Below are 576716 nucleotides of genomic sequence, written 5' to 3' on the forward strand. Positions count from 1 at the left end.
GAAATATTAAAGTTTCCAAAAAAGATTCAAGCTATTCTCGACATGCCACGTCCCACAGATGTGGATGGAGTTCGAAGGTTTCTTGGTATGGTAATGTATTATACCCGATTCATTCCTAATGCTTCAACTAAAACGTACCCTCTACGGAAACTTTTACAGAAAAGAGCAAAATTTATTTGGAATAATTCATGTGAAACAGCTTTCAACAAATTAAAAGAGGAAATTGCGAGTGATCAAGTTCTAATTCCATATGACCCAAGTTTGCCCGTAGTATTAGCTTGTGATGCAAGTCCAACCGGTGTTGCAGGGGTACTATCTCATGTTATTGATGGAATCGAAAGGCCTATCGCATTTGCTTCAAGATCTCTTACCAAAGGTGAACAAAATTATAGTCAGTTAGACAGAGAAGCACTTGCAATTATGTTTTCAGTAAATCACTTCTTCATGTATCTTTTTGGGCGTAAGTTTAAACTCATCACTGATAACAGCCCTCTAACGAGAATGTTTCATCAAAATTCAAAATTACCTTCAATGACTTCTGCTAGACTACTTCGATATGCATCATTTTTATCAGGATTTGATTACGAAGTCGAATACAGAAAATCTTCTGATCACGTTAACGTCGACTGTTTTTCTAGAGCTTCTATCAATCAACCTTCATCTTCTTTAGAAAAAATTCTCAACGAAGAAATTAAATCCATCTGTCATGAGTCAATAAAAGAAATTTCAACATACAATCTAACCTATCAAAATATCAAAGATGCCACAGACGAAGATCCTATTTTATCAAGAATTAAATCTGATTTAAAATCACAAAATCAAAATGAACATGATTTTATTTTAGAAGACGAGATCCTTTTTAAAGGTCAGAGAATTGTTATTCCAACTCAACTCCAACGACTGGTCCTATCGGAACTCCACAGAACTCACATAGGTATTACAAAGATGAAACAACTTGCAAGAAAGTATTGCTATTGGAAAAACATTGACAAAGACATTGAAATTATGGTCAAGTCATGTCAACCTTGCGCTGAAATTCGAAAATCACCTTCAAAAGCTCCACTGCACCACTGGGATACTCCAACAGAAAATTGGGACCGCATCCATATTGATTATGCGGGTCCATTCCAAGGTTTTTATTTTTTTGTTGTGGTTGACGCTAAATCACGCTGGGCCGAAATCAAAATTCTTAGAAATGCGCCAACATCAGAAAAAACCATCGATCTTCTGTTAGAGATATGTTCTACTCACGGATATCCTCAGGTTATGGTGTCAGACAACGCTACAATTTTTGTAAGTGATCAATTTAAAAAATTTTCAAAAACTCATGGTATTTTTCAAAAGTTTATTGCTCCTGGTCATCCTGGTACAAACGGCTTAGCTGAACGAAACGTTCAAACCCTAAAAATGAGACTAAAAGCTATGTCTACTGATAGTTTACCCATGAGTAAGAAAGTACAAGAAATTCTTTTAAAATATAGAGCGACACCACTTTCCTGTGGAAAATCACCAGCTGAAATGTACCTGAACAGATGTTTAAGAATCAAACTCGACGCACTACGTCCACCAAAACTTAGAAGATCAGAAAATCAACCCAATGGTGCAAGACAATTAAATGTGGGGGACAGAGTACAAGTACGGTATTACCAAGGTAACCAGGAACTTTGGAAATTTGGCACAATTGTTAAAAAGTATGGATTGTTACATTACGAAGTCCAACTTGATGATGGCTATTGTTTAAAACGTAACATTGACCAAATTCGTAAAACCATGGTACCTAAAAAGAATGTAACCTTTGTAAACGAACCAGAAGTAATTCATTATCAGCCACAGTATCAAGAACTCCCCCTGCATCTTCTGCCATCTATCCAACCTCCAGTCCATTTACATCCAAATCCAATCAACGAAAATGTAGATCCAATGATAGAACCTGATCATCCTGATAATGAACTGGTACCCATTAATGAACCTGCTGCGGTACCCATTAATGAACCTGCTGCGGTACCCATTAATGAACCTGCTGTTGAAGAACGTAATGATCTTCCACAGTTAAGAAGATCTGAACGAATTCGACTTTTCAAGTCAAGATTTTAGATTTAGGTTTTTAATTCTTTTCTATTTTTTTTAGTTCAAAATAGCGTGGGAGATTATAGTATCCTCCTCTATTTATAGCAGTTGTTATGTAATGTTATATGTAGTTATGTCAGTTCATATTTTATTAGTTGTCAAAATATATTTATCGAAATGTTCTACTTATTCAATCTGCAGATATAACAGTTTATATTTCTCTTTGATCATTAATTAGTGTCACTAAAAGTAAAAAATAATCCTACACTCCCATTTTATTTAATTTTTTGAGTTCTTCGCCAATATGGATTACGATATTACGCAACTAATGCAGGTATAGTTTTAAGTGAAAAAACTATCAGTTTGCAGTAAGATTGAATTATTATATTATGATATAGAAGAAAGATGTGGCTTGATTTAATCAATTTTTTAAATAATTTAGAAAACAATAAACACTATTTCCAAAAATTTCGCTTTATCTAACATCTGTAGCACCAATTTTGATCTATTGATTAGTAAAAACTCCAATCGGCCTATGGTGATAAGTCCGTAATGAGAGAAATGTAAAAATCATGCTTCTTATTGCGACCTTTTTACAATTTCACAGTATGTAGATGATTAATGAACGATGATACACGTTTATGTACTGGTTTAAGTCAAGTTTTAAATTATTGTTTGAATGTACAAGTTGGGAGGCACATTGAATATTATTATATTAGAATGTATTGATAAGCATCTTCCAGAAAGTATAGTTTCCAGTTTCGTACAAAAATTGTTAATACGACAGTCCTTTTGGGCAATAACAGAACTGTTCATTTATGGTTGTTCCAGTAAAAACAATTTACCTATCTTTTTTGAATCGATATCAAAAAAGTTTTAAAACAAATAGTTTTTATACATGATAATATACCAAATTTATACAGTATGATACTAACCAAGTCTTCTTTTCTTTTTTATTTAATGTAAAATATCTAATTTTGATATTTCTGACCATGTAGCAATTATTCATTTTTTTATTTTTGTTGAAAATCAACAAAAATCTAAAGAGATAGCTATAATAACAGGAGTAAAAGCAAGGATAGATACTATCCTCTCTGCTTTTTAATATGTTCTCAGAAGAGATGTTTTAGAAGACATCAATGAAGGCATATCAATTAACAGAATATTAGTGAATAATTTCAGATTAGCAGACGATACAGTACTCTTTGCGGACAGTAAAGAACTGCAAATTTTGGTTGATCGCACTACTCAGTACTGCAAAAGGTATGGGATGGCTCTGAACATAAAAAAATCAAAAAACACGATTTTCAGTAAGAACAAGATTGAAGGCGAAATAATCTACGTTAACGGAAAAACTTCAGAGAAAGTTCCCAGATACTTAGGATGTGCGACTAATGAACAGAAGCGCTTTCAGTAAGATGAAAGCAGTATCATGCTATCGAAAAGTAGGAATAGATATTAGAACTAAAGCATTGAGATGCTGATTATTCTCTGTCCTTTTATAGGAAGTTGAAGCCTGAACAATTACGGACGTAACTAAAAAAAGACTGAAAAAAGACTATGAGATGTAGTGTTATCGAAGAATGAGGAAAATATCATGGACAAAAACACGTAACAATCAAGTAAACATTAAGAAAGATGAAAGAGAAAAAGAAATACTCAACACTATAAAGGAAACAAACATGAGCTACAGCGAAGTGGAAAAACAACAATAGAATTCTTCAGAACATTTATATGTATATGTTTTGTGGAGTTTGAAAAAGCCTTAAGCTGCTAATTAACGTGTTTTCCACCAATTTAGAATAATAAATTGTGAAAACCTTGAATTGTACATTGCTCTCCGTCCGTAAACACAACTCCTTCGTTATTAGAAGAGAGAGAATGACAAATAAGGTGTCATGAGAGCTTATAAGCTAAAGATAGTATTAAAGGTGAAGAATTTGACCTTGAACTTTCGGTTCCAGAGTTGAAACCGGAAGTACTACTTTAAAGTCGCCGAAATAATACGAGCGATATATTATTCGACGCGCTTTAGCAAAACGAGAGCAAAGATGTACTTCCGGTTTTTAAAAATCTAAAAAGTTGTAACCTAACGTGTTGAAAGAAGAGTTTAAAGAAGTTATTCATTATACAGCTTAAGGTTAAAATCCAAGAAAAGATTTTTGCATTGTGTGCCAGATGATCCGACAAAAACTAAAGAAAATACTCCATCAGGTACTGGAGAGACCAACTGGAAGATCTGGATGACTTTAAACCGAATAAAAATCAGACGCAGCCCTAGTGAAGATAAATAAAATGGACTGACTAGAACATCGAAAAGCCTCATAATAACATTATGCAGAAAATAATTATCAAAGAAAAAATGGAACACCTTCTCAGGTGCTCCACAATCTGTATCCTCGACGTTCCATGGTTTGTAGTTTGGTCTATAGTATGCCATGGTTGGGTAAAGATCCTCAAATAAAATTAGACATGAGTCCAGACTTGAAAAAGTAAGGAAGTGATGGATAAATAAAAACTTCTTGCTGATAGATAAATTCTTTTGTATTGAATAGACTAAAGAAAACATTACCCAAAATCTTTAGCTTTAATGGCCAATGAAAAAGATTATTATTATAGTTATCAAGGTGATACAGTAGCGATCAACAGGTAGCCAAAACGCGTCCCAATGCGGCTGTAATTTTGAATATTTTTTCGAGATATTTGGCACACGTATTCGTAATATAATAAAGAATGGCAGTACAGAGCCCAATTTGAAAAATATATTAATATGTGGAAATTACCCTGTAATTAAATACAATATTAAAACAACGAGCCTGTACCGCCATTAAGAAGAACAAAAAAATGCACTTTCTTCAGAGTAATTTCCACATATTAATATATTTTTCAAATTGGGCTCTGTACCGCCATTCTTTATTATATTACGAATACGTGTGCCAAATATCTCGAAAAAATATTTAAAATTACAGCCGCAATCTTGGATCGCGTTTTCGCTACCTGTTGATCGCTACTGTTTCCTCTTAAAGATATTTAATCAAAATATCAAAATTTAATATAATTTTAATAAAAAAGACAAGAAATATCGTTTATGAAAAAAATTAACATTGAAATAAACAACTTTTGCTGTAATTGTTGTATTTATTTAAAAATTAAATTAAAAATACAAATTTGTCACTATAATTGTTCAGAACAAACGTTTTCGGACTTATCAGTTCATCTTTAGTGAACCTTTTAAGTACTTTCACTAATAACTGCAAAACCAAACAGTGGTTGGGTTTAAATTGTTGATTACATACTCCCGGATAGTGATCTATTTCCATCGACGTATAGTTGGTTAATTTAATACTTTTAAGTATGTAAACAACAATGTGATCTCAACCACTGTTTAGTTTTGCGGTTATTAAGGTAAGTACCCAACGCTCACTGAAGATGGACTAATAAGTCCGAAAACGTTTGTTCTGAATGATTATTGTTTAATTTAGTTTTAATTTAATATTGATACCAATTACAACAGCCAATTCCCGAAGGCTATCCCGATTTAAGTTATTGTTCATATTACTATAAAGTATTGTTAAACTATGATTTTGAAGGTTGTTAACCATTATGGTTATCTAGCCTCTTTTTCTCTCACAGGTAAAAACAAAGACTTTGTTTAACTTACTGTCCCGATTAACAAGTTTTGTACTCGCCGAACTCTCTGGAAAGCTGCCTAAACGCGTGGAATTCTTTTAAGGACGGTCCATATATTATAACACACTTTGAGTATGAACACAGTGTCTCTTAGCCACTCACAGTTTTTTCTCAGTGTAGTTATGTCGGGTTTACTAATTTGGAAGAGGATTTTCCTGTCGGATGTCGGATTTCAGTTTGACAAATTCCTTGGCTACTTCGTCGTTTGTGCGTTGAGACAAAATCCTTAAAATGGTCCAGCCGGTTTCATCCATTTGGATCCTCTTACCCAGTGACAGCCAGCAAGCACACGAGCCCTTCAAGTTAAAGTAAAATGTTAGAATGTGGAACAGAAATAAGAAATTAGTACGATAAAAGATGCAAATAATAAAATATTTGTAATTACATATTATACGCTTGTTAAAAATTAACCAAAATTATCATTTCTCGCCTTAAGGAGAGACATGGTTTGAAAATTTTGAAATGTTCAATTTTTCATTATTTAAACTTCACAAGTACACAACTTCAAGAATACTCTCTGAAAATTTCAGATTGGTCGGAGTAAAATTACCAGAGATACAACGTATTGAATATCCCCACCTTCGACTCGCTCTGGAGCATTTTCACGCCGGCGAGCATAGTGAGAAAAATTCAACACCTGTCCCCTTCTCTTGTGTAAATTACTCCGCGGTTCAAAAACATATTCGTTGTGTATCACTTTACGATTTGAGAGACAAAAAAGAAATTGAAATTAAAAGTTGTCAAAACTTTAAACTCGTTTTTCTCAAAACTGCAATTTTTTAAAGGCGGTGGACATTGTAACCAAAAACCTGCAACCGATGCGCCTGAAATTTTGCATAGAGTTTCGATATAAATATATTTCTTAAGGTAAAACTGTTGAGGTATTTCTTGTGTTATGCTTATTTTTGGTGTAACAATACTAATGTTGATTTTCACCATTCTTTTACAAACAAATTCGATATTTTTACTTCTGATTAATACCAAAAAGTCAAAAATCGTTTAAATTAAAAAACGAGACAATGCTACCTCGAGAAACTTATAAAGGTATATAAGCTAATTAAATCTTTTTGAATTTTTTGTTTCACATCTTCCAATGACGAGTTCTGATGTCCACCAAAAAATCAAGTTTTTTGGAAGTGTCTGAAAAAATTGCCACCGTTGGCGTCTTTTTCAATATTTTGCCTTGAATTTGTTTTTTAATAATCTTTGAGTTGTACTGAATATGTTTATTTAATTTAAAGATAGAACAATTCTATTATAGTTTAAAAAAAAAGTCAATTCACAAAAATGATTATTAAAGTTGCTTTCAAACCATACCCCCACCCCTTAATCATTTTGTCTGGCATAAAATTGTATAAAACATAATTTTCTCCATTTTTGCTTATTTACAATTCTGTCGTAAAGTTAATAATAAACAAAATAATTCAATAATAATTATACTTTGTCAATATTTTCCCTCATCTTCCGAATATATACACCCTACGAAAAAAATTGCAAAAAAGAAATTGTATAAAATTTTATTGAAAAATTGAAAATGAGCGAGATATGGAATAAAAACAATTCTTATAAAACCAATCCCAGCAAGCTCTTACGTTCGCACCTTTACCACAAACGAGATAATTCAATAATTATGCTTCCTACCCCCTTTCACCATATTCCCCCTTAACTCGAAAAATATTGATCGCACGAAAAAAATTGCAAAAAAGAAATTGTAGGAAGTCGCATTTGCAACATTTTCGGTTACTGCAATTTTGTCGAAAAGTTGAAAATGGCGGAGATATTGAGCAAAAACTGTTCTCGTTTAATTCAAGATGGTGGGTAATGTGGCTACGTATGAAGCTGCAGGGCAATATAGGATGAGAACTAACAAAGAGCTCGAAGAATTATACTTAGACGCCAACGTAATAGAAGAAATAAAGTCCAGAAGGCACCTCAGAAGACTCTCTGACGAAAGAACAGTAAGGATGGTATGGGACGAAGTCCACCTGAAAGTAGACCACGGGGATGCCCTTGACTCCGATGGCGAGATAATATAGTAGGAGACCAGAAACTTTTGGGCGTATCTAGTTCTCGATACAGGTTCTCATGACAGAGAACAGTGGAGGCATGTTGTCGAATCTACTAAAACCCACGAAGGGTTGTAATGCCAAGGAGTAAGTAAGTAAGCAAGGCAACTTTACTTAAATATATTAAATAGTAATTTATAGCGACTAAGACACTAATTTAATATTGTAGAAATAGTACTTACTTTTTCGACGATGTCTTTGAGCTGCATAACAGCTACACCAACCAGTCTATCTTCTCTAGCGAAGCAATAGTCTTTTACACAAATATGCAACTCGAAACAGTCCAATTGTTCCTCGTTGCCAATAATACTACAAATTAGAATATAAAATTATTACAAGAATGCAAGAAGTTTGTTAAAATGAGAAGGTACGAAACGACACTGTGGAGTTGAATGAAGTCTTAATTCATAAGTATCCACCTTTGGAGTTCAAAGATCCCATTGATTACCGAGCCGAAGGATTCCTTGTTGAAACGTGCGGGGGTTAGATGACATTCCAATGGTGTCTTTCTGGTGACAATCATATGGAACCTTTCTTGTTACACGGCCGACGCGCTGCGGTTGGAACGTTCGGTGTAATGTGAAAGTTACCATGGGATTTCTTGAGCCACCATTGAATGTCATCGTGCGAGTTACAGTACAATGACCGCTACCATCCAGTAAATTCTACCACGTGGAGTCAACACGAGGCTACCGCTTGAACATTCTGGACTTAATTACGACGTACTGGACAGCAAGATCAGCAATTATAAAATTATAAAACACCAAATCAATATTTTTCAGTCTGATCTAAATGTGTAATAAAAGTATTAGAAATCTAACTGATTACTCGCAAATTCTATAAACTCTTTTATACATTTTACCGCTTCATTTTTATGATTTAATAAATATATAGTTGTATATCTAGAAAAATCATCAATTAAAGTCAAAATATAACGTTTACCCCCTGGAGTAACAGTCTTCATGGGCCCGCAAATATCCGAATGTAATAAGTCAAGAATATTAAATGTATTGCTATGAGAAAATTTTGGAAAACTCTTACGTAAAATTTTACCTTTCATACAGCATTCACAAGTTTCCCTAATCCTACAGTCTGTCATATCAATCCCGACTGCCATTTTCTTTTCCATTAAGTGTTTGACTGCATCCATGTCCCTGTGTCCAAACCGTCTATGCCATGCATGTTGACAGTTGCTGGAGTGCTCCACAGCACTCAATCCATGGTCCACAGTTGAAAGTTTGTATAAGTCCGGTGAAGGCACCGCACTCGCGACGACTTTTCCGTGTAAAGCGATTTTACACTCGTTTTTATCGAATTGCACATTATGTCCCGCACTTGTTAGCTTTTTCACCGAAAGCAGATTTGAGTCTAATCCCGGCACATACAACACTTCGTCGATTTTTAAATTTTCCACTCCCGATCCAGTCACGCACTCAATAAGTCCTGTTCCTATACCCTGAACCTCGGAGTATTGCCCTTTCTCCGCCAAACTTACAACGCCTTTTCTGCTACCGTCAAATTGGGTATAGAATCCTTTGTAATTAACCATGTGGCTCGAAGCTCCTGAGTCCACATACCACGAAGCAGAATCCCTTTTTCCGTCCCTTGAGCTATAATTGACCATAAAACATGCATCATCAGTACCTTCAGTGACTTTATTGGCCTTTTCCTTCTTAAACGCTTTGTACTTAAAGCAATCTCGTTTAAAATGGCCCTTCCGGTTACAAAAATAACACTGCCTTGCTTCTGCCCTTGCAGTACCATTATTTTTGTTACCCTCGTATACTGACTTCATCACCGACTCCTCCTGATTTCTTCCCAAAGCTCCCTGACGTCTCCTGTACTCATCTATTAATTTACTCGTAACAAATTCTAGAGTAAATTCACTCGATGGCCTACTTTCCAGCGCTGTAATCAAAAAACTGTATGAGTCTGGAAGACTTCCCAGCAAAATTCCTGCTGAGAACCTGTCCTTAATTTCTTCCCCTAAGGCGGCCAGTTTATTCAACGATTCTAGGAATAAACTAATGTGTGCTTCCATATCACCATTCTCCTCTAGCGATAGCCTACAGATTTGCTTTAACAAAAACACCATACTAGACAAACTTGATTTCTGATGATACTCCCTTAGCGCTATCCACACATCGCGCGCGAATTCCCTGTTCCGGATATGCACTAATTGATTAACGTCAACAAGTAAGGCTATAGTTGACAAAGCCTTATCATTTTGTTTTTTCCAAGAACTGCTTCGATCTGCTTCTAATGGTAACTCACTCGAAACTATTTCCCATAGATCAGCATTGATGAGTAACATTTTCACTAAATAACTCGAAGATTGATAGTTCTTGCCGTTCAACTTTTCGACGTTATATTTCGCACTCTCCGCCATTATGTATTCGGTTAACACGAAAATTTCGCGAGTGTACACTTTTAATTATTATCTTAATACAGGTGAGCTAACAACGTAACTGAGCCCAGAACCTATTAGAAATAGTAGATAATAAAAGGTACAAATAATACTAAACAAACTATTTATTTTATAACCGAACCGTATTATAATAATATACAAACAAAGAAATTAAGATGTGTCTTCTACAACGTATACTTCCAGACTACTGTAAAAATATCAAATACAAAACTACTAAAATCGCTTTCACATCCATATGTCTTGTAACACGATACTTTCATGTAATCAATCCTATGTAAGAGTTTTCGACCTAAAAGGTTCGGGGAATTAGCCCGCCCACTTTGACTGCTATGTCCATTTTAACACTAATAAGAATACCATAATTTATAGTTGAATATATTCTAACAAAAAGTGTTGTTACTAAAATCTTTGTAAGTCGAAAAAAAAAGTTTTAAATTTGGGAGTTTAGTTTTTCAAAAAGTGTTTTTTCGAAGAACACATTTACGTTCTAACCCCTGCCCGTTCAAATTCTTACTGTGTGAAACCGCTGTTACAACGTCCTTCAGTTTTTCGTCTGAGTTTGAAGCGCTTCTTTTTGAGATGTTTTTTCAGGGGACCAAACACATGGAAATCGCATTGTGATACCCTGACCACTTCTCACTATGTCGTCTACCTTGCCAATGAATCGTGTTTGCCTTGCCATATTTCGGTGCGATAAAAGGGGAACTCCACATTATTCGGAAGCTGAAGGCTACATTTGCAGCCCTGCATGTCTCACTACGTTATCTCCTAGCGGCATAGGAAAATATGTTTGTGGTTACGTTGTTGCGACGTTTAGTACCTTTTCATTTGAGCAACCTATTAGTACATTTTTATTTATATTTTAGCAATATATTTAGCAATCTACGTACGTATGAGAAATAAATGAGAGCTTAAAGCGTATATTTTTACTTACAAATTAAACGTTTCATTATATTTAGGTGACCAGTTGTTGGCTTTGGATTTTGTTGCATGTTTCCTCTTCTTATCGGCTAGGTGTGGTCCTATGAGGTTGATTTCGACGAAAGGTCGGAACATGCCTGACACCAGGTTCCATTTCAAATCATTGGCCGCCACAACTACCACAAAGAATAAAAGTAAATAACTTTAGGCCGAAAAAAACCCAACATATTTTTTCACACTAAAAAAATGTTACAACCCAGACGCTAGCCCCGAACTGCTACCATTAAAGGAAAGATATAATGATTTATAGATTATCAAAAAGCGTTCGATAGAGTACAACATCATAAACTCGCACATATACTAAAAAAACTGGACATATATCAAAAAAACATTCGTTGCATTGTTGCATAGAAGCTCTTTACTGGAATCAAACAGTTGTCGTCTAGGTGGATAACGAAATAACGCAAGCTCAAAAAATTTCTCAGAGGTGTAAGACAGGGACGCATTCTCTCCCCACTACTGTTCAATTTATATTCAGAGAGAACTTCCTGTAAGCTCTTGAGAAATGTGAAAGTGGCAACAAAGTACCTGAGTCAATAATATACGATATGCCGGTGATTCGTTCTTAATAGCGGACAATATGGAAGACCTCCAAAACCTTCTTAATAAAATTGGAGAACATAGTAACAACATGGGACTTAGCATCAACATAAAAAAGACGAAATTCCTTATAATCAGCTGTAGTCCATTGAAATGTTACATTTAGTGTGCATTTCTTAGATGAGTCAGTTTTATTTTTTTAATGTATAGGGGGGTTCAGTAGAAACTTAAGTTCAAGTTTTTGGGGTTGAGGCCCTTGTCCCCCGGCCGCCATCTTGGAAAAAGAGGTGCAAAGGGCTTTCTCGCTGTATCTCGTAAACTAGCTACCCTACAGAAAATTTAATTTCACATAAAATGAAGCAAATTCTTTTTTACGTTCATTTTACAATAAAATAACATCATAGCGATTTTGTAGAGAATTTTTCAATAAACAATTTTCACTATAAAGTTGTTTAATTTTATTTATTATCTAGGTTTTACAGCGCTCCAAACTTGATTCTCGAATTCTCGTAGAAAAATAATGCTTTTCTATCTATATTAGACGAGCGGCATTAACCGTTATGCCAACCACGAAAATCAAATTTAGGGTGAATGATTAATTTTGGTCTGTTTTTATGTTTTAGAGGTCGCTGAATCTGAATATGAAGTTTATTTTTATCTAGAGTTGGTGGAACATGTTAAAAAAATAAATTTTATACAAAAATGCCAAAAATCAATTTTGATGATTTTTCAAATTTACCTCGCTGTATCTTTGGTCGCTGTAAATATGTCCTTTTAAAAATTTTACTGTGTCATCTTTGAAGTACGTAGATAACAATGAAATTTTTCCAAAATGTTTAAACACATTAAAAAAGGAGTTGTTAATTTATTAACATTTTGTCATCATATTTCGTTAGTTTCATGTTTACTTAAAAAAGTTGAGTGACAAACTTTTTAGTTTATAATTTTAACCAACACAACAATAAAATATAGTTCATGAAGAAGTTTTTTGGAAAATGTTAAGTCAAAATATATAATAGAAAAAAAGTTATGTTACTTCATATACAAGCGGCACACCCCAAAAAACGCTTATATCTCGAGATCCTGACCACGGTGTGGTGAATGGCTAATTTTTATCATACTTTATGATTTTGATATCAAAAATCGTTTTTTGCTCTGCTTAAGAATTTTGCATTTTGCGGTTGCGTCATTCTTCTTCTGAAGCGGCGAATTTGTCCTCAAACAACTTCTTGGGCCTTTTCTATATATGCTTAGAGTTACAAGTTTTATAGTGGGAAGAAAGGTCAAAACAGATTAATAATAGCATAGGAATGTTAAAATCATAATAAATTGTAAGAATAAAAAATATATATAGATAGAAAAGTAAGCCTAACTTTTGTTTTTATTGTATCCCTATGAGCATTCGAGAATCTGGTCAAGTTTGGAGCGCTGTAAAACCTATAATACTAATAAATAGAATTAAACAACTTTATAGTGGAAATTGTTCGCCGAAAAACCCTCTACAAAATTGCTATAATGTTATTTTATTTTAAAATGAACTGAAAAAAAGTAATAACATCCAAAAGGAAACTTGTTAAAAAAAATTTATATCTTTTTTGTTGGTCACTTGACGATAAAAGTAATAGAAACAAAATTGTGGAAAATTTAATTTTCTACATTTGATGTCTAATTAGATTTTCCGTAGGGTTGGTAGTTTACGAGATATAGCGCGAAACCCCTTTGCACCCCATTTCCAAGATGGCGACCGAGGGACAAGGATGGCGACCCCAAAAACTTGAACTTAAGCTTCTACTGATCCCCCCTACACATTAAATAAAAAAAATTGACTCCTCTAAGAAATGCAAGGTACGGCCAAAAAAATGTAACATTTTAATGGACTACTGTCAATTATGTCAACATCAAAATACAAGACCAGCAGATAACAATCAAGAAATATAACGTATTCTGAAAATTTAAGTGTCTGGGAACCTGGCTATATGAAGACTGAATGTCAGATATCGAAATTAAATATCGGATAGAAAAAGCCAGAAACGCATTCATAAAATTCAGAAACGTTTTTACGAGCTCTGACTTTGACCGGAACCTAAGACTAAGGGCTGGCGCTTTCTGTCCCGGCTAAACCCCGGTTAGTGGAATTTTGCCACGCAAAATTTCACTAACCGGGGTTTAACCGGGACAGAAAGTACCGGTCCTTAGATTCACGAAATGCTATATTCATTGTAGGTGTTCCTATAATGCATGGAAGGATGGACTTTAAAAATAAACACAATGAATAAGCTAGAGGCATTATGAAATGTGAATTTATCGACAAATCCTTAAGCTTTCCTGGACCGCACGAATAACAATTGAAGGAATCCTGAAAAGAATTAGTACAGAACGACAACTGCTATGCACAATTAAACAGAGAAAAACGGCATACATGGGGCATGTAATTAGAAACGAAAGATACCAATTTCTGCAAAACTTAATTGAAGGAAAGATCGAATGAAGAAGTGGAGTGGACAGGAATAGACTAAGAGCCGCTATAGGTGAAATTTCTTAATCATTTTAGGCACGATGGGACCCTATAACTTAAATAGTAGAACCTAAAAGAAAACGTTTGAACACTGTGCTGTCACTTTTCAGTGGCACATGCGTCGACAGTGGCGCATCAAACTTTCCACTTATGGACGGGATAAATAAATTAAAAGTTACCCTCCCTTACTAACCGAATTAATTTTTTTTATTTTTTTATGTTCCATGTGATTAACACATAAAATTCAGCGTAATTTTAACCCACCACCCCCTTCTCCCTGCCCCCACCATCAAAAACTTCATTTTTCGTTTTTATTTTTTTTGGTGGGATACAATCAATTTTAAAAATTCAAAAAATTCACACGCATAGCTGAGGCTTTTATAAAACATGCCTATTTTTTATAGACCCATAGGTAGAGTGTACATAACCTCAAAAAATTAAAAGAAATTTTATTTTTCAAAAAAGCGTATAACATTTTTTGAGGAATAGCTGCAGGTCTGATTTTTTCTTAATCTTGTGTCTTTTATCAAACACTATATTTTTAATTTTTGTTTAGATTTTTCCGTAAGGCTCCCTACCTTCAAAAATCCGAAAAACTGTTTTTTGGGGGGTTTTGGGGGATTTTCCCTATTTTATAGACTTCATAATATATCAAATCAATTTTGTTTTTATAGGTTATATATAACTTGAAGTAATTGAGTCCTTTAGAATATTTAAAAATCAGAAAAACACTTTCAAACCCCCCAAAACCCCCTTAAAAAACAGTCTTTTGGATTTTTGAAGGTGACGGGCGTTACAGAAAAATCTGAAAAAAATTAGAAATATAGTGTTTGATAAAATTTAAGAAAAAATTAGATCTGCAGCTACCCCCAAAAAAAAGTTATATATTTTTTCCAAAAAAAAATTTTTAAATTTTTTGAGGTTATGTACACTCAACCTACAGGTCTATAAAAAATAGACTTGTTTTATAAAAGCCTTAACTATGCTTGTGAATTTTTTGAAATTTTAAAATTGACTGCATCCCACCAAAAAAAATAAAATCGAAAAATAAAGTTTTTGATGGTGGAGGCAGGGAGAAGGGGGTGGTGGGTTAAAATTACGATAAATCTTATGTCTTAATCACATAGAACTTAAAAAAATGAAAAAAAATAAATTCTGGTAATGAGGGAGGGTATTTTTTAATTTATGTATCCCGTCCATAAGTGGAAAGTTTGATGCGCCACTGTAGACGCATGTGCCACTGAAAAGTGACGGCACAGTGTTCAAACGTTTTCTTTTAGGTTCTACTATTTAAGTTATAGGGTCCCGTCGTGCCTAAAATGATTAAGACATTTCACCTATAGCGGCTCTTAGTCTAGAAGAAAATGACATGGCTCCGTAATGTCAAACAATGGACAGGGCTAAGAAACATAGGAGACTGAATACACACTGCAAGGGATAGAGAAAAATGGTCAAACTTGATCGCGAACATCCATTAGTGGATTGCATACGAAGAAGGAGAAAAAAAAAATGATTTTGTTTGCTTACCTTTGACTGTGACTTTATGTTCTCCAGTTCCAGGATGCGTAAACAAGTCCACCTGAATTGATACCTCACCAACGCTACCTTCAAGTCCGTCGATATTATCTGAAAACATAACACTCCATTAGAAACATATCTACAAAATGGCTGGATCGTATTTTTAGGTAAAGCTGTTAAAACTGTAACAAGTGTAAATTTGCATGCTTTCTAAATTGTTTAAGCTTAGAACTAAAATCTATAGTAACAATTTTCGTTAACTGAAACAAAACTAATGGATATATTTAACGCTTGATCGCTTATGGTAAAGCTATATAACTTTTTATGTTTAATTACAGTATTTTACACAAAAAATGATGTTTAAGGCGACTGAAAATATTTATATGCTGGCTAAATGAACTGCTTAACTTACAAATATGTGAATGGAACTATACATTGGCTAGTATAATAATATAAAATATTGGGAACAAACTAAGTTTACCCATTGAAAGACATAAGGTTTGGTATATATAATTAATTAATGTTTTATATATCAAATCTATGCGACCAGATAGAGCCTTCTCAAACAATCATACTTCATTGTGGTCGTCGGTCTTAATATATTGATTTCGTTCATGCCCACCAAAGTAGATGGTACCTTTACAACTTTCTTGCAGAAGGCCTGAATTGCTGTCAAAATAAAAAATATCGATGCTGTGCATGAAAGATTACCGTGAGACTGAAAAAAGCTTGTGTATTGGTGTATTCAAGTGCATTGGTCGATCATAATACATGTTTGCGTAAGTCAATCAATTAAAAAAGTTCGTGTTCTCAAGCTCCGAGAAAGTGTTAATAAACTTCAATAAAAATTATACGGTTATGATAGGTTTCTTTATAAAGGATGTGTGAAAAAGAGAGGGACGATCAAATATTTCACGAAATAAAAATCGGATAGAAAAATTGAGAAATTTATTTTTATTTTTCAAAAATCTATAGAATGACATCAGACACGAAACCATCCACTGGAGGTAGGAAGGCGGTCAATTTAAAATCTTAAATTCATTTTTACATAAATAAAACCCCATTTTTTTTATTGTAGATTTGGATTCCTTATGCAAAAATGAGCAACTTCTATTCGAGATATTTTTTCGAATTTATGATAGATGATGTTGTAGATAAATTATACAAACGATCTCGAGAAGTAAAATTACAAATTAATAAGAAACAAAAAATGTTTTCAATATTTAAAAAAAAATCTATCGAATGGCACTAAATACGACCTCGCTCTCCCAACCCTTAGGGGTGGTACAGGGGACAACTTTGAAATCTTAAATAGAAAACCACATTTTTCATTGGAGATTAGGATGCTACGTGAAAACCTAAACAAGTTATATCTGATTTTTGTTATTCGGGAAAGATGGCTTTGAAAGCTACTCACAGAAAGCATATACAGACACGATGGTATAGTCGGTAAAACCATAATAATCTGCACAAACGGCAGACAAGCGCTACTAACCCTGAATAGACCACGTGTCATATCAGGGCTAGTAATGGAGTGTCATGAGTCACTAGCCCAAGCTTCGGATGGTCACAACATCATCCTGATATGGTTTAAAGGACACAACGGAAGTAAAGGCAACCGCATTGCTGACCACCTAGCTACAAAGGCAGCAGACCTAAGAATCTTAGGACCTGGTGATCTTTTTGGCTGGTCAACTGCAACAATCGCTGAAATTGCCAAATGTCACTCCCACACAAAAACCGTGAAAAGATGGGAAGAAGGGCCAAGGTAACACTAAGGAACCTTGGGAAGTCAGCATCAGAAAAGTACTTGAGAATGACCAGGAAAAATCTACGCTTGACAGTTGGTTCTTTAAATGGCCTTTGTCAATTAAGCAAACACCTCCACACACTGGGGCTAGTAGACACACCTCTATGCAGGAAGTGTGAATGAGATGAGGGAACTGTCGAACATGTCCTATATGAATGTCCGGAGTAATCGTCAATGCTAGAGTATGCGTTCGACGAGCCTTGCCCTACGTCTGCCGACATAGGGGAAATATCCCCTGGCGATTTTTCCACCTTCCTGGAAATGGCAGGATGGACTATGAGTTAAGGACGACAATCCCCTTGGAGGGTGCGCAATGGGTCAATTGTGGTCTAAGTGCTGTGGGACTTGACTCACCCTCTCTACTGTACAGATCAGAGATCAGACGTCTGTAAATTAATTTTTATGGTACTAAACACAGTTTTGTGAAAATGTTTTGAGAATCAGAATAAAATCAGAATCTGCAAAAAACAAGGGGGGTTTTTATTAAAGATTTCAAAGTTATCCCCCTCCTCCAGGAGTGGGAACAGACAGAAAAGTTTGTTCTAAAAATAATAATATATATTAATCTGAATGTCGTTCTCTAAGACTCAAACGGTTACCTATTAGTTCCTTAGAATTTTAAACAGGTCATGTAGGGATAAGTTATTCACACTAAGTGAAGTAGAAAGCTTTGAAATGTGTTAATGTTACAATTGTGGTCCAAAAATTTTGATCTGAGTGTCTGACTTGAAATATATAAAAATAATTTTATTTCAGATATCTTTTATCCTTTATCTTTTATAACAGATACAAAATTTTCAGATATCTAAATTGTAAATATGTAGTAAAATAGTTCGTGATATATCTCTAGGCAAAGTGTTGATAGTGATGGCAGCAAAATTAATGAGGCACAATTTGTTAGTTAAAAATAATGTTTTATACACAATAAATACTTCTAAATTAAGAATATTTTAAAATTAATGATGTGATAGTATGAGTATTACAAAATGCGTATATAATTTTTAAATCAGGTTGGTTATATTTTCAGAGAAGAAGTATTAACAAAGAGTGTAAGAGAGGTGGAAAACATCTAGAAGCTTAACATGCTCATATAATGGTCATGTATCTATGTAGAAAGCTCTAATACTTTCTACTGAGAATGTATGTAAGTTCACTCAATAAATCTAAGTTCTTCTTCTACATATAATACCTCTTAGCCGTTAGGCCTGTTCTTGTCGTTTATCAGACTGCAGTAAGTACTGTTCATTGATTGCTAGCTACCTTCTCAACGTTGGCTTTAAATCATTTGTTGTACTAGTTTCTACAAACCATTAGCCATGGATCACTGATGACACTTAGACTGTCATTCAACGCACAAAAAACTTAAAAATAAATGTAGAACAAACGATGAATACAGAGACGATCTAAAGGAATAGGATGGCAATGCGGCAAAAATAAAGCAGATTACATCTCACACAGCAGAGAAATGAAGAAAGTAATGGCGAAAATGATTAATCCAGATAAGATCAAAGTAATGGTGATAGAGAGATTCGACACCAGCGCAGTAACCACTTGCACGAATACCAGATATTAAACAGCTACATCTATCGTGGATCTAGTATAATTAACAATGGCAACTGAGAAGGTCGAATGCAATTGTATTCTCAATGTTTCTATACGGGGCTGAAGCTTGAACTCTTCGCACAGAAAAACGCCAAAAACTAATGCCTTTAAGATGTGGTGTTGGAGAAAAATGCTATGCATACTTTAGACAACTCATTGGACAAACGTTTCCATACTTAACCAACTCGATATTAAAAAAGGCCACGACATATCTGCAGGGAATTTGTTCGCAGTTCGCAGCGAAGTGGTTTGCAGAGGTAATGATAATTTAGAGAGGCTAATTTTTTCTGGAAAGGTTTCGGGGAAGATGATATGATCACCAACCAGATGGTCCAACCAAATTCAGAAGTAGCCGAAGATCGAGACCAAAGGAGAAGTTAGGAGCATTGGAGGAAATCACTATATAATTTTATTTTCATGTTTTTGTTATCTTAGCTATTTAATTGAAAAGAATAGCAGGATCTATACATTTAAATATGCCGTAAAATTGACTGTAGGCATTTTGTACGTAGATATATTATTCTAAATTTTTATTTTCTATTATGGTGAAATCTATATTTAAAACCTAGGATTAGGTTCTTACTATTGAATGATACATGACTATTTTAGTTATTAAATAAGAAAAACTATCTTCAAAACAATAATTCAATAGCGATAAATTGTCCGAAAAATAAACATTTGCCACCCCAATTACACTTGCTAAAAACGTTTTAAAAACTAGTCGAGTAAATAAACTCTAACAACTATGATCTACAGCTTGAACTAATCTATAACCTCATATTGTAAGAAGCTAACCAGCAATGTTGTTTTTGTAAATGTCGAAATTATAGTGGTACCAACTATCTAAGAGAATCATTAATATTCAGCTCAGAGGGGTTGGAGTTCTGGAATTCCATAAACAAGGATCTACCTGTTATATGAAATGATGCATTGATTATGTAATTCCACACCTCCCACAATAGCAGCCCGCTGAGCTAAATATTAATGAGCCTCTTAGATAGCTGGTACTACTATAACAAAAACAACAAATTTCTGGGCTCGCTGAAAAGAAATTCGGTAGCAGCAAGTAACCTTTTGCATCTTCGTAACAAGTCTGTCTTTGATATTCACAAAAATGTGGTCTGTTTTGAACGTGTAGTTGAAAATTATGAATTGTATAGTTTATCAGTGGATAATGTAGACAGTTCGTTCCTAATTTGGAGTAAAAAACAAAAAAAATACTACAATCTGTTTCATAGGTGAACAGGGCCGTAACTATGATGTTGGGGGCCCCGGGGCAAATGTGATCTGGGGGCCCCTACCGGGAAGTCTGGGGGATTCACCCCCAGCGCAAGGGGGGCCCGGAAAAATGTTTGATTTTAACCCCTTGAAAGCGCATTTTCCCTCCTATGTGAACACCACACTCTCTTCTTTCTTTTTTTTCAGCTTGTCCTGCAATAACTATAAAATTAGCAGCACTAATGATTACAGCTTCATCTGTATCTGACATTGCGGAACTTTATCAACGAATGCGTTCGTTCGCTACAATGTAAATGGTCTTACTTTGTACCGAACGAATAACCAAGCGAACACCAACGAATTCGTTCCTTCGTTCGTGTTCACTTTGATTTAAAAGCACCTTAAGGTGCCTTAAGCTACTGCAGTGTGAGCCAAGCACACTCAGTGAAGCTGGTCAGTGTACTGGTGGGACTAATCCTAATGTGCTCATTTTATCTTATGTATACCTTTCTTTTCAATATGTAGTTCCTTTCACGTACCAAGATATGGTCTGGGGTAAATTGGTTAAGACAAAGTAGCTGGGACCTGGGATCCCTATTCCTGTTGCATTTTATTTTTTATTTCACCAAAATAACTAATTTCCTCAGTCACAATTTATATGTTTAGAAAGGTCTCGGGGGCCCCAGCATAGCCCGGACCCCTCTCTTCCAATGACATTTTAGGTTTTATTACGCCGAAATAACTAATTTCTTAAGTAATAATTTAAATTTTTATGTTAAGGTCTCGGGGGCCCCAGCTTAGCTCAGGCCTCAGGGGCCCTGTTCTGTTCCAATTTCATTTTAGTCTAAAAGACTATTTCCCCAGTGAAAAATTAAAACTATGTTGCGGTCTTTTTAAAATTGTGTCATTTGAAAATATTTCGTTTAAATCGGCTTTTAAAATACATATTTTTATTTTCCTCGTTAAAATCTATACATGGGACCCCCTTGGTCGGGGGCCCCGGGGCACTGCCCCCGTTGCCCCATTGGTAGTTACGGCCCTGTATGTGAATGAGATTCGTTTTAAACTGAGATATAACGGAACCTGGCGTGGGACGCTTTTAGAAATTGAAAATATGAGGTAGAAAAAAGATAAAAACTTAAGACGGAAATCAACGCAACGTCAAATATTGTTATTTTCCTCAAAATCTGCGATTTACGATCCTTGGGATAGGACCTAACTCTCTATTTATCGTCGGCCTGGATCGGCTCCAACTCTTCCATCGTTTGTCGGTAAATGAACACGGTTCAAAGAAAGTCAGAAGCTGATACATACTGGGCAAGTACCTCTCCACTCGATCCTATTCGGCTAGCGGCTTGTACGGTCAGTGCCGTGGTAATTTTGTGGTCTAACGACGTAATGTTGGAAATTTGTTGTTGTATAAATTAACCAACTTACTAAAATTTCTACCACCAACACTGGTGGTATCCCCTCAATAATCAAGAGTACAAACTCCATAGAAATGGCTTTTTAAAAAATCCTAAACAATTTATTTATGTACCCACATTATTCGTTTATTCAAAACGTGTCATAAAACACTGTATTATCAATAATTTTCAAACGTAGTATAGAAGACAATAATCCATATATAAAATAAATAATGTTTGTGAATAGCAAAGACAGATAAATACGCTAAAAACTTTTCTTGGCAAATATGATCGAAACTAGCAATTCCTTTAAAATGTTGCATCAACCAACTACCTTGCTGATTCTCGTTTTCCCTTCTCTTTTTAGCTTTCAGAGGTTCTTCCAGAGCTTCGAGTCCGGCTTCTGTCTCAGACTCGTCTCGAATCGAGATCTGTCTTTGCAGCATCGTTTGCTTATTGTTTAGCGGCACTTTATGGAGAAGTAACACCAATTAAATACAAGGTTTATCGAAAAAGATTCATGAAAGTTGTAAGGATGTTGTTTTGTTTTCTTTTTGTAATGATATAAAAGTTAAAGCAGTTTATAGTATTATGCTACTTTCCCCCATACTTAACGTGAAACGACCGAATTGTCTTTTCATGAATTTAATAAACGCATTTTATAAATTTTGTTTTAGTTCAAATAGTGTTAGTACAAATAAATGAAAAATAAGTGTAAATAAATTAAAATAAAAACTAAATAAATTAAGTGTTAAATTTATTACACTACGGTTTCTTTTCAGTTATCGTTTGCAATTTTGGACATTCGTTACAAAAATATGAGCCTTCAAGTCATAAAATCATTTATTACATTTTTCTGTTATATACACAACTTGTTTGACAAATAGAATTTGGAAATTTAAAAACATCTTGAAGTTAATTAATGCGAAGTAGTAAAAATATATACTGCTGAAGTAGTAAAACAAGTACAGTTAAATTCAAATCAAGATGGGGAGAATTCTATAAAATGGATTGTAGCGTAGATAACATCATTCATAGTGTAGAGTTACAGAAAATATGATAAATTGACTATGCTACGTTTATTCTCAAGGTAAGCTAGAGGTCACAGTATCAGATGCCTGATCGGTGGGTGTGTCGTTTTGTCGCACCCTACCCACCAATCATGAAGTAATACATGAATTAAAACTATCATACCGAATAAACTATCAAGATCCTGTGACCATAATAATGGAGGAAACCGAAAGCACTTAGGAGGCTACAACCAAACACTTAATAAAACCAAAAACAACTAAGCACCGAGACCAAGGAATATTAAAATGAAACTCGTGAACTATGTAGGTGCAGTTTTTTATTTATACGAGTGTGTTGTTCAATAAAATTGAAGCAGGAGAAGATATTCCAGATAAATGGAATATGTCATATGTATTGTTCATGAGCTCTCTTCTTTGAGGCATACCCTCATTCAATACGGCGAAAATCACATCAATAGGATCATCCACAAACATCAATCTTTTATTCAATCGCAACCCAAAGACTCAGGTCCTCACCATAAGAAAGTTTTTCTTCCTTACGTCAAAGTTATCACTGACAGAGTCCACAAAATTCGTAAGTTTAGAGCAATAAAGGCAATATTTACCCCCCAACAGAAAACCTTTATCTCTTGTCTAATTAGTCAAGTACAACATTCCAAATGAACAACACGGAATTTGTAAAATTCCTTGTACCGATTGACCCTGATCTTACATAAGCCAAACCGATTATAGAATCCAAAATAGTATTTATGAATATTCCATTTCTGTTCTTAATTTCGATTAAATTTTAGCTCTAGGTCAATATCACCTTCACATAGGTCACAAAACTGATTCTCTAGAACCATAGCTCCCATTAATTTCTACAAACCAAGACTTATCCAAGAGGACATAGATATTGAAAAACGAACGAAATATCTTAATAGAAGATATCACGCTACGTGGTTGCCTTAGATATGAAGACCTTTGCCAAATAAAACATCACCCACTTCACCAACGCCACGTCAGTAGACCGCACCATCATCTAGTGTATAAATAAATCGTCCACGGTTTCCAGTAGCAGTAGTGCAGTGTTCAGTGAACAGTGCAGTGGGGAGATCTGGGGATTCAGGAGACTGAGGCCCCGGAAACCCTAAAGAAAACTTCAAAGAGGATGTCGTCAAAACCTCGATATGGAGAAAAACAGCGCGCCTCGACCCATAAGCCTAGTGAGAATAATTTGAATGTTTCTGAATTTCTATAATAATATTGATTTTACCTTTAGGTTTTATTTTACTAACCGATGAAACCTTTCAGAACATTTTATATTATGATTATAACTTTCATGAAACTTTTTGTTGCAAAATATCGTGTTATCGAATTAACGTGAGAAACAAATATTGAACATTTATTTGAAAGAACTTACCTTCATTGAGTTGAGTAGTAACAAAAGTCTTGATAAGCGTATCAGTGGTCTGCGTATACAAAGACAAAGCATATCTAAGGCTTTGTAATTCTGGACTTTTGTCCAAAAAGGCTTTTTTCAGTCCATTTCCTCCAGCGTGGAAGTACTGCTTGATAGTGTCCAATGCCACGTCCAGCACCGCGCACTGTTTGGGAGACAGATTCTTCTCTACTTCTTTAGATATGTCCATCACCCCGCTGAGAGCGTTCTTGACGTCTTGCTTGCCCGTCATGTGGTTCTTGAAGAGTTTGGACATGTCTTCTATCTTTGTGTTCGCTGCTAGGTTTTTGGCGTTGTCGGTTAAACTCTTGAACATCATCTGTAACAGGAACACATTTTATGAAAGCTTTCAATGGTGGCACGGACGAAATATCAAATCCAAAAACTTTTGGTTTATGGAAAACCGAATATCGTAGGAATCATAAAATTACAAAGACTGAGATGGTTTGGACATATCCAAAGAATGACAAACACGAAACTACTCAAAATAACACTAAAGGGAGGAATAGTAAGAAAGTAGGAGAAAGGTAGGTTAGGTAAGTAGGTAGCCAGATAATAGTAAGAAAGAAGGACTCAAATCAGCAACAAAAACAAAGACATCTTTAATAAAAATACTTTGAAGAGTATAAATCTTTAATAAACTTACCGTCTTGTCTGTCATTGGAGGTAGCACAACAGTCTTTTCTAGTATCCTCATTACAATTTTCCACAATTCCTTAAGCAGCCTCTTGAGAACGGTTTTCTCGCAGGACTGGGCATACAGCGAAAGAGAGCCATCCAAGAGATCCATCAGCGGCCTCAGAACCTCGTCAGCTTCGACTGCAACTGCGTTCCTCTGAGCCGGTTGATTCAGTTGGCCAGGCTGGCCTCCTCCCTTTATGGCCAATAGCAGATCGGCGAGTTCTTTCACGCTCACTGTTATTCTGTGCTCCAAACTGAAGAAAAACAAAAATTGAATATATGACCTATGCGAATACATTTCAATTTAGGTGAAGCGAAATAAATAAAAAATAATTACAATAAATTTATTTTGTCACGGGTGACCGGTTTCGCATCTTCTAGTTTACTATGCATCCTTAAGCCCCTGGTAAGTCAAAATTAAATGATACCGATACAAGGAATGTTCTTAAATGTATGTGGAATCATACTTAACGCTTTGCCATTGCTAGGTGGAACCTGGTGGACATTGGCTTTACTGCATTAATAATTGACTGATTAAGTATTGAAGTATTGAATACCTCCTTCTCCTAAGTGCCTTCTCTCTTGAGGTTGGCGATCAATATATAAATTTCTCTCTGTTCTGGGCTTGATGAATTAAGTCATTTCCTGTTGTGTGGGTCCAATCTCTGATGTTTCGGAGCCAGGATTTTTTTCTTCCTCCATTTAACCTTCGATTTTGCCTTCTAATATTACCTGGAGCTGCTCAAATTCCCTATGGGGCATTATGTGTCTTAGACATGACATCTCTCTAATTTTGATTGTATTGACCAGATGCGGAAGTGTGATCATTATTTCCAGTACTTCTTCATTCGTAGTTTTGCTGGTCCAGTTTATTCTTTGCATTCGGCTGTACATCCACATTTTGAATGAATTCAATTTATTGACGTCATATTCTTTTAATGTGCAGGTCACACAGCCATATACTAATAGAGACCACACATAACACTTTAGTGTCCTCAATATTATTGTGACTGATAGCTTGGGGTTACAGAGCATTTTACGCATGTTCATGAAGCCAGATTTTGCTATTTCAACGAGTCTTCTAATTCCTTTGAGTGGTCTAGCTGACTATTTAGCTCTCTGCCCAGGTATCCGAAGCTTTGGGAACTCTGAAGGGTGATGCTATTTATTTGTATGTTGGGTGTAATTTGTTCATGGGGTTCTTGTGGAATACCATGATTTTGGTTTGGGAAAAGTTAATGTCCAAGCCCAGCCTTTCTTCTGATAATATGTTCATCAATATTTTTAGATGGTCTTTTGTTTCCGCTAATACTACGGTGTCATCGGTATGTCTTACACTGTTAATGTTGATTCCATTGACTGTTTCACCTTCAGGGTGATCTTCAAGTATTGAAGTATATTAAAGTATTGAATTAAGTATTAGAAAAGTTCTTGAGGATAAGTGTAATGTTAAAAACCAGGATGAGAAAAGAGAATTATTGATGTAATTGTTGGTCGATAAATGCTTGTGATGTTATATTATTAAAAGTTATGACTACCAGGTTCTAGATAGCGATAACGGAGCTTTAAAAATGGTTCCACATACATTGACGAATATTCCTTGTATCGGCATCATTTAATTTTGCCCTACAGAAGACATGAAAATCATAGTATAATCATAAATATAGTAATCAATTAATTGTAAGTCTTTTTTATTTATTTCTCTTTACCTAAATTAAAGCAAAACAGTTCAACAAGGATATGTGTTCTCTACGATTATTTAAGAGCGTAGCCTCAAATGCATTCATTTTTTTTCGAATCCTGACAAAACTAAGTAATTATTTTTGAAAAATTTAAAAGTAGAATTAAATATTACATTATTACCGAGGGAAAGTCCCTGAAAACTTCTATAATGTTTATTTTACAGGGGTGAAAAATAAGAGAAAAGTGAGTACGATTTTTAATTTCAAATATCTCGTTCAAAAGAATTTTTTTCTTTATTCTAAGGGTCATTTGGCCTTCAGTAATAATGTAATCTTTCATTCTGCGTTTAAATTTTTTAAAAATATTTATTATTTTTCTCAGGATTCGAAAAAATTGAATGCATTTAAAACCCATTGGCCCGCAAATTTGCGCCTACTCTCTTAACAAAGACAGATTTATAGAGACTAGATAACTTGCCTGCATGCGAATTGCACTGCTAGTTCATCCAGACTTCCGTTAAGAGTTTGTTGCAATTCCTTCAAGATGTTCGCAGCATCTTCTTCCAGTTTATCTCCACCCATAGATTCGAACATTTTTTCTAACTGCACTCTCAGTTGCTGGATATTGTTCATTAGTATACATGCCTGCAATTAATTTTTTATAAAATGTTTGTTGTCTTAAATAATTTAAAATGACATTATCTTTTAACCTACCCTAGGAGAAGCTAACAAGAAAAAAGTTAAGGGCTACTCTACAAGAGAAGTTAAAACAAAGATTGGAGGAAGAGTGTCAGGTGATAGCAAAGGAAACGAAGAAGACCAGACAACAATTATGAGCGAATAATGGATATCGTAAAAAAAATAATATAGGATAATTCGGGGGAAATTGAAAGATCTGTGTAGAAAGAAAAAGAGATACCATAATGACTTGAAATTAAAAGAGATTGAAATTGAAAGAGAGAAGAAAATTCACAAACAAAGAAGTGAGGTCGTTTTACTTAGCAGTTAAGAAGATGGTCTTATATCTTATAGATGGATAACTGTCTTATATTCTAAAGAACAGCAAATACCCGCAATACCTAAAAACAAGAGTCTTCAATCAATGTATACTCCCTGTCCTCATATATGGCTCTCAGACATGGAGGTTTACAAAGGTAAAAATATGGAGAAAATAGCAAAGACAGAAAGATCCATGGAAAGACAAATGCTGAGGATTAAACGATCAGACAGGAAAAGAAATGAATGGATCCGTAACAAAACAAAAGTACAAGATGTCTCAACTCAAGTAGCAAAGCTTAAATGGAAGTTCGCCGGACACACCCTACGGCAGAAGAATGAAAGATGGACAAGACGATTATACATTGGAGACCATGGAACCACAAACGAAAAAGGTGAAGGCCATAGATGCGATGGTCAATGGTCAGATGACTTGAAGAAACACACTGGGCCAAAATGGATGCAAATTGCCCAAGATAGAGAGGTATAAAAGAAGGAAGAGGAGGCCTATATCCAAGGATGGATTTTTAAGGCTGATTAGACAGATAGATAGATAAGAAGATGGGAAAAGATGGAAATTTAATTATCAATCCAGTAGAAATAATGACGGAGTAAAAAAAACAATTCGAAAAGCTATTGAATGGTAAGGTGAAGCGTGAAGTAGCAGACAGCTGGGCAGTTGAAGAAGACGAGATAGTCGAAAGACAGCCTACAGAGGAGGAGGTGCTAACAGCAATATTAGAAATGGAAAATAACAGAAGGCCTGGGAAAAATGATATATGCATAGAAGTGATCAAGTTTGGTGGAAATCAACTGCAGAAAAGGATATGTAAACTAATAATGTAAGTATAGAAAAATTAAATAATGCCTACTGATTGGAATGAGGCCCTTATATGCCCGATGCATAAAAATTGAGAACAACTGAAGTGTGACAAGTATAGAGGTATAGTCTTTGTACCTCTATAGTTGTAACCATAAGAAGGAAGAGTTACAGAAGACGGTTGAGAAATTAGAAAAGCTACAGAAGTAGGTCTAGAGATGAACTATAATATAGTAAAACCAGGACTATGATAAACCAAGAAGACAAATTAGAAATGGTATTCAGAAAAGAGACATTAGAGCAGGTGGCAGAATACATATACCTGGGGCAGAAAATAAACCTGAACAGGGACAATCAAATAGAAGAAATAAAAAGAAGAACTAGATTAGCATGGTCATCATTTGGTAAACTATCATATATTCTAAAAAAATAAAAAGTACCCTCAATATATGCGAATGAAATTACTCAACCAGTGCATATTACCAGTTATCACATATGGCTCACAAACATGGACTTTCACAAAGGAGACCGTCTACAGGATATCTAAAACACAAAGAGCAATGGAAAGACAGATGTTGGGTGTCGATTTTAAGACAGGAAAATAAACTCATGGATCAGAAAAAAATTAAAGATGAGCTATACAGAGTCAGTATTTTCTTATCGATGGTATGGGTCTTTAATAAGAGCAACGAAGAGACATGCATTTATTATACATTTAAAACGGGTTAGAAGATATTGGGCGGCCGAAGTAGCCGAAGATTGGGCGTTGTAGGTATGGCTTTGTCAGACAGCGTTGCCGAATTTGGAAATTATCAAAAGAAAATGTTAAAGTAGAAAAAATAATATAGTTAACTTTTGGTAAACAGATAGATATAATAAACAAATTATTTAAAAATAACAAAATATTGTTTTCACCCATTTTAAAAAAATGTGAAAACGTTGAATTATAATTCAACGTTTATTTTTTTACTTATATTTTTCTTTTAAATAATTTGTTTAGTAGATGTACTTATTTGTTCACAAAAAATAATATAGGTACAGTAATGAGTGCGCTATTAAGAACCGGCAAAATAACGCAAAAGATGGAAAGCATAATACGTTGTGAAATAAAAAGAGATGAAACTAATAGAGATGTAAAATTATCGATAGGAACCTATAAACTTACATAACATTACATAGTTTCGCACCATTAGACATATCTGAGGAGTATAACAAATCTAACCGTGACAGCAGAATTTTATAAAATTCTAAATGTTTTCTGTCATAGACGTCTAAAGGAGGGAAACTATGTAGGTACCTGATGTAATGTAAACTTTTAGGTTCCTATCGATAATAATTTTACACATCTACTAGTTTCATCTCTTTTTATTTCACAACGTATTAAGTTTTCCATCTTTTGCGTTATTTAACCGGTTATTAGCGCGCTCATCACTGTATTATTTTTTTTCTACTTTGATGGATAATTAGATACGCATGTCTGTCTCTCTCAGAGACTTTGTAAACACAACTTTGCCGTCATTAGATAAGACAGGACAAATGAGCTGTCGAATGAAAGTTCATTACCCAACGATCTTATTAAGGTGAGAAATAATTTGACCTTGCACCTCCAGTTTTAGAGTTGAAACTTGAAGTACTATTTTAAAGTCGCCCAATAAATATTATAAACGACTTATTATTGGACGCGCTTTAGCAAGACGAAAACCATTATATTTTTCCGGCTTTGTGCAAGTCTGTCCGTCCGTCTGTCTATCGAATATAACTCCTACTTTATTAAAACACTCAACTCCGGTAGCAAGATAATATAGCAGGAGACCTGAAAGTTACGGGCGTGGAGAACTGGACAGAGATTGTCTAAGACAGAGAAGAGTGAAGGCATGCTGTCGAGTGGGCTAAAACCCACGAAGGGTTGTAACGCCACGTAGTACGTAGTAAGTATGAGGTGTCGAATTAAGGATGGTATTAAAGCTGAGAAATTGGACTTCACACTTCCGGTTGCAGAGTTGAAACTGGAAGTAGTGTTTTAAAGCCGCCGAAATAGTACAAGCGACATATTATTCGATGCGCTTTAGCAATACGAAGACAAGGTATCAAATTAGATCTTATAACCCAAAGATGGTATCAGTTGCAACCGGAAGTACTGTTTTAAAATCACCGAAATAGTACAATACATTTGTTTTCGTCTTGCTAAAGCGTGTTAAATAATACATTGCTTGTATTAATTCGGCGTCATTAAAACCGTACTCCCGGTTGTAACTCTATAAACGGAAGTCCGAGATCAAATTTCTTACTTCTAATGCCATCTTTGGGTTATAAGCTCTCATTCGACACATCATTTGTCATTCTATTTTTTTGTCGGACGGACTGACTTGACTAATACCGGAAGCATCTTGCTACGGCGCGTCGAATAATATGTCGCTTGTACTATTTCGGAGACTTTAAAATAGTACTTGTGCGATCAAGTTTCTCACTTTAATAACATCCTTGGGTTAAGAGCTTTCACTCTTAGACCTCATTTTTGTCCTTCTGTCTGATCTTATGACGGAAAAGTTGTGTTTACAAAGTCTCTGGGACAGAAAAACTTGCATAATTAATTAATTAATAATAATAATAATAATAATGACTTTATTGCTTTTTTTTCAAAAAAAATACAAACTAGATAAACAGTAATAATTATAATAAAGCAAAAGGCGACGTTCGCTCTTAGATGATGTTCCTAGAAACACCAGCTAAGAAGCGCTCTTCCACGTAACCGCAAGATATTATATTAATAATAAAGTAGATAAAGTAGAAAACATATTTTATTAATGTTTGTTAACAAATAGTGTAGATACTAACCAAATTATTTAAAAGAAAAAACTAATAAAAAAATAAACGTTGAAATATAATTCAACGTTTTCACATTTCTTAAAATTGGCGAAAACAATATTTTTTTACTTAAGTTTTTTTTCTTTTAAATAATATGTTTATTATATCTGTTTACAAAAAGTTAAATATATTATTTTTTCTATTTTAATATTTTCTTTTGATAATTTCCAACTTTGGCAACACTGTCTGACAAAGCCATTACCTACGACCCGAAATTTTTTGGTGACCCTTCCCAGTTCCGCCACGTTCGACCGTCCCACACCTCTTTGTTGCTCTTATTAAATTCGCATACCATCGATAAGAAAATACCGACTCTGTATATCAAGACAGGTTGCAAAACTTAAATGGAACTTCGCGGCCACACTCTGCGGCAAAAGATGAAAGCTGGAATAAGCGAATTCGACATTGGCGACCAAGGGAGCAGAAAAGAAAAAGAGGAAGAGCACAGATGAAATTGACGGACGACTTTAAGATAACGACAGGAAAGGACTGGATGTAGAATAGGGACCAATGGAGATTAAAAAGGGAGGCCTATGCCCAGAAATGGGCGTTTAAGGCTGATTAGATAGATAGATTGATAATGGTAATACAAGTAAATTGATAAATAGATCGACTTTAGAAAGGACAGATCTGCTATAGACCACATCTTCTCCTTGTGTCTATCAATATTATATTTAAATAAAAACCGACTTACTATCCGTTCTTCCTTTAGATGTTCGGGGAACTCTTTCTTCACAATATCAGCGTACGCAATTAGCACTTTTACTATAGTTTTGGCAAACCTCTTCATATACCTCTTCCAAATCTCCGGATCCGGACATTCCAGTTTGGACACCACGTCGAAACATTGCGTTAGTTGCGTGAATACGTCAACCACGGAATTAGAGAACAACGCATGCTCACTGCTTTTCTGGAACTACAAAAAAAAGTGTTTTAGTATTTAGTTTTAAAACTGAGTTTCATAAACGAAATAGCACAACCAATAAAATTACATATCGCACTCCTTTACTTTCTACTTTCTAAATTGAAGACAATTTATATATTTTGAAAGTAATATATTTGTATAACAAGGGAGGAAAGTGCTACTTTTCCTCCCGAGAATGAAGTTTACTGGAAGTAATCATTCAAGGGAGGAAAAGGCACTTTACTCCCATGTTATACATATGGTTTTTCCACCTTCCTCAAATTAATAACAAGTCATTTTTTCATTTTTACTTTATTTATGTAACTAACCAACAAAATTTATTAAAACTAAAACTAACAAGTAGGTACAATATAACTGCCAACCGTCAAATATAAGTCAAATTATTAATGTAAACATTGTTAAATCAAAAAATCTGTTTTTTAAAATTCTGCAAAATACAGGGTGTTTTATAAATAAACGTTAAAATGTATAGACACTTACGTAATAGAAAATAGATATTGTACAGGGCGTCAATAAGTTATATATCATGAATGAAATACCATGACGTCACTTTTACTTTTCCTCCCTAGGGAGGAAAAGTACAATTTGGTCCCTACAATCAGGTCCGGAAAAGTATACTTTCGGTAGAGGTAGGTGGAAAAAATGATTATGTTTATGGTTATAATTATTTTATACAATGTTAAGAAGTTTTTGAGATATACAAAAAATTTCTTTTCATTTTTTTGCACTTTTAAGGCCGGTACTTTTTGTCCGTTTTAGCCGTTAGCTAACCGGGGTTTAATCGGGACAGAAAGTACCGGCCCTAAGTGTTTTTCACGATTGCAGAGTCATCCAAAAGATGCATTTTAATTTTTTTTTATTTCCAACGGGATTCAATTAGTGAAACTTAAAACAAATAAACATTTAAAATATTAATTTGTTTTTATATTTTAGTCATTATAGTCGAATTCATAAAATATTAGAAGAAACGACTATTTTGGGGGTGAATATACCCCTATACTACCTGTTTTTTTATGTTTAGTAGTATCTCTTTTTTGCCGATTAACGGGATAATTTAAAACTGTTTTCTGTAGTAAACTGATAACCTTTGAATTTTCACTTAATATTATACTTATTTCGATGCGTCCTCTTATTTCCACTGTTTCTAAACGACCACCAGATCCAGCCATTTTTTCCTATTGTCAAAACAATAAATTTCGATCAATAATATAAAACACGTACTTTAAAAGTTTTAGGAAGCAACTGTCGAGTTGCAGGTGCACAGTCTTGGCGTCGTGTGCGGTGTTGTATACAAACGAGTTTTAGATCTGATAGATCCCGTTATAAATACAGCAAAGCAAATGAAAATTTTAGGACGGTAAAGATCATAAAAAATGTATGACATTATCGGTTTTACGTACTACAAAAACCGATTTATTTAAAATTTAGAAAGTAAAACTTCCGTTAATAATAAAGTGGCACAACTCAAAATTCTTAAATTTTTATTTTTAGTCGTAAACGACTAGTGCCCTCTATTGATTTCATGCTAATACACATCAGTTTAGTACAGAGATAACCGTAACTATTAACAAGTTTTTTTGCGTTTTCGGCAATTTTTTTTTAGTTGTGCCACTTTATTATTAAAGGAGAGAATATATCTAAAGTTGTATAGAAAAACTTACGCAATCTTTCTTGTCTCTATTAAAGGCACCATGTAAATACTCAAGTGATACGTCGTCGTTTTCATTCAGCCACTGCATCACGAAGGGTTCGAACCACGCCGGGTATTCCGGTACCGCACCCTTGTAGGGGGGTACGTCCTTCACGTAGTTGGAGTACAACCACTTCACTTTGAAATGTAGATTCATGTACGCAGACGACTTACACAAGCGATGTTGCTCGTGTTCTTCTAAAGCGTACTTCATGTCTACGGCGAATAAGCTCCACATCGTAGCTGCAGAAAGCTGCAAAAAATTAAAATGTGTAAAAGAAATATACAATAGAAAAATTTTTTTTCGTCGGTGGTCGGATAAATAGTTAGCCCCTCCGCCCGACGACGCTACAATCGCAAGAGAAATTTATTGTATAAAATATTCTTGTTATACGGCCTATGTTAAAATCTTAGCCAAATCGGACTCGTAGTTTTGTTTTTAGAGGATAACGTTAAAAAAATCCACGATGTCGTATTGGCAGACCGCCGATTGGTGGGCGAGATAATGTACGATATTTTGGACATAGGAAAGCTGCAAGCGCGATGGAGGCCGCATTCGCTCACTCCATGAGACCACTTCAGAGTATCGTCTGAGATTCCACGTTGTTTCCTAACAGTCGAAGAAACACGGTTCCTCTGGTACACACCAGAGACCAAAGAACAGTCGATGCAGTGGATGTCCCCATGCGAACTTGCTGGGTGACGTCAGACAAAGACTGTCCAATTGGCCGGAAAGGTTATAGCCACCATTTTCTGGAATTCACAAGGTGACATCAATCTTAACTTGCTGGAAGAGGGCAAAACAGTCACAGGACTTCACTATGCCGCATTATTGGACCGATTCGACGCCAAATTGTAGAAAAAACTTCCCGAATTGAGCATGAAAGAAGTTCTCTTCCACCATGACAACGCATTGACTCATACCTCTGCCGTGGCCATGGCTAAATTGTTCGAATTGCACTACGAACTGCCGTCCCATCCACCGTATTCTCCAGGTTTGTTCCTGTGCGACTTCTTTTTGTTTCCAAACTTGAAAATGTTACTCGCTGGGCAGAAATAAATTTTAGTTGAATGAGGAGTTCATCACCGTCACGGAGGATTACTTTCCAGACAACGTATTTTTCAGACAGTACAGCCTCGCGGGGTTAAGTTTATAGAGCTAAAAGGAGACTAAGTTCAGAAATAAAGGGATATATGTCTATAAGATGCGACTTGATGTGGCAATTCGCTAATTTCTATACATTACTCTTAAAACTTATTTCTAGAAAACAAACTCGAACGTCCAGCAAATTGGCAAATATAAATACAAGAGGAGTAAATGGTAAAAATATAAGAAATTCACCTGTCCAATATTAAGTTCTTGCGGAAACTGATTCAGCACAGGTCCATAGCTATTTTTGTCCTCTTCTATAACCGACACAATCAACGCTATCAACTTATGCCAAAAATCGACGCTGTCCAGCCTCGGTCCATGATCATCTGGATCTCTCTTCGGCTCGTTCGGATCCGCTTGAAACTCCCTATTGTAAAGCTCGTAAGTATTCTCGAAAAGGAACTGATACGTAGACCGCAGGCACGCTTTCACGCAGTCTTTGACAACTGTTGAAGCTCTTGGCGGGCAAGCCAGCTCCTGGACCTTCATTCGGAAGAATGTAATGCTGGTCAAGAGATCTACGGTCGATTTTAAATCTTTCAGTTTGTCGGCGCTTGATGCTGGGAAGTTATTTCTGTACATCGAGAGGTCTATACGCAACGAGTTGTGCAGCTGATCCAACAGTTTGACGAACTTTTCTTTCTATAAGAGAAAACGAAAACAAAGATCTGTTATTAATTTATTTTTACTAAATTTAATACACTTTCATCCATCTAACTGATGAATTACTGGTTATAATGTTGTCAGATTTACAATTTTTCTGATATCATTAGTCACTTAGGTTTTTTTTTAAATACAACGCTCTGTATATTGTATTATTGCTGGAATCCTCACTTCAATACTAGGTTAAGCATATGTACATAAAACTTGATATTTTATCTATAGTGCGGCAGATTCATGCAAATGTTATAAGAATTATTGTGCATTTAATGGTAGAAGCATATAATTTGGTCCACATATAGCTACAGATCCATACAGATACATAGCTACAGATATTAAGGTTCAAATTTAGATAGGAGGCCATCTCAGATTTTGCCTTTTACAAAAATGGCGGCGATTCAAAATGGCGACTATACGTATGTGACTAATAGCACGATAACTTTTGAACGAGACTTCAGATTTCAACCAAATTTGGTATATAGGTTCTTTTTTTTGATGTATAAGATCGAGGTCTTGAATTGGAAGAATCGGTTTACCAGAAGTCGTGTTTTTCCTGGTTTTTTTTTAAACATACATGTTTTTCTGACGAAGTAATATTTACACTGTGTTGTAATGTAAATCGCCAAAATTTAAAGTATTGCAGGGAGGCAAAATCTACACTGGGTACATGAAAACCATACTCAAATATAACAAAAACTAAATTAATGGTATAGTGGGTACTCAGTTAATAGGGCCTTTTTTAGCAGAACATTTAATACTGAAGTGCATCTTTCAATAAATATAGAATAAACACGGTATTGTATTTAGATAACCAAAGTGACTAATGATATCAGAAAAATAGTAAATCTGGCAACGTTTCAAACATCAAATTTGAAATCTTTACAACCCAAAATAGTGCAGTCACTAAAGGTTTTCACCTCCGATTTCGTTGAACCTCCATCGATTTTCATGAAAATTGGTGAGTAATTATAGACGATACCTCAAGGAACAAAGGTGACATGATGCCAACTTGCGCTTTTACCCTGGGGGTGGATGCCACCCTTTCTCGCGGATGAAAATTATTTTATTAAAAATAATACCATAAGTCGATATAGGGACAAATTATAAGCAAAATTTGTTATATAAAGTTATTAAAATAAATCAACACTTTTTGAGTTATTAAAGACCAAAAATTTTATTTTTTCGTAAAAAAATGCATGTTTTAAATCGGTTTTTCACGTATAATTCAAAAACTATAAGCTTTTACAAAAAAGTTATTATTACTGAAATTGAAGATAATAAAAAATTAAATGCATTCCTCACATAAAGAACTAAACTAATGTTTGCTCAAAGTGAGTTATTGGTAATTGAATGGGTATTTTTTTCGACGAGTACTCAAATTTAAGTATTCAAGCTTAAATAACGGGAAAACGATGCAATGTATAGAATATTCCTTCAAAACATTTGCCAAAGTACTTCGGAATACTTATCAAATGAGCTTCAGAACAAAGTAATAGCGTCAAAATTAAGCAAGTTATAATGAAAATAAAAGAACCGTTTCGAATTTTTTAGGAAAAAGTGAAAAATAAAACATACACCATTTCCACAAAAATTAAAATTTATAGTAATCCTTACAAAAATTTCTTTATATTAGCATAAGTAATGTTTTCGATAATTTTGACCGGTTTAGAATGCATATTTTTGAAAAAAAGATATAATTGAAAAAAATCATAATTTTTAAAATTATTGTAATTCTCATATTCTTTTGATAATAACTCCAAAAATACTCAATATACGTAAAAAACTTTATATAATCAAATTTTAGTTTTTTCTGTGCCAAATACTTTACCTGTTTTAATATTTCTATTCAGTTAGAAACGTTTGAATTTTAAATTTTGCGGTGGGAGCCATTCAACCGGGGTTATTTAACCTTTTATTTTTAAAAAACTTAGAGGTTTAAAATATTAGTTTCAACGTGCTTAAATAGCACTTATGATTAGCTTTGAAAAAGTTTTTAGATGAACCTGATATCGTAAACACGAACGGAGTTATTAAAAAAAACAATAACATTTTTTGGAAATATTTTAAAAGATAAATTAAAAACAAAATTTGCAGCATAAATTTTAACGCTACGAACATGTTCGAGGGCTGATTTAATAGATATTTTTAAGTAATTTGACAAATGTTTAATAAGTTTATGTTATAAAATGCATCAATTTCCCGTTATTTCAGCTTGAATACTTAGAGTTTTTTACTCGCCGAAAAAAAATATACATTCAATTACCTATAACTCAGTTTTAGTTAACATTAAAAGGTTATTGTAGTAAAGACTTTATTTCGTTTTTTATTAGCTTCAATTTTGATAATAATAACTTTTTGGTAGAGAAAAAGTAATAGTTTATTTATAAATAGTTCAGTGACAAGTTTATTAGATACCAGTAAGTGCATCCATCGTATTATTTTTGTTTAACATAACGTGGTAAACCAGTTTTGGCTAATTCTTATTTAATAACATCGATAAGGTACGATATAAGCTACAATTTATTCCAGTTTTGTTACTGGTTTAATTACATGCTTAATTACTGGTCAGGTCCGTATTAGTTTTGAACACATGTCTCGTATTAAATTTAAAAATGGAACCTAACATTCAGAGTCTCTCTGACTCGCAACATGTACAACAACCGCAGACAAATACCAATAAAACCTATTCATTAGTAACTTCTTCTTCTTTTCCGTCGAAACTGCAAGCGATTGTCTTCAGCGCCTTAGAAAATACGAAGCTGCAAGATTACTTAATTCCGTTGGGCAATCTAATTCAACCAAAAAACATTATCTTTTCGTCTCGATTGTCGAACAATCGGATATGTGTGTACCTTTCAAGCAAACAACTGGTGAACGAATTTATGCAAAAGCACGGACAAATAAAAATCGAGAATAATATTGTACAAGCTAGAAGACTGATTTCTCCAGCCGAACGTATTGTTTTGTCAAACGTATGTCCCAGTATACCACACAGTTTGTTAACTGATTATTTACAAAAAATAGGACTTAATCTTCTCTCCCCAGTCACCTTCCTAAAAATCAATTCTAATCTTCCTGAATACAATCATATTTTGAGCTTCAGAAGACAAATTTACGTTAGTCCTCACAATATCTCCTTACCCGACTCATTCCTTTTAGACTTCGATAATACAACATATCGAATTTTCCTTAGAAACTATGGCCTGTTATACCTGCAAAAAGGCTGGACACATCGCCACAAACTGTCCCGATAAAATGGAATCACTAGCAAATTCAAATAACAGTCAACCGATCTCTTCTACCTTACCCGAAACTATGCCTCAACCTACAGCTACAATTCTATCTCACGAACAAATTCCTATCGAAGAAAGCTCAGCAAATAATCTAAACAATCCTAATATAGAAGAAAGTCAAGAAGATAGCACCATGGACACCTCCATACCCATTAATGTCGACCTTCAGTCAAAACGTAGTATCAGCGAGGTTCTCACTTCTCCAGAAACAAGTCATACAGAAAAACCCTTTACTGTACCTACATCTAAACCTAAAGCCAAGAAGATTAAAAGCGACGAGGAGCATGTAACATCGAAATCATCAAAATCATATAACCTTGAACCTGTCAAAAATTTTATCCAAAATCGTTCGACCCCTTTTGTCCTCAATTATGACCAACTGAACCTTCTTATTAGCAATATTACTGGCGCGAAAAATCCTATTGATATCATTATTCAAGATTTTACTCCCGACCTAATGCAATTACACCATATGTTAACTGAAGTTTCTACACAATTGAAAAACAGATCATTCAAACGCTTTATCAACACTCTCAACAAGAAAATCCTACGACACTTGGGTAACGAGCTCTCTGAATCCGAGGGCGAGTCATCTCAGGTTAGCCAGTAAACTTACATTTTCATATAATAAAATTCACTAAGCTACTGGAGTAGAATATAGATAAATTTTTCCATCGACTACCAACCTTTCAAACACTTATTTCTGAATTTTCTATTGCGGTTTTATCTGCTAAGCTCTATGCAGTGCTCAAAGCTATCATGCATATGAATTCTAATGGCATTTCTGATTCAGTTAACTTAGTGATTCATTAAGCGCTCTTCAAACCCTTAAACAGATCTATCCGCAATATCCTATTGAGAAACACATAAATTCGAACTGATGCAGGCTCAAGAAAACGCTAGACGAACTAGATTTTTATAGATACCATTCCACATTGGCATTACAGGCAACGAAAAATCCAACCAGTGCGCGAGTGAAATTGCCGTATGTGCTAATATAGAAAAGATGAGTGCCGAAATACCGCGAGTGATATAAAAGCTTACATTAAGATTCGTGTTTTGTGCAAGTGGACATACCTAATGTATAAGTAATTTATTGGGCACTAATTACTCAATGGACAATATTGTAACATTTCTGAAATCCATACGAATATTTTATAGAATTTACCTTTGTATTCTGTAGCCGCCGCTAATCACCATTAAGGTGGATGCGGCTATACTTTCTAAATAAAAAAAAAAAAAACTTTTTGGTAAAAACTTACACTTTTTGATTTATTGATGAAAAATTGGTTAAAAACATGCAATTTTCCCAAGAAAAATTAAAATCTTTGATCTTTAATAACTCAAAAAGTTTTGATTTATTTTAATAACTTTATATAACAAATTTTGCTTGAAATTTGTCCCTCTAATGAATTATGGGGTTATTTTTAATAAAATAATTTTCACCCTTGAGAAGGGGTGGCATCCACCCCCAGGGTAAAAGCGCAAGTTGGCACCATGCCACCTTTGTTCCTTGAGATATCCTCTAATCACTCACCAATTTTCATGCAAATCGATGGAGGTTGAACGAAATCGGAGGTAATAGCTCATATTCACCTTCAGTGACTCCACTAAAATAGATATAGGTACTTACGCCAAAGTTGGAAGCAGCAAATCGATCACTGGCCGAAACAGCTGATAATGCTGTTGTGTGTGCGTAATAAGCATTGATATTTGCTAGTAGAGTACTCATAACGGCGGGTACTCCCGGGCATAGATATTTTGTTGAAAGGCAGTGAAAATGACTGAAAATAAATAATATACATCATTTTAGGAAGTAGTAATGTTTGAATACCGTATATCGTTTTTTATGTAATTTAAAAATATTTTGCAATCTATTGATTATCAATAATAATTTTAGGAAATAGATACATTACTCTGGGCTAATTAGCAAAATACAAGGAAAAGTTATTTACCAGCAATTTTATTGCTGGAATCGAATCTTATGATTATATATATTAATAATATAGGTATGCAAAGTCCGCAGATAGTGTGCTACTTTTTTTATAAACAAAATGGCGCCCGAAAATCGTGTTTTTTTAAATTTTTGCTCTATAACTCCAAAGATCACCTTTAATCATTGTTTTTTGTTACTTGTTTTACAAATATATACTCTGAACATCACAATATAATTTTTAACTCAAATATTTACTTATTTTTATTTCCTCATATCTATCTGATTATTTATTTTGTTGCATGTATATTTCTGTTTCTCTTTCAGGTATTATGTTGATTTTTATTTTTTTTACTTTACACCAAAAACACCCAAATAAAAATTCACCGCAATTAAATTATACATAGAAACGTGTTTTTCCCGATTCACTTCAACGAAAACTTTCCCCGGAAAAAGCGGGTTTTTCCAACAAAATCTTTAATTTTAAACTAAAATTTTAGATAAGTAAACGTTAATCAATAATTAAATAACTTAGCAATGTAAAAGCCCTTTTTGTATAGATTATACTTCCAGAAGCCAATGGAAATTGAATGAACAGTTTAGCAACAATTGAATTGTTAATTAAAAATTTACGGTCGCTATAATAACGACAATAATTATGATGAATAAAAATAACTATGATTTTTTCATAAAAAGACACTATACCTATCTAATGTACTTTACAGAATTGAATTTGGACTGTTTAAGCGGCCTCAGAAATATTTTAAAATTATAAACAATTTTTTGGCTTATAAACAAATAGAATATCTCAGGAAATATTAAACTAAATTAAATCATGAAAACGGTTTTCGAAAAACAGCGGCAGGATGTTTCTTTTAAAAGAAAAAACGTTTAATTGTGATGAGTAGTTCCTGAGATACAACCAGTGAAAGTTGACCGGAATTTACGGCAAAGATATAAACAATAGGATCATAATTTTTAAACCATCACCTTTTTATTTTTGTCCTCTTTCTCCACACTAATTTTCATATCTTTAAAATACTCAAAACATATATTATTGTAATAAAAACTATCGATAATACGTGTGAAAATTGCCAAAAATAGCAAAATTTCATCAAAAATTAGGTTGGAGAAAGTGTAACCCTCAAAGTTCAAAATCGGTATACGTAAAACAAATGCATTTTCTCGGCTTCCCATGGAGCAATTTCCTTCATTCTTTTTTTATTCCATAATAACTCGAGTAGAGCCATCGAATTGACGTATTATTAAATGTCAAACTTGCTTTTGTTTTGTTATAATAGATTAATTTATTTACAAGAACAGAAAACTACATATTTTTTCCAGTTGTAGGTTTTTTTTAGATAAACTTACTGCAAGTGTACCTTTTAAAGTTAAAAACATAAATATTCTCATTTGAAAGCTGTATAATTATTTAAACAATTTTTATTTAAACAAATTAAAATTTTGTGTTATAATAAATAAATTAATTTATTATAACAAAACACAAGCAAGTCTGATATTTAATAATGCGTTAGTTCGATGGCTCTACTCGAGTTACTTGGGAACAAAAAAAGAATAAAGGAAATTGCTCCATGGGAAGCCGAGAAAATGCATTTTTTTAACGTATACCGATTTTGAACTTTGAGGGTTACATTTTCTCCAACCTAATTTTTGATTGGAATTTTGCTATTTTTGGCAATTTTCACACGTATTATCGATAGTTTTTATTATAATAATATATGTTATGAGTATTTTAAAGATATGAAAATTGGTGTGGAGAAAGAGGACAAAAATAAAAAGGTGATGGTTTGAAAATTATGATCCTATTGTTTATATCTTTGCCGTAAATTCCGGTCAACTTTGGCCGGTTGTATCTCAGGAACTACTTATCATAAAAAACGTTTTTTGTTAAGAAGCGTCCTGCCGCTGTTTTTCGAATACCGTTTTTACAATTTAATTCAGTTTAATATTTCCCGAGATATTCTATTTGTTTATAAGCCAAAAAAATATTTATAATTTTAAAATATTCCTGAAGCGGCTTAAATAGCCAATTTCAATTCTGTAAAGTATATTAGATAGGTATAGTGTCTTTTTATGAAAAAATCATAGTTGTTCTTATGCATCATAATTATTGTCGTTATTATAGCGACCGTAAATTTTTAACTAACAATTCAATTGTTGCTAAACTGTTCATGTAATTTCCATCGGCTTCTGGAATTATAATCTATATAAAAAGGGCTTTTACTTTACCAAGTTATTTAATTATTGATTAACAATTACTTATCTAAAAGTTTAATTGAAAATTAAAGATCTTGTTGGAAAAACCCGCTTTTTCCGGGGAAAGTTTTCGTCAAAGTAAATCGGAAAAAACACGTCTCTATGCAGAATTTAATTGCGGTGAATTTTTATTTGGGTGTTTTTGGTGTAAAGTTAAAATCTTTGGAGTTATAGAGCAAAAATTGAAAAAACCACGATTTTCGGGCGCCATTTTGTTTATAAAAAAAGTAGCACACTATCTGCGGACTTTGCATACCTATATTATTAATACTTACAATAATAAGATTGGATTCCAGCAATAAAATTGCTGGTAAATAACTTTTCCCAAAAATGGCCTATTCTCTGATAATCAGCCCAGACTACATATACATGTTATAACTACTAACTAATTAGTTTACAAGTTTACTCTAAATGGTATGTCCAATGGTTTGAATCTCTTTAACCTACGTTGTTTTTGAGAATTATTGTCTAGGAAGTTAAGTCCGAACTGGTTTTCATGATCTTCTAGGTTTTCATGATGCAATGTATGCAGTGCTACTTTTTTGGTGACATCATCTACCATATTTACTACCAAGATATTTTACCTCGTTGGCTGAAAGTAATTGATGATTATTTAAATTTACAGGGAGGCAAGTTCTTCTTCGTATGGTCAATGTATCATGAATAAATGAATAGGTTTCGGCACAGTACCCTATGGTAACCAGCTTTTATAGTATAAAGTTTGGTAGTTACATCTTGATATTGATAAAAACATACTTGAAAAATATGGCTATAAAACAATATAAAAGCTGAGTGGTAATGTCCTTTTTAGCTTGTGTATGAGACCTTCATGCCACACCTTGCCAAATGCCTGCCTAACGTCCCGAAACGTCGATGAACATTATATTCCAGAGTAATAAGGATTTTCTCGGGACATTCAAAGATCCAGATGGATTACTACTTTTTGTAGTAGGGGACTAGTTTGATAGGGACTACTTTTTTAGTTATTGTAGACCTATAGGAAGAAAACCTACCTGTTTCCCGCCTAGAGTTCGCGTCCGTTTTTTGCAAACAATTTAGTGCAAAAATCGCGATTTTTGCGATTTTTTGCACTCCATTCAAAAGCTAAATAGTTGACATGAAATTACAAAATTAAGTTTTTTAGAACATTGAAAACGCTTCAAAATTCCGATTTTTGAAATTTAAAAAGTTTATTTTTTGCTACGCAAACTGCAAAATAAGTGAAAATCGTTATTTCGTCGGTCGAGTGTTATAATGTTGTATTAGCATATTTTACAGTTTGGCACGAAAAGCAATTTAAAAAAATGTTCACTGTATTTTCATTTTGAGGCGCTTTGGTTATAGAAATTTTTAATTTTTATATGTATAATGAAATAATAAAGAGTTATTTATAACATTTTATTTATTTAGTATTTATTTAACAAACAAAAAGTGTTTTGAAAAAAATTATAAAATGTTGATAGAACATTATGATCTTATGGAAACATCAACTTTTACAAAAATGTAACGAAATTGTTCTAACAACATCGTGTCGTGTACTTAATATTCTAATAAACTTATAAATTAAGGAAAAAATTCAAAGTAATCAAAAAACACAAGTTTCTTAATAATTTTTTACGAGAATTTGGCTAAATTTACTATTGCTTTGAAATGTCGGAAGAGTTGCATTTTTATGTTGAGGGTATTTCATTGTCTAAATTGTCATTAGTTAAACGACCTTTCTTTTGTTTGGATAATTGCGCTGCAAAAACTTTTGAATCATTGATATTGCTTAAAAAAAGGTTATATGAACTGGGAGTCCACAGGTGACAAAAACTTAAAAAGTTTTTTTTAAATGCAGTAGTTTATCTAAAGGTAGTAAGAGCATTTCCCTGGGTTGATCACAAGATTTTATCGATGGTAAAGATATTGAAGTGGTGGTTAGACAAAATCTGTTTGTTTTTCGTACTGCAGGCTTGAATAGAATTGAAACTTCAGTGAAGGGTCCATGTCTATCATGCTGGTATTTCAGCTCAATATAATGTATTCTGGGAGAAGAATATCTCAACTGCTTTACTAGATTTCTTTCAGTACACAATTCTGGATACAAATCGTGGAACTTTTGCACATTCAACGAAATTTCAAAATATTCCTTATTCGAATCTCAAAATTATAATGTTCTAACAGCAGAAATACCGGATTGCTATTGGTCGCATCTGATAGAACATTATAATATTAAGCTATTTTTAAATTTGTCATTTAGAACAATTTAATATTGTCTAAATCTAAAGATACGATAAAATATTTATGCAGGAGTCGATTTTAATAGAACAATATGACATCCCTTAAGCAAATTCTGTACATATCCCGATTTTCACCAAAAGTGCTGATAGAACATTATAACACTCGACCGACGATTTGTTAATAACTTTTACTAAAACTACCTTAGAACTTTAATGTTCCACCCAAAGTTGGGTCTTGGCGTAATTAACAAATCTTCAAAATTTGAGACCGATCCATTAATTAGTTTAAGAGTTATTCTATTTGTTTATCCCAGAGACCTTTATTTTGCAATAAGATAAGACAGAAAATGATGAAGGTAGGGCAATTCTGAGTATGCCAAAGGAAAGTAGAAGAGTGACAGTATCAAAATGTATTAAAAAAGATAAAAAATATTTAATATAGTCAAAAATCCTAATGCCAAATTTTTTAAATTTTGTAGTTTATAAACATTTAGAATAACTTTAAAAATGTTGTCTGCAGAAAAAATCATTTTATATATTCGAAAAGATAGTATTTTAACACGAATTGTCAAATAAAAAAATTTAGGCTGGGTTCATTTGGGACAAAGTTAGCCATATATTTTTTTAATTCACAGCTATATTGTTTATAATAATTAAGGAATCTCATTAATGTCATTTTAAAGAATAGGATTTGTATTTTTTCTTAAAAAATTTGCACAAACGTTGCACTTTCACAGCACTCTCTAAGATTTTTAAAAAATGTAGTTCAAACGATTACTAGGGAGAACCTACAAATCCACCGAGTAATTTGTTTAAACAATTCTTAAAAAAATATTTTTTTTTACAAAAATCTATTTTTTTAATCATAGTATCATTAATGATCATAGAAAATGTATGTAAAATCATAGTATCATTGTCAGATGATGCGTAGATATACGCTCCTGTTATGTCTATGTCTCGGATGTTGTTTTTTGATGGAATGTGTCTAAAGATATTCAACCTCTCATCTTTACCGATGAGCCCAGGGAGGTTGAAGAGGGCGAAACACATTTCTGAGAACTGGTGTTTGGATCTTTGATTCTATTCAGAAAATTTTTCCCAGCCCGAAATGGTGGATGTGTGAGTTATTCGTAAGGGGATTTTTCCACATTCTCTATTTCATTTGTTTGATTTTGTTACGATTGGTCGGTGAACCAACTTTGTATCTTTTGATCACTGAGTGTGTTCAAAGATTGACTTCCTTTTTTTTTTGTTTTTTAAATATTTAAATATATTTAAATAGCTTCAGAACAACATCCTAGAAAAAGTTAAAGTACACTTTAATAAAATGATTTTTATTGGATAATAATTTATTGAAGATAATTTATTTATTAAAGTAGGTATACCTTAACTTTTTCTATGATTAATAACGATAGAATGATTAAAATCATGGATGTTTGGGAAAATTATTTTTTCAAAAATTGTTTAAACAAATTAGACTGTTTATTAATTAATAAATGTCTAGACAAATTGCATATTTGTAATGTACAGAAAAATTACATATAAAATTAAAAAAAGAACGATTAAAATATATTCAGTAGATCCCGAGATATAGAAAATGATAGTAGTTTTAAGTTGCCTTTTTTAGTTTTTGAACTCGTGCATTTGTCGGCTCCCAGCCCCCCTTCACTTTCCACGACTAGTTACCAGTTGAACTACATTTTTAAAAATTCGTGTAAAATACTAGATTTTTTAATATGTAAAATGATTTTTTCTACGGACAATATTTTTAAAGTTATTCTAAATGTTTATAATTAAACTACAAAATTTTACAAATTTGGTATTAGGATTTTTGACTATATTAGATAATTTTTTTTCATTTTTTAGTACACTTTGATAGCATCAATTTTCTACTTTTATTTGGCATACGCAGAATTGCCCTATCTTTATTATTTTCTGTCTTATGTTATTGCAAAATAAAGGTCTCTGGGATAAATAATTAGAATAACTCTTAAACTAATTAATGGATCGGTCTCAAATTTTGAAGGTTTATTAAGTACACCAATACACAAGTTTGGGTGGAACACTAAAGTTCTAAGGTAGTTTTAGTAAAAGTTAATAACAAATAACGACTTTCACTGATTTTGCAGGTTGCGTAGCAACAAATTAATTTTTTAAATTTAAAAAATCAGCATTTTGAAGGCTTTTTAATGTTCTAAAAAACTAAATTTTGTGTAAACTATTTATCTTTTGAATAGGGTGCAAAAAATCGAAAAAATCGTCATTTATATGGTTTACTACTCTGTTTTGTTGGATTGTTGAGTGACGAGACTGAATACGTTATATGGAATTACATTTTTGATCCAGGGTTCGAGTTTTTTGACTATTAGTTTTTCGAACACTTTAGACGTGATTGGCAGTAGGTTGATTGGTAATAGTTTATTCTTGAGATTTTCCCGGTTTTAGAACTTTAGCTTTTAGCTACTTTACATTGGTAGGGGAAGTAACCGAAGTTATTTTGGGGAAGTATATAATAAGATTAATATTTTATATAATTTCGACTTAAGATATACCGTATATTCTATAGAGACATATTACACTTACGTCATGGCTTGATAAATCGACTCAATCCCGTATCTCATAGCAAACTCGTCCACGATCTCCTCAGCCGCATCGTGGAAATAAACTTTCCAAGACTCGTCCCCTTTCGCTTCCGGTAGAGTTACTACGCCACTGTTCATCTCGCATAAATAGTGAAAAAGATTTTCGTGAAGGCAGGTGTATTGAACATGATAAGGCGCCACCTACAATACAAATAACAACTATATGTACAAAAACCCGGTTTATGTAACCACCCGGTTATACCGGGTGGTGAATGGTAAAACGGGCCATAGGAAACTCTATGTAAAATTCTAAACTGTTGAATTCCTGCTTCCTTAATTATTTTACATCAAGTCGTAAGAGAATATTTGTAGAGGATTGAAATCTGTATTAAAATCAAAAGTTAAAATTGTTCTACGATTTAAACGCATTCCAAAATTTTGAAAAACAACACATTTGCCACAGTAGGTATATGTGTGTAAAAGTTAGGCCACACGTTACTATTTAACTGACAGTGCTCACACCATTGACTAAATAAAAAAAATAATGTGTGTGTACTTTGTACGCACGTAAGAAGTTATACTTCTATTATATGATTATATGATTATAAACGAAATTAACATACTTTGTACTTATATTTTATTTAAATATTAAACTAATGTATACTTACTATTCTCAAACATTTTTATTAAAACAGTGCCAAAAATTAAAATAATAAAAAAATAAAGTACACACAAACACATTAAAAATGCCACAAATGATTTCTGAACATTAATTGTCGGAAAATTTTTTAACTAAATACGTATTTTCTGAAAATAAAATTATATAATAAATATACTTACAATCATAAAATGTATAAAAAAAATAAAAAAATAAAAGTTTCTATTGGGATTCGAACCAACTTACCAGCGCGGCTGGTATTGGCGTTGTATTGGAGTTCACTCGCATTAAACGCTTCGCCACGGAGAAAGTGTGTCATTATGTGCGAAGATCGACTAACTAAACGGATTAAACTTTTGACATTTTTGAATTATGTAAATCAAATTATATTGATTTTGAATTGAAATGATTTAGAATTGAAAAAATACAACAAAACATAGAGTAAGAAAACAATATATTAGGTGAATATTGATAGAAATTTTGATGGTAATCAAATTATGTAAATAAAAGTATTACATACTATGTATTTTGGTAGGTTCAAAAATAGGTAGCTACCTATGATACATTTACAATTATTACGTACCTGTTTCTTTAAAAACTATTTAAAAACCACTACAATTATAAACTTTTTTGTTTCTGTTCTCGCAACAATGCGAGGACAGAAACAAAACTAATATAATAAAAAAACTAATATATTATACATTTGTTTACCTTCATATTGAACAATTATTTATTATTGACAGATCGTTTCAACACCCAATCAGAGCCCCTATAACGACTAATAAATTTCGCAATCACTTGCATCGTGCAAAGTGGCTATGTTTAAATATCATAACAAAATTTGATCAACTATTTTTAAAACACTTACCAGTGTAAGATTCTTTAGCTTTGAATAAGCGAGATCGTAGATCGTCCCGGTTGATTGTTGTTATCCACAGTTCTCTACGCCTTCGAGCTAATAGGTTTTTTATCAGTAATTTTGTGGCACTCATACTAGTCACAGTTTGATGAGCTTTCACATTGGCATGCAACAATCATCTCTTCTATGTTAATAAGTCCAAAAATATAATATGAAAACTATTTAAAAAGGCAGTATAACCATTAACTAACTTTTTGTTTGTTGTTTCTCTTCCTACAAATTTTAAAACGCAACAACCATACATAACCAAACCACAGTCCCACAGCTGTGCCACAGCTGCCATATTGGATAATTTTTGTCATGTCATTTGAACATCCAATCAGAACAAAGTTGTAATGCGACTGCGCCGGGATCAAAGGTTTTAATCCTATTAAAATTCACCGTCATATCGCGCGTAAAGAAGTATAACTTCAAAAATCTTTATTATTAATACTTTCTCCGCAACTGAGGGTATCTTATCAACTGTATTCTTTTTAAACAATAAATGATAAAATAAACATATTGTCAGTTCAAAAATGTGAAAATAATAACTTCATTGTGACACACTATTGCAGTGTGTGTGGCCTAGCTTTGGGCTGAAAAACTGAAAAATGTATTACATTTTTACAAAATTTCGGATTATGTTTAATTCGTAGAATAATTTTAACAGTCGTTTTTAATACAGATTTCAATCCTCTACAAATAGTTTCTAATGTCTTTTGATGTAAAATAATTAGGGAAGCAGGAATTCAATACGATCCAACAAACAAATGAGGATCATTCATCGCATGGTCTTTCCGATTGTTTTAATAAAAATTGTGTCTAGTGACAGTCTCGTGACGAATATTACAATAAAACTAATTAATGAAGAACTAATACAAAAAGGTACATGTACATTGAATTAGATAATGTTTAAAATGATTATATCTACCTTTTCTTCTCCCTTAATCTCTACCGATATGTGAAGCCGAATAGCACCAGATACTGCTGACTTGTCAGTCCGCTTCTCTAAGTTGTACCAGACGTCCATTTCACCTGATAATGTGCGTACCTAGAAAAGAGACAATAATAAAGTAAATCAATACATACCTGCGAATAGAACAAAGACATTTATAGTCCAGTCAAAATAAATGTTTTTTATACACTATGGCATACAGGTATACAGGAAACCACTGGGATTTTAGCTTATTTTACTGTAATATAAGTGGGGACGGGGTTAGGATAGTCTGGGCCTTACTCCCTGTTGATTATTTCATAGCAGCTGCAAAAACCATGTACCAGTATTCGAGATATACGTAATAGCTACTCGTTTATTTTGCGCAAAAAATTTTTAAATATATAAATAGATAAGCTGTAAAGTAAGGCATTATTAATTTGGTTTTTGTCTTTTCACATTAGATTATCAGTATGGATGATCTGCAGTTTTCAATCGTTTAGTGAAGTCTAGCAAGAAAATAATGAACAATGAGTAAGTACAAAAATTTGAGACTTTAACATCAGCTTTTATTCATCGAACTTGTCAAAGTCAATACAATTATGAGGCTGCAATAGCTACATTTCGTAGTTCATAAAAGAGAAAGTGAAGAAAAAGAAATAAATAAATATGCTCCAGTAGGTTTTTCGGTAATATTTCAAAAGAAAAATTCGATCTGTTCAAAATAACGACACAGGAGATAATAATATATTGCAGCATATTCATTAAGATATTTCAGCTTTTGTGAAAAGAGCCTGATTTAGTCGCAGTAAAAGCATATTATCATACTGCTTGTATGTCTAGTTTTTATAAGGGAAAAACTGAAAAACAGGGGTCGCAAAGCATTTGGAAACATTAACAATTTTATAAATTATTGTCTTATTCACTAGTTTGTAGGTATATTATTTAGATATTTTCTGTGACAGAAATGTAATTTTCTATTCCATTTTTCTATTGTAGAGTTTATTAGTATAAATATTTATGTACGTATTATTTTTTTCTGACGTCATCCTGAACATAATGCAAAAAGTTGCTAGTCTCTAGGTGCTATCTAAAAATCGATTTATTTTTCCTGCTGATCCAAAAATATAGGCGGTACTACAAAAATGTGTTTATTTGATCCACCTACTGTACTGTATTACTATTTTAATTAGTTACCTGCAAAAGAGGAGGTTTTCTTTTACTACTACTACCTATTATTTATAAATGTTCTGATTAGTTACTGCTATCAGTTCAGTCGAAAAGAAGGTATTTAGCACCAATAATCGTGATATGAGTAGTTTGTAGGCATGACACATTAGTAAACAGTTTTTCTGTATGATATCGATAAAACCAGAATGCTAAAATTGTTTTTAAAGAAATTCGTGGAATTTAGTAAATAAATATGTTATAGGTATCTATATTTTATTTTTTAACCAGGAGGAGTAAACTAAAAAGACATATTCACACCCAAGAAAGTCACTAGAATAATAACCAAATAAATCTTCTTTTTTGGTTGATCTAGCCGGCCTCAACGGTAATCCATAAATATTATATTATATTAATATGTCGCTAAAGAGTTCCAAAAACAACAGCTTTTTATATGAAAGCAGACTAACAATCTAAAAATTAAAGGAATAACACAGAAAACACGAAAATAGCCGATATACCTTAATTAACCTATGAAATGTCACTAGTGTCAAAATTTGATAAATGTCATTAGTGTCAAAATTTTATAACAGTGGAGTAAACTTGCCTGCGGTTAGACCAATTACAAACAAGCAATAGAGCGCGGTAAATTTGAATCACTCCTCTTGGTTAAAAAACAAACCATAGTTTCATTTAAAAATTACTTTTCGTTTTAAAATTAAAATTACATGCTGTTGTTTTGGATTCTAGTCCGAAAATGTTTTTAAAAACACTATTGAATTAAAACACTTTTGTTTATAAAACACGAAAATTATTACCTCAATGATAGTTTGACCCAAGAAATCATCAGACTCCCTTGTTAACTTCTGCCTCAGCTTGCTCTTCAAGTCATTGTCTTCATCCCACACTCTTACCTTGATTCTGTCAGAAGAATTATGACATTCACTGAAAAATAAAATATTTTTTATAAACGGATTTATTCAAATAAACTTCAACAAATTTTAATAACATAAAATAAAACAAAATGGTCAGAGTTAGATATTATAGTGGTGTTTCACCTGTATCGATACCAGTTTTAATTTAGTCGAATAAAGTGAGTGGAAAATCAAGTCTGATTATTTCATTCATAGGAGATTCTGACCAATAGAAAGCTATAGAAATAAAAATTAAAGTGATAATTTTTGATAATATCCCGTCGTCAAGTATATTACGTCAGATGCCCTTCGTTGCTACGAAAAAATACATTCAGTGACATTAATGACAATTACTGTTTTAAAAGTTATAAAAGTGATGACTTTCAACCGTCAAATATTTATACCAACTGTATGTTTAATGGTACTAATTTGTACTTACATAAATAAATTACAATAAAATTTTGGTTTTGAACACTTTTATTCATGAAATAATCGCAGCAAATTGCACTCGATCTCTAAAATTATTATCGAATTGTTTCCCTCGTGCCACTTTGACATAATTTCACTCCCCTTTGGGTCGTGAAATTAAAACTGTCAAAGTGTCACTCGGGAAAAATTCGATAATTTTAGAGCTCTTGTGCAATTACTACTGATATTATTTTACTTAAAATTATGAAAATAAATTAGCCTTTCTTTATCTAATCTCTCTATAGTCTCTCTAAAATTTAGTTCTTCATAATATAAGAGGAGGTGAGTTTAAACCACATATGGGTTAACCCAAGGGCACATGAAGTAATGGAGGAGAATAGTAAACACATTTTTTTGAAATAAAAAAAAAGTTATCATATAAAAAGAGCACAAAATCATTCTCAAATAGATTACTTCATGACAAGAAAAGATAATGTATAAATGTAAAGACTGCTACGTAATAGTCTGTGAGAATTTGTGACAATATTGTAAGTTGCTTGTGCTAAACACAGAAGAAAGAGGCAAAATGAAACCAAAATATCAGATAGGAATATGAAAATGAAATATAGTGTATGTCAAAAAATAAAAAAGTATGTCTATTCTGTGTTAACATGGTAGAAAAAATGAGGTGAAGTAAAAATGGAGGTCCTAATACAATTTGGCGAAACGATATGGGGTAATACTGCACTTTTGTTCAATTGGTGATGTATTGGTTAAATCGTGCTGGACATGATGGTGATAGAAAATTAGTGAAATTTGTACTTGATAAAGAAGTGTTGAATGTTCTGTGTGTACACTCCTCAAATCAGTTTAGGTGAAAATTGGTGAAAAGGTATAATAATATGACCAATTAGGAGATACACTGATAGTTCATTAGAGAAGATAGTCATAATAGGAAGTGATTATAATGCACACGCGAGTCAATGCAAGAGAAGATATGGAGCAATACATGGGGGACTAGACTTTGAACCTAGAAAAGAAGCTGAAGTTGATGTGCTGAAATCAGCAACAGGAAATTAGCTGGAATATCAATCAATAGTCCTAATATAATGTTTTAGAATATGGCCAGTTTTATTAGACATACTGCTATTGAAATACTTGGAAAAACCGCAAGGAGAGCAAGTTCGAGAAAAAAGAAAAATCTGGTGGTGGTTAAAGAAATTCAGAAAAAAGTAAAGGAGAATATTTCAGAAAACTAGATCAGACAAAGCTCTTAAAAATGAAAAGCCGGGCAACATTATGCACAAATCCTTCAAAGATATTAAAACTTCATTGTGTATCTGTGATCAAAGTTCACGTTTTCGATTTTCCGTTATTGAACGTATTCGATGCAAAATGCCTTCAGCCATATTGTCTTTGTATTTGTTACATAAATTATGTGGACTTGATAATTCAACGTGAAATCACGTTGAAATTATGATGGTAAATAATTATCGAATCTGATACGAAGTACAGTATGCGGCAAAATAAACAGTAATGAAGTGAATATTGAAATGTTTATGATTATTTATATATCTATAATACATGATATAGCCTTGCAAACATCATTCACTACGACGCACGTTCCCAATAAAACAGATGTTAAAGATTTCCTCTAGCCAGTTGGGGATTTAGGTGGAGGGAAAATGAGGAATTTTCCACTCTAACAAGGTCCAAAATTAAAGAAAAAAATTGTTCAAACATAAAAATATATTAGCTTACATGAAACCGAAACCACAAAAAGACAAATTCAAGCCAATAAACGCGCTAGTTAGAAAAATTAAGGGAACTTAATGCCTATAAGTTATTATTTATGTCTCTTATGTAATCTAGGTTTATCTTTTTTATGTCTTCTGGTTAATTTTTCATTGAAAATTCCTCCCTAAGCAAGCTTTCCCTTCCAAGGAAAATTTCTAGATCCGCCAGTGCCTGTGATACGTAAAACTCTTTAATTCTCTTCCTCAATTCCGAAATCGCAGACGATGACCTCTTCTGCATTCCCCATATGTAGGCCTCTGGTGGCCTTAATTCTGGTGAGTGGCAGCTCCAAAAATGATAGCCCAGTATTCGAAGAGACTCCCTGGCAATGTGACAGGTTATCCCGTCCTGCTGAAACCATTGCTGATTTTAAGCTTGCACCGTTTTCGTGACCTTTTCCGTACGGCCGAAAATAGTACTCCACTATAAAAAAATTTTTCTGCCAAACTGAGAACCATCCTGAAGTATCTAAGATTGACATGATATTGACAAACATTATAACAACGTTCAGAAACCACTCAATATGTTTCGGCACAGGACACATACAAATTTGAGGCATCCGAATTTCAGTACTCTTTATTTTGGCGCATACCGTAGATGAAACAATACTCTAGTAGGTACATGTAAAAGATGACAGGTTTCTCGATATGTTGTGCAGGATTCACCATAAAGAAGATCTTTTTACAAACCTTGTTTTCATAATAACAGACACAACAAAAAAGGTTTGTCTAATATAGTACAGTTGTTCTAAGGTGAAGCACTTACATACATTTTGAAGATTTGTTTTTCTTTAAATAGAAGATATTATATAAAATAGAAAATGTTTCTATATCTAAAAGTCTTTAGTTATATACTTACAAATAAAACTTCTCGTCCCAAACCGGATTCAGTTCTTGTGGCATGGTTCTTGTGCGTTTCTTCACTTTTCCCACCTGGACCGTAACGTAAGGATCCGATGTTCCGCTTTTGTCTTTGGCAATCAACCCTTGCGCCGACTTAACTAAATCGCAAAACAGAAAATTAGAATAAAATACTGAAATAATTATCAAGAAATCAGACAATTCCTTCATAAAACATTATTAGTATATTTTATGAAGATAATAGAGTTATATTTGACTCGCTGTACACTTTTTTGTGTAAGTCTACAGAGAGAAACCGAATAAAGTTTTACAACATTAAGATTAGTATATACAATAATGCAACACATCACAACATTCAATATACAACACCTTTACAGACGACATCAAATAATGTTTAATACATCATGCATGATATGCTGGCGATAGGCAAGAAAATAGAGCAAGTACTCTAAGGTCGTAGTACTGTAGCATCAGATGCAGAAGCCTATCTTAGAGTAGTCGCTTGTAGTTATTTTTTGTTACCAAACACAAAAGGACATATTTCTTATATACCCAGAATATAAACACTAGCAAAAGATGCGTTATTTTGACTTTGTGATCTTTGCTATTTGATTTTTATTGACTATTTTGATGACATATGAAGTGAACGTCGATAGTGATTAAGATAAATTTCAAATCCAAGCGTAATCACGCCACTAAGAGCGGTGCTCTTAGCGAGCTCTATTTTTATTCCGGTAATGCATTAACAGTTTACCCATCCAAATCATCATCACCGGTCCTTAAGGCCAGATAAAGGAAGAGTCTACAGCCATGCTAGTACCCTACTGGTGGACTAAAACGGTACTCCTCATACCAACAGCGAGAAATATTCTTCGCATCGGTACTTGGAACGTGAAGTCTCTAAACACAACAGAGCAGGAAATTACAACAGAGCTTGTAGAAAAATATAGAAATATGTGCACTACACGAGAAGGGACAAAGGAAAAAGGAAAGGAAAAGAAAGGAAATAAAAGGAAAGGAAAGGAAAGGAAAGGAAAGCAAAGGAAAGGAAGACATTTGATCAAAAATTTAGTACATCTTAGTCTCAGTATAGAAAAGAAAAAAGAAATTGTTCGAAATTTTAGATCCGAAGAACCGAAAGCTTCTACTGGGACCACATTCTGGTCCATGTAACAACCCGAATTCGTGATTTCTAAATTTGCTAAGAAAAGCCGATGAATTAGAAAAAGACGAGGAGAAATCTAAGATTGAATTCCACTACCGGTCTATTCCTGCAGGTAAAAATTTCAACGAATCTTGTTCCCTGTACTCAACAGTAAAACTAATAGAAAATAAAAATGAAAGACATACGCCAGTCAATGCCAGCAAGAATAGGATGTTACCTCCGAATTATATCCTACTGCATGGATTTTAATGAAATTTTGGGCCTAGCCTCTACTTATCTCCTAATTCAAAGTCTACCCTATGCCGATGTGTGCTTTTATCTTTTCCACCCCTTCTTAGGAGTGGAAAATTTTTTGGTTAAAATTACCACGGAATTCGCTAGAGAACTTAATTCTAAGCAGAACCTGTTCTATAATTTTTTTTTGAAAACTCAATACTTTTTGAGATATTCGTGGTTGAAAATTGGCCATTTTCATTGAAACATACCTTTTCGAACAGTTTTTTGCGAATACCTTAAAAACTATGCATCTAACTAAAAAAACTGTATTAAACATTTTTGTAGGTTATAAAAAACAAAGAGACACTTGCCTTCATAAATCTTCTAGTTATAATACAAAAAAGATATGGTAGGTGAAAATATGGTAGGTGAAACGGTCGATTTTAGGTGTATAATGCTACTAATATTTTTTGTAGTGCTTAAAATGACCTTTAAAATGAGCTATATTGAAGTAATTTTAATCCCCATCCACCAAAATTAAATGCATCGTTTCCCTTCCACAATACCTTTTATTATAGTAGTATTTCTATGTTCAAAAAGTAAGTTGGACGGGTTTAAAATGAATGGTTTTTGAAAAAAAAGATCAAATTATAGAGAGCATTTTTAAATTTTCTTAAAAATTTTCCTTTTTCTCCATGTAACTTGAAAATGATACAGTAATAAAAAATAAAAAGGAAATTTTTATCTGAAAAAGCCCTACATTTTTGTGTGGTATCTTTTTTCTTATCTCTTATCTTTTTCGAGTTACATGGAGGAAAAGGAAGATTTTTAAGAAAATTTAAAAATGCGCTCTATAATTTGATCTAATTTTTTTCAAAAACCATTCATTTTAATCCAGTCCAACTTTTTGAACATAGAAATAACACTAAATAAAAGTATTGTAGAAGGAAAACGATGTATTTAAATTCTGATAGATGAGGGGTTAAATATACTTCTCATTTCTTCTTAAAATACATTAGTCATCAACTTTCTTGCTGAATATCTCGGTTAGTTTGAATATAATCGACATTTAGTATGGCTCATTTTAAAGCTCTTTTCAAGCACTACAAAAGTTGTTAGTGTCATTATACACCTAAAATCTACAGTTTCTCTGTTATTTCAAGTTGAATACACCGATTTGAGCATGCAGCAAGAAAACAAACTCTTCTTACTTACCATATCCCCCTTTGTATTTTAACTAGAAGATTTATGAAGGAATGAATCTCTTTGTTTTTTTATAACCTACAGAAATATTTTATGCAGTTTTTTGTTAGATGCATAGTTTTTACGGTATTCGCTAAAATCCGTCCGAAAAGTTGTCATTTTTCAATGAAAATGGCCAATTTTCAACCACGAATAACTCAAAAAGTATTGAGCTTTCAAAAAATAATTATAGAACAGTTTTTGCTTAAAATTAGGCTCTAGCCTCTTCCGTGCCTATTTTAACCAAAACATTTTTCACCCCCGAGAAGGGGTGGGAACCAACCCCAAGATAAAAGCGCACATCGGCATAGGGTAGACTTTGTTTCGTGAGCTATTCTCTACGTTCTGCGAAAATATCAAGTAAATCGATGTAGTAGGATGGAATTCGGAGCCAAATAACCTCATTGACTGCCCTAACAGCTTATATTTCAATTCATTTCAGAGGTAACCAGCATCTTCTTACTTATATAAGACCCTACTCTGGACCGAAAAGAAAACAAGCTGTCTCCCAATTCCGAATTATACAAATAATTTGCTTACGGACGCTGTAGCGATATTAAGTTAAAAAAATTTAAGGTTTTAGATCCGAAGAACTAAAGACTTTTACTGGGATGAAGTTCTGGTGAACAACCCCAATTCGTGATTTTTAACCTTCCAAACGAAACAAACGAAGAGCTACAAACCTTCTTCGTAATCAGTAGCTAAAAATACATAAAAAATAGTCTCTGTGGACCTGAAATGTGGACCTATAGAAGAATTTTGAGGGTTTTCTGGGTAAAGAGAGTTACGAACAACGAAGTACTAAGAAGAATAGGTAAAGAGAAGGAAGTTGAACTTACAATTAAAGAAAGAAAACTACAGTATCTCGGACATGTGATACGGGGCGAGAAGTATAGCATCCTGCGACTCATAGTGCAAGGAAAGGTAGATGGAAAAAGAAGCATCAGAAGAAGACAAATTTCATGGCTGAAGAACCTGCGAGAATGGTCTGGATGCATCTCAAAATAACTATTTAGAGCTACTGCCTCAAAAATTAAAATAGCTATGATGATTCCCGACCTCCGTAGCGGAGATTGCACCTGAAGAAGAAGAAGTGGACCCATCAGGATTGCAAAGGCCATGGTGACCCCTATCTAGCTCTTAGACGCTCTGTCTTTTTAAATAAGTTTTTTACAATGAAATATACAATCTATATCATTTTGGGTATATATTGAAATACATCCTCTTGTGACTGTGTAGTTTGTTGATCATGTGTAGTTATATCGGTGTTGTTTTACCTGCGTGTCGTCTGGCCATTCTACTCATCGACCTACTTCCTGCAAAACTTACTCAAACGTTTAATATACATATTATTCATAATTTATTGATTCAATATGTTTTAAATCGATTGCATATTTTATAATATTTTGATTTAAAGCACATCTGACGGTATTGTCTTTATGAAAACATTCCAGATTAATATCAACTAAAATAATATATCTGAATATTTTTTGTATCAATTTATATGTAGCCCAAGTATCTGTAGGTTTATAGCTCAGGAAAATAAATAAAATTTTGTATGTGTATACTTCAGGAAGATAAAAAATTATACACCGTTTTTGTTCCAGTGCACACACTGTTGTCCTATATATGATTGCCTACCCTTGTCTGTATGTGTGCAATGTCGAAACTGCCCTTAACTAGTAATAGCTTCTTTTTTGGGTCTTCTCCAAATAACTCTAGTCGCAACATAGGGGGTCCCGTGGGCACTTTTAGGTCGCCGCGATTTAATGGGGGTATTATAGGTTTTTTGGGTCGCTGAAGTGATCTGGAAGCCCAAATGTGGTGCGTTTAATTGTTATTAACAAATTATGGTAAAATTAGGTGTTTTTCAGAAATTATTAGAAGCCCTGTAAATAAATTGATACATAGTGTTAAGGTCTTATCTGGTGTATTTTTGGTCGCTGAATCGAATGCGACTAGTCGCGATTATTCAAAATTTGCTCTTATTTTGTTAATAACAAAATAATTGTTTATTCGCCGAAAAGCTCGAAATAATGCGCTATCTACAGCAAGTTTGTAGTCTTTTTCATAGTATTTTTATACGCTAAATCGATTGTCACTAGTCGTGATAGCTTAAACCACGTTCCGACTTTGTTATTAATAATTACACTTTTATAAAAAAGAACTTTTTTATAACAAAACCATTTTATTATTTATAGGAAAGAATATAAAATAATTTTTCTAAAACCGTGTTGAAAATGCAATTTTTAGCACTCCATACGTGCGTTAAAAATGCTACTATAAGGCACTAGTGCTTTAAAATATTTTTAAGGCACTGCAGTTCGTATTGACCGTATAGACAATTTTGATGTAATGTCAAAAAAATATAAAAATGGAATGTCAGTCACGTTCAAGTAAAAGTTTTTGTAGATATTTTCCTGTAATTACGTTTGTAGAAAAAATATTGTATGATATGCGTGTTAAAAAGTACATTTTTAGGGCACTCATGTGAATTCCAAAATTCGCTATCGCTCATTCTGCAAACTTTCATATGCGTGCCTTAAACGTGTACTTTTAACACTTATATCATAAATAACTATTAACTATAAACAATTTAACGATAAAATGCTTAAAAATCCAAAAATTACACTCTAATAAAAAGTACTTTTTATAATATCTCGGTTTTGTTATTGTACATGTACATAATATGTATAGTCGGTTCGCTAAACTCAGACGCAACTTGCTAGATATTATAGCCAATAATTTTTTTGTTTTTTGCCAATTTTGCAAAAATTTGCAAAATTACTAACTATTTAGTGATTATAACTATTTAGTAATTATTTTTTGCCAATTTTACTAAAATTGGCAAAATTACCGACTAAAATATCTAGAAAGTTGCGTCTGAGTTTAGCGAACAGACTATACATATACATATTACGTAGGACACAACATGTTTGGAAAGAATAATTAACTTATAAAATATGAATTTTTAGTAGGTGTATTAACTGTTATTTATAATTATCATTCCAAATATTACACTAGTATAAAATAGTATTTTTTATAATACCACGGTTGTTTAAAATGGTATATATAATTTTAAGTATATAAACTTTTAATTATTTATTAAAACAATTAAAAAAAGATACGCAACAGCCGGGTTCCAACTGGGAACCTCTCGATCTGCAGTCTAATGCCACTGAGGCACCATCAATTTGTAGATATCGATTTATTAACGTACGTTAAAATATCATTGCATTAGTCACATTTTTAAAATAGTTTGAAATTAAAAAAAAAACGATTTATCCATATAGTGTGATTGGTCAGTGGGGTAAAGCTTTGTAGATCCGTTATATAAGTAATAGATAGTAATAAAAGTTAATAACAAAAATTGTAGTCAACTTTCATTACAGATTGATAATAATCAGTAATCGTAAATTGTAAGTTTTAGACAATTATTCAGCCATGGATTACTTAAAATTTGGAAATATTTAGACCCGTAATTATTAATAATTTTGCTCTGAAAAATCAAAATATCTCGAAAACTAATAAATTTACACATATGGAATGTTATACAAAAATTATAGTATGGTAATGGTACTTTTCGATAATGATATAAAATACAGGGTGTTCTATTTAAAATTACTGAGAAAATAATGTACTTGCGTTTTGACTCACCCTGTATTCAATATAAAGAAAATTAGCAAAACAAACATTTACGAAAATTTTGACAATAAATAAAAAATTATGACGTCAATAAACTATTGACCTTGTGCTTGCTTTTATTTATGCAGGTAGTTAAACTTGTTACGATTTTCATATAAAATTGGTTATAACTTTGTAAATACTCCGTATAACATACCAAACCTTAATATTTTTGTAATCGAAAAGTTACGAAGATTTCGAATATAAAATAAAATACAGGGTATTCTATTTAAAAAAACATAAGTTTGGTCTGCCACTGTGTTATCGAACACCCTGTAACATTCTTGTTAATTTTGTAATATGAAGCTCAAAGTTAGCTACAATTTTTGTTATTAAGTTTTATCGCTATACATTACTATAACGGATCTACGGAGCTTCACCCCACTACATAATTAATCGCCCTGTATAATAGCAGTTAAATATTGCATTGTTAGCTAGTTCTAAGCTATCCTGAAAATTTCAGGTGCCTAGGTAGTCTAGAACTATTTTTAAAATGGATTACAAAATTTGCGGAGTCCGTGACACCAACCAAGCCAAGTATATATTATATAAAAAGGTTTTAATAAATTATTGCAAAAATAACGGTTTATAGTACGTTTACTCACGGTTTTTGCTCTAAATAAAAAAAAAACTTGGAATGACATGAAATTTGGCATACACGTAGCTAACATGTCAAACAAAACAAGTGATATTGTGCCGATGTGTGCTTTTACCCTGGGGGTGAGTTTCACCCTGTTTCGGGGGTGAAAAAAGAAACCTTTAAAATAAGTCCGGAATTGGATAAACTGATTAATTCTAAGCAACTTTTGTTCTATACAGTTTTTTCACTAAGTCAATACTTTTCGAGTTATTTGCGAGTGAATATATTCATTTTTCAACAAAAAAAAAAAACAATTAACTCGAAAAGTATTGACTTAGTGAAAAAACTATATAGGGCTTTTCATTCGCAGTCATTTGTTTCGAGCTTCTGTCATATGTTGTTTAATCCGCGTATATTAATATTATACACAGATTATACAACATATGACAGAAGCTCGAAACAAATGACAATCGATGAAAAGCCCTATAAAACAAAGTTGCTTAGAATTAATCAGTTTATCCACTTCCGGACTTATTTTAAAGGTTTCTTTTTTCAACCCCCAAAAAGGGGTGAAACTCAGCCCCAGGGTAAAATCAAACATCGGCACAATATCACTTGTTTTGTTTGACATGTTAGCTACGTGTATGCCAAATTTCATGTCGATCCAAGTAATTTTTTAAAATTTAGAGCAAAAACCGGGAGTAAACCTATTATAAACCGGTATTTTTGCAATAATTTATTAATAACAAAGTCGGAACGTGGTTTAAGCTATCACGACTAGTGGAAATCGATTTAGCGTATAGAAATACTATGACAAAGACTACAAACTTGCTGTAGATAGCGCATTTCGAGTTTTTCGGCGAATAAACAATTATTTTGTTATTAACAAAATAAGAACACATTTTGAGTAATCGCGACTAGTCGCATTCCATTCAGCAGCCAAAAATACACCATAGAAGACCTTAACACTATAAATTAATTTACAGGGCTTCTAATAATTCCTGAAAAACACCTAATTTTACCATAATTTGTTAATAACAATTAAACGCACGCACTATCTTAGCTTTGTTCGTCATCATTTTCGTGTGGACCATCTACTAATAAAATAGTTTTCTTGCGGTTTTACTCCTTGTCATTCATTTCTACTAGTAATCTTCCCCCTTGTCATGCTTTTTAGAAGTATATCTATTGTTCAACTCTTTAATATATTGTACAACCTACAGCTGCAGCTGCTACTCTGATACTTCACCATATATTGAGGTATGATTATTATTTAGAGAAGCTAGATAAGTCAAAAGTCGAAATAAGAAATAGAAAAATAAATGTCAATTATAAATAATTTACCTATACACCTGCTACATTAAAGCAATGGTAGAAGAAAAGTAATGGATACAAAAGTACACAGATGACACAGAATAGGGTCGCGAATATTAAATGGTAGTAACTAAGATACGAGAAGAAATATAAAAAGGAAGGAAAAGCCTACACACAAAAATGGTAAACCAATTAAAAAAAATGACAATAACGTATAAACAAAGAAATGAAGAAATTGCAAAAATATTTGAGAAAAAATAAATCAAAAACTTGGAACACTGAAAGAAACATAAGACAATAAAGATATAAATAACCTATGGAACAATTATAGCGATCTACTAATGGATGCAGCTAACGAAGTATGTGGAACAAGTAAAAAGATTCAACAAAAAACAAAAAAAAGTATGGAAACACTATCTGAAAGATAAAAGAGAAACGAAAATTACAATAACTATACAAATGAAAGAATAAAGGTGAAACTATAATAGCAGCAAAGAGAGATAATTGGGAAAAATTCGGAGATAACATGAAAGAAGAAAAAAAATTAACCAAAAGTTTTTCCACAGAACCCTGAAGACAGTAAAAAAACATGAAATATACAGCAATAAAGATAAAAATAGAGACTTATGAATAGAGCTACAACATTTAAAAGAAAAAAGAAAAAAAGAAAAAAATACATATTTAAAAGATGAAAACAACACTTGAAAAAACTATTGGATATAAACCAAGATGACATCAATGAAGAATACAAGAATATATTAAAAGGTAACACAGAAATCTCAATAAACGAAGAAGAACTAGAAGAAGCAATAAAAACGTTAAAGTATATAAAAGCTTCTGGAATTAATAGAATAACAGCAGAGATTATAAAAAATATGGAAAAAATGGAACAAATATTACTAAAAATTATTAATAAAATATGGAAAATGAAGATACCCCGGTAGATTAAAAAGTGTCACTAATGGTACCCATACACAAAACATAAGATAGAGAATTATATAAATATAATAACTACCGAGAATAGACGTTGCTATGTACATGAATAATAAATAAGTATAGACTCTTAGAAAAAATAAGAAACAATCGATTAAGAATAAGGAAAAAACACACATTAGACGAAGCACAAAGTGGATTAAGAAGTGGCAGGACTATAAGGATCATATTTATATTTACTTTAAACGAAAACGGAATTAAGATTAATACTAACAAAACGAAAGGTATGCAAATAGGAGAAACAAGAAAAAACCTAATTAGAAGAATAGAAGGAAAAATATAGAGATAAATATTAACAAAACGACAGTTAGACAAATAGGAGAAACAAGTAAAGATAAAAACCTAATAGAGAAATGGAAGGAAAAAATAGGACAATTTAAAAGTTTTACATACTTAAGGAGAAATAAGAGAAAAAACAGGATCTAATAATAGAAGAAAACGCTTCAACTGTATCATACAATGAATAAAAAATTCTGCAGTAAAGAAATATCACGGAATACAGAAATGAAAGTTTTCAAAGTGGTTTATAGACTTCGTCTGACTTTTCGCAGCGAATTATAGGTACTAACGGAACGACAAAAAAAACAAAATTGAGGCTATAGAGATGATGTTTTTAAGAAGAGTTAAAGGTGCTGCCAAAATGGATGGAATAAGGAACACAGATATAAAGAATGAACTGAAAATACAATCTACATTGGAGTTTATAGAAGAGCGACAGATTAGTTGGCTGGGTCATTTCCATCGGATGAAAGATACTACGAGTATAAGAGAAGAGTGTACAAAGCAATTAAATAAATTAAACCTTACACCATTATTTTGGTAGGAAGGTTTTTGATTATATAAAAGAAATTATGAAAACTCGTATTTTTTAGATTTGAATTACTTTTGAAGATTAAACTTTTACTCAAGTTTAAGCAAGGTTGAAAGTTATGTTAAAGCGTGGGTGTATATCAATTAATCGCTAAATTTCCCTAACTAATTTACCAAGTTAAAATTGTAGTTGATCCAATTACAACGTATTTTGGGATGAATATTGAATTACTATGATTAATTGAATCCGGCTCAATTTATGAATTTCCAGGGCATTTTGTTAATAGTCGTAAGTACGTGATTAGGTAGAAAGAGAAGAGATGATTAAATAAAATGTCCCAGGAAAAGTTGGATAAGTAGTTTAAAACTATTTAAGTTCATCTGCCATGAAAGGAAGCGCTAGTTTGAAACTAACAAAATATTTTTCGTGTTTTTGAAATTATGTATTAGACGAAGCAATGAAGCACTAAACCTACCACTTTTCTGTAGCAAAATGAATCGCTATGCAACTTTTTGCATTCGATTCAGAAACATTTTTAAACAAAATTCAATACTGTAAAATGAAAATTGATTTTTGCGCATACGAAAAATGCATTTATATAGTGTATAGAAGTTCAATTTTGTTACTCTGGGGTGTTAGGGGTTGCTAAACACAAATACAGGGTGTTTGCTAAATAATGGGCCATAGCTTAAACTTAGATTCCTCAGGTTAAAATAGTTCAATTTAAGCTAACTTACCATAGTACAAAAGTTGATAATAACCGAAATACAGAGTCTTCTTCTTCATGTACCATGTCCTTTCAGAACGTTGATTACCATCATAGCTATCTTAATTTTATTCACTGACACCCTAAATAGCATGCTTGTATCAACACCATACCAATCTCGCAAGTTCTTCAACCATGAGGTTCTTCTTCGTCCTGGACTGCGTTTGCCTGCTATTTTTCCTTGCACGATATTTTGTAGCAACCTATATTTGGGACCTCTCATTACATGTCCGAAACACTCCAGTTTTCTCTGCTTGATGCTTTTTATGATCTCAGTAGTCTTGCTGAGACGTTCTACTATTGTGGAGTTTCGACTTTTCTTCACCCAGAAAACTTTTAAAATTCTTCTATAGCACCACATTTCGAAAGCCTCAAGGCGATTTAGATCGATTTTATTCACAGTCCAGGACTCGACACCATAAAGTAAGACCGAGAACACGTAGCAGCGAAGTAGGTGGATCCTCAATGCCACTTTTAGGTCTCTGTTACATAACACCTTGGACATCCTTCTAAAAGCCGCTCTAGCCTGCTCTATCCTAGATCTTCAGGGTGTCAAAATTAAACTTATATTTTATTTATTTTTGAATGTTTCCTGACAGGCATGAGACAACAAGACGAAATTTGGTAACTGGTGCTGGTACTGTACACCCTACTAAATTATGTCAAACAAACGTTTCTGGCTACTACCAGAGGCGTACGACGGAGGAACGTGAATGGTTGACCCTTCCCAAATTATATGCGGAATTTCTATTTTACTGCAATTTTTTGATTCTCCATTACTTTCTATGTAAATAATATACTGATTATTCGTAACGATAAAGACATTAGTTTTTGAGATATTTGAAGCTAAAAACCAAGGAGAATAATACATTAATCAAAATAAGTGTACCTTTTCATTTTTAACTTCAAATATCTCGAAAACTAATGACTTTATCGTTACGAATGAAGAGAATATTATTTGCACAGAAAGTATTAGAGAATCTAAAAATTATGCTAAAATAGCAGTTTCATCAGTGGCGTAGAATTTGAGAAGGGTCAACCTTTCAATTTACCCTGTCATACGCCTCTGGTATTAACCAGAAACGATTATTTAATATAATTTAGTGGTGTCTACAGTACCTACACTTTCTGTCAAGTATCATAAGGATATGTCAAATAGTTCCATAGTACCGGACACACATAATAATTCTTAAAGATTTAAATAAAGAATAAATAATTTGAAAAAAAAAAGAATACTTTAAAATAATTTGATATATCCGTGTCATACTTGACAGAAAGTGTAGGCACTGTAAACCCTACTAAATTATGTTAAATAATCGTTTTTGGCTACTGCCAGAGGCGTACGACAGGGCAAAGTGTATGGTTGACCCTTCCCAAAATCTACACCACCGATGAAACAGCCATTTTAGCATAATTTTTAGATTCTCCAATACTTTCTATGCAAATAATATACTTTTCATTCGTAACGGTAAAGTCATTAGTTTTCGAGATATTTGAAGTTAAAAATGAAAAGGCTCAATTATTTTGATTAATGTATTATTCTCCTTCGTTTTTAGCTTCAAATATCTCGAAAACTAATGGCTTTATCGTTACGAATAAAGAGTATATTATTTACATAGAAAATAATGGAGAATAAAAAAAAATGCACTAAAATAGAAATTCCGTCAGTGGCCTAGAATTTGGGATGGTCAGCCATTCACATTCCCCCATCGTACGCCTTTGGTAGTAGCCAGAAACGTTTGTTCAACATAATTTAGTAGGGTGTACAGTACCAGCACTATGTACTTACCAAATTTCGTGTTGTTGTCCCATGTCTGTCAGAAAATATTCAAAAATAAATAAAATAAAACTTTAACTTTGACACCCTGTATTTCGGTTATTATCAACTTTGGTACTAAGTTGAGTTAGCTTAAAACGATCAATTTTAAAATCAGTAATCTAAAGTTAAGCTATGGTCCATTCTTTACCAAACACCCTGTATGATAACGAGAATGATCTTCGAGGTACTTGGTGGCCAAGGTGGACCTCTTCTCCTAAATTTTATATTATTTTTATTTGAGATCAATCAAAACTTATTAGTCGGGGGTTTTTTGGGGTTGCTGAACCCGAATATTACGACAACGATAGTCTCCGAGGTATCTAGTGTTCAGGGTGGCCTCGTTTCCTGAAGTTTTAAGGTAATTTGTTATTTAAAATTTTTATGAAGTGTGATATCACATAATACAATTTTTTCATTAAGTAAAAACGTAATTAACAAATAATAGTATACCTATCAATCAAATTTATTTCTTTCCCATGATCTTCTTCAGATAATTAATTTCAAAAATGAATAACCATTTTCAATTTCTTTGCAATACGAAACTACAGCCGCATTATATTCTAGTTCAATCAGAGAGTGCAGCAAGCATCTCTACTGGTTTCGAAACTTATTAGTTTCTCATCAGGAGGCGCATATGCTGCTCTCTCTGACCCAACCACGACAAACCCCGGCGTGCAGTTACGGATTGCAACGAACGAAATGGCAGGGATGCCCTAGCGGCAACTGCTAGCAAAAGACTAAGTTTTTAATCTAATAGCACATAAAATAATACTAAAAATTCATGGATTCGACCGTGACTTGATGGAAGTTAATTTTATCTAACAATAAAACACTGAAAACGTTTGTTTTCTATACTTCCACAACATTTATTACAACTATGTGACTACAGCTGTTTCGGCAGAGTGCCTTTCTCAAGTGATTTAGATTACTATGGGTTTGCCTATTTAAAATCTTTAACTGAAGAGGTTGAGGAGTGGGGAGCTGTTTGTCTCGAGTTGGTCATTCAGAACTATATCTGTATTTTTCAGTTTATTAATTTCCATAGATTCTAATAAAGATACCTTAAGGTCTTTATTTTGAATATGCAGAATTTGAAACTCTTCATTAAAAGAATGATTATGATCTAGAAGGTGAAGTGCGTATGTAGAAGTGTCTGTTTTTCTATTGTTGAAAGCCCTTCCATGTTGCTATCCGTTTGTCAAAGGTTGTCACAAGTTAGTTTGTAAACACCACTCGGTAGTTGTTTTCTCTTTCGGTTGTTATTTTTCTTAATATATTTGCTTAAGTTGTTGCTAGTTCTGAAAGCTGGTGTTGTTCCTTTCTTTTTTATGCATCTGGCTATTTTTGTTGTTATCTTGCCAGTGTATGTGATAGAGCAGAAGGTACTTGGTTCTTTCTGTGGTGGTGGATAGACTCATTTCAGGGCTTTCTTATGGAGTTTTTGGTTTAATTAACAAAATTTTAAACCAAAAACTCCATAAGATAGCCCTGAAAATAGTCTATCCACCACCACAGAAAGAACCCAGTACCTTCTGCTCTATCACATATACTGACAAGATAACAACAAAAATAGCCAGATATATAAAAAAGAAAGGAATAACACCAGCTTTCAGAACTAACAACAACTTAAGCAAATATATTAAGAACAATAAGAACCGAAAGAGAAAACAACTACAGAGTGGTGTTTACAAACTAACTTGTGGGGACTGTCCGAAAACTTACATCGGTCAAACTGGCAGAACCTTTGACAAACGGATAGCAGAACACAAAAGGGCTTTCAACAACAGAAAAACAGACACTTCTACATACGCACTTCACCTTCTAGATCATAATCATTCTTTTAATGAACAGTTTCAAATTCTGCATATTCAAAATATAGGCCTTAAGCTATCTTTATTAGAATCTATGGAAATTAATAAATTGAAAAATACAGATATAATTCTGAATGACCAACTCGAGACAAAGAGCTTCCCACTCCTCAACCTCTTCAGTTAAAGATTTTAAAAAGGCAAATCCATAGTAATCTAAATCACTTGAGAAAGGCACTCTGCCGAAACAGCTGTAGTCACATACTTGTAATAAATTTTGTGGAAGTATATAAAACAAACGTTTTCAGTGTTTTATTGTTAAATACTAAAAATATTACTCTACATCCCACCAGACTGAAAACAATGGGAACCTTCTCTGGTTACACCTCCGAGGCTTCTAAAACTTGCAAGCTATATCGGATGCTGAGACTAAAGAAGATGAGGGAATTTTACAATTTATAATTCACGTTCCATCTGCTCAGCGCGGTAAAGTTCCAACGAGAATGTTTCCTTTCGTATCCAATCAGAGTAAACACGTAAATTAGAAATGAATAACCATTTTTTTCAATTTCGTTGCAACACGAAACTACAGCCGCATCATATTCTAGTTCAATCAGAGAGTGTAGCAAGCACCTCTACCGGTTACGAAACTTACTAGTTTCTCATCAGGAGGCACTCTCATTTTGAGACTAACAAGTTTCGAAACCGGTAGAGGTGCTTGCTCCACTCTCTGATCGAACTAGAATATAATGCTGCTGTAGTTTCGTGTTGCAACTAAATTGAAAATGGTTATTCATCTTTTATTTACATGTTTACTCTGATTGGAGCACGAAGGGAACCATTCTCGTTGGAACTTTACCGCGCTGAGCAGATGGGCCGTGAATTGTAAATTGTAGAATTCCCTCATCTTCCTTAGTCTCAGCATCCGTATGGCTTGCAAATTTTAGAAGCCTCGGAGGTGTAACTAGAGAAGGTTCCCATTGTTTTTAGTCTGGTGGGATGTAGAGTAATATTTTTAGTATTATTTTATGTGCTATTAGCTTGAAAACTTAGTCTTTTTTATAATTAATTTCCTTGATAGTTCTTCACAATTATGCAATGGGATTTAACACCATTTTTATCACCTTCATTATCATATTAGTGTTCAGCAACCTCAAAAACACTTAAGTAATGTTTGCCAACTGATTTGAAATAAAATTAACATGTAACTCCAGAATACGAGATTCACCATGGGTATTGAATGCATTCCTGTCGTTATTTTTCGAGTTGAAAATTTTTCATTTTCTATGCACTTTGAAATTGCATTTTTCTTATGCACTAAAATCAATTTTAAAGCATCGCGAATTTTGTTCACGAACTTTCTTGATACTTTACCGAATCGAATGCAAAAAGTTGCATAGCGATTCATGTTGCTGCAGAAAACTGGTAAGAAAACTTATGGATCAGAAGAAATCCCTGTTGAACTTTTGAAAAATGCAACACCAACGTTTTCTAGTATGCTGACAGAACATTTTGATAACATAAACGAAGATAATATACCTGGAAGCTGGAAAAGAATACACTATTTTATTTATTATAATTCCCTAAAATGTGAATTTGCAATTAAATTTCATTATATTGTGCAAAATATGTAACTTAAAGTATCTTAATGATTTATTGTGTAATATTTTCAAGCAAAAGTTTTTCTGTTTTCTTAAAGTTACATAAAAATTTAAAAGTTTCTCATTCATAGTCAAATCAAGATACATATCATATCAAGATACATATTATATAGTCAAATCAAGATACATACAGTCTTTTTACTACAAAAGCAAGATTATGTAGGTCAAAATTTCTGACGTCAGAGCACTGCCTAATCATTAGAATGTGACTTTCCATCATGGCCACGTTAATGTCATTACTTGTCAGATATTTTATTTGTCTTTGTTTACTGTATAAATAATATACATTATAATGTATTGATAACAAATGGGAAAATTATTTACTGTACAAAATAAAAATATTTTGTAGAAATAAACTTCACAACATTTTATGAGATTAGTAGACACTCCCAGTATTTCTAATTATTCTTCTTCTTTTAATGAAAGATTAAGTTGATTTTAGCAGTTAATAGTGCGAGGTAGGAATTTTTGTGTTGTATGTTTCCTATTCCGAATGGGTCAAATTGAATCTCGGTAGAGCGAATTCAGATATCTCTAATTCTTTATTCTAATTAATGATGTCAATCGGTTTTCATTTCTTGCCGAAATATATTAAGAGGATCGGTACGTATTTTCGGCTGCAATGCTATTCAAATGGGGATTCATTTTTTTCAAATCCTGAGAAAACTAATAAGTATTTTTGAAAAATTTAAACGCAGAATGAAAGATTACGTTATTAGCGAGGGCCGAAAGTCCCTGAGAACTTCTGTAATGTTTATTTTAATAAGTTACAGGGGTGAAAAAACTAAGAGAAAATTTAGTGTGATATTTAATTTCAAATATCTCATTCAAAATAAACTTTTTATTTATTCTAAGGGACTTTCGGCCCTCGGTAATAATTTAGTCTTTCATTCTGCGTTTAAATTTTTCAAAAATATTTATTGGTTTTTTCAGGATTTGAAAAAAATGAACACAATGCCGTGGTAATATTTTCCAAATCTGTCTTTGTCTTACAACGCACTCAACCGAATATAATATTGTCAGCATATATTGTCAGTCAGACACTGACAATCAGTGACAATTTTAAATATTTGACATTGCATCGGAAATATTTTGAGAAATTGATTAAATATTATTGATATATAGTGTATTTGATAAATAATTGATTTAAGACGTGAACTTAATAAAAAGTTATTTATTGTGTATTATTTGTGGAAGATCCAAGCAGAGAATACATCAGATATATATCCTGTGATCCAAGTATTTTGTTGTTAGAGATGTTCAAAATTGTAAGCGTTCCAAAATAACAACATATTATTATTATTAAAAAATCACTTTAACACTTTTCCTCTTTTCTCGATTGATTATTAGTTTTTGTTGTACAAATAAATTATTACAATCACTGAAAACATAGTTAGTGAAAAAATTATCACATTTATTAACTGAATTAATCATTTGCAATTATAAAAATAACAGTCATCCAAAAACATTCAAAAGCCATCTCTTTAAATTAATTATGACATTTTCAAGTAGAATGACATTCTAATAATGTTTACATATCCACACCAGTGTGAATTTTACTACACGTAATTTGCCGTGTAAAGACAGAAAAAGTAAGGATACACGTAAAATATTTGCGAATTATGTACCCATAGCCTTAATAATACGCCGAAATATTTGTAATGTTAATTAACGTAAATAAACATCAAATTTAAAATTGACATTTCTCTAGCACAGCTATACGACACCCACACTGAACTGACCGATCCTGCAAAAGTGTCAACATGGTATTATAATAAGAAAAACGTAATCGCGATTACATTGAGAATTTTAGAATTATATTAATTAAATAACCAAAAACATTTTTTATTATGAATAATATAAATTTTATGAAACAATCCTTAAAGTTAGATATTCCAGAAAATAATAATTTTATTTAAATATATTAGACAATCGTACGCTACTGATGTGACAGTTCTGTGTTGCTACATTTTTACTTCAACACAATTTTATTGAAAATATAGCTTTAAAACACTGTACTGCTTTTATAAATACCTACATATATTAAATATAGCTTGATTTAAAAACTATTGTAATTATTGTTGTATACCTATATTATTGTGTTTGTCTTTGTATTGAGAAACATATGCCAAATCAAAATGCTTATTTAATAGATTATTTTGAACAAGAACTAAACAATGGGATTCCCTTTTACCACTATCTGCATAGAAGGAAGTTAAAGAATTTAGATTTCTTAGATTGAGTTTATTAGAAATAAGATTATTATTAGATTTATAGATTAGAAAGTTTTCTTATGAATTTTAACGTTTGCGGTACTTAGTTTTAAAGATATTAAATAACCTCTTTTAATGATTATACCTACACTATGATAATATTGTTGTTAATTAATATATCTCGGCAGGTAATGAAAACCAATTGACATCATTAATTAGAATAAATAATTATAGATATTATTTTTATAGTAAACAAAAAAAAAAGAAAAATATCTCTGACAATTAATGACATAAAGGTGGCCATGATGAAAAGTCACAATCTAATGTTTTGACAGTGCTCTTACGTCAGAAATTTTGACCTACGTAAACTTGCTTTTATAGTAAAAGGACTATAGTCAAATCAAGATACATAATATTATAATATTGAAATAATGATATTTGGTTTTATTTCAAGAGAGTAATGTTCTACGTTGAGTTTATCTCATAAGATCGATTAAGATCTTTTGTATTGTTTTATAATACAAATAAAAAAAATATAAATAAAAAATATATAAATTTTTTTATATAATTTGTTTAAAAAATTTTAGTAAACTTTTAAACATAACATATTGGCAAATAAACAATTTTCAGCTGGTGGGTATAAAACCGACCTTTTTTGACAAAAGCCACCCGCCTATTTAGCTCCGACCTGGGCCACCTTTCAGTATTTGAACAATATCGAAATTTTTTGCTCTCATTTTGCCTAATTATAATTTTGTTTACTGTAATATAATTCTGGCGTAATAATGAACCGGCGAACAACAATTAACATATAATAATTATATCAGACAGATAAAAGCTTATCTACAGGAGTCTTACAAAAACATTGCCCTGGGCTCACACAATTATTAAAAAGATAGGCCGATTTTAATTGGTTTCTCTGCCAAAGGCAGCGAAATAAACGGGGAAAGTAATTAAACAAGAAGTAAAACAAGGGATGGGGTGAAAAACATTTTTTGAAGGAGTATACTTGATTTTTCTTTGTTATGTGTTGTTAAAGCCTATTAAAACGCTGTATCTTTGTGTTTAAACTTTAATATAGACCCGAAAGGGTAAATGTTCCAGACAGAACATATAGACAGTTCCAGACAGAGTATATTTTATTCCACATAGAATAAGAATAGAATTCCACATAGAATAGAATAGAATAAAATTCCACATAGAATAAGAATAGAATAAGAATATATTCTGTCTGGAACATATAACAGATATGTTCCAGACAGAATATATTCTTAAAAATACCACTATGTTACGTTAACGTACCATATGGCCGTGCCAGTCCTAACTTTTGTGGAAGAGGAGCTCTGAATTGACTGAGCTCTATAATAACTCTCTTGCGAAACCCATTTACCATCGAAGAGCTCAAAAATGGTATGGACTATATGAAAAATAGAAAATCACCTGGGGTGGACGAAATCCTAACAGAGCAGATAAAACACTTCGGACAAAAAGCGAGACAATGGGTGCTCGATCTATTTAACATCTGCCTCTCTACCTACCAGATTCCAAAACTTTGGCGTAAATCAAAAGTAGTAGCCCTTCTGAAACCTGGGAAAGACCCTGAACTACCGAGTAGCTACCGTCCAATATCTCTGCTATGCCATTTGTATAAATTGTATGAACGCCTCATTTTGAACCGCAGCATCCAGGAAAAATTAGATGCAAAACTAATCCCACAACAAGCAGGCTTCAGGCCAGGTAAATCATGCACAGGCCAAGTTCTGAACCTAACAGAGTATATAGAGGAGGGATTTGAACAGAAAGAGATAGTGGGAGTGGCCTTGATAGACCTCACAGCGGCCTATGGTACGATAAACCACAGAAACTTGCTAACTAAGATCTATAACACTTTGCTTGACTGTGACCTGGTAAATATCATTAGATCACTGTTATGTAATAGAGGCTTCTACATCGTGCTAAATGGAAAGAAGAGCAGATGGAGAACCCAAAAAGTGACCTACTGTAACGGACACGTTACGAAATTAGCTCTTTAATTATTATTATAATTATTTTTCCTCGGTCTCTCATTTAAATTCTCTAATTTCTCGTATAGGACTACTGAGGTGACGTCATACCTCGGTGATGGAACGTACTCCACCGATCGAGAATTATTTCGTGTTCTGAGAGAATTTGGTTCACCTTGGCGGAGAAACGTCTCTCGTTCGTCACTTGGTTGCTGGCTGTCTGGAAGAAATGGCGGGTTGATATTTTCTACTAAATTATTTATATTTAACGTCTCCTGTTAAATTTTAAAGTGAAAAGTCATTATTACCAATTGTTGCTTTGGAGAAAGGAGATAAGTGGAAAACACAAATGGAATCAGAATCACTCGGTAAAATATTTATTTTTTTATAATAATTTTTTATATATAGCCTTGTTTTTTTGTTATGGAACATTATTTGATATATTAGGTTCATTGTTAAATTTCTTAGTCAACTCATTGCTTGGATTTTATGTAGATTATTACATGTTTATTGAATAATCATTCAAGGAAAATTAGATATATTAATATATTTTTTGGTTAGACATAACCAAACATGCAATTCTCAATTAATATTGGAAATACTTATCATTTTTCTGTAGGTTTTAAATTTATTGAACATCCAATATTTTTATAAATTCAATATATTTTTACAAACATCATATTCTCTCAGATAAATCATATTCAAATTTCACAGTCAAGGTCATTATTTCTTCATGTCTTCACACTCAAAATAGTTCAAGGTTACCTGAGATTAGTTTTTATTCCATTTTTAATGGTCGTTTTTCTGTATTATTTCTGCTAAAAAGTTTTCCTCAATTATTTCTTCTTCTCTTTACTTTTGCTTACCGGTTTGTATGAGAAATAAAACGAAGGATATGTTTTTAGCCATTTGGAAGAAATATACTAAGTCATAGCCCTTATAACATCTTGAGAAGCCCTGAGACAGCCACAGCCAAGTCATCATGGGAGTATGTCTAATTGGGAGCAAGCTATGGGAACGTTCCAGCTCAGTTTTCGTCTTGGCACCTGGGCCTACAGGAGTCATGGGGTCGCACCATCCTGGTGCATCATTTTCTAGGATGCAACCGCAACCTTTTTAAGAATCATTGGGATTCGTTTGGGAACAATTAGTGTGTTTTAGTAACTATTGGTTTTTTTTTACATTTCAGACTCTCGGTTTAATGCACTATATTAATTAATTTTTTTTCCAGATTTAGTTTACCTCTGGTTTTTTTTTAATATGACATATTTGTATATTATTGTATTTGGTTCACAAACTTTGTATCTACGGTAACTTCTTGTGCACAGGAATAAGCCTAGAGAAAATTAGGTTTTTAATACTTTATTATTGCTTTGATATTGGTTTATGTAATTCGGGTAAATTTATTTTGTAATATTACTTGCTTGTTTCCCAAATATTTTATTGTTATTCGCTTTATTCTATTTGTTCGGGTAATTTAGGTCATCGTTTCGGTATTTATCTTCATTTTTATAACTTTTATTAATGCATTTGCTTAATTCATGGTATTTTCTCTTCGTCAGGCTTGTGCCTATTTATTTATATGTTAGTCATATTTTTCGGGTTTTAATTCAGTTGTACGTAGCAAGCGTACTATAACCATTGGGTAGAAATCTCATGTGAGTTGTACCCTATATGTAAGTAAGAGGTACTTATACCTTTAAGTTTTGTAATAGATAACATTATTGTAGTTATCTCAAATATAACTTTTTGTATAACTTATGTCATTTTAGAGTCACATGATATGCACTTTGTGTAACTCAGAGATTGTCAAAGATCTAGTAGTTATTTTAAATAAATATTTACTTATTTTGTATATCAATTATTTTCTCCTTTAAGTTCATTATTACAGGTTTGATTTATCTAATATTTGACAGCAGTATAAGATACCTGGGAAAATGATCGAAGATCATTTTCATGGCGCCCATGATTTGTTAGATTTATTTATCTTGTTCGTCTTTAGAAATTATTCATTTTCATTTCTTTTCAGTACCTTATTCTTATTTTATTATTTCACCTTTTAGTCCTTTTTACTATCCACTTAGAGCTACTGTTCTTCGACAGGCATGCAAACGAGCCGTATCCATCCTTGAGTGTCAAGTTGTTCTCTTGCATCTCTTGCTAGCCAACTCTATTCAGTTTGCCTCTGCCTCTTCCCACTTTTACTTATACCCCTTTTTATTCCCCTTTCTTCAGTACTACTGCAAAGTAGTATTTTTTTTTGTTTTCCTACTTCGGCTTCAACGCTGAAGCCCCTTCATTTTTATTTTCATAAGAGCCCCAACTATATAATTATTTAGTTACCTAGTTTTCTCTTTTTTTTCCTTACTTCTGTTGGAGTATATCCTTCTTTTTACTTTCACTCCAACAGAAGTTTTCTTATTTTTGTTACACTACCTCAAGGAAGCGTTCTGGCACCGCCCCTATTTAACATCTACACCAACGACGAACCAATGCACTTCCAGACTGAGAGTTTTGTTTACGCTGACGACCTTGGTATCGCCGTAAAGGGGAAACACTCACACAAGTAAAGTCGACAATGGAAGAGCCGTTAAAAATTATGTCAATTAAAGCCAAACCCTACTAAAACCCAAGTATGTGCATTCCATCTCAACAACCATCTGGCGCATGTAATACTGAATGTTTCTTGGGAGGGACAATGCTTGGAACATACTGATAGGCCCAAATATCTTGGAGTGATACTAGACCGGTCAATAACGTATAAATTCCACTGTCGGAGCACAAGACAAAAGGTTTCTACGAGAAACAACCTTCTCCAGAAACTTGTAGGGAGCAAGTGGGATGCAAACCCCCAGGTCTTAAAGTCAACAGCTGAAGCCTTATGTTTCTCAACAGGGAAATATGCTTGTCGTGTCTGGAGTAGTTCTAGACACGCCCAACCAGTCACCACGGCGTTAAATGAAACATGTAGAATAATCATCGGTTGTATGAATCCTACCCCTCTGCCCCTACTGTACCGGGCAGCTGAATTCGTATCACCAGACGACCGTAGATGCGCCTCACAATATGTGGAGAAGTTCAGGAAAATTTTCGATGAAAGGCACCAATTATACGGGTTTGACGAACCGCCAGGAACCAGCCCACTTAAATCAAGGAAAAGGTTTATGAGAAATGTCAGCGTCGAACCACCCGAACTGTTTCCCCTACATCCAGAACCAGCTAGAAACTGGACTGGAAAACCTGGCGGATTCTCAACAGCATACGGATAGGTGTTGCCCCTGTAAAACAGAATCCTATTAAATGGGCCATCAAGACAGATAACGACGCATTTTGCGAATGTAAGAAAATACAGAACGTGGAGCACCTGAGAGTATGCAGACTTTGCCCATCACAGTGCACCCTCGATGAATTATGGCTAGCAGATATAAACGGTGTAGACGTAGCCCGATACTGGGCAGAAAAACTGTAGTAGTCGGATCCAGACACGAAAAAGTAAAGTAAGTTATGACCGTACTCTTGTCCAAATTTCGCCATTCTGGTCACCAGCCTCTGAAGATCCCCATTATTTTCTGCTAAGATGACAGTGTCATCGTCATCCGCATGTCTAATGTTGTTAATGGAAACTCCATTTACCTTTATTTCAGCTGTTTCACTCTCAAGAGCTTCTTTCAAAATCTCGTTCTTGTAGGCAAGAAAAGAATTGGCGACACCACGCATCCCCAGGCCCGGATGTTCCTAAAAACGAGTTTTCGTCTGCCGAGCGCATGACGTCACTCACAGAGTAATCGCTGGCGAGATATAAGGAAACCAATATAAATAACGTCAAACTTCTCTTATTTTATTCAAATTACAAAAGGTAAAAATCTGAAATTTACACAGAAGTTACTATATATGTAAATACAACTTTTTGTCCAAGAAATTTTAAAATAATTACCCACAAATTAAAATTAAAAAAGGTATTTAAAAGACCAAATAAATTTGTATAAGTAACTTAAAAACTAAACAAGTACATAATTACAAAATATGTTCGAGCATTATTTTAAATATTTAGTTTAGGTTTGAATAGAGAACATGAAATAAATAAGTGCTGTTTTCGAATTAACGTTTGTATAAATAAAAGTTTTATTCCTACACTTATTACTAAACTTAGGCAAGTATGCTAATAAAAACGTATGAAATATGCGCATATACAGTAGTTTAAATAAAATATGCATGTTGTTTTCACCCAATTTTGAAAAAATGTGAAAACGTTGAATTATTTACGTATGTCTGTCCGTACGTCCGTCCGTAGACACAATTCTTCCGTCATTATACCAGGTAGAATGACAAGTGAGGTGTCGAATGAAAGCTTATATTATAAGGATGGTACTAAAGGTGAGAAATTTGACCTAGGACTTCCGGTTTTCGAGTTGCAACCGGAAGTACTGTTTTAAAGTCACCGGAATAGTACAAGCGATATATTATTCGATCCGCTTTAGCAAGACGAGAACAAATATATACTTCCGTTTTCATGACTGTCTGTCCGTCCATCCGTGAATATAACTCCTCCGTTACTAATACAGATAGAATGACAAATGAGATGTCGAATGAAAGCTTATAACCCAAGGATGGTGTTAAAGATAAGACATTTGACATCGGACTTCCGGTTTTAGAGTTGCAACCGGAAGTACCTACCGTTTTAAAGCGATATATTATTTGACGTGCCTTAGCAAAATGAGAATAAATGTAGAGATACTTTTGGTTATTATACCTATAATTTTCGGTTAAAAAGTTCTAACCGGAAGTGCCATATAATATAATCGCAGAAATAGTACCTGTGACATATCAATCAAATCGTATTGAAGAGTCGAGCTTGAATCTTTGAAAATTAAAATTTAAAAGAAAATTAGGTGTTGAAAATTCTGGGAAAATTCTTGTAACCTGAACGAGGTTACGAGACGGTTACTACAGTTTCCCAAAATTTTCAACACTTAGGTAATTTTCTTTTAACTTTTAATTTTCGCGATTTCCGGAATGGAAATCGAAACTCAAACGGTAGTATTTAAGAAATGTAATTTTCGTTACACCAACAATTGTGGCTCAATCCCATATACACATTATTAAGAGCTTTTTATTGTTTTCTAGGCCAAAATTTTTTTCCATTTTCTTTTGGTAGGTAGCTCTCTGGAGGGTAATTGATCTATTTAGTTCTTTTATGCGAATGAACATTCTTGTTCTAAAGAACAAGCGTTTTGCCTTTTCGGGGCATTGAATATCTACACTTTGCAACAAAATACTTTTTATGAAATTTTCACCACATACTAATCCATCTTTATTATGTGCAGCAAAAAATACCCTGTTGAGACTCTCAATGGCATTCATGAATGCAGAAGATGGTTTTGACAAACCACCCTCGCTCAAATGATCTATCCACGTAAATGATGCACTCGACGAACTTTGCAATGATAAGTCGTTCTTAAATTTATGGCAAATGAATCCTGCCAGATCATTTAACTCCATTCTGTATCTTTTACAGTTAGAGCTCCATTTCCCGCCCCCTATGATTTCCCGGAAATCGGGAAATTTAAAAATGAAGAGAAGAAATTGGTTTTTAATTATTTTTCACCCTCTTTTTTATTTTTCTATTTTATCTTCATAATTTTTCAATGCAATTAGTATTAAAACGTATAAATTTGATTAAATATTGAACATATTTAGAAACAGGAAAATTATAAATTTGTGTTTAATCTGAATTTTCGTTGTTTTTATTATTGAAATAAGTTTTAGGAAAACATAAATTGTTCAGTGTTTGATCTTTCCAGCTGATTCCTTTTTTGTACAGAAATTTGTTGAAATTATAAACACACGTTCGCTTTCTGTTGATGAAGGTCAGAAAGGTCTGATGTTTTTGAGTGCAGTGAGTAATTTTGTAAATGTCCGGTCAGCTGATTTGAATTGTCGTACAACGTGACCTCTTTTTTAATGACCGTTTATAATTTTTCATCGCATTCTTCATAAACATAAATTTAATTAAAAATTAATATTTACGATATAATCCTGGACCCTTCAAAATGAATCAGATCTTTTGCATAAACAATAGAATGTTTAGGCTTTAAAAATGTAACTAAAAAAAGAAATATTTTAAGTGGAATTTGTTTCAAGCTTCGGTCATATGTCGTATAATCCGTGTATAATATTAATATACGACATAATATGACGGAAGCTCACAACAAATAAGAAGTGTGGAAAAGTCCTATTTAAAACGACATATTAAAAAAAACCTCAAAAAACACAATTAAACGAATTTATAAGCGAAAACGTATGTTAACTATATGTGTACTGCAAGCTAACTTTTAAAACAACTCTGTGAGTGACGTATTTCGCGCCAAGGAGGATCCGCCCACAAATGTGTACCATCCTATCTCTGGTTGAGTGTATCGTGACGCATCCCTGTCTCACCCCACGTCTGATTTTAATTTCCTCTGACAGCTGATCGGTAATACTCACTTTTGCTCGTTGCATACAGAGAGGGGCTAAATTATGGAATAAATTAATTTTATCTAAAATGGACGACTTTGGAGAAAAATCGCGAAACAGGTCGATTTTTATTTTTAAATTACAATTTTTTTGCATATATTTCATACTAGTGACATCATCCATCTGGGCGTGATGACGTAATCACTGATTTTTTTAAATGGGAATAGGGGTCGTGTGGCACCTCATTTGAAACGGTGTTCAATTCTCTATTCAGTAATATAAATAATAATATCATTATTTATACAGGGTGACCAAAAAAATAATTTTTGAATTAAATTAATTGACGCAAAAAGAAGAATGTATGTAATTTATTTAACTAAAAATACATTGTATTGTTGTCAGTAAATAGAAAAAAATGCTTATTTCACAAATAAACATTTCTTTTCGGTTAAATTAAATCACAAACAGCCTCCCACCTACCACTTGGCAGTTTGAACATTTAATGTAAGCGAAAAGCAATGTTTATTTGCCAAATAAACATTATTTCCTATTTTCTGACAGTGATAGAATGTATTTTGAGTTAAATAAATTGCATACATTCTTCTTTTTTCGTCAATTAATTTAATTCAAAAATTTGTTTTTTGGCCACCCTGTATAAATAATGATATTAATGTTTATATTATTGAATAGAGAATTGAACACCCTTTCAAATGAGGTGCCACACGGCACCTATTCTCATTTAAAAAAATCATCGATTACGTCATCACGCCCAGATGGATGACGTCACTAGAATGAAATATATGTCAAAAAATTGTAATTTAAAAATCAAAATCGACCTGTTTCGGGATTTTTCTCCAAAGTCGTCCATTTTAGAGAAAATTAATTTATTCCATAATTTAGCCCTTCTCTGTATAGTATAAATTCGATATAATCCTGAGGTCATTGTACTATTGTCGTAACTTCTTGATTTCACCTATACATTATATGCTAGTAAAACATGGATAATAAACAATATATATATGGAATGTGGATAAAAAGATCAAATATAGAACTAGAGAATATGTATGAACAAACGAATATCATAAGAATCCATGACACAGACAATTGGAATATATCTAAAGAATACCAACGAGAGGAATAAGAGAATGGAAGAAGTAAGGTAGCTCGAAAACCAGGTGTAAGAAGGGCGTTGAAAAAAACATACAATTTATAATCCCAAATCATATACAGGGTAGCGAGAAAGTATGGAGACACGGTTATTTCTCGGAAACCGCTTGACATATTTTTATAAATTTTGGCGGATAAGGGTTTTCTAATGCGGCCGGTATTATAGTGGTAATTACATTGTTGTCAAATCTTCCGTTTCTCTGGAAATCTAATAAACTTTCTTATTTTAAACAGAACACCCTGTATAATTTTTGCGTTGCAAAGTCCTTAAAAAATACTGATTATTTTTCATATTATATTCGCTATACCTTAATATCACAATTTCGGAGTTATTGCTACATTTATTAAAAAAAAAAATTTTAACAAATTATAAAAATCAATTTTTTCGGCCCGGTTGAAATTATTTTAGGTTCTTTGGATCATTAGGAACAAAAAAGGTCTTTTGTAATTTTCCTCAAAAGTTAATCGTTTCCGAGTTATAAACAATTTAAAACTGAAAAAAATCGAAAAATTACGATTTTCTAGGTTCAAAAACACATTTAAAAAATAGTACATTGTTTACCGGGTAGGAAAAGCTTAACATTCCTGGACGACTGTGAAGATTGCTAAGTCGAGGCGTAAGCCGAGACTTAGCAACACAGAGTCCAGGAATGTGGCTTTTTCTACGAGGTAAACATACTATTTTTCCGCAAATCGTTTAAAATTCGACAGATATTGATTGATTTAAAAAAAACGCGATAATTTTATTCCCAAATAAATGGTGCTTTGAAATTCCTAATAAAATTACTTGGGTTACTATGGAAACGTATTGAGGTTGAATTGTCAAACTTGACGCTTATAAATTTAACACTAACAACTGTACGGAAATATCATTTCCTTACAGTAAGGAAATGACATTTCCTTACAGTAAGGAAGTCCTGACTTTTTCTTCAAGAAATTTTGACAGGAATGTCAAAATTTCCTGGCGATTTGCGGAAATAGTACATTGTTTACCGGATAGGAAAAGCTTAACATTCCTGGACGACTGTGAAGATTGCTAAGTCGAGGCGCAAGCCGAGACTTAGCAACACAGAGTCCAGGAATGTGGCTTTTCCTACGAGGTAAACATACTGTTTTTCCGCAAATCGTTTAAAATTCGACAGATATTTATTGATTTAAAAAAAAACGCGATAATTTTATTCCCAAATAAATGGTGCTTTGAAATTCCTAATAAAATTACTTGGGTTACTATGGAAACGTATTGAGGTTGAATTGTCAAACTTGACGCTTATAAATAGAACACTAACAACTGTACGGAAATATCATTTCCTTACAGTAAGGAAATGACATTTCCTTACAGTAAGGAAGTCCTGACTTTTTCTTCAAGAAATTTTGACAGGAATGTCAAAATTTCCTGGCGATTTGCGGAAAATATTATTTTTGAAATTACGAAGTGCCTAAATTCGAGCTCAAACATTATTGTATCAGATACCGATAAGTGATTTGGTGTTATTATTAAACGCTTTTATATTTAGTTCAATCGTTTGCGTCAAATCTTTAGACATTAATTTGACTGCCCTTTCTTCAATGGAAATGAATGAAATTTTGCAGACATATGGATTCGCGGGAACAATACACGAATAGTCGATCAAAATTTTTTTTTATGTTTATGAATTTTTTAAATAAAAAAAAAACGATTTTAATGGAAAATGCTTAAATTCTCTTGTTTTATACAATGTAGAAACTTGAAACTTTTACAGATTGTAGCTAATTATATGAACTATACATAATTTCACTTTTTTCTTCGTTATTTATTTACGTTATGCTTCACATATAAACAATAAAGTTTCAAATTTATCCAGTTTCTGTCCGATTTCTATCCAGTTTTCAGCGAAAAAAAGTTATGGCACTGCAGAGGGACGAATGCTGCCCTTAGTATTGTCGTAGGCTTCGACAGTCCATAAAACGCAAGGTTCGACTGTTGACTACGCTGTGGTGTCGTGAACTTGGGCCCGAATTTGTTTGCGTAAGGACAGGTTTAAAAGCCTGCAAAGCTTACGTTTCTTTGAGCCGAATGCGATCATTAAGGTACGTATCCATACAAGGGTGAACCCCGCTCGGTGTAGCTGCTCAAATGGATACAGCATGCGCTCCCTTACATATAAACCGCAAACCGGTTGAAACGAAGAGTGTACGCGCCAAGCGGCGATCACCGTCTTATCCACTATGTGGAGCTACTACACCGAGCGAGGTTTACCTTTGTATGGATACGTACCTTTAGACGGCTTGCGCATTGAAGAACTGCATTGCGAGAAATTAACAGCGTCTACACCGTGCAATAGTAAAGTTTTACAAGAGATGGAAATACTGCGAAAACTGTAATAGTCGTAAATAATGATTTTGATTTAAGAAATGTATGAAGAAATTACAGAAAATGTACAATGTATGTATCAAAAGTTAAAATAAATGCAAAAAAGGTAAGTTGACACCATCTATCTATCGTCCGTTCGGCAAATTCAAACAAAAATATAACTCCAGACCATCTTTTACCACCTTTAGTTCAGACAAATTAATATATGTATTTAATATATTTTTACCACCAAAAATGATATCGTTTAATCAAATATTGCTTCAATTATAATCTGCAGAATAATTTGGAATCACGCTCCGCTAATAAACTTGCTTTTTTGTCCTTAAAAGTAGAAAAAAGTTTCAATTCTATTGCTTAATATTTCATCTAAATATAATCGTCTATCAATTTTAACTATACTAATGCCCAAGTATTCATTTTCAAGTGTTAAACTGATTGATTTACGATGAGTAACCCGGTTATAAAAATACCGGCATGTGCCTTAACAAAGAGACATCGGTTTACTCGAATTTCATAACTTACAAATGTTATCTGTTTGAATTTGCCGACGGGCGAAATATCTATGGACCCGACCTGTCATATACGTACATCATTTTTTTAAAAATGACGATATATATTTTTTTTGTAAGAAACGCTTTTATTTAGTTATGAGTGACTAAAAGTTATAATATAAAAAAATCAACTAAAAAGCAAAAAATTAAAAAAATCAAACTCGACGGATTATTGGAAAAAACGTTCGTTAAAAAATTGAAAACAATCTAACACATTCGTTAAAGAAAAGCGTGGGGCGCATCTTCATCGGATAAACGGTTTTCGCCCCTCGCTTTCCTTTAAGGAATGTGTTACATTTTTTCATTTTTTTAACGAACGTTTTTTTCGAATAATCCGTCGAGTTTGAATTTTTTAATATTTATATTTGGTTGTTTTTTTTTATATTTTAACTTTCAATCACTCATAACTAAATAAAAGTGTTTCTTAATTTTTTTTTATATTGTTTTATTCTATTTAAAATATATTTTTTAGTTGTTAGTGCCCGATCGCCCGTCCTCTCGTATGAGCTTCATTAAAAATTAAAAACAAAACAATATTTTAGAATAAAACACACCAAAAGTTCTTATAGGGATCTGATAGAAGAAGGTTCCAGCTTGAATTTACGTACTTTCTAATTTTAAAATTGATTTTTTTACTTGTGTTTTTGAACCTTAAAATTCGTCATTTTTGATTTTTTTCAGTTTTAAACTCGGAAATAATTAACTTTAGAGGAAAATTACAAAAGACTTTTTTTGTTCCCAATGATACAAAGAACCTAAAATAATATCTACTCGGGCTGAACAATTTAATTTTTTATAATTTGTTTAAATTTTTTTTTTTTAACAAATGTAGCAATAATTTCGAAATTATGACATTTAGGTATAGGGAATATAAGATTAAAAATAATCAGTGTTTCTTAAGGACTTCATAACGCAAAAAATATACAGGGTGTTCTATTTAAAATTAGAAAGTTTATTAGATTTCCAGAAAAACGGAAGATCTAACAACAATGTAACTACCACTATATTATCGGCCACATTAGAACATACTTACCACCAAAATTTATAAAAATCGTTTAAGCGGTTTCCGAGAAATTACCGTGTTTCCATACTTTCTCGCTACCCTGTATAATCTCATGTTTTCGTAATTTAATTTTTATTTTCATTTTTTTTTAAATTAATCTCCAATTGCTGTTCCACTACAGTCATTTTTGCCAACCATGCATTGTTCTATTCTTGGTGGGATGCAATTATTTGCCCTTCATCACTCTAATTGTAACTGAGATTCGCTAAACATTTTCATAATTAGCTCAAAATAGAATTTTTATAAATTATCCGCTTGAAGCGCTAATCTATTTATCCGAGCGATTTACTTCGCTGAAGGTAAAGAAGCATACAGAGCCTGCTCTGTAACAAACTACCCTCTCTAACGTATCGGGCCTCAAGGGATGAATGTTTGTTTTATGCACATTGAAGGCTTTTGACTGCGTGGAATGTAATATGGCAACTATTCAACGAAGTACAAGCTCGCTGTAATAAGAGGCAGATTGCGGAAAATGGGAAATGTGTGACCGTATTTAGGTTTTGCAGCAAAAATTTGCGAACGCCAGAGATTAAAACCGAGTTTGGTTTAATAATAGCCGCTAAAAAACGCACGTTTAGAAAGGACACAAGAAATTTATGGTGGAAGGATATAATTCTGGAAAAATGTATTAGTTAATAAAGGAGGTGACGATATTATTAATCAGTAAATACATACAGTGATGAGCGCGCTAATAACCGGCAAAATAACGCAAAAGATGGAAAACATAATACATTGCACAACAAAAAGAAATTACTAGTGGAGGTGGAAATGATCGTTATAAACGTCTAAATTAACATTACATTACATAGTTTCCCACCTTTAGACGTCCGTGACAGGAGTATTTTATAAAATTCTACTGTCACAGTGACAGTTGTCATATTCCTCTGTTACGTCTTAAGGTGGAAAACTATGGAATGTTATGTTAATTTAGACGTTTTTAACGATCATTTCCACCTCCACTAGTTTTGTCTCTTTTTGTATCACAATGTATTATATTTTCCATCTTTTGCGTTATTTTGCCGGTAATTAGCGGGCTCATCACTGTATACAGGGTGAGGCAGGCAAAGGACCTATTAGAAATATCTCGAGAACTAAAGGCAACAGAATCATGAAAATTTGAATTAAGGGGTTTTGAATAGTCATCTCTATGAAATTATTTTCATCTATTTGCTACTTCCGGTTATACCGGAAGTTGCTTATAATTTATTTTTTTTAAATGGGACATCCTGTATATTTTTATATTTTTGGATCCTCTTCGATGCCTTCTTTCCTAAAATATGAGGTTTTGTAATTTTATACAGGTTATTATAAAAGATAATTACGTTTTTTTATTAATTTCGTAGCAACATTCACACCCTGTAGAATTGTAGTAGTTTGATATCTAAAACTCTACTTACATTCAAATGATTTTTAATATAGTCTACTATTGTTAAGAATCATTAGTGTAGCTAAATTTTTAATTTTAGTAAACAGGGTTGATCGAAACTCGGAATGAGTATTTTCTGAGTTTTCTTGAATGGAACACTCTGTATTTTAGTATTGTAATGAAATTATATCTTATGGTACTTTTTTATTTCTCAAGCATTCCCTTTACCTAACTGCTTTAATTTGTGCTTAATTGTTAATCGCACCAACAATCTTAACTACGTAGGTATTCTGATACCTAACCCATTATTGGTAATTTTAAGAATCAGTCTGGATTAATATGTATTTATTTCTAGTTATAAAAATTAAAATTATATTTTATGGTACTTTTTTATTTCTCAAGCATTCCCTTTACCTAACTGCTTTAATTTGTGCTTAATTGTTAATCGTACCAACAATCTTAACTACGTAGGTATTCTGATAGCTAAACCATTATTGGTAATTTTAAGAATCAGTCTGGATTAATATGTATTTATTTCTAAAAAATTATTTGTGATTGAATATTTTCACGGCCAACCTAATAAAATTTTTAGCTCGAATCACCAATAACTCACAAATTAAAGCAGTTAGGTAAAGGGAACACTTATAAAATAAAAAAGTACCATGAAATATAATTTCATTACAATACTAAAATACTTTCCATTTAAGAAAACTCAGAAAATATTCATTCCGAATTTCGACCAACCCTGTATACTAAAATTTTAAAATTAGCTATACTAATAATTCTTAACAATAATAGACTATATTAAAAATCACTTGAAAGTAAGCAAATATTTTAATGTCAAACTATTACAATTCTACAGGGTGTGAATATTGCTATGAAATTAATAAAAATACGTAAATATCTATTAAATTACCCTGTATAATATTACAAAATCTTCTATTTTAAGAAAGAAGATACTGAGGAAAATCCAAAAATGTAAAAATATACAGGGTGCCCCATTTAAAAAAAAAACGAAGTTATAAGCAACTTCCGGTATAACTGGAAGTTGGAAAGAGATGAAAATATTTTCATTTAATAGATCATCCTTCAAAACCCCTTTATTCCAATTTTCATGATTATGTTGCCTTTAGTTCTCGAGATATTTCTAATAGGCCAGTTATCTGCCTCACCCTATATACATAATGAAGTACAATATATAATTGTAGGAGCCTTTGAAATGTGATTCTAATATAGACGAACACTAAAAATACAGTGGACTGTCAGGCAGACAAATGAAGCATAGAGCAGAAAAACACTCTTCAGCTGATTGATAGCGTCAGATCCAGGAAAATGGCACGTATCTTGAAAATATAGTGCATGGAAAAGGGTATAATTCTTCGACCAACTATTTGAATCGCCAGTCTTTGAAAAGAGACGAAGCAATCAGAAGAAGAGTCCAAAACGTAAAGAAATTGGTTATCATAGGTAATATTTGCATGTGAAGCTCTGTAACAAACTACCCTCTCTAACGTATCCGGCCTCAAGGGATGAATGTTTGTTTTATGCACATTGAAGGCTTTTGACTGCGTGGAATGTAATATGGCAACTATTCAACGAAGTACAAGCTCGCTGTAATAAGAGGCAGATGGCGGAAAATGGAAAATGTGTGACCGTATTTAGGTTTTGTAGCAAAAATTTGCGAACACCAAAAATTAAAACCGAGTTTGGTTTAATAATAGCCACTAAAAAACGCACGGTTGGAAAGGACACAAGAAATTTATGATGGAAGCAAATTCAGACTTTAAATAATAAGTCTGGCAAATTTTATTAGTTAATAACGCATGTGATAATGTTATTAATACGAAAATACACCTGATACGGTACCAAAAACTGCGATTTGGTGGAGGTGCTCATAAGATTTAACATAGGCGCCTTCACCAAAACTAAGGTTCATTGTGGTTATTTTTCTTGAGCGTCTTGTGGTGGAGGTACAACGGCTTAATGAAGAACCAGCTGAAAGTGATGAGGGGTAAGTGGAAATGGTAAAGGAAGTGAACGACTCGGCAGAAACAATGGAGACTCCAACCGTGGAAGAAATAAGAGAAATCACACATAGCATGAAAAACAATAAAAGTGCAGGCAGCAATGGTATTAATGCAGAATTAATGAAGCATCGGAGAGAAGCACTGATAACGCGGATATGCAGCATGATCACGAAGATCTGGGGCGAGTAGAATTGCCGGAAGTATGGAGAGGGGTATGTCTTATTCATAAAAAGGGAAATAGAGAAATGTGCAAAAGCTGCAGAGGTATCACTCTCCTAGATGTAACATATAAGGTACTCGCCAGAGTTATAACAAGCAGACTGGAAAGGCATTTAAACGAGAAGGTTGGTGGATATCAGGAAGGATTTAAAAAGGGCAGATCTGCCATTGATCAAATATTCGTGTTAAAAATTATTCAGAGCAGTACGTACGAGCAACAGCTTAAAGTTAAACCTCGCTTCTACAGATTTCAAACAAGCTTACGATTCCGTGATAAGAGGACGTCCGTACCAGGCACTAAGAGTACTTAAAATTTCGGAAAAGATGCTCAGACTAGTAAAACTGACCTTAATGAAGACCGACAATAGAGTAAGGATAGATAGAAGCCTAACAGGAAAATTTGAAGGGGATTAAAGCAGGGAGATCTTCTGCCAACAGTACTCTGCAATTTCTTGTCCGAGGCAATATTTAGAGAGAGTGGAATACGAACGAAAGGTATGATTTATGACAACATTAGCCAGGTCCTGGCCTTTGCGGACGATGTAGTGTTAATGACAAGAACTGAAAGGAAATTGCTGAGGATTTTCAAAATTTTTGAAACAAAGGTTAAGCAGTATGGACTGATTATTATTGAGCGAACAACAAAATATCTATATGGAAATGGGACCGACCACTATGAAGACACACAACTGAAGACTACCACAAATAAACAGTTAAAGCTAAACTTCCTCTTTATAGATTTTAAACAAGCTTGCGATTCTGTGATAAAAAAGCGCCTGTACCTTGTCCTAAAAGTACTTGAAACTCCTGAAAAGATGATCAGGGTGGTCATATATAGAGCGACAATAGAATACGGATAGAAGAAAACGTAGCAGAAAAATTTAAAGCTAAAAGGGAATTAAAACAGGAAGATTCGCTGTACTCTTCAATTTCTTATTGGAGGCAATATTGAGGGAGATTGGAATACGAACGAAAGGTATGATCTATTACAATAGAATCCAGGTTGTGTGCTTTGCGGACGATGAAGTGTTAATGGAACGAACTAAAATGGAACACTGAAGATTTTCCAGCTCTTTTAAGCGAATGCTAAGCAATAGGGACTGAGAATTAATAAGCAAAAACGAGGTATAGGGAAACAGGGCGACCACATATGAAAACACAACTGAAGACTACCACAAACAGACGATGAATGTTTGTTTTATGCACATTCAAGGCTTTTGACTGCGTGGAATGTAATATGGCAACTATTCAACAAAGTACAAGCTCGCTGTTATGAGAGCCAGATTGCGTAAAATGAAAAATGTGTGACCGTGTTTAGGTTTTGTAGGAAAAATTTGCTAACGCTAGAGATTAAAACCGTGGTTTAATAATAGCCACTAAAAAACGTACTTTTGAAAACTGCACAAGACATTTTTGGTGGAAGGTAAATTTTACTATTTAATCACGGAGATGATGATGTCATTAATAAGAAGATCCATATAAAATCTGTAGATTTATCCATATAGAATCTGTAGATTTATATAATGAAGTAAAATAGTAGTAATTAGGCAGTACTGATTTAATTAGGGACCAAAATCTGTGATTTGGTGCATGCGCACATAAGAATTCACATGGGCGCATTCATCAAAATATAAGGTTGATTCTTATCGTTTTCGGGCGTTTTGTGGTGGGGGTAGAATGGCTGGTTGGATCTGGATGTATGAGACTTCGTTGGAAAAAGGGTAGCCCAAGAAGTAAATATTAAATGGTTAGGAGTTCGAGAGTGGATAACCAACGAAGGCGTTTGAAATGTGGTTGTATAATTTGTTCGACCATCATATAATATGCTCCCAAAATCAGGACTATGACATAAATCATGAGAGAAACCATAGACTCTTAGAAAGAGAAATATTAAGGCCTATGTTAACACCAACAGAAATAAATGAAAACGAATTTAGACAGATAAAGAAGTGTGAGCTACTTAAAATCGTATATTATATTTAAACCTGTTGCGTTAATGGTTGAAGTATATTACAATTGCATAAATTATCAGAACAAATTCACAAACTCACAAACATCTGCCGCAAATATTCATCATTCACAAATGTTTATGCATTTTTTAAACCCTTTTAAATTTTTTACTCATTAATAACAACTTTAATTGTTCTAGAAATGTTTTAATTTTTCCAAAAAATTATTTATAGGATATGTTAAAAGTGTTATGTAGTCGGGGAAAACATTATTTTGACAAAAGTAGAAAAAATAACTGAGTCAATAATTTTAAAACAAAACACTTGTAAATCAAATATTTATGACGCCTAAGTGTTAAATATAAAATGTAAAAATTATAATAATACATATTATTTAAGCCAGACTTACATTATATCGCGTATAAAATCCTGAAGTCTTGCTTGGTATGTTACTTACATTAGAGCTAAACTAATTGACAGAAAAACTTTTGTTTGTGATTATTTTTATATAATGTATTTCCTGAAAAATTAAAAAATAAATAATATATAACGATATAATGTAGATATTTCTTGGTGTTCATTTTGCTGAAGTTAGAAATCATACGCAAATACGTTGACGTCGTTTGGATTTTTAAATATATATTTGAGAATATATTTTGCTCGAAATGTTGATAAGATTTTTCGTCATAAATGAATTATGCGTCAATAAAATGCAGACAAAAAACGACGCTTGATAAATTTACATCACACTTGTAATATGTCGACTATACTGTAATTGCAGACATAACTTTGAAAAAACCAATCTAAATCAGAGCTTAAAAGAGGAGAGATCCAGTTTACCGGTCAGAGTAATGAACATGGGCTCCCATACCTATGGGCAGGGGGCAGTGCCCCCCTGGCTTTCCGGTTGCTGTTAACTATATATGGTTATCCAAAGTATACAAAATATTTTGTGCAACATCTTCACGTCTGGGTTCCCGTGAAAATTTTTATATGGTCGCCTGTGGTAATGAACGATCAAAAATGTGTCAGAATTCTCATAAGAGAATAAGAATTCTCATAAGAATTCATGTAGAATACAAATGAGAAAATAAAAGAACACATAACAAAATGAAAACAAATACTAAATAAAAAATCGAAAAGAAGAAGTATAATCCGTCCGCTATAACTTTTCCTATGCGATACGATTCATTTTCAATCAAATTAAGTCATAACATAAATTGAAACGAACGTCGATGTGTATATACATTTTGTATACTGTATACTATACAGGGTGTCCCGAAAAGATTGGTCGTAAATTATACCCCACATTTTGGAGTTAAAAATAGTTCGATTGAATTTAACTTACCTTAGTACAAATGTGTTCATAAAAAAAGTTACAGCCCTTTGAATTTACAAAATGAAAATCGATTTTTTTCAATATATCGAAAACTATTTAAGATTTTTTATTGAAAATGAACATGTATCATTATTATGGCAGGATCATCTTATAACAAAATTATAGTGAGATTTGTCCACCCCATAAAAATTTTATGGGGGTTTTGATCCCTTAAACCCCCCCAAACTTTTTTGTACGTTCCAATTAATTAATTATTGTGGTATCATTAGTTAAACACAACGTTTTTAAAACTTTTTTGTCTCTTAGTATTTTTTTCAATAAGCGAGTATTTATCGAGATGCAGCTTCTTTTTTAATATATTTACATAAATATTTTATGGGAGTTTTCTTCTTTTAAACCCCCCAAATGTTTGTGTACGTTCCAATTAACTATTATTGGGCTACTATTAGTTAAATACAGTGTTTTTAAAACTTTTTTTCCTCTTAGTCTTTTTTTGATAAGTCACCTTTTATCGAGATGTGACTTCTTTTTCAAAATATACCTAATAATGTTAATTATAAATACATTTTCAGGTTATTAACAGATCTCTATAATCGTACTTAGCCATATACAAATATGTGGTGGATTCGATAAATATTCAAAATATCTCGATAAACACTGGCTTATCGAAAAATTCCTAAGAGGCAAAAATGTTTTAAAAACAGAGTGTTTAACTAATGGTGCCACACTAATAATTAAATTGGAACGTACACAAAAGTTTGGGGGGGGTTGTTCTTATTTATGGGGTACACAAATTTCACTTTAATTTTTATTTAAAATGCTGCTGCCATAAGAACGCCACATGTCGATTTTCAATAAAAAATCTCTAGGAGTTTTCGATATATGAAAAAAAATCGATTTTCATTTTGTAACTTCAAAGGGCTGTAACTTTTTTCGTGTGCACTATTATTGTATATAGGTAAATGAAGTTAAATCAACCTATTTTTGACCCCAGAATCTGTGGTATAATTTATAACCAATCTTTTCGGGACACCTTGTATACTACACACATCGGCGTATGTTTCACTTTCTGTTTTGACTTATTTTGATTGAAAATGAATCGTACCGCATGGGAAAAGTTATAGCGGACGGACTATATATGACTCTCCTTGAAAAGATGAAATGAATTTTGATGCTGGAACAAGAAGAATTTTCCTAATCTCTGGAATGAACAAGATATTTTTACCAGAACTAACTGTTTTAGTAGCATATATATTATAAAACCTAACAAATGACTTATGAAATGGAGACCCTGACACTTACAGAGTTGTCAGCCAATAGAGTAAGAACAACATAGAGAGCTATCGAACGAGCTGTTGGGAGTATCTCTGAGAGAATGTATTCGAAACGAGGAAGTGCAAAGCAGGACGAAGTTGGAAGATGTAATTGGAAGAATTACGCAAATGAAATGAAACTGGGTAGATTACGTGGCACGGCAAAACAAAGACAGGTGGACCAGAAACATTGTACATTGGAGACCACGCGAACACAGTCATAGTAGAGGAAGATCACAAAAACGATAGCTAGACGACATCAAAGCAAAATGGGGGAGAAACCGATGATGTGATGTGGAGAAAACGGCACCAAATAGCACAAACAAGAGAATAATCGAGAACTCATGGGGAGGCCTTTGTCCGGGGGTCGATGCAAATAGGCTGAAGAAAAAGACAAGAAGAGATTCAAAACTTTTTCTCCGTTTATGTTAAAAAACTTTTATTTTATTTTACAGCTACTTCTAGTTAACTGATATATAAAAATCAGCAAGAAGTGTATATTGTTATATCAGTATTTTGAAACAATACAAAACCAAAGTCTTACCCTCCGATTCAACGTATTTGCTTAAATTTCCATTCTTCGTCGCAAGCCGCCCTGAAAACAGTAAGTGGTGTGTTGCATGTTTAAAAACAGTTTTGAATGAGTAGAAGTGTTGCATTGTGGTTAGGTTAGTTAATTGTTTCGAAATCAACAAAGTAAGCGGTTTCAATGATGCAAGTTGTTAGTTCATTATCTACCTAGGCAGGCCTGTAGCTACATTTTACGGGCAAGCAAAGTCAGAAGAAGAATTAGAGAACGCGACAGAAGAAGAGGTAGGTATCATTTCATTCTTTAGCAATTCCGGAACTTGCAATTCATTGGTTGTTTTTTTTATGTAATACTGAAACGTTAAGTAGTTGGCAACAACGCAATTTATAAAACAATATCAGAAAAAAGAACTGGTATTTTTTTTGAACAATATGTTCTTTAGTATTATTTTATGCACAACCGATACTTGTAGAACAACGATTTGGGATTCGACAAATCAAATTTATTGTCGATAAATTGTACCGTATTGGTATTAGGTCTGGATCCCGCGTATAAAAAAAAGTTGATTAATAGCAAGCTGAAAATTTGTTTATAGCTTAAGGGTGTCTATTCGGACAAACTTTGATATATGGGAACACTGGAACAGAGGAAGTTTTAATTGTGGAACAGGTTAAAAATTTGGAACGCTCAGACCACGAAAACGGCACATGTATTTTGTCCGACAGAACAGACTTAAACTCTCCGAACAGAGATTAAACTCTCATGCAAAACTCAGACTGCTATTTATCAGAAAATGGGCGTTTTAATGAGTGGGACATGTAGAATATGTCAAATGACAGGAATTATGACAGGTGATAAATAGCAGTCTGTTTTTTGCATGACAGTGTAATCTCTGTTCGGAGAGTTTAAGTCTATTCTGTCGGACAAAATAAATGTGCCGTTTTCGTGGTCTGACCGTTCCAAATTTTTAACCTGTTCCACAATTAAAACTACCCCTGTTCCAGTGTTTCCATATATCCAAGCTTATCCGACTAGACACCCTTAAGCTATTAACAAATTTTCAGCTTGCTATTAATCAACTTTTTTTATACGCGGGATCCAGACCTATATCTCAAATTTTATTAAAATATCATATGGAAAAAATATAGATTTTTATGTTTAAGTTAGGACTGTGTGTACATAAAAATTACGCTACGTTATGTCTCAGAAAGTTTGTCAAATGACAATGTTTTTTTATTATTTTAGGAAATATGTTCATTTTAATACATGGTGATTCATACTGAGACTACATAACAAACTAACCCAGACGGCCGAAGTTTGGGCATCTCACTGGCTATGTCCCATTTTAAATGGACAGCTACATAAGTGTCCTCTACTCTGATGGCCATAAACGAAAACGAAAAAAGAAAAAACGAAGCAAGAGACATGATCTCTCCTGTCGGCTGTGTGGGTGTGAATTTGTGTCAGCCCAAGTCTCTGACAATGCAAAAATTTTAAAAGTCTCTATTGATACTGATTCATACATGGAAAGTTTGATTAATTGTGAATTTTCGCCATATTTTTGGCTTTCAAATGCATCAGAGCGACAGCAAAGTTTTTGCCGAAATCCTAAACTTTTGGTAAATTTTCTACGGCTCAAAGGAACAGACAACTATTCGATATAATCGTGTTTCGTTTGACTAAAACATTCGATATAATGAGTAGTAGGAGTACTGCAGTGCCCGGACCATTAATGAAGGAAGATGGGTGAAGCACATGAGAATAGATGGTGACAGAGGGGTGAGAAGGCACGATACATGCCTCTCATACGGAGTTTAGGACGAGGATGTCAGTGGACCAAGGTATAAGACAGTGTACGGTGAGTTTAGAATCGCATCGCGGGTACAAATATAATTAATGAGGACTTTAAGAGAGTGCCAGTCCGAAGAGATACGAGGATTGAAATATGTCGTGAGATACGAAGGGACCCAGGAGCATGAGCAGTCAATGGTAATGTATCGACAAGCCAGCCTGTAGCTGAAAGATTTTATGATGGGCTTCTTCTTCTTAAAGTTCCCTCTCCTATCGGAGGTTGGATATCATAATGGCTATGGCCACTTTGTTGGCTGCTGCTCTGAATAGTTGTAATGAACTACAGTTAAACCATTCTCTAAGGTTCCTCAGCCAGGAGATGCGTCTTCTTCCTATGCTTCTTCTTCCTTGGATCCTTCCTTGCATAATAATTCTCAGCAATTCATATTTTTCTCCTTTGGTAATGTGACCCAAATATTCCAGTTTTCTAGTTTTTATACTTTTCATAATTTCTAACTCCTTATTTAAATGTCGTAGCACTTCAACATTAGTAATCTTTTGAACCCACTGAATTTTCAATATTCTTCTGTAACACCACATCTCGAACGCTTCTATTCTTCTTATGTGTTGTCTCTTCAATGTCCAAGCTTCCAAGCCCTTCTTTATGATGGGCATTTGGAGTCAAAAGCCAGACTTACAGCAGACTGTGAAGGTATTGGAGAAAACAGAGAGGGAGCAAAGTAACAATATGATAAGAAGAAGATGCGGAACGGGATACTTGAGGAATTAAAGTGTTAGAGGCAGCAGAGAGAGAGAGAGAGAGAGAGAGAGAGAGAGAGCGAGGAAGGGAAAGAGAAGATGTGGAATAAGATCCTTGAGAAAATAAGGCGTAAAGAGATGGAAAAAAAGAACTCCAGGGCAGAAATAGCGGAACATATTAGGAGAAACTTCAGCACAGACACCAAGAGAGGAGCAGCGTGGTGATATACAAGCAGGAAGGAGGAGGACACTGAAAGGTATGGCGGTGGTGTGTCGTCGAGCTCTAACAAAAATAAACAGTTGCCATATATGTATGTAAATTGGGCTATTAGGAATAAAGTTGGAGAGGCATTAGTAAAGGTACTTACGGAAAGAAGACAGAAATAGAGGAAGGAGGTCAGGACAAGAATCGGCGAAGAAGGGAAAGCCAGCGGTATAATAAGTGAATGGAGTTGTGAGAGGAGTGAGGAGTGAATGGAGTCGTGAGAAAAGAATAGGCGGAAGCACAAGTTGATAACCGAAAAGGAGCTAGTGGATCAATATCCAGGAGTGCTGAACGGGTTGGAGCAAAAGATTGAGTTTTGCAGACTGGAGAAATGTAGTATTGAAATGAAAGAGGGAAAGAAAATACAAAAGAAAGGACAGCGGATAGCACATTTGTTGCTGGATAGGACGAGCATGAATTTCAAAGGATGCGGTCGAGTATGAAGCATACGGGTGATAAGAAATCGAATATCACAAGACAACCTGATAAAGTAAATTTTCCTGTTAAGCTTCGGTTGATTCTTCAAGTATTTCTATGATTTCGCTCCTAAAAGCAATGCTATTTAAAATATGTATTATTTTAACTTACTACTAACTTATATAGTAAAATAAACTCTGCATTGTTGCCAACCAACATTTGACGTTCAGTTTTTGCAATACATGCTCGTATCACGTGTTTCAAGTCATCTTAGTGCAAGTCATATCCTGAAAAAGCTTTGGCACTTTGCAGAAAATAGTGTTTTTAGTGGTTAGTGCGTTAAGCAAAATTAGAAGATTGAAAATTGAAGATAGATAGTTTGAGAAGAAGTTATTTATCTTATTTTTAGTATAAAATGTAAAGAAGTAGAGCAATAGGCATATAGATATCAATTATTGAAAATCCCTAATTATAATTAATAATGAAATATTACTTTAAACAATTTTGTTAATAGAATTTAATTTTTTTTATAATTCTCACATTGTACTTGATTTTTTGTGTATATTGTATATGAAAATAATCATGACTAATAAAAATGTAATGATGTGTTAAATAAATAACGACAAATAATGCATGACAATTTTTTTAAAAAAATTAAATTAAAGATAAATAATTGGGTTTTTATTGTTGGATTTTTTAACTGTTCAGTTACATATATTTTTGATTAATAATCAACGTTTTTCTATCGAAAAATAGAGCTTTCATATAATTAAAATAAGAAAATTCGGTTCAGAATTCATTGCCAAATAATGAGGGAGCAAATGGTTTAGGAAAAATTGGAAGCACACAAATATGAATAAAATCAGGATATAAAAACATGGAGAGCCAGTGTCAAAGAAATACTACGAACGCTAGAAAACCATCAGAGGTAGTATATAACAGAGACGGCATAAGAAACTTTGGAAGAACTTGAGGAAATAACTACCCAACACAAAGTAAAAATTAACATAAAAACCAAAAAATGTATTGAAGAAAATAATTTTATACATATATGCAAAGTATGAACACACAATCCCCAGAAGACGTACAGAAATACAAAGAAAACAACAAAGAAGTAAAACGACAAAGAGAAAAAGAAAATAATGAAGAATGGAAAGGAACATGTATATAAATTGGACAATAGATAAGAAGAACAAGGAAATCTGAATACTGGAAAATATTGAAATATTTAACGAAAAATACTATTGGAAATTTTTGAAAACGTATGAAAATGACTGGGAGGAATGATAACAACACTACTCAGAAAACGCCCAGATTTCGTAGATACAGACAAAGAACATGAAAAACAACGAAATAAAAATGAAGAAGGGATTGAGCTAACATTAAGCGAAGTAAATAATGCCTTTAAAAGTCAGGGAGAAAAGTACGGAGCAGAGAATCTATACAGAATTATACACAAAATTTTCAGTAACATTAAAAATCTTAACAAAATACCAGATGAATAATCCAAAGCACATACTACCTCGATAAATAAAAAGGGAGATGGAAAGAAATGTAAAACCCACAGGGCCGTTAGTGTGATAGCATGTAAGGGCAGGTAATATGGGAAAATACTGTATGAAAAACCTGGAAAAATATTTTTCCAATATAATTGGAGACAATCAGATGGTCAAATGACAAATTTACAACCATTTTACCTAATTTAAACGCCCGTATCGGCAATAATAAAGTTCCAGGAATAAAAAAGCGATATAATGAAAATATCAGACTTGAAAACGAAGACTTTTCAGCATAGATGAAATACGTTTTAATAATATATTTCTCCGTCATAAAACACAATACAAATGTACCTTTGAAAACGTTAGAGGACAAATACCTATGAAAGATTAGAGTCTGTCGAATAGAGAGTTACCCCAACTAAAATCTTGGATTTAAGTGCACTAATATCAGCAGAAATAGGAAGCGATCATAGGTTGGTATTGCGAAGAATCCGAATGAAAACATATATATGAGATAACAATATCAGAATGTACCACAAATATAAATGTTGAAAGTTTTCTGGATGACTTCACAGGATAACTATTCCAAAAAAAGAATAACAGAGAGAAACAGGAACATATATATCACAAAAAGTGATAAAGTCGAAGAACGCTAGACAAAAGTGTTTTAATATATTAGCATTAGTCAAAGAAGTTCTTGGTGAAAGAAATATAAATAAAAGCAAATCATTCCTAAGGTAAATAACTCCATGGTTCTGCACAGAAGTAAAGAAAAAATAAAAAAAAACTACCTAAAATACACGTCAACCATGACTAAAGAGCCATACTACGATAATTATAAGACAATAAGAAACAAAACACAGGCACTTTTAAGAAGAATAAAAAATGATCACTGGGAACGTTTTTCGAAAGAAATGGAACATGATTTTTATGGTCTGCCAAAGAAAATATGACGCTTTATAAGAGGTCAAAGAATGGAGGTAAAGGAACTAATACAACCAAAACACATAGAAAATGATACATGGATTTATGATCTAAAAAGGCTCTATGTAGAGGAAGAACGAATTATGCTAGACCTGGAAACACCAAAAATTATCACAAATGAAAAAGTTAATATAAATGCTCAGGAAGTTCGAAAAATATTCAAAAAACTCAAGAACAGAAAAGCTGCTAACACAGACGAAATAACAAACGAATTACTGAAATATTGTGGAGAAGCAATGACATAACAATAATTCACAATATTAATTAACAAAATTATAAAACATAATAAAATTCCGGAAAAATGGAAAACGAATCAACTGTCTTTTAAAAGGAATTAAATTAAAATAAATATTTAAATTTTACAGAAACTAATGAAGAATCAGAGTGTAAGTTGATCAGTTAAACAACAGGGTTGAACAGAACAACGTACTACAAGATCGTACATAGATCCAATATTCGCCATAAAGAAAATCACTGGGAAATCACTATATCATAATAGACCAGCATTTCTATATCTGATTAACACGAAGAAAGCAGTTGACAGAGTACGACCCAAATATGTAATCATCTTCTGTACAATAAAGAGGTTCTCCCGAATATCATAAAAACTATTGAAAATAACTACCACAAAACAAAATAGAAGTAAGAATAGATGAACAATTTACAGAACCTATAGACATAGGCAACTAAATAAGACAGGGGGACTCATTGAGCCCTATGCTCTTCAATTTAATCATGGTTGAAATCATTAAGGGAAGAAGAGAAGTAATGGGAAACAAAGAAGAAAAATACTCTATTTCGCAGGCGACGCAATATTGTAACAATAAAAATCAAATACAATGTTGTAATATCTAAATTTATCAAAAATCAAAATGCCTATTGCAGTACCCCACTATTTTATTTTTTTTTAAGTTTTTCTAACTACGAAAAGATTGATTTTTAGTATTAATTATAACAAAACATTTCTAATTCTATGACATCATCGGTACGCTCGATTTTACGCCATTGCATGTAGATGTAGTTAACAACAACAAAAAGTCGGGCAAAAAATTTTTTTACAAACAACTGGACGATAACACAAACACATACATTATGTCCTTAAACCAATACATTCCTTCTCCAAAGTACTAGGTGTTAGACGCAAAATACTGGTATTATCTATGTGGCCACTATGTAATTATTTTCCAGATTTACCTTTATAGTCCATGTTGTGAGGCCACTTCCGTATGAAAAACAAATCTGAGTCGACTTCTTTGCGGATTTCTGTTCAAAAATGTCTCCTTTAAACAAATTATTGTTTACAAAATTTTTTTAAACAGATTCGAGAGATCATCTTTTTTGCTTTTGAAAATAGTTTTTTTTTTTGGAAAAAGGGACATTATTTTTGAGGTTAACAAGTACCTACCTAAACTGCAGTTTAAATATTTAATTTTAAGATTCTTACGAGTAATCGAGGTCTTTTTCAATTCAGACAGTTATTTTTTAACTGTTAATTATTCAGAATCTTGAAACTGAATATTTAATGTTTAATTTAGGAACTTGGCAACTTCAAAAATAATAATTTGTATATGAGTTTTCAGACCTTAAAAATTTTTGCATTTTTCAGATTTTAAATCGCTTATAACTCGAAACTGTTCTGGACACCATATCACCAAAACTGTTCACTACGCTACGGAATATATGTAAAATGGCAAAACTGACCGACAAGGGCATAAATATAAACGTAGAAAAGCTTAGCCATCTGAGGTTTGCAGATGATATTGTACTAATAGCTGATAAGATAGATGACGCCAAAAAACTTTTAAATCAGCTCTATCTTTCCTCGCCAGAAAGGGGGTTGAAAATAAATATATCTAACACCCAAATGATGACAAATCTTGTAGACAGCGAAGATATATATGTGTAGGAACAAAATCCAGAGACCAGATAATGGCCTACAAATTCCTAGGTCATGAGATTCGCATAGGAAAGATAACCAAACCGTTGAGCTTCTCCGTCGTATAAGACTGACTTGGGCAGTCTTCGGCAAGCTGAACCATATTTTCAAACCGTCTAACATATCAAATTTGAGGACGTACAAAGTGGATTTAGGAAAGGACACAACGCACAAGACCATATATTTACCATGCAACAAGTAATAGAAAAAGCCTTAAAAAATAGAGAAATATATCTGAGCTTTATAGACATGGAAAAAGCATTCGACTTAGTCCAAAGAAAAGATATATTGGAAAGCCTAAAGAAGAAACAAGTAAGTGAAGAACTGATAGAAGCAACAAAAAGTATGTACATGAAAACAACAAATACAGTAAGAATGTTAAACATACAGTCAGAACCATTTGAAACAACATAAGGAGTTAGACAAGGGGGAAGTCTCAGCCCAGTGCTATTCATAAATGTAATAGATGAGATAGTGAAAGAATGTAAGAAAACTTTCAAGAAATACTGCATTGATTGGAACAGAATGCAAAATGATAAACGCTGAGATATGCATATTTGCAGACGACATAGTATTAATTGCGGAAACAGCAGAAAAACTGAAATACAATTTAGAGAAATGGAACCTAAAAGTAAGCAAATACAACTTAAACGTAAACAAAGAGAATACTCAGATAATAAAAATATCAAGGAAACAAGGGACGGAAGCTTAAATAGAAGTAATGATAAACCAACAAAAAATAATACAGACAAATTCATACAAATACTTAGGAACAGTAATCAACAAAGGAAACATCGAGGACGATCTTAACAACAGAATGGAAAACACAGGAAAACTATTCCAAGCACTAAATAGAGGATTCCTTAATAACAAAGAGATATCAACAAAGACCAAGATGACAATATAAAAAACAATATATAGACCTACGGTGATATATGGAGCAGAAAATTGGATATTAAACAAAAGACAGCAGAGCAGAATTCAGGCAGCAGAGATGAAATACCTCAGAAGAACGATCGGAGTAAAAATAACTGATAGAATCAGAAATGAAGAAATAAGAGAAAGACTCAATATCAAACCGATACTCGACTTATTCAAGGAGAAAAAATTGGCATGGTTCGGACATCTAACCCGGATGGACAATAAAAAATAAGTAAAAAGATTGTGGGATGCCAAACCAATAGGGAAGAACAGAAGAGGAAGACCCATTAAAAAATGGAACAGTGACATCTCGCAGATACTGCAGAGTAAGGGTAAGACTTGGCAGGAAGCAACACAGATGGCATCCAACAGGAAGGAATGGAGAGAGTTCGTTAAGAGCTAGGACACCTCAGAAGATTGCAAAATACTGTAATTAATGAATTGAATTATAAACGGCCCAACAACCAAAGGTAAAAATGGGTCTACTGATTTTGACCATGACAAGGTGAACAGTGAAAAAGATCTGTGTATGTCAAAGGGCGATGAAACGTGTTACGTTGGGCGTTTTACTACAAGACAGAATCCCAAACCGCTAGGTACGACAAAGAGCAGTAGTGGCTGATGCAAATGAGAGAGTAGCACCACTTAAATGGAACTGGGTAGGTCACGTTGCTCGAATGACAGATAACAGATGAATAAAGCGGATACTTAAATGGAGACCCAGAGATGATAAATTTCGAAGCAGAGTTCGTCCACCAATACGTTGGACTGAGGATCTAAAACGTTGTCATAGGAATTGGATGCAAGAAGCACAAGATCGAAATAGATGGAAAATTATGAGCGAGATCTATGTCCAGATGATTGTAACTCGAAAACTATCAACTTTTGACAAAAATGATGAAAACCTTGAATGAAAAGAGACCTTTTTTGTTCAAAATGACCCAAAAAACCTAAAAAAAATATTTTCCGGAGCAAAATGATCCGTGATCTTTTGTATTTGTTTAAAAAAATTGTTTACACAATTTCTGCCCTCTAAAATGTCGCACGGTACCCTTCTGATTTGTTTAAAGGGGACATTCTTGAAGAGAAATCCACAAAGAAACCGAATCGGAAATTTTTTTCATACGTAAACGGCCTCACATCTTAAACTAAAACTCAAAATACTGGTATTATCTGTGTGCCCACTATGTAATTATTTTCCAGATTTCAGATTTACCTTTATATCATTAAGGACTGGATCAATACCAACATGAATATGAATTTTTTAATGACACGTCTCATAGTTATCGTAGTCGTATAGGTGATAGTTGGAAAAGTGGTTGTTATCAAAAGAATTGGAGCGCACCTTAAAAACATGGAAATAAATTAAAAAACATTCTAGCGTGAAAGAGTTATCGACGGAATAAAAAAAAGTTGATTTTTATTGCTGTGTGAATTCTTTTTACAGTGCTCCAAGAAATTAAAGCAATATCTTAAATAAATGGGTCATTTTTGATGACTCGAATTTCCTAAACCCGTCGTCCGATTTAAGTGATTTTTTAATTTTTTTATAGCCCTATCCTTTGGCAAAATCGCTGTAATAATTTTGTTCCTAGATAGGTAAATTGTCATTGTATACCGGGTGTACCATTGTAAACTTATGTCCGCAAATGCTTCGTTTCCGAGATACGGGATGTTGAAATTTTTCTTACAAACTGACGATTTATTTATTGCTCTAAAACCGGTTGAGATATGCAAATGAAATTTGGTGGGTTTTAAGAGGTAGTTATTGCGCATTTTTTGACACAATTAAGAATTTTATATTCAACATTGGTATGCATACGAGTAATATGACCCGTATGCGCGTTAATGGGGAATATTTTTTTAATTGTATGTCAAATAATGCGCAATAAAACCCACCAAATTTCATTTGCATATCTTATATCTTATATCTTATCTGAACCGGTTTTTGAGAAATACATAAATCGTCGGTTTGTAAGAAAATTTTCAACAGCCCCTATCTCAGAAACGAAACATTTGCGGGCATATATTTATAAGGTAAACTGTCATTATTTTTCATGCATGTTTGCCATACTTATTTAAAACACCCTGTATTGATGAAGAACATGGCTAGTTATGAGTTTAAGAAAATCTGAGGCTATAGTTAGGTTTTAATTTCCGCATTTTATAAATGCTAGAATATTCCACAAAGTGTGGTGAACTTTGAGAAAAAAAAAACAGTTTGATTGGTACACCCGGCATACAACGACAATTTGCTTGTCTAGCAACAATATTATTACAGCGATATTGTTAAAGAATAAGGCTATAACATATTAAAAAATCACTTAAATCGGACGACAGGTTTAGGAAAATCGAGACATAAAAAATGATCCATTTTTAAGGTGGAGCGTTAATTTCTTGGAGTAGTGTATTAACATGTACTCTGTAGTGTATCCTTATTTATGATAAAGAAATTTTTAACATGGTCCAGGATAATTTTCAACCAAAAGCAATAGAAAAAAAATTAATATAAGTATGATCTACAAATGAACTGCAGAATGACAAATGCATCCTAACAAATCTTCCTATCTTGGCCTAACATCCTATCTTGGCCTTAGGTTACTAAATTATATGTCCAAACGACTGTATATGAACTGATATCCAGACAGCATGTTAACGTGTTCGTTGAATAATTTATTCAAAGGCAATACAGACCGAAGACCATTGTTATTGTGTAACCATGGGCCTCTCAGCCGATCAACAATGCGCGCATTAACTCCAACGCAGTTCCACTAGACTCCATACTCCACCTATGATTGCCAGTTGATGGACCGCCGAAATGGTATTTAAGAAGAGAGCCGATAACTAACAATCAGTTTTGCGGCGATTAAGCTCTAAGCTACCTAGCTAAACTGGTGTACACTGAACTGGTAAGCGAATCTGGGCGAAGGAACTCTGTAGTGAAGAGATGCTCCGCTCATAACTAAACAAAATCCATGTAACCGTGTAGTGAACGGTAAAGCTGTACATATTTAAAGACAAGAAACATAGAGTAACCAGAGTTGTTACTCTATTGTCATAACAACGCTAGCACTTTGGCGTCAAAGTATATTAACCACATCTAAACATGTCTAAATTAGAAATATTTTCATTCAAATTGCATTCATTAACTTCGTCTAGTGAGTCGAAATAAGTTCAAAATAGTAGAAGATCGTTTCTGTAACTTTTTAGAGTGCGACCCGATAGAATGCAGCTGCCAATACCTGTGATCGCAATCTTGCATGACCATTTCGATGTGCCCTCGATTGTCATTTGTTCCGCTTGCTCAATTGAATCAATGTGTGTATCTGGGTCCACTGAAAATGTCGTTCTGCCATACACCGGAAACAAAACATTTTAAATAGCATTAAAACAGAAGAAATAAATAAAATGAAAGCTTTTGGTCCTCGGGCGGTTTGGAGTTGGAGGGGCGTGGTAGTTTTAGAGATTCGTTTGGGAGTCGTTCTCCACTGGCCAACAACTGTATACTTTTATAAATCCTTAAGGAAAAATGAATTTTCTGTAGTCGGCTATATTAATCTAGGAACCAAGAATGGTCTGAGTTTCATGTCACCTCGGCAGCTTATTTTTTTTTGTTTTTTGGTGCGTGGATTCGATTTTTAAAGGATACCAGGCTGAAAACCTGTCAGTGTGTTGTTGTTAATAATTATATTTAGTAAACTTCCCTTTGAAAAAATGAACAAAATGGCTTGGTAATTATTTTTTGTGTTAGAACAAGAGTTAAATCAAATTTCGTGAAAAACAATTGTAAAATAAAATAAAAACACACGGTTTTTTTGACTTAAATCGAGTCTCTTGCCATCACCTGACACGTGCTTTAGTCTAAGAGCTAGTGAACCCTCCGACTAACGGTCTTCCTGTAAGGCTAGAAATTTGTATAGCGATAATCCATAGCACACCAAGGCTAAAAACAATGACCTAGTAGGCATCAGCAGTGCACGTGTATCTACCAGGTGAATCGAAAAGTGCATAGTTTAGGGGAAAAATAAACTTTCTCCTGTAAAGTTTAAATTTAAGTATGTGTTTAAGTAAGTCATTTAGAAGAAATGTGTACAATGCCAGGCGATTCTGAACAGCATAAGACCTTGCCAGGCGAGGGAAAAGATTAGGGTTTTTTCCTAAAATTAATTTTTTTGCATCGAACAAAGTCTTTATGTTTTTTGAATCATTCCAAACCGAAAAGGTCTTTAGTGACTTTTCTCTTAGGTTAATAGTTTTTGACATATAAGCGATTAAAAAATTTAATAATCGCGAAATCGGCCATTTTTAACCCTGAATCGGACATTTAACTGAAAATTTCAATGTTTTTGCAATACAATATCGAAAACCCCCTTGTTTTTTAATTGCTAATCAAGCGGGCGCGACACTGTAGTATAAGTGAGGATGTTTGAGTTTGCATAAATTCATTGTCTGGGGAATGGGCAAATTTGAAGAGAAATCCTCGGACAAGTCGATTTTTATTTTTAAATTATGACTTTTTGGCCTATATATAATACTAGTGACGTCATCCATCTGGGCGTGATGACGTAATCGATGATGTTTTTGAATGTGAGTAGGGGTCGTGTTATAGCTCATTTCAAAGGTTATTTAATTTTCTATTCAGAAGTATAAACATTAACATAATTATTTATACACGATGTACAAAAAAACATTTTTTTTATTAAATTAATTTACGCAAAAAGAAGAAAGATTTTTTGCACACCATTTGTATAAATAATTAGGTTAACGTTTATAATACTAAAGAGAGAATTAAATAATCTTTCAAATGGGCTATCACACGACCACTAATCCCATTTAAAAATATCATCGATTACGTCATCACGCCCAAGTGGATGATGTTCACTAGTATTATATATATGCCAAAAAGTCCTAATTTAAAAATAAAAATCGACCTGTCCGAGGATTTCTCTTCAAATTTGCACATTCTCGAGATAATGAATTTATGCTCACTTATACTACAGTGTCGCGCCCGCTTGATTAGCAATTAAAAAACAAGCGGGTTTTCGATATTGTATTGCAAAGAACTCTTCGGGATTTCATCAATCGACGTTTAAAAAATATCTACCTACCTTAGCAACATTGAAATTTTCAGTTAAATGTCCGATTCAGGGTTAAAAATGGTCGATTTAGCAATTTTTAAACTTTTTAATCGCTTATATGTCAAAACCAATTAACCTAAGAGAAAAGTCACTAAAGACCTTTTCTGTTTGGGACGATTCAAAAAATTTAAGAAAACTTTGTTCGATGCATAATAATTTTAGGAAAGAAGACAAATCTTTCCCCTCGCCTGGAAAGATCTTATGCTGTTCAGAATCGCCTGGCATTGTACACATTTCTTCTAAACGACTTACTCAAACATATACTTAAATTTAAACTTTACAGGAGAAAGTGTATTTTCCCCCTAAACTATGCACTTTTCGATTCATCTGGTAGATACACGTGCAGGGCTGATGCCTACCAGGTCATGGTTTTTAGCCTTGGTGTGCTATGAATTATCACTATACAAATTTCTAGCCTTACAGGAAGACCGTTACTTGGAGGATTCACTAGCTCTTAGACTATTTCTAGGTTTACCCGGTATCAAAGATGCTTTGCAAGAAGACTGATTTGAACCAAAACGCACCGACTAGTCGGTGCGACTGGTCGATAAATATATTTAAATATCATACCGGAGTATGGTTAGAACGACCTCTAACGGGAAAAGATGAAAGGACACTTATTTCAATTGTAAAATAGGCATTCAATGGGGCTTTTCATTCATGTTTCCTAAATTTTTAGTAATCAAGAAAAACGAATAACCTCTTTCATAGGATCAATTAAATGTCACTAGAGATTGTACGTTTTGAATTTAAGTCTAATTTTCTGCCTTCAAAATTCATTGGATAATGATTATTTTGAAAAGAGATTTTCTATTGTTTCGATTCAGGGCTAGAAGCTCGACGTAATGCGACGTCTATCTCAATTTTTGTGAAATATGGAGATTGAACACTTTGAAACTATACCCCTCACGTATAACTCAACTTTCATACATGATATTAACTTAAAACTTCTGAAGACGGTTACCAACTCACCAATGTAATTACCAACATTATGACGAATCTAATATAATACTAAAAGAAGACGAAAAGGAAAGCCTAAATAAAATACTACAGCAACAAACAATTAAGATCTGTTAACCATACAAACATAAAAGAAATTGAATAAATCCTAAGGGAACATCTAATGAAATCAAAACTTCTATCATGAGGTGCAAAAATTCAAAGATATAAAGACCAGAGATAATATGACAAGCAGTCGTGTATGAAAGCAAAACATGGACCCTAACAAAAAGAGAAGAAAATAAATTGCTGGTGTAGGAACCTACGATCCTTCGCGTGATATATGGACCTTATGGACATACGAATGACTTAGATGGACCGATATGTTAAGATAGACAAGACATGTGATTCACAATAACGACAATTGCCTTATAAACAATCTGTTTTGGGAAAGACCAAATCGAAGAAGGTCTCTCTGTAGGACGGCCTAGAAAAAGGTGAAAAGATGCAGTCAAAGAGGATCTGATAAAAATAGGAGGGAGACAATGGGACATAGTGGCATATGACCGGCAAACATGGAAGACAATAGTAAATGCAGCAAAAAGGTGAAATTTATCGTAAGTTTTTTAATCTATAGTATACACGTAACCACTGAAAACCTTCCTTCTATAAATTAGGTAATAAATGTAAGTTTCAAGAAAGAATAAGTATACAGTTGTTGACACAGTGAATTTGGCGACTCTTGAATTACATAATAGTAAAAAATAAACCAGCAGAATAAAACATATTCTGTTCTTAGTCAACTGGATAAAAACTGCCAATTTCTAAAACATTTGCAAGCTTAAAGAAAAATATTGTAGAATTTTAAATAAAAAATTAAGAAAAGCGAAATTTTTATGAAAAAATTCATTGATTCGCTTATTCTTTCAATTTTAACATTGGCAGTTTTTATCTGCCATGATATAAATTAAAAATATTCCTTGGAAATCGTTTCTTCTTCTTCGTGGTTGGCGAGTCCGTTTTGCTTCCTGGGGTGATGTGGAGTTGTGAAATTGTGTTATCAATTCTGGTAAATTTTGTTTTAGTCTGAGTTGCTGTCAGCGTGTAGAGTGAACATAGCAATACTTAAACTCTATTTATACAGTATTTTTTTTACATATATATTTAATAGTTTTTAAAAATTTAGAATTGAAATGATTAAGAAGGGTATTGGATTTTTTGAGGCGATTACCAAAGTCGGTGTTTGGAAAATCAGTTCTAAAATGTTATAGAAATTATTTACAAATAGAATAGGATGATGCCTAAGATCGTCAAAATAACAAAAGTACTTTAAAATTATTTAAAGAGAGTGAGTTTGTAGAATATGTATTATGTATATTTATTCGTCTTTAAAGTATTTCACTTGAACCTGTAAGTATTTTTCTCTTACTACCTTATGGAAGAGATTCCATATGGTTTGTTTAACTGTATATATAGAGTAAAGTAAGATGGAAGAATAGACGAAAAGAAGATCAAATCTGTATTTTCATAATCCAATTGCCTATATATTTTTTAGACAAATATTTTGGATTTAAACTGTATTTAAAAAGAGTAACTGCAATGACTAAAAAAAATAACATCCTCGAAATCTATTTCAAATGAATGCAGAATCCGTATGTTTATTTCTATGTACTTATATAAAGAAAATTAGGAAGAAAGTTATATAAGACTACGACAGTTTATTGCCTCAATTCTACATAAACAATAACATAAAAGAAAAATGTTTGCGTTCAGCGCTAACTTTGATTAAACTTTTTACAATCATAAACGAAGTAAACTAATAACTTTTCTTTTGGAAGGCAATAAAAATTAATCCCAAGATGGAGTTTGCAAGGAAATTTTATTTTCTGCATGACTTGTCGAAATCAAGTTTTAGAAAAGTTTTGCGTGCTTCCGAGTATTGTTAATGCTTGGTTTGTTCGTTAACACAGTATCTTTTAGAGCTTTTGATCTTTTTGTCTTGGTATTGTGCAATATTAATCATTAGAGATTTGACCTATAATAATCATACGAACAAGCTAGGTAAATTTTGCTCAGATTATGAATTTTGAGACCTCAAAAGGACGAAGAAAGGTTACCACTTCTACCCCCTGGGATTTTATCCATACAGCAGAAGTTATCTGATACACTGACGGATTAATATCATCGGAAGGTGTAGAAGCAGCCCGTATAGTAGGGGCAATGCAAGAAATACATTTCCCGATAAGTTTATCTAAGGTTTTCACAATTTTCCAGGCAACAATTACGGCAATCCGTCACTGCATGAAAGAAATAGAAAGGCAGAAAAGATCATACCGTTCAACTACCATCTTCACAGATATCCAAGCAGCGCGTAAGGCACTAAGATCTTTAGGGGCCAATTCTAAGCTAGTAGGAGATTATGTGGATGTCCTAAATAAACTAGGAGACAATGTTACAGTAACTTGGATATTGGAGCACGAGGATCATAAGAGTAGGAATGGCTACAAGAAAGTGGGGAGCTTACAAATTTTTAAAAAGTATTTTCCTCATTTACTTGTAATAATTATTTCTCGGCACTAAGATCTTTATGGGACAATTCTAAGCTAGTAGGGGATTATGTGGATGTCCTAAATAAACTAGGAGACAATGTTACAGTAACTTGGATATTGGAGCACGAGGATCACAAGAGTAGGAATGGCTACAAGAAAGTGGGTAGCTTACAAATTTTTAAAAATTATTTTCCTCATTTACTTATAAATGATTATTTCCCCTGCAAAACAAGTTCTTCTCCTTACAGAATAATAAAAAAGTAATAGAACAGAGAAAATAGCGGCACTATGAGCATCCGTGTTATAATTATATTCTTATCCTGTTATATCTATGTGGATAATAAGAAGAAAAAAGGAAATAAAGAATATAAAAGAAAAAGGTATTAGAGCCACTGGAATTATTCAGGGTTCCTGCAGACTAATATTAGACTCAAGTTACAGATACTCGAGAAAAAATTTGCACAAGAAAGAAAAAAACAATCTGTAACATATATTTCTTACTATTTTGTTAAAATGAAATAAAACAATACTTGAAATTACAAATTTCAACTACATACTTATATGTGTCATTCTATTCAAATGTCATTGTTTTATTAAATAATCCAAAAGAAACCAAAAATGTACTTTTCATTAAAGATACGACAAATCAGCAAAAATTGTATAAATACCAGTGAATAAATTGCTCTGTATCTGAATACATAAATGTTATCACTATTCGTTGTTAATTTTATAATTAATTAAATAATTAATTAATTATTCAATCTGTGTCTCTTCACGTTGCACATTAGCATTTTGAACAGGCTCATGATGTTATTATTCAACATTACGTAGAATTAAAAATGAAATCATTATTTGAAAACTCGAATTAAACAAACTAAACTTGTTTAATATATTACTAATAATATAGGACTAAATTCTCTTTTTCTCAATGGCTGATATTATAGTATAAGAGCTGTGAGACATTTTTGAGTAGGTATTTTAGGCAACCTGAAAATTTTTCAGGTGACTCTTCTATGATAGCCTAATACAAAAATGCCGGTCTGGCTGGAGGGTAGCGGTTATTTTCCCCAAAAATCCCCCCCAAATTTAAAAAAAGAGTAAAAATTTTTTTACAAAAAAATATCATTGATATGACTTGAAAGTAAATTTAAATATTCAAATATAAAGAAAATAAACAGACAAGGCGATTTGAGGGCGATTTTAACTCTGCAAGATACTTGCATGGGCGCCCCAGGATTATTTTCAGGGGGTGCATCTGAACTTCAGAAGATTTCATCTGAATCTGTACATACTATTAATGAGTATAAAATATACAATTATACATGCATACCTATGTACATTCCTTCCGGACAGGGAGGTGCAATTGTTATTTTGGCAGGGTATTTTTTAATTTTAAATATAAATATTCTAAAAAAGACACGTTTTTTTTGGTGACATTATCCAATTGCCATGTGATCAAACAAATTACGCGTGCATATAAATGAAACCACTATAGGTAAGCAGCAGTGTGAGAAAGAGCTTATACCGATAGCTGTTTGCGTCCTCTGTTGTAGCTGAGCGAGTCCGTTCGCTCGAGAAAAATCACATAACCTGGCGATATCCATGTTGTTGTTTCTCGAAACGTTAGAGTAATTATTATATATTATAGTTTTTCAAGTAACTTTTTCTTAATTAAAGAAAAATAATACGTACTATACAATAGATTTTGCAAATATGATAGAAAAAGACAAATTTATTATTATAAATATATAGGTAGAAAAGTATAAAACTATAAACTAAATTAATTCTGTGTCCGAATCTTGTACTTCTTCTTCAAATTTCTAATCGGAGCTTAAATGTTCATTCTCATCTTCTTCGTCAGACTCTCCTCGAGACTCAGATTCCTCTTCTACATGATCTGTAAATACTTGTAATATGTATTTAGAATTAATTAAAAATAATCTGTGATTAATTAATTAAGTTGCTACGTATTTGCTACGTCCTTTTATACAGAGTCGAAGCCTGGACAATCACGGGCGCATCTGAAGAAAGACTTGCCATTGTTGAGATGTGGTGTTATCGAATAATGTAAAAAATATCATGCACACAACACTTAACACACAGGGAAACATTAAGAAAGATGAAAAAGGCAAAATAAGAAATACTCAACACTATGAAGGAAAGAAAAATGAGCTAAAATAAATATACATTCTCTTCTTCTTCATCAGACTCCCCTCGATATTTAGATTCTTCTACCTGATCTGTAAATAGTTGTAATATGTATTTAGAATTAATGAAAAATTAATTAGTGGTTAATTGATTGAGTTGCTACGTATTCTTACTTATATAACCAATGCTTAATACTTTTCCTTATATAACCAATCACATCACGTTTTTTATTTCTTAGTATATGACCAAAGTAGCTCATGTTTCTTTCCTTCATAGTGTTGAGTATTTCTTTTGCCTTTTTCATCTTTCTTAATGTTTCCGTGTTTGTTACGCATTCGATAACTCCACATCTCAACAACGGTAAGTCTTTCTTCAGATGAGCATGTGATTGTCCAGGCTTCGACTCCGTATAAAAGGACGGAGAATACGTAGCAACTAAACTAATTAATGATACAACTATTTACAGATCATGTAGAAGAGGAATCTGAGTCTCGAGGGGAGTCTGACGAAGAGGAAGAGAATGAATATTAAGGCTCAGATGAGGAGTTTGAAGAAGAAGTACAAGACTCGGCCACAGAAATAATTTAGTTTATAGTTTTATACTTTTCTACCTATATATTTATAATAATAAATTTGTCTTTTTCTATCATATTTGAAAAGTCTATTGTAAAATACGTATTATTTTTCTTTAATTAAGAAAAAGTTACTTAAAAAACTATAATATATAATAATTACTCTAACGTTTCGAGAAACAACAACATGGATATGGCCAGGTTATGTGATTTTTCTCCTGCGAACGGACTCGCTCAGCTACAACAGAGGACGCAAACAGCTATCGGTATACGATCTTTCTCACACTGCTGCTGACCTATAGCGCTTTTCATTTATATTCACGCGTAATTTTTTTGATCACCTGACAATTGGAAAATTTCACCAAAAAAAAACCTGTCTTTTTTAGAATATTTATTTTTATTATTAAAAAATACCCTGTCAAATAACAATTGCACCTCCCTGTCCGGAAGGAATGTACATACATAGCTATGCATGTATAGTTGTATATTATATACTTCTTAATAGTATGTACAGATTCAGATGAAATCTTCTGAAGCAGATGCATCCCCTGAAAATAATCCTGGGGCGCCCATGCAAGTATCTTGCAGAGTTAAAATCGCCCTTAAATCGCATGGCCTGTTTATTTTCTTTATATTTGAATATATAAATTTACTTTAAAGTCACGTCAATGATATTTTTTGTAATAACAATTTTTACCCTTTTGTTTAACTTTGGGGGGGATTTTTGGGGAAAATAACCGCTACCCTCCAGCCAGACCGGCATTTTTGTATTAGGCTATCATGGAATAGTCAGCTGAAAAATTTTCAGGTTGCCTAAAATACCTACTCAAAAATGTCTCACAGCTCTTGGACCATTAGTAATATTAACAAATATGAATGTGGCTAATGTCACAAGGCGATGAAACCCTGAATTTTTCTAGTGAAGATGGAGAGGCAGCGCTGAAAAATCTCTTTGAATTTACTAAAGCTAGATTTTTCACAGTTGATTACTGTGAGTGTGTAGAGAAACATACTGCGGTTGGTCAAGCGAAACGTAGAACAGGGGTTACTGAGAGGGTATCAAAGTTGCTTTCCTACGAAGGTAATTAAATCCATTTACTAAGGCTGAAAATCAGTACACACATTCTAAATTAAATATAAATAAAAGTTATTATAGTCGGTCAGTTGTATGACGGGACAGAGCCGGTCGGTCGGCCCCAATAGTCGATTGAGGAAATGAAACATTTTGGCTCGCAATGTTTTCGTCCAGCATGGATTTACTTGAAATTTTCACAGAAGGTAGGGAATAGTCCAAGGATAATTTTCTATAACATGCCGCTATCATACGCTAAAACCTAGGGGTGCTTGCCAGCCCATCTCGGGGGTGGAAATTTTTTATTACATTTTAACCATGTAATTCGATGGAAAAAGGGATTCTAAGAATAAATTGTTTTTTACATTTTCTTCGTAAAACTAATGTTTTTCGATTTATTCGCGCTTGAAAATAACGGTTTTTCGACGAAAAGATCGACTTTTTTAAGGGGTTTTTTGAGAGTACCTCGGAAAATAAGCATTTAATCAAAAAAATTGTAGATATCAAAATTGTATCTTTTAGTAACACAAACCAAATTATTTTCCAACAATATCTTTAAGGCCAATACAAACCGAGATACGGCATATTAAAGGTTAGCTTTTCTCGTCAAATGCATAATTTTAAATATTCAAAGCCAAATAATGGGAAAAATTGCATGCATATTTCGAGGAAAACTTAAATAATCTTTTTTCAAGTATGCAATTAGGCCTTTTAAAACAAATAATAAAAAGTTTCTAGCATGAAAATTAAGCAACTTATAATCAAAAAAATGTCGCTACCTGCTTTTCTCTACGAAAAAATCAGAGAAAACAACCCCCTAACTACCTTCCTAATTCAAAATTGGTCTTCACCTTCTGTAGTTCCCTTTATATTTATATTATCAATATACTTAAGGAGCTTGACCTATTTAAAGCCTAATTTTAGATAAATTGGAGTTTAAAGAAAAATTGATTTTTTGCAATTTGGTATTTTTCACCATTTACTTCAAAATATCTCGGAAAATACTGAAGATACGAAAAAAATTCTAAACCACTAAATTGTAGTTTTTAATGACTAAAATTACCTTCTGCATTGATTTTCATTACAGTGAAGATTTAGCCAGATATAGCTGTTTAAAACCTCTATATACCGGCAAACACCCCCTTATTCGAGCCCTTTAAATCCGCCCCAATTAAAAACTAAGGGATCTTACGGAATTTAATTTACACAGTCTTATAGCTCTTTAAAAATCATACAAAATCATTTTTGAAGAAACTTTTTATCGCCAAAAACATATAGAATATTTTTCGAGGTATTCTCAAAAACCCTCTAAAAAAGTCGATATTTTCGTCGAAAAACTGATATTTTCAAGCGCGAATAACTCGAAAAATATTAGTTTTACGAAGAGAATGTAAAAAAACATTATTTTTTCTTAGAATCACTTTTTCCATCGAATTACATGGTTAAAATGTAATAAAAAATTCCCACCCCCGAGATGGGGTGGCAACCACCCCCAAGGTTTTAGCATATGATAGCGGCATGATATAGGAAATGATCCTTGGACTATTCCCTACCTTCTGTGAAAATTTCAAGTAAATCCATGCTGGACGAAAAAATTGCGAGCCAAAATGCTTCATTTCCTCAATCAACTATTGGGGTCAACCGACCGGCTCTGTCCCGTCATACAGCTGACCGACTATAATAACTTTTATTTATATTCAATTTAGAATGTGTGTACTGACTTTCAGCCTTAGTAAATGGATTTAATTACCTTCGTAGGAAAGCAACTTTGATACCCTCTCAGTAACCCCTGTTCTACGTTTCGCTTGACCGACCGCAGTATGTTTCTCTACACACTCACAGTAATCAACTGTGAAAAATCTAGCTTTAGTAAATTCAAAGAGATTTTTCAGCGTTGCCTCTTGGTCTATATCCAGTCAGGAGTTTTTTCATTTTTAAACAATAAACATAATATGAAGACTGAAAGCGAGAAGAATAAGAAAGAATATTTTAAGAAAATATGGAACTTTGCACTAATTCAGCTATTTAGTAGGTATATTACATCAGGACCAAAGCCTTGCTGAACTTTAGCTCTTTTTCTTTGCGTCATAGTTTTGTAATTTTGTACGACGTCACTCAATTATTATTAAATACTTGCAATAGACACTGAAGAAATATTTTTAATCTGTTCCATAAATTTGTCGTCAACACCTGGCCACTTAATATTCTTTATGAGTTATATGCCTCACAGATTGAGAACCGCTGGATTAGACCATTTCTAGTGCAATGTAAAATGCGACCCATGGATGTATTTATTATGGAAAAACGTTAAAAAAGTTGAGGTTAATTCTGCTTATTTTTGACGATTTTTATTTAGACATTTAATATAATGTGTTAAAGCAATTCAGATAACCTTTTAGTCCATGCGGTGAGACCGCTCCCATCTGAAAAAATTTCTAATTAGATTTCTTTGTGAATTCCTATTCAAAAATGTCCCCTTTAAACAAATCTGAAGGGTGCCGGGCGAAAACAATTTTTTTAAACAAATGCAAAAGATCACGTTTTTTTGGTGTGGAACATATATTTATAGGTATTTGGGTTATTTTAAACAAGAAAGGTATCTTTTAATTTTTCTTAAAAATTGATAGTTTTCGAGTTATAGGCGATTTAAAATCAGAAAAATGCGAAAATACGCATTTTCGAGGCTTAAAAACTCATATTTAAATTAGTATTGTTGAGGTTTTCAGATACTTCAATTGAAGATTGAACATTCAGCTTCAAGGTACCGAAAGTGATCGCGTCTAACCTTGATTTATACTGTTGTTTTTTTAATTGTTAAATATGCGTGTTTATCCGATTTTTTTGCGGGTGCGGCGAGCTCTATTTCAAAAATCTCCTATTTTCCTCCGAAAAATATATTTCCTAGAGTCTTTGGAATATTCTAAATAAAATAAATTTCTTGACGTTTTCCTCAAAAGCTAATAGTTTTAAAGTTAATTGTTTAAAATTATAAGCGATTTAAAATCCGAAAAATGCCAAAAAATCGCATTTTTGGACATTAAATCGCTTATAACTTTAAAACTAATAACTTTTGAGAAAAATGACAAGAAACTTATTTTATTCAGAATATCCCATAGAATCTAGAAAAAATATTTTTCGGAGGAAAATGGGAGATTTTTGAAATAGAGCTCGCCGCACCGGCAAAAATTCGGATAAACACGCACATTTAACAATTAAAAAACAACGGTGTAAATGAAGGTTAGACGCGATCACTCTTCAGAATCTTAAAGCTGAATGTTTAGTATTCAATTTAAGTATCTAGCAACCTCAAAAATACTAATTTAAATATGAGTTTTGAGACCTCAAAAATGCGTATTTTCTCATTTTTCAGATTTTAAATCGCTTATTACTCGAAAACTATCAATTTCTAAGAAAATTTAAAAGATACCTTTCTTGTTTAGAATGAACCACAAAACTTAAAAATATAGGTTTCGGAGCAAAAAAACGTGATCTTTTGTATTTGTTTAAAAACATTGTTTAAACAATTTCTGCAAAAAAATTCCGCTCGGCACCCTTCAGATTTGTTTAAAGGGGACATTTTTGAATAGGAATCCACAAAGAAACCGAACCAGAATTTTTTCCAGACGGGAGCGGTCTCACCACATGGACTATTATTTATCTAAGACAATCTAACAAGTTTCACTAGATTTTTAAACGTGGAGATTAAAATATCAGCACAATGAACCTTTGATGTTTTCCTATAAAAAAATCTATAATGATTAGTAAAAAGGTCTTAAGTCAAAAAATCGATTTTCGACAAGTTTTTTAGTACCTACGTTCAAAAAATCGATAAAAAGCGATGAAAAGCGATTGAGTGTCAACGCTTATTTGAATTTACTAGTTCATTTCAAAATAGAGATGAAAATTAGTCGATTTCTATTATAGGTCTGGAACAGCGTATGAAAAAAAAAGTTGATTAATAGCAAGCTGAAAATTTGTTAATAGCTTAAGGGTGTCTAGTCGGATCAACTTTGATATATGGGAACACTGGAACAGGGGCAGTTTTAATTGTGGAACAGGTTAAAAATTTGGAACGGTCAGACCACGAAAACGGCACATTTATTTTGTCCGACAGAACAGACTTAAGCTCTCCGAACAGAGAACTCTCATGCAAAAATCAGACTGCCATTTATCACCTGTCATAATTCCTGTCATTTGACATATTCTACATGTTCCACTCATTAAAACGCCCATTTGGTGATAAATAGCAGTCTGATTTTTGCATGAGAGTTTAATCTCTGTTCGGAGAGTTTAAGTCTGTTTTGTCGGACAAAATACGTGTGCCGTTTTCGTGGTCTGACCGTTCCAAATTTTTAACCTGTTCCACAATTAAAACTTCCCCTGTTCCAGTGTTACCATATATCAAAGTTTGTCCGACTAGACACCCTTAAGCTATTAACAAATTTTCAGCTTGCTATTAATCAACTTTTTTTTTATACGCGGGATCCAGACCTATTATATTTTATAGATTTTTATATGGTGTTCTTTCACTACTATGCTAGAAATGGCATAGAGTCCATGCAGGATCTGCCCAGAGATATTGCTCGTACAATAAAATATCTAGAAGGAAAAAGTTTCGTTCTTTAATTCTGCATAATAATTGACTAGCTAGAAATTGAAAATTTAATAAATTTAAAGTTTTATTTCCGGAGAAATAAACACTTCTCTTGGGACAAGTTTTTGGTTACTCCTGTATTCGTACTTTCTATTACTTCCAAACCAAACGAACTATGAATCAAAGAAGATACAAGGAAGTCTAAAAGTTGCAAAACAGATAGCCCCCTGGACTTATAGCTCCTTTGCTGTAATGACAAGGAGCTGAAATTTTTAGAGCAGTGTATTGTTTACGTTTAACCATTTTATTTACATTTATTTTTTCGATTAAGTCTATATTTTCTCCTCAAATCATTTATTGATTTTTAATATATTTTAAAACCAGCGTTATAATCACTTATTATAAAAACTAAATAAGATTAAATGCAAACTGACGTTAATCCCTATTGATTGATTTTCAATAGAGCTTGACTCGTCAAGACCCTTTTAAAAAAATCCTATAAAATACAGATTTGATCTTCTTTTATAACACAAGAAGTAAAACATAGTAAGAATATTGGTACTTGGGCCCACCATTTAAAAAACAAATTATCACCTCCTTCGTGAGAACTTTTTTATTCAGTTATTCTATAAAGTTATTTTATTTTTATCAGAAAATTTGCGGGAGGGGGTGTTTCGTAAATATTGAGGTTTCTAAACTTTGGTGCGTTCGACAACTGGAATACTCTTAAAAATTTGTCGGACGATAATTACCAATTAATTGTTAATATTTTTATTACACAATCATGGAAAAATTAGCATTGAGGGTATACATTTTATGACAATTATGAGTAATAAATGATGATTTTTTTGCAGGATTGTTTTATAAAAATTCTTACAATTAACTGGTACTCTAGTCGCAAAATAGGGGGTCCCAAGGACACTTTTAGTTCGCCGCGATTTGAGGGTGGTATTATAGGTTTTTTGGGTCGCTGAATCCAATAGAAGTGGTCTGGAAGCCCAAATGTGGTGCGTTTAATTGTTATTAACAAATTATGGTGAAATTAGATGTTTTTCAGAAATTATTAGAAGCCCTGTATATAAATTGGTAGTGTTAAGGTCTTCTCTAGTGTATTTTTGGTCGCTGAATCGAATGCGACTAGCCGCGATTACTCAAAATATGTTCTTATTTTGTTAATAACAAAATAATAGTTTATTCGCCGAAAAGCTCGAAATGCGCTATCTACAGCAAGTTTGTAGTCTTTTTTATAGTATTTTTGTACTCTAAATCGATTGCCGCTAGTCGTGATAGCTTAAACTACGTTCCGACTTTGTTACTAATAAATCAGAAAAAAGAAACCTTTAAAATAAGTCCGGAAGTGGATAAATTGGTTAATTCTAAGCAACTTTTGTTCTATACAGTTTTTTACTAACTCAATACTTTTGGAGTTATTTGTTTTTTGTTGAAAAATGAACATATTCACTCGCAAAGAACTCGAAAAGTATTGACTAAGTGAAAAAACTGTATAGAACAAACGTTGCTTAGAATTAATCAGTTTATCCAATTATGGAATTATTTTAAAGGTTTCTTCTTTCACCCCCGAAACGGACGGAAACTCACACCCAGGGTAAAAGTACACATCGGCACAATTTCACTTTTTTTTTTACATGATAGCTACGTGCATGCCAAATTTCATGTCATTCCAAGTGGTTTTTAAAATTTAGAGCAAATTTTTGCAATAATTTATTAATAACAAAGTCGGAACGTGGTTTAAGCTATCACGACTAGTGACAATCGATTTAGCGTTTAAAAATACTATGAAAAAGACTACAAACTTGCTGTAGATAACGCATTTCGAGCTTTTCGGCAAATAAACAATTATATTGTTATTAACAAAATAAGAACACATTTTGAGTAATCGCGACTAGCGCATTCTAATTTTACATACACACCTAATTTTACCATAATTTGATAATAACAATTAAACTCACCACATTTGGGCTTCTGGACCACTTCCATTGGATTCAGCGACCCAAAAAACCTATATACCACCATTAAATCGCGGCGAACTAAAAGTGTCCACGGGACCCCCTATGTTGCGATTAGACTATGGTAATATTGTCCGATAAATTTTTAAGGGTACTCGTATAGAAATCCGTATAGAAACGTACCTAAAAATCCGTATATTTATAGAACGCTCCACTCCCGAAAATTTTCCAAAAAAGAAAAGTTGTTCGACTCGATATAAAAACTGAATAAAAAGTCTCTAGATGGAGGTAATAATTTTTTTAATGGTGGACCCAAGGACTATAAAGAAGTATATATTGTTGCACCAATTCCAACTTGCGAATGCTTCAACATCCCACACAACAGGTCTTTCATTAATTTTCCGGCATTAACCGGTTGAATATAAGTTGGCAGCAGTTCAAACGGTTGTTAAAGAACGCCCAACACAAAGGTCCCTTCCGTTTTTCGTCCCAACAAGATAATTGCTTTAACACAGAAAATGTTTATCTTGTAATGAGAATCGAAAACATTCAGATAAAAACAATAACATCCACATATTGTGGTCTTCACAGAGGTTTCGAACAAATTATACTGATAATGAACGGTTTTCTGTCTATTATCAAGAGTAATATCACAAGAGAGTGAGAATACATTGAAAATAACGCAATATTTTTTTGAAAAATTGTTTCCTGACAATTGACACGAGAGCTCGCAGGGCTCGAGTGACTATTGCCGAATGGAAACAAGTTTGAGAAACAAATTGGAGCATTATTTTCTTATTTATTCTTACTATCGTGAGATATTCATAAGATTATTTTTTAATACTTATGTATACACAAAATTCAAGCCTGTGTAAGTAAACATTCAGTACCTAACATTTATCACAACTAATGTTTTTTAACTCGTCAAAGTGAACAGCATAGTTTAGTAAATATTCAGACAAAGATATCAATAAAATATTCTTGGATGAAGAAGACTCGAAACTCCGCAATAGTATAACATCTCAGCAATAATACTGAGATGATAAAAAATCAAAAAGAGAAAGCTGGACTTTGTAGGACATGTAATGAGAGGTCCCAAATATAGGTTGAATAAAACTGTATGTCTTGTACACACTTCTAAATGTAGGTCAAACTGACAAACATGTGTATTTTCAAAAAAAAATTAATAGTTTGTAAAATTATTTATTAAACAAGTATTTTCGGCATAGCACATGCCATCATCAGAGCTTCCTCTAAAGAACATCAAGTTAACAGAACTTTTATATAAATATAATGAAATATTTAGATGGGAAATAAGCCACAATTAAATTGAAAAAAATAATTTTATTAAGGTTTCGACGCCCAAATAGGGTGTCGTTATCAAAATACAATATATTACTATTTTGATATTTTGTTGAGTAGTATTTTATATTTTGACAACTACACCGGATTTGGGCGTCGAAACGTTAATAAAATTATATTTTTCAATTTAGTTGTGGCTTATTTCCCATCTAAATAGTTAATTATAAAAATGCCACAAGGAAATATCTTCAGAACAGCAAAAATATAATGGTTGAAAAAACTTACGTCTTACAAGTCATAAATGTCTCATAGAAAAGTACATAAGTGTTGAAATATGTACAACAATTAAAAAAAAAATGTTTGTCGATGTAGAATAGTATATTACAATATGATTGGTTTTTATTTTAATTAATCATCAGCAGCTGCATACCAGGGGCACTATTTATGTTTTGAATATACAACTTTAAAATCAGATCGGAACTATAGGATCTGATCGGGCATTCTTTCACCCGATGTTTAACCCTTTTTCTTGTTGCACCGCAATCGCAATTTGGAGAGGATAGTTTTCTTCACCTGAAAAGTGAGTCTGCGCACCTGCCACAGATTGTTCTTACTCTGTTCGGTGTGGCCCAGCTACGTCTTAGTTGATGGACACCATCTGGCTAGCTTGTAGTATATGGCATTATGACATATTACTTCTTCTTCTTCTTCTTCTACGGCACTACAGCCCAAATTGAGCCTTGGCCTCCTTTATTTTTTGCCTCCACCCTTGCTTGTCTGTGGCTGCTCTTCTCCATACACGGACTTCTAAAAGAGCTTGTGCGTCGCTGTTTACTGTGTCTCTGCGTGTCTCGCTGTTTACTGTGTCCCAGTGCTTTCTTGGCTTTCCAACCGGTCTCTTTCCCTGCATTTTAGCATTCAGTGATCTTTTTGTTAGCCTATCCTCTCCCATTCTTATCACATGTCCGGCCCATTGCAATCTTTGTATTCTAATGAAGTCTTATAGGGGTGAATCCTTATAAAGTTGATAAAGCTCGTTGCTGTATCGACTTCTGAAGATTCCATTTTCCCTCACAGGTCCTAGTATTCTCCTCAGTACTTTCCTTTCCAATGTGTCGAGTTTATCTTTGGATGTTTCTTTCAGGACCCATGCTTCACTGCCATAGCATGCTATTGGTCGAATTAAGGTTTTAAAGATTCTCATCTTTGTATTTCGGCAGATATTTTTAGAGAGGGCAAAATAAGCTCTGTTTGCCTGTGTTATTCTCTTTCGTATTTCTCTATCTTCTGATCCGTCGGCATGTAGTTCTACTCCCAGGTATGTAAACTTTCCAACCGTTTCAATGTCATCTTCATGTATAATGTTTTGTGGGACTATATTTCTTCTCGCCTGTATCATTATTTTTGTTTTTTCTTGTTAATTTCCAGACCTAGCATTCTTGTTTGCATTTTTAACTCTGCGTACGTTTCCTGTATTTCTGTTGATGTTCTACTCATAATGTTAAGATCATCGGCATAAGCGGCTAGTTGAACCATTCGGTTGTTCAGAAGGTTTCCTCATCCTGTTTTCGTTTGCCTAACCGCATACTCCAGTGCCAGGTTAAACAAAGTTGGGGCCAGCCCATCTCCCTGCTTTAGTCCCTGCGGAATTTTGAAAAAGTCTGCCCGGTAGTTTTGTATTCGTACACATCCATTGTGGCTTTAATAAGTCTAATTAGCTTGTGTGGTATTGCCAATTCAGCCAATATATTGTAGAGTCTGTTCCTTTTGACTGAGTCGTATGCCTGTTTGAAGTCTACAAACACGTTGTGAACATCAATGTCGTGTTTCCATGATTTACTCAAGATCTGTTTGATTGTAAATATTTGATCCAGTGTCGATCTTTCCCGTCGAAAGCCCGTCTGATACTTAGTCCTGTCGCCAGGGGGGGTACAACGGCCTCGTTAATTCAGATGGACTTACTCAAGTTTTTTTTATGTATTTTGACCCGTAGAACACGAATTTTTTGGGTAACAGTTGATCCGAATGTCGATAAGATTGTTATAGACCAAGAACTTGAGGAATCAAATAACAGCGATTTTTGGCAAAACAAAACAATATTTTGTATTTTTTGGGCCATTTTAAGTAAAAAATATTTTTACAAGTTTTTTCGTAGGATGCACAGTTTTCGAGATAAACGCGGTTGAACTTTAAAAAAATCGAAAAATTGCAATTTTTGAACCCGAATAACTTTTGATTAAAAAATAAAATAGCAAGTCTGCTTAGCGCATTTGAAAGTTTAGTCAAATTATATCGGTTTTGATTATTTGCATTGGTAAAAATTTATTTTTTTATTGTTTAACAAAGCTATAAACACGTAGGGTTTCCCGTGCTTTTACATGCGTTTTAACGCATGTAACGTAGAAATAGTCTTGATTGCACTAGTACCTATTCTACCTACTCGTTCGATTTTAAATGAGAAATCATAGAAACATCACTCACGCACTAGTTGTTTGTAGCTTTGTTTAACAATAATACAATAAATTTTTAGCAATGCAAATAATCAAAACCGACATAATTTGACTTGAACTTTCAAAGGCGCTAAGCAGAATTGCTATTTTATCTTTTAATCAAAAGTTATTCGGGTTTAAAAATTGCAGTTTTTCGATTTTTTGAAAGTTCAACCGCGTTTATCTCGAAAACTGTGCATCCTACTAAAAAACTTGTAAAAATATTTTTTGCTTAAAATGACCCAAAAAATACAAAATATTGTTTTGTTTTGCCAAAAATCGCTGTTATTTGATTCCTCAAGTTCTTGGTCTATAACAATCTTATCGACATCCGGATCAACTGTTACCCAAAAAATTCGTGTTCTACGGGTCAAAATACATAAAAAAAACTTGGGTAAGTCCATCTGAATTAACGAGGCCGTTGTACCCCCCCTGGCGACAGGACTAACTCTCCAATAATATTTTCTGCTAGTGGTTGGAGCCGCTGGTTTATAATATACGTGAGGACTTTATATGCTGTACACAGTAGAGAAATTCCACGGTAGTTTTTGCACTGGAGTTTGTCTCCTTTTTTATAGATCGGGCATACTATACTTTTCTTCCAGTCGTCGGGTATCTTCTCTTCTTGCCATACGTCATTGATGAGCGCGTTGATGTGACTTGATAGGTGGTCGCCACCTACCTTATACAGTTCTGCTGGTATTTCGTCAACTCCCGGAGCTTTATTGTTTTTCTGGGCCTTAATAGCTTCGAGAACTTCCTCTATAGTTGGAGCTTCTACTCCATTACCTACTTCATTCTCTTCTATTTAGTTCGTACCCATTTTATCTTCCATGTCTATTTGTGTCCCAAGTAGGGTCTGAAAATAATACTTCCAGGTTTCTGTGACTTTCTGTTGGTCACTGATTATTTGCCCACTTTCATCTTTACATAGACTTGTTTGAGGTTTATACCCACTTTTTATCTTTTTAGGTATTCTTAAGCCCCTCTAATTTTGTTATTTTTGAAATTTTCTTCCATTTTTTCTATTTATCCACTTTCATAGGCTCTCTCTTTATTTCTACATAACTTGTCTGTTTTCCGTCTTGCGACTTCAAATGATGTTCGTCTTTCCCGTGTTCTTTTTGTTATATACATTTACTGGCAATACGGCATATTACTGGTAGGGGAATATTGGAGACGGTTAATTCTTATCCCTTATTTCTCGTAAACGGCGAGTTACCTTTGAGTACTTTTCAATTATAATTCTTGCACAGGGTAGATAGTTAATTCTTGTGAGAAGCCTACTTATTTTTATGTGGGTGATACCAACGTGGGAGTGGAGCACGAGATTGGCGTTAATTTTTTATACTCCCTGAAAAGAGCATGTTTTCGGCGGGCGTGTGACGAGGCTATGTTAGTCCATGTGGTGAGACCACTCCTGTCTGAAAAAATTTCTGATTCGGTTTCTTTGTGGATTCCTATTCAAAAATATCTCCTTTAAACAAATCTGAAGGGTGCCGGGCGGAATTTTTGGGTAGAAATTGTTTAAACAATTTTTTTAAACAAATACAAAGGATCACCTTTTTTTGCTCCGAAGAATATTTTTTTAGGTTTCTTGGGCCATTCTAAACAAGAAAGGTATCTTGTAATTTTTCTCAAAAATTGATAGTTTTCGAGTTATAGATGATTTAAAATCTGAAAAATGCGAAAATACGCATTTTAAGGCTTAAGAACTCATATTTAAGTTAGTGTTTTTGAGGTTGCCAATGCCAAGTACTTGAATTTTAGTTTAAACGTTCATTTTCAAGATTCTGCAGACTGATCGGGTCTAACTTCAACGTACACCGTTGTTATTTAATTTTTATTTATGCGTGTCCATCCGATTTTTTTGCCGGTGCGGCGCGCACTTTTTCCAAAAATCTCCTATTTCTCTCCGAAAAATATATTTTTTAGATTTTTCGGGATATTATAAATAAAATAGGTTTCCTATCATTTTTCTCAAAAGTTAATAATTTTAAAGTTATAAGCGATTTAAAATCCGAAAATGCGCTTTAAATCGCTTATAACTTTAAAACTATCAACTTTTGAGAAAAATGACAAGAAACCTATTTTATTTAGAATGTCCCGAAAAATCTAGAAAACATATTTTCGGAAGAAAATAGGAGATTTTTGGAAATACTGCGCGCCGCACCGCCAAAAAAATCGGATGGACACGCATAATTAACAATTATATAACAACGGTGTAAATTGAAGTTATACCCGATTAGTTTGCAGAATCTTGAAAATGAATGTTTAAACTACAAAATTCAAGTACTTGGCAACCTCAAAAATACTAATAGGGCAGTCAATGAGGGTATTTGGCTCCGAATTCCATCCTATTACATCGATTTACTTGATATTTTCATTGTAAGTAGGGAATAACTCAAGAAACAAAGTCTACCCTATGTCGATGTGAGCTTTTATCTTGGGGGTGGTTCCCACCCCTTCTTGGGGGTGAAAAATGTTGTTAAAATAGCCACAGAAGAGGCTAGAGAACCCAGTTTTAAGCAAAAACTGATCTATAATTATTTTTTGAGAACTCAATACTTTTTCAGTTATTCGTAGTTAAAAATTAGCCATTTTAATTGAAAAATTACACCTTTTCGGACGGATTTTGGCGAATACCTTAAAAACTATGCATCTAACAAAAAAAACTATATAAAATATTTCAGCAGGTTACAAAAAACAAAGAGATTTGTTCCTTCATAAATCTTCTAGTTAAAATACAAAGAGGGGTATGGTAGGTAAGAAGAGTTTGTTTTTTTGCTGCATGCTCAAATCGGTTTATTCAACTTGAAACAACAGAGAAACTGTCGACTTTAGGTGTATAATGATGCTAATAACTTTTGTAGGGTTGAAAAGACCTTTAAAATGAGCAATACTAAATGTCAATCACATTCAAACTAAGCGAGATATTCTGCAAAAAAGTTGATGACTAATGTATTTTAAGAAGAAATGATATTGTAAAATGTATATTTAATCCCTCATCCATCAGAACTTAAATACATCGTTTTCCTTCTACAATACTTTTTATTATAGTGTTATGTATTTCTATGTTCAAAAAGTTGGACTGGATTAAAATAAACGGTTTTTGAAAAAAATAAGATTAAATTATAGAGCGCATTTTTTAATTTTCTTAAAACACTTCCTTTCCTCCATGTAACTCGAAAAGATAAGAGATATTAAAAAAAAGATTCCACACAAAAATGTAGGGCTTTTCAGATATAAATTTCCTTTTTATTTTTCATTACTGTATCTCTTATCATTTTCAAGTTACATGGAGAAAAAGGAAGATTTTTAAGAGAATTTAAAAATGCGCTCTATAATTTGATCTTTTTTTTTCAAAAACCATTCATTTTAAAACCGTCCATCTTTTTGAACATAGAAAAAACACTATAATAAAAGGTGTTGGAAAACGATGCATTTACATTTTGGGGGGATGGGGTAAATTTACTTCTTATTTTTTCTTAAAATACATTAGTTATCAATTTTGTTTGAAGCATATCTTACTTAGTTTTATGTAGCTTATTTTATAGGTCTTTTCGAGCACTGCAAAAGATATTAGTAGCATTATACACCTAAAGTTGATCGTTTCTCTGTTATTTCAAGTTGAATACACCAATTTGAGAATGTACCAAAAAACAAACTATTTTCACCTACCATATCTCTTTTTGTATTATAACTAGAAAATTTATGAAGGAACGAATCTCTTTGTTTTTTTTTTATAGCCTACAGAAATATTTTATATAGTTTTTTTTTTGTTAGATGCATAGTTTTTAAGGTATTCGCAAAAAACCGTTCGAAAAGGTGTCATTTTTCAATGAAAATGGCCAATTTTCAACCACGAATATCTCAAAAAGTATTGAGTTTTCAAATAAAAATTATAGAACAGTTTTTGCTTAGAATTAGGTTCTCTAGCGAGTCTAAGGTTCACGAAACACCTAAAAAATGTAGTCCAGAGGGCAGAAGCAAGAACGGCAGCCCTACAAAGGATCATGCCGAATATAGGAGGCCCAAGTAGCCAAAAACGAAGAATGTACTTGCAAGTAGTACAATCGACCCTCCTATATGGAACTCCTATCTGGGGAGATGTACTAAAATATCAAAAATACCGAGATATAATAACTAGGGCTCAGCGAAAGCCTCTACTAAAAGTGACAAGCGCGTACCGGACTACTTCAACGACAGCCCTACAAGTGATAGCGGGTACGCTTCCCATTCACCTCCTGGCGAAGGAACGGCGTATTCTCTACCACTCTCGGGATGGTCATCTACCACAGATGAAAGCTGCCACCAGAGAGCAATTACTAATAGAATGGCAAACAGAATGGGAGGCACAGACTGATAAGGCACAGTGGACCAAAAAACTAATACCCAACGTGATAGAGTGGTATAAATGTAAGTTCAAACGAGTAAATTTCTATTTCACGCAGTTCTTGACCGGGCATGGATCTTTTAGGTCTTTTACGTATCGGATTCAAAAAACCAGAGATGATAATTGTATAACTTGCAACGTAACAGACGACGCGGAGCATTGTATCTTTAGATGTAATGCGTTTGCGTCAGAACAGCACACAATGCGGTCAAAACTAGGGGAGATATCAACTGACAACTTGATGCGTATCGCTATGGAAAGCAGGGAGAATTTTGAATTCATCATAGATCACATAACAAAAATCATGAAGAGAAAGTCCATAATAGAGAAAGCAATTGAGACAGCATAACAAAGATCTGGATTATTATATATGTGTATATGTATAGGATTATTTTTGTGTATATGTGTATATATTTTTTTTCTTCTTATTTTAGGTTAATATTACTGATATTACTATCTTGGGGGCCACCTCTTTTTTTCTTAGCTCCACATGTCCATCACAGACACTAATAATATTTAAACTCCAATGTTATATCCATACTTTCTTTCCCTCGGCTCCTTACCGCTCCTAGGTAAGAGCCGACAACTTCTACGACCAATCTAGGCTGCGCAAGGCACTCCTAAGTTTCGTTCGCTAACTGAACACGTACGGGAGTGTCTTGACGAAGACGGGTGGTTTTAGTTGGTAGGCAGGGTAACAGGAGGGCATCCGTTTGCAGGATCTCCCTACACGGGGGAAAATGGACTCGGATGTTTTCCTCTATTCTGAATCCAACACACGCCAAGTATGGTACGGTGTTTAGAACATTTCCACCCAAATCCAAAAAAAAGGTTCTCTAGCGAATTCCGTGGTAATTTTAACCAAAAATTTTTCCACCCCTAAGAAGAAGTGGGAACCACCCCCAAGATAAAAGCACACATCGGCATAGGGTAGACTTTGAATTAAGAGATAAGTAGAGGCTAGGCCCAAAATTTCATTAAAATCCATGCAGTAGGATAAAATTCGGAGGTAATATCCTATTCTTGCTCCCACTGACTGCCGTATAATTTAAATATGAGTTTTTAAGCCTTGAAAATGCGTATTTTCGCATTTTTCAGATTTTTAATCGCCTATAACACGAAAACTACTAATTTTTGAGAAAAATCAAAAGATACCTTTCTTGTTTAGAATAACCCAAAAAACCTAAAAAAATATTCTTTTGTATCTTTTGTATTTGTTTAAAAAAATTGTTTAAACAATTTATGCCCAAAAATTCCGCCCGGCACCCTTCAGATTTGTTTAAAGGAGATATTTTTGAATAGGAATCCACAAAGAAACCAAATCAGAAATTTTTTCAGACAGGAGCGGTCTCACCACATGGACTATGTGTACAACTGCTGGTAGCCACTATGTTGGTGTGACCTTAATTATTGTTCCTCATATAATACGAAAAGCCTGGTTTAGTTGAGCATCGACACGCAGGGCCGCGTTTAGGTCAATTGACGCCCTAGGTAATTCTCTAGTAGCTGCCCTTCAAGCATGTACCATTTTTGCGAGAAAAAAATGCAAGCAGATTAATAAGAATACATTAAAATTGTCATTCCAGTTCGATCACATCAAGTTTCTTTCCAAAGAAAAAATCTATAATGTCGTTGTAATTTATCGCCTTTGTTACGTCACTTTCTATGGACAAAATCGACAAATTGTTAAGACGTTCTTGCATCATACTTGATCGGAAATTATTTTCATGTCTATTTTAAATTCTTGACATTTTCGAAAATGACCTTTCAGCGGACACGTTGGTTGGCAACTGGGAGGCACAAATAAATGCGCAAAGCAATATCAAAATTAGGGAAAATATCTCTCAATCCACTCTTCTTTCAATACTTAGATATGTCAATTATTGGTGATTGGTGATTTTATTGTGGTATCCAAATGAACCTTCAAGTGAATGCATTCATGTATGAATGATGTAGGTATTTATTAGTGCAGTCAGTGAGGGTACCTATTTGGCTCCGAATTCCATCCTACTGCATCAATTTACTTGATATTTTCACTGTAAGTAGGGAATAGCTCAAAGCTCAAGAAGCAAAGTCTACGCTATGACGCTTTTAACGATTTTAAATTAGGGGTGGTTCCCACCCGTTCTCAGGAGTGGAACTTTTTTTATCAAACTAACATCGGAAGTGGACAGAGAACCTAATTCTAAGCAATAACTGTTTTATAAATTTCTTTGAAAACTCAAATACTTTTAAGTTATTCGTGGTTAAAAATTTGCCATTTTCACTAAAAAAATGACACTTTTCGGAGACTGTTTTTGGGAATACCATAAAAATTGTGCATCTAGCGAAAAAAACTATATAAAACATTTTTGTAGTTTATGAAAAATCAGAGAGATTCATTTTTTCATAATCAGAGATTTTTTTTTCGGTGCAGGTATTCAACTTAAAATAACAACGAAATGTCGATTTTAGGGGTATAATGCTACCAATACCTTTTGTAGTGCTTGAAAAGACCTATAAAACGAGAACTGTTAAATGTCGGTTACGTTAAAACTAAGCGAGATATGGTGCAAAAAAACGTATGAATAATGTATTTTAAGGAAAAATGAGAAGTCTATTTAACCCCTCATCCACCAGAATTTAAATGCATCGTTTTTCTTCTAGAATACCTTCTACTATAGTTTGATTTCTATATTCAAAAAGTTGGGCGGATTTAAAATGAATGGTTTTTGAAAAGAATAAGATCAAATTATAGAGCGCATTTTTAAATTTTCTTAAAAATCTTCCTTTTTCTCCATGTAATTCGAAAGTGATAAGAGATACGTAAAATAATACCTTACAAAAATGTAGGTTTTCCTTTAGATAACAATTTTATTTTTCTTTCATTACTGTATCTCATTATCATTTTCGAGTTACATGGAGAAAAAGAAAGATTTAAAAAAAATTAAAAATTCTCTCTATAATTTGACCTTATTTTTTTCAAAAACCATACATTTTAAACCCCACCAACTTGTTAAACATAGAAATATCACTAAAGGTATTGTAGAAGCAAAACGATGCATTTAAATCTGGTGGATGAGGGGTTAAAATACATACTTTGCATTTTATCTTAAAATAAATTAGTCATCATTTTTTGTTGCACCATATCTCGCTTAGTTTGAATGTAATGGAAATTTAACAGTGCGGTCGTTTTAAAATTTTAAAGGTCTTTTTAGGCAGTACTTACAAAAGATATTGATAGCATTATACCCTTAAAATCGACCATTTCTCTGTTATTAAGTTGAACACACCCATTTGAGCATGCACAAAAAAAATTTCTTTTCACCTACCATATCTCTTTTTATATTATCACTAGAAGACTTATGAAGGAACGAGTTTCCTGGATTTTTCATAAGCTACAAAAATGTTCTATATAGTTTTTTCGTTAGATGCATAATTTTTAAGGTATTCGCAAAAAACCGTCCGAAAAGGCGAAATTTTTCAATGAAAATGGCAAATTTTCAACCACGAACAACCCAAAAGGATTCAGTTTAAAAAAATATAGAACAGTGCGCCCGCCGCCTTTGCGGTGCTACCGACGGCCCAATAATCCCTAAATTTACGACTTCTGTCCCTTTTGAATGAATAGTGTTAAGAAAATGCAATTTGTTTTCTAGAAATGAATGCCCACTCATTCCATTGATGGATGTACGATGTACTTAATTAAATGTTATTCGATTTTAATTTTTATATACAAATATTTTTTTGTACAGTATTTTTGCCGCCCTCTCAAAATTTGCCGCCCTAGGCAACTGCCTATATTGCCTAATGGATAAAGCAGCCCTGTCGACACGTTTAGTGTGCGAGATGTTACGCAATATGTGTTACGCGGGATATGTTTGCAGTACTGCGCAACGGGATACACGGGTCCCAGTGCTGTGGATCTTAGTCACTGAGGAATTCTGTGGTACCGCATCACTTTTGCAAAAGATTATTTTGTGTTATAAGTTTTTCAGTCCTCTTTGAAACATGTTTTTCAAGGATAAGCGTTCTATTGAGTGTCACATCTAGATCTTTTGGGTGTTTGTCGTGGCTGAAGAGTCTGTTTTCAGGTTATACTCCCTCTCCCAAGATGTAGATCTGAAAGTGCTTCTCTTTTTGTGATTGTCAGAGTACTTTCATGTCTCATCGTTACTCTTAAACCCTCCTTCGTATATGACTGGGTGTTTGTAGGGATTAAGGGCATGGCTGAGCCAGGTGAAAGCAGGGGGCTTGTAAATATTAGCAATTGTGAAATCTCTGATTTTAACTGATATAGTTCAGGTACCATATGAATGGAGTTCAGGTGGACTCAAGTCCGCCTTTGGTGTAATATTTTGAAAACCGTCTCATAACTTTAAAAACACGTTTCTCTTAATATTTACTATTCTTCTAGTTTGTGTTTATAAAGATGAACAAAAAATTAAACATTTTATCTACAGAATGAGTTAAGAAAGCCAGTTTGTTTGTATAATGTCATTTGAGTCAATTTAAGACAGAAAGCGTGGCAGTTTTGGCTATATTATGAAAATACGGTGCTTAGCAGAATATATTAAAAAAGTAGCCCCGGTCTCTAAGTTAAGCATCTAAGTACTGTTATCTAAGAATCTAACCTCAAAATTTGTATTGCTTGTAGTTAAATATTTAGTTCTACTGATCATGCGGCTTACTTGGTTCTAGTGTTAATAAAAATAAATGTGTATATTGACACAATGGATAAGAATCACACTTATAGTTAATATTTTTTCTATCATATGATCACTAATTGGCCTTTTGCTTTTTCAAATAATATTCATATCCTTGAATATCTTGACACCCCTGTGATTTGACTCCTCTACGAGGAGTTATTTCAGTTATATACCTTTGCCATTCCTTCCGGTTGTTTGTGCATTATTTTCTACTATTTAAAAAGGGCCTGGTAACTTGATGACTTACAAAATATTGGTCCACTTTTTTTACTGTCGACTATTGGGATATCGTGAAAACATAATAGGCAAAGATACATCAAATATTCCTCAAATATTTCTTCTAAGACAAATTTTGGAAAAAACATGAGTATAGAATTGATACACATCATTTGTTTGTGGATTTTAGATGTGCCTATGAGAGTGTAAACAAAAACACACTATACAAAGCCATAGTAGACTTCAATATTACAATACACTTAGTGAAATTGGTGAAAGCAACCATCTCAACACTCAAATGTAAGATTAGATCTGAGAACAGAAGATCAAGAACTTTCCAGACATAGATATGGTTTCGAGATAGAGATAAACTATCGGGCCTTCTATTCAACATTGCTATAGAGAAAGTTATTAGAGAATCTAGAATAACAATAAAAGGAACAGTTATTAATAGGAGTAGAGAAATACTAGCGTATGTGGATGACATTGATAGCATAGCAAAAAGAGAAGCGGACCTAATCCAATCGTTTACGGCATTGGAATCAGCAGCAAAGAGAATGGGGAATTGGAATCAATTCTTGTAAAACTAAGAATAGGAAGGTGATAAATAATAAACAAGTAGCAAATCCCGAAGATATAAAGGTTGGAACATATATTTTCCACGAAGTAAGTTTCCACTAGTCTCACAAACGAAAGCACGTAATACTGTACCTACAGAAACTAACAGACATGTATATCTAGCAAATAGAGCACATTAAGGATTAGAAAGAAAGAAAGCAAGATCTGCATTTCAAAAAATGGCAAAGTTGTTCAAATGTCATGATTTGTCGATACCCATAAAAGTCAGATTACTACGATGTTATATATTTCCTATACTGTTGTACGGAGTTGAGTCGTGGACTCTCACAGACGCCACCTGCAAGAAAATTGAGGCTTTTGAGATGTGGCTTTATCGTCGAATCCTGAAGATATCTTATACCGACCACATTTCTAATGAGGGTGTTTTGCTGAGAATGAAAAAAGAAAAAGAGCTGTTAATCAAAATAAAAACAGCCAAAATCGAATACCTCGGTCACATCATGAGGAACAGTGAGAGATATGGACTGCTGCAACTGGTCTTACAGGGAAAAGTAGAGGGAAAGCGAGGACCAGGAAGGCGAAGGATTTCCTGGCTGAGAAATCTACGAACGTGGTTCAACACAACCACTACAAATCTTTTCAGAGCAGCAGTGTGCAAAGTGCAGATTGCCATGATGGTCGCCAACATCCGAAACGGATAGGCACTACAAGAAGAAGAAGAAGAAGAAGGATTAGAGATTTTTAACATCAAACATAGTCACAAAATGACGAAAATATTGATATACAGAATTCTTATCAAGCCAGTCTTGACGATGACAAAATGAAGCAGATGAAGCACACATTTGTACATTTGTCGAAAACACATTTATACACAAGGATAATGGTGAAGTGAGGGGAAGAGGCAGGGCCAGAGCAGGATTTAATGAGGAGGTGGACGAAGACTTACGAGAATTAAGAGTAAGAAATTGGAAAACCAAGGCGAGGGAAAGAAGGAATGGAAGCTGATCCTAGAATAGGCTAAGACCCACTATAGGCTGTATAGTGCAGTCACTAAAGGTTTTCACCTCCGATTTCGTTGAACCTCCATCGATTTTCATGAAAATTGGTGAGCAGTTATAGGTGACATGACCTCAAGCAACAAAGGTGACATGATGCCAACTTACCCTTTTACCCTAGGGGGTGGATGCCACCCCTTTTCTGGGGTGACAATTATTTTATTAAAAATAATACCTTAAATCGATAGAGGGACAAATTCTAAGCAAAATTTGTTCTATTAAGTGATTAACATAAATCAATACTTTTTGAGTTAATAAAGTTCAAACATATTATTTTTTCGTAAAAAAATGCATGTTTTAAAGCTGTTTTTCACGTATAACTCAAAAACTATTAGCTTTCACAAAAAAGTTATTCTTATCAAAATTGAAGACAATAAAAAAACTGAATACACTCTTCGCTCAAAGTACTAAACTAATGTTAATTCAAAGTCGGTTATGGGTAATTGAATGTATATTTTTTTCGATGAGTACTCAAATCTAAGTAGTATGAGTATTCAAGCTTAAATAACGGGAAAACGATGCAATTTATAAAATATACCTGCTAAACACTTATCAAAGTACTTCAGAATACCTAACAAATGAGCTTTAGAAGAAGTTAATAGTATCAAAATTAAGCAAGTTATAATGAAACTAAGAGAAACCTTTCGAATTTTTTAGGGAAAAATAAAAAATAAAACTTACTTAATTTCCACAAAAATTAAAATTTATAGTAATCCTCAAAAAACTTTCTTTGTATTAGCATTAGTAATGATTTTAACAATTTTCACCGGTTTAGAATGCATATTTTTGATAAAAACATATGATTTAAAAAATCAGAACTTTTAAAATTATCGTCATTTTCATTTTCTTTTGATAATAACTATAAAAATACTCAATATACGTAAAAAATTGTAAATAACCAAATTTTAGTTTTTATATATAAAATATTATACTTTTTTACCATTTCTGTAGGGTGAAAAATAACCGAGATAGAAACGTTTAAAGCTTAAATTTTGCTGCGAGAACCATGTAACCGTGGACATTTAATCTTTGATTTTTTAAAAAAAGTTAGGTGTCTAAAAGATTAATTTTAAAGTGTTTTAATAGCCTTTGGAATTACCTTCCAAACCGTTTTTAGGTGAACCTGATATCTTAAAAATTAACGAAGTTATTAAAAAAAAAACGATAATATTTTTTGGAAAAATTTTGAATAGATAAAGTTTGAAAAATTTTTCGAGCATAAATTAACGAAGTTATTAAAAAAAAAACGATAACATTTTTTGGAAAAATTTTTAAAAGATAAAGTGTGAAAAATTTTTGGAGCATAAATTTTAATGCTATTAACTTGTTCGGCATCTCATTTGATAGATATTTCTAAGTACTTTCACAAATTTTTTATAAGTTTATGTTATAAAATGCATCATTTTCCCGTAATTTAAGCTTGAATACTTAGATTTGGGTACTGGCCGAAAAAAATATACATTTAATTACCTATAACTTACTATTAGTTAACACTAAAAGGTTTTTCTAGTAAGAAGTTTATTTAATTTTTTATTAGCTTCAATTTTGGTAATAATAACTTTTTTGAAAAACTTATAGTTTTTGAGTTATCTATGAAAAATTTTGGATCTTTAATAACTCAAAAAGTTTTGATTTATTTTAATAACTTTATATAACAAATTTTGCTTAGAATTTGTCCTCCTATCTAATTATGGGGTTATTTTTAATAAAATAATTTTCACCGCGAGAAGGGATGACATCCACCCCCAGGGTAAAAGCGCAAGTTGGCACCATGTCACCTTTGTTTCTTGAGATATCCTCTAACCACACCAATTTTCGTACAAATCGATGGAGGTTCAACGAAATCGGAGGTAATAGCTCATATCCGCCTTCAGTGACTCCACTAGTAGAGCCAATCATGGTGACAATAAAACACGTTTTGTGATTTGACTGGTTTTGTTGTGTAATATGATTCTTAAAACTATTTTTAGTGATATGTCTAACTTAAATACTGTATTTAATGGAAGCAAACTACAATTTTTCTCTTCTAAAGTCACATCAGAACTAAATTTAGTCATCCATTGGATCAATATACACGTTTTTCTTTAAGATCAATAGACCGTATTATTTTGTGTTACATTTATTTACAATTATCTTGTATGGTTCAATGTTGCGATATATATTTTTGTTTATATTATGTCATGTTGTGTGGGATGAATAGCAATAATATACCAAACAGCATTTTTATAATTGCGGAACGCGTGTTAATCTGCTTATTTATTACAAACGTATCTAAGTGTTAAGTTCGACTAACAAGTTTTACCTGGTGTATAATGTGAACGACTTGCAAGTGAACAAGAGAAAATAGGCGAATGGAGTAACTATTCGAAATAATTTAGCTCCTTTGTAACATAGTAGAGGTGAACTGATTCGTTATTTTTGATGATTGCGTGGTATTAGATCCTTTCTAGGAATCGACTCTTTACCAATTTTATTGACATGAACATAATAGGATGTGAATATGAAACAAATAATAATTCTTTAAACGGATGTATTTATATTCGACTTTCCTAATTATTTTACATTAAAACTTTTTTTCCTCCTCCCTGATTTCCGCTTCTGAATTGGGTTCGTTAGAGATTGCCATTTGTGCTCTTTGATACCAGTAAGGGTTTGTTATTTTTGTTAAGTCTCTCTTGTCTATATTTTTGTGTCTTTAGAATTTGGACTAATTTTTCATGTCTTACTTTGTAAAATTCTTTTTCAAAATCAACATATCTATGCATCTTTTAGGTCCTTTGCATCATATTAACAGCGAATAACGCCTCTCTGATTCCTAGTCCGTTTCGAAACCCAAATTGACTATTATCTATTCTTTCTTTACTTGAATTCATTGTTAGTTATTTATTTAACTTAACATAGTATGGCTCTCTCTAAGATCAGAGTGCCTTATTGACAAATTTTAATATCAAAATGCATTTTAAACTTGAAAAGTGCAGATTTCGAATGCAATTTTTGTATTTTGCCGTAAATGGAGTCCGTTTCAAGAAAGCTGTTAAATAAATAAACGAATCCTCAAAAATATCGAATTAGTCCATCTCTTGTAAACATCTTATCGTTACAGTAATTTCAAATTTTAACAATATACTATAATATTACGTATACAGGGTTGCGATAAAGTGTGGCAACACGGTAATTTCTCGGAAACCGCTAGAAATATTTTTATGGATTCTGGGGCTAGATTCCGTGCACTGTAGATATCTACAGTCGCCTTCTATCGATGTCAATTGTCATGAAAATATTTGAATTTTTAGCTTTAATTGAATTATTTTCTAGTTTTGCTAGGTTATACTCTAATTGATGCTGAAGTGACACTTAGTAAAACAAGAAAATATTTGATTTAAAATTAAAAATTCAAATATTTTCATGACAATTGCCATCGACAGAAAGCGACTGTAGATATCTACAGTGCACGGAATCTAGGCCCTGGTGGGTGAGTGTCTTTTAATACGGCCGATATTATAGTGGTAATAGCATTGTTGTCATATCTTCCGTTTTTCTGAAAATCTAATGAACTTTCTTATTTCACATGGAACACTCTAAATATTTTTTGCGTTTTGAAATTCCAAAGGGATACTGATTATTTTTCATATGATATTCCCTATACCTAAATGCCATAATTTCGGAGTTTTAAACAATTTATAAAAATCAATTTTTTCGGCCCGTGTAGACATTATTTTAGGTTCACTGGATCATTGTGAACAAAAAAGGTGTTTTGTAATTTTTCTCTAAAATTAATCGTTTTCGAGTTATAAACAATTTAAAACTGAAAAAAATCGAAAAATGACGATATTCTAGGTTCAAAAACACAAGTAAAAAATATCATTTTTGAAACTATGAAGTGCCTAAATTCAGAGGGAGAGAGTAATTGATAGACGGATACGTGAAGAAACCGAAATATCCGATAATCAATTTGGCTTTATGCAGGGCAGATCAACAACAGATGCGATTTTCATTGTAAGGCAACTAATGGAAAAATACATGAATAAAGAGACCGACGCTCATATGGTATTCATTGATCTTGAGAAAGCATATGATAAGAGTTCCTCGAGAGATTCTGTGGTGGGCACTCAATAAGAAAGGAGTTCCTGGAGTAACGACTAGTGTTAGAACAGGTGTGGGAGAGACTGATAAATTTCAGGTGAAAGTAGGATTGCACCAAGGCTCGGTGCTTAGTCCTTATTTATTTTCATTAGTTTTGGACCAGATAACAGCGAAACTCCAGGGTAGTATTCCATGGTGCCTAATGTATGCTGACGATGTAGTGTTAATAGGAAATAGTGAAAGAGACTTAGAACAAAAACTGGAAAAGTGGAGACAAGTTCTGGAGGAAAAGGGTTTAAAACTTAGTAGGACAAAAACAGAGTATTTGGAATGTTCATTTAAAGATGGAGTTACTACAAATAAAATGGTATCTTTGTATGGTGAACTGATTGGAAAAAGCAATAGTTTTAAGTACCCGGGACCGGTATAATAGAGTAATGGAGAAATAGATGGAGATGCATGCAGTAGAATTAGGGCTGGATGGATGAAGTGGAAATAAGCAAGTGGTGTGTTGTGTGACAGAAAAATTCCAATGAAGCTGAAGGGAAAATTCTATAAAACAGCCATAAGACCGGCTATGATGCACGGAACTGAATGTTGGGCAGTGAAAAAGAAAGAGGAACAACGAATGCAAGTGGCGGAAATGAGAATGCTTAGATGGATGAGTGGAATGACAAAGAATGATAAAATTAGAAATGAGTATATTAGGGGAAGTCTAGGTGTGGCACCAATTGATGCTAAAATGAGAGAGCATAGGTTAAGATGGTTTGGTCATGTTCAACGACGAGACGTTAATCACCCAATACGAAGAATAGCTGAAGTGCAGATTCCTGGAAGGAGTAGGAGAGGAACACCAAAAAAGACCTGGGGGGAGACGATAAGGCAGGACATGTTGGTAAAGGGGATTAACATTGATATGACCAAAGATAGAATTGTGTGGAGAAATGCAATTAGGGAAGCCGACCCCGCATAGGGATAAGGCAAAGAGAATGATGATGATGAAGTGCCTAAATTCAAATTTAAGCCCTATTGTATCAGCTACCTGTAAGAAATTTGGTCTTGTTTCATTTTAAAATATTATTTTTTAGTTGTGAATGCAGCCCGATCGCCCGTTCTCTCATATGCGCTTCACTACTAATTAAAAAAACAATATTTTAGAATAAAACGTGCCAAAAATTCTTATAGGTGTCTGATAGAACAAGATTTGATATTGAATTTAAGTTGTCTGTAATTTCAAAAATTATGTTTTTTACTTGTGTTTTTGAACCTTGAAAATCGTAATTTTTCGTTTTTTTTTCTGTTTTAAATTGTTTATAACTCGAAAACGATTAATTTTAGAGAAAAATTACAAAACACCTTTTTTGTTCCCAATGATCCCAAGAACTTAAAATAATGCCTACCGGGCCAAAAAAATTGATTTTTTATAAATAACTGCTTAATTTTTTTTTAATAAATGTAGCAATAACTCCGAAATTGTGGCATTTAGATATAGGGAATATGGTATGAAAAATAATCAGTATCCCTTAATGATTCCAAAACTTAAAAATTAACAGGGTGTTCTATTTGAAATAAGAAAGTTCAGTAGATTTCCAGAAAAACTGACGATTTGACAACATTGTAATTACACTATGATATCGGCCGCATTAAAAGACCCATAAAAGGCCGCATTAAGGGAAAATAACGTGTTGCCAGACTTTTTCGAAACCCTGTATAGGGAAGTTTTAGGTAACAGCGTGCTACAAAACAAATAAAAACCTTCCCCATTGCTTCACTTTCGCGGCTACATAGTTTTCGCACATTCTCTTTAACGTTCTCTTCGCGTTCACTTGCACGTCGTCACATTACACGACTTTACCAAGCGCCTTCGCCAAAATATTCCTGATGATGGCGACAAAATCGATTTTTCAGTTGAAATTGGTTTAGCAGTCGGCGTGTCAGAGTGTTCATAGCGAAAGCATGTTTCAACTGTGATACATTCAACATACAGTGTACACAAGAGTTTTAGAGAATAGATAAAGTCAAGTATGTTGGCGTTTATCAGTGAACACGATTGACATTGTAGATTTATAATTGTAAATGTCAATTTTGTTGATCTGATAGATTTTGTTCAAGAACTTTCGGGGTTTAACAACTTGACCTACGGTTTCTTTGTAATATTATATTGTAAATTTAAACAAATGTGATATATTTTATTGCATTTGGATTCTTTGTTCAGTCTTTTTCAACTCCAAGCGAACATAAATGAGCAACTTTTCCAGCCAATATCATAGAAAAAAGCATTGTACTCGACACCATTAGCAACGAGATAATAACAAAAAAATTTCTAAAAAAATATAAATCTTCAACAACAATTACATTAATTTAATAGAACAACAATTTAAGGAAGGATTTTCAAAATAAACACAATGAATCAGCTAGAGGAATTTGAGATGTGGATCTATCGACGAATCCTTAAAGCTCCCTGGACCGCAAGAATAACAAATGAAGAAATCCTGAGAAAAATTGGTACAGAACGACAACTGCTATGCACAATTAAACAAAGAAAAACGGCATACCTGAGGCACCTAATTAGAAATGAAAGATACCAGTTTCTGCAAACCTTAATTGAAGGAAAGATCGAAGGAAGAAGGGGAGTGGGCAGGAAGAAAATGTCATGGCTCCGTAATGTCAAACAATGGACAGGACTAAAAAACATAGGAGACCTAATACATACTGCAAGGGATAGAGAAAAATGGTCAAACTTGATCGCGAACATCCATTAGTGGATTGCATAAGAAGAAGAAGAAGAATAGAACAACCAGAAATATTCAATCTATAGTAAACCGGTTAGACATTTTTTGAGACACTATTGACAATTGGTCATATGATACACCCTGATAGATAACCAACAAGACTTTGACGGTTTAGTACAGGCGGTATATCCTTAAGAGTATCATAAACATGAAGGAAATTTCATGTTCCGGATCTAGAAATTCCTGAGGCCAGTTTAAGGACTAGAGCTGGCCCCAGAATCAGGTGCAAGGAACCAATCACCTCTCCGCCTTAAATTACTTGATTTTCGAAGCTTCGACAGAGAATAACCAGATGGATCCTTTGATAAAGACCTCTGGCAAAACTAACTCTGTGGAAACGAACAAGAATGGGACATTACAATATAAAAACTATCATGCAAGCATCACGTCTTGGTCAAATTTGTAAAGAAATGGGAGAATATAAAGTTGATATACTACATAGCTCTGAGTGAAACACCATGGAACGGAATGGGAGAACACGTCTACATGAAGGTTCCAGTCTGGTAAAACGTACAGAGGAAGACATAAAAATGGAGTGGGAATCTGCAAGGGAATGGCATATGAGACCAAGCTAAGGTTGCGACTGATAACACCAACCTAGAACACGTCATGGAAAAGCATGGAACTGGCCAGAGACATAACAGTGGCAAAAACTTCATTGAACTGTATGGTACGTATTATAAAATCATTGGAGCAGATTTGTTTCTACATAAAAAATCCAAAAAGTGTCAAGGAAATCGCTAGACAACTGCACTTTCAATCAAATTGACCATATCGCAATAAGGTGTCAATGAAGAAGATCTCTCTTAGATGTTAAATCATGGAGGGGCGCAGATGTAGCCAGTGATCACTACCTGAAGATGGCCTAAGTTATATTCAAAATAGCTAGGGATACAGAAGGACCTCTCTCTCCTGTGGTTTCCCCATTACTGAGGATCGTGATTTCTTCCAATATTCCTAACAATGTTTCTCCATTGGTCTCTATCTTCAGCTGCTCTAAGAGCTTCGCAGAATGAGTTTCCAGCTGAATGCTTTATTTGGTAAGACCATCTAGTTGGTGATCGTCCTCTTGATCTTCTCCCCGGAACGTTTCCAGAAACAATTAATCTCTCCAAACTGTCGTCACCTCTGCGAACCACGTGACCAAGAATTGCAGAATTCGTTGCAGACATATTGTGTTCAGCCTTTTTTTAATATTGAGTTGGTTTAGAATGGAAACGTTTGTCCTATTAGCTGTCCAAGGTATGCGCAGCATTCTTCTCCAGCACCACATCTCAAAGGCATCAATTTTTTGGCGCTCGCATGCGCAAAGAGTCCAAGTCTCTGCTCCGTATAGAAATATTGAGAATACAAGGGCATTCACCAGTCTCATCTTGATATTTTAAGAGAGAGATCTGTCTTTTCAAAGTTTAGTTAGGCGACTCATCGCATTCTTTGCCACACCAATACGTCTCCGAACTTCTGCTTCACAGTTACCATCGTTAGTTATACTAGACCCGAGATAGACAAAGGTGTTTACTATCTTGTATTCCTGTAATATGTTAGTCAGTTGAATAGTGTCAAATCTGTCGACCACCATTATTTTTGTCTTAGCTTTATTGATTTTCAGACCAACTTTATTGCTTTCGTACTCAACTCTTCGTAGAAGATCAAACATTTCTTGCTCATTTGCTGCTATAAGTGTAGTGTCATCAGCAAATCTTAAATTGGAGATTTTTCTACCAGCTACTGTCACTCCACCGGCCCATCCTTCTAAAACCATCCTCATGACATGTTCACCATAAATGTTAAATAAGTCAGGTGACAACACGCATCCTTGTCTAACAACTCTCTCGGTCTTAAATTGGTTTGAGAACTTCTGATCTAGTCGTACTGTCGCCATATTAGACTGGTACAGATTTTTAATGAGTGTCACCAGGTGCATTGGTGCGCCCATTTCTATTAAAACTGACCACAGATTTATCCAGCTTACACAATCAAATGCCTTTTGGTAGTCAACGAAGCATATAATCATAGGTACTTGAAATTCTCTAGACTTTTTAATGAGTTGTCTCAAGTTCAGGATTTGTTCCCTTGTACCTTTATCCTTTACAAACCCCGCTTGTTCCTGAGGTATTTGGTAATGTAGATAGGTTTTTAATCTGTTTTTGATGATATGCAACAAGATTTTACTAGCATGTGTTATTAGTGACAGTGTGCGGTAGTTTTCACATCTGGTAGTAGTTCCTTTTTTGTGTAGTGGGATATAAATTGAGGTACACCAATCAGATGGCCATTTTCCTGAATTCCAAACAGCGACACATATAGAATGGATGATATGTAATCCTTTGTTACCTAGTAACTGTAGTATTTCACATGGTATTGAATCAACAGAAGGACCGAACAGACCTATATAAAATAAATTGAGAATCTACAAAACAACCGACAAAAATAGAAGTCATACCTGAACTGTAAGTCAAAATAGACGAAAAGCACAACAAAAATTGGGAAATTATTAACAATGCCTTTCTGAGTAAAAGTTAAAACATTTTGGGCCTAAAAAATACGTAAAAATTAGTGAATTACCAGAGAATTATGGAACAAAATAGAACGTCGCAAACAGATTAATCCATAACTACTAAATTCCAGAACAGAAGCAAAGATAAGACAACTTTAAGAAAGTTATACAGAAGCGAATTAAGTTGCCAAGTAGGCAGCAAAGAAACACAAAAGAATGTGGGCAAAAAAATTCTGCTGAAGAAATGCGTGCTTGAAGAACATCAAACCATGAGACAACTAATCAACTAGCCAACAATTGATACGCCAAACACAAACCAATTGTAAAAAGAAATACAGGTGAAGCTATATCATCTCCACAGGTTAAATGTAGGGTAAAAGATGGTATGATATTTTAATGTCTGTGCGCAATTCGAGCACTATAAGAGGACGCACAAAAGATAAACCACAATATCAACAAACTAAGAATTAACATCAAACAACTAAGAATTAAATCAACGCAAGAAGTACAAATGGCAATAGAAAAACTGAATGTACAAAAAGCAGCAAGCCCTGACACTATTTCACCAGAGCTGTTTACAAGCTTGCCCAACCACAGCAACAAAGTTAATCAAACCATTTTTGCAAAGGGCTTGGAGAGAGTAATAGTTTGCCAGAGAATGGAACGTGGGAGTTAGGGAACCAAACCGAATATGAATAAACCAAATTAACATTTAAACACAGTAATAGTAGAACAATAGCAGGAATTTAACTCTTTAATATTCATATGTTTTGTGGACTTTAAGAAAGCCTTCAACACTCACACATATGGCCATAAATATGGTAAGCAGTAAAGGAAATGGGAGTAGTAGAAAAAATAATAAATATCATCTAACAACTCTCTTGTGATATAGACGAAAGGCCTATAGAGCGGTATAACATCTGACCTAATATGCATATTAGTCCGTTCTTTAACGGTAAAATATTGCAAAACCTCTAAATTTTAAAGAACCGCTTGCATTGACATGAAATTTGGCAGACATATAGCTAACAAGTCAAAGGAAAAAGTGATATTGTGCCGATATGTGATTTTGCCCTGGGGATGGTTTTCACCCCCTCTTGGGGGTGAAAAAACATTCGTCAAAAGTAAGTCAGGAAATGGATAAACTGGCTAATTTTAAGTAACTTTTGTTTTATAAAGTTTTTTCACTAAGTCAATACTTTTCGAGTTATTTGGCAGTAAATATGTTCATTTTTTCAACAAAATAACCGCGCTTTTAAACGGTTTTTCGCAAATAACTCAAATAATAAGTATTTTGTCGAAAAATATTCTTAGCAAAATATAGCCTGTAAAAAATTTAAAAAAATGGTGTATATATCACGTCTCTATACCTAGCAGAAGCAGAGTTATAGCTAATGAAAAATAGGTTCATATTTGTCAAATTCCAAATGGAATAATTTAACGTGAAATAACCAAAAATGAAGCACATTTCGGGGAAAACTCATTACAACTTATTTATAGAGTTTAAAAAAAGCTTCATTTTTGTTAAAAAAAAAAAAATTTCTAGCATCAAAAGTAAACAAGTTACGCTCAAAATAAAGTTAGTCTCTTTTTGTTTTGGTAAAAAAATCGAAAAAATCACCCCCTAATTAGTATCTTAAATCAACTTAATCGTTACGACTTCACAAGTTTCTTTACTCGTGTATGTATTGTTTATATGATCTGTAAGTTTCATCGGTTCAAATTCCTTAATATTGAAAGGACTGTAGTTAAAAGTGGTTGAACGAGTCACTAATCACGAATGTATGCAAATTTAGAAACACCAAATCTTAATCAATTTTTCTCTAATAGAAAAACAAAAAAATACATGATATTCAGAAAAAAATGCTAAATTTTTTTGTTTTTCGAGATTTTTGGTATCTCTAACAATTTTTAAGTTATTTAGAAAAAAAGCATATTTTTCAAAATTAAAATTTTTAAAAATTTTACTTTGAAACCAATTTTTTTCAAAAATAAGCACTTTGAATCGATGAAACTTACAGATCATATAAACACAACATAAGTTAAATAATTCGTGGAGCGGTAACGATTAATTTCATTTAAGTTGCTAATTAGGGGGTGGTCTTCCCGATTTTTTTTTGCCAAAACAAAAGGGCCAACTGTATTTTGAGCATAACTTGCTTAAAAATGCTAGAAACTTTTTGTAAAAACAGAAATACAGCTTTTTTGAACACTTTAAAAAAGTTAAAATGAGTTTTCCCCAACAAGTGCTTAATTTTTTGGATATTTCACGTAGAAATATTCTATTTGAAATTTGGTGAATATGAATTTATATTTCATTGGCTATAACTCTGGCTCTACGAGATCCAGAGACCTAAGGCGTACACCATTTTTTTTTACTTTTTTATAGGCTATATTTTTGCTAAGAACGTATTTTTCCACAAAATACTTACTTTTGGAGTTATTTGCGAAAAACCGTCTAAAATGTGGTTATTTTGTTGAAAAATGAACATATTTACTCGCAAATAACTCGAAAAGTGTTGACTTCGCGAAAAAGCTCTATAGAACAAAAGTTAATTAAAATTAGTCAGTTTACCCCTTTCTGGACTTATTTTGGACAAATATTTTTTCACCACCAAGAGGGGGTGAAAGTCACCCCCAGGGCAAAAGCACACATCGGCACAATATCACTTTTTTTCTTTGACATGTAAGCTATACCTACGTATGCCAAATTTCATGTCATTCCAAGCAGTTCTTTAAAATTTAGAGCAAAAACCGTAAAAGAATGTACTATATTATAATATGTACATAGAGAAATATTAAAAAAACTACAATAAAACAACTCCCATTCAACAAAAACCTTTCGCAAAAGAACACTATTCGCAACATCCAATATTAAAAAGAAGAATAATATGCCTCTGGAAATTTCTAAAATGCGAGATATTATGTTTAGCTAAGGTTGTAACGTCTCAACTAAATTAGAGGATGCTTTTAAACAGAGTCTATAAAATGTAATGCAGCGTAATCCTTTGGAAAGGCACGGCAAAGGGCCCTAAATAAAAAAGGGACTCAGGGTATAATCCCCTGAGTAATGGAGACATTTCAGAGATGGACTAAAACTAAAGTGGGCATAAAATTTAATGACGTTAAGATTTTCGTTTTAAAATATTTTACAGGTAAGAAAATACATTGTAAGCGTATTTTGCTAAATGGATAATAATAATAAACGTTAACGACGCAAAGTATTAAAAAGTATGTAGAGACTATTATACTGATGATATGATGGTAGAAAATATTGAACAAAGTTGAGTATTTGAACATTCCTTTTATTAAAAAAATAGAGCAGGTCTGAAAAGAGTGGAAATCGGCTCTTAGTAAAAAAACTGATAGAGGAAAGACAAACCCAGAGAAATAAAGCATTAGAACAAAAAATGGGGTGTAGATGAACGTATACAAGAGTTTGAATAAATACAGTCACCGGCACAAAATCCGTAACCCAAAATTTTTGATTATGTTTGACAATTTATAACTTTATTATTTGTGCTCCGATTTTCAAGATTCTTACACCAGTTTGTAGGTACATGTATTGATATCGTTTGGCATTATTCCGGTAACAAAAAAGTTAGGATTATACAGGGGTGAATAGAAGCGTCGTGGGACAATACTCAAGAGATTAAATGTCGCATCGGAAAGGCAAAGAATGCATTCTTAACTATGAGCTCTGTGTTCAAGAGCCATGACATCACTCTAAAAACAAAAATAAGGCTCCTTAAATGTTACGTGTACTCAGTGCTTCTATACGGAGTAGAAACCTGGACATTGAAGGCGGAAACTCTATCGAAACTTCAAGCTTTTGAGCTATGGTTGTACAGAAGGATCCTGAAGATACCATGGACAGACAAAGTCACCAATGAAGAAGTACAACGGAGGATAAACACGACCGCAGATTTAGTCAACATCGTGAAGGGCCGTAAGCTGCAGTACTTGGTGTATATAATGACAAATCAAAGCAGATACGAGCTACTCCAGTGCATTTTAAAAAGCTACAATTGAAGGAAAAAGGGCCCCAGGACGAAGAAGAATATCCTGGCTTGCTAACCTGAGAGCATGGTATAGAAAGACCTCAACACAACTATTCCGTATAGCAACTAACAAAGTCATCATAGCCAGAATGACCGCCAACGTTCGGAACTGACAGGCACCCTAAGAAGAAGAAGAATAGAAGCTTTGTATTTTCTCCTAACTTTAAAAAAATTCTGTGGAAAAATGGAATAGCTGATTTTGTTTCATAGCCCTGGCATAACTAAAATTTTGCCTTTTGAATTATCCGAATTTGTATCTCTTTTCTTGTAAGAGCTGTACAATTTTTGTAAATAAAAAACACTGATTGACTCATACAATAGAGGTTGGATTGAAAAGATTAGAATGGGTTGCATGCAGCCCAAATCTCAATCCTATTGAGCATTTATGAGATGAATGAAAAAAAGCTATTTCATCCTAGCCTCCATAAAATTTGGTACAGTTATGACCCTGGTAGGGAAATATCGGGCTATTCTCCAGGCAAGGATAACACATCTTTTTTTGATGCTAAAGAGATTGCGAGCAGTTGTTCCTGCAAGAGGTGGACATACCCTCTATTGAATTGTTTTATTTTGTTAATTTTAATGAGTTTGATATTGTTAATTAAATAAACCTTCAAAGCAGTGTTTTTATTTACAGCTCTTAAAAAAAAAGAGATAATCGGACAATTCAAAAAACAAATCCTTAGTGATACCTCCAGGAAAATAAAAAAGGAGTATGAAACAAAATTAGCCCTCCAATTTTTCCACAGAATTTTTTAAAGTTAAGAGAAAAAACAACGCTTCCATTCACCCCGTAGAATGCCATCTAAGCAAAAATTTTCTGTTACCGGAATAATAAAAAACGACATCAATAGATGCACGTACCAACTGATGCAAGAATCATGAAAATCGGAGTACAAATAATAATGTTATAGATTGTCAAACTTAATCAAAAATTTTGGGTGGCGGAATTTTGTGCCGGTGAGTGTAGTACACAAAGGGTGATAGTATGAAAAATTTTCATCGGTAGTAGCTTCATTTCCATAGATAATATAAAAAATCGGAAAGAGGTGTTAACCTTGATTTCAAGAAGGAGTCTTTTAGTCAAAATTATTGTCTTCAAGGTCCAACCAGTTCTCCCTCTTCAGCCCTAACTCCCTGAGGGAGCGTATGTGATGTATTGTCTGTCTCCAAAAGATATCGGTCTCTGGTCATTTCTATTAGCTCATGCATACTTTTGAATAGACTTTGCAAAGTAACAAGAAACTTACTCAACACACACACTACACATTACTCCCCTGAGATAGTGATAAGTTATAGTCTAAAAAATCATTATAAAATTGACTGGCCAGTTGGTTGCGAAAACCAGTGCCAATAAAATACAAAACACACACACACATACTTTCGAATATATCTGTAATTTTGTCGAACTATCTGTCGGGGATACCCTACAGAATAGTTCAGTAGCATCAATCTTTCTTCTTTCCTCTTTTCTCGGGATCCAAGATTCACATCCGTATGTCAGTATTGACCTTAATTTCAACCATTTAGAAACGATAAATTTTAACCCGATAATAAAAATACAAGAAAAGTATATGATGAGTTGTACTAACAGCTACAGAGGACAGAATAGCTTACTCAATAAAACGACATAAGGAGGTACTTACTTATTTAAAAATAAGATCAAACACGAAAAAAAACTTGAGATGACATGGTAAGATTTATCAACATCCAAAGACGGGATGGGTCATGAGGAAGGAGGTATGTAGAAGCAGTTACCAAAGAAATCATTTGCAAGTTATTTGGGGACATATGGGGTAAAAGTTTAGCCTGAAGAAAACCGATGAGAAGATGAAAAGATGGGTGACAAAGAGCTCGAGAGTGAAAAATGTTTAAATGAAGAACACAAGATGGACAGAAATGCTTTAGCATAAACTCAGAGGCAAGAGGGATAAGCAGAAACAAATGAATTTAAAGACTCTGATGAGGGTAGCCATTACTTCACTAGAATTGAAGATGCCACAATTATTGATTTAAAGTCTCATTCACTTGGAGTTTATTTGGGGGTTACGTGAGTTAAAAAAAATCCAACATTTTCAGTAATATTGAAATCACATAGTGTAAAATTCATTGAAAATATGCGAATAGTCAAAATCTGTAAAAATACATGTTAACTGTTAGACCAGTAAGGATCTGTTTTTAGGTGGATGTGAGAGGTGGCATTCAGATTTTTGCGGATAAAGTTAGGTGATAACTTTGTTAATAATAATTGATTTATGCTCCGTCTCAAATATGCCCGGAATATTAATAAAAAAATTCAAATATTTAAAAATTTCGAATAACATCGATTTTTCTCTACTTTTTTGTTTATAACTTTAAAACGATTCATTTTGGAACAAAGTCGTATAGGAATAAAACAAAGATAATTAAATTTTCTATAGATGCAATTGGTTAAAAATGTCTTAATTTATCACCCTTGCTGCAAAATAGCAATAAATATAAAATAGGGGGGCAAAACAAGACTGTCCTTATTCAATGATTTTCCATCACTTAGGTTACACTTGGAATCTTCCTATTTCGCTTAGAAAATTTTTGTAATGTGCTAAAACCGTACACCAAATTTCATTAAAATTGACTTACTAGATTTTGAATAATAATTTTGCAATCTAAACTTTTTTTAAAAAATTAAATTTTTTTAAAATCTTGCACAACAAAAACTAGAACATACAAAAATTTGTAAATTTTTTTTTGCATATAAAGAAGCACTCCACCTATCTAATGGACTTTACAGAATTGAAATCGGATTATTTAAGCAGCCTCAGCAATGGTTTAAAGTTATAAAAATTTTTTTGGCTTATAAATTAGTGTTGTGGCCAGGAGGGGGTGCTACAGGCTCCTTTATTTAGATGGACTCACCCAAGATCTTTATGTATTTTTTGACCCGTAGAACACGATTTTTTTGGGTAACAGTTGATCCGGATGTCGATAAGATTGTTATAAACAAAGAACTTGAGGAATTACGTAACATCGATTTTTCGCAAAATAAAATATTTTTTTGTATTTCTTGGGTAATTCTAAGCAAAAAATGTTTTTACAAGTTTTTTCGTAGGATGCATAGTTTTCGAGATAAACGCAGTGGAACTTTCAAAAAATCGAAAAATTGCAATTTTTGAACGCGAATAACTTTTGAATAAAAAATAAAATAGCAATTCTGCTGACAGCATTTGAAAGTTTAAGTCAAATTATACCGGTTTAGATTATTTGCATTGCTAAAAATTATTTTTCTACGAGCGTGCAAAAATGTCTACTTTCGCGCACGCATTTTAGTTTAGAAAGTTTCACTTTTCCGCACGCGTGTTACTTTTCCGCACGTTTGTTACTTTTCCACACGCGTGTTAGTTTTCCGCACGAGTATTAATTTAGATATGTTAATATGGCCTTAAAGTAATTATAATACATGCAATAAACTAATATTTAGATATTATTTACTAATTTATTTCAAATATATCTTATTGTGTTCCTGTTTTAATGAAATTAACGCGACAATTCGATAAAATAAAATTATTTTGACATAATATTCGAAAGTCAAATCGGTAGACAATAACAGTCGTTTTGAATCATCGTCATGGAAACCAAGATCGTCGTCATGCTAACTAATTATCTTGAAAGTTTGGTTTTGACAACCTTGTCAAAGAATTAATTTGTGTATGTATTTTCATATTAATTAAATTAATTGATTAAAATTTGGTAATTTTTTAAAGACTCTTAGAAAAAATATTGTTCCTAACTCTTGCAGAAAGTCTCTTTTCCGCACTCGACTGCTTGCCGAACTCCCGCTTCGCGTCGTTCAGCAAACTGCAGTCGCGTGCGGAAAAGAATGACTTTCTGCACTTGTTAGGAAAATAACTATTTTTTTATTATTAAACAAAGCTATTTGTTTATAAGCCAAGAAATTGTTTATAAGTTTAAAACATTGCTGAGGCCCCTTAAATAATCTGATTTTAATTCTGTAAAGTGTATTAGATAGATAGAGCATCTATTTATATGTAAAAAAATTAGCCAACTTCTAAATGGTCTACTTTTTGTTCAGAAAGACTTTAAATAATTTGAACTTTTTTAAAAACATTTAGATTGCAAATTTATTATCCAAAATCTATTAGGTCGATTTTAATGAAATTTGGTACACGGTTTAAGTATGTTACAAAGCATTTCCTAAGCAAATTACTAAGGTTCTAAGTCTCACCAAAGTGGTTAAAAACATTGAATAACAACAGGCGTATTTTGCCCCCTTATTTTGTATTTATTGCTTTATTGCAGAAAAGGTAATAAGTTAAGACATTTTTGACCAGTCGTATCTCATACAAAATTCAATTATCTTTATTTTATTTCTCTACGACTTTGTTCCAAAATGAATCGTTTTAAAGTTATAAGCAAAGAAAACAGAAAAAAATCGACGTTTTTCGAAATTTTTAAATATTTTCATTTTTTTATTAATGTTCCGGACATATTTGAGAAGGAGCATAAGTGAATTATTATTACTGAAGGTGTCACCTAACTTTATCTGCAAAAATCCGAATGCCACCTCTCACATAAAAAAATAGACGTTTTTTCACAAATCCTTACTGGTCTATGTATATTAATTAATTTATAAAATATTGATTTATTTTTTGACAAAACATTTAAAATTTTGCTTAGTTCGACCCAGAACGACAGGCTAAACAACAAAATTAAAGGTAAAACGACCACAGGAATAAATTAGGCCTCCCTTTTAATTGGAAACCACGACCCAAACTTTTTTGTTTGTACGTTGTACACTTTTGTTTTAAAAAATATTAATTTGGCTTCGGAAGTAGGAAGTTTGTTTCACCCACGAAAGTTTTATAGTGTGTATTTTACGCTACAGTTACATTCCACATACAAAGATAGTGAAAATCGTTAAAAGTGTACAATGTGCTTTATTCTGACCATATTTATTATAACCACAGGGTTCCTGTTATTCGTAAATTACTTGTTTTTATATAACTTCTAAATATTATTATACAGGGTGTCCAGAAACTCTACCGACAAACGAAGACAGGAGATTCTTCAGATAATTCTAAGACAATTTAACCCTATTCACTTAGTCCGAAAATGCTTCTTAAGGGAGCTAGAACTCTTTGAAGATGGCGTCTTCTAATTAGTTTTTCTTAAATACCTCCAGAACGCTTGAATTTAGAAAAACAAAAATTGGTACGCGTATTTATCTTCCACAGATAAATCTATTCCAACCATTGCGAATTTTTAGTACTGATCATAGCCGTCCGTTTTGGGCAGGGCAACGGTTATTTTATCGCATAACTTTTTTGCCTTTAATTTTTAAGCATTTTTAACACTGTATTATTAAATTGTGAGGTATACTAGTGCTGAAAAGTACTCTTGTTTTAAGCCGTTAGGACACACCGTTTTCTAGAAAAATCGATATGAAAATTTTTCGTTCTTTTAATTAAAAAAAAAAAAAATATTAAAAAAGAACCTATTTAGAAAGACCAAAACTGGTACATTTATTTATATTCCAGAGATGAATCGATTTCATTAATTGCGAATTTCTAGTACCGGTCATAGACGTCGGTTTTGGGTAGGTCAACAGTTATATTATACCGTAACTTTTTGTCCTTAATTTTTAAGCATTTTTAACACTAGATTATTAAATTATGAGGTATTCGAGTACTAAAAGTTACTCTTGCTTTAAGTTGGTAAAATACATCGTTTTTTTTTGAAAATTTTTTTTCATTTTTTTCAAATTCCAAAAACGAAAAACATTCAAATCGATTTTTATAGAAAACGGTGTGCCCTACCGACTTAAATCAAGAGTACCTTTTAGTACTAGAATACCTCACAATTTAATAATCCAGTGTCAAAAACGCTTAAAAGTTAAAGATAAGAAAGTTATGCAATAAAATAACCGTTGCCCTACCGAAAACGGACGCCTATGACCGGTACTAGAAATTCACAATGGATGGAATCGATTCATTTCTGGAAGGTAAATATGCATACCAATTTTCGTTTTTATAAATAGAAGCGTTCTGGAGTTATTTAAGAAAAACTAATTACATGACGCCATTTTCAAAGAGCTCTAGCTCCCTTAGGAAACATTTTCGAACAAGGTGAATTGGGTTAAATTATCTTAAAATTATCTAAAAAATCTCCTGTCTTCGTTTGTCGGTAGAGTTTCTGGACACCCTGTATACAGAGTGGGCCAAATAAAAGTATCCACCCCGATATTTGGCAGTATTTATTAGATTTTAAGAAAATAAAAAAACAGATCAATTTTTGATCTAACGGGGACACATTTTTACACTACAAACATCTGTCATTTGTCAACTTCCTCCCTTCCACTTCCCACACCCCTTATTTTTAAATAGGAAATAGGGGTCGTGTGCTACCTCATTTGGAAGGTTATTCAATTCTCTATTTAGTAATATTATTATTGACATAATTATTTATACAGGGTGTCCAAGAAAAATTATTTTAAATTAAATTAATTGACACAAAAAGAAGAATGTATGTAATTTATTTAACTCAGAATACATTCTACTGCTGATAGAAAACAGAAAAAAATGTTTAGTTGATAAATAAATACTGTTTGTTGCTTAAATTCAATATTAAATCTACCAAGAGGCAGATGGGTGGAAGCTTGAATATTGAAATTAAGCGAAAAGCAGTGTCTATTTATCAAAAAATCTTCTTTTTTAATTTAATTCAAAATAATTTTTCTTGGACACCCTGTATACGTTTTTAAGTCGATGTTGATATAACTGAATAGAGAATTAAATAACCTTTCAAATGAGCTAGCACACAACCCCTATTCCCTATTTAAAAATAAGGGGTGGGGGAAGTGGAAGGGAGGGAGTTCACAAATGACAGATATTGGTACCGTAAAAATGTCTCCCCCTTAGATCAAAAATTGACCTTTTTTTTTATTTTCTTAAAATCTAATAAATACTGCAAATATCGGGGTGGATACTTTTATTTGGCCCACTCTGTATATCTTCTTCTGAAAAGAAAACGCTTAAAAATATAGGGACTACTACCTAAAGTTTAATAATAACTGTATACAAAAGTCAGACTTCACATGAATTTTAGACTTTTTTGGACTAAACGTGAGCAAAATAAGACGTGTATACACACCTGTTTGAACCGTTGAATACCTCACATCAAAAATAAATATTTTTAACAAATAATACCGAAATGAAAAATAATGGTCAGACATCTGAAACAAGTAATAGTACTGGATAAAATGTAACAAAAGCCAGGCAGAAATTCGCTAAAAATATCCCAAACCTGATTCTGCAAGAGACAAAAAGTATGATATTTTCCATAGATGGAAGTACAGAAGACTAAAGCAACAAATAATAGCAAGTGCTTTCACAGAGAAAAGTCCGTTCTTTAACGGTAAAATATTGCAAAACCTCTAAATTTTAAAGAACCGCTTGGATTGACATGAAATTTGGCATAAACATAGCTAACAAGTCAAACAAAAAAAGTGATATTGCGCCGATATGTGCTTTTGCCCTGGGGGTGGTTTTCGCCCCCTCTTAGGGGTGAAAAAATATTCGTCCAAAGAAAGTCAGGAAATGGATAAACTGGCTAATTTTAAGTAACTTTTGTTCTATAGATTTTTTTCACTAAGTCAATACTTTTCGAGTTATTTGGCAGTGAATATGTTTATTTTTTCAACAAAATAACCACGCTTTTAGACGGTTTTTCGCGAAAAACTCAAATAGTAAATATTTTGTCGAAAAAACATTCTTAGCAAAAATATGGCCTGTAGAAAATTTTTAAAAAATGGTGTATACATTACGTCTCTACACCTAGTAGAAGCAGAATTATAGCTAATGAAAAATAGGTTCATATTCGTCAAATTCCAAATGCAATACTTTAACGTGAAATAACCAAAAATGAAGCGCATTTCGGGGAAAACTCGTTTCAACTTATTTAAAGTGTTTAAAAAAATCTTCGTTTTTGTTTTATAAAAAAAATTTCTAGCATCAAAATTAAACAAGTTACGCCCAAAATAAAGTTAGACCCTTTTGGTTTTGGTAAAAAAATCGAGAAAATCACTCCCTAATTATTATCTTAAATGAACTTAATCGTTACGACTTCCCAAGTTTCTTGACTCATGTATATATTGTTTATATGATCTATAAGTTTCATCGGTTCAAAGTCCTTATTATTGAAAGGGCTGTAGTTAAAAGGGGTTAAACGAGTCACTGATCACGAATGTATGCAAAATTAGAAACACCAAATCTTAATCAATTTTTGTCTAACATAAAAACAAAAAAATACATGATATTCAGAAAAGCAAATCTGACTTTTTTTGTTTTTCGAGATTTTTGGTATTTCTAACAATTTTTAAGTTATTTAAAAAAAGCATATTTTTCAAAATTTAGATTTTTAAAAATTTTACTTTGAAACCAATTTTTTTAAAAAATAAGCACTTTGAAATGACGAAATTTACAGATCATATAAACACAACACAAGTAAAATAATTTGTGGGGCGGTAGCGATTAATTTCATTTAAGTTGCTAATTAGGGGGTGGTCTTCCCGATTTTTTTTTGCAAAAACAAAAGGGACCATCTTTGTTTTGAACGTAACTTGTTTAAATTTAATGCTAGAAACTTTTTCTAAAAACAGAAATAAAGCCTTTTTTAAACATTTTAAAAAAGTTAAAATGAGTTTTCCCCAAAAAGTGCTTAATTTTTTGAATATTTCACGTCGAAATATTCTATTTGAAATTTGGTGAATATGAATATATTTTTCATTGGCTATAACTCTGGTTCTACGAGATCCAGAGACCTAACGCGTACACCATTTTTTTTTACTTTTTTATGGGATATTTTTTTGATAGAAACGTTTTTTTCGACAAAATACTTACTTTTTGAGTTATTTGCGAAAAACCGTCTAAAAATGTGGTTATTTTGTTGAAAAATGAACATATTCACTCGCAAATAACTCGGAAAATGTTGACTTGGCGAAAAAGCTCTATAAAACAAAAGTTACTTAAAATTAGTCAGTTTACCTATTTCCGGACTTATTTTGGACGTATATTTTTTCACCCCAAAGAGGGGGTGAAAGTCACCCCCAGGGCAAAAGCACACATCGGTACAATATCACTTTTTTTCTTTGACATGTAAGCTATACTTATGTTAAATTTCATGTCAATCCAAGCGGTTCTTTAAAATTTAGAGCAAAAACCGTGAAAGAATGGACTAACTACCAACGATGATTTAGAGAAGGCAGATCCACTACAGTTGCGATCCACAAAATTTCACAAACAATCGAGAAATGCCACGAACACAACATAAAACTCCACAACCTCTTAGTAGACTTCTGACAAGCCTTTAACTGTATTGGGAGAAATAAATTATTTATTGAAATGAAAAATCAAGATATACCTGCAAAATTAATCAGATTAACAAAAATTACCATGGATGGAGCTCGAGCTAAAGTAACAACAGAAGAAAGTAGCACAAAACCAATTGCAATAAAGACAGGAGTGCGACAAAGCGATTTCCTGTCAACAACACCATTCAACATAGCAGTAGAAGGATCAGTCAAGGCCAGCGGAATTAAAAGAACTATAGTCCACTCCTCACAAAAATAGTGGCATAAGCAGATTACATACGGTGCGTCCATAAAGTAACGCATAAATTCATTATTTCGTAAACCGGCGACTTTAAGGAAAAATCCCGACAGAGGTCGATTTTTATTTTTAATTTGCGATTTTTTGGCATAGCTGTAATACTAGTGACGTCATCCATCTGGGCGTGATGACGTAATCGATGCTTTTCTTAAATGAGAATAGGGGTCATGTGATAGCTCATTTGAAAGGGTATTAAATTCTCTATTCCATAATATAAACATTTACATAATTATTTATACAAGGTGTTCAAAAAAACATTTTATTAATTAAAATAATTGAGACAAAAAGAATAATGTATGTAATTTATCTAATTCAAAATACGTTTTAATGTTGTCAGAAAACAGGAAAAAATGTTTATTTGACAAATAAATATTGTTTTTCGCTTAAATTCAATGTTAAAACTACTCACCTGCCTCTTGCCAGTTTGAATATTTCGTTTAAGCGAAAATCAATCTTTATTTGTCAAATAAATTTTTTTTCTGTTTTCTGACAGTAGTAAAACGCATTTTGAATTAAATAAACTACCTACATACATTCTTCTTTTTCTCTCAATTATTTTAATTAAAAAATGTTTTTTGAACACCCTGTATAAATAATTATGTTAATGTTTACATTACTGAATAGAGAATTGAATACCCTTTCAAATGAGATATCACATGACCGCTATTCTCATTTAAGAAAATCATCGATTACGTCATCACGCCCAGATGGATGACGTCACTAGTATGATATATATTCCAAAAATTCGTAACTTAACAATAAAAATCGATCTGTTTCGGGATTTTTCCTTGAAGTCGCCGGTTTACGAAATAACGAATTTATGCGTTACTTTATGGACGCACTGTAGTGCTTATGGCAAATTAAGCACTGAGTAGGAGCCTAAAAAATAACGAAAGAAAAACAAAAAATTTACTCTGCTCTAGAAGAGAACATGAAAACGAGAGAAATCAAGAAAGAAAACTACATTTTTGAAAGAGTTCAACAATTAAAATATTTAGGAGTAATTGTGTAAGGAATACTAGCAGGGAACAAAACACACTGAAGATATCATAGACCAATAAAGTACAATAACTTATCCAGAAGTACAAAACTAAAAATCTGCAGTGTGCCTCACAGATAAAGATAAAGAAAAATTAAGAATATACGAAAGACAAATCCTAAAAAAAATTGGGTCCTATAAGAATGTAAAACGGAGAAATCAGAAGAAGAATGAACCATGAACTAAGAGACATGATGAAGGGAGAAGATATAATTAGATTCACTAAAGCACAGGGACTGAGATGACTATGATACATAGAGAGAAGAAAAACGACTTACTGAATAAGAAGGTCACTAGATGGAAGCCAGAAACTCAAAGACCAAGGAGAAGACCTAGAGAGATGGGAGGACCAGGTTATGATAAATGTCAAAATCCTGAAAATAAGAATCTGTAGGGAACTATGCGAATCAGAGAGCTTTAAGTAAGAGCGGCAAACGTTCCATTCAGAATGAAAAGCCTTGATGATTAATAGCAAACAAACAATAAGTTCATAAAGTAAAAACGTAGCTCTATCTGAATAATCCATGAAGTTTAGATCGCAAGAAGGAGAAAGCCAAATGGGAGTCGAGCATGTAGAAGATTTAGATTTAGACACCCCTCCTCCAAAAAAAAAGGTAAGAATTTTTACCCAAAGTTTATTACAAACTGTATACAAAATGTGTGAGAAAGAAAGATCAAGAAGCACATCTATACATTGTCCGATAGTCATTGTCACTTCTAGACTACAATCGAACCTTACAGATCAGGGCAGGCACGGATATAAATTTATTTATTTAAACGGGCTGCTGCCCAATAACCCAATAAGATTTAATAGCGGATATTATAATGTATTTATAGACCAGGGCTCATCTGTAAAAATATTAGCACATTTGGACGTTGAGAAATGACTCAAATTTTTTTGCAAAAATTGCTTGAAAATAAATTAAATAATAATATTTGGGTTATCCTCCCTCTCAAAAAGGTCCGGAACATTGTTTAAATAATCAAAATGTAAAAAAATGAAGGAAACATTCGATTTTTTTCTTCGTTTTTTGATTATAACTTATAAAGTATTCATTTCCGAGAAAAGTTGTACTAACATAAAAGTTGCGCAATTAAATTTCCTACAATACAGAATTAGTTAAAAATTTAAAAAAGAGTCACCCTTGTTGAAAAATAGCAATAATTGCGAAAATAACATACAAAAACAAGTATTCGCATTTTACGTTTTTCAACCATTTATGCTTCACTTACGACCTTCATATTTCACACAGAAAAACTGTATAATACAGTAAAATAACACTGTAAATTTCATTAAGATCGGTTTACTAGATTTTGCAAAATAAATTTTGCAATCCAGCTTTCGCAAAAAAATTCAATTTTTCAAAATATTACAGGACTGAAAATAAAGCAGAAAACAAGTTGAATTTTTTTTTGCTTATAGAACTGTACTGTACCTTTCATTTGCAATTTTGCAAAATTAAAATTGATTAACTACCACGGCGTCAGGAATTTTTTTAAGTAAACATTCATTATTGGTGCTACGCGCAGGACAGCCGATAGTTTGCTCTTGTTGGGCTTTCCAATGACCTTTGATAATGATTGATACATTTTAATTTTTATTACATTTCGGTATAAATAAATAAATTTGTTTATTGCAAAATAAAAACACATACTCTATTCTTTAAAATAACACTTTTATTAGCAAAAACTTTATTGTTTATATATTTTAACTTAGAGAATAAAAGTTTATTATTTTTAAACATATGCAATTGTTTAAACAATACTTCACAAACAATAATAAAATTAGTTTGATTTTTGTGGAATTAAAATATTAAAATACAACAAAATAAAGAGTAAGAAAATAATATATTAGATAAAGATTAGAAGAAATTTTGGTGGAAATCAACTTGTGTGAATCGAACACCGCTGTCCTGCGCGTAGCACCAAAAATTAATGTTTATTTTAAAATATTCCTGACGCCGTGGTAATTAATCGATTTTAATTTTGATAATTGCAAATGAAACCTACAGTACACTTCTATAAGCAAAAAAAATTTCAACTTGCTATCTGCTTTATTTTCAGTCCTGTAACATTTTGAAAAAATGAATTATTTTTGCGAACGCTGGATTGCAAAATTTATTTTGCAAAATCTATTAAACCGATCTTAATAACATTTACAGTATTGTTTTACTGTATTATAAAGTTTTTCTGGGTGAAATATAAAGGTCCTAAGTCTAGTACAAATGTTTAAATAACGTAAAATGCAAGTACTTGTTTTTGTATTGTTTTTTCGCAATTATTGCTATTTTGCAACAAGGGTGACTATTTATAAAAATTTTTACCAATTCCATATTGTAGAAAATTTAATTACGCAACTTTTATGTCTGTAAACCTTTTCTCGGAAATGAATACTTTTACAGTTATAATTAAAAAACGAAAAAAAAATCGAATTTTTCCTCAATTTTTTGACATTTTGATTATTTAAACAATGTTCCGGACCTTTTTAAAAGGGAGAATAACTCAAATATTATTATTTGATTTATTTTCAAGCAATTTCTGCAAAAAAATTTGAGTCACCTCTTAACGTCCATGTCAAAACAGATCCGCCCTGGACTATTATTCATTATTATGCGAACCGTTCGTTATATTATATTGTCGGGGAAACTTCGAATAATATTTTAAGTATAAATAGAAAAAAAAATAGTAAAATAAATGTTTATAAATTATGTTTTTAGTAAAAAGTGTGAGTGTAAATAAATCAAAAATAAAGACTAATAAATAAGTAAAAATGTTACACTACTATTCTCACAGCTGTTATATTAAATTATTTTTTGGTCGAATTCAAGCACTTTTGCACACTTTTAACCAACACCGTCTTGCCACCAACAAACCTGTAATGTTTATCTTCGCAGACCACTTGGAGGTTCCGTCCAACACCGATTGGTTCACCGCTTTCATGTGGCCCGCGTGGTTCTTATCCTCCACGCCAAAAACGTCCCTATACATTCATTGCAAAAGTCATAGAAAAGAGTTCAATGCCACAACACATAAGTCACATAACATAAAAAGGGTTTGTTCTTTGTAACCTTTTCTATTAGATGTTTTTGGTGTGTTGAAATTTGTGTGGAAGTTGATCGTGGTAAAAGAAACGAATGTAAAACGTGTTAACTGCTAGAATACAATTATTCTTTTATGTTCTATATGGGTAAAAAATGAGACTCGGCGCAATTTTAGCCCACAATTTATATAAAACATGCTGAACCCCGCAAAAACTCGTAAAAACCCTTAAAACCTTGGACAACATATTTTTGGGGATTTGAAGGTGTTTCGTCTAATTTTTAAATGTCAATCAGTTATTTCAAATTATATACAGAGTGAGTCTGTTATTTGGAATAAATTCAATAGTTCAAATACTAATTGTTTTTTTGAAAAAATGCCCAGACCCGTCGATTAGTATTTCAAATCGAAATTTTTTACATATAATAATAATGTATACAGGGTATCTCAATTTAGAGATATGACGTCATCGTTGATTTTCTTAAATGGCAACACTGTAATTTTGATAGCTATTTTGATAGGGTGTGTAAAGTTATACATAACTGCGAAATATCAAATTTTTATTCCCGACCATTTACAAGATCATAAAAAATAACAAAGTTGTGTCTGTAATTTGGAATAAATTCAATAGTTCAAATACTAATTGTTTTTTTGAAAAATGCTCAGACCTGTCGATTAGTATTTTAAATCGAAATTTTTTACATATAATAATAATAATGTATACAGGGTGTCCCAATTTAGAGTATGACGTCATCGTTAATTTTCTTAAATGGCAACATTTTAATTTTGATAGCTATTTTGATAGGGTGTGTTATGTTATAAATAACTGCAAAATATCAAATTTTTATTCCCTACCATTTACAAGATCATAAAAAACAACAAAGTTATGTCTGTAATTTGGAATAAATTCAATAGTTCAAATACTATTTGTTTTTGAAAAATGCTTACCTGTCGATTAGTATCTCAAATCGAAATATTTTACATACAATAATATTTTATACAAGGTGTCCCAATTTAGAGATATGACGTCATCGTTGATTTTCTTAAATGCAACACTGAATAAAAATTTGATATTTTGCAGTTATGTATAACTTTACACACCCTATCAAAATAGCTATCAAAATAACAGTGATGCCATTTAAGAAAATCAACGATGCCGTCATGTCTCTAAATTGGGACACCCTGTATACATTATTATTGTATGCAAAAAATTTCGATTTGAAATATTAATCGACAAGTCTCAGGCATTTTTCAGAAAAACAATTAGTATTTGAACTATTGACTTTATTCCAAATTACAGACTCACTCTGTATAATCTATAAAAAGCTTTGATTTGATCTATTTTGAAGTATACAAAATGTGGTGTTATAGAAGGATGCTTAGAATGGGCACAAAAGAAAACGAACAAGGAAGTGTTGCGAGGAATGAACAAAGAATACGAAATAATAAACTGAATCAAAATAAGAAAGTTACAATATCTGGGACAAGTAATGAGGAGGCGACATGAAATGCTAAAACTGATATATAGGAAGATATAAGAGGAAGCAGGAGTATAGGAAAAATGAGAGTGTCATGGTTAAAGAATTTAAGGGATTGGTTTAAATTCAGTTCTACAGAACTCATCAAAGCAGCTGTAGATAGAGTAAAGATAGTGATGATGATATCCAACCTCCGATTGTCAGATGGCACTTAAAGAATAAGAAGAAGAAGTATACAAAATGAGGAAAATGTAGTGACGGTAGGTTTGCATCAAGGCTTTTCACTGAGTACCTACCTGTGTAATCGTGTTATGAATGTACTGATACAGAAGGTGAAGCATGCTTGGGTCCTTGGTCAATGCTATTTGCTGATGATATCGTGATGTAGAGGACAGCAAAGAAATGTAGGAGAAGATAGGAGTTGGAGAAGAGCTATCGAATAAGAAGACTAGAAGAAAGATTAGTAGTTCAAAACGAAGTACATGTGGCTGAGAGAAAGAGGAATGGTTGGGGAGATAAAATTGCTTGAACAAAAATAAGGAAGAGTAGAAGAATTTGGAGACCTTGGCGCAAAACATAACGGAAAATAGGATATTAAATCGAGAAATTGCCCACAGGATACAAGTTGGTTGGTTTAATTGGAGGCGAATGAGCGGAGTACTTTATGATTCAAAACTCAGGGAAGCACTGAACCTCTCTCTTGTCGTTTTTCCATTACTAAGGATCGTGATTTCCTCCAATATTCCTAACAATGTTTCTCCATTGGTCTCTATCTTCAGCTGCTCTAAGAGCTTCGCAGAATGAGTTTCCAGCTGAATTCTTTATTTGGTCGGACCATCTAGTTGGTGATCGTCCTCTTGATCTTCTCCCCGGAACGTTTCCAGAAACATTTAATTTTTCCAAACTGTCGTCACCTCGGCGAACCATGTGACCAAAGAATTGCAGTATTCGTTGCAGACACATTGTGGACAGCCTTTTTTTAATCTTGAGTTGGTTTATAATGGAAACGTTGGTCTTATGAGCTGTCCAAGGTATGCACATCATTCTTCTCCAGCACCACATCTCAAAGGCATCAATTTTTTGGCGCTCGCATACGAAAAGAGACCAAGTCTTTGCTCCGTATAGAAATATTGAGAATACAAGGGCATTCACCAGTCTCATCTTGATGTTTTGAGAGATAGATCTGTCTTTCCAAACTTTAGTTAGGCGACTCATCGCATTTTTGCCATACCAATACGTCTCCGAACTTCTGTTTCACAGTTACCATCGTTAGTTATACTAGACCCGAGATAGACAAAGGTGTTTACTATCTGGTTATCCTGTAATATGTTAGTCAGTTGAATAGTGTCGAATCTGTCGACCACCATTATTTTTATCTTAGTTTTATTGCTTTCGTAATTTAGACCAACTTTATTGCTTTCGTACTCAACTCTTCGCAGGAGATCAAACATTTCTTGCTCATTTGCTGCTATAAGTGTAGTGTCATCAGCAAATCTTAAATTGGAGATTTTCCTACCAGCTACTGTTACTCCACCGGCCCATCCTTCTAAAACCATCCTCACGACATGTTCACCATAAATGTTAAATAAGTCAGGTGACAACACGCATCCTTGTCTAACAACTCTCTCGGTCTTAAATTGGTTTGAGGACTTATGATCTAGTCGGACTGTCGCCATATTGGACTGGTACAGATTTTTAATAAATGTCACCAGGTGCATTGGTGTGCCCATTTCTATTAAAATTGACCACATATTTATCCAGCTTACACAATCAAATGCCTTTTGGTAGTCAACGAAGCATATAATCATAGGTACTTGAAACTCTCTAGACTTTTCAATGAGTTGTCTCAGGTTCAGGATTTGTTCCCTTGTACCTGTACCCTTTACAAACCCCGCTTGTTCCTGAGGTATTTGGTAATGTAGATAGGTTTTTAATCTGTTTTTGATGATGTGCAACTAGATTTTACCAGCATGTGTTATTAGTGAGAGTGTGCGGTAGTTTTCACATCTGGTAGTAGTTCCTTTTTTGTGTAGGGGGATATAAGTTGAGGTACACCAATCAGATGGCCATTTTCCTGAATTCCAAACAGCGACACAGATAGAATGAATGATATGTTATCCTTTGTCACCTAGTAATTGTAGTATTTCACATGGTATTGAATGAATGCCTGAGGATTTATTTCTCTTTTTTGTTGCGCTGAATGGAAAGATATAAAAAAGTGTGGTGAGACCTGTGTACGACGGTTAAGTGTGGCCGTGGCCTATTAAGACGATTCAGAAAAAGAAGATGGAGGTAGCTGAAATAAAAATTTTACGGTATATACCGTGTACTACGAAAGTGGACAGGATCAAGAACGACTTAATTAGGAAAAGAGCCAGGGTGACAACAATCTCAAAAAATATTCAAGAACAAAGACTACAATGGTTTGCTCACGTTATACTTAGAAATGAAAATTATGTGAGACGACGGATAGAAGTTGAGGTATAGGAAAGAGATAAATTCTGAATTTGATGGAAAGTGAGGTATAGAAATTCTAGAAGATGAAAGGACTACATGGCAGGAGACTTGAGAGGGAAATGTTTAGGCAAAAAAGAAATGAATGACGAAGAAGAGTAAGGAATAGCGATCCCTGGAAAGAGAACAGCTGAGGAAGGGGAAGAAAAGTTGGATCAGACAACGAAGGAAACTACAAGGTAGCACTAAGAAGACCTGGGATGAGACGCTTAACCAGGAGATATCGATAGAGGGTATGTATGATCTAGGATAGAAACTTGTAGAGAATTTTAATTTGGAATCCTACCTCGCATTGGTATAAAACGGACAAAATCAAAGAGAATCGATGAATACTGACATTAACAAAATCATAAGATTATTTAACTCAGAAAGTCTTCAACTTACAAGAGAAGTAAAGAAGTCCACTATTTTTTTACAGTATTTTGATCTAAAAATCAGGTACATTTATCGTCTTTGTTATCATATAAAGAAATATCTGGTACCCAATAGTTTTTAAAGAAGAACACAATAAATAATAATACCGTAAAAGTTACAACTATTTTCTTTTGTTTATGCTACAATTACAAAAGAAGCAAACAAATAACCAACATTGTCATTACACACATATTTATCACGATCAATTTCCACACAAATTTCGAAACACGATAGAGTCGATTTCCATGTACTAAAAAACGTGTTAATAAAACAGCTACAACAAGTCCAGAAACGATAGAGTTAGAGTTGAAAAGTGTATCTATTAGTCGCATGCATCAGTTTAGTGACATGCCATTTATGTATGTAGAAAAATTGTGTTATCTGGAATGCAATAGGTTCAATTATACGGCAAAATGTACCTGAATTATCTTTGTGGGCGTTGGAGGTGGGAGAATGTTGTTGTGAATAATAAAAAAGTGACAAACAAACTCAAATTTGACATTTTCTTTACATAAACATTATTGAAAAAGACTGATATGTTTTGGTGTACACTTATGACAAATGAATGATTGGAAAAAGAAAAGTTTTTTTGAAGTTTGTAATAGTTATATATGAAACAGTTCGTGAAGGATGCTTTTTGCGAACGCACGCGATGTTTAGAGCACGAGCGACAGCGGTGCGAGTGCTATACAGCGTAAGATCGCAAAAAGTACTTCTGTTTACTAAAAGTAAACAAATAAAAAACTGTAACTCTTCGTCACTGGAATTCATTTCTATTCTACAATTTTTAGAACTTTGACATTTAAAAATTTTAACTTCTTTCAAACCACAAAACTGTCAAAACTTGTGTTGTAATTTATTGCTCACATGTCATCAGTCATCACCATGACAAGTAGGGGAGCCCAAGCGGGGATTTTTGCGGTTACTCGAGCTCGTCAGATTATCATATGGGGAGAAACCTGGTACCCTGCAGATGTACCTCTACCATATATTTGCTCTTAACTCAGGGGAGTTCGTTAAGGGGGGCCCGAAAAAAAATCTATCCTTAAAAAAACTCGAAATTGTCAGATTAAGATAAGGTAAGTTAAGTACATGCAAAAGAGTGTATATTTCAAAAATCTGACGATTTGAGCCGGGCGTAAGGAAATGGGCGAGTCCCAAAATTTCACAAGAAGAAAGCGAATATTTCGCGAAATGAATGACAGATCGAAAAACTAAAAAATATGTGCACAATATATTTTTTAAAAATATATCGAATGATACCAAACACGACTTCCCACGGAGAGGGGTGGGTGGTAAATTTAATATTTTAAATACGAATCCCGCGATATTTCGCGAAATGAACATGAGATCAAAAAACTGTAAAATACACTTATTTAATATTTTTTAAAAATATATCGAATGGCACCAAACACGACCCCCCACGGAGGTGGGGTGGGGGTTACTTTAAAATCTTAAATAGGAGCCCCATTTTTTATTGCAGATTTGGATTCCTTACGAAAAAATAAGTAACTTTTATTCGAAAAATTTTTCGAATTATGCATAGATGGCGTTATGATCGGAAAAAACGGTTGTTGGAAATGGAAAATTAAATTAAAAATGGCATGCGCCCACTAAAATGGAAAATGTTACTTAACTTTTTTTGGTTTTAAGACCTACTCTTCACAACCCAATAGGTCTCCAAAGCGCTCGAGTGACTGCACATTTAGCATACTTTGCTCCCCTACCATAATGACAGTTTTCACAAACTAAAATTTATCTACTCTATGTCATATTATATATAAGTTTATAGTTTGTGAAAACTGTCATTATAGATAGCTGTACATGAAGGATTTAAAGTGTGCGTGAAGTAACAATGTATTTTAAATGGGACTTACTTTTTCGCACTGTTTTTGCGCACATTTTCATATAATCAAATATCCTTAGTCTAAGCCAAATATAAAAAAAATGTCTTTAACTTTCGCGTTGTCATGGTGATGACATAATGAGCAATAAATTACACTAAAAGTTTTGACAGTTTTGTGGTTTGAAAGAAGTTAAAATTTTTAAATGTCAAAGTTCTAAAAATTGTAGAATAGAAATGAATTCCAGTGACGAAGAGTTACAGTTTTTTTATTTGTTTATCGTAGATAAAATATTGTATGAAACTGTGCGTGAAGTACTTTTTGCTAACTTACGCGATGTATAGCACTCGCCCCGCTGTCGCTCGTGCTCTAAATATCGCGTGCGTTCGCAAAAAGCATCATTCACGAACTGATTCATAAATAACTGTTAGTAAATTCCTAGCTAAGCGCTTTCGGCTACAAAACCATCTTCAGAGCTATGGTCAAAAATTAAAAGAATAATTTTAAAGAGGGATCCTCATATTTATACAGAGAGGGGCAAAATTATGGAATAAATTTATTTTCTCTAAAATCAACGATTTTGGAAATAAACCCCGAAACAAGTCGATCGTTATTTTTGAATTATCATTTTTTGGCATATATATCATACTAGTGACGTCATTCATCTGGGCGTGATGACGTAATCGATGATCTTTTTAAATGGGAATAGGGATCGTGTGATAAGTCATTTGACGGGTTGTTCAATTCTCTATTCAGTAAATTAAAGATTAACATCATTATTTATACAAGGTGGCCAAAAAATAATTTTTGAATTAAATTAATTGACGTAAAAATATAATGTATGTAATTTATATAACTCAAAATACATTTTACTGCTGTCAAAAAATAGAGAACAAAATAAAATGTTTATTTGCACAATAAACATTGCTTTTCGCTTAAATTAAATGATCAAACTGCCAAGGGGCAGGTGGGGGGTTGTTTGACATTTAATTTAAGCGAAAATCAATGTTTTTTTTGTGAAATTAACCTTTTTTTCTATTTTCTGAAAGCAATAAAATGTATCTTGATTTAAATAATTTATATACATTCTTCTTTTTGCGTCAATTAATTTAACTCAATAATTAATTTATTTTTTTTGCCACCCTGTATAAATAATGATAATGATGTTAATGTTTATATTACTAAATATAAAATTGCATTACCTTTCATATGAGCTACCACACGACCCCTATTCCCATTTAAAAAAATCATCGATTGCGTCATCACGCCCAGATGGATGACGTCAGTAGTATGATGTATGCGCCAGAAAATTATAATTTAAAAATAAAAATCCACCTGTCTCGGGATTTTCTCCAAAATCGCTTATTCTAAAGAAAATTAATTTATTCTATAATTTTTCCCTCACTATATACACTCACCGGCACAAAATTCCGCCACTAAAAATTTTTGATTAAGTTTGACAATTTATAACTTTATTATTTGTACTCCAATTTTCAAGATTCTTGTATAACTCTACAGGTATATGTATTAATATCGTTTTTTATTATTCCGGTAAAAAAAATTTTTTGTTTAGATGCCATTATACCGGGGTGAATGGAAGTGTATTTTCTCCTAACTTTAAAAAATTCTGTGGAAAAATTGAAGGGCTGATTTTCTTTCATACTCCTTTCGTATTATCTCGGAGCCATCACTAAGATTTTGTTTTTTGAATTATCCGAAAATCTCTTTTCTTTTAAAAGCTGTTAATTAAAACACTGCTTTGAAGGTTTACTTCGTTAAAAATATGAAACCCACTAAAATTAACAACACAAAACAAAATTAACAAGAAAATAAAACAATTCAATAGCGGGTATGTCCACCTCTTGCAGGAACGACTGCTCGCGACATCGAATAAATAAGATGTGTTAGTTATCCCTGCTTTAATGAATAGCCCGATTTTCCTCTACCAGGGCCATAACTGTGCCAAATTTGCTGGATGCCTAGGATGACGGCGAATGGCTATTTTGAATTCATTCCATAATAGACCAGGGCGCATCTGTAAAAATATTAGTACATTTGGACGTTGAGAGGTGACTCAAATTTTTTTGCAGAAATTGCTTGAAAATAAATCAAATAATAATATTTAAGTTATCTTCCCTCTCAAAAATGTCCGGAACATTGTTTAAATAATCAAAATGTCAAAAAATTAAGGAAAAATTCGATTTCGTTCTTCGGTTTTTGATTATAACTTTAAAAGTATTCATTTCCGAGAAAAGTTATACTGACATAAAAGTTGCGGTATTAAATTTTCTACAATATAGAATTGGTTAAAGATTTAAAAAATAGTCACTCTTGTTGCAAAATAGCAATAATTGCGAAAAAACTATACAAAAACAAGTATTCGCATTTTACGTTTTTCAACCATTTATGCTACACTTAGAACCTTCATATTTCACTAAGAAAAATTTTATGATACAGTTAAACAATATTGTAAATTTTATTAAGATCGGTTTAATAGATTTTGCAAAATAAATTTTGCAATCCAGCTTTCGCAAAAAAAATTCATTTTTTCAAAATGTTACAGGACTGAAAATAAAGCAGATAGCAAATTGAATTTTTTTTGGCGTATAGAAGTGTACTGTACCTTTCATTTGCAATTTTGCAAAATTAAAATTGATTAACACCACGGCGTCAGGATTTTTTTTAATAAACATTAATTATTGGTGCTACGCGCAAGACAGCGGATAGTTTGCTCTAATTGGGCATTCCAATGACCTTTGATAATTATTGATACATTTTAATTTTTATTACACTTCGATATAAATAAATAAATTTGTTTATTGCAAAATAAAAACGCATACTCTATCCTTTGAAATAACACTTTTACTGGCAAAAACTTTCTTTGTTTATATATTTTAACTTAGAGAATAAAAGTTTATTATTTTTAAACATATGGAGTTGTTTAAACAATATTTCACAAACAATAATAAATTAGTTTGATTTTTGTGGAACTAAAATATTAAAATACAACAAAATATAGAGTAAGAAAATAATATATTAGATAAAGATTGGAAGAAATTTTGGTGGAAATCAACTTGTGTGAATCGAACACCGCTGTCCTGCGCGTAGCACCAAAAATTAATGTTTATTTAAAAAATTTCCTGACGCCGTGGCAATTAATCGATTTTAATTTTGCAAATTGCAAATGAAAGTTATAGTACACTTCTATAAGCAAAGTAAAATTTCAACTTGCTATCTGCTTTATTTTCAGTGCTATAACATTTTGAAAAAATGAATTTTTTTTGGGAAAGCTGGATTGCAAAATTTATTTTGCAAAATCTATTAAACCGATCTTAATGAAATTTACAGTATTGTTTTACTGTATCATAAAGTTTTTCTGGGTGAAATATAAAGGTCCTAAGTGTAGCATAAATGGTTGAAAAACGTAAAATGCGAATACTTGTTTTTGTATGGTTTTTTCGCAATTATTGCTATTTTGCAGCTAGGGCGACTATTTTTTAAATTCTTAACCAATTCTGTGTTGTAGGAAATTTAATTATGCAATTTTTTTGTTAGTACAACTTTTCTCGGAAATGAATACTTTTAAAGTTATAATCAAAAAACGAAGAAAAAAATCGAATTTTTCCTTCATTTATTGACATTTTGATTATTTAAACAATGTTCCGGAGCTTCTTGAGAGGGAGGATAACTCAAATATTATTATTTGATTTATTTTCAAGCAATTTCTGCAAAAAAATTTGAGTCACCTCTCAACGTCCATCTCAAAACAGATGCGCCCTAGACTATAAATGCTAGATGGGATTGAGATCTGGGTTCCATGCGGGCCATTCTAATCAATCCAATCTCTATTTAAGATGTATTTATATTTTTTATGAGTCAATCAATGTTTTTGTCTACAAAAAACTGTGCAGCTCTTACAAGAAAAGATATATTCGAATAATTTCAAAAATTTAATCTTAGTGATCCCTTTGGGATAATATGAAAGGACTATGAAACAAAATCAGCTCTTGCATTTTTCCACATAATTTTTTAAATTTAGGAGAAAATACAACGCTTCCATTCACCCCCGTATAATGCCATCTAAGCAAAAAATTTTTGTTACAGGAATAATACCAAACGATATCAATACATGTATCTACAAACTGATGCAAAAATATTAAAAATCGAAATACAAATAATAAAGTTATAAATTGTTAAACTTAATCAAAAATTATTAGTGGCGGAATTTTGTGCCGGTGAGTGTATATTTTATAAATTCCTTATAAAGTTAAAAAAACTGGGTTGAATGTTGAAAACAACTATTTAAGTAAAATTGAAAAAACATCTACAACGGTACATTGGGCCTTCACAAAAAACACATTAAAAATGTGATCATGTGAAGGTTTAAGCACCCACCACTGGAGTGAAGTTGGCTGACAGAATCTATTTCTAATTTTATTCTATTAATATTCTGTCATCTGAGTGTACATGATCTGATTCTATTTTGACTGCGCTATAGTCATAATAAGTCTCAATTTTTTTAGTTTTATGATATTTATTATAATAATTTATCCTTCCTTGTTTATCACTTCTCGGTATATTCACAAAAATTAAGTGTAGTAACGTTATAAATAAATAAAAAATATGTTGTGAGGCTTACCGGATCAGTTCAAATATCTCTGGTTTTTCTCGTTCCCGTTGTTTCATCCTGTCTTTCATAGCTGTTATTATGCTGTTGGCTTTGTCTTCAGCTCCGTGTTTCGAACTTTTCTCAGCAGCCCCTGAAATGCAAAAATTTTATATTAATACTTATAGTCTTTCTTTAAAATTTGCAAGATATTTTGGCAATCAGAATAAGATAATTTTTAAAGTTCTTAATAAAACGTTTAAGTACGTGAAATTAGGATAACTGTACCTAATGTCTAGATCAATAGACAGGTCCCAAAATCTCAACAAATATTTGTAGACACCAAAAATATTTGTCAACATCAACACTGTTCAATTTAACACTGGAGTACGTAGCTAAAAGAACGCCAGAAGGTAGAAAAAATACACTTATGAATAAATCAGTCCAACTGGCAGCATAATTAGTGTAACAGTTAAAAAGCCTCTACAAAATATATTAGTTCCCACCTCTGCAAATTATTTCATTAAAAAAAGAGAGGCAATTTTATTTTTTGTAAAAACCACTAATATATTCATATTGGTCTTCATTTTGCTGTTGCTGAGAACAGTCGTTTGTGGAGAATATCCATTGTATAACACGTAGGGAGCTGCTCTTTGCTATTTTAACATTCCTGTGTTCGCCATTAAAACTGATTTAAAATATTTCAATTTGTTAATTGATGCTGAGTTCCCAGTTTTCTGATTCTGCGGATAATGGTTTCTTCCTTATGGTTTACCATAATCACTTGATCTCCGAAGAACAGATTTGTTATGTACCCCTTCCTAAGTTCTGCACAGGACAGTCAAGGATGGAGACATCTTGAGGAGGCCTATGTCCGACAGTGGACAAATTTGGCTATGTGATGATGGTGATGACGTTCCTAAATTTTATTCTCATCCCCAGGCATCCTTCAGTTATTTAATGCTTCCTGAATATAGATGTTGAAGGGAGTTAGGCATACATAACATTCTTTTCTCAACTCATTTGTGACAGCAAATGCGTCTGAAATTTTCGTCTTCATTTTATCAGCATTTTTTGCATTTATTTACATTCGCTATAGTGTTGATGTATGCAATACTTAGGCGTGCCTTCTTCAATATTTCAAAAAAAAATTTTTAAGGGAATTGCATCGTAAACCCTCTCTAAGTCAACGAACACAAATAGACCGGGAGATATTATACAGAAGTTCAGCCACGAGTTTCTAAGTCCTGCCTTTTGCAATAGTGGAAGGGTAGACGAGATAGTTACAGTTTGTGGAAATATCCACAAATTTTCTGGTGAAATTTTCCTGTAAAAATTAGATTTTCCCAAAAAATAAAAATAGGGTTTTGCGATGAATTTCTGAGTCCTGCCATATCCGTAAAATGACAGGATACTATGGATTTTATGAAGAAAATTTTTTGGGCAGGAGGGTTGCAAACGGGCTAATGGAGTAATATATGTATACAAACATATAAGGAAAATAATGAAATTTTCATGATTTTCTGGGTCCTGCCAACTAAATATATTAAACATATTTATTTCAAAATGATCAAAAAAAATGTTGGCATGACGTTTCCTACTGTTTAAGTATACTTGTCCCTTGGAATATTATGCGCAAAATTTTTACCCTGATTCCGTGATTTTCTGAGTCCTGCCTTTAAAAAGTTATAATACTCAAATGCAATCAATACTTTTTCGGTACTCGGCAGGAAGGTTAAACGGTTCTTGTAAGACGGCAGGGGTCCTAAATTTTTAAGAAAATTTGTGAAAAATTCCACGATGTTCTGAGTCATGCCATTTTGCATATGTTTCAAGAATCTTAATATAAGCCTATTTACAAAGAGGCAGGATGGTTTTATAGTTATTTCGTATACAGGGTGGGGCATTAGTGTGACAAAGTCCAATTACTCGTTTGTCGTAAGAGATACGAAAAAAAGTTATTTAGGTAAAACGTGGGGCAAAGAGAGGATCATAATTTAAAAATATTTTCTAATATACAGGGCTACCCGTATTGACACAAACTTATGTTTTTTTTTAAATGAAACACCCTCTATGTAATTTTAAGATTTCTAAGATACTTTTAAGGAAGTTTAACACAATTCACATAATCCAAAAATATTTCCTAAGGGAGCTAGAGCTCTTTGAAGATGGCGCCTTGTAATTATATTTTTTTTTATCTCCAGAACGCTTGCATTTCGATAGACAAAAACTGATCTACCTTTTTATCTTCCAGAGATAAATCGATTTCATCAATTCCGAATCTCTAGTACCGGTCATAGGAGTCCGTTTTGGGTAGGGCAACGGTTATTTTATCGCCTAACTTTTTTGTCTTTAACTTTTAAGCATTTTTGACACTATATTATTAAATTGTGAGGTATTCTAGTGCTAAACGGTACTCCTGCTTTAAGTAGGTAGGATGCACCGTTTTCTAGAAAAATTAATTTCAAAATTTTTCGTATTTTGAATTTAAGAAAAATTTGAAAAAAAAATAAAAAAAAAACGGTGTATTTACCGACTTAAAGCCAGAGTAACTTTTAGTACTAGAATACTTCATAATTTAATACTATACAGTCAAAAATGCTTAACAATTAAAGCAAGTTATGAGATTTCGTTGATCTACCCAAGACGGAGGCCTATGACCGATACTAGAAATTGACAATTGATAAAATATTCATCTCTGGAAGAGAAATAAACGTACCAGATTTCGTTTTTCTAAATAGTTTTTTTTTATTTTTTTTTCAAATTAAAAAATCGAAAAATTTTTCAAATCGATTTTTCTAGAACACGGCGTATCCTACCGAATTAAAGCAAGAGTACCTTTTAGTACAAGAATACCCATTGTTTAATAATCCAGTGTCAAAAATGTTAAAAGTTAAACACAGAAGAGTTATGCGATAAAATATCCGTTTTCTTACCCTAAACGGACGCCTATGACCGGTACTAAAAATTGACAAATGATGGAATCGGTTTATCTCTGGAAGATAAATAGGTGTACCAGTTTTCGTTTTCCTTAATAGAAGTGTTCTGGAGCTAATTTAAAAAAATCTAATTAGAATACGCCTACTTTAACCTTCGGATGACCAAGCGGGGGAAATTATGGCCCCAGCGTATGTTTTTCTTTAATAAATTCAAAAGTATTTTCAATTTACACCTCATTATTTTCTTATTTGACTTTAATATCACTCTAGATATCCTCATATTTTGAAATAAAAAAAATTCCCTATATTTTACGAATAAAAAATATATTCTGAAGTTGATGTTTAGTAAAATACCGTCTATTATGTGTAATTCCAAGTAGTTTTACGCTAATGACGTCGACTTTGCAAAGTAACAAGACACTTACTCAACATACACACTACACATGACACTATTACTCATGTTGTGACTGGCCGAATGACAAAAAGTCCATGCCATAAAAAAAAATAAAAAATAAAAAAAAATAAAAAAAAATAAAAAAAAACTTCATTTTTTTGTTAATTGTCATTTTTGACATTTTTGACCTGGGGTCATTTTCCCCCCTTGGTCATCCGTGTAACAAAAAAAGAATGTGTGTGTACTTTGTACGCACGTAAGAAGATATTCTTCTATTATATAATAGGTAATTTAAATGAAGTAAATATACTTAAAAGGTTATTTGTACTTATTTTATTTAAAAATCAAACTAACTTTCTTATCTACAACTTTCAAAAAAGAAGAATATCTTCAAAAATTATATATTAATATACTTACAATCATAAAATCTATAAAATAAATAAAAAAATAATAACTTGCTTGGGGCTTGAACCCACTTCACGTCTACCGCGCCGTACGAAAGTTGACGCCATTTCAAACAGCATCAAACTCTCGTATACGTCATGTGGGAATATACACAAACTAAACATTTACACCATAAATTTATATGAATTTAATAAAATTATTAGTTTGATTTTTGTCGAAATAAAATACAACAAAATATAGAGTAAGAAAACGATATATGAGATGAAGATTTGTAGAAAGTTTGTTCGTAATCAGATTATGTAAATTAAAGCATTGCCTACTAATAGGTAACTACATTATTTTGTTTACATTTTCCAAATAGATAGGTATTGAAACTATTAGGTATTTCCAACTGAAACATTTAGAATTACGTACCTGCGGCTTTTCAAAACTATTTAAAAAGTCACTATAATTATAAATTTGATTTTATTTCTGTCCACACATCAATAAAAACTAATATTATACAATATTTTTGTTTACCGATAACCTCCATATTGAACAATTATGGACAGATCATTTCAAAATTTCAACACCCAATCAGAGCCCGTATAACAACTAATACCATACTGTCGGTGTGCGCATGCGCGCGGATCAATCAAATTTTACCCTCAATCGATTCGCCGCTAAAAAAGAATATCTTCAAAAAGGTTGGTCATCGGAAGGTTAAAGAGCTCTAGCTTCTTTGGGAACCATTTTCGGACGAGGTGAATTGAGTTAAATTTTCTTAAAATTATTTAAGGAATCTCCGGGCTTCAATTGTTAAAAGAGTTTCTGGACACCCTGTATAATAGGTACAATTCCTACTGTAACCAATCAATTGTAAAATTATTGATTTTCTTCCTATTAATTTTATTACGTTTACTTAAATACAAATATGATCCAATCGTTTAAAATAAATAGGTTACAGTTTGGTGTTAGATTTGAAAGGTGGTGTGTAAAAATCCGAGACATTACTCAGGAAAATAATATATATTTAATACCATACGATTCTTTTAACGATATAAAAATTAATTTTTATGTATTAAATATCTTTGCGGTTATCCTGCCACGTTGTAAGCGGTTTTAGATTAGTGTTTTTTAAGCATACTTGACATGGCATGACTCAGAAAATTGTGGTGATATGAATATGTTTGTATAACAACCTGCAATAATTTGACTGACTTAAAATTTTATTTTTATATACTAAATAACTACACAGCCATCCTGCCTCTTTGTAAATAGCTTTATATTAACATTCTTGGGATATGTCCAAAATGGCATGACTCAGAAAATCGTGTAACTTTCCACGAATTTTCTTACACAATTTTAACTATGTGTAGTAAAAAAGGTGTAACTAAACATCCTGCCATTTTGAATAATGTCTACTTAAATTATTTATTTTATAATACAATTTATTTTATGACTCAGAAAATCACGGAACCAGGGTGAAAATTTTCCACAGAATTTTCCAAGGGACAAGTATAGTTAAACATTAGGAGACGTCATGCCAACATTTTTTTCGATCATTTTCAAATAATTATGTTTAATTTATTAAGTTGGCAGGACTCAGAAAATTATGAAAATTTCATTATTTTCATTACATGTTCTTGCATCCATATACACTCTTAGTCCTTTTGCAACCCTACTGCCCAAAAAATTTTCTTCATAAAATTGATAGTGCCCTGTCATTCTATGGATATGGCAGGACTCAGAAATTCATCGCAACTCCCCATTTTTTCCTCATGGAAAATCTAATTTTCACAGAAAAATGTCACAGGAAACCCGTGGATTTTTCCATAAATTGTAAGTACCTTTTCTAACCTTCCAGTATTGCAAAGGGCAGGACTTAGAAAATCGTGGTTGAAGTTCTGTTAATATCTCCCGGTTTATAAATTTGTTTCCCGGTCTCCCGGTTTGAATCATTTTTAAAAATCTATCCAATGACACCAAACACCAACCCCCACTACACCCCTTGGAGGTGGGGTGGGGGGTAACTTTAAAATCTCAAATAGAAACCCCCAGTTTTTCTTGCAGATTTTAATTCGTTACGTAAAAGTAACCAACTTTTATTCAAGACATTTTTTCGAACTGTTGATAGATGGCGCTATAATTGGGAAAACGATTTATCCTGATACCATAGGTAAATTATAGAGACGGTCTAATATCTCACGAAATACACTTCCAAATGAGAAACTAAAAAACAGATTTTTAATCTTTTTCGAAAAACTTTCGAATAACATCAAACGTGACCCTCCAACCCACCCCCTGGAATTGGGGTGGGGGGTAACTTTAAAATCTTAAATAGCAAGCCCACTTTTTATTACAGATTCGGATCCGTCATGAAAAATTAAGCAACATTTATTTGAAACATTTTTTAGAATTGTTAATAGATGGCGTTTTAATTGGAAAAATACGATTTATTAGCGCCGTCTATCAGAAATTTTAAAAAATGTTTCGAATAAATGTTGTTTAATTTTTTATGACGAATCTGAATCTGCGATAAAAAGTGGGGGTTGCTATTTAAGATTTTAAAGTTACCCTCCATCCCACCTCCAGGGGGTGGGTTGGAGGCTCATATTTGGTGTTATTCGATAGGTTTTCGAAAAAGATTAAAAATCTGTTTTTTGTTTTCTCATTTGGAAGTGTATTTCGTGAGATATTAGACCGTTTCTATAATTTTACCTATGGTATCAGGATAAATCGTTTTTCCCAATTATAGCGCCATCTATCCACAGTTAGAAAAAATGTCTTGAATAAAAGTTGGTTACTTTTACGTAACGAATTAAAATCTGCAAGAAAAACTGGGGGTTTCTATTTGAGATTTTAAAGTTACCCCCACCCCGCCTCCAAGGGGTGTAATGGGGGTTGGTGTTTGGTGTCATTGGATAGATTTTTGAAAATGATTGAAAACGTATTTTTCAGTTTTTCGATCGGATGTTTAGTTCGCGAAATATTCGACCGTTCCGCTACTTTTGGGACACCCTATATAATGTTTAATATAATCTTCTGTTATAAGGTTGATAAATGCAAAACTTTGTTTTTCTATTTAATTAAAAAAAAGCAGGTCAAAACTACCTTTATTTAATTATCTTCCAAGGAACACACGCTGCTAGAAACGAAGAGATTATCGCGAGAGAGTCGTGGTGAATATTAAACGTCGGGACTCGCAATTACGTCTCCCGAATGTTCAACAATTAAGCTTCCACTGCTGGTTCCTAACAAATGTCCGTGTCGTCCACCACGAAGGTAAATCAACTGTTTTTGGCCTCGAATTGCTAAAATGGACTAAAATGTTTTAGTAGTTAGTTGCCCGGAGTTACTTCTTTACTGGTAATTTAAATAAAATTTCCAATTAAAACTCGAGCAAAACTAGAAATGGACAAAACATTGTCCTCCATTTTGTTCTTTCCCAGTGTCCATGACTTGCGCGTTTAGGTCAGAGTTTTAAAAATATTTCCACTGCATTTGCTTAAATAAATTTAATATTAATAAAAGTAGGTTTAGTCTACAATTACACCTATGAGTGAAAGAATACAAAACATTAATACATTTAATACATTTTGTTTTGTTACTAGGTAAAATATTCCTACTGTTGTTCTGAAGCTATTTCTTTATAGCATATTTGTAATTAACTACTCTAACTGGGAAATAAGCCACAATTTAACTTAAAAAAAATAATTTTTTAACGTTTGGACTTCCACATCGGACGTCACAGTAAAAAAAACCACAGAATATACTGTACCATTTGGTCAGCCCTGAGTGATGCTCGAATAATAGACTCACAATACACTACACATTCTACATCAAAACTAATGAAAATATAAAAACTAAAAAAATGCGCCTTGGTAAAAGTATTAGACATAGTGCTATTATTTCAATAGAAGAGGGCCAGGTCGAAGAAGAACGTCATATTCTCAGGAAATGGTTTAACAAATCCCCTGCATTTCTTTTTGGAGCTGCCGTTAACCTAATTAGTATAGCCAATTTGATAGCCAACTGACGATAATCGAGCATGGCACAGGAAGAAAGAAAGAAGGTACTATTTCACCAAAGTTGTTTACCTTAGCATTGGAAAATGTACTCAAAAACACCTGGATTGGGAGGAAAAGATTTAAACATTGATGGTGTGCGTCTGAGTCATTTTATTTTTGCAGATGGCATAGTACTATTGAGTCCAGAGATATCAAGGAAGTAGAATTTGAAAAGAAATTAGTGGACAGTCAAATGAAATAATACGTCTCAGAATACCAAAAAAATCTAATTTTTCAGAAGGATCAAGTTATAATAGGTGATCCACTTATGATACCTAAGAGAAATATCTCTAAAAATAATCAAAAAGATCCAAAATATCTATCAGAATAACACAATCATATTCCTGTCCTTTATTTCTATAGTCATTTATTCTTCAACCTGATCATGGATGAAAAAAAGTAAGAGCTAAAAAAGGATCCCAAATGGGAAAAAACAACTTAAAATAATCTGCTATGCAGACGACGCAATACTAAGCTCTCAATGTGAAGATGATTTTATAGCATTTAAAAAACCAGCGAAAATATGGCTATTTTAATTTGTATAGTTTTTACAACCCCTTTCTAAGAGAATCCAAATTTTTTGTCTAGTTCTTTATAAAAATTCAAATTGAACTGTTTCACAATATTAAATACGCTGTTACATTCTAAGACAAAATGTGCGTTTTGGAAACCAAGGTAATTTCCATGGGTTCTTGTCAAAGCTAAAACTGCGAAGTTTTTATCATAAGAATTTTCTAGAATTACTGGATCGGAAACCAGTTTTGATTGGACTGATCAAATGTCGCATAAAAATCGAAGATGATAATTGGCTGTGAAGAACGGAAATCGGAAGTGGGTATGACAAGATGAGAGAATTTTTAGTTCAGAGAAATAAGGAAAAATATCCTGTTGGTGACACAACCCCCTCCAGGCTGAAACCAAATTTTTTGAGTAGTATGGATATCTATATTAATAACCTATATGTTTCCTGCAGCCGATTTTGATGATATACATAGTTATAAACAAATGAAGATCAAAAAACGGTAAATTTTCGCTTTTTTCGTCTATAACCAAAAAGTTAAGTATTTTAAACAAATTTGAGAGTAAGAAACTCATAAATCGTATAAAAAACTTCAATATGGCGTTCGCTGAATATGTCTATCCTTATTGGTTGCTTAGAAAATTGCAAAATAAATCATACATTTTGAGTTTTTATAAATATTCATAACTTATGTAAAAATTAACTTAGAACGTTCTTATTATACAGAATGCTGAGACTTCTGGTGCTTAAATCATACCCCAAATGTCAAAACAATTGGTCAAATAGTTTAAAAGGTATTTAATTTGTTTTTCCCAAATTAATTTTTTTTGCAACGCTATAAGTCAGAAAATGATGAAGTTATAGTAATACTTTGGATAGTTTATGAAAGAAGAAGATTTATACTATTAATTTAATTAAACAAAAATGACAGAAAATAATTTTAAATATTGCAAAATTATTTTGCAAAACCATGTGAATTAAAAAAAGGGGGGGGGCTAACTTCGTCCCTAATTGTCCTAGGACAATTGTTTTTCTTTCTAAATGTGTATAAAAATTCAGTCTTTCCAAATATGAAAAATTAATTTTTCTACGGGTAACGGTTAAAAAGTTATTCTAATTGTTTATAAGTAAGCAAAAAAATTACGTGTTTTTGCAAAATAATTTTACACTGTTTAAAATTACTTTTTGTCATTTTTTTTAATTAAGTCAATAGTATAAATGTTCTTCTTCCATGAACTGTCAGAAGTCTTACTGTAACCTCATAATTTTCTGACTTATAATGTTGCAAAAAAAATGAATTTGGGATAAACAATTTAAATAACTTTTAAACTATTTATTATTATTATTATTATTACATAGAAATAAGGGCTGGGGTCATGGAGACCCATAAGCCCATTTACAAGAAAAATGAAATAGTACCTACATTACAAAAATTAGCTTCGCAAATAAACTATAGACTAATAGATTGTGCACAACACTGATCAGTTTACAAACAAATAACTGTCTAGTTGGTTTTTGAAAACATTAATAGATGGAGAATTTATAATTTCCGTTGGGAGACTGTTCCATATACTAAAAATGCGATTACACAGAAAATGTTGGCGCTTTATCGACGAAAAGGGTTCCTTCTTCACTTTCAAACTATGTCCACGTAGTCTGCTGTGATCGTCTAAAATAAACAAGTGTTGCAAATCTCCATATCCATACTTTAAAATTCGGAAGGTGATAATTAAGTCACCACGGAGTCGACGAGCTTCAAAAGTTGATAACCCGGCTAAAGAAAGTCTTTGTTGGTAATCTGGCCTTCTTCGTTTGAAACATAGTCTGGTGGCCTTCTTTTGAATATTTTCGAGAAGAGTTCTATCGCGCACTAATTCTGGGCACCAAACCGTTCCACAGTACTCCAGTAGGAGTCGGAAATAAGTTTTATACAAACGAGTAGAACCCGAAAATGATATTTTTGTAAAAGTCTTACTAAGTAGGTATAACTTACTATTCGCTTTTTTAGTAACGTTTGAAATATGCTCCGACCAACTCAAATTTTCAGTAATTGTTACACCAAGGTCACTATATGATTCCACAGTATCCAGTAAATACCCGTCTATCGAGTAAGACAAACGAGGGTTATTTTTTCCCAAATGTAAAACCACACACTTATCTCTATTTAGAGGTAACATCCAATCCGAACACCACTTGAAGATCGAATCTAAGTCACTTTGTAAGTCTTGCCCATTCAAGAGTGGGTCAGCAAATATTTTTGTATCGTCTGCGTAGAAAGCTTTCCTAGATTTGATATGAGATTCAAGATCACTAGCATACAACACAAATAGAAGTGGACCCAAAACAGATCCTTGTGGAACACCACTTAAAACCGTTTTTTTAGATGACAGCGACTGGCCAACTCTAACACAAAACTCCCGATTTGTTAAAAAATCATTAATCCACTCAAGAAGTTGTCCGCGAATGCCAAAATGTTCTAGTTTATATATTTATATAGTTATTTGACCAATTGCTTTGAAATTTAAAATATAATTTAAACACCAGAAGTCTCAGCCATTCGTGTAATAAGAAGGTTCTAAGTTAATTTGTACATAAGTTATGAATATTTATAAAAACTCAGAATTTACGATTTATTTTGGAATTTTCTAAGCAACCAATAAGGATAGACATATTCAGCGAACGCCAGTTTGAAAATTTTTAGACGATTTATGAGTTTCTTACTCTCAAATTTGTTTAAAATGCTTAACTTTTTGGTTATAGACGAAAAAAGCGAAAATTTACCATTTTTTGATCTTCATTTGTTTATAACTATGTATATCATCAAAATCGGCTGCAGGAAACATAAAGGTTATTAATATAGATGTCGATACTACTCAAAAAATTTGGTTTCGGCCTGGAGGGGGATGTGTCACGAGAAAAATCTTATTTCTTTGGACTATTTGCCAAGACCCGAGGAAGAAACCGGCAGTCTTAAAATAGTGATAGACCAATCAACATGTTAAAAAGTTAGTAGGTATTCTAACCGGCATTTTTTGTTCTGCAAAAAGAATTTCCAAGTTAAATTGGGATCTATTAAAGTTCTTTTGGTGAGGTTAGTAAGATGTTCGAATAATTAATAGTGTAGCAGTTCTGTTTCCCGGTGAATGTTTGGATTGTACGCTGTTATACGCTGTTAATATAATGGTTATGGTTACGTATGATAATGGATTAGAAACCTTTTTCTAAAGGTAAATTATCAATTTCCTGTTTTTATGCTATGGCACATGTCCACGATCACAGTGGAATTTTCCAGTCATTCGTCGAGTGACGTATGAATGATCTTCTGTCAAAAATTTTCCAATGGTGCAATAAGTGAGACAGATGAATCTTTTCAAATTTCAAGTTACAGTGACTATTTTGATTATAAAATTTCGATAAACTATTAACGTAATTGTTTTTGATCAACAGAAAATAACTTTTTTTGGAACTTACAATATAAAAATACGACAAAGTAAATTGTTGATCAGATCAGAAAATAATTTTTTGCTTCCATCATTAGAATAAGATTATTGTAAAAGACATAATTGTGAGTTAATATAAGAATTTATTTGAAATGTTTTGAAATATTAGAAAAATAAAAGATTTATGGAATGATATTTGACAGTTGACGTAATTGACAGTTGATATTACCAACTAAGTACTACGAGGAGTAGTCAATAATTCTGTAAAAATAAACATTGTTCTCTTTGATAAATATAAATATATATTTCCTATATATGTCAGAAATCAAGTCAATAACGCAATAAATTTATTGCCTATCTTTTGGTGCACCATATTTATTTTATAGAAAGTAGATATATTTTTGTCACAGGTAATTAATATCACTAATGTAACATATAAAGTTTAATTTTTGTTTTTTTGTCTGAAAGGAAAAAGTTTTCAATAAATATGTAACTATATTTTGTCCTGTTTATTTATCACTAACCTATTGGAAAAATTTTAACCACAAATTTAAAAGTTTTTACATTAAATTAAGAAAAGTCTTTTTACCCAGAAAAGGTAAAATATTGAATCATATAAAAAGAAACTCCTGGTAAGGCGTCCTCAAAAAATATAGCCAGGATTATTTCTAACACCCTAGGATATCTGTGTAAGTACCCTTGTTTAATTTGGTGATAGTAGTTGATATTTCCTAGTTCCTTAAGGTACTAGTACACTTTAGAAGACCAAAAATAAGCATTTTTTCAAGATTTTTTTTCTCAGGACCTTTATCAAAAATGAATATAAAACTTTTTATATATTAATATCTAACTCTTAGAGAATACAAAATTTATATCTTTTTTCATTTATGCATGTACACTAATATTGTAGAGGGTGCCAAAGTCGAGGTCTCGAAAAAAAGTAGTTCCGATGGCGGACAGTTAATCTCAGGATTGGGATCTCCAAAACAAAACAATTTTACGGCATTTGTAAAAGGGAGGTTTCTTACGTACAATTTATCACCATTAGTAAAAAATTCTGCAAAAGAAAGATTTTGCGGAAATTTGAAAAAATTTTGTGAAAAAATCGCCCGTTTTTCTTCAGTTTTTCATGGTTAAAAAATATTTATTTTTTATTTTTTGGTCAAATTGTGGTAAATTGTCACGTAAGAAACATTCCTCTTTCAAATGCAGTACGATTTTTTTGCTTCAAATATCCCAATCCTGAGATTAACTGTCCGCCATCATTTTTCGAGGCTTCGACTTTTGCGCCCTCTACAATATTAGTGTAGGTGCATAAATGAAAAAAGATATATTTTTGTACTCTCTAAGAGTTAGATAATAATATGTAAAATGTTTTATGTTTATTTTTAATAAAGGTTCTGAGAAAAAAATTCTTGAAAAAAATGATATTTTTGGTCTTCTAAAGTGTACTATTGTTTGTTTTTTAACCAAGAGGAGTGATTCAAATTTACCGCGCCGTAATGCTTGTGTCTAATTGGTCCAACCGCAGCCAAGTTTACTCCACTGTTATTAATTTTTGACACTAATGACATTTACGAAATTTTGACACTTTTGGCATTTCATAGGTTAATTAAGTTACGTAGGCGATTTTTTATGTTTTCTGCGTTATTCCTTTAATTTTTACATTTTCAGACTGCTTTTATATAAAAAGCAGTTATTTTTAGAACTTTTTAGCCACGAATTAGTTTAATATAATATTTATGGATTAGCGTCGAAGATCGACATGATCAACCAAAAAAGAAGATGTATTTAGTGACTTTTCTAGTAACTTTCTTGGGTGTGAATCTGTCTTTTTAGTTTACTCTTCTTGGTTAAAAAATCAACTATAGTACCTTACGAACCTACGACTCGCCACCCAACAACCACTGAACTGCCGTAGCAAAGTAGCTTTCAGAAATATCCCCTAATTGTCTCCAGACCCCTTTCTATTTAAGAAGTAGTATTCATCAAATTCGAGCTCTTCTTTCTCTCTAATTTCTTAGTGTTACAATTTACAACGTAAGATGGACCAATTTAATATAACCGCCAGAAAATTTAAAATGTTAATTTCTCCACAAAAGACATAATGCGTTGATGTAAATCGACTAAGATGTAAATTGGAGATGTAGGGTCAGATAATAGAACAAGTCATGGAGTTTAAATATCTGGGCATCACACTATCTAACTACGGAAAGCTAGAAACAGAAATGGAGGATCAAGTGAATAGAGTAAACAAAATGCAGGTTGCCTGAATGAAACAATATCGTAATTATAAGCATCACTTATTTAAATTTAGTCGTAGAAACAATATAATATTCTTTTTGCGTGTAATGAATATTACTAGATTTATTATGATAATATACTATCGTTTTCTGTTCTTTTTTGTACTGAGCCTCTTATTCAATTCTACTATTTAAATCAGGGAACTTAAAATTAATTGATTCCCGTTGAAATGTTATTCTCACTGTTTCTAACTCTGTTGTATGGTGTTTGTTTTTATGTTTATAGCTTCTTATTGCTTGAACTGTACTGAATATAAACGTTAAGCTTTATCTTCCGACCAGACCTTCCATTAAATAGCACTAACTCATCCGAGCAACTAACTCGTTACCCCAACAAGTGCAACATCATCGGGACCTAACGACAGCGTCAAAATTTGCAATTTGCACATACTAAACTGGCAACTACTGCATCGCGATTCAGGATAAGGAAAATCTTGTTTCCTAAATTACCCTTTAGAATACAAATAGACGGTATAGTCGATTTATAAACCTTTCACCTTCGGAAACTTTGAGGTAAACTTGGAAGCGGTTCTGATAAACACCTGCAGCATCAATATTCTGGAAAATTAACATTCCATAAAGTGTGAATAGTGTTTTAAGCTATTACAGACAATAAACTATTACGCTATTACGAAATTCTGAATGTAGCATTTTATAATAAAAATTGTTGTTCATATTGTCTCCAAGGATAACAAAAATAAAATGTTTTCAATTTTATTTTATTAGAAAACAAGGAAAACACGGCTAAACCCAGTAAAAATGAGCGGCGCACAATATATTCCCGCTACAAAAGTTTCGCAAAAATTTATTTTTGTTTTGATGGACTGCTATCATATATGTATATGTAGTTTTTTTACGGGTCTTTTAGGACCAGAGCTTTGTTGTTCTTTTCCATAGCTTTCTGTTACTTGTCAACTTTTTCCAGTCTGTTATTCCCTTTTCTTTTAGGTCTTCTACTACCGTCTCTCTCCATCGCTTTCGTGGTCTTTCTCTCTCGCTTTTATAATCTGGTACTCTCCATGCTATTTTCTGGGCCACTCTGTCATTGTTTATTCTTTATATATGGCCCAGCCACTTCAACCTTCTTGATTTTATTACGCTATGTATTTGTGGTTCTTTGTAAATATTATAAATTTCCTCATTTGTCCTTCTTATATACCCTTCCTCTGTTCTGTTCCCTCCTAATATTCTTCTGAGTATTTTCCTTTCCCATCTTCTTACTGTTCTTTGTTGTTGTTTGGTTGAGTATCCATGTCTCACATCCGTATATCGCTGTTGGTCTTATTATAGTCTTACTATAGTCTGGACTGCTATTAACCAGAACTTAAAGAGTATTGGCCAACTAACTGTAATAAAGGAAGTAATTGCTAGAAAGAGGAAAATAAAGGAGGAATGAAGAAGATACACCTGAGAACAAGAGAGTGGTAGAGAACAAGACATAGAAATTAAATAAAATTACCAAGGAAATTAAATTACAGTTGCATAATATCAAAAATAATAAGATAGAAGAATATTACACGCCTATCAGAAAAAAGTGATTACTCCCTTTGGAAGGCTACGAAAAAAGTCAAACATCCCCAACAACAAATACCACCAATAAGGGACCAAGAGGAAGAATGGTGTAGTTATAAGAAGGAAAAAGCCGAAGCATTTGAAAATCCCCACACAGAAAATGCAGGTGAATTCATACAGACAAATAAGAATGCTACTTGTTTTATCAAAAATCTTGGAAAAACTTCTCCTTAAGCAATTATCCCCAATCATAGAAGAAAGAAAACTAATATCCCTACACCAATTTGGGTGTATGGTGAATTTACCCATACATGGGTGGATTTATCTCCCTTACATAATTATCATGGAAAAACAAACATGTCCAACTGTAATTTTGAAAGAAACACAGCTTCCATAAACCGATACTGTCAAGTACCTAGGAATCCACCTTGAAAGGAGATTAACTTGCAAAAAGCATATTTTTACCAAAAGAAAACAACTAGGAAGAAAATTCCGAGAAATGTACTGGACCATGGCGCATCGGTCGCAAATCTCAACGATCTTTAGAAAACAAACTACTGATATATATGTAAAGTCTTATTAAAACCAGTGTGGACCTATGGCATCCAACTGTGGGGAACAGCCAGTTAAAAAAAACCTAGAAATAAGAGACAACTTAGGAATAAGAAGAAAGGAAAGGAAACAAATTGATGGCAAATTTTAGTTTTGTTTAAAATATTTTCCATGATATTTGCTAAATTTGAAGTAAAACGCGCCACAAAAGAGTAAAGTTTGCAGTTCGAGGCTTCTAATTTAAGTTTCTCTTTCTTGATATTTGCTATTGATTTTGTGCTTTTTTCTATTATTGTGAATATTCTATATTCTTCTTTTTATGGGTTGTAGTTGTTGTAAACAGGATATCTCAGTTTTAAATGGGAAATAAGCCACAATTTTACCAAAAAAATGAATTTATTAACGTTTCGACGCCCAAGTCGGGTGTCGTTGTCAAAATACAAAATAATACTAAATAAACAAAAATGTTGTTGCTTAGTAAAAAATTCTTCTAATAATTTATTTAATCTGACTCATTTATATCGGCAATTCAGTCATGCATTATACATTTTAAAGTAGAAGACTTTAAAATGATATTGCCAATATTGATGAGCTGCGTTCCTGGGACGACTTTACCAAAAGATAGTTCATTCGATTACAAGAATATCCGCCACAAAAAATCATAGCATGTGATCTGTCTTTAAAAAGACAACAAATGCAACGATGGCAGTAAAATTTTCGCGCTAGAGATTCCATAGTAAATCACGAGGGAAAACCAGGAAAAAACCTCGTGATACTATCCCGACATCGTAAGTATTTGGGCTTACATTTAGTTTACTCTCAAAACTAATACCAAATTCTGACTTTAATGTATGTATGCTATTTTAAGTTATAAATAATATTAATAATACATAGATATTATATAAATAAAACTAAAATATAAAATACATATGTACTAACTCGATATGTTAATGACTTATTAATCGTGGTATTTTCTTTTTATTGACGTCTTGGTTTTAAATTTAATTTTAATTTTAATTTTTAAAGATGAAAAAGGGGGTTCGAGGCAGGTTTTGTTTATATTTGATTCAGAGTTGGACCACCATCTCCATATAGCTATTTCAGCATCCTTATGCGTCTTCAGTGAAGCTCAGAAGTCACAACTCTTAAACTTTATTTACGACACCCGACTTGGGCGTCGAAACGTTAATAAATTCATTTTTTTGGTAAAATTGTGGCTTATTTCCCATTTAAAATAGTTCATTATAAAAATGCCACAAAGAAATAGCTTCAGAACAACAGGAGATCTCAGTATTCAAATCTATTATTCTGTCATATTAGTAGAAATATTAATAGGTCAGGAAATAAAGCTAAAAAATTAGACTCATTTCACCCTCTAGTTCATTTTCTATATTGAGCCGTTGTACGCTTTTGGTTTTTTAAGGGTGAAAACTACCCCTAATTGTAAAAAATTATAAAATGACATTTTAAACTTGATTGTCAATATTTGGTTTTTATTAGTTAAATAATGATTGTTTTGTTCTTTAAGATATAATATCATAATATTTCAACCCTTAAAACCACCCTTGTTGGAGCTATATATAAAAAATTATATATCCCCAAAGAATGATTTCGGCTTGCATCGATTTGCATAAAAATTTGGGATTAGGATCATCTCACCCTGTAGTCCATATATTCTATATCATGCTCAAGGGCGTTGATTATTTTTAAGGGTGTAAACTACCCCTTATTGTCAAAAAAACTATAAAAATATTGTAAACTTTAATATGGGTAATATTTGTGTTTGATTGGTTAAATAATGATTGTTTTATGCTTTAGGATGTAATATCATAATATTTCAACCCTTAAAAACCACCCTTAATAACATTGCAATTTTTATAAGTAATTTAATAAATCTATACAAAAAAAGTAGAATTACGTACACAAACATTTATTTACGCAAAAATATGAATTTACAAATACAAATAATATACAGTCGGAAAAATGAAAGAATACCCATGAACGATCACATCAATCACTTATTTTGTACTTGCTGTATTTTTCTATAACAAACGTTGGTTATTTTTAGAAAAAGACAGAAAACACAAACTAAGTGATTGATGTGATCGTTCATGGGTATTCCTTCATTTTTCCGACTGTAAATACAAATAGTTTTTAGTCATCTTCATCGAAATCGATATCAGGTCCTGTGGTATAAGGCTTTTAATTCACAGTCATTTGTTTCGAGCTTTTGTCATGTGTCACATAATATTAATATATCTACGTCATGCGTTATTGATATAACCAGTGATACAAACCAAATACGTATGACGTAGATATATTAATATTATGTGACACATGACAGAAGCTCGAAACAAATTACAATCGATGAAAAGCCCTATTATACAGTGATGAGCGCACTAATAACCGGAAAAATAACGCAAAAGATGGAAAACATATTAAGTTGTGAGATAAAAAGAGATGAACCTAGTAGAGGTGTTAAATTTAGAGATAGTAACCGATAAATTGACATTATAATGATTGTTTCCCATCTTTAGACGAGTTTGGCAGCTACCACTATCACAGTGACAGTTTTAGTTGACATACTCCTCTGATACGTCTAAAGGTGGGAAGCAATCAATATAAGGTCAATTTATATATTACTATCGCTAAATTTAACAACTCTACTAGTTTTATTTCTTTGTATCTCACAATTTAATATGTTTTCCATCTTTTGCGTTATTTTGCCAAATATTAGGGCGCTCATCACTGTATACATTGAAAATGGTCTACTACACTCAAAAGTTGGCTATTCGAATTTTTCGAAAAAAAAATTCGTTTTATAAACATAGCTCCTTTATTTTTGGTGATAAAAAGTTTTCTCATAACTGATTTTGTAGGGTTTTTAGAAGGGCTATAAAACTATTAATGTAAATTAAATTCCGTAAGACCCCTTAGTCCTTAAAGGGCTTGAATAAGGGGGTGTTTGCTCGTAAATAGAGGTTTTAAACAGCTGCACCTCGCTAAATATTCACTGTAAATAAATATATGTACAAGAAAATTTTAGTTATTGGAAAAGCAATAATTTAGTAAAAAATTTTTTTTTTTATAATTTAGTACTTTATCATTTTTTTCGTATCAACCTTCGTGAGTGTATTGATAATACAAGGATAAAAAGAATTACAGAAGGGCGAAGATAAATTTTATTTAGGCGAGTAGTTAGGGGGTTGCTTTTACTGATTTTTTCGAAGAAAAAAGTAAGTACCGACCTTATTTTGATCATAAGTCGCTCAATTTTTATGCTGCAAACATTTCATTTATTTTTGAAAGGTCTAATTGTATGCTTGAAAAAATAATCTGTAAGTTTTTCTCGAAAAATAAAAAGTCTTCCCGTTATTTTATTTGAATACCTATCTCAAATTATGCATTTGACGAAAAAGCTAAACTTTAACATGCCGTATCTCGGTTTATATTGGTCATAGAAAATTATAAAAAAAAGAAGTTTGTTTGTGTTTCTAAAAGATACAATATTTATATCTACAGTTTTTTTGATTAAATGTATTTTTTCGAGTTATTCTTAAAAAACTCTCTAAAAAAGTCGTATTTTCGTCGAAAAACTGTTACTTTCAACCGCGAATAGCTCGAAAAATATTAGTTTTATACGAAGAAAATGTAAAGAACATTTTTTTTCTTAGAATTACTTTTTACCTCGATTTGATTTCCATAGTAAGAATGTAATGAAAAATTCCCACCCCCAAGATGGGGTGGCAACCACCCCCAAGGTTTTAGCGTACAGCGGCATGATATAGAAAATGATCCTTGGGCTATTCCTTACCTTCTGTTAAAATTTCAAGTAATGCTGGACGAAAAAATTGCGAGCCAAAATGCTTCAGTTTCTGGCCTATAATATATACTTTTCATTAAAATCGTAAAAGTGTAATTGCTTTATTGGTATTTTAGGAAGTTGATACAGTTTTAGCTACTCAATATTAATAAACCGCCACTTGTCTCCAATTATTTACCTTTTAACGTTAATAAGCTCTAACCGATTACGTACTTTTAGAAGCATCGCCGAATGAAAACAAAATACAACAATGCGATCCACACACAACAGTGGAATCATTGCAGATTACCGGGAACAATAGGATGGTACATAGGGATTCCCCTCTGTTCACGTTGGATTACCAGAGAATTAAACGTGTAGGGTTTGTATGGAAAAACGAAATGAAATTTCGACCAAACAAATCCCACCGAGAGTATACAATTACCTGCTCTATTATTTTGTTGTTTCTGTCAGTTACTGTTTGGCTGTTTTTTACATAGGTATTTAGGTGGAATTGCATCACACTGAGTCTAGTTTTTCATCACGCAGTTTATGAGGCTCATAGCTAAACGTAGAATATTTTTCTTTGGCGCTTCTATACTGAATATTGAACAAGCTTTCATCGACTGGAAAGGTGAGTGTGAAATACCTTATTAATATATTTCAGATAATTCTAAAATCCTTTAAAATAAATACAGATAATCAATTGTTTCCCTGCGAATGTAGGACATACACCACGGGATGTGTTTTGATGACATCGTGATTTCTGCTAGGTAAGCAATAACATATTATCGTATCATACCTAAATTTGACACAGAAACGAAAATAATAATATATACAAACATATCTATCTAATAAATAAAGGCGACGCGAATAGATTAGAGAATCAATTAGGTTTGGAGTTGCCCGAGAGTGCCACTTCGGGGAAAAACAATGGTTACCGTCATCAAAAAAGTATAATACGTATTCGATAAGTATATTGGGAGAAACAATAAAAGATTAATGAGAAATATGTTGTTCCTGATTACCAACCCATATCCAGGACCTAAGTAACCCTTAATTTATCTCTGAGGATTAGGAGAGAGGAAGGCATAGTGGGTTATCCAAGATTCTATGCCTGATATTTCAGGAAATCATGGTGTTATGATTTGTATAAAGGTTTTTTTCATCGTATAACGTATCTGTAATTAATTGTCATATTATTATATCTACTATCTACTTTATGTTGTTCTGAAGCTATTTCCTTGTGGCATTTTTATAGTTAAGTATTTTAGATGGGAAATAAGCCACAATTTTACCAAAAAAATGAATTTATTACCGTTTCGACGCCCAAGTCGGCTGTCGTTGTCAAAATACAAAATAATACTAAATAAACAAAAATGTTGTTGCTTAGTAAAAAATTCTTCTAATAATTTATTTATCTGACTCATTTATATCGGCAATTCAGGTATGTATTATACATTTTAAAGTAGAAGACTTTAAAATGATATTGCCAATATTGATGAGTTGCGTTCCTGGGACGACTTTACTAAAAGATAGTTCATTCGATTACATGAAATCAACTCCAACTCAAGAATATTTGCCACAAAAAATCATAGCATGTGATATGTCTTTAAAAAGACAACCAAATGCAACGATGGCAGTAAAATTCGAATGAACTATCTTTTAGTATAGTCGTCCCAGGAACGCAACTCATCAATATTGGCCATATCGTTTTAAATTCTTCTACTTTAAAATGTATAATACATGCCTGAATTGCCGATATAAATGAGTCAGATAAATAAATTATTAGAAGAATTTTTTACTAAGCAACAATATTTTTGTTTATTTAGTATTATTTTGTATCTTGACAACAACACCCGACTTGGGCGTCGAAACGTTAATAGATTCAAAAATGAATAACCATTTTCAATTTCGTTGCAAAACGAAAATACAGCCGAACTATATTCCAGTCCAATCAGAGAGTGCTGCAAGCACCTCTACCGGTTTCGAAACTTATTAGTCTCTCATCAGGAGGCACATATGCTGCTCTCCCTGATCCAACCAAAACAAACCCCAGCGTGCAGTCCCGAATTGCAACGAACGAAATGGCATAGATGCCCTAGCGTCAACTGCTAGCAAAAGACTAAGTTTTCACTCTAATGGCATATAACATATCCCATCAGAATGAAAACAATGGGAACCTTCTCTGGTTACACCTCCGAGGCTTCTACAATTTGCAAGCCATACGGATGCTGAGACTAAGGAAGATGAGGGAATTCTACAATTTACAATTCACGTCACATCTGCTCAGCGCGGTAAAGTTCCAACGAGACTGGTTCCCTTCATACTCCACACAGAGTAAATGTAAATCAAAAATGAATAACCATTTTCAATTTCGTTGCAAAACGAAAATACATTTTTCATTTTTGATTTACATTTACTCTGTGTGGAGTATGAAGGGAACCAGTCTCGTTGGAACTTTACCGCGCTGAGCAGATGTGACGTGAATTGTAAATTGTAGAATTCCCTCATCTTCCTTAGTCTCAGCATCCGTATGGCTTGCAAATTGTAGAAGCCTCGGAGGTGTAACCAGAGAAGGTTCCCATTGTTTTCATTCTGGTGGGATATGTTATATGCCATTAGAGTGAAAACTTAGTCTTTAGTCTGTCGTCTGTTAATAGATTCATTTTTTTGGTAAAATTGTGGCTTATTTCCCATCGGAAATATTTACTATCTACTTTATTGTTTTGTTGTTTCTGTCAATTACTGTTGGCTGTTTTTTACATAGATATTTAGGTGGAATTGCATAGATTGAGTCTGTTTTTCATCACGCAGTTTTTTCGGCTCATAGCTAGACGTCGAATATTTTTCTTTGCCACCGTGCAAGTTCGGCAAAGCGACCTCTATTTCTACGCTCTGTACTTTTTTTCGCACTTTTAATTATATTGGCCAATTATATTAGTCCTGGTTGCTGGATAATGGTCAAGACCATAGTCCAAAAAAATAATAAGAAGAAAAAATAAGATGCAGGTTATGTTTAGCAAACGTAAACAATTGTATGTAGTAAATAAAATCAGTTATTAAAATGCAGTACTGCAAGCAAAATACAATTAATTAAATTTACCTTTATATAATAATTGCATATCATATCAATATTGTGGAGCAATATATAATTTTTCTGCGTCAATGACAGAAGGTATGAAATATACGTCAATTTGACAATTTCAATTGACAATATGAATTATTTAAGATAGATGCAATATTTCTCCGCGACTCGCGCACGGTCGTTTCTCGTTTCCCTTTCCAAGTACTTGCACACCGCGAATACTGAATACTGAACAATCTTTCATCGACTGGAAAGGTGAGTGTGAAGCATCTTATGAATATATTTCAAATGATTCTAAACTCTTTTAAAATACATACAGATAATCAATTGTTTACCAGCGAATGTGGAACATACACCAGAGGATGTGTTTTTGATGACATCGTGATTTCTGCTAGGTAAGCAATAACATACCATTATATCATACCTAAACTTGATACAGAAACGAAAATAAAAAATATACAAACATACAGTACGTAAATCGTTCTGCTAGACATTGGGAATATACATTGAGATCATTGTGGCAACTGCGCTAACCTGTGTTAGTTGAAACTTCTGTTCGAGTACGAGTTTCTGGTGCAATAGAGCTGTTAGAACGAATAGAATGAGTGATTTTGAATGCAAGGTAGTCCATAAATAAATAAAAAACAAAGATTATGACTGATGAACTAATAATTTTACTTTAATTTGTAAAATATATTTTATTTAAAAATTAATTTCCAAATCAAGCAGACACAGTTTTCCCATTAGGTCAAAAATAGTTCTACTACAATGTCATGTTTTGACGTTTATTTGTGTCACCCGAAATTAACTGTCAATTTGGAGGTTAATGCCTCTTAATGCTAACAACTATATTGTCATTGAGAGAGCGAAGTTGCCACAATTATCTTAATATAATACTTTGTATGTATTTATGTATCTAAATATATACAATGTATGTTCCCTATGTCCAGCTGAACGATTTACGCACTGTATATCTATCTAATAAATAAAGGGGACGCGAATAGATTAGAGAATCAATTAGGTTTGGGGTTGCCCGAGAGTGCCACTTCGGGGAAAAACAATGGTTACCGTCATCAAAAAGGTATCATACGTATTCGATAAGTATATTGGGAGAAACAATAAAGATTGATGAGAAATATGGTGTTCCAAATATGGTGATTACCAACCCTTATCCAGGAGCTGACAGAAGAATATTGAAAATTCAGTGGGTTCAAAGGATTACCAATGATGAAATGCTACGACGTTTGAAAAAACGTCGACGAAAAATATGAGTTGCTAAGAATTATTATGCAAGGAAGGATCCAAGGAAGAAAGCATAGGAAGAAGACGCATCTCCTGCCTGAGGAACCTTAAGGAATGGTTTAATTGTAGTTAATTACAACTATTCAGAGCAGCAGCCAACAAAGTGATCATAGCCATTATGATATCCAACCTCCGATAGAAGATGGAACTTTAAGAAGAAGAAGATAATCCTAAATGTTATAACACCTTATCCGTGGTCCAGTATTTTCTGTATACTAAAAATGTCTTGATAATCCCCTAGACAAGAAGCAAGTGACATCACTGGTTTCCTTCCATTTCATTCGTCTTGGTCTACATATTTGATTGTTTGTGGTTCTCTGTCATATTTTAGTTTCGTTACGCTTCATTAATTTCCAGCGCATACATCTTTGTAGTTGTTTTACGCTTCCACTGAAATATTTCTCTACAGTCCTTAGATTTAGATACGACTGTCTCTGTCAATGTCAGTCATAGCATCGGACTTACTATTTTTTTTAAGCTATTTTCTGGAAACTTTATTTTCTAAATGATTGAAGAGTAAACTACATAACGTCTGATATAATTAAATACCTGTTCTTAAAGAAAAGAGAGAGATACAGTCAAGCCAGTAGGTCGCTTGACGTCTGTAAAATAGGGATGGCGGTTTTTGACAAAACACCGGTTTTCGGTTATACCGTTTTTTGCTTGCGGTTTAACCTGGCGGTTATAACCGGCCAAAAAAACCGGTTTTTGGAAAAACCGCTTTTCGGTTTTTTAATCCAATAGGTTACAAAGTTACATTTACAATACACTTTAGTTTGCGATACTCCATTCGACTCGATATCAATATGATCAAAATTAGTACTATCGAAAGATCATGTATTACTTATATATACATTCATACATTTAATACTTCCTGTATGAGTGTATCGTTTTGAAAACGTAGCGAAATTCTTGGAGATTCGTATTCGTAATCAGTAATTCGATATTCATAGTCAGAGCATGATTTTTGGTAATCAGAAAAAGTAATTCAACCACTTTCAATGTCAAGAGTTAAGTGTGAAAAATAGATGATGTTTGCGTCTAATTCAACGAGATCACTTCTTATGAAAATATTATGATTACAAATACCTTTTCAAGGAAATATTATAATAAAACTTAATCATTGTTTCTGGCTGATGTGAGAGTGCACTTTGAATTTGCTTCTGTAATTTAGAAAATAAAATATAATTTGAGTTATGGTTTTGTTTGGAATAATTACTTGAGAATAATAATTATGATTGGAATCCAAAATAATACCTAACCTAATCCTAATCACCATAAAAACCTAATAACCGGTTTTTACTTTAAAAAGAAAAAAACCGGTTATAACCGGGACAAAAAAACAACCGGTAAAACCGGTTATTCCGAAGTAAAAAAACCGGTTTTAGGTTTAAACCGGTAGGTTTTTCCCATCCCTACTGTAAAAGAAAAACAAATTGTATTTACGAGTACTATCATCAAGAACGTAATAACAATATTATTAAAATGCAGAAAGCTATTACGCTATACGTCATCAATTTAAATACCTACACACAGACTCGTAGCCCCTTACATTTCAATCCAGTGTAATTACTCAATCTCTCACAATCAAAACATCGACACACAGCTATTCATACACCAACTCCGGATCAAAAATGGCAGCTACCGCTCACTGCGGTTACGGTTCCGGCAAAGCATCTCTTCAACCCTTTGCCAACCATTGCCATGGCAGAGTTCCGACTGCTGGCGACCTGATGGTTGAGTTCCCTTTTAGTTCATTATACTATGATCCTACTCCTTCATGATCCTCGATTATCTTCTTAACCCGGGAGTAGTCGCGCTCACTTCTGTAACGTCGATAGTCGCGTGTGAGATTCTATCTCAAAATATGAATTTAAAACAAATTTTTATTTTGTACAATTTTTATCTACTTTTTGTATTAAAAATATATATTTCTAACAATTTTATTAAAAAAACCTGTGTTAACGGCCACCTGCCAACATCGGCCACCTGTCCTAACGGCCAGTTTAAAAATTTCCCAATCCAATTATAGGTAGACTACAAAAACTGGCAATACCGTCCACCTTTATATAGCGGCCAATAGTTCTTTCATTTTTAGTGGCCTTTACTGACAAATTTTACTGTACAGTAAAACCTGTATTAACGGCCACCTGCCAACATCGGCCACCTGTCCTAACGTCCAGTTTAAAAATTTCCCAAACCAATTATATGTAGACTACAAAAACTGGCAATAGCGGCCACCTTTCTATATCGGCCAATAGTTTTTTTATTTTTAGTGGCCGTTACTGACAGGTTTTACTGTATTACGAAAAATGATGAAATGTGAGATTCTATCTAACGGCGCGACTACTCGCGGGTTAAAGCTAATTGGCTCTCCCCAAAGCCATAAATCCACAAAAAGAAGAAGAAAAAAAATTCCTACGCATTACTACACCCTTCCTCGAGGCACTTACGAAATTTTTTCAAAATTGCAAAATTTTTCATCAAGTTATCGCAAAAAAGGATAAAAATTGAGATTCTATCTCACCGCGCGACTACTCGCGGATTAAATACACTCTCGGTAGCCATCACTCATTGGTTCCATCAGAGAGGTGGCGTTTAGTGGAAGTGCGTTGGTATCAATGAGTATACTGTTCTCTTCTGAAGAGCTGTTGAATGCCGGGCGAAAGTATATCGTTACAAGTCAGTGAATGACTGCGTGATTGTATATTATTTATCAATATACGATACTATATTCTCTTTACCTCATCTCTCTAGCAAATTCTATCTGAAGAGCTAAAAATATCGAAGCACGTGTCACAGAATGGCAGGTTAGATGAGATATGAATATTCCTTTTGGTATACAGGGCGTTTCATTAATAATTGTCCATATAGTAATTGGAGAAACCTTAGCACAAAATACGAAGATTTAACCTAACACACTTAAATAAAATGTGGTTTCTTAGAGGGTGTTTTATCTAAAAATTTAAAAAATATTTTTGCTCAGCATTTTAAAACTATTCGACGTATCCTTTTCATACACGGCAGAAAGTGCGACTACTAGACACCCTACTAAATTATGATAAACAGTCGTTTCTAGCTACTACCAGAGGCGTACGACAGGGGATGGTGAATGGTTGACCCTTCTCAAATTCTACTCCACTTTAGGAATTACTATTTTAATGCCATTTTTAGATTCCACAGTACTTTCTACGTAAATAATGTACTCTTCATTGGTAACGATAAAGTCATTAGTTTTCGAGATATTTGAAGTTAAATATGAAACGGCACAGTTATTTTGATTAATTTATGATATGATTCATATGAATAAAATTTAAAAATTATTTGTACCCAGTACTTTAAAACTATTTGGCCTATGCTTATCATACTTAACAGAAAGTGTAGGTACTGTACACCCTACTAAATTAAGATAAATAGACGTTTCTAGCTACTACTAGGGGCGTACGACAGGGCGAAGTGGCAGGTTGACCCTTCCCAAATTCTACGCCACTGACGAAATTGCTATTTTAGTGTAATTTTTTGATTTTGCAGTACTTTTTATGGAAATAATATACTATTCATTCGTAACGATACAATGATTAGTTTTCGAGATATTTGAAATTAAAAATGAAGTGACCCAATACACTGATCAAAATAACCGTGTTGTTTCATTTTTAAGTTCAAATATCTCGAAAAGTAATGATTTTATCGTTACGAATGAAGAGTACATATATTATTTTCTTAGAAAGTATTGGAGAATCCAAAAATTGGACTAAAATAGCAATTTCGCCAGTGGCGTAGAATTTGAAAAGGATCAACCATTAACTTCCCCCGTCGTACGCCTTTGGTAACAGCCATAAACGTTTGTTTAACATAATTTAGTAGTTTGTACAGTACCTATACTTCCTGCCAAATATGAAAAGGATACGTCGAATAGTTTTAAAATGCTGAGAAAAAATAATTTTTAAATTTTTAGATCAAACACCCTGCAACTCAGTAAGGAACCACATTTTATTAAGTGTTTTAGGTTAAATCTTCGTATTTTGTGCTAAGGTTTCTCCAGTTACTATATGGACAATTATTAATGAAACACCCTGTATAATTTTCATGTAGATATGTATAAACTGCTTTATATAACAATAAAAAAATTTATTCCTTCTCGAATGCAGCAAACGTTAATAATAGTAATTTAAGCTCTCTGTAATGGTATTACTAAAGAGTTTCAAAAGGTTTTTTGTAGTGAACTCGCGTGTTTATTATTATTAAAATAAACGAAGCACAATGCAGTTGGAAAATTAACTTACTCATGAAATAATAGTATATATATGTAGTTTGAAACGAAGCTATAACAACTGTATAAATGCTGCAACAATTTACTGTGTAATTAAATAATGATTATTAAGATATTAGAAACAGTAGAACAATAATTAGTATGAAAGCGTGTCGTCTCTTGCGATATATGTAAGTATTTGAATGGTTTCCTTTTAATGATTACAAAGTATGTATGATTATTCTTTTATTTAAAATATAAACGTATTAAATAATATTTGCTGTATTCACCACCCTGCAATGGAAAGAAGTTGTTTGTAATTAGGTACTCAATAGTTAAGAGAGTAGTTTTTCTTTTCATAGGTACTTTTCTGGCTTTCGAGTTCCGAATTTATTATACACTGAGAGATATTGAAGTTCTATACATGTCGATTTTTAAACTGCTTCTAATATCTAACTTTTCAAAATTTCGATATTTCGCTGAATACCATAAGATGACAGCCATATCCTCAGCTGACAAAGAGACACTTCATTTAAACGATTATTTAAATCTGATTCCAAATCTACACTTCTTCCAGGAATTAACGCACCACTTTAAATGTCCTAATAAGACCCACCTTTAAAGTGCCACCACCTTCGAACGCTTCTATTCTTCTTATGTGTTTTCTCTTCAATGTCCAAGCTTTCATTCCGTAGAGTAATATAGAAAATATATAGCATCTTAGAACCCTCAATCTGAGAGGTAACTGAACGTCTTTGTTTGTAAGCACTGTCTTCATTTTTATAAATACTTGCCTTGCAGTTTCAATTCGGACTTTAATTTCATTGCTTTGGTCATTTTTGTCATCAACCCAGGTTCCCAGATATTTGTATGTCTTTACTTTTTCTATTTCGGTTTGCTCTCATTAACCTTTCATTTCCATGTTGTATTTTTGAGACAATCCTAAATTTAGTTTTTTTCTTGTTTATTTTTAGTTCATATCTAATGCAATACTTGTAGCGATTCCAGGGTGTCTGCCATTATAACGGTATCATCAGCGAATCTTATGTTATTTACTATTCTTCCGATTATAGAGATTCCCTCATTATTAGACTAGGTAACTGGTGACGCAACTAGTGGCGCAACTAGTGGCTCCACCAAATTAAAGCACACAAAATATTATGGGCAACTGGTGGCCGATATGGGCAATTGGTGGCGTAACCAGTTATCGTAGTCTAATAGGTCTCATTTACTTAAATGCCCCGTGACGTAATGAGTCACTGGTGGAGCAACTTGGTGGCGTCTAGTTGCTAGTATAATGCTAGCCTTAGTTCCGCTATCGCTTCCTAACTTATGGCTTCACTGTACATGTTAAACAAAGTCTTTATATCAATATTATCGACCTCTTGTCGTTCTATCTTTATATTGGCCTTTTGATTCCAATACAGACTGATGATAATTCGTAAATCTCGTCTGTCTATGTCTCTGTTTTTCAATAATTTTATTAGTTTTTCATGTCGGACCCTGTAGGTCCTTTTGAATCCTTAGAATAACCAAAGGATACAAATCTAAACTTCTACACGGTCATAAAAAATTCCATAAATTCATGTATCTGACAAGAAATTTATAACGATATTCTTTATTTGTTGTGAGCCTGTAGCCAGCAGAGACTGGATATTGAATGGTGCACACATATTAAATTCGATTGAATTTTTATAGAGGGAGTTTAAATGCAGTTGAAAGTTGGTACAAAAAAGTTACTAAACAATGAATATGTACTTACTTTGAAGGCAATCGGCGTTAAGTAGATCTTTACACTTCTCGTGGCACTTGACTCCACACTCCGTACACCGGACCCCCTGCCTGGCGATGCCCCACAAGAGACCCTCGCACTCGTAACAGTAGGTGGGGGAGGTTGCCGTCCATGGGACGAAGTTGTGGGGTGTGGTACTGCTGATGGGGTAGATGAGTGCCTGCAGAGTCTTCTTGTAGACGTGCATTTTCTATAAATAGGTAAATAGTAAGTAGTGAATTTACCGGTTGAATTAAATATATGTAACAGTAAATAAAATAACCAGTTGAGCAACTCAATTCTGCCTGAAATTCTAGTCTTCAAAATCTAAAGTGATGCAGTATACTAAATTTATTTGATTTTTTGTTATTATTGAATTCTCTTAAAAAAAAAACAAGCTAGTTTTTCTCTTTCACTGAGCTATTATCTAGACCTAGACTAAAAAAGTTGACATTGACACCATCAAAATCTTATAGTCGAGGAAATGAAGCATTGCTCGCAATTTTTTCGCCAACATGGATTTACTTGAAATTTTCACAGAAAGTAGGGAATAGTCCAAGGATCATTTTCTATATCATGCCGCTGTGCGCTAAAACCTTAAGGGTGGTTGCCACCTTATCTCGGGGTGAGAATTTTTTATTAAATTTTAACCATGTACATCGATGTAAAAAGTAATTCTAAGAAAAAAATGTGCTTTGAATTTTTCTCGTAAGTCTAATATTTTTCGAGTTATTCACGGTTGAAAGTAACAGTTTTTCGACGTAAAAACCATTTTTTTAGAGAGTTTTTTGAGAATAATTCGAAAAATATGCATTTAATCAAAAAGACTGAAGCTATCGAAATTGTGTCTTTTAGTAACACAAAGCCAATTCTTTTTCTAAAATATTTTTCCGACCAATAGAGACCGAGATACGGCATGTTAAAAGTTAGTTTTTTTCGTCAAATTTAATTTGAAATATTCAAAGCCAAATAACGGGAAAACTTTGCATTTTTTGAGGAAAACTTTGATAATCTTTTTTCAAAGATACAATTAGGCCTTTCAAAAAATAATAATAAAAAGTTTCTAGCATAAAAATTGAGCGACTTATGATCAAAAAAATTCGGTACCTGCTTTTCTTTATGAAAAAATCAGTGAAAACAACCCTCTAACTACCCTCCTAATTTAAAAATTGGTCTTCACCTTTCTGTAATTCCTTTTATATTTGTACTATTAATACACCCAAGAAGTTTGACCTATTTAAAAGGCCTAATTTTAGAAAAATTGGAGTTTAAAGAAAAATTGATTCTTTGCAATTTTGTATTTTTCACCATTTTCTTCAAAATATCTCCGAAAATGCTAGAGATACGAAAAAAATGATATACTCCTAAGTTGTAGCTTTTTCATAACTAAAATTTCTTTATGCATAGATTTTCATTACAGTGAAAAGTTAACGAGATAGTTTAGCTGTTTAAAACCTCTATTTACGAGCAAACAACTCCTTATCGAGCGTTTTAAACCCACCCCAAATTAAAAATTAAGGGATCCTACGGAATTTAATCTACATAGTTTTGTAGCTCTTCAAAAATCCTACAAATTCATTTTTGAAAAAACTTTTTATCGCCAAAAATAAAGGAGTGTTTATAAAACGAATTTTTTCTTCGAAAAATTTGAATAGTCCGCTTATAGAGCATTTTCAATGTACATAATACCACAGAACTAGTTCGTATACTGGAAGATGACTAAAAAACTATTTGTATTTGTATTTGTACATATTTGTAAATTAGTATTTTTGTGTAAATAAATGTTTTTGTAATTCTTTAATTCTACCTTTTTTCTGTATAGATCTATTATTATCTACTTATAAAAATTGCAATGTTATTAAGGGTGGTTTTTAAGGGTTTAAATATGATATTATATCCTTAAGCATAAAACAATCATTATTTTAACCAATCAAAACCAAATTTTACCCATATTAAAGTTAACAATGTTTGTATATAATTTTTGACAATAAGGGGTAGTTTACACCCCTAAAAATAATCAACACCCTTGAACATGATATAGAATATGAAGTACAGTGTGAGATGATATTAATCTCAAATTTTTATGTAAATCGATGCAAGCCGAAATTATTCTTTTAGGATAAGTCAATTTTTTATATATAGCTCCAACAAGGGTTGTTGTAAGGGTTGAAATATTATGATATTATATCTTGAAGCATAAAACAATCATTATGTAACTAATAAGAATGAAATGTTGACAATATTAAAGTTTAAAATTTTATTTTATAATTTTTTACAATTGGGAGAGTTTTCACCCTTAAAAAACCAAAAGAGTACAACGGCTCAATATAGAAACTGAACTAGAGAGTGAAATGAGCCTAATCCCAAATCTTTGTACAAATCGATGCTGGACGAAAAAATTGCGAGGTTTTGCCATTTTTTCAGTTTCATTTCCTCGACTATTAGGGCACTGAATAAAATTTATCAGGTGTGTCAGAATGAGAGGAACTAATATTTCTAAGTAGTAGAAGACAAAATTGCTGGGCATGAATTTAGACAAAAGTTATTCTGGAGACCACGTATTCGAAATATTAAAGGTAGCTTTCAGCGCAAATGATCAATCTCCTTAAATCACTGATCAAATATTGGTAGGAGTTGGTTAGTAATAATCCAAGAGAAAATATTTTTACCAGATCTGGTTGACTCCAGATTTAACTCGGAACTTTAAAAATCAACTAAAAGACGCAGTTAATCTTTGAAGTTGAACGGTTTACCAAACAAATTCACCAAGCAGCATGCAACAATAGTCCAACCATCCCTTTTAGCACAAAAGGAAAGAATTATCTAAAATAAATCATAGTACTAATTTCTGAAAGAAGGAAATAATGCCACAAATTCCAAGAAACCAGATCTCTCAAGGATAATCCAAGGTTAAATATTGCCTCACAATATCTCAAGCGACAAATACAACACATTAAGAACAAAGCAATTGGCACAAACCTTAGCGAGATAATAGCTAAATTAGTAGTAAACTCTCTTGAAGGCTAACAAACGGCTCAAAACAACAATCACATAACCCATTAATCAGAAACAATGATGGAAGCTGGCCTGAACCAATTTTCAAAAAGCCAGTCGCTTTGCACAGCATCTCGAAAACATGTTCTAACTGAACAAAGAAAATAAATGACTCGGTCAGCATGTCTAGATTTAAACCAGACTTGTTGGAAATTAAATTTGCTAATACTAAAGAAATTGCCAAGGAACTAAAAGAAAATATTTTCGGCCTATTTCAAAAGTACCTGTACTTAAAAAATTATAATATGAAAAGCTCATAATGATTTTCCATATTTATGTTTTATATTCGTCGTTCTGTGCACCTACTTTTGTCTTAGTTGTTTTTGATGTTTGACAGAAGAGTTCGTGGTTTGCCTTGTTTTTTGGTCATTTTCTTCCAAAGTTCCTCCCATGAGCTCCCTTTGGCTTCTTTGACTTCGACTTCCTTTCGTGATTATTTGTAAGCTTCATAATCCTCGGGTCTTTTTCTGATAACATATCTTTTTCATTTTTCTTTGTTACGCTTTATTTTTGCTTGTGTTTCCTTTGTGTACCATTTGGTTCTTCTCATTTGGTGTTTTTGTCTTGCCGCATGTTTCTTTTGCTGCTATTATTATGCCGTTTTTCAGATTTTTCCATTTTTCCTCTATTTTTGTGTTCCTTTCTCTATATTATTTTAGCATGTTATCTAATTTTTCCTGTTATTTTCCTTTCTTTTTTTATTTTATAATCTTTTATTTTTTCACTTACCTTTATTCTTCTCTTTTGTTCATTGTCTTCTATTGTTTTCAGTGGTCGTTTACACTCTCTACTGTTCCTTTTTTACTTTTTTGTCTTGTACTCTATTCCATTTTTTAGCGCCCACCAGAAAATAGTGTATTATTGATTGTTTCGTTTTTCTGCTACTTTTCTATAATATGTATGTCTGTATCTTTAAATTTCGATTTTCTAGGAAACATTCTGTACTAATGTTGCAGTTTATACCATTTTATATGCCATTATACGCGATAAATATAAATTTATATGAATGCTTTTAAAATTAGTAAACTCGGAATTTTAATATAAATATTTCATGTTTGGTATTAATAAATTACATTATAAGGCAATACAAAATCAGTATTGAATTTTTACGATGTGGATTTATGAATTATAAATTAGTACACAAAGTATCGATACTCTATTACCTACTTTATTTATGGTTTAATTGGCTATTAAAAATATAAATTGGAGCTCTTTTGTGTTGCATTTATTATTAATAGTATTTAAATGATAAACAAGTGGTTTAAATTTTTCCGATGACGAAAAATTTGCATCAAGAATTGGTCCAGAGACGGGATAGTTTGCTTTTACTCAAGACGCCCTAAAGGTTTTTGTAAAAACGTGTTCAGGGTTGATTTTCTTAGAGCCCCAGCTTAGAGTATATCACGGATACAAGTCGGCTCAAACAAAATAACACATATTTATGTAAAAACGAAGTTTAATATAGGCGAAAACTTGAGAATTGTCGAAGAAGACAATTACGGTAACGATAACTATTGACCATAAATTGGGAAAAATTCAACATAACCTTATGTCAGTTGAAGAGGAAACATTCCAACCACTTGTAGAAAAAAGAAAACCTGGCGTGGCAGTAGAAATTCTTGAACTTGTGGAATAACGAGGAAAACAAAAAGCAAAATACCTGAATAAATGCAAAAAAATTCAGAGCGATATCAGAAAGACAATTCGAGAGACAAAAGAGAGATCTCCGACAGATGCAAGGAAATAGAAGATCTGGATAAAAAAATATGGTAGCTTTAATTTACTTTATATATTATCGGTTTACAACGTTCTCCGTCTTCCGATACCCGTTCGCCGTTCCTCTCTGTCTAGGCCAGGGTAATAAGACAAAAATATACCCTGTTCGTGACACTTCAGCAGCCAGGGTACTGAAGCGTTTTTTCGACAGGTAATACCTATGGGAACAAATTACAACTATTTCCTGCGTAAGATCTGGCGGCCATTTCTATTTATAAACAATTAACACTCAAAAAATGGCATTTTTCCCTTTTTTTTTCAAATCAATGGAAAACAGTGAAACTTATGATTTTTTTAGTACAAATATCTTTGAGACTATGGAAAAAGCTTTAAAATGACATATTACAAAGTTTGATATACTCATTTGTTGTTAATATAATTGCGAAAAAAGGTCAAAATTGCAAAAAAAATTATTTTCGCAATAACTGTTGTAAAAATTAGTGTACAAGTTTGAAATTTTTGTCAAATAAGGGTTCTTTGGTGCTTAAGATGTGATAAAAATTTCAAAGCGATTCATTCAATTGTTTAAATTTTATTCGAATTGTTTATCTCTGAGAGCATTTTTTTTGCAATAACATAAGTCAGAAAAAAATGACGTTAGAACCATTCCACAGGTGTCAAATGGAAGAGCATGAGCTACATTTTCAATTTGGTTTAAAAAAAGCGAATAAAAAAATGCATTTATTAGTAATGAATAATTATGCAAAAGTATCGTAAATCGTATCTTATAAACTTTTTGGATAACTTTTTTCAAAAAAATTAACTTTTTTACCCTGTTTTAAGTGCACAACTACCAAGAAATGTTATTTATATCATAATTGATAAAAAATTGTAATAAATATATATAATTTCTTATATAACAAAATAAAAAGTTTATAAGGAAAGATTTACGATACTTTTGCATAATTATTTATTACTAATAAATGCATCTTTTATTCACTTTTTTTAAACCAAGTTGAAAATATAGCTCATGCTATTTCATTTGACACCTGTGGAATGGTTCTAACGTCATTTTTTTCTGACTTATGTTATTGCAAAAAAATGCTCTCTGGGATAAACAATTTGAATAAAATTTAAACAATTGAGTGAATCGCTTTGAAATTTTTATCACATATTAAGCACCAAAGAACCCTTATATGACAAAAATTTCAAAGCTGTATACTAATTTTTGCAATATATATTGCGAAATTAATTTTTTTTGCAATTCCGACCTTTTTTTCGCAATTATATTAACAATAAATAAGTATATCAAACTTTGTAATACGTCATTTTAAAGCTTTTTCCATAATCTCAAAGATATTTGTACTAAAAAAACCATAAGTTTCACTGTTTTCCGTTGATTTGAAAAAAAAATGGAAAAATTACATTTTTTGACACTTAATTGTTTATAAATAAAAATGGCCACCAGATCCTACGCAGGAAATAGTTACAATTTGATCTTATAGGTATTACCTATCGAAAAAACGCTTCAGTACCCTGGCTGCTCGAGTGTCATGGGAAAAACCTTATTACCCTGGACTAGTCCGACATTGATCTACTTGCATTGCAGACTTCTTTCATCCATGACTTTGTTTATTCCTGCCTGCCAAATTTTCCTCGGTCTACCTCTTCTTTTTCTACTTTACGGTTTACAGTTTTGTACTTGTTTTGGGATTCTGTCTTCGTGCATTCTTTGTACGTGACCAAACCATCGTAGTTTTATTTCATTGATTTCGTCATTTATTGCATGTGTGACCTTCATTATTTCTCGTATTCGTTCATTAGTGACATGTTCTCTTCTTGATCTTCTTGCAGCTCTTCTCCAGAAATCCATTTCGGTGACCTCTAATATTCGTTTTGCTTTTTCCTTTATAGGCCAATCTTTGCAGCTGTATGTTATGATGCTTTTGACTACGGCGTTATAGATCTTTTTCTTGGTTTGGTTGTTTATCTGCTTGTCCAAGAGTACTGAGTTTAGGAGCGTAATTTCTGTTATACAAAATGCAATACCATTTGATTTCTGTAAAATGTCAAATAAAAGATCAGTAAAAGGAAATATCTCTGCAAAAAATTTAAATCGAAATATTCTTTAAGCGAATGTATGTAATACCTAAGCACCCCTTAGCAGCAGTAACAGTCGGAGCATCTCACTTTCGGGAAGGCGATACGACGAGCGCTTCCATGGCATACCAAAATTCGCGCGACTAGTGGGTGCGGTCATTGAACCCTGACCAATTTTAAAAGGGACAACTGCATGACAAGCGGCGATTTTGAGATGCGCTTCTGCCAGGAGTGGACCAAATAGTTGAATTGTGTGCATATTGAGTTCGTTCGTCCGCGATTAATTTTTAATATTTTTCAATGCCTATGGGCTAGGTAATATGTAGATTATTTGGATTAGGGAAAAAATTTTATTATTAAATATTAATTAATAATATATTTTCTTATATCGACGAATAAATAGGGAAGCGCCGCTTCCCCCGCTTCCATGGACCGCACGCCTCTACAACCGAAAATGTAATCGTCACAACGGAGGAAATTAATAATGCGTTAGAAAAACTGAATGACTGTAAATCTCTAGGACCAGACAAGATTCCAAAATATCCTTAAAAATGATAAAGGGGTTATTATTACTGGTGTGAAGGAAAGATTATGTCACTTGTCCAACTAAGTACATATATCGAATAACTATGCAATGATGAAAGAAAAATGTCAATAGAAACAACGGAGGATATCGGACCAAAACATTATTAGAAGAAGTCATGATGCCATCAAAAATACAAAAGTTTGCAAATCTACTGGACCAGATGATGTGTCCATGGAATAATTAAAACTTATTGATGAAGATATGTTATTGATATAATGGTTGAACTCTTTAATCTAATATATCAGACTGCCACAATCCCAAGACAATGGTTGCAATATAGCTTTGTAGCAATTTGTTTGTAACATACTAACCTGACTTTTCTATACATAGGTGAAATCTAAGCACAGTGAATGTAAGAAATGAAACTAAGTAATATGAATGCAATATACACGAAATACCACAGAAGGATTGCTTGAAATAAAAAAATTTCATAGAATCAGATATGAAGTAAAAAGCCGAATTATAATAGGAACCAATAGCAAATATATTAAGAAAAACTAGCAAAATTGGTGTAATGAAGTAGATGACAGTTAAATGGTCAAAGGTGTATACTAATCAAGGAAAAAATGGAAGGAAAGAAGACACCCAGGAAAACATGGACCATAAAAACCTTCCGAATAGGCACTAAGAAAGAAAAAACTTCGTTGAACTGAACGATCTGACGAAAGATCACACAGAATGCATGCAGGAGTGGAAAAATGGTTTTATCGTTGAGAAAACTCAACAACGATGCCTACTGGTTGATGTAACATGTTACTAGCTATAAGCAGAAGAAGAAAACTGAATACATGATCACAGATGCAGAGAATGATGAAGATGTGGAGATAAACACCAAGAAAATTAGCATAGGAGCTAATATGGAGTAACCTCTAAATAAAAATAGTCAGTAAAATTGATATTTTACAATAATAACTAGAGAAAGAGACCAAATGAGGACAATACAGCATAGCTAATTCCGTATATTCCTTAAAATAATAATTAATGTGCAAACTTCGTGTTCTAAAGTGACTGTTAAAATAATTCCACTTATGTTTTTCTTAGCATGTATAACACAGTTAATATTAATGATGCCATTACCCGACGTATATCTTTAATATCCTAAAGACGCCGCCAGAGGGCTATTAACCGAAATTATCTGGTCGTTAGTTCCTGCCCCACCGATCATGTGTATCGACAAAAACGATAGTTTCCTTGACACTGTCACGATTATAGCTTTCCGAGGCCCGCCACGACGTAATTTGGGGTAAGCGGGACTACAAAAACATTCCCCCATCTTACACTCTTTAGCCGAGGGGCCAGCTAAATCACCGTGCCTGTTGTGAAATACTATAATACGGTTGTTGTTGGCTAAAAACAACAAACCAATTGGAAATCGCGATATTGGTACTTAGCAGGGCCGGGGCACTTAACAGACGCTCAAGGAAATCCAATAGTTGATATTGAAGAAACAAAAACAACATGGATGAACTATGTGACAACAACATTTGAAGACGATAGGAATGTCACCATCACACAAAATAAAAATGACGATTCCGGACCACCAATTCTCGAAGCGGAAGTAGAAGCTTCTATAAACAACATTAAGGAGGGAAAGGCCGCAGGACCAGACGAGTTCTACTCAGAATTTTTGAAAATTATGGATAAAGACGAAGTAAAAAACTTACCTTGATCTTCCACAATATATACCAAAGTGGAAAAATACCCCAACAGTGGCTAAGATCAACTTTTATAACAATACCTAAAAAACCCAATGTCAAAAAATGTGAAGATTATCGAATAATAAACCTTATGAGCCATCTCCTGAAAACTTTTTTAAAAATTATACATAAAAGAATATATAAAAAGTGTGAAGAATAAATGACAAACACACAATTCGGCTTCAGGGATGCATTGGGTACTCGAGAGGCACTTTTTGCAATACAAGTTCTCTTTCAAAGTTGTGGAGACGTGAATTGTGATATATATGTGTGTTTTGTTGATTACCACAAAACGTCCGATAGAATAAAACATGACGAACTGATGAAAATATTAAATTCAATTGGTCTAGACAGCAGAGACCGCCGTATAATAAACAATATCTATTACGAACTAACTGCATCTGTTAGAGTAGGCGATCAGTTAACAGACGACATAAAGATAAAAGGAGGTGTGCGACAGGGATGTATATTGTCCCCATTATTGTTAATTACATATTCAGAGCACATTATGAGCCTAACGCTAACGGACATAGACGAGGGAATACTTATAAACGGAGAGCGATTGAACAACATAAGATACGCTGATGATACTGTCATTTTTGCAGACAGTCTCGAAGGTCTGCAGACACTTGTCTCCAGGGTGGCAGAAGTAAGTAGCAGGTTTGGGCTTGATTTTAACATAAAAAAAAACCAAATACATGGTTATAAGCAAAAATAGGATACCACCTGGTCAATTACTAGTTAACCAACAACCTATAACACAAATCTCCAACTTTTGTTATTTGGGTGCAAACTTAAATGAACAGTGGGGCCAATCGATGAAAATTAAGATATGGATCGAGAAGGCAAGATCAGCTTTCGCCAAAATAAAAAAAATCTTTAACAGCCACGATATAAAATTGGAAATAAAAGTTCGTTTAATAAAATGCTACGTATTCTCCGTTCTTTTATATGGCGTGGAGTCATGGACCTTAACTGAAGCATCACTGAAGGGACTCGAAGCTTTTGTGATGCAGTACTATAGACGCATGTTGAGGATTTCCTGGATAAGACAGAGTTACCAACGAAGAAGTTCTACATAGAATGGGTAAAGAGCGCGAACTAGTCGTAACCATAAAACGTCGCAAACTGGAATACCTGGGCCATATAATGCGCAATGAACAACGATATGACCTATTTCGGACCATACTTCAAGGTAAAGTGCATGGGAAAAGAGGTCCAGGACTAAGAAGAATATCCTGGCTGCATAATCTGCGAAAATGGTTTAACTTAACCACTACCGGAATTTTCAGGGCAGCAGTCAACAAAGTCAGAATAGCCATGTTAGTGTCCAACATCCGTAACGGATAGGCACCATAAGAAGAAGGTGCTGTTTATGGGAACAATGTGATCACTGAAGAGGGAGTGCGTCAACGTTGCATTAAATTCAAAAATGGCCGACCCAATGTGCACGATGAAAAACGAAGTGGACGGCCAAGCATTGTGACTGATGAACTTGTCTTTTCAATTCAAGTGGGTGGTGTTTCCTCGTCTGCCGTATAGTCCAGACTTTGCACCTAGCGACTACCACCTGTTTCGAGCAATGAAGACCTGGCTTGCACAACGCAGCGCTTTGATGACGATGCGGAGCTACGGAACGGCGTTGAACACCTGGTTGAAGTCTTCGGTGACAGAATTTTATGACGATGGTATTTCAAAACTAGTTCACCGCTATGATAAGTGCCTGAATTTGTTGGGAGATTATGTAGAAAAATAGTATCTTAATGTATCTTTCAAATGTATTATTGTGTTTTCAATTTATCAATCAAAAGCAAAATGAAAATTAAATTAAATTTTTTTTAATAACGCGGGCACATAAATTTGATACACCCTGTATATTGAGCTGTTTTAAAATTTATTAGAATTTAGTGAAGGTAAATAGATTTCTCTTTTAACGAGCTTTCCGAGGAACCATTAAAGACTTTTGTGAATAATTAAAGTGAAAAGAACTATGTATTTAGATTTAAAATGGAAAAACATTGTTTACTGGATAGGTGATTATCAATTTCTCGAAATTGATAATTGAAAAGAAAGTTGGAATTTTAATATCTTCATTTCAATACGAGTATATGTGGGAGAGTTTCTCCGAAAGTAATTAGGAGTGTCGGAACAAATTTGAGGGTGACTGTTGTTTGTCAAATGGAAAAGTCAATGCTCTGATTCTTGGAATGTGGAAGGGGAAAAGATGGATTGGATGATTGAGAGAGAGTGAAAAATATTTCATTGTGTTGTTGGCAGCGAGAAAGAGCGGTCTCGACGTGTTAAGTGCAGAGATAGTTAGCATATATCAGTGGCTGGTTGATAGTGGAGAATAGTGTTGAAAAGTGGAACGAGAGACAGATCAAAATCGAGACGAAATACCTCTTTGATTCTGTATTATTGTGAGAAGGAGAGCAGAGAATTTTTGGAGTTTTGTTTGAATCGAGAACGGGTCAAAGAGACACGGTTTGTTGGAGAATAGTGCTGGTATGCTGATAGTTTTGAAGCTGGACAACGGAGAGAGGCTTTGATGAGTAGCCTTTAACATAATCAACGAGGGAGAGCTGTTTGGGGTCACGAGAAGACATCCGAGTGAGGGAAGCAAAAAGGTCAGTCAATTTATGTGAAAGAGATTTTTATGTTCGGGAAATAGATTTTTGAGTAAAAAGCATATGAATTAAAATTCCAATATTTCAAAATATAAATAGTAAATATAGGTAATCTTGCGAAGACATAAATTTGTTTGGTTTAGTTTGTTTTACCAAAATCATCGGGAACAAACCGATAAATTGTTTTTTTTTGTAACGATAATAAATTTAAGTAGTATAAATTTCATTCGGACATCTGTGTCCACAGGTTTTTAGATTCGATAGATTTCATAGTATTAATTTGATAAATAAAAGACAATTCTGTATTTTTATTTTAATATTTTGCTTTATTTCTTTTCCCTATTTTATCCCGATTAGGATCAACTCAGAGATACTGAACCCACGAGAGAAGATAAGTATAACGTGAGATAATTTGGATTTTTTTTTAATAGTATAAAAAACACCCTGAGATTTTTTATTCAATTTTGATGTATGATTTGCGACAATTAAATAATTAATCAAATAAATAATAATTAACATAAATTAAATAAGAAGCAGATCACAACAGTATATAATAAAATCTTTTTCTTGAACTTGTTTTTTTTTATTCCAAAATGTAACATACTTTCTGAATAGCCTACGTAGATATCAGTTACCAGAGGGTTGTTGCAGCTAACATGTATAAAGTCAATAATGCAGTCGATATGTGAAACAATTGTGCATTTAATTTGGACCACAAAGTACATAATTTGGACCACATATACTACACATATACAGGTTCAAATTTAGATGTAAGGCCATCTCAGTTTTTGTTCTTTTACAAAAATGGCGACTACATATGTGACTATTAGCACGATAAGTTTTGAATGAGAGGTCAGATTCCAACCAAATTTGGTATTTAGGTTCTTTTTTCAATGAGTAAGATCGAGGTATTGAACCGGAAAAATCGGTTTACCAGAAGTTGTGTTTTAACTGTTTTTTTTTTATGTACAAATATGTTGTTTCTTTTTCAATTCTTTCACTGTACGTATATATAAATTTTCCAAAAAGATAATACCGCCATTGAAAAGAGTGTAAAAATATTTTTTAGGAAATATTTTGAACTTCTTAGTTATGTTAATTACCATTTAGTAAATGCATATCGTATGTTCACATGTACCTATGGGCGGCAGATTAATTTTGAATGCCCACCATTTTTGTAAAAGACTTGTAAAATTCTTATAATATTTGCACGAATCTGCCGCATATAGGTAGGTACATGTGAAGATAAGTTATGCATTTATTAAATGGTATTTAACATAACTAAAAAGTTCAAAATATTTCCTAAAAAATATTTTTACGCTTTTTTCAATGCCGGTGTTAACTTTTTGAAAAATTAATATACAGTGGGAAAACTGAAAGAATACCCATGAACGATCCCATCAATCACTTATTTTGTATTTGCTATCTTTTTTGAAGTTATACTTCTTTACGGGCGTAATGACGGTGAAATTTTATATGGTAAAACCTAGCGACCGGGCGCATGCGCATTATAACTTTGTTCTGATTGGATGTTCAAATGACATGACAAAAATTATCCAATATGGCAGCTGTGGCACAGCTGTGGGACTGTGGTTTGGTCATAATGTATGCTTGTTGCGTTTTAAAATTTGTAGGAAGAGAAACAACAAACAAAAAGTTAGTTAATGGTTATACTGCCTTTTTAAATAGTTTTCATATTATATTTTTGGACTTCTTTACATAGAAGAGATGATTGTTGCATGCCAATGTGAAAGCTCATCAAACTCTGACTAGTATGAGTGCCGCAGATCTCGCTTATTCAAAGCTAAAGAATCTTTCACTGGTAAGTGTTTTATAAATAGTTGATCAAATTTTGTTATGATATTTGAACATAGCCACTTTGCACGACGCAAGTGATTGCGAAATTTATTAGTCGTTATACGGGCTCCGATACCTACCTTGAACCTACCAAAATACATAAGTAGTATGTAATACTTTTATTTAGGTACATAATTTGATTACCATAAAAAATTTCTATCAATATTCACCTAATATATTGTTTTCTTACTCTATGTTTTGATGTATTTTTTCAATTCTAAATCATTTCAATTCAAAATCAAAATAATTTGATTTACATAAGTTAAAAATGTCAAAAGGTTAATCTGTTTAGTTAGACGATCTTCGCACGTAATGACAAGCTGTCTATGTGGCGAAGTTTTAATGCGAGTGAATCCCAATACAACGCAAATACCAGCCGCGTGGTAAGTTGGTTCGAATCCCAATAGAAACTTTTATCTTTTTATTTTTTTTATACATTTTATGATTGTAAGTATATTTATTATATAATTTTATTTTCAGAAAATACGTATTTAGTTAAAAATTTTTCCGACAATTAATGTTCAGAAATCATTTGTGGCATTTTTAATGTGTTTGTGTGTTTTATTTTTTTATTATTTTAATTCTTGGCACTGTTTTAATAAAAATGTTTGAGAAGTAGTAAGTATAAATTAATTTAATATTTAAATAAAATATAAATAAAAAGTATATTAATTTCGTTTATAATCATATAATCATATAATAGAAGTATAACTTCTTACGTGCGTACAAAGTACACACACATTCTTTTTTTTTGTAACAAACGTTCCGTTCCGTATCTGTTCCGTCGACATTGACCTTCACCTCTCTCTTTTCGTGCTTGCTGATGACCATCGATTTTGTCTTCTTTGTACTCAATTTCATTCCAAATTCTCTACAGGCTGTCGTTACTCTGTCTATTAGGCGTTGCACTGCTTCAGCATTATCTGCCAGAATGATCGTGTTATCAGCGTATCTATACATTGTCCGTTTATAAGTATACCACGAATGTGCCTTCGAAAGCTTTCCTAAATACCTTCTCAGCGTAAACGTTGTACAGCAAAAGTGACAGGACACATCCCTGTCTTACTTCTTTCTCGATATTGATTTTTCCAGATGATTATGGATTTCCCTTTGCCGACGCTTAAATTGGTAAAATGGTGAATCGTGCCGGGTCTAGGAAAGTTGGTCGAGAACACTTCGTCGACGGAAAATTAGTCGACAATATTTCGTGGACCAACAGTTGGTCGAATGCATAATTAATCGAATGTACAATTCGTCGACGAACATTTGTTCGAATAGATTTTTCGTCGACAAACTGTTATTTATCTTTAGGATAAAGGGACTAATGTTGTCAAACGACGGAATATTGGTTTTTATTTTGTTAACTGGAATATTGTATTATACTTACATACCTGAATTTTTTTTTGAGTTTTGTTAATTCTTTTTTCTAAATCTTAATTATTTTTAAATTTAATGAACAAATTGGCTGTGGTGGGAGAGTAGACAGCAAATATAAACCGATATTTTAATTTTAGCGATGTTGTACCGTTCTTCTTTTTGGTGTCGGCGTACTTGCGAGGGTTCCATGACATCTCGTAATGCCACAGTTCGTAACCGGACAACTGGTAACGGGCAGTTCTTAAGAGCGACAGTTCGTAACGGCGCCACTTCGTAACGGCAACAGTTCGTAACTATACAAATTCGTAACGGACAATTCGTAATGTCCAAATTGAATTATTATTTTTATTTTTGTTTATGAGGAAACTAAATGTTATTACAATTATAGATGAAATTATGTTTATCAGTTTAACGAATCAGTATCAGGATAAACATTTTAAGGCATTTCATACTTCGTGTTTCAGAATATAATAAAAGTATTTAAACCAAGTATTAAAGTTTTAAAAGCCATCCGTCGTATCAACTATAACCTTTGATTGAATACCCCAACGCTATAACCAATCACAAGGTTTATTATAATAACAGGTAATTATAATCTTTCCTTTACAAAATGTTTACTTAAAAGTTGGGAATGTATAAAGACGGTTGTGGGCTTAAAGATTTCACGAATTACTTCATTATTCCTTTGTCTACGTATATGCAGATAAAGGAACGATAAGAGGGATAAACTTTTAAAAATATTGTTAAAAGTTTGTATGTGTTTAATTATTTGTTTGTGCTTAAAGACTTTTAATACATATATTCTAAAACACGAAACATAAAATGTGTTAAACATGTTTATCCCGGTACTGATTCGTTAAATTAATAAACATAATTTTAATTATAACTGTAATACCAATATACCAATAAGTTTCCACGTTAACAAAAATAAACAGAATAATTCAATTTTGACATTACGAATTGTCCGTTACGAATTTGTATTGTTACGAACTGTCGCCGTTACGAAGTGTCGCCGTTACGAACTGTCGCTGTTACGAATTGTCCGTTACCAGTTGTCCGGTTACGAATTGTCGCGTTACGAAATGTCTGGTCACGACTTGCGAACGGAGCATTTCCGGACAAGTCAAATTTGGGGGCACTTGCGGACAAGACGAAATATGCGAGATGCTGAGGTAAATAAATTGTAAGGTAATCGAGGCATTTCCGTACAATGTTTTTGACTGGAATAATCAGTCAATATCAATAAAAAAAAAGTAAAGAAATTGTAAATATAAACTTCCTCCCTTCACACTATATCCCAGGCTTAGGACTGGCAATCCATAAAATAATTTTTTTTTTGATATGGTACAAAGAAACTAACTTTATACAGGGTGTCCAGAAACTCTACCGACAAACGAATACAGGAGATTTCTCAGATAATTTTAAGACAATTTAATCCAATTCACTTAGTCCGAAAATGCTTCCTAAGGGAGCTAGAGCTATTTGAACATGGCGTCTGGTAATTAGTTTTTCTTAAATACCTCCGGAACACTTCTATTTAGAAAAAGAAAAATTGGTATGCGTATTTATCTTCCAGAGATAAATCGATTCCATCCATTGCAAATTTCTAGTACCGGTCATAGGCGTCCGTTTTGGGTAGGCTAACGGTTATTTTATCGCATAACTTTTTTATCTTTACATTTTAAGCATCTTTCACTATGGATTATTAAATTGTGAGGTATGCAAGTGCTAAAAGGTACTCTTAATTTAAGTCGGTAGGACACAACGTTTTCTAGAAAAATCGATTTGAAAATTTTTCGACTCTTGAATTTGAAAAAAAATTGAAAAAAATTTTGATAAAAAAAGCGGTGTATTTTACCAACTTGAAGCAATAGGAACTTTTCCTACTAGAATACCTCATAATTTAATAATCTTGTTTTAAAAATGCTTAAAATTTAAAGACAAAAAGTTATGCGATAAAATAACCGTTGACCTACCCAAAACCGACGCATATGACCGATGCTAGAAATTCGCAATTAATGAAATCGATTTATCTCTGGAATATAATTAAACGTACAAGTTTTCGTTTTTCTAAATATTTTTTTTTAAATTTTTTTTTGACATTTAAAAAACGAAAAATTTTCAAATCAATTTTTCTAGAAAACGGTGTATCCTATCGACTTAAAACAAGAGTACCTTTTAGTACAAGAATAACTCACGATTTAATAATCCAGAGTCAAAATAGCTTAAAAGTTATGCGATAAAGTAACCGTTGCCCTACCCAAAACGGACGCCTATGACCGGTACTAGAAATTTGCAATGGATGGAATCGATTTATCTCTGGAAGATAAATACGCATACCAATTTTTCTTTTTCTAAATAGAAGTGTTCCGGAGGTATTTAAGAAAAACTAATTACCAGACGCCATGTTCAAATAGCTCTAGCTCCCTTAGGAAGCATTTTCGGACTAAGTGAATTGGATTAAATTGTCTTAAAATTATCTGAGAAATCTCCTGTATTCGTTTGTCGGTAGAGTTTCTGGACACCCTGTATGCTGGCGTGTTTTGCCATGTATTATTCCCTTTGGGATTTTTTTCGGCGAAAAATCCATTCGATCAAATAATGTTCGTCGACGAATTGTACATTCGATGAATTGTGCATTCGACCAACTGTTTGTCGACCAAATGTTGTCGACTAATTTTCCGTCGGCGCAGTGTTCTCGACCAACTTTCCGACACCGGATCGTGCCACGCCACCCTCCGTTGCAGGCCTTCTTACAGCTGGCTCCTAGACTAATAAGTGGGACTACAAAAACATCCCGCTCCTCCATCTCACACTCTTCCCCTCCGGTGCTGTCATCGGCGCCTTATTATCATCAAATCCCTGTAATTTCCAATTTTCACGTGCTAGAAGACCGAATACACCGAAGTTGGAATGGTACAAACAGGATCCTATTATCATAACAATGGAAAATGTTTAGGAATTGGGAGTTTCAGTGCGGTGGAATAATCAAAAGTTTTCTTGGAAAACATTTGGATGGATAATGTTTTGAATGTTTGTATTTGGAATATAATCACTGTATATTTAGCGAACTTATTGGAGTTTGGAAATAGTGTAAGAGGGAGATAAAATGTTAAATACGTAATTGGTTTTATTTTGTGTAGTTTGTAATTATGTAACTCAATAAAAACAGTAAATGAAATGTGATACGTACAATTTTGCAAGTAATGGGAATAAATGGAGAACAGCAACTGTATTAAAAAGAGATGAATTAATATACACTACTGAGAACATATTATTAGTCACGAACAGAACTAATTTTGCACGAGTTTTTAAATTAATCCCAACCCATACCACTACTAGACCTCGATTTTTGACCCTTCGCTGCGTTATCGAACGTATTCGCTACGTATACTAAACAGATACGAAGCGAATACGTTCTATAACGAAGCGAAGGGTCAAAAATCGAGGCACAGATAGCGAATGATCGATAACGAAGCGAAGGGTCAAAAATCGAGGTCCTGAGACACTACCATACCGTACAGTCCCTACAATATTACACCGTGCGTACCGTATCCGAGGTTTCCTAAATCCTCGTTTAAAACGCAATGGGTGACGAGTACATCTGTATCCGCAAAATACAGACAGACAAGATATCCCGGTTTTCCCGGTAAAACCTGCATATATGACGATTATCAATTAGTGAAATAACAGTAACAGTTACAGGTTGTTTGGTAAAGAATGGGCCATAGCTTAACCTTAGATTCCTGAGGTTAAAATAGGTTGATTTAAGCTAACTTACCTTTGTAAAAAAGTTGATAATAACCGAAATGCAGGGTGTCAAAGTTAAACTTTTATTTTATCTATTTTTGAATATTTCCTGACAGGTATGGGACAACAACACGAAATTTGGTAAGTAGTGCTGGTATTGTACAATATACTAAATTATGTTACACAAACGTTTCTGGCTACTAACAGAGGCGTACGACGGAGGAACATGAATGGTTGACCCTTCCCAAATTCTACGTCACTGGCAGAATTGCTATTTTAGTGCAATTTTTTTATTCTCCAATACTTTATATGTAAAAAAATATCCTCTTCATTCGTAACGATAAAGCCATTAGTTTTCGAGATATTTGAAGCTAAAAACGAAGGAGCATAATGCATTAATAAAAATAAGTGTGGCTTTTCATTTTTAACTTCAAATATCTCGAAAACCAATGACTTTATCGTTACGAATGAAGAGTATATTATTTGCGAAGAAAGTATTATAGAATCTAAAAATTATGCTAAAATATCAGTTTCATCAGTGGCGGAGAATTTGGGAAGGGTCAACCATTCACTTTACCCTGTCGTACGCCTCTGGTTTTAACCACAAACGATTATTTAACATAATTTAGTAGGGTGTACAGTATCTACACTTTCTACTAAGTACCATAAGGATATGTCTAATAGTTTTATAGTACCGGTCACACATAGTTCTTAAAGTTTTAAATAAAGAATAAATTATTAAAAAAAAAGAATACCTTAAAATACTTTGACATATGCGTGTGATACTTGGCAGAAAGTGTAGGCACTGTAGTACACCCTACTAAATTATGTTAAATAATCGTTTCTGGCTACTACCAGAGGAGTACGACAGGGGAAAGTGAATAGTTGACTCTTCCCAAATTCTACGCCACTGATGAAACTGCTATTTTAGCATAATTTTTAAATTCTCAAAAACTTTATATGCAAATAATATAGTCTTCATTCGTAACGTATTCGTAATTAGTAATTAGTTTTCGAGATATTTGAAGTTAAAAATGAAAAGGCACACTTATTTTTAGCTTCAAATATCTCGAAAACTAATGGCTTTATCGTTACGAATAAAGACTAATTTTTTTACATAGAAAGTATTGGAGAATCAAAAAATTGCACTAAAATAGCAATTTCACCAGTGGCGTAGACTTTGGGAAGGGTCAACCATTCACGTTCCCCCCGTCGTACACCTCTGGTAGTAGCCAGAAACGTTTGTTTAACATAATTTAGTAGATTGTATAACACCAGCATCACTTACCAAATTTCGTGTTGTTGTCCCATGCCTGTCAGGAAATATTCAAAAATAAATTATTATCAACTTTTGTTCTAAGGTAAGTTAGCTTAAATCGACCTATTTTAACCTCAGGAACCTAAGGTTAAGCTATGGCCCATTCTTTACCAAACACCCTATGGGAAAGCCTCTTTATAGCCTCTGGAGGATAGTCATGTTAGTTGTATGGTGTATATATGAGACCCTCAACATACGTCGGTAGTACCACATTTTAAATGCATCTAATCGTTTTATGACATCTTCTTTAAGACACCAGTTTTCTACTCCATAGAGGAGGACACTACAGGCATCATCATCATCACACAGCCAAATTTGTCCACTGTCGGACATAGGCCTCCTCAAGATGTCTCCACCCTTCTCTGTCCTCCGCAGCTGCAATCCAATTTATCGCTATTCTTTTAATGTCGTCGGTTCATATGGTAGGTGGTTTTCCACGACTTCGCTTGTCTGCTTTTGGGCGCCACTCTAAAATCTTCTTTGTCCATCTGTTGTCTCTTTGTCTTGCGACGTGTCCTGACCATATCCACTTCAACTTCGTAGTGCGTTTTATGATGTCTTCCACTCCAGTTCTTCGCCGTAACTCATCATTTCGTATTCTGTCTCTCAAAGTTAGGCCAAGCATGGATCTTTTCATTTTTCGTTGTGCTACTTGTAAAATTTTCTTATTGATGTTTTAGTCAATGTCAAGTGTTACAGTTCCGTAAGTAAGCACCGGAAGTACGCACTGGTTAAATGCTTTTCTTTTTAGTTTTATTGGTATATTTTCCTTAAACACGTTTTTTTAGTTTGCTATGCGCTGCCCATCCTAAAGCTATTCTTCTAGATAATTCGCATGTTTGGTTGTATCTACTGATTTGTATTTCGTGGCTCAGATAGATGTATTTGTCAACTGTTTTGATATGTCAGTTTTCTAGTTTTAATGGTCCACTAGGTACTAAATTGGTCATCATTTTAGTTTTATCAAAATTTATTTCCAACCCTACTTCCTGAGAAACTCGTTGTAGTTCTTGCAGCATTTCGTGGGCTTTCTTTAAGTCGTCCGTTATTAGAACTATGTCATCTGCAAATAGTAGGTGGTTCAGCCTTTCGCCATCGACATTCAAACCTCTCTTTTTTCATTCTAACATCTGAAATGCATGCTGCATTACGGTATTGAATAGTTTTGGTCACTTATTGTCTCCTTGTCTAACTCCCTTTTTAGTTTGATTTTTTGAGTTTGGTTATGGAGGTTCATTGCTGTTGTGGCATTTAAATATATATGTTGAATAATGTTGGAATATCGGTAGTCGATTCTACAATATCTCAACGCTCTTAAGATGACTACCATCTCGATAGTGTCAAAGGCTTTTTGTAGTCAACAAATACTAGAACTAGCGGCCGGTTGTACTCCACAGTTTTTTCGGTAAGGACCTTTAGACAAGTTAGATGGTCATTTGTACCATACCCAGGGCGGAAACCTGCCTGTTCTCTTGGTTGGCATGTTTCTAGTTTCTTCTCAATTCTGTCAGTGATTATTCAAGCAAACAATTTATACAGGTGGTTTAGAAGACTAATTGACCTATAGTTTTAGAGGTCTGTTTGATCTCCCTTCTTATGTATGAGGAGCGTTATAGAATTATTCCATTCCTACAGACCTAACATCTAAGAATTCTAATGCGTATTTTGATACTTAAATATAAGTTGTATAGAATCTTCCTAATACCGTTAAAGGAGCTTCTGGCTTTTTCAATGCAAGTTTTTATTTCGTATCCCAAGTATCCTTAAGGGGGGGGGGGTGGTTTGAAATATTTAATTTTTTTTATTATTTCAAATAAAAGTGCATACTTTCAAGAATACTCTCTGAAAATTTCAAAATAATCGGAGTAAAATTACCAGAGATACAGGGTGATACCTTCGACTCGCGTTGCCGCGGCTTCGCGCCAGCATGCTTGAGCGTAGTGAGAAACGTTAAACAGCTGTTCGCCTCCTCTTTTGTAGATTACTCCCCAATTCAAAAAACATATTCCAATGTTCATCACTTTACGATTTGGCAGACAAATAAGAGGATGAAGATGCAGTTGTCAAAACTTTAAACGCATTTTTCTCAAAACTGCTTTTTCAAATGCGGTGGACATTGTAAGTGAAAAACTACTTGACCTATCTACCTGAAATTTTGCACAGATTTTCTTTAGACATTTCGAGAGGTAACAACGTCGAGATATTTTTCGCTTTGTGCTTATTTTTCGTTCAACAATATTAAATCTGTTGGTTTTTACAAAAATTTTATCAAAACTTTCGTATTTTTGACTTCTGAGTGATACCAAAAATTCAAAAAATCATTAAAAATAAAAAACTCGACGTTAGTACCTCGTGAAACTCATAAGCTAATTAAATCTTTTTGAATTTTTCGTTTCGTATGATTCAGTGATGTGTTCTGATGTCCACCGCAAAATCCATTTTTTTTGAGCTGCCTGCCAAAATTTGTCGCCAATGGCTCATTTTTCAATATTTTGGATTGAATTTTTTCCTAAATATTTTTTGAATTGTATTTAATATGTTTGTTTCATTTAAATATAAAATAATTCTACCATAGCTTCGAAAAAAAATTCACAAAAATGTGCTTGATATGTTGATTTCAAATCATCCCCCCCCCTTAATTGAACACTCTTTTTTAATTGTTACTTGACAATGCACACGTTCTCTTTTGTTCACATTTATTCTTCATCATGTATATATTTAATTTAAGTAAACCTTATCACGTCTATATCAGATTGTCCTATCCTTTAAAGTTGAAGTTTAAACCAAAGAATAAAATTTGTTTTTCTTAATAATGTCAAGAAAGATAAAACTTTTCGGAGTCGAGCTTCAACAGCGAATTTAAATCTAATTATTAATTGGAACTTTTGTTAGCTCGGGAAAACTTTGTTATAGTTATCTTGTTTATCATTTCATGTCCCAGTGAACAAGATTTACTGCTACTTGTTTTTCTTTCTCTTTTCCGATATTTAATTTAAGATCACAAGTTGGTCAAAAGCGGAATTTCAAACTTTATCAAATAAAAAAGTAATTTTGCGGTTAAAAAGTTACTGTGAAAATGGTAAACACTGACCAGTGTACTATCAAAAATAATATTAAACAAAATGCAAAAAAGATCTTAGAAATAAATTGGAAAAAATATAAATAAAATAAAATAAAAAAAACTTAACAAACGAGAACATGTACCCTTTGATGAGTTAAATGAGGGGGTAGGTAGTAAAACACAAAGCAAGAGAAACAGAGGAGAATGGAAGAAACTGGTACGCATATTAACCAGAGAATAAACACAAATTACACCACTGGCCAAGAAACGCAGATACGCTCAATACTACAATAGAAGTGATGGTTCAAGAGAGAGAGAGTTATCCACAGACTACCTTACTGTTGTTTAGTGAGCATTTTATTAGTCAGTGCTTCCCACTGTCAAAAGCTTCCGCAAAGTTTAAAAAGCTGCATATATCGGGACATCCTATTCATTTGTTTTTTCGATTATGTGTTTACAATTAACGAGTTTTCGATAGTACTAAACACCTGTCAGAATCATACCTATTCTCGTGTCTGTTATTTGTCTAACAGCGATGTCAAGAGTTTTCTTGTCTAGATTTGAGAAAAGTATGGAATACGTTATTCATAAAACAATTACATTACTTTCTACTTTTAGAGCAATATTCTTTATTATTTGGATTTTTAACTGTATACTGTATAATTAGCTAGATATAACCCTTAGTCACCCTCGTCTATCCACTGCTAAACAAGCCTTCTTAATCTACCCAAAGCAATTTAACCCTGCATTGCTTTTATCTATATATAAAATTCACGAGAAATTTTAATAGAATAATAGTCCGTGTTATCCGTTTTTATTAGTAGATAAATTCTTGCGGGCTCTTCCCAGAACGAGCAGCTTAGCTGTCCAACTTAAGCACGCAGCACCAAGTTTTGTAATTAATAAGGCATAAATTGTTGTAGGTTTCTCCATTATTCCTCTGCTACCGGTTTGAGCAGCAATATAAACTTATAACTCATACAAAATCCGACAAGGAGATTAGAGAATCTTTCGTAAAAACTCGAATTAGGTTTAAAGTCGGTGGTTTTGATCGTAATAAATGGTTCGAGACGGAACGGAAAATCCGAAATAATTGATTGTTATGCTCGTCTGGCACCGCATCGCAAGCGTCAAGTCACTTGGAGTTTGGTTTTAGAGAATTTCGTATAACATTTTCTGGACCTCGGAGGTAAACTACACTATGTCGACATGGCGTTTTTCTGAACAAGTTTTTTTAATCCACTTGTTTTATTAGTTGGATTATAGAAATTGATTATATATTACCAATAAAATATAGACACATTGTCTATCAAACAATTATGGCATATATTAGATTTTTATTAACATTCTAAGTGCTCTGAACTTTGTTTAATCGACTTCAATTTGATATTTATATTAACTGTTCAAGTTTCGCCCTCCTTCTCGTAAGTGCCTTCTCTATTGAGGTTGGCGATCAATATGGCAAATTTCTTTCTGTTCTGGGCTTGATGAATTAAGTCATTCCCTGTTGTGTGGGTCCAATCTCTAATGTTTCGGAGCCAGGATATTTTCTTTGTTCCTACACCCAATTTACCTTCGATTTTGCCTTCTAATATTACCTGGAGCTGCTCAAATTCCCTATAGCGCATTATGTTTCCTAGATATGACGTCTTTCTAATTTTGATTGTATTGACCAGATGAGGACGTCATCATCATCATCATTTGGCTCTACAAATCTATGTGAGTCTTGGCCGCGTTTACTATTTCCCTCCATTGTTGTCGGTCCTGAGCAGCTATTTCCCATTGCTGTACTCCCATTTTGCGTAGATCGCTGGCTACTGCGTCCTTCCATCTCTTTCTTGGGCGACCAACTGACCTTTTTCCATCGGCCCTTTCCCAGAATGTGGCGTTTAGAAGTGTTTCGTCACTTGATCTTAGTACGTGACCCGCCCATCGTATTCTGTTTGATTTAATGTAGCGTACTTTGTTTTCATCTCCGTATATTGTCTGGAGTTCATCATTGTGTCTTCTTCTCCATTCTCCTGTTGTCTCTTCTCTGCAAGGCCCATAGATAGTCCGCAGTATCTTTCTTTCAAGTACCAGTAATTTTGTTGTTTCCCGCTGATTCAGAGTCCAGGTTTCGCTTCCGTACGTTATTGTGGGACGAATTATTGTCTTTCTATTGTTCTAGTGTCTATTGGGGTTCAAATGGGGTAGTGAAGCGCAATACATGATGCTGTTTCCAGTTAGCATCTCTAGCCTCTCCTACTCAATTCCTATCCTCACCTCCACGAAGTGTGGCTTAAACTGCACGGGTGAACCCCGGAGAACCTGAGCAACCCTGTTGGAGATTGGGTAACCAACCCCAGTGGAAGGCAGGGTCAGGGCTGACGAGGAAAGGAGAAATGGTCCTCCGAAAAGGGGGTTGTGCTATGGACCAGCAACCCATACAAGGAAAAGAAAGACGCTACGAATCGAATACTATTGCCTCGGAATAGAGATGAGGACGTGTGTTCATTATTTCCAGTATTTCTTCATTTGTAGTTCTGCTGGTTCAGCTTACTCTTAGCATTCGGCGGTACTTAAACATTTCGAATGAATTCAGTTTGTTGACGTCATACTGTTTTAATGTCCAGGTCTCACAGCCATATAGTAATAGAGACCACACATAACACATTAGTGTTCTCAATCTTATTGTGACTGATAGCTTGGGGTTACAGAGCATTTTACGCATATTCATGAAGCCAGACCTTGCTATTTCAATGCTTATTCTAATTTTTTTGAGTGGTCTAGCTGACTGTTTAGCTCTCTACCCAAGTATATGAGGCTTTGGGAACTCTGAAGGGTGATACCATTGATTTGTATGTTGGGTGTAATTTGATCATGGGGGTTCTTGTGGAATGCCATGATTTTGGTTTTGAAAAGGTTAATATCCAAGGCCAGTTTCGCAATTTTGTATAAATACTTAATTTTACCCGTCGTCATGCGACAGGAAATACAATAAATTCCCTTCTACAGTCACTGCACTTAATTTTTTCTGACACCCTCCATTTTTTCCGGATTCCCTCAGTTTATTCTAGCATCCTCCAATTTTGTCTGATAGCCCCTATTTGTTTCTGACTTATTTTTTATATATTTTTTATTTTACAACTCGAGAAGGACTGGATTGATTTGGCTACTTTTGATTTTGAAATATTTGTAGAAGTCCAAGGAAGAAGATCTTTACAATATCTCGTCAGATATAAAATTTTATTAGTTGTATAGGAAGTGTGTAAAAGATGTGTCCCTTCCTCAAGAATATATCTATTTTTAGTCTGGGCTGATTATCGGAGAGTAGGCCATTTTTGGGAAAAGTTATTTACCAGCAATTTTATTGCTGGAATCGAATTATAAGATCCTCTATATTAATAATATAGGTATGCAAAGTCCTCAGATAGTGTGCTACTTTTTTTATAAACAAAATGGCGCCCGAAAATCGTGTTTTTTCAATTATTGCTCTATAACTCCGAAGATTTTAACTCTACAACAAAAACACTCAAATAAAAATTCACCGTGATTAAATTCTGCATAGAGACATGTTTTTCCCGATCTGCTCCGACGAAAATTTTCCTCGGTAAATGCGGGTTTTTCCAACCAAATCTTTAATTTTCAAATAAAGTTTTTAGATAAGTAATTATTTACCAATAATTAAATAATTTGGTGACTTAAAAGCCTTCTTGGTTTAGATTATAGTTCCAGAAGCTGGTGAAAATTAAACGAATATTTTAGCAACAATTAAATTGTTCATTAATAATTTACGGTCGCAATAATAACCAAAATAATTAAGATACACTTATCAAACTTTGAAATCTTATAAAGATGAGATGCCTATTTAACATTTTGTCGACAAAATATAAATTTTTTACTTTTTTGCATAATCTTTAAATGTTTAAAAAAATAGTTATAAACAAATTAACGTTTCTCAGAAAGTTTTTATTATATTATAATTTTAAAAAATAGCTAAAATTCGCATTTCAGATATCTTGAAGATGAATGCCTTAAAACTTTTTTGCAACCATTTGCAAAAAAGTTATGACACAGCAAAGTAAACATACGATTACTAAGGTGTTTATAATTCTTTTTAATTCTTTCAAAGCGTAGAAGTGAGTTTAAAGTACAAGCTAATTATTTATTTAAAAATATCGATTATATTTTTTTGTAATTTATACGCGCGAAAGTAGAATAATACAGTACTGTAGCTACCCGCCCACATACACAACTCGCGCGAGTTTAAGCGTGTCAGTCGCTTCGAGTGAACATTTTATCTCCGGCTCTGTATCAAGCCGACTTTCGCGCTAAAAATTACAAAAAAAAGTAATTTTAATCTTTGATTAAAATATAACCATTGCACTAATTTTTGACATTCTTTGTGAGTAATTAGATTGTACCATATACTCACTTTTAAGCTTTGAAACAATTAAAACAAATTATAAACAATGGAGAAATCGTATATTTATTTTGCTGTTTCATAACTTTTTTGCAAACGGTTAGAAAAATTTTTTAAAGCATTCATTTTCAAGACCTATGAAATACACATTTTAAGTATTTTTTAAAATTAGAATATAATAAACAATTTCTAAGAAATGTTAATTTGTTTATAACAATTTTTTTAAACATTTAAAGATTATGCAAAAAAATGAAAAATTTATATTTTGTCGACAAAATATTAAATAGGCATCACACCTTTATAATCTTTCTAAGTTTGATTAATGTCTCATGATTATTTTGGTTGTTATTGCGACTGTAAATTGTTAATTAACAATTGAATTGTTGCTAAAATATTTGTTTCATTTTCACGGGCTTCTGAATTTATAATCTATACCAATAAAGCTTTTATCTCACCAAGCTATATAATTATTGATAAATAATTACTGGCCCAAAAAATTTATTTGAAAATTCGAGATTTTGCTGGGAAAACCCACATTTTCCGAGAAAAATTTTCGTCGGAGCCAATCGGGAAAAACATGCCTCTATGTAGAATTAAATTGGGGTGAATTTTTATTTGAGTGTTTTTGGTGTAAAATTAAAATCTTCGGAGTTATAGAGCAATAATTGAAAAAAATACGATTTGTCGGCGCCATTTTGTTTATAAAAAAAGTAGCACACTATCTGTGGACTTTCCTTACCTATATTAATAATATATAGGATCTTATAATTCGATTAAAGCAATAAAATTGCTGGTAAATAACCTTTCTTTGTACTTTACTAATTAGACCAGCGTATTATAACATTTTTTTTCTCAAAATTTAAAGATTAAGCAAAAAAAAGAAAAATTTATATTTTGTCGATAAAATATTAAATAAGCATTTCATCTTTTTAATCTTTATAAGTTTGATCAATGTATCATGATTATTTTGGTTATTATTGCGATCGTAAATTGGTAATTAACAATTGAATTGTTGCTAAAATAGTCGTTTAATTTTCAGCGGCTTCTGGAATTACAATCTATACCAAGAAAGCTTTAATGTCACTAAGTTATTTAATTATTAATTAATAATTACTTACCTAAAACTTTATTTGAAAATTACAGTTTTTGTTAGGAAAACCCCCATTTTACGAGGAAAATTTTCGTCGGAGCAAATAGTGAAAAACATATCTCTATGCAGAATTTAATTGCAGTGAATTTTTATTTGGGTGTTTTTGGTGTAAAGTTAAAATCTTCGGAGTTATAGAGCAATAATTGAAAAAAATATCTGCGGACTTTTCATACCTATATTATTAATATATAGGATCTTATAATTCGATTCCAGCAATAAAATTGCTGGTAAATAACTTTTCCATGAATTTTGCTAATTAGTCCAGAGTATTTTGACAATATCAAAAATTAATATACAGAAAATATGTTTATAATTAAAAATAATTTTAAAATATTATTGACTTAAATTAGTAAAAATTAATTCTACATTTTGTCCGCGATAAAGTTGCAAATTCAGGTTTGTGCATAATTAATAATTTAAATTTATTGAAACAATTCTAAATACCATATTTAGGTCAAACAAAGTGCCAAAAGCACGTACATATTTCAGGGGAAACGTAAAAAAGTAAACAGCGCGAAGTTAGCCGCAGTTTTAGTGACGTAAATCTAAAGGAGTATCATGTAGATAACTGTGTGAATATTACAATAGCATTGTTATTTTTAGTATTATCTTTACAATTTTATCACATTTTTTCACCTTTCAAACCTTCCTTGGACTTCTACAAATGTTTTAAAATCAAAATTAGCTGATTCGATTTAGTCATTTTGGAGCTGTTATAAAAAAGAATGTGTGTGTACTTTGTACGCACGTAAGAAGTTATTCTTCTATTATATAATTTTAACGAAGTAAATATACTTAACAGGTTATTTGTATTCTATTAAAATATTAAATTAACTTTCTTTCAAAATTTTTTTATTAAAACCCAAAAATAAAAAAAAAATGAATCGTCCAGAATTAGAACCCGCGACCTTTCGATCTCTGACCGAACTCTCAACAACTAGACCACCGAGTCTCCTGTAATTGACACGTAAGTTTCGGATATAATTACACAACACGGTGACAAATAGATTGAGTGGTATCGTGATAAAAATGTTATACCTAGATATTTTATTATCTTACTACAAAAGAAGAGAAATTCAAAGACACAAAAATTATAATATATAATACATGTACTAAGAACACTAATATATTCTTTTAATGACTTATTTGCGCTGATACAGATACTATCTTGAAAGATTAGAAACGAACTACATACTGTCTGTGTGCGCATGCGCGCAGATTTATGAAAAATTTTACTCTCAATCGCGCCTAAAGAAGAATAACTTCAAAAACAAATAACAAAACAAGATGACGTTTATTAAACGTCATTCAATGTTTACATATCGAAACCGTACCGGACACACTGCGTGACTTATCGCATTAGGATTTTATAAGATTAGATTGTGGAAATATCAACAGAGTTTTGCTAGTTTAGTTTTGCTTCATATATTGTAATGTAAATTAGCCAAAATTTCGCTTTACAAATTAAACCACTATCAAACATTATATTGTGGTTACATTGTTGTAATCAATGGAACAATTCAAGTGTCTTTCTGAATGAAGTTGAAATTCAATTGGGTAATTATACATTATACACCCTCGCTTCGGATCATACTCTTAAAGCAATTATTTTTAACCAGGCGTGGTTCAGACAACCAAACTTTACTTTTTTCCTGATCTAATACAAGACGGTGGTGTCTCCGCTGCTTGGTAGCAAGCGATACTCCGTCCCACGAAGTGATTCAAGGTTTGTACAAACTTACAGTTGTTGCTGTGGTGTATCAAATACCGTTAATTTTTCAAACTATTTCATCAAGCATTCAAACATTATAATTAATCTATACCTCTGGTAGAAAGTTATCTAAGTACGGTAAAGTACAGTGAAGTTATCTATAAAAGCCAAATTCCGCCTTACTACAGTATAATGACAAAAACATTATTTTCTAACAAGGTTAAAACTTGTTATTTAAACTCACATTTACCGCCAAATATGTTTGATATACTTATTAGAGAAAAATGGTTAAATTTTCAGTACATATTTACCGATGGGTCAAAAGACGCAAATGCAGTATTCCACGAAAATAAAAATTACCATCATCAATATAGCCTACCTATTGAATGCTCAATATACACAGCAGAAATGATAGCAGTAATGTTTGCTGTTCAGTATGTACTACTGAATCCAACTAGCAATTATGTTATATTTACTGACAGTAAAAGCGTGGTGGACAGATTGAATAACATTCAAACAGTCAAACACATAAACCACATTGAATTGAATATTCTTAAAACTCTGTTTGAAATTATACAATTAGTAGTAAATGTAACAATTGCTTGGATTAAGGGTCATTCTGGAATAAAAGGCAATGAAATAGTTGACAATTTTGCTAAATCAGCTTATGTGATCGGAGAAAAAATAAACAAAAATTTAATTCCAGCTTCAGATATTGATACTTTTAGCAGACAAAAACTTAAAAATAATTGGCAATTGCATTACAGAAAATGTAATACTGGCTCAAATTTTGCTCATTGTAACCCTAGGATATTCTCAAAAAGATGGTTTTACACAGAATATAACAGACATTTTATAAAGACCATTAATCGGTTGAGTGCCAATCATGCTCTTACGCCATCTTACATGCATAGAATCGGCTTGGCAGATACTCCCAATTGTACTTGTGGCAAAATCGGAGATCTAACACATGTCATATTAGAATGTAATTTAAACATAAATAACATAAACGACTTTTATAAGGAATTAAAAGATTTAAAATGTTTTTTCCCAATAAACCTAAATACTTTAATATTTACAAATGACATGGAAATTCTTCATCTCATTTATAAACATGTTAAATTATGTAAATACAAGTTGTAAACGTAATATGTAATAAATAGGCATAATTTGTTAATGTGGTTTGAAAAACACAAAATAAAATAATAAAAAAAATAATAAACAAAAAAAAAAAAGAAAAAAAAGGAACAAAAATAAAAAAGAATAGAAAAAAAAAAGAAGTAAAAAAAAGTATTTCGCACAAATTAAAATATATATTAAAAAAAACACAGTAAAATAATTAAAAAAAAACAAAATAAAAAAAAGCTACACAATGTACCAATGTATCTATAAAAATAAAATTGTAGAATATATTTATGTTATAAGAAATTTATGACTATGAATCTGCAATCAATCAGAAAAAGTTTGGCTAATTGGCTCTGCCCAAGCCATTTTTCAAAAAAAAAAACATTATAATTAAGATCGCGATTTGAACAATTTTATCGATAAAAACATTTGAGTATATCATAGAAAAAAAAAACAAAATAATCTACTCACCAATTCTTCATCGTTCAACGTAGCTCGAGGAACTGCTGATGTCAACCCGGCATTTCTTTTGGTAGCAGCCATGGTCTGTTGAAATGAAAATCAAAGTGTTAGAAACGTTAGACAATCGTCTTAATTTTTGCAAAAAGCCGTTGAAGCCAATTCCAAGCCTGGTTATTTTTCAAAATGAATACTTAGCTCTTACCTTTTGTTTTGCCAAAAGAGTGTTGGATTTTGCCGAACAAGACGCAAAGGAGTTTTATAAAGAGATAGAGACTCTATATACTAGAGTATCATGTAGAGATGCTATATGATGCTTCTTGAATATGTTAATGTATTGTGATGGAGCTACATTCTTGTTTTATCTTTATGTTATCTATTATATATTATAAAGTTTAGTTTTTCATTTATCCAACTGAACTAATACAAGGTATGTAATAAAAAAATATCAAGTAACGAAATAAAACACTTTATTTAAATAGAATTATTAGAAAATAAGAAACAAAGATTTAAACCACCACAATGAACTCAATAAACGACCAATATGACTTTCCATCGTTTGTATCATTGGTATACACCAATAACGTATGACGTAGATACATTAATATTAGACGACACATGACAGAAGCTCGAAACAAATGACTGTGAATGAAAAGCCCTATAAAGATAATACCTACTCAAAAGACTTCGAAGACTTGGTGAGATGAGAGGACCTTGGAGTAACTGAGAGTGCAAGGCGCAAGAAGAGAGTTACATTCCTAAGGATTTGGCAAACAGTATGGGAGGCAACGGAGAACGCGGCTCAGTGGACCAAGTCTTTTATACCTCATATTATGAAGACGTGTCTTGAAGATGGGTACCGACAACTGGATTAATTCCTCTTGTAGGTGCTTATGGACCACGATTGTTCCACTTATACCTCTTCAGGTTCAAGAAAGCTTTATCGAACAACTGCCCTTATGGTGGCTTGGTCGACACTGTAATACATACTCTAGATTATGGAAAGGCAAAAATTAGAGAGAACTAATGGGGTTCCTTTTAAGTCTCTGAGAGGTATGATTGAAATGAGGGATGCAGACGAAAGTACATGGACTAGAACCTCATGATTTTGGGAGAAAGTTACTCCAGTCCAAGTAGATTGAACAGAGGCAGTCTGACCTATTTCAGGTGTAGCTGCAGGGTAACGACTACGCGTAGATGAGTATTGAGTGAACAAGTGGCGCTAAGACGTCCAGTGTGGGAACTGTGAGGCATAGCCCGGTAGAAGCCTAGAGATAGCGGAGGTCGAAATGATGAAGATGAATAAAGGAAGAATATAGGGTAGGAGTCGTGGAAGAAGAGGCATCTCCTGGTTAACTCACTGGAAAAAGTCTTTCATAGACGACATGAAGACTTCTTTTTCTCTTCTTCCTTCTTGTATGTAGGCTTTAAAGCCTGTTTCTTCTTCAATATTAGCCTCCTAAATTGTTTAAGTTATCGCACTATTTTTTCTTGGTCTGCCAATACTTCTTCGTTCATTTAGTGACTTATCTCGTGCTATTCGTACTATCCTATTATCTGCCATTCTACTAATGTGTTCGTTCCACTTCTCTTTCCGTTTTGTCACCCATCCATTTATGTCTTCTACATTGCATGATCTTCGTATGTTTTCGGTTCTCTCCCTATTCAACAGTTTTTTCCTGATATTCGTCGAAGTATTTTCATCTCTGTTGCTTCTAGTAGTCATCTCGTTTTGAATGTGTCAGGTCTTGTCTCCTCCATGTATGTCAATATAGGTCTAATTGCTGCTTTATATATTCTTGCTTTTGTGTCTTGTCTTAGGTGTTTGTTCTTCCAGATTGTGTCATTAAGAGATCCCGCCGCTTTACTTGCTTTTAAGCTTTGTTGTCGTACTTCCTCTTCAACATCTCCGTAACTGGTTATATCTATTCCCATATATCTAAACCTTGCTTCCTGCTTTATTATTTTCCCATCAATTTCGATTTTACATCGTAGTGGGTATTTAGATGTTCTCATGCATTTGGTTATTTCTGCTGATATTATCATATTGTGATTCTTGGCTGTTTTATTGAAGATGTGTGTTAATCTTTGGAGATCGTCTTCTTTCTCGGCGATTAATGCGGCGTTAAGACGTGTTTTCATATCCTGTATGAAAGATGCCTCAGTATGGGCACCGAAAACTAAGTTATTTCCTGTCGCAAGTATCCATAAATCACGAATGCTTCTGATTACACCTCTTTGGGTTCAAGAAAGCGGTTTCAAACAACTGCTCTTAATATAGCTTGGTTAACACTGCAACGTATACTCTGTTGGGAAGTGTGAAATGGAAAACGGAAAGACATGAACTATAAAGATCTAATATGCACTATCTTTTCGTTTTGAGTCTGTGAGAGATATGATTAAGAGGATGAGTGCAGACGAAAGTTCATGTTCTAGAAATCATTCTTCGTGAGAAAAATGCTCCAGTCAAAGAAATTGAGGCAGTGTGAGCTGTTTCAGGTCTAGCAACGGGATGAAAACTAAGCCTAGGTAAGTACTGGCTAAAGAATTGCGTTGAGGTGCCCCGTGAGGGGGCTGTTAGGCCTAATCCACTAGGTACTCAGAGTAAGCAGATGTCGAGAAGACGAAGAACATATGAGACGTGAGCTGAGTGTAGCGCTGAGATATGCTATCAGCAGTCCCGGCCTACACACGTAGATGAAATGGTGGTTGAGAGGACGGAGGATTTTAGTGGGACAGCTCTCGCCCCTGAGAAGATTGCGGTTGAGTACGCCACATGAAGTGGGCTCGACGGCCATCTCATCAGCAGCAATAGAATCCCACATAACCAAGGACAGGACCTGGTATCTTATTAAGATTGCCCACCCGCCCTTAAAATATGAAAAAAGTACATTTATTAAATGTTGTTAATGTTGTAATATGTAAATAAACACTTGAATAAAATAATTAGAACAAGATTATATCAAATTATTTCCCAGTGAATTCAATTTTCACGCTGCATCCAATTTTCCCGAAAATAATAATGGAAAAACATTATCTAGAAAAAAAGCGTACATAATTTTCCAAAGGCTCATTTACATAATAACTTTTGAAGTACGCATTTCTTCTTTTCATCTTTTACGCTTCTCTGTGCGAGAGCAATGGAATTTATCAATATTTTTTTGACAGCGGCGGAAAAGAAATTAGGGTTTTTCACAACGAGTAAGTAAAAGTAAAACGAAAGAGACTTGATTGAATTCCTTTTTGTATATTTATGAGGGCGGCTGAATGATAATCTCGGAGATGATAAATGTTACATTTTGTATTTAATTTAGAAATCTTTTGCCATGTCTAGCCAAAAATTTTATTTTCAAATATTTTACTAATAATTCTATTTGAATACACTATTTTATTTCTTTATTTATATTTATTGGATTCATCATCATCCAGCCTTAAAGTCCTCTGCTGAATATAGGCCCCTTTCTCATGTTTCCAACTCCATCTATCTTGCTCAGTTGTATTATTCTATACTAATTTCTCCTCACCATTTATCCCAGATTTTCTAGTGTCTAGCAGTCTCTATCAGTATATTTAGTTGTTCTCTATCATTCGACCGTACTTAGTACTTCCTCATTAGTTTATCTTGCTGTCCAAGGTGTCTTCAGCATCCCGTTATGAATCCTCATTTTCAATGCTTCAATTCTGTTCATGGTCGATACTTTTTTAGTATCTGCACCATACAAAACTATAGACCAAACATAGCACTAAACCATTATTTGCCTTAGTTCTGAACTGAGATAATTATTGCAGAGAAATGTCTTCATTTTCATGAAACTTGTGTTATTTCTAGGTCTGGATCTAGTTAATCCGTTATTGCAGTTCCCAAATATGTCGTTTTGAAATGAATTCCATATGGCTGTCTCTCGAGTGCCTTTTTAAATCACTGGTTTGAATAAAAATTGAACAATGTTCGGAACAAAGGGCAACCTTGTCTGACTGTTCGTTGTATGGAGATTTCGTCGTTATAGTTATCTCAAATTAATTTTTAAGATAGCAGTGTGATTCCAGTACAAATTTTTAATGACACGAATATCTTCTTTTATCTATTACTATATTTCTTAACATCTGCATTAATTTTATATGCTGTACGTTATAGAATGCCTTCTCGAAATCTACGAAGTATGCAAATTTATTATTTACTTAAACAGGGCATTTTTGTAATAGTATATTTACACAAAAAGTGTGTCCCTGGATCCCATTTCTAAAACCATTCTATTTCTAGCATTTCTAAAACCAAATTTGGTACCTTCGAAACCTTCTTCGCATTTATGTCTGATTTTGATGTGAAGTATTCTTAGGAAAATTTTAAGAGTGTGGCTTATTTGGCCAATTAATCGATATTCTGAACATTTTCATGTTTATGTGTACTCAACCTTCATGGTCTCCACATGGATACCATGAACATACAAATGAAAGAGTGGGACGCCACAGATGAGATGGGTAAATGACTTAAAACACCAAGCCGGATCAAAATGGATGCACATGGCTCAGAATAGAGAAACATGGAGCGAAGGGGAGGCCTATGTCCAATACTGGATGTTACAAGGCTGATAGATAGATAGTATACTCAACCGCAAACGGCGCAAACGTTTATTTGGTGTATAATTGACTTTCCGTTGAATCCGTTGAATGTTAAATAATAATTTGCAAAGAGTTTAAGTCTTACAAAATGTACGTTGCCGAATATTTTATATGCAGATACCAATCGAGTAATGGCTGTATATTTCTTGCAATCAAGTTCATCCCCTTTGTTTGCAGCATACATATTTTTTCCTTTAGCCACTCCTTTGGTATCAATAATTCGTTCTGCTATATAGTTGTATTTTCCGTTGTACAACGGAAAATATACGAGCTAATAATAAGGATTTGGGAAGAAAAAAGAATGCCACAAGAATGGAAAACTGGATGGATATTTCCGATTCTAAAGAAAAGCGCCACTACAAAATGCAACAACTATAGAGGAGTAACACTGTTAAAAAGCTGCTACAAAATATTGACAGCACAAATTAGACAAAAACTCTCAAAATACATTGAAACTAAAATAGGAGACTGCCAGCAGGGATTTAGAGAGGTAAGATCAACAATAGACGCAGTTCACATAATCACACAGTCAATTGAGAAATGTTACGAACATGATATCGACTTACACATCCTTTTCATAGATTTCAAGCAAGTTTTTGACAGCTTAACAAGACCCGACCTAATAGAAGACACGAAAAAGCTAGATATACCAATGAAACTTATAAAACTTACGAAAATGACAATGGAAGGATTGACTGCAGGAATAATTACAGATAACGGTATCACCAAAAATATAGAAATAGCAAGTGGAGTACAAGTTGATTCTCTATCAACGTCATCATTCAATGTTATATAATACGTTGTTATGCAATAGAAGGAACAATACGAGCTACAGAAATAAAAGGTACAATAATTATAACATCGACTTCGCAACTTGTGGCGTATGCAGAAGACATAGCATTAATTAGCAGAAACTTGAAGAGTTTAAAGGAAGAATTTACGAAGTTATGCAAGGAAGCATCCAAAAGGGGTTTAGAAATAAATAAAAACAAAACAAAATGCCTAATATGCTCAAGAAAAAATCCAGTTAATGTAACAAGTTTAAATATTGGTGAATATGAGTTTGAAAAGGTAGAACACTTTAAATATCTTGGAGTCTCAGTTAATGGAACTAATGATAGAAGCATCGTAATCAGTGAAAGAATCCAGGCAGGAAACAGAGCCTACTGGAAATACAATAACTTCCTCAAAGATAAGAAGCTTACTCAGAATACTAAACTGAAAATTTACAAAGCAGCAATTAGACCAGTAATCACATATGGTGCTGAAGTAATCTGTCTGACCCAGAAAGAGGAAGAAAAATTGAGGATCCTAGACAGGAAAATAATTCGGAGGATAACAGGCCCACTAAACTTAGGTAATAATGAATTTAGAAAACTCATGAACCACGAAGTAAGAGGACTTCTGAAAGGAGAAGACATCGTCAGATTTATCAAGACACAGAGACTCAGATAGAGGGTACATATATAAAGGAGAAATTCAGAAGCCGTCATCAAGAAAATTTCCAAATGGAGACCTGTATCAGGCAGATCACGAGGAAGACCCAAAACTAGATGGGAGAACCAGATAGTCGAATACCTAAAGAAGATGGGAGTCAGAGAATGGGCAACCATAAGCAAAAACAGGAACGAATGGAGGAAAATTGTAGAAGGTGCCAAGTCACACCAACAATTGTAAAACCAAAATGTTAATGCTGATTGATTCACCGCGACAAACGAATCGGAAGAGCCCAAAGAGGGCGGCAATCACTCCGCTAGGATTGTGGACGCCATGATGATGATGATATAGTTGTATTGTTCTTTGTTTTAGTTTACTGAAAATATTTCTAATTAATCCTTAGTTATGTGTAAGATATAACTAGCATAATTATTATATCAGAGTTGGCTTATTTTGTCTCTAAGACAGAGAGACTTTAATTACACTTCTCACAAAGTTGTTTGACATTAAAGGGTAGATGGTAATGCACATAATGCCAACCTGTTTGCGCCACTGATTACATCTCTCGCAGTCTAATTTGTAATTTTCGGTATAACACCGGAACAAAACTGGAAATTTAAGCGTCGGTACATGATAATACATTTGATAAACACTAATACGTCCAGACCACTAATTTCTGGTGCATGTGCAATTGATTGCAGCGACATTGCTGCTCGTTTGGGGATTTGATTGGTTGGAGCTGGATGTTTTAACTCGGAAAATTAAACCAGAGTAGGTTTTTTGGTTGGAAGTACTTTATTTCATTATATACCTCATGTAGGAATAAATTTAAATAAACAAATATGCTATATGTGTGCAATATTTGTGTGGAAATGGAACTATGTAATCTTTTTCCACACTTATTTTAAAAATCAGTGGCGTAGAATTAGTAGTCATTCCACTTAAAAAAAAAGCCAATGATCTTAAATGTGAAGAACATAGATTAAATAGTTTGATAAGACTTGTACTTAAATTACTCCTTAAATTACATAAAAAATAACCAGTTTTTCTTAATAACTCCAAACTCAAAATATATACAGGGTGTACTCTTTAAAATAAGATAGTTCATTAGATTTCGAGATAAACGGAAGATCTGAGAACAATGTAAATACCAGCATAATGTGGCCGCATCACAAGACCCTTACTCAGTAAAACCGATAAAAATACTGCAAGCTGCTTACGAGATAATTGTGGCGTTACATACAGAGAGGATCTACATTATGGAATAAATTCATTTTTTCTAAAATGGACGACTTTGGAGAAAAATCCTGAAATAAGTCGATTTTTATTTTTAAATTACAATTGTTTGGCATATATTTCATACTAGTGACGTCATCCATCTGAGCGTAATGACGTAATCAATGATTTGTTTAAATAGGAATAGGGGTCGTGTGGCACCTCATTTGAAAGGGTGTTCAATTCTCTATTTAGTAATATAAACGACAATATCATTATTTATACAGGGTGACCAAAAAAATAATTTTTAAATTAAATTAATTGACGCAAAAAGAAGAATGTATCTAAGTTACTAACTCAAAATACAATGTACGGCTGTCAGTAAATAGAAAAAAATATTTATTTCACAAATAAACATTCCTTTTTGCTTAAATTAAATCACAAATAGCCTCCCACCTACCTCTTGGCAGTTTGAACATTTAATTTAAGCGAAAAGCAATGTTTATTTGCCAAATAAATATTTTTTTCTATTTTCCGAGATAGAATGTATTTTGGGTTAAATAAATTTCATACATTCTTCTTTTTTCGTCAATTAATTTAATTCAAAAATTATTATTTTAGCCACCCTGTATAAATAATAATAGTGATGTTTATATTACTGTATAGAGAATTGAACACCCTTTCAAATGAGGTGTAACACGACCCCTATTCCCATTTAAAAAAAATCATCGATTACGTCACCACGCTCAGATGGATGACGTCACTAGTATGAAATAATGATAAAAAATTGTAATTTGAAAATAAAATCGCCTTGTTTCGGGATTTTTTTCTAAAGTCGGCCATTTTAGAGAAAATGAATTGATTCCATAATTTTGATCCACTCTGTATATAAAACTAACCTGTATATAGGGTATCCTTTGTGAAAGTTATATACACTGTGTGTAGTTCAAATACTAATTGTTTTTTTGAAAAATGCTTAGACCTGTCGATTAGTATTTCAAATGGAAATTTTTATTAAGTTTATTCCACATTACAGACATAAGTTAATTTTTTATTATCTTGTAAATGTTAGAAAATAAAAATTTGATATTTTGCACTTATGTATAACTTTACACGCTCTATCTAAATAGCCATTAAAATAACAGTGTTACCATTTAAGAAAATTAACAATAACGCCATATCTCTAAATTGGGACACCCTGTATACATTATTATACGTAAAAAATTTAGATTTGAAATACTAATCGACAGGTCTAAGCATTTTTCAAAAAAACAATTAGTATTTGAACTATTGAATTTATTCCATTTGGCTGACACACAGTGTATAAGTTAACTGTAAAAAGGGAGTTCTTAGTCGCTCTCAAAATATCACACTGCATCACCAACAAAAATACTGGGTGTTTTATCTATTTTGCCAACTTCCTATTTGGTTAACTGGACTTTTTAACTTTCTCACAACCCTGTTATATTTGGCACGCGAATATTCTTTAAGGTGTCCAATCGATTAATTTTTTGGTAATTATGAGAAATCAAGCTCCGGATTAAAAATATTGGAAACATATTCCTACTAGTGATGTAACGAATATTCGTATTCGCATTCGCATTCGCGAATATTCGCATGTTTTTGCATATTCGCATTAGCATCCGCATTCGCGAAATTTGTGCGAATGTTTTGCGAATATGAAAACCAGAAAAAAAAATTTTAAGATAATATTAGGTTTAGGTTAATAAAATCAAAATCTATTCACTTCTCATCTTTTTTTATTAAGAAAAGGTAACTTAACCTCAAACATGCAGCTACTCTTAAATGGAAATATGCAGGACACAACAGCAGACAAAGAGACGGAAGATGGAATGAACTCACTGGAGACCTTGGGACTACAAAAGAGGAAGGGGCAGACCACAGACGAGATGGTCGAATGACCTAAAGAGATACGCAGCGACCAGATCGACAGCATTAGCACTGAACCGAGAAGAGTAGAAAAGTAAGGGGGAGGCCTACGTTGAACTTTGGACAAATGAAGGGCAATAGATAGATAGAACTTAACCTTGTATAATCACATTATCAGCCTTCACTTTTTTTTATTATTTGGTATTATGTAATAAAGCTTAAGATTCAGATTGATTTACACTAAATATCAATTAACTTTTCATTAAAAATTTGGGAAACATTACAAAAATAGAAACAAACTAAAAAAACTGGACATTCGCATTCGCATCCGCATTTGCGAATGTCCGTAGCAGATATTCGCATTCGCATTCGTATTCGCGAATGTTAAAAAAATGACATTCGTTACACCACTAATTCCTACCTAAAAACACCCTGTACATTAGATTTTTTAAAAATGGATGTGACCAGATGAGAAAAACGAAATTGAGTTATATACTTTTAATTTTAAGCAAACTGTTTTTTCTGATAAAATTTTGAATTTAAATTCTGAAATTTTGTGAACTGCTAGAGCTTGAAGTAGAATAAAAAATAAATGTGACTTTACTTTAATTAATACCACCATTTGATTTAAATTTGCAAAATGTTAACATTTCAGTGTTTTTTCATTATGTGCGCCAAATAATTCATAACAAATATTCATTTTTAATAATTACTGAATAAAATTTTTTCCAACATTTCTTAAGTCGGATCTGGATTTTTTATAATTTACTATTTTACTGGGAAATAAGCCACAATTCGATTTAAAAATGAAATTTTCCATCGAGTTCCACTTAGGAGGTCGTTATCGAAATATAAAATATTAATAAATTAAACAAATTTTTTTCCTTATTAAAAAAAATCTTCTTGTAGTTTATAAATAGTTTAATCGACTGGACGCCTTAAAAAATATTTGCATGCGAAAAAATGACTTTTGATGTAAAATAAAATTAGGGTAGCAGGAATTCAACAGTTCAACAGAATTGTCCATTGCGTTTCCTATGTCCCTTTGACGATTCCCCATCTGGTATAAAGGACCTCAATAAAATTTATAAAAACTTACCCCTCTGCGTTTAACTGAGCAAAATCCAACACTCTTCCCAAATTTGTTAATCTACGATCTAAAATAACCATGTTTGTTCAAAAAATTAATTAGTAAAGCACTAATTTCATATATTATTCAAGCAATAAACTAAAATATGAGTATTAATCAAACAGCAGTATAATAATTTGTATATATGTGGATAGAATTACAATTTCCTGTAATAAAAACCCTTAATTTATTTTGGTATTCGAAAATGTAAATAATTTTATATAAAATACAACAGCAGATATCGTGATGTGAGTTTAAATCAATTATTATTTTATATTTCAGTTAACAGGCATTTCCAAAAATCTCGACTTATTTTTAAATTTAGCTATTAAACAAGTATTTGTTTGAAATATATTTTACATTGACGTAAAAGACTTCTATTGTAATTAAAAAGTGAAATCAAACTTGAAATTTTTGGACTTACTGGCATCTACAGTGAACTTTGGAGTACTTGATCTAATCGCAAAAAACTGCATATTCTGGTCATGGACAAAAATATAGAATATTTTGAAATTATCATGAAGTGCAATTATTTGTGCTACAATCCTTAGCTCTCTCAGTATCGCAGAAATAGGATTTATAATCGGAATGCAATGTTTTAAAGTGTCATATAAAATGTTCGATCGCATTTAAATCTGATATTGGCTATACAGGGTGAGTCACCAGTAACGCGACGGAAGATTACAGCGAAATGGTAAAAGATTTAAAAAACAATTTTAATTAGTGGTTTGTCTTCTTCTTCTTCTTCTTCTTCTTATTTTTCTTCTTCTTCTTCTTCTTCTTCTTCTTCTTCTTCTTCTTCTTCTTTTATATAGTCAGTACTGCCTGTTTTTCTTCAACGGTGCCTTTCATTCTGCCCCTAAGTTGTCATTCCATCTTTTCCTTGGGCGTCCTATACTTCTTCTGCCTAACGGTGACTTGTCCCTGACTATTCTTTATCCTTGACTCAGACATTTTGCTTATGTGCTCATTCCACTCTTCTTTTCTGTTCTTTACCCAGGTATTTATATTGTCTACCCCACATATGCGTCTGATTTCCTCACTTCTTAACCTATCCTGTAATCCTTTTCCAGCAATCCTTAAGATCTTCATTTCGTTGGTTTCCAGATGTGTTCGTGTTTTGTTTGTATCTGGTCTTGTTTCGGCCGTGTAAGTCATATCTGGCCTAATAACTGACTTATATATTCGGGCCTTTGTTTCAGCTCTTAGGTGTTTGTTTTTCCAAATTGTGTCGTTTACGCATCCTGCCGTTCTACTGGCTTTAATTATTTGGTCTTTTACTTCTTCTTCAATATTGTTGTCTGCTGATAGATTAATTCCCAGATATTTGAAAGTCATTACTTGTTGTATATTTTGATTGTATAACTCCAATTTGCATCTTTTTGGTTCTTTGGAAATTACTAAGCTTTTTGTTTTTTGGGCTGATATTTTCATATTCTGTTCTTTTGTGTTAATGTTGAACTCGTGCAATAATCTTTGTAGGTCGTCTTCGCACTCTGCTACTAACACGGTGTCATCAGCGTAACAGAGTATTTTTATCTCTCTATTGCGTATTTTGTACCCTCTTGTTTTCTTTACTTGTTTTATTATTGCATCTAATATTATGTTAAACAGTAGAGGGCTTAGTGAATCTCTTTGCCTGATCCCTATGTTTGTTCCTATGGGTTTTGTTATTATTGCATTGACTTAGTAGTTTGTAAGTTGATAAAATCTACATTATAAAATTATTTTGAAATATACAGGGTGTCCCAATAAATGGCGGCCTATCCAAGTTATATTTTTTCTTATGGAACACCCTATATTTTATTGCATTTTTAATTGTCTGCAAAAAATAAGGTATAGTTTCATAAGGCTTCCCTATACCTATGTACAGAGTGTTCAAAATTTACAGTTTTTTTTATTGAATTATTCAATGTGTCATATGATTTTTATTTTAAATGGAACACCATGTATATTAATAAAAAAATATACTAAACAAATATACCTCTTTCGAATGGTATATGGATGTCCTATACCTAGGTGTCATAGTTTTTGCGTAATTTACAATTATTAAAATTCTTAATCTGTAAATCGATTTTAAAACAAAAGATGTAGTTAATTAATGGCATTGTATGACATTGTCATTTTATGACAATACGGTCTGGTAATTGTTTTATAATTAGTGTATTCCATGATTGATTATTACACATTTATTTACAGGGTGCTCAAAATTTACAGTTTCATTATTGGATTATTTAATGAGTCATAATATTATGATGCTTATTTTAAATAAAACTCCATGTATGTTAATAAATTATTATACTAAACACAGGTTCCTCTTTCGAATGGTATAGGGATGTTCCATAACTAGGAGTCATAGTTTTTGCGTAATTTACAATTTTCTTAAACGGTAAATTGGTTTTAAAAATAATATTTATGCACTCTCGATTTTTAAACGGTACGAAATAAATGTTTGTTTACTGTATCATAATGAAATTAATGAAAATTATGTCTATTTACTAGACCATTATTATGAAAAGTAGGTAGATTGGTCTTTATACAATACATTTAAAAAAATCAGGATCTGCTCCAAAGTCTAAAGTCCATAAACGATAAGTTAAATATTTATCATAATCCTGTTCGGTCTAATATTGGTGTAGTTGATTTTTATACGGATAATAGTGGTTCCTCTTAAGTATTCTTTGACTGATTGACCCGAAATTTTTTCTTTACTAGTAATTGGGTTTTTCGTAACAGAAAACAGGACATCAAGTTCTTTGACGTGATCACAAATAACTGGTTTATTTTTATTTAATTTTCCGAAATTTCTCAAAACCGTCCTTTTTTGGGTGTCTTCTATCACGATACCTACTTTTGAGCGTAAACTTTAGAAAGTAAGATACAATTTTGCAAACACTTCCAAATGCAAAGTACCATGTCTACTCTTTCGTAAATAACGTGGTTATTCATTTTTAGGAACAATTAAATTTGAATATCATACATGGATGTTTATATTTTTGATAATTACCAGACCGTACTGTCATAAAATGACGATGTCATACAATGAGATACATCTATTGTTTTAAAATCGATTTACAGATTAAGAATTTAAATAATTGTAAATTACGCAAAAACTATCAGACCTAGGTATAGGACATCCATATACCATTCGAAAGAAGGACTTCATGTAATATAATTAATAATTAATATACATGGTGTTCCATTTAAAATAAGCATCATATGACACATTGAACAATCCGATAATAAAACTGTAAATGTTGAACACCCTGTAAATAAATGTGTAATAATCAATCATGGAATACACTCAACCAATATTCAAGTATTTAGATGTCGAAGTATTTTTTTATAATTTCTTAAATAACTTGAGAATAAGCCTTCTTTTAAAACTTTACATTTTAAGAAATGTCAACATAACTCAGAAAACTCTGCACATAGGTATAGAAACTATAGGCCTTATGAAACTATACCTTATTTTTTGCGGACAATTAAAAATGCAATAAAATACAGGGTGTTCCATAAGAAAAAATATAACTTTGATAAGCCGCCATTTATTGGGATACCCTGTATATTTCAAAATAATTTTAAAATGTAGATTTTATCAACTTACAAAGCACTAATTAAATTTTTTTTTCAAATCTTTTACCATTTCGCTGTAATCTCCCGTCGCGTTAGTGGTGACTCACCCTGTATAGTGACCAATATAACCTTTTAAAGTATGTCACATCAAGATGAGTATTTACTATTCTAGCGACAAAAGGACGTGCGTTATCGGAAATTAGCAAGGATCTGTGATATTCAATATTGTTGACAAATGGCAAAACATAATTTTCTAAAACGTTTTCAATGCACATGCCAGCTGTCATTCTCCCAATGACCTCCACAAGTTAGGTATGCCTTTCCAAACAAAACTTCTCCATGGCACTATGCCGCCACCACCAAAACTAACGCGCTATAGGAGGTTCTAACTTACATAACGTTTTCCATAGTAGATTTCGTTTCTGAAAGAGAAATTTTCCTCTACAGAAGAGTTGCCGAACGGTATGCCAGTTCTAACCTCCCATAGAGCGTTAGTTTTGGTGATGGCAGCATAGTGCTATGGAGCGGTCTTGCTTGGACCGTTTGGCACGACTTTTTATGACGTTTTTTAATAAACCATTTTATACCAGTATACAACTGGAAGTTTTTACTTCTGTATGAGATTTTTTTAAACTACGGTATACAGCCAACTATTGGAATTTTTCCATTGATTTTAAAAATGTCCTGATTGTGAAACCTCAGAAAATGATTTGGATACAGCTTAACTGAACTTTTCGCGTCAAAAGTTAGAATAGCAATGAAGATTGCCAACCTTCGCCGTGGAGATGGCACGTAAAGGAAAAGGGAGAGCTAAAAATTGCAGAACAAAAAAAATGTCACTTCACGTGATAATTTCAAAATATTAGATATTTTTTCCTTAAGTGTAGATAACTATCCATGAATTTCATCCGTCCCTACTCGAAAAAACAAATCTATGTAATGGACCGCAATTGTCACTAATAACACAGGTGCCTAAAGCGACTATTGTTCTGCAAATAAAAATAAATTAAAAAACATATATTTTTTTCAATTTTTTTGTTTAAAAAGGCCTCAGTTAAAACATCTTTTATATTATCACTAAATCTACCACTTGTCTCACATACTGTCGTGTTTTTTACAGATAATTACAAAAAATATTATTTTGTTCATAACATGAAGTATAAAATATTTTGTTCATATCCGGTATAAAATATTTTACGACTTTGGAAATGCCCCTATTTTATATTCAACGCGTTGAAACATATTTAAATTCCACATATGACAATCATGGTCCATTAATGCCAAATAGGAAACACTTTTAGATCTCCTAAAAAATCAATTTTAAACCAACCAGCGGAAAGTTAATAGTCCTTTAAAAATGTTGATTTTAAATGGGTTTTAATATTGTAAAATTTTTAATAAAGAATATTGTTGGAGTTGATCGAAAGCCTTCATTTTAGGCTATATTTCAGTAAACAAAATTTTAATGTAGCTACAGGAAGAAACCCCTAAAAGTTTTAGTCACGCATATTCTACAAGAAACATCACCAACATGAATAATTAAGGATAAAATTTTACCATAGATCAAAACTTATTGTAATAATATATTCCTGAATTTTGAATATTGTTAGTCTGATTCTTAAGTTACTGACTTGAATTCAGACTGGTTTTCAAATAGTAAAATAAAAAATATGCCAAGATTATCATCACTCAAAATCTTATTGCAAAAAGTGTTATTTGCAAAAATTGCGTCAAATATACCTAGTGGACCATATGAAACAACAACAACATGTAAAAAGGAGAAAAATACTCCAGCTAAATTTGTCCCGTGCAATAGATACCACGTTTTAGCGGTTTCTATTAATTTAATTTTTGTCCCTTTTAATTTGCCTCAATTTTTTTATTTTCACCTCTAATAGGTTATCACCTCTTCTACTTCATTGTTTCTCTTTTGCAGCCCAAATCATAATAATCTATCACATTAGATGAATATTTTTTGTTTTTGTTTTTGATCTATGGAAAATAATACATCCCTGCTTGTCATAAACTAAACATTTTAAGGTGTTCTCTGAATTCATCAATTAAAAAACTCGCAGGAGTAGAATGTTGTGAACAGAAATGACACGGACTATTATTTTTAAAACAATAAGTATTAAAACCCATATAAAAATAAATGGTATAATAAAAAAAATAAATATTATTATGAATTAAACGTATATTAGAAGTGTAAAATATTGTATCATGCAACTTTATATACCTATGTATAAAAATTAAGCATTAACTAATACGTTAATATACATGCAGGAATTAGTAACATCAAATTGTAAATTGTACATTGAAATATAAATTTATAAAACAGATTTTCCAACTAAAGTAAAAGAAGACGACCTTTGGGAAGTAATTTTGTTTTTCTAAAAAAAAAACTATTTCTCGGAATGTACCACATAAACAAAAACAAAAAGTCAATTAATTATAAGACAGATACTTGCAAGCTATGTGACATATTGCAAAATTTTAAAATTCTGATAAACTAAAAACATTTAACCTCTGGTTCGATATAGACCAGGGCGCATCTGTAAAAATATTAGTACATTTGGACGTTGAGAGGTGGCTCAAATTTTTTTGCAGAAATTGCTTGAAAATAAATCAAATAATAATATTTCAGTTATCCTCCCTCTCAAAAAGGTCAGGAACATCGTTTAAATAATCAAAATTTCAAAAAATTAAGGAAAAATTTGATTTTTTTCTTCATTTTTTGATTATAACTTTAAAAGTATTTATTTCCGAGAAAAGTTGTACTAACATAAAAGTTGCGTAGTTAAATTTCCTATAATATAGAAATGGTTAAAAATTTAAAAAATAGTCACTCTTATTGCAAAATAGCAATAATTGCGAAAAAACCATACAAAAACAACCATTCGCATTTTACGTTTTTCAACCATTTATGCTACACTTAGGACCTTCATATTTCACCCAGAAAAACTTTATGATACAATAAAACAACACTGATAATTTTATTAAGATCGGTTCAATAAATTTTGCAAAATAAATTTTGAAATCCAGCTTTCGCAAAAAAATTCATTTTTTCAAAATGTTACAGGACTGAAAATAAAGCATAGTTGACGTTTTTTTTGCATATAGAAGTGTACTGTACCTTTCATTTGCAATTTTGTAAAATTAAAATCGATTAATACCACGGCGTCAGGAATTTTTTTAAATAAACAATAATTATTGGTGCTACGCGCAGGACAGCGGATAGTTTGCTCTGATTGGGTATTCCAATGACCTTTGATAATGATTGATACATTTTAATTTTTATTACATTTCGATATAAATAAATAAATTTGTTTATTGCAAAATAAAAACACATACTCTATCCTTTGAAATATCACTTTTATTAGCAAAAACTTTCTTTGTTCATATATTTTAACTTAGAGAATAAAAGTTTATTATTTTTAAACATAAGCGATTGTTTAAACAATATTTCACAAAAAATAATAAAATTAGATTGATTTTTGTGGAATTAAAATATTAAAATACAACAAAATATAGACTAAGAAAATAATATATTAAATAAAGGTTGGAAAAAATTTTGGTGGAAATCAACTTGTGTTAATCGAACACCGCTGTCCTGCGCGTAGCACCAAAAATTAATGTTTATTTAAAAAATTTCCTGACGCCGTGGTAATTAATCGATGCTAATGTTTCAAATTGCAAATGAAAGGTACAGTACACTTCTATAAGCAAAAAAAATTTCAACCTGCTACCTGCTTTATTTTCAGTCCTGTAACATTAAAAAAAATAAATTTTTTTTGCGAAAGCTGGATTGCAAAATTTATTTTGCATAATCTATTGCACCGATCTTAATGAAATTTACAGTATTATTTTACTGTATCATAAAGTTTTTCTGGGTGAAATATGAAGGTCCTAAGTGTAGCATAAATGGCAGAAAAACGTAAAATGCAAATACTTATTTTTGTATGGTTTTTTCGCAATTATTGCTATGTTGACCAATTTTATGTTGTAGGAAATTTAATTACGCAACTTTTATGTCAGTACAACTTTTCTCGGAAATGAATACTTTTAAAGTTATAATCAAATAACGAAGAAAAAAATCGAATTTTTCCTTCATTTTTTGACATTTTGATTATTTAAACAATGTTCCGGACCTTTTTGAGAGGGGAGATAACTCAAATATTATTATTTGATTTATTTTCAAGCAATTTCTGCAAAAAAATTTGAGTCACCTCTCAACGTCCATCTCAAAACAGATGCGCCCTAGACTAATAATAAAACTAGTTGGCCCTAATGTCACGTGTGCAAAAAAAGGACCTAAAGGTCATGTTTGTATCTAATTGTAAGTTAATTTTGTAATATGCTCCTGATGAGGTTGAAAAAATAAACAGTCAACGAAATATCGAACTTCTGAAATAAATGTAGTTTTATTTTAAGCCGCTATTAAACTTCTTCACTTTTAGTAAAAAAACCTTATACACTAGCCTAAAATAACTGTTAGAACGCTTAAAGCAAAGCCAACTAATTCTACGAAATATATAGGAATCATGCTGGTCAAAATAAGTGCTTAGATTTTAGATTTTACAAATACAAGCGATCTAAAAATTGATATTACTTCAATTCGGTGTTAAAAACTTCGAGATCTGAACAATAAATTTTGAAATGTCCTTGTGGCTAGAGCCAAGATTTGCTCACATAGACCGGTACTTGTATAATCGATAAAAACAGTTGTGACTGTTCCGTTTATTTGGCTGCAAAAGTTAAATATATATTTGGAGATATTTCTTTATTAAAAGTATTCATAATTATTGTTTTATAATCGAAAATCGATCAATCCAATCTCAAACTAGACAAATTAGACAAGGCGAAAACGGGGGGTTCGTTGGGAAAAATATTCCAATGAGATTTTTTTGCATAATCACATTTGTGAGATATCCAAGAATAAGGTTCAAGAATTCGTCCACGTGAAAAGTGGTCCAAGTTTTTTTAAAATTTTTTTTTAACCAAATTGCAAAAATCAATACTTTTGGCCCGGATAATTTGTTTTAGATTTTTTGGATCATTCTAGACAAAAAAGGTCTCTCATAATTTTTCTCTAAAGTTGATCGTTTTCGAGTTATAAGCAATTTAAAATTTGAAAAACGCGAAAATTGCCATTTTTAAGACTTAATAACTCAGTTAAAAATTATTTTTATGAAAGTCAGAAGCTGAATAAATTTGTGACATTCATTTATTACTAAGCTGTTATTTTTAATTAATAACAATGAGCGGTTAGATCGTATTGACGCGGCTGTAAATGTGAGTGCGAGTAAGATGCACAATTGGACTGCCGGCATGGCATCTCTCTCACACTAAGCATTTACGGCGCCTAAGGGTTTGCTCACTACGGAGAGCAATGGATTGTATCCTGGCTCCGACCCTTGCTCCCTGGTATTTATATTCGTGAATTCTCGCATTTAAAATAATGCATTTTTTAATTTAAATGCGAGAATTTACGAATATAGCGAATATAAATATCAGAGAGCAAGGGTCGGAGCGAGGATACAATCCATTGCTCTCCGTAGTGAGCACAATTTAACACTTGCATGGCGCTCATTATTATTACTTAAAAATAACAGCTCAGTAATAAAATAATGACAAAAATTTCTTCAGGATCTTGTAGGGGAGACTTTAAGCTTTAATCTAGTCACTTTCTGACTTTCATAATAATAAGTTTTAACCAAGTTATTAACCTTTGAAAATCGCCATTTTTCGTTTTTTTCAATTTTAAATTGCTTATAACGCGAAAACGATCAACTTTACAGAAAAATTATAAGAGACCTTTTTTGTCCAGAATGGTCCAAAAAATCAAAAAAAAATTGTCTGGGAAGAAATATTGATTTTTGCAATTTGATTAAAAAAAAATTGTTAAAAGCAATTGGACCAATTTTCACGCAGACGACTTCTTAAACCTTATGTCTCACGATGTCTCACGATGTCTCACGAATGTTATTATGCAAAAAAATCTCATGGGAATATTTTTCCCAACGAACCCGCCGTTTTCGTCTTGTCTAAATAGAGTTAAACGACAGAGATAATAGTATAATACAATTTAATCCAAATGATGGCATAACCCAGACATTTAAAGTGAAAGTTATCCTCCAACACCAAATTGTTCTATATGGTCCACGTAATGTTCAGAAAAAAGTCACACAATTTTGAGCGTCGGGTTTGGGAGAGAGAAATAGTTAAATACGTAGTTTTTTAGGTTTTTCGTTAATATTTCTAAAACTATGCGGTATAGCATGAACAAACTTCTATACAAAAATGTTCTACATTAAATTTAAAATAAAAAAGGTCCTATGCATAATCCTTCTAAAATGAACGGTTCCAAAGTTACACCATTTTTAGCGTCCGTTTTGGGGGGTGATGGGGAGAAGCCGGTATATTAGTAGTTTTTTACGTTTTTCGTCCATATTTCTAAAACTATACTTTAGCGTAATCAATGTTCTATACAAAAATGTTTTACATAAAATTTAAAACAAAAAAGGTCCTATACATAATTGTTATGAAATCAACGGTTCCAGAGTTAATGGGGGTGAAAAGTGGAGGTTTTCAATACTTTTTATATTTTTTGGGCAAATGATGATGATTTTGGGTGGTGAGGTTGACGTTTCTTCAAGGGCTTATCACTAACATACCATCGGCCACTGGAATAGCAAATTTTATTTACAAAACACAATCGTGTTAAAGAAATTTCTTTTCATCAGTAATAATATTATAAATTGCCCAACAAATATAAAAAGTATCGAAAACCTCCACTTTTCACCCTTCGTAACTCTGGAACCGTTGATTTTATAACAATTATGTATAGGACCTTTTTTGTTTTAATTTGGTGTAACCTCAAAATGGTGTAACTTTTTGCTGAACAATATGTGGACCATATAGAACAATTTGGTGTTGGAGGAAAACTTTTAATTTTGATGACGATGGTTAGGCCTTTTTTTGAACCAATTATACTATACTACCTCCGTAACTTTGGAACCGTTAGTTTTAGGAGGATTATGCATAGGACCTTTTTTGTTTACAATTCTATGTAGAATTTTTTTGTATAGAGGGTTGTTCACGCTAAACCGCATAATTTTAGAAATATTGACGAGAAACCTAAAAAACTACGAAATTACCGATTTCTCCCTCTCCTTCCCCCAAACCCGACGCTCAAAATGGTGTGACATTTTCTGAACATTATGTGGACCATATAGAACAATTTGGTGTTGAAGAATATAGAACACTTTGGATGTCTGGGTTTGGGTCTAGTTATACCATACTTATTTAAATGATCCGAATGACTTAAACCGCAGTAAGAAACTCAACACAAGGTTATTGAACAGTTTTATTCTACAAGTTATGATCTATAGAATGGAGATCGTGTCACCTATAGAGTTATCAGTCAATAGATTAAGAGCAACATAGAGGGGCATCGAACGAGCTATGTAATATGTTGGGAGTTTCTCTGAGCAAACATACAACATGAGGACATGCAAATTAAATGGAGCTGAGAACTCATGGAGACGGCTTTATCCTGGAGTGGATACAAACAGACTGAAGAAAAAGAAGAAAAGGAACTGTAGATGAATTTCCGCAATAAATGGTTTATTGTCCAATACCTTCCAGTAAGCCTGGATTTGCAGGTTACCTAATCTGTTGTCGAAAGAAGTCTTTGAGTTTTTTGTTGCTTCATACAAAAGTCGCTACTAGCGTTCACAGACCCGTTATGTTACTGTAACAGTCATGTAGATGAACAGCATTTTATTTCAATATTGAGTTACTGCAAGTTTTTCTGACGAGAGATGAAACCTCGGAACAATTGTATTAGAATGGTGGAGCTTTAATTAAAAGGAAATGCAATCGCTTACTTTCATTTGAATGTATAGAAGTGGTGTTTTAAATGGTTTAAAATGTTAAAAAAAAATGAAGCCATAACATTACAAATGAGGATGTATAAAGAACAGCTGATGATACACTGCAGAGCACTAGCAGAAAAACAAGGATACAGAGAGATGGAACTAAATCAATATACCGACAAACATCAGAAGATTGGTAACTATCGTTGTAGATGTACATCCCCCTATAGTTGGGTTTACAAATATATAACAAATAAACACATAAATAACTATGTTTATATTTTTTCTTTAAGCTTTACACCAAATATACCTTTTATCAATGCAGCCAAATACTGATTTATGTGTTAGTTATAAAAATAAGCAAATAATTTATTAAAAATGTTATCTTTCGCAAACGTATTGGACTAATACCTTGAGCACCTGGAGGAATCAAGCGGCACACAGGCGCAGGACACAACCATAAAAACAGAAAACAAACAACACAAAACAGATTAGTCACAGTTGGTTGGGTTTATTACGAAGAGTTTTAAGGTTAATACACATTTAACAGTTACACAAATGGGTTAATCTAGTGCTGCGGCAGCAACAGGGCTAGTGATATGTACATAGTATTCCCGTTTCAGAGAAGATTCAAACTAACAGATAAAAGATAAAAGATACCAAAAATTTTCGTAAAGTAATTCTACACAACTTTTTTAAATAAAATTTTTTAATTGACGTAAAGGAACATATGTAGTACCTACTTGAGCACATATGTATAGTACCTGTTCATTTATTATCATTGGTTCGTCTGATATTGCTGGACCAAGGTTTTTTTATCTTGAAAGAGGCCTTTTTTATATTATTTCCATGTTCGTATATTTTTGTTTCGTTGGCTGTTGCTATTCGCACGTTACCGTTAATTAGTATTTTTTTCGGTGATTTCTCTAATATCTCATAAATGCAAAACGAGTTGTCTAATTCTTGAAGATTTTCTATTTCACAGCATTTCTCATTCAACCAATTTTCATTTGCTTATTTTATTTTCGTTGTTATTTATCTCATGATCTTCTGCACTGTTTCCAATCACCATATTTGGATATCCATAGGATATTGTGTCAAAACTAAAAATCGAAATATCTAAACCAAGCCAAGATATTACGAGTTAAGTATATAACATTTCACTACAAAATCAAAAATTTTGTTTTTTATGTTTGTTTGCGTATTTCTCTACCCTAATCAAAAAGTTTTATTTAAAAAAGTTGCGCATGTTTTTATTACGAATTTTTTATGCCAAATTTGATTAGTTTGTATTTTTGGAGGTTCGCAAGCTACAACAATTAAAAATGTATTAAATATCTGCAAGATTTTTTTTAGATGATAGCTATAATAAACTTACTCAACTTTTCTTCTTACTACTTTTTCCATAATTTCATAAATTAACCCTTTTTTATCTTGCGTAAAAATTCAAAGTAAAATTTGAGCATGTTTTCCCTATAGGAACCTTCAGCACCATTAAACACTTCAAATCATTACGACACATTGATGTTGGTGATAATAATAATAATAAACGTAACACCAAAACCTCCTTTGTGGCGTTTAGTTTCTAAGATTTACGAGTAATTTCTAAATTAATCTCTTAGCCTTAGACAGGTAAGGGCGATGGCGATACGATGGGCCCTGGTGCTACCGCAGGAAGGATAACAATTACCAATGAATAGAAGGGTCCAATAATGGCTTATTACGAATTTGTCAGGATTAACTTTACAGCAACACGAATTTAGGACGATGAAACGGGAAGACATCAAAGTAGACAGAGGCAGCGAATTGTCTATAAATAGGCCAGTTAATTAACAATAGGTGTTTCTCGTCACATTGTCAAAACGATCCTATAATGTAATGTTATAATACTGTTATAATAATACTAAAACTAATAATTACCAAAAATTTTAAAATTAGTAATATAAATTAAAATCCATAAGGAAAAATTTTCCATTAATTACAAAAATTGAAGAAAAAGATCTTCTGTGTAAAAGTTATATTAGTTTGAAAACCCCAATAAAGGGCTACATTAAAATACAGAACGTTTTCGCTCTAAAGAGAGCTTCATCAGTATTCTAAGCAAGCTCTACATGCTAAGCCACCAAAAATACATGGATTAAAAACCCTTAAAATGCCGACCAATGGTCTCACATTGGCATATTATTTATTAAACCCTGGCGATGGGTGAAATTTAAAGAGTATACCTGAAGGCACCATATGACTATACCACAAGCATATGGGTGGTTGAGTTGATTTCTCTGCCTTTACAAAGAGAAAGGTGAAAGCCAACTAATATATATTAGAGTTGGCTTTCACCTTTCTTCATGAGAGTATCAAAATCTTCAACGATACACAAAAACTCATCAAGCATCTGATTCATAAAAAAAAAAGATTTGCCAGTTTCGAAAGGAGTGTGAAAAGTTTTTGAATATCGCGGCTTGCAAATGCAACATGACTGGAACTATATGTGTGTACTTGTGATAAAATCAAGAAAGTACCACAAAATGAGCGAATTTTTCTTCAAGATCAACGATCTTGTCGAAAAATGGCAATTGGACCAGTGGATATTGCAGCATCTGCAGCAATAAAGAAGAAAATGGAAAGAACCATGAAGGCAAAGGTAAGTTCTCAAAAATATAATACTGACGAAATTGTTCTTAAAGCATAAATAGCAGCTTATCAAATTCTTCTGATGCAGATGATCATGAAGAATAATTCATTGCTCCTTTGTCAACAGTTACACTCCAACCATCTACGTCACAATTGCGGATTTGCTTGCCAAGTTTAGCTTCGGCGTGCGACAGAACCGGGGTCTCCGATCGTTCGGCTGCAATTATAACATCAGCGGTCTTAAAAGATATGGGAGCTATAACTCTGACTGATACATTGAAAGTAACTGATAGGATGAAAATAATGCGACAGCGTGTATCTCATAGTCGTTATCTCCAGGAGCAGAAGGAATGACTGTCAATCAGAAGTATATTTTTTGATTGGCGTGAAGACAACAAAAAACTGATGGCTTTATTCGTTCAAGGTTGCAGTCTAGAAATATTATGCCGTTTTTTAACACAAAATCAGACTACCAATCATAAAATGTATATTGTATCATAAAACAATTATTTAGATTCAAAGAACTGGCAAAAAAAATAAATTTTAAAAAATTTTAATTTTTTTTTGTTATTCCCAAAAATTTAAATTTAATATGGAACCTGAAGATAGGGATAATCCAATACAAAAAAGATTTCTTACAGTTTTATTATACATCAAAACAAAACTTTTTCGCACTAGCCCCATAAAAAATAATGACTTCGAATTTTTCGTTCCACCCTACTGGCTGACGATGAATATATGTTAAAATTCGTTGGACAATAGAACTTAACAACTAACAGAGAAATATTGAGAAGTTTCAACAAAAACTAAATATTCCTACAGACTGATCAATAAAAGGAAATATCTTAGTGAGAAATGTATTGGGGGGACATAAATATGATTTACCGCAGATGTTTCTCAAGCAAACAATGGGAGAAGAAGGTTGTGTATGCAGTTTCTTCTCAACTGAGAAAGAGATTGTACCTAAATACAAAACAAAAATATTTCATATGACAGAAAATCATGAAGTTAACAAAATAATAAAAAGTATTAAAACAAAATATTACATCAAGATCAAACAAGACAAAAAACTCTGTAACAATGAAATGCAGCTAATAGACACGCTTTATGTATCAAACTTGACAAGACGATATTTTGTAAATAAAAATTACTCCATCAAGGACTCACTCTTCCTAAATTTTATTTCTGGAACATGGAAAATGCATCGTCGGTAACATGTCTCTCTTGCTTTTCAATTAAATTGACCGATCTCCTACAAACGCCTTAAGAATTCCAGAGAGAAAGCGTCGAATGCAAATCGAATAAGTGAGCCTTTGATGAAGGAAGTAGGTTACTTCATGTATGCTTTCAGAATTGTAGTAAATGGATCTCTTTAAATGCACATCAAACACTACTCCTTCAACTGCTAATTTAGGTAGACGTCATTCCAGTAGATGTTTGCGTTTGCTATATTAGGAGATGCAGGCAAATAAGTCGATGTGGAAAGTGCCTTTAAGATAATTTCAGATATTTTGTTACTGAAAGTTCGAATTTTTCTACTTCATACATAAATTATGCTAAAATACGCTTTTAAGGGTTTTGACAAAGTGAATAAAACTTAACAACTTAAGTTTCGCCGATGATACCTATATTCATAGTAGTTGAGGAACTAGGAAATTGTATTTTAACAGTTGAGTGTAAGGTTAGAGTGCAGTACGGAGTATCAAGGATTTTCCATACACAAACAGGATTCCTTAGGAATACCTTAAGAAATGGAGACTACAACCAAGTACTACAAAACAAGTATCAGCTTTTCATCTCAACAACAAGCTGGCAAAAAGAGAATTGCGAGTGTATTTTAAAAACAAGCTGTTGAAACACAATAAATACCCGAAATACCTTGGGGTTACTCTAGACAGAACGCTCACATTCAGAGAACACCTGACGAAAACAGCAGCAAAATTGAAAACACACAACAATATAATACAGAAACTCTGCGCGGCACTACGTGGGTGTCCACAGCATCAACTTTAAGATCCTCTGCTCTTGGCCTGATATACCTGGTGGCAGAATACTGTGCACCAGTGTGGCTAAATAGCAAGCACACCCTCCTGGTCGACACCCAACTAAACCGTTCTATGCGTATGATAACAGGCACAATTAAGCCAACTCCTACAATGTGGCTACCTACCCTTAGTAATATAATAGCATCACCCAACCTACGCCGCGAACATGCATTGGTTAAAGAATATAACAAAATAATGGACAGTCACCAGCTTGTAGTCCAGAACGACATCCCCGATATTATTAGAAACCGTCTCCGATCCAGGTTACCCCCTCTACAATCAACTCAAGCGCTGCAGCAATCGAACTTTGATATAAATACCCGATGGAGAGAAGATTGGGAAAGTAAGACAGATCCGCATTAACATAGTCTACCGGACATCATAGGAAAACCTAGCGAATTTGAACGTCCCCGTAAGATTTGGGCAGTCCTTAATCGAATTAGAACAAACTGTGGAAGATGCGCCGACTCCCTCTACAGATGGGGTAAACTTCCCTTGCCTTCTTGTGACTGCGGCGCTGCAAGACAGACGATCAGACACATTGTTCAAGACTGCCCACGCAGGGCATACACAGGCGACCCTATAGACTTTGTAATGGCAACCGAAAGGTCAACTGAATATATAAAAAAACTGGACATCTGTTTGTGATGCATTGTATAATGCATAAATCTAAATATATTCTGTGATGTACTTAAGCCATACGCTAAATAAATAAAAATAAATAAATATCACATCAATAAGAAAAGCGGACCTGGTCAAATGGAGCTACATGTAAATAGAGTGAATAGAGGAGCCAGGCCCAGAGCACGACTTAAGGTCCAAGTAGAGGACGACTTACGAGTGTCAAGAGTACGAAATTCGAAAAGCAAGATGAAGGATAGGAAGCAATAGATGCTAGAATAGGCTAAAACCCACCATGGGTTGTACAAGGAATGATGGATGTCTTTAAATACACATCAAACACTACTCCTTTAACTGCTAATTTAAGTAGACGTCATTCTAGTAAATGTTTGCGTTTTCTATATTAGGAGATGCAGGCAAATAAGTAGGTGTGGAAAGTGCCTTTAAAATAATTTCAGATATTTTGTTACTTTAAGTTCGACTTCCTATGTTCGAAAAAAAAAATATATAAAAAAAAGATTAAAAAAAATAATAACAAAAAGGATTAAAAAAATAAAAAAATATATAGAAAAAAAATTAAAATAATTCAAAAAAAAATATTCAAAAAAAAGATTTAAAAAAATCACTAAGAGGTTCTAAATCTCCGAGAGGTTGAATCGGGTTTAGTTCCTATCGTAATGAAAAAAAAAAAACAAAAAGAAAAAAAAATAATTAGCATAGTTGTATTTATTAACATATTAAGGAGACATTGTTATTTGTAAGCTTTATTTTTTATTATTCTTTATTTTTAAGTGTATACTGGACAATTTTATATGAACGAATAATAATTTAATAATTTAATAATAAAGGTTCTAAACTAAGGCCAGAGTCAAAACAAAAAAAAGTTCTACTTGATACATAAAACATATTCTGATTTCTCTTTCAAGCTATTGACTAGCATTATTTAGCTTCGATTTATCAGATGGAGCTCTAGAGCACTGTCAGATCCTCAGCTCATTTGCTACGTAAACAAAATATAAATTAATATAATAGTAAAATACTATAAAAATCAATAATAAAAATTAAAATAAAAGAGAACAATAATACGTAAGTGATTTTTTTAACATTACATTGTAGAACCATGTTCATGTTCATACTACTATCTATGTTCAATAATTGAAAATGGTACAAACCCTCTGCGCCGCCTCTGTCTTGGGATACAAACAATACACAACAAAGGGAGGAAAAGAGAGACGATTATACAAATGGGATCGGTAGTGGTAATTTGTTTATATGAACTTATTGCTGTCAATTATCATTTAGTATTTACATTTTTGTTGATATAGGATATAACTTATGAATACTTTATAAGCTCAATCGATTACTTTTGTTTCCGTATTGTGTTGATCAATTGCGTTTATAATATTATGAGTCTTTAACACACGTTTATAGTAACATTTATATATTTTTGAATAGAAAAAATAATCGCTAATATAAATAGTGCCAAAAAAAGTTTTAAAAGAAAAAGAACAGAATTTGGCTAAAAACTGTTAAATATGTCGAAAAATATATTTTGGGCATAAATTAATTAATAGACGAAGCAACGAAGAACTAAAAGGCCCAAAACCTAGGAATTTTGTACAGTAAGATGAATCGTCATGCAACTTTTTGCATTCGATTCGAGAGAGTGTCAGGCAATTTTGTGAACTAAATTGATCTCCGGCAAAAAATTTTGTGCATAAGAAAATGCATTTTTAAAATGCATCTCAAAGAGAAGGAAAATGAAAAATTTAGAACTCAGAAAATATTGACGGAAATGAGTTCAATTTTTATATTTGGGGGTTTTGGAGGTAACTGAAAACTAATTTTATGATGGCGATGGTTTCCGAGGTACTTGGTGCCCAGGATGGAACTGGTCGCCTGCGACGATCGAATAATTTGCAGGACGATCGAATAATTTGCAGGGCGATCGAAGAATTCGCAAAATGAAGATTGGATCGAAAAACTGAAAAATACGTGTTCAATATTTTTTAAAGATCTATCGAATGACACTAAACACGACCGCCCACTTCACTCCACCCCACCCTGGGGGTGGGGCGGTGTGGACAATGTTTTATTATTATTTAAAAAATAAATAAATAATGGATGGAATTTCCAACGTTGGGTAATTGAAACTTGACACGGCATAAAGAAAATAAGAAACAAAAAATCTTTTTGCAATAGCTCTAAAGTAAAATACACAATTTAGAGTCAAAATAAAAGACATGAAAGTAATTTAATATAACAGAAATCAATTGAAAACATAGAATATACGGAACATACGAGATATACCTACACTATAAAAAGAAATAAGTATAAGGGCAAAACTAAATAGAGGAGGAGCTAATGTAAGAAGAAAGAAGAGGAGATCATAGCTAACTGGTTATGGTACTAGCTTGATGGATGCGTAAAACAGTCGGTCCTAGTTACGTAAGTAGTCTTTTATACTCAAAATCCTGAGCCAGAAAAAGATGAACCAAAAAATGACTTCTTAAAAAAATAAAACCTCTTAAAACCCTCGAAACTTCATTTGCATATATCAAACGAATTTATATTGGAAACGAAGCATTTGCAGATATACAATTTAACAAACTGTCATTATTTTGTCATGCAGAATCTTCCCCTAAAGTGTGTCCAATTTATTTACTAACGAGATACAAACTAAAAAAGTTCATCGACGAAGAAGAGCCATAATAGCTCTATATAATTCGTAACATTCATGGTTAAGATGATAAGGAAATTAAAAAATAGAAACAGGTTAGACAGTCATAAAGAGTATCCATATTAATTTCAAAATGTTCCGTCCATTGATGATGGCATTGTAATTACTCCGTCAAACAGAAACAGAGATAATGTAATTTTATTATTGATTAATATTTTTTTGTTATTCTATGAATTTAGTTTAAGACATTCTAAAGAAGAACTATATGAATAAAAAATATAAAAATGCAGTAGTTACCTATTATAGTAATCGATGGAGAATTTTATATATTAGAAATAATAAATTCATATAAGTATAAAGGAAAAGGAATTTGAAATTAGTAGTAATTGTCATATATTTTTCAACTAAATTTAGTATATTTATATTATTAGTTCTACATAGCTCCTATAAAAAGTAAAATAAAATAAACTGAGTATTAGAACAGAATATATTTATATATTTTTTATAGCTATAGAAAAATATATTCCGTTGGAAAAAAATTCCCAACATGTTATATTGTAATGCTTTTTAATCATAATGCCTACATTTCATTTTCTTCGAGCGTTGTACCTAGTGTATTGTTATAAAAATTTGTTCCATATATAGTGTTATACAAAATTGTAGCTAAAAACTTTAGTGCACAACAACCTCGAAAATCACATCATTAAAGCTTTCACCCATATCATTCATAAGAAGAAAAAGAAGACAAAATGGATACTGATAAACAAAAATCAACAACCTGCTCGACATATTATGGATACACGACATACTAATAATTTACCATGTGCAGGCTTATGCATATCTTAATACCAAAATAAATGCAAAATAGGAGCAACTATGTGACTACAGCTGTTTCGGCAGAGTGCCTTTCTCAAGTTTCTGCCGAAACAGCTGTAGTCACATAGTTGTAATAAATTTTGTGGAAGTATAGAAAACAAATGTTTTCAGTGTTTTATTGTTAGATAAAATGAACTTTAATCAAGTAACGGTCGAATCCATCAATTAAAATAAGAGCAGGTCACAGAAATTAAGGCGAGAATGGAACAAGCTAGAAGAGCATTTGGTAATATTAAAAAGTTCCTCATAAGCAAGGATTTTGTCTTCCTGTAAAACTACGCCCAGTTAAGTGATATATCTTACTATCTGGTGCAGAGAATTTGCACAGATATACAGTTCTAGTCAAAAGTACGTACCCCCTCGTATCTTTTGAACGGTTATACCTATAATAGTGAAATTTGGAGGAAGGAAATAAACGGACGTACGCTTCTTAACTAGTCATGACAGGTGACGTAATAGTGACGGATGACGTTACAGATCCACTGTGACCGATAATTTTAAATGGGATCTTATGGCAAGTGATACCTCGTTTGAAAGGTATTCAAAATACCTATTCGGTCATACTATTTTTTTTGGGTTTTTGTTGATTTTGATTTTATTATGGTGAATAAATTAAATAAATATAATATTGTAGTTTCGCATTTAATTAATAAAAATTCAAATGTCCGCCTATGTTTTTTTGTCAAAAAATTGACGTTTTTCAATTCTCCAGCAGTTTTTACGTCAACGTCAACCTTTTTGACAAGTAATCATATGCGGAATTTTGAATTTTTATTAATTAAATGCGATACTACAATTTGATATTTATTTCATTTATTCAAAATTTAATCAAAATTAGCTTAAACTCAAACATAATTAGTATGACTGAATAGGTATTTTTAATACCTTTCAAACGAGGTATCACTTGCCATAAGGTCCCATTTAAAATTATCTGTCACAGTGGCGCTGTAAAGTCATCTGCCATAATTACGTCACCTGCCATGACTAGTTAAGAAGCTTACGTCCTTTTATGTCCTCCCTCCAATTTTCACTAATATAGGAATAACCGTTCAGAAGATACGAGGGGGGTACAGACTTTTGACTAGCACTGTATACTAAATTCACTTAAAAAAATTTGTTTTCTGGAATAGGTGTGATCACGTGTAAATACGTGTCTCTTCTCCTCTATGTATCTTACTAAACTAAAGGTGTAAAAACATAAATTTTAATATAATTATTTAGTTTTTGATTATTATTGAAGCAAATTTTGACTTTTTTCATTTATAGTTAAATTTACAATCCGTGTTTCAAACCCTACTATTTATTCTGAAAAAATCTCAAAATATGCGACAATTAATACTAATTTCGTCGAACATAAACACAAATCTTCCGATATAAACATTTGTCTGAAAGAAAATCGTAATATTGAGTTAGAAGAGGAAATGACAGAAACGACACTTACCAAGTCCGATACGAGCGGAATGGATTTCCTTCTAATCGGCCTAATGTCTGGCATGCTGTCAATGTTGCTGTAGAAGGGATTGTCTCCAGGATGGCTGAAATCAAAGATATCAGGTTTATACGTCTCTTACATATAAATTCAGGTATGGTATATTTTAAACGTATATTAAATATTATTTTTTTAATGGACTGTAATTTCCTAAATGTAACTGTACAGGGTTATTCACTATATTTTGACCCCCCTGTAAACTGCTTTATTTACAGAATTAGAAAAAAATGTAAAATACAAAAGTTTTTCGATTTTTAAATTTTGATTTTTTGACATATATATCGTACTAGTGACGTCATCCATCTGGGCGTGATGACGTAATCGACTATTTTTTAAATGAGAATAGGGGTCGTCTGATTGCTCATTTAAAAGGTTATTCCATTCTCTATTTAGTAATATAAACATTGACATGATTATTTATACAGGGTGTCCAACAAACATTTTTTTTAATTAAATTAATTGGCACAAAATAAAGAATGAATGTAATTTATTTAATTCAAAATACATTCTACTGCTGCCAGAAAACAGAAATAAATGTTTATTGAAGAAATATACATTATTTTCACTTAAATTCAATGTTCAAGATGCCACCCATCTGCCTTTTGGCAGTTTGAACATTGAATTTAAGCAAAAAGCAATGTTTATTTGTGCAATAAACTTTTATTTCTGTTTTCTAACAGCAGAGAAGATATTTTGAATTAAATAAATTACATATATTCTTCTTTTTGTGTAATTTACTTTAATACAAAAAAAATTTTGGACACTCTGTATTATCTTAATGTTTATATTACTAAATAGAGAATTAAATACCCTTTCAAATGAGCTAGCACACGACCCCTACTCTCATTTAAAAAATAGTGGATTACGTCATCACGCCCAGATGAATGACGTCACTAGTATGATATACATATATGTAAAAAAATCATAATTTAAAAATCAAATCACTTATGTATTTAACATTTTTTTCTAATTATTTAATTTATTAAATTTTTAATAAAGAAAAAAATCCTAACCAGCTCAAATTCGAACTAACAATCTTTGGGTCCAAAAGTAGGTTCTCTTACCACTGAGGCACAGAGGGGTAACTATGATATGATAATCTTTAAACATAAAACTCTAACAGATATTCAAAAAATCCGCTATTTTGTACTAAGAAATATCTCAGTCGATTGTAAAATTCTCGTCTAATATTGGCCAGAACGCATGGCATTATTTTTGCACACTCTTGATTAATTAGCATTTTCAATGCTTTAATATCTGTAAATTTTATGGCAGAATAAATTTTGGATTGCCTTCAGACAAAATAATCATTTGGAGCTAGATCACCTGATCGTGGAGGCCACTGTTAAAGTTAGGTCCAATTAAACAATTATTAAAACCGACTTTATCTTCCAGCTACTGTGCCTAGGGCACCCATCCATTTGAAACCAAATCCTTTCTTCATCTGGAATTACTTCTGCAAATCTCGGTAAAATCTCTTTTTGTAGCAAGTCGAAAAACTTTTCCAAATTTAAATTTTTCTCAAAGAAAGGTCCAATACTGATGTGCCTAAATATTTCTTCTTTTTCTAAAGGTGACTGTTTTATAGTGATGTTAGCGACCAAATTGAGCCATCATATTCACAGCAGCTCGAAATAGATCAGTTGACGTTAGACCAGTCCACTTCCTAAGATTGGCCAGCCAGGATATACACACATGTCCAAAAGTTTGGAATACGTACAAATAATATATCTACGCCTATGGTGGTTTCAGAACTGTTGTTGATATTCATTTTAGAGAATTTTTACATGAAAATGATAAAACCTTTGAATCGTTTTTGTATCATTTTGCCCATTTTGGTCACATTTAACTGATTAGCGTATTTACACATTATTTCAGTCTGTGTTTAAATTTGAATTGAGCCGTTTAAAAATGCCTAAAAACGTGATATCTCACTTTGACAGATATAGAGTAATTGCTTTGTTACAACAGGGCTTTAGCCAAAGTGATATCGCGAATATTGTTGATGTTACTCAGAGTGCTGTATCTAAAATTTAAAAAAAAATTCCAAGAGACAAATGACGTCAAGGATCGTCCCAGGAGTGGTGAAGTCGATGTACAACAGCAGCACAAGATCGGCAGATAACATTGATAGCTCGTAGATATCGTCTGGAATCCACAAGTGGTATATCCATTTCACGGCAAACAATAACACGCCGACTAAATGCGCTAAATTTGTATCGTAAAAGGCCCTTACATGTTCCTAAACTAACCTACCAACACAAAATAGTAAGGTTGCAATGGGCTACAGAAATGGTGCAAAATGGTCCTAACTGAAGTAACATGATGTTCTCTGATGAGTCAAAAATTAGCTTAGTATCTGATTCGCGAAGAACACTGGTTTGGAGGGCCCCAGGACGACAAGCCCGACTAGAAACAGCCCAACCACGTGTCCCGTTTGAAGGTGGCCGTATTATGGTTTGGGGTGGTATTATGAGTGGTACACGGAACACTGGTGCTGTGTACATCGAGGAAGTTTTAAATCCTGTCGTTCGTCTATTCCGAGGGGCAGTAGGTGATGGATTTGTGTTTATGCATGACAACGCACCTCCTCATCGAACAGCAGCAGTACAAAATTTTCTGGAAGAAGAAGGAATATCTACATTACAGTGGACCTCGAATTCCCCCGATATGAAGGTAATTGAACATGCTTAGGACATTGTCAAGACACGCATCAAAAAGCGAAGCAATCCCCCAATTACACTTTGCGAACTAAAAGATGCTGCTCGTGAAGAATGGGAGAGAATTCCGCAAGCCCAGCTCGACCAGTTAATCGGCAGCATGCCAAATCGCCTACAGGCATGCATACCGGCCAATGGAGGAAATACTAATTATTATTAGTTTTATTAAAAATTATTTTTTTCTTTACTAATTTATTTTTAAATGTAAGTTGTACTTTCTAAGTTGTTCACTCCAAGAGAATAAATAATTTTTTTGCATATCGTTTATCTGGTTTTGAGATTTATTTAGTATTGTTAAGAATTGAAACAAAATGATGTTTAACTATTCAGAAAAGTTTATATATAAAAATCAATTAAAAGACGAAATATTACAATATTCCAAACTTTTGGACATATGTGTATGTCGACGTTTAGCATCTCTTGCCCTCAATCTGGCCCTGCAGAATCAACTATAGAAGTCGGTATTTACTACTACGCATATTGTGACCAAAGTAAGTTAAATTTCTGTTTTTTATGGGGTTAATAATTTCCTTGTCTTTCTTAGCCTCTGGAGATTAGTGGAGAATTGAGTAATCTAGAATAGTTATATTACGTTATATGCATTATAGGCATTACATAATGTCCCTAATTGTTTTATGGCATCTTCTGTAACACTCCAGTGTTATACTCCTAAGAGGAGGACACTAAAAAATGTAACATCTAAGAATTCTTATGCGTATATTGATACTGAAAGATAAGTTTCAGACAATCTTGGTTAGACTAATAACAGAGCTTCTGACTTTTGACCACGAGTTTTTATTTGCTAGTTATGGTGCGAAGTACGCTTAATATTGCAGCCTTAATAGCATATTTTCTCCATTTTTTCTTACGTGTATCACCTATTGTAATTTGGACATTTATGTTGGTGCTTTTATTAATGATCGTTATTTTTGTCTTCTTATAATTTAGGTTTAGGCCGTATTTGTTACATGTTTCTATGACGTTGTCCATCATCCTTTGGAGCCCCTGCGCACTATGTGCCTGCAATTCTATATCGTCTGCATATCTGATATTTTTTATAAGTTGGTCATTTACTGCTACACCATCTTCTGATTCGTCCAAGGCCCCTTTAGATATGTTTTCAGAGTATGTTAAATAATACTGGTGACAGTATGCAAACCTGTGTAACTCCTTTTCTGACTGTGAAGATATCGGACAGTTCATTTTCGGATCGCACTGCTTTTTGTTGGAGATATAAGTTGAATTAGACTAGTATTAACTAACAACTATAATTACTAGAAAACTAACTTAAAAATAAAATAAAAAATACATTTTTTCCGATAAGCTATAACCCATTTGTGACTTTATTGTTATATGCCAAAACTTTACAATATTATATTTAAAACTAATAAACCGATCAATGTTAACAACTTTTTCCGATATCATCTACGCTTTACGATTTAAAAGGTATCATAAATATGTCTGTGTGGACCGGATTTAATTTCCCTGTGGCGATATAAAATATTCCTACGGGATAGTTCTTCTGGAGTTTTAAATAGATAGTCTAGGGGAGCATGTACAGTAGTTTAGAGCGATTGAGAAACGAGCCAGACGTTTATATGGGTGACTGAATAAACGGTTGAGTTTGCATAACTGAAATAATTTTTTTTTATTAGAAAATTAAGTCGCATCCACAAAAGGTTATTAGCAACGAAAAAAAAAAAAATAAATAACAAAAGTAAATAACTACAAATTATAGAAAACGTTTATAAAGCTTAGATAGTTAATAGTTAACTAAGCTCAAACAGATTCGCAGGTTGCCTGAATGACACAATATGGAGAAATATAATGTTATAAAATTTTTATGGGGAAAATTTAGCGAATTCATTTTATATCCCAGACCACAAGACCGTAACTTTTCATCGCCCTGTATATGGCCAAAATTTGTAAATAATATATTTTAGTCGTTAAGCAGTGTTTCGTGGAAAGTGAAAAACATTAGTGGTTAAGATTCTACGAACGGACTTAACAATTCAAGAATAATAGAGTGATTACGATCGGTTTTAGAAAGTGGATGTATTTGCGGTTGACGTGGACAATAGAACGTTTTTAAATGCTTCCTAGAAAGTAAACAAAATTGTTTAGTTTAGAATAGCATTAAGGTTTTCTAGCATGTAAGACAAAAATTAATTTTGGTATTTCCTGGAATTACACAAGATGGAAAATTTGTATACAACACTATTTGTTTTTAAGAAAGGAAAGGAGGGATGTAATGTATAGAGAGAATGCTTGTGTTTGGCGAGGAGACTGATGGAGGGGAGTAGAGTGTTTGAGTCTCAGATGGATGAAGGAAAAAGGATTTACTGTGTAATTAAGACCGGAAGAGGGCAGTCCAGTTCAGAAAGTAGTGATTTTGTGTGATGTGGTTAAGTTGGTGGCAGTATAAGCAGATTTCTGTTGAGACGAAATCGTGATCGAGTCGAGAAGTAAAATCTCCTCGTGTCCGAATAGACTCCAGTTTCCGTCTGGAACGAGTAGCCGGGTTTTATCAATTTTGCACAAGATATCGAGCTGAGAAAAAAATCTTGGCATAAAAGCATAAAGATTGATATTGTTTGTATCGAGTCGGAGACTAAATAGAGGAGAGATTTCGAGCGAGTGCTGTTTGTTGGTGAAGCAGTTGGAAGAGAAGGAGAGTCGCAGCGTCCGAAGGAGCACGTGTGTGGGAACCGAGGACATCACAATCCATGATAAGAAGTATAGAAGATAAAAGAGGTTAGTCAGATCATTTGTAAAAGGGAGAGAGTTGTTTTATATTACATACCATATTTGTTTTAATTTAACAATTTTACTGCATAATTCATTCATTCATAAATTCATAGAATAAGATATAAGAAAATTAAAATTTGTTTTATTTTTATAATAATAATAACAGTCTACCGAATATTTTAAAGGAAAAATTGTTAAAAAAAGGAGAGTACAATTAAAGATTAATTATTCATTGGATAAGAAATTCTTACAACAAAATTGAGTGAGTTTTTAGCATACATTTGGAATCAAATATTTATGGTATAGCATATAAATAAATAATATTTGTAGAATTTACATGATTTTGAGTACATTTATTTTCCTTGTTTTGTCCTGGATGAAGTGAGCAACGAGAAATACTAGAAGCCACAAACTAAAACATTTAAAATCAATTAACCCCGAAAGTAAGTAGTAATTAAAATAATTAATTAATTAATCAAATTAATAAGATGCTCATCAATCTCTTAACAGAGAGAAAATAGAGAGCATAATAATAAATATCGGAAAAGAAATGAAAGGCAGAATTTACAAAGCAGCCATCAGACCAAAAATGACCTACGTGGCAGAAACACAAAGAGGACAAAAAGATTGCTCGCAACAGCGGAGCTAAAAACTCTTTGAAAAATCGATGGTAAGACTCTATGAAACAGAGCTAGTACAGGTATACGACGGAGATGCAAGGTGGAGAACAATATTAACTGGGTAAGAAACAAAAGAGTAGAATGAAATGACCGTATAAGCCGAATGACAACAAGTAGAGTAGTAAGGAAGACGAAAGGCGGTTCTCCAATGGGAAGATGATTAGATGGAAGACCACGAAAACGACCACGAGAACGACAACTTACTGGAGGAACATTGAAAAACAGACAGAGTGATGTCTATACAAAAAGAAGAAGCAGACAATTGAATATACTTATCTTTATTAGACTAACTTAAACTACTTATTTAAAAAGGCGTAGAATTTGTAGTAAAAGCATTAGATAATACTAGTACATAATACAATTAATGACAGATAACAGTAGTAAATAAACAGCACTAATACGGGACCAAAAGCTGCGATTTGGTGCATGTGTCCATAAGTATTAACATGAGGGCCTCCACCAAAAACTAATTCACATTCTGGACGCTTTTTGTGGTGAGGGTAGATAATATTGAATATAAAGAAAAGAAAAGGTGTTGAAAAGGTATTAGGTATTATCTACGACGAACAAGTAATTTATTGTCTTAAAGTTGGTATTGTACTTTTTGATATGACTTTTGCCCTGGACTAATATGCTCATTTGCACTTTAAGCTGCTTTCGAGAGAAATTACTAAGTTTGTCGAGATTGTGATACTATTTTTATAAACGCTCGAGATAATACGATATCGATTTTTATAATTTCTGCTTTTAACATCCCTATACAAAGGCAGTTGGAATTTTCTACCATAAAAACTACAGTGTCACGCCATTCCAAATCAAATAGAGTTTAGTGTAAATATGTTGATTAAAAAGGTTCTTTATCAGTTTATATTGTATTATTATAGTTTTAGCGTAATTCAGAATCTCATATACATTTTTCCAGAAGTATATAATTAAAGCATTCCTCTGACGGAGTCAGTTACCCGAAGTCAAATAGAGTTATCCAAAACCAAAACAGGGTCAGCTTAACTATCTCGACTTATGTATAATAAATGAAACAGCAACCGAGTAATTATTTACCTACACCTTTGTGCTGGATAAGTACGCTTGATTTAGTGATTAGGTAACACAGCTCCCGAAGATTCACTGAATTATACATGAATTATGTTTAATGGCTTTCGCAAAATGTCTTGTTGCTTTTTGATCTTTTGTAGTCAATTATTTAACAGCGGGTTAAGTGTAACCGAAATGTGGTACGTAGGGGAGGGTAATTTGATTAAATTGGTGGTTGAGTAAAAAGTATAATTGCATACTAATTGCATAATAATATACAGGGTTGCGAGAAAGTCTGGTAACACGTTATTTTCTCAGAAACCGCTAGAACGATTTTTATAGATTTTGGTGAGTAAGGGTCTCTTAATGCGGCCGATATTAGAGTGGTAATTATATAGTTGTCAAATCTTCCGTTTTTCTGGAAATCTAATGAGCTTTCTTATTTCAAATTGAACACCATGTATATTTTTTAAGTTTTGAAATCCTTAAGGGATACTGATTATTTTTCATTTGATATTTTCTATACTTAAATGCCATAATTTCGTAGTTATTGCTACATTTATTAAAAAAAAATTTAAACAATTTATAAAAATCAATTTTTTCGGTCCGGTTAGACATTATCTACGGTTTTTGATCATTGGGAATAAAAAAGGTCTTGTGTCATTTATCTCTAAAGTTAATTGTTTTCGAGTTATAAACAATTTAAAACTGAAAAAAAAAACGAAAAATCACAACTATAAAGTTTCAAAACCACAAGTAAAAAAAATAATTTTTGAAATTACAAAGTATCTAAATTCATGATCAAACAAGATAAGGCTTGAACTTGAATTTATGCACTTTGTAGTTTCAAAAATAATATTTTTACTTGTATTTTTCAACCTAGAAAATTGTCATTTTTCGATTTTCAACGAAAACATTTCGTTTATAAATTCGTAAAGTGTGTGTGTTATTGCGTTGCCGCTCCTGCAATACTCAGATCAGATTTATCGATGGATTCTTATGTAGTTTTTTCTTCTGAATCCAAATCTGAAAACGGCATTTCGATATTTCTAACCGTCTTCGAGATAATCGACCTCAAATTCTAAAATGTGACGTCACAACCGTTTTATTTTCTGCCGACACACTACACGTCCAGCTGAAATCGTTGCAATTAAGTAAGCTAGTTTTTTAATCTCGATTTGTTAAGCAAAGCATAGGTTATTTACATTTGAGTTTGACACTTCGTGAATGTCAAACTAAATTTTAAATTAAGTATAACATAACATCAATGACATTTGATAGTGAATTTAATTATTATATAAAATAAATAAGATGTTCAAAAATACAATTTGAGTATATTTTAAAAGCAATAATTTATTAACAGCTTTAAAAAGGTTTATACGAGTATACAGCCTCCCCTTTATGATAAATTGACTGTTCTATTTGCTATGAAATTAAAATATAGTCGGTTCGCTAAACTCGACACAACTGGCTAGTGATTTTAGTATGTAATTTTTTTGTTTTTTGCAAATTTTGCCAAAATTGGCAAAAGGTTAATTTTTAACTTCCTATGGAACTGTCATTTCTGTCTTGTCATCGTTCAGAGGTCCTATCCATCTCATTGTCACTTGCCGTCATACATTCAACATGTAAACAAGTCAAATCCACATCTCCGATGTTACCTGGAACAGATTAGCTTAATATTTTAAACATCCATACTTTATGTAGCTTTTTAAACCAATGTTTCCTTGACGGACTTCTTCTATTGGGCTTTGACTCTAATATTTTTGTCAAATACTATCTTGGTGGTTAGCGTGTACATTGCACGTGAGTATAACTGATAATTTTTTAACCCTAGTCAAAATTTCAATATCTTTGTATTATTTTATCAGGTCATATTTATTTTAGGTAAGCACTGATGATGACTGGTAAACCAGTCGAAAACTAGTTATGTGATTTTGATGTGGCCCTTTTGAGGGTTTCTAAATATACCTTTTATACAGGATTTTACTGTTTTTTTATATTTAAATAAAATTTGATTTCTGTTTTGCATATCAACTGGCAGGTTTTAAATTAAGATACGAAACGAATGAAGACCATCTTCTAGTATAGTTCTTCCACTCTATCTTTGCCCATGCATGAAATTATTCATTAACTACTTTTTATACTTGGTCTTCTTTTTACTCACAGAAACTAATACCCCAATAAGTTAAACAGGGATAAACAATACTACATGTCTTTGATACATAGTTTACTATGAATTTTGACGTCTATAATTTTTAGTAACAGTGACATTAGCGCATTTTTTGTATTTATCGGAATGTATACCTTATAATGTGTTTATTTTATGAAGTTATATTGTGTTAAATATATTATAACATAATTAAATATAAATATACAATATAATTTTTTAAAATAGGTCCAACGATAATAGCCATTTCACAAAATTATTACATTGAAAGTACGTATCAATGATATTACATATAGGGGAGTGCATATAGATTTTGACTTCGGCAAAAATCAAACAAGATAGAACTTTTTGTAATTTCATTAAGGAATGTTTAATCAACGAGATATCAAGAAGTTCTACTCCAGAAGTGGGTGCTTCATTTTTTATTAAACAAATGATCTGCGAAATTCGATGTTTTTACTTTATCGTACTACATACGTAGTATGAGTATAATAGATAAAGTTATAGGATCGTGCAAAAAATTTTTTTTCAGATTTCACTTTTTTTCAACGTTTTGAGTCCCCCTGAGTCTAAAAAGCAAATAAAAAAAACATGTCGGAAGTATGTACTTACGTACGTATGTACGTACGTATGTCGCCACCACGCAGCAAAAACTACTGGACCGATTTCGATGAAATTCGGTATGAGTAAGTTTAAGAGAATTTTGTCGAGAAACTAAGCTTTTGAAAAAACCTCTCAAAGGGGGGCCGAAACAGGGGGGTTATTTGGGGCCCATTTTTGCAAATTTTGACCGAAACGCATGAAATTTAACTTAGTTAGCTCATCGATAGGTAAATAGAAATACGGAATTTGACATTTCCAAATCCAAAATGGCGGCCAGCATGGCCGACCGCCCACCCGATACATTTCCTTACCAATCTTAAAATTTGTTTAAGATAAATTTAATTTGAAAAAACTTTTATATAGCCTAAAGATGGGGCTATAACAAGAATATTATCGTTTTTCAGAAAAAGTTATGGGTTGCCTATATTTAAGGGGTCAAAATTTGACATAACTTTGAACTATATTTTCTCAAAAATGGCTCCAAGGAATTTGTTTATTTTTTGATATATTTTTTATATCCTATCGGTAAATTGAGTAACATTAGTCAGATTTATTAAGTCCTCATAGAAGGGAAGTTATGAATTTTTTATAAAAAAATATTCGAGTCCCCGTAACTCCCTCTGTAATAGAAACAAAAATTTGACATTTGGCAGACATATATAGTGCTTTATTATCTATTAGTACAATAAATTTTACCTACAATATGGCTTCCGGTTAAACCGGAAATGAAAAAAAATCTTCATTTTTTAGATACGTCCTGTATATTTTTACAAATTTTGAAAGAATGTAAAATTACCTTTCCAGTGACATAAAAGCCGTTGCTGTAACTCAAAAACTCGAAAAGTTACAGAAAATAGAAATTTTGCTAGAATCTTGTGTGTGTCCCCTCTCACGCGATCATAGCAGAGCATTATTATAGGGCAGTCAATGAGGGTATTTGGCTCCGAATTCCATCCTACTACATCGATGTACTTGATATTTTCACAGTAAGTAGGGAATAGCTCAAGAAACAAAATCTACCCTATATACTATGGCGGATTTATCTTGGGGCAATTCCCACCCTTTCAAGGGGGTGGAAAATTTTTTGGTCAAAATAAGCATGGAAGTGGCTAGAGAACCTATTTTTAAGCAAAAACTGATCTATACTTTTTTTTGAGAACTCAATACTTTTTTAGTTATGCGTAATTTAAAATTGGCCATTTTCATTTAAAAATGACACGTTTTCGGACGGTTTTTTGTGAATACCTTAAAAACTATGCATCAAATTAAAAACACTATATAAAATTTTTTTTAGATTATAAATAACAAAGAGATTCGTTCCTTCGTAAATTTTCTATTTATAATTCAAACAGAGATATGGTAGGCAAAAAGAGTTTGTTTTTTGGTGCATGCTCAAAGTTCTCATGCTTTTGTGTTTGAAAAGGCCTTTAAAACGAGCACCGTTAAATGTCGGTTACATTCAAACTAAGCGAGATATGGTGCAAAAAAATATATGACTAATGTACTTTAAGGAAAAATGAGAAGTACATACATTTAACCCCTCATTCACCAGAATTTAAATGCATTGTTTTTCTTATGCAATACCTCTTAATATAGTGTTATTTTTACTTTCAAAAAGTTGGACGGGTGAAAAAAATAAGATCAAATTATAGAGCGCATTTTTAAATTTTCTTAAAATTCTTCTTTTTGCTCCATGCAATTCGAAAATAAAAATGTTCTATCCCCGAGAAGTGGTGGGAACCGCCCCCATGATAAAAGCGCCATAGTAAATATAGTATATTATATAGGATAGACTTTGAATTAGGAGATTGGGCTTTGGGCAACTCAAAAAATTTCATTAAAATCGATGCAGTAAAATGCAAATATTGTAAACTAATAATTTCTCAGAAAAATGAACCAATTTGAAATGAAAGTATGACTAATATTCTATTGATTTATGCAATAATCTATAGTGTGTCCCCGAATATTCTCTCAAATGCAGGAATTAATGATGCGTAGAACCATAAAATATTTTCAAGTATACAAGGTGTTTCTAAAATATTAAAATGACGAGTAGGTAACTTTGTTATTTTTATAGAATACCAGTATCTAGTACGATAATGATAATAGATCGGTACGATAAAGTTCTAGGGCGGCCCTTCCGTCCAGCGTTTTTTTTTTAAATTACTCCGAAAATATAAATTTTAGAAAAAAATCTGATTTTACGATTGAAAAATTCAGAAAATTTTACAAAAAATAGCCTTATATAAAAATTTTTCTACAATTAAATCTGTAGCTTCTATAATTTTTTATTTGTAACGCTAAAGTCACCCTTCTCCCAAACATTGGCGCACTGTAAACCAGCGTTCGGCGAAGTGCACGGTTGAGGTATTTTAATGTAATTCTTTAACTTATGGATGAAATTAAATTTTACAAATTGGACACGAAAGAAGAATTATTAAGCTATCTTATGGTTATAATAAAAAGAAATAAAAACATCTGGACATAAATACGGTGTGGACGAAAAGTGAGACTTACATAAATTTTGTTTAAAAATGATTTAAAACTGGGTAACTAATACAATTTTTCTTATAAAACTCTCAATTTTGCATAACTTACCTTTCAAATATCTTTATAAACGATGTTTTATTCAAAAAAAACCTTAAAAATTTAATTCAAATGATATGACGTCTGAAAAAATGTAATTTTTGAAAACTTTATAGATTTAGAGAATTACTACCAATTTTCGACGGTATTACTTAAGTTCGAATAAATTTATTGCAAGTTTATAGGTGTTTTAAGGCTAGGATATAGTCTTTAAAATGAACCAAAGATTTTACTTTAGAAGTGAAAGAAAAACTATTTCTTTTTGAGAAAATTAAGAAAGATAACACAAATGTAATATTGTTGTTCTGAAGCTATTTTCTTGTGGCATTTTTATAATAAATTACTTTTAATGGGAAATAAGCCACAATTATACCAAAAAAATGATTTTATTAACGTTTCGAAGCCCAAATCGGGTTTCGTTGTCAAAATACAAAATACTACTGAAAGTATACTCCAACAAAACCCGATTTGGGCTTCGCAACGTTAATAAAATCATTTTTTTAGTAAAATTGGGCTTATTTCCCATTAAAAGTAATTTATTACAAATGTAATAAAAAATACCGAAAATTACCAGCTAAAAAAATGTTTATACAACGTGATAAAAACTTTTTTCTGTAAAACTTACCTAAAATACATTTATTAATAAGCTTCAATAATAATAAATGTTCAAGAAAAATTTTTTTTTTAGCTCTTATACAGTATGTCTGCGTAACTTGGGACCTATTGATAACTTTTTTATTATGAGTTTTACGAAATAAAGTTATTCTTTATAAAATACTCTGCATCGCATAATACAATCTAAGATGCAGCCAGCAAATATTTAATTTTATTAATTTTATACGAGGTATGTAAAAAAATACGAATTCCACTCAAGAGTACAGTACCTTTATATTTCACAATATAGAAAATTGTTATTAAGAAAAGTTGTTTGGAATTAAAAAATATGTTTCAGTATTCAATTATATTCTTCTATTTAAAATATTGCGAATAATAAAGGCACAACTTTTAATAAAAAATTTTATTTTTTACATACCTCGTAAAAAGTTAAAGAAGTTTAATATCTGATGGTTTTATCTTAGGTTTTAGACCAGGTAGAGCATTTTATGAAGAATAACTTTTTTTCGTAAAATTGATAATAAAATAGTTATCATAATTGAAACAGAATGACGATGGGTATACAGGGTGTCCAGAAACTCTACCGACAAACGAAGACAGGAGATTCCTCAGATAATTTTAAGATATTTTAACCCAATTCACCTAGCCCGAAAATGCTTCCTAAAGGAGCTATAGCTCTTTGAAGATGGCGTCTTGTAAGTAGTTTTTCTTAAATAACTCCAGAACGCTTCTATTGAGAAAAACGAAAATTGGTACACATATTTATCTTCCAGAGATAATTGCGAATTTCTAGTACCGGTCATATGCGTCCGTTTTGGGTAGGGCAACAAATATTTTATCGCATAACTTTTTTATCTTTAATTTTTAAGCATTTTTGACTCTGGATTATTAAATTGTGAGATATTCTACAACTAAAAGGTACTCTTGTTTTAGGTCGATAGGATACACCGTTTTCTAGAAAAATCGATTTGAAAATTTTTCTTTTTTTGAATTTCCAAAAAAAATTTCAAAAAAAAACTGTTTAGAAATCTGAAAACTGGTACGTTTATTTATATTTCAGAGATGAATCGATTTCATTAACTGCGAATTTCTAGTACGGGTCATATGCGTCCGTTTTGGGTAGGTCAACGGTTATTTTATCGCATAATATTTTTGCCTTTCATTTTTAAGCATTTTTGACTCTAGATTATTAAGTTATGAGGTATTCTAGTACTTAAAGTTACTGTTGCTTTAAGTTGATAAAATACACCGTTTTTTTTTAAATTTTTTTTAATTTTTATTCAAATTCAAAAAACGAAAAATTTTCAATTCGATTTTTCTAGAAAACCGTGTGTCCTATGGGCTTAAACCAAGAGTACCTTTTAGTACTAGAATACCTCACAATTTAATAATCCAGTGTCAAAAATACTTAAAAGTTAAAGACAAAAAAGTTATGTGATAAAATAACCGTTTCCCTACCCAAAACGGACGCCTATGATCGGTACTAGAAATTGGCAAAGGATGGAATCGATTTATCTCTGGAAGATAAATACACGTGCCGATTTTTGTTTTTCTAAATTGAAGCCTTCTGGAGGTATTTAAGAAAAACTAAATACAAGAAGCCATCTTCAAAGAGCTCTAGCTCCTTTAGCAAGGATTTCCGCACTAGGAGAATTGAGCTAAAATGTCTTAAAATTATCTGAAGAATCTCCTGTCTTCATTTGTCGGTAGAGTTTCTGGACACCCTGTATATCCGTAACTTGAGAAAAAATTGAATTTTTTTTTTGATTAGAGTGATGTAATTGTATATTAAAACATAGTTTTTAATTTCAAACAACTTTTCATAATCGCATTTTTTGATATTCTGGAATATAAAGGTACATTATTCTTTAAAAAATTCATATTTTTGACATAACTCGTATAAAATTGAAAAAATTTGATATCTAATGGTGAAGTTTTAGATTTTTGACTATCCAGAGCCTGTATAAGAGCTTCTGTATAAGAATTTTCACATGGTAATGCCATATTCGGATTCAGCATAATCAAATAAAAATAGAAACATATTTGATCAAAGGAAAATGTTAAATTCAACGATTTTTTAAAATTATTTATACACAACAATTGTTATTGTTTAAACAATTAATAAACAATTAGCGGCCAAATCAGCGAGTAGAACTTTTTACTTTAACGTGTATATAAACTAACAAAAAAATGTTTTAGAAAAATATAAGCTTGTTTGATTTTTTCCGAAACAATGAATGTTTTCGTTCTAATTGCACTCCCCTAATATTGACGTACGTTTCATTTAATGTTTTGATTTAACTTGTTTGAAAATTAGTCATGACATTTGGGCAAAGATAAATTGAAACAACTATAACAAAAGTTATATGAATATCAATATTATATGTGAATATCACAAATCTGTGAGGTGCACGTTCTTTGTGAACTTCAAAAGGCATTCGATTCAGGTAATCAACAAAAATTCTTAGATTCCCTATCCTTCAAAGACTAGTTCACAGATTTAATACAAGAGTAAAAGGGTTTACCTAGGCATTTCACCTCAACAAAAACTAGAACAATAATCAGCAGTAATGAATCAGAAAACAAAACATTTAATCATATTACACGATTTTAAAAAATATGTTGCTACCAACTTTGTCGCAAATAAATTGAATGAGGATGTGAAATTAAAAGACATTCAGAGAATAAAAATCGCCAGGGAAAACCATCATTAGTAACATACACTATGAAGGATAAAGAACTTTGAAGTAAAGGATAAAGGACTTTGAAATATGAAGAGTCAGAATAAATTAAGAGGAATGCAGTAATCCATTGAATATTATTTAACCTAATCGGAAGCAAAACTACGGAAGGAAAACAGAGACATGACGAGAGGAGAAAAGGGAAAGGGCAGTGAAAGAAAGATTGGTACCAGAAAATATCTATTTACAAAAATGGTGTGAACAGAAATGTACGAGAAAATGAAAATAGTTACAAAATATCACAATATTCTACCAAGAAATAAAATGAGGAACCTATAAAAGAGCAATAAAAATATATCTTAAACCAATGGCTCCAAGATGAACAGGACATAATCCTAGAATGCATTAAAACGCAATGAAAGCACGAGATACTGAATAGTCTCTATAAAACGATACAAACAAGAAGCAGAATAAGGTCAGCCGGTGCATACTTTTTAATTTAGTTACATTTCTAAAAAGACGTAGTAATTACTTGAGCAACTTTGCGAAAGCATGAATACTAATGCACTTTTGGCATAATTAAACTTTTCTAAACATACAATTCTAACGTGGTAAAATGCCATTTACTAATTAGTCACATACAATTAGAGCGACGATGTAATTCCAAGTTAGCGTTTATGGAAAACAGAAAGCTTTTGCAGTTATGTGCAGCCCGCTCGCAGTGAGTAGGATTTATGCCTTTCGTTTGTTTAATATAACCGACCACAACGACAAAGAAATGTATATTTTACTACAAGAATAAAAACCGCTAAACGCCGTAAAAATGAGTGGCGCATACAATATTCCAGCTACAAAAGGGCTGATATGAATATTACGTGGCGCGAAAATGTATTTTCATTTTGATGAAAAATAAAATTCTATTTTTATTTTTAAAGTATTTTTTCCATAATATTTGCTAAATTTGGAGTAAAACGCCACAAAAGAGTAACTTTGATGATGACAGTTTGCGTTTTGAAGCTCTTTTATGGCGCGTTTTACTCCAAATTTAGCAAATATTATGAAAAAGATCTTTCAAAATAAAACCAGAATTTTATTTTCCATCAAAATGAAAATACATTTTCGCGTCACGTAATATTCATATCAGCTCTTTTGTAGCTGAATATTGTATGCGCCACTCATTTTTACGGCGTTCAGCTGTTTTTATTCTTGTATCAGGAGTTTTTTAAAGTTTTTTTATAAATTAAATGTATGAAGTTGATTGTAATGTTTCTCGATTACACGTTAAGCGTTATAAATAATCGCCTTTGTCGCATTCTTTCCCAAATGATCTAGTGGTTACGACACCAGACTTGTGATAAGACAATCCGAGTTCGTATCCCAGCCATCCTAATAAATATGGCCGGCAAATGAACTCGGATTGCCCGATCAAACTTAGCGTCGTAACCACTACAACTACAGAAACCATTTTGGCGATAATGGTTAAATAGATTATACTTTTGAAGCTCGATAACTTCTGAAGAGCTTAACCGATTTTGATCATTAAACATGAGTTCGAAACGTATTGACAAGTAGTATCTGATGCATCCAAGGTCAAGTATGATAACTGAAGGTATTACAGAAATTATTGAGCTTAAAAAACCGTTTTCCCATAAGAAATAAATTTGATCATACTTATGAAGGATATAACTTAAAAATTCGAATTTTCCCGGATTTGTGGTATACACCGTTAGACGCGTCTAGAGTCTTCCTACAAACGATCAGTTATTGGCGCAATTCGTAGGTTAAAATTTTGAGTAATTGTCAAAAAACCAAAATTTTCAGTTTAATTTTCAAGTTTTTCGGCTATACTGAGCCGTGTGTAGGTATGATCTTGACCGCTTAGGCACCATTTGACATAACATAACTCAACGCTATTGATTTTGTGTATTTGCGGTTTTCTTCTTGAACCTAAGATATATACACCCAACAAATATGCCATTTTGTAACTACCTAGCCCTATAGCTGGCTAATGGATGGTCAAAAGTCACAAACTACACTGGTTTTAAATCAGCCCTGACCCCCTTTTGAAACACAGAAAAAAAAAGAATGTGTGTGTACTTTGTACGCACGTAAGAAGTTATACTTCTATTATTATGATTTCAACGAAATTAATATACTTAACAGGTTATCTGGATTTTATTTAAATATTAAACTAACTTTCTTACATACCACGTTTAAAATTTTTTTTATTAAAATGATACCAAAAATAAAAAATAAAAAAAAAACAAATATGAATCGATTGGAATTTGAACCCGGGACCTCTCGATCTCCGGTCACATGCTCCACCACTGCGCTAAGCGCCCTTTGCTTTGACAGGTTACAAGATTTCTCATGCATACTGACAAATTTAATAGACCAAAAGTGAAGTATACAAAAATATTTTAAATATACTTACTATTATTATAAAATATCGTATTCCTGAGGAAGACAAATCCATAGACACAAAAATTATTATAAATAATACATTTACTCAAAACACTAATATATCCTTTTAATGACTTATTTGCGCTCACAGCGCTAATACATACATATCTTGAAAGATTAGCAACGAACTACATACTGTCTGTGTGCGCATGCACCCGGCATTATAAAATTTCACTCTCGATCGTAAAGAAGTATAACTTCAAAAATTCAGATCGGTGTAACTTTTCCACACACATACATACATATTGTTCGTCCGCTATATCTTTTCCCATGCGTCACGATTCATTTTCAGTAGTAATAACCCAAGGACATTGATAATTGTTCGAAAAAATTTTATAACAGATTTCGAAAGCTTGTTGCTTGGAAACAGACCGACGCCGTAGGCGGAGGTCTGTTGCCTGTAAACAACAAGCTTGAGAAAGTTGTTAAAAATTTTTGAGCATTTATCCATGTTCGAGGGTTATTCGGATAGAAAATTTTTTGCTCGTTATGAAAAAAAAATACAGAGCAGAAACAATTTATTTAAATGTGCAATTAACAATTCTTCCACCGTCCGATTTCCATCTAATTCATATTTTCTACCATTGCAAAAGTCCATAAACGCTTTCCATACAAATTTTTTACTGTAAACAGTATTCTTTGGTATATTTGATTCGATAATTTCATTAATATTCTCATCAGTATTACAACCAAATCGTGACATTTTGAAATATTGAATATTTGAAATGTCAAAATCGAAATGAAACGAAATGTAGGTATCCATAGCTACATGATTGAGTGAAAACAGCCCATGGGATCTGTTTTCAGTATAATGTTGGTTTTATTGGTTGTATTCAATCAGATGACCACAAATTAATTGATTTCATTGGATTTCTAATTGAGCAAAACATTTTCAAACAAATTAAGTCAACACATAAAGTGAAATGTACACCGATGTATGTAGTATATAGTATAAAGTAAACAAAATCCATATACACATCGACGTTCGTTTCACTTTATGTTTTAGCTTAATTTGTTTAAAAATGAATCGTGACGCATGGGAAAAGTTATAGCGGACGAGCAAATACATATCCACAAACCTTTTCCCCTTAAAAAAACTGAGTTATATTTCTGAGCTCGGTAACTTTTGAATGCTATAACCGATTTTCAAAATTAGACATGCGTTGGAAAGGTAATAATCAGTACTATTAGAAGCCGTAAAGCTAGGACTTAAATTTTTGAACTTTTTGGGAGTTTTGGGGACGAAAACGAAAAACACGCCCTGAATGGGAAGGGTCGTAAAATCCAAACCCTTGGACCAAAATGGATGGTTGACATATGGCTGGACGTGTCTTTTCCTAAACTTTAAGATGGGATTTGACCCAATTTTCAATTCAGTCAGATTTAGAAAATCGAAAATTTCGTGTATATATACATATAGTGTCGCATGTAGGGGTATTGTGTAGGGGCCACTGACGAGAACTGCCGTTCCCCGGTAATATTTTAGAATTTCCTTGAAATTTGTAATTATTTATTAATTTTATTTAAATAATTATTTTACTCTCATTTATTCCTCTTCTTCGCCTTCGGCTTTTTCCCATTATATTATTTCCCTTTCGTCTTCCACAGCACTATATTCTCCCAGTCACCATCTCTAAGGTTTCTATCTGTCATATAATTTCCTATGCAAGTTTTCCATCTCGTAGCAAGTCTTCTTCTTCATTTTCTTCCCGGCGGGTCCCAGTACAGTATTCTTTTCGGCCACCTGTGACCTCTGTCGTTCTTTGTACATGCTCGTACCATTACAAGGCTCTTTTTTCCAACTTTTTTGCAATTTAGCATTCTGTTTAGCATTTTCTGCAATTGAATTCTGTTCCATGTATGTCCGCTTTTCTTATTACAGTGGAACCTCGATAAATCGGATTAATCGGGACCGCGGCCGATCTGGGTTATCAAAAATCCGGGTTAGTCGGAGAATATGGTAAAAATTAATAAAATACGGTATACTTATGGATAAGCTCCGTTATAATGGAAATAACATGAAATATACAGTATGTCCCTGTAAGTTGTATCCATATGGAAAACTTTTTTATTATTAATTTTACGAAAAAAAGTTATTCTTTATAAAAAGCTCTGCATGGTCCAAAACCGAAGATTTAACCATCAAATATCAAATTTTTTTAATATTATACGAGGTATGTCAAAAAGTTTGAATTTCACTCAAGAGTAAAGTAGCTTTATTTTTCACAATATTGAAAATTGCTATTATGAAAAGTTGTTTGGAATTAAAAACTGTATTCTAGTATGCAATTACATCCTTCTAATTGAAATTTTTTTTTTTTTGAAAAATTATGGACAACTAACATTATTTTCAGTTATTTTAATTCAGATAACTCTTTTATTATTAATTTTACGAAAAAAAGTAATTCTTAATAAAAAGTTCTGCATGGTCTAAAATCTAAAATACAACCATCTTATGTCAAATTTTATCAATTTTATACGAGGTATGTCAAAAAATATGAATTTCGCTCAAGAGTAAAATACGTTTATTTTTCACAATATCGCAAATTGTTATTATGAAAAGTTATTTAGAATTCAAAACTATGTTTCAGTATGTAATTACATCCTTCTAGTTGAAATATTCTGAACTATAAAGGTACTTTACTTTTGATCTAAATTTATATTTTTTGACATACCTCGTATAAAATTGATAAAATTTTATATAAGATGGTTGTATTTTAAGTTTTAGACCATCCAGAACTTTTTATTAAGAATCACTTTTTTTCGTAAAATTAATAATAAAAGAGTTATCAGAATTGAAATAACTGAAAAAATAATGATAGTTATCCATAATTTTTCAAAAAAAAAAATTTTCAATTAGAAGGATGTAATTGCATATTAGAATATAGTTTTTAATTCCAAACAACTTTTCATAATAGCAATTTCCAATATTACGAAAAATAAAGCTACTTTACTCTTGAGTGAAATTCAAACTTTTTGACATACCACGTATAATATTCAAAAAATTTGATATTTCATGGTTAAATCTTAGGTTTTGGACCATGCAGAGCTTTTTATAAAGAATAACTTTTTTTCGTAAAATTAATAATAAAAAAGTTTTCCATATGGATACAACTTACAGGGACATACTGTATATGCCCAGTACACATATAAATTACGTATAGTTGTATAGAGTATAGAGTATTGTTCATTTCTTGGTAAAAACTCGGTACTGCACACAATACGGTCACAATCGGAACGATGTTATGTTATTTAAGAACAGTGGAGACTAAGTTCATTGTTTAAAAAAGACTTTTTTAAATATTCTTTTAATCTTTTTTGAACAATGCAAAGATAGTTTGAAATAAATAAAGGAATACTGTAACAGGTGCCTGTTGTTTCCGATAATCCGAGACAATGAACGCCGCTCTGCCGCCGTGTGCCATGAGTCATTTTTACTATCGTATAGTTTAAATTATACAATACACATTATCTCTCAAATATTATAATACAAACATTTTTATTGTTGTAATGTTTGTCTGATGAAAATTGGTCCGGGATGGGCACAATTCCGGGTTATCGGGGGCCGACTTATCGGGGTTTCACTGTATATCCCCTCTCGTAATTTGTAGACATCCTCTCATAATCTCCAGTTCAACTTTCGTATTTTGTTTCGTATCGTTGTTGTCATTGGCGATACTTTAGCTCGATATAGAGTAATATTCAGTACTATGCTCAGAAAGATCCATTTTTTGGGTTTCTCTGGTAAGCGTGTTGTTCCATATCACTCCATGAAATTCTTTCGTGGCTTATTTTCCCCGTGCTATTTTCATTTCTGTATCTTTCATACAAGTACCATCTCGGCTTATCATTGACCCTACATACTCAAAAGTCTTACAACTCTTAATATAGTTTTTTTTATCCTACATAATTTCAAATCTGTAACCTCGGATCCAATACATAAGTAGAGTCTTACATATATTTATCGCGACTCCCTATAGCTCAGACTTTTTCTTTAATTTCCTTATCATATATTTCATGCCCTTCCTGTCTAGTGCAAAAATGACTTGGTCATCGGCGAAAAGTAGTGAAATTCCAAAATCTTTTGATTTCATTTATTTCTTAACTTTGTGTTCTGTTTTACTATCTTTCTTCTAAAAATAGTTGGCGCTCAGTTTTTTTATCAACTAAATATTCTGTGCATATCTTTTTCCTGCATTCACAGACCACTTTTTTATTTAAGTCACCACTACTTTGTTTATATTATTTAAGCAACCTAACTAGCGTCATTTTGAAGTTCAAAGTATATAGTTCATGTGTAAATTTTTGAGTCAATTTTGAGCTTCAACAGAACGGTTAATAAAGCTCTAAATGACGTCCTAACGAAATCGGCTCGGGGTCGGGGAAGGCGAATTATTAAAATCCGTGCACTCAAAAGATGAAATTGATTCTTGTTGAGCTTGTTGATGGATTTTGATTATTATTTTTTAAATTTGTATATACTCGTAGTCTTGTATAGTACGTTATGTACACATATCCCCACCTAACATTACAAAATGTTAGGGGGAATGTATCATTATGATACATCCGCTAGATTATTTAAGACATTTCTACACCTTAGACACTCCCATTGTGATTTCTTACACACTTACACAAATTCCAACAGCTACTAATAAGTTAAATAAATTCGATAACTCTAAATCACCACAAAATTGCTTTTTTAAATCTTCGATCTCTTGACAATAAGATTTTATACGATATTCAGTTGTCGAACACTAAACTCCTGTGTAATGTGGTTTGCCTAACTAGTTCCACTTACAGTTAGCGAGAATCCATTTTACAATAACAACCAGTTTAATGAATTTTAAATGATAATTTTCACATTGGGTGTGTTGTTACATCATTTATAATTTTAACAATCTGCATACCTTACTCTTAAATATGAGAGGTTATTTTAAACTACCTGTGGACCTGTCGTTTGTCTTGTCATCGTTCCGAGGTTCCCAACCATTTCATTTTCACTTGCCGTCTCACTTCCAACATGTGAACAAGTCATACTCTCAGTCATACTCTCAGTCATACTCTCAGATGTTACCTAGGGCAAATTAGATAATATTTTAAACATCCAGTATTAAGGTAGCATTTTATACCAATGTTTCCTTGACGGACTACTTTTACTGGGCTTTTACCCTCATATTTTTGTGTAATACTATCTTGGTGGTTAAGCATGTACATTGCACGTGAGTATAACTTAATATTTTTTAACCTTAGTCAAAATTTCAACATCTTTGCCTTTTTTATCAGGTTATATTCATTTTAGGTAAGCACTGATGATGACTGGTAAACCAGTCGAAAACTAGTTATGTTAATTTGATGTGGCCCTTTTGAGGATTTTTTAAATATACCTTTTATACAAGATTTATTGTTTTTTGTATCACATGGTATACAGCCAACTACAGGAAAACTTTTTCCTTGTGGATTTTTATAATTTTTCTTCTTTCATGTGGTTTCCAGAGAATTGCTGTATCCTTATTATTTTCTGAGCAATAATATTGCAAAAAAAACTCTGTAGGATAAACAAATTGAATACAATTTAAACTAATTGACGAATCGTCTTGCAATCTTTTTGTATCACAAAATCATGTATCACATGGTATACAGCCAACTACAGGAAAACTTTTTTTTTGTGAATTTTTATAAGTTTTCTTCTTTCATGTGGTTTCCAGAGAATTTCTGTGTCCTTATTATTTTCTGAGCAATAATACTGAAAAAAAACTCTGTAGGATAAACAAATTGAATAAAATTTAAACTAATTGACGAATCGTCTTGAAATTTTTTTTATTATATGGACTATTTGATTCTACTTTCATGTAATATCAAAGTTTTAAGTTTATCTTCGCAAAAGTTATAGTAAATTTTTGATTTTTGAAATTTTATTCTTATTTTGCAATTTCCGAAGCAACAAATGATTGTACCAAAATTCAAAAATGCCATTTTAAACCTTTCCTCATCTACTAAAAGATAAATACTCTAAATAAGATATTTAATTTTTCTATTTTTACCTATAGGTATTTAAACGAAAAACTACCATTTTTGACCCTTATTTGTTAATAACTAAAATTCTTGTCCGACCTATGACGGGCATTTTTGTATTCATAATGTATTAGGTATATAGTACTAAAAAACCCATTTGCAACCTGGCTGGTCAAGTGTTCCGACACAAACCTTATTTCTCTGGACTATAACAAAATAATCGTGTTTACTTTTGATTTTTAATTTATATTGCGCAGATTTGATTAAGTTAGCCTGGGAGATCTCATCTCATTCAAATGAATGCCATTGTTATCCAACTGTTGATTTACTTCACTGCCTGTCCCTGACTGTAAAGTAACTTACAAGTATTCCTATCAGCAATGCATCTATTTGCTCAGTTGATTACTTTCCCAACTACCAAACATGAAATTTGTCCTCCAACTTTATAGTTTATTCAAATACTCCAATAATCTCCCCTGGAATCTTAATTCAGCCGAATATATACATAATCCTCATATTTGGGGGAAAACTAAAAATATATTCGATAGAAACCCTGCTCCAGCCTCGGTAAAAATACGAAATACTGTTTCTAAATTGAAAATTAAAAGCGAAGCGTGGGTAAAACCGATGAGAGGAGAAACAACGACCTGAGGCACAGTCCGAGATGTCCAAAGTGGAAAGGTTATCATAAGGTAAAGATAAAGAAATAGGAAAAACAAATTTACAGAGGAATAGTCGATATGATATAGAAAAGCCAAGCCAAGTGGAAATACAAAGAAAGTATATCAGTGAATTAATTAAAAAGCTATTATCCCAGGAAGACGCAGAAAACTAGGCAGACCAAGTGTTGCAAAATACAAGAAAGACGATAGCTATAGCAAATAATAAAACTATTCCGCAAAAGAGCCAACTGAAAGCAGGGAAGAATTGTTTTGATGAAGAATTCCTTACAGTACCAGAGGAATAGAAAATGTTAAGACAATTGACATTACCAAATAATAATAATTATGCTACGAACCAGAGTTACAAAAATCAAAGAAGAATGGGAGAGACATTTTAGTGAACTACTGAATGGGGAAAATTCAGATGAGAATGAAAATTTTCTTATAGGAGATTATGGTATAAAAATAGAACTACCTAGTGAAGGAGAGATTTAAAGTATAATCAATGGGCTCAAAAATAATAAAAGATCGGGATACAACGAAATAGCTGCGGAAATGCTAAATAATGGAGTGGAAGAACTACAAAAAAGGATGTATAGCCTTATCAAGAGCATACCTGTCGGAAGAGGAAAATGTACCCAAAGATTGGACCAAATATTTATTATATCCAACATAAAAAGGAAGATAGATTGGCATGTAAAAATTACAGAGGATTTGCTCTGTTGGATACTTATCCAGGAGGCTCACAGAGAGAGAGAGAAATAATAGAAATAATTTAATGAAAAATATCATTTTTCTATTCTTTCCATATAAAAATATGGAAAGATGGAAAAGGAAAATGCACAGAGCTATATATGGAGGAGGCCAAAACGCACGTAGAGTGAAATGAATCGTGAAGAGAATGAAAAGGAAAGGTTTCCAAAGATGATCCTAAAACGAGGTGCAATCACGAAAATAAGGAAAGGAAGACCCAGAAAAGTATAGTTTGATAGCATAAAGGAAGATTTCAGAGAAAAGGAAACTGATGGTTGAGAAGAAAGAGCAACAAATAGGGATGACTACAGGATAATAGTGAGTTAATAGTTACTAAAATTAATCATATAACTTTTGAATTTTAATTTACATTGCACAGATTACGTTAACCTGAAAGATCCTATCCCATTCAAATGAATAACATTGTTATCTAACTTTGGAGTTATTTTACTGTCTGTTGCAGGCTGTAAAGTAACATAACGTAATATATATTTATGTACCAAGTCAGTAAAGTGACTCTTTATCGAACGAGTCTGATATTACGAGAAGAGCGAGCGTAGCGAGCGAGGCGAGTAACAGATGAATTCGATAAGGAGTCTTTACTGACGTGGTGCATACAAAATTTTATCGTCAACATATAATTTTAAAATTTAATGTCGTCCGAACCACTGGGGTTATAAACAACAACAATGGAAAATACATATTAAAAATAAAAAGAGATTGTAATATTAAGTAAATACATATGTACTATTGTGTTTTCAATTTATCAATCAAAGGCAAAATGAAAATTAAATTATTTTTTTTTAAATAACGCGGGCACATAAATTTAATACACCCTGTATATTGATCTGTAAATATTTATTAGAATTTAGTTTGGATGTAAGTAGATTTCTCTTTTAATGAGCTTTCCGATGAACCATTAAAGACTTTTGTGAATAATTAAAGTGAAAAGGACGATGTATTTAGTTTTAAAATGGAAATAGATTGTTTATTACGAGAACTATAGAATCCACAGGTAGAGGTAATTATCAATTTCTAGAAGAGTGGTTTTAAAAGAAAGTTTGGAATTTTAATCTTTGTTTCAACCCGAGTAAATATTGTAGGTTTCTCCGAAAGTAATTACGATGGCCGGAATAATTTTGAAAATGACTGTTTGTTTGTCGAATGGAAAAGTCGATGTTTCTGATTCTTGGCAATGTGGAAGAGGAAAAGTGGATTGGATGATTGAGAGAGTTTGAAAAAGAAGTCATTATGTTTTTGGTATCGCTGAGGAGCAGTTCGACGTTTTCGTGAATAGATAGTTAGCAAGTACCAGTGGTTGTTTGATAGTGGAGAATAGTGTTGAAAAGTGGAACGAGAGACAGATCAAATTGAGACGAAATACCTCTTTGATTCTGTATCATTGTGAGAAGGAGAGCAGAGAATTTTTGGAGTTTTGTTTGAATCGAGTACGTGTCAAAAGAGGCCCGGCTTGTTGGAGAATTGGTGCTGGTATGCTGATAGTTTTGAAGCTGGAGAACGAAGAGGGCTTTGATGAGTAGCCTTTAACATAGTCAACGAGGGAGAGCTGTTTTGGGTCACGAGAAGACATCAGAGTGAGTGAAGCAAAAGGTCAGTCAATTTATGTGAAAGAGATTTTTATGTTCGGAAACTAAAATTTTAAGTAAAAAGCATATGAATTAAAATTCCAATATTTCAAAAAGTAAATAGTAAATATAGGTAATCTTGCGAATACATAAATTTGTTTTGTTTAGTTTGTTTTACCAAAGTCATCGGGAACAAACCGATAAATTGTTTTTTTTAACTATAATAAATTTAAGTGGTAAAAATTTCATTCGGACATCTGTGTCCACAGGGTTTAGATTTGATAGCTTTTTAGAGTATCGATTTTGATAAATAAAAGACAATTCTGTATGTTTATTTTAATATTTTGCTTTATTTCTTTTCCTTATTTTATCCCGATTAGGATCAACTAAGAGATACTGAACCCACGAGAGAAGATAAGTATAACGTGAGATAATTTAGATTATTTTTAATAGTATAAAAAGGCACCCTGAGATTTTTTATTCATTTTTATGTATGATTTGCGACAATTAAATAATTAATCAAATAAATAATAATTAATATAAAATTAATAAGAAGCAGATCATAACAGTACTAACAAAAGTATACCTGAAAAATTTGTGATACAATCAAATGTCTTTTATTCCTATTTCCGTTAAAAACTGTATGATATTGTTGATATTTGTATTGTCTCTAAGAAGCTCAGATATGTCCCTGGAAAGGTTGAGTTTACTTCTCGTTTGCTGGTATATTTGACAGTCTGTTAAGTTATGTTTTATTGATATAAAATAATATTTGCCAACATAATTTGATATTGGTTTTAACACTTACTTGCAATTTACAATTTAAGAACTTTTTAAATTTTAGACGTCACAATCATTTCATGACAGTGATGACAGATAACTTGCAAGACGGCCGCTTTCGATTTTTAATCGATAGTTATCAATATTCAATAATTACTAAATCGGCAAAGTTTTAATTTATTTTATATGAATATACATAATTACAAAATACTACAGAATTTCACTTTTTGACATAAATTTAATTGATTATATCGCAAATTACGTACAATATTTTTAATAATTAAAGTAAATAAATTGTAAGTCCATAGCCCACTCAAATACTCGCGACTCGATTACTGCCATCGACCACTTACATTCAATCTCGGTTAATTTGATTAATCGCGGCAGGTAAAGTAAAATTCTTCTTTCAGTACAATAAAGTGTTACTTTACTGCCGCAAATGAGGGCAAATGAGTACAATAATGAATGACTTTAGTGACGGTTGGCGATAAAGTAAATTAACGTCAAGTAACAAGTATTCGTATCAGCAACGTATCTATTTGCTCAGCTGATTACTTTCCCAACTACCAAACATGAAACCATGAAATTTGTTCTCCAACTTTATAGTTCATTCAACTACTCCAATAATCTCCCCTGAAATCTTAATTCAGCCGAATATATACATAATCCTCGCGATTTTGGGAAAACTAAAAATATATTCGCCAGAAACCCTGCTCTAGCTTCGGTAAAATTACGGAATACTGTTTCTAAATTGAGAATTAAAACCCGAGTGAGGTTAAAACCAAAGAGGGGAGAAAGAACGGTCTGAGGCAAAGGCCGAGAAGAGCAAAGTGGAAAGGTTATCGAGAGGTAACGGTTGCAGCGGATCCTTTCACTTACGTTGCACGTTCTCAGGTTCATTTTCACGTAGTTGCATCGGGAGTTTTGTGTTTATGGGAGTAGCTGGCCGTAAAAGAACATTGGACGACCAAAGTGTTGGAGTTGGTTTAAAACACTCTTGTCTCCTTGCTCTCATTCTTAGTTTTATATCCATTAGGTATAAGTGAGAACAAATTGCAAGAGATTGGGAGCTTTTAACATGTTTTAATACAAAAATAATTATTCTTATATTTTTCGACTTGCCAAGATATATTAACCGGCACAATTTAATTAATTTTTGATCTGTTTGTCCTTCGTCCAGAGTGTGTTTTATGTTATGTATAAGTTGTCAATTTTAAAGAATTTCTTGCCAAACAAATGTTGCAGTTTGCTGGGATATTTTCCTGATTTGATGAAATGCCCCTGAAGATGCTCTAGGAGCGAAAGTATACTTGGGCAAGATTTAGTTAAACTATCTGCTCGATATCTGCGTTTTATTCCTTTAAATTCAGTATTTTATTCTATTTTACAAAAATAATGTCTAATTATTTTTACTAATTTATTTTTGATTTTAATATATTAGTTTTTCCTGTTGCGAGAACCAATTTCTTCCAACATGAAGAACTCATAATTACAGATTCCTAAACAATCACAAAACAATTTAAAGCATGTCTTTTTCTTAAGGTGCCGTGCATTTTTACCTATCGTAAATAGTCAGGATTAAATTATTCTATTTAATCGCAATGCTAGCAGCATTGCGAAGCATTTCATAACTGTGGCTTCCTGCCCATTTGCGAATATTACTTGCTAACTTACTGGCGAACTTTTTATATCCTAGACCCCTCTTACCACCTATCTTTCATTTTCCTTTCTTTTGATTACATAATCCCTATTCTGGAGGACCGATCTTGTTAATACTTCCTGATTCTGTCCTTCCCTGACATTATAGAATAGAACAGAAATATGCTTTATTGTCATGAAAAATTACAAGCTTACAAGAATCATAAATAGGAACAATAACAAATAACAAATACAATTTACTAAAATGATATAAATCGTCAATATAAATAAAATATAATGAAGTGAAACAAAAAACAATAATAATCTATTGCAAAATTTAAAAAAAATTGCAAATTGCATAATCTACCTTGAGAAATTTAATAAGTTAAGTTAAGCTGCTGCATATGACACTTAAATATAGATTAAAATTCTACTTATAAAAAATAAGAATGCTGTATTTTCTTATTTATTAGTTAAGAAACTCTGCTATTGAATAATATGATGTTTCAGATAAATAGGCTTTAGTCATTTTACGGAACTTGGGAAAGATGTTGCAGATTTAAGTTGTAGAGGGAGATGGTTGTAAAGTTTTTTGCAGAATATAATATAGATTTCTTTACTAACTCACTGGACGGAATCGGTAAATAGATGTTAAAAGTAGAATTTCTGGTGGAATAGTCATGTCTAGGTCTTGCTGGAAAGACATGTAGATGTTTACGAATTAAGCAAACAGTTTCTAAAATATATAAAGAAGGTAGTGTTAGAATCCTGTGATCTTTGAAATAGCTTCTGCAATGTGTTGTTCTTCTGAAGCCAAACAGATATCTTATTGCTCTTTTTTGTAATTTGAAAATAACATCGTATTGGGCAGTCGTACCGGAACCCCAAAAAGGGAGACCATATCGAATATGGGACTCGAACAAAGAAAAATATGTTATTTTGGAAGAGGCTAAATTAATTTCCTTCGAAACAGATCTTACTGCAAAGCAAGCAGAGGATAGTTTCTTGCTTAACACATCAATATGAAGGGACCATTTAAGGTTGCTATCTAAAAAAATACCAAGAAACTTTACAGAATCAACGATACTGATCTAGCTGTTATGAAGAGGTAAGGGTAGAAGAGCTCCTTTATAGGATAATGCTACTGTTTTATCTACGTTAAAGGACAGAAAATTTGAATCGGACCAAGATTTTATTGTGAGTAGATCAGAAGTTATAGTAGCATGAAAAGTTGCGATATTTGAGTTGCTCCAAGTGATACTGGTATCATCAGCAAAAAGAAAAACTTTCCCCTCGATTTTTAAGCTAGTGATGTCATTAATAAAGATAAGGAAAAGTAGAGGACCCAATACTGAACCTTGTGGTACCCCAAATACAACATTTTTGAGACTAGAGTCTGTATCATTTGCTCTAACCAGTTTTTCCTATTATTCAAGTAAGATTGAAACCAGTTCGAAGAAATACCTCGAATTCTATAGATATCTAGTTTTTTTATTTTTTATCAAAATGTCGTGATTTACATAATCAAAAGCTTTGGCATAATCACAAAGAAACAGTGGCAGTGTGCAGATTATTGTTTAATGCTTGATAAACCTCCTGTATGGCATGATGGCATGGATGCTGTACTACCATGTAGTACAGAAAACGTGGCATCTGTGATACATTTATTATTTAAAAAGCCGAACTGATTTTGTGATAAAATATTGTTATCAACGAGAAAGGACATAAGTCGGGCTTTTATGAGTCTCTCAATAATTTTGGAGGGTTCTAATATTCCGCGTAAGCTCCACATTGTACCTCAGTTTGAAATTTAACTTACGGATCAGTTGGATAATTATGGACTTCTAGTTTCCTGCAATCTATTCTTTATTTCTTTAGATATAGGATTTTAGGCTTTTTGATACTTAGGCTCCCAACTATCCTTTAGCAGAAAACCGAAGTATTTAAACTGCTTAACTTTCTTGATTTCTTCTCCAGCTGCATACCTACATCTTTGTATTTGGGTAATTATTTCTACCTCAATCATTGTTTTTGTCTTCTTGATATTTTATTTTCAAACCCAAAGCTTCACTTAAGCTTATTAGAATCTATTCACTACTTCTGAAAGTGTCTTTTCTACGTACGGTCAGAGCCGTGCCGTACATCTTTTCAATATGATGTAAGTCTTCGAAATGCCGCCCCTTAAATATTATTGAAACTTAACTTTTCTTTTTATTAAAAGAAACTACACAAAATGAATGAAAACTTTTATTTTAAAAACAAAACATACCTTTTAATACCAATTAGTATTTTTTTTAAATTTAAATGCAGAATAAAAGATTACATTATTACCGAGGGCCGAAAGTCCCTAAAAATCCCTATGTTAATTTGACTAGGTTACAAGGTTGAAAAAAAAAAAAGAAAAATTTGAGTGTAATTTTTAATTTCAAATATCTTATTCAAAGGAAACCTTTTGTTTATTCTAGGGGATTTTCGGCCCTCGGTAATAATGTAATCTTTTAATCTGCGTTTAAATTTTTCAAAAATATTCATTAGTTTTTTCAGGATTCGAAAAAAAGTGCATTTAAAAAGCATTGCCAGCAAACTTTGCGCCTATGCTCTCAAGTAACATTTACTAAAATTGTAATTATACCATTCTGACTTTAATTTGGCAAACTCGTCAATCAGATTGGTGTAATCTAGTGGGGATAGATAGGTGTGGCAGCTAGTGAGAACTCTATTGAAATAAGTGCTAAATTTTTTAGTTTTGTTTGTCTTTGGAGCTTCGTAAATAATTTTTAATTCTGAAAAACTTCTTTCCCCACTAGTTACCGAAACAGGAAGTGTTAACAAAATTCTTAGTTTACAACTACATTTGGGTATAAAGATATTAGGTCATTTTGACACAAATAGTTCAAAACTTCTAAAGTTTTCATGGAGTATGGTATCGTTTAAAATACCGGGTGTCCACTTATATTTTCCCCCATTTTAACTGCCTATAACTTCTAAACGGCTCAAGATAGAAATATGCGGTTTACGCTGATATGTTTTATTTTAGTAAAAGTTTTGATTGAATTGATTGAATTTTTTATATCGCTTTCAAATACGTAAAACAAAATGGCGGATTTTTGAAAGAAACGTTGTTGACTTTTTTTAATGGAACACCCAGTATATTTTTTTGTAAATTGAAAGAAAAGTCATTCACCTATCCAGCTATATAAAGTTTTTCAAAATCGGTTGTCAAATCACTGAGTAATTGATTTTTAAAATGAGAGGTGCAACATGGATATCACATACCTAAATAACATAACTAAGCAAATTGATATTATGTTATGTGATTTCCACATTGCATCTCTCATTTTAAAAATGAATTGCTCAGTCATTTGAGAACCGATTTTAAAAAATTTTATATCGTTGGATAGGTAAATGAACGTTTTTTTAAGTTTTTAGGTAAATGACCATTTTTATATCGCTTTTAAATACAAAATGGCGGAATTTTGAAAAACAAAATTGTTAACTTTTTTTATTAAAACACCCAGTATATTTTTTCGTAACTTGAAAATTGGTCATTTACCTATCCAGTGATATAAAATTTTTTAAAATCGGTTATCAAATGGCTGAGCAATTAATTTTGAAAATGAGAGATGCAATGTGGAAATCACATAACAATATCAATTTGCTTATAATGTTATTTAAATATGTGATATCCACGTTGCACCTTTCATTTTAAAAATTAGTTACTCAGTGATTTGAAAACCGATTTTATAAAACTTTATATCGCTGGATAGGTCAATGACCCTTCTTTTAATTTACAAAAAATATACTGGGTGTTCCATTAACAAAAAGTCAACAACGTTTTTTTCAAAAATCCGCCATTGTTTTTTCGTATTTGAAAGCGATATAAAAAATTCAATTAACTCAGGCAAAACTTTTACTAAAATAAAACATTTCAGCGAAAACCGCATATTTCTATCTTGAAGCGTTTAGAAGTTATCGGCAGTTAAAATGGGGGAAAATATAAGTGGACACCCGGTATATTAGGTCTGGATCCCGCATATGAAAAAAAAGTTGATTAATAGCAAGCTGAAAATTTGTTAATAGCTTAAAGGTGTCTAGTCGGATAAACTTTGATATATGGGAACACTGGAACAGGGGCAGTTTTAATTGTGGAACAGGTTAAAAATTTGGAACGGTCACACCACGAAAACGGCTCATATATTTTGTCCAGCAGAACAAACTTAAACTCTCCGAACAGAGATTAAACTCTCATGCAAAAATCAGACTGCTATTTATCACCTGTCATAATTCCTGTCATTTGACATATTCTACATGTTCCACTCATTAAAACGCCCATTTGGTGAAAAATAGCAGTCTGATTTTTGCATGAGAGTTTAATCTCTGTTCCAACAGTTTAAGTCTGTTCTGTCGGACAAAATACATGTGCCGTTTTCGTGGTCTGGCCGTTCAAAATTTTTAACCTGTTCCACAATTAAAACTTCCCCTGTTCCAGTGTTCCCATATATCAAAGTTTATCCGACTAGACACCCTTAAGCTATTAACAAATTTTCAGCTTGCTATTAATCAACTTTTTTTTCATACGCGGGATCCAGGCCTATATCGCTTTTAGAAGATTATTATACCATCAGTTTTTTTTTTCTTTTTTTATCGAAAGTATTGAATGAAGATTCATACAATATTTTTCTAGTTTTTCATCATCTATTTCCCTCAATTTAAAAATATATAAAAATTTAAAATTTTTAATATGAGTTTTTAGAAGCGAAAATCGATCAATCAAAGAATTAACGGCAATGCCTAAAATATGGATGAACAAATTTATTTTTTTTTATAGATAGATATCAAAATTTTCTGAAATTTCCTTAAATTTTCATTTGGTTAATAGCCATATTGTCTGTAACTTTGTAACTTGTCATTTGTAACTATGTAACTTTTCATTTTCTCTATAGTTTCTGACATTTTTACACAATCTGACAATTTTTTCTATTTTACTGATTGTGCCGCCCCCTTGTGATGCCGCCTGATGCGACTGGCTCACCGCATCATAGCACGGCACGGCCCGCCCTGCGTACGGTTAGGATAAATAACATTGGAGAAAGTATACAACCTTGCTCTGCTCTCATTTTTATAGCAAGTCTTTTGTTTTGTTTAAAATTTTGTTTGAAAATATATTGTTGCTGCCTGGTTCCAAGAGCATTTGGCGACAACTTATGCCAAGTATTCATTATAACAAGATCTTTGTCTTGGGAGTACCTACTTCTATAATATTCTTGCATTTAAAAGCTTTTTTTAAAACAACTTTCTTTGGGTTTCTTCCATACTAAATAAATACTCAACTAGTATTTGCCTTTTTTTTAAGATGTCCACATCGTCCGCCTAATTTGTAAACTACGTAACTCTGTTTATACAAATTTTGCAGGAGACACAGAAAACTATCTCTCTAAAGACTAATACGAATACTACGTATCTCATATTTTCAAAGATAGGATGGTAAAACGGAAATAGTTTATGGATACAGATATCACTAACATTTATATTATTGTTTAATAAGTATTTAATATTACTTACCACCAACTTTTTCTTGTCGTGTGGTATGACAAGCTAGGGAGTTACGTATTTTTCGTACTCAATTTGGTGGTGAGGGAGATACGATGTATACGAAGAGGTCGCTATTTATTCATCTGGTAAAAATATGCATGTGCGACTTGTTTAAACGATAAGTAGGGACTTTTTGAAACAGATGGCAGTAATAACTCATTTTCATAGATTATGGTTACATTGGATTTATGAAGTTACGCAGTTTACAGATTAGGGCGAAGACATGCGGTTTAGAGATTTTTAAGTCAATATCCAAGTTTCACAAACATAGCTATCATTAACATAATATATTAGAGAATAAGATTACATAAGAACGAGATACACTGGTGATTGTAGAATCATAAACGGAAAAGAAGGAGTCCCGAAAATGAGATGGTCAGATAATCTGAAACAACACACTGACCCAAAATGAATGAAAACTGTCTATATAGGGTAGAAAGACATGTAAGAAGGAGGAGGCCTGTAGCCAAAGATGGATGTTGTATCGATATTAGAAATGTCGTACCAGTTTCTCGTGTCTTTGAACCATGAGTATCGTTTGTGGCCTGGTCCCCTCTGACCTGAAATTCTGCCCATTAAAATGTTTTCCATAAAATTATACTTGTCGCCTATTAACATATGACCTAAATATGAGACCTATTGGTGTTTAACGACGTTCAGAAGCTTTCTTTGGATATTCGTCCGCCTTAAGACCTCTGCGTTTATAATGTAGTCGACGTATCCGTGCAGATGGCGGTCACTTTGGACAATTATTGTAATAATAATGTTTCATGTAAGTTGAAACAGTATAGAAACTTTAATTATTAGACATTTAATAAAAACAAAAGCTTTTTCTCTATCATTGTTATCAATCAATATCAATACATAATTATCATATATTATGCCTAACGATTTTTGATTCATGAAAGTTGATTTACGATAATTTTAAGGCCCGGTTGTTCAAACGCTAATCAAGAAGTTGATTATAATTAAGTCCCTTTAACAACCATCAAATAACAACACCCCTCATTCGTACGTCAATCAGTTGATTGTAATCAAATATGTTAATTAGCATTATGATAATTAACATAATTGATCGACTAATTAATTATTAATTACTAATTACCATACCAATTGAAGATTTAAGTGGAAGAAGGAGGTATGTAACATTTTCTAAAATTTTGAGTTTTTTAGTGAATCAAGGTGGTATGTAACTTCACTATCATATTATGACACTTGCACTGTACCTCTACAAAACTTAATAAGAAATATTCTAGTGGATGAAGGAGGTAGGTAACATGTAAACTACGATTTTTGAATGGAAGAAGGAGGTATGAAATATTTTTCGTCGTATTCAGATTTAAATTGTTTATAACTCGAAAACCATTAACTTTGGAGAAAAATTACAAAAGTCCTTTTTTGTTTCCAATTATCAAAAGAACCTAAAATAATGTACCCGGATCGAAAAAATTGGTTTCTTAAATTTGTTTAATTTTTTTTTTAATAAATTTAGCTTAATAACTTCGAAATTATGGCATTTAGGTATAGGGAATATAACACCAAAAATAATCAGCATTTCTTAAGGACTTCAAAACGCAAAAATATACAGGGTATTCCATTTGAAAAAAGAAAATTCATTAGATTTCCCGAATAACGGAAGTTCTGACAACAATGTAATTGCCACTATTATATCGGCGCATTAGAAAATCCTTTGTCACCAAAATCTATAAAAAATCGTGCAAGCCGTTTCCGAGATAATTGAGGCTTTCCATACATTAAACTCACTCTGTATAATATATTCCATTTAATAATACAAGGCAAGGTAGACGGAAGAAAAAAGGCCAGGTCGAAGAAGAAAGGCCAGGTCGAAGAAAAAGGCCAGGTCGAAGAAGACCGTCATGACTTAGACACCTGTGAGAATGGTTTAACAGATTCTCTGCATCCCTTTACCGAGCTTCCATCAAAAAAATTACTGTAGCCAATTTGATAGCCAACGCTCAATAATCGAGCACGGCACATGAAGAAGAAGATTATTTTGTGTTCAATTACATAAATTTCTGTAAAACTGATTGAGTATTATTTCATGCCACATACCCCCTTCATCCATTCAGATAAAGGATAGTTATACAAACTAAAATTAATGGAAGAAGGCGGTGTGTACAGTTTTTATTTATTTGTAGGAAAAATACTAAAAATAAAAACAAATTATCAACATTATATGTAAAGGAATGCTTATAACAGCAATATAAATAAAACCAAATAACACAAACAATATTTTCCTGATAAAAGTAGACTAATAAAAACTTTAACTGCCCATATCTCAACATACCTCCTTCTTCCATTTAGGTCTTCAATTATTAACATAATTGATTAATAAATCTCGTAATTGTAATAAATTATGTTTTCAGCAACCCAAACAAAGTTGACATTGACAGTTGGTGACAGTAATTAAATATTTGATAATGATCAGTTGATTCCATTTTTGATTAGCGTTCGAACAACCGGCCCTAAGTTTTCACGTCGTAAGTACATATAACAAAGAGCGCAACGTTGCCGGCTGTATTTGCTTTTCTGTGGACAATAATCAAATGGATTAAAATTAATGTTCTTGTTTTGAAAACGGTTACTTTACAAAAAAATATTATAATACGTTTTTAGTCAGCCCATACCTTTAAGGGACGAATTATTTTCCAGGACACCCTGTGTATCATATATATACTTATTCTATAATATTTATTCACTTGCCCCATATGTTAATTTTCCGCCCCAACGGCGCTACGTCAGAACCCCTCACCTTCTTAAACCCGGCGGAGGAGAGTTAAGTAGGGCGAGTGAATGAAATCTCACGCATCTGGAATTCTGGAAAGTGGAAGTGGAAAGTGGAAAGTGGAAAGGGTGTTTTCCGAATGATGGAGAATTGATAAGAAGATCTTCTGGTCGATGTGGATGTAAACGCTTTGTCAGAAACACATCTCGCAGGGAGCGGGAGCGAAAGAATAATCGCAACAGAGGGAAATGTTCAAAGGCACCAAGGTCTTATCGAAACAGACGGAGGGAATTGTTAAATGAACAAAGGTGGGAGTAAGGGCAAATTAAGAACGGAGCTGTATTGTACGTAAATACGAAAATGTTGTGCTCTTAAGGCATATACGTTGTTTTGACTACACAAATCTTAAGCAAGGGAAACGAGATAAGGATACAATTATTTCGTTAGAGAATTGATTACATCTTTGCATTCGTTTATCAAATAAACAGTTAATATTGCGCAAGTAAGTAGGTAAATAAGGGTATTAAAAAAGATTGGTTATAAATTAACACGGTTTCTTGAGATAAAAATAAGTCGATTTGGCATAATTTTCCAATATTCTCTTCCGCCTTCGATCTCTTTGCATTTCTCTTTAAAGTATTTTTATTTTGTCAGCTTTATTTTCTTCTTGATCTCGTAGTTAATCCCTCTAGACTTACTGTTATCTTTGTCTTCGTCTGTTGTTCTTACATTGCCTTTTCATTGACTTTTCATAACGGCTATATTTCTTTAATAGTGAGAATCTATGTATCATTATTTGTCAGAGATAGTTTTCTTTGTTCTCGGCTAAAAATAATAGTGTTTTGTTCTTTATCATTATTTTTTATTATTATTATTATTAATAATGCCCATACTTTGTAAACCTAGAACTTTATCTTGAATAAATTTTATTAGTAATCGAAATTATGATTTCATTAACCATGTAAAGTCAAGAGAGTGAGTGGCACAGATGCATAATAAAAGGACCATAGTCCAAACCACATTATTATACGGTAAATTGAAAAAGGCCAATATCCACCTAAAATAACATTTCTACTAAATTTTGAAAAAAATAATTCACACCACTAATGGTCCTTGTTATACCAATACAGCTGCAATCAAATAAAACCTGTATATAAAATACCGTAAGGAAGACGATGAATTTTAAGAGCGAGAAACCTAATAAGTAGAATTACTCAAAAGTAAGAAATTGGACTTTGGCCCTTCTTCTGCCAAGGTGCAGTTTTAAGCTTACTTGTGTCTATTGTAAGAATTCTTTGATCTCTTTTAATGTATCAAGTGTGAGGGTAATCCTGGCAATAAGTGAGTGGAGATCTGAGGCCAAGTTTTCTTCTTCGGGATATGCTGTCACGACTTTTACCGCATTACGGTATCTTTTATGTATCATAATGTAGTCTATCTTATTTCTGACTATTTTGTCCGATGTTCTGTAGGCGTTAACCATGTATACAGCCGTTTGTTTGGTAGCTTGAAAAATGTGTTTGTAATAATCATCATAAATCTAGTAAATTATAAATGTATTGAAAATATTTTAAGTGCCGTAATGACTTATAAAGTACAGTTTAACAAAACTCCACAGCCGACCATTGTTTGTGTTTTTATTAATTTTTAAATAATAAAATAATAAAAATAATTTAGGTATCCTCATGCTATGCTGCAATTATTTTACATTTTTTCAAATGTAATTTTCGAAAACCTATTTCATATTAGCCTGTTATTGTTTATTGAATAAAGTATTTACAATATTGACTTGTTTGTTTTGAACAAGTAATGCGTGAAATTGAAATTTACAATCAATTCAACTATCTCTAGAAGCAACATTATTTTATAAATATGTTGATGTTCGTGCTGTGGACTCACAGCCGGTAGTCGAGGGTTGGGGTAGTTGTTTAGTTTTATTTTATCGATTTAGTTTTATTTTATTACTCTAAAAGGAGTGTTAGAGATAGTCAGGGAAATGAGAATTCAGTAAAACAGAGGCTGAAACTACTATTTAATAATTACATATTATCAAATTTACAATATGTTGGAGTTAAAATTATTTACAAATAGATGAAAAAAATTCTTTAAAATAATCCATTAAGTAAGTAATCAAATAGGAAAATAAACTGTTTACGTTACCAGAAGTTATGCAGTCAATAATAGAAATACAGTCCTTTTCATGATCATTTTTCAGTGCGTAACAAATGATAGGAAAAAGGGTAAGTCCGTGATAATACACATTTATGGCATTTATTCTAACATGACATTTTAGTTAAATCTGACAGTTGTCACATTTTATTTTCAATTTGGAATAAAAACAAATCAAATGTGTTTCTTGCATTTATAAAATGGTATTTTCTTTGATTTGTATAGTCTTATAAATTATACAGATTATATTTGTAATATTATTATCTAATTAAAAAAAATTATTATTTTATTATGGCGCCATCTATCGACAACTAGAATAACTAGAATAAATGTTATAAAAATGTCACCGACGAAATGGAATCACCGACGTGCCTTTTTTTCTGTCACATACAATTTAATGCGTTAGAAATAAATCGAAAAGCTGTGACGCGCTGAAAGTGTAGTTGTTGTATTAGTGGTATGATATCAATACAATTAGACACATAATTAGTTCAGAGAAATAAGGGAAAAAAATATCCTGTTCGTGACACAACCCCCTCCAGGCCCAAACCAAATTTTTTGGGTAGTATGGACATCTATATTAATAACCTATATGTTTCCTGTAGCCGATTTTGATGATATACATAGTTATAAACAAATGAAAATCGAAAACGGTAAATTTTCGCTTTTTTCGTCTATAACCAAAAGTTAAGTATTTTAAACGAATATGAGAGTGAGAAACTCATAAACCGTATAAAAAACTTTAATATGGCGTTCGTTGAATATGTCTATCCTTATTGGTTGCTTAGAAAATTGCAAAACAAATCAAAAATTTTGAGTTTTTACAAATATTCATAACTTCTGTAAAAATTAACTTAGAACGTTCTTATTACACGGAATACTGCGACTTCTGGTACTTAAATCATACCCTAAATTTCAAAGCAATTTGTCAAATAGTTTAAAAGGCATTTAATTTGTTTATCCCAAATTATTTTTTTTGCAACGCTATAAGTCAGAAAATGATGAAGTTCCAGTAATACTTTGGATAGTTTATGAAAGAAGAAGATTTATAATATTAATTTAATTAAAAAAATGACAATAAATAATTCTAAATACTGGAAAATTATTTTGCAAAAACATGTGAATTAAAAAAAAGGGGGGGGGCTAACTTCGTCCCTAAGTGTCCTAGGAAAATTGTTTTTCTTTCTAAATGTGTATAAAAATTCAGTCTTTCCAAATATGAAAATATAATTTTTCTACGGGTAACGGTGAAAAAGTTATTCTAATTGTTTATAAGTAAGCAAAGAATCGACGTGTTTTTGCAAAATAATTTTACACTGTTTAAAATTACTTTTTGTCATTTTTTTTAATTAAGTCAATAGTACAATTGTTCTTCTTTCATAAACTGTCAGAAGTCTTACTGTAACCTCATAATTTTATGACTTGTGGTGTTGCAAAAAAATTAATTTGGGATAAACAAATTAAATAACTTTTAAACTATTTGACTAATTGCTTTAAATTTAAAATATAATTTAAGCAGCAGAAGTCTCAGCAATTCGTGTAATAAAAAGGTTCTAAGTTAATTTTTACATAAGTTATGAATATTTATAAAAACTCAAAATGTATGTTTTATTTTGCAATTGTCTAAGCAACCAATAAGGATAGACATATTCAGCGAACGTCATATTGAAATTTTTTAGACAAGTTATGAGGTTCTTACTCTCAAATTTGTTTAAAATGCTTAACTTTTTGGTTATAGACGAAAAAAGCGAAAATTTACCGTTTTTTAATTTTCATTTGTTTATAACTATGTATATCATCAAAATCGGCTGCAGGAAACATAAAGGTTATTAATATAGATGTCCATACTACTCAAAAAATTTGGTTTCGGCCTGGAGGGGGATGTATCACGAGAAAAATCTTATTTCTTTTGATTAAATGGGAAAAGGCCTTATACGTATAGACGTCTAGGAACACAAAATTTTATGTAATGTGTACGTATGTGTACAAATCTTAGAGTATTAATTGAAGTTTGATGACCGATAACTTCCTTAGAAGTGTAAAATGTAAGCGGAACCAACATAAAGTGGATAAAGATGGAATATGTAATATGATAATTAAAGAAATAAGTACTGTTTTTGTATCTGACTGAAATGAGACTAAAAATAGCTTGATAAAACTAAGTCCTCCTGAGGCTTGACATCAAATTGCTTGAAAATTAAGTGATCGTAAAATATGGGAGGAGTTGGAGGGTATGCAAAGTCTGACAGAGTATGTTGTGATATTGGACCATGAAAGATGTGTAGTGTTATTATTATTTATAATTATTATTTTATTAATATTTATTGAATTATTTTATTAGATTTACTGATTAACCTATTATCATTGGTTTAATAAAAAACCCAATGATCTGACAGCTGTAGGCGTTAGTTAAACTACACTTTATAGTAATTAATTGCAACACTTAAAATAGTTATAATACATTTTATAATTTTCTCGATTTATATTTCTTACTATTAATATTTTCAGTTTTTTGGTACTCTTTCCTTTTCTAAATTAGTAATAGGAGTCTACCAAAAGTAAAAGATACAGACGAGAAGAAATATAGTCTCACAAAGCAATATACATGAAGATGGCATTGAAACGGTTGGAAAGTTTACATACCTGGGAGTAGAAATATATGCCGACAGATCAGAAGATGGAAAAATACGTAAGAGAATAATGCAGGCAAACAAAGCTTATTTTGCCATCTCCCATATATTTCGGTCTAAAAGTGTTCACCGAAATACAAAGGTGAAAATCTATAAAACCCTAATTCGACCAATAGCATGCTATGGCAGTGAAGTATGGGTCCTGAAAGAAACATCCAAAAACAAAACTCGACACATTCGAAAGGAAAGTACTGAGGAGAATACTAGAACCTGTGAGGGAAATCGGAATCTTCACAAGTCGATATAACAACGAGCTTTATCAAATTTATTAGGAAACACCCCTGTCTGACTTCATTAAAATACAAAGATCGCAACGGGCCGGACATGTGATAAAAATGGGAGAGGATAGGCTATCAAAAAGAGCACTGAACGCTAGAATGCAGGGTAAAAAACCGGTTGGAAAGCCAAGAAAGTGCTGGGAAGACACAGTAAACAGCGGACGCACAGGCCCTTTAGGAGTCCGTGTATGGAGAAGAGCAGCTACAGACAAACGGGTGGAGGCAAAAAATAAAAGAGCCCGAGGCTCAATTTGGGCTGTAATGCCATAGAATAAGAAGAAAAAGTTTACCAAAAGTAGTTTCAGTTTTTCCCGTAATATTTTTCCTATTATTTCAGTAAGGACTAGCGGATATCTTTGTCAGTATAATAATTTTATTGTTTTAGAGTTTGAGCAGTTTTTGCGCCTTCCTTATTAAACATTAGGTGCTATTATTTAGTTTTCCCATCCTTTGCTATTTTTTCTGTTCCGATTGCTTCATCCTTCTTCTTCTTAAAATCCCATATCCTATCGGAGGTTGGATATCATAATGGCCATGGTCACTTTGTTGGTTGCTGCTCTGAATAATTGTAATGAACTTGAATAAACCATTCTCTAATGTTCCTCAGCCAGGAGATGCGACTTTGTCCTATACTTCTTCTTCCTTGGATTATTCCTTGCATAATAATTCTCAGTAGCTCATATTTTTCTCCTCTGGTTATGTGACCCAAATACTACTTCAGTGACTGCCTGGTTAGTAATTCGCAAAAATTATGTTTTGTCTCGTCGTTTAGATATTTCACCATTTATCCATTTTTAGCTTATTTGAATTTGTCCATCATAAATGTTTATTGTGACGATAGCACCGTCTGCTCTTACAGCCGGCTGGCGATCTCTCTATATACCCTTACTATAACTGACAACCTATCACTTCCATCAAAGCGCACTGAAGATTCAACATCTTCAAACATATAAATGTCACATCAGACCATAACCCACTAATCGATAATATCACGATTAAGCTTAAACCTATTAGAAAACCTCAAGGCACTCCAAAATTAGATGTTAGAAAACTGAAAGAAATTGATATAAATAACTTCAACAGAAAATATACGAAAACTTTGATAAATTAGATACTAACACCTACGAGATAAACCAACAATGGGAAACACTAAAAAACTGCCTCCTTGTTCCATGCGAAGAGATATTAAAAGAACCAATAAGAAAGAGAGACAACTACATGACCGACGAGATACTCGGCATGATGGACCAACGAAGGTAAGCCAAGAACAAAGACAGTCAAAATTACAAAATAATTAACAATGAAATCAGAAAAAAGATAAGAGATACAAAACAAACTTACTATGAGGAAAAATAAAAAGAGATAAAAGATCTCCAAAACAAATACGACTTAACGGTTAAAACGGTGGCGTTTTCAAACAAATGAAACAAAGTCGGTTCATATTACCTTCACAAATCGTAAAGGTCACTGCCCGCCTGTATATATCAACAACCATCAACTAAACAGCAAGCAACAGTCAAATACCTTGGAATGCATTTAGACCAAAGATTAAACTAGAGAACACACATTATTATGAAGCGTAAACTACTTGGTCTCAAATTACACAATCTTTATTGACTGATTGGTCACAAATCATCACTTTCGATAAAAAATAAAGTACTTGTCTACAAAGCAATTTTGAAGCCAATATGGACTTACGGGATCCAACTTTGGGGTACTGCATCAAACTCCAATATCGAAATCTTGGAGAGGTTCCAGTCGAAGGTCCTTCGAATAATCACAAATGCCCCATGATATCTTGCAAATATTATTATTAGACGCGATCTAGAAATTGCAACAGTAAAAGAAGAAATTAGCAACTTTGCACAGAAATACGAAGACAGACTCACACAACATCCAAATGTACTAGCCAGAAACCTGATGAGACAACCAGTCAGAGGGAGACTTAGACGAAATACACCTAGTGATTTACCATCGCGATTTTAGTTATACGCTCCGAGCTTCGCTGGTATCGCCACCTACCTACAGTATTACTAGTATAACTTTTACCGGAAATTTATCTGGAAAGAAAAAAGTGTTGCCTATCCTCTGTGAGTTTCGCTGGTATGGCTGGTGTCACCATCTAACGGTTGACTAGTGTTCCTATTTCGGCCGGAATTTTAAAGAGGACAGTAGAAAAGCAAATAATAGTTTTTTTCAAAATAATAGTTTTTTCAAACTTATTATTTAATTATTATCGTGTAATATTTACAACGTAAAGAAGTAATTGGATTGTAATTGATAATTAATATCAGTAAGTACAGAATTTATTATTCATTATGCTTATTTTTAAGATTTTGCTTATTGTTTTGACGTTTATGTTGACAATTAATATTAGAAAAAAATTATTCTGCAAATAGTATAATAATTTAATATAATTATAGTATAATACTTCTTAAATATTAACTTATGCATTTATTGAACCTAAATAATTAATTAATTAACAGCGTAAACGTAAAATTGTGTTTATTTACTTTTTTCTAATTGCATCAATCTATTTTTGTCGTTGAATCACCTTATGCTTAGCGACAGGAAAGTTGTAGAATACACAGTTACTATTGTAACCAGTATTTCGACACTCTTTAATACAACAACTTTGGTGAGACATTTAAAAGCTATATGCAACCCTTAATGCAGAACGTCAAATTTCCGGTAAAGGTTTACAGACTTGTCACTACTGGCGCTCGCGAATTTTTAAGTATCCCCTCTACCTACGAGCTCACAGCGTATATGTGCCGTAATTCCCAGAGATAAACAATTTTATATCTATGTAAAATATTTGTAAAGAAAATGATTAACGAATCATTTTCTCCAAGTCACCTACACTAGTGGTCGTAACATTTACTCATTGTAACTTGTTTTACAGATTGTAAATAAATTGGGAGATTAAATAAAAAAAAATAGGATTTATTCAATCTGCATAAAAATGTTAAAGAAATGGCAGGGCTGCAAAAAAGAAACCACAACACAATTCTTTTAGATAAAAATGGAAATAATATTATAACGACTGACGAAAAGCTAAAACGATGGAAATAATATATGGAAGAGCTCCTCGACGACGAAAGAGGAAACCTGCAAGATATATCTTTCGAAAACAGAGAAACAAGTGTAGAAATTACAAAGGAAGAAATATTGTATGCACTAAAGAACACCAGAAATGGAAAAAGCCCGGGGCCAGATCAACTACCTATTGATATCCTTAAAATAATAGAAAATTAGTACACGGATGTCCTCTTAAAGCTGTTTAATGAAATTTATCAGTCGGGTGACATACCCAATGAATGGTTGACCTCAACATTTATTTGTCTCCCAAAAGAGAAAAATTCTAGAGAATGCACCGACCCCCGCACGATAAGCCTGATGCCTCACACACGTAAAATGCAAAACGGTGCTGATTTCTCATAACGATTCGTAGATACTGCAGTTTTATGCGTTTGATCTCCGATTCCTTCTTCATTCTTTCTAGAACTTCCTTGTTCGTGATCCTTGCTGTCCAGGATATTCTTAGCATTCTTCTATAGAACCACATCTCAAACGCTTCATATACAGGGCGATTTTCATCGCCCTGTATATGACCAAAAATTGTAAATATTATAATTTAGTTAGTAAACAGTGTTTTCGCGGAAAGTGAAATCGTTAAGTGATTTGCTAATATTTCTCTGAACGGACGTACAATTATGCGGTAAAATTAGAAAGTACTTACATTTATTTCGCTTTGGAATGAATATGACGTTTTAGAAATATTTCTTAGAAGGATAGACAGTAAACAAATTTATTAAATTTAGAATAAGGCTTTTTGTTTAGCATTTTGAAACAACGAAAGTAATTTGGTGTCTCCTAGAATTTAACAAAATTGAAAAGTTGTATACAAAGTAAATTGCTTCTTAAGAAATGAAAATATGGATGTAGTGGGTAGCGAGGATGTTTGTGATTGGCGATGAATGATGGATGGAAGGGATGAGAGTGTTGAATCTGAGTTTGAGGAGAGAAAAAATGGGCACTGTGTAATGAATATCTGGAGAGTACATTCCAGTTTTTAAAAAGTGAGAAGTCGATGTAAAGTGGTGAAATTGACCTTTTTGAGCAGAACCGTAGTGAAACGAAATCGTTGACCGAGTTGAGAAGTTAATTTTCCTTGTGTCCGAGGAGATTACTGTTTTCTATCTAGAACAAGTAGCCGGTGGGTATCAATTTGCACAAGATATCGAGCAGAGACAAAACTGAATAGATATTTCGAGCGAGTCCCATTGTTTGTTTGTTGGTGAAGCAGTTTGGACGAGAAGGACCTTTCGCTACATCCTAGGAGCACGTGTGGGAGAATCGAGGATTGCGCAATCCAGGAAGAAGAAGTAAAGAAGAAACAAAAAGGTTAGTCAGAATTTTTGTGAAACGGAGAGAGTTTGTTTATATCCACACCATATTTTTGTATTGAACATTTCTATAGCATAATTTAGTCATTCCAAAATTTAAAGAAGAGATAAGTAATCAATTAAAAAGGAGAAAAGTAAATTTTAGTATTTTTGTAAGAATAATCTAACGAATTATTTAAATAAAATTTTTTTAAAACAAAGGAGATATCAGAATTAAAGCTTAATTTATTAGATGAGAAAAAGTTGCAACAGAATTGAATTTAGTATAATTTTTAAATCTTATATTTATGGTATATTGGATAATTAAAAAATATTTATAACATTTATATGACATCGAGTGTGTTTAATTTCCCTGTTTTGTCCCTGGAGGAAGTAAGCAACTAGAGATACTAGAAGCCACAAACCGAAGGTAAGGCATTAAAATTAAAATAGCCCTGAGAATAAAATTTGTTAAAAAATTTAATTTCATTTTGGTTTTGTTTTACATAAGTAATTCTTCTTCTTCTTAACGTGCCCTATCAAGTCCCCTTGACGTTGGCGATTAACATGGCGAAACATAAGTAATAAATAAAATAATTAAGTAATTAATCAAAATAAGAATTTGCTGATCAATCTTATAACAAGAGAGAAATACAGAGCATAATAATATATCCAACAATGGACAAATAAGGGTTAATTGATAATGACGAAAATAAAGACGAATAAGATAAAATTAATCTTTACCTGGATCACAAACAGGACATAAAAAGAGCGACGTTATACAGACATTAAAATGTTGTTTCCTGCAATTTTTTTAAATAAATCGTCGTGTGAGGGTCAATATACGTTGCAGCTATAAAAGCTAATATACTGAGAAATAAAATGCAGCAAACTAAGCCACTTTGCTCACAAAAAAACAACGTATTTAAGTTTGATAAACAAAAAGTCTTATTCGTTTTCAACTCTCATTATTTCCTTGAGCAGTTCTCTGCTCAGAAAATATTTAAAAAGTAACTTTTTTAAACATACATCCACGTAGAAGTTTAAAATGAATAAAATTACAAAAATTATCTGCTCTATATACGCCTCATAAAGGAAAGGGATAAAGGACCTGAGGAGGAGCGACGAATTAAAAAGAAGTAGGTCAGACCGTATATAACGGTTTTGTATGGGATAAAGAGATAAATGTACTGTAAAGGAATATAGAACATAGATAGCTGGGAAATCATGTTGTTTGAGCTTATTTGTTTATACAGGGTGGCCGGAAAGCTCCTTTACAGTTACAATATTAATGTTTCAACACCGCGCCAATGTTTGTTGGCGTTCCGGCGTATGAACCATCATTGAGAGCTCAGGGAACTGCTGACACTTCGTTTTCAACAAGATGACGCTCCGCCCCATTTTGCTCTCTCTGTGGCCTCCAAGAAGTCCAGATTTGACAACCCCGGAAAATGCACTGTGGTGTTTTATTTAAGAGAGTAAGTTAGAAATCGCAGATATGCGTTTCATACTGATACTTTCAAATTATTATTCTTCTAAAGAAGGTGACAGACAATTTACGTTTAAACCGTATATACTATCCTGGTCATAATAACTTAGGAAAGTGGATTTTGCGGGCCAGTATAGAAATCTAGACCTTTGATCCGAATCATACGTGAATGACCCATCATTATTCCTGATATTTTTGGAATTATCATAACCAGTGTCGGAAATCAGGAACCAAACGAGAAAGATACGAATTATAAGTATTTAAAATAATATTGTCGCCAAAATATTCTAAAATGAATAAGTACAACCTCACATACCATCCATAATGCATGAAATAAAAACTTGTAACGGTCACGTTACGAAAGTAGCTCTTTAATAATTATTATTATTATTTTCCCTCGGTCTCTCATTTAAATTCTCGTATAGGACCACTGAGGTGACGTCATACCTCGGTGATGGAACGTACTCTACCTATCGAGAATTATTCGGGTTCTGAGAGAATTTGACGTTTACCTTGGCGGAGAAACGCCTCTCGTTCTTTACTTGACTGTGGGCTGTGGTGTCGAATAGATATACCATATAGAATGGCGGATGATTTCCTCCAACTTATTTTATCACAAGAAATTTAACGTAAAGTAAAAAGTTACCACCAGGGATTGTCTGGAGTGAGGAGACATGTGGGTGACAACTCCTGTTGGAGTATAAATAGGAATCATTCGGTGAGATCTACTTTTTCATAGTAATTTTTTATGTATAGCCTTGGTTTTTGTGATGGAACCTTTGAGATATTAGGTTCATTGTTAAATTTCTTAGTCAACTCATTATTTGGATTTTATGTAGATTATTTCGATTATTGAATATTCATTCAAGGAAAATTATATATTAATATATTTTTTGGTTAGACATAACCAAACATATGCAATTCTCAATTAATATTAGAAATAATTATCATTTCTCTGTAGGTTTTAAATTTATTGAACCTCCAATATTTTTATAAATTCTATATATTTTTACAGATATTCCCTCAGATAAATCATATTCAAATTTCACATTTATCATTATTTGTTCATGTGTTCACACTCAAAATAGTTCAAGGTTACCTGAGATTAGTTTTTGTTCCATCTTAATGATCGGTTTTTCTATGTTAATGCTTCTAAAAAGTTTCCTCAATTATTTCTTCTTCCCTTTACTTTTTGCTCATGTTTAAAATGAGAAATAAAACTGGGAATGTTTTTTAGCCATTTGGGAGAAACCCTACCATGGAGTCCTAGACCTTATTTGACCACCTTGGGAAACCACTACAGCCACAGTCAAGTCATCATTGGGTAGTAATTTTGGGAACAAGCTATGGGAGCGTTCCAGATCAATTTTCGTCTTGGCACCTGGGCCTAGTCGCACCATCCTGGTGCATCATTTTCTAGGATGCAACCGCAACCTCGTTTGGGAACATTCAGTGAGGTGTTTTAGTAACTATTGGTTTTTTTATATTTCAGACTATCTGTTAAATACACTATGTTTTTTTTCCAGATTTAGGTTACCTCTGGTTTTTTTTTGACATATTTGTATATTAGATTATTTGGTTCCCAAACTTTGTATCTACGGTAACTTCTTGTGCACATAAATAAGCCTAGAGAAAATTAGGTTTTTAATACTTTATTATTGCTTTGATATTGGTTTATGTAATTCGGGTAAATTTATATTTTAATATTACTAGCTTGTTTCCCAAATATTTTACTGTTATTTGCTTTATTCCATTTGTTCGGTTAATTTATGTCATCGTCGGTATTTATCTCAACTTCATTTCTATTTCATTCCTTGTATATTTAACTTGCATACTTCATTATTGTATTTTCCCTTAGTGAGGCTTGGGCCTATTTATTTGTAGTATTTTCATCTTTGTCAGTTTCCTTTAGTTGTACGTAGCAGGCGTACTATAACCATTTGGTAGAAGACTCATGTGAGTTGTACCCTATATATATGTAAGAGGTATTTAAGTTTGTAACAGATAACATTATTGTTGTTATCTTTAAAATATATATAGCTTCTTGTATAACTTATGTCATTTTAGAGTTACATGATATATGCTTGTCTAACTCAGAGATTGTTAAAAATCTAGTAGTTATTTTAATAAATATTTATTTATTTTGTATATCATGAATTTTATTATTCCTTTATGTTTGTTATTACAGGTTTGATATATTTAATATTTGACAGCAGTATAAGATACCTGGGAAAATGATCGAAGATCATTTTCATGGCGCCCATGATTAGTTAGTTTTATTTATTTTGTTCGTTTTTAGTCATTAGTCATCTCCATTCATTTTCAGTACATTATTCTTATTTTATTATTTCATCTTTTAGTCATCATTACTATCTATATAGAGCTACTGTTCTTCGACAGGCATGCAAACGAGCCGTATCCATCCTTGAGTGTCAAGTTGCTCTCTTGCATCTATAGCTAGCCAACTCTATTCAGTTTGCCTCTGTCTCTTCCCACTTCTACTTCTATCCCTTCTAATTCCCCTTTCTTCAGTACTACTGCACTTTAGTAGTATTTTTTATTTTTTCCTATTGCGGCTTCTCAACGTAGAAGCCACTTCACCCTTTCTTTACACACACCCCACTCTCTCTCTACATCTATGTCCCATTAATTTTTTATTTTTTTTTTCCTTACTTCTGTTGGAGTATATCTTTCTTTTTACTTTCACTCCAACAGAAGTTTCCTTATTTTTGTTACAAACTGTCGCCCAGATTTGCGACATTGCTGCAAATAAAGTGCTTAGAGTGCATTCCTCTTCCATTTAACGTTTCCTCATTCATAATACCTAGACCAGGATTTACTCACATCTTTAAGGGCGCGACACTTTGACAAACTTTGTTTGAAATAACTTTTAAAACTTTACTGAATGAAATCCTTTTACGCTTTCTACAAATATAACATTTTATTCTAGGAAAGTTAAGATAAATTTTTGAATTAGTTACTTAAAATGATGTTTGAGTGGTTTGTTGTATTTGTGGATGAAAAATTTCAACAATAATTGTCTCGATCGCCTTATTCCAAGTATCTTGAATTATCCTTTTTTTATTTTTTGTCGATCTTGTTTTCCATATTCGAGTAACAGGTAATTTGATGTTCATTCTGTGCAACTGACGTAGCCAGCCAATGTTTTTTTTATTTCTATCGTCTTTTGTATCACTTTTTGTACTTCATTTGTCACTTCTTCAGGTCTCCGTAGCTGGTAATTCCAAGGTATTTTATTTTCATCTTTTTTTCAATGCTGATGTGATGGTACAACTGTGTACTAATCTTTGTAGACTATCTGCATCTTGAGCTATCAGTATTGTGTCGTCTGCATTTGAGTCTTCTCCGAGCTCTTTGTTAGATCTTATCATATTGTTCTGCTGCTTCATCAAGAACAGGTTCAAAGATCTTTCTTAGTATGTTTCCTTCCCAAGCACATAGCCTTTAATTTGTGTGGTCTTAGTTTTGTGTTTCTTGTTATCCAAATAATTACCAATAGATAGTATTTTGCTCAATTAGAGACTGACGTATCTCGTTCTATTCGCTGTATTTCCACAAGCTTGAATTTTAAAGCTTATATACTGAATTATTTTATACCGTTACTAAAATCGTTTTTATTGTTGAAATGTATTACTTTTATTTTTACTGCAGAACATACTTAAAGAGGTTTCTTAATTTTAACCGATTTCCTTTATTTTAGAATAAATTTAACGTAACATACCAAAGGTAGAGAATACCTATAAATTTGTAATAAGCAATTTCCCTCGTTCATTTCCCTTAGTAAATTAAAGGTAAAATATAGCTCTGCCCTAATTTGCATTACCTGAGTTCTCAATGCACGAATAATCGATGGTACATGGGGTTAATTCTACTAGTGGAGGAAAATTACGGAATGTGATTCTGTATATTCACAAAACTGAGAAGATTTTGAACAAAAAGCTGTTTATCTTATAAGAAAAGTTTACACTTTGTTATTATTAAACGTTAAGATTACACTAATGAAATATGTCAAAGAAGTGAAAGAATAGTATGTCAAAGTGGGTAAAATGTATTTATTAGTATGGTATAACTAGACCCAAACCCAGACATTCAAAGTGAAAGTTATCCTCCAACACCAAATTGTTCTATATGGTCCACATAATGTTCAGTAAAAAGTTACACCATTTTGAGCGTCCGGTTTGGGAGGGGGGAGATGGGGGGAAATTCGGTAAATTAGTAGTTTTTTTAAGTTTTTCGTCAATATTTCTAAAACTATGCTTTAGCGTAAACAATATTCTATACAAAAATGTTCTACATAAAATTTAAAACAAAAAAGGTCCAGTACATAATTGTTATAGAATCAACGGTTTCAGAGTAACGGTGGGTGAAAGTGGAGGTTTTCGATACTTTTTATATTTTGTGGGCAGTTTATAATATTATTACTGATGAAAGAATAGTACATTGTTTACCGGGTAGGAAAAGCTTAACATTCCTGGACGACTGTGAAGATTGCTAAGTCGAGGCGCAAGCCGAGACTTAGGAACACAGAGTCCAGGAATGTGGCTTTTCCTACGAGGTAAACATACTATTTTTCCGCAAATCGTTTAAAATTCGACAGATATTGATTGATTTAAAAAAAACGCGATAATTTTATTCCCAAATAAATGGTGCTTTGAAATTCGTAATAAAATTACTTGGGTTACTATGGAAACGTATTGAGGTTGAATTGTCAAACTTGACGCTTATAAATAGAACACTAACAACTGTACGGAAATATCATTTCCTTACAGTAAGGAAATGACATTTCTTTACAGTAAGGAAGTCCTGACTTTTTCTTCAAGAAATTTTGACAGGAATGTCAAAATTTCCTGGCGATTTGCGGAAAATTTTATTTAACTGGATTGTGTTTTGTAAATAAAATTTGCTATTTCAGTGGCCGATGGTATGTTAGTGATAAGCCCTTAAAGAAACGTCAACCTCAACACCCAAAATCATCATCAATTGCCCAAAAAATATAAAAATTATCGAAAACCTCCACTTTTCACCCTCCGTAACTCTGGAACCGTTGATTTTATAACAATTATATATAGAACCTTTTTTGTTTTAAATTTCATGTAGAGTATTTTTGTATAAAACATTGTTTACCCTAAAGCATAGTTTTAGAAATATTTACGAAAAACTTCAAAAAACTACTAATTTACCTACTTCTCCCCCATCTCCCCCCCCCCCAAACTGGACGCTCAAAATGGTGTAACTATTTACTGAACAATATGTGGACCATATAAAGCAATATGGTGTCGGAGGAAAACTTTTACTTTGGATGTCTGGCTTAGGCCTTTTTTTGGACCACTTATATTAGACTACTTCCGTAACTTTGGAACCATTGATTTTAGAAGGATTATGCGTAGGACCTTTTTATTTCAAATTTAATGTAGAACATTTTTGTATAGAAGGTTGTTTATGCTAGACCGCATAGTTTTAGATATATTGACGAACAACGTAAAAAGCTATGAATTTAACGATTTATCCCCCCTCTCCACCCAAACCCGACGCTCAAAATGGTGTGACTTTTTTCTGAACATTATGTGGACTATATAGAACAATTTGGTGTCGGAGGATAACTTTCACTTTGGAGGTCTGGGTTATGCCATTTTTTGGATCAATTGACTCTGAAATTCAAGATCATTTTTCGGAAGCAAGTGAAGAGGATGATCAGCAAGTACTATTGAGTGATAATGAAGAAGAATGTGTAGCTACAAGTTCTCAGATTTCAGTGTGTGTTATTTTTGAAACTAAGGATGGAATTAACTGGAAAAGTCAACCACAACCGACAGGAGGTATGCGATCTTGCGACATAATAAAAATCAAAACGCACAAAGTAATGTTAGCCCTTGGTCAAAGTGTAGTTGATCCTGTTGATTCCTTTTGTTTGTTTGTGGACGAAAAAATTGTGAATAAAATAGTGAAGTGTACAAATGAAGAAGCCGAAAAAGTCCTGGGGATAGGGAACTGGAAATATTGAGACTCTACAGAGCTATATGCTTTTATTGGACTACTACTAACTGCAGGGCACCTGAGTGCCAACATTTATTAAACGATTCAAAAATTTGCTAAGATTTTTTTAATTTGACCATAAAGACACGAGGTTTGAACGAAGAAGGAACGACAAATTAGCAGCAATACGCGATGTGTGGAATCAAATCAAACAAAACTTTCAGAAATACTATTTACCAGGAAAAAACATAACGGTAGATGAGCAACTTGTAACGTATCGACGTAGGTCTCCTTTCAAGCAGTATATGCCTTCAAAGCCAGACAAGTATGGCATGACAATATGGCAAATCCTTCAGGTAGATCGCACCCTCAAGGTAGACCGCATACTATAGTAGCACTTTTTATTAATCTAGACAATTTAAATATAACTTTAGTAAAAAATGAAAAAATAATATTAGAAATATATGGGTAATTATTAATAGTACATTCACGAACAGTGGTGGGCCCAACGGGCCCGAGTTGCCCGGTTACGTAAGTAAAATGTGTTGCCCGGATAAGGGTTAAGTTTTTCAAAAATATTTATTAGTTTTCTAAAGATTCGAAAAAAATGCATGCGTTTAAAATACATTTGTCCCAAATTTTGCGCATACGCTCTTAAGTTTTCTTTGAAGGACATTTTTTAATAGTCTCAGTAGGTATGCTTTAATCAAATGCTAAAACTGTACCGTGTATAATACCTGTAAAGATTTAAAAAATACACATTTAACACTTATCTCAACTCCTATAAAAATGATTTTGTGTTTATTTGCAAACAATGTGTTTCTCGTTTCCGTGTCAGTCAATCAAAGTTGCACGATGTTAGAGCTAGCATAAGTGATTTGAGGTTTTAAAATTTAGAAAATAGCAAACTTGTATAAAAATGGAGTGTCTACTCACCCATTGCCACGTTGTTGGTCTCCTCTAATACCAGAATCTTTCTGAAAAGCGAAAAATATCGATAAGTAAATGGAATAAACGAAATATTATAGATCTTATATTATATTAAAAGGGGCCATCAGCAATTTATCTACGAAACAGTTTATATTTTTATAATTCTACATAATTCTTAAATATAACTTAAGAAAATCTGTGAAAATTAATATAAATATGTACTTGTAAAAAGAGTAACATATAAAAAAATGAGTATGTGTATTTTGTACGCACGTAAGAAGTTATACGTCTATTATTATGATTCCAACGACATAAGTATATTTTAAACAGTTTATTTGTATTTTTGTATTTAAATATTAAACTAAGTTTAATACTTAAAATAATACCAAAAATTAAAAATAATCATGTTTTCGTGGCAGGGAACACATAAAAACTCATTATTTATTAAATAATTCGAAAAAAGACATTTTCTCTGCATTGTACACCACCATATCAACACACACATTACTTACATACATTATTATGCTTAGCATTCTTCCGGGAAACTTGAACGCATGAAGAAGACGCCGCAATTTGAATTTTTACGGCGTGTCAGGCACTTTTTCATGCACAAAATTGTCTCTAGATACGCCGGGTAACAAAAGGGGCATAAGCGCCTTTGTTTTATTGTATTCGAGAGTTTGAGCATGGTATAACTTTACATGTTAGTCGAAAAAGTTGCGAGCAATAAAGAAAAATCTGTGCGTCGCGTCGGGCGTCGGCGTCGGGCGATGTTAAATCGTTCTGGAATTTTAATATTAGGTGTTTGTCCGTGTTTTCAACGTTCCAGTGGATTACGTGTAAAGCATTTTAATACAACCTGGGAGGTATTTGGTTAATTAAGTAGATATACCCAATGTACGCTTAGATTAAATTAAATTGTTGACCCTTCGCTTTACTATGAAGTATTTAATACTTGAATTAAGATTTTCTTCATTATAAAAGCAAACTTGAGTACAAAAATAAACATCTTTAAATACGGCTCAATAACTTTAGGCAAACACAATTCTATAACTACACAATGATACATTACTAAAACAGTAATCGTATTACCTATGTAACTTCCAAGTTTTTGTTGAAAAGTTCAGATTTTTGCATATTTCCAACATGTCGCGCCAGAATAAGTAGATACGGCTTTTTTAACAGAATAATTTTAGTTTAAAATTAACATTTATATTATCTAACTCTCCGTTAATACGGCGGGGTCCATTAGACATAGCTTCGAATATTATCGGAATGAGTCAAGTTGTTGTTTTAGTATTTTTTAATGAAAGTGAAACCGTTACAAACGTAGGGGCACTATTTTTCGCGATTTATCATACGACATTTTCAGCACAATGCCAGAGATAATGAAATTTTAAAACAAGGCGAAAGGTGGATTTGATACTATGGATCAACTATGTATCATAGCATAGTTTATAATATAATACGTCCAGAAATAGTAGAAGGTGGCCACTTACATTATTTTTTGAACAACACCAAAGTTATCGGATACCAAAGTTATGGGATACCCTAAAGGATAATTTCCCACCTCCGCTCAAACAGTGTCATTAGTCAAAAAAGCAAAGTATCGAGAAAACGACGTTTATTTGTGCTAAAACTTTTCTGGGTTTAATTCAAAAACTGTTAAAATTAGGATAATAACTATTTTAGTCAGTTACAAAGGTTTTTAAACTCTACAAAATAGTGTATTAATTAGGCTAAAAATATTTTAAAAAATATTTTTTTGTTGTGACACTATACAGATAAAATACCGAAAAATTTACTAAACAATATTTATCAAAAGTGGCATTTGAAGTACAAAATATAATATGATTACTATTATCTGGTTAACAGACCTATAATTTTTAATGATGTAACTTTAAATACAAGTAACAATATTAAACAAAAAATACTGCAAATATAAAGATAAATAAGTGAAAAATGTGTCACTTTTCTTGAGCTCATACGCAGATTGTTTTAAATAAAGTAATCACATATACTGTCTTAACTCGGCAAACTACTCTTTATACACATTTGAGATGGACAAATGCCTTGCACAAGTCGATATGTGACACTGTTTATGTTCGGTGCACCGTTGATTTTAGTTAATCATATTATAATGACTCTAGCGTCATCCAATGACAAATACTTGAACTATAAACGTAACACTATTTGAGATAAGATTTTGTACTTTTATTAACCTGTTGGGTTGGTGCAATAAAACCGTTTTTATTTTTTTGAGTTGTGACACTGTTTGAGCTTAGGTGCGATTTGTTAATAACAATTTAGTTTCGAATACAATTTGCACATTGATCAGATTGTACAAGTTGAGTCCCCGAGTTTTTACCCGTGCTTCATCATAGGAATTTTCATTCAGTCATTTGTTTCGAGCTTCTCTCATATGTCGTATATTCCGTGTATATTAATATTATACACAGATTATACAACATATGAGAGAAACTCGAAACAAATGACAATCGATGAAAACCCTATTTAAAGCATATGAAATAAGTCGGAAATTTACTAAACGCAACAGTAAGTGACAGAAAGTGGGTATTATTGAGGTTATTATTTGTATAATGTTAAAATTTATCGTAAAATAACATAAACTTATCATAAAATTTCTAACTACAATATAAAATTAGTTGTGAAAACAACTGCTTGTATACTATAAAAAATTCAAAATGCAAAAAATTCGACAAAATAACACCAAAAAATTCAACAAACTGACACAAAAGTAAACAAACCAAAACGTCAGAAATTGTACTTAAAATATGTGAAGATATCCCCAATCGTCTTTCTTTGTACCTATCTCTTTTCAACGCACTGAGTCTAAATCGTTCATAAAAATAACATGTGTCTTTACTTAATAACAGGCGGCAGCTGGTTTGTCATTAATTTCATGCGTGGAAGAGAATGATGCTAAATAAAAAGTATGTTTTATCTCGCCAGGTATTAATGACGCACGGGTAAAGACTCGCGGACTCAACTGTAATGTTATTAACCGACTTATTTCTGTTCATAACATATAACAAAAAATAATATGAAGCCTGTAAAAGAGTTCATCTTATCTCATTTTGTAAGCTGTATCTGATGATGCCAAAAACTTAAATTCATATATAATAGATTTTACAAAATACAAGGTACGAATATTTCTGTCCGTATATTCTGTGCACAAAATTTATAGGCCTGAATCCCGCGTACCAAAAACAAGTTTATTAATAGCAAGCTGAAAATTTGTTAATAACTTAACGATATCTAGTCGGATAAACTATGATGTATGGGAACAGTGGAACAAAGGAAGTTTTAATTGTGGAATGTGATTTTAATTGTGGAACATGTCATCCTGACAAGTTTATGATTGTGAAAACTAGTAGGTTGTTTTTCAAAATTTATTCAATAGCAAACTTTATATAATATATGAAAAAATGTTTGTCCTACAAATATGTTCGTCATTTTAATAAGTCCGACACGTAGAACATGTCAAATGACTGGAATTAGGTTGGTGGTAAATAGCAGTCTGATCTTTGCATGAGAGTTTAATGAAAGGGTAACAAATCAATTGGAAGTTCTGTCCGACAAAATATATGGGATGTTTTCGTAGTCTGACGTTCGAAACCTGCAACCTGTTCCACAACTAAAATTGCCCCTATTCCAGTGTTGCCGTACATCAAAGTTTGTCCGACTAGACACCGTAAACCTATTAACAAATTGTCAGATTGCTATTAATAAACTTTTTTTAGTACGCGGGATACAGGCCTATTAATACTTTTATTTTTTTTACGTTTACGGATATTTTAATTTTCGATTTCGTGTAACTTTTTAATGTTGTACTCAATCAAACGTTGTGTAAAAATTTCCAGCTGCCCTTTATCTCTTTATGCACTTAACATTTTTATTACTGTTTGAGTTATTATGCCAATTTTGCGAGTTTTATAGCGAAAATTGCAATCCAATTCACCGAAAGCAATAAACTCACAAGTGATTTCTCGTTAAAGAGACGAATCCACCCGATTCCCAGTTTCCAGCTGGAAATTGCAAAATTTATTCATACTCGATTAATTCTTGTGACATTTTCAATTTTGCCAATGCAATATTGTTTAGAATATATCACATATCTTTACGATTATTGGTTGACTGCATCGCTTTGGGAATCTTATACATGGAGACATTTATAGCTTCCACCGTGGCGGGGAAACGGCTCGGCGGAGCACCAAGTTATTGTGTGATGTGATAATGCAGTTGAATGATTAGTGGGAAAACGGGAGGGCGATATGGGAATGAAACACTAAAAGGCACAACGAAATTGACTCCGTTGTGCGATAAATGATTGACGATACGTTGCAAAGGTTTTAATATCCTCAAACGGAATTAATAACCTTATACAAGTACAATTTGTTGACAATGTGATACCTAATTTATAATTATCAAACTGAAACTAATCAAGAAATCAAATAGTATAAACTTTACAAGAATAAAAAAACGCTAAACGCCGTAAAAATGACTGGCGCATACAATATTCCAGCTACAAAATATCTGATATGAATAGTACGTGGCGAGAAAATGTATTTTCATTTTAACGCAAAATAAAATTTTAGTTTTATTTTAAACGATTTTTCCATAATATTTGTTAACCCGGCACCTGCCACGTGGCTTTCCAATGCATCAACTGCCACGTGGGGTGCTCACAGCACCCCTTAAAAAATTTATGTGATCTATTTGTTTATAAACAAGTAGATCAGTGTTAAGTTACACGAGAATATAAACAAACATGTTTTATTAACTTATTGGCTACTAATATATTATAAAAGTTAAAAAATAAAGTTAAAAAGGTATTATAAGCAAATTAGCAAGTACCAACCCATAATAAATGAAGTGAAGTAAAATATCTAAGAACATTGAGATTTATTGAGTATAGAGACTATATTAATAATTTAAATCAGTTATTACAATAAAAAAATGTAAATCTTACCTGTTTATCAAAAACACAAAAAAATTTAAAACTTAAACTGCCAGATGATAACACCCCAATTCGACTTTAGAGCTACAAGTTCAGAATGACACTAAATAACCACTTCAAACGCAAACAGATCTATGCTATATAATATTATTGAAAGCTACTATGACGCACAACACGGTTAACAAACTTGAAATACCAAATTTTTGATGAAAATTTGTTATGGGGTGCTGGTTGCACCCCACGTGGTCGGTGCCGGGTTAAATTTGAAGTTAAACGCGATACAAAAGAATAACTTTGATACAGTTTGAATTTTGAAACTTTTTGTGGCGCGTTTACTTCAAATTTAGCAAATATTATGGAAAAATCGTTTAAAATAAAACAAAAAATTTATTTTGCATCAAAATGAAAATACATTTTAGCGCCACGTAATATTCATATCAGATCTTTTGTAGCTGGAATATTGTATGCGCCACTCATTTTTACGGCGTTTAGCAGTTTTTTATTCTTGTATCAGGAGTTTTTCAAAGTTTTTTTATAAATTAAATGTATGAAGTTGAATGCAATTTTTCTCGATTACACGTTAAGCTTTATAAATGGTCGCCTTTGTCGCATTATCTCCCAAATGATCTAGTGTCCATCGAATGTACACTAGATTTTTTTTCTATTCAAAATAGATTGAAAAAAAAATATTGGGATAGCCGGTTAATGAACACGGATTGCCCGTTGCCAGATCAAATTTAGCGTCGTAACCACTACAACTACGTCAACCATTTCGGGATTAATCGTTAATTTTATTATACCTTGTAGCTTAATAACTTTTAAACGGCTTAACCGATTTTGATCTCTAAACATGAGCTTGAAATCTCTTGACCAGTAGTATCTGATGCATCTAAGGTAAAGTATGATAACTGAAGCTATTGCAAGAATTATTGAACTTGAAAAACCGTTTTTCCCATAGGAAATAGATTTGATCATACTTATGAAGCCTATAACTTAAAAATTCGAATTTTCCCGAATATGAGGTATACACCGGCAGATTCGTCTAGAGTCCTTCTGCAAACGCTCAGTTATTGGCGCAATTCGTAGTTTAAAATTTTGAGTAATTGTCGAAAAACCAAAATTTTCAAAGTTGATTGATTTGGTGTATTTGCGGTTCTCCTGTCTCTTCTTGAACCGAAGATATATACCCCCAAAATATATGCTGTTTTGTACCTACCAAGTCCTATAGCTGGCTTATGGGTGGTCAAAAGTCACAAACTACACCGGTTCTAAATCGGAACTGACCCCCTCTTCAAACACAGAAAAAAAATTCAGATCGGTTTAACTTTCAAACACACATACATATCCACAAATATTTTCCCTTTTTTAAATAGAAATTGAGTCATATTTCTGAGATCGGTAACTTTTGAATGGTATAACCGATTTTAAAAATTAGACATGGGTTGGAAAGGTAATGATCAGTACTATTAGAAGCCGCAAAGGGATTTTCGAAGTTTTTGGGAGTTTTGGGGACGAGAACGAGAAACAGGCCCTAAATAGGAAGGGCCGTAAAATCCACACCCTTGGACAAAAATGGATGGTTGACATATGAATGGGTGAGCATTTTCCTGAACTTTAAGATGGGAGTTGGCACAATTTTCAATTCCGTCAGATTTAGAAAAACGAAAATTTCGTGTATATATTATAGTGTCGCGTGTAGCGGGGTGTGGGTGTGCGTTACTGGCGAGAACTGCCGTTCTCTGCTAATATTGTAATGATAACTACTTAGAAATCAGCAACTCGGCATTTAAAAATGGACTTACATTATCTAAAGACAAAACTCAAGCTTGTATATTTACTAGCCTCAGAAAAAATGCTTTAGTGGAAATTAAACTGTAAAAATTTTCCGGTGCACAAATCAATAAACCATCTTGGTGTCCTTTTGGATTAAAAGCTTTTGTGGAAAGAACATATAGAAAATATCATTACGAAAACAAAAAAGGAGTAAACGTCTTACGAGCAGTTTCACATTCCACATTGGGAGCAGATCCCAATAAGAGGTTAGCTAACCTTTTTAGCCTGGATTCTGGACTGGATTTAAGCCTGGATCGTAGGTACCAAAAAAATTTATTTAGCAAGCTAAAAATTTGTTAATAGCTTACCGGTGTCTAGTCGGACAAACTTTGATATATGGGAACACTGGAACAGGGGAAGTTTTAATTGTGGAACAGGTTACAGGTTTCGAACGTCAGACTATGAAAACGTCCATGTGTTTTGTCGGACATAACTTCCATTTAATTTGTTACCATTTCATTAAACTCTCATGCAAAAATCAGACTACTATTTACCACCAACATGATTGCTATCATTTGACATGTTATACCTGTTGGACTTATTAAAATGCCCAACATATTTGTCGGACAAACATTTTTTCATATATTATATAAAGTTTTCTATTAAATAAACTTAAAAACAACCTGCTAGTTTTCACAATCATAAACTTGTCAGCATGATACGTTCCGCAATTAAATCTTCCTCTGTTCCAGTGTTCCCATACATCAAATTTTGCCCGACTAGACACCGTTAAGCTATTAACAAATTTTCAGCTTGCTATTAACAAACTTTTTTGGTATTACGCGGGATCCAGGCCTATAAGATTTTTTCTGTTTTCGTTCCCAAGCACATAATATTCATGGAGACTAAATATCTCGGCATCATACTATCTAGCTACGGGAAGCTCTAAACAGAATTGTAAGATCAAGTGAATACAGCAAAAACAGAACCGCAGGTTTTCACAATGAAAAAATATGGAGAAATAAAAATATCGAAAAATAAGTGAAAACCAGAATTTACAAAACAGTCATCAGACCCATTTCAGCGAAAAGAATGTTGGAAACGGCCAAGATCATAACTCTTCGAAAAACCGATCGTAAAGACACTGTGATAGAGCTAGAAGTGCAGATATGCGACGAAGTTGCAAGGTAGACCACACTAATAGCTGGGTAAAAAACAGAAGAGTAGAATGGAACGACCACATAATAAGCCGAATGACAACGAATAGATTAGTAAGGACGGCGAGAGACGGTTCCCTAAGAGGAAGATTATCATTGGGAAGACCAAGAAACCGAGTTATTTCTACACAAAAAGTAGAAGAAGAAAAAAAAACAGAAGAAGAAGAAGCACATAATATTATAATGTGCGGGCTACGACAACAAAAACCAAATTATTTCCCAAATCCTGTAAACATCTGTATAAGTATCTCGATAAGTATAGAAAATTTACTGCAAATAAAACTATTTGATTATGCAAATGTAGGAAGTTCAAAGCATAATACATACAAATTTTAATTGATCTTTTTTTATAAATGAATGAATCCCTAAACATCTTTACCAAATCAGCTTTTGCCGTAATACGGGAATATTAGCTCAAGCAGTCGCCGTGTCCCAGTCTCCCCTACGGAGTGATAACGTTTTTAAAAATCTGCATACTAAACGGAAAGGTTAAATTGCGGCAGCCTTGGGTATTATATTACCCATTAAATCCGGCGAACTAATTTTACCTCGTTAATATTTTGCATTTTTGAATTTGATTACTATCACCAGTGATGAATGTATAAATGCAAAGTTAACGGGAAATTTCATTTCTACAAGACTTAAAACACGGAAAGCTAGCATTGTAAATCTGTTTGTATTGATGATGTATTGTCGAAGCAGATGCATCGTACGAGTAATCGCTCTAGATGTCAGATTCATCACAAAGTTGCAGTTTGTGTTTGTATTCGATTTTTGTTTATTCATCGGTTTTTCTTTTACTTCGCTAAGTACAAACCAAAACTTTGTGACGAACCTCACGATTAGAGCGATTGAAGCGGATAGTTGAACCGAAAATGAATCTACGTTTGTTGTTTCTACAATATGATGCTCCACGTTGGGCGCCATATCTCTGCGGTATACTAGCGGTGTTTATTTAAATATACATGTATGCTTTCTGTTTTTATTTCCATGATAAGACGTAATTAGGAAGGAATTTGTTGTTACGAAAAAACTATCACCAATGGTGATTTGATTTAGTTGTGAAGACAAATTCTCACCAATACATAAGGTGTTTGCCAATTAGTAACTATAATTAGATATTGTCATGAAACTTGAAAGAGATATATAATCTTACCTCGTTAATATTTTACATCTTTGAATCTGATTACTATTTTGATTTGAAAGTTAACGGGAAACATAATTCCTACAAGACTTAAGCACGGAAAGCTGACATTGTAAATATGTTTGCATTGATGATGTAAAATATAGGGAATTTTTTAGTACAAAATATGAGGGTATCTAAAATGATAATAAAGTCAGATAAAAAAGTAATGAGTTTAAAATTGAAACTATTTCTGAATTTATTAAATAAAAACATGCATTCGGGTCAAAATTTACCCCCCTTGGTCATCCAAACGTTAAAGTAGATAGTTTGACCGAAGATCAAACGAAATTTGTACGCTGGGGGCGCCCAACGTGGGGCGCCATATCACTGCGAGACACTAGTTGTTACGTCCGCAAGCTGGCTAGCTTATTTAATCACTGTATCACCACTGTAGAAAGTCTATATCTCGCTATTTAATACCAGCGATAGAATACTGTTAGGGCTCTTCTCCATGCCTGTCGTAGGGGGAGACTTATGAGAAGAAATGGGAGGTGAGGAGGGGTCGTTCGAGGTGTCGATATCTCAGAAACGCACACATGATGCTTCACATTCTGGTCATTGGTCTGGGTTCTTCGTTTCAAGACGGAAGTCTTGAGTTTTATGGACTTCTTCTTCTTCATGTTCCTTGTCCGTTGCGGACGTTGGATATCATCATACCAATTCTAATTTTGTTTGCGGCGTTTCTGAACAACTCGATCGATGTTGGTCCAAACCATTGGCGTAAGTTTTGAAGCCTTGAGTGTCTTCTTCTTCCGGGTTCGCGTTTGCTTTTTATTTTACCCTGTATTATCAGTTGGAGTATATGATATTTATCATGTCTCATAATGTGACCAAGGTATTCAAGTTTCCGTTTTTTAATTGTGAAAGAGATTTCTTTTTGTTTTCCCATAAGCCGCAGTACCTCTACGTTGGTGGTGTGAGTAGTCCATCATATTTTGAGGATACGTCGATACACCCACATTTCGAATGCCTCCAGCTTTCTAATTGATGTTTCCATTAGTGTCCATGCCTCTGCGCCATACAGCAGGACTGGAAATACATAGCGCTTTAGCAGCCGTATTTTTAGTGGGAGAGATGTCGGAATGGGTGAATATATTTTTCATGTTGTTAAATGTTGCTCTGGCCTCTTCAACTTTAGATCGTATTTCGGTTGTTTGATCCCATTTCGAGTTGACGACTGTTCCAAGGTATATATATACGAGTCAACGTGTTCAATTAGTTGGTTTTTTATTTTCAATTGTCTGGCAGGTTTTTGAGTTCTGCTGACCAGCATCCATTTTGTTTTATTTATGTTGAGGTTAAGTCCTCTTTCTTCACTCGCTCTTTGTACCCTGTCCATAAGATACTAAAGTTCATCGATACTACTGGCAAGAACGACTGTATCGTCCGCATATCGGATGTTATTTGTCAATTCTCCATTGATTTTTATGCCTTCGTTTGCTTCATCCAGTGCTTTTTTTTAAATTTGTTCGGAGTAAATATTAAAAATGAGAGGGGAGAGAACACATCCCTGTCGCACACCATTTCTGATATCAATGCTATCTGTAGACGCATTGCCGACTTTTACCCTGGCTGTCTGATTCCAGTTGAGACTTGACACAATTTGGATGTCCTTATCATCAATTCCAATGCTTTGTAGAATTTCAATTAGTTGGTCATGTCCCACATTGTCAAAGTTTTTTGAGTAATCTACAAAGCACATATAGACATCCTGACATCCTTGTTCATATCTCTACACCTCTTTAACCGTTTCATGGACGCTAGACAAAAACTAACTGTTTGTGGGCTTCTTCGGTTAGTATAATTAAAAAAATTTTAATTTCAATTTAAAAGTTTACTCCCAATGAAATAGATTCTAAATAAAACTAGAAGTAACAGGGTACGTTAGAATTTTGAGTGGATCGTTACCGAAGACCTAAAGATGAATACTACATAATTGAAGTGTCCGAAACCGGTTCGTTCGTCTTTTGATTCAATAAAACAGATTGTGAGTAAGTCTATAAATTTTATTTCCATAAGTCTTTTGTCCTTTTGTTTATATTTTCTTTTAGTATTATTGCCATTTTGGTGTTTATCAAAGTTCTGTCTAAAGAAATTGTTGGTTTAAAACGCACCCCAAAAAAGCAATAAAACCCCAATATACGTTTTATTTAGGCCCCAACAAAAACCATTTTCTTTATGTTAATCCTAAGACCAACCCTTATTATCGTTAATTTCTAGAATAAAGCAATTAACGCAAAGTCTCTCAGTCGCTTCACTCTTCTCGCTCTCTCTTCTTCTCTCCATGATATTTATACAACTTTTGGACGATGTCATTATAAATTTTAATGAGATGAGATTTTCAGGTGACGCTTATACTTTTTTAATTTCATTTTGGCCGTCACAGACATAAAATAATCTAAAATATGTCCGGCTTTATGTTTAAAATATTCAAAGTTTATGTGCTGCAAATGGGAAATGAATTTTAATATAAAATTTTTAAAATACGAAATAAAAAAGGGAGTAATAAATGGAAGAAACAGGTTTTAAAAACATGTTTAAAATTAATTTATCATACTCCGTTTGAGAATAATTATTGATAGCAGGTTTTATATAATCCAACTAAAAAGATATTGATAAAGGTAACAACTTAAAATTTAAAGTCCACTTTAACTGATTATGAAACCGGGCGTAATTAAATTTATGGCCCTGAAGTTTGTACATTGTTGGATATCTCCCTTGTTTTGCAAACAGGTACTAATATACCAATTCTTCATTCATCTGACATTTGTCCTACTTCCATAATTCTATTATAAACCTATAAGCCAACTTGTTCCCGTTTCTCCTAACGCTGTCCACACTTACCCAGGAATATCATTTGGTCCAATTGCTTTACTTTTCTTTATTTTTTCAACTGCTTTAACAGTATCTCGTCTGTTATTTTGGTGACTATTGCTGTTACTGTCTTCCTTAACTCTTATCTGTTTTTCTCTCGCATTCTGCATTTAATAAACTGTTCAAGCTGTAAAACAGATCAATTGGACCTTCTGAAGTTGATATTCTGTGTAGTCATCTCATGAAAACAAGGGGATGTTGCTGAGGAGAAACGTGATTACCAATCAATACAAAAGGTGATATAGATTGGGACTACGTTTGGATTTAATTTGATCGTTGGACCACGTTTGGACTAACGTTTGAATTTATTTTATATAGACTTCGTAATTTACTCTGAATTGACTTTGGACACACATGGATAAAATTAGATGAGAAAAAACAAAATAATACGTGCAGAAAACAAAAGATAAAGATATAAAGAAATACGAAAGGTATATAAATATCTTACCATTTGACAGGGGACTCGTAAACACAAGTCAAATTTTTACTACATAATTCACAGCGAAAAATTAAATAAAGTTGAAAAGGTATGTTTTTTTATAGAGAAAAATGTAAAATCGAAAGATAACTGGCTTGTAGTTGCCAAGAATATTCCCTGAGTTGAAGGCAAGGAAAGGATTACTCACCGATATTCAGGGAGCAGGACCTGCGTTTAGACCGTCGTGGGACAGGTTAATTTTCCCCTACTGATGACTCATAGTTGCGATAGTAATTCTTCTCAGTACGAGAGGAACCACAATTTCGAACATTTGGGTGATGTACTTACTCGAGCAGATAATGGTGCAAAGCTACTATCTGTGGGATTATGCCTGAATGCGTCTAAGGCCGTATCCTGTCAAAGGTGGTTAAAATATCTCTTGGAGTTTTGTTCCGAAAGTCGACAGGCTCAATAACGTGACTTTACTAGGCAATCATAGTTCAATAAGATTGTCGCACTAGCCCTTATTTCCGTTGAAATTATCGGTTTACGGCGGGATCGATCTTTGTCAGTAGACGGACGAACATGCGGAATTTTAATTTTTTCGATGTTAGAGCTCGGAATTGTCACTACTTTGAGATAAAAAACTATGCCTACAAGATTTTATATATAAAATATCCTAACTCAAATTTCAATTCACTTATTTTATACTAGTGAAGTCACTGAAGGTTTTCACCTCCGATTTCGTTGAACCTCCATTGATTTTCATAAAATTTGGTGAGTAATTAGAGGATACCTCAAGGAACAAAGGTGACATGATGCCAACTTGCGCTTTTACCCTGGGGGTGGATGCCACCCCTTCTCGTGGGTGAAAATTATTTTATTAAAAATAATACCATAAATCGATACAGGAACAAATTCTAAACAAAATTTGTTATATAAAGTTATTAAAATAAATCAACACTTTTTGAGTTATTGTTATTAAAGGCCAAAATTTTTATTTTTTCGTAAGAAAAATGCATGTTTTAAATCTGTTTTTCACGTATAAATCAAAAACTATAAGCTTTTACAAAAAACTTGTTATTACCGAAATTGAAGATATAAAAAATTTAATACACTCCTCTCATAAAAAACTAAACTAATGTTGGTTCAAAGTAAGTTATTGGCAATTGAATGTGTATTTTTTTCGACGAGTACTCAAATCTAAGTATTCAAGCTTAAATAACGGGAAAACGATGCAATGTATAAAATATTCCTGCTAAACATTTGTCAAAGTACTTCGGAGTACCTATCAAATGAACTTCAGAACAAGGTAATAGCGTGAAAATTAAGTAAGTTGTAATGAAAATAACCGTTTCGAATTTTTTAGGAAAAAGTGAAAAACAAAACGTACGCCATTTCCACAAAAATTAAAATTTATAGTAATCCTTAGAAGAACTACTTTATATTAGCATAAGTAATGTTTTCTATATTTTCCACCGGTTTAGAACGCAAATTTTTGAAAAGAAGGTATAATTTAAAAAAATCATAATTTTTAAAATTATTTTAATTCTCATATTCTTTTGATAATACTCCAAAAATACTCAATAAACGTAAAAAATTATATATAACAAAATTTTAGTTTTTTCTGTGACAAATATTTCACCTGTTTTACTATTTGTATAGGGTAAAGAATAACCGAGATAGAAACGTTTAAATCTTAAATTTTGCTGTGGGAACCATGCAACCGGGGCCATTTAACCTTTTATTTTTAAAAAAGTAAGAGTTTTAAAAGATTAGGTTTAACGTGATTATATAGCACTTGGAATTATCTTTCAAATACTTTTTAGATAAACCTGATATCGTAAACACTAACGGAGTTATTAAAAAAAAACAATAACATTTTTTGAACAATTTTTAAAAGATAAATTTTGAAAAAACTTTGAGAATAAATTTTAACGCTATCAACATGTTCGGGGGCTCATTTGATAGATATTTTTAAGTACTGTGACAAATGTTTAAAAAGTTTATGTTATAAAATGCATCAATGTCCCGTTATTTCAGCTTAAATGCTTAAGAGTTTTTACTCGCCGAAAAAAATACACATTCAATTACCTATAACTCTCTATTAGTTAACAATAACAGGTTTTTCCAGTAAGAGGTTTATTTCATTTTTTATTAGCTTCAATTTTAATAATCATAACTTTTTTGTAAAAACTTACACTTTTTGAGTTATTGATGAAAAATTGGTTAAAAACATGCATGTTTCTCAAGAAAAATTAAAATTTTTGATCTTTAATAACTTAAAAAGTTTTGATTTATTTTAATAACTTTATATAAGAAAATTTGCTTGAAATTTGTCCCTCTATCGAATTATGGGGTTATTTTTAATAAAATAATTTTCACCCACGAGAAGGGGTGGTATCCACCCCCAGGGTAAAAGCGCAAGTTGGCACCATGTCACCTTTATTCCTTGAGATATCCTCTAACCACTCACCAATTTTCATGCAAATCGATGGAGGTTCAACCAAATCGGAGGTAATAGCTCATATCCACCTTCAGTGACTCCACTATACGTATTAGATTCATTTATCAATCTACACAATGCATAAAAATTAAAGCACCACCTTAAAAATGGGACTAATTTGATGTGTTGTATTTCCTAAATCTGTTGTCCGATTTGAGTGATTTTTTTAGTTTATTATAGCTTTGTTTTTCAAGAATACTGTTGTAATAATAATATTGCTAAAGAGGTAAGTGCCATTGTATACCGGGTGTAACAATGATAGTGTGTTTTTTCCTCAAAGATTGGAACGCCCTGTGGAAAATTCTAGCGTATATAAAATATTGAAATTAAAATTTAACTGTAGCCTTTGGCTTTCTTAACATTCTGCTTTTTGACCCATTCGCTTATGTTGGATAATAAAAAAGTTAGGTATTTTAACATCTAGCAATGTTATTCATCAATACAGGGTGTTTCTAAATAAGTGCGACAAACGTTAAAGGGTAAATCTGCATGAAAAAATAATGACCATTTGCTTTATAAATATATGTCCGCAAACGCTTTGTTTCCGAGATACGGGATGTTGAATTTTTTCTTACAAACTGACGATTTATTTATTGCTCTAAAACTGGTTGAGATGTGCATATGAAATTTGGCAGTTTTTAAGAGGTAGTTATTGCGCATTTTTTGACATACAATTAAGAATTTTATATTCACCATTGGCGTGTATACGGGTATAAACATTTTAGATACATCCCGTATGCACGCCAATGGTAAATATAAAATTATTGGTTGTATGTCAAAAATGCGCAATAACTGCCTCTTAAAAAACTACCAAATTTCATTTGCATATCTCAACCGGTTTTAGAGCAATAAATAAATCGTCAGTTTGTAAGGAAACATTCAACATCCCGTATCTCGGAAACAAAGCATTTGCGGACATATATTTATAAAGCAAACGGTCATTATTTTTTCATGCAGATTTACCCCTTAAAGTTTTTCGCACTTATTTAGAAACACCTTGTATTGATAAATAACATTGCTAGTGGTTAAAGTACCTAATTTTTTATTATCCCACTTAAGCAAATGAATCAAGAAGCAAAATGTTAAGAAAGGCTTTGGCTACAGTTATGTTTTAATTTCAATATTTTATATACGCTAGAATATTCCACAGGGTGTTCCAAACTTTGAGTAAAAAACACACTATCATTGTTACACACGGTAGGTATACAGTGACATTTACATCTTTATCATTAATATTACGTCGATATTATTGAAGAACAAACTATATTATACTAAAGAAATCACTCAAATCGGACAACAGGTTTAGGAAATATGAATCATCAAAAATGTCCCAATTTTAAGGGGGTGCGTTAATTTTGATGTGTACAACGGAACTTCTTTCGAAAAGTTTTAATTGTAAATACATAATCCTCGGCATACACTACAAACTCCCACTATTTATTCCTCGCAGATTCATCGTGATGCAAACTTGATGTCAACGTGATTAACGTTTGAATTTATTTTGGATTGACTTTTAAATTAAGTATAAATTGACTTATGACCACATTTAAACCCTAATTATAAAAGAAAAGAATAAAGTAATAGGCGCAGAAAACAAGAGATAAAGGTGTAGAGAAATACGAAAGGTATCAAAAACATCTTACCCTTTGATAGGGGCCTCAGATTACACGTCGAACTTTATTACATGCTGCAAAGCGGAAATTAAAATAAGATATTTTAAAAGAAATATTTTATATTAGACCAGGGCGCATCTGTAAAAATATTAGTACATTTGGATGTTGAGAGGTGATTCATATTTTTTTGCAGAAAATGCTTGGAAATAACTCATATAATAATATTTGAGCTATCCTCCCACTCAAAAAGGTCCGGAACATTGTTTAAATAATCAAAATATCAAAAAATGAAGGAAAAATTCGATTTTTTTCTTGGTTTTTTGATTATAACTTTAAAAGTATTCATTTCCGAGAAAAGTTGCATTGACGTAAAAATTGCGTAATAAAATTTCCTACAATCTACGATTAGTTAAAAATTTTAAAAATTGTCACCCTTGTTACAAAAAGCAAATATTTCGAAAAAAAACATAAAAAACAAGTATTCGCATTTTACGTTTTTCAACAATTTATGCTTCACTTAGGACCTTCATGTTTTACCCAGAAAAACTTTATGATACAGTAAAACAATACTGTAAATTTCATTAAGATCGGTTCAATAGATTTTGCAAAATAAATTTTGCAATCCAGCTTTCGCAAAAAAAATTCATTTTTTTAAAATGATGCAGGACTGAAAATAAAGCAGACACAAAGTTGAATTTTTTTTATACAGTGATGAGCGCGCAGTAACCGGCAAAATAGAGCAAAAGACGGAAAACATATTAAATTGTGAGATAAAAAGAAATAAATCTAGTAGAGGTGTTAAAATTAGCGATAGTAACATACACATTGACATTGTATTGATTGTTTCCCACCTTTCGACGTATCAAAGGAGTATGTCAACTGTGACAGTGGCATTTCTAAAACTCATTCGATACGTCTAAAGATGGGAAACAATCAATATAATACCAATTTTTAAGTTAATATCGCTAAATTTAACACCTCTACTAGTTTCATCCATTTTGTCTCACAACTTGATATGTTTTCCATCTTTTGCGTTATTTTGCCGGTTATTAGTGAGCTCATCACTGTATATAGAATAATAATGTACGTTCCATTTTCAATTTTCAAAATTAAAATCGGTTAACTACTACAGTGTCAGGAATTTTTTAAATAAACAATAATTTTTGGTGCTACTCGCAGGACAGCGAATACGTTTGCTTTGATTGGGCATTCCAATGACCTTTGATAATGATTGATAAATTTTAATTTTTAGTACATTTCGATATAAATCAATGAATTTGTTTATTGCAAAATAAAAACACATACTTTCTCCTTTGGAATTACACTTTTTTAAGCAAAAACTTTCTTTGTTCATATATTTTAACTTAGAGAATAAATGTTTATTATTTTTAAACATATGCAATTGTTTAAACAATTTTTCACAAACAATAATCAAATTAGTTTGGTTTTTGTGGAATTAAAATATTAAAATACAACAAAATATTGAGTTAGAAAATAATATATTATATAAAGATTTAAAGAAATTTTGGTGGAAATCAACTTGTGTGAATTGAACACCGCTGTCATGCGCGTAGCGCTAAAAATTATTGTTAATTTAAAAAATTCCTGACGCTGTAGTAGTTAACCGATTTTAATTTTACAAATTGCAAAAGAAAGATACAGTATTCTTCTATATGTAAAAAAAGTCAACTTGCTATTTGCTTTATTTTCAGTCCTGCAACATTTTGAAAAAATGATTTTTTTTGCGAAACCTGGATTTCAAAATTTATTTTGCAAAATCTTTTGAACCAATCTTAATTAAATTTACAGTATTGTTTTATTATGTCATAAAGTTTTTTTGGGTAAAATATGAAGGTTCTAAGTGTAGCATGAATGGTTGAAAACAGTAAAATGCGAATATTTGTTTATTTTATGGTTTTTCGCAATTATTATTATTTTGCAATAAGGGTGACAACTTTTAAAATTTTAAACCAATCCTATATTGTAGGAAATTTAATTACGCAACTTTTATGTCAGTACAACTGTTCTCTGAAGTAGATACTTTTAAAGTTATAATCAGAAAACAAAGAAAAAAATCGAATTTTTCCTTCATTTTTTGACATTTTTATTATTTAAACAATGTTTCGGATCTTTTTGAGTGGGAGGATAACTCAGTTATTATTATATGTTAATTCCAAGCAATTTCTGCAAAAAATATGAGTCACCTCTCAACGTCCATCTCAAAACAGATCCGCCCTGGACTATATTTAAAATATCCTAATTCAAATTTCAATTCACTTACTTTATATTTATTGAATTCATTTATCAATCTACAGACTAATTTCTTTCAGTTGTAGTCACAGAAGTTTTAATTGTAAAACTTAATACCGAATCCTCGGCAGAAACTACAAACTCTCACTATTTGTTCCTCGCAGATGCATCGAAGCGACACGCTAGTAGTAACCTCTGTGTAATTTAACAAACCGAATGATAAATGATCCCTCGGATCTCGAAATGCTGAATATACGAAACTTTCAGATTTTAGACCTTATTGTTGAGGCCTCCAACCCGCGTCTACCGATGTACAGATGATATTGACGCTTATGAGATATTCATGTCTTGCCGGGTTCGTATTGATGAAGATTTATTGAGATCAGAAGTTATTGTCGTGCGGTAAAGACTTTTCTATCTACATAAATATTAGAGAAAAGTTTTTATCTATGATATACAATACAAGCATTGTTGGTTTTCATTTTTCATTTTGTAGATTTTCCATTAGAAGTTACTGCTTCAGGAAATAATGCTTTTTGATGGGGTCTTTCTTAAGTTTTTCTTAATAGTGACAAAAACAAATTAGCATTATAGCACTAGTTTGTTCGTGGATTAATAAATTATTCTTTTTTAGTCTGTCATTTTTCTTCACAGTTTTTATTGCAGAAGACTACTTACAACGGTGCTGTACTATAACGTACTGTACAAGAACTCTTCACATATCTTCACCGTTAACGGTATAAGGACTCTTCTGTATCATGGGTAGTTGGTAGACACTTTTCTACCATCCCAATAGATAATAGCTCTCCGGTTTCCACAAATCTTAAGCCATGGAGAACATAGAACTAGATTTGAAACCAACGTTACAATACAGAATGTTGAAATAGAGAAACATCATTATTAGAATTAATCGAGAAATTTATTTCAAAAATTCAATCCCCTTACTACTTCTTTCAGTACCCTGTCCTATTATAGAACATTGGCAATCCTATGTACAATAATAACTTTGTTTACAGCAGCTCTAAATAGATTAGCGGTGGTCTGTTGATACCGCTCTCGGACATTTCGTAGCCAGGATGTTCTTTTTCAGCCTGGGCCCTTTCTTCCGGCGATCTTACCCTGTATTATAAGGTGTGAAAAGGTATACCTCTCTGAATGTCTCATTCCTTGACCGAGATATTGTAACTTTCAATTTTTTTTTGTTATTTCTGTGTTCTTTTTCATTCGATGTCAGATGTCATTCCTTATTCGATTAATCATTAACTTATTCGCAGTATTCGTCGATAGATCCACATCTCAAAGGCCTCCATTTTTTTTATTAGTCTCTCTTTAAGGGTCCAGCTCTCCGTGCCATACAGCAATGTGAAGAATATGTAGCAGACTATTAATCTGATTTTAAGGTTTAATGTAATATCTCTATAAATAAGAATATTCTCTAGTTTATATAAACTGCATATCTTTTACAATGCGTATTCTTATTTTTTTTATATCCCAGTTATCGTTAACATTGGCGCCCAAATAGGTAATATTGTGGACTCTTTCTAACTTTATTCCGTGCACTCTAATGTTCATTGGTTGAAAATTAGTTTTGCTGACAACTATAAGGTTTGTCTTATAAGTATTAAGGTTTAGTTTGTCTTATAAGTCGTTGCAACTCTAATGATAAATGATCCCTCTGATCTCGAAATGCTGGATATACGAAACTTTCAGATTTTAGACCTTATTGTTGAGGCCTCCAACCCGCGTCTACCGATGTACAGATGATATTGACTCTTATGAGATATTCATGTCTTGCCGGGTTCGTATTGATGAAGATTTATTGAGATCAGAACTTATTGTCGTGCGGTAAAGATTTTTCTATCTACATAAATATTAGAGAAAAGTTTTTATCTATGATATACAAGCATTGTGGATTTTCCTTTTTCATCAAAAGTTACTTCTTCAGACAATACTTTTTGATGGAGTTTGCCTAGTTGGAGAACGCTTGTTTTAATGGAAACAGAGACAAATTAACAATATATGACTAGTAGTCCAAGTAATGAAGTTTAAAATAGAACAAAACCTGGCAATTTTAACAGAATCGATCGATTTGCTTGAAAATTTGAGAATAAGTAGTGGATAGTCAAAATTGAGGCATCAAAATCTATATCATGCTGAAAGGCGCTTTTACTAAAATTTTTTATTATATTTTAATCGCAAAAATTGGTAAAACCGTTCATTTTAAACAAAAAACGTTTCATACATTTTGTGATAAAATTGATAGTTTATGATTTATTCGCTATCGAAAGTGTTATCGAAAGTTTTATATCGAAAAAATCAATGTTTTTAATAAATTTTCTGCTAATAACTCCAAAAGTTTTCGTTTTATTAAAACAACTTTGCCTAAAAAAAATGTACCTTTTGAAAAAATAAACAAAACCGTTTTTTTAATTTTCGTTAAGGTCAATAGTAATCGAGCTATACTTTATTATATGTTGCTTCTTCTTCGTCAAATGCTAAATATTGTAGTTTCAAAGTGAAAACACGGGAAAACTATGCTTTTTTCGAAGACAACTTGTTCAAACTAATTTAAAGTACTTAAAAATATTTATCTTCAGAAATAAAAAAGTCTATAGCTCAAAAATTAAGTGACTTATAATGAAAAGAATGTCAGTCCCCATTTTTTTCAGCAAAAAAGTGATCGGAAGCAACCCCCTAATCACCACCCTCATTAAAATTAGTCAATAACCTTATTTGGTCTTTTTTATTTATGCATTATTAACAGGTTATAGAAGTTTGACAAGCTTAGAATAATGTTTTTAAAAAAATTGATTTAAAAGCGAATAACGAATTTTTGTAGTTCGGAAAAAAATAGCTTTTTCTTGAGAATAGCAAGATTAGCATCAGAGATATGAAAAAATATTTAAATATGAAATTGTAGCTTATTTAATTCCCAAGAATATGGTTTGCAACAATTTTTTTTGCGGTGAAAAATGAGTGATCTATTGACAATTAAAACGTGTAATTACATGCAAAAACCACCTTTACCAACCCTTTCAAAGTCACCTCTTTTTGCGACTGAGGATTTTAAAAAGATTTAATATTGATAAGCTTATAGATCTAGTAAAAACCTACAAAACTATTGATTAAAAATTTTTCTAAGATTAAAAATTAAAAAGTTACGGTTAAAAAATCAATACTTTTTTTGAAAAAAAGAGGAGAAATCTAATTGGAAGCATAATAATGTAAATTAGCGGTGTTTTTAGTCATTGGCCTTATTCGTTCTTATTTATTTATGTATTAATAATAGATTCTAGAGGTTTGACTGCCTTAGAATGATTAGCTTTTAAAAAACTGGAGTTAAAAGCGAATAACGAATTTTTTGTGGTTTGGTAAAAAATGCCATTTTCTTTGCCATTTTAATATAAAATTGTAGGTTATGTAAGTTCCAAGAATTTGGTTTGAAAAAAGTTTTTCTACGGCAAAAATTGAGTGAATCGTAAATGAGTATGTATATCGAAAAACATTGATTTTTTCTATACAAACCTAACACTTTCGTTAGCGAATAAATCGAAAACTGTTAATTTTATCAAAAATATGTATAAAACATGGCTTGCTTAGAATTAATGTTTTGATCAACTTTTGCAGTCAAAATATAATAAAAAATTTCCACCCTCGAGATGGGGTGGTAACCACCCCCATGGTAAAAGCGCCTTTCGGCATCACATATATTTTGATCCTTGGACTATCCATTACTTATTCTCAAATTTTCAAGCAAATCTATCCATTCTGTAAAAATTGCGAGGTAAAGCTACGGTTCCTGGACTATAGTTCGCTCAAGGCTTAATGGATTATTATTTTTTAGTTTTACATATTTACTGCCTTATGTTTCCAGTTCGGCTTCTTCTTAGTTAACCCAAAAAACCCAATCTGAAATGTACGATTCCAATAACTCTGTGTATTCATTTGTCCACAAACGGACAAAACAGAGACAAAAGGACAAAAACAAAAGACAACAAAGAAAGCAAACTTTTTTTCTTCTAGCGACTTCTCTATTATATCCGTTATTCTACGGACTTGGTCGATAGTTAAATGACTTTCTCGAAGCCTAAATTAGTGTGATAGAATTAGAGCCTTAACGTCTATGATAGTATTCAGCAATAGCTTCTCGTATAGCTTAGAAATTTCAGGTAGTAAGGAAATCAAACTGTACGATGATTCTGCAATTGGTTGCTTTCCAGATTTAAAGATTACTATGGCCTCTGCTACTTTTCATATCTTGGGAATCTTAACAAACCCTTTGTAAAATATGTCAGCTTTGCTATTGCTTTTGCAAGCAGTTCTTTAAAGATTAGATTTATCAGATCGAGCGCTAGCACTACCAGATGCTTCCAAGTTTTTTTTTCTCCGGGATAACTTTTCTAATTTCTTTGGCGTAATTTTTACCTTTAAGTCTATGGATTAGTTCTAATGAGTTATTCCAAGCAACTTGCTGAATTTGTTTAACAAAAGATTTCGTTTCTTCTTCAAACTCATGTTTATTTTTTAATAAAACTTTCAAATTGATTTGGTTTTTCTAAGTGAAGCTGAAAACTCTTCCAATCTTTTGGTCTATTAGTCAATTTAGGAGGTGGCTGATCTTGAATAACAGTATCACTTACTTTAAGAAAATGGGAGAATGGTCGGAGTTTATGTACCATGATTTCTCAATTTTTAAATAGCTAACTCAATTTGTAAATATTTCTAATTATAAAGAAATCCATCAGGTCTGGAATTTTGATAGGATCAGTAGGCCAGTATAAAAATTGCTTAACTGCCTGCAAGGGTTTCTTGCCCTTGGTTGTGATTAACCCAGAACCACAATGGGCGTGCTTGGCATTAAAATCAGCTTTTGCCAGGTCTCTTCAAACTCAAAATCTTTTTTGAGGCTATATTTTGAGAGTTGCCAGCAGTAACGATAAGATCAAAAGAATATGTTTTAACACTTATTGGAGTAGGTAGCTTGAAACATTATGTTTTGTAGCGTATTTCTTAATGGTGTCTGCTGGTGTGTTTCATTATTATAGCAATACCAACCCTGTTATATTCCTGGATCTTATGTATATCTATATACATTATATCCTTTAAAACTAATGAAGGTTTGGTTTTCCCGTATCCGTACATACCAACGTTGTCAAGTAAAAATAAAAAATGAATGTAAAATACCGGGTGTCCACTTATATTTTCCCCCATTTTAACTGCCTATAACTTCTAAACGGCTCAAAATAGAAATATGCGGTTTTCGCTGAAATGTTTTATTTTAGTAAAAGTTTTGTCTGAATGGACTGAATTTTTTATATCGCTTTCAAATACGAAAGGAAAAATGGCGGATTTTTGAAAAAAACGTTGTTGACTTTTTTTAATGGAATACCCAGTATATTATTTTGTAAATTGAAAGAAAGGTCATTCACCTATCCAGCGATATAAAGTTTTTCAAAATCGGTTGTCAAATCACTGAGTAATTAATTTTTACACTGAGCGGTGCAACGTGGATATCACATACCTAAATAACATAACTAAGCAAAATGATACTATGTTATGTGATTTCCACATTGCATCTCTCATTTTAAAAATTATTTTTTCAGTCATTTGACAACCGATTTTAAAATTTTTTATATCGTTGGATAGCTAAATGACTGTTTTAAGAAAAAAAAAATTCAACAACGTTTTTTCTTTAAAATCCGCCATTTTTTATTTAAAAGCGATATAAAAAATGGTCATTTACCTAAAAACTTGGAAAAACGGTCATTTACCTATCCAAAGATATAAATTTTTTTAAAATCGGTTGTCAAATGACTGAGTAATTAAGTTTTAAAATGAGAGGTGCAATGTGGAAATCACATAACATAATATCAATTTGCTTAATTATGTTATTTAGGTATAATATGTGACATCTACGTTGCACCTCTCATTTTAAAAATTAATTACTCAGTGATTTGACAACGGATTTTGAAAAACTTTATATCGTAGGATAGATTAATGACCTTTCTTTCAATTTACAAAAAAATATACTGTATGTTCCATTTTTTTTTCAAAAATCCGCCATTTTTCTTTTCGTATTTGAAAGCGATATAAAAAATTCAATCCATTCAGACAAAACTTTTGCTAAAATAAAACATTTCGGCGAAAACCGCATATTTCTATCTTGAGCCGTTTAGAAGTTATAGGCAGTTAAAATGGGGGAAAATATAAGTGGACACCCAGTATATACAAAATATACCTACAGGGTGTCCAGAAACTCTACCGACAAACGAAGACAGGATATTCTTAGGATAATTTTAAGATAATTTAACCCAATTCACTTAGTCCGAAAACGCTTCCTAAAAGAGCTAGAGCTATTTGAAGATGGTGTCTGGTAATTAGTTTTTCTTAAATACCTCCGGAACGCTTCTATTTAGAAAAACCAAAATTGGTATGCGTGTTTATCTTTCAGAGTTAAATGATTCCATCCATTGCGAATTTATAGTACCGGTAATAGGCGTCCGTTTTTGGATAGGATAACCGTTATTTTATCGCATAACTTTTTTGTCTTTAAATTCTAAGCATTTTTCGCTTTGGATTATTAAATTGTGAGGTATGCTAGTACTAAACGGTACTCTTGATTTAAGTCGGTAGGACACACCGTTTTCTAGAAAAATTGATTTGAAAATTTTTCGTGTCTTGAATTTTAAAATAAAAAATTGAAAAAATTTTTCAAAAGAAAACGGTGTATTTTACCAACTTAAAGCAAGAGTAACTTTTACTACTAGAATACCTCATAATTTAATAATCTAATGTCAAAAATGCTTAAAAATTAAAGACAAAATAGTTATGCGATGAAATAACCGTTGACCTTTCCAAAACCGACGCATATGACTGATACTAGAAATTCGCAATTAATGAAATCGATTCATCTCTGGAATATAATTAAACATACAAGTTTTCGTTTTTCTAAAGAGTTTTTTTTTTTGAAATTTAAAAAACGAAAAATTTTCAAATTGATTTTTCTAGAAAACAGTGTATCCTATCGACTTAAAACAAGAGTACCTTTTAGTACAAGAATACCTCACATTATGACCGGTACTATAAATTCGCAATAGATGGAATCGATTTATCTCTGAAAGATAAACACGCATACCAATTTTTGTTTTTCTAAATAGAAGCGTTCCGGAGGTATTAGGCTAAGGCCATACAGGCGATAATTTACGGCGCCGTAAGAGCAGTAAACCTGACGAGGCATTGGTTAACTAACTCCTATTTCAACTACAATTGGTGGAGGAGTTAGTGAACCAATGGGTTTACTGCTCTTACGGCGCCGTAAATTATCGCCCGTGTGGCCTTAGCCTTAAGAAAAACTAATTACCAGACGCCATCTTCAAATAGCTCTAGCTCCCATAGGAAGCGTTTTAGGACTAAGTGAATTGGGTTAAATTGTCTTAAAATTATCTGTAGAATCTCCGGTCTTCGTTTGTCGGTAGAGTTTCTGGACACCCTGTAAAATATCCAAAATTATAAAATATAATACATATAAATCTTTGATCTTAGAACAAACAAGCTGAAATTGCGAGCATTATCATAACGAAAACTTTGTTTATATACCTATTTAAATTCATAATATAGAAAATTGCTATTACGAAAAACTGTTTAGAATTAAAAATTATGTTTTAATGTGCAAGTACATCATTCTAATTTAAATGTTGTGAACTATAAAGATACTTTACTCGAAATTCATATTTTTTTACATACCTACCTCGTATAAAATTAATAAAATTTGATTCATGATGGTTGCATCATAAATCTTAGACCAAGAAGAGATTTTTATGAAGAATAACTTTTCTTCGTCAAATTAAAAATACAAGAGTTATAAATGAAAATGATGTTGGTATCCATAATTTGAGAAAATTCGTCAAATTTTTTTTTTATTAGAAGGATGTAATTTCATATTATCAGAACATACTTTTTTATTCCAAACTACATTTTAAATAACAATTTTCCAATATTGTAAAATAAATAATACATACCTACATGATAAAGATACTTTTTACTGATGAACTTTACTTGGATCTACAGACCTAGCGAGTCTCGTAAATTACACGGCTTTGCGCCACGCTTCACGCAACCGTATTTGCGTACTTGTGTTTTGAGTTGTGTGCGCTGGTCGCTGGTCAAGTGGAGAATTTACCAAATTTAAATATAATCGTTTGTACTGATTCATTATTAATATAGTATAATATGTATTATTGCTTTCAAAATATACTCAAATTGTATTTTTATACATTTATTACACATATTATTATAATAATTAAATTCACTATAAAATGTCATTTATATTTTATTAATAGCTAAATAATTTAAAATTTAGTTTGACATTAACGAAGTGTCAAACTCAAATATAAATAATAACATTTGCTTTGCTTAACAAATTCAGATTAAAAAAGTAGCCTACTTCCTAATCAAAGATTTCAGCTGACGTTTAGTGCCTGATAGGAGATAACCGGATTGTGACGTCACATTTTAGATTTTGAGGTCGATTATCTCGAAGACGGTTTGAGATATCGAAATGCCGTTTTCAGATTTGGATTCAGAAGACAAAACTACATAAGAATCCATCGATACATCTGCTCTAAGTATTGCAGGAGCGGCGACGCAATAACACACAGACTTTTGCAAATTTATAAACGAAAAGTTTTCGTTGAAAATAAATACTTTTCAACTATGTATATTGTGATTAAAATATTTATTTAATCCGGACCTGTTGTTTTGACGCTTTATGCCAAAGAACAATATCGGACCAAGCGGTCAAAACCTAAAGAACATAAGATAAGATGTTTTTTTGCCAAATATTCTTAATTTTACATCACCTGTTAGTGAATTTTGTTTAAGTATAAAAAAATATCAAATATGTCTCACAATTTTCTCTTAATAGCTGTATTCAAAAATATTTGAGACATCAAAAAGTTAAAGTATCAAAAGGTATCTCAAACGTTTCTAAACTACAAATACCAATGATATGTATTTTTGTACTTACATTAGTTTCGACAGTAGGTTGCGCTGGTGATTTGCTCTGATTACTCTTCTCCTCGGCCTTCTTTTCTTTCAGCGTCTTCAGCAGCTTCCACCTACTCCCCATCTGAACCCCTTCCTTGTCCTCTTTCTCCTCCTTCTCTTCTTTGTCCTCTTTATCCTCTTTCGCCGGCGTTGAAGACTCCAATGTAATTGTAGGCACTACCTTCTGTTCCGTCGTCTCGTTTATGGTAACGTTTAATTCTAGTTTTTTGTTTTCTTCCTCTTGCTTTTCTTTATTGACGTGACATAGAGCGAACTCATCGTTTATGGCCATTTCAGCTTCGTCGTATTCGTCGGTACTGTGAGGACTATCTGGACCGGAAGTAGCACCGGATGAAAGATGCTCTTCTTTTTCATGTGGGCTGTGTACTTCTAAACGGTCAAATTTCTTATCTAAAAACCCCTCTTCTTCTTCATCATGGTGATAGTTTTTTATTTTCTCGAATAACGAAGCAGCATTGTCTAGCTGAAATGACGATCGTTTTTCGTCTTTATCCTTTTTCTTACGAGAGTGTACCGTCAGTAGATTATTTTCTTTTTCATCTAGCACACCCTCTACTATTTTTGCTTTCATTCTTAGTTCTCTTAAAACAAAACTCATCCTTTCTTTGACTTCTTCACCAGGTTCCAACTCTTCATCGCTTGGTTCAGGTTCTTCATGTAAAGTAGTACCCATTTCAATTTCCAGCTGGTTTTGCCTTTCCATTTCTTCTAGTTTTCTTAGCTCGTAACAGTACCATTCATCTTCACTGTCAATACTGTCCTCAGTGCTTTGTCTTCTAGAAGAAACTCTAGATGTGCTTCTCCACGAATGAGTACTTCTTACATCATCGTCGTCTCTACTTCCAGGTATTTCTAGACTCTGCTGCTGCTTGGGTAAAAAACGGTTCGTATGTGACTTAATACTTATAGTAGAAGGACTATCTTCAGAGACTGGCTCTTCAGTTCTATCAATAATCGTTGGTTTGTTATTATCAGAACTTGTCTGACTATCTGTAGACTTTTGCTCTGAAAGAACTTTTTCTAGTTGAGGCGCTGATTCAGATTGATTGTCTCTTTCTTCTGTAAATTCTTCGATTATAATTTCGTCTTCTTCGTTAAATATTTGATCCTCAGAAAATGAATTCGATTGCCTTTGCCTGTATTTTCCCAGTGCTCTAGACACTGCAAACTCCATGGATGCACCTGATCCTACCACAACCACCATTTTGGAATCTTTAACACTGGTGTCTTCATTTTCTGAGTGTATGGAGTTTTTTCGGGTTAAAAATGGAACGGTACTATTACTTATAATATTTCCTTCACTATCGGCTTCTGCATTTCGTACTGACATATCATCACTACCTGGAGTATCAGTTTCAAATAAAGGTTGTAATGGAAATGTATCTGTAATGGGCTGACTAAATTTTCTTGACTTTCCGTTGTCTATGCTAGCCGTAAAATCACTATCAGTGTCTATGTTGCTCTCTGAAAAGATGCTAGTATTATCTTCGCTCCTTTCGTCTTCTGATGCTACAGATTTAGATTTTTCCGTTGACCACTCTGTCTCAGAATGTTCAGTATCTGAGTACGATGATGAGTACTGATGTGACAAACTACCTCGTCGCTTAGCCTTTTGGATTATATCAGAAACTGTCGATACGATACTGTTCTTCTTCTTCTTTTTATTTAAGTTAACTTTAATTGTATCTCTTTTTATCCCAGGAAGCGAGTGAGATCTACTTCTCTTCGTAACATTTAGATTAGGTAACCATTGACTAACGGAACTCATAGCCGATTTAAGAGTATTTGATCTCTTTACCTTTTTGGTACTTTCAGTCGTGTGAGGTCTGGTATCAGTACCAGATGATATGGTGATATACCCTGACTGCGTCATTATAATCCCACCAGTATCATAATACTGGACCTGGCCATGTTGCGTTTGAACTACATATTCTGGTAAATTTTTATTTCTAAGGTCTAAGTCTAGATAAGGTATTTCCTGCCGCTGATTCCACTGTTTTTGTTGCTCTGATGATTGATTTTCGTACGCAGGTGGTTGACCTTCATATTGCCGAGTTCTATCTACGTTTGGGGGATAACCAGCTTCAGACATTTCATGCCTATCATCAGGATCGTAGGTGATCCAAATTTCCTGCTCCCCATAATTAGTGTCAGTTCTCGAAGATGTCGGATAATATGACAATGCATCGGTTATATTACCCGATGGAAACATAGTTCTGTACATAGCAGTTTTATAACCTTCATGGTTGGAAAAATCTTCAGGCTCTCTACCTGTGGATGACTTATATCTAGAGACGTTCCCACTAGGACCTGAATAAGGCATGTATGATGGAGAAGGATAATAGTTTTTTTGTGAACTGAAAAATTCGTTGTTTTCGTAAGGCTCAATTAAGTCGGGATAGTTGATTTGGCAATTGTAATCAGTGTTTCCGGTGTAAACAGAGGTATATGAATCTCCTCTGTTACTGCCAGCTACTGAGTATATCGCTGGTTGATCGTACCTGTACATAGAAATACCAGAAGCTCTTTCTTCGCTGGTTGAAGCTGGCGATTTATCTTTCTTCTTGTTTGGACTAACATTGATATCGGACGCAGGTGCAGGCGCTGGCACAAAATTTCCATAACCTTCCACTGTTTCAAGGCCTGAAGGCGATTTAACTGTAGTGAAGGCAGAGAGATGATGGCCTCCTGGTAAAAAATTTGAAGAGTTTGATAATTTAGAATCTAACGAAGATTCCGTAAACGGTTTAGAGCTACTTGGTGCTGATCCATACTGGCTGTGTACAGGAGAAACCAGTCTACTGCTATGCCTTCCTTCAGCATAGGAATTTGCTCTGGAGTTTTTTGGAGATCCTGGAGATTTTTCAAGACTGGACCAGCCACTCATTGACGATAGACCAGAATCAGACTTCGCAGCTGCCAAAGAATGAGATTTGCTTCGTCTTGGAGATGATTTAGTAGACTTAGGGGAATGTGAAGGTTTCGGACTAAGTCGTTCATTTTGGTTAATTGACGGTCCATCCGCAGCATCTAAAAAAACGTTCGTGGCGCTAGCTGCCTTGTTCATACTTAAAAAGTTTTCTGTTGCATCAGGTGCAGGTGGAGGTGGAGGACTATGACTTTTACTAATACCCTGCTGCCCAGGTTGGTCCACGTATCCATCCTGCCTTGTTCTTATACTGCATATAGATAGTGTAGGTGACGCAGTTTTCTCAGATCTTACACTATATACATTAGGCGTTGAGGAAGATACTGTTTCATATGTAGCTGGTAGAAGCGCGTTGAGGCCAGGACTCATACAGTAAAAAGGATTCTTAGAATTTTGTATCACCATAGCTGCTGCAGCAGCAGCTTCAGCTTCTTCTGCATGCTGCACAGCAGCACTATAGGCCAGTCTTCCAGTTACAGTAGTAAAGGGTTCACTTGAAGTGTTTATTTCTGTTTGTCTTCGACGTGGTGATGTTGGACTCCTGGATTCTACCCCTAACGTTTCAGCAACTTCTTTATCTGCATCAGACAAAGAGAATCTAGAGCTGGACTTGGAGGAGTATGAAACGTTGGATATAAGACCGGGTAGGTCAGATTTTGCTAGTAATAAGAATTCACTTTTGTCTTTAATTCCACTTGAAAAACTCCACTGTTCTTCCGGGTACATTTGTTGTAATGTTTCATCTATATTTGATAAATCTGCGGCTTCTTTAACATCTATTTGTTCTTCTTCTATTTCATTAATGGAAATTGGTGATTCCATTAATTTTCGTCTCAGATGTTTTATATTCACTGAATCTTGATGTAATTTGTTACTCAGTCTATCCAGTTCGTCTAATTTTTCAATAGCTAAATGATCAATTGAATCTATTTTGGTTAATTGAGCTAAGTCTTGTTCACTAACACAAGGGGAGTTTCCTCTGTAATCTTTATAGTCTAAGGCAGAATAGATCTCTTCCCTATCTTCCAATCGACTCGAAGGATCTATAGCTTTTCTCTCCCCATTCTCACTGCCTTCTTCCCTCTCTTCCCAAATCATACCTAATTGACTTATCCTATAACTGGAATCATCACCCACTAAGTCTTCCCTATAGGCTTGATTGAGGCTTTTGTAAAAAGCCTCGTCAGGTACGTGCAATTCATCAATTCCTGTATCCATCTCAAGCTCCTGAATGCTTTGCTGCTGATCGTGGGTCATCGTTACATCCAAACCTTCCTCTAATCCTTCTTCGACAGCACCATTACCTAAAATTTCTCGTATCACTTCTAGCTCGCCCAGTTTCCCTTCTAATGAAGCTGTAGCTACTTGACTAGCTGATGCTCCACCAGAAGTATAAAAATCTAGCAACTGTGATATAACGCTTTGTTGCTCGTACAGCAAACCTTCTAACTTTTCCAACCTCTCCCACATTTTAACGTATTCTTGAGATAACAGATCTAAGGCTCTCCATGCATACTTCAGTTCTGTTTCGAGGATATTCAACCGAGTGCCTAGTCTCTCCATGTATTCGTTGATGACGTAATCTACATTTGGATCGTATTTTTGTGAGACTATGGCGGGAGCCATTAGATCAGAGTTGCTGCTGCTCATGACTCCACAAGCTTCCTCCGTATCCTCCATCGGTCACATGCCAGGGTTGGTTTAACGAGAGAGCGCAATTCCATAGATAAATATAAGGGTATTAGTTCGTTGTGGAGATATAATGCGTCGTAACCCAAGGTCATATCGAAGGACTGCGGTTATGATCGGAATCATGCTTGGGTCATTACATAAATTGTTCCGCACGATGAATAAAACGATAAATGAGGATTATTTACATTCCTAGTTTTTATCAGGCTTCGCTGTTACATTCAATGGGGCCGGGTAATGGTGTTTTGTCGTTATCGTCATTGTATCTTCGCTGGCGTGCCTTTCTGGAAGTATCTGAAAATAAACAAGACGTTGAGCATTTATGGTGTGTGTAATACAGTGTAAACGACAAAATATTCCTAACGCTTGTTAAATACTTTTATGGATATGTCCTCCTTTCGTAATTTATTGGATAAGCTATCATATACGGGGTACAGTCAATTCTTAAAAAGCATAGGCGTGGCCACTTTTATTAGGCTGGAGTTTTTAATTTCAAAATATATTTGTTAGAATAGTAAATTTTTGAAACTAGCTACGTTTGTTTTTATATTAAATTCGCGGATCATAAAAAAATAGATAGTCACATAATATTAGCTATATTGTTACTTTTCAACCACTTTTGTAGAAGGGGAGGGGGTCCGCAGAGTTTAACCAAAATTTAAGTATATTATTGGTACCTCAAAAAGATAGCCTACAGCCCTCTGCTGTCTTTTTTTTTTTAGCCCCAAGGTCACCCTGAACCTGAGATATGTTTCTGGAAAGGATTAAAAATATCTCTTTTTAACCAACATTTCATGAACTATATCTCTTAGCCCGGTGAGCGTTTTGATGAAGTAATTTGCAGAACCTCAAAAGATACGTTTTATTTTAAAGGTTGGGAAGAACGAAAAGAAAACTTAGGTACATCATTTTCTAATTTTCAACTAATTGTCAAAAAACTTGACATGGGAAAATCCGAAAACCGTCAATGAATAGTTACTTTCCTAACTAGTGCGGAAAATGATACTTTCCCGCATAAGACTGCCGTTGACCCGAACGACGCGATAGCGGAGTTCGGGCAAGAAGTCGAGTGCGGGGAAGACACTTTCCGCATGAGTTAGGAACAATATTTTTTCTAGGGCCGTACGTTTGGAAAAAAACCACAAAAAATAGTGGTATGTCAATTTTTATTTAGGAGTGAAAATACACAAATTAATACGTTCTTTGACAAGGTTGTCAAAACCAAACTTTCAATGAAATTGTTTACCGTGACGACGATATTGGTTTCCATGACAACGATTCAAAACCATTATTATTGTCTATTCATTTGACTTTTGAATATTATGTCAAAATAATTCTATTTCAAAGAATTATCAGTAGTAATTGCACAAGAGCTCTAAAATTATCGAATTTTTCTCGAGTGACACTTTGACAGTCTTAATTTCACGACCCGAAGGAGAGTGAAATTATGTCAAAATATCACGAGGGCAAAAATTCGATAATAATTTTAGAGATCGAGTGCAACTTGCTGCGATTATTTCATGAATAAAACTGTTCAACACCAAAATTTTATTTTAATTTATTTATGTAAGTACAAATTAGTACAATTAAACACACAGTTGTTATAAATATTTGACGGTTGAAAGTCATCACTTTTATAATTTTTAAAACATTAATTGTCATTAATATCACTGAATGTATTTTTTCGTAACAAAGAAAGGGCATGTGACGTAATATACTTGACGACGGGATATTATCAAAAATTATCACTTTAATTTTTATTTCTGTAGCTTTCTATTGGTCAGAATCTCCTATGAATGAAATAATCACACAATGAACAGAATAAGATACATTTGAAATAAATTAGTAAATAATATCTAAATATTGGTGTACTGCATGTATTATAATATATTTTAATGCCATATTACAAGGTATTCAACTTTCCGGCGTGCGTGAAAGTAAATTTTCCCGCACGGCGTGCGGGAAAGTAAAATACCTTGTAATATGGCATTATAATATATTATAATACATGAAATTAACTAATAGTTATACATTATTTACTAATTTATTTCAAATTGATCTTATTGTGTTCATGTTTTAATGAAATTAGCGCGATTAGTTCATTCATAGGAGATTCTGACCAATAGAAAGCTACATAAATCTAAATTAAATCGATAATTTTTGATAATTTCCCGTCGTCAACTATATTACGTCAGATGCCCTTCGTTTCTACGAAAAAATACATTCAGTGACATTATTGACAATTAATGTTTTAAAAATTATAAAAGTGATGACTTTCAACCGTCAAATTAATTATTATAACAACTGTGTGTTTAATTGTACTAATTTGTACTTACATAAATAAATAACAATAAAATTTTGGTGTTGAACAGTTTTATTCATGAAATAATCGCAACAAATTGCACTCGATCTCTAAAATTAATATAGAATTTTTGCCCTCGTGACACTTTGACATAATTTCTAATAAATTAAAACTGTCGAAGTGTCACTCGGGAAAAATTCAATAATTTTAGAGCTCTTGTGCAATTACTACTGATAATTCGATTAACGCAAATTTAGTTAAAAAACGATAATTTAGTTTGTTTGGTCTGGGATGACATTTTGATCTTTTTATCAAAAATCAAAGAGCGAATAAATGTGTTAGGGTAACTACAGTATTTATATAGTCAAAATATGTGTCAAATTTGTCATTAAGATTCAATTTAATAGCACTTTAACGACTTAATAATCACCTCATAATTTTCTCGGATCAGGGGAAATCCCTTCAATAAGATTATTTTAATCTTTTCTGTAGAATTTTGAGCTAGTAATTAAAAAAACATTAGTAAATATACCGATAATGCTAATTACAAGCACAAACTTAAAATGAATTAGCGAAAATATACAAAAAACTTGTGTTAAACCTCAAAAACTATAAGACGCTTAGGTGATACAGGAATTTTTAACACCACTGTACCATAATATGGATCTTAATTTACAAATTCTCGTTTAAAAGTACCTTTAAAAATCCTTTCATTTGCCGATTTCCACGTTTCTTCTCTTGTTTAGTTGAATTTTGGCAATTAGGTTGAAAATCGGGACATTTTGTTTCTTCTCATTCTTCTTAACCTTTAAAATAAAATGTAGCTTTTGCGGTTTTGCAAGTTTATCAAAAAGTTGACACTGTAGCAAGAAAAATGAGGCCTTGTATGTTAAAATTGGTCTACTGGGCTCAGAGATATAGCTGTTCACATATATGGCAAAAGCGCCAATTTTGGCCCTTTTCAGTGGTATATTTCAGGCCAAGTGTCACCTATAGGGCTAAAAAATAGCTTTAGGCTATTTTGTTAAGATACAATAACATACTATAATTTGGTAAAAATCCGTGGACCCCCTCCCCATAGAAAAGTAGTCGAAAAGTAGTAAAAATATTGCTCATACGTGGCCACCCATATTTTTCTTATGATCACGCAATGATTCAATATAAAAACAAACGTAACTCATGTCTAAATTACTATTCTAACAAATATATTATAAATTAAAACCCAGACTAAAAATACTCGCCACGCCTATGCTTTAAATCTCCATACATATTGCAAAAAAATATCCCGGTATTTTTTTACAATTCGGACTATTCATTTAAGAGATAATTAGGTAGACGTTTCCCGACTTTTGGTCCACCCTGTATAATCATAAAACGCAGGAAATTCAAAAGTGAAAAAAATGATATCATAGAAAGTGCGGAAGTTAGAACAAATTATGAAAAATTTCATGTTTAATATTCATTAGTATGTATAACTACATATTATCATATTATGATTAGTTAGCCTTCAGCAACAAAAGATAACCTCTCCTCTAAATTATATACAAATAACCACTTTATAGCCTTTACCCTGTGAGATATAAAAATTTCATTCCTTGCCGGTTTCTCTCGCGATTTTCGAATAGCCAACAACCAACAGAGAAGACGTGAATACGTTTTCTTCGGCAGGTTTATTTGCCCCGGATTCATATCATATTCATGATGAAACTTGGCCGAGGGATCAATTTGGGGGTCGTTCCCCCCGCATTGTCAATTTGAGTTTCGATCGTCGTGTGTCTGGGTCAGTAGTGTAACCTTAGGGAAATCTGCGGTTACAATTGGGAGGTGCACACGTTTAATATTTTATTAAATTAGCGGATTATCTCGTCAAAAGTCAATAGGAAACCAAATATAGGAGAACGGGAGAGATAGTAGGGAAATTTTATATATTTATATAGGTATTTAGATAGTGTGGAAAATTTATGTATTTAGATAGTGTATTCATGTATCATTGAATTCGAGAAGGCATTTGACAAAGTACCAGAGAAGATCAAACCTTAGAAAAATATAATAAAGAGACATTTTATATATATTAATATACACTTCTCTAAGAACTTAACGCACCACCATCTTAAAAATGAGTCATTTTTGGTATCTCGAATTTCCTAAACCTCTTTTCCGATTTACGTGATTTGTTTAATATGACATAGCCTTATTCTTTAACAATATCGCTGTAATAATATTGTTGCTAGATAGGTAAATTTTCATTGTATACCGGGTGTACCAACAACCAATTAAACTGTATTCTTTTCTCAAAGTTCGCATCACACTGTAGAATATTCTAGCAATTATAAAATATTGAAATTAAAACCCAACTATAGCCCCATGTTTTTTAACATTCTGTTTTTTAATTCAGTCGCTTATGTTGATAATAAAAAAGTTATGGACTTTAACAACTAGCCATGTTTTCCATCAATACAGGGTGTTTTTAAATAAGTATGGAAAACTGTAAGGGGTAAATCTGCATGAAAAAATAATGACAGTTTGCTTCATAAACGTTCGTGTCTGAGATAGGGGGTGTTGAAATTTTACTTACAAACTGACGATTTATTGATTGCTCTAAAACCGGTTGAGATATGCAAATGAAATTTGGTGGATTTAAAGAGGTAGTTATTGCGAATTTTTCAACATACAACTAGCGAGTCATATTACCCGTGTACACGCCAATGGGGAATATTAAATCCTTATTTGTATTTCAAAAAATGTGACATAACTGCCTCTTAAAACCCACCAAATTTCATTTGCACATCTGAACCGGTTTTAGAGCAATAAATTAATCGTCAGTTTGTAAAAAAATTTCAACACCCCTTATGTCGAAAACGAAACATTTGGTGACATACGTTTATGAAGCAAACTCTCATTATTTTTGAAGATATTAGTTGCGCGCATGCGCACACCGACAGTATGGTATTAGTTGTTATACGGGCTCTGATTGGGTGTTGAAATTTTGAAATGATCTGTCAATAATTGTTCAATATGGAGGTTATCGGTAAACAAAAATATTGTATAATATTAGTTTTTATTGATGTGTGGACAGAAATAAAATCAAATTTATAATTATAGTGACTTTCTAAATAGTTTTGAAAAGCCGTAGGTACGTAATTCTAAATGTTTCAGTTGGAAATACCTAATAGTTTCAATACCTATCTATTTGGAAAATGTAAACAAAATAATGTAGTTACTTATTAGTAGGCAATGCTTTAATTTACATAATCTGATTACGAACAAACTTTCTACAAATCTTCATCTCATATATCGTTTTCGTACTCTATATTTTGTTGTATTTTATTTCGACAAAAATCAAACTAATAATTTTATTAAATTCATATAAATTTATGGTGTAAACGTTTAGTTTGTGTATATTCCCACATGACGTATACGAGAGTTTGATGCAGTTTGAAATGGCGTCAACTTTCGTACGGCGCGGTAGACGTGAAGTGGGTTCAAGCCCCAAGCAAGTTATTATTTTTTTATTTTTTTTATAGATTTTATGATGGTAAGTATATTATTATATAATTTTTGAAGATATTCTTCTTTTTTGAAAGTGGTAGACAAGAAAGTTAGTTTGATTTTTAAACAAAATAAGTACAAATAACCTTTTAAGTATATTTACTTCGTTTAAATTACCTATTATATAATAGAAGAATATCTTCTTACGTGCATACAAAGTACACACACATTCTTTTTTTTATGCAGAATTACCTCTTAAAGTTTTCCATACTTATTTAAAAACACCCTGTATTGATGAAGAACATGGTGAGTTATTAAAATACCTAACTTTTTTATTATCCAACATAAACGAATGAGTTAAAAAACAGAATATTAAGAAAACATGGGGCTATATATATATATATATATATATATATATATCTCCCTCTCTCTCTCTCTCTCTCTCTCTCTCTCTCTCTCTCTCTCTCTCTCTCTCTCTCTCTCTCTTGTCGTTTCCCCATTACTGAGGATCGTGAGTTCTTTCAATATTTCTAACAATGTTTCTCCATTGGTCTTTACCTTCAGCTGCTCTAAGAGCTTCGCAGAATGAGTTTCCAGCTGAATTATTTATTTGGTGGTCGTCCTCTTGATCTTCTCCCCGGAACGTTTCCAGAAACAATTAATCTCTCCAAACTGTCGTTACCTCTGCGAACCGCGTGGCCAAAGAATTGCAGTATTCGTTGCAGACATATTGTGGCTTTTTTTAATCTTGAGTTGGTTTAGAATGGAAACATTTGCCCTACGAGCTGTCCAAGGTATGCGCAGCATTCTTCTCAAGCACCACATCTCAAAGGTATCAATGCCCAAAGGAATGGCGCTCGCATGCGCGAAGGGTCCAAGTCTCTGCTCCCCATAGAGATATTGAGAATACAAGGGCATTCACCAGTCTCATCTTGATATTTTGAGAGAAAGACCTGTCTTTCCACACTTTAGTTAGGCGACTCACCTCATTTTTTACCATACCACTACGTCTCAGAACTTCTGCATCACAGTTACCATCTTTAGTTATACTAGACCCGAGATAGACAAAGGTGTTTAGTATCTGGTATTCTTGTAACATGTTAGTCAGTTGAATAGTGTAGAATCTGTCGACCACCATTATTTTTGTCTTAGCTTTATTGATTTTTAGACTAACTTTATTGCTTTCGCACTCAACTCTTCACAGGAGATCAAATATTTCTAGCTCATTCGCTGCTATAAGTGTAGTGTAGCAAATCTTAAATTGGAGATTTTCCTACCAACTGCTGTTGCTCCACCGGCCCATCCTTCTAAAGCCATCCTCATGACATGTTCACCATAAATGTTAAATAAGTCAGGTGACAACACGCATCCTTGTATAACACCTCTCTCAGTCTGGGGCTATAGTTACGTTTTAATTTCACTATTTTATAAATGCTAGAATATTACACAGTGTGATGCGAATTTTGAGAAAAAAACACAGTTTTATTGGTAATTGGTACAACCGGTATACAATGACAATTTACCTGTCTAGCAACAATATTATTACAGCGATATTGTTAAAGAATAAAGCTATAACATATTAAAAAAATCACTTGAATCGGTCAAGAGGTTTAGGAAATTCGAGAAATGATAAATTACCCAAGTTTAAGGTGTGTTTAAGGTGGTGGGTTAATTTCTTGGAGAAGTGTATTTAGAGACTGTATGCATAGTTCATTGATTTCGAGAAGGCATTTGACAAATAAACTAAAATCCTACTATAATTTGTAGTCTTGCCTTATACTTTCATAGTTATACGGTTCTAGGAGTTCGGTTAACATAATGCGCACTTTAAAGCTATTTTATGACAATAAGATAGATATTTAGACATACTGGTAGTTTTTTCTTTAACTTGAGCTATTATAAGGTTATTTTACTCAAAATGCAGCCGATTTAAAAATGAAAAATCACCTAAACGTAATTTTGCAACGTTTTTTCCCTAATTTGCAATATTATTGTTTTCAAAAATAAAATAAAAATTTTATTTTTTTTTAAATAATTTAAATTTTTTTAAATATTATGAATAATGCTATTAGGATCGAAAAACTTCATCTTTTTTATAGTTTTCAATTATTGAATTCAGGTTTACCAAACATAATTTTGTAGGTTTTTTTAAAATTATTTATATTTCTTAGTTTACAAATTATAATCATTTAAATACCTATTTAAAATTATAACAAATTTCAAACAGCCGTAGACCCTAGATCTAGAATGTTTTAATTAATTAGCTTTTATTTATTTCTTTTAGCTTCTTTTATATTTTTTATTCTATTATTTATATCAACTTATTTTATTGATTAAGATTTTATTGAGTTTCTCTTGGCCTAATAGAACAATATCTCGTCTTTTCACCGCCACTGGTTAAAAAAGGTTATCAACAACACTTCGGGCTCGGGTTCGCATAAAAAAAAGTTACGGCTCTTTTCTGATGTTATATAGTTCATTTGCTATAAATTGTTATACCGATAAGAAAAAGTGAGCGGGAATCAAAAAGATTATGCCGATTTATGCGTAAGCATATTGGAGAATTACCTTAAGAAAAACTGGGAAGACGACGTCTAAAAATTCGTAAAGGTACCGATTTGTATGGAAATTTACAGGGAAAGGTATTAGAGAAATTGAATATTGTAGGCAGGGTAGCTTCTAAAGAGTATATCTGTCGAATTCTACACAAAATATCCACTTTTTTGATACCAAAAACATTGATTTTGAAATTTGAGAGCACACCCTTGGGACTATTTTTTTTGTTCTTTAAAAATTGAAACTAAAGGAAAAATAAGACCCCCACTCGGAACAAGGGTAACCATGATGTCTTTTTTACGAAATTTCAAAAATTAAATGAGCGAAATGATAATGATTTCGGAATGTAAAAATGTTGTGACTTAAAATCACTGTACAATCTGTTAAAAAGCACATAAAAACCTTTCTAAAAACAAAAGTAAAGGTAATTTTTATATTTTTAAAATAATGTTCGTTTTTAGTAAACTTAAAATAATGATTTTTAAGTTAAAAATAATGCTTCAGTCTCACTCTACACAGCCTTGTAAGTATGATACCCTACAATTCAGGAATGGCTGGCACGATTTTTATAAATTTTAGTATAAAAGAGTCATGTAAGGTAATATTTACAATGTTGTCAGATCTTCCATGTTCCTGAAAATCTAGTGAAGTTTCTTAGTTCAAATGAATTACCCTATGCAGTAAAGATTTGTTTTCAGTTTATGCAGTTTTCTCGCCCTTATTTGGACAAATCTTTTACTGAATTAGTCTCGTTAAACATTTTTACTAATTTAGGTACTGAAAATAGACCTTCTTATGGGATTTCGGTTAGGATATAACTTATTAACGATATTACACATTTTGCTGATTTCTATTATATCCTAATATCAATAAAATCTCAATTCCTTCTTTTTGAGTTATACGATCTATTGTAATTTTAAACTTGTGAGATCCAGTGTCTTATAGGATTGAGATAGGCAGCATATGGCTTGGGATGCGACATATTCTAAAAGGAACGCTACCGATTTGTTTGAAGAAAAAAGTTTACAACCAATGCATACTGCCGGTAATACCATAAGTTTGACTAAAGATTCTGCAAATAAATTAAGAATAAACCAAATAAAAATGGAAAGAGCAATGTTGGGAATAAAAAGAAGAGATATGGTACCAAATAGGATAGTGAGACTGAGGACCAAAGTGACAGATGTCATAGAAAAACTTGCACAAGCCAAATAGAGATAGGCTGGACATGTAGCATTTAATGGCAATAGGTGGACCAAAAGACTCATAAAATGCAGACTTAAAGGAGATACAAGATATAGAGGTAGACTACCATCCAAAATGGATGGATGGCGTGAAAAAAACAGTGGGAAATTGGATACAGAAGGCACAAGAAATAGATCAATGAGCAAGAATATGGAGGAAACCTATATCCAATAGTGGATGCAAGATGTTGAGGAATGATGATGATGATGTAGCTTTAAATAGTCAGCAGAAATACTAATTTATTGAAACATCAAAGTTGTTAGTGTAACAGGTTTAGTCATCACAGACGTCGGCGAAGGCAATGTAAATGTAGCAATCATTATCATCATGGCATCCACACTCGTAGCGAAGTGACTGCCACCCTCTTTGGGCTCTTCCGATTCGTTTGTCACGGTGAATCAATCCGCATTAATATTTTAATTTTACTATTGGTTTTGTGACTTGGCATCTTCTACAATTTTCCTCCATTCGTTCCTGATTTTGCTTATGGTTACCCATTCTCTGACTGACATCTTCTTAAGGTCCTCAACTATCTGGTTCTCCCATCTAGTTTTGGGTCTTTCTCGTGGTATGCCTGATACAGGTCTCCATTTGGAAATTTTCTTGATGAAGGCTTCTGGATTTCTACTTTCTATATGTCCCATCCATCTGAGTCTCTGTGCCTTGATAAATCTGACGATGTCTTCTCCTTTCAGGAGTTCTCTTACTTCGTGGTTCATGAGTTTTCTAAATTCATCATTATCTAACTTTAGTGGGCCTGCTATCATCCGAATTATTTTCCTCTCTAGGATCCTCAATCTTTCTTCCTCTTTCTGGGTCAGACACATTACTTCAGCACCATATGTAATTACTGGTCTAATTGCTGCTTTGTAAATTTTCAGTTTAGTATTCTGAGTTAGCTTCTTATCTTTGAGGAAGTTATTGTATTTCCAGTAGGCTCTGTTTCCTACCTGGATTCTTTCACTGATTACGATGCTTTTATCATTAGTTCCATTGACTGAGACTCTAAGATATTTAAAGTGTTCTACCTTTTCAAACTCATATTCACCAATATCTAAACTTGTCATATTAACTGGATTTTTTCTTGAGCATATTAGGTATTTTGTTTTGTTTTGATTTATTTCTAAACCACTTTGTAACCCATTTTTTAAATGTAGCAATAACTCTGAAATTATGGCGTTTAGGTATTATGTAGAAAACTCACATACATAGGAAATAAGGACTTTAAAAGGCAAAACATATGCAGGATGATCCATTTAAAAGAATGAAAGTGTATTATATTTCCGTAAACATCATCTTACAACAATGTAAATATCACCATAATATCGGTCGCATCATAATAACCTTACACATTAAAATCTACAAAATGCAAATCTTAAAAATTTTATTTTTGCATCGATGAAGTAAAACACGATCTAAAATTATACAAGGAGCCTCCTACTCTCTTCTTTGCTTCTTTCTCAGATTTCAATTCGCCGACAACTACTTCCAAATTTTTTTAAATTTCCAAAACCTTAACCTTTTTGTTCGCGATGTCCTCATCAATTCGACAATAATCTACTTACATCTCGCAAACTTGTACTAACACAGAAAAATGTTTACTTACCGTCTGGATTTCCAGCATCCCTAAACAAACTAACTTGCGGTAAAGACTGTTACCAATTCAACCAAAACCTAATCCCGTATTACTTCGTTGTCGTCCCAACGATAAAGTGGCGAACTCCTTGAATGCTAACTTGGTTTTAGTGAGTTTCTGCGGCTGACAGAATACACACATACTCGCAGTCATATGGCACAAGAAATTTAAGCTTTTTAACTTAAGTGGGGTGCAAAACGAAGTAGCCTAGGGGGCACGGATGTTTTGTGGCCGATCAAAATTGAGCCTACTTTGTAGATAATTAAATCAGAAAGTTTCAACAGGTTTAGAAGAACATCTAAGGTAAGTCGACTTACTAATTTGTATTTACTTTAATAATTTTGATTATAATTTGTATTTTCTTTGTATGTTTATATAAAATATGTCTAAATATAAAGAAGATAAATTTTTGCTTAACTTTTATTTCAATAGAAATGACTGTGCGGTGATAAATTATTTTAAAAATAAGAAAAATTTTGTCGTATATTGTTAGTAAAAACTACCAGAGAAAAAATAGTACCTATGCATATACAGATTAAAACTGATTTAAAAAGGGTACCTATATCCACCGTTACGATTGGCAAAATGCCCTCAGTCCCCCACTTCCGATTTAGTAATTTATATTTCCTTAAATAATTTTGATTAAAATTCATATTTTCTTTGTATGTCTATATAAAGTATGTCTAAATATAAAGAAAATAAATTTTTGATTAAATTTTATTTCAATAGAAATGATTGTACGGGGATAAATTATTGTAAAAATACGAAATACTTTATTGTATATTGTTAGTAAAAACTACGAGAGAAAAAATAGTACCTATTCATATACAGATTTAAACCGATTTAAAAAGGATACCTATCCACCGTTACGATTGGCAAAATGCCCTCACTCGCCCCACTCCCGATTTAGTACTTTGTATTTCCTTTGATAATTTTGATTATAATTTGTATTTTCTTTGTATGTCTATATAAAGTATGCATAATAATATAAAGAATATAAATTTTTGTTTAACTTTTATTTCAATAGAAATGACTAATGGATAAGGGGATGACTATTGAATTGGGGATAAGTTATTTTAAAAATAAGAAATATTTTGTCGTATATTGTTAGTAAAAACTACCAGAGAAAAAGTAGTACCTATTCATATAAAGATTAAAACCGATTTAAAAGGGTACCTAACCACCGTTACGATTGGCAAAATGCCCTCACTCCCAGAATTATTTTTTTTTTCATTTTGGTAAGATAGATAAATAAGACAGAGTAAGTTTAACATGTCATCCTCCTCCCCCCTCACCCTACCACCAAAAATTAATTTTTCATTTTAAGTTTTCCGCCGGGTTTTAACCAATTTAAAACCATCAAGAAATTCACATGCATAGTTGAGTTATTTGCAAAGCTTGTCCCCTCTTTGAGACGCAAATAGATTAAGTATATTTAACCTAGAAAGGCCTTCTTTTTCTAAAAAAAATGTTTTGAGAAGGCTGCAAGTATAATTTTTTATTTTGTGTATTTCGTCCACATAATTATTGTTCAATTTTCACATGTAAAAAATATTATTATATTTTTTCACTGTGTTAAATCTGTTACAATAATCACAAAGCCAACCCTGTTCAATCGTACCATTTCATCCCTCCTATTTTTTACCCTCACTCCTAACCATACAGAAAACTACGGCTTGGACAGTGGAGAGAAAGAAAAAACCCTCTTCCACTACGGTCCGTCTAAGGATCAACTCGAGTACCACTCATCACTTGAGGGTACAAAAACCTCATGCAATAGCGCCCACCTGAGGGTCAACAACGATCTCTTTTTATCTCTGCCCGCTGAAGGAGTGAACAGCCTTTCTTTTGGGCTAAAACGAACATCACAATTAGTAATCTCTTTCTATCATGTGTTAGCTTTCGTTTTGGTTACACATGGCCGCTAAATAGTTAAAGACTATAATTGGATAGTCAATAACCGTTAACCGATCCGAACAATCAAAAGTCGTACTTCGCAAGTGTTACGCCATACATGAGTTCGCGGTAGTCAAAACGAGACACATGGAACGTGAAACAGTCAATTCGTGTGTGACCGGCATTAGTGTTCGAAACACAGAGCACGACAAGGCTTCATAGAAGTTTGGTAAGACTTTTTATACACATATAAATATTTTCTGTTGATAAATCCGTTTATATTCCCTTTTAAACCCAGAAAACCTCATACAGTCCATACCTCCCCCCTGAGATAATATTTATAATTTCACATATGTACAAGCTTTCTCGTACAATTATAATATATTTCTAATTTTTTTCAGATTGTTCCGTAAGTTGCACCACTTTCAAAAACCCGAAAAACTTATTTTTTAGGGACATTTGGAGAATCTTCCTCATTTGAAACCCCCAAAAGCCATGCTTTTCAATGTTTTTAGGAGTTTTACAGCTTTTTCCGGGGTTATTCATTTTTTAGATTAAGACAAACTGAATCAGTCTCCAGTTCATATTCAAAAAAGGTACTGAATACAAAATGTTTTCAATCCTTGAAGAAGCAAGTACAACACTATCGTTTATCTGTGATTGTTTTGAAATTTTTAAATTGATTGCAACCCACCGAAAAAAAAATAAAAACTTAAAAATGATGTTTTTATAATTTTGTAATATATTATATAGTAGAGAAAATTTTATTTCAATATAGCCTATATCTTTCTCTGGTAATTTCGTACGATATATACAGACTGTTTAGTGTTGGATTAGATATAGCCCACTGAAGGGAGCGTTAAAATTGGCAACGTTGCTTATGAGAATGAGTTGCATTGCCACAGTAGAATTACGAATGACTAAATGAATCGGCGAAAATTAGGTGCATTAGGTGGATAGCGCGGAAGCACTGTTGCCATTTATAGACCCTATATCTAATTGAAAACTAAACAGTCTGTATGTAAGAACAGGTTATAGAACCAGTACTTACCTTCGTCAACAAATCGATCTGCAGTTGATTGTGGAAAATAACCTAAAGATGATCCAATGTTTCGTCCACGTCCATTTGGCCGGCGTTTGTATCACTTCACATGTTTTTTTAGAGTCGATGTTTTCCACTCGTTGTTGAAAGTTCTCTGTTAGGATTAGAAAAGAGAAAATACTTCATATATCGGGTAAGTGCCGATATTTAATTTTGGTGAATGAATGGAATCTTTGGTAAACTATATCGAATCTTTTGTTAAGTATAAGTAGTATGAGAGACAGAGAGAGAGAGAGAGAGAGAGAGAGAGAGAGAGAAAGAGAGAGAGAGAGAGAAAGAAAGAGAGAGAAACTGAGAGAAGTAAAAGAATACAAAAATCTATTAGGACGGACAACTGAAAGCATAGAAAGAGAACAAATTTAACAAACGACTAAGCGATGGCCTTAAAGTTATAAGGAGAGAACTAACAAATGACAAATAACGAAACTAAAGGATACAGATAGAAATATCATCACTAACAGAGGTAAATTATTAATGGTAGCAGAAGATTTCTACACAGAACTATGTAGTAGTTACCAAAAACATGGAAAATTAGAAAATTTGGGAAAAACTTTACACAACCAAAGACTGGAATATGCTTGACACATCTACAAACGAAATTACGAACCCAGTGAAGAAAAAAAAATTTAATAATTTACCATGTAAACAAGAAGTGTAACAGGTAACAGGAAATCTTCAGTATTAGAAACCAGTACCTTGGGATAAATGTTATGATGATAAGTTTACCTATATGAAATTATCAGTTTAGGGGTTTCAAAAGGATGGGGGTGGGCAGTTTGCTATATTTTGCAGGGTTTAATAAATTGAAGGGGTCTATAAAGTAAGGAATTCGTACACATTTAAGAAGATATCTTACAACCACCCTCAATAACATTATTTACAAAAAGACTATGAAAATGGTTATTCGTTTTTAATTATTTACCAAATTTTCAATAAGATTTTTTAAATGCCACATCGTCGTTTAGTTTACCAAAGATTCACTGTTGATTTAAAGCGAATTGTTATGATAAACAAAATGACGCACATTGTATCTTTTAAAATAAAAAATAACTATACAAAAATTAATATTTTATAGTACCTACATTATTTGTATTATGGTGACTCAAAGTTTACCATTACTATATTCTCTTTATTTATTGTTAAATACAAGACCTTAAGGCTATGGGTACATAATTCGCAAATATTTTACGTGTATCCCTACTTTTTCTGTCTTTACACGGCAAATTACGTGTAGTAAAATTCACACTGGTGTGGATATGTAAACATTACTAGAATGTCATTCTACTTGAAAATGTCATAATTAATTTAAAGAGATGGCTTTTGAATGTTCTTGGATAACTGTTATTTTTATAATTGCAAATTATTAATTCAGTTAATAAATGTGATAATTTTTTCACTAACTATGTTTTCAGTGATTGTAATAATTTATTTGTACAACAAAAACTAATAATCAATCGAGAAAAGAGGAAAAGTGTTAAAGTGATTTTTTAATAATATGTTGTTATTTTGGAACGCTTACAATTTTGAACATCTCTAACAACAAAATACTTGGATCACAGGATATATCTGATGTATTCTCTGCTTGGATCTTTCACAAATAATACACAATAAATAACTTTTTATTAAGTTCACGTCTTAAATCAATTATTTATCAAATACACTATATATCAATAATATTTAATCAATGTCTCAAAATATTCCCGATGCAATGTCAAATATTTAAAATTGTCACTGATTGTCAGTGTCTGACTGACAATATTATATTCGGTTGAGTGCGTTGTAAGACAAAGACAGATTTGGAAAATATTACCACGGCATTGTGTTCATTTTTTTCAAATCCTGAAAAAACCAATAAATATTTTTGAAAAATTTAAACGCAGAATGAAAGACTAAATTATTACCGAGGGCCGAAAGTCCCTTAGAATAAATAAAAAGTTTATTTTGAATGAGATATTTGAATTTAAAAATCACACTAAATTTTCTCTTAGTTTTTTCACCCCTGTAACTTATTAAAATAAACATTGTAGAAGTTCTCAGGGACTTTCGGCCCTCGCTAATAACGTAATCTTTCATTTTGCGTTTAAATTTTTCCAAAATACTTATTAGTTTTCTCAGGATTTGAAAAAAATGAATCCCCATTTGAATAGCATTGCAGCCGAAAATACGTTCCGATCCTCTTAAATTAGTTTTTTGACGTTACTGTAAATTTAGGCAGTCATACTGTTATTTATAAATTATAATATATTTTTAGAGTTTAGTTTGTGAAAAGTCCTTTGATTACATACTCAGCAAACACTAGACGCTTCTCAAACTGATTCTCAAAATAAATAATAAAATCTGAAGTTGGAAGCATTTTCCAGTTCTCCATTCGGAAGAACCGTCAAAACGTAGCAATTTATATGCTCAAATAAATAATATCGAGTCGCCATTAAGTTTATCATCGATAATACAAAGTGATAATCGAAAATAAGCTTATAAATTTGAGTGGAAAATGTTATGAGTGAAAAATGCGATAAGATCTTCAATAACAACGCAGATAGGGTTTGTTCTGGTTATTTAAATACAACGATTTACTTACTGTATTACTGTAAGTATTACTGTAATTACTGTAATTATTGTAGAACTAAATAAGTTATAGCTTAGGCTTAGAGTGTAATAAATAATGATCAAAAGAAAAGAATAATGTGCAGTGTAAAGGATAAGAAGACATTTTCTTTACGGTTTAAAAGTTTCCAAGAGAGATTTTATTTAGTTATCTTGTCTTTTTTTATGTTTAAAATAGGTAGATAAGGTTAAACCTGACTTGCATATGCATGCCTATAAAAAATAAACCGTTAATAATTTTACTTATAAATTCTTCAGAAAATCTTGTTAAGTTGTTCTATAAAGTTTCTAATTTGTAATAAATATACTGAAAATTTTAGGAGGTGTTGTGTTTTGAAGAGAGGTGAGTTTTTGTCAATTTAGTTAGGATAGAAAAAGTCTGGCGGAGATCAAGTTGAAGAAGCAAATTGGCTAAGAAATAATTGGGGAGGAGAAAAAAACAAGACAAGAAGAGATCATGTAATAATTTTTTGAAGAACTCTGTTATTACAAAGATTAAAACAAGGAAGCATAAATAATTAAAAACTTAAATTAAAGGCTTACATTTAAAAAATTTTAAATTCACGATTAATATTCTACAAGATGATTGATTCGTAGGGTAAAGCTCAATAGCTCCGCTATAGTAATAGATAGCAATAAAAGTTAATAACAAAAATTTTAGCCACCTTTGAGCTTCACGTTACAAAATTAGTTAGAATGTTACAGGGTGTTCGATAACACAGTGGCAGGCCTAACTTACGTTTTTTTTTTTAAATGGAACACCATATATCTAATTTTATATTCGAAATCCTGTTAACTTCTCCATCACAAAAATATAAAGGTTTGTAATGTTATACAGGGTATTTACAAAGTTATAACCAATTTTGTATGAAAATCGTAACAAGTTCAACTCCCTGTATAAATAAAAATAAGCACAACAGCAATGGTCTATTAATGCCATCTTTTTTATTTATTGTCAAAATTTTTAAGAATTATTGATATTGCTAATTTTCTTTATATCAAATACAGGGTGAGTCAAAACGCAAGTACATTATTTTCTCAGTAATTTTAAATAGAACACCCTATATTTTATATCATTATTGAAAAGTAACATTAACGTACTTTAATTTTTATATAACATTCCCTATGCCCAAATTTATTAGTTTTCGAGATATTTTCATTTTCCAGAGCAAATTATTTTAGGTGTTTAAATTTATCTAAATTTTAAGTAAGCCATGACTGAATTGACAATTGAGTATTACCGATTATCAATCCGGTAATCAATGTAACACTGTAGCAAATAAAGGAATAAAAATAATTTATTAGTAATACATTTTACAAACAAAAACACAACCACTACATGCAACATTTTTGAAACCATTAAAAACTATCTTTTTATGTAAATGCAACAAATAAACAAAGAAAATTAGTAATAAATTTTACAAAAAAACACACAAACACAAAATACAATATTTTGTGAAGACAATTAAACACTACTTTTGTATGTAAATGTAACAATGTAACAAATAAAGAACGAAACATAATTGATCAGTAATACATTTTGCAAAAAAACATGTTTGAAAAAATTAGAAGCTACTTTTAATAAAATATTTTTAATATCTAATTAAATAAGGTGTTCAAAATTATCTCCTAACACATTTATGTACGCCTAAAAACGATCATTGAATGAGCTATTTACTCTACGGAGAATTTGTAAATTAACACATCGAAATACACTTCTTTGTATTCTATTTTTCGTCTCATCCCTTGTTGTTGGAGGTATCTTATAAACTTCATTATTAACGTAACCCCAAAAAAATCAGTCCAGTTTATTAAATTCTGGTGATTTGATTGGCCACGCTACTGGTCCATTGAAAAATGAAAATATCTCGAAAACTAATAAATTTAGACATAGGGAATGTTATCTAAAAATTAAATTACGGTAATGGTACTTTTCAATAGTGATATAAAATACAGGGTGTTCCATTTAACATTACTGAGAAAATAATGTACTTGCGTTTTGACTCACCCTGTATTTGATATAAAGAAAATTAGCAATATCGACCATTCTTGAAAATTTTGACAATGCCTTAAAAAATATGGCATTAATAAACCATTGTTGTTTTGCTTATTTTTATTTATACAGGGAGTTGAACTTATTACGATTTTCATATAAAATTGGTTATAACTTTGTAAATACCCTATATAACATAACAAACCTTTATATTTTTGTGATAAAGAAGTTAACAGGATTTCGAATTTAAAATAAAATATAGGGTATTCTATTTAAAAAAACATCAATTTGGTCTGCCACTGTGTTATCGAACACCCTGTAACATTCTAACTAATTTTGTAATGTGAAGCTCAAAGGTGGATAAAATTTTTGTCATTAACTTTTATTGCTAACTATTACTATAGCGGAGCTATTGAGCTTTACCCTACTAATCAATCACCCTGTATACGCCTTAAAAATGATTATTTGATATGTTCTTTAAAGAGAAAAAACTGTATTTAGTCTGCCATTCGACTGTTGTTCAGGATTTTAACATAATTTCAAAATTTAACTCAATTTTAAACTAAACAGATGGAAAACTTTTGGACGCCTGTTTTAATACTAAATCAAGTAACGAATACCTAAAGTCTGCAATACGAAAAAAGTAGAAGACCACTATGATCTATGTTTTAAAATATTCTAGCAGATCATAAACACCTAAATTTGATCTCTTTGCAACCCATAATACCCTCATCACTTCCATTAACAAAATTGAATATCCTCAGTTATTCACAATTCTATTTTTCTCTCGAGCTATCACTCATAGTTAGTTTCCAAAATTTCCCTTCAATTAAATTAAGCTCCAACACTCCATGCTGTCCCACTTTTCATAAATCTTCCAAAAATTCTTAAGATAATCGATCGTCAAACACCCAGTAACATGCCAAAGAGAGGAAAACCTTTATTAAAAGCTGCCGTCAAAACTTTTCTCCGGAACGACGTACAATTGTGCTATTTTTTCTTACACACGACTGCGAAAAATTGTTTCAATTTCACACAAATGAACAGAGTGAAAAATGAGCTAGACATTTAAAAAGACATTCCGATTTTTACGGCACAAAGCAAAAGCAACTTTTCTTTTTTTTTTCTCTTTAACTCACGTCAGTTTTTCATGTTTTATTTTTTTGTTGTAGTTGTCTTCGTATTACATATTATACATTAGAGATGGGAAAAACCTACCGGTTATAACCTAAAACCGGTTTTTTTACTTTGCAATAACCGGTTTTATCGGTTGTTTTTTTGTCCGGGTTTTAACCGGTTTTTTCTTTTTAAAGGAATAACTGGCAAAAAACCGGATAAGTTATCTCTGAAAAAAATAATGGATTCGGAGAAAAAATAATGTTTGCAATTCATCAATAATTCTTGCTGGATTTGCTTAATGTTCATTAACTCGTTAATGACTCTCACTCTCACTAAAATATGTTTAAGAATGAAATGTGATAAGCTAAATTAGCTATTTTGATGAACTTCAGAATAAGTACGACTTGTTTATTGGATTGGGAAATCCTAGCAAAAATAGATATTAGGATCAATCATCTGTGCAGTCACAGTTGAATTGTATAGATGCTACACCTACACAAACGAGAATAGGCTTATATTTTATAATTAATAGATCCAGGATTATAAAATCATTCCTGTGGAATCACTTAAAAAAAATGAATAAAATAAAATAGTTTTGAGTATGTTGTGTAAAAAGGAATTATTGACTTTCAAATATACAACAAATTTGCAAAAACATTTCTAGTCCTGTAGCCAGGGGGGTTACAACGGCCTCCTTAATTCAGATGGACTTACCCAAGTTTTCTTTATATATTTTACCCGCAGAATACAAATTTTTTGGGTAACAGTTGATCCGGATGTCGATAAGATTGTTATAGACAAAGAACTTGAGGAATTAAATAGCAGTGATTTCTCGCAACACAAAACATCTTTTTGTATTTTTTGGGTCATTCTAGGCAAAAAAATCTGTGACAAGTTTTTTCGTAGGATGCATAGTTTTCGAGATAACCGCGGTTGAACTTTCAAAAAATCGAAAAATTGCAATTTTTGGACCCGAATAACTTTTGATTAAAAAATAAAGTAGCAAGTCTGCTTACCGCATTTGAAAGTTTAAGTCAAATTATATCGGTTTTGATTATTTTCAATGCTAAAAATTTATTATTTTATTGTTAAACAAAGCTATAAAAACCTAGTGCGTGAGTGATGTTTTCAATGATTTCTCATTTAAAATCGAACGAGTGGGTAGAGTAGCTACAAGTGCAAGCGAGGCAATTTCTACGTAGCATGCGTTAAAACGCATGTATTAGGCACGGGAAACACTATGTGTTTATATATAGCTTTGTTTAAAAATAAAAAAAATAATTTTTAGCAATGCAAGTAATCAAAACCGATATAATTTGACTTAAACTTTCAAATGCGGTAAGCAGAATTGCTACTTTATTTTTTAATCAAAAGTTATTCGGGTTCAAAAATTGCAATTTTTAGATTTTTTGAAAGTTCAACCGCGGTTATCTCGAAAACTCTGCATTCTACGAAAAAACTTGTAGGAATATTTTTTGCTTAAAATGACCCAAAAAATACAAAAAGATGTTTTGTTTTGCGAGAAATCATTGTTATTTAATTCCTCAAGTTCTTTGTCTATAACAATCTTATCGACATCCAGATCAACTGTTACCCAAAAAATTCGTATTCTGCGGGTCAAAATATATAAAAAAAACTTGGATAAGTCCATCTGAATTAAGGAGGCCGTTGTACCCCTACCCCCCCTGGCGACAGGACTATTACGACAATAATACATCCAGTTTAGAATTTTAACAATGATTTATTATTTGTTTTTATAAGTTTTACTATATTTGATGTTACATTTTTGTTTCTATAATAATTATTCATATAGGTGCATGTATATACACGATATAGTCTAATTGACTTGAAATTACGTTTATAGTTTTATAAATAGGTGCCTAACTTCATTACCTTTTTTATTTTGCAATTATTTTATAATATTTGGACCCGAAATTTTCATTGCGTTAGTTTATTATGAAGGTAGATCATAAATTAAAGCACATATTCTAGGAAGAAAAACAGATCGATTGAACCTAACTTACCTTAGTAGGTACAAATGTGCACATAAAAAAGATTACAGCCCTTTGAAATTACCAAATAAAAATATGTAGATCTTTTCCAATAGGAAAAATCGAAAACTGATAGAGATTTTATAATAGGTTTGTTCTAGCATCAATTTCAAACGGTTTGAAACCATCAGCGAATAGTCGACCAGTGCGAGTAGAGGGGATAGAGCACTGCTAACTGTATTATGTTCTCTCACTGACCAACTGTTTGCTGATGGTTTCTGACTAGTTTGACTGTTTGCTAGAACAAACTTAATGAAAATGGACATGTGGAGTGTCACAAACTAAAGAGCAATGTAGATGCAACGTTATTACCTATTGGTTATTGAGTGTCGATTAAAAAACTGAAAACCGATTTTTTGAACAACCGGCTTTTTTGACCGGTTATAACCGGCAGGCTAAACGGTAAATAAAAAAAGCCGGTTTAACCGAAAACCGGTGTTTTGTCAACAACCGCCATCCCTATTATACATATTATGGACATGCATAAATCAGATACATAAATCAAATTACACACTGACCGAGCGTGTACAAAAAAATCAGTAAAAATAATGGCAATTCACCGAACCAGAATATATTTATTTATTTTGAACTTGTGTTTTACTGAGTCTGTTGTCCAAAAAAAAACCACCCATTAAACTTTTCAATGGACTATATAAAATATACTCACTTTTATAAAATTTTGTTTATGTGGCATTTTTGTTATGTACATTATTTCGTTTCAAGTTCATTTCACGTCAGCAAGAGCATTTCTATGTTTGGGTGACATAATGAATATATAAATTAGTCTCCAATAAATCCAATTTGACGTCAATTAATTGCCTATTACCAATCAAAGCTCACTCACTCGTACTTTTAATAGATTTTTTTATCAGCCGACTAAATCAATAGAAATTTTAACTGCAGGTCAGTGAATTTGAGCCGTTAGTTATCTACAGGTTCGTGCATTACCTTTCCAACCCTCTTCCAATTTATCCACTGTCCTTATCGAGTGATTTATTTCTCTGCCAGACCTGCATCATCCCTAATACAGGTGCCGTTGTCGGGGCGGTTGAAAATGGCGGGTTTTTTCTCCTTTTTATGTCCGGCGCAAAATGTTAATTATCCGGTGTGACATTGCAGAGAGACTTTAAAGTGTTTTTTGCAGACTTGTAAGTTTTGTCTGCGAAAAAATGCCGGCAATGAAGAGTAAAATGGATTGTTTTGTTCGAGGTCACATGGCATTCATTATTTACTACAAAAACACAAAAGTACTGGCTAAAACAAGAATTTAAATTGATGATATTATCAGACTCTCTGTGGGTATATTCTTCATGTAAAAATTTACTACTTAACCCTTTTATGGGCATAACCAAACATAATTACTACAATAAATATTCTTATCAAAAGGTAATTTGATAGATACGTTAATTTAAACGATTATTTACCTTTTTATTTCATTTCAAGTTTTTTTTGGAAGTGGGAGATATTCTTCCCACCGCTCAAAACCTTCGAATAGCAAAAATTAATAAAATACTAGTTCAATACAATTGTTTTATTGAAAAAAACAGAAATAATTTACTTTCCATAAAAGTTGTTAGAAAAAAAATTAATTCACAAAGATACGTGGCATAACGAACATACATACTTGATTCTTTGTTTAAACAAAAAGTTTGCTGATTAGTTGAAAATTACACATTAATATATTATCCAGTGAGAAGTATGTTTCCTACTGATATATCTCATTATAAAACTTTTCAAAATAACTAAACTGATTTATAAACAAGCAATCATGCTAAATAACAATTCTTTTACATAATGTAAGAAAAAACCCTATTAACCCTATTGGGTACCTAATTCACTAATCTGCTAATTTAAATCTCACAAAACTGTAAAAAAGACATCAAATTGATAAAGAAAATCTCAAAAAACCATTAAATGTCAATTACTTTCTATACAGATTTCATGTCTAACGATGGAGTGTAATGCAGTACCCTTTAACAATCGTTGGTAAGGCCGATGCCAAATTATGGGTTTTGACCGGATGCGGTGAAAACGCATCCGTTTTCAACGCAACCGGAACGACATGTCACACTATGCGTTTAGTCTGGTGCAGTTTGTAAGCGCGTACCGATGACTCAAAACGCATCCGTTTCCAACGCAACCGGACCGATCTGTCACACTATGCGTTTTCACCGGATGCGGCGGAAACGCATCCGGTCAAAACGCATAATCGGACATCGGCCTAAGATGGCAAAACTGATACTGTTTGAAAAGGCCAATTCCCATCTCCATGAAACGAATATTTGTTGGTGGGATTTTATTTCCCCACCCTCTGTGACAGGTTTAATTGTCTAAAATGTGAAGTTTTAAGTCTTGTCCATTTTTTTCTATTCTAACTTTATTTTAGTCTTATTTCCATGAGAATCTCTAACTACCCGCATTTTCTCTAAATTTTTGTGCCATGTTCACAGAATCTAGTAAAGTAGGAACCTGCATCATCCCTAATACAGGTGCCGTTGTCGGGGCGGTTGAAAAGGCGGGAGTTTTCTCCTTTTTATATCTGGCGCAAAATGTTAATTATCCGGTATGACATCGCAGAGAGACTTTTAAGTGTTTTTTGCAGACTTGTAGGTTTTGTCTGCGAAAAAATGCCGGCAATGAAGAGTAAAATGGATTGTTTTGTTGGAGGTCATTTGGCATTCATTATTAACTACAAAAACACAAAAAATACTGGCTAAAACAAGAATATAAATTGATGATATTAACAGACTCTATGTGGATATATTTTTCTTGTAAAAAAATTAAATATTTAACCCTTTCGTGGACATAAATAAAATGTAATTACTACGATAAATGTTCTTACCAAAAGTTAATTTGAAAAGTATCTTATATCAAATAATGATTAATTCTATCTATCTAAGGATTATTACAGCTGTCCGTCTTCCTTTTTCAACCAACGACTGCAGTTGTTTCTGTTTTGCCATTCTCCGTCTCTACTGCCTCGTCTTTCCGTGGCCTCGTCCACTTCATCCCTCCATGATCTTCAGAGTCTACCTCTTCTTCTGCTCTTTTCACATGCCCATACCAAATTAAACGTTTTTTTTTTTCGATGTAGCTGATTATGTAAGTGATTATTTATTGAAATGAAATGAATGTCGACTCGATTCAAGTTCTCTGTTTAACCCAGGTATGACAATACCAAAAGGCACCGTTAGGAAAATATTCCAATTTGCGGTTCAGAGAACCTGTATGAAACGAGGCTTTGTACTCTAATACAGATTATGGCATTAGTAAAATTAGAAAATCTACGGTTTCGTTTTGATTCAAATCTGTCTCCTGTCATCCCCCGATAGTACTATTTCTAGGTCTACCTGTTGTCAAGGAGGCTCATGGGAGACTCTTCTGCAGAGCCTCCTTGACAACAGATATACTTACAAATAGTACTATCGGGGGATGGCAGGAAACAGATTTAAATCCAAACGAAACCGTAAATTTTTTAATTTTGATTATTTATTCTTTTATTTAATTTCAAATTTTTTTGGAGGTGGGAAATATTATTTATATCCCAGACTGGTTTAATATAATTATAAAAATATTGGTCGGTCATACACTGAAAAAAATATTGTGCATAGTACCAATGAACGCCAATCATTGACTTTTTTTACATTGATTCAATGAAAATTTCGTTAATACTATAAACACGTAGTCATTAAGTAATGACCATATTCATTATTACAATGTAATTCTATTCATTAAAAAAATAGAATCATTAATCCAATGAATCGTTTTGTCTATCCAATGACTTTTTTCATAATACTAATAATTTGTTCATTGTATATATAAAACTCTACATCAGGATTATGCGGTTAAATTAATGAAAATAAAACGTTGCACTAATGTACAGTGTTCTTTAAATTACGAACTCATTTATTGAATCAATGTTTTCGTAACATTAAATCAATGTTTTCGACTTTGATTAATAACTCGATACATTGTTTTGATGTAACGCAATCAATGTATTAATGTAATATACTTGAATCAATGATCAATACATTGTAGCAATAATCTTGTACATAAACCGATACATTTCTTAAAACTCTATAAGTGTTTATTGGTGTAAAAAAATCACGTGACAACAGTTGCAGCCTCCTAGCAGACAGTCACCCTGCAGACTCTGAGGAGCGGTGTTTTGCACTAGTGGTTTGGTTGATTTTTCCAAGGTATGTATTTACATATATTTTTAATTATTTATAAATTATTTTGTTGGATTTCTATAAAAAAAAGTTGTACTTCTATTTCCACTTTTGCAGATTGATATGGACTTTGGAGGGGCATTTGGAAATGGAAATGGACTTATTGATGGATGGGACAGCAATTTTGGACTGTTATATTTAGTTATTTAGTTTTTTCCAAATTACATTATAAAAAGTTGTTTGTGTTAATTCAAAATATATGTTTTTTCTTTCTTTAAACTTATAGATACTTAACATTAGTTTGAGAATCGGCAAAAAATCGGTGTTTCAACCTATATTTGTAATATTTTTTGTTTACTTATTAACTATTTGTATGTTATATACAAATATACATACATGAAGATGACATTCGCTGAACCAAAAAAGTACGTAAATATAATGAAAAAAACATTGATCAAAAAACGGGGAGCATTAATTTTCGTCCAAAGATCAGTATCGTTGGTCCAATGTAAGTAGATACATTAACTAATGCTCAAAAACATTAACTTCTATGAATTAGTACGTTCATTCAATGTACTTTCTAGTTAAGAATTGATGTACCGATACATTGATTCAATGTACCGATACATTGATTCTTAACTAGAAAGTACATAGAATTAACGTACTAATTCATAAAAATGAATGTTTTTGAGCATTAATTAATGTATCTACTTACATTGTACCAATGATACTGATCTTTGGACGAAAACTAATGCTCCCCGTTTTTGAATCAATGTTTTTTTCATTATATTTACGTACTTTTTTGGTTCAGTGTAGACGACAGCCATAAGCAAGCACCAAAACCGAAGGGTGAAGGTCAATGTCGACGAAACAGATCTGGAAAGAGTAACAAGAATAACGTATCTTGGAATCTTGATGAAACTTGAGATAAGAAAGCATCTGGAAAAGGCACGTACAGTGTTTTACAAAATGCAAAAGCTTCTATACAACCGCCAGCTGGGTATCTAACTCAGAACTAGAATATTTAAGTGGTATGTTTTCTCCACCTTGCTCTATGGTGTTGAAACCTGGACAATGACAGAAACAACACAAAAAAGAATCCAAGCATTCGAACTCTGGTGTTACCGTAAGATGCTCAGACTATCCTACATGAGCCATACGACAAAGAATGCGGAAGTCTTGCGGAAGATGAACAAGGAAAGAGAGCTTATGCTTATAATAAAAGAACGGAAAACACAATATTTTGGTCACATCGTAAGAAATCAAAAGTATGAACAGCTCCAACTTATAATCGAAGGCAAAATCAGTAGCAAAAGCGGACCAAGAAGAAGACGCAACTCTTGGCTTAAAAACCTACGACAATGGACGAATATGACCTCCATAGAACTATTCAGGGCAGCTGCAAATTAGATTAAATGGCAAATGTAATGGCCAACGTCCTTCAGGATAAGGCACTGTAGAAGAAGAAACAAATATTCAGAGAAATAATTGCCTTCTCATGAAACCTCCTAAAATAAGAATTAATTCACAAAGATACCTGGCATGACGAACATACATACTTGGTTCTTTTTCTATTGCTGTAGTGCCTATACCTTTTATGTATTGTATTTATTTGGCATAGGATTACCATGAAAGATAATAATAGTACGCTTTAGAAGACCAGAGATAAGCATTTTTTAAAGATTTTTTTTCTCAGAACCTTTATTAAAAACGAAAATAAAACTTTTTACATATTATTATCTAACTCTCAGAGAATAGAAAAAATATATCTTTGTTTATTTATGCATGTACACTAATATTGTAGAGGGTGCCAAAGTCGGGGCCTAGAAAAAAAGTAGTTCCGATGGCGGACAGTTAATCTCTGAATTGGGATCTCTGAAACAAAAAAATTGAACGGAATTTGAAAAAGAAAGGTTTCTTACGGGACAATTTACCACCGTTAGTGAAAAATTCCGCAAAAAAAAGATTTTACGGAAAATTTAAAATTTTTTGTAAAACATCGCCCGTTTTTCTTGAGTGTTTTATGGTTAAAAAATATTTATTTTTTAGTTTGTTGTCAAATTGTGGTAAATTTTCACGTAAGAAACCTTCCTTTTTCAAATGCAGTACGATCTTTATATTTCAGATATCCCAAGCCTGAGATTAACTGTCCGCCATAATTTTTCGAGGCGTCGACTTTTGCTCCCTCTACAATATTAATGTAAGTGCATAAATGAAAAAATATATATTTTTTTGTACTCTCTAAGAGTTAGATATTTATATGTAAAAAGTGTTATGTCCATTTTTAATAAAGGTTCTGAGAAAAAAATTCTTGAGAAAAATGATTATTTTTGGTCTTCTAAAGTGTACTAGTACCTTAGTCCGACTTCTTCTATAACCACTCGCTTGTTTGATAAGAACAATACATGTCTCTTTCTTTTCTCTATAGATTTATATCCACATGTGAGCTATTTTTAGTCAAATTTTCTTTAAAACCTAACTGACTCACAGATCTTTATTAATGAGTACAAAAGATTTAACACACTTTGTTTACGAAACATTTCTTCATGAAAATACAAATTTCCCTTAATTACAAGTGTTTTACGATCTACCCCTCATTCGTCTTTACGAACATAATATCTTTTCTTTCATATCTCTTTCCCTTTCTGTCAATTTTCCATTCTCCTTTTATGTGTACTCAGTTTTTCACATGCGAAAAACTATATTATATTTTTCGCTGTTTCATTCGATCATTTCTATACTCAATCTTCAGTAATTAATCAGACCAACCCTGAATAATAATAATTATTAGCACAAACCTAGTTTTATCCCTGCCGAAGTACAGGCATTTTTGAAGATCAAAGGGAAAATTCTCTCTCTTTCTTTCTCTCTCTTGGCTATTGACCGCCAAGTGCAAAGATAACTATCTCACTGATATTGGCCTTCGAAGAGAAAACACAGTTCTCACTCACTCAGTGGTAACCACTAGTTACCGCGTGGTGAAAAGTACCGCAAATATCTCTCTTGTGTTGACCTCCACAGGCAACAGACTTATGATAAATCATTATCTGCTTTTGTCTGATAAAACAGACGCGGCTTTCTCTGCTGTCTCCTCTTGAAAGCTACATACGTGCTAATAAATCTCTCTGAGATACCGATTCTGGTACAGTACCTCGCTTAAATACCGCCATTTCTCTACTTTCTCCTTTTGAACCCAATAGACGTGCCTTTTCGGTATCTCAAAATGACTGCTCAAAAGACACATTACAGTGAAAAAATAGCGCTAATCCTTTATAGACAAAAACTTCTAGTCAACTAAAGTCAATTAAACCTCTCTAGAGAAATAACCGCTTGTGAAACATGCATAAGTGACGATTATCGATGCGCGAGTAAAACAATGAGATTGGTAAGCTTTTTTATCAACTTAAGATAATATGATCTGTTTATGATAATTATTACCTCCCTCAATTCCTTTGAACCACACATATAATACACTATACACAACTCTGAAGTTATTAATAGGGCAGTCAATGAGGGTATTTCGCTCCGAATTCCATCCTACTACATCGATTTACTTGATATTTTCACAGTAAGTAGGGAATAGCTCAAGAAACAAAGTCTACCCTATGCCGATATGCGCTTTTATCTTGGGGGTGGTATCCACCCCTTCTCAGGGGTGAAAAATGTTTTGGTTAAAATAGGCACGGAGAGGCTAAGAACCTAATTTTAAGCAAAAACTGTTATTTAATTATTTTTTGAAAACGCAATACTTTTTGAGTTATTCGTGGTTGAAAGTTGGGCATTTTCATTGAAAAATGACACCTTTTCGGACGGATTTTTGCGAATATCTTAAAAACAAAAATCAAATCAAAAAACAAAGGTTATAAGAAAATAAGGAGATTCGTTCCTTCAAAAATCTTTTAGTTAAAATACAAAGAGGGATATGGTTGGTAAGAAGAGTTTGTTTTTTTGCTGCATGCTCAAATCGGTGTATTCAACTTGAAATAACAGAGAAACTGTCTATTTTCGGTGTATAATGATACTAATAACTTTTGTAGTGATTGAAAAGACCTTTAAAATGAGCAATACTAAATGTCAAGTACATTCAAACTAAGAAAGATATTCTGCAAAAAACTTGATGACTAATGTATTTTAAGAAGAAATGAGAAGTATATTTAACCCCTCATCCATCAGAATTTAAATACATCGTTTTCCTTTTAAAATACTTTTTACTATAGTGTTATTTATGTGTTCAAAAAGTTGGACTGGATTAAAATGAATGGTTTTTGAAAAAAATAAAATCAAATTATAGAGCGCACTTTTAAATTTTCTTAAAAATCTTCCATTTCTTCCATGTAACTGGAAAAGATAAGAGATACGAAAAAAAGATACCACACAAAAATGTAGGGCTTTTCCAGATAAAAAATTCGTTTTTATTTTTCATTACTGTATCTCTTATCATTTTCAAGTTACATGGAGGAAAAAGGAAGATGTAACGATATGTGATGCCACGACAAGCAATGAGCTGTTCTACCAAAGACGACCGGAGGAGTGTCAGCGTTGGCGCATGGCGCCTCTGGGGGAAATCGAGGGAGTAGTGGCAGCAACAGCATATTTAAGGCGAGCCAGGAGAATGATAAGATAAAATCAGTCATGGCTAGCGAATTGAACTAACCAAGGCTCAACAGCTGCTGCTAGCGAATTGAACAAACATTAGCTGGCTTGGCAATAGATGCACCGTATGTGAGGTGGGACTATGCCTAGGCGGACGCCACAGTAGTGACGTGGGTCTTGCCATGACCGTTATCGCGGTGTGCGGTAGTAGCGAGGAATGATCTCCGGATCGGAATATAGGGCTATGTTGATTTAACGTAGCGAGATTGTTATTGTATATAAATATACTGTTTATCGTATTATTTTAATGTTGCTATTATGATCTGATAACTGTAAGAAAGTTTAATATTGTTTTTCCTTTGCAGAAGACGGAGTTATATTTTATTTGCTTTAAACTGTATATAATTATCTTCAATATATTTACTTTATTTTTAACTTGTGTTTCACTGAGTCTATCGTCCTTAGAAGAACTACCCGTTACAAAGATTTTTAAGAACATTTAAAAATGCGCTCTTTAATTTGATCTTTTTTTCAAAAACCACTCATTTTAAACCCGTGTAACTTTTTTAACATAGAAATAACACTATAATAAAATGAATTGTGGAAGTAAAACGATGCATTTACATTTTGGTGGATATGGGTTAAAATTAATTCTCATTTTTTCTTAAAATTTAAAAAAATAAAAAAATTCGAAGGATTATTTGAAAAAAACTTTTAGATAGATTAAATATACAGAAATCTCACACATTCGTTAAAAAATTGAAAAAATCTAACATATTCGTTAAAAAGTAAAATTTTTAATTTCAGTCACCCGTAACTAAAGAAAAGCATTTATTAAAATTTTTTTTCATATTTTTTTATTTTAATAATTTATTTTGCCTATGTACATGCATTCATTCTCCAGTGAGTTTAGAATGATTAGAATTGTTTGTAAATCAGGTAAAATCTTGGCAATACGGTTACACCTGTTGTACGTTTGTTTCGACTTTTTCTTTTCTCTTTGAGATTTTTTTCTTTATCCCCCCTTTTCTTCTCTCTAATTCCTTTGCTTGGGATTTAAAACCACTCGGTTTCTGCGCTTTTACAGTAATATCCCTCATCACGTATTATTCACACATTTCACCAAGTAATCTGTAAAACTCCATCTCAGCTCATTATCACAAATGAAATACGCGAGTGCTTATTCCGTCCAGTAACTTCGCAAGTTTCGCGGCTAATATTTTAGCTTGCTCTCTGTCGTTCCCCGAAATTAAACAACTTACATTTAGGTGAGTAAATAATGGCTAATGTGGCAGTACACGGGCAACAGAGCCAAAGTTAAATCATCTTTGTTCGTTTTATTGCGGACCAGGTAAAAGTTAGGCTTAAAAGCACTTGCATCTCGGGACCGCAAGTGAGGATCCTGACTACAAGTGTTTATAGCCGACGCCAGCTGTAGTTCACGATATTTTGATAAAAAAACTAAATTTCTACGGGATTCGAGATATTTCTTTTAATTGGTTCCAATCTTACTTTAATAAGAGGAAACAACTGGTTAGGGTTAGAGCAACTGATACACACTCTAGTCTCAAAAATATTGTATGTGGGGTTCCTCAACGTTCAGTAAACGGTCCTCTACGTTTTTTATCTTTATTAATGACATCACTAGTTTAAAAATCGATGTAAATTTTTTTTGCTGATGATAACATGATTTTTTGCTTGTTTAAGAACTGAACAGATGAAGAGCTGGAAAACACACTGGGAAAGGTACTGTAACTAATTGAAAGAATTATAGACAAGAACATCCCACTCTCTGTAAATATTCTCTTTATTCTGTCACTGAATAAAAAGAAAATTTTTGACTGTTTGGTATCTTTCTTGTCGGATAGTAAAATATTATTGTAATTAGTTATAGGTATGTGTAAAATATGTTTAAAAAATATAAAAAAAAATAAAAAAAATAAATAAAAACATAAAACAAAAAATAAATAAAAAAAATTAATAATACAAAAAATTAAAGAAAAAACAAAACCAAACACAAAAAAACTAAAATAAAATACAAAAAAAGAATGCATTTATTTTAATATTAACATTAATATTTTTATTTGTAAAATGTATACACTATTTGTTCTTGATAAATATTAAGTAGTAGGTATAATATATTTATATTTATTAACATAGTATGTACATTAGCTGTAATGAGTAGGTAAATAAGAAGTAAAAAATTGTAATAATATTATAATAACCAAGTTTCACTAATTGGCAATATCTTTAATACATTTACTTTGAGCAACTCAAATATTGCAACTTTTCATGCTACTATAACTTCTGAACTACTGAAAGACCATATTATTCAGTAGAAGAGTTTCTTAATCAATAATTAATTATGTAGTATCCTTATGTACAAGTAGTATTATTTATATTTGGGTGTCATATGCAACAGATTAACAAATTAAACATCTCATTAACTTCTCAGGATCCGATTTCATATCCTCCGCATAAGAATGTAAATAGTTTATTTTTTACACCATAGTATTAGGTGAACTACGCTCTACAATAATTGACATCAAAAATAAATCGTCATCTGGGACTGATGGTCTCAATCTTAAAATGTTTTATGCTCTACCTGATTGCACTTTAAACCATCTTACTACCTTAATAAACAGGTCATTCGAAACTGGAGTTTTTCCAAGCTGCCTTAAGACAGCGATAATTATTCCTATACACAAAGGAGGCGATAAAGATCTTGCTTCGAATTATCGCCCTATTGCACTCCTGCCCACGTTGTCGAAGATAATTGAAAGTCTGGTAAAAAAAAACAATCTTATCTTTTCTGTTGAAATACAAATTGCGTACTCCACATCAATTTGGATTCCTGAGTGACAAATGCACGAATGATGCTATGTTCTTCCTTTTCGATTATGTTTACTCCAGTCTAAACAACCATCACTCTACAGCAACAATTTTCTGTGATTTCTCTAAAGCACTCGATTGTGTAAACCATAACATCTTGACTGACAAATTACAGCACTATGGATTTAGGGAAAGGCTCTTAAATGGCTTAAATCATATCTTAATAAAAGAAGTCAGTTTGTAAGGGTTGACACGAAGACGTCTTCTTGCATGCCATTAGAATGTGGGGTACCTCAGGGTTCAGTTCTAGGCCCTATATTGTTTCTGATATACATAAATGATATCTCTAGTCTGAACATTAAAGGTAAAATATGTCTCTTTGCAGATGATACTAGTATTACTTGGAGTAACACGGATATTATGGAACTTCGCAATACCATAGCTACAGACCTAGTCACCATTAAATCGTGGTGCGATTCAAATCTCCTGTTATTTAACGTTTCTAAAACCAAAGTCCTACCTTACAACAGTATGATGCAACCTTTAGTACTTAATAACAACAGTCTAGAGGTAGTTGAATCGGTGAAGTTATTAGGGCTTATTGTGGATAAGTCTCTAAAATGGAACTTGCACATTGATGCCTTACACAAAAAATTAAGTTCTGCTTGTTTTGCGCTAAGATCAGTTGCTACGGAAATGAATTTGTCAACATCTAGGACCGTTTATTATGCCCTTTTTGAGTCTCATCTTCGGTACGCCCCTTTCATTCTGGGGTACGTGTTGTGCGACTCAATTTGAGCGTATTTTTAAACTACAAAAGAGAGCTCTTCGTTACTCCCTGAGACTCAATAGCAGAGTTCATTGCCAAGAATTCTTTAAAAAATTTAAAATATTAACTCTTCCTTCTTTGTTTGTTTTTGAATCCGTTTGTTTAATCAGCAAACATGCATCAGAAGGTCCAGAGAGACCCACTCACAACTATCCCCTTAGAAACGTGGAGCATAATCTTTATCTGCCAACCCCACGGTCTGAGCTGGTTAAGTGCTCTATACTGTACAATTCGAGAAAAATGCACAATCGCCTGCCATCTAACATCAAATCTATTACAGCATTTCCCGCTTTTCGCAAGGCCTTGAAAGCTTATTTGCTAGAGAGAGCTTTTTATACAGTGAATGACTTTTTTATAAACGATTTGAATTCAGCAAATTGATTTGCAGGATTATTACTTTCGAGTACTTTTGTACATATTTGCAGCGGCATAGAACTTTTGATTTACTTTCCCTTTCCCTTTTCCTTGTTCGCCTTCTTTTTGCTCTGACGTTGTATACATATTGTTTGCAAAATTTTTAATTTTTTAATGTGTACTTAATAACTGTAAAATTATATTAAGTAGTATAACTCACGCCATTTACTTGGTGTCTGTTTCTGTTTTTGTTTTGTTTGTAGTTTTTTATTATTTTTTGTTTTTTATTGTATTCTTTTATTTTGTATAAGCTTTGTCCACAAATTGGTAAAATTTTATGACAATAAAGCATACCTTACTTACTTACTTACACTATTAGTTACTAATATAGATTATGCAATTTGCACTTTATTTAAATTCTGCAATAGGTTGTTTTTTGTTTTATTTCATTATTTTTTTATTTATATTGACGATTTATGTAATTTTAGAAAATTGTGTTTGTAATTGTTTTGTTTTTATGACTCTTTGTCAGCTTTGTCTATAAAATTGTACAATTTTCAATGACAACAAAGCATATTTCTATTTTATTTATATATATTATTGTAGTATTATAAACATAAATAAATTCGTTTTAGATAGCGAAATAATTCTACAATGGAGACGCTGATAAAAACGTTGTAAACATAATAAACTGTACTTAAAATTTATAAGAATTTTTTAAAACTAGCGCGTGTGAGATTTCGACTGGCATCGGCTATAAACGCTTGTGATCAGGATCCTAAATTACTGTCCCGAGATGCGCAAGTAGAAAATAACGGCTAAAGTGGCAGTACACGGACACAACGGCAAAGTTAAATCATCTTTGTTCGTTTTATTGCGGACCAGGTAAAAGTTTGTTGCTGGGCTTAAAAGCCTCATCGCACGTTGTGCTACTTGACGACCGCTGGTTGAGATTTTCGATGAAAATGGGCCACGACTGGAATTTTAATTACAGGTTTTGTTCTTGTTAACGAATAAACTATCAAGAGATTGCACAACGTAAATCAGCGGCCGGGCGCTTATATTCCGGTTATTAACTTCACGGGTTATATGAAAACTTGAACTAAACAATATTCAGATATAGAACTATTTGTATGTAAAAAAGTTTACATCGATTTTACAAGTATTTACTTCGGAAACAAGTCTCTGGCTTACACTTTTATCGTATGCTGTAGGGGATTAATTCATTTTCTCTCTATTTTAGTTAAAATTTGTTATAGGTGTTTAATTTTTCACATGAGAAAAATAAAAAACTATGAAAAAAAATTTTAAGAAACGCTTTTCTTTAGTTACGAGTAACTTAAACATATAAAAAAATCAACTAAAAAGCAAAAAATAACAAAAATTGAAAAAATCTTGAAAACACATTCGACAAAGAAAAGCGTGGTGGGTCTTCATCGAATAAACGGTTTTCGCATCACGCTTTTCTTTGACCAATGTGTTAGATTTTTTCAATTTTTTTTATTTATTGCTTTTTAGTTGATTTTTTTATAATGTATTTAATTTTAGTCACTGGTAACTAAAGAAAAGCGTTTCTTAAAATTTCATTTTCATATTTTTTTATTTTTTACTTTTTAGTCTTACACTTTTCAAACATTAAAATACATCTTCATGTTTATTAAAATATGTATAAAACATATGATGTACTAACATGAAAAGTAGTCGGAATCGGCAAAAAATTTTAAAATTTATTGTTTATTTATGAAGCATAACGCAAACAATTAACGTAAAAAGTTAAATTATGTATAGTTCATATAATTAGCTACAATCTGCTAAAGTTTCAAGTTTCTTCATTGTTAAAAACAAGAGAATTTAAGCATTTTCGTTAAAATTGTTTTTTTATTTAAACAATTAATAAACAAAAAATTTAAAAAAAAAATGAATAACCATTTTCCTTGCAAATTGTAGAAGCCTCGGAGGTGTAACCAGAGAAGGTTCCCATTTTTTTCTTTCTGGTGGGATGTAGAATAGCATTATGTTGTTTTATATGCCATTAGAGCGAAAACTTAGTCTTTTTAAAAAAAATTTTATTGACTATTCGTGTATTGTTCCTGCGAATGTATATGTCTGCAAATTTTTAGTCATTTGTATTGAAGAAAATACAGTCAAATTAACGTCCACAGATTTGACCCAAACGATTCAACTAAAGAAAAGCGTTTAATTAATTAATACGACAAAACGAATTCTAATATTAATTGTAGCACAAACGTCTCTACCGGTGGTTTTTCTAAGACTACGATAAAAACACGAATTTTTTGAATTCCAGTTTTGGTTTAAGTTTTGTTTCGTATCGTATTGAAATTGGACACGAATAAACGCCGATTTATATATAAACAAATATACGAGCGTTAAAAATTTGAAACTTTATTGTTTATTTATGGAGAATAACATAAACAATTAACGTAAATAGTGAAATTATTTATAGTTCATATCATTATCTACAATCCGTAGAAGTTTCAAGTTTCTACATTGTAAAAAACAAGAGAATTTAAGCATTTTCTAATAAAATATTTTTTTTTATTTAAACAATAAACATGAAAAAAATTTATTGACTATTCGTGTATTGTTCCCGCGAATGCATATGTCTGCAAATTTTCATTTATTTGCATTGAAGAAAAGTCAGTCGAATTAACGTCTAAAGATTTGATGCAAACTATTGAAGTAAAGAAAAGCGTTTAATAATATTATATTTTTGGATGCATCATTTCAATAATTTTGACCCTGAATTTTAAATAATACTGAAGCCAGCCCTGAATATTAATTCCTACTCATAATTTTATCCCTACCGAAATAGAGACATTTTTGAAATGCAAACGGAAAACTCTCTGTCTTGACTGTTGGCCACCACAGGCAACAGAAGTGCAAGTATAACTATCTCTGGCTTTGACTCTCGAATATAACAGACGTGAATAACCACTAGGTACCGCGTGGTGAAAAGTACCACGAAACACACACTCTCTCTCTCTCTCTCTCTCTCTCTCTCTCTCTCTCTCTGTCTCTCTTGTGTTGACCCTCACAGGCAATAGAAGTGCTGATAAATCTCTCTGGGCTACCGCTTCCCGTATAGTACCACGTGCTGTAGCAATAGACGTGCTTTTTCGGTTTCTCTCTAAAGTGACAACGACTACTGAAATAGAGAAACAGTACAGAAAAAAATATCGCTAATCGGTTATAGACAATCATTAGTCCGCTAAATACAAACAAACCTAGTACCAGAAACAAACGCGTATGAATATAGCGTGTGAAACCTACATATGTAATTATCCATTTTGTAATTTTTTGATGAACTTAATTTAGCTATTGTCCGTATAACATAATTATCTTTCTCTTTCCAAATTCCTTTGAACCACACCTATAATACAGTTCACATAATCTTAAATTATTTTAATAATTTCGTATAATGTACAATATGTACATGATTTAATTTTCCAACCAACAGGTTTAGGCTGGTTTCTTTACCTATATTTCTTCCTTCCCTTTTCTATATTCTTCTTTCCATTGTTGTATTTTTTATGATTTTTATGTAATTTTTCGTATATTCCTCACTATCTATTTCCCTCTCTTTCTTGAATTCCTTTTTGAAATTAGTTCCACCTCGTAACGTTTTTGATCGCCGGTCTTCTCATTGTCGGTCTAGGTTTTGGTTTTTTTTTGTCTTGACTAGTTTTCTATTTTAAAGCATCTTTCATCTTTCAGTTACTTCCGAAGGCTTGGTTTCCATTTACAATTTTTCTTCAATTCTTTTTTCCCGGGTTATTTCCAAGGTTGTTTGTAGGAAATTTTCGTTTAAGCATGTTTAAATTTAAAGTTGTCGGTCTTCATGTGAACTTCTTTGTTTTTAACAGCCTTAAAGAAGAACTGGTTACCAAATTTAAGGAAGTTGTTTTTTTAAACAACTGTAAATAAATAACTATATAACTAACTATGATTTTATTTTTGTAAACTGCCAATATTTACTGTACTGTTGTAACTTGTAGCATCTTTGTATCTTACTTTTTTGTATATGTGCTTGTGGCAATAAGAAATGCCTCGATTAGGAACTATTGTCAGCAATATTTTTTTATTAAACGATTATATCTGTACTCTTGGACGTCACCTTCCAAATCAATGAAACATTAATTTCAAAAAGAACTGTCAAGATTGGATAGCAAATACAAAACCAGAAAAACCTTTTGTTAGAGCCTCCCAAAAAAAATTTCTGTATTAATCAAGCTCGGTCGACAAAGAGAAAACAGTTCATTCTTAATGAGACTCTTTCCCGTCTTCGTTTTTCTAGTCGTTTCCTTGTCCGTTACCACCTGTTACTTCATAAAATAGAGTGAGAAAAGACTAATAGATCATCAAAAATCGGCGGAATAAAAACAACGTTGGGGAAAAATAACTCTTCTACAAATATTTTAGACAGGAAACACGTTTTGTGATTAATAGCGGTTAGTTCAAAGTTTGAATATTATGGAAGCTGTAAGCTCAAATACAGTGCTCAACAGTTGATAAGGATCAAATTAATAATATAATATGTTACGCCAAAAATAGTAGAAGTTTGTAACATTTTAATATAATTGAAATAATATTAACTTTGTTCTAAATTTTGAATGAAATAAAATAAATTTTGTTATTGTGGCCTTCCATTTTTTTCCTTTTTTGACTATCGTCAACAATCAGTTGAATTTTAAATCGTATATTTTCAGTTGTAATTAACGCAGTTGTTGGTATGGTCATGTGAAACGAATGAATGAAGATAGATGGCCAAAGAAAGCTTTAAATTACATACCATAACGAAGAAGAAGAAGAAGGGGAAGGCCTTCAGTTGACTGGGAAAAATGTACGGCACATCATGAGAGATAGAGCCATCAAAGAAGAAGAATGGATGGACAGAAAAAGATGGCGGTCGAAATGCGAGATGCGGCAGAGGCTGTAGGAACCTCGCTTATAGATAGATATATAATTAACACAGTTGGGGTTTAGTTGTTTTAAATAGTGGAAGTATTTTAATTAGTTATAAACTATGCCTATAAACTATGTCTACACAGGGTGTTTGGTAAAGAATGGGCCATAGCTTAACCTTAGATTCCTGAATAGGTTGATTTAAGCTAACTTATCTTAGTACAAAAGTTCATATTAACCGAAAAACTCAAAATACCGAAATACACCGAAAGTCAAAATTAAACTTTTATTTTAATTATTCTTGAATATTGCCTGACAGGCATGAGATAACAACACGAAATTTGGTAAGCGGGGGTTTTTTGGGACGAGAAATCTAAATTAGCCACTAAAAATAATGTATTTCCCAGAGGGCGCCACATACGTATTTCAGCGCTCATTTAATACGTTCAATTTTTTTTATCCACCAGTCTACATACTTTTTGAATCAAAACTTTTATTCTCTTAATATTTTTAATTAAAAAATATATACTACATTCATCTAGCTAAACTCAACTGTTTTCGAGTTAAACGCATTTTAACTCTGCGATAGTGTATGATTTTTTGCATAATAAGTATCATTGTAGTTAGGCCCGAAAAATAACTTAAAAACCATAATAATTTTGCCAGTTCTCATATTTATGTCATTTAATCGCAAATTCAATTTTAAGAAATTTGCGATACATTTTTGGAAATTTTTATGGTTTTATGTTATTTTTCGGGTGTAAATACAATGATTATTATGCAAAAAATATGTTGCCTCGCAGACTTAACCCTTAACTGGTCCGGCGTCGTCTGACAGACGATTCAATAATTTTGATTATTTTTTACTGGAAATTGACACCGCCCACAGGCAAGTCGTTCTATCTAATCCTTAAACTATTGGAGCTTGACAAGTGGGTGTATTTGAGACAAGTTTCTCTCAGTTCCTAAAAAGTTATCGCAACAGTTATGTTGAGAGTAGTTCCTCAGACGACGCCGGACCGTTTGTGTCACTTTTTGTGTTCATACTTGGAGTTCAAGAAGAGCAAGAGGATGTTCTTATTTTAGAAAAAGCGCAAGATTTGCAGTTTATGTCCTTGTAGAAAGCGCAGGATGACAAAATACCTGTGCTTGAATTGCAAAAAGCCTGTTTGTTTGGTATGTATAAAACAACTACCTATGTAAAAATTGCATATAAAATAGGTAAAGTTTGACTGATGCTGGAAACAAACATTTTTGATCGATTTTTATTTTACCTAGTTTTTTGTTTAGTGTGCAGTTTGAACATCTATCCTAGCAATACATTTTTTTTTCATGTTGTTTTTTATATTTTTTTTTATTTACTTTACAAAACTATGTACTTTTTCACAAATATTTGTGCGGATTTCAGTTTTATTTTAATATATTTTTCCTAACAAAAATAATGCCCAAATCTAATACGTTCACTTTTATATAAACATATCAAGGTATGTTTGTAACATTTATTCTTAATAAAAAAATTATTTTCGAGTGTTGTTTTGCTTTCTTGAAAAGAGTAGTTTCGCAGACGACGCCGGACCAGTTACGCTACTGCTACAGTACCGGACCAGTTAAGGGTTAAAATGCGTTTATCTCGAAAAGTTTACCGAGATGAATGTAGTATACCTTTTTTAAGTAAAAATATTAAGAGAATAAAAATTTTGATTTAAAAAGGATGTAGAGTGGGTAATGAAAAAAATTGAACGTATTAAATGAGCGCTGAAAGGCGTATGTGGCGTCCTCTGGGTAATGCATTACTTTTGGTGGCGAATTTAGATTTTTCGTCCCAAAAAACCCCCGTTTAACAAATTTCCTGTTAATATCCCATACCTGATGGTAAATATTCAAAAATAAATAAAATAAAAGTTTTGACACCCTGTATTTCGGTTATTATCAGAAGTTTAATTCGTTCACGAGGTGGTCCAACAAAATATTAGAATTTTTCATTTAAGTTTTGTAGGTCAATTATCTTGTTATTTTCTTCGTTTTTTGCCACTTGTTACATCATAAAATAGAGTGAGAAAATTCCGAAGCAGTGACTAATAGATTATCAAAAATCGGAGTAATAAAAACAACTTTGGGGAAAAATAACTCTTCCTCAAATATTTTAGACAGGAAACAAGTTTTGTGATTAATAGCGAGTTTTGACATAGTTCAAAGTTTGAATATGATGGAAGTATGTAAGCTCAAATATTTACAGTCTACCTTGAAAATGTGAAAATATTTTACGTATAATATTATAAACAACTTTTCTCGATATTTCAAACCAGTAAATCATGTTTTTTTTTTTGTTGTATAAAAACTTTAAAGCTATTGACAATGATAAAATGACAAACTGAAAAATTTAATAGGCCTGAATCCTGCATACCAAAAAAAGTTTATTAATAGCAAGCTGAAAATTTGTTAATAGCTTAACGGTATCTGGTCGGACGAACTTTGATGTATGGGAACACTGGAGCAGGAGAAGTTTCAATTGTGGAATGTGTCATTCTAGCAAGTGTATGATTGTGAGAACTAGCACGTTGTTTATTCAATAGCAAACTTTATATAATACATGGAAAAATATTTGTCCGACAGTCCGATTTTTGCATGAGAGTTTAATGAAAGGATAACAAATCAATTGGAAGTCCTGTCCGACAACATACATGGACGTTTTCGTAGTCTGACGTTCGAAACTTGTAACCTGTTCCACAATTAAAACTTTCCCTGTTCCAGTGCTCCCGTACATCAAAGTTTGTCCGACTAGATAACGTTTAGCCATTAACAGATTTTCAGCTTGCTATTTATAACTTTTTTTTGGTATACCGGATCCAGGCCTATATTTACTGTGATTGAAACGGTACTGAAACTATTTCTTGCGGCAATTCTAAGTTAAATATTATGTTTACGTATATGAGAGCCACAATTTTGAGTTGGAAGGCGTTTAATTTTACCAAAAGTTAATAAATTGAAGTTCAGAAAAAATAGCAAGATCTATTCATGAGATATCAAAACCTTATATAAAGTAGGAAAAAATTCACAATGCAATAGAGGAGATAAAAAGAATGCATGTTGAAATAGTAGAAATAAGATTACCAGGTTCTTGAAAAACACAAGTGGAATATCACAAGGAAGGAAAAAGTGATGGGTCACATGAATATGGAGATGGAATAATTGTATTACTCAAGGTTGCCAAATCCGTTACTAATTTAGTACGACGAAGACTCTTAGGACCTCGTGATCTTTTTGGCTGGTCAATTGCAACAATCGCGGAAATTGCCAAATGTCACTCGCAAATCATGAAAAGATGGGTAGAAGATTGAAAAGTCAGCACCAGAAAAGTACTTGACCAGGAAAAACTTACGCTTGACAGTTGTTTTTAACTGGCCATTGTCAACTAAGAAAACACCTCCACACACTGGGGCTAGTGGACATCTTCTGCGAAAGTGTGAACGAGATGACGAAACTGTCAAGCATGTCCTATGTGAATGTCAGGAGTTATCGTCAAATATGAGAATATGCATTCTGTGAGCCAGTGCAGGTTTATTAACGGGCCAAGGCCCGTTCCTTTTAATTATAAAAAAATAAAGTCGCTAAATAATTTACATAATAAAAAACCTATACAGAAGTAAAAACTTCAAATTGTATTTTGGTATAAAATCGTTTATGTAAAAACTATCTAAAAGTCATCCACATGGATTGCAAAACGTTTTCGTTCTGAACAGAACATCTTCAGTACCTGGAGTATTTCCACGTTAGATTAAGGCAAAAAGGTTAAAATCGTGACTGTTAATGAGAAAAATATGTGGAGAATACTTACATTCCGCAAAGTAGTTGTAACTAGCACACCAATGAAGGTGGTAACTTCATAATGTATGGCTTACATTATAAATTTTAATAAAATATTGTGACTTCTGGTCGATGTTAAAAGATTAAATTATGTATGTGCCTAAAGAGAAACATGCTTCCCTGCTCGAAAAAACTAGGTACTTGCCATTTCAATTAGCACAGACCAACTGATATAAAAGAAAAAAGAATGACAAAGAGTGACATGACAAGACAAGGTAAAGTCAATTTTTGGTTACGAACTTCAAAAAGTGTAGTTTTAATTTTTTTGGATTTTAATTAAAATGTAAAGGTAGTTAATAACTGATTGAAAATATAATTAAAACTGTTTAAAAAATATGTTGAGAATCTATTGTAAAGTCTTAAATAGCAACTCTCTAATCCAGAAAAACTTTTGGTTTGTTGGAAATAAGATTGGTATATTTCATGGTTAGAAGCGTGACGTCATCGATTGCAAAATTTAAAGGTAAAAGTTTAATTTAGTATAATAGAATGAGATATATACTATAATATGTAAACAATAAATGACCTGAAGTGGAGAGATTGGATGGTAAATAAATTGATGGTAATGATTGGTAATTGATTTTAATTTACATAATCTCCTAAAAAAATCTCTTACGCAGATACGCCAATACACTGCAAACGCCTTTGTTCAATTGTTACATCTCTTAAGGCAGCGGTGCTCAAAAGGTCGACCGCGATCCACCGGTCGATCGTTAAAGTCTATGAAGTCGACGATTTACGGAAAAATACAAATAGAAAAGAGTCTGACTCACCACACGAGCATGATCAAAATATGCCCTCTTTGACCGGAAGCACTTATGGCAAATAGAGCTCATAGCGGGTTTGAAAGACGCTTCGAAAGAAAAATCTGACAGATATTGTAATATTCATGTCTAATACATTTTCTTGTGAAGACGTAGAAAAAATTTCCACTGAAATATCCATTAGACACTTTCAATATGGAGATCATTTCCGTCCAAAAATGTGGTACTAAAAAGAATTTCGAATATACACTTTAACCCAGAGCGACCGATACGAAATTTTGGTCTTTCATATCATCTGACAAATATCCGTCTTTGAGGCAAGTAGCTCTGCAGCGCACACCATTCTTTGGATCAACGTACATACTTGTATGAGTCTGCATTTTTCCAAATGAAGGTAATGGCATCAAAATATCATAATCTGCTAACCTACGAATATCTCTCATCATGCTTGCGTTTGGCCCTCGGTAATTACGTACCATCATATGAAAAACTTGTGGATGAGATACAGTACCATGCATCAACATCCAAATTAAATTAAGATGAAGAACATGACTTTAATTACAACTCTCTGTAGTTACAACTTTTTATCAAATAGAAATTTTCTATTTGATAGAAATACAGAGAGTTGTAATTAAAATCATGTTCTTCATCCGAATTTAATTTGGATGTTGATGCATGGTACTGTACCTATATCATCCACAAGTTTTTTATATGATGGTACGTAATTACCGAGGACCAAACGCAAGCATGATGAGTGATATTCGTAGGTTAGCAGATTACGATATTTTGATGTCATTACCTTCATTTGGGAAAATGCAGACTCATTTATTGTGCAATGAAGTTTTTTTTCAAAATTGTTGTTTTTTAACTAGCAGTCGATCGCTCGCTGTTTTCTGTTTATGTGGTAGATCCCACGCAGTATAATTCTGAGCACCACTGTCTTAAGGCCTATACACAGTGCCGTAGCCTAGCCCCACAGGGGCCCCGTGTCAGTGTTGTGGCGGAGCCCCTATCCAAAAACTACAGAAAGTTGTCAGATTTCGCTATGTCATTGATTAAAAACTAGCCAGGTAGTGGGTAAAAACTGTGTAGGTTATTAATCAATGGCCATGTCTCGAATTGTATCCAAAATAATCGCACAAACGGAGTTTTTTTAGTTTCTAATAATTTCTTTTTGAATTGTGGGGCTAAAATAATAATTTATCTCACTTTTTGGCTTTCAAATAAGTTCTTTTAAACAGGAACAAAATAAGTCCTTTTAAAATAGTCAAACGAAAGACAAAAATAGATATACATAAATCTAATTTAAAAATACAGAATAGATTATTCTCGAAAATGCAAATACCCAAACAGTAGGTACACACTCTTCCAAACATTCAAAAATAAACAGATTACAAAAATTGCAATTTGGCATTATACACTGGCTTCTATGGCTAGCACTCCACTTGCGATTTGTAGTCGCAGCGACAAAAAAATCGCTGTCGCAGAAAATCTAGAGTCTAGAAAATTAGTCGCTGTTTTCAGAATCGCGAATTGAATGCTACAAGGACGTAACATTAGCTTTTAGATGTTTTTTTAATCTAGAGATAAAGAGGAAGTCAAGACGTCAATTAATACTTTATGCGAGACGATAAACATAAAAACGATGTTGATGAAACCTAGGGGAACTTGCATAATGAAATTACCCATTTTGTAACGTTATGCCAAAATTAGAAAAAACATCATAAAATTTATGAAAAATTTGATTCTTCCAGGCTGGAAAAGCAATTTTTCCCAATATTTTAACTTTACTGCAAATTTATTTGACGATACCAATTTCTAATGTGTGAGGCGAGCGGTCCTTTTCGGTTTTAAAACGAATAAAAACATATTTAAGGTCAAATTTGGGTCAAGAAAACAGCATTATCACTATTGTATACAGAGAATGAAGAACTGGAGACACTGAATTGTGATAATATTATATGGCAGTTTGCGAATGCCAAGTCAAGAAAAAAAGTGATCTAATTTTTGTCTTTATGTATTTTTTAGAATATGTTTTTTTGCTTGTCATGTGTTGTTTCGCGGAACTTTCTGTTTTTTATTTATGTTTTTAAATGTATTTTTTGGATTATTTTTTACGTTTGCTGTTCTTCTTGCTTGTTTAAAAAATATTTTATAGATTTTACAATAAACCTTTATAGTTAATGCATGTGTTTTCTTGTTAAAAAACTGAAAACGAATAGCAATGAAGGAGGCCCCTAAGGGTCGATTCCCACTATACCTCCCGTTTACTTTCCATAACCATTCCATACACCTCCCATTAAAATTCTATTCTCACTATACGTTCCGTTTACTTCCCATACACGTTCCATACACCTTCCATTAATTTAACCACCATTCTCACTAGACGTCGCGTTTACTTTCCCCATTTAATATTCCACACATTTTGTACCGGTTTGATAACATTTTACCCTAAATTTTTGATTCGAATACACGTGTTTTTTCCAACTTGATGAAATATGTGGTCTGAAGAAAATTTAATAATAGAAATGTAAAATATATATGCGGACCAATGTAAAAAAAAGGTTATTTCACATTGGTTTTCTTACCTGCGCGCCGCGGCGTGAGAAATACAAAATAAGATTTACTATTTTATTTGGGCATAAGCCACAATTCGAGTTTGAAATCAAGTTTACTTGACGTTTCGACTTTCACTTCGGAAATCGTTATCAATATAAAAACATTCATAAATTAAAAATTTAACTTTGCTTCTGGTGAAGCAACGCAGTTGGAACGAGCAGATAACATATTATAATTGTGTCACCGGAAAGCGAAAAAGGTAACGCACAACTTGGAAGAACCTATAGATTTCTATCTTCGTTTCTGGTGAAGCAACGCAGTTGTAACAAGTAGATATATTATAAATGAGTCACCAGAAAGCGAAAAAGGTAACGCACAACTTGGAGGAGCCTATAGTTTTCTAACTTCGCTTGTGGTGAAGCAACGGAGTTGGAACAAGCAGATATATTATAATTGGTCACCAGAAAGCGAAAAAGGTAACGCACAACTTGGAGGAGCCTATAGTTTTCTAACTTCGCTTGTGGTGAAGCAACGGAGTTGGAACAAGTAGATATATTATAATTGGGTCACCAGAAAGCGAAAAAGGTAACGCACAACTTGGAGGAGCCTATAGTTTTCTAACTTCGCTTGTGGTGAAGCAATGGAGTTTGAACAAGCAGATATATTATAATTGTGTCACTGGAAAGAGAAAAAGGTAACGCACAACTTGGAAGAGCCTATAGTTTCCTAACTTCGCTTGTGGTGAAGCAACGGAGTTTGAACAAGCAGATATATTATAATTGGGTCACCGGAAAGCTAAAAAGGTAACGCACAACTTGGAAAAAGCTATAGTTTTCTAACTTTGTTTCTGGTGAAGCAACGCAGTTTAAACAAGCAGATATATTGTAATTGTGTCACCGGAAATCAAGAAAGGTAACGCACAACTTGAAAGAGCCTATAGTTTTCTAACTTCTCTTCTGGTGAAGCAACGGAGTTGCAACAAGCAGATATATTATAATTGTGTCACCGGAAAGCGAAAAAGGTAACGCACAACTTGGAAGAACCTATAGATTTCTATCTTCGTTTCTGGTGAAGCAACGCAGTTGTAACAAGTAGATATATTATAAATGAGTCACCAGAAAGCGAAAAAGGTAACGCACAACTTGGAGGAGCCTATAGTTTTCTAACTTCGCTTGTGGTGAAGCAACGGAGTTGGAACAAGCAGATATATTATAATTGGTCACCAGAAAGCGAAAAAGGTAACGCACAACTTGGAGGAGCCTATAGTTTTCTAACTTCGCTTGTGGTGAAGCAACGGAGTTGGAACAAGTAGATATATTATAATTGGGTCACCAGAAAGCGAAAAAGGTAACGCACAACTTGGAGGAGCCTATAGTTTTCTAACTTCGCTTGTGGTGAAGCAATGGAGTTTGAACAAGCAGATATATTATAATTGTGTCACTGGAAAGAGAAAAAGGTAACGCACAACTTGGAAGAGCCTATAGTTTCCTAACTTCGCTTGTGGTGAAGCAACGGAGTTTGAACAAGCAGATATATTATAATTGGGTCACCGGAAAGCTAAAAAGGTAACGCACAACTTGGAAAAAGCTATAGTTTTCTAACTTTGTTTCTGGTGAAGCAACGCAGTTTAAACAAGCAGATATATTGTAATTGTGTCACCGGAAATCAAGAAAGGTAACGCACAACTTGAAAGAGCCTATAGTTTTCTAACTTCTCTTCTTGTGAAGCAACGGAGTTGCAACAAGCAGATATATTATAATTGTGTCACCGGGAAGCAAAAAAGGTAACGCACAACTTGGAAGAACCTATAGTTTTCTAACTTCGTTGCTGGTGAAGCAATGGGGTTGGAACAAGCAGATATATTATAATTATTGTGTCACCAGAAAGTGAAAAAGGTAACGCACAACTTGGAAGAACCTATAGTTTTCTAACTTCGCTTGTGGTGAAGCAACGGAGTTTGAACAAGCAGATATATTATAATTGGGTCACCGGAAAGCGAAGAACGTAGTCCCTGAAATGTTCAGGAATATATATCCCAGGATGTATAAACGAATGGACACTAAATAGAAGAAAAAAGAATGGAACAACCACATAGCAGAATAGAGATACACGTGTGGTCAACATAGCAAGAAATAAATCACCAATCGATAGAAGTATCGGCCGAACAAGCAAAAAATGGAGTGACAATATTCCGTAGAGGTTATCAATCCGCCGATGAACCAGCGGAATTGCTTAAGAAGATATTGGATGGAGAAAATATTTTAATTCCTTGGCAACAGCCGCCCAAAATATTGCCGTCTTTAAATGTATTATCACTGTATTTTTTATTTTCCAAATTAAAAAGTCATATCAGACAAGTTCTATAAATTTTTTATTGTCCAAATTTTTCTCACCATGTATTCCCCCTATCCATAACCGCTATGTATTCCCCCAATTCATACTCTACCCGATAAGTCACACCTTGTCGTAGAAAAAAATACGTGACTGAACCGCGAGGTAATAGCAATATTCACATTATCCATAGGGTATCCGAGACGTCGCCGAAAAATACGTGGCCGATATTGAATGCAAAGATTCGGGAATGGTAGGTAAACGTAACGGAAAGTGGGCATATACTATATGATTTGTATTTAATAATATTTTATGGAAACGGAATGCCATGCGTATTGAAAGTAAACGGGAGGTATAGTGAGAATCGACCCTAAACCTCCAGCGCCCAGGGCCGGAAGTTAGGTTAAACCGGCACTGCGTGAGCCTTGGCCTACACCTGCCGACATAGGGTAGATGTCCCCTGGTTATTTGTCCACCTTTTTAGAAATGGTAGGTTGGACAATGGGCTAAGGACGACAACCCCCTGGGAGGATGTGCAAAGGGTTAATTGTGGCCTAAGTCCTGTGGGACTTGACCCGCAATCCCTACTCTACAGATACAGAGAAGTGAAGCGAAAATCAAGGAGGACCCTTTTGTAGGTCCACAAATACAAGATTTGTTAAAAGATTACGATTTCTAATGTAGACTTAATGACTTAAAAAAAGATCTTGGATCTATTTAAAAAAAAAATGGTTAAAATTTGCTTGAACAACTTTAAAGACGATTATAAGGAATATGTAAACAATCTACTGAAATCCTATGGTAATTTGGGCTGCAATATGTCTCTTTAAATCCATTTGCCTAATTCCCACTTGGACTTTTTCCTTAAAACTCTAGAAATAACATTAATAATGTCTAAACTACGGTATAACAAAAACTCAAGGATTTAACATCACGTACCTACAAAAAAATAACGGCAAATAACTTAGTCTTTCCATTTTCCAGAACAAACAAACTTTGGATACTCTAAAAAAGCAGATAAAAACTAAACGTGTATACAGAAGCATTTATCTACATCATACACATCGAAAATTTATAACCCCCTTTATCCAACAAGTGTTTTTATTAAGAATGCCTCTATCAATATTCCGCCCGCTATTCCTAATCCAGAACGGAATTGTTTTTATTCAAATTTTATCCCAGTAGAGTGTCAAGTGATCTGAATTCGAAGAGAGAACCTTTGCCCGGCGTTTATAAGAAAACTAAAATAGTCCAGTAAATCCAATCCATCCACTGGCACTACAGCCCAAACTGGGCTGTACTATGTGACAGACAATTTCGAGTTCCAACATCGAAAATATTGTAATAGCCATGTTCGTCCTTTCTAAAGATCTGGTCTACTGGCAAGGATCGATCCCACAGTAATCCGATAATCTCAACGGAAATAAGGGCTCCTGCGACAGTCGTAGCGAACTACGATTGACTAGTAAAGTCACATTGTTTTGAGCCTTTCGACTTTCGAAACTCCAAGAGATATCGTTGCCACCTTTGACTAGAAAAGAACGGCCTTAGAGGCGTTCAGGCATAATCCCACGGTTGGTAGCTTCACACCATTACCTGCTCGAGTAAGTGCGTCAACCAAATGTCCGAACTTGCGGTTTCTCTCGTACTGAGCAGGACTACTATCGCAACGATGATGAGTCATCGTTCCTCATCGCAGGTGATCGCAGCTCACGTTCTCTGTCTATGCGTGAACAATCCAACGCTTGGCGAATTCTGCTTCGCAATGATAGGAAGAGCCGACATCGAAGGATCAAAAAGCCAAAAAGCGACGTTGCTATGAACGCTTGGCCGCCACAAGTCCAGTTATCTCTGTGGTAACTTTTCTGACACATCTTGCTGAAAACAAACTGCTGAAATATTTAAATAAAATATAAATAAACGGTGCAAAGTACGTCTTAATTTCGTTGGAATCTATGATAGAAATATAACTTCTTACGTGCGTACAAAGTACACACACATTCTTTTTTTCCTGTGTACGTCTCGAAACTTGAATATGTGGCCCATCGCGAAATAGTCTTTATTTGCCAGCATAAGTCTTCTATTTATTTTCTCTTCTTCTTCATTATTTGCGACCAGCTCCATTCCAAAGTACGTGAATCTATTCCCGTGTTCTATATCGTCTGTAAAGTGTTGTTGTTGCGCCTGTCTTTACTGCTAGCCCTACAACTTCTGACTCTGTTTCAACTCAACGTAGGTTTCTCAAAATAACTTTAAAAGCATTAGTGATACGAAAAATGTCAATGAGTAAAAAAATGTAGGTTTTTTAAGTGTATACTCCGTCCGCTATAACTTTTCCAATGCGGTACGATTCATTTTCAATCAAATTAAGTCAAAACATAAATTGAAACGAACGTCGATGTGTATATACATTTTGTATACTGTATAATACTACACACATCGGCGTACGTTTCACTTTCTGTTTTGACTTAATTTGATTGAAAATGAATCGTACCGCATGGGAAAAGTTATAGCGGACGGACTATACGTAAAACTATAACCCATTCAAAAATAAGCACCAAGAACCAGTGAAAGTTACAGATCATATAAACAACACATAAGTAAAGTAAATTGTAAAGCGGTATGGATTAAGTTCATTTGGGTTGCTAAATAGGAGGCGATTTTCACGATTTATTTTACAAAAAATGGACCAACTTTCCTTTGAGCGTAACTTGCTTAATTTTGATGCTTGAAACGTTTATAAAAAATAAAAATAAAGTTTTTTCAAACACTTTAGAAAAATTTTTATGAGTTTTCCGCGAAAAGTTTTTTATTTTTTGGTTATTTCACGTCGAAATATTTGATTTTAAATTTGATGAATAAGAACCCACTGGGTCTACCTACATATTTTATACCTACATCATTTTTTCGTTTTTTTTTTATAGTAGTTCCACATTCTTGCTAAGAATATTTTTTTTTCGATAAAGTAACTGAACCGTTGGTTAGATGGCTCAGTTGGCTAAGGCGCAGTCGATCGAAAAGTTTAGTGGATTTGCGATCGAGATTCGAGCACCAGCACGGTCATTTGAAATTAATAAAAAGGCCAAAGTCGTAGTATAAAATTCAATAGAATCTACGACTTGGTCTGGAATATTGTGGTCTGTCTGGAATAAACTGGTGTCTAATCGGCCTATGTAGGAGAGGTACGGTAAAGCCTCGGTTTGCCCGAAAGCGGCACCGACAAACTGCGAGCGTAACACCGCGATGAATGACGTCATAAAAAACTCTACCACATCCCATTGCCGCAGTGAAGAATCTTGAATTTTTCACCGTAATCTGACGTAATTCATCGCAGTGCTACGGTCGCTGTTTGTCGGTGCCGCTTTCGAGGAAACCCAGGCTTAAGGGATAAGGGCTTGCGGCTTGGTGATACTCCTCCATAGATCCCTACCGAAGGGCTTTGATGCCTATACTTTTTGAGTTATTTGCGATAAACTGTGGAAAAACGTCATTTTTTATTTAAAAATGCACATTTTCACTCGCAAATAAGGATACTCGCATGATAAGAAAAGAAGATATACGTGAATGTAAGGACTGCAAGGCAATAGTTAGTGAGACAGTAAGCAAAACACATAAGCTGCTTGTTATGGACATCGAAGTAAAAACCGAAACTAAACAAAAATATCGGAGAGGAACAAAAAAATCAATTGGTGGCTGCTAAAATATGAGAAAGAAGATCTATTCAGGAGAAGAATAGTAGAAAAAATATGTTGGAACATGAAAGGAAGCCCTAATACAATTTGGAGAAAAATGACCAGTAGTATCAGAGAGACTGCTATTGAAACACTTGGGAAAACGTCAGGAAAAAAGTTTGAGGATAAAGAGACTTGGTGGTGGTCAAACGAAGTATAAGGAAAAATAAAAGTGAAGAGAAAATTATATAAAAAGTGGCAAGAAACCAGATCCGACACAGATCTTCAAAATTATATGGTGGCAAAAAAGGAAGCGAAAGTAGCAGTAGCAAAAGCCAAAGCAGAAGCCTATTCAAACCTATACGATCAACTTGATACCAGGGAAGGCGAAACGAAGATATATATAATAGCCAAACAATAGGTGGTAAAAGGGATTGATATTGATATGACCCAAGATAGAATTGTGTGAAGAAATGTAATTACGGAAGCCGACCCCGCATAGGGATAAGGCAAAGAGATTGATTTTCACTCGCAAATAACTAAAAAATCGTTTACTTTTTAACTATTTTCTGACTTATTTTGAACGTATGTTGTTTATCCCCGAGAAGGGGTGGCTTTCATCTCAAAGTAAAAGCAAGCCTGGGCTCAAGTCCAAAAGCAAAATAGAAGGTAAGAAGGACCTAACTCCAAATTTTCAAGCAAATCCATCTCATGAGTTCATGACTAGGAAAATTACTCTCAAAAACGACTATTTACTGGCCTATTATTTATAAGAAAACGAAATCCAGAAGGAGGTCTGCTCCGGGGATTTTTATCTGGAGGAAATGTATCGGGAACAAATATGGATTTAGGAAATATGGAGGCGACGCTGATAGGAAGAAAACGGAGATTCATATTCCAGAATGTGCCAGATAAGCTGGATCACATTGACCTAGGTTACAAAATATACTACGAATATATTTTTTATAAAAGATATTTCCAAACCAAAACGATTCGATATGTAAGCAGAATATACGGGTATAAATATCTGATCTTTTTGTATATAAATATGAATCGTCTCTTGAAAATGAGACAGATCTAAAAAAAAAAAAAAGAAAAACTGTACGACACTCCTTGAAAAGATGAAGTGGCGTTTAATGCACGAATGAAAACAATTATCTATAATCTTGCATTTTACAAAAAAAAAAATGAGGCCATATACTTGTGTACAAAAAATAAGAACGTTTTTTAATTAATGATATTTACAATGAAACAAATGTCCTGATTTTAATCTTTTACGTACATTTAAATGGAGATCCTGTTACTATGACCAACACCGCAAGTGCTATAAAACGGATAGAATTAAGCTTATATAAAGTGATGTTAGTTTTTTACTACCTTTTTTATGTGTATCTAAAATTCTCTTGTGTTCGCAGTTTTCGGTAAATTTCTCGACCCCAAAAATACCACAACAAAAAGATGCAGGACTAAAAATAGTAATCTATGCGCTATAAAATAGGCCTGAACCCCGCGTACCAAAAAAATTTATTAATAGCAAGCTGAAAATTTGTTAATAGCTTAACGGTGTCTAGTCGGACAAACTTTAATCTACTGGAACAGGAGAAGTTTTAATTGTGGAACAGGTTAAAAGTTTCAAATGTCAGACTACAAAAACAGTGTTTTGTCGAACAGAAATTCCAACTGATTTGTTACCCTTTCATTAAACTCTCATGCAAAAAATCAGGCTGCTGCAATACCACCAAAATATATTCCTGTCATTTGACATATTCTACACGTCGGACTTATTAAAATGCCCAACATATATGTCGGACAAACATTTTTTCATATATCATCAAAAGTTTGCTATTAAATAAACTTAAAAAAAAACTTGCTAGTTCTTACAATCATAAATTTGTCAGGATGACACATCCCACAATTAAAATTACGTTCCACAATTAAAACTTCCACTGTCCCAGTGTTTCCATACATCAAAATTTGTCCAACTAGACACCGTTAAGGTATTACCAAATTTTCAGTTTGCTATTAATAATATTTTTTTGGTACGCTGGATCTAGGCCTAAAATGTATACTAAAATATTAGCATCAATATTTAAATCATAAATCATTCGATTTATACCAGGCGAAACAGTTTCCGTACTACATGCAATGTTTAAAGCACTAGTAGAAAAAAAAATTAATAAACAGACTCTTATTGCTAATTTTTGTAAATTTAGGTAATACACTGGATACAACTGAAGTGTATACTCTACCGATAGCTTTAAAGAATGTAAGGTTCTGTAATCAGACTGGATACCAATTAGAGACAGACAGGATAGTATGAATGACAGAAACAAAATTCGGATTCAGGGCGTAACATTTCAGAGAACTACAAGTACTCGTAATTCCAGAGTATTATACCAGCAGCAGCAATTCCTGGATGGAAGCAAAGCCTTCAACAGAGCGTGGAATAAAGGATGGGCATACAAAATGAGAGATTATGGATACAGCGAAGTCATGACAAAAACTCCCCTCATCGAGCATAGACTACATGATATTTAAGGATCAGATGGTCTTATCACCGCTCCTGTATAGCAAAATAATACAACAGACGTACCAAGAATATCCGCAACCCTACTTAAAAAATGTGTAGCAATAAAAGAATGGAGTTTCCAACGGAAAATAGCAATAACTCTAGATAAAACCCTCGCGAAAACCCAAAAGAACAGCTAACAGTGCAACACAAACCCATCAAATGAAAAATCAAAGCTAAATATCTTGGAACCACAAAGACCAAGGTGTAACATTCACACCACATGTTAAGGCGACAGTCCATAAAACAGCAACGGCCAGAGCCGCAATAAAAGGACTCACAGGAAGAAGAAGCAAAAGCTATGAAAAGTGTGAAAACAAAAATTAAGACTGATAAACAGCACTATACTACCAATAATTACATATGCATCACTTGCATGAGGAGACATAATTCATAGCAATAAAAAAGATACAGGCTGCACAAAATAGATGTCTTTTAGAAACTGCCAATGCGCCAAGATGCGTAGCTGAACGGTTTCTGTTCAGATACCTAAAAAACAAATAAGGGTACTGGGTATGATGAATGAAAAAGCCAGAACAAAATTGACTGAGCTAGAAGACGTCGCAAAGCGAATTCGGCGAGAAATGTTAAGGTATAATATGTACCATAGATGAAATCACAAAAGACGTAAACAGCAAATATTAGCAAACATATAATAAAGTCTAGATACTCGTAGCTGTATCAAAAAAAAAAAAGAATGTGTGTACTTTGTACGCACGTAAGAAGTTATACTTCTATTATATTTTATAATTTCAACGAAATAAATATACTTAACAGTTACAATACCAAAAATTAACAATAATTACCAAAAATTAACCAAAACTTAACAATACCAAAAAAATTGAATGTGAATATGGATCATCCGGGATTCGAACCCGCGATCTATCGATCTCTGGTCCAATGCTATACCAACCGAGCTATGAAGCCCCATGCTATTTAGTCCAAGTAATGAAGCTTAAAATAGGACAAAACCTCGCAATTTTTACAGAATGGTTCGATTTGCTTGAAAATTTGAGAGTAAGTAGTGGATAGTCCAAGGATCAAAATCTATATGATGCCGAAAGGCGCTTTTACCATGAGGGTGGTTGCCACCCTATGTCGGGGGTGAAAATTTTTTATTATATTTTGACCGCAAAAGTTGGTAAAAACATTCATTCTAAGCAAAAAATGTTCTATACATTTTTTTGATAAAATGAATAGTTTTCGATTTATTCGCTATCGAAAGTGTTAGTTTTATATTAAAAAAATTAATGTTTTTAATCAGTTTTCTGCAAATAACTCAAAAAGTTTTCGTTTATCAAAACAACTTTGCTTAACAAAAATGTACCTTTTGAAAAAATAAACAAAACCGGTTTTTTAAATCTTTAAGACCAATAGTAATTGAGCTATACTTTATTATATGTTAGCTCTTCTTCGTCAAATGCTAAATATTGTAGTTTCAAAGTCAAAAGACGGGAAAACTATGCATTTTTCGAGGATAACTTGTTTAAACTAATTTGAAGTATTTAAAAATATCTATCTCCAGAAATCAAACAAAGTCTTTAGCTCAAAAATTAAGGGGCTTATAATGAAAAGAATGTCAGACCCTATATTTTTCAGCGAAAAAGTGATTGAAAGCAAACCCCTAATCACCACCCTGAATAAAATTAGTCATTGACCTTATTTCGTCTTCTTTACTTATGTATTATTAATAGGTTTTAGAAGTTTAACTGGTTTAGAATGATTAGTTTTTAAAAAAAATGGAGTCAAAAGCAAATATCGAATTTTTGAAGTGTGGTAAAAAATTTCCTATTCTTCAGAATAGAAAGATTATCATCATAGATACGAAAAAATATTTAAATATGAAATGGTAGCTTATTTAATTCCCAAGAACATGGTTTGCAAACATTTTTTGTACGGTAAAAATTGAGTGAGCTATTGACAATTAAATCTTGTAATAACATGCAAAAATCACCTTTACCAACTCTTTCAAAGTCACCACTTCTTGCGACTGAGGATTGTAAAAGAATTTAATATTAATAGTCTTATAGATCTTGTAAAAACCTACAAAATTATTTTTTACCAAACTTTCTAAGATAAAAATTATAAAGGTTACGGTTAAAAAATCAATATATTTTTTTGAGAAAAAAAAAAGAAATCCAATTGGAAGCATAATAATGTAAGTTAACTTTGCTTTTAGTCATTGGCCTTATTCATTCTTCTTTATTTATGTATTATTAATAGATTCTAGAAGTTTAACTGGCTTAGAATGATTAGTTTTAAAAAAACTGGAGTTAAAAGCGAATAACGACTTCTTGTAGTTTGGCAAAAATGCTATTTTCTTCAGAATAGAAAGATTAGCATCAGATATACGAAAAAATGTTTTTATATGAAATTGTAGGTTATTTAATTCCCAAGAACTTGATTTGAAAAATTTTTTTCTACGGCAAAAATTGAGTGAATGGTAAATGAGTATATATCAAAAAACATTGATTTTTTCTGTATAAAACTAACACTTTCGATAGCGAATAAATCGAAAAGTATTAATTTTATCAAAAAAATGTATAGAACATTTTTTTCTTAGAATGAATATTTTTATCATCTTTTGCAGTCAAAATATAATAAAAAATTTCCACCCCTAAGATGGGGTGGCAACCGCCCCCATGGTAAAAGCGCCTTTCGGCATCATATAGATTTTGATCCTTGAACTATCCACTACTTATTTTCAAATTTTCAAGCAAATCGATCCATTCTGTAAAAATTGCGAGGTGAAATGCTTCGGTTCCTGGACTAATTGACGTGTCGGATATAATTACACATCACAGTGACAAATAGATCAAAGTGAAGTATAAAAATAGATATTTTATTATCTTACGCCCGAGGAAGACAAATCCAAAGACACAAAAATTATAATAAATAATACATTTACTAAGAACACTGTACTAAGAACATTTACTAAGAATCTATAAAGCAGCAATTAGACCTATATTGACATACACGGCGGAGACAAGACCTGACACATCTCAAACGAGACGACTACTAGAAACAACAGATATGAAAATACTCCGACGAATATCAGGGAAAAGTCTGTTGGATACGGAGAGAAACGAAAACATAAGAAGATCATGCAATGTAGAAGATATAAATGGATGGGTGACAAAACGGAAACAGGAGTGGAACGGACACATTAGTAGAATGGCAGAGGATAGAATATTACGAATAGCACGAGATAAGTCACCAAATGGACGAAGAAGTATTGGCAGACCAAGAAAAAGATGGTGCGATAACTTAAACAATTTACGAGGCTAATATAGAAGAAGAAACAGGCTTTAAAGCCTACATAAAAGAAGGAAGAAGATTAATAACACTAATATATTCTTTTAATGACTTATTTGCGCTGATACATACATAATTTGAAAGGTTAGCAACGCGTCTGTCCCTGTCCCTGAACCTGTGTGTCTGCGCATGCGCCAGGGAATTATAAAATTTCACCCCCAATCGTGAAGAAGTATAACTTCAAAAATAAAAGTTTCCATTGGGGTTCGAACCCGCTTGTCAGCGCAGTTAGTATTGAAATTCATTCACCTTAAACTTTTACCCACGGAGACCATGTGTCATCATGTGCGAATATCCACTAATTAAACGGATTAAACTTTTGACGGTTCTGAATTTAACCAAATTATCTTGACTTTGAATTGAAATTATTTAGAATTGAAAGAAATATTAGAATACAACAAAACATAGAGTAAGAAAACAATATATTAGGTGAATATTGATAGAAATTTTGATGGTTATTAAATTATGTAAATCAAAACATTACATACTATTTTAGTAGGCCCTTTTTAAATTTTCCAAATAGGTAGGTCCTACCTATGAAATTTTTTATTAGAATACTGAAATATTTACAATTATTACGTACCTGTCGCTTTTAAAAACTATTTAAAAAGTCACTACAATATTATAAACTTGCATTTTTCTCTGCCATCACAACAATAAAAACTAATATACACAACATTAATTTGTTTATCCAAAATCTCCATATTGAACAATTATTGACAGATGATTTTAACACCCAATCAGATCTCGTATAACGTTTATACCATACTGTCTGTGTGCGCATGCGCACAGTATTATGAAATTTTACCCTCAATCGCGCCTAAAGAAGTATAACTTTAAAAAATAACAACTCGCTCAACTTTAGCATCACAGTGTATTTATTAATGTTAATGTTATATGTTTTAGACAGTCCTAAAAAAACTACAAAAAACTGCTTCAGTTAAAAAAAATTAATAAAACCGAAGGCGTAAGCTACAAAAAATACTAACAAAACTCAAAAAAAGGGCAAGAAGAGCCCTCACCTTCGTGCGCCGAGTCACCCCACTGTTTGTGATCTGTTTCTCTCTCTAATTTATTTTTCTATTTATATATCGATAGATTAACCCTATTTTCACACCTCGAAATAAAAAACGATTACTCTTATTTACTCTTCGACTTAAACCATTTTTGGCACAGAAACAAAAAACTCCCTATAATTTCATCGATCTCCAGCAAGAAAAAGGTCAGCCATCGCGACCCTACCTGTAGTCTTCATCCAAAAATAACAAAACCAGTTTGAAACTTTCAGATCCCAAAGCAATTACGATCTTTTAAGTGTTTTTTAAAAAAGCTACACTAATTACTCCTGTCAATTTTCTTTGCATTTCCAGACAAAAGGAGTTGGAAAGAAGGCAGGAAAGAGTCAACAATAACATGCAAATTTTTTATTTCGACATGACTACGTTTCCTGTTTGGAGTTCCTTTGTGCTTTACGTTAAAAATGGAATTGTTTCTTGGTTACTTTTTAATAAATTTCCACCATTATGTTAAAAGAAATAAATAGAATAGAAAGAAATAAAAACATGTCCCAAGTGAATTGAGAAAAACTGTTTATTTTTCGACTACGACTGTTCTACTATTTCCCTTAGGCAGTAACTCGTAGTTATACTTCATTTGGATGTGCTTGCTTGCATAATTTTTGCACAGTTTTTATGACAGAAGATTACAACACTCTTTATAAATAGTTTATTAGCAATATTAATATGAAAGTACGTTTGCAACCCAAATAAAAATATAAATATAAATGAATACATATGAGAATACATTCTATCCCAAGAGCAATGACTGTTTCACAGAGTTTGAACTATTTAAATAATAATAGCAGGTTTTTTGTAAAAGGTATATTTTAAAATACCCTAAATAAGGGTCACAATAATACAAAACGTTTTCGGATTAAGAAATCCATCATCAGTCTTCTAAAAGCCCTAAAATTAAGTATAATCTAATTAATTGAGAGAAAAGTTAAAAAATGACAGAGGTTTTAAAAAACAAGAGGCCATACTTACAAAAATTGCATGCCTGAGCCACCAAAATGTATTAGGTAAAAACCCTTTAAATGTAAACGAGTATGTTGTTTTACATATTTATATAAAATTATAATGATGGTAAAGATATGCCTGGATGTTACCCAGTGCAACACAGGACTCTTCCCACGTGGTTGGAATTTTTTTGGAGAAAACCTCACATATTGGATTTCAATGGCCAACTGACAACTGAATTCAAGAGCAACCCAAAATGACATTAAGAACTGTCAATGTAACCTAGTTGTATTATTACTGCAGCAACAACGTTTAAGGATTATTTTAATATTTGAGGTAAAAACAGTATCAAATTACATATATTGGAGTTAAAGTTGTTCGAAAAAAGATGAAAAAATTTTCTTTGAAATAATCCATTAATTAAGTATTCAAATAGGAAAATAAAATGTTTACGTTACCAGAAGTTATGCAGTCAACAATACCAATAGATGTGGTATTAGTGGTATGAAATCAATATAATTAGACAAATAATGGGAAAGGCCTTATACGTATAGACGTCTAGGAACACAAAATTGTATGTAATGTGTACATATGTGCACAATTCTAAGAATATTTATTGAAGGATAATTGTTTGATGACTGATAACTTGCTTCGAAGTGGACCCAACATAAATTGGATAAAGATGGAAAAAGTAATATGATAATTATAGAAAAACTGTTTGTTGTATCTGACTGAAAATGAGACTAAAAGTAGCTTGATGAAACTAAGTCCTCCAGAGACCTGATATCAAATTGGTTGTGAATGAAGTGATCGCATGGGGGGAGTTGGAGGGTATGAAAAGTCTGACAAAATATGTTGTGATATTGGACCATGAAAGATGTGTAGTGTGTTGTTATGATAGGAGAGTTATCAGTGGCGTAGCTAGCCCCACAGAGGCCCCATATCAAAGTTTGTCGCGGGGCCTTTTTCCACCACTGATAAGGCATAGTGCTAAAAAAATTTTCAACAAAAGAAGCAAAAACGCTTGTATAGAACAGAATAGAAATATGCTTTATTGTCACTGAAAGTTTTACAATTTTATGGACAAAGCTAGAAAGATTAGGAAAAAAACAATAACAAATACAGTTACTGAAATTACAAATATCGTCTATATTATTACGAAACAAAAGATAATGAAATAAAACAAGACAATACAGGGTGTTTCATTAATAATTAAAAATATTTTAACTATAGATTCCTGGACTCAAAATATTAAGGATTAACCCAAATCACCTACTCCGAAAAATGTAAATGTCTGACTACTTCTAAGGGAGCTGTAGTTCTTTGAAGATGGTGACTTTCAATCAGTTTTTTTTAAATACCTCTAGAACGCTTCTATTTAGAAAAACGAAAACTGCTACGTCTATTTATCTTCCAGAGATAAATCGATTTCATAAATTGTGAATTTCTAGTACCGGTCATATGCGTCCTCTTTGGACAACGGTTATTTTATCGCATAATTTTTTGTCTTGGACTTTTAAGCATTTTTGACGCTGGATTATTAAATCGTGAGGTATTCTAGCACTAAAAGTTACTCTTACTTTTAGTCGGTAGGATACACCGTCTTCTAGGAAAATTGATTTGAAAATGTCTCGTTTTTTGAATTTGAACAAAATTTGAAAAAGTTTTCAAAAAAAAGCGGTGTATTTTACCGACCTAAAGCAAGAGTAACTTTTAGTAATAGAATACCTCATAATTTAATAATATAGTGTCAAAAATGCTTCAAAATTAAAGACACAAAAAATAATGCGGTAAAATATCAGTTGACCTACCCAAAATGGACGCATATAGTCGGTACTAGAAATTCGCAATTAATGAAATTGATTCATCTCTGGAATAAACGTACCAGTTTTCGTTTTTGTTTTTGGGTTAAATCTTAATATTTTGAGCCCAGTAATCTACAGTTAAATTATTTCCAATTCTTAATGAAACACTCTGTATATTGCAAAATTTATATAAATTGCAAATTGCATAATACAACCTTAGAAACTAATAAGTTCTGCGTATAAAACCCAAATATAGATAATAATAATAAACCTAATAAACTCTAATAAACCAAAGGCGAAAAATAGATTTGAATTGTTGAGACTCGTTTTAAAACAGATCCAGTTTTTTTCAAGCCAAGGGTAAATAGACATAGAAAATGAACGTAAACAAAAAAGCTCTGTTCTTTAACGACGAGCGACCGGCAAATTCTTAGATATACGATATACCTAAATACAATTTATAGATAAAAAACAGATTACACGAAAATATACGCAAACAATACACAGTGTTTCAATGTTTCAAATATTCAAAGGTAAAGCGATTACAAATATTGCAATTTTGCATTATACATTATACAATGTCTCACATACAACCAACGGTGGATAGACAATAAAAAGTAGCTTGAAAACAATAAAGCTCTGTAGTTATAGAAAGGCGAGGGCGATAGGTATAAATATAGTTTTATATACACTGTTCAAAGCGTTTTAATAGTGAAATAATTATTGTAGAATATTTTATTCAATTTTTTGAATGGAATTTTGTGTCGACATGCTTGCGCTGGGGCCCCTGAATGTCGGGGGCCCCGTATAATTGATACGGCTGATACGGCGGTAGCTACGCCTCTGAGAGTTATCTAATCGATAAGCTATGAGATAAGACTAAGAAGAAGAGGTTGGCTGGAATGAGAATCAATTCTTAGAGATGTGGTGGTATATGTGATGTAGGAGCTAAACATTTTTTGGAAAAGTAAAGCTGGTGTGAAATAATGAGAATGTGGGAGGATGAAGTACGAATGAATTATTAAATAGTTAAAGTAAGATGTTGCTTATCGACAATTAGGAGTGAAATATATGTAGTTGGTAGTCATGTCATGAATAATATGCGAACGACAATATTCAACCAGTGCATATTACCAGTCATTTCATGGATTAGAGAAAAACAAAGGTGAACGATGTATCAAGACAAGTTGCAAAACTTAAATGGAACTTGGCCAGTCACACTCTGCGGCAAAAGATGAAAGATGAAATAAGCGAATTCTACACTGGAGACAATGGGAACAGAAAAGAAAAAGAGGAAGACCACGGATGAAATGGATGGAAAACCTTAAGAGAACGGCAGAAAACGACTGAATGCAGAATCAATCAATCAATCAATCAATCAATATTCTTTATTTCATCTGACTTTTACAAGTATTGAAATGCGTCAAATACAATCTATGAGTAAAAACTATAAGTATCACAAAAACAGTTAACATGAAATAGAGGCCAATAGAGATTAACAGGGGAGGCCCATGCCCAAGAATGTGCGTTTAAGTCTGGATTAGATAGATAGATACAATACATAGATATTCCATACATAATAGCAATGAGAAGACTTTCAAACGAACAAATCATTTCGATGATATTTTACAGTCTTTGAACTATCTAAATATACTATCTATAACTATTATAAAAATGAAGTGAATGAGATGTAGTCGAGGAAATGAAGCTGAAAAAATGGCAAAACCTCGCAATTTTTTCGTCCAGCATCGATTTGTACAAAAATTTGGGATTAGGCTCATTACACCCTCTAGTTCATTTTCTATATTGATCCGTTGTACGCTTTTGGTTTTGTAAGGGTGAAAACTACCCCTAATTGTAAAAAATTGTAAAATAACACTTTAAACTTTAATATTGTCAACATTTGGTTCTTATTAGTTACATAATGATTGTTTTATGCTGTAAAATATACTATCATAATATTTCAACCCTTAAAACCAACCGTGTTAGAGCTATATATAAAAAATTTACTTATCATAAAAGAATAATTTCGGCTTGCATCGATTTATATAAAAATTTGGGATTAGCATCATCTCACCCTGTACGTCATATTCTATATCATGCTTAAAGGCGTTGATTATTTTTAGGGGTGTAAACTACCCCTTATTGTCAAAAATATATAAAAACATTGTAAACTTTAATATGGGTAAAATTTGGTGTTGATTGGTTAAGTAATGATTGTTTTATACTTTAGGATATAATATCATAATATTTAAACCCTTAAAAACCACCCTTAATAACATTACAGTTTTTATAAGTAGATATTTTAAGAGATCTATACAGAAAAAAAAGTAGAATTAAAGAATTACAAAAACATTTATTTACACAAAATAACGAATTTACAAATATGTACAAATACAAATACAAATAGTTTTTTAGTCATCTTCCAGTGTACGAACCGGTTCTGTGGTATTATACATACATTGAAAATTATCCATAAGCGGACTATCCGAACTTTTCGAAAAAAAAATTCGTTTTATAAACATAGCTCCTTCATTTTTGACGATAAAAAGGTTTTTTCAAAAATGAATTTGTAGGATTTTTGAAGACTTATAAGACTTTTTAAACTAAATTCCATAAGATCCCTTAGTTTTAAATTAGGGTGGGTTTAAAGGGCTCGAATAAGGGGGTGTTTGCTCGTAAATAGAGGTTTTAAACAGCTATATCTCGCTAACTGTTCCCTGTAATGGAAATCTATGTACAAGGGAATTTTAGTTTTTAAAAAAGCTACAATTTAGTAGTTTATCAATTTTTTTGTATCTCCAGTATTTTCGAAGATATTTTGAAGTAAAAGGTGAAAAATGGAAAATTCCAAAAAATTAATTTTTATTTAAACTCTAGTTTTTCTAAAATTAAGCCTTTTAAATAGGTCAAACTTCTTAAGTGTATTGATAATACAAACATAAAAGGAATTACAAAAAGGTGAAGACCAATTTTTAATTAGGAGGGTAGTTAGGGGGTTGTTTTCACTGATTTTTTCATAGAGAAAAGCAGGTACCGATATTTTTTTGATCGTAAGTCGCTTAATTTTCAGACTAGAAACTTTTTATTATTATTTTTTGAAGGGCCTAGCTGTATACTTAAAAAACGGGTATTTAAGTTTTCCTCGAAAAATGCAAAGTTTTTCCGTTATTTTACTTTGAATATTTAAAATTATGCATTTGACAAAAAAGCTAACTTTTAACATGCCGTATCTCGGTTTGTATTGGTCTTAAAAATATTACAGAAAAATAATTTAGTTTGTGTCACTAAAGGATACAATTTTGATATCTGCAGTTTTTTTGATTAAATGCATATTTTTCGAGGTATTCTCAAAAAACCCTCCAAAAAGTCGATTTTTTCATCGAAAAACTGTTACTTTCAAGCGCGAATAACTCGAAAAATATTAGTTTTACGAAAAAATTGTAAAAAACATTTTTTTTTTTAGAATTACTTTTTACATTGATTTACATGGTTAGAATGTAATAAAAAATTCCCGCCTCCGAGATGGGGTGGCAACCACCCCCAAGGTTTTAGCGTACAGCGGCGTGATATAGAAAATCGTCCTTGGACTATTCCCTACCCTCTGTGAAAATTTCAAGTAAATCCATGCTGGACGAAAAAATTGCGAGCCAAAATGCTTCATTTCCTCGACTAATGAAGTTATTGGAAAATATTTCATACTTCTACTATAATTTAATTAATAAAGGTTATAAATTTGTTTAATGTATCATATAATAAAATAGCTTGATAGACTTTTTATCGTATCAAGTAAAAACTTATGAAACACGTCTTTTTACGAGAACATTCCTATCCAATCAGTCTTATAACTGTTTCTTCGAGTAGCAACGCCTCTCTTAAAGCTTTTATTGCACTGTATCATTCCAAAATCAATTTTCTTTTTAGCACCAACTTAAACGTTACTATCATTTTTCATCAGCAGCGCGAGAAGAAATTTCATTTTTCAATTAACGGTTCGAGAGTTTTGTCACATAGCTATCGTTCCAGTGCTCCCAATCAGCGGCAACACCAACATATCGAGAGGAGACAAGCAGTAAAAATGTACCATCGCGCTAATCGTTCAATTGTCACTTGTCCGCTTCCATCGGGGAATAACTTTTAGCGATGATAAGTTTGATTTAAAAGCTCGAGGAATATGGGTCAGCTTTAAAGAGTTTTTCGCGGAACAACCTGCGCGAATAAAGTAATTCTGAAGTGATTCTATGATGCGTTTGCGTTCGGTATAGGATGGAGCTGTTGATGTGAGAGTCAGTGGTCGGAGTGGGATAAAATTCATACAAATATATATCGAAATGTCTTTAGCTCCTTTATATTGTTGATTCAAATCTTTAAAATAGTTAAGTATCTACGAAGTAAATTCATTTAAATCTTAATTTATTAACGAAACACTAACGTGTAAAAATTATATTTGTTGCAGGTTAAGTCTAGTTGAAACTTATTCTGCTTTGAGGTTTGTCGAGGTGGTCATATTATTTTTCTTATTCTCGTATTGTAGCATTTAAATTTTCCTAAAGCTTAACACTGTTGGTTAGCGCTGTCCTAAGCGAAATTATCTTTTGAGTGTTCATATTATTAACTGGCTTGTGTGTTTAGTCTCTCTAGTATAAACAATTTTATTGCCGATTACTACGCACTATTTTTAAATTTTAAAGGTGTATGAAATCATTGGCGTACTATAACCACAGCTGCACCACTTTTCTTAATCACCCATTAAGAATGCAAATTTCATAGTTTACTGTCGCAATGTCTGCTGACGTAAAATTATAGTTGTTTAATCGATAACTCGTACTGAAAGCGAGAAACTACTAGTTTTGCACTTTTCTTTATCAAGAAATATGTGGATGACCTGATTTTAGCTAAATTTTAGCTGATTTGTTATTTATTTTTAATAGTCTCGCTCCTCCCATACTATTTACAGTTCAGATAGAGAACAACCATTGTTCTATTCCTTTTTCAGACACCAGATTATATCGCACAATAGATAATTATCTCTTAGTTGATTGGTACAGAAAACCAGTAAGTTCAGGTAGATACCTGAATTATTAGTCTTGCTATAAAGACTCAATAAAGCTTAACTTGGTTAAACAAATGCGAATTAGGATCGAACGAAGTGCCGATGAGTCATTCTACCAAACTAATCTAAAAAAAATATACAGAGTGAGTTTTATGTATGGAAACGCTCAACTATCTCGGAAACGGCTTTTCTAGGGGTTTTCTAATGCGGCCGGTATTATAGTGATAATTACATTGTTGTCAAATCTTCCGTTTTTGTGGAAATTTAATAAACTTTCTTATTTCAAATAGTTCTGTCCTGCGTTTTGAAGTCCTTAAGAAATACTGATTATTTTTCATGTTATATTTCCTGTACCTAAATGCCATAGTTTCGAATTGCTATATTTATTAAAAAAAATTTAAACAAATTATAAAAATCAATTTTTTCGGCCCGTTTGGGCATTATTTTACGTTCTTTGGATCATTGGGAACAAAAAAGGTCTTTTGTATTTTTCTCTAAAGTTAACCTTTTTCGAGTTATAACCAATTTAAAACTGAAAAAAATCGAGCAATGACAATTTTCAAGGTTCAAAAACACAAATAAAAAATATTATTTTTGAAACTGCGGAGTACCTAAATTCAAGCTAAACTCTTCTTATAGGGGTTTGCTATAAAATTTTTTGGCACGTTTTATTCTAAAACATGACTTTTTTAATAATTGTTAATGAAGCGCATTGAGAGGACGGGCGATTGGGCTGCATTAACAACTAAAAAACAATATTTTAGAATGAAAAAAGCTCAAATTACTCATTGGTGGCTGATAAAATAAGACCTGAACTTGAATTTGTGTACTTCCCAGTTTCAAAACTAATATTTTTGATTTGTGTTTTTGAACCTTGAAAATCGTCATTATTCGATTTTTTTCAGTATTAAATTTTTTATAATTCGAAAACGATTAACTTACTTTTTTGTTCCCAATGGTTCAAAGAACGTAAAATAATGTCTAACCTGGCCGAAAAAATTGATTTTTATAATTTGTTTAATTTTTTTTATATAATTAACTCCAAAATTATGGCCTTTAGGTATAGGGAATATAACATGAAAAATAAATAGTGTTTCTTAGAGACTTCAAAACGCAAAAAATATACAGGATGTTCTATTTAAAATAAGAAAGTTAATTAGATTTTCAGAAAAACGGAAGATCTGACAACAATGTAATTATCACTATAATATCGGCCGCGTTAAAAAACCTCTACCCACCAAAATCTATAAAACTCGTATAAGCCGTTTCCGAGATAATTGAGCGTTTCCATATATAAAACTCACTCTGTATATCCTGTTTTTAGACAATTCTTACCCTCCTGCAATGAACCTATTTTTTAACACTCGATCATAATGATAGTGCAACACAATAATGATGACATAATTCTCTTTTCTCTTTCTCCTTGATTAGAGAGATTACACCAAAGCTCACAAGAAAACCAGTTAACCATCAAAATAGCTAGTAAAACAGTGTTAACTATTAATAACCTATATTCAAGCATGAAAGGTTTCAAACGAGATGTTTTCTGATATAGTAACAGTATACCATGTATTGATTGTGATAAATACGTGGGCCAAACCACTATACGAGTTAAAGACCGTATTACATCTCATAAAAGTGAATGTAAATTATATCCAGACAGATGCTCTTTAGCTACACATGTGAATGAAGACCATTATAAACTTTAAATTTGTAAAAATTTTAGCAAATGAAAAGAACTATCACAATACGATTTTTCTGAAAATGGCATTTATTTATCAGAATGAACAGACAGTTAATAAAAAAAAAACTTTAAGCAATTAACAGAGATCTATCGACTCCTTCTTGAAATTGATAAAAACTTAAATATCAATAATGACTTAGTTTAGATTAGATACTACCTCACAATAATCTGTCGTTTTTCTGTCAACATATTGCAAACATATTGACATAATTGTCTGTAAAACTATAGCTCTCTATGCATACGTTTTAAAATATTTAAATATTTAGTGGTTTTTAACATATTTTTTATATTTCTTTTTATTTTTAGAAATATTAATTTATTGTATAAGGCTCTTTTTATAAATCCTAGTTATACGCCAGTCAATGGGAGCAAGAATAGGATATTACTTCCGAATTCTATCCTACTGCATGGATTTTAATTAAATTTTGGGCCTAGCCTCTACTTATCTCCTAATTCAAAGTCTACCCTATGCCGATGTGTGCTTTTATCTTGGGGGTGGTTCCCACCCCTTCTCAGGTGTGAAATATTTTTGGTTACAATAACCACAGAATTCGTTAGAGAACCTAATTCTAAGCCAAAACTGTTCTATATTTTTTTTGAAAACTCAATAATTTTTGAGTTATTCGTCGTTGAAAATTGGCCATTTTCATTGAAACAACACCTTTTAGAACGATTTTTCGCCAATACCTTAAAAACTATGCATCTAACTAAAAAAACTATATAAAACATTTTTGTAGGTCATAAAAAAAGAGACGCTTGTCTGAAATCTTCTACTTATACAAAAAGGGATACGGTAGGTGAAGAGTTTGTTTTTTTGGTACATGCACAAATTGGCGTATTCAACTTGAAATAACAGAGAAACGGTCGATTTTACTTATAATACAAAAAGGGATACGGTAGGTGAAAAGAGTTTGTTTTTTTGGCACATGCCCAAATTGGTGTATTCAACTTGAAATAACAAAGAAACGGTCGATTTTAGGTGTATAATGCTATTAATACCTTTTGTAGTGCTTGAAAATACCTTTAAAATGAGCAATATTAAAGATCCATTTCATGCAAACTAAGCGAGATATGCTGCAAACAAAATTGATATCTAATGTATCTTAAGAAAAAATGAGAAGTAATTTTAACCCCCATCCACCAGAATGTAAATGCATCGCTTTTCTTCTACAAAACCTTTTATTATAGTTTTATTTCTATGTTCAAAAAGTTGGACGGTTTTAAAATGAATGGTTAAAAAAAAGATCAAATTATAGAGCTAATTTTTAAATTTTCTTAAAAATATTCCTTTTCTTCATGTAACTTGAAAATGATAAGAGATACAGTAATGAAAAATAAAAATGAAATTCTTGTCTAAAAGAACCCCACATTTTTGTGTGGTATCTTTTTTTCGTATCTCTTCATAACCATTTCGAGTATAATATAATAATAATATAAATAATGTTTATTCAGAGAAAAGATACAATACATACAATGGTAATACATTAAAATCATTATAATTCCCTATAAATAAACACAAAAATACCACTTGAAGCAGAATGCTTGTGCAGTGGTCAATTTGGTTCATTATGTAACAAAAATATCCTGAGTAGTTACACACTATCTTTTCACAGGCAATACAATAATATAATATCTATTACTTAATAATAAGAGAACAAAGAAAAAGCAAAGAGCATTACATTGTTTTTTGAATACTTAAATAATTAAAGAAAATAATTATATTTCAAAATCTGGAAAAAATTTAAAAATACAGCATCCCTGCGATGTATTTATCAAAAAATAACAGCAACAAATGAGAAAAAAAAACACAATTAAGTACAACAACTATGAGTCCAATATTCAAACACTTGTTTTATTTTCTAACTTCAATTAATTCATGTATTACTGAAAGAGGCGTATCTATAATATATTTCTTTAATTTATTTTTAAATTGTTTTATGTTCTTGACATTCTGAACATTTATGGGTAAAACGTTAAAGGACCTAGGTCCTAGGTAAGTGAAACAACGCTGTCCAATTGTTTTTTCACTTTTAGGGGGTATCGCTTTATTCCTGTTTCTGGTGGAGTATTCATGCAAGGGAAACTGTAGTGTTTGTTTATTTTTATATTGATATACAGTAACCGCTTTAAAATAAAGCTGCCTAATATCAAAAATATTAGTTTCCTTGTATAATAATTCAGTGGAGTAAAGCTTGGGCTTGCGATAAATTGATTTTAAAATTTTTCTTTGGACGACATTTAGTTGTTCCAAATGATTGCCATACGCCCCGCCCCACCCAAGAATCCCATAGCATAATCTAGATTCTACTAAGGCAAAGTACATAGTTTTTAAAAGGCGCTGTTCTAAAATATTGCTTAAGTATTTAAATTTATAGAGTAAACTTCGAAGGTTTTTAGTCACATTCGCAATATGTAGGTTCCATTTTAAATGACTATCAATTGTAATTCCCAAATACTTTACAGAATGAGCAGACAGAATATGTTGATCCTTATATCCTTCATTGGATATTATTAGTGTTTCGTAGTTAGGCAGACTTGTTTTGTAAGATCCAAAAGGCAAAAAGAAAGTTTTTGTGAAGTTAACAGTTAGTTGTTTGTGTGCAAACCAATCAAAACAATTTTTTAAATCTTCTTCAGTCAATAATTTTAGATTCTCCCAATTATCTGCAGTATACAGTACAGCTGTGTCATCTGCATAACTAATAATTTTACCTTTTAATTTCATTGACAATAAATTATTAACATAAATTATAAACAACAATGGACCAAGAATCGTTCCTTGCGGAACACCGTACTTCACCACATTTCTCTCACTCATACTTTCATTTATTTTTACCCTTTGTACCCTATTATCTAGATAACTTTCAAAAAATCTTAATACGTTGCCTCTGAAACCTACATCAGCCAAAGTTTCCAAGAGTTGCTTATGGCTTACTGTGTCGAAAGCTTTAGCCAAGTCTAAAAATACACATAATGTGGGCTTACCTCTATCAACTGAATCATAAATGCAACCCATTAGTGAAGCAATTGCATCATCTGTACCTCTGCCTTCAACAAAGCCAAATTGATTATTAGATATGATTTTATGTAGGTCTAAAAATTTTAGCATCCGAGTTTTAATCGCTTTTTCCATAATTTTTGCAAGGCTTGAGATTAGTGAAATTGGGCGGTAATTTTGGCTTAAATCCTTATTTCCTGATTTATATACAGGTTTGATAATTGCGTCTTTAAATTCTGTTGGACATTTTCCATTTTCTATAATTTTATTTAATAAATATGTTAAAGGGGATACAATTTCTCCTGAAACTTCTTTTAATATTTCTGCCTTTAATAAATCAGGTCCGGGAGCTTTATTCAACTTAAGGGATTGAATAATCGCTATAACTTCACTTTCAGCTATTGGATCAAAAAAAGCACTTTGAGCGACTGAGATTCTATTCGGACTATTGGATGGCGGTTTTTTTATATTGTTAGCCAGTTTTTCACCAATAGCTGAAAAATAATTATTGAAGGTATTAGCGATATCCAAATCAGAGTTCATAATCCGGTCACCCTCTACTAACTGTTTAACGCCTACAGAATTTACCTCAGTTTGGGTCAGTTCACGAATAACCTTCCACGTATTTCTATTATCGGGTTTGTTAGTAATTACGTTTTTGAAATATTCTGCCTTAGTATTTTTTATTAAATTTGTCAAAAAATTTTTGTAATTTTTGTATTCTTGTTTAAGAATTTCATTATGTGGATTTTGGATCATTTTTTTATATAATTTATTTTTTGTGTCTATTGATTTTATTATGCCAGACGTTATCCATTTTTTCCGTTTAACTTCGTTCCGTTTTATTTTTTTTTTCATAAGTAGATTCTTTTATTTTCTTTTGAAGAGTTGTTACAATTTTAGTTGCAATATCTTGTACGTCACGTAAAAGGAAAATTTCGCTCCAATCATACTTTCTTAGTATTTCTCTTAATGTGTTATAATTAATGTAACTATTTTTAAATTTATTAATATTTTTTTTTACAAATAATGTTCATGTTAATGTTTAGTTCTCCTATTGTACAGAAGTGATCGGTAGTTAAAGATGTAATAATGAAAGGAGAGCAAATATCTTCAATAGACTCTTTAGTGGATTTAACAAACATATGATCTATACAGCTACCTCCCGATTTATTTGGTCTCGTTATTTTGTTTATTAATGAATGAAAATTATATTCGGACAGTAAATTTAAATAAGTATTAGCGATTTCATCGTCTGCAAGTATGTCAATATTAATATCGCCAACAATAATGTTATATGTGATTGGTTCTGCTTTTATTATATTTAAATAACTTTCTAAGGCTTCAATAAACGCACTTTCTGAGGTTGCAGGCGAACGGTATATTGCTGTAATAAGTATCATTATGTTATTGAGTTTAATTTTTAATTTTAAGAATTTAAAAATGTTAACCTCTACTATTTCCACCTCGTAGTCAAGGTTATTTTTTATGAATATTATCACACCGTCATTTTGATTGAAATTACCCTCGTTATAATGGATATTATATCCATCCAATTTAAAAATATCTATACATGCCACTTGTCTGGTCTCAGTTAATACAAAACAATCAATATAATTTTCTATTTGTTGTGTGTAAATATTAAACTCATCAAAATTTTTAATAATGGACCTAATATTTTGGTGCAAAATACGAAAAGAGTAGTTCTTATTGGAACACAAATTATATTCGTTTATGGAGTCAACTACTTTTGTATCAATAGGAGTGTAATTAATGTATTCCAGAAACGAATTCATGTTACAATAATTAATATAGCGTACCAGTATTAATGATTATTAAATTAAAAATATTCTAGAAAACAAAAAAAGATGAAAAAAAAACTATAAGTACAATATACAGTAAAAAAAAGTTAATTTTTTGAAGATGCTGCTCTAGTGGGGTAACGATTTGTTTTTCTGGTTTCATCCAATAATGTGTCGGTTACTTCAGCAGTCTTGTTAGTAGTAGTAATAGACAGTTTTTCCAGTGTTAAAGATTGACCATCAACTATAAGCCTATTTCCTCTAAACTTCACCGTTTTACCTGACGACCTGAGTTCAGATTGGTATTTTAATAATTCCTTTCTTACTGCTTGTTGAGATGGGGATAGATCTTCGGCGATGAACACCGTTGTACCTTTTAGAAGCTTGCACTTTTTTAGAACACTAATTTTTGCTGAATATGTTGCGAATTCTACCAGTACTGATTTATTTGTTGGATTTTTACCAAAGACATTGAAACCACTGATATCTGAATTTACTAAACTTATATCCAGTCTCTGATTCAACTCTTGGATGATATCCTCAAGAAGTGTTGACTTTTGTACATTTAAGCCGAAAATAACAATATTATTTTTTCTTAGTTTATTTTCAATTCGTTCAATTTGATTTTTTAGTTCTACATTTTCAGTTTCCAGTCTTTTAACTCTAATAGTTTGTTTTTCTTTCTCAACTTTCAGTTCATCAATGTCTTTTTTTAAGAAGGCTACTTCCTCCTTAAGACTAGATATGAAATATTCAGATAATCTCTTGTTCTCTTCCTTAATAAACTCTTTTAATTTCGTAAATTCACGATCTTGACTATCAGGCATATTTTTATTGTATTTTATTAATTTTACGTGTATGGAACGCTTTATACTATACTTAATTTTTGTCAATAACGCACAAAAAACCAGAGCGATATCTTTTTAAAATTTATGGTTTTAGGTTAGTTTTGTCTTGTTTATTTGTATGCAATTACTTTCTACGTCTTTAAAACAGAAAACTTAGTAATCCCAGGTGATGAATGGTAAATACATTGATAGTTGTGAAACTCACCTCCCAATTTGTTTCACTATTTCTTGCATAAAAGTGGTTTTAAAGACGGAACACTTTATAATGACTTTTACTTAATCGAACCACACACACCAGATGCGATCATAATCATTTTCGAGTAACATGGGGAAAAAGGAAGATTTTCAAGAAAATTTAAAAGTGCGCTGTATAATTTCATCTTATTTTTTTCAAAAACCGTTCATTTCAAACCAATCCAAATTTTTGGACATAGAAATAACATTATAGTAAAAAGTATTGTAAAAGCAAAACGATATATTTTAATTCTGATGGATGAGGGGTTAAATATACTTCTCATTTCTTCTTAAAATACATTAGTCGTCAATTTTCTTGTAGCATATCTCGCTTAGTTTAATATAATTGACATTTAATATTGCTCATTTTAAATGCCTCTTCAAGCACTACAAAAGTTGTTTGAATAATTATACAACTAAAATCGACCATTTCTCTGTTATTTCAAGTTGAATACACCAATTTGAGCATGCACCAAAAAAACAAATTCTTCTCACCTACCATATCTCTTTTTGTATTATAACTAGAAGATTTATGAAGGAACGAATCTCTTTTTTTTTATAAGGTACAAAATATTTTGTATAGTTTTTTTGTTAGATGCGTAGTTTTTAAGGTAGTCGCAAAAATCCGTCCGAAAATGTGTCATTTTTCAATGAAAATGGCCAATTTTCAACCACGAATAACCCAAAAAGATTTGAGTTTTCAAAATATAATTATAGAACAGTTTTTGCTTAGAATTAGGTTCTCTAGCGTCTTCCGTGGCTATTTTAACCAAACAATTTTTCAACCCCGAAAAGAGGTGGAAACCACCCCCAAGATAAAAGCGCACATCGCCATAGGGTAAACTTTGTTTCTTAAGCTATTCCCTACTTACTGTGAAAATATCAAATAAATCGATGTTGTAGGATGGAATTCGAAGCCAAATACCCTCATTGACTGCCCTATTATAATTTATAAAGTGCGTCCATAAAGTAACGCATAAATTCATTATTTCGTATACCGGCGATATTAAGGAAAAATCTCAAAACAGGTCGATTTTTATTTTTAAATTCTGATTTTTTGGCATATATATCATACTAGTGACGTCATCCATCTGGGCATGAAGACGTAATCGATGTTTTTTTAATGAGAATAGGGGTCATGTGATATCTCATTTGAAAGGGTATTCAATTCTCTATTCACTAATATAAACATTAACATATTTGTTTATACAAGGTGTTCAAAAAAACATTTTTTTAATTGAGACACAAAGAAGAATGTATGTAATTTATTTAATTCAAAATACGTTTTACTGTTGTCAGAAAACAGGAAATAAATGTTAATTTGACAAATAAATATTGCTTTTCGCTTAAATTTAATGTTAAAGCTGCCACCCACCTGTCTCTTGGTAGTTTGAACATTTCATTTAAACGAAAATCAATGTTTATTTGTCAAATAAAACTTTTTTTGTCTTTACTGACAGTAGTAAAATGCATTTTGCATTAAAATAAATTACATATATTCTTCTTTCTGTCTCACTTATTTTAATTAAAAAAATGTTTTTTGAACACCCTGTATAAATAATTGGGTTATTGTTTATATTATTGGATAGATAATTGAATACCCTTTCAAATGAGCTATCACATGACCCCTGTTCCTATTTAAAAAAATCATCCATTACGTCATCACGCCCAGATGGATGACGTCACTAGCATGATATATATGCCGAAAAATCGTAATTTAAAAATAACAATCGACCTGTTTCGGGATTTTTTCTTAAAGTCGCCGGATTACGAAATAACGAATTTATGCGTTACTTTATGAAACATATGTGACGACAATCTCAACCAGGTAAGTTGTTTTGTGAATACTTTCTAATTTCACCATTGTAACTTTATTATTATCTTAGCATCCCTGATGATATTGACTATTAACGAAATATATTATATTATTTGAACAAAAAAAAAATAATCGAGGAAGAAGATTTTCCTCCAGGATCTGTTCCATTTATATGTGTTTAATTTGATTTGAGTGCTAGTTCTCTCTTTATATAACGCCATTCGCGTTGTTGAGACGGCCGCGTCGAAGCCTTTCCTGTCGAACGCAGGAACTGTTCCTGTCGATCGGCCGTGGCCGGGCCGTTTGAGTAGTTATACTAATCAATCACAAGTAAACTGCCAACGACACGTAGTCAACGGAAACCAATAATGCGAAACCTGCATACAAAAGCAATTGTGATAAAACACTCCCATTGAATTTCTCCCAGTTTTCCAGCTGAATCGAGTTTGAATACGTCCCGGCTGTGCCTTGTGACGCAAATGAGGTAAATGTCCTGTCACCAGCCTGCACGGACTTACACAAAGTACACTCTTAAATTTAATCAAACTGAGACTTTGAAGTGAATTGGCTAGAGATGGATTGGTCTGAATTGTTATTTGTCACTTAGTACGGTGTTGGACCGAGAGAGAGAAATTACTCTTTTCTTTGATCTTTCATATACGCCGCAAACAAAAATTTTCGATTTTTCTATTGACAATTACATTGGAATTTCTAATGACGTAATTTATTATCAAAAGGGCCTAGCCGGGTAAGATGATGAAAAGTGCCCCCAACCCGATAGGTCACCGTTTAGCAAATATAGTGAAATTAACTTTCTGAAATTTTTAGCCCCCTAGGTGGTCATGTGACCCACCTAGAGCCTAATTAGGGTTTTTATGTTTTTATTTTTTATCTCAGCCGCATCAAGAACTAGCGAAAAACTTTAAATAAAAAAGTTGTAAGCTTTAAAAAAATCTGTCCGAAAAAAATTTTGTTTTTAATTTTTGGCGGGAAATTTAAATTTTAGAACGATTTCAAAATTTTAAATGAGTATAAAAAAATAACTAAGACATTCGTTTTCACTAAAAAAATATATAACGTGTATTTTTGTACAATGTTTCACCCTGAATTTTTTCAAATTTTTAAAATTGGTGAAACGCACCTTTAAAAATAAAAAACCGCATTTTTTCGGTTTTTTTTTTCGTTTTTTGATACAATTTTATACATATTTTTCAAAAAAGATAACACCGTCACTGTAGTAGGTAAAAAGGTGAAAAATAATTAGGGTTTGCTTAATAAAAATTTTTTGTAACGCCATCCATTTTCAAGATACAGGGCGTCGAAGAAAACAAAATTTTACACATTTTTTACGATTTTGCCGAAACTACTGGCAACATTGTAATAAAATTTGGCGAGTTTTGAGAGATAGTTGTTGTTTATTTTTTGACATACAATTAAGAATTTTATATTCATCATTGGCGCGCATAGGGATAATGGTCTGAAGTTTATAAAGAAAAAAGATAGTACGCCACTGACATATTTCAAATTAACAATCGTTTTTGAATTCCTCGTTCAATTGGTGACAAAAATCTATCTTCCTATTTTTTCATACGACGCGCCATTTTTATTCAAAAAATAAAACATTTTAACCGTTACAAAGTATTCAAACTTCTATGAAATAAAATACTACTAATATTATTAGAGTTTCTACATCTACATAAACTGGTACTATTAGTATTATATTAAATTAGTACTATACTACATATTATTATATTATATAAACTAATTCGAATACTTTGGAAGCGTTAAGATATTTTATTTTTTGCAGCAAAACGGCGCCTCGTATGAAAAAATAGGAAGATAGATTTTTGTCACAAATTGAACGAGGAATACAAAAACGATTGTTAATTTGAAATATGTCAGTGGCGTACTATCTTTTTTCTTTAAAAATTCAGACCATTACCCATATGCGGGCTAATGATAAATATAAAATTCTTAATTGTATGTCAAAAAATTCACAACAACCACCTCTTAAAACTCGCCAAATGTTATTACAATGTTGCCCGTAGTTTCGGCAAAATCGTAAAAAATGTGTAAAATTTTGTTTTCTTCAACGCCCTGTATCTTGAAAATGGATGGCGTTACAAAAAATTTTTATTAGGCAAACCCCAATTATTTTTCAGGTTTTCACCTACTGCAGTGATGGTGTTACCTTTTTTGAAAAATATGTATAAAATTGTATCAAAAAACTAAAAAAAAAAACGAAAAAATGCGGTTTTTTATTTTTAAAGGTGAGTTTCACCAATTTTAAAAATTTGAAAAAATTCAGGGTGAAACATTATGCTAAAATACACGTTATATATTTTTTTCGTGAAAACGAATGTCTTAGTTATTTTTTTATACTCATTTAAAATTTTGAAATCGTTCTAAAATTTAAATTTCCCGCCAAAAATTAAAAACAAATTTTTTTTCGGACAGAACTTTTTAAAAATTACAACTTTTTTATTTGAAGTTTTTCGCTAGTTCTTGATGCGGCTGAGATAAAAAATAAAAACATAAAAACCCTAATTAGGCTCTAGGTGGGTCACATGACCACCTAGGGGGCTAGAAATTTCAGTGAGTTAATTTCACTATATATGCTAAACGATGACCTATATGGAATTCGAATCGGGTTGGGGGCACTTTTCAACCCGGCTAGGCCCTTTATCACTCACACAAAAACAAGCATAGAATATTTGATACCAGAAGAAAGTGTAAGAGGTCTGTTGCTGTTTCGCAACATTATATGTAATGCAATGTAAAATATCGTCGCCTTAGTACTATAACTTGATAACTTGAAATTAGTAGTTCTAAGAAAACGGGGTTAAAGATTTTAAAGATATTTCTGCTGCTATCATGATGTTGGTAAATACGAAATTCACTCTGCAGTTCTAAAATAGTGTTCCTTAACTTTTTGGTTACTGATCTATTTAGGAATACGGTGAAAATTTGTTTTTCAATATCGAAAACAAATGAAAAATTAAAGTTATCAACTTGTAGCACTACCATAATGTTAACATTTGGTAACGTCACATGTCGTGCCAAGTTGCATCTAAGTGAACTTTTTAACAAAACTAATATTTTAAGCATTATTTTGGGGAAAATTAGCCCTCTGCCATGGGGGTTGCCAGATCTGCTAACAATTCTCGAATTTTTGCACTAACATGAACCGAACAAACACATAGCAATTACGTGGTAAGCTCAATGGTTTCAGAAAAACACGTGCTACAACTAGATAACTAGGGTTAGCTAGTTGTAGCATTCAGTGTATGTCGTATTTACGATTATTTCGATTAAACAATAACTTGATAACTTATCTTGTCAAGTTTTAGCATTGAATATTAGGGGCATTTGAGTTTTATCAACTTTCGTCAATCCTAAATAAATACTTTACCCGTTTGGAGCGAGTTAACAAGTTTTTACACATTATGAAGGCAAATAAAATACATACTGTGAACTAGTTATCTCAAAAACGTCAATTTTGGAGTTATCAAGTTATAGTACTAAGGCGACGATATATGAAAGTATGTATTATTGAAATCTCAAAATACTTGCAACTAGTTTTGTTTCCCCTCGTATAAGTAGTTATAGCCAATATTTTACTAACTAACACGTAACCCCTATCGAACAATATACTGTTTGTTGATACAATGTTGTCGCATATAAATAGCCAATATTTCGCTAACTAACAGCTAACCACTATCGAACAATGCACTGGTTGTTGATGCAATGTTGTCGAACAATGGACAATAGTCTAACAAGTATCTTTGATTGAAATTTCAGATCGTTTGTGTAGTTATATACCTATGCCTCCTGTGCTTCTCGAAAAACAATGCTTTTAACCAACCGCCATTCCGACATCCAAAAAACACTATTGTTCCTGGTCTGCTGCAAACACGGTGGTGTCTTTGCTACGAGGTAGCAATTGCTACCCTCCGGTATCCTAATAGGGTACTCAAGGTTTGTGTAAACTTACATTATTGCTGTGGTGTATCAAGTTCCATTGTTTGTATGTATAACATTTTTATATACATTGTGTTGCGAATTTATATTGTTGTACCGAACTATTTCACATTATGTCACGATTTTAACAGTTTTACCGATTAGAACATTTTACGTTGCTTTGACGTTTGTTTTTTACTGTATTGTGTAATTGTATATTTTTACTGATTTTGGTTTCGATGGCTTTTGTGTGCCTTTATTAACAAGGTTGATTCATTTAAGGTTAATTAATTATAACTGTATCCATATTTTTGTACCATTCCAACGTATCTAATATTCAGTTATATCGTCATCGACGATTCTTGATGCGTGCCTGATCTCGTAATATACTTGAATATGGTGAAAGCGATATAAAATATTACAACTGATCCTTAAAGGTAAAATAGAGAGCCGTAGAGCTGTAGGACGAAAACAAGTTTCTTGGTTAAAAAATATTCATGAATGGACTCAGACATGCAGGACAAATTATTCCATATTGCGGAAGATCGAGAAGCCTACGCTATGGTGATCAGTGATCACTAACTTCGGATAATTCTGATATGGCACGTGGAGAAGAAGGTAGTGGAAGCAATATTTTAGATAAAAAACAAGCAGAAAATGAAATAATATATAAAAAGCAAGGCAAGTCTGCAAACATTGGAAGCAAACATACATATAGTCGGTTCGCTAAACTCAGACACAATTGGCTAGTTATTTTAGTAAGTAATTTTACCAATTTGGTAAAATTGACAAAAAAATAATTACTAATTAGTTAATAATTACTAAATAGTTAGTAATTTTACCAATTTTGGCAAGATTGGCCAAAAACAAAAAAATTACCTACTAAAATCACTAGGCAGTTGTGTCTGAGTTTAGCGAACCGACTATACCATGGAAGCTGTACAAGAAATTTTAGGAATAAAAACCTTTAAATCATCTAATTCCATGATGATCTGTATTGGGGGGTTATTTATTGTTATTCGGATTTACTTGAGAAAACAAATAATACAAACCACGGAAAACAAAACATCAAAATAAATAATCTGACGCTGAAACGAATAAGGATTCAGACGAAGAAAGAGAAACTACTTTAAGGTCCGATTTCACCAACAACAAATAAATTAATGAATAGTTATTCGTCGATTAAAATTAATTAGACGTTTATATTTATATTTTGCTTCAATATAATTTTGATAATTTAAATTGCCAATTTATTTGAAGAGTAAGTATTTATTTAATAAATAACTAAAATAAGTCTTATGTGACGTTAGTAAAATGGAGAAATGTCAATTTATTGGTCGAATTACTTTATTCATAGAATAAGCTACTATGTATTTGTCGTTGATGAAACCGGCCATAAGTCGTAGAAAAACATAAGGGTATAGCTATTTGTATAACAAGGGAGGAAAGTGCTACTTTTTCTCCCGAGAATGAAGTTTACTGCCCGACGCGTAGCGGAGGGCAGTAATCATTCGAGGGAGGAAAAGACACTTTACTCCCATATTATACATATGATTTTACCACCTTCCTCAAATATCAGGTAATTTTTTCATTTTTAAATTATTTATTTATGTAACTAACCAACAAAATTAGGTACCAACAAGTAGGTACAATCTAACTGTCAACTGTCACATATAAGTCAAATTATTAATGTAAACATTGTTAAATCAAAATAACAATTTACTGTTTTTTATCATTCTGCAAAATACAGGGTGTTTGGTGTTTTATAAATAAACGTTAAAATGTATAGATACTGACGTAATAGACAATATATGTTGTACAGGGTGTCAATAAGTTATATTTCATGAATGAAATACCATGACGTCACTTTTACTTTTCCCCCCTAGGGAGGAAAAATATTTTCCTCCCTAGCGAGGAAAAGTACAACTTTGCTCCCTACAATCAGGTCCGGAAAAGTATACTTTCGGTAGAGGTAGGTGGAAAAATTCATTTTCTACTGGTATTATTGAAAAGCTGAGTATTGACTGACACTCGTGAGGAATAATAACGATTCCATACTTATGGTATTATTATGTCAGCCCTTGGCCTATGACCAAACCACCAGTGGACGTTCAATGACAAATTTTCTAAAAACAAGTGCAACGACGTCACTGAACCTGTTTTCTATCGAGGGTTTTATGTAGAGTGGCCGATGAAACGGCACTCTGACTTGTTAAAAGAATAAACGTTCTACTAAGAACATTCAAAGGAATCACTGATAACGGTTCACAAAATATATATAATGAAACTTTGATTGTAGTCTGAAAATAAATATCGTATCGTCAAGTAATAAAATTATTATAAATTAATTAGTTAAATATTAGTGATGGTGTAAGTACTTTAATATTCTTAAACTGTTAAATAACTCTTAAATAAAGCCTGTCAATAATTTAAAGCCAAAATCATTGCAGTATACTATATTCTTTAAATAAATTGTTTGTGACTTCGACATACGTAGTTAGATTTCTTTACAATAAAGACCACGATATAATATAAGAACAACAACATCGTTTACGCAATACCAAATTAATCTAGTTAACAAGTTTTTCATTGCATTGACTTAAGGGAATAAAATTGGGGCACAACTGGGGTTGCAATGGCCAATCTCATGGGACGGCTGCAAATAGCCGGCCGACGTTCAATCGGATGACCGATCACAGTTCCAAACTCAATATTCATCGTACTGTTACTGTTAGGAGAATAGAAATTGGAAGTAGCAAATGCGGATATTGGCCTGCGAGGCGTTTCTCTGTTTCTATAACTGGTATAGTTCGAATGCGGGTCAAGTAGTGGAATGGAAATTATTTGGGAAAAACTTTTCGTCCGTGAAATGTTGAAGTCAATGAAAGCGGCGCGTTTTAAAGATTAAAAATTACTGAAAAACGAATGTTTGAATGTTTTCTCTAAATAATATTTTAGTTTTTTTTAGTCATGAACAATTAAATGCAAAAATTGAATTTTTTGAATTTTGGCTAATCATATTAAAAATCTAAATACTCATACCCCAGGAAACGAAGCATTTAAAAATCAAGAAATTACCGGCTAGAATTTTTCCAAACAACCGAGTTTTCAACTGGAATATTTGGAGAATGTCTATAGAAAACGCGTACTAACAGACGACTTTCTTAAAACTAAGTACTTACTTTTGGACAAAGACAAATATTTGGACCTACGAAGAACAACAAGAAGAGCAGTAACAGCAGCAAAAAAAGAAATGTGGGATAGGAAATGCCAAGAGATCAACACTTACATAGGCGGAAGGAAGTGTTCAGAGACATGGACATTTTTAAACAAAATAAAGAACACAGAAAGAAATACTACTTCTATTCAGTTAATATCAACAGAAAAATGGAAAGAATACTACGAGAGTTTGCTAACAGAAAGTAGAGCCGAATATACCACACAATCACCAACAGAAGTATTCGTTGAAGGGGAAGAGATAGTAGTGGGAGTTAATATGGTGAAGAAAGTTATTAATGAACTACAAATGGGAGAGCTCCAGGGTCAGAAAATATTCCTGCCGAATTAATAAAATGTGGCACAGATAAACTCTTTCAAGCACTTACTTGGTGTATGAACAAATATATAAACGGTGTCACACCACCCAGTTTATGGAAAGTAGCTTATATTTCTTCCGTTCATAAAAAAGGAAATAAGTTGGATTGCTCAAATTACAGAGGAATATCGGTAACTAGTACACTAAGCCGAGTGTACGGGCGCATTCATAGAAATCTCATTGAGATGGAGTATAGGGAACAAGAAGAAGAAAAATAAGAAAAAGAAGAAGAACAGGCTGGTTTCCGCGCTAGAAAGACTTGCACAGATAATGTCTTCTGTCTAAAACAATTAATTGAAAAAAAATTAGCAACCAATCAAGAGACCCATCTTATGTTTTTTTGACCTCCGTAAAGCATACGACAGCGTTCCTGTGACTAAACTGTGGAAATCACTACAAGAAACTAACATCAGCTACACTCTAATCAAAGCCCTAAAAAATCTACATCACAAGTAAAAATTGGCAACACACTATCTAAAAAGTTCATCGTTAACAAGGGCCTGCGCCAGGGCTGCTGTATTTCACTAACTTTGTTCAAGATATATGTTGCAAAAGCACTAAATCAGTGGAAACGTAAATGCCACGGTATGGGTATAGACCTCGGAGAGGTTTGTTTATATACCTTACAATTTGCTGATGACCAAGTCATCATAGCTAATGATAAAGACGATCTACAGTATATGGCAAGAAAACTAAAGGAGGAATATGAACGGTGGGGCTTGGAAATAAAAAAAAACTAAATATCTACCCATAGGAGCTGAGTTATCCAATATCGAATTACAGGACAATGAAGAAATCACAGCCTGTAGTGAATACACGTACCTGGAAGTAATCTTCGATAGAACGGGAAAAGACGATAAGGAAATAAAGAAAAGGGTAACACAAGCTAGAAGAACAATTGGCTGCCTAAATGAAATACTTTGGAGCTCCGAAATAGGAATACAGCGAAAATACAATATCTATGAAACACTTATTAAAAGCAGCCTACTTTACGGAGCAGAAACTTGGAGAATAACCGAGAACAACAGGAAAAATTAAGAAGCTGTAGAAATTGATGTGTTTAGAAGATCGTTAGGTATATCCCGTAGGGAACGAGTTCGAAATGAGGAAGTAAGACGACGAGTTGGAATAGATGGTTACTTAACAACAGACATTGAGAGGAAACAGTTGATTTGGTATGGTCATGTTCAAAGAATGAAAGACACAAGATTGCCCAAAAAGATTATGCAGTGGGTACCACCAAACCTAAAAACTAGGTAGACCCAAAAAGACATGGAAAGGAGGGGTAACCAAAGCAATGAGTACAAGGGATCTTAGAGATGGCCAATGGGGTGATAGAAAGACGTGAAAGTTAGGCATCGGACAACGTCGAAATACGTTCTAAAACCGATACATATATACTTATTGTTTGAAATGATATTTTAAATTAAAATGTTTATAATTAAGGCTTTTTTCAATTATTTATAATTATTGAAATTAACAACACAAATATTTAAAACATTGTTCACAATGTGAGTTTTAATGTAGTTACTCTATGCAAAAGATGGACCCGATCGGTAGAGTAGTTTTTAAACAATTCTATTTGTATAACCGTTTGAGAAAAAAGAAGGGCATTTTCAAATGGCTGTACAGGTACTTTGTCAATGAGCATTTTTAGTCCCATTTGCTTCGAAAGGTCTCAAATTTTTACATTTTTAAAAAAGTTAATTCGTTTTTAATTGTTTTAACCGTACACCATCTGAAAGGTTAAGAAAAGACGTATACTTAAAAAAACAAGCATTCAGAGGAGTTCCGACAAAAGTGAAAACTTTTTTTATAAACTACTACTATGTTACTACTGATTGAAGGTACGCTCATGAAAGTATGATAGAAAGTGTACGTCAGGCGCTTGTTTCAGGTAGTGTTGCCCAAATGCAAGACCAAGACGAGACTTAGACAGTCTTGGTCTTGGTCTTGCTCCAATACACCTGGTCTTAGTATTGGTCTTGGTATTGCGCTCTCGGTCTTGGTCTTGGTCTTGGTCTTGCAGCAAGAGTCTTGCAAGTCTTGCAGTTACACATTAGCCTATTGCTATTCTTTAAGCGTTACTTCAGATCTTAGAACAACGTCGGTGCAGTGCACATATTCTAAAGGTGCCGGTGGGTGACGCCGTCTATTCGCAGTATTATAGTCGGTCTATGAGAGAGAAAATATTCAAAATCATGAAGTAACAAATTTTATATTATTTGTTATTTCATTATTTCGAATACGTTCTCTCTTTACACCGACTATAATAATGCGCGTAGACGCCATCCCCCACCGGCACCTTTAGAATATTATGTAAACTGTAACAGAGTAGGTACATTTTAATCTTGAATTATCATAGCCATGGTAATGACCAACAAAATTAATAAATGTCTAAACTGACATTGGGTAAGGTATGAACTTACGATCTAAGCGATCCGTGCCTATACTCTAACTCTAACTAACAACTATATACCATGGCCCACGGGAGACAGTCTGTTTCTTAATAAACGTTTGCATTTAATAAGCTTACATGTGCTAAAATATGGTTAAAATACAAAAAACCAAATTAATGACAATGACATAAAGTTGACTGTATTTCAAAGAACATTATCTGTCTAGAAAAGGATTGATCGACCCTCACCTTATATGAAATGGAATAAAAGAGTTATACAATTTGCCATTTATTTAAATAAAAAGTAAAATACAATACAAATTAAATTACAGAACAGTGCGCAATTGCTTTGACTTTACTTTATCTTTATATTAATTTTTTTGACCAAGAATTAATACAAAGATTCTTTTATACTCATCGAATACCCAAGTAGGATATTGTTGTGTGTGTGGAATGATGAGTTTAAAGTTCTTTATCAAAGATATACATTATTATCGAAAAGGTAACATAAACTGTTTCGTGATTAACAACGCGACATATTATGTGTCCGTGTCATAAACAATGTCAAAGAAACTTATTGTTCATTATATAGAAATAGACTGTTAATAATTGATAGTTAGCCGCGCTTTTTCAGCAAATGGTTTGTTTAACCGATATCGCACACTCAGCACAAACGATGTTTAGTCTTAATAATTTGGGCCGACAAGATTTATTATATCTATTATTATATTTTTTTATCAGCTAAGCTAAGATGACATATATTTTTAAACGATTAGACGGCGGCTATTGGGGCGCCTATTATCAAAATCTGGACAATTAATTTCAGAGCGAAAAAATCGTCTGCTGTTAAAGCATGTTTAAAATGTTTTATTTTTACATTGTAGTTTTATGACCTCTCAGTACGTATCAAATGTGCCAAGTTTTCTTTTAATCCTCGTAAGGCGGTGCTTAGATTCTTACGTAAACAACGGTGCGGGGTGCATTTGCACCCCATCTGTATATCCATTTTTTTTATATGTGAACGTTGGGGAAATTAATTTGAAAGATAATTAGGACATATTATTTATTATAGTACGAAACATAATTTTACAAAAAAGTACTCATTTCTTCCTAAAAAAAAAAGTTATTATCGTCGCAAGACAAATACATGAAATTTTTCACAGAATGAGCAACACAAAGTTTTTACACACAATACAGTTATGCCAGGACTTTGGTCTTTTTTCTCTGACATAAGTAACACCGATCTTGTCCCGTAGCTCTGTTAGCTCCAGGTGGAACATCAGAAACGTCCAATTCAGGATACGAAATTTGCATCATTTGCACCCAAAAGTAATTTTTTCAAAAAAGCACGTAAACGCAAAAACTTTTAAATGCTGTAATGGGTGGAATACGTTTAGAATTGAATTTAATACGAATAATGAAATGGACAAAAATCAAAAAAATTTATTAAAAAAGATAGGTGAGAAAAACGAGGTCTGGTGTGCAGCCGCACCCCGCATCGCCTTAGGAGGGTTAATGAATATTTTGATTGGCTATGTATGCTTATGGTATTGTTCGTAATGCGCGTAAGTCCAATTTTCCAAATTTTTGTTACATATTTTTTTGCGTCTCATAGAGCCTCTATACATCTAAGCATATACCCGAACTACTATACTTCCTAAAACGATATTCGGTCCTAACTGCAAGACGCAAGAGTCTCGCAGGGTCAGTCTTGTTCTTGCTCAAATCTTGCACGGTCAGTCTTGGTCTTGGTCTTGCTAAAATTAGGCGGTCTTGGTCTTGGTCTTGGTCTTGCGAAAATGCAAGAACAAGACGAAGACTGCAAGACCAAGACCGATTTTGGGCAACACTAGTTTCAGGCAAGCGCCTTCGGGCACACACTCTATCCCTGCTGCAAACCAGTATGGCTTCGGTCGAACTTATACGCAATTCAACCTATAGTATATAAATTACTAATATCTTGCCGTAGTGATGACGGTCGCGAGTTCAATCCTTTTTTTCCAGCCAAAAAGAAGTGCTATACCATAGCCACCTTTACTTTACAAGCCATGAAGAGAAAAAGGCAACGTCGCAATTGATGACGTCCGTAGTCCGACTTTCGGACTACCGCTTTCGAAACTACGATTTTAAAGTACAAATTCTGGTAAGATTTATAGTATTTTTTGAGTTGAATAAAAAAATATTATTAATTAGAAGTTTGTGCAAAATAATATTAAAAGTAATTTCTTGTAAGTAACGTTTATTATACAAAAAAAACCAATAACAAGAATATAAACGGGATTCATTTTTTTCGAATCCTAAGAAAATTAATAAGTATTTTTGAAAAATTTAAACGCAGAATGAAAGATTACGTTAGGACCGAGGGCTGAAAGTCCCTGAAAACTTCTATGTTTATTTTAATAAGTTACAGGGGTGAAAAATTAAGAAAATTTAGTGTGATTTTTAGTTTCAAATATGTCATTAAAAAAACATTTTATTCATTCTAAGGGACTTTTTGCCCTCGGTAATAAAGTAGTCTTTCATTCTGCGTTTAAATTTTTCAAAAATACTGATTAGTTTTCTCAGGATTCGAAAAAAAATGATTACATTTAAAATACAGGCGTCAAAATTTTACATTTTGTTCCTTTCCACTTAAAGTCTGTCGCACTTATTTAGAAACACCCTGAATTGATAAAGAACAAATCTAGTTGTTAAACATAAGCGAATTAATAAAAAAAAACAGAATGTTAAGAAAACCGGAGTCTATAGTTGGGTTTTAATTTCAGTATTTTATAAATGTCCGGTACACCATAAAAATTTAGCTGGTTAGCAACAATATTATTACAGCGGTATTGTAAAAGAATTAGGCTATAACATATTAAAAAAATCACTTAAATCTGCCAACAGATTTAGGAAATATAAGACATTAAAAATGACAAAATTTTTAAGTGGACGGATTTCTATATGCACGTAAGTTTATATAAAAATATATTATATTGAACTAAAATCATCTTAATAACATACCTTTTAATGTTCTTTATAATTTGGAGCACGAAATATTTTAAAATATTTTAGTTTCTCTGTAAATACAATGACAATTATTTAAAAACAAATGAGAGCTGTCAGAATTAATCGGTCTACCAATAGATGTTGCCAAATTTCAACTTCATGGCTTGTTAAGTAAAGGTGGCTATGGCTATACCTATATTATATATACGAATTGTGTGCGTCCTACACTATTTTTATATACATACACATAATATGCACATAAGTACAGAATTTATTTCGGCGAAGCGATAACGGTCGCGAATTCAATGCACTATCCAAAAAGTGCATATCATCGATAAAAAAGTTTTCACTCCAAAAAGGAGAATTTTGTACGACACATAGATCACCAAAGATAGTTTTTTAACACAGAAAAATTATTGTTTATAAACATTAAGTTTGTCAACGAAGTTTCAGATTTTCATGTAAACTTAACTGTATAAATTTTATAAATTTTAAGCTGCTTAAAGACATAACACATCGCCTCTTGAAATTTCTGCGGGAGCTAAATGTAATTCTGTGATTTTTGAGCCTATGTGGTTCTATGGACCTAATATAAAAAGAAGGAAAGAGACATATTATGTCTGTGTTGAGGAACTTGTTGCCACTGTTCCAGACATTGCTCTAAATCTTTGATGCTGCATTATTAGCAAATGTTAGAATATATTACCAATGAATATTATCCTGTACGTTACTTGTAATCTCATTCAACACGAATGAGAACTATTAGGGCTTAAATACTGATGAAATCGTACTTTCACATAAAATTTATCACACCACAGGAACTCTTGTGGAGCTCTCCAAAATATTTTCCAATATTAATGAATACAATAGTATGAGTGCTTTTCTCTTTATTGATTTATTTTTCCATTGGCTGCTTTATAACCAAAATTGCATCTCTTTTTGATCTACCTTGTATAAATTTAAACTAACTTTCGGGTATTTTGGTTGCTCTCTCAATTACTCTCTCCTATATGAAATATTTTAATCAAACTGTTATAGTAAATTTTAGCACTTTTTTTACTAAATTTTCTTAGAATAACTAAATTTTCACAAATACCCTGTACACTATCATTAACTAATTGAGACACGCATTCAACACAAACTATCCCTATTATATTAATAAAATCTAAAAGTAATCAAGCCATATTCAAGTTAATTTTCGACTAACTGACAATTCCGTGGAAAACAATCTCTAATTTTCCCGTTGTTTTCTACTTAATTACTGTTTAATTACATACTGTCATTTTCTCTCTAACGTAGACACCCACTTTCAGAAAACAAAGATAATGAGAATATTGTTTCGATATAAAGAGGGGCGCTACAAAAAATAACAACTCTTTTGTATGATATTTTTCCTTTAAATTATCATTAAGAAAATATTGTATAGTAGCTGTCTAATCAATTAAGACCATTTTATATGTTTTTCTAACATTTAGTATTTATTAATATTTAGCATTTATTTATAATATCTAACACTTTTCTTCTTTTTTTTTTATTTTTGTTCTCTAATCAAAAAGCAAAAGAGCGTACAAAGCGTAAAAAAATGATACAACAAAACCGTAAAAAAACACTGAGAACATGAAATGTAAAAAAACTTCGAAAAACAGTGATTTCATGAAAAATTTCGGCATAACAGAAATAAAGGGTAATGCTTTATGATAATTTCAATAGCAATAGAGGAAAAGGCAATCAGAAGAAAAAGATAAGATGTTACAAGGGAAGAAGAGATAATACAAGGAAATAAGTGATCAAAAAATATAGAAAAATAACTTAGAAAGATAGAAGAACTCAACAGGATCACAGAAATTAAAAAATTCTATCAAAAACTTAAAAAAAGTGGAAAAGAGATTAACCAAAGAACAATGACGTATAGAAAATAGGGAAAAACGTGTAAAAAAAGTAGAAAGTGAAATATTAAAAAGTGGATAGAATTTTTCAGAAGAATATTTTGAAGAAAACATTGACGATGCACTATACACTATATTATGTAGTACTATACGATAGAATAGTACTAGATCAAAACGGAAATAGAGAAATAAATTCACCTTATTAGCTAGAATTCAAGAAGCAATTGACAAATTTAAGAAGAATTCACCTGCATTAGATATTAGCACAAAATAAAGAAAATATTGCTTATATTTTAAAACTTCTTATTAAGAACACTTATATGAAGAAATATTCTTCATTCTAAAACACTATCCTCTATATAAGAAACTTCTTATATAGAGCAGTGAAAGAAAATTTTATGACATAGAAGACATTTTAGATGACATATCAATTTTGTTGTTGTTGTTCAAAACTCTGTAAACAACACTGGTGATGAATTTTTGAGTTAGAAAACGTTCTATGATGTATCCCTTTAAGGTATTTTAAATAAAATATGTCTTCTATAGAGGATTTTAGTAATTTTTTAATGAAGACAAAAACTAATAGGAAAAATGTAAAACAAGATCTGAAAATCTTAATAATATCAACTGGAAGAACAAACCTAGGACCAGTCAGTTTAGTCTTTTATAAAATCAAAAAAAGACGGCGCAATAAGAAGAAGAATCTATTGCATGGAACATTAAATCAAACTTGCAATTTATTATTATTACATGTTTTTACGATTTTACTTTTATGTTCTTAGTTTCTGTCCAGATTTTAAATTTTTATATTCAATTTTACTATTTTTTTTATCGCTTTCGTATATCGTAAAATAATACTTTATCTATAAAAATTGTAGGAAATAATGTAGGAAAAACATTTTTATAAAATACGAGCGAAACTCTCAAAATCAGTCTAAAAATATCGCAGACCCTAACTTCAATTTCAGTGATCAATGACTGCAATTTATTGCAGAATACCTTCAATGCCGACGTTACTGATGGTCACAATAAAGCGTATTTTATAGGAATTCTGTATATAGGTCACTATAGTAGTGTGGACTTTTATTGAGTGTTACGTAGTTACAGTAAAATGCAATTTAACTGATGTGCCTGTGGTCAAATTTGGTATAAACCGATAAAAAGCTTGGCATAGCTTTAAATACGAACAGTAAAACAATAGTTTCGTGGAATTTTATAGTTAAGCAAACTTATTGCACGTTTACTAAATAGGTGTTGTAACAAACCAGCCGCTTGTGCGGCGTCTATGTAAGGAATGCGTCTGGTCAACCGCGACATATGCCGTTCCGGGAACCGATACTTAAGTCGCCCTAGTGCCCTAATATGGGTGGTCTTATGGCCATTGTGTTATATTTTGAGTTTTGCAGATGTGAAGGGAAAAACAGACAACTTTATTAGTTTCTGTTTTTAGTCAGTTAGCATTCAGATTTTGTATGGTAAAGACAAAAATATGATTATGATTCAATTGGTCGTGCAACATTATGATCGAGCTCGGCGTACCCAAGAAACTAGCTGCGGTAACACAAGTGCGTGTAACTAACTTCTTTGCACAAGTTAGAATAGGGGGAAAATATCAAACGATTTCTGCGTAAATTCTGGACTGAGACAGGGAGATCCGTTGTCCCCATTGTTGTTTAACCTGGCCTTAGAATATGTCATGAGGAAAATATGTCAAAAAATAAAATCAGACATAACTGCTCGGGGAGCAAAAACCATACTCGCCTTTGCCGATGACGTAGACGCAGTAGCACAATCAACATTAGAAATTAAGGATATTTTCTCGAGCTTTGAAGAAGCTGCATTAAACATCGGTCTCAAAATAAATGAAGACAAAACAAAATACATGGTCGTCTCAAAACAAGAACGACGGCGAATAAGGCAAAATATTACTATAAACGATCACAACTTAGAAGTGGTTAAAGAATTTAAATATCTAGGAGCAACAATCACAAATGACAACAAATTAGAGCGAGAAGGTGAAACGAGAATAATGGCAGGAAACAGATCTTTTTTTGCAATGCAACATCTAATGAAGTCAAAACTTCTTTCATGTGGTGCAAAAATCCAGATATATAAGACCATAATACGACCAGCAGTCACGTATGGAAGCGAACCATGGACGCTAAGAAGAAAAGAAGTTAATAAATTGCTAGCGTGGGAACGTAAAATCCTTCAAATGATATATGACCCCTACAGAGAGAGCGTGACAAACGAATGGAGGCGCAGATACAATAACCAGCTAGAGTCTCTTTCGGAAAAGAAAATCTAGTCAGATATATAAAGGCCAATAGACTCAGATGGGCAGAGCATGTGATACGCAGTAACGACAATCGCCTTATAAACAATGTGTTCTGGGAACGGCCAGATGCAAGAAGGTCTGTAGGGCGGCCTAGAAAAAGGTGAAAATATGCAGTCAAAGAAGATGTAGAGAAAATGGGAGTGCGACAATGGGAATTAGTGGCACAAGACCGACAAACATGGAAGGCAATAGTAAACACGGCCACGAAGAGTTGTAGCGCCATTGATGATGATGAAAGACAAAAATACACCATTCGATCATTTATCGTGATTTTCATTGCATTGTAAACAACCCTAAACCTTGAGATTAATTATTATTAGTAACATTAGTTACATGTGTTCGGATACCCAATATATTTATGTAATAATTTCGTCACCTATCGCGTCGCTTGTACCTTTTATAATTAGCACCCATCGTGGCGCTTATTTTTTATGGTGTGCTTTTATAAAAATCATAATTGTCAGTAAAAACAAGATTGAAGACTAAACAATCTACGTTAAAGGAAAAGCTTTAGAAAAAGAATCTAGATACAATTATTTGGGATGTGAACTAAATGAACAATGGGACCCCGGCCTCCAAATAAAACAATGCATTGAGATAGCCAGAAGGGCTTTCCATGAGATGAAGACAGTATTATGCAATGGAAAGCTGGGAATATAAATTAGAACTAAAGTACATATTGAGATGCTACGTATTCTCTGTCCTTTTGTATAGAGTTGAATCCTGGACAAATACGGACGCAACTGAAAAAAGACCAGCTTTGAGATGTGGTGTTATCGAAGAATGTGGAAAATATTATGGACACGAACGTAACAAATGGAGATATTAAGAAAGATGAAAAAAGAAAAAAAATACTCAAAAATATGAAGGGAAGAAAAAGAGCTACTTTGGTCACAAAGTAAGAAATGAAGAATATAAGTTGATGCGATTAATTAAACAGAGTAGTGACTAAAAATAATAGTAATAAAAATATCATTACGTGAATTTATTTTTTCATTATTAAAAATTTATACAAAAACAAAAACCTTCAAGATTATTTTATCATCGTCAAATTATCCATCCTGGTTTAATTCAATGAAATTTTCCAAAAAATATCTTCTTAATAAATTGTAAACAAACAGCACTCTTTAATTTTCCTCCTTTTTTTTTCAGAAACGTGTTAAGAGATTTGAAACGAAGACGCAAATACAGAAAGATTCTTAAAACTTTTAATAAAGTTCGCTTAAAGTTTGTCCAGTTTTATTCGGAGTTTGATAATTGGATGTTTTAGCCATTGCTACAAAATACAAAAAGTAGCGAGTCAACTTTTTCTCTTTTTCTCTTATTCAACTTCATTTATTATATTTACTCCTTCCATTGGAACCATAAGTAAAATATATTATAACTACTTATTACGTAATGGTCATTGGCCATGTAAGGAAAACTTTCAATGGAGCTAGATACTTTGATGAGAGGAACTGTGATTGCCAATCAGGGCCAAACCTAAGATAGGCTTACACTTGTACTTCTTGAACCAAGGCTTGCCAGGCACTAACTGAAATGAAGTTGAGACTACTTTGAGACTAACGTTAGACATACTTAAGATACGTGGGATACTGTATTTTTAAGACCTGCACTGGATTAAACGTTGGACTCACAATTAAATGAGAAAATCACAGTTTCAAATAGGCACAATACCAAAAACTGAAGATATAAGGAATACGAAAGATATCAAAAAATAGCTTACCAAGTGTCAGGGGTCTTGAAGACATAACTCGAAGCTATCGCTCTATAAATTTTGAGTGATCATTTGAAAAAAGTAAACTAAACGTAGTAACGAAGCCTGTAAACCCCCACTGTGGCTCAGCGGTAAGAGCGCCTATCTTTGGATCGAAAGGTCCGAATGATCGTGAGTTCGAATCTCACCAGGATCAGGAATTTTTCGTTTAGTAAAAATTAATAAATGAAGATAGTTTCTGTCCTTGTGGGATCGGTACTCACCGGAGGGACCGCAGACGTTCGGATACAATTAGCGTCTCTTTGCAAAGACAATGAAGTCGACTTTGCAAAGTAACAAGACACTTACTCAACACAAACACTAAGTAACTCATGTTGTGACTGGCTGAATGACATAAAGTCCATGCCATTAAAAAAACGAAGCCTGTAGACAAAACAATCAAAAAAACCAATACAGAAGTAAAAACTTCGAGATGTATTCTGGTATAAAATCGTTTATTTAAAACTATAAAATGTCATCGATTGCAGAACGTTTTCGTTCTAAACAGAACATCTTCAGTGCCTAGAATGAAGTATTTCCACGTTAGTTTAAAGCAAAAGGTTAAAAATGTGACTGTTAAAATGAAAAATGTGGGAATACTTACATCCTGCCGAGTATTTTGAAACTAGCACACTGTAAATAGTGTTAACATCATCATATATGGTTTACATAATGTAATATGTTAAAATGTTATGACTACAAGTCGATGTTAATGGATAAAGTGGAACACATGCTAAAAGGGTGCCATGGTTCCCTGCTCGAAGATGCTAGGTACTTGCCAATTCAATGGGCACAGACCAACTGAGAAATTATGAAGTGGATATACAATTTGACAAGGGTGACATGACATGACAAGATAAAGCCAATTTTTGGTTAAAGTTTCATTTGATTTTGGATTTTATAATAAAATGCGAAGGTTTGTCTGCAAAAATAATTTAAATTATTTGAAAAATAATATAAATATAATTTCTCAGTTGGTCTGTGCCCATTGAATTGGCAAGTACCTAGCATCTTCGAGCAGGGAACCATGGCACCCTTTTAGCATGTGTTCCACTTTATCCATTAACATCGACTTGTAGTCATAACATTTTAACATATTACATTATGTAAACCATATGATGATGTTAACATTATTTACAGTGTGCTAGTTTCAAAATACTCGGCAGGATGTAAGTATTCCCACATTTTTCATTTTAACAGTCACATTTTTAACCTTTTGCTTTAAACTAACGTGGAAATACTTCATTCTAGGCACTGAAGATGTTCTGTTTAGAACGAAAACGTTCTGCAATCGATGACATTTTATAGTTTTAAATAAACGATTTTATACCAGAATAAATCTCGAAGTTTTTACTTCTGTATTGGTTTTTTAAACTATGGTATACAGCCAACTATTGGGATTTTCCCATTGAAAACAATCAAAATAAATGGAAAGAAAGGAAGGAAACATCAATCAATTTTCGTTTACGTTTTGTGACAATTGTAATTTATAGACAGTTTTCTAAAAAAAGGTCGAAAGTTACTTTTTCCAACGCGTTTACAAACTTTTAAACCCCTCTCAAATGAATAGATCCCTCCGTGAATCCCGTTCCAGCCCTGTGTAACCACATTTCAAATTCAAACTGTTCATCTCTTTAATTAAACTCGGGTGTGCGGACTTTCCTCTTCAGTTTTTCTCGTAACTTTAACATTCGCAAAATAGTCCGCCGTCTCTACTGGAGATCTAAATGTCCCGTTGAGAAATGCTTGGGAATACGAAATTAAAAAATTTGCACACTGCGTATTCGGGTCAAAATTGAAGAGCAAACGGACGTTGGGGCGCCAATAAAAGCGCAAAAAGGGATGCGGTGATAGTGCAATCGAAGGAAGAAGATGACCTATATTTTTGTGGGAAAAGCGTTTCTCGTGTACGTTTTCTGAGATTGGTGATGATATTTGTCGAAAATGGGGTGTAAAAAGGCAGAAAATGAGTAGTAACGATCCAAAAAAGTTACTTTTAGAAATTACTTTTAATCTAGAACGCAATAACTTTCACGTGACCCTGTATAATATATTGCGATGTATATTTGCAATTAAACGTGCTTAGTTTGAACGTTTGTCCATAAAAGACGCAAACCATGTTAGACAATTTTTTGCTGATAGGCCTAAATTAAATTGTTTGATAAAAATATGTATTTTCGAGATAAACGCCGGCTCAATAAAAAAATATGGCGTCACTTCATCTAAAATCGCAGAGTAAAGTGCTTGAGTTTTGTTTTTTTGAAACATTTTTTTATAGGCTTTAGAGACATTAAAAGCAATTTTGGGCTTTTTGCCCGGCCGATTCACCAATGGGTCACCTCTTCCCGTAGAGCTGCAACGCTGAGTAATTTTAATATTAGTAGTATACAGGGTGTAACAAAAATACAGGTCATAAATTTAATCACATATTCTGGGACCAAAATAGTTCAATTGAACCTAACTTACCGTAGTACAAATGTGCACATAAAAAACGTTACAGCCCTTTGAAGATACAAAATGAAAATCGATTTTTTACAATATATCTAAAACTGTTTGAGATATTTTATTGAAAATGGACATGTGGCATTCTTATGGCAGTAGTATCTTAAGAAAAGATTATAGTGAAATTTAATCATCCCATAAAAATTTTATGGAGGTTTTGTTCCTTTAAAGCCCCCAAACTTTTGTGTACGTTCCAATTTAGTTATTATTGTAGTACCATTGGTTAAACACAATGCTTTAAAAACTTTTTTGCCTCTTAGTACTTTTTCGAAAAGTTGAATTTTTATAGAGATATTTTAAATATTTTTCAAAGCCACCACATATTTGTATATGGTTAAGTACGATTATGGAGACTTTGTAATAATATGAAAATTTATTTATGATTTACATTTCTACGTATACTTTGAACCATATTAAAAAAGAAGCCACATCTCGATAAAAGGTGCCTTTTGAGAAAAATACAAAGTGGTAAAAAAGATTTAAAAACACTGTGTTTAACTAATGGTATCGCAGTAATAGTTTAATTGGAACGTACACAAACATTTGGGGGTTTAAAGGAACAAAACCCCCATAAAATTTTTATGTAAACATATTAAAAAAGAAGCCGCAACTCGATAAAAACTGTCTTATCGAAAAAATACTAGGAGCCAAAAAAGTTTTAAAAGTATTGAGTTTAACTAGTGGTGCCACAATAATAATTTCATTGGAACGTACACAAAAGTTTAAGGAGGTTTAAGGGAACCAAACCCCCATAAAATATTTATGGGGTGCACAAATTTCACTATAATTTTGTTTTAAGATGTTCCTGCCATAAGAATGCCCCATGTCCACTTTTAATAAAAAATCTCTAATAGTTTTCGATATATTCGAAAAAATCCATTTTCATTTTGTAACTTCAAAGGGCTGTAACTTTTTTATGTGCATATTAGTACTAAGGTAAGTTAGGTCTATTCGAACTATTTTTGGTCCTAGAATATGTGATTTAATTTATGACCTGTATTTTTTTACACCCTGTATATTAATAGTAATATTATTTATTACTATTTTTGTATATTTATTATCCAGGGAATGGCCGCTATAAGAAATTAGATTTCGAAGTTTAATAACACATATTAATTAATTTTAATCCTTCATTGTTGCAATGGAAGGAATATTGTTAAAGTAAATGGAGTTAACCAAAAAAATTATATTTAATGTTATATTCTGTTTGCCCATGTATCATAAAGATAAAGAAAAGCAGTTTAAAAAACTTTTGCCAGTAATATTTATTATTTACACCGGCAATACAAAAGTTGAGCTGAAAGAAGACTAACTTTCTGGTTAATAATTGAAAATCCATCGACACTTCAAGAACGTGGTGCTTTCAACAGATTTAACTTTTGCGAACTGATTCCAATTATCTTGTGTCAAAGGGATCTGATATAAAATAATATATGATAATCAAAACTGAAACTTACAAAAGCTGAGTTCTTTGTAAAAGTCTCTAAAGAACTGAGAGTTTTTATCTGTCGGTACATAGTGTCCCAAATTATACCGAAAACTAAAGGAGATAGAAAAACTAGTGGTTAAGATGTCATGACTTCATTTTTTGTTAAAGTAGTGATTGGAGAATCAAATCATCAATAGTTCCCCACATTAGCGAGATACAGAAGATTATGAAGAAATGTTGAAAATTACTGGACCAAAATTCAGTTTAAAGTCTATCTGTAAAATGAGATACGAGGTTTTCATGCTAAGGCATCGGTATCTTCTTTATTAAGAGGAAACAGTAGCGATCAGCAGGTAGCAAAAACGGGTTCCAAGAGTGCGGCTGTAATTTTGAATATTTTTTCGAGATATTTGGCACACGTATTTGTAATATAATAAAGAATGGCGGTGCAGAGCCCAATTTGAAAAATATATTAATATGTGGAAATTACCCTGTAATTAAATACAATATTAAAAAAACGAGCCTGTACCGTCATTAAGAAGAACAAAAAAATAAACTTTCTTTAAATAAACTTTTTTATCCGATGCATTTTGTGTCATTTTGTAACTACTAAACTTTTTTATTTCATTAGTAGTTCCAAAATGACACAAAATCTAGGCATCGGATAAAAAAGTTTATTTGAAGAAAGTGTATTTTTTGTTCTTCTTAATGGCGGTAAAGGCTCGTTTTTTTAATATTGTGGTTAATTACAGAGTAATTTCCACATATTAATATATTTTTCAAATTGAGCTCTGTACCGCCATTCTTTATTATATTACGAATACGTGTGCCAAATATCTCGAAAAAATATTCAAAATTACAGCCGCAATCTTGGAACCCGTTTTCGCTACCTGTTGATCGCTACTGTTTCCTCTTAAGAACACATTTTAAAAACAGTGTTGAAACTTTTGATAGATATATAATGGAAGAACGTTTAACAAAATATAGGGAATACCACTAAAGAACACTAAAGAAATATAATGCGATATAATTTAATATAATACACAAAGTTTAAAAAAAATTTCTATAAAGAATTTTTGAAGAATGTTAAGGTAATAGTACACTTTAGAAGACCAAAAATAATCATTATTTTCAAGAATGTTTTTCTCAGAACCTTTATCAAAATGAACACAAAACTTTTTACATATTAATTTCTAACTCTTAGAGAGTACAAAATATATATCTTTTTTCATTTATGCATGTACACTAATATTGTAGAGGGCGCAAAGGCCTCGAAAAATTATGGCGGACAGTTAATCTCAAGATTGGGATATCTGAAACAAAAATATCGTACTGCATTTAAGAAAGCAAGGTTTCTTACGTGACAATTTGACAATTTACCACAATTTGACAAAAAACTAAAAAATAAATATTTTTTAACCATGAAACACTGAAGAGAAACGGGCAATTTAAAAAAAAAATTTCAATTTTCCGTAAAATCTTTTTTTTGCGGAATTTTTTACTAACGGTGGTTAATTGTCACGTAAGAAACCTTCTTTTTTCAAATGCCTTATGATTTTTTTGTTTCAGAGATCCTAATCCTGAGATTAACAACTGTCCGCCATCGGAACTACTTTTTTTTTAAGGTATCAAATTTGGCGCCCTCTACAATATTAGTGTACGTGCATAAATGAAAAAAGATAAATTTTTTGTATTCTCTAAGAGTTGGACATTAATATGTAAAAAGTTCTATGTTCATTTTTAATAAAGGTTCTGAGAAAAAAATCTTGAAATAATGCTTATTTTTGGTCATATATTTTGGTCATCATACTAAAGTGTACTAGTACCTAAAGAAAATTTTCTCCACATGTTTCAATAATGCTCTGTATTTCGCTAGTATGGGGAGCTGTTAACTAATTTTTTCTATCTCCTCTAGTTTTTGGTATACCCTGCAACACATCTATATCAGTTGTATCTTTCTTTGGGTGCAACTATTAGCTCGGACGTTTCTTTGGGTTCCATTACCGTTGAACAAACGCTTTTATTTTCTATTAAATAGTCTGAGACAATAATTCGACACAAAATAACCGTTAATCCATGAAAAAGCATTAAAACTCGTGCACGAAACATGTGTGTTCGAGAGACGCGGGTGACAGTGACCAAACAGGACCTTGGGTAAGATTTTTTACGAATTATAATATTGTGTGTATTACCATAATCCCTCTCTAAATTTTCACTTAAACCCGCAGCCTAAACATACAGCCCACGCTACTGAAATTATATTAATAATTTCATATATGTACATACATGCCTCTATGGTACAGACACACTGTACATAGATATAATATCATATGGTTAGCACTTTGCTTATTTTCACGTAAACTATCGACAAAATTTTTAACTGGGTCGTTTACTATCCACATTTTATGTGTCACTAATGCTGAAAGACCTACTAACTCTCTATAAAAGAGAGATAAAAGAGAAAGCAGAGGGTTATAAACTTCAATTATGTACACGAAATGTTTACAAAGTGGACAAACTATTTTAATAATATGTTTTTACATTGCAGTTTCGTTTAGGTTGTTTCGTCGTTGTTTGCCTTTCTAACTTTGCAAAACGAATATGTCGGTTTCGTCGTTGGAAAAGTTCGTGAGTTTTTTTTATTTATAAAGCCTGTCTCTTCTTATTTTGGGGATATTTTGGTTTACTCAACCCACAGGTTTATTTAAAGTAATTGTGATTGACTTTAGGACTTAATTTTAATAAAGCAAAAAGCAATGTTTTTTGATATCTGGGAATAGATATAACCAGTTATGGAGATGTTGAAGAGGAAGTACGACAACAAAGCTTAAAAGCAAGTAAAGCGGCAGGATCTCTTAAAGACAATCTGGAAGAACAAACACCTAAGACAAGACACAAAGGCACGAATCTATAAAGCAGCAATTTATTGTCATACACGGAGGAGACAAGACCTGGCACATCTAAAACGAGACGACTACTAGAAAAAACAGAGATGAAAATACTCCGACGAATATCAGGGAAAAATCTATTTGATAGGGAGAGAAGCGAAAACATAAGAAGATCATGCAATGTAGAAGACATAAATGGATGGGTGACAAAACGAAAACAGGAGTGGAACGAACACATTAGTAGAATGATAGAGGTTAGGATAGTACGAATAGCACGAGATAAGTCACTAAATGGACGAAGAAGTATGTACTGGCAGATCAAAAAAAAGATGGTGCGATAATTTAACAATTTAGGATACTAATATAGAAGAAGAAACAGGCTTTAAAGCCTACATACCAAAAGGAAGATGAAGAAGAAGACAATTGTGATTAATTTTGAACATATTTTTACATTGCAGATTTTGTGGTTGATCAAAACATTCTGTCAAGGTGAGTCACTAAAATCCAGAATATTTGCTAAAATTTTTTTAAAGGTCTTCCCTGGGTAGTGAAAACTATCCTATGGCCATAACCTTAACAGAAATTACTGTATAGAGCAACCTGAACTATCATCCTCTGACTGCTCTTAGTAAATAAAAACTAAAAAATTAAACTTTGTAGAAGTCTTTCTTTTCTTGCGTGGTAAAACATGGTAATATGGTCATAACCTTATCAAACATTATTGTATAGAGGGTTAACTCTATATGTACTATCATCCTCTTATTAACTTATTAACATTATATGAGATACTAACTCACATCTTATCGACAGATGCAATAAATGACGTCAAAGTTAGAATAAATAAAATATGGAAAAAAGAATGGAAAAATATTACAAGCATGTCAAAAAATTTATATTTTTCTTTACATCAAGAACTTCCTCCGCCACCTGAATACCTACATATTTAAATATAACCTGCCAAAGCAAGATATTTCTACTATCGTCAGATTAAAAACTCGACACGGGAAATATGAGGCACATCTGCACAAATTAGGAATAATTAATTCATCAGTATGTTTTTGTGATAATGTTTCGATTAGAGATTTAAACCATATTTTCTTGGAATGCAAAATTAACGAGAGATATATAAATCAATTATATTACAATTTACGACAAACACAAGTTCATTTTCCGATTAGTATAGAATATCTACTAAGTTGTCATAAAATGGAAATATTTAAATTATAGTCCAGGAACCGAAGCATTTCACCTCGCAATTTTTACAGAATGGATCGATTTGCTTGAAAATTTGAGAATAAGTAGTGGATAGTTCAAGGATCAAAATCTATATAATGCCGAAAGGCGCTTTTACCATGGGGTCGGTTGCCACCCCATCTTAGGGGTGGAAATTTTTTATTATATTTTGACTGCAAAAGTTGATAAAAACATTCATTCTAAGCAAAAAATGTTCTATACATTTTTTTGATAAAATTAATACTTTTCGATTTATTCGCTATCGAAAGTGTTAGTTTTATATAGAAAAAATCAATGTTTTTCGATATATACTCATTTACCATTCACTCAATTTTTGCCCTAGAAAAAATTTTTTCAAAACAATTTCTTGGGAATTAAATAACCTACAATTTCATATAAAAACATTTTTTCGTATATCTGATGCTAATCTTTCTATTTTGAAGAAAATGGCATTTTTTACCAAACTACAAAAAGTCGTTATTAGCTTTTAACTCTAGTTTTTTAAAAACTAATCATTCTAAGCCAGTCAAACTTTTAAAATCTATTAATAATACATAAATAAAGAAGAATTAATAAGGCCAATGACTAAAAGCAAAGCTAACTTACATTATTATGCTTCCAATTGGATTTCTTTTTTTTTTTGAAAAAAATATATTGATTTTTTAACCGTAACCTTTTTAATTTTTATCTTAAAAAGTTTGTTAAAAAATAATTTTGTAGGTTTTTACAAGATCTATAAGACTATTAATACCAAATCCTTTTAAAATCCTCAGTCGCAAAAAGTGGTGACTCTGAAAGGGTTGGTAAATGTGATTTTTGCATGTTATTACAAGTTTTAATTGTCAATAGCTCACTCAATTTTTACCGCAGATAAAATTTTTGCAAACCACGTTCTTGGGAATTAAATAATCTACAATTTAATATTTAAATATTTTTTTGTATCTCTGATGATAATCTTTATATTCTGAAGAAAAGGGAATTTTTTACCAAACTTCAAAAATTCGAAATTTGCTTTTGACTCCATTTTTTAAAAAACTAATCATTCTAAAGTCAGTTAAACTTCTAGAACCTATTAATAATACATAAGTAAAGAAGACAAAATAAGGGCAATAACTAATTTTAATCAGTGTGGTGATTAGGGGTTTGCTTTCGATCACTTTTTCGCTGAAAAATATAGGGTCTGACATTCTTTTCATTCTAAGCCACCTAATTTTTGAGCTAAAGACTTTCTTTTTATTTCTGAAGATAGATATATTAAATACTTCAAATTAGTTTAAACAAGTGATCCTCGAAAAGTGCATAGTTTTCCCGTCTTTTGACTTTGAAACTACAATATTTAGCATTTGCCGAAGAAGAGCTAACATATATTAAAGTATAGCTCGATTACTTTTGATCTTAAAGAAAATTTAAAAAAACGGTTTTGTTGATTTTTTCAAAAGGTACATTTTTGTTAAGCAAAGTTGTTTTGATAAAACAAAAACTTTTTGAGTTATTTGCAGAAAACTGATTAAAAACATTAATTTTTTTAATATAAAACTAACACTTTCGATAGCGAATAAATAGAAAACTATTAATTTTATCAAAAAAATGTATATAACATTTTTTGCTTAGAATGAATGTTTTTACCAACTTTTGCGGTCAAAATATAATAAAAAATTTCACCCCCATGGTAAAAGCGCCTTTTGGCATCATATAGATTTTGATCCTTGGACTATCCACTACTTATTCTCAAATTTTCAAGCAAATCGATCCATTCTGTAAAAATTGCGAGGTTTTGTCCTATTTTAAGCTTCATTATTTGGACTATTACTCATAAACTACTTGAAAGAAACAAATATAATCATTTAAGTGAAATACGTATACAGTAGGAAAAATGAAAGAATACCCATGAAGGAACATATAAAACACGCTGTATTTTCCTGTCACCGTGTCAGACAAAAAATTGGCCAGCGCAACTAAATGTAATAATTATTGTTACATGTACTTGCACTGGATAATTTTCTTTGTGACACGGTGACAGGAAAATACAGCGTGTTTTATATGTTCGTTCATGGGTATTCTTTCATTTTTCCGACTGTAAATATAACAAAACAAATAAATTGAGGTAAAAATAAAATAAAAATCTGTGGCTAACGGACTCGCATCCAAGCCATTTTTTCACACACACACACACACACACACACACACACACACACACACACACACACACATCCTCTTATTCCAGGGGATGTAAAAGATGGTTGAGTCATTTCTCAAAGGCTAGATATATCGTAAGCTTTGGCATCGATTTTTTTCTTTGAGGATTAGATGGTTCCTAGTCATTTTTTGGCTTCAAATATCTTTATTTTATTGTTTTCCGTTGAAGATTTGGTTCCTAGTGCCACAATTTTCAGGTTAAAGATATTCTCTCTCTCTTTCTTTCTCTCTGGCTCTATATCTCCCACTTATGATTTTTGATGCAAAATAATTAGGGGAGCAGGACTTCAACAATTAAGAATTTTCCAAATGATGAAAGGGTTGCCAATGCGAGTCCATTATACAATTGGATATGGTAATTGAGTCAATACTCGCAATCTTTAGTTTGTATTTTTATTAGTTGTTACATAATCGTGGGGCAACCGGTTTCGAGTCTTACAATATATGACTCATCATCAGGCCCAGTACAAAAAAGTCTTCTCAATACAAACTACAAGCTAAAAAACACAAAACGAGAGACATGTACACATATATATATATAAAACATAAAAACAACTGTGTCTTGGTTTTAATCACACACCATGAAGCCAAGCAACTGTGTAGTATTGAACTCAACCTTCCATAGTATGTAAAGATGGGACTTATTGTCATTGGGAGCGACCAATCTGATGAAAATTGCTTGGTATATAATTTTAATATATATACTACCATCATTCCTCAACTAGTTAAGGGATGATGGAGTTCTGACAAGATAGTATGCGATCAAAAGACATAATATAAAGTTATTAGTAATTGGTATGTACTTACATAACAGCCATTGAAACTGTTCCACAGCTAAAGATGTACATGCAGTCACCAGCTCCCATAAGGATAGTTGATCGATCAAACAACCTTTAGTCTCTTATATTGTAAGTTGTGTTCAATGTGGAACTTGGAAAAGAACTTCTTCTTCTTTTCCAAGTTCCACATTGAACACAACTTACAATATAAGAGACTAAAGGTTGTTTGATCGATCAACTATCCTTATGGGAGCTGGTGACTGCATGTACATCTTTAGCTGTGGTACAGTTTCAATGGCTGTTATGTAAGTACATACCAATTACTAATAACTTTATATTATGTCTTTTGATCGCATACTATCTTGTCAGAACTCCATCATCCCTTAACTAGTTGAGGAATGATGGTAGTATATATATTAAAATTATATACCAAGCAATTTTCATCAGATTGGTCGCTCCCAATGACAATAAGTCTCATCTTTACATACTATGGAAGGTTGAGTTCAATACTACACAGTTGCTTGGCTTCATGGTGTGTGATCCAAGACAAAGTTGTTTTTATGTTTTATATATATGTGTACATGTCTCTCGTTTTGTGTTTTTTAGCTTGTAGTTTGTATTGAGAAGACTTTTTTGTACTGGGCCTGATGATGAGTCATATATTGTAAGACTCGAAACCGGTTGCCCCACGATTATGTAACAACTAATAAAAATACAAACTAAAGATTGCGAGTATTGACTCAATTACCATATCCAATTGTAAGAATTTTCCATTGAGTTTCTTATGACCCCTTTGACTATTCAGCACGAGATATTAAGTTTTGTTATATTCATTTTATCATTATTTTTTATATTTTTTATATTTTTGCAGTTCACTAAAAGGCAATACCATTAAATATATTATTGAACAAACATCCCATCTACTTTATTACATATAATATTATTATGTATCCATTGTTTCACCTACCCCAGAATTGTGTTGAACTTAATCAGGATATATTTTTTCTACAACAAAAAACAAAAACAATTTTTTTTCAGTTTTCATATTTTTAATATAAAATATATGCGACGAAAACCATATTTAGGCCGCCAAAATTATTTCTACCTTGGGTTTTGCGTTTATTGTTCTGTCATTTGTTGGTCGGAATAGGAATATCAAACGCACACACTGTTTCATTTTTGTTTTTATCTCTTAATAAATTGTAATTAATGTCATCCAAATATGCCACATTTACACCTTTTTGATATATAAAATTTGTATTTTGGTTTAATTTATTTAGTGTTATCTGCATTATACAGATAGAGGTTGTTGACACTTTTTGTTGGTTTTATTAATGTTTGTCAAAATATTTATTAATTCAATTAATTTGATATGGTACTTTTATTTTATTAATCTTCGGAAAATGTGGTATAATATTATAATGTGTTAATAAGGTGGACCAATAATGACTCTTGGTCAACATACAATTACTAAAAACAATCGGACATTGTTAACTTCTGATCATTTTCTTTGAATATGTAAAGTAATGTTCTTATCAGTTAGGTCACTCTGGCTCTCATGGTCTCAATTAATTCTCTTTCAAACGGTTTCAAGCATTTTTTGTTTTCAGCTTTTGTTCGTGAGATATAGCCATTGTAAGTTTTAAAATTGACACACTGTATTTTTTCTATAACACAAAACAAAAACAATTTTTTCAGTTTTCATATTTTTAATATAAATATATGCGACGAAAACCATATTTAGGCCGCCAAAATTATTTCTGCCTTGGGTTTTGCGTTTATTGTTCTGTCATTTGTTGGTCGAAATAGGAATATCAAACGCACACACTGTTCCATTTTTGTTTTTATCTCTTAATAAATTGTAATTAATGTCATCCAAATATGCCACATTTACACCTTTTTGATATATAAAATTTGTATTTTGGTTCAATTTATTTAGTGTTATCTGCATTATACAGATACAGGTTGTTGACACTTTTTGTTGCTTTTATTAATGATTGTCAAAATATTTATTAATTCAATTAATTTGATATGGTACTTTTATTTTATTAATCTTCGGAAAATGTGGTATATTATTATAATGTGTTAATAAGTTGGACCAATAATGACTCTTGGTCAACATACAATTACTAAAACAATCGGACATTGTTAACTTCTGATCATTTTCTTTGAATATGTAAAGTAATGTTCTTATCAGTTAGGTCACTCTGGCTCTCATGGTCTCGATTAATTCTCCTTTACATACCAACTCCTTATTTTAATATTTAAGGTAAAATTTTTAAATATTTAATTTGATTTTAAGTCGCTTTATTTATAAAATCTTAGTTATATTCGTACTGGGAATAGCTAGAGATTTCCGAAGACAAGAGAAAAATTTTATACAAAATGAAAATTGATAAAATTGAACAAGGGATAAGTTTCTACTAATCAATATGGTTATCAGAGAAACTGCGAAAATTCCGCAAGGAATTCAAAGCTAGCAATGTTCTAAAAGAAAATGAATCCATAGTAATTTTACTAGCTGACCATTGCAACGCAACTGTAAGGATGGATAAAAGTCACTATCAGGAGAAGATCCATGAACTGGTCACAAATGAACCTTACACAAAACTATAAAAGGAAAATGGAATATGGAGTTATATAAAACAGTACACAAATTGATGTAACCTGACAGACTACCAAAGAAGAGCACTAATTGTAATAATTCAATGGTTTAGCCTATGTAATATACAGGGTGTCCCGAAAAGATTGGTCATAAATTATACCACACCTTCTTGGGTCAAAAATATTTTGATTGACCTAACTTACCTTAGTACAAATGTGATCATAAAAAAAGTTACAGACCTTTGAAGTTACAAAATGAAAATCGGAGATTTATTGAAAATGGACATGTATCATTCTTATTTCAGGATCATCTAAAAACAAAATTATAGTGAAACTTGTCAACCCCATAAAAATTTTATGGGCGTTTTGTTCCTTTAAACCCCCCAAACTTTTGTGTTGTTCCAATTAATTCATTATTGTGGTACCATTAGTTAAACACAACGTTTTTAAAATTTTTTGCCTCTAAGAATTTTTTTAATAAGTCACTTTTTATCGAGATGTGGCTTCTTTTTTAAAATACACCTAAAAAATGTAAATTATAAATACATTTTCAGATTATTAACAGGTGTCTATAATCGTACTTAACCATATAAAAATATGTGGTGGATTCGAAAAATATTCAAAATATCTCGATAAACACTGGCTTATCGAAAAAGTACTAAGAAACAAAAAAGTTTTAAAAACATTATGTTTAACTAATGGTGCCACAATAATAATTTAATTGGAACGCACACAAAAGTTTGGGGGGTTTAAGGAAACAAAACCCTATAAAATTTTTATGGGGTGCAGAAATTTCATTTTAATTTTTTTAAGATGTTTCTGCCATAAGAACGCCACATGTCCATTTTCAATAAAAAGTCTCTAAGAGTTTTCAATATATGAAAAAAAAAATCGATTTTCATTTTGTAACTTCAAAGGGCTGTAACTTTTTTTGTGTGCACTATTGTATATAGGTACTAGTATTGTATATAGGTAGTAAGTGAGGTTCAATCAACTTATTTTTGACCCCAAAATCTGTGGTATAATTTATGACCAATCTTTTAGGGAAACCCTGCATAATCATAATAAATTGTGGCTTAATCCGATATAAATATAATATTACGTATGATACAAGAGAGCAGTTTCAAAATATTTTTAAATTTATTTACCAATGAATAACAACTTACAGATATTAATGTTTGTTGCAATAACACTTCTGCCACACTAAATTAAACATACCTATCTTATTTTGTCCAAATGACTTTTTTTTAACCCTCGTAAGGCGGTGCTTAGATCCTTACGTAAACAACGGTGCGGGGTGCATTTGCACCCCATCTGTATATCAATTTTTTATATGTGAACGTCGGGAAATTAATTTGAAAGATAATTAGGACTTATTTATTATAGTACGGAACATAATTTTACAAAAAAAGTACTCATTCCTTCTTAAAAAAAAATATTATCATCGCAAGACAAACACATGAAAGTTTTCACAGAATGAGCAGCACAAAGTTTTTACACACAATACAGTTATGCCGGGACTTTCAGTTTTTTTTTCTCTGACATAAGTAACACCGACCTTGTCCCGTAGCTCTGTTAGCTCCAGGTGGAACATCAGTAACGTCCAATTCAGCATACGAAATTGTCATCATTTGCACCCAAAAGTCATTTTTTCCAAAAAGCACGTAAATGCAAAGAGTTTTAAATGCTGTAATGGGTGGAATACGTTTAGAATTGAATTTAATACCAATAGAAAAATGGAAAAAAATTAAAAAAAATATTAAAAAAGATAGGTGAGAAAAGCCAGGTCTGGGGTGCAGCTGCACCCCGCACCGCCTTACGAGGGTTAATCTCGATATATTCCAGCAACCGTTCATAAGTGAAAAAACAATTTCATTGGCCATTGACTGTTTTTCGTTGAAGCTTTCTAATATTCTAAGAATATCTCTTATTAACCTGAAAGTACAAGAAAGTAGACAATTTTCTAAAATTTCTGTATTGTCATTAAGTAACAAGAGTTTTGTACACCGGCCGCTCATTAATATGACCGTTAATTTTAGAGTTGAATTAAAAAATTCATATTACGCGTCTGCATAAACAAGGACATTCACCAGACCTGCGAATCTATTCCACTTGCGCATAACACGAAATTTCACCTGTTTCATCTTCCCCATAAAACGCGAAACTCTACATTCGTCGTTTCATCGTAAACGTAACCTAATATTCCAGAAGCGTGAATTCCTCCATTGGCTCGTTAAAGCGCATCTTCCTAGCATAGAGTAAGTTTGAACTGGAGCCGTTTTCATGAATAATTACAAGGGGCGAGCTAATAATTACTGTATAAACACGTAAGTGACGGAGGCTCCTTGTTAACAGTAAACAAAGGAGAGTGTTGGAATGGAATTTTGGTTAAGTCTTTTTATTATTATCATAGTAGACAAGAATAGCCAACAATAATCGGGAAAATTGTTTTAAGCATAGCTAAAAATAACATTAGCATTATACAGGGTGTCCAGAAACACTACCGACAAGCGAAGAAAGGAGATCCTTCAGATAATTTTAAGACAATTTAGCTCAATTCACCTAGTCCGAAAATGCTTCCTAAGAGAGCTAGAGCTCTTTGAAGATGGCGTCTTGTAATTAGTTTTTCTTAAATACCTCCAGAACGCTTCAATTTAGAAAAACGAAAGTCGGTACGTATATTTATCTTCCAGAGATAAATCGATTCCATCTATTGCTAATTTCTAATACCGATCATAGGCATCGGTTTTGGGTAGGGTAACGGTTATTTTATCACATAACTTTTTTGTCTTTAACCTTTAAGCATTTTTGACACTGGATTATTAAATTGTGAGGTATTCTAGTAAGGTATTCTTGGTTTAAGTCGGTAGGACACGGTTTTCTAGAAAAATCGATTTGAAAATTTTTCGTTTTTTGAATTTGAATAAAAATTGAAAATTTTTTCTAAAAAAACGGTGTATTTGACTAACCTAAAGCAAGAGTAACTTTTAGTTCTAGAATACCTCATAAGTCATAACTTAATAAACTATAGTCAAAAATTCTTAAAAATTAAAGGCATAAATGTTAAAGTATTAAAGTAATTGTTCAATTTAATTGTGGCTTATTTCCCATATAATTAGTTAATCATAAAATTGCCACAAGGAAATAGCTTCAGAAAAACAACAAAAATGTTATACGATAAAATAACCGTTGACCTACCCAAAACAGACACATATGACCCATACTAGAAATTCGCAATTAAATAAATCGATTCTTCTCTGAAATATAAATAAACGTACCAGTTTTAGGATTTCTAAATAGCTTTCTTTTGAAAAATTTTTTGGAAATTCAAAAAAAGAAAAATGTTCAAATCAATTTTTCCAGAAAACGGTGTATCTTATCGACCTAAAACAAGAGTAACTTTTAGTTGTAGAATAGCTCACAGTTTAATAATCCAGAGTCAAAAATGCCTAAAAACTAAAGATAAAAAAGTTATGCGATAAAATAACTGTTGCCCTACCCAAAACGGACGCCTATGACCGGTACTAGAAATTCGCAATGCATGTAGTCGATTGCTCTCTGGAAGATAAATATGTGTACCAATTTTCGTTTTCTCAATAGAACCGTTCTGGATTTATTTAAGAAAAACTAATTACAAGAGACCATCTTCAAAGAGTTCTAGCTCTCTTAGGAAGCATTTTCGGACTAGGTGAATTGGGTTAAAATATCTTAAAATTATTTGAGGAATCTCCTGCCTTCGGAAGAGTTTCTGGACACCCTGTATAGGAAGGCGTAGTTTTTTCGGTGGAGAGAGAACTCGGCTGTGAGACAGGGATGCGTATTGTCGCCAGTTCTCTTTAATGCCTACTCGGAAGAGATCCTAAAACAAGCTCTTGAGGGTGAAACAGCTGGAATAAAGGTGAACGGAGATCCCATTAACAACATTAGATATGCGGCTGACACTGTCGTCTTAGCCGAAAATATTGAAGATCTTCAGAGACTGGTTAACAGAATAGCAACATATAGGTTAACAGAATAGCAACATATAGCCAAGAATACAAAATTTATGAAAATATCTAAAACTCAGAGAAATAACGGGAATCTCCTCATAAACGGAACCAACGTCGAACGAGTAGACCAATATGCATATCTTGGAATAATGATCAACTCCACAAATGATTACTTCCAGGAGATTAAAATTAGAATAGAAAAGGCTAGAGCGAATTTTAACAAAATGAGAAAAGTAACAAGAGTTCTAAGGCTAGAGCTAAGAGTAAGGTTGGCTAGGTGCTACGTTTTCTCGACTCTGTTTTACGGAATGGAAGCTTGGACCTTGAATGCGGCATCGATGAAAAAACTGGAATCATTCGAGATGTGGGTATATAGAAGAATTCTAAAAATATCATGGACAGAACACATCACGAACAAAGAGGTTCTTAGAAATATGAATAAAGAAATGAAAGTCTTAAATAGAAACAAAACCAGAAAATTGGAATATCTCGAACATATTACACGTGGAGAGAGATACAACTTGTTCCAACTCATTATGCAGGGAAAGGTTCACGGAAAGAGAAACATAGGGAGATGCAGAATATCGTGGCTGCGCAACCTGAGAGAATGGTACGGATGTACATCAAACGAACTTTTCAGAGCAGCCGTCTCCAAAGTCCGAATAGCTATGATAATTGCCGACCGAAGAAGAGTTCTATCCGCATGTACCGACCATGGTACGCTGAAAAACTAATCTGTATTCGATAGAGCTCAAAATTAATTTAAAAAAAACGGGAAGTGTTGCAAAAAATGGAGCGTTACCCTCAATCCTTCCAAATAGGGATGGGAAAAACCTACCTGTTTAAACCTAAAACCGGTTTTTTTACTTAGCAATAACCGGTTTTACCGGTTGTTTTTTTTTTGTCCCGGTTATAACCGGTTTTTTCTTTTTAAAGTAAAAACCGGTTATTAGGTTTTTACGGTGATTATTATTAGGTTAATTATTATTTTGGATCCCAATCATAATTATTATTCTCAAGTACAGTAAGGTCTCGTTTTATGCGGTGGATACGTTCTACAGAAAAGAGCATAAAAAAATCGCATAAAAAAAGACTTTACTTGCATTGAACAAGTAGGGATACGTTCCGTAGTTTTCTAAAATCACATAAAATGGTGGAGGTTTGTCCACCAAAAATTGTGTGTCTTTGATGTTTTTTTTTTCTCCATTGAGCCAAATAAAATCTTAAAGAAGGAATTAAAAATGCAAACTAACGATATTGAAATTGCAAAAACCTCTTCTAATGAAACATAAAACTTTATGACACTTAATTAAATGTTTCAATCCAGAAATCAAAATGTGCTGTTTATTATACTGCAACTTGAAATCAGCTACATTTACGCCCGGTTTCATAATCAACTTAAAATGAACATTAACTAAAGTTCACTTTAACGTTGACATTTACCCATATGAATTGCATTGATAAAGGTACCAACTTAAAATTTAAAGTCCACTTTAACTAATTATGAAACCGAGCGTTAAACTCTTAAGAAACATGTAAATTTAATTTCAAAAGAATTACAGGTTATACCTTTCAATGCGAAACTCAGATTGATGTAATAGCTACATGCTACATCATGGAACAAGGGGAATACCCGAATTGCAAACCCTCAGATTAATGACATCTGGATGGGAATATTTAATATTAACTATACTAGTTATTAACAATAAAAATTTTGGATGAAATATAAACCGCATAACTTCAAAATCGCATAAAAAAATCCGCATATAAAGAGACCTTACTGTATTTATTCCAAACAAAACCATAATTCAAATTTTATTTCATTTTATAAAATATAGAAGCAAACTGAAAGTGCAATCTCACATCAGCCAGAAACAATTATTAAGTTTTATGATAATGTTTCCTTGAAAAGGTATTTGTAATTATAATACTTACATAAGAAGTAATCTGGTTGAATTAGACGCAAACATCATCTATTTTTCACACTTAACTCTTGTCATTGAAAGTGGGTGAATGACTTTTTCTGATTACCAAAAATAATGCTCTGACTATTAGTATCGAATTACTGATTACGAATACGAATCTCCAAGAATTTCGCTACGTTTTCAAAACGATACACTCATGCAGGAAATATTAAATGAGTTAAAATGTACCTATTCTCCAAATATACAAACGTGTTAAAAGTAATACATGTCCTTTCGATAGTACTAATTTTGTTCATATTGATATCGAGTCGAATAAAGTATCGTAAACTAAAGTGTATTGTAAAAATGTAACTTTGTAACCAATTGGATTAAAAAAACCAAAAACTGGTTTTTTCAAAAACCGGTTTTTTGGCCGTTTATAACCGCCAGGTTAAACCGTAAGCAAAAAAACCGGTATAACCGAAAACCGGTGTTTTGTCAAAAACCGCCATCCCTATTTCCAAAACAAAATTCATCTTGGTTGAAAGACTGATAAATTTTGTACACACTTGAATGAATGAAGGAAGTGAAAACAGTATATTAAAGTGTGTAAATATATTTAATTTCCTTAGCTAAGCGCTTTCGATACAAATGTCATCTTCAGAGCTAATGGTCAAAGTATAAAAAAGTACCACTACTTCGAGTTGTAGGTGTGTACATTATATTAAGAAGTATGGTCTGTTGTGCAACTCCGGATGATGAAAGATTAATTAAATGATAAATAATAATTGTAAAACAGTAAAAACAACCACTTAGACGTTACAAACATATAAAATTTGGTCATGATAAGGTATCACCCAACCATTTTCAAATAATGCGAGCAGTTGATTGTTTTTTCTTGTTTATAATTGACCAAATTTAAGCAACCACGGAAATTGAGTTCATAAACACTAAATCAAGAACACGGAAACACATCCCGTCCGTATCGATTCAGTCTATTTATATGCATTGGAACAATCTCCAAGTCAGTGTGTCTCTTAGAACGACCTGAGATCCATTTAAATAGGAAAATTTGTAACTGCATTGTCAAAGTTAACACAATAGTGTCGATATGTCAGATAAAGGAAATCGTTACCCGACGATTGGATGTCAGTGAATACAAAGGATAATAGTTCGATTTCACCATAAATCTAATTAAAACTTAAACAGTACACAAGGAAATCTGGAAAATAGGGAATAGACGAACAGAAATTACAAATTACTGCCAATATTATCATAAAATATGCTTTATTCGGTTTATTCGACAAACTAAGACAATCCGTTAAGATTAAACTCACACTCATCTTCTACAAGTATTATATAATATCATCTTAAAATGTTGGCAACTTGTTGATTTGCCTTCTAATATTAACTGTACTAGGTATAATTAGGCATTGTTTACAATCTGGCGAAAATATTCTAGATTGTGATTATTATAAATATCACTTCCTCGATATGTTCTCCTGGATATGGTCTCCCATCCTCTCTCTATCAAGTACTTTGACTGCCTTTTACTGTTTTGAGACATCCCATTTATTAAAGAGTGTTCTTTTTGCGTCATTACGAAGCTTTCACAATCGTAAACAAAATAAGTGTGATTATTTTCATAAAATTTTACCGTTGTAAGGTATAGTTTCTTGACTTAGTTTCTAATATTCAGTGATTTGTTTCGAGTATGCTTATACTTCTATTCATTCCTGGGAGTAGTAGCCGAACAAGACCAAATAAATCCGATGAGGACCCGTTCAGGCAAGATATGTCGGTAAAGGGGATTGATATTGGCAGACCCAAGACAAATATAGGACTGAAAATGAATTACAGTAAAACAAAAACCATGACCAATCAACAAGAAGAACTATTAATTACAGTGGTACACACAAGAATAAAACAAGTAAAAGAGTATATCTAGGACAAATGACTAAATTAAATAAAGGAAATCAGACCGAAGGAATAAAGAGGAGAATATTATTGACCTGGGCATCATTCAGAAAACTGTCTTATTTTCTAAAGAATAGAAAATACCTGCAATACCTAAAAACAAGAGTCTTCAATCAATGTATACTCCCTGTCCTCATATATGGCTCTCGCACACGGACGTTTACAAAGGAAAATATAGAAAAAATAGCAAAGACATAAAGATCCATAAAAAGACAAATGTTGAACAATAAACTATCAGACAGGAAAAGAAACGAGTGGATCCGTAACAATACACAAGTGAAATACGTCTCAAACCAAGTAGCAAAGCTTAAATGGAAGTTCGCCGGACACACTCTACGGCAGAAGGATGAAAGATGGGCTATTATACTGTTATGATCTATATTTTTTTTTACTTTTATATCAATTAGTCTTTATTTGATTACTCCAATTAATTATTTAATCAATTATCCCATTGTCGCAAATCATGAAAAAATTAAGAAAAAATCTCAGGGTGCCTTTTTATAATACAAAAAAATATCTAAATTATCTTATGTTATACTTATCTTCTCTCGTGGTTTCAGTATCTCTTAGTTGGTTCTTATCGGAAGAAAAATAGGAAAGGGAAATAAATAGAAATATAAAATAAGCATAGAGAAATATCTTTTATTTTCAAAATCAATACTCTAAAAATCGATCAATTAAAACCTGTGGACATAGCTGTCCGAATGAAATTTTTACCACTTAAATGTATTCTAGTCCAAATAAAAATTTATCGGTTTGTTCCCGATGACTCTGATAAAACAAGCTAAACAAACAAATTTAGGCATTAGCAAAATTACTTATATTTCCTATTTAAATTTTGAAATATTGGAATCTTAATTCATATGCTTTTACTCAAAATTTTAGTTTCCGAACATAAAAATATCTTTCACATAAATTGACTGACCTTTTGCTTCACTCACAATGATGTCTCCTCTTGACCCAAACAGCTCTCCCTTGTTGACTATGTTAGGCTACCCATCAAAGCCCTCTTCGTTCTCAAGCTTCAATCCAGCAGCATACCAGCACTAATTCTCCAAAAAACAACGAGCCAGGCCTCTTTTAACCAGTACTCGATTCAAACAACTCCAAAATTCTCTCCTCTCCTCCTCACAATAATACAGAATCAAAGAGGTATTTCTTCTCAATTTGATCTGACTCTCGTTCCACTTTTCAGCTCTACTCTCCACTATCAAACAACCACTGGTACTTGTTTTTTAACTATCCACGAAAACTTTGACTACTCTTCCGGGATGCCGGTCACATAATGAATTCCTCTTTCCAAAACTATCTGAAAATTCAACCTTCTCTCCTTCCCATTCCAAATTGCCAAACCAATCAGAGACATTTCTTCTTCCCCATTCTTTTTTTCATTCAAAAAAAAAACCCACGCATTCTTTCAAAAATATTCCTACCATCATAATAATTACTTTCGGGAAATTCTACAAAATTTACTCGGGTTTAAACAAAAAGAGATTAAAATTCCAAATTTTCTTTTACATTATTTTCTAAAGATATCATTACCTGTGGCCTTTGGCCTCGTGCATAACAAAGCACCGTTATAATCTCCAAATACCCTGAACAATTATTGTCTATTCATATCACTTTCAGGGAAAAAACTCATTAACGATAACCCACTTCTTAAAAACTACTTATAATAAATAGTTACAAATCAATATACAGGGTGTATCAAATTTATGTGCCCGCGTTATATTAAAATCAATAAAGTTTTTTTCTATCTTTGATTGATAATTATTGATACACAATAATACATTGGAGACCGTAGAACCACAAATGAAAAAGGGAAAATCCACAGATGTGATGGTCAGATGACCTGAAGAAACACACTGGACCAAAATGGATACAAATTGCTCAAAATAGAGAAGTATGGAAGAAGGAAGAGGATGCCTATATCCAAGGATGGATGTTTAGGGTTTATTAGATAGATAGACCCAAGATAGAAACTTATATTGTTGTAGAAAACATTCCTTGTTGTCTAGTCATTTCTGACTCTCTCAGCGCAGTCAAAGCTCTGCAAAATGTAAACCCTAAACACCCCATTGAGAAAATGATCAAGGCCGAATTAATGAAAGCTCAAGAAAATTTTAGAAGAATCCACTTCCTGTGGATACCATCTCATATAGGTATAGAAGGGAATGAAGAAGCAGATACTAGTGCGCGTAACGCTATCAACAGTGATGCATCAGAAACAGAGTGTCGGAGTGTCGCAGGCGATCTAAAAGTTTATTTCAAAAATAAGGTGTTAAGTGCGTGGAATCGGGAGTGGAATGACTCTAGTTCTAAACTCAGAACCATCAAAAGTGACATTTTTTCATGGAAGTCCACTGTCAGAAGCAGAAGATACCAAACTATTATTACAATCCAAGTGGTTCTTTAAAATTTAGAGGTTTTGCAATATTTTACCGTTAAAGAACGTACTATCAATAAATCCTCATTTTCTGCTTAGTTTAGTAAACAAGCTAAAGTAGGCTATGAGAAATTAACAATTTAATGGATGTTAAATGGTTAACAGTCAAAAAGTGTCTGGTTTGTTGTGAAAATTAGTAGATTGGTTATTAGAAGTTTCAATTAAGTCCGTAGTTTTTTTGTTATTTGGTGGAAATGGAATGCGCTACAAGGAATTTGAATCGCGATGTAGTGATCTTAAATCGCGAAGGACTTAGTTACCATGCTATCGGCTCCTTATATTGGTAACGGTTTTTTGCTAATGCATGATAATGCAAGACCTCACGTTCACGAACTGTAACCGAATATTTACAACAGGTAAATCTTCGGGCTTCGCATTGGCCATCGCATAGTCCAGATCTTAACCAGATAGAACATTTGTGGGACATAATTGGCAGAAGACTACGACAGCGTTTGCCACCTACGAGAACCTTACAAGAGGTAGAAAGAGTAACCATCGAGATTTGGAATGATATTGATCAAGACCAAATAGCATACAGAGGGTTCTGAACTTTATAAGAAAAAAACACAGTATGATTATTACACCCGGTATAAAATGACCTTTACCTGTCTATCAACAGTAATATTACATCGATTTTCTGAAATAATAAGACTATAACAGACTAAAAAAATCACTAAAATCGGACAATAGTTTTAGGAAATTCGAGACTTTTAACGTGTACAATTCTGCAAGTGAGTCGATTATTTTGCTCTCAAGTGTAGTAATAAAATAAAATGACGTTTATTAAACGTCATTCAATGTTTACATATCGAAACCGTACCGGACACACTGCGTAACTTATCGCATTAGGATTTTATAAGATTAGATTGTTTCAGCGTAAGTCTACAAATAAAAAACAAAACCTAAAAACCACCAATATATTACGAATTCGGTCTACTTATTTAAAAAAACTAAAAAACGAACATGCTTGGAAGGGCCCAAAAGGATATTGCGAGCATTAACCTATCGACCCAAATTGTTCCTAGCCTCAAATAGGATCTGGAAATATTTTAAATAACTAATGCTATCGTAGACCACCGTAATCACATTCTGATCCCAGACCTCACCCCCACTCGCATTAAGCTGTTTTCAATTGCTTTTTGTGCTCAGAAACGAGAAACGATCTTTGCTGGATTTTATGGAGGTTCTCAAATTGTTTTCTTATGGCAGGTTTCAGTTAAATATTATATTGTAGCGGAAGAGAAATCTTGGCCGATCCCCGTATAACAGTAAACACCTCGAGAATGACGTAATCGGATGTGCTAGGCCTCGCCGGAGAATTCTGGAAGGTACGTCACGTAGGCGGAACAAGCCGATAGCTCGAGATGGGAGTCGATTGTTCCAGAATAACAACTGGGTATAAATACGGGCATATTTTGTGAATAAGTTTAGTGTATAAGATAAATTCGTCTGTAACTTATATAAATAAAGTCGTATATAAATTACGAACCGCTAGTTTTATTGTAATTAGAAGTAATTACACTAATCACGCTACAATATTATATGGGATTGAACCCCAATTGATTGGAATGATGATTATCTCACAATAAAACACTGAAAGACGTTTGTTTTCTATACTTCCACAAAATTTATTACAACTATGATATTACTACAGCTGTTTCGGCAAAGTGCCTTTCTCAAGTGATATATTTTACAATGTGTTGGCCTTTTTAAGTCTTTAACTGAAGAGGTTGAGGAGTGGGGAGCTGTTTGTCTCGAGTTGGTCATTCAGAATTATATCTGTATTTTTCAATTTATTAATTTCCATTGATTCTAAAAGTGATAGCTTAAGGCCTTTATTTTGAATATGTAGAATTTGAAACTCTTCACTAGATCATAATCATTCTTTCAATGAAGAGTTTCAAATTCTACATATTCAAAATAAAGGCCTTAAGCTATCACTTTTAGAATCAATGGAAATTAATAAATTGAAAAATACAGATATAATTCTGAATGACCAACTCGAGACAAACAGCTCCCCACTCCTCAACCTCTTCAGTTAAAGACTTAAAAAGGCAAACACATTGTAAAATATATCACTTGAGAAAGGCACTTTGCCGAAACAGCTGTAGTAATAACATAGTTGTAATAAATTTTGTGGAAGTATAGAAAACAAACGTTTTTCAGTGTTTTATTGTGAGATAGAATGAACTTCCATCAAGTAACGGTCGAATCCATCAATGATGATTATATTTTACATTTGGTTTGATATTTCGAATCCAGTTATATACAATTATAGATATTCATAATCGACAGTGGGACCAAATTTAATATTCACAAAAGATAGAGAACTACTTAGGGCTTAAAAAGAATTAAACTGCAATGCAATATCCACTGGAAAGCCACTGATCTAAACAACATACCAGACTTGATTGACATTTTCAGGAAGATAGCATCAAACTTTTTGAACATAGAACAGGCGTAGGATTTGAATTCAGATTATTCTCTCATCCTTCTAACAATCAGTAAAGAATCGATACAAAAGGAGATATCTTCTAGGCTAGTAAGCAGAAATACTGATTGAGAAAACTGGGAGCAATGATGAACCTTTCTGTGAAGTTACATGTATTAATTTAGACAGGAGAAATACTGAAAGTAGGGATGGGAAAAACCTACTGGTTTAAACCTAAAACCGGTTTTTTTACTTCGCAATAACCGGTTTTACCGGTCGTTTTTTTGTACCGGTTATAACCGGTTTTTTCTTTTTAAAGTAAAAACCGGTTATTAGATTTTTACGGTGATTAGAATAAGGTTAGGTATTATTTTGGATCCCAATCATAATTATTATTCTCAAGTAATTATTCCAAACAAAACCATAGTTCAAATTTTATTTTATTTTATAAAATACAGAAGCAAACTGAAAGTGCAATCTCACATCAGGCAGAAACAAATATTAAGTTTTATTATAATATTTCCTTGAAAAGGTATTTGTAATCATAATATTTACATAAGAAGTGATCTGGTTGAATAAGACACAAACATCATCTATTTTTCACACTTAACCCTTGACATTGAAAGTGGGTGAATGACTTTTTCTGATTACCAAAAATAATGCTCTGACTATGAATATCGAATTACTGATTACGAATACGGAATCTCCAAGAATTTCGCTACGTTTGCAAAACGATACACTCATACAGGAAGTATTAAATGAGTTAAAATTCTACAAATATACAAACGTGTTAAAAGTAATACATGTTCTTTCGATAGTACTAATTTTGATCATATTGATATGATATCGAGTCGAATGGAGTATCGCAAACTAAAGTGTCTTGTAAATGTAAGTTTGTAACGTATTGGATTAAAAAAACCGAAAACCGGTTTTTGCCAAAACCGGTTTTTTTGGCAGGTTATAACCGCCAGGTTAAACCGTAAGCAAAAATAACCGGTATAACCGAAAACCGGTGTTTTGTCAAAAACGGCCATCCCTAACTGAAAGAGCTTCCAAAGAGCTATAGTGACAATTTATTACTCGCTTAGTAAATGCATCATTCAGAATATGTAACTATTTCCTGGAAAGTTGCAAAGGTCATAATGACCGCAGGTCAGTTAAACCGCAAAATTAAGTTGTATCATACATATCTATAACCCTTTTGCCTATCCTTTCGAAACTACACCACCCAAAATTATACGGAATCATCTGATACTTCTTATTATTTCGGGGGAGTTTTAAAAAACGAGCACACGAAGTCAAACAATGTCTATTTTAAAGCAATTTAATAACAAATACATAACAGTTAAATAAAACAATAAAGTATTTAACAAACTAATTGAATCTAGTTGTTTTACAGTCAATAGCATAAAAAATTTCAATGCAAAACAAATAATGTTTAAATTGTCTTTATTTTTGTTTTTTGTTTTTCTTAGTAGTCAGTATTATCACCCCTAGTCCTTATGCAAGCTTCAGTTTGCGTGGGCACGCTCCTAATCAAATTATCAACATTTTGTTGTGGTAGGTTGCTCCATCCTTCAAGGGCAGTTTGTACTAATCGTGCGGTGTTTTGTAAATTATCTCGGTGAGCTCTAAATTTTCTTCTAGGCATATCCCACAAATACTATATAGGGTTAAGCTCGGGTGAGCAAGCAGGACACTCCAAACAAGGGATACCTTCTGCTTCAATGATGTCTCTAGTCAATCTAATGGTATGTGGAGGTCCATTATCATGCAAGAAAATTAAATTTTTACCCGTTACACCTTTCCAGAGCCTAACTACAGGTTATCAAACATATCTGTGAGCACTTAAAGTTGATTGGATGAAAACTAAAGGAGTTTTTTTACGGATCACAATTCCTCTCCAGAACATTACACTTCCCCTTGTATATTTGTGAACAGAACTGACAGTTTTTGTTTTTGCTTGTCTTCCTCGACCTCTAAGTACACTATATCGTGTTTTATCTTCTCTTACACAAATCCTGACTTTTTCTGAAAATAGCAAATTTTGTCAATTTCCAATGTAAGTACTAGTTTTGGTGGTGAAGACACCAATTTAGGCGATCAATCTTGTGCTGCCTGGATAACTCGGGAACCCATAACTGTCTCCTGCTGTATACTTCTTGGCACGAACTCTTCTTCTTATCATTTCAACTGAAAGAGTTACACCTGTAGCTTCCAAAAGCTGCCTTTGGAGCTAAAAGTGAGAAATGGTTGAGCGTCTTCCAGCTGATTGGACAATTAAACAATCGTGGCGAGCCGTTATTACTTTTTGGTGACTTTTCCTCGCTTTATTTTTGAGCTTTCTTAGTCCTGTTACCTAGCATAAGTTTTGGACAGAACGCCCTGTGTTACGCCTAGCTCTACAGCTATGTCCCTCTGAGAACATTACTTGGTCTACAAGGCCAATAACTTTTCTCCGTTGTAAGTTCTATAACCCCACATGACGCATAATTTAATTTTTGGACGCAAAAGTTAGTTTATTTATTTTCGTTCAATTTACAACTTCAGCAAACCACCTATACCGTACCGAGCTGTACTATTTGATTGTCTTATAGATTTGTTTATTTTCAATAAAAACCTTTATACTTCGCAACAATAACAAGTTTTTTTAAAAAAATAAATATTACTAAGAAGTACATGGTGATTCCATATAAGTTTGGGTGTGTATTTAAAGAACCAATTGCTAAAAGGATTAAAACCAACAATAGACGGGTTTTAGAAAAGTAATTCAATGGGTAGGATACCAAAGTAAGTACCAATGAAACCGGAGGAAGTCATGTCATTATAGAGAATGACGGACGGCTCCTGAACATATCGTTAGAACTCTATAAAGATAAATTATTTTGAGATAAGTAAAATCTTTGCATATGCTTTACTCCAGACCCAGACAATTTAGAACTAAATGTTAATATAAACATTTTTAATAGATACTTAGAGAAAAAAATTCGTCTGTTTATAATACAAGATTACTGCAAAAAACTACGATAAAAATAACTCCATACTATTTAACTAGACGAAACAGAGACGGAATTAATTACATGGAAATTGAAAATACGGCGTAGTTAGAAGCAATACTCGAAACTGTCTACGAAATGTTATAGGCATATCGTGGTACAGTAAAATCAAATTTTAATGGCAGTTATTACTATATAAATTAAAATGTTACAAGAGAGCAACACGACCCTACCAAGAACCACCTGTACTTCGGTAAGTCCGCACACAGCGTCTTCAATCGGCAGTCCATGTCTTTATCCCGAAAGAAAACAGGCTTCCAAAAAACTATTGAATACAAGAATGCATTGGGAAGACCAAGAAGGTGATGGGAGGATAATGTGGATGAGGACACAAAAAATCTCCTTGTTAGTCGATCGTGGAAAAGACGGTAACGAATATAGAGGTTTACTTTGGTAGGCCAGGGCTCTAATTGGACTGTAGAGCCATATGATGGATGGTAAACTATCTTTAGTGATTTTACGATTCATCTAGTAAATTAGGTTAAAAATAATTTTCTCATTAATTGACGAGTAAACAGATAGTAATGATACCCCCAAAAGAGCATATATTTTTTTAACCAACCTTTATTGCCATTTTCGTTATAGTTAAAGGCTTATTTTGTCTTTGTTCTAAAAATCAATACACATTTTAAAAATTAACCTGACCTAATCCTTCTAAACCGTCACACACTTTCAATTTATGCTTCAGACACAAATATAATCTAATCCTTCCCCCAAAAATAATATATCTCAAAATAGATGACACACGTCATTTCAGTACGTTAAAAAGTTAAGGTTTAAGAGCTGCTTGTCATATTTGGCGGCACGCAAAAAGAAGACGTGTCACATTGGAACATTCGCATCAAATAGAGTCTAGTAGGAAATGAAATGGAAATGGAAAAGAAACAATAATGCGCTCCGAATATTCGACTAGATATTTTCCATTGACGTAGAGCGAGAAATTTTGTTGTGTAGGTCACATATGTTTGTGAATGGTTATACAAGGTGGGTTGTTAATAATGGAGCAAAAACTTTAGTAAATGGAAGGGAATCGTGGAAAATTCCTTTTTTTTTGTGTCAGGTCTTCTTAAAACTCGGCAATTGATAGGTTTTAAATAGAAACAATTCGATTATATATGCGTTATACTTTGTTTGGAGACAAAAACAACAATAATATCATATAAAAATATATAACAAATCTAAAAATGCCAGAATAAAAAAAATTAATTATTTAAATATTAAATGCATATAAATAATAACATTTAAATTTATAAAAAACATGTCAATTAACACATTTTTAACCCTTACATTGTAATTTATCTGTAAATTTGTTGTATGCTATATAATAAAAATCAACTAACGACAAACTTAGAAGCTCTTTACTGGAATCAAAGAGCTGTCGTCATTGTGGATAATGAAACAACGCAAGCTCAAAAAATTATCAGAGGTGTAAGACAGGGATGCATTCTCTCCCCACTACTGCTCAATTTATATTCAGAAAGTATTTTCCATGAAGCTCTTGAGGAATGCGAAAGCGGCATCAAATTAAATGGTACCTGGGTCAATAATATACGATATGCGGATGACTCGGTCTTAATAACAGACAATATAGAAGACCTCCATAACCTTCTTAATAAAATTGGAGAGAATAGAGAGAACATGGGACTTAGCATCAACATAAAAAAGACGAATTTCCTTATATTCAGCCGTCAAATATGTCAACATCAAAATGCAAGACTAGCATATAACAACCAAGATGTAGAGTGCGTAAGAAAGTTTAAGTACCTGGGAACCTGGCTATGTGAAGACTGGATGTCGGATATGGAAATTAAATGTCTGATAGAAAGGGCCAGAAGAGCACTCATGAAATTCAGGAACGTCTTTACGAACTCTGACTTTAACCTAAACCTAAGACTAAGATTCACAAAATGTTATATATGGTCGGTGCTCCTATATGGCATGGAAGGATGGACTTTAAAAATAAACACAATGAATAAGCTAGAAGCATTTGAGATGTGGATCTATCGACGAATCCTGAAAGCTCCCTGGACCGCAAGAATAACAAATGAAGAAATCCTGAGAAGAATTGGTACAGAACAACAACTGCTATGCACAATTAAACAGAGAAAAACGGCATACCTGGGGCACCTAATTAGAAATAAAAGATACGAGTTTCTGCAAACCTTAATTGAAGGAAAGACCGAAGGAAGAAGAGCAGTGGGCAGGAAGAAAATGTCATGGCTTCGTAATTTCAAACAATGGACAGGACTAAGAAACATAGGAGACCTAATACATACTGCAAGGGATAGAGAAAAATGGTCAAACGTGATCGCGAACATCCATTAGTGGATTGCATAATAATAATAATAATAATAATAATAGCTTTATTGCCCAACAGTTTCCCATTTATAGGACAAATACAGAAAAAAAATCACATAATTCATTAGTATAACATCTACAAAGTAATAGTAGAGACCTAATCTAAGTAAAGAGAAGCCATTTTTAACAAATCATTAAGTGAGCACGAAAAAATATCACAATGATTGCAAATACTATTATAATTCTTACACATGACAAAACAAGGCGATTTAACTAATATATTTGTTCTTGCTCTTGGACACTTAAATAAAACGTTTGATCTAGATCTAACTCGAGGAACGTTGAAATTAATTTGTGCTAATAAATCACTACAGTCAATACTGTTATGTAATAATTTATACAAAAATGTTAATGAACTAATTTCTCTCCTTAATTCTAAACTAACCATGTCAACTCTACAACATAATGTATTATTATCACATCCACGGTTAGGATAGATTCCATCAATTTTAAATATCAGATATTTTATAAGTTTTCTCTGTACTTTTTCAATATCTTTTGTATAACAATTATATATAGGATACCAAACTAAACTGCAATATTCTAATTTTGGACGTACTAGAGAATAGTATAATAATTTTATTGGTGTTATGTTGGTGAAGTTTCTGCAATTCCTAATAATGAAACCGTACATTCTCATAGCTTCAGAAACTTTTTGTTCAATATGCAAATTGAAAGTTAACTTGCAGTCAAAAATGACACCTAAGTCTTTGAGGCTATTACATTTTTCCAAAACAGAGTTCTGAATTATATAGTTAAAGTTAATTGTCGTCAATTTCCTGCAAAAACTCACTACTTTACATTTTGCAGAATTTAATAGTAGTTTGTTATTAGTACACCATGTATCAATAGCAGTTAAGTTACGCTGAAGTTCTAAACAATCGCCAATAGTGTCGATCTTACAGAAAATTTTCAAGTCGTCCGCAAAACACAATTTTTTACAGTTAATTTCTTGAAACAAATCATTAATATAAAGTAAAAATAATAACGGTCCTAGATTGGAGCCTTGCGGAACACCAGACTTAGACAGAATTAAATCTGACTTAAAGCCATTATAGAATACATACTGTCTCCTTCCTATTAAATAACTACCAAAGAATTTAATTAAATTAACAGAAAATCCTAAATTTGATAACTTGGATAATAAATACGGATGAACCACCTTATCAAATGCCTTCGAGAAATCTGTATATACGACATCAATTTGTCCTTGTTCATCTAATACTTCAGAAATAAATTGTGTCATCACTACCAGGTTTGTGACGGTAGATCGTTTATCTATGAATCCGTGTTGAAAAGGTGCAATATAGCCGCGAACACACGGATATATACGATTATACAGAACAATCTCGAAAATCTTTGAGAAGTTACACAACAGAGAGACAGGTCTGTAATTAGATATATCAGATTTAACTCCATTTTTAAATATAGGACATACTTTTGACTCTTTCCATATTTCAGGATATTTTCCAGTTTCCAAAGACAAGTTAAACAGTTTTTGAAGCGGTTTGACAAATATTCGTGTACAATCTTTAACTAGAAATGCTGGAATCTTATCTGGACCAGTCGTCATTTTATTTTTTAATCTTTTAAAAGCTTCCAGAATTTCATTTTCTTCAAATTTCAAAAAATTAATGGTTGGTAAATTAAAACCCTGAACGCTGATGTCCTCTGGTTCATTATTGTCAGTAGATACATATACTTTTTCAAAAAATGTTTTAAAAGCGTTGACAATATCCTGGGGATTATCAAAAGTATTTCCCTCATAGCACATTTCACCTGGAATTCGCGATGACTTATTTTTAGTATGTACATAAGACCAAAATGATTTTGTTTCAATGGTAATACTGTCTTGAATGTTTTCAATGTAATTGTTATATGCAGTTTTAATTTGCTGTTTAATAACTTTGCGCAATCTTTTAAATTCTATGTGATATATTTCGTTTCCTGTTTTTCTATACTTTTGACGGTTTTTGGCTTTGAGTTTAATATTTTTAATAATATCTGAGTGATACCAATTTGGATACTTATGTTTATAATTTTTGTATACCGGAACATATCTATCAACTATTGTATACAATATATTATAAAATTGCTTTAATGCTATATGTACATCATCGTAATTATCTAAAAAGTCCCAATTAGTTTGTAATAGTTCAGAATACAGAGAAGTGAAATTTGCTTTCCGAAAATTATACATTTTCGAATTAGAATTTGGTAAAAACCTAATTTCCTTTTTTCCCAAATTATTAATCTTTATCATAAGTGCAGGATGATGACCATCTTCTTTAACCAGTGAAGAATTATCATGAATAATATCACATTTCTCTGATGACATTACTAAATCCAACAAACGACCTAAGTTATTAGGCACATCATTGTATTGAACTAAATTAAATAAACTTAAAAAATCTAATACAGTTGATGTTTTTTTATCTAATCTGCTTTGATCTACAAACTTGGGTACATTGAAGTCACCTAATATAACAATGGTTTCATTAAATATATCCAGTTGTTCTAAACATTCAAAAAAGTATTCGAAGTCTTCAGAACTTAACTTATCAATAATATAAAGAACTAAAACATAAAATTTTCTATAACCAACACAACATTTTACAGCTAACATATCGATTAGGGGAAACTGTAGATCGTATGTGGATACATCGATAACAGACGATTTAATCTCCGTCTTCAGCGCTAATAAGACGCCTCCCCCAGTGGTTTTATCTACAGCATCAAATTTTCGATCCTTTCTATACACATCGTATTGATCAGGAAACAACTCTAGACTGGACACATCCTTGTTCAACCAGGTCTCACTTAAAGCAATAATGTCATATTCACCCTCACTTACACTAGTATAAAACTCTGAAACTTTAGAGTTAAGACCACGTACATTCTGGTAATAACATATAAGTTCACATCCTACAACACTGTCGGGCTCTATTGGTTTAAAGGCACTACCTTGGGTATACCATTCATATACTTGATTTTGAAAGATCCATTTCCACTCGCATTCATGTTGTTTAGTTCAACCTTTACATTGTTGTAATAATTAATTTGATTTCTAGTTCGATCAAATGACATTGACACATTTTTGTAGTTCCCATTTCTTAGAAATTTAGCTTGCCGTATTAAAGCAAATACATCATTTTCATCATCTAATATGACCTTAATTGGTCGAATTCGCCCTTGGTTAACTTGCCCAAGTCTGAAGAGCTTAATGTTGGCAGTATTCACATTAGGACTTACGCTTGAGATTATTTTTTGAACTTCAGACTTATCGCTAATCTTACGATGATCCTCAGATAGTTGTTGATCCTGTTCCGGCACACCAAAGAAAATAACATTTCGTTTTCTTTTATTTCGTTCGTTGATTTCTTGTATTATTTCTTCCATTTCTAGTGGGTTCGAAGAAGATTTCAAAATCTGGTTATCATTTTTTAGGGCTTGTATTTCAGCCTGAAGTGAGAGAATTAATGATTTTAAGTCCTTAATCTGATTACCAATTTGTCTACAATTTATGCAAGACCAGTCACATCCCTTCTCTTCATCATTAATCAGTTCAAGCTCATTTGCACTAATGTTAACACAAGTATGTCTAAATACTTTAGTACACACCGAGCATTTTAACATTAAATTTGGTTTGTATGATTTGCTGCAGCAAGAACATATTAAATTTGACGGCATATTTCCGAAAATACAGCTAACGATACGCTTATGTTCCTCCAAATACTTTAAAAAACAACAAGAAACAAAAAACAGACTGGAATGTGTTACCTTACTTTATGAATTCTTGTAATTAGCAAGCAATTAAAAATTATAATATACCTGTTCCAAAACACTAATTGCAAATCACTTTTTAGACTAGTAAAAAGAAATCACAACAAATATCAAATATTAATACGTTGATTCGGTTATTAAAGAGATTCGATGTTGCTTCGATCGTGTCTCAACTACTACTGAAGAAGAACGACATAAGAAGAAGAAGAACGACAAACAGTCAAAGCCGTTGTACAACAAAAATGTAACAAATTTTATGTGGAAGAAACCGGTCTTGCGAAATTAAGTGTAAGGATGAATGAACTCAGGGTATAATGGAAAGATACATCAATAGTCATTAACAGAATGTAGCTGGCTCTGATTATCATTACTAAATGAGGAAATCAGTAAAAGAACAATAAACGAAAATTAATGGATTAATAAAATATCAGAGACATAAAAGCGACAAAACAGCTATAGGCTATAGCAACAACTCCTTATTTTAAAAGAATTTTTTTTTAAATGAAATCGAAACGTCAAAAGTAAATGTAAAATATGATTTTTATTACAATTAATTATTGTGGTAGAATCCTGTATACTTATGAAGTGCTCCTAAATATTGAGCTTAACTAGTTCATCAAAGTCCATTCTATAGGTACAAAACTTTATTTATTGGTCTTTGGTTCACTTCGAGTTTAAGTATGCTCGACGTACCGGGAACTGAAAAAAATAAGACAAGTAACAGATCCTCGTCAAACAGCATCTTTCAAGCTACCCAAGTTAGTCACGAGAAAAGAGCAAAAGCTTTTTGCATTAGTAAAACTAAAAAAAAATTGAGCTCTTATTCGATAGTCAGAAAAATTTGATCATTCCCAAAATTTAAGATCACGAGGTTTACTATCCACGTCAACTTCAGTTCTTCAATTTTTCTATTGTTGTTGTCGATAGATCTCGTTGTCAAATATTTATAAATCATTGCTTTACCCACGTTTGCACTGAGGAAAAGGTTCAAATGAGGTAGCTTCATGTGTATTTATAGATACTATTGGCTTCCAAAAATTTGAAATAGGTACCTATAGCTGATCTTTTAACGAAAATTAAATGATTGAGATTTAAATTATCCACAGTCCAGATGTCTATACTGAAATAGTTCAAAAGTATGCGACCCTAAGATGACTAGGTTTTTAAGTAGATATTTTAGATAGGAAGCAAGAAGCAGTATACAATTTTAAAACTATTTCGCAATGGCACTTTAAATTCAACCTTCAAAAAATTTTAGTTAGCAGGAAAACCCTCATGCATGATTCTTGTCCAAGCAGAACAGATTAATTAGCAGTCCATTAGTACTTCCAAACCACTATGAAAGGAAAGAAAATATGTTAAGCATCAATCCTTCACAAATGGCTAAATATCTAATGCCTGGTTGCACCAAGAGATCTTAAGCGCCAGCTTAGCTAAGCTCTACTTATAGATAGGGCCTCCTTGAGTATCACTTCTATGCACTTCGTTGCACCATAATTTTAGATTCTTACCTTATTATCAATTATATCTATTATTATATTATGGTATGCTTAATGTAATATATTATAATTATGTTATATTAATGTTTATGATATTCAAGCCTATTCTGTAACTCATTTCGATGATAGAAGTCAGTAAAATCGAATAGAAGTGGCTAAGTCGAATAGAAATAGTCCAAATCCGCATTCCATAACTACTTCGGAATCTCTACAATCGTAATAGTGAATAGAAATCACTTCGACAGCATTTACCCTGTCGAGATGAGATTTCGATTATCGGAATTGTGGTTGACGCAAGCGCATTTTGTTTTGTTTTGACGTTTATATTTTATATATAAAATAATTGATTACTACTTATTTATAGTATTATTTATTATTATTATTTATAGTATGTCTACCTTTTTTTTAGCTGCTTCATTTTTAGTCTGTGGTTTTATTTGTTTAGATAATTATATATTTAATTTAGACATGTTGTAGGAGTTGTAGGACCTAACCTTATTTATTTGCTATGTGACATCTGAATGTTTGCCGCTCGCAGTGTTGCCATACTGTTTTCGCTTTTATTTCTTGTACAATTTCAATCAATGGTATAATGTACGAGAATAGCATACAATAGACTTCTTATGCGTTGATTGATAAATATATTATATATATTTGTATATTATACCAGTATACCTACTTGTATATTTATCAGTCAACGCTCATAGTCTGAACAAATTATAGAAAAGATGCCATTTTTGGGAAAAGTTGTTTAGCAGTTATTTCAGCTGGAGTCGTATCTTAAAGATTGCATATTATTAGTAATATAATTTTAAATAATTTATTAATAATTATGAATTAATAACATCAACTTAAATATCTTTGATTTAAAACGCCCGGTTTCATAATCAACTTAAAGTGAACATTAACTAAAGTTCACTTTAAAGTTGACATTACCCGTATGAATTGCATTGATAAAGGTACCAACTTAAAATTTAAAGTTCACTTTAACTGATTATAAAACCAAGCGTTAAAAGCATTTATACTTCTTATATTCACTTTCACTACTTTCACCTAACTCTAATTTAAAACCATTTATCCTCTTTTGAGCTTTTTGCATCCAGTATTTACACTAATATTTTATTTACTTTTCAAAACTTGAGGATAGTATGAAGAAAGTATGAAAACATTGAGGAGATGGCAACTGTGTCATATTTCGAGTAACAACCAGGTCACAGAACACTGGTTAATGCGCGGTTGCCGCCTCCTCAGAACCACGTGAAATAGAAGTCAGAGATTTCGATTACGATATGAGTTACAGAATACCAATCCAAACACAAAAATGACGCGATAGATATCAAACATTCCGATTTTGGGTAATTACGATTCGACTTGGTCATTTCTATTCGATTTGTTAAAAGTTACAGAATAGGGCTGATTGTCGACTTAAGCTTAAGATCTGTTGGTGCAACCGGGCATAAGTAAACAAAAGAAGAAATTGTCTGATGTCAAAAAGCTTCTTAAATTGCAATTTGGGTCTGATTGGCAATCTCATCTAAGCTTAAATTTTTACGTCATTTTTTTGCTCCATGTAGATGACGTAAAACTGCAAAAATCCAACAGTTTAAACACCTCATAAATACATACACTACTGAATTTAAGAAAAAACGGACCATATGTCGCGTAGCAGCAAAGTGTCATCGCAAATTTTCCAATTTTCCACTCTCCTGCTATAAACAGCCGGGCGCCTATGCCTTGTCATAACGCAGATGTTTCTCTATTCTTCGCTCGAGCCCGATTCAATTTTCACAGAATTTTCTATTTCGCATCCACACTGACGTTTGGTGGTGGGAAGCTAATGATAAAAGTAAATAGGAGCACCAGAATAGTTTTTTGATGTTCATTTTAAAGCCATTTTACGGTGTCACACATGCTTGTTCCGGCGAACATTTTCTTAACTGCGGCACATGTGCTTGTAACGCCTCTTCAAATTTGCTTTGGTTTCCTTATGAAGCGATTATTTTTATCGTTAATGAGCTACTTGTAACACTTAAGATGTTTATTAAAAAATACGTTGTGTGAAAAACGACTTATCATTATTACTAACTTCAAATTAAACACAGTTTGTTTTAACACATGGTTTGGTTATTTAAAAAACTATCAAAGTTTAAACACGCTTTTCATAGGTTTTCGCGAATGTGTAAGATTTAATCAGTGATAAACAAATCTATTCACGAAAATTATTTTTTTTTTGCAGCCGTTCCGAAAATAAAACTTTCGGTATGATTTATTAAATGGAAAGTACCATTTTACACAACTCGTACCGAAAGTAGCTACTTTCGGGACTAATTTTTTCACTTTCGGGAAGCTTTTTTTACTTTCGGGACGATTTTGAGTAGCTAGGTAACGGCTTTGACAATAACATCAACTTTGTATTTTATTATGACAATGCTTGTCATTTAAGATTCGTGTGCGTGAAAATGGCCGCAACCAAATTAATATCTAAAAAAATTGTAAAAGTACTGACACGTCTTGGGAACTTGAAAGTGTTTAATAAAACAAAAATGAATAATCATTTTCAATTTCGTTGCAAAACGAAAATACAGCCTCATCATACTCTAGTATAATCTTGTATACTCTAGTATAATCTCGTTGGTACTTTACCGCGCTGAGTAGATGGGAGGTGAATTATAAATTGTAAAATTCCCCATCTTCCTTAGTCTCAGCATCCGTTATGGCTTGCAAATTGTAGAAGCCTCAGAGGTGTAACCAGAGAAGGTTCCCATTGTTTTCATTCTGGTGGGATATAGAATAACCTTATGTTGTTTATATGCCATTGGATTGAAAACTTGTCTTCTGTTTCATAAAAGTTTATATATAGTAATATTGTACGTAATACGATCCAAAAGTGATTTTACGAGACTCGCAGGATTCCAGGACTCACCTATGGCTCGCCCTGGAAACTTCCTAATCGTCTCGTAAAATATCACTTTCGGAACTTGTTCCGTAAATTACTATTGTTATTTCTCCCTCTCATAATAATATAATATCTGTATTAATAGTAATATAAGCTATAGCCATATAGGTCCCAATATGGGACCGTGAAAGTTCGGCAAAGCGACCCCTATTTCTACGCTCTGTACTTTTATTCGCACTTTTAATTATATTGGCCAATTATATTAGTCCTGGTTACTGGATAATTGTCAAGGCCATAGTCCAAAAAAATAATAAGAAGAAAAAATAAGATGCAGGTTATGTTATGCAAACGTAAACAATTGTATGTAGTAAATAAAATTAGTTATTAAAATGCAGTACTGCAAGAAAAATACAATTAATTAAATTTACCTTCATATAATAATTGCATATCATATCGATATTGTGGAGCAATATATAATTTTTCTGCTTCAATGACAGAAGGTATGAAATATACGTCAATTTGACAATTTCAATTGACAATATCATAGAAAAAAGTGTTGTGTGATTTGGTAGAATGGGATCTTACCCTTCAAAAAATATGTCACGTATTTCAGCACCTGGTTAATTGGAAGGATACTACAAATCTGGCCTCCACATAAGTGGTCTGTAGCTTCTACATGATAGGTGTGAAATTTTAAACGTTCTTGCTGTTGATTGGATAGGAAGAGTGGCATAATCTAGCCTCCATGCTAGGTACATCATAGCCTCCATACGGTACTTCCAATATTCAATATTTTATTTATTCAAGTGGACAATAAAGGTAAAACTTTTGTTTCTTACTTATTTATTTATACAATAATGTGATTTTACATAGAAATATAAGTAATTTGGATTAAATAAATGTTTACTTGTCGAATTTTTCCACCGTCTGCACACAACAGCTGAACGGAGCCATTAGACCTAACAACAAAACGCGAAATAAAATGTGTATTTTAAAACTGTTGGATAAACAGTACCTACAATCAGAAAAACTTACCTTTAAAAAGGTACTCGATTATGAAATACATAACAAAAATATCAAAAAACACGACTGAATATCAGCTTTTTATGGTGACACAAACACATCATATAACCGACCATATAAAATAAGTGAACGACAACGAACTAACGAACACGAACACAGATTACAGATTCACAGATAGCGCAGGATTTGTCAAAAGTCATGTTCCACCAATCACAATGCCGACATCAGCGCCTCTGACTAAATGGAAGGAAAATAAATACGATTACATGTTTTTTATTAGAGTTGGCGGGGCATGGACAATATTAATTATTTAAGATAGTTACAATATTTCTCCGCGACTCGCGCACGGTCGTTTCTCGTTTCCCTTCCAAGTACTTGCACACCGCGATATATATACTTGCACTTCAACTGGCAAATAAAAATCGAATAAGCTCAAACCACACTGCAAAGTTGAAATTATAATCCTTACACCAATCTAAAGAACCTGGTTGAAATCCTCTATATTAGTACGTGGCAAAATCATTGAGAAAAGTTAGGTACAAAATTAAATGTAATCTGCCAAAAATGAATGATGTCCTGGATAATCCTTCAAACAGAGGAGACTAAGTTATTATTAACCATCTAAAAATTGACCATACTACCTTAACACACAAAAAAAACTTAATAACAAAACAACCACTACCAAACTGTTCCAGCTACTCTGATCAACTGGCCGTTATATACAGGGTGTTTTATTAATAATTGTCCATATCGTAACATCAGCACAAAATACGAAGATTTAACCCAAAATACTTAGATAAAATATTCTTCTTTACCGAGATACAGAATGTTATATTACAAAATGTTCTAAAATGGTTTTAGCCCATTGTTAAAGCACCTTTTAATATTATCTGTTCAAACTTGAACCACAGTTTACACATGTTAGGATACTTTAACTAGTGTTAAAAGATATTTTTCCGCTGTTACCAGGGGCGTGCCGTGGGGATATATACTTCATTTTCCCCCTCACAATCTACGCCACTGTCGTAATAATCATTTCAGCATGTTTTTTTGATTCCTTGTTACTTTTTACATAAATATCATCATTTTGTCTCATTGCAATAAAGTAAGTAGTTCTCAAGTTATTTGCGTTTAAAGATAATGGATTCCATAAGACTATGTATTTTAAACTACATTCAATAAGATTTGTGTCTAAAATACATAATTTTATTGAATCCATTACACTAAAACGCAAATAACTTAAAAACTACTTACTCTATCGCATTGAGACAAAAGGATGATATTTACGTAAAAAGTAACGAAGAATAAAAAAAAACCAAATTTTGTAACACTAGTTAAAGTATCCTAGCATGTATAAACTATGTGTCAAGTTTGAACAAAAAATATTAAAAAGTGCTTTAACAATGGATTCAAATCCTTTTAAAACATTTGTAATAAAACACTCTGTATTTCGGTAAGGAAGAATAATGTATTTAATTGTTTTGGGTTAAATCTTCGTATTTTATGCTAAGGTGTCTCTAGTTACGATATGGACAATTGTTAATGAAACACCCTGTATACCCAACTTGATTGTCCGCAATTCATGGAAGAAAGAATATCCAAGCAAATCACAAATCATTCCGCTGGATCAAAAATATATTTTAAACAGTTTATTTGTATTTTATTTAAATATTTAACTAATTTTAATACTTATTATTTTTCAAAAAAATTTATTAAAACATTACCAAAAATTTTAAAAATAGTTATTTTAGTTAAACTCTTATTCATCTTAAACTATAAATTTAGTAACTAACTTCATGCTGTCGGTGTGCTCGTATTTCATACTGTCATTTTTATAAAAAATCAATCTCAGCATTTTTCCAATAGCGCCTAAATAAGCATAACTTAAAAAAAGTTTGGTTATTTATAAAAACATATTTTGGACTTCATATTTTCCTGATTTCCCTAATTTTTTACCATTTCTTGACCCTTCTGTGATATGTTTTGTGATGTATTTATTTGTATGAGCTGTTTTTGAGCTACTACAAGTTCAATATTTGCACCAGGATAGCTTTGGACATTTCTTAGAGTATTTGTAAATCTACTATATTATATCAAAATGAAATGATTTGATTATGATGATGAATGTATACTGTGAAGAGTCACAGGTGTGTTACTGCCTTGTGCTTGATTTCAATCACTTACTTATAAAAAAATTCTGCGACAAAACACCAAAAATCCTCCGAAATAATATGTTCCAATATTCAATGTACACCAAATTTAGTGTTTAGTGTATCAGAAATAAAAACCGACAGACAGATTAATCCCATAAGGAAAAACCCTCATCACAGCATGTAGAAAAGCGTAAAAAATGTTTGATAATTTTTTTCAACGGCTTGTATTCTCTTGTAATCTTATTTTCGTTCATTAAGTCCCATACGTCGGATAGAGGCTTTACATGTAATCTCTGGCTTATTCCAAGCCTCTACGGATATTTTGAAAAAGAAAACTTTTTATAAATGTTATATTGATCTATTTTACAACTTTTTTCGACGTTTAAGCCGATTCGAAAAAATTCTTATATAATTTGTTTCCAACATGTGAAAACTTTGAAAAAAGAACTTTTACAAAGGAGATTATAATTGTTAAGAAATGCGTGTATATGGCGGAATACAAGAAAATTGAATACATACCTACATCATCAATCATCATCAATAAAGCTTGGATTACAAGCAAAATACCTTTTTTACTCGAAATGTTTTACGTTCTCACACAAGCAATTTATTTATTACTTTTTTGTGAGGGACCATCTTTAGCTTCCATAGGCGACTGCTGGTCGTATTATGGTTTCGTATATTATCTGGAATTTTTCCACTCGTGACTTTTTGCCCATCTAATTACCGTAAAATGGGGTTACTTTGACCGCTGGGGTGAATTTGACCGAAAATATAGAAAAATATCTATTGTGATATACTTCAGCCACTCTGTATAATTTTTAAAATTATTTTTAACGATTCAAATGTATAAATATCTAAGAATTCATTTTTAATTAAAAAAAAAAGAATTAATATTCCAAGTTTTGTTAAATCCACCGATATAACGAATTAAGAAAAAATGGTTTAAAAAACGGTCAAATTAACCCCACTTACAAGAAAAATAAGTTTACAGGCAAAATGCATATACGATCAACTTCCCCCCAGATGGGGTGAACTTGACCAATGGCATTTTTTTTTTCTAAGTCATGATTATTTTCTTGTAATTATAATCTAAGCTACTGAAAGTAGACGCCTAAACCCATAATATATTTGCATATAGAAAAATGGTATGCACCTGGACAAAACTTTGACATGGAGAACACATATATGGAAAAAGCGCCAACAGTTAAATTTAAAATTGCGTAAATATTATTGGATACTGGGCAGAACATCGAAGTTGTCTATACGTAACAAACTGTTGGTATACAATACAATACTCAAACCGGTCTGGACCTATGGGATCCAGCTATGGGGTACAGCAGCAAAATCCAACATATCCATAATGGAAAGATTGCAATCCAAAGTGTTACGCTCTATAACACACGCCCCATGGTTCGTGTCAAACAAAGACATTTATTGTGATCTAGAAGTACCTACGATCAGTGAAGTGATAGTTCAGTGCAGTGTTCGGTACATAAAACGCCTAGAAAGCCATCCAAATTCCCTGGCAATAAACTTGCTTGATAATAGTCAACAAACTCACAGACTAAAACGTAAAAATCCACTGGACCTTATTTATAAATAAGTTTTATACCTCACCGTAATTGTGTTTATATTTCAGATATATGTATTGTTTGTAAATGTAAAATGTATGTTTGTATGTAGCATATTATCGGAATGTCATGTTTGTTCCATACTAGAGGTCCAGTTATTGGACTGACCTCTCTAACGTCAATTCTTTTTTATTTCAAACCCCAAGGACGCTTATTGTTAGAAATTTTATAACTAACAGATTGCTGAATAAACGTTTAAAAAAAAAGAAAACTGTAGCAAAATTTAAAATATGATTTTTATAGGATTAAAGTACAAAATCGGTCAAAGTCACCCCATTTTACGGTAGATGTTGCTCCTAGACATTTAAATTCTTTAACCACCTCGAGGTGGTTTAGCCAGCTTTAACCACCTATCATCGTTATAGTAATATAGTGCAATATTGTCTTAATTATGTCTTAATTATACTTAAATGTTAAAATCGAAAATATTGAAACATAAATTATAGAAATCAAAAGGGGTGTTAGACAAGGTTGCGTGTTGCCCCATTGTTATTCAATCTATACAGAGAAGCTATTTTTAAAGAAGCAATATCCAAGGAAGAACATGGTATATTAATAAACGGAAAAATGTCAGTATAAAATATGGACTACAAATGAAAACCAATTTCATAATTATTTCTAAGTAACACAGTAGGAAAGCTAAATGTCGAGAGAAAACCAGTGGAAAGAGTGAATAACTACAAATGTCTGGGAACCTGGGTAAATGAAAACAATGACGAAGGTAGAGAAATTGGGATACGCATTGAAATTGCAAGACAAGCATTTATAAAAATGAAAAAAATGTTCGTTAATCGAGACTTTCCTCTGGAGCTGAGGATAAGAGCCTTAAGATGGTACGTGTTCTTGACCTTGTTGTATGGAATGAAAAACTGGATACTAAAAGTAAATAATATAAGGAAATTGTAGTCATTTGAGATGTGGTGCTATGGAAGGACTTTCAAAATACAATGGATCCAACGAGTTACAAAAGCAGAAGTGTTGAGGAGGCTGCAAAAAAATTACTAGGTCATAAAAACAACAAAACAAGAAAGCTGGAATATTTAGGCCACATTAACAGAGGTGCAAAATATGAGATATAGACTCATAATTCAAGGTAAAATTAAAGGTTCCATAGGAAGACAAAGAATTTCTTGTTTGTAAAACTTAAAACTGTGGTATAGTGGTATTAAAATAGTGATGATCTAACCTCTGACAGGAGAAGGAAATAAAAGAAGTAGAGTTGTACTCCCAATCTCAGCAAATATTTGATCAACTCTTAATCTTCCAGGCCTGGTACCAACTATTACTTGGGCATATAATAATAATCTTTTTATTAGTAGAATAAGACAAACAAGGCCGAATTACATACAAGAAACTAATAGAATCAATAATAGGCTAAATATTGAAAAAGATCCTGGAACAACGGAAGTGATAGAAAATTTTGCAATTTAATGGAAGAATTCTGATATTAAAAAATAAAAATATAGGTTTAAGAGGAAACAGTAGCGATTAACAGGTAGCAACAAACGCGTTCCAAGATTGCGGTGTTATTGCGGTAATTTTGAATATTTTGTCGAGATATTTTGCACACGTATTCGTAATATAATAAAGAATGGCGGTACAGAGCCCAATTTCAGAAGTATGTTAGTATGTGGAAATTACTCTATAACTAAATAAAATATTGCAAAATGGAGCCTGTACCGCCATTAAGAAAGGCAAAAAATACACTTTCTTCAAATAAAATTTTTTATCCCGTGCTTAGATTTTGTGTCACATTGGAACTACTAAAAATCGATTTTTTTATAACAAAAAATAGAACGTCACTGACTTGGCAACATTTCGCGCTTATGTGTATAAAAATTATTGTTTTTGATAGTATAAACGTCACTGTCAGTGTCGAATTACCGACGCACTGTTGCCTCACTTTTGAAAGTTCGCAGAACTTTCGCAATGTTGGACCGCGTTTGTTGCTACCTGTTGATCGCTACTGTGTGCTCTTAATAGAAATGCACCCGATTTGGGCTTCGAAACGTTAATAAAATAATTTGTTTAGTAAAATTGTGGCATATTTCCCATCAAAACCAGTTAATTGCAAAATATCCACAAGAAAATAGCTTCAGAATAACAAAAATATAGGTAATATATGTATCTGTTATTTATCGATGTAAATCAAGCTTTTGACAGTGAGTCGTTGACTAGGAAAGAACATGGCAAAAGCCAAAGAAATGGTGAAAAGAGGAATGACTGGAAAATCGTATAAAGAAACAAATTATATCGCTACTCCCTAAAGAATCCAAAGGAGATTCGATTATATTTATAAAATATGTATAGAAGATTCTTAATAATGTCTTTTCTTTAATGGTAATATTTTATACGAGAATGACACCAGCCAAATGAGCTTTTTAAAGTTTTCACCGGTACACCTGCTAAAGCTCTCATTAAAATGGACATAAATTATATCAACTGGGTTTAAACGAATCAACTTTTTCTTCCTCTTTTTTCCGGCTTCTCTCGGTTTGCCTTAATTATTTTGTTCCGAAGTTAAACCCGGAATTAGAAGTAGTAAAAAAAGAGAATTGTAAGTTTGTCGAAAGGGGATTCGTGAGAGAAACATCGGTACTGTATAATACTAATTTAATTCAATTAAATTAAACTGAAATTGGATCTAAACGATTTTATTTGATACTTTAAAAAATAGTAAAGTGATAACATATATTATTATAGTCTAGTCGCAACATAGGGGGTCCCGTGGACACTTTCGTTCGCCGCGATTTGATGGTGGTATTATAGGTTTTTTGGGTCGCTGAATCCAATGGAAGTGGTCTGGAAGCCCAAATGTGGTGCGTTTAATTGTTATTAACAAATTATGGTAAAATAAGGTGTTTTTCAGGAATTATTAGAAGCCCTGTAATTAAATTGATAGTGTTAAGGTCTTCTCTGGTGTATTTTTGGTCGATGAATCGAATGCAACAAGTCGTGATTACTCAAAATTTGTTCTTATTTTGTTAATAACAAAATAATTGTTTATTCGCCGAAAAGCTCGAAATGCGTTATCTACAGCAAGTAGTATTTTTCATAGTATTTTTATATGCTAGATCGATTGTCACTAGTCGTGATAGCTTAAATGACGTTCCGACTTTGTTATTAATAAATTATTGCAAAAATAGCGGTTTATATTACGTTTACTCACGGTTTGTGCTCTAAATTTTAAAAAACCACTTGAATTGACATGAAATTTGGCATACACGTAGCTAAGAGGTCAAACAAAACAAGTGATATCGCTCTGATGTCTGCTTTTACCCTGGGGTTGAGTTTCACCCCTTTTCTGGAGTGGAAAAAAGCCTTTAAAATAAGTCCGGAAGTGGATAAACTTATTAATTCTAAGCAACTTTTTTTCTATACAGTTTTTTCACAAGTCAATACTTTTCGAGCTATTTGGTTTTTTTGTTGAAAAATGATCATATTCCAATTCCGGACTTATTTTAAAGGTTTCTTCTTTCACCCCCGAAACGGGGTGAAACTCACACCCAGGGTAAAAGCACACATCGGCACCATATCACTTGTTTGGTTTGACATGTTAGCTACGTGCATGCCAAGTGGTTTTTAAACGCTTTTATTTAAAATTTAGAGCAAAAACCGTGAGTAAACGTAATATAAACCGTTATTTTTGCAATAATTTATTAATAACAAAGTCGGAACGTGGTTTAAGCTATCACGACTAGTAAGTGACAATCGATTTAGTGTATAACAATGCTATGAAAAAGACTACAAACTTGCTGTAGATAACGCATTTCGATCTCTTCGGCGAATAAACAATTATTTTGTTATTAACAAAATAAGAACACATTTTAGTAACCGAGACCAGTAAAATTCGATTCAGTGACCAAAAATACACCAGAGAAGACCTTAACACTATCAATTTATTTACAGGGCTTCTAATAATTCCTGAAAAAGAGAATACTCCTAACATAGCTCGTTCGATGGCCCTCTGTAGTGTTCTTATTCTATTGGCTGACAACTCTGCATTCCATAGCAAGGTCTGCATTCTGACTCCTCTGCAAGGTCTGCATTCCATAAGTCATATTTGGCAGAATACAACTGTTGAATACCCTTTTTTTTAGATATATTTATACTCCGTCTAATATCCTTACCATTGCACGTCATCCGCGTCATAGCACGTGCCGTCACATGATACCAACACGAAATGTTTAGGCGGTAAGTGTGTTCTTTTTTAGAATCATTTTGCCGTGTACACTGGAATAACAGTCACTAGACTTACTTTATTAAATAAGCGTAGAAATAATATTTGAAAATTTCTATTTATGTTAACTTAAAGAAATACACAATAATATGTTTCATTTAATTTATATAAATGGATTATAAACCGTTTTTGTGAAGCACATTTGTTCGGAACACACTGTAACTGTAATCGAACGAAGGTGATATTTTGGCATAAATTGGTAACATTTATTTGACAGTTGCGGTGATGACACTTTATATTTGTTTTTATTCTTTACTATAAGTATTTCTTTTATTATATTATTGTTTTTATTATTTACTGTATTATTTACTAACGTAAGATTATAATTTAATTATTCTTCTTTCCCATTTTTAAAGTTTTTATTTATTTACATTGAATACTAATTTGCTTTGTTGTATAATCCACTTCGCAAAAATTATGTGATATATTTGATTTAAAATGAATTCAAGAATTTTTTGTAATTAGGCAACAATGTTAACTTAGATCTCTGATGTAGTTAATGACGTGCAACGCTAAGTATATTAGACGGACCGTATATATTATTATAACGTATACTTCCATAAATAAATATTAAAAAAATATTTATCCATATAGGTGTTGCATTTTTTTGGCCACCAGTATATATAAAAGCATAACAATATAGCCATTAACGTTATAGTATCCGACCCTCTGATAAAATGATCGCAAAAAGAAAAGAATACCAGACAATTGACACCAATATACGCGTCGAAGCGAGCCACACTAATATTGCATTATCTGTGTACATTCTTTTTCTTTTCCCTTTTTACCAACACGGGATTTTATCACCGGAAACAAGACGGTTTTTGTCGACGTATGCCGCTCTTAACATGTTTTGATAAGAAATCGATAGAGCTCTTGCAGTGAGTCGTTGGCACACAGATACAATCTACAGAGCGGGACTTGGGATAACGTGTTCTACAGTAGGTCCATTGGATCTTCGCGCAAATATGGCATTATTTAGGAGTTATTTACTCTTCCACTCGCAGAACCTAAAACTATGCGAACTTATGGATATAAGACGAAGAATATCCGGGCTTTTAGAACTTGAGGGAATCATTTGCTATCTACAGTCACTCTACTAAACTTTTTCTCCTGTTTTGTCGTTTCTCCATCCAATTTTTCTGTTTTGTCGTATCTCCCTCCAATTTTTTCTGACTTCCTTTAATGGTTTCTGACTCCCCTTAAATTTTTTTGTACCCCTCCAATTTTATCGTGTCGTCCTCTAATATTTACTCTCTCTAATTTATCCTGACTCTCTAATTGTTCCTGACTCACTCTAATATTTCTTGACTTTCGCTAAATTTTTCTAATTTTCCTTAATTTTTCTTGGCTCCATTTAGTTTTTCCTGTCGCTCCCCAATTTATCCTAATTTCCTCTGATTTTTCCTGACTTCCTCTATTTTTTCGTGACTCCCTATATTTTTCCTGACTCTCAGTACTCCTATGGTGAGTCCCGCCTTCTGAGCCACCCTGGATACTGAGGGGTGGTTACCCCGACTATGAGGGTTGATGTAGTAAATATAGTTCGTTGTTAAGACATTTATTTACACGTTAAATATATCACAGAAAATAACTGGTGGTATATTATTTACTTGAAATCGATGTTACCCCGTCGAATCTCAACTGCTAATTCATTTATCTGTTCTCGTAAAAATATAATTAAAGTCGGTTATTGTTTATTTACTGTTTTGGTAAGCCGAGGTGACCGTGATTTAAAGTGCCGACTGTTAATAAACACCCACTGAATATTATTGCAACTCGACCTTGTATCAAATACTAGCATGCAAAACTAGGTTACTCGTATTTATTAAACAAACATTACCACGGGCATTTAATTATTAAAAGGTTAATTTGTAATATGATGTTTATTGAGATGCTGTGTATCCCAATTCACTCCCTTGCACTCTAGAAAACATGTCTGTTGGTAGTTCATTATTCTTTTCTAGGTGGCGTTAGGAGTTACCGTTCCAGACAAACTGCATTGCCACTGACGGACGTGTTGTCATAGCCCTTTAATATATTATAATATAATTGCTAATTATTACAAACTATCCATAAAGGTACGATTCCGACATCGACGGCAGGCGGCAGACGGCAACTGCAGGCGGCAGTTAGTGTTATCACCATGACGACGTCATTACTTTGCACTATTAATTTGTATAATTATTTATTAGCAACTGTTGTCCGGCAGAACGTCACTTAACAATCTAAGTATACAGGGTGTAACAAAAATACAGGTCATAAATTTAATCGCATATTCTGGGACCAAAAATAGTTCGATTGAACTTAACTTACCTTAGTACAAATGTGCACGGAAAAAAAGTTACAGCCCTTTGAAGTTACAAAATGAAAATCGATTTTTTCCAATATATCGAAAACTATTAGAGATTTTTTATTGAAAATGGACATGTGGTATTCTTATGGCAGTAGTATTTTAAGAAAAAATGATAATGAAATTTGGACACCCCATAAAAATTTTATGGGGGTTTAATTCCTTTCAACCCCCCCAAACTTTTGTGTACGTTCCAATTTAATTATTGTTGTAGCGCCATTAGTTAAACACAAGTTTTTAAAAATTTTTTTGTCTCTTAGTACTTTTTCCAAAAGTCAGTTTTTATCGAGATATTTGAATATTTGTCAAATCCACCACATATTTGTATGTGGTAAAGTACGATTATGGAGACTTGGTAATAATATGAAAATTTATTTATGATTTACATTTTTAAGTATATTTTGAACCATATTAAAAAAGAAGCCACATCTCGATAAAATATGCTTTATAAAAGCATACAAAGAGGCAAAAAAGTTTTAAAAACACTGTGTTCAACTAAATGTACCGCAGTAATAGTTTAATTGGAACGTACACAAACATTTGGGGGGTTTAAAGGAACAAAACCCTCATAAAATGTTTATGTAAACATATTAAAAAAGAAGCCGCAACTCGATAAAAACTGCTTTATCAAAAAAATACTAAGAGGCAAAAAAGTTTTAAAATATTGAATTTAACTAATGGCACCACAATAATAATTTATTTGGAACGGACACAAAAGTTTGGGGAGGTTTAAGGGAACAAAACCCCCATAAAATTTTTATGGGGTGCACAAATTTCACTATAATTTTTCGTTGACATGTTCTTTCCATAAAAATGCCACATGTCCATTTTCAACAAAAAACCTCTAATGGTTCTCGATATATTCAAAAAAATCGATTTTCATTTTGTAACTTCAAAGGGCTGTAACTTCTTTTGTGTGCATATTTGTACTAAGGTAAGTTAGGTTCATTCGAACTATTTGTGGTCCCAGAATATGCGGTTTAATTTGTGACCTGTATTTTTGTTACACCCTGTATATTTAAAAGAAAGTCGAATTATGAACGACTTAACAGATTTTTATGAAATTTTACACGTATATTTGAGCGGACTGGAAATATAATAATATGTAGTTTCATACCCGTACGTCATAAGGAGGCTTGCCTCCCCCCCCCCCCCGATATATTTTTTTAATTTTTGGAAAAACCGTTTTTTACTAATTTTATGAAATGTAGAACCAAAAGATACATACAATCCTAAATTTTCAATTTTCTATCTCAGACCGTTATTTTTTAATAGCCATTTAAATATTTTACATCTATATGCATATTAAAATTACGTATTTTTTATGGGAAATAAGCCACAATTTTACTAAAAAATGAATTTATTAACGTTTCGAAGCCCAAATCGGGTTTCGTTGTCAAAATACAAAATACTATTAAAATAAAACAAACATGTTGTTGCTAAGTAAAAAAATTCTTCTAATAATTTATTTAATCTGACTCATTTATATTGGCAATTCAGACGTATATTATACATTTTAAAGTAGAAGACTTTAAAATGATATCGCCAATATTTATGAGTTGTGTTCCTGGGACGACTTTACTAAAAGATAGTTCATTCGATTACATGAAATCAATCCCAACTCAAGAATATCCGTCGCAAAAAAAATCATAGCATGTGATCTGTCTTTAAAAAGACAACCAAATGCAACGATGACAGTAAAATTCTCACGTTAGAGATTCCATAGTAAATCACGAGGGAAAACCAGGAAAAAACCTCGTGATACTATCCCGACATCGTTTGGTCTTACATTTAATCTACCTTCAAAAAACTAATACCAAATTCTGACTTTAATATGTTTAAATTATAAATAATATTAATATTACATAGATATACAATAAGTAATACTAAAATATAAAATTTGTACTAATTCAGTGGAGAGATTCAAGTATAGTCCTGAAAGAATCAGATAGTAAAAAGAGAAAAATCAAAGAAGCGGCTCTAATTATGCTAAATGAAACCAATTGTGTCGCAAATTCCTCGGTAGAATGCAGTAGGATGTGGTTACCCATACTGAAAGAGGAAGTCAATAGAAAGAAAATATCACGATTAGTAAGTCAATAACATATCGAGTTAGTACAAATTTTATATTTTAGTATTACTTATTGTATATATATGTAATATTAATATTATTTATAATTTAAACATATTAAAGTCAGAATTTGGTATTAGTTTTTTGAAGGTAGATTAAATGTAAGACCAAATACTTACGATGTCGGGATAGTATCACGAGGTTTTTTCCTGGTTTTCCCTCGTGATTTACTATGGAATCTCTAACGCGAGAATTTTACTGTCATCGTTGCATTTGGTTGTCTTTTTAAAGACAGATCACATGCTATGATTTTTTTTGCGACGGATATTCTTGAGTTGGGATTGATTTCATGTAATCGAATGAACTATCTTTTAGTAAAGTCGTCCCAGGAACGCAACTCATAAATATTGGCGATATCATTTTAAAGTCTTCTACTTTAAAATGTATAATATACGTCTGAATTGCCAATATAAATGAGTCAGATTAAATAAATTGTTAGAAGAATTTTTTTACTTAGCAACAACATGTTTGTTTTATTTTAATAGTATTTTGTATTTTGACAACGAAACCCGATTTGGGCTTCGAAACGTTAATAAATTCATTTTTTAGTAAAATTGTGGCTTATTTCCCATAAAAAATACGTAATTATAAAAATGCCACAAGGAAATAGCTTCAGAACAACATATTAAAATTCTCTGGTCGCAGTATTTACAACCATAGTCCTCCGAAACGACTTTACCGATTTTTATGAAATTTGTCAGGTATATTCAACCGGACTGGGAGTAGTTTGTTATCTATATTTCATACCCGTACGTCATAAAGGGGGTTGCCCATGACGCCGTAACTCTCACAATAATGACGCGAAAAATACGAAATGAAACAGGTAGACTCCTTGCTGAATTCCGGGCAGAACTGTACTAAATATTTTTCTCTAGCGTAGTCTGTGTTCGAAATACAATATCTCAAGCCGTAGAAATATTCTGAGGACAGAAGAAGAACAAGAGACTAATTTCATAGAAGAGAAGTGGAACAGTTTTACTTTGGGACTAAAATTGGGCAAAATATGAATTTTTCAATTTTGCGTAATTTTCAAAAAATATCTTTAAACGGAACTTTTCTGTCGAACCGTAAGCAGGAGAAAAATTCTGAGCACACGAAAAAAAAAACAAGCAGCAAATTATACAATTTTATTTAATTTTGATTAATTTTCTTTATTTTTATTTAATTTTATTTAATTTAAGTATTTTATTTATTTTCGTCTATTTTATTTTATTTCATTTTTCAATTCCATTTATTTTTTTTATTTTATTTCGTTTTATTAAATTTTATTATTATTTTTTAATTTATTTATTATTTTTATTTAACTTTTTTAGCTTTATTTAATTGTATTTTAATTAATATGATTTTATTTATTTGTATTTAATTTTATTTATTTTTATCTAATTTCATTAATTTTATTTAATTTTATTCAGTTTTATTTATTTTTAATTTATTTTTTTTTTCAATTTCATTTAATTTTAATTTACTTTATTTATTTTTTATTTAATTTTAATTTAATTTAATTTTATTTAATCAACACCTATAGAGGTGGAACCACCCCGATCCCAATCATAAATACAGGGTTGTTTTGAATGTAGATAAAATAAATCTGTTATATTCATTATAAGAGAAACACATTTAAGATTGTAACTGTTTCACTACAAACTTTATTTTGTTACTTCTAACTAAACTTTATTACTTCAAACATCATGTGTAATTAATTAAAAATAATAATAAAATCTCATTCACAGCGAGTATTTTTTGTTTGTTAATTACGAATTCCTTTTGTTTATTTTAAGTTTATTGTATACAAAAGTTTGTTTTTATCTGTTGAGGCAGTACGAAGTCTGCCGGGTCAGCTAGTAAATATATAAATTAATAGTGTATAATAATAACTGCCGCCTGCCGTCTGCAGTCGTTGTCGGAATCGTATCTTTAGATTTATAAAAAAAATTATATCGACCTCAATGTTTAAAAATCCCGTCGACTAGTAACTTAGTTTAATTTTAAGGTACATATTTTATAATTATATTATTATATTCTTAACAATATAAGGTGGGATGAAAAGTTCGTAGGCTGACACATAAATATGTGGAACTACTGGTATTAAATACATATATTTTATGATTTTTAGTAGGCCCTATCCTTCAAAAGATGCGTGTATAAATTTTTAGCATTTTCAGTGAAGCAACCTGAGTTAGTTAACTGTTAATGCCAACGCTTGGCTTGATAAACATTATTCGGACTCTTCACCAGGATAATCAACCATAAACAAATGGTTTGTTAAGTTTAAACAAGGCAAAATGAGCACTGAGGACGATGCACGCAGTGGACGCCCCAAAGAGGCTGTTACCGAAGAAAACATAAAAATGTCCATAACATAATTTTGGATGATCATAAAGTGAAGTTGTTCGAGATAGACAAGACTCTAAATACATCAAAGGAACGTGTTGGATAAATTGTACTTGAATATTTGGGTATGCGAAAGTTCTGTAAAAAGTGGGTGCCGCGAGAGCTCACAATCGATCAAAAACAACAACGAATTGATGATTATGAGAAGTGTTTAAAGCTCTTCAATCGTAATAAAACTGAATTTTTGCATCGATGTATTGCAATGGATATGAAACATGGCTCCATAATTGAACACCGGTTAGTGAACTGCACGTGATGAACCGACTCCAAAGCGTGGAAAGACGTAACAGGCGGCTGGTAAAGTTATGGTATAAGTATTTTGGGATTCGCATGGTATATATTCATCGACTATCTTAAAAAGAGAAATACCATTAACAGCGACTATTACATTGCGTTATTGGAGCGTTTGAAGGACGAAATCGCGAAAAAACGGCCCCATTTGTAGAAAAAGAAAGTGCTATTTCATCAATACAACGGACTGTATTACAAATCAATGAAAACGATGGCAAAATTTCATGAATTGGCCTTCGAATTGCTTCCACAGCCACCGTATTCACCAGATATGGCTCCCAGCGACTACCACCTGTTCTGAACTCAATAGAATGCTCTCTGGAAAGAAATTTAGCACCAATGAAAAGGTAATCGCGGAAACTTAGACTTATTTTGAGGCTAAAGACAAATTGTATTATAAAAATGATATTGAAAAGTTGTATGACCGCTGTAATCGAAGTTGTACCATCCTCGAAGGTAACTATATTGAATAATAAAATCAAATTTGATCAAACAAAATTTCTTTCTATGTTAGCTCACGAAATTTTCAGACCAACGATTATATTAGAACTGAGCATTCCTGAAGGAATTCATTACCAACATATTTTATGTCTTTTATGTTAGAGTTTATTATAAAAATATCTCCAAGAAGACGATTTAAACTACACAATGCTACATTCTAAAGAAGAATATTTTAATATTAGGCCACCCACTACGCACATTTCCATTAATAAATTTACCCCACAATTTAATTTACATATTTTAACAGAACTGATTAAATTGAAAAATATTTAAATGAGACCAAAGGGACGTTTATGGATAAGGATAATATTAAAAAAGCTCTTCAAGGATAAAGGAGAAAATAAAATGGAAAATGTAAAATATGATTTATATTTATAATTTAAAAAAATGGTATTTTTACCATAACAAAAAATCTAAGCTATCATTAACAAGCACCTTCTTAAAATATTCATATATTGATGTATTCATTTACGTTTCATCAATATACCAAAACAGAGTAGGAAACAGGAGCATGTAAAACAGCAATTTAACGAATACTCAATAAATTGTAAAGAAAAACACAATAAATCATTAGTAAATATTCTATTACAACTTTAGCTCAATTTGGGACTTTTCCACATTTAACTTCCCATAAGAAAAGCTAAGGTTCATTCTGCACTTTTTGCACATCGAGTCTCAAGTCCAAAGGGTTCCCCCAGATAATGGGCACTAGATCCTAAATCTTGTCCTAGAGCTGTTCTACACCATCGTCAAATAATATTATTATATAGGTCACTATTTGCGTTTAAAGGTCGCGGCATATCATCATGCACGTAACGTTTCCAGCACGTAGCGTTTAGTTTCCGAAAAATATGATTAACTAATTTTAAATATGAATAATTCACACTGTCTGGAACGTATCGTATAAGACACCTTTCACTAAAATCGGGTTTTTGGAGACTACGCTACGTGCAGGAAACGATACGTGCATGATAATATGCCGCGACCTTAAGTCTTTTATCTTGTTATGTGGAGTATAAGTGCCTGAAGATAGATAAATTATATAACTTATGGGTCGGTTATAATTCTCAAGGTCTGTTGGATTGCCCTTTATGGGTAATAAAGTGGTAAGTGCACTGTGCCATCTTGTTTTATTTTAGTGCAGACATAAGTTGAACAGTTCCTCTACCTTTTCTAAAATCTGTCTCCACCAATCTTGGCGCATTTTATAACGATATTATCGTCATACTTAACTTTATTCCTTTTTTTTCTTCAATGCGTTCCTTATTCCGTCTGTTGATATATCAGGCATTAATTCCGATCCTTCGTTGCTCATCATAGTTTTGTTAACTTCTGTATAATTCTGTACAGACATATTCTGCTATCCTTAATAATTCATCCTTGTTGGTGATACTAGTCTTATCTTTATCCTTTAATTTCGTTATTTGTCTTTACCTTTTGTTAATTTTCTCCGTAGAAATTTGAGACTGTTGTTATATTTAATTGCTTGTTGGATTTGTTTAATTTTATGATTTCGGTTGTTCGTCCTAATAGATTTTTGTATTCTTTTACTTATCTCTCTTGTTCATGGTTTTCCTTGCTTGCTTCTATTAATTTGTATTTTTATCCTCTCTTCCATTAATGCTTGTGTTTAAGGACGTATCATTTCGTTATATGGTTTCTTTTGGCCTTTCATCTGCAACTTGTATTATAATGTCACTCAGAGTGTTGACATTAGGTATTGTTCGTCCGCTATAACTTTTCCCATGCGTCACGGTTCATTTTCAAACAAATTAAGTAAAAACAGAAAGTGAAACGTACGCCGCTGTGTGTTCGTGAAAACACACAGCACACACAGTTCATAAAGTGAAACATTCGTTTCACTGTATGTTTTGACTTAATTTGTTTGAAAATGAATCGTGACGCATGGGAAAAGTTATGGCGGACGAAGTATATGTATCCTTATTGCTTCCTAGAATGCTGTTGACGATGTGTTCTTCAAATGGCTCTGTCACAAAAGTTGTAGATTTCTTTTTGTTCATGCGGTATCTGTCTCTCCCAAGGCCTACTTCTATCGAGGCTTTTACCAATATCATTCGAGGAATCAGTAAAAATATCCTTATTACAACAAAAATATCAAAGCCATGATTCATCGCCGATATTAGAAATTTAGCGTAGAAGAAGAAGAGAAGATAGTAGCAATAAAACAACTAATACCTACCAGCGATACAAAGATTCAAAAGACAACATCAATTCTTAGGTAAGAAGCATAAAAGTAGACAATTGAACATGGTTGGCCAAAGATATGGCACATGGAAAGTTTATAAAATTCTTAGTGGTAAAAAACCACTACTAAATACAAAAATCTAAACAAAACAGTGGATATCTCATTCAAAAGTACTTGAAAGTTGATACAAAATTAGATCTGTGTATAGAAGCGGACAGGGAATGATAAGAATAGAAAGGGGTATAGGCAGAAATAGTGTCATGGTTCAAAATTTTAAAGGACTGATTTAAATACAGTTCCATAGAACTCTTCAGGGTAGTGGTAAATAGAGGAAAGATAGTGATGATGATAGCCTACCACCGATTGGGAGATTGCACTTAAAGAAGAAGATAGAAGCGAAAGTAAAAGAAGTAAGTAACAAAATAATAAATATCATACAGAACAAGTTAAAACTTCGTTTGTACAATGGTAATGGTATAAAAAGTTTATTGAAAAACTATTAAAAAGTCATCCAAAAGGATTCGCAAAACGTTTTCGATCTAGATCAGATCATCTTCAGTGCCTAGAATGAAGTATTTCCAAGTTAGAATGAATGGAAAAGGTTAAAATTATGACTAGTTAAAGAAAAATGTGGATAATACTTACGTTCTGCTTAGTAGATGAAACTGTTTAAGGTTGCTAGTTTCATCTACTAAGCAGAACGTAAGTATTATTCACATTTTTCTTTAACTAGTCATAATTTTAACCTTTTGCATTCATTCTAACGTGGAAATACTTCGTTCTACGCACTGAAGATGATCTGATCTAGATCTAAAACGTTTTGCGAATCCTTGTGGATGACTTTTTAATAGTTTTTCAATAAATTTTTTATACCATTGTACAAACGAAGTTTTTTACTTCTGTATGATTTTTTAATTATGGTATACAGCCAGCTACTGGGATTTTCCCATTGATTTTAAAATAATAAATCTTATTAATATTATGTACTAATACATATTTATTAATGGCTGTATTCCTCTATCCATAGAGCTAGTTATTTACAAAAGTCACATTGGGTGAGTACGATCCTGTCCCGATGAGCAGCCCATAGAGTATGTGTAGTGTGTTCCGCTCTAAACACTTAGACGTGCTGTTTGTGAAATTATTCCTGAACATGGCACACGCGATTGTGGAAGCGATTATTATGGGGAATTGGAGGTGACATGCATATGCATTGTTGCAATTGCTCCGATAATTCAGGAGTTTTCCGGAGAGCGCTAGATTTTGGCAAATTGGTGAATTCAATTAAATCTGTGGGACAAATAAATGAGGCTGCAGTGTTGGTTGCACTGTCAGTGCTGCTGCAGACACAATAAATGTGTTGGGGGTCATCTCCGATTTTGTGGAGTCTGTGTTAATTTGTTTGCGGTGGGTTAGAACAATTTAGTATTTATCATATCTTCCAGTATTAGTGTTATTAATTAAAATACTAATTATTTGGATACAGTGTGGTGATTTCTCTATATAGTTAAGGATGCCCTTGTTACAAAAGAAACTAAACATTGAGAAAGGTTTAGTAGAACTGTTGAGCTGTGGAATGCTATGGCAAAACTGAGTATATCCAAGAAGTTAACAAAGAAAAAGTTAACTAACTTGAGAATTTAAATGAGCTAAAAATCAGCAGACGAATATGAAGCAATCTCCTACAATCAAAATATTTTAGCCATGTTATGAGAGCAGTCACAAAACATATGGAAAAACTTATTATCCAAGGAAAGGTAAAAGGCCGAAGATCATGAGAAAGATTTAAGGCACAATTAAACAAGAGGAGTCACGACTAAAGAGATAAGTTGATGTGGAAAGAGACGCACAGTAGTAAGAGGATGTTAAGAAGATCAAGCATTCTGTGGAGGAGTAATGTTGCGGAACATTTACGTTCTCTGTGTATCGACCAAGCAGAGAGCTGATGATAGACCGCAGAAGTCGAAGATGAAGAAGAAGTAGAAAAAAGGCCATCTGTTGTAGTCTATAGAATAATTAAAATGCGAATCAATTGAGGATATGCTGTATATCTGAAATTCTATAAACAATAGGATATGAGCGTTTGAAAGAAGGTAAAATGGCATCTCAATAAATGACTTCTTCACTTCTTTCTAATAGTCAAGAAGAGTTAACTGATTTCATATGAACGGCTGATGATAGTCAATTGTTTAATATTTCCAATACTAGATAGAACTATGACAGAATCTAGGACTATGGTTCTGACTGTTTTTGTGTTTTTTAGGTCTGTTATAAATTTTGGCGAATGAACAGTTCGCCTGTCTTTGTACTGCTGAACTCATCCACCATTCCATAGATTTAGTAGCTACCCACTTACTTGTAACCGTCCTTTTGCAATACCGCGCAGAAGGGTTAGGGCCCAACTATGGTACTGATGAGTCTTGTTTGATCATTTCGTCTACTTTCTCATTGCCTTATTAAGACACTCGTGCCCCGGTACAAAGGCTACTGAAATATGTCTACGGTTTTCTAGTTCATTTACGATACCCACACAATCCGATACTAGCTTAGAATTGACCCTTTCAGTGTCTTATGAGCTGTATGGCTATCTGTGAAGATTGATTGATTGAACAGTATATTTCTTCCATGCAATGCTTTATGCATTGTAGTTATTTCCGCCTGGAAAATGTGACATCCTCAGATAGACTTACCGAGAAATGAATCCCTTGCTTTGCGCACCCGTGGGGTACCATGTATTAGGGACATATTATTTTGTTATCATATAGGATTAAATGGACAGTGAAATTGTCACATTTCCCACTATAAACATACGAATAAGAATCATGGACACAGAAAATTGAAAAAGTAAAAGATATACACTGGAATGTTTTTTTGGAGAGGAATATAGATAACAAATTCAGTTCTAGAGACGGTATTTCGATGTTTATATGGTGAAATTTAGATATTTACGTAAATGGATCATATTCCACATCAGAACAACGTCTAAAGTTCTTCTTCAGGAGGAAGAGGGTCAAGACTAAAGACAGAATTATAAAATAATCCCCGTATAAATTGTTTACAATGATATTTTCTTAATTATCTTGCACTAATCGTCCAAACTTGGAAAAACATTCCTTTACAGTAACTCGCTTAAATTACAAAAATATTCTCCATAAAAATAATCCTTCATTAACTCAGGTTTAACTGCTAAATGGATATAAGTTCGGAAATAATAAATGTTACGCTTATTTCGATGCGACCCCTTAATTCGACTGCCTTTTAAATGATCCCCCGATCCAGGAGTTTTTTCAAAACAACTTTTTTTATAAATTTCAATAATATAAAACATGTACTTGCTTTAAAAATTTTAGAACCCAACTGTCGAGTTGCAGCAGCACAGATCAGGCGGCGCGTGCGTTGTTGTATACAATCAGTTTTTAGCTCAGATAGGTACCGTTATAAATCCAGCTATAACTTCGTTTCTATTTTGAATCTTTTAATATAATTTTAGGACAGTATTTTTATAATCCTAAGAAATATTTTTACTTAAAAAAAAACAACAAAAATTTATTTTTTTTATTATAGAAAGTAATGATCCTTATAGTATAAACTGTTTACGATGATATCTTCTTAATTACCCTGAACTAATCTTCCAAACTTGGAAAACCATTCCAATTTTAAAGTAACTCACTCGAATTACAAAAATATTCCCCGTGTAATAACCCCTTCGAATACCCCGTAGCAACTAACAATCCTTCATTAACCCAGGTTTAACTGCTACGTAGATATAAGTTCGGGTCGTCGATTTGGCCGGGAATAATAAAGTTTCAAGATTTAGGGAACTTTCGGAAATGGCTAATTTGTAGAGCTCGGGGTCTTCATTATCGCTGATTGCTGACTGATGGCTCTCCCGGAGTTAGTTACCGCCATCTTCAGTGAAATCAAATTGCTCGTTGCCTTTCCACCTTGATTGTATGCCAGTCTTTCTTTAAACTAAAAAATAGTCCCTCAAAATGTACAGTGGCTTACCAAAAATAATTTCTATATGAAATTATTGTTAAAACGTCATATTTGTCTTCATAATTTTCTTTTATTTTTCCCTTTTTTGAGTTGTCCTTACCATCTCTTCTAAATATCGTGGGTGCTCAACATTTATTTAAAATTTATTTCATATAAGTAATCTGCGACGCATTATTGGAATATTTTCCTAGCGGCGCCGTTTGGTACTGTGTACCTCGGTTAACAGATTACATGATATGTTGTTGAAATTCTTTTCAATCATTTAAATTTTTTTTTCCGTGTTGCCATATGTTTCCATTTTCGTTGTAAGCTTTCCTCTGTGAAAAGATATCGATCGCAAGTTTTAGATGTGGCGATCCCTTCCAAATTATGCACTCTATAATACATTTTCTCTACCATCTACATGGAAACACCTTTAGCAGATACACAGGTTCTAAGGTACACCAGAACATCATTAACATCTACAAGAAGAGAAACTAACTTGACAATGACAAGCGCTACCTTACTGAAAATTCCAATACAGAGGTAAATACGGAAAACTATAAATCCTATATAGTTTTTGATGTTGACCTCTCGTCAGGGAAACTTGAAGTACTCGAGTAAATAACTAACATGAGGTAAAAATCCTAAAAAGATACTGGCCTTATAAAAACCAAACGCAGAACTATAGAGGAGAACAAAACAATAGAAAATAACAACCACGATTAAAAGAAGGGAATGAAAATGGATGGGACATACACGAGGGAAAGATAAAAATAATATAACCTGGCAGGCACTCGAATACCATCCAGACGGAAGCAGAAGAAGAAGTGCACATACTAGCTGGAGAAGAACTGTAAAAAGATATGCAAGAATTGATCTGAGATGGAGAGAGGTCAAATAGAGAGCGAGAGATAGAGACGAATAGAAAAGACTTGTAGAGAAAATTTCGAAGAAATAAAGCAGAAAAGGATATTATCGAATATTATCAATATACAAATCTAAATATCTATCACTTGAGAAAGGCTTTCTGCCGAAACAGCTGTAGTGGCATTTGTATAATAAATTGAAAAAGACTGTATGACTTGTACACACTTCTAAGTAGGTCAAACCGGCAAAGAGGTGTATGTTCTCAAAAAAAATTGATAGTGTGTAAAATTTTTTTTATTAATTAGCTAAGTACTTTCAGCACATCACGTGCCATCATCAGTGGTCTGATGATGGCACGTGATGTGCTGAAAGTACTTAGCTAATTAATAAAAAAATTTTTTACACACTATCAATTTTGTCGAGATTTTTATAATAATTACAACATAATTTAACATAATTTTTTTGGAAATATTGAAAACAAAAGTATTCAGTGTTTTATTGTTGTTTTATTGTTAGATAAAAATATCATATTTTTAATTAATGTGCCACGTGTCACCAGGTAATTTTGAAGTCACGCGCTGCAGCATAAACATAGTTTTATCACAAAACCGCAAAATAAAAACTTTTAAATGAGGAACTCTACACAAAGCGGGTCAGTAATCAAGTGGTATCCACGTTCGTTTATAAATGTAAATTAAAATTCATATTTTATGTACTATGCCCGAATACACTGTGTCCTAAATTCTTTGTATTAGGTTGTTATTTTCGGAGTTATCAAAAACAGAGCAAAATGACTAGACAAATTAGGTTTTAGTATCTCGAGCTATTATATTTTTGATATTAAAATAAAAGTAAATGATTGCGGTTGATTAAATTCAAGTATCTCACCATTCTCCTACAAGTGTTTCAGGGTTTGCTTTTCATCAGGGAAGATTTTATACCTCTAACGAGGTAATTTATGTATATTTAAGCGCCTTATACCAACAGTATAAATATGAGGAGATACTTGAAGAAGTTTTCTATAATCTACACAGTAAAGTTTGCTCTTTCTCACGTTTTAATAAAGAAAATAAATAAATATAAAAAAAAATTTAAGAAACGCTTTTCTTTAGTTACGAGTGACTAAAATTAAAAATATTATAAAAGAACTAAAAAGCAAAAAATAAAAAAATTCAAACTCGAAGAATTATTCGAAAAAAACTGTTAGGCAGATTAAATATACAAAAATCTCACACATTCGTTAAAAAATTGAAAAAATCTAACACATTCGTTAAAGAAAAGCGTAGGGCGAAAACCGTTTATTTGATGAAGTCGCGCCCCATGCTTTTCTATAACGAATGTGTTAGATTTTTTCAATTTTTGAAGTTATACTTCTTTAGGCGCGATTTCATTGAGGGTGAAATTTTATTAATCTGCGCGCATGCGCACACAGTCAGTATGGAGTTAATTACTAAATGTTTTAATTTATGTATGTATCAGTCCAGGAAAGGTGTGGAAAGAATATATTAGTGTTTTTAAATATATTTTTCTACAAACGTGTTAAAAATGCAATTTTTAGCACTCCATAGGGGCGTCAAAAATGCTACTTTAAGGCACTGGTGCTTTAAAATTTTTAAGGCACTGCAGTTAAAAGTGAATTGTCAAATTGTGACGCGTCAAAATATTTATATTTCATTTATTGACATTAATATTAATAATAAAACTTGCGCAATTTGAAAAAGGTGGTTTAAAAGGTTTTTTATTATAATTTTGTGTCTTTGGATTTGTCTTCCTTGGGCGTAAAATAATAAAACATCTATTTTTATATTTCACTTGTCACCGTGATGTGTAATTATGTATATCTGAAACGTCAGTAGCATGCGCCTTGATGGCCTGGTTGGTAGAGCATTGACCAGAGATCGAGAAAACGCGAGATTGCGGGTTCAAATCCCGGACAATTCATACCTTTTTCTTTTTTTTTTTAATATTTGGCATTGTTAAGTTTTGGTTAATTTTTGGTAATTATTTTTTGTATTGTAACTGTTAAGTATATTTGTTTCATTGAAATTATATAATAGAAGTATAACTTCTTACGTGCGTACAAAGTATACATACACACATTCTTTTTTAACGAATGTGTGAGATTTTTCTATATCTAATCTGTCTAACAGTTTTTTTCGAATAATCCTTCGAGATTTAATTTTTTTTTGCTTTTTAGTTGATTCTTTTATAATATTTTTAATTTTAGTCACTGGTAACTAAAGAAAAGCGTTTTTAAAAAAAAATTTTGTCATATTTTTTTATTGTTTTACTTTTTAGTCTTACACTTTTCAAACATTAAAATATATCGTCATGTTTATTAAAATATATGTATAAAACATATGATGTACAAACATGAAAAATAGTCGGAATTGGCAAAAAATTTGAAAATGTATTGTTTATTTATGAAGCATAACGTAAACCATTAATGTAAAAAGTGAAATTATGTATAGTTCATATAATTAGTTACAATCTGTAAAAGTTTCAAGTTTCTTCATTGTAAAAAACAAGAAATTTTTTAAAAATTAAAATAAAAAACATTTTTCAATAAAACCGTTTTTTTTATTTTAACAATTAATAAACATAAAAAAACATTTTATTGACTATTCGTGTATTGTTCCCGCGAATGCATATGTCTGCAAAATTTCATTCATTTCCATTGAAGAAAAGGCAGTCATACTAACGTCTGAAGATTTGACACAAACTATTGAACTAAATAAAAGCGTTTAATAAAAGATGGTGTAATATTTACAGACAGTAAAAAAGCAGTAGAAAAAATATGTTCAATAATTAAATCCAAGCAAAACTCATATTGGTATAGGAATTTTAAAATTGTATTACAAGGTTTCAAATCTCAAAGAAGTTAGTATTGCTTGGATCAAACGCGTAACATAATAGCAGATGCATTGGCAAAAATTTTATTATGAAGCGGGAAAAAACATATTATGCTTATTAAACAAGAATTATTTACCGGGGCCAGACACAGATGTATGTAGTAAACATTAGCTCAGATTGAAATGGCAAGCAAATTTTATGGAATCTGAAAGAGAGTCATCCTGTAAACAATGACAACCTAAACCTCTTCAAAAAATGGTTTATTCAAAGTCCAATACAATTTTTATAAAAACTATTAATACATCGGAGTCATAGCATGCTCTAGCACCTTCAAGAAACTACAAAATGAATCCGATTCTTCAAACTACGTGCAGAAAATATGGGGATTTAACACACATACTATTAGAATGTGAAAAATAACAAAAAACACGTAAATATAAACCTTAAACACAATAATGTACTAACCATAAAATGAAGACTCTGCGAACTACACAAATATCGTAATTATCTATAATCTATATGATACGAAAAAATATAGAACGAGGTAATTTTCTAAAGTCTTCTTCAAATCCAAATTGTAATATGGGGAACAGAAATAGATATTATACAGGGTGTAACAAAAATACAGGTCATAAATTAAATCACATATTCTGGGACCAAAAATAGTTCCATTGAAGCTTACTTACCTTAGTACAAAAATGTGAACATAAAAAAGTTACAGTCCTGTGAATTTACAAAATGAAAATCCATGTTTTCCAATATATCGAAAACTATTATAGATTTTTATTGAAAATGGACATGTAGCATTCTTATGGCAGGAACATCTTAAAAAATAATCATAGTTAAATTTGTGCACCGTATAAAAATTTTATGGGGGTTTTGTTTTACAAAAATTAAATTAATTAGATTATTATTGTGGTGCCATTAGTTAAACACAATGCTTTTTAAACTTTTTTGCCTTTCAGCACTTTTTCGATAAGCCAGTGTTTATCGAGATATTTTGAATATTTGTCGAGTCCACCACATATTTGTATATGGTTAGGTAAGATTATAGAGACCTGTTAATACTATGAAAATTGATTTATATACAGTTATCCCATTTTAGCTTTGCCCATGCCTCATGATTCATTTTCAAACAAATTAAATCAAAACATAAAGTGAAACGTACGTCGATGTGTATAGTATTTGGTATACAGTATGTATACACAATGTATTACACATCGACGTACGTTTTACTTTATGTTTTGACTTAATTTATTTGAAAATGAATCGCGATGCATGGGTAAAGATAAAATGGAACAATTATAATTTACATTCTTAGGTATATTTTGAAACATACTAAAAAAGAAGCCACATCTTGATAAAAGGTGGCTTATAGAAAAAATACTAAGAAGCAAAAATGTTTTAAAAACACTGTGTTTAACTAATGGTACCACAATAATAGTTTAATTGGAACGTACACAAACATTTGGGGGTTTAAAGGAACAAAACCTTCATAAAATTTGAACGTAAACATATTAAAAAAGAAAACGCATCTCGATAAAAACTTATCGAAAAAATACTAAAAGGCAAAAAAGTTTTAAAAATATGGTACCACAATCATAATTTAATTGGAACGTACACAAAAGTTTGGGGGGTTTAAGGGAACAAATTCCCATACAATTTTTATGGGGTGTACAAATCTCCCTGTTGTTTTTTTTTTGTTAAGATATTCCTGCTATAAGAATGCCACATGTTCATTTTCAATAAAAAATTTCGAATAGTTTTCAATATATTGAAAAAAATCGATTTCTGTTTTGTAATTTCAAAGGGCTGTAACTTTTTTATGTGCACATTTGTACTAAGGTAAGTTAGGTTCAATCAAACTATTTTTGGTTCCAGAATATATGATTATTATATTAATTTATGACCTGCATTTTTGTTAAACCCTGTATAATGCCGTACAACATCTTTTGTTTTTATACTGATTCCATGCCCGTATATAAAAGGTAATAAACATTTTTTAACTAACATAAATTGTCCATGTCCAATAAGTTTATGTATGTTTCTGACCAAAACTACTGTTACGGCCATTTATTAAAATAATGACCAAACAGTTTTTAACTACGTACATTTATAAGCGATTTATCATTTTGGAACTGTTCTACGTTCTACGAGATTTCAATTAATCATTTTGTATTTAAAATATTGGTTCGACTTGTATAGTCCAGGGTAATACGGTTTTTTCCATGACACTCGAGCAGCCAGGGTACTGAAGCGTTTTTTCGACAGGTAATACCTATAAGAGCAAATTGTAACTATTTCCTGCGTAGAATCTGGCGGCCATTTTTATTTATAAACAATTAAGTGTCAAAAAATGGCATTTTTCCTTTTTTTTTTTTTCAAATCAATGGAAAACAGTGGAACTTATGGTTTTTCTAATACAAATAACTTTGAGATTATGGAAAATGCTTTAAAATGACGTATTACAAAGTTTGATATACTCATTTATTGTTAATATAATTGCGAAAAAAGGTCGGAATTGCAAAAAAAAATAATTTCGCAATATCTATTGTAAAAACTAGTGTACAGCTTTGAAATTTTTGTCATATAAGGGTTCTTTGGTGCTTAATATGTGATAAAAATTTCAAAGCGATTCATTCAATTGATTAAATTTTATTCAAATTGTTTATCCCAGAGAGCATTTTTTTACAATAACATAAGTCAGAAAAAATGACGTTAGAACCATTCCACAGGTGTCAAATGAAAGAGCATGAGCTATGTTTTCAACTTGGTTTAAAAAAAGCGAACAAAAAATGCATTTATTAGTAATAAATAATTATGCAAAAGTATCGTAAATCTTTCCTTATAAACTTTTTATTTTGTTATATAAGAAATTATATACATTTATAACAATTTTTATCAATTATGATATAAATAACATTACTCGGTAGTTGTGCACTTAAAACAGGGTAAAAAAGTTAATTTTTTTGGAAAAAGTTATTCAAAAAGTTTATAAGGAAAGATTTACGATACTTTTGCACAATTATTTATTACTAATAAATGCATTTTTTTTTGCTTTTTTTTAAACCAAGTTGAAAATATAGTTCGTGCTCTTCCATTTGAAACCTGTGGAATGGTTCTAACGTCATTTTTTTCTGACTTATGTTAGTGCAAAAAAAATGCTCACTGAGATAAACAATTCGAATAAAATTTAAACAATTGAATGAATCGCTTTGAAATTTTTATCACATATTAAGCACCAAAGAACTCTCATTTGACAAAAATTTCAAACCTGTACACTAATTTTTACAGTAGTTATTGCAAAAATAATTTTTTTTGCAATTCCAACCTTTTTTCGCAATTATATTAACAATAAATGAGTATATCAAACTTTGTAATATGTCATTTTAAAGCTGTTTCCATAATCTCAAAGATATTTGTACTAAAAAAATCATAAGTTTCACTGTTTTCCATTGATTTGAAAAAAAAGGGAAAATGCCATTTTTTGACAGTTAATTGTTTATAAATAAAAATGGCCGCCAGATCCTACGCAGGAAATAGTTACAATTTGTTCCTATAGGTATTACTTGTCGAAAAAACGCTTCAGTACCCTGGCTGCTCGAGTGTCACGAACAGGGTATATTTTTGTCTTATTACCCTGGCCTAGTAGGGAAACATTATAATAGGCTATTGATTATATTCAAAATAAGATAGCTAAAAGGAACTACAACGTTAACGGGGTTTTATTAGTTAATATGGTCAATGGACATCTATATATGAAAAAACCGGGGAGTGCTACCATTTAAAGGGGTGCGTTTTTGAGAAATGGGTGAATTAGTCCCTGGGCACAGGTTACATTAGGGTGAGTTCTATGCACTTTTGGTACAAACATATCTACATAAAAATTGTTCCTGGTTAAATTTTCTATCTAAATATTACTTTTTAAAGTCAATGATACTTTTTTTTACAAAAATATATTCGAAAGAAAAAGCACAAAAAAACCCAAAAGAAAGAAATTTTGTTTTTTGTCCCATAACTTTTGTCCACGAGGATATAGGTATAGACATTGCTTTACAGAAGAAAAACGTACATATTTCTTCTTTAAAATTTTGTTTAGTAGAGGTAATTAGGATTTATAGTTTTCGAAATATGATTTTTCAAAGTTTGCGACTCACAGCAATTTTGGGCAATTTCCCTTGTTATTTTGCAAATATTGTTCTGTAACTTTTTTCTACGTAACTTTAGGGATATGCAATGGTACACGCAATAGGGCAATAGGAATTGAAATCGGTTACCTTTAAAATGATCTACTGTATAACCTTGTACGACTTTTTTTAACCCGGCATTGGTCGCTAGGTAGGTTGTTACGCGAGTGGTCGCGCGTGAGATTTTCTCTCACATATCCAACTTTTGCCTTTCTTTACAAAATTTTACAAAAAAGATGAGGTTTCATCAACGATAAAGCCATTTGCTTTAAAAAGACACTACGTTTTTCTGTTTTTTTTATTATTATCAGTATATAAAATGTGACTATTGATGCCGCCAATATTTAACATTGAAAAATATATGGTAAGTGACCATCTACAACTAACCTGTGAAACACAATATAGGATTTTCATATCATCGACCACATCCACGGCGCCTTTTATTACATCATAAAAGGATATTATCTTAGGTTTTAAGGGGAAAAATAAAATTAATTTTTATACACAGTTGGTGACGCCGGTGGTCGCTTGATGAGAGAATCTCTCACATGAAGCGCACTGACTCAACAATATGGTGATACTATGTAAACTGAGTCACTATCTGAGCGGACGAGTCTATTAGATTGTCGATGGAGGATAGTTAGGAGACTAGGAGGAACTACAGCGCGTATAATTTCCCAGAAAAAAAGTTGTGCTCAATTTTCTGAAACCGTGAGAGAAAATCTCATATAGCGACCACTGGCGGGTTAAGGAAGAAATTTTATTTGAAACATTTTTTTTTAATTTTTTAGTTTATGAGCCAGAGCTTTATAAACAATTAAATTGTTTATAACAATTTTTTGACCACTCAACTCGAAATCCACCCTCGAAATTCGTAATCAGCAGCCAAAAATCCATAAGAAACCGTTGAGTATGTCCATCAGAATTGAAAAGTACACGGTGACCTTTATTTGGCGCCTAGGCTATACGGTATATTGTATGTTTATTTTTTTGTTAGAAAAGTGCCACTTTATAATGTTTCATGAACGCGCACAGCCACAGCCAATATACATAATTAAATGGTCATCGGTAATCGTTACGTCCGTCGTGTAAATACCAACCGCCCAAAGTTCTTAATAATTCTGTAGGAAAGTTTATCGACCATTACGCAAACAGCTTTCGAAATAATCCCATCAATAACAACAGGGGTGGATCTAGATTCTGCCGTATTACGATGCACTTATAGCGAATAAAGAAGTTTTGCTGACGACCAAATAGTGATCACGCAAGACGAGTATGACCTCCGTTTTGTGATCAGAAAACTGGAACAGGAATATACAATGGATAGGATGTAAATAAATCTAAAGGAAACTGAAATAACCGTTAACAACGGAGAATAAAGAAATTAAACAGAGGAAGAAACAAATTAAAGGAAGAGACAAGTACAAATATTTAAGTTTCATAACATAAAATAAAGTACAAACTGAAGAAGTAATGAAAAATAGGCTAGGAGAAACAAAAGACTGCATACAAAAATTGAATCCGGCACTGTGTAGTAAGAACATCAGTATATAAAAAGAAGAATATATAACACCATGACAAAAAGTACCCTGAATTATGGGTGTGAAAATGGAATAATAAATAACAAATCCAAAAAGAAAATAGGAGCAACAGAGATGGAATTCCTAAGGAAAGGCTACAGAGTAACAAGAAGAGAGAATAAGTAATATAGAAATTAAGAAAAGAATGGGAATAAACTCAGGTATAAGAGACTACATTGAACAGAAGAGATTAACCTGGCACGGACATGCTAGAAGAGTAGACTAAAAACGTTGAATAAAAAGATTAATAGAGGGGAGCCTGATAGAAAAAGAGGCAGATCCCGAAGATATTTCAGATATGAAGTGGATGAAGCAACGGAAAGAAGAAATGTGCAGGAATGAGAGTGACAAAGCAGAAAGATCTGGAGAGAACTGTTGCATGAAGGAATACAGTAAAAACTGTGAAAATCCTCTGTATAATATAAGGAAAACTAGTTTATTTGCGTTTATAGATTTTAGGTTTTAACCTTCTGTGACCAAAAACTCACGGACAGCACAAACCACGTTGTGGTTTGTGCTCAAAATCAATGCATTTCTATGAACTGCTGATTTTCTAAAGCACAGTGGCAGATTTACTAGGCAATGGCTTGCAAACTTCTCAGACATTCTTCAGACAGAAAATTTTCATCCCCACGGAAAATTTTTTGTCTTGAAAATAAAAACCAACCATAAAAAAGGATTACTTCTCGAAATATGCCATATTAAAAAAAGCAAAAAGTCAATTAATTAATTACACAACAGATACTTGCAAGTTAGGTGATGTGTATTGCAATATTTTAAAATTCTGAGAAACTAAAAACATTTAACACATGGTTCGATAAGAAAACTAGTTGGTCCTAATGGTACATGTGAAAAAAAAGAATGTATGTGTACTTTGTACGCACGTAAGAAGTTATACTTCTATTATATAATTTCAACGAAATAAATAAGTTATAATACAACAATATAAAACAGTTACAATACAAAAAATTAACAATAATTACCAAAAATTAACCAAAACCTAACAATGCCAAAAATTAAAAAAAAATATATGAATCGCCCCGGATTTGACCCCGCGATCTCGCGATCTCTCTATCTCTGGTCCAATGCCCTACCAACCAGGCTATCAAGGCGTCTGTTATTGACGTTTCGCATATACATAATTACACATCACGGTGACAAATGAAATATGTATAAAAATAGATATTTTATTATTTTACGCCCAAGGAACACAAATCCAAAGACACAAAAATTATGATAAATAATACATTTACTAAAAAACACTAATATATTATTTTAATGGCGTATTTACGCTGATACATAATTTGAAAGATTAGCAACGAACAACATACTATTGAACGTAAAGAAATAAATTATTAATCACCTAGGTAGATCTTGGCCATAGAAATAAGTTGCTTTAAACTGCAGTGAAATATATCGCAGTAAATACTTAAAGCATTATAATAGCTGCACATGACGAATAGAGGAGAATTCAACATACGGTTAGTTCTAGCTTGTGTATTTCTGAATGTAATCGAATTTCTTACTGGATAAGACGGATACGATTATAATAAATATACAATAAAATGTTTTAGTAATACTCATCTTACTCCTGAGGAAGACAAATCCAAAGACACAAAAATTATAATAAATATATTTACTAAAAACACTAATATATTCTTTTCCAGCCTTTTCTTGCACTGATATATTTATACATAACTAGAAAGATAGACAACAAGATAGATAGAAAGAAACAACTAAACGCCATACTGTCTGTGTGCGCATGCGCGCAGGATTATGAAATTTTACTCTCAATCGCGCCTAAACGAGTATAACTTCAAAAAGGACCAAAATTAGTACCCCCTCGGATGCTCAAAACCATCATCTGTTTGGCCGCCGATAGAATTAATATTATAAAATAAAATAAACTGCTCGTCAAAAGTTAGAGATGTGGAATATTATGCTCATTTTCATAGTAGATTTTTTCGTGAACAGATTAACGGATTCCGCTAATTTTTTTTTATTATTTTAGATTTTTCTTTAGTATTTACACAATTGTACAGAGGTTTACTCAAACTTCTTTTTTGTACTTATACCGGGTGGAAGAAAAGAAATAATGTTTCTCTTATGTTAAGTTTGTGCCACCCTGTAGGGAGAAAGAGGTACCAATGTTAGTATACATCGGAATCGTATTGTAGTTTTGTGAACATTTTCTTTTTTGAATGTCCTTGATATCTGTAGAAACAAAGAAGATAGGTGGTTTTACTCTTTAACAGGTGTTATAACTGAAACAAAACTAAATTAACAATAAAAAGTAACAGTCAACAAAACTTTAAAAACAGAAAGGCACATAATGTAAACAATTCTTATCGACACCTATTAGAGTTATTTGTCGACCAGGTAAGCGGTATGCACAGCGTAATATAAGAGAGGAGATTGTTTAATGGAGGTTCTGTGATGTTTTGGGGCGGAATCTTCTTGGGAATAAGTACGGATTTGGTGTCTACGTGGTGAATCTTTAAATAGCGAGAGGTACATTACACAGATTTTTTCATTAAACACTCTGTTTCTTTCGCACTATATGTAAAAAATAATGTCATCTTTGTAGTATGACAATACATGGCCTCTTCACGTATCGCATGTCATCAGTTAAAACACATACTAAAGAATAAAACCGTCTAGTTTCTTTGTTATTAAAGATATCAGAGAAATTAAAAAAATAAAATATTCGCAAAATATGAGACCACAACATGGTCTCAAACTTTTGTTTCGGTTAAAACACATGTTAAACTATAAAAAGTCTATTTTTTTGTTTCTAAAGATTCAAACAATTCAAAAAACATTCAAAAAACAAAATGTTCAAAAACATAAGGCTACAATACGATTCTGATGAAAATTCACATTTGTATCTCGTCCTCCCTACAGGGCGTCTCAAACTTAACATAAGAAAAAAATTCCGTTTTTTTCCACCCGGTATAAGTACAAAAAAGAAGTTTGAATAAACCTTTGTACAACTGTGTGAATACTAAAGAACAATCTAAAATAATAAAAAAAATAGCGGAATCCGTTAATCTGTTCTCGAAAAATTCAACTATGAAAATGAGCATAATTTTCTATAACCCTAACTTTTGACGAGCAGTTTATAACAGTTTGTAAGAGGAAATGTTATGTATGTTATGTTGCTATCTAATTTTAAGTTAATTTTGTAGTATATTCCTGATGAAATAAACATTCAACGAAATACTGAACTACCGAAATGAATGTACTTTTAATTAATTCAAGCCGCAGCCTGCTTTCCCGATATTCCAAAACTCTTTTATGCAGTTTATCTATTTCTTCAATAATAACGCAGTTCTTTATATTTCTCTGAAATTACAAAAACAGTTGGCGCCTCAATACCAGCTCACATTATTTCCTGTCTCTTTCATAATGTCCTATTTCATTTTTGTTTGAAGCTCTCAGTGGCCAACAATGAATATCTTCTGTGTTCGAAATGCAGTCACCAGACTGCATTTCTAATTAAAGGCAATATAGGTCTCGGCGCACTACAAAGCAAAGTCTTCTTTCACAACGACAAAATATCTCATTAGAGGACTTTTTTGCGAAACAAAGTTGGTATTGGCAAAAAGAGTTATTTGCTAGCACTACATTGCAGAGTTTGGTTTCTGTAAATATATATTTAAACGTTATGCAATATAGCTTTGAATAACGGCAATCCTAGTTAGATTCTAAATCAACTAATCTACAATTTAGACTTAAGGGGGTTGGCTCAAAATCTTGGTCCAATGCTATTTAAATGCATTAATTTTTTCGAATCATGAGAAAACTAATAAGGTATTTTTGAAAAATTTAAACGCATAATGAAAGATTATATTATTACCGAGGGCCGAAAATATTTCAAATATTTCATTCAAAAGAAACATTTTGTTTATTCTAAAGGATTTTCGGCCGTAGGTAATAATGTAATCTTTCATTCTGTGCTTCAATTTTTCAAAAATATTCTGTTTTCTCAGGATTCGAAAGAAAAATGAATGCATTTAAATAACATTGGACCAAGATTTTGCGTCGACCCCCTTAAATGACTGGCAATGTTATAAGAAACCATCAGATCCCGTAATTTGCACAAAATTACCCCTATGTAAATAGCTTAACTATTGTTCGCCACTATAACTTTTCTCATGCGTCACGATTCATTTTCAAACAAATTCAGTCAAAACATAAAGTGAAACGAACGTCGATGTGTATATAGGGTGTCAATTTAAAAAGTCGCCACCCCTATAATTTGGCCCCTATAGAAAATCTAAAAATATACAAAAACACGTCAAATTTATTTGTGAGGGGAACATTTTATAGACCAGTTTTCAACTAAATTACACTAATACTCTAGCGGGGGCGGACACAAACCCCAAAATCTTTAATAGAAAGGGGGGTTGAGTAATACCTCATTTTAAAGGTCGTTCGATTACCTTTTCAAACATACCACATACATTATATTTCTTTTCAGTAATTTTAATTTTTTTATAATTAATTTTAATAATTAAATATCGAGTTCAGAACTCCAAAAATTTTTGCAGTATTGAACTCCAAATTGAATTTTTTTTGGGGTGTTAAATTATTTAGAGTATTTTTTTTGAAGTGTTTTTGGAAAAATCAAATAAAACCGTAAATATATTAAGTATAAAGTTCAGAAAGAGTATTGAGTCCAAGATTTTTCCAAAAGTACTGAAAAGAAATATAAGGCATATGGTATTTTTGAAAAGGTAATTTAATGACCTTCAAAATGAGGTATCGCTCAACCCCCCTTTCCATTAAAGATTTTGGGGGTTGTGTCCGCCCCGCTATAGAGTTGATGTAATTTAGTTGAAAACTGGTCTACAAAATGTCCCCCTCACAAATAAATTTGACGTGTTTTTGCATATTTTTAGATTTCCTATAGGGACCAAATTATAGGGGTGGCAACTTTTCAAATTGACACACTGTATATATTTTGTATACTCTATACTATGTACATACTACACACATCGGCGTAAGTTTCACTTTATGTTTTGACTTAATGTGTTTGAAAAATAATCGTGAATGGGAAAATTTATAGCGGACGAACAATAGAATTAAGCTGCTGAGAGAAATTCCCAAAATCAAAATAGCTAAATATAGAGGCATATCCATTTACAGCTTATTCTCCAAGCTAAAAGACCAGACAACGCTTCTAAATCAGAATCATTACATTTGTCAACTGTCTTGTTTTAAATCTGATGGACAATCCCTATACAGGGCAAATATCGCAGTGGTTAAAACAAAGAATAACGCAGTACAAAAGTGATTCTAAAACCGAGAAAAATTATTGTGAAATACAACACAACAGGCCACACATCAGATGTTAAGATCGTAGATATAAAAAACAACTATAAAAAAGACTATTTCTGGAAATGTGCTGCATCACCAGAAATTAAAAGTCAAGTAATTATAAGACATATACCAGCAAGTTAAGCGACATTGATGTATTGCAATATTTTAAAATTCTAATAAATATCATATGGATGAGGCCTATCAGGCCTCACTCATATGGAAATGCAATGTAATGTTATTTCGCCCGTTCGCTGGAGGATTAATGGAACAAACTGCATTTTGTAAAATAATTTATTTTATTAAGTCAAATTATTTATAACAAATTCCCGTCATTTACGACGCAAATGCAAGTTTGAAATTGGAATCTAGTGGACCAAAATACAGAGAGGTTCAAAATTATGGAATAAATTCATTTTTTCGAGAATATGCCACTTTGGAGAAAAATTCCCAGACAGTTCGATTTTTATTTTTAAATTATGACTTTTTGTCATTGTTATTCAATTATAAATTCAGTAATACAAACATTAACATAACTATTTTTACAGAACCTCAAAAAAAAATTAAATTAAAATAACTGACACAAAAAGAAGAATGAATTTAATTTATTTAATTCAAAATACATTTTGTTTTTGTCAAAAAATAAAAAAATGTTTACTTGACAAATAAAAATTTCTTTTTATTTAAATTAAATATTTAAACTGCCAAGAGGCAGATGAGTGCAGCTTGAACATTGAAGTTAAGCAAAAAGCGATGTTTATGTATGAAATAAACATTTTTTCCGTTTTCTGATAGTAGTAAAATGTATTTTGAATTAAATAAATCACATATATTATTCTTTTTGTGTCAAGTAGGTACTTAAATTCAAAACAAATTATTTTGGACACCGTGTATAAATAGTAAGGTTAATGTTAATATTACTGAATAGAGAATTGAATAACATTTCAAATGAGCTGGCACATGATCTCTATTGTCATTAAAAAAATCATCGATTACGTCATCACGCTATCATGGATGACGTCACTGGTACAATTTATATGCCAAAAAATCATAATTTGAAAATAAAAGTCGAACTGTTTCAGGATTTTTCTCCGAAGTGGCCTATTCTCGAAAACATAAATTTATTTCATAATTTTGAACTTCTCTATATAGAGGAATACACTCTAAAACTTTGTGGTCACAAAACACTCCTGGCTTCTGGACTAACTACCGTAACTGTAAACTGTAAAAACGTTAGTAAAGTCCCAATTGATTGTTTTATCCTTTTAAAAGTCGCCCCACTTACTCGGCTAATAACTTCTTAAAAGAGTTCCTTTTCTTCTTTTTCAACTCCAACTTCTCTTCCACTTCTCCAAATTCCCCTATACCATCGGGGATAACATCAAATTTCGATTTGCTGTAGGTAATTACTGATTTTGCGGCAGCGTTAATCTATAAATCCTGTAAAGTTGGAGGTCATCCTCATCCTCATCCTCCCTCCAACAAGTATGTTCCAGATCTGATGCTTTCACGGTGCGGAACGATCCATATTACAATGAGAGACTGAACTCGTCTCTCGTTGCGAATTACTCTTCACGGGTTTATTGGAGCGGAGAATATTGTCAGAGACGGAATGAGACACTGAGACACTTGGATACTGTATTAGACGTTAGACGTAACTCGATAATATAGTCTGTCCACTGGATCTAGGCCCCTGAGCTACATTATTCACGAATTACTCTTATACATATTACGTTTATACGTTTGTTTAAGAGAGAGCCATCGTCTCTTGTAGATGTTATATTATGTTTTACCTTATTTATATGTACACAATATGTATGCTATGTTTATAATTATGTTTATGCTAGTTAAACTAAATACATATATCCGCAAATGTAACAAAATTAAAATGTAGACACAAAGAAAAAGAAGAATCACCAAAAATTATAACAATTCGTCATATTTACATACTTATAGATTGCAAATAGTTGATTGAATATATTCACATAATATGTTTTTTTGTATATGTTAAAAGTGATATGGCGTGATTATAGGTAGACTATGGACTGATTTATGGGTGAAATGTAAAATTTAGGATTGTATTAAATTTAGGGTATGTATAATTAATGCAATCACCGAAGGTTTTCACCTCCGATTTCGTTGAACCTTCATCGATTTTCATGAAAACTGGTGAGTAGTTAGAGGATACCTCAAGGAATAAAGGTGACATGATACCAACTTTTGCTTTTACTCTGGGAGTGGATGCCACCCCTTCTCTGAAGTAAAAATTATTTCGGTAAAATAATAAAACAAGTCGATAGAGGGAGAAATTCTAAGCAAAATTTGTTATATAAAGTTATTAATATAGATCAATACTTTTTAAATTATTAAAGATCAAAAAATTTTTCGTAAACAAATGCATGTTTTAAAGCAGTTTTTCACGTATAACTCATAAACTATAAGCTTTTACAAAAAAGTTACAATTACCAAAATTAAAGATAATAAAAAATAGAATACACTTCTTATTTAAAGAACTACACTAATATTAATTCAAAGTGAGTTATGGGTAATTGAAAGTATATTTTTTCGACGAGTACGCAAATCTAAGTATTCAAGCTTCAATAACGGGAAAACGATGCATTTTATAAAATATACTTACTAAGCACTTGTCAAAGTACTTCGAAATACATATCAAACGAGCTCCAGAAGAAGTTAATACCATCAAAATTAAGCAAGTTATGATGAAAATAAGAGAACCCTGTCGAATTTTTTTTTGAAAAAGTGAAAAATGAAACATACGACATTTCCACAAAAATTAAAATTTATAAAAATCCTTACAATAGTCTCTTTATATTAGCATAAGTAATGATTTCAACAATGTCGATTGGTTTAAAATGCGTATTTTTGAAAAAACAATATAATTTTAAAAAATCAGAATTTCGTAATTTTCATTTTCTTTTAATAATAACTCCAAAATACTCAGTATACGAAAAAAATGATATATAACGAAATTTTAGTTTTTTCTGTACCAAATATTTTACTTTTTTACTATTTCTATAGGGTACAAAATAACCGAGATAGAAACGTTTAATACTTCAATTTTGCTTCGAGAACCATATAACCGGGGTAATTTAATCTTTTATTTAAAAAAATAAGGGATTTAAAAGATTATATTCAACGTGGTTTGAAAGCCCTTAGTTTTAGCTTTCAAGTGGTTTCTAAGCGAATCTGATATCTTAAAATTAACGGAGTTATTAAAAAAAAATAAGATTTTTTGGAAACATTTTTAAAAGATAACCTTTGAAAATTTTTGGAGCATAAATTTTAATGCTATGAACTTGTTCGTGGGCTCATCTGATAGGTATTTTTAAATAATTTGACAAATATTTAATAAGTTTATGTTATAAAATGCATCATTTCTCCGTTATTTAAGATTAAATACTTAGATTTGGGCAGTCGCCGAAAGAAATATACATTCAATTACCTATAACTCACTTTCCGTTAAAACTAAAAGGTTTTTCTAGTAAGGAATTTATTTAATTTTTTATTAGCTTCTATTTTGGTAACAATAACTTTTTTGTAAAAATTTATAGTTTTTGAATTATTTATAAAAAGTCGGTTAAAAACATGCATTTTTCTCACGAAAAATTAAAATATTTCATCTTTAATAACCCAAAAAGCTATGATTTATTTCAATAACTTTATATAACAAATTTTGCTTAGAGTTAGTCCCTCTATCGAATTATGGGGTTATTTTCAATAAAATAATTTTCACCTTCTAGAAGGGGTGGCATCCACCCCCAGGGTAAAAGCGCAAGTTGGTACCATGTCACCTTTGTTCCTTGAGATATCCTCTAACCACTCACCAATTTTCATGCAAATCGATGGAGGTTCAACGAAATCGGAGGTAGTAGCTCATATCCACCTTTAGTGACTGCACTAAATAAAAAAAAAATGGTTTCTTAACCCTTAAACGCCCAACCTTTTTTAGGTTCCATGTACGCCAAAGGGTGGGTAAAAAATGTCCACCTCGAAAATAGCTAACATCTTTATTGAGAGTTGTTGGAAATGGATTAAGCTTAAGAATCTTATGCTTAATAAACACAGCATCTTCTAAAATATTAATATAAACAATTTACAAACCTTACAACAAAATTACAATGTACAACAAAATTAACATACCAGTAAAAGCCATTAATTGAGATTTGTCGATTTTCTCCACATTCTTCCTTTCAGCCTCCTCATTGGCGGATAATTATGTCGATAATGTAATTATACATCGATAATTATATGGATTATGTTCCTACCAATGAGAAATTATAGAGAAACCTTTAGTAACAAGTTTTACCAAGGGTGTACTTTTTATGCCCACCCACATTTAACTCAAGATATTACTTTTATTTTCAAAAATATCGGTAAAACCAAATTAACATTCGATAAAGAGCTGTATTTTTAACAATAAATAATTTTTGAAAAATTTTTAAACACGTAATAAATATGTTACAAGGGAATACGCATTAGGTGGACATTTTTTACCCACCCTTGGGCGTTTAAGGGTTAACAAATATCATGGAACAACCGTTTAGCTGTTCTCAACGGTTTCTTGATAAACAAAATGTAAGGGATTAAGGGCTTCTTTTGTATATAGTATAGGTTTCAAAACCCTGGGGAATTTTTAGAAAGTGAACTGGGTAGGTTCCATTATTAGATTTGTTTATAGAGAACAAAAATGGGAAGTCACTTCTTGAAGGCTGCGTGTGCGTATTTTGTGTGATTTTGAAAAACTAAAAAATGATTGGTTGAAAAAACACTGGTGGAAGCATATTTTTGACTTGCCGTAGGCTTGGAAGACCAGAATTTGGTGATCTGTTGCTGACCTTTACAAAAAGAACGTCCAATCCTGACAAATGAACTATACTAAATTTACATTCAAGATGCAGTAAAAATAAACAAAGCAAGACACGTTAAATGCTACTACGAGCACTCCCAAATCATAATTTATACATTGTAAATTATGAATCGGGAGTGCTCCTAGTAGCATTTAATGTGTCTTGGTGTGTTTATTTCTGCTGCATCTTGATTGTAAATTTAGTATAGGAAGTATTTTGAATTGTGTAAAATTAATTTTGTAAGTAAGAGTTTAAAAAGGGGTAGCAGTTCAGACTTAGGAATGCTGATTTCAAAAATTGTACAGCATTAAATTTTGCAGTATCTTTAAATACAAATAAGTATAATATTTTTCGAAAAAAACCACAGACAAGGATATTTTGGCAGCCAAAAGACATAGAAAGAATTGTTAACTAGATTCCTTGTAAGCGGAACAAAAAAGAAGTTTTAGCTAGAGAGTTTTATCTAGTAAAAGATAATTTCTATTGTTAAATTTATGTAAAAGTAAACAAGGTAATTTAGAGTTGAAATAATTGAAATTTATTTGGTTTCCGAGAACAATATTGAAAAGTCGCAAAATCTTGGAACGAAAGAAACAAATAAAATTAGTTTTTGTATTGTTACCAGTACTAATTTTCTGTAAATTTAGTATATGTTTTTAAAAGCTAATTTCTTGGACTGTGTGGTTTAATTTGTCAGGATGGGGAAACATTTTATCTCTAATTGATTTCATTATGCATTGCTGTTCTTGTATCCTCTTAGATAGCTATTAATGTCAGGAATCTATCTTTCACTGAAAAATCTGTGTTACAGTCCTAACGATGAATACAAATAATGTTTTATAGTACAGTTATCTGTGCTTTCGTCGACCAGTATTAAAAAAATATTATTTTGGAGCTTCTTTACCAAGTTTTCTTCTGCTGCTTCCCCCGTTACCTTTACAATAATCGCTCTATCTTTTGTTCTACTCATCGACAGCTGGTCCACAATTTTTGAATTCGGACATACCGCGCGTGTTAATTTTTAAATGAGAAGTGATATTAAATGAGAGGTTTTTCTAAAATGTAGCAACGATGTTAATGTTGGATGTTTTAATTACTCTTGAGGTGTATTAACCCGGGAGTAGTCGCGCTCACTTCTGTAACGTGAAAAGTCGCGTGTTAGATTTCATCTCACAATACGAATTTAAATACGAATTTACAACAAATTTTTACTATAATATTTTTATTTAATTGCTATATTAGAAATATTATTTCTAACAATTATTAAAGCTAAATGGCTCTCACCAAAGCCATAAATTCCACAAAAAGAAGAAGAAAAAAAAAGAATGTGTGTGTACTTTGTACGCATGTAAGAAGTTATACTTCTATTACATGATTTCAACGAAATAAATATACTTTCAACAGGTTATTTGTATTTAAAGATTAAACTAATTTTTACTTACTGCTTTTTAAAAAATTTTACCAAAACAATATTAAAAATAAAAAAAAAGTTAAATAACACACGGAATTGAACCAGGGACCTCTCGATCTCCGGTCGAACGCGCTACCGCCGAGCCATCCCTTTGCTTTGACAGCTTAAAAGATTTCTCATACATACTGACAAATTCAAAAGACCAAGTGAAAAATTACTTTAAAATTTAAAGTGAATATACTTACTATTATTATAAAATATTTTATTCCCGATGAAGACAAATCCAAAGACACAAAAACTATAATAAATAATACATTTACTAAAAACACTAATATATTCTTTTAATGACTTATTTGCGCTGATACATACATAATTTGAAAGATTAGAAACGAACTACATACTGTCTGTCTGCGCATGCGCCAGGCAAGTATAAAATTTCACCCTCGATCGTAAAGAAGTATAACTTCAAAGATGCCTACGCATTACTACACCCTTCCTCAAGGCACTTACGAATTTTTTTTTCAAAATTGCAAAATTTTTCATCAAGTTATCGCGAAATAGGATAAAATGTGAGATTCTATCTAACGGCGCGACTATTCGCGGGTTAAAGAACTTAAATGCAGAAACTCATGAATTTTACATTTTCTTTCACAATTACAAGCGGAACAGAAAAAAATACATATTGCATTTTACACTCTTCTTCAGCCAGCCTATAAATCGGTTGTCGTTTAACCACAAGTCAATAAATATATGTTTCTGTTAAAATGTTTTAAAATATATTTAAGAAAACTCTACAGAATCTTTTCCAAGGGGGTACAATATACAAAAGCAGATTGTAAGAATAAATTGAAAAACAAAGCCATTATTTAACCTATAAATTTGTTATTAATTGTCGTTTCACAACCTTTTCAATCGGCTTAAAATATTTAATTTCTATAAACCCTTTTAAAAGTTTTGCTTTAATATAATTCCATAAAAATGAAAACGCTTTCCTAAATCATTAATATTTATGAGAGTTTCAGTGAAATTGGCTTCATGAATATAAAAATGTCTGTCCGTCTTGTTGGCAATAAAGTAAAATCATTGCTGCTAAAGAAAAAATTACGAACAATATAATTAAACTACTGAGTGGAAGTCCTAAAATCAAAATACCATAATACAACAAAATGACTAAAACAGCTTACTCTCGAAGCTTGAAGACCAGACTCCGCTTCTAAATCAGTTTTCATCTCATTTACCAATTTTGTTATCTCTAATGTGATGGACAGTATATAAAACAAAGTGGTTAAAACAAAGAATAACGTAGCATAAAAGTGACTGCAAAAGAAAAAAATACTTGTGCATTAGCACACCATTCTAACACAACAGGGCACGTATTAAATTTTAATGTACAGTTGATGTCAAAATCTTGGATATAGAAAACAAATATAAAAAACGATTATTTCTTGATATGCACCATATCAACAAAAATAAAAATTCAATTAATTAAAAGACAGATAACACTAAATTGAAAATTAGGTCATTATTCCAACAATAAAATTGATATTTCATTTCTGTCCATGGATGTTTCAATCAGCCTAACATATTTAATTTTTATAAACCCTTTTAAAAGTTTGCTCTAATATAATTTCATAAAAATGGAAAAGCTTTCTTAAATCATTAATATTTATGAGATTTTTAGGAAAAATGGCCTCATGAATATAAAAATGTCTGTCCGCCTTGTTCGCAATAAAGTAAAATCATTACTGCTAAAGACAAAACTACGAGCAATATAATTAAGCTGCTGAGTGGAATTCCTAAAATCAAAATAGCTAAATACAACAGCATGTCTAAAACAGCTTACTCTCGAAGCTTAAAGACCAGACTCCGCTTCTAAATCAGTTTTCATCTCATCTACCAACTTTCCTATCCTAAACGTGATGGACAGTATATAAAACAAACATCACAGTGGTTAAAACAAAGAATAACGTAGCATAAAGTGACTGCAAAACAGAAAAAAATACTTGTGCATTAGCACACCATTCTAACACAACAGAGCACACATTAAATTTTAATGTATATTTGTTGTCAAAATCTTGGATATAGAAAACAAATATAAAAAAAATATTATTTCTTAAAATGCACCATATTAACAAAAATAAAAATTCAATTAATTATAAGACAGATAACAATAAATTGAAAATTAGGTCATTACTCCAACAATAAATTTGATATTTTTTTCTGTCCAGGGATGTTTCAATCAGCCTAACATATTTAATTTTTATAAACCGTTTTAAAAGTTTGCTCTAATATAATTTCATAAAAATGGAAAAGCTTTCCTAAATCATTAATATTTATGAGAGTTTTAGGAAAAATGGCCTCATGAATATAAAAATGACTGTCCGTTTTGTTCGCAATAAAGTAAACTCATTACTGCTAAAGACAAAACTACGAGCAATATAATTAAGCTGCTGGGTGGAATTCCAAAGATCAAAATAGCTAAATACAACAGCATGTCAAAAACAGCTTACTCTCGAAGCTTGAAGACCAGACTCCGCCTCTAAATCAGTTTTCGTCTTATTTACAAACTTTCTTATCTCAAATGTGATGGATAGTATATAGGACAAACATCACAGTGGTTAAAACAGAGAATAACGTAGCATAAAATAAATGCAAAACAGAAAAAAATACTTGTCCATTAGCACACCATTCTAACACGACAGGGCACGTATTAAATTTTAATGTATATTTGATGTCAAAATCTTGGATATAGAAAACAAATATAAAAAAACGATTATTTCTTGAAATGCACCCTATCAACAAAAATTAAAAATTAAATTAATTATAAGACAGATAACAACAAATTGAAAATTAGGTCATTATTCCAACAATAAATTTGATATTTCATTTCTGTCCAGGGATGTTTCAATCAGCCTGATATATTTAATTTTTATAAACCGTTTTAAAAGTTTGCTCTAATATAATTCCATAAAAATGAAAACGCTTTCCTAAATCATTAATATTTATGAGAGTTTCAGTAAAATTAGCTTCATGAATACAAAAATGTCTGTCCGCCTTGTTGGCAATAAAGTAAAATCATTACTGCTAAAAAAAATTACGAACAATATAATTAAGCTACTGAGTGGACGTCCTAAAATCAAAATACCATAATACAACAAAATGACTAAAACAGCTAACTCTCGAAGCTTGAAGACCAGACTCCGCTTCTAAATCAATTTTCATCTCATTTACCAACTTTCTTATTTCTAATGTGACGGACAGTATATAAAACAAAGGGGTTAAATCAAAGAATAACGTAGCATAAAAGTGACTGCAAAACAGAAAAAAATACTTGTGCATTAGCACACCATTCTAAGACAACAGGGCACGTATTAAATTTTAATGAACAGTTGATGTCAAAATCTTGGATATAGAAAACAAATAAAAAAACGATTATTTCTTGATATGCACCATATCAACAAAAATAAAAATTCAATTAATTAAAAGAGAGATAACACTAAATTGAAAATTAGGTCATTATTCCAACAATAAATTTGATATTTCATTTCTGTCCATGGATGTTTCAATCAGCCTAACATAATCATTAATTTTTATAAACCCTTTTAAAAGTTTGCTCTAATATTATAATTTCATAAAAATGGAAAAGCTTTCCTAAATCATTAATATTTATGAGAGTTTTAGGAAAAATGGCCTTATGAATATAAAAATGTCTGTCCGCCTTGTTCGCAATAAAGTAAAATCATTATAGCTAAAGACAAAACGACAATAAATCAGACAGCCATTGACGCGCAGTTCCTTATCTAATTCTGAATCTAATGGAACGAACTGTCTCGCCTCTCCATTTTGCTCTTCTTCAGCATTCGTCTTCTCCTCGATTACGTTTTTCAACAAATATTTGCGTCGGCTTTGTTGCACTCGATATATATTTGCCTACGGCTAACCAAAATTGCCACATTTAGGAATGCTAGGACAATTTTTCGTTATCTGGCAATTTTTTCGTTAAATAATGACGTTAAATTTCGTTAAATAAAGACCAAAATAGTGCAAATTACTTCTTTGGTATTAGATTAATATGTATCTTACAAATATGTTCTTAAAAATACTAAAATATTAGTAGTACCGACATATTATATTTAATTATATATCATACATATTTCATTTTAAAACTAGAGCGCATATTATTTCATATACAATGCGTATCGTAATTCATAATACTTTATGTTAATCTTGCACTATCAGCTGTCGTCAATTAAATCGCGGTATATCATCCATTAAGTACCAGCTCCAACATAATTGTAAGTGTAAATAATTCGTCATGAAAAAAGATCTAATAAAACTCCTAATAAATGTTCTTAATGCGGAATTACTGGAAACAAAATCATTTTATCCACAACCTCAAATTTCACATCCATCCAAAATCAGAAAAAATATACTCCTGGTAATACTAGAATCCTAAAAATATATTAGCCAGAAGTAGTTTAGATCCATAAAATATAGGAAACTTGAAGGCCTTGATACAAAGGACCCACGCCCCAACCTGATTTGCGATTTTCTATACCAGAAAAAACGAAAACTCATTACGTCAACGAAAAAATAATCAAAGCTGCAATACATACTTACAGACATTGAATTCGTTTACACACAGAACAGAACTGAACTTTAAAATCCCCAGTAGAGTAGTTAAATTGAAACACAAATTAAACATGTTACAATAATAATTATTGTAACACAAGAAACTTAAATAATAAGAAAAATATTTGATATCCTACATAATATGCCTACAATGTACGACTCTAGTTATTCTATTCGGTAAAACACTAATAAGAAACCAGAAAGTAAGAACTGAACAATATTAAAAGTGCTCAACCTTTCCGGCTCATGATTTATAACAAAGACATGTTGTAATGGCGACAATACGTTTTTCGGAAATGATAGCAAGAAAAGTTAAGCGTGAAGGAGGTTGTTCCTACTCTACAGTCGAAGCGAAAAAGTAGATTGTTACATGAACTGTAAACCTGGCTTAGTTAATGGACCTTTTTATAGGAGAAACAACGATAAGCAGCAGTAAACTCGGAAGTTAAGATGTTACGGCTGGAATAGCTACGAGGCTAGAAGTATCTGAAATGTCTTAAATATAAATTTAGATGGAAATACAACATTAAGAGCAAAGTAGGGAATTAGTAAGTACTGTCTATAAATTTCTACTTATCAGTTATATACTGATATATAATTTTTATGGGGAAAATTTAGAGAATTCATTTTATATCCAAGACCATAAGATTATAAATTTTCATCGCCCTGTATATAGTCAAAATTTGTAAATAATATCATTAGTCGTAAGCAGTGTTTCGTGGTAAAGAGCAAAAGTGTAGTGATAAAGATTCTACGAACGGACTTAACAATTCAAAACAATGGAACTAAATTACGATCAATTTTAGAAAGTGTATGTATTAGCGGTTGGAGTGAACAATAGGGCGTTTTTAATAATGGTTTCCTCGAAAGCAACGACGGTAAACAGATTTGTTTAGTTTTAGAATAGAGGGAATTTTTTTTCTAGGATATAAGAAAGAAGTTAATTTTAATATGTCCTGGAAATTTGACAAGACAGGAAATTTGTATACAACACTATTTGTTCTTACGAAATGAAAGTAGGGAGGTAATGTTGAGAGAATGCTTGTGATTGGCGAAAGAGACCGATGGAGGGAGAATATAATGTTTGAGTCTGAGTTTGATGAGTGAAAAATATTTACTCTGTAATTAAGATCGAGTTTGGAAAGTAGTGATTTTGTGTAAAGTGGTTAATTTGGTGGCCGTGTAAGCAGATTTCTGTTGAGACGAAATCGTGATCGAGTCGAGAAGTAAAATCTCCTCGTGTCCGAATAGATTCCAGTTTTCTGTCTGGAACGAGTAGCCGGTTTGTATCAATTTTGTACAAGATATCGAGCTGAGAGAAAAAAATCTTGGAATTATAAAGAATGATATTGTTTTTATCGAGTCAGAGACTAAATTGAGGAGAGATTTCAAGCGAGTGCTGTTTTGTTTGGGAAACAGTTTGGAAAAAAATAACAGTTGCAGCTCCGAGGAGCACGTGTGGGAGAAACGAGGACAACACAATCCATGAGAAGAAGTTAAGAAGACAGATCAGGTTAGTCAGATTATTTGTGAAAAGAGAGAGTTGTTTGATATTACATACCATATTTGTTTTTTGTTAATTTAACAGTTTTACAGCATAATTTATTTATGCATAAATTCATAAAGGACATAAGTAATCTATTTAAAGGTGAAAATTAAATTTTGGTTTTTTTTATAATAATAAGAATAGTCAGTCCACCGAAACATTTAAATAAAATTTTGTTAAAGAAATGGAGATAGTAGAATTACAGATTAGTTTTAGTAGATAAAATATTTTTACGAGAGAACAAAGTTTTAGCATACATTTTGAATCATATATTTATTATACGAGTATAGTATATAAATAAATAATATTTATAAAATTTATATGATTGCGAGCACATTTATTTTCCTTTGTTTTGTCCTGGATAAATTAAGCAACGAGAAATACTAGGAGCCACAAACTAAAGGTGATATATTAAAATCAATTAGCCCTGAGAACATTTTTTATTGGAAAGATTTATTAAATTTTGGTTTTGTTTACATGAGTAGCAATTAAAATAATTAATTAATTGAATTGATAAGATTCTGATCAATCTTATAACTGAGAGAAAATATAGAGCATAATAATATATTAAACGTGATTATTTCGAACAAAAATAATTTATAAAAATTTTGAAAATATCAGCCATGTGATCTATACGTAATAAAAATCTTTGTTTTTTCTGAAACTCAATTTTTGGTCATTAAAATAAAATTAAAACTGGTGTATAAATGTAATATCTAGCTTTCTGTTTATTTTTAGTAAGGACACCTTTGTAAGTATATATTATATCCTTGACCTTAGCTCCCCAACCAAAAACACGAGTAACCGTCTCGCATTAAGTACGACCGGGTGCTTGCTTTTCTCTTAAGCCCACATCGACCCCCTTTTCTAAAATAAATGTTTCGTTTGTTCCCTTGTTTCAATTAGCCCCCAACCCCCTTTCAGAATAAGCATTCCATGTTATTAACTATAGTGGTTTCAATTTACTTGCAAAATAATTATAAAAACTACCTTTTTGCAGTTCGGCCGATAAATATTACCCGTATATACATAGGTATATTTAAAAATGTATGAAAAACAAAAACTGTTCCTATCGATAATCAGTTGTGTTATCTTTCTGTTTCAGTGCCTACTCCATTTAGACTCATGATTTGCTCTATTAGTTTTTGGCCACTACTGGCAATCTAAATCGCAAATTTTAGCAATTTCAATAGACGATTGTTATTTCCAATATAATAATTCAAACTTCCAAAATATCCTCCTCGGGATACAAGCTAATAAATATCTGAAAATTTACATAATAATTTCATATTGCTAAACCCAAATCAACCGATATTTGATATATGTATAGGCGCCAAATCAGAATCGACGCTCTAAAATTTCTAAACGACTTTATTATAGAGTATTAACTCTATTAATTTATCGAAATATATCGCAAACAGCCATCAATGATGGACATGTGGTGGCTAATCAACAATTTCGGTAAAATGGACAAATGATGTGTATAATAAACCGGTTAAAGTTTTATAGATCACCCAAAAATTTAATGCTTACTCATAAAACTCACCTAAATTCAACACATGTATTTATTGGCAAAATATACCCAAAAAGATAAAGAAGGACAGGATTGTTAAGATGTTTAAATTTTACCTCTTGATACGTCATATAATGCGATACATAATGAATATTTTTGATGATTTGGGCTTTTGTAGAGTAGAAACATTATTTCATCAGTTGTTTCTGTTGGGGTGTGTATTAATATGGAGTTAATTTGGAGTTTTTTTGAAGTTATACTTCTTTACGAGCGATATAAGGGTGAATTTTAATAGGATTAAAACCTTTGATCCCGGCGCAGTCGCATTACAACTTTGTTCTGATTGGATGTTCAAATGACATGACAAAAATTATCCAATATGGCAGCTGTGGCACAGCTGTGGGACTGTGGTTTGGTTATGTATGGTTGTTGCGTTCTAAAATTTGTAGGAAGAGAAATACCAAACAAAAAGTTAGTTAATGGTTATTCTGCCTTTTTAAATAGTTTTCATATTATATTTTTGGACTTATTTACATAGAAGAGATGATTGTTGCATGCCAATGTGAAAGCCCATCAAACTGTGACTAGTATAAGTGCCGCAAAATTACTGATAAAAAACCTATTAGCTCGAAGGCGTAGAGAACTGTGGATAACAACAATCAACCGGGACGATCTACGATCTCGCTTATTCAAAGCTAAAGAATATTACACTGGTAAGTGTTTTAAAAATAGTTGATCAAATTTTGTTATGATATTTGAACATAGCCACTTTGCACGATGCAAGTGATTGCGAAATTTATTAGTCGTTATACGGGCTTTGATTAGGTGTTGAAATGATCTGTCAATAATAAATAATTGTTCAATATGAAGGTAAACAAATGTATAATATATTAGTTTTATTGTTGTGAGGACAGAAACAAAAAAGTTTATAATTGTAATGATTTTTAAATAGTTTTTAAAGCAACAGATACGTAATAATTGTAAATGTATCATAGGTACCTACCTATTTGAACCTACCAAAATACATAGTAGGTATGTAATACTTTTATTTACATAATTTGATTACCATCAAAATTTCTATCAATATTCACCTAATATATTGTTTTCTTACTCTATGTTTTGTTGTATTTTTTCAATTCTAAATCATTTCAATTCAAAATCAAAATAATTTGATTTACATAATTCAAAAATGTCAAAAGTTTAATCAGTTTAGTTAGTCGATCTTCGCACATAATGACACACTGTCTCCGTGGCGAAGCGTTTAATACGAGTGAACCCCAATACAACGCCAATACCAGCCGCGCTGGTAAGTCGGTTCGAATCCCAATAGAAACTTTTTTTTTTTTTTTTTTTACATTTTATGATTGTAAGTATATTTATTATATAATTTAATTTTCAGAAAATACGTATTTAGTTAAAAAATTGTCCGACAATTAATGTTCAGAAATCATTTGTGGCATTTTTAATATGTTTGTGTGTATTTTATTCTTTTATTATTTTAATTTTGGACACGGTTTTAATAAAAATGTTTGAGAAGTAGTAAGTATAAATTAGTTTAATATTTAAATAAAATATAAATAAAAAGTATATTAATTTCGTTTATAATCATATAATCGTATAATAGAAGTATAACTTCTTACGTGAGTACAAAGTACACACACATTCTTTTTTTTTTGTATTACCTACATTTGATCTTCTTTAATAAGGCCAAATTTGTGTTAAGGAAGGTTATATTTTGCACTTGGGAATTAGAGCACATCGATTGAGGGTCCTTGGAGATGACGCATCCATATTATGTAGATTCTGTATGATCTAGCCGCAGTTTATTAATGACTCTTTGGTCATATCTTTAAGTTGAGAGCGGTAGTAAAACATAAGTAACACCTGGTTTAATAATTTTTAATTTTGCTTCCCTATGGCTCCAATTTTCATACCATGCTTTGTTAATGTAGGTTTTTATTAACGTTTTTTGGTCTGAAAATGGTATTTTTGGATTGTAGAAATTGTCCTGTCTTGTTATTGACAGTTTCCGTTGCTGCTGATCAGTCGCTTCATTACCTATTATCCTAGCATAGGATGGTACCCATAAGATTCTTATGTTTTTACCATGTATTGAGACATTGTATTCGCTCCGTGCTTGACTGACGCAACACCTGGCGTAGTCGCCTGAAATTTTTGGCGAACACATTTTGACGTTGAACATATGATACACATATGACATATCTGACGTTAATGTAATATTTATTTGCCATTTTTGATCAAATTTATTATAAAAACAATAAGTTCGAGTGTCAAATAAACGTCAAATTAAAAGCAGATATTTGGAAGTTTTCTGAAGAAAATATCAATTTTAAGAATTTTTCTTGACTTGTTCGTTATAGTTTAGTTGTCGGTGTTAACATTGATTAAGTGTACTTCTTCTTCTTCTTCTTATGCAATCCACTAATGGATGTTCTCGATCACGTTTGACCATTTTTCTCTATCCCTTGCAGTATGTATTAGGTCTCCTATGTTTTTTAGTCCTGTCCATTGTTTGACATTACGGAGCCATGACATTTTCTTCCTGCCCACTCCCCTTCTTCCTTCGATCTTTCCTTCAATTAAGGTTTGCAGAAACTGATATCTTTCATTTCTAATTATGTGTCCCAGGTATGCCGTTTTTCTCTGTTTAATTGTGCACATCAGTTGTCGTTCTGTACCAATTCTTCTCAGGATTTCTTCATTTGTTATTCTTGCGGTCCAGGGAACTTTAAGGATTCGTCGATAGATCCACATCTCAAATGCCTCTAGCTTATTCATTGTGTTTATTTTTAAAGTCCATCCTTCCATGCCATATAGGAGCACCGACCATATATAGCATTTTGTGAATCTTAATCTTAGGTTTAGGTCAAAGTCAGAGTTCGTAAAGACGTTTAAGTGTACATTGAAACCAATTATACAGTGTGAGTGGCCCGCATGCAGCCCAGATCTCAATCTTCTTCTTCTTCTTAAAGTCCGTCTCCTATCGGAGATTGGAAATCATCACAGCTATTCTTATTTTACTAGCGGCCGCCCTAAATAGGTCGATGGAACTGCAGCCGAACCATTCCCTCAGATTTCTTAACCAAGATATTCTGCGCCTACCGATACTTCTCTTACCCCTGATTTTACCCTGGAGGATCAGTCTTAGCAGCAAGTATTTGTCATCTCTCATAACATGGCCAAAGTATTCAAGCTTTCTTCTTTTAACAGTAAGTACAACTTCACATCCTTTTCCGATCCGACGTAACATTTCGGCATTCGTCACGTGGTCCACCCAAGATACACGTACTACGGTAACACCACATCTCAAAAGCTTCAATGATTTTAATGCTGCCCATCTCCATGGTCCATGACTCAACTACATATAACAAAGTAGAGAAGATATAACACCGCAGCATACGCACTCTCAGATCAAGATTTATGTCACGACTACAGAGAAATATTTTCATCTTGTTAAATGCTGATCTAGCTATTTCTATTCTTGCTCTTATTTCTTTTCTTTGATCGCCTGTATGATCCAGGCAAGCTCCAAGGTATTTATAGGAGGATACCCTTTCTATAACGGTGTTGTTGACAACCAAAATTATTCCTGGCGTGTGGATCTTTTGTTATTACCATCCATTTAGTTTTTCTGAGGTTTAACGTAAGTCCGTAGCTGTTGCAGTAGTGGTAAATGCGTTCCATTAGTCGTTGCAGATCTGCAGGATTTTCTGCTAATATCACTGTGTCGTCAGCGTATCTCACATTATTGATTGTATTTCCGTTGATCATTGCACCACAACTAACCTCCGACATAGCTTCTTTAAACATGACTTCGCTATAAAAATTAAACAAAAGAGGAGACAGAATACACCCCTGTCTTACTTCTCTACATATTTTGATCTCGTCAGTCATTTCATCATCGACCTTGACTTGTGCTGTTTGATTCCAATACAAATTAGTTATTATTCTAATATCTTTTTCATCAATGTTCTTTTCGATTAGAATTTGTCTCAGTCGGTCGTGTCGGACTCTATCGAAGGCCTTCTCAAAGTCTATAAAGCAGGCGTATACATCCTGATTGATATCCAAACACCGCTGAAATAGTACGCCCACACCAAAGAGCGCTTCCCTCTAAGCAAGGCCGTTCCTGAGGCCCATTTGTGTTTCACTTATATCTTCTTCAAGTTTGCGGAAAATTCTATTATGAATGATTTTTAGAAAAACTTTAAGCATATGACTCATCAAGGCAATCGTTCTGTAATCCGAGCACTCTCTTACATTTAATTTTTTAGGTATTAAATTGAATGTGGACCTTAACCAGTCTTGTGGTATTATTCCAGTATCATATATGTTGTTAAATAACTCGAGTATCATGTTCATCTCAATCCTATTGAGCAATTATGGGATGAACTAGAAAAAGCTATTCGCCGTCATTCTAGGCCTCCAGAAAAATTGGCACAGTTATGGCCCTGGTAGAGGAATATCGGGCTATTCCCCAGGCAAGGATAACATCATCTTTATCCGATGGCAAACAGATTGCGAGCAGTCGTTGCTGCAAGCAATGGATATATCCGCTATTTAATTGTTTTGTTTTGTTGTTAATTTTGTTTCGTTTTTTTAATTTTAGTCCGTTAGATATTTTTAATTAAAAAAACTTTCCAAGCAGTGTTTTTATTTACAGCTCTTACAAGAAAAGCGATGTTCGGATAATTCAAAAAGCAAAACCTTAGTGATATCTCCAGGATAATACAAAAGGAGTATAAAACAAAATCAGCCCTCCACTTTTTCCACAGAATTTTTTAAAGTTAGGAGAAATTACAACGCTTCCATTCACCCCCGTGTAATGCCAACTAAGCAAAAAAAATTTTGTTACCGGAATAATAACAAATGACGTCAATACATGTACCTACAAACTGATGCAAGAATCTTGAAAATCGGAGCAGAAATAAAAAAGTTATATTTTTGTCAAATTTAATCAAAGATTTTGAGTGGCGGAATTTTGTGCCGGTGAGTGTATAATATAACTCCTATGGAGTTAAAAAATTTTAATTATCTTTAATTTCTTATTTGCTTCATTCATGTCTTCATATTCGTGTTATTAGAGTTATTATTACACAATAAAAATATTTTTGAAGTTATACTTCTTTACCGGCGATAGAGGGTGATTTTTTTATATGTTAAAACCTATCAGCCCGGCGCATGCGCATTATAACTTTGTTCTGATTGGATGTTCAAATGACATGTCAAAAATTATCCGATATGGCAGCTGTGGTTTGGAGGTAAAGGTAAACAAATGTATAATATATTAGTTTTATTGTTGTGAGGACAGAAACAAAAAAGTTTATAATATTGTAGTGACTTTTAAATAGTTTTTAAAAGCAACAGGTACGTAATAATTGTTAATGTATCGTGCATATAAACCTACCTATTTGATCTGCCAAAATACATAGTATGTAATACTTTTATTTATATAATTTGATTACCATCAAAATTTCTATTAATATTCACCTAATTTATTATTTTTTACTCCTTGTTTTGTTGTATTTTTTCAATTCTAAATCATTTCAATTCAAAATTAAAATAATTTGATCAATTTTGAAAATATCAAAATATCACAAGTTTAATCCGTTTAGTTAGTCGATCTTCGTAAATAATGACAAATAGTGTCCGTGGCTAAGCGGAGAAGGCCAATGAATTCCAATACCAACCGCTCTTATCAGCGCTGGTTCGAGTCCCAATAGAAACTTTCTTTTTTGTTTTTTTTAATACATTTTATGATTGTAAGTATATTTATTATATAATTGTATTTTCAGAAAATACGTATTTAGTTAAAAAAAATTTCGACAATTAATGTTCAGACATCATTTGTGGCTTGTTTAATGTGTTTGTGTGTGTTTTATTCTTTTATTATTTTAATTTTTGGCACTGTTCGAATAAAAATGTTTGAGAAGTGGTAAGTATAAATTAGTTTAATATTTAAACAAAATATAAATAAAAAGTATATTAATTTCGTTTAAATCATATAATAGAAGTATAACTTCTTACGTGCGTACAAAGTACACACATTCTTTTTTTTTAATATCAGGCTTAAATACTTCCGTAGTAAAAATAATACTCCGATTACAGCTTCCGACGTTTGACCTTACGAACCGCAATGGCTGATTTACCATCCCAATGGTGCAAAACTCATCTCCAGTTTAAACAAAAAACGCGGAGGCTTATCAAATATTTTCTGAAAGAAAAAATCCGTCGCGTCAGTGTATTCTCTCAGTTTCAATTTAAGTTTGTGTACTTTGTGTAACGTTTGGATTGCGTAATGGTTTCAGGACTGCACCAAACTTGATAAAATTGAAAACGCTTAAAGCAGTTTGTTTCAGTATAAACAAGCTTAGGAAACGGGTTCGACGGAAACTTTTTTAATGGGGAAAATTAAGTGGTGTACGACTGTTCAAAATGGAGAAGCAAATACAGAGATTCATTTTTGACAAGTTGTTGTGCTTTTGGTATTTTATTTTAGGTGGGTGGCTTTTATGGAGAAAGGTCGATTTCCTTACCTAAAGACGGAAAACTCGTTCCAAGATTACAGCTTTTATTTTGAATATTTTGTAGAGGTACTTGGCACACATATACGCAATATAGTAAATAATATCGGTACAAGCCCAATCTGAGAAATACATAATAGGTTTGTTAGTATGTGGAAATTATTATTATATACAGGTAATAAAAATACAGGTCATAAATTACATCACATATTCTGGGACAAAAATTAGTTCGATTGAACCTAACTTACCTTAGTACAAATATGCACAGAAAAAAAGTTACAGCCCTTTAAAGTTACAAAATGAAAATCGATTTTTTCCGATATATCGAAAACTATTAGAGATTTTTTATTGAAAATGGAAATGTGGTATTCTTATGGCAGGTACATCTTAATAAAAAATTATAGTGAATTTTGTGCATTAAAAAAATATTATGGGGGTTTTGTTCCTTTAAACCCCCGGAAACTTTTGTGTACGTTCCAATTAAATTGTTATTGTGGTACTATTACTTAAAAACAATATTTTTAAAACTTTTTTGTCTCTTATTACTTTTCCTAAAAGTCAGTTTTTATAGAGATATTTTGAATATTTGTCACATCCACCACATATTATTTGTATATATGGTTAGTACGATTATGGAGACCTGGTAATAATATGAAAATTTATTTATAATTTACATGTTTAGGTATATTTTGAACCATATTAAAAAGAAGCCACATCTTGATAAAAGGTGTCTTATCGATAAAATTCTGAGACGCAAAAAAGTTTTAAGAACACTGTTTTTAACTAATGGTACCGTAATTAATAGTTTAACTGGAACGTACACAAACATTTGGGGGTTTAAAGGAACAAAACCCCCATAAAATTTTTATGTTAACATATTAAAAAAGAAGCCGCATCTCTATAAAAATTGGCTTATCGAAAAAATACTAAGAGGCAAAAAAGTTTTACAAATATTGTGTTTAACTAATGGTACCACAATAATAATTTAATTGGAACGTACACAAAAGTTTGGGGAGGTTTAAGGGAACAAAACCCCTGTAAAATTTTTCTGGTGTGCACAAATTTCACTATAATTTTTTGTTAAGATGCTCCTGCCACAAGAATGCCACATGCCCATTTTCAATAAAAAATCTCTAAGAACTTTTGATATATGGAAAAAAATCGATTTTCATTTTGTAATTTCAAAGGGCTGTAACTTTTTTTGTGTGGACATTTGTACTAAGGTAAGTTAGGTTCAATCGATCTATTTTTGGTCCCAAAATGTGTGATTTAATTTATGACTCCATTTTTGTTACACCCTGTATAATTAAATAAAATACACTGCGCGTCAGAGAAAACGGGCACCCCAAAAATGGGTCATTTTTGATGTCTCGTATCTCCTAAACCTATTGTCCGATTTAAGTAATGTTTTTAATATGTTATAGCCTTATTCGCTGTAATAATATTGTTGCTAAACAGATAAATTTTTATTGTATACCGGGTGTACGAATCAAACTGTGCTTTTTTCTCAAAGTTTTCACGGAACATATTCACGGAACACCCTGTGGAATATTCTATCATTTATAAAATACTGAAATTAAAATCCAACTATACCCTCAGGTTTTCTTAACATTCTGTTTTTTGATTCCTTCGTTTATGTTGGATAATCCAAAAGTAAGGTCCTTTAATAACTAGCCATGTTCTTCGTCAGTACAGGGTGTTTCTAAATAAGTGCGACAAACTTTAAGGGGTAATTTTGCATTAAAAAATAATGACATTTTGCTTTATAATCATATATCCGCAAATGCTTCGTTTCCAAGATACGGGATGTTGAATTTTTTCTTACAAACTGACGATTTATTTTATTGCCCTAAAACCGGTTGAGATATGCAAATGAAATTTGGTGGGTTTTAACAGAAAATTATTGCGAATTTTTTGACATGCAATTCAGAATTTTATATTCACCATTGGCGCGCATACGGGTAATATGATCGGTCCTATTACCCGTATGCACACATACGGGTAATAAGCATATACCCGTCTTAAATCACACCAAATTTTATTTACATATCTCAACCGGTTTTAAATCAATAAATAAATCGTCAGCTTGTAAGAAAAAATTCAACATCCCGTATCTCGGAAAGGAAGCATTTGCGGACACGATTATAAAGCAAACTGTCATTATTTTTTAATGCAGAATTGCCCCTTAAAGTTTGTCGCACTTATTTAGAAACACCCTGTACTGAAGAAGAACATGGCTAGTTCTCATAGTACCTAACTTTTGTATTATCCAACATAAGCGAATGAATCAAAAAAGAGAATGTTAAGAAAACCTGAGGCTATAGGTAGGTTTTAATTTATGTATTTTATAAATGCTAGAATATTCCACAGGGTGTTGCGAACTTTGAGAAAAAAACACCCGTATACAATGAAAATTTTCCTGTTTAGCAACAATATACAGGGACATTGTTAAAGAATGAGGCTATAAATAATGCAGTTCACTTGGGCTCTGTACAACGAAAACTGAAGTTAATCACAGTGAGCTGGAACTTGAATTTATGTAAAAATGTCTCTGAAAGTTTATAACTAGAACATAGATATTGTTCAGCTGACAAAGTAATGTAGAAATCCTGAATATATCTACAACTAAAAGTAGACGAGCTCAAGCTTGAATACTTCTACAATATAATATATTCAATAAATAGGTATTTTTTATTTACAAAAACCCCCTTTTATCTAGTAATTTTATTACCGGATCGATAGTAGAAAATTCTAGTACTTTTCAATAGTGATATAAAATATAGGGTGTTTCGTTTAAAATTACTGAAAAAATAATGTACTTGCGTTTTGACTCACCCTGTATTCAATATGAAGAAAATTAGCAATATCGATTATTTATGAAAATTTTGACAATAAATAAAAGAATATGGCATTATTAAATCATTGCCGTTTTCCTTATTTTTATTTATACAGGGAGTTAAACTTGTTACGATTTACATATAAAATTGGTTATAACTTTGTAAATACCCTGTATTGTATAACATACTAAACCTTTATATTTTTGTAATGGAGAAGTTAAGAAGATTTTGAATATAAAATAAAATACAGGGTGTTCCATTTATTCCATTTAAAAAAACATAGCTTTGACCAGTCACTATGTTATCGAACACCCTGTAACATTCTAACTAATTTTGTAATGTGAAACTCAAAGTTGGCTACAATTTTTGTTATCAACTTTTATTGCTATCTATTACTATAGCCGATCTATTGAGCTTTACCCCAATAATCAATCACCCTGTATAATAGCAGTTAAATATTGCACTCTTATCTAGTTCTAAGCTATTCTGAAAATTTCAGGTACCTAGGTAGCCTAGAACTATTTTTAAAATGGATTACAAAATTTGCGGAGACCGTGAAAACAAGGCAAGGGTATGACATACCATATATCAGTGTCTACGTCCTGAAACAACCACGTCAGTAGTTAAGGGTTAAATTTAACTTAGACATTACCTGTTTCTTATTTTCATTACTAAAGCAATTTACTTTCGTACTTCTTATGTATTTAGTAGAGTGTAGCATACCTGGAAGCTCGTTTAAAAACATACAAAGCAATTTAAGCTATAAGTATTTACCATTGTGAATTTAAATAGAAAAAGTGAACACAAAGCGTCTACAGACGGTTATAGCGGTTAGACGGTGAATATATTGTATTTTCTATAGAATATTACATTTAAATATAATACGGTTTTTCCAGTAAGGCCCCAACTTTTACAAGCATTATTTATCATCATCTGTCAGCAAGGTGATGTATTTGCCGAATAATATTCAACGGCCGAAAGGGCACAATATTTATCCATTACTAGTGCGTCACGACACAACATTGAAACATGCTCAATTTTCCCAAAGTACCTCTTTGTGTTTTCATGCATTTTTTCCATTAGCGTCGATAACAATCTTTGGACCAAACACCCCCCGGTTCAGGACTCTACTCCAGATCGTATCAATTGGGTCATTTTATGCATACGATTTTATACGGTTAGGCACTAATACGCGACATGGAGTCGGTGTGACTGCACAGTGAGCAACAAAGAAAAAAACTGATATGTCCGCGTTGATATAAAATATAAACAACCTATTTTATAATATATGCTGCGGATCGCATACTAATAATAGCTTAATGAATAAAAAAGGATTAAGAAACTTTTTGATTTTGTCAAAACAGATATGCAGAAAATCATATTTTTGCTAAAAATTGGTATTTATAAAAAAAAAAGTAGGTATATGTATACTACATGGCTATGAAACTATTTTGTTGGATTTCTTTTTATTATTATCTACTATATTTGACAAAACTTATACGGGTCAATTTATATCGGGTCAATTCTTTCTCCATTATTGTTTTTAATTTACACTACTGATATTATTAACTCTTTACAATACTGCAGCATAGTTGCTTACGCTGACGACACTCAATTGTACCTTAGTTTCGATAAAGAAGATTTATTTAATGCTTTGGATAAAATTAATTCTGATCTTGAAATAATAAAAGAACTCTCTGAAGAACACAACTTAAAACTTAATTCCACCAAATCAAAACTATTATGTATCGCAAATGAAGTCCAACGTCAACTTGTAAAAAACAATTCAAGCATAAAAATCGATCATGTTAGTTTACCATTCACAGCCTCAGCTAGAAACCTTGGAATTATATTTGACGAAAATCTAAGATTTCAGGAACATGTCAAAAACATTAACAAAAAAGCTTTTTCATCATTGAAACTCATTTTTATGAATCGTCACATTTTAAGTAAAAACTTAAAAAAGCTTCTTTGTGAGAGCCTTGTCCTGTCTCATTACCCTTATGGTGATTTTATTTTTATGCCATGTCTACTGGAGGCGGAGAAGAATAGGATACAGAAAATGCAAAACTCCTGTTGTAGACTGATTTACGGGATTAGAAAATATGACCACATTTCACATAAAATAAAAGAATGCGGTTGGCTTAATATGAAAAATAGAAGCACATATCATCTGGGTAACTTTATTTACAAGTTACTTCTGATGCCAAACACCTCCACTATCCTTAAACAAAAGCTCGTCCGAAGAAAGGAAATCCATATGCGAGACGTGAGATTGAAAGACACTTTCACAATGCCACAACACAGATCAGCCTGGTTCCAAAGGAGTTTTACCTACAACGCAGTAAAGCTGTATAATTCAATTCCTCATAATATTAAACTATATTCAATTAATCAATTCAAGTATAAATTTCGTTTATATCTTTTTGATAAACAATAACATTGCTTAACAATTGTGTTGTGCATTGAGCTTCATGGACATATTTTTGGTTGGGCTGTTTTGAAAGAATTTTTTCCCAATGATGAGTTTGAAAAAAAATATTTTTTTTGAGTACTTGGTTAATATTTAGTTTTTTTTCCCACCTTTTTTTGTAAGTTAGGTTCCTTTTTAATTAGTTAGTTTAGGTTTATTTTTAGATTAATTAGAAGCGTCGAGGATTAACATTTGGTTAAGTATGAGTAGCTTTAGCTAGACTTCGCCAGATGTTATCCCAATAGGGTTTAACTTTTTTGCTTTTGTTCTATATTCTTCAATGTGCTGTAACTATATGCTTATTTGTTTTACATACCAAATGAATAAAAAGTCTTTATTATTATTATTATTATACAAAAACTAATATTCCACTGCGAGATACTAGACGCATGGACAAACAGCATAATGATACCAATGTTCAAGAAATTAGACAAAGAAACTAACAACTTTATCAGATGAACAACAAGGGTTAAGATCCGTAAGATCCTGCGTAGAAGCCGTATTTGTACTAAGACAAATCACAAAAAAGGCCATCGAGTACAATAAACCAGCATATCTAGGTTTTATAGACCTGACAAAGGTTTTCGATCGCATCCAAGTCAAAGACGCCTTACACTTACTGTATAGAAGAAACATACCAATCGATATTATACAAACTATCAAAAGCATCTATTTCCATAATCGAATACAGGCAAAGATTTTTTTTTATATATAACCCCTAATGGATTCTGCAATCTGCTGGAGGGGTAATAAGCGTTTGCTTTGACAAATGTGAGATTGACATGTAGAGTATCACTCCAATGAGTGATCTCCTTTAAAGAACTAGCTAAATTTAAATTTAGTTTTTTTTGACAATAAGAGTACTTATTGGTGTCTATATGTCCTTAAAAGCTAAAACTTATCTGAGTCCTGTAGACAGGTCGACAGGCAAAGATAAATAGAAAACTAACACAGTTTATACCAGTACATAGCGGAGTCAGACAAGGTGACTCGTTAAGCCCACTGCTCTTCAATATAGTAATGGATGAAATAATAGAAGCAGCACGTAAAGGTCATGGTTACAGAATGGGGAACAAAGAAATCCAAATATTATGTTATGCAGACGACACCGCATTAATCGCCGAGAGAGAAAACGATCTCCAAAGATTAACACACATCTTCAATACAACCGCCAAGAAATACAATATGATAATATCAGCAGAAAAAACCAAATGTATGACATCTAAATACTCACTACGATGTAGAATCCAAATTCATGGGAAAATAATAAAGCGGGAAGCAAAGTTTAGATATCTGGGAATATATACAGGGTGAGGCAGATAAAGGGCCTATTAGAAATATCTCTAAAACTAAAGGTAAGAGAATCATGAAAATTGAAATACAGGGGTTTTGAGCTGTGAACTATTTAATGCAAATATTTTGGACTCTTTGCTACTTCCGGTTATACCGGAAGTTGATTGTAACTTCGTTTTTTTAAATAGGACACCCTGTATATTTTTACTTTTTGGATTCTTCTTGATTTCTTCTTTCTTAAAATATAAGGTTTTATAATATTATACAGGGTAGTTTAAAAGATAATTACGTTTCCTTATTAATTTCGTAGCAAAATTCACACCCGGTAGAATTGTAATAGTTTGAAATAATAAACTCTATTTATGTTCAAATGATTTTCAATATAGTCTACTATTGTTAAAAATTATTGGTATAGTTAAATTTTTCATTTTAGTATACAGGGTTGGTCGAAACTCGGAATGAGTATTTTCTGAGTTTTCTTAAATGAAACACCCTGTATTTTAGTATTGTAATGAAATTTTATTTTATGGTACTTTTTAATTTCTTAAGCATTCCCTATCCCTAACTGCTTTAGTTTGTGAGTTATTGGTGATTAAACCAAACATTAATTGCAACACAAAATACGTGAAATTTTATTAGGTTGGCCTTGAAAATATTCAATCACTAATAATTTTTTGGAAATAAATACATATTAATCTAGACTTATACTTAAAATTGCCAATAATGGTTGAGCTATCAAAATACTTACGTAGTTATGATTGTTGGTGCGATTAACAATTAAGCACAAATTAAAGCAATTAGGTATAGGGAATACTTAAGAAGTAAGAAAGTACCATAAAATATCATTTCATTACAATACTAAAATATAGGGTGTTCCTTTTAAGAAAACTCAGAAAATACTCATTCCGAGTTTCGACCCACCCTGTATACTACAATTAAAAATTTAGCTATACTAATAATTCTTAACAATAGCAGACTACAATAAAAATCGTTTGAACATAAATAGAGATTTTGATCTCAAACTACTACAATTCTACAGGGTGTGAAAGTTGCTACGAAATGAATAAAAAAACGTAATTATCTTTTAAAATACCCTGTATAATATTAGAAAACCTCATATTTTAAGAACGAAGAAATCAAGGAGAATCTAAAAATGTAAAAATATACAGGGTGTCCCATTAAAAAAACAAAGTTATAAGCAACTTTCGGTATAACCGGAAGTACCAAATAAATGAAAATGTTTTCATTAAATAGATCAGTCTTCAAAACCCCTTCATTCCAATTTTCATGATTCTCTTGCCTTTAGTTCTCGAGATATTTCTAATAAGCCCTTTATCTGATGCACCCTATATATAACCAGTTACGGAGAAAGTACGACAACAAAGCTTAAAAGGAAGTAAAGCGGCGGGATCTCTTAATGACATAATCTGGAAGAACAAACACCTAAGACAAGACACAAAAGCAAGAATCTATAAAGCAGCAATTAGACCTATATTGACATACACGGCGGAGACAAGACCTGACACATCTAAAACGAAACGACTACTAGAAACAACAGAGATGAAAATACTTCGACGAATATCAGGGAAAAATCTGTTGGATAGGGAGAGAAGCGAAAACATAAGAAAATCATGCAATGTAAAAGACATAAATGGATGGGTGACAAAACGGAAAGAGAAGTGGAACGAACACATTAGTAGAATGGCAGAGGATAGGATAGTACCAATAGCACGAGATAAGTCACCAAATGGACGAAGAAGTATTGGCAGACCAACAAAATTTGGTGCGATAATTGAAACAATTTAGGAGGTTAATATTGAAGAAGTAACAGGCTTTAAAGCCTAGATACAAAAATGAAGAAAAAGAAGAAGAAGAAGATCTACCATATTTAAAGTCTATTCAGTGAATTTACACTGATTTTGTTGTAAATACCATCTAGCGGTTACCCTAATTTAAAATTTTAATAATTTTATCTCTTGCTGAAAATCCCTCTTTAACATTAATTTTTGTTTTGTATTTACGCAGAACGACTATTTTCGAAGTGGAAAAAGAAACATCAAAATAAACTTATTTTAAAGTAAAATTGTGGTTTATTCCCAGGAAAAATAATACATTGTAATAATATGCTACAAGATAATAGCTTGGTATCAGTAAATTTCAATATCTATATCATTTATGTTCCACCAGACGAAATTCTAACTAAACCCGAATTCTGTAATATCCTCTAACAAATATCTCACCTCGAATTATCACGGGAGATGCTGATGGCGATCACATTACATGAGAATCAAATAAAATAACACCGAGGGGAACTATGTATGATAGAAAACGTTTTAAATACTATGAATCTAGGCCTAGTCAACGCCGGCTCTCCAACAAGATTTAATATGGCTACGGGATCTTCTGCCATTCATCTCTCTATATGTGAACCCTCATTACTCACCCTACTGACTCTGACCCTGGGTCAGCACTAAAAGATTTATATTATAGTAGTAACTACTTTAGTACATTCTTTCACGGTTTTTGCTGTATATTCTAAAGAACCGCTTGGATTGACATGAAATTTGGCATAGACAAGACATAGCTAACATGATAAAGAAAGAAAGTGATATGGTGACGATGTGCGCTTTTGATCTGCACCACATCTCGGGAGTGAAAAAATATATGTCCAAAATAAGTCCCGAAATGGATAAACTGACCAATTTTAAACAACTTTTGTTCTATATGGTCTTTTCACCAAATCAATACGTTTCGAGTTATTTGCAAGTGAATATGTTCATTTTTCAACAAAATAACCACGTTTTTAGACGGTTTTTCGCAAATAACTCAAAACTCATTTTGTCGAAAAAAACATTCTTAGCAAAACTATAGCCTATAAAGAAGTGAAAAAAATGGTTAAGTCTCTATACCTAGCAAAAGCAGAGTTATAGATAATGAAAAATAGGTTCATATTCGAAAAATTCTAGATTGATTAATTCAATGTGAAATATCCAAATAATGAAGCATTCTTGGGGAAAACACATTACAACTGCTTTAAGGTGTTTAAAAAACCTTATTTCTGTTTTTACAAAAAAAATTATATCATGAAATGTAAGCAAGTTACGCTCAAAATAAAGTTGGTCCCTTTTGTTTTGGCAAAAAAAAATTAGGAAGATCACTCCCCAATTAGCAACTTAAATGAAATTGATCGTTACCGCTTCAAAAGTTATTTTACTTATGTTGTGTTTATATGATCTGTAAGTTTCTTCGATTCAAAGTGCTTATTTTTGAAAAAATTTGGTTGTAAAATAAAATTTAAAAAAAATTTAATTAAAAAAAATGCTTTTTTTCAAAATAACTTAAAAATTTTTAAAGATACCAAAAATCTTAAACAATAAAAAAAGTCAGCTTTACTTTTCTGAATATTTTGTATTTTTTGTTTTTCTGTAAGACAAAAATTGGTTAAGATTCGGTGTTTCTAAATTTGCATACACTCGTGATAAGTGACTCGTTCAAGCCCTTTTAACTACAGCTCTTTCAAAAATAAGGACTTTGAACCGATGAAACTTACAGATCATATGATCAATACATACGCGAGTAAAAATCTTGTGAAGTGGTAACAATTAAGTTCATTTGAAATGCTAATTAGGTGGTGATTAGGGGGGTGAAAAAAGAGACCAACTTTATTTTGAGCGTAACTTGTTTACTTTTTAGGCTAAAAAATTAAAGAAAAAAACAAAAATAAGCAATTTTTAAACACTTTAAAAAAGTTCAAATGAGTTTTCCCCAAAAAAGTGCTTCGTTTTTTGGTTATGGCACGTTAAAATATACGATTTGGAATTTGACGAATATGAACCTATTTTTCATTAGCTATAACTCTGCTTCTACTAGGTATAGTCACCTAATATATTCACCATATTTTTCACTTTTTTACGTCCTATATTTTTTATAGAATTTTTTTTTTGACCAAATACTTACTTTTTGAGTTATTTGCAAAAAACCGTCTGAAAACGTGGTTATTTTGTAGAAAAATTAACATATCCACTCGCAAATAATTAACTTGGTAAAAAACTTTATAGAACAAAAGTTGCTTAGAATTAGTCATTTTATCCATTTCCGGACTTATTTCGAACACATATTTTTCACTCCCAAAAGGAGGTGAAACTCACCCCTAGGGCAAAAGCACACATTGACACAATATCTCTTTATTTCTTTAACTTGTTAGCTATGCGTATGCCAAATTTCATGTTAATCCAAGCGGTTCTTTAAAATTTAGAGGTCTTGCAATATTTTACCTTTAAAGAACGTACTACTTCCTAATATTAATAAAACATACCATTAATTTTAAATACAGATACAATACCATCTTAATTATAAACTTAAAAAAGAAAATAAACATTCAACTCTGAGAAAATTGTATCAGACAAAATGAGTCAAATTAAAATTTCAGACTCCATTAATAGGCTATTGATTATATTTAAAATACGATAGCTAAAAGGAACTAAAACGTTAACGGGGTTTTATTATTTCATATGGTCAATGGACATCTATGTATGAAAAAACCGCGGAGTGCTACTATTTAAAGGGGTGCGTTTTTGAGAAATGGGTGAATTAGTCCCTGGGCACAGGTTACATTAGGATAAGTTCTATGCACTTTTGGTACAAACATACCTACATAAAAATTGTTCCTGGTTAAATTTTCTATCTAAATATCACTTTTTAAAGTCAACGATACTTTTTACAAAAATATATTCAAAAGAAAAAGCACAAAGGAACCCAAAAGAAATAAATTTTGTTTTTTGTCCCATAACTTTTGTCCACGAGGATATGGGTATAGAAATTGCTTTACAGAAAAAAAATCTACATATTTCTTCTTTCAAATGTTGTTTAGTAGAGGTAATTAGGATTTATAGTTTTCGAAATATGATTTTTCAAAGTTCGCCCCTCACGGCAATTTTGGGCAATTTTCCTTGTTACTTCGCAAATATTATTCTGTAACTTTTTTCTACGTAACTTTAGATATATGCAATGGTACACGTAATAGAAATATAAATCAATTACCTTTAAAATGGTCTACTGTATAACGTTGTACGACTTTTTTTAAAGAGATTATGGTTTTTCAAAATTTTATACTTTTAACGATTTTTTATAATAGGTATAATATAAAAATAAAATAATATTATTATATATATTATATATTATATAATATTATATTATATATAGTATATATAATATAATATTATATTATATATTATATAATACCTAATATAAAAATATATTTTTTTTTACATTTTCTACAATTCTTTTTGAAATTTCTCATTATAACTTTTTTTCTTCTATATTTAGGTAAATATTAGGTTATATAATAAAAAAAGCTTATTTTGTTTACTTTAAAATGGTGTATTACAAAAAATTCTACGATTATTTTTTAATAAGATATTATTTTTCAAAATGTAATAAGTACTTGCAACGATTTTTGAGTTTAGGATTATTTTTTAAATTTCTCATTATAACTTTTTTTTTTCTTGTACATAAATATACTCTATATATTGCTCAATAAAGAGGGCTTACTTTCTGTTCTTTAAAATGGTGTAAAATCTATATTTAAATAATGGAAACCGAGTGATTCTTTGATATTTTATACCTGTATTATTTAAAATTATTTCTTTTACAAAAATTACATAAAAATTAGTCTTAGAAAACATCACTTTAGTTAAAATTATTTAAACGTTGACATTTCAAAAATTTTCCAAATCAAAGTCCATCTCTTCGTTAGCATCAGCTTCAATATCTTCCTCTAACACCTCAGTTATCTGAGAGATCCCACAATTAGTACCCATGCACATGCACCCTTTGCAGAATATTGAACAACTAATTCCTATCTTCCTACAACCGCTGTTTTTTGTACATCCTTGCTATTTACATGCTATTTTTTCAGGCAAAGCTTGTGGTGCAGGAGCTTTGACAGTAAATATTGGAATTAATCCATATTTTGAAGTTTGCCCGGCCGAGACAAGTGGATCCAAAGTATTACCTATAAAAAGTAAGATTCAATCATAACACACAATCACATCCTAAAAAATAATACTAAGTTCAAAAATCGTTGCAAGTGCTTATTACATTTTGAAAAAGCATATCTTATTCAAAAATATTCCTAGAATTTTTTATAATACATCATTTTAAAGTAAACAGAATAAGTTTTCGTTTTTATTACATAATATATACCTAAATGTAGAAAAAACAATTATAATTGGAGATTTAAAAAATAATCGTAAAAAATATAAAAACTCGTTAAAAGTATAAAATCTTGAAAAAGATAACCTCTTTAAAAGAAGTCGTACAACATTATACAGTAGAACATTTTAAAGGTAATTGATTTCTATTCCTCTTACATGTACCAGTGCATATGCCTAAAGTTGCGTAGAAACGTTACAGAACAATGTTTGCGAAATAACAAGGAAAATTGCCCAAAATTGCTGTGACTGACGAACTTTGAAAAATCATATTTCGAAAACTGTAAATCCTAATGACCTCCACTAAACATCATTTTAAAGAGAAAATGTTTAAATTTTTTTTCTGTGAAGCAATGTCTATACCTATATCCCCGTGGACAAAAGTTATGGGACAAAAAATAAAATTTCTTTCTTTTGGGTTTGTTTGTGCTTTTTCTTTTGAATGTATTTTTGTAAAAAAAAGTATCTTTGACTTTAAAAAGTTATATTTAGATAGTAAATTTAACGAGGAACAATTTTTATGTAAACGTGTTTGAACCAAAAGTGCATAGAACTCACCCTAATGTAACCTGTGCCCAGGGACTAATTCACCCATTTCTCAAAAACGCACCCCTTTAAATGGTAGCACTCCGCGGTTTTTTCATATATAGAGATTCTTTGACCATATGAAATAATAAAACCCCGTTAACGTTGTAGTTCCTTTCTATTGTACATAATCAATAGCCTATAATGAAACACTCACGAGCTTCAATTAGATTGTAATGGATACTGACAAGTATTATTCTATTAACAAAATACAAAAAAATGTACAGATGAAACATGAAGAATAATAACAAACGCAAACACGAATCCTGGCAAAAATACATATATCTAGTATTATTAGCAGCCTAAAAAAATAACAGGACACTATAAATACCAACAAATTGTAAGTCTAGAAAAAGAGAGAATCTTACTAAAGGACCCACACCGTAAATGAAATAATAATTCACGTGGTACGATTTCGATACCAACTGCAGACGGCAACTGCAGGCGGCAGTTACATTTTGTTACCATGACAATACGTATTTACTTTGCACTATTAATTTGTATACTTATTAGCAACTGACGTTCTGTCGGACAGCAGATGTCGGAATCAGTCTCATACAAATTAATAGTGCAAAGTAGTGTCCTTAAAAAGTCGCGTCCAGCCAAAAATACAGTAACCGTAACCAGGGTTACTGTAACCTGTTACTGTTACTGTAAAAGTTCCTAACCTAGAAACAATAGGAGGACGGTCAAAACGGCAAAAAGGTGTATGTTCTCAAAAAAACTTTTGATAGTATGTAAAAAATGTTTTATTATCAGCTAAGTACTTTCAACACATAACGTGCCATCATCAGAGCTTCGTCCTCTTATGAAACCTTCATAGAAGAGCAATTGCTAAACGACACAATTGCTCTTGTATGAAGGTTTTATAAGACGACGAAGCTCTGATGATGGCACGTTATATGTAGAAAGTATTTAGCTGATAATAAAACATTTTTTATACACTATCAAAAGTTATTTTGAGAACATACACCTGTTTGCCGTTTTGACCTACTTAGAAGTGTGTACAACAGGTCTTACAGTCTTTTCCAATCCAATACAATAGGAGGATGCAGGCAAATATTGTTAAAATTTGATTAATAACTTTCTCAGCACAGTCTTTACCGTCATAGCACAGTATCACCTTCTTTCGCATCTGGGGGTCAAACTATAATAAGTATTTAAAAAAAAATTAACATTAAATTAATTCTAACATTCAAATTATCCTAAATAGAAATTATCAAATATTTTAAACCATTTAAAAAAACGGATAAGGGGTTAAATACATTTTTGTTTCATACCCTTTCGTCTATAGTAAGTGAAGATCGTTAATAACAGTTTGCCATTACCTTGATCCTTGAAATTTTCCAAAAACGAATACGAAATACTCTAATTCAGTTAAGCGCTCCCGCCATTTTTTCAAGTCAGCATCAGCAGAACGTCCCGTTAAATAAACGTGATAAATGTGATTTATTTAGATCTAAAGATTCTGTCTCGAAGCTGAAAGCGCGTCTGCAAATATGGCTTTAATGTATTGCCGTTGTGACTGACAGATTATGATTAGGCATTTTTGTGTTTGGTAATTTCGTTTCATTCGCAATTCTTCAGCAAGTGACGTTCAATGACAAAAATTTGTCAGAGATAATTTGTTTTACAGCTTTCGCATTGGTTAAATATTTGAAGGTGTTGTATAGATTACCAACTTTAATATTTTACCTATTTTATATTAGTGTTATAATTAAACGGTAAAAGTCGACATGGAGATTACAGAGACAGAGAGAAAAATAGCCTACAATGGTAGACATGGAGGAATAGAGCTGGGAAAAATAAGGCTTTTTTAAAAATAATGATATGAAAAAAAATTAAGATAGGAAAGAAAAAAAGTATTCAAAAAGCGGAGACAATTAGATCGATATACTATAGCAGAATTAGATACTGGCAATATCAGTGACCAAGAAAAAAGAACAAGGAATAGTAAAAATGAAAAATAATCACACCTTAATATATATATAGTGGAGTATCAGAAGACCAAACAGCAGCTCTAGGTGAAGGTTTTATAATAAAACTGTTAAATGAAGACTGAAAAAACAGGAAAGTAAGTTTCTGGAAAGTATAGTCAGAGAAAACATTACTAATAGAAATGAATTATAGTGAATATGGCAGTAATAAAACTATTTAGTAGTATATGGACCAAACGAAGATGATAACGCATAAAGCAGAGATGAATTTTGTGTAAAGTTAATGTTAGCAACAGAAGCCGCCAGAGGAGAAATTTACTCTGCAGGAGATTTAACAGTAAGGTAGGAATAATGGACGAAATCTACACGACACCTATAATACCATTAAGAGGAAATGAACAGATACAACAATGGAAGGAGACTGCCAGAATTTTGCACTTTAAACAATACGACAACAACTAGTATATTTCTTCAACACAAAAAAGTCTACACGTATGCTAGAGAAGTCAAAAGTAGAAATGAGAATTCCATAATCGACTATATACTAGTTGAAAGAAATGGTAGAAGAAATTTAGTGGATATTAAAGCATACAGAGGAAACGAAATATTAAGACAAGACAAGAAATAAAAAAGAAGGAAAAGCCTAATACAGACAAGGAAAACCCCATTAAAAAGCGACAATAAAGCGTATCAACTAAAAAACAAACAAATGGCAAAAATATTTGAGAAAAAAGTAAACGAAGAACAATAAAAAGAACAGAAGGAAATAAGGATATAAACAACCTATAGGACAACCATCAATACTATTAGAAGTAGCTAAGGAGGTATGTTGAAGAGGTAACAAAGACTCGACAAAGAAACAGACAGCGTGATGGTCTGAATATATAAAAAAGTAAAGGGGGAGAAAAAAGCATGAAAAAATACCTGAAAAATAAAATTAACAAGAATAACGAAAAAAATTAAACAAAAAAGGTAAAAATATTAGTAACAACAGCGAAGAGAGATAATTGGGAAACATTAATGACAAAAGCTATCTTACTGAAACTAAAGATGATAACAACCCAAGAAAACATGAAATATATAGTATTAAAGATAAAAATGGCATTTAATAATGGATATACACCAAGACGGCATTAATGAATATCCAAATAATATATTGGAAAATAACACAGAAAATTCAATAAACGAAGAAGAACTAAAAGAAGCAGTAAAAGGTTCAAGGATGGAACAGCACCCGAAGTGGGTAGAATAACAGCAAAAAATTATAAAAACGTGCAAAAAAATGGAGAACAAATATTACTATTAGAACTAATGAACTAAATATGGAAAAATCTTGCAGACTGAAAAGTGTTACTAATTCTACCCATATATAAAATAATTGGTAGGAAAAATAGGAACTAACAAGGATTGACGTTACTATTTACTTGTATAAACATCTTAGAAAAAATACTAAACAAACAAATAAAAATAACGACAGCATAAAGAGTAGACGAAGCTCAGTGTGCAAATGACGTTCAATGACAAAAATTTATCAGATAAATTATTTTTGAAAGCTTCCACTAGTAAAGTGGGATCGATTTTAAGAAGAATTGGCAGCTCTAATATTTTAACTATGTTGTATTAGTATTATAAATACTTGAGTTTGCCAGTTTGTGGCTTAATAAAAAGAGCCCTCTAAGAGAATTTCCGTTTCTTAAACCAAAAATCCTACAAAGAGAATTCCAGTACTTGAAATTTACTTAGAAAAGAAGCAATTAACCTCAGTACAGCAATCAGCGTAAGCATTGTAAGCATTTCTCGGTTGTTAAAGTCTCTAAAGTGGTTAAACGTTCGCCAACAAAGAAACTAATACGAAATACAAGATAAATGCCTTACGAGAGAAGGTATTGTCGAAATTTAAGAACTATTGTTTACATTCCAGAAAGTTACGGACCAGGAGAGCTTTTATAAGAGATTCTTGCTTTCCTAGCATATTTCGACATGTTTAAAAAGAGTTTTTAATTATATCGGGATTATTCTTCAGGAGTATCAGGGGTTTGTCCCCACTCATGATTAAGTAACGTTATCGGGGACATGACGATGGGATGTAATTTGTAGAGTAAAAAATTGGTCGTCCAAGGTACAATAATACTAAGTGTCATTTGGTTTGTTTGAATAATTTGGTATTTAACACAAAAATAAAGATTGGAGGCTGACTCTTAAGGCCATTTTAGTATACATACAATGGTAAAATATTCGAATCTATATAAAATATTATTGTATTTCAGTACAATATAAGATAAAGCTCTGAAAGATAAAGATAGGTTATGTTGTTCGTAGTTGGATATTATTTGGTGATTTAAAAATTAATGTGCATGCTTCTGGGTTAGCTAGGTAATTTTTCCAAATATTTATATCCCTTTTATGTATAGAACCGCAGGGCTAGGGATCAATATTGGTAAGGAAATAAGAAGACTTATTATAAATTTCTTGGGAAAACTAAAAAGTCATGTAATATGTTTTTACTGTAGCTTATTACCGTAAAACAATTTCAAAAATATAGATGATTTATATTAATAATATACATATTATTTTAATGATTCAAAGTCCGTAAGTTATTGATAACAGAAGAATAAGGGACACTAGACTCCATCTCCAATCATAATATAACATATGTTGCGGACAATAACGTAAATCCGGTCAATAAAATTATTAACCGGTCAATGGCCTGTTGAATTAGTCATTACCGACAATGGCTGGATATTAACGTGATTGTCCATAAAAACTGGAAATTGATGATAATTTTAAATTCTTGATGACATTTCTATCATTACCCGACCAATGTCAACAATGCCCGTTGTTAATCGGTCAATGTTGAAATTTTGACTAAAAGCTAGGTTATGTTTATTGTTTGCATCATTTCTGTTCTCGTGCTGAAATTACTCGTAGTATATTTATGCAAAAAAAGTATTACAAAATGCTATGGTTAACTCACTTTTCAAAATAAAAATGATTAGCCTTTAAGAGGAGTTATAAATAAAAAATAATACATCATGCATAATTTTATTTATTTATCAACATTTGCCACTTGCTTCTGGCCACTAGTCCAGGAACCGAAGCTTTACTTCGCAATTTTTACAGAATGGATCGATTTGTTTAAAGACTTGTTTTTGATTTCTGGAGATAGATATTTTTAAATGCTTCAAATTAGTTTAAACATTTTATCCTCGAAAAATGAACAGTTTTCCCTTTTTTTGACTTTGATACTACAATATTTAGCATTTGACGAAGAAGAGCTAACGTAATAAAGTATAACTCGATTACTATTGGTCTTAAAGAAAATTTAATAAACGGTTTTGTTTATTTTTTCACAAGGTAAATTTTTGTTAAGCAAAGTTGTTTTGATAAAACGAACAGTTTTTGAGTAACTTGCAGAAAACTGATTAGGAACATTGATTTTTTAGATATAAAACTAAAACTTTTGATAGCGAATAAATGTAAAACTATTAATTTTATCAAGCAAAAATATAGAACTACAAGGGCTCTCCAATGTTACCCGATCAACAAACACCATCTTACTCGACAATTACCCAACAGAAAGTAGCTATATTCCCTTCGAAACTACAAGCCATTATTATCCCAGCAGTAGACACACTAAAATTAGAAGACTACGTTACAGCAATAGGATCACTAGTACAACCCAAAAATGTACTTTTTCATCACGAATTTCTAACGGCAGAATCTGCATCTACCTTTCCAGCAAAGTTGTTGACACTTTTTTAACAGACCACGGAGGTATAAAAAGACTAGTCACTCCTGCTAATAGGTTACTGCTGTCTAGTGTCTGTCTGTCTATTCCTCATCACATCCTCGAAAAATATCTTGCCGAGAAGGGCTTCCATCTTTTTTCACCCATATCTTTCTTAAGAGCGGGAATTCAGGATCCTCAATATAGTCACGTATTGAGCTTTCGTAGGCAGGTGTACTATACACCGGTCGACAATCTTGTTATTCTTGAATCAATTCTCATTGACTTCGATAATGCATCTTACCGAATCTTTCTTTCTGATGGACTCACTTGCTATCTCTGTCATCAATCTGGTCATATCGCCTCAACATGTACCTATACGGCCATCCAGTCAAACCCGTCCATACCTACATCCCAAACTGACCAAGTCTATATTTCTTCCTGTAATGCAACAGCTGAAGACAAAAATCACTCTGTCCAGAATCAAACAGAAAACACTGGTGAAGTAATGTATTCCCAAGAACTCCCTACAGAAACTACTATACCGAAACGTTCTTATTCTGAAATATCGTCTCCAGTTAATACACCACCGGTAGAAAACACAGAAATAAATTTTACAAAACCTAAAGAAAGATCAACAAAAAAGCCAAGAGTCACTAAATCTAATACAATAACTGGAGAAACAGTTTCTACTGAATCATTTATCCAACCTGCAAAGGAATTTATTGATGAAGCTTCAACCCTGTTTGAATTAAACTATACAGAGATAGTCAGCTTTCTGGATGATGCACACGGTTCTCCCAATCCATTAAGTATTGCAAAAGAATACACGAAAAGCATAACAGGACTATTAACAATGCTAACAGAAATCTACCCCAAACTCGAAGACAGACGCATTAAACCTATAATTATACAAATAAGGAAGAAAATACGTCGTCAACTAAATCTAGATCAAACTGAAAATGATAACTCCGAAGATACAGATGTTTCCCAATAAAACCTCGATTAAAAAAATCAATAAATGTGCTACGCTTGTGACACCAATATAACTGTTGGTCACATTGTTATAGACTGTCCATTATATCATCTTTAAAGACAAGCTACTGGTCTACCATGTGATGTAAAGTGTGCGTTAAACAGTGCGGATTATGACAAACTCATTAGGTTTTTAAAGGAAATAAAATTATATAACCAAATATGAGTGCTACGTTTCAGAACAATCATAAATTAAAATCAACTTTGTGAAAACTCTGTAAAAAAACTTTGTAAAATAGTTTATATTTTGTATCAAATTAATATGTATCGTTGTACAACCGCTAATAATCTTTTATGGTTGATGCGGGTTATTTCTAATAAAAAAAATATAGAACGTTTTCTGCTTAAAATGAATGTTTTTACCAACTTTTGCTGTCAAGATATAAAAAAAATATTCCAACCCCGATATGGTGTGGCAACCACCCCATGGTAAAAGCGCCTTTCGGTATCATATAGATTTTGATCTTTAGATTATCCACTATTTATTCTTAAATTTTCAAGCAAATCAATCCATTCTGTAAAAATTGCTAGGTTTTGTCCTCTTTTAAGCTTCATTAGTTGGACTACACTGTCCTTATTAACCGGTTATTGATGAAAACTCTAATTTTAAGTTATCTTTTTTACAACATTGGCCAATAGCTATTGTTATTTTTGTTAAAGGCCGGGCATTGTCGCTAATAACCAGGGAAAATGGACATTCATGACAATGCCAGGTCTCAATGTCCAATTTACATCATTGTCCGTAACATATATTTCAAAAAGATTTAAACATGTAGAGTATAATATGGCGCTTTATAAAAAGTTTTATTCATTTACTACGATTTTCCAAACCGTTTTAAAAGGTGTTGTTAGGTTTTATCAGCACTTTTTCCTTTGTCGTATTCCCACATTCTAAAATTACCAGTTGATGTATTTGACAATAAATTACGAATTTCTTCGTGTGTTGTAAATTATTGTTCGAAGACTAACATGCTCCCTTGATGGTACATCTGAAGTATCATCGCATTGGTGCACATTAAGGTGATACGACTGTAATTTTTACTTAATGGAGAAATTTAAGTGTTCAAACTTTATATCCACATCAAAATTCAAAAGGCAGAAAGATATGTGTTTGAGTCTGTTAATAGTACGTGAACTATCAAGCAATCGACTTCGAAACTTTCACAAAAACTATTTATTTTAATAATTATTACCGACATTGCTAAATTTTAAATATGAAACATTTGTGCAGAATCTCTAGATTTATTTTAACAACTGTTTAATTCAGCCTGTGGTACTTTTTTCCAGTGTGTTTTTGTGAATGCTCATATTTATATTTATTCATCATCATCATCATCATCAACGGTGCTACAGCCCTATGGAAGAGCCTCGACCTTCTCAAGTCTATTACACCCGTCAGTCCTATCCACTGCCAACCGCTGCCAGTTTGCTGCGCCTATTTTTCTCCCATCCTCATCTACACCATCCTTCCATCTAAGTTTTGGCCTACCCCTATTTCTACTTCCCACAGATTGTGACATAAGGATTCTTCTAGGAGGGTTGTTATGCTGTGATCTTGCTAGATGTCCTGCCCATCTTATTCTTCCTATTCTTATAAGAGATATTACGTCTTTACCACCAAATATATGTTTATATCTGTGGTATACCTCGTAGTTGTACCTCCTCCTCCAAATACCATTTTCACAGATGCCACCGAATATTCCTCTCAGGATCCTTCGTTCAAATATAAGCAGAAGGTTTTCTTCTGAATTGGAGACCCTCCATGTCTCCGATCCATTGTTAACACTGGTTGTATAAGGGTTTTGTATATGGTTATTTTTGTTTTTTGGCTTAAATTTCTGCTTCTCATATGCCTACTCAGTCCAAAATTGCATTTGTTCGCTAAGATTATCCTTCGCTTGATTTCTTTCGTCATGACGTTCTCCTTGGTTATCAGGGAGCCTAAGTATGTGAATTTGTCCACCACTTCAAAGGTAGAGTTATCAACAGTGAACTGGTGACCGATGTTTCTGACTCTATTGTTGGGTGTTGATGCCATCATCTTTAGTGGAGTCAATGAAGGTTTTCACGTCCGATTTCGTTGAACCTTCATCGATTTTCATGGAAATTGGTGAGTAGTTAGAAGATACTTCAAGGAACAAAGGTGACATAATGCTAAATTTCGCTTTTACCCTGGGGGTGGATGCCACCCCTTCTCGTGGGTGAAATTTTGTTTAATAAAAAAATACTAGAAATCGATAGAGCGGCAACTTCTTAGCAAAATTTGTTATATAAAGTTATTAACGTAAATCAATACTTTTTGAGTTATTAAATATCAAAATTTTTATTTTTTCTTAAAAAGATGCATGTTTTAAAGCTGTTTTTCACGTATGACTCAAAAACTATAAGCTTTTGTAAAAAAACTACTATTAACAAAATTAAAGATAAAAAAAATTTAATACACTCCCCACTTAAAGAACTAAACTACTTAATGTTATTTCAAAGTGGGTTATGGGTAATTGAATGTATATTTTTTTCGACGAGTACTCAAATCTAAGGATTCAAGCTAACATAACGAGAAAACCAGCATTTTACAGAATATACTTGTTAAGCACTTGTCAAAGTACTTCAGAGTACCCATCAAAGCAGCTCCAGTAGAAGTTAATAGCATCAAAAATAAGCAAGTTTTGATGAAAATAAGAGAACCTTTTCGATTTTTTTAGGAAAAAGTGAAAAATAAAACATACGCCACTTCCACAAAAATTAAAATTTGTAGTAATCCTCACAATAGTTTCTTTAGGTTAACATAGTTAATGATTTCAACAATTTTCGCCGGTGTAGAATGCATATTTTTGAAAAAAAGGTACAATTTAAAAAAATAAA

The 576716-nt window shown here is 32.3% G+C and overlaps 1 protein-coding gene and 1 long non-coding RNA gene across 2 annotated transcripts; one reads left to right on the forward strand and one right to left on the reverse strand.

Annotated features, from left to right (window-relative positions):
• Positions 1-5019: 5019 nt before the first annotated feature.
• LOC114332289 (protein unc-13 homolog C) lies at positions 5020-359819 on the reverse strand. Its single transcript, XM_050653285.1, has 24 exons — positions 354913-359819; positions 329293-329327; positions 327054-327090; positions 270986-271088; positions 238969-239043; positions 206955-207174; positions 176671-176791; positions 165616-165722; positions 55727-55868; positions 52568-52694; positions 50580-50699; positions 48094-48293; positions 40712-40862; positions 35315-35767; positions 33944-34225; positions 32052-32273; positions 27155-27321; positions 24960-25248; positions 24275-24632; positions 22176-22310; positions 15815-15913; positions 11186-11348; positions 8006-8132; positions 5020-6053 (listed from the first exon to the last, which is right to left on the reverse strand). The coding sequence occupies exons 1-24, from the start codon at positions 359538-359540 to the stop codon at positions 5892-5894; spliced, it is 8523 nt and encodes a 2840-aa protein (XP_050509242.1). The 5' UTR covers positions 359541-359819; the 3' UTR covers positions 5020-5891.
• On the forward strand, positions 320690-322271 carry LOC126886378 (uncharacterized). The gene is made up of 2 exons (XR_007698584.1): positions 320690-320841; positions 321361-322271. It is a non-coding gene; the product is annotated as an uncharacterized LOC126886378 (long non-coding RNA).
• Positions 359820-576716: the final 216897 nt, after the last annotated feature.

The sequence above is a fragment of the Diabrotica virgifera genome, chromosome 6 (genome assembly GCF_917563875.1).
Source record: "Diabrotica virgifera virgifera chromosome 6, PGI_DIABVI_V3a".
Taxonomy (NCBI): Eukaryota; Metazoa; Arthropoda; class Insecta; order Coleoptera; family Chrysomelidae; genus Diabrotica; species Diabrotica virgifera.

Coding starts and splice junctions, on each gene's coding strand:
- LOC114332289 (XM_050653285.1), bottom strand. CDS start 359,540: ATGGAGGATACGGAGGAAGCTTGTGGAGTCATGAGCAGCAGCAACTCT. Junction 24,633..24,959: donor CTCCAATGACAGACAAGACG/GTAAGTTTATTA, acceptor TTCCTGTTACAG/ATGATGTTCAAGAGTTTAAC. Junction 22,311..24,274: donor TACTACTCAACTCAATGAAG/GTAAGTTCTTTC, acceptor TTCTCCATAAAG/TGCCGCTAAACAATAAGCAA.